Genomic DNA, 535000 nt, shown 5'->3' with positions numbered 1-535000 from the left:
CAATAAGTTTTCTGACATCTATGATCATAAATATGTTCTTTGATATCTACACAGTAAGTATGTGGTTAAGGCAAGTTTAAATATTCTCCAGAAATGGTTTTATATGGTCATTTTTTACTCCATAAATTACTTCTAGGATCAAAAGGTCTACATTGACCATATTTGAAACAATCATGAATATTAATGAGTTCAGCTCTGATGCAGTTTTATTGTGCTTTTTAAGCTATATTGTAAAGCCAATAATATTATCAACATCTGCATAAACAGATGACATTTAATAAAGTGTTACTATTCTTTCACTTGAGAAAAATTGCAGTAAAAACCGCGTTATAAAAGATGACGCTTAAGCGTGCATTAAACATAATACTCTGCATTCTACATATGTTTGTTGCAATTTTTTAAAATATTTTTTAGAATTTACAATAAACTAATTTTGGCAAATATTGCAATAAACATTTTAGAGTAACAAAAGTTACACTTAGACATACCTTATGCATCTTCGAAGTGGCACTGGATAAGTGTATAATCTATAAACTGTACAAAATGTATAATCTGTAAGCCAGGGCCACGTGCCCCGGTAAAAGCTTTTAGTTATGATTTACTGTATATGCAAATGTATTTATTAGGAGTGCTAATCCCACACTGTAAAACCAAAAAAGCTAAGGTAACTCAAACTGTTTGGGGAAATTGATTGCTACAAACCATTAGAGTTAAATATAAAAAATCTATATGAGAACTGTGAACTTACTCCATTTAAGCTGAAGTAATGAGACATTTAATTAACTTATTACCTTCAACACTGAGTTAAAAATTCTTTTTTAAAATGAGTAAAATTTACTTTCAGTAAATTTTAAGTGAACTACACTCATTTCATTTGGCAAAACTGACTGTTTAGTTTTACAGGGGAGATTAAAGACAATATTCTCTATATTCAATGTTTAGTCAAAAACAATCTGACGCATGTGCACAGAGTAAACAATTCTGGTAAACATCACATGGTGCTACAGCTTGACTGTGCCTCAGTAGAGCTTTTTGTCTAGCAATGCCCCTGTTGTAAACTAGATCCTGTATTTTGCGTTCTGACTAGCTGAAGTAACACATTAAAAAAGAAACTACAGCTGGCTTTCACTTTTGCTGCATCTCCTGTTTTCAATATACGAGTTCCAAATACATATTAGTTTTACTATTATTTTTGATACACTTAAAACACAGGGAGGACATTATCATTGTTGTAATCTCAAAACACAGCCTGGGGTTTGCATTTTAATCATCGTGAGTGCAACATATCAGTCTGTGTTTTGGCTGGTTATCTCCTGATGGTTCAGTTGCTCGTCAGGTCTGAATGACGTAGTTGACCTAAAATAGCTCCATGCCAATAGTCACGAAACAGTCCGTTTCATGTTCTGATTGGCTTTTTGTCCACCGGGGTTTATACTAGCATAATTTACATGAGAATGAGGAAACAATGATGTCTGAGGCTCACAGTATGGTCATTTCCAAATAGTGATCTCTTATTATTCGACTAGGACTAGAAACTAACACCAAAAGAAGGCTAAGTTTCTTTGAAAACGAGTATCTACAACACATTTCTATATTTTGAGCATTACGGACCCAACGGTTTTCTCTCTAAGAAAAAAAAGGGAGATTAGGGTCTCAAAACACATTATTATCAATGGTGAATGGTAATCTTCATCCATTTTGTGTATATTTTAGTGATGTTGTATTTTTTAATATGCACAGATCATATTTTAGTAGGGATGAACCGATACCACTTTTTTACGATCTCGCAGATACAGAGTACCGATTCTGATACTTCCTAGATTTGGTTTTAATGAAAGGGCAATTAATTTAAAGGAAGTTTTATTTTTTGAATGTAGCAAAGATGAACACAAAAGTCTTTACCAGAAGGCTATTCCAAGACAAAAATACACACATTGTTGATAACCCTGTAAAATGATAAACCTTATCGATCACAAATTAGACAAGGTCTTTTAAAGGATAAGTTATCCTTGCGCTGACATACGTCCACAACTTCACATTACATAATCAAGTGTGTGCATCGTATGTTAACTTATGGAGTCACCCTCCAATGATAATGCATATTGGGGGCACATAAAACCCTGTAATGCACAGATCTATTCGAGAGTCCTGCCATTATTCCATGGGTCAGGTAATTAAAAAGTTGAATTATATGGATGGGTCACGGGTGGATACAATCAATAGTTGGTTATGCAAACTTTGATTACTTTCTCTAAAATATTAAGATGTTTTAAGCAATTTTATCTTGACATACTGCTACAAATAGGCTTACTCTCACAGGATCATATTACATATTTGGTTTACTCTTCAGTATCAATTTGTTAATAATGTATTTTAAACGGATTGTTTATAAGGACTAAGCTGTTAATATACAGTATAATACATTAATTAATACATTAAAGCCAGGTAGGACAACAAATCACATCCAAGTAGTGAAATGCTGTTGAGTGGTCTCGCTGCGTGGTATCAGCATTTCATGTACGATACGAGTATGAGTATTTTAACCAAGTATTGACTCAATACCCGATACTGGTATCGGTATCCATGCATCCCTATATTTTAGCATTCTCTGGTGACACTTTGACAAAAAAAAAAAAACACCAATAACAAACATGCATATTAAACACGAAGTGTCATGTAGGTAGCCAATGTCAATCCGTACTCTTTACAAATGCTGTGCATAACTGCATAATTTAGTCTACATTATATGCTTGCACTGAAAGTTTATGATCGAAAAATAAAATAGTAAAGGATAAAAAAACCATTGAAAATCTTTTTTTTAATAAATCAAATCATGGGTAATAATTACAACTTTTGGCACAAGCTACAAAGAGAAGGTACTTCCATACATGGTGTATTTTGCTGTTGAGGTGAGTGTATAAGTGTGTGTGAGTAACTGGGTCATGTAGATAGCGGTGCAGATCAGGCATATTTGCCAGAGTATCTCATATGTCACCTGTATTGTTCCCTTTCACTGCAAGTATGCTCAATATGCCCCGGGCAAGAGCTCAACGCAGCATGTGAAAGCTAGACAACTGGCAGTTACACAGACAAACCTTTAAAAACACACACAAACCAAACCACACAGGAGAACGAACGAAGACAGACACAATTCAATATAAAAGCAGAACAGCTCGACAAACATATAAAGATATTTCAATAGTCTTTCATCAAATCATTTCATGAAATTAATTAGTGCTGCTGGATGGACTGATCCTGCTTACACATAATTCACCCTTCCCTTCCCCCCAAATCCCCAGATCTGAGAACTGATGAAAAACACTGTGAACAAACACCGCGATGTGAGAAGGTTTCTGTCTGTGCAAGTCAACATGTCGCCACCTTCGATTAGAAGTGCAGATACGAGATTCCCAAGAAACCCCTGATGGATGAAGGAACTCAATCAACACCCAGGTCTGATATGCTTTGTGCTTGGCAAAAGGGCGATGTGGGTTCCGTGGCAACCGTGTGCCAAGGAGGGGGAGGAGTCGGTTTTTAGCCTCATCCTGGCCTATTTGTGCAAGTGAGGGCAGATGATGTCAATGTCCAGTAAACAGGTTGCACTGTATAGCTAGGGCCAACGATTCAGAGGAGACGACCGAAAGAGAACTGCTGGGCATAAACCTGTAAAATACTGAGTGCAATCGATAACTGTAATGTAAGCTGTAATGCAGTGGAAAGACATTAAGGAAACTGTAGGCCTTTAAAGCTCATTATATGCAGCTAAAGCAACACTCCCGGTGAAATGTGTTTTAAGAATTTGGAGCTGGTTTGTAATGGACTGGATATAATGTCAGGGCCATAAAATATTTGTGAAATTAACAAGGATAGTCGGGACAACAAAACGGAGGGGAAGGAAACTTGTGAAAAGAAGGTGAAGGAAGCAGAGTGACAACAGCAGGGGGACAATGCAAGGAAGGAGAACGAATAAACCCAAAAAAGACAAGAGTAAACGAATGGCTACATCAGCAGAAGTTCTGCTTGCCATGGGCGACCTTCTATTTATAGATGACACCCCTGTAAAAACTTGGTAACTGAACATGTAATGTAATGTATAGTTTTAATATAGTGCATTTACTGTGTATGGCCATACACCCAAAGCGCTTCACAATCATGAGAGGGGTCTCTACAAACCACCACCAGTGTGCAGCATCCACTTGGATGATGTGACGGCAGCCACAGGACAATGGCGCCAGTGCGCTCACCACACATCAGCTATTGTTTGAGTGGAGAGACATTGATAGAGCCAATTTAGTGTATGGGGATGATTGGGAGGCCATGATCATAAGGGTTAATGGGGAGGAATTTGGCCTTTACGAGAAGTGCCATGGGATTTTTAATGACCAACAGAGAGTCAGGACCTTGGTTTAACGTCTAATCTGAAAGACGACAGTCACTGACAGTTCAGTTTCCCCTTCACTATACTGGGGCATTAGGACTCACAAAGACCGCAGGTTGAGTACCTCCTGCTGGTCTTACTAACATTACTTTCAACAGCAACCTAGTTTTCCTATGTGGCCTCCCATCCAGGTATTGACCTGGCTCAGCCCTGCTTAGCTTCAGTTAGTAACCGGTCTTGGGCTGCAAGTAGATATCCCTATAGAAAGGGTTAGGTACCAAACTAGGTGCCATATACCTTTATAACAGATATGTATTTGAACTATGTCAGAAAGCAGATTTCAGGGTCACTTAAATGCCTAAATTGTTGAATAAATTCAGAGATTAGAACAGAATAGAAGATTGGAAATATTTTACTATATTTCTTTTTACAAAGAAGTAAATAGGCTACATTTTTATTGAAACAATACACTTATTTGAAAATGAGCCCACTTTACAATTATCCTAGAGTTAAACAGTTGAGTTTTAACAATTGTACAGTTTTTTTTTAATCGAACAGTTTTTATTGTATTCAGCCAATCTCCACGTCTGGCAGGACTACATTTATGTTAGCTTATCATAATTCATTGAATCAGATTAGACCAGTAGCATCTTTCTAGCATCTGGTTGAGTTTTACCATTTTTTCAATCCATTCAGCGGATTGCCGATCTCAGCAACGCCTTTAGCTTAGCTTATCATAGATCTTAGAATCTGATTAGACCTTTAGACAAACAGTTTGAAAAAAGTTTGATTATTTTCCTTTGTAAAGCTTAACTCTACTGTAGTTACAGTGTGTACTAACTCTCTACGTCAACATTTCTAAGCACTAATCACCTTATTCTTCGCGTATGAGCGGGCACAGCCATTTGAATCTTTTTAGCTTGAGACTTTCAGTCTCATTCACCTCCATTCATTTTTAGAGGTTAAAAAGAGCTGACATTTCCTTATTGTATTACTCTGCTTTGTCAGTATAATTATGCAAACACTAGTTTGTAGAGCATGTAGTTTGAACATTTTCTGCGGTTTATTATTCCTAGTCATTTCTCCCATGGGCCACTAAATTACAAGTTCTAAAACAATCGCAAAAACGAGCGCACTACAGAAGAGGAGTAAATGAGCTGAAGGTGTTGCTGAGATCGGCGATCGGCTGATTGGATTGAAAATGGTAAAACTCAACTGTTTTACTCTAAGGGACTTGTAAAATGAGCAAACTTCCAAAAATAGTGGAGTGTTCCTTTAAATCAATGAACCCCAAGTATTACAACTGTAACTTATAATATAAACCTGCTTGCTATATGTGTGCAGGCCAACTTTTCTAACCGTCACACATGTTGAATCATTTGAATGTTGAATCATGTTTGCACTAATTTGTCCAGAAATAAAGATAGCGGGGCAATTGCTTGTTTCACAGTAAGAAAATAAATGAATAAATGTAATGACACTGTTAAAGACAGCAGTAATCATAGACGTGATGAGTTGTCAAGCACATGTGTGAAGACATAATGAATATGAGCTACTACATTACTTTAAACAAGTACAAAAACAAGAAGAGGTTTATTTTTAACATTTTGCCAGTGCAGGAAAATATGGTCATAGTTATACTAGTTCCGTTTAATTAATGCTTTGTATTTGTGTATACTTTTTAACTTAATATATTTCAAATTTAAATATATTTGTAAAAAGAGACATACAGTATTTACAGCAAAGAAAGATGGTCATGGATGAGCTAAGTATTCAAAACGTATTATCATGGTAGTATGAAGCAGAGTAAGGCTGACTGCCATCAAAGCTAACAAGAGCACTGAAGCAATTGTTGATGAGAGAAGAACATGCAAACAGAAGCAGAGCTTTTATTATGCCACAGTCGACAAGTTCTTCTGGTTGTGATCATGTGGAGAAGATCACGATGTGTTTTTTCACTTTATCATACTAAATACATTTTAAGGTTCTTTTATAATGTTGCTCTGTGCAGTCTGAAAAATGCACAACATATTACAACAGTGTTTGGTGTTGCTTTATTCTCTATAATATTGTTCTCATATTAGCATGGCAACACATGACAACATGAAAATTATTGTACATATTGTGTATTTAAATGAAAAAAAAATATTTTCTCTGGTGTTTTCCAACTTTTCTTGTGAATAGTATTGGTTAAGGCACCGTTTCTGCACTAATTCCATGTTAAAAGTATCAATTTAGCACCACTATCGCAAGGAAACAAAACGTTACTCAACCCAACCTTTAGATAAGGGCCACTTTCGCTGGTGATAATGGGATTGTTGCTAACTTGAGCTAAGGGTGTCGTGGATGATCTTTGCAGGGTCAGACATTCCATAAAGGGGCTGATGGAAGGCTTGTAAATTATTCAGTCCGTTCCTGCCTCACACAACAAAGACGGGAGGCTGTGTCTCAGTAGAGTCTGAGAAGCATCTACAAAGACCAAGATCCAATTACCTCTTCCGTTAAATGCTACACAGACAGCTAACAAGTCACTCAAACCGAACTCCCTATCGGCTAAGGGTTGAGAAAAAAAATGTGTGCACCCAAAAGTGGCGTAATTTCTAAAAATCCTTGCTGCGTCGTATACAAGAAGACCACAGCGTGTGGATGTGGAACAATTACAAGCCACAAACCCAACAGAGAAGTGGTAAAGCAACAAATATGACACAACAGCGTCTTCTTTAGAGTCTGAGGTCCTGGTTGGTTGCTTTTTTCCTCTGAACAGTTTTGTAACACTGTGGCTACTATTTCTCTACAAGTTTGTTTGTGTTTGTTGAGTCAGAGGAGTCATCTAAATTAGTAAGCATGCTTCCCTTGTTCCAAAGCTCCACCTGTATGGGTAACAGTGGGAGTGAATGTACAGATGAAGCTCATTGGATATGAACAGTGTGGGTTTCTCAGGAGACGTCTGGCTCCAGCCTCTGGTGCTCAAATGACGAGCCAAGAAACAAATGTCCTCCCAAAAATTAGCCTTGTTTGGTTTCCTTTTTAGTCTCAGGCACACTAAGTTTATTCATTCATTTGGGATGTCACTAGAAACTTTTAGGTTTACAACCTAAGGCTCCATCTATGATGTATTCTAACAGAAATAAATGCTTAAACAAATATCATATTATCAATGAGTTTGCGTAACATCTGAGGGGATCCAAACTGAAATCCCTATATCTATGCAAATTAACTATTGAGCATTAATATTTACAATACCAAAATAAATGTTTGTTAAGAACAAAAGCTAAAATGTTATCAAGATCTTATTTTATGTATCTTAGTTTCTCCTAGCGCTGGGTGATATATCAAGATCTGGGGATATATCGATATAATTCCCCAACACGATGCGGGATTATCCAATATTATTCATATCAATATGGTTTGAGGCCACACGTGCGCATTCAGCGCAAAACACACTTCTCCAAGGTAGCACGCAAGCTCTACTTGCACAAACGTGCACTTGCGCAAATAACCGATTCACTCCATGAACACTCCGTGTCCATCACTGACACGACATGGAGGAATATGCAGCGCCGGTGTTGTATCAAAATTTGACTCCCGGATAAATCTGCCTCCCTCACGTGCTCGCGCATCACACAGCGCCTGCAGCTGTCACAGAGGTTTATCATTTTTTCCGCAATTGACAGCAAGAACGAACATAGAAGCCTTGTCAAATTGATGAGCAGCACCTGAATGTTTTCAAAAGAATTAAAAATGCCAAAATGGGACGAATTTATACTCCATTTTCAAAGTGTAACCAGCTCATAATCACTGATCATAAGTTCAGTATTTATTACATGACGATCTTTTCTTTACATTTATGTTATAACACATTTAGCTGTGTTCTGGTCTGTAAACCGGCATTTCACTACACTACTCTGAACTAAACAGTAACTAAAAAAACATACAGCTGATTTGTTTGTTGTGTTTATAAATCACACAACTGTGGTATACAGGGTTACTTACAAAAACACTGTAATTGTGACATGAAATACTGTGTTTCATATTTACATTTATTGTGGTTCTTTTCTGTCCTTCAAAACTTTTTGTTGTGTTACTATTTTAAGTGTGTTCCTTTTTTGCCTTGACAATTGAGCTGTTTTCTATGGTTCTGTTAACTTTGTTATTTACACAACAGCACAGTAGTGCTGTGTATAGTGTTAAGCAGGGAAACAAAAAACATTTATTTATCAAAGACTTTTTTATAATTTGAAATGTTGTGCAACTTATAGTTTTAAGCAGGAGAAAAAAACTGTACTGTATTTTATTTATTAAAGATATTGTGTAGCTGTTTATTTGTAAACAGGGAGGGAAACCCGTGTTTGAATTAAACTTTGCTCAAAAAATGTTTACTTGAGAGTTAAAGCCTTTATTAAAACTTTATTAAACATTTACGTGAAAATACCTGATATATATATTGTATACCATCATTCCTCCTGAAAATACCAGGATATGATTTTTTGCCCATATTGCCCAGCCCTAGTTTCTCCCGGTTTTTTTTTTAAACTGTGCCCATTGGCATACAAAGCAGCATATTTGACAGTCAACAGATTTTACTATTAGACCAATGTGTTAAAAACAACATAATGCTGCTGCCATTTTTCCAGAGCCATTTTTATTGTCATTGACAAAATGCTGTTTTACTCTGTAAACATAAATTCATGGCATTCTTTATTTAGATTTTCCATCCATTTAACGGTAGCCTTTACTCCTAAATAAATTAATTAAATAAATAATATTATTAATAATAAAATCTTTCTAAAAATAAAAAGGTTTTATGAAATCAACAGTCCAATTAAAATTCTGATCTGTACTTTTAAATGATCAATTCAACTTATATAACTTGATAAAATCGATATCTGTAATTACACTGTTTGTCATCCTGAGAAAATGGTTGATGGTCACCTAGTTACGAGAGACGCCAGGGGAGCTTGAGCGCAATGAAAATGGTGAAGGAAACCACGTGGTTGTCACTTCAGATCAGAATAACAACACATGAAAATGAGAGCCGTGTAGCAGCAGTGAGGAGATTGTAAAAAAAATGGATGAAAGAATGTTGCTAGAGTGGCTTTTTGGTTTCTTTTCTTTTGCATCCCAGCCACTAGCACCCCATCTAAGATTTTTTAGCATAGGGGTAATGTAGTCAAATTATAAAGTTCCAATATGCAGTGGTGCCTTTACTTGAAAGCTCAGATTTGATTATCATAATTACTGTCGTTTACGGAGTTTGAGGTTTACCTTTACCATTGCGCAAACTTTGTAACACTTTATTTATCAAGATTAAGATTCTCTTTAACACTTATGTTTATTTCATTATAAAGACATAAGATTTTTTGTTTAAATATTGTTTTTGACTAGTTGTCTTAGCAAAGTGAATAAATAAAAATAAAGTGGTTACATATGGAAAAAAATCCTATTATTCCTAATTGTATTGTTAAAAATATTCAATAATTACCAATACCTAATTATATGAAGCTATATGAAATTTTTTTGCAATATCGCCCAGTCCTTATCCAACTTTGAATGGCATACAACCTAGATCACCAGCCACCTTCACCCTCTGTCCACAGCGATCATGTCTTTAAAGCAAACTCTGGAAAGCAAACTAAATGAGACATGGCAGTTGAAGATTGTAGTTCTGTGCCTCTCTAGAAAATTGGACATACCAGAGATTCTATGTCTGAATCAATGTTTTCAAGCATGTCTGTGGGTATGAAGCCTGACAAAACATTCAGCTCCAATTATGTCAGATGCGTTTGCCATGATTAACATATGGCCGAAACTGCCCTTTTGCTGCCATTTTTGTATGACTGGCATAGAGTAAGCAGTATTACCCTTTCACTGGCCAAAACCAGACTAACAAATAAAAGAGCATCATACACCATTTGTGATGTTAACAATAGCATTTTAAAGATCAGCAAACTGGTTTAGCATGCAACACATTTTTTCAATTTCCCTAAATGTTTCCCTTTAATGCACAGGTGGGATAAATGCCTGGTGAACTCAGGATGTTTTTTGATTAGGCAGATTGTCAGTCGTGATGGGGGAATGCAAAGATTAAATTGATTTCCTTCTCACTCTCTCGCTTGACACATTTGCAGCATGAGTTGCCAGTGACAGGAGGGGAAGATTGACCAATGCAGCGACATAATCGATATATGCTGACCTTTCCCTGGGTGTCTAACGACCAAATATACAAAACACTCCCCACTACACCCTCTCAGCTGGGTAAAGATTATATAACAAACGAACTTATAATTCCAGGCATGATTAGATTGCTAAGTGAATCTCAGACTGTTTTTCCATGACACTGAAACCTACAACACCGCAGCATCAAAACGTTCAACATTGAGACACTGTATTTGTAGTTCTTATGCACTATTACAAACCCTTTAAAACACAAATGAATGTGTAAATGTATGCATTGCCATGTAGCCCATTTTCACTTAGAAAATATCATAGGAATTATTCTCTAGAGACCCATTAGACTCTAATGAAAACCAGAGAACTGAGCCTCACAGAATGGGCCTATTACATACAACTGGACAAAATCTAAAACAAGGTGACTGGGAGAGTTAAACACATCTCCATGGTTTTGCTGCCCTGTGGCTATCAAAATTATTCCAGAGAGATGCCAAGATAAATGATGTGTTGAAACATTACACTTCAAGCAAACAATGTGTCACATTCGCTTTACAGCTTGCATAATTAAGAATTGATTATTTCCTTCTCTGACACGGTAGTGCTTACGACTCATAAAGGCAATTTGCTAACCAGCTTCACTTGATGGAAACTGCAAATGTGATCTGGATTTGACAGTGGCAGAACATGTTTTGGTCAAGAAATGGGAAAACCCCCAGAGCGTGAGAACTGAGCTGGGAAACAAGGGGCTTTGCTGGGGAGAAGCTGCAACAAACCAGCCCCAGTGAAAACGATGGCCTACACAATAGATCAGAGATTCTCAATTCTGTAAAATTATTTTGTAAGTCTCCACGTTAGCTTGGAGTAGCAATCAAATGGTTAAATAAATCAGGTTTGACAAATAAAAGTAGACACCCATGATGTCCAGTGTTGGGCTACTTTAGGATTGAGAAACACTGGTTAATATAGTCTAGTGGTTCTCAATCCCAGTTCAGAAGTGCTCCAGAACCTCAGCTGTGAGGGAATAGTAACACCCAGTGTTGTGTTGAGATTTGAACGATTTAATATGTCAATAAATTGTGAGATAAACATACCCAATCTTCAAAGTGCCTACTACCATTCTGCAGCAGGTCTTCAAACTGTATAGTGCAGTTGGCCACAAAGTCATCATAACCGATGGGTGCATCGTGAAAGACAGAAAGTTCGATTTTCTTCCCATCATAAACCTCTGTTACGAACTCATCATTCCAAGCCGGACTGTTAGTCTTCTGCTTGGTAGAAGTTTGTCCCACTCGGGAATCATCCACATTGAGGGCGATATACGTGTCCAGGAGGAAGGTCTGGGTCTTCGGACCCACAGCGTGCCGGAGAGACCATGCGGTGGGTTTCAGATCCAGAGCTTCACAAACCTTGATCTTCAACACTCCATTAAAAACCACCATGATGACGCTCAGTCGAGATGCAGCTGGCTTCTTTGAGAAAACAGACGGCTTCAAAAGCAGGTTTTGATTCAGGGGGTCGCTATACCCGTAGATGTCATCACGTCATCAGTATACATGCATGTATAGATGGATGCGGTGATGATTTAATCCCCCAAACCACTAGACGGATCAACGTGATTCTCTCATTTGAGCAGAACAATCAAATAGGATGCAAAAACGCGATATGCAAAGCCAGAGGCTCCTGTTTTTGTTTACGGTCCGTCTTTCCACGTAATGGGAAGCATACGTAAACAATCCAATTCCCTACGTCTGGAATAGCGCTGAGTGAGAGAAACGAGAGTCCGATAGACTGAATATCGGTAATAGCAATGAGGAAGATAGCCCAAATGTGATGGTTTTCAGCGGAGCTCGTCTTGTACTATTGGTTTTCCAATAGGCGTTGAGTGGGAGAGGCGTTTGGGATTCCTCCTCCCAGTGTGCTGCCGATCCGCGCGGAGACTATTGCCATCCACTTGCCGAGATATTTACCCGCTTCTTTTCTTTGTTGATTTGAGAAGGCGAAACCATTTGAGCTACACGCTCATGTAGTCTTTTGCGCTGCAGCCTTCCTCCCTGTTCACCCTCTCCGTCTCTCTCTCTCTCCCTCCCTGCGCTCGAGCGCCAGTTCAGGAAATGCGCAAAACACGTCAGATGATTTAAGCCGCGCCGCGTCCACTCTGCGCCGGATGGGGGAGCGTGTGTGTTCAGACAGAGGAGCAGCAGCGTGGGGAACAGAGGGAGGCAACCGAGGGCTGGATCAAAACAGTATGTTTGGCCCAAATCATGTCCAAGGGAGCTACCTGTGATGGCTAGATTGTAAAGACGAATAATAAAAAATATGTTGGACTGGTTTGTCGGGTTTTTAAGAACACGCTACAATCATTAAGATGCCTGTGGACTTTTAAAATATATAAATATGTAATCATCGTGTATTGTAAATGTCATCGATACAGGCGACTAGTATACAGATATAGTTGGTAAATGGGTCTTAAGTATTTTAGTTTTTCTTAAGTTAGTCCTCCTACTTTCTTTCTGACTTACTCTTTTCTCCACTGTACTTGTTTCAGCTGTTCTGCATTCTACACTGATTTTAGGTATAATGCTTATTTATTTAGTTGCATGTTTACTAACTTATTTTATTTAAATTATTGTTTTTAATTTAATCAAATGTGAATCTAATTGTACTATAGACATGATTTGTGTATATAATATTTTTTCCTATTTATAAGTTTTTATATAATGAATTAAGTAATCATAATGTTTGTTTGTTTTTATTTTATTTTATATAGCTCACACTTGATTTTAAGGTACAATTGCCACTAGTAACAAACCATTAACTATCACTTTTGCCCTAATAAACTTCTAATTTGCTGCTTATTAACCATTGTATAGTGGTTAGCTATTGGGTAGATTAAGGGATGTAGAATAAGACCATGCAGAATATGCATTTTATAAGGTCAAATAAACAACCAATGTGTAAATAATAGGCAGGTAATAGGCCAAAAACTTGTTCCTTAAGCTAAAGGGTTACAATTTGTTTGTATGTTTGTTTGTTTGTTTGCTTGCTTATTTTTTCCCAACCCAGCATTTCCTTGTGGCCTTAGAGGTTTCATAACTTTTTATTTTTATTCATTCATTTATTTTCTTTTCAACTTAGTCCTTTTATTAATCTGGGGTTGCCACAGAACCATTTAACTTAACCAGCATAAATTATTACGCATCAGATGCCCTTCCACCTGCAACCCATCACTGGAAAACAACCATATACTCCCATCCACACATATACACTACAGACAATTTCATTCATTTTCTTTTTGGCTTAGTCCCTTTACTAATCTAGGGTCGCCACAGCGGAATGAACCATCAACTTATCCAGCATAAGTTTTACGCAGCGGATGCCCTTCCAGCCACAACCCATCTCTGGGAAACATCCATACACACTCATTCACACACATACACTTTGGACAATTTTAGCTTACCCAATTCACCTATACCGCATGTCTTTGGGGGAAACCGGAGCACCCGGAGGAAACCCATGCAAACATGGGGAGAACATACAAACTCCACACAGAAATGCCTACTGACCCAGCCGAGGCTCGAACCAGCGACCTTCTTGCTTTGAGGCGATCATGCTACCCACTGATCCACTATAAAGCCTTTTTATTTTATTTTACTTTATTTTATATATATACATTTAAAGTAGTTACGATCGCCTGGCCTTTCATATATATTGTGTTGTTATAAAATGCAGTTTTGTAAAAAGAAGCTTGAATTTGCTTACTTTAAATCACCCAAGTTTATACAATTTTAAATGAATAAATATCAAATAAACAGTGGCTAAAATTTGTTTTAGAGCATGTAGCTTCTTATAATAGGTGGATTGAGAGCTATTAGTGAATGGTTGTTAAGTATAAATGCACAAATCTCTTACTTTATCTGTAAACCACTTGGCTTTCCAAAATGTCAGAGGCCATTCTGACAAATTTACTCTTCTTTTACTTAATCCAAATCAAGACATCCTGGTTATTTGCCCCCTATGGCATAATTATATTCAGAAACTGTATAACAACACTGATTTGCTAGAAACTGCAGTCTATCAGCATCATCTGGCCAACATGTCTTTGATTCAAGGATAATCACAACAGCGGTTGAAACAGAAAGTGCTCTACTTATGTAATTTACTGAACTCTAGTGGTGGAAATTTGCACTACACTGAAATCATTACATAAATTATTTATGCAAGCAAACATAAATCAGAACAGCCTGCTTAAGTTGACGAATGACATGCAAATAAACAAAACAAAACATTTTAATGGATGTCTTCATGCGCATATTGAATTATATTAAAGAGATCAGACAGTAGCGCAATTGAGACGCAGAAATGAATATAGGACATTTTTACAATAGGTGGCACTGTGAATTCAAATACACTTTACAAAGAACATCAGAAACTCCAAATGATTCTGTTTTCTGCGTTTGTGCAGCTCAAACGCAAAATTCACAATGATATGGTCATATAATGAGAATAAATACATTATATGATACTTTTACGTTTTAGTGTTACTCTTTATATGCATATTATAGGGCAAAGAATGTCAGAATACTGCTAAATGCACGTCAATAAAAAACAACAGCAAAACTGACTTCTGTGTGGAGAGAAAATCTATATATAACGTCGATGCTGCACACTTTCCACTGTTTATTAATATTCGATGATCCTCTAGAACTGTTTGCGGGGAGCTTTATTTGAATTGGTTTCCATGCCCGTCCATTGTTTTGGTATAGGTTATGGCATGTATAAACAAACTGGTGGTTTGCTTTACATGTTGGTCAGTTTCTTCCCGGCTCTGAACGTCAGACTTACCAAACCCAAACAAACACACTGCATTACCATGCCAGCCTTGCAGGGGGTGCTGTTGTATTTTTAAGCTTTAGACTCCAGAGGAGATTAGAAATGTGTGATGAGCTCTTACATTTACTTATCCTACTAGTAGCCTATTACTTAACTAATTAACTGATTTAATTATTACAAACTAATACTTATTATTTAAATTCAATGGGGACCTGTCTGGTGTGACTATGTATGCTAGTGGTGACTTTTGATACTAATATTTATTGCTAAAAAAATAGTACTTAGTTTTTAAACATGAGTAGGCTTACCTAATATCTAATATTATTGCTTATTTTAATTCATTTTAGTTCAATAAAAACGTATTACAGTTTTTTTATTATAAACTAGTAGCCTGTTTCTTCCATAGATAGTACACTCACCGGCCACTTTATTAGGTACACCTGATTAGTACTGGTTTGGACCCCCTTTTGCCTTCGGAATTTTCTTAATCCTTCATGGCATAGATTCAACAAGGTGTTGGAAATATTCCTCAGAGATTTTGCTCCATATTGACATGATAGCATCACGCAGTTGCTGCAGATTTTTTGTCTGCACATCCATGATGCGAATCTACCGTTCCACCACATCCCAAAGGTGCTAAACTGGATTGAGATCTGGTGACTGTGGAGGCCAGTTGAGTACAGTCAACTCATTGTCATGTTTAAGGAACTAGTCTGAGATGATTTGTGCTTTATGGCATGGCGCATTATCCTGCTGGAAGTAGCCATCAGAAGATGGGTACACTGTAGTCATGAAGGGGTGGACATGGTCAGCAAAAATACTCGGGTAGGCTGTGGCGTTGACACAATGCTCAATTGACATTAATGGGCCCAAAGTGTGCCAAGAAAATATCCCCCAGACCACCCCCACCATCAGCCTGAATCGTTGATACAAGGCAGGATAGATTCATGCTTTCATGGTGTTGATGCCAAATTCTGACCCTACCATCTGAATGTCGTAGCAGAAATCGAGTCTTATCATTTTTTTTCCAATCTTCTGTTGTCCACGTTTGGTGAGCCTGTGCAAATTGTAGCCTAAGTTTCCTGTCAGAAGTGGCACCCGGGTGTGGTTTTCTGCAACTGTAGCCCATCCGCCTCAAGTTTTGACATGTTGTGCATTCAGAAATGCTCTTCTGCATACCTCGGTTGTAACGACTGGGTATTTGAGTTACTGTTGCCTTTCTATCAGCTGGAACTAGTCTGACCATTCTCCTCTGATCTCTGGCATCAACAAGGCATTTGCGCCCACAGAACTGCCACTCAATGGATATTTTCTCTTTTTCTGACCATCCTTTCTAAACCCTAGAAATTGTTGTGCGTGAATATCCCATTAAATCAGCAGTTTCTGAAATACTCAGACCAGCCCGTCTGGCACCAACAACCATGCCACATTCAAAGTCACTTGAATCACATTTCTTCACCCATTCTGATGCTCAGTTTGAACTGCAGCCGATCGTCTTGGTCATGTCTACATGGGTAAATGCATTGAGTTTCTGCCATGTGATTGGCTGAGTAGAAGTTTACGTTAACGAGCAGTTGGACAGGTGTACCTAATAAAGTGGCCAGGGAGTGTATACTACAATATACAGTGCCTATTTATTAGACACTAGTAGTCTACTTATTAAACAACCATCCCTATTAAATAGATTCTATTAGTAAATGTTTAATTGATAAACTTATAACGATAGTAATTGTAAGGTTTTTAAAATTTTATTTATTTATTTTACTAGTAAGATTTTGGCCACCGTAACGAAATTTACTTTATTGTTACATAAATAAAAAAAATCTGTAGTATACAATTAGTATAAAAAAATAGACTACTAAATGAAAAATGCATTAAAACATGCAGTAAATTTTCAAACTATCTAAGAGTATGCATTATTTATCATTGTTTATTAAAAAGAATATGTGCCTGTTAATTTACGGTAATTCTAACAATAGAGATATAAACATTGAAACGTAAAAGAATAGTCCCCACCTCAATTAAAATGACAATGAAAAAGAGAAGCAATATCATTGGTATCAATTTCAAAATGTTTTTTTGCTCATGAATGACAAAAATGCTAACATGAAATACACTACAGGGGTTTGGGGTCAGTTGTTGTTTTTTTATTATACATTTTATTGAATAATTTTATAAAATAATTTATTGTTAAATACTAATTTATTAAATATTAATTTATTACTTATTGTATGTAGTTTCAAATGATATTTGAAAAGCATTATTGCTTTTATTACTATTGTCATAATGATAATACTATTTTTATAATCATAATAATAACAATAATAATTAATATCAGAGTGCTTTCTGAGGGATCATGTGACTTTGAAGACTGGAGAAATGAAGCTGAAAAATTAATCTTTAAAATCACTGGAAAAATTATTAAATTAAATCATAAAGTATTTTTAAACGGTTATTTTATAGTGCAATAACATTTCACAATTTTACTGTATTTTTGATTAAATAAATGCAGCCTCAGCCTTGGTAAGCAGGAGAAGCTTATTTTAAAACATTTAAAAATCCTACTGACCCCAAACTTTTGACTGGTAGTGTATGTATTGTCAATCAAAATCCATTAGCAAGCTTTAATAATGAAAAGCTGCATCCAAGATCCAATGACTTTCCCACATACAATACTATATAAAAACAGTCTGTGAGTCAAGTATATCCAAGAAGTACTGCTGCAATTCTGAAGTGTGCATTCAGTGAAACTTTACTATCCATGAGTAAAAGGCAATTATTAACTGAAGTAAGGTGACGCAGTGATGCAGTAGGTAGTGCTGTCGCCTCACAGCAAGAAGGTCGCTGGTTTGAGCCTCGGCTGGGTCAGTTGGCGTTTCTGTCGGGAGTTTACATGTTATCCCCGCATTCACGTCTGTATCCTCTGGGTGCTCCGGTTTCCCGGAGACATGCGGTACAGGTGAATTGGGTAAGCTAAATTATCCGTAGCGTATGAGTGTAAATGAGTGTGTATGGTTGTTTCCCAGTGATGGGTTGCAGCTGGAAGGGCATCCGTTGCACAAAACATATGCTGAATAAATTGGCGGTTCATTTCACTGTGGCGACCCCAGATTAATCAAGGGACTAAGCCGAAAATGAATGAATAAATGAATGAATGAATAATTGAAGAAAAGCAACACTACTCAGTCATGTGATAATGACAACATCAGTCTGCCATATTGGTGGCACAGAACATAAATAACGCAAAAGTAAACTCACATATTTTGCTGCTCGATAAAAATCAAATAATGTTATGTTTTGCTCTGTCAGACAGGGAGAGAGAGAGAGAGAGAGAGAGAGAGAGAGAGAGAGAGAGAGAGAGAGAGAGAGAGAGAGAGAGAGAGAGAGAGAGAGAACATTTAGAATACTATAGACAGACTAAAGCTTTAACAAATCATGCAGAGAGGGAAAAAAATGGTCCTATGGGAGCAAAAGTTCTTTAGCAAAATCAAACCAGAAGGTCATGGCAAGAATCTTGACAACATCTTGGTCAACTGAAAATTAACATTTAAGGTCAAGTGTTAATCCGATCATTATTGGACTAATCATTATTATTAGGTCCTTGATTCAGTGTGAACTGAATCAAATAGGTGGCACCATTTTTATTGCTCCTTTTCCTGCTTAAAGTACTTCTCTAAATGACTTAGATGTTTTTACATTAGGTTTTTTGTTCTTGCTTAAGACAGGATAAATAAACAGAACAATACAGTAGTCAACATTTGAGGTGGATCAAAACCTTTCATCAAAGTTGTCCTAAAACCATTAAACAACACCCAGTCTTGCTTTAGGACAATTCAGAAAAACATTTTAGATCCACTTTAAATGTTGTACATTAGTCATGTTGTCCATTCTGTTGTTTACATCCAAGTATCGCCAGTATGGCATAAGTTAGGGCTGCACGATATTGGACAAAAACTCAAACAAAAACGGTTTAATAAATGGATTCATATTTTGATTAGGATTATTTTGTAAAGGAGTATCTGCATAAAGTACAATACAACAAATACAATTAAACAAATACATTATAGTTTTATGATTTTTTGTAGATTCTAACAGTATTGAGGTACAGAAACTCAATAATAATAGATAAAATAACACTGTAGAATCTTCATTGGATAAATTATTAAATACTAATAATGTTCACATGGGTTTCCTCCGGATTCTCCGGTATTCCCCATAGTCCAAAGAGATGCGCTATAGGTGAATTGGGTAAGCTAAAAACTGTCTGTATTTCCCAGTGATGGGTTGCAGCTGAAAGAGCATCCGCTGCGTAAAACATATGCTGGATAAGTTAGTGGTTCATTCCCCTGTAGCGACCCCCGATTAATAAAGGGACTAAGCAAAAGCAAAAAGAAAATCAATGACTGAATAATTTTGGTTTATATAATGTATTGGTTAAAGTTTGCTTAAATCATACACAGTCACAGGTCTTAAAAACACATCCACATAAATATCTTTTACTTTATTTTCAAGAGTTCATACTTAGCTGATGAAAGCTTAGATAAAGCTTGTCTGGCATGTTGTTCTGGTAGAGAGCCCTGAGCTTATGATATCCTTGAACCCTTGGCTCCCTCCCGTTTGTAGGGCGAGAGGGGAGTTTGAGCTCAGGTAGATCTCGATGAACTCCCCTGGATTATTTCTGGCTAATGACAGAAATAGGATGGCTGAGGAGAGATGTACACTTGCTAAGAGCTTGGCTATGGTATCAGTTTGGTATGTTCAATTTACTTAGCTTGCGTGTTTTTGGACTGTGGGAGGAAACCAGAGAACCTGGGCAAAATCCACGTGAGCACAGGGAGAACGAGCAAACTCCACACTGAAATGTCAACTGGTTTAGTAGGGTCTTTAACCAAAGACATTCTTGCTGTGAGGCAACAGTGCTAATCACTGGACCGACGTGTCGCCCATCTGGAAAGAAAGGGGAGTAGAAGGAAAATCTTCAAGACAAAGATACTGGCTATTTCTCAATATGCGTTTTTCAGCGATCTTGAGTCCTCGTGTTCTTGTGTAATGTCATCATCAACTGCCAAAAAGTTAAGTTCCAACATTTAAGACCGTAAGAACGAAGGATGCGTGAAACTTTCCGGATGTGTTCTTGATATCGAGGATGCACTGATGCAGACTTGAGCACCGAACTCCCTTTAGAAGTCCCAGAAGTCATTGCGACTGGAGGTGGGAAGCGCAGCATTTTATATTCTATTATTAAAGTTCGGAGATAAAACTTATTCACCTCAGGAGTTTCCCTAAATAAAACAGTGAATATAAACAATACCACGGAAATCCTAATAAAGGAATAAACACATAGCGTTTACACAAGGGTGTTTGTTTGCTGAAATTGGTAATAAAATCAGTTTTATTTATATCGTGCAACGTATATTTGTAAGATCTTTATGCATAGTATATATATTTTTTAAAAGGGAAAAACAATAAATTGTTGTATGTATGCTGAAATTTTTAAATAGTTTTCTATTAAAAACGTGTGAAGGTCACGTGACCATCAGGAAGAACGCAGCATCTCATTTCTTAGAGGACGCGTTCTCTGTTCTTGCGGTCTCCCGGGTTTGTTCCTCCGAGACCAGTTTTCACAAAACTATATATTGTGCAGCCTTGTGCAGCCGTTGCATATGGGTAACAAATCTTGGCAAAAGTGCAAACCCTCAATTCACACATATACAGAACATACTTTATAAACTGTTGTAAATTAAGTTAACACTCAAATGCAGCATCTAATCAAACAAGCATGCATGCAATTAAATATAAGAATGTTATTATGCTTTTTTCTGGATGCTAAAATAATCTTCTATATAGTTAGCGTCTTTTTGTGTTTGTGTGAATGGATCTCCATTTCTAGTTTGTCAACAGAGAATCATTACACAGTTTGAGGTTTTCTGTCATGTTTGTTCCAGAAGAGACAAAATCTTTGCCTTAATCATATCCATACCAGTACACTGATTAGTACAAGTTAAATGTGCACAATATGAAAACTTCAAGTTTGCTTTTTTCCATTGTTCTGCTTCCAGTTTATAAAATTACTTAGCATTCAGGGACAAATTAAACTAATTGTATTCTTTCTTCTATAGTAATCAGTATTAGTCCAGAGTATTGAGTGTCAGATAGTAAAAGAAAACAGAAGAAATATGAAGCGTTCAGATGCAAAAACCTCTCAGAGCCATCTGAAATGTCCATAGAAAATGAGCATTTTTTCTTAGCCTGTTTATGTTATTTCACTTTGAAGACCAGGAAAAGTACTTATTCTTTGCTATACAAGTGAAATTACTGAACCTACATACAGCAGCCTGATAAAAATGCTAATTTTAGACGAACATTTCAGATGACATTTAGAGTTTTTTTGCATATGAACTCTTCATATTGATCAGAAGGAATAAAAGCTTGATTACCATTTTAACCTAACATTCTTTTATTTTATTCATTCATTCAATTTCCTTCAGCTTAAATCCTTTTTTCATCAGGGGTCGCCACAGCGGAATGAACAGCTAACTTATCTAGCATATGTTTTACACAGCTAATGCCCTTCCAGCTGCAACCCAGTACTAGGAAACATCCATACACTCTCACATTCACACTCATACACTACGGCTAATTTAGTTTATTCAATTCACCTTTACTGCATGTCTTTGGACTGTGGGGGAAACAGGAGCACCCGAAGGAAACCCACACAAACACGGGGAGAACATGCAACCTTCACACAGAATTGCTAACTGACCCAGCAGGAATCCGAACCAGCGACCTTCTTGCCCTTTTTTTTTTTATATATATATTTTATTTAAAGTTTTTCACATTTTAAAGAACAAACCCCAAATCCCTTCCATGCCAGCAAAAAATAATAAAGAAACATATTTGAAATGTAGATACATATGCACATGTACATCCACAACTGTACAGACACCTAATCATATTCCTCTATGAAAAATCTATACCTGCACATATCCACAAGTTCAGTCAAATATCTGCATATGTACATGACATATAGAGCATATATACATATGAGTACAAATCAATACAGATAACAAGAGAAGAGAGAAGAAAAAATGATAAAATAAGGAAAAGAGATAAATAAATAAAAATAATAATAAATAAATAAATAAATAATAAATAAAAAAAAATAAAATTGGATAATTGAAAACCTATACATACCAAATTATTGAGAATTAGTATTTTATTCACATTGCCCTTATTTTATTTCAATAGCAAAAATCTTTTTAGAATTCCAGCCTCGGATTTATTAAAAGACGCCAGATCTTGTACTTTAAAGCCCTCTAATGAAGTTTGGACCTCGACTGGTATTAGTTCCCCTCTGCTTGAGGTGCACAAAGGTGTATTGATTTGGTTGTGTATGAGGGAATATCAGCTGAACAGGAGTGTGTGGTCTTTTCTTGTGGTCTCAGGTCACCTGCGATGTGTCCACAGGTGTCCAGTGCTGATCGCTCAAGAGAAACCGAAGCTTGCAAAAAGGTCACAACATGTGTCCAGTCAATTAACTGCTAACAAAAATCAATTTTAGCATCTTGTGGGATGTAAAACAGGTGTTTAGCTGAATGTTTATCATCAGATAATGCATTATTTTCATCACAAAGGGCAGATAATACTTCTGAAGCTGCCTATATACTGTATATATACACTATAAATTTATTTTTGACTTAGCTTTTTAGCTGAATGAATCAAAATTTATTTTTATAATCTCAGCTTAAAATAGTCAAACTAATAATAGGACTAATAATATTAAGTTAAACTTTGTATAGCTAAAAACTTTTTGTTGAAACCTGATTAACTTATTAAATTAAGTTAAACTGACATTTGTTGTCATGACATTTTGTCATGTACTGTCTTACAGTGTGTATTTATGTGTATATTACTAATGTATATTGAAATTTAAGTCTAATTAAATCCTATAAAATATATTTTACACTTTTAGAAACATGTACAAAAGCTGTCACTGGAGTGGCACCTTTTTAAAAGTTAAATGTTTATACCTAAAAGGCCCATATTAGTACATTAAAGATATAAAGTGTATGTATTTGTGCCTGAAAAGTATAAAAGTGCAGAAAAGGTGCCACCCTTTTTATTTTGAAAAAGTTTTTAATATTATTTAAAGTAATCATGAATTATATATTATAAAAATATTATAAATAATAATAATAATAATAAACAACATCTAATTTAATGCATTGCTTGCTGATTCTTCAGGATTAATTTTTATTTTTTTGCATGCAATGTTACTTCACAGAAATAATTTCATAAAATGTATGTTTAAAATGAAATTGTGACTATATAAACATAAAATTAAAGTTTTGTACAAACTAGACTCTTTTTTACTTCATATATAATAATAGAGTATGGAAAAGTTTTTCATTTTCTTTTTCAATGAAAAGTGACTAGGCGGCATGGTGGCTCAGTAGTTAGCACTGTTGCCTCACAGCAAGAAGATTGTCTTGCTGCAAGACAATCGTGCTGCCCACTGCGCCACCACGCATCTTTTAGAAAAATATTGAATACTAAAATATATATATATAAAAATATAAAAAACACACAATGTTTAATGTAATGCATTACGTGTTGATACCTCTGGATTGTTTGTGAATTTAATTGCATGCAGCATTAAGTCATGAATACTTGATTTTATGAAAACTGAAATGCTTTACATAATTTCATGAAATATATGTTTAAAATGAAATAGTGACTATATAAACAAAACATATATAATAATAGATAATGTTAGAGTCTCTGAAAGTGGCTACTACAATGACTTTCAGTTGGGTTTTGATATCCTGTAGACTAGAAGTAACTTTGTAACTAAATGTTCATTTATTGTAAATTTTAATTACTTGTTGTTTTTATTTTCTTACATGTGTTTCTTTTATTCCTGTTTAGGTAAAGCTCTTTGAATTACCATTGTGTATAAAATGTGCTATACAAATAAACATGCCTCGCCTAAAAGTCACTACTACTAGTCATAACAAAATTTTAAAAAGATTTAGTAGACATTGGTCAGTGCTGGGGCTAGTAAAATGAGCTGACACACTTGCAAAGTTACTTATAGAGTGCCTGAACAGGAACATTGAAAATGAAGTGTTAGCATACATCAAGCAGACACTCAACCTAAAATCGAATGACAGTTATATTTGACATGGAGTTGCAAATGTACTGTGCAGTCAATAGAATGACCACTGAGTGTTACCCAATGTTTAACTCAAAAGAAACAAAACATATTAACTTTACGTTCAATTAATGCATTGTTTTATTTACGTTTTTGATATCTTCTTCTTACATGGTCATCAGAGATCTATTGTACCATGACACGTTTTTCCCATTGACGGATGACATCCTAGCCAAATCAGGCTGGTTTAAGAGGGGTGTGGGGCTGTGCGGGCTGTAAGTTGATGTGCATGGCCTTAAGGGAAGTGTCATTTTCTGGATCTGAACAATGGTGGTGTAACATTGCATTGTAACATTAGTGAGAGGATGTGCCTACGGCAAACACTGTAAACCTATACACCCGAATCTCTCGCAGTGAATTGCAGAGCATTCATTTCGGCCCAAAATACTTTCTTTATGTGCTCACGGATATTTATCATAACACAAACGTTTTGAATCATATAAAAAAGAAAAGAATGCTTATGGTCATGGATGTATAAGTCTGTATCACAATGTATGTGTATATCATAAGGTAATATTTATTTATTTATTCATTTATTCTTTTTTTTCTATATCATAGATAAACATATAAGGCAGAATGGTTTAAGAGAAAATCCTATTTCGGCCTTTTCCTTAGAAACATCACCTTTAATCCAGTATATTGTAAAATGTAATTGTGAAATATATTATTATTGTGATGTATATTAAATTGCATTGCTACATTTTGCAGAAACAATGCTATAAAAGTGCTGTTTAAAATTTCAAATTGTGACAAATTAATGAATTGAAGTACTTTTTAAAGTACAACAGAAGTTGTTAATGTATAATGGAGGACATTTTAGTATTTAAATTATTGTTAAAGTATTAAATTATTTACAATATTATTAAATTTACTATTTAAAAACACTATTGCGTTTTTTTAAACACAAAATTTCACCTTTAAATCAATGAGTCGCTTGTCAATTCTTTCAGTGATTTTTACAGAGCTCATTTCAAGCCAAAAATACTTTGTTTATGTGTTCATAAATGTATGAGTGAATATTGCAATGGCTGTGATTTATATGAGCACTTCAGCTGTGCCATTACGAGTAATGTTGATAACAAATGATTTGAGTGGTTTTGCATATACAAGTCTGCCCTCTTTTATGTTATTTTGAATGTATGTATATATCTATATATTTAATCAGTCTAGTAAAATATGAATCTGCTTTAACACACAGGTTGTGCACCATAAGGCCACGCTGTATCAGATATTTTGTCTATTTTTGTACAAGAGAAATGTGCGTGAGAATGAAAGGGGTGTTTTGAAAGCATCAAGCCCTTTGTTTGAGTTAAACACACAAACTAACACAACTATGAACCATGAGACAAGACATGCAAATGTATTTGCATTAAAAATCCCCTGTTAGTTAAAAAAATGAAAATGAGAGGTAAAATTATCTGTGCTTTTAAAAACAAATTATAGCTTTTAAATAGGTTTAGAATACTGCTTATGTTCATGTTACTTTATAGTTTAGATTATATTATTTATTATTATTATATTGTTTATTCAAAAGAGGGGTGATGTCAGGTAGATATATATAGGCTGTTTACAAAGTGTTTGGTAGTGTCAACAGTATTTAGTGACGTGTCTTAAAATATGACTGTATGACTGTAACTAATGTATGACCGTAACTAATATGACTGTAACTAATGTACAAATATCAGGAAAAGCTTTTAAAAAAAACCTAAATCCTTTAAAAAAAATAAACATGACCTATTTCTATTTTAAAGCAGGTAATAGCCTTTTTCATTCGTGGTCATTTACATTCATCAAAAGCTGCTGCATAAAAGTAGCCCGCAGGAAATTAACCTCCATTGACAATAGACCAATTATTTACTTCAGATGGTGTTCTCTTTACATATGAGTAATTCCTAACTAAATATAATTTTCCCATGCCACCAAAATAATTCACAACAGCTTTTAGTGCAATCTTTCCTAAAATATGTATGTTATATAAACAACAAAACAGATTAAATGATCAGCTTTTATCACAAATTTTCACTCAGTGACTCTTTAATAGGTAAAACATATGCTTTCCTTATAGTTTTAAGAATAATAACAGGTCAATAAAAGCCCTTTTCCACAAGGATGCTGCATCAAAACCAAATGCAATAGCATATTGGAATCAATTTATGAGTGATGTTGACTGGAAACAAGTTTGGCTTCTGCGTAATCGCTATCTCTTAACAAACAAGGTTAGAGAGATTTTGTTTAAACTCCTTCACAGTATAAAGTTAAAGTCAAAATTATTAGCCCCCTGAATTATTAGCCACCTGTTAATTTTTTTCCCCGATTTCTGTTTAATGGAGAGAAGATTTTTTTCAACAAATTTCCAAACATAATAGTTTTGATAACTCAATTCTAACAACTAATTTATTTTATCTTTGCCATGATGACAGTAGATAATATTTGCCTATATATTTTTCAAGACACTTCTATACAGCTTAAAGTGACATTTAAAGGCTTAACTAGGTTAATTAGGTTAACTAGGCAGGTTAGGGTAATTAGGCAAGTTATTGTATAGTGATGGTTTGTTCTGTAGACTATCGAAAAAAAAATTGCTTAAAGGGGCAAATAATTTTGACCTTAAAATGGTTTTTAAAAAATTTAAAATAATAATAAATAAAATTAAAACAAATAAGATTTCTTTAAAAGAAAAAATATTATCAGACATACTGTGATTTTTTGTTGTTGTTGTTCTATTAAACATCGTTTGGGAAGAAGAAGAAAAATTTTTAAAAGGGGGCTATTAATTCTGACTTCAACTGTATATCCTGCCAAACATTATTTAATTACATTTTTTTTTAAATATAGATGTTAGATGTACCTTTTGCAAGCAGAGGCCTGAGAGTGCTGTTCATTTATTTTAGTATTATGTGTCTTTTTTTGGTGAAATTTAATTGATTTTATTGCTGTCAATATTGATAAAAATATTAGTTTACATTGGAAAGATGTTCTTTTAGGAATTTTTAAAAATCAGACAAAAAGATCAATACATTTTTTTTAATTGCTAAATTTCATATTTATAAATGTAAATTTTTAGGTAAAATCCAAGTTTTATTGCATTTAAAAATTAAGCGAAGCATTACCCTCAAAAAATCAAAAAGCTACACTGTAAAACCCAATAAGGTAAGATAACTTAAACCATTTGAGGAAACCGATTGGAACAAACCCTTTAAGTTCAAAAACTACTCCTAATGAGTACTGTGAACTTAATCCATTTTAGTAAATGAAGCAATTTGAGCAAAGTAAAACCCAATAAATGAAGAGAAGTCAAACCAACTGAGTACTGTAAAACCCAATAAGTTAAGGCAACTCAAACCGTCTGAGGAAACCGATTGCTACAAACCAAGTTAAAAAAACTAATCTATACGAGTACTGTGAACTCACTCCATTTAAGTTGAAGTAATGAAGTATTTGATTAACTCCTTACCTTTAACACTAAGTTCAAAACTCTTTTTAAGTGAGTAGAATTAACTTTCAGTTCATTTGGAGTTAACAACACTCATTTCATTTGATAAAGTTGACTGTTGGGATTTTAAAGTTTAGGGGAAACGTACAAGCCTGTATATCATTTAATGTATTCCTGTGATATTGTTTATATCTACCCCTAGCCTTTACATGAAACTTTACATTTGTTGTACTTGACTTGCATTGTATTTAAAAAAAACATTGACAATAAGCGCACACACACTGCAAACTACAAACCAAAGCAACTGTACACACACGCACACACACACACACACACACACACACATTCACCCACACATGTACGCATGGCCTCAATCACAGTGTCAAATCCTGCCGTTGGTCCCCTGGGAATAGCATAGGTTTAGGGTGTCAATATCAACCCAACCCTCCATTAACACTTCATCATTAGCACACATTTAGACCTATCAGCACAAGCCTAACAACCTTGTTTAGACTTAGAAACATCAAACATACAAAGCCCACCGACATGCATCGCACGCAGGCCTGATCTAACACACTCGCTCTGAACTGACAGACCCCAAAAACAGTTGATTTATAAAGCCAGTTTGATGAAGCCGATCTGCCAATGCTGCTGGTATTTGAATTAGGAGTTAAAATGTCACGGCAGAAAGGTCAGATGGCACAAAAAGCGTCATGTACGGGCTTCCCCAAAGCCGCTCTTTGCTTATTCTTCAAATTGCTGCCATAACTTGGTGGTCAAATGTGTTGACCCCTGTTTAGCGTGGCGAAAGGGGCCATGCGGGCAGGACAGCTGCCTTCAAACAGGTCAGATGACCCAGTCAACTGGACTGATTCCTGCCGCTGCGTCTCAAGATCTGCTTTCAGACCCTGGCAAGCCGAAGATGAGTATGTAGTCAGAATGTTTTCCACATTGTAGCGAGTGTATGGTTTCACTGGCATGGTGGACGGTTACAAAATATTTACAGAACACTCTTCATGACACCCAGGACAAGAAGAAGCTCTTGAGATGCAGCCTGAAAAAAACATAATTGGTCAGCTAAGGTCACAGGTAACACCATTACCAACATAGGTCATCAATTTGGTGCTTCCTGAATCCATCATTTCAATGAAAATTCACAAACAGCATCACAAACTTGCATGGTTGGAACTTATAAACTTAGTTTGTTTAGTTTTTTTCTTAAAAGGATAATTCACCCAAAAAATAAAAATCCTGTCTTTATTTACTCACCCTATACTTGCATTTTTTTGTTCTATTGACCATATGAAGAGGTCCAGATGCAAAAACCTCTAAAAGTGCCATCTGAAATTTGTCTCTAAAATGAGCATTTTCCCGAGACTCCTATATTTTTTATTCACTAATTTTACATTAAAAGCCATGAAAATAACACATTAATTGACATAAAAGGGAAATTACTCTACTTATACATAGTAGTCTGAGAAAAATCTAAATTTGAGAAGAAAATTTTAGATGGCACTCTTCATATATTAAACATTTAGTAAACAGGTTGAACAGAACGTATAGTGAAGAATGTTATAAACTTGTAGCCATTGACTTACATAGAATAGACCCTTAGATTTTCACATATTCAGATTTTTCGGTAGCGAAAGTCGTCATAGCTGGGTAAACTTAACAAATAGTGGATGAGTGGGTACAACATTTTTTTTACAATCGTATTTGCTAAAAAAAAACTTTTAGAAAAAGGAAAAGGAATTGTGTGAGACTGATGACAGCAGGGGCAGCACCGTGGCGCTGTAGGTTGCACAATCGCCTCACAGCAAGAAGGTTGCTGGTTTGAGCCCTGGCTGGGTCAGTTGGCATTTCTGTGTGGAGTTTGCATGTTCTCCCAGTGTTTGCGTAGATTTCCTTTATGTGCTCCGGTTTCCATCACAGTCCAAAAACCTGTGGCACAGATGAATTGGCTGAGCTAAATTGTTCGTAGTGTGTGTGTGTGTGTGTGTGTGTGTGTGTGTGTGTGTGTGTGTGTGTGTGTGTGAATAAGAGTGTATGGGTGTTTCCCAGTGATGGGTTGTGCCTGGAAAGGCATCGGCTGCGTAAAACATATGTAGGATAAGTTAGCAGTTCATTCCGCTGTGGTGACCCCATATTAATAAAGGGACTAAGCTCAAAATGAATGAATGAATGAATGAATGAATGAATGAATGAATGAATGAATGAATGAATGAATGAATGAATGAATGATTGATGACTGCAGCTAGAGGAGAAAATAACGTCAAATTTACTTTCAGCCCCACAGACGCTGCATTGGAAACACCTTGCATAAGCGGTAATTCGTTTTTTGTAATTTGACGCAAAGAAGATATAATGCATTCATAAACTCATACAAATGTTAACAAAATTTTTAGAAAATGTAAATTTTAAAAACTTGGAAGGATTTAACATTTTGATGACCATTAAACGCGTCATAACATAACTTTTCTTGTGGAAAATTTGTTTATCCTACAATGGAAGTAAATTAATACAGGTTTCAAACAATCTTTAATTTACATTTTTGTGTAAAAAAGCGCAATGGGTGCGATTGGTTCCCTTTGAAGTATAGACTGGACAAAGAGCGATGATCGTGTACATACAATCCTGTTGCTTTGAAGAGCTCAAGATAAAAAAATAAAAAAATACACATATTCTTTTGATATTTTTTTGTAAACAGCAGCGGTCACTGCTTTCAATTATTCGATTATTAACAGGCCCAACATTAACCGTGTGCACGGTATGTTTCACCTGCTTTCTATTGCTTACAGTTATTTTTGTTAATCAGGTTTAATTATCATTTTTCACGATAACATTGCTTTATTGGGAGATTACTACATGATTACTTTGTGTGTAGGTAACTGGTGATCTGGGACTTTTAGCCAGGACAGATTACTGTGCAAATTTTAGATACATGACAATAATTAGTTTTTAAATGTAATGTTTTTTTTAAAGAAAAGTTTCGTTGAATTAAAAAGTGCATCTAAAGCTATATTTTCCTTGTTATTACAAATTATAAAAAATTGTGGCTAAAAAAAATACTAATTTGGTGTGGTCAGAGATAAATTTGGAAAATCCTTAATTTTGAGCCCTGAAAAGTCGTGAAATGAAAACTGATTGCATTGTGACACAACCCAATTGCTTATGCACACTGAGCAAGCTAATACACAATACACACAAGAAGTTAAATGAATGAGAAGGCATGTGGATATAACACAAAATCTAAATCAAGTAATTAAGCATGCAAAGTCAAATTTAAGCAAAATATATTTTTCCAACAAGAAAAGTGTGGCTAGTGAAAATGGCGAGTGGCTAGTAATGTTGGAAATCTACTAGCAACAGCTGGTGATCAAAAAAGTTAATGTCATATCCTGAACATGAATCATTCATAACATAGATGTAGCCATTTAGTTATTCTACAAAGTTAAAGTGTGTACATGTGTGTACAGTATGTGCTGATGGAAACCCAGAGTGATGTAATGGAACTTGCATACAAAAGCAAAATAAACTTTGGATGACATGCTCATGATTTAAAGCAATAATCTGAAACTATTTCATTTTAATTTTGTTCACTCCGACACCAGTGTGACATCATTAACAACCAACATGGTTCAAACAGCCTATAATTTCTAGCGAGCTTCTAGTTCAGAGCATATACAGAAATCAGAGAGTGAAATTCAATACCTTTTAGGACCTGTTGCAAGACTTTTTCCATACATTTTAAGACCTTATAACCACTTTAGGTTTCAACCTGAAACACTGGCCTAATTTTAACTTACAGTATATTCACTAAATATTAATGTAAGAAATAAAACTAAAACATGATTCATATACTAAATAAAGATCTGAATAAACTAGCTAATTCAGCAGGTTGGTGCCTATAGAGCAGCTGAAATAATGGTTTTGCCTTGGTTACTGCAGAAAACAAAGCAGCATGATGTCAAATCTAGCAGGATATTATTGAATTTATAAACTACACAGCATCCCGATAATAGCAGATTTAATCGAGGCAAACTATAGCATACAACCATACATTGCATAATCAAAAATGAGATAAAATTTAGTACCTCACAAAATTGCATTTAAGACTTTTAAAAAATATTTCAGGGCCTTAAATTTCTCTACATTGATTTATCAACTTTTATTACTTTTCAAGACCCCGGCATTGTTTGGAAAAAGCACCCCAGGATATCTGTTTTTTTTAATAGTCCAAAAAGTGGAAAGTGACTTCTCGTTCCTTTCTTTTTTTTACATTTTGTTGGGTTTGTGTGCATTTTCTTGACAATTTTATTGAAAGACAGAGCGTATGGTAACAATTTGTTGATTTTTGAGCTCTGAGTGCTCTTTTGAAATATTAAACCTTTCATAAAACAAACTTTGTATTTGTGGTTATGAAGTATGTTTCTTGTAATCACTGTATGCAAAAAGATCTACTGCTTAAATGATTTGATGGAATTATTGTGGAATGATGCAGCACCATGCAGCCCTGTTACACTAGATGTATCCTTGTGTAAACTGTACACATTTATAAAACATGAAAATCTGTGTTATTCAGGCAAACAACATAACATGTATAACTGTCTTAATGTTGTTTTGTAATTTTATTATATAAATTAGTATTATATATATATTATATAGTATTATATTCATATATATATTCATATATAATAAAAAATATATTATGTATTTTTTCTCTCCCTCAAGCCTTTTATTTAGATTCAAATAAAGATAAAATCTATACTATTGAAAGTCTATCCACTCAAAACTAACATTTTAATAAATCTATATGAATCAAGCAATTAAATATGGATTTTTTTTACTTTAATTTTGGCTTTTATTCACATGTAAACTGTGATTCACCTACACTGAAAATAAGTGATTTCTGCAAAAGTGTTGCAAACAATTTTTACACAGTAAAAAAATCCTGATTACCTTAAATTTTAAAGCTAAATCAAATTAACCTTATGAGACCATTGAACTTATGTTATGTTACACCAACCTAAAACAGCTTGTGTAACTTGTAAAATTAAGTTAGAACATAATTAACTTCAGCTTAAAGTTTAGCTTAGTCTGTCAGGACTACTTAATCAAATAATGTTTTACAGTGTATGTGTTAAATTTAAACAAACCAATTAAATTTAGTAATGTTCAACTTCATTTTGTTTAAATTCAGCCCAAATAAATAGTTTATAATCACTTAACGTAAAATAAATTAGAAAATCCAACAAATCATCTTTTTATCGTGTTTTTCGGTGTAATTCTTATCATTAGAAGCTCAATGAGGCCTGCTTTACTGATTCAACAAGCCTCAGTGGTTTGTGCAGAAGCTGAAATGTGCTAATTTGACATGCAAGAATCAAATTTGATGGTTCAAACTAGGGCTTCTGGGAAATTTTTGAGCTTTTAAAATAAGGGTTTATATGTAAATATAAGATTCACATAAATCTGTCGTAAAATTATGTCTCTTTGGGACACTTAGATTCTGAGGTTTAGAATTTTAAGTAGATCACTTCCTTTAAAAGATCCTTTCAATGAAAGCAATACAATCTAAGGTTTAAATATAATACTGTATCTTTATCAACATTTCTTAAACTTTGTGAACTTTCTAAACATCTTTCAAGTCACCATTTTTTTATTCATTTTTTGACAAATTCAAAATTGACTAATATGATTTTAAGGGAAGATTTTAGTACATTAATTCCATGCTCAAAAAAAAAAAAAATTCAGACAGACGTACAAGTCTAAATCACTCCACATGTCTTATGAAAAAAACAGTAGTTTTACTGAAAGGCAATCTGACCAATCATGTGGCAGATATCATGTGAGGTGAATTTTCTGAAATTATTCATTATTTCCCTAGGGGGTGCACAAATTAACACCATGGCTGGTAGCAAAAACTTGTCAGACATACTAAGATGATTGATCAATTAGCAAACAACAGTGATCCAATCAAGTAAAAACTAAAATTACCAAGTAAAAACTGCATTTTAATGTATAGGAATACATTTAGGGGCAGCACAGTGGCGCAGTGGATAGCACGATCGCCTCACAGCAAGAAGGTCACTGGTTTAAGTCTCGGCAGGGGCAGTTGACATTTCTGTGTGGAGTTTGTATGTTCTCCCCGTGATCATGTGAGTTTCTTCTGGGTGCTCCGGATTCCCTCACATGCTATAAGTGAATTGAATAAGCTAAATTGGCTGTAGTGTATGAGTGTTTTTAAATGTAAGAAAGTATGGGTGTTTCCCAGTGTTGGGTTGAGTTAGAAGGGCATCTGCTGTGTAAAACATGTGCTGGATAAGTTGGCGGTGGCAACCCCTGATTAATAAAGGGACTAAGCCGAAAAGTAAACGAATGAATACATTTGAGGATAAAACAGAGTGTCACATCTTCAACCCACTAATGTAAAATTTTACAGTGTTACATTTACACAACTGCTGTTCAGGAAACTGTACAATGCTCACTCTGTACAGTCCATATGGATGCATTCCTCAAATATATATATATCACTTCCTGACCGGGCCATTCATCTGCTATAAGCCAACATTCCCAATAAAACACTTGGGAATGCCGAGGAGATCAGCTGTTAATAAGATCTGTGTCAAAGTTAGATTTATATGACACAGGTGTTTCAACACATTTCACGCCATAACACCATTACTGTAATTGCACAGATTATCAAATAGGCTACTTATAATCAATTACAAAATAATATTAATTGAATAAATTTGCTAAACACATCCGAAGTGAGCAGAAATGGTACGTAAATGAGACAGCGAACGAGAAGTGAGTGAGAGAGAATGAAAGATAGTGCTTTGATTACAGTCTGAGAAGCATGTTCCTGCCCAGACACTGGCGGTGTCACTTCCCTATGCATGAACATTTAATCCCTCTGCCTGCCAGGAGGACAGAGGGCTGAAACTCGATCACCCAAGGGGCCAACACACAAGAGGACAAGAGAAGGAGAGTGAGAGGGAGAGAGAGAGAAAGAGAACAAGCACTGACATGATTTAGCATCTTAGATAATGGTGCAAAACTCTGATTATTCATGTTAAAGCTCGAAATGATGCATGTGATGGCAGTGTTGGTGAAGCTACTCTGAAACTGTAGCTTGATAACCTACATGCTATACTCGTGAGTTAAAATAGTAAAATAGAAACGGACAAACTACGCTTCTAAAAAAGAAGTTAGCTGCACTAATTTACTACCAAAATGTGGCTGGTATGTATTTAGCAATGATTTGTATTACGTGTAAGGGAATGAAGATTAATTAGGAATTAAGTGAAATATCTGGTAATTGAAACGATGCAAAGCCTAATGTTTGTTTTACACACAACATTCAAAAAGTTTTTTAGAAGTAAAAAAATTATAATATTATATATATATATATATATATATATATATATATATATATATATATATATATATATATATATATATATATATATATAAAATATATATATATATATATATTTTTTTTTCACTACCAAGTCTTCAAAAGTCAATCTAAGTTTTAGGTAAAGCAAATAATTACTTGACTTCTAGTTGATAATTTGCTATCAGAAGTGTCTTATAATATAGACAAAGGTTTATTATGCTCATTTTAGCTAAATAAAATATGATCATGCCTTGATTTTTAATCATTTAATTTGGACAGTAGTGTCCAACTTTGCTTAGACAAAAGTCAAGTCACTTAACAGAAATAATGTACAGTATGAAATATAAAGTCATGGGGTGGTGGAAAAATAATTAATATTGTGCATGACTCCCGTGAGCTTAGACGACTGCATCCATACATCTCTGCAATGATTCAAATAACTTATTAATAAAGTCATCTGGAATGGTAAAAAAGCGTTCTTGCAGGACTCCCAGAGTTCATCAAGATTCCTTGGATTCATCTTCAATGCCCCCTCTATCTTACCCCAGACATGCTCAATAATGTTTATGTCTGGTGACTGGGCTGGCCAATCCTGGAGAAATCCTGAAGTATGAGAAGGAGTACTATCCTGCTGAAGAGCTTGCCCTCTTCTGTGATTTGTAATGTAATGGGCAGCACAAATGCTGTTGATGTTGCCATCCACTCTGCAGATCTCTTGCACGCCTCCATACTAAATGTAAACCCAAACCATATATATAGCGAAGCAGTGGCGCAGTAAGTAGTGCTCTCCCCTCACAGCAAGAAGGTCGCTGGTTCGAGCCTCGGCTCAGTTGGCGTTTCTGTGTGGAGTTTGCATGTTCTCCCTGCTTTCGTGTGAGTTTCCTCTGGGTGTTTTGGTTTCCCCCACAGTCCAAAGACATGCGGTACAGTTAAATTGGGTAGGCTAAATTGTTCGTAGTGTATGAGTGTGTGTGTGAATGTTTCCCAGAGATGGGTTGCGGCTGGAAGGGCATCTGCTGCGTAAAAACTTGCTGGATAAGTTGGCAGTTCATTCTGCTGTGGCGACCCCGGATAATAAAGGGACTAAGTCGACAAGAAAATGAATGAATGAATGAATATATATATATATATATATATATATATATATATATATATATATATATATATATATATATATATATATATATATATATATATATATATATATATATATATATATGTATGTTTGTATAGCATGTAAATTAAAAACTTTGAATTTTCTCAACAATTGTATTTTGGTAAGAATTTATATTGAACTTTATGTTCTTACGTATTATTAAATTGCAGGAGAAGTAATTCATGGTTTGAATTTTAACTGCAATTAGGCTATAAAAATATTTAAAATTAATTGTAATTTATAAACCATTAAACTGTGGCATGTGATAGAGTAGACCAGATGGTTAGGCTGCTTCCTGTTACTATGTACATACGCATATGTGTAATCTTCTGAGAATCTTCTGCTTCAGACCATTACTGATTCACAAAATATAGCCTACTAATGTAGCAAGCTACACTTTTATTTGCTAGTACTAGTACTATACCAACACAGTAGCTACAATGCTTTAAAAGCAGCTATACTGTCGTGCTAGTTAAGCCAGCAGCGTCGCAACTCGCAAACACAGTGTGATGGTGGAACATCAACGTTTGTTACTCTTAACTAGTCAAAGCGATCAGCCCTACGCCGCTGTCAATTTTCTCTGCGTCAAAGACTGGACGACTATGAGAAAACTTATTGCCGACACATCTTATGCTTGCGCACTCGCTCATGCAAACACACACATAGGCTACACACACACACACCCGGCTGAGCACAGCCTCTCCCGGCGCTATCGGGTTTCGCGTCCCTCCTGAGAGGGAAGGTGAGCCAGCTTCATTAATCATTTAGAGTGTGCGCTGTGAGTGGAGGACAGTGTGATTGCCGGGTGTTGGGTGTCTCTGTCCGTGACGGTGGCCCCCAACACAACTGCCTTGATTTGAATAAAGAAAAAGGCTTAGGCCACTGCCTGGTCAGCAACGGGCCTCCGGGAAAGACGAACGCTGCCCGCCGCGTGGGCAGATTAAAAGACCTCTTTCTCACTCACGGCACATGAAACATTAGACAGGTGCAGGTGTGCGCAGAGAGATGCTTGGATTGCCCGTTCTTCCTCTTTCGGTGCAGGTGGTGATGTGCAGTCCCTACGATGCCAGATGGTCGTATATGGTGTAAAATGCGTATAGCTTTATTTATTTTATTTTTTCATTATACATTCGAACCATATTTTAGTGTATTGAATTCTTCTCTTAACAAAATGACTTTTGATTGACATTTAATTAGCTTGAAACAATAAAAATCTTTGCAAACATATGAAGTAGGCATCTCATCACTTTTCTTATAGTCTTTTTATAATGTAGCTTACCAGCCCAGACAATAAATTGTTTAAAATATTAAATTTCTCAATAAAAGTTAATTAAACTTTCAACATCTAAAGTTTTCATAGCAGAAATCAAAGGCCCCATAATTTGAAGACTTCACATTTGAAAAAATAGAAACACTACAAATAACAAATTATAAGAAACAGTTAATAAACAGATGCTTTTTTACAGTGAAGTGCATATGTCATCCCTTATCTAAAGTATTATCTTTCAGAATTTTTGTATTGATTAAATAGGCTGCTAATTTCAGATTTGATGAAAATGTTAAGTTACAGAGTTTGGTTATTAACATAAATATTCAGTCTGTAATTTACCAAAAGAATAGTCATACATGTTTGGAACAACACAGGGATGAGTAAATGATGGCAGAATATAACTTTTTAAATAAGGTTTCACTTTATGATCTCTTATTACATAGTCCAACAATAATTGAAAATAATGGCCATATTTAACACCCTAACATGTTAGATAGAACATAGATTTTCTTGCAATGGAGAGAGATGATGTTTACAAGCAATAGAAATGTTTGCACTTGACATTTTATAAAGTTCGATAATCTAAAAAGTATATATATAATCACATTTTAGTAAGATATGCCACATAATATTTGTTTCTTGTATCACTTACGTATCTGACTAACATAAAATATGTGTATATTTAAAAGTGTAATTTGGCATTTTTGGAAAAATAAAATCCCTTTTGTCATTGTCTGGGCACAATCAATTGGCTGCGTCCTGCATACTGCATTATTAAAAAGGATACATTTTGATGCCCCATAAGAGGGACCCTTCAATTTCAGACAATGTGGTCAATAACAGTGATGCAATGAGTTTTCAAATATGGTTTTTGTACCATTTGTAAGCTACAATGAAAACTGCAAAAAAAAAAAAAAAAAAAAAAGAAGTGAAATTCAATTGCCGCCAGTCTTTCTGACCCTATTTACTTTTAAGAATTTCAAGCTGGAACAACATGAATATGCAACACAAGTTTCATTATTTCTTCAAGAGAAACTGGCAGTAATTGACAGTAATTTGTTCATTAAAGAGTAACCTAGTCCTTTAAGAGCGTGCAAACATTCTCTCCATCCTCTTCTCACTTCTCCATCATCAAGGTCAGAGGCTGGAGCCCCAGACAGCAGCCGAGCTCAGCTCGCCGTTTCTAACACTGGGTTTAGAATGACACAGCAAAGCTAGCGTGAAGCTATATCTCGCCTGAATAAAGAATGGCTTTCAAAATGGACAAAAACTGACTCTCTCTGTCCTGCTGCGGGCCATATGCACTCGCCGATCACCCTGCATCGCCATCTCCGCTGCTGCGTCTGCCCTCAGAAGGCTTCAGACTGGCTAACGGCAGCTCAGACACCTCCTCCCCTTCACTGGAAAATGATCCCAGCCATGTATAATCAATCAGGTCCTTTTACTGAAAACTCAACCCTCTACGTCTGCGTGTACACGTGTGTGAAAATGAGCATGTGTTTTCTGCAGGCAATTGAGATGGGTGTGGGCTTTTTAACAAAAAGAGACACGTAAAATATACGTAACACAATATCCCACAATGCAAACGTGAAACATGCCATGCAAATGTGAAGGTTTTTAGGGGAAATACGTGACCACTGTTTCTGTATATTTCCATAGGCCAAGCTCAACTTATTTCTGCGTAGATATTTATGATGAATAAAGATATTACTGGTTAGCTCTTTCACTTCTGTTATTTTTTATTTTTGAGAACACTCTTAGAAACAATAAAAGTTCTAATCTAAATAAATAAATATATATATAAATATATATATATATATATATATATATATATATATATATATATATATATATATATATATATATATATATATATATATATATAGGCCCTATATTGTAAAATGGAAAGCTATTTGCTAAACCAAAATAACATCTTTCATTAGGTTTATCTATTATTATAATACTAAATAAGAGTAATTTATTATTATTATTATTATTAAGTAAAATAAACGTGCTGTATAGGCCTATGAAATCGAAAAAGGATTATTTACGTTTTGCTGTCATATGCAAACCAGCATCGAATTATTTTCCTGACTCGGTAAAGGTGGCATGCAGTATATTAGAACCTCATAAAACGAAGTTGCAAAAATATCTCTGTCCCGCTGGAACCAAATGCTAGAATTACAATGTCCAGATGAAAAAGTACGCTGGAGTCGCGTTACATTCCAAAATAACTCGTCAGATACACGACACCAGAGACTTCTCGTCACAACTATCAATCCAGCAAACCTCCGGTGCCCGCCATCCATCACAAATAAAGTGATTCTTTTGAAATGACATTTAAACATTTACTCTACGTGTGCCATATTTACTTTATGCCTTTCTTTGCTTGTTTTGATGCTTCTTTTTTTAGTTATTCGTGTGTCGCCGTGCATTGCCATTCAAACAAGGGATCGTAAAATTAAACTATGTATTTTCAAAAAGATAAAAAGCTCATTTAGGATCAAAAACTTTACTTAGTAGTAAGCTTTCACTAAATAGCTATTCATTTCCATTATTTTGGTATTGTAATACAACAGTGTCTGTTTATGGAGTGTGTTGCGCGCACTCCTTCCCCTGAGGTATGACATCCAGTGCCACTCTATCTCCAAGAGGCAGGGTCAGTTTCTGCTACACAACTTCTCTCCACACTTGCCCGTATGACTCCCCAGGAGGATGCGCTTGCCGTGCTTACACACTGGCGAATCTGTAAGAGATATGATATCTAGAGGGCGGGCTGATAGCTAAGGACAGTCGAGGAAAGAATCTATTGCGCACGACTAGAGCGCGTAAAAATGAAATGATTAGCGCGTCATGATATTGCAACTAATGTAACTGAGCACTTACGCAAACTTGTTTAAGTGTTTTGCTTATTTTGCTTGATTTTTCTCTTTTTTTTACTTTAAGATGATTTGAATCGCACTTTTTCATGGAAATGCATATCAAAAACTGAAATTCTTTAGTTGCGGAAGAATCATTGCATGAGTTTCCCAAGTGGATTTCGCCTTCAAACCAACGTTAAGAGTGGATAAGATACGCACAGGACATCGTTGCACTTAGCAATGTCTATGCCACCAACTTTTGGATTTACCCAAGAGCAGGTTGCCTGCGTGTGCGAGGTCCTTCAGCAAGGTGGAAGTATCGAACGTCTTGGACGATTTTTGTGGTCTTTACCAGCTTGTGAGCACCTTCACAAAAACGAGAGCGTATTGAAAGCGAAAGCAGTAGTAGCTTTCCACCGAGGCAACTTCAGGGAGCTCTACAAAGTATTAGAGAGCCACCAGTTTTCTCCGCACAACCACCCTAAACTTCAACAGCTGTGGCTGAAAGCTCACTATATTGAAGCGGAGAAATTGCGCGGTCGTCCTTTGGGCGCAGTGGGAAAATACCGCGTGCGCAGAAAATTCCCACTGCCTCGCAGCATTTGGGATGGAGAGGAGACCAGCTACTGTTTTAAGGAGAAGAGCCGGTGTGTGCTTAAAGAGTGGTACACCCACAACCCATACCCTTCCCCGAGAGAGAAGAGAGAACTGGCCGAGGCCACGGGTCTCACCACGACTCAGGTCAGCAACTGGTTCAAGAACAGAAGGCAGAGGGATCGTGCCGCTGAAGCCAAAGAAAGGTAGGAGAACTTATTGAGGCTTTTCGCTTTTTACTGTTCACCAAAATTATCATGTTTATACATAAAAAATGCATGCATTTATAAAAGCTATAAGTATTTTAGGTAAATAGCCTAATAATTACAAAACAATTTAATACATAACAAAATAATTACGCTTTAACCGCATTTGATGACATCAGTATGGTATTTAGGTTATTAAATGTATTGGTTTAAAAATGTACATTAGAAAAACTCTTTGAAAACAACTCAATTTAAAATAAAATATTTAGATATGACATGGCATTTTATAAATTAGTATAATTGGTGACATTATTAAGGCAACTGTTTCAGGTTATTATACAAAATTTAAAAACTATTGAAAAACAACATTTACATTAATATGACATCTGCATATCTTCGAAATCTTGTATAGGCGACGTGAAAAATGTAGCTATGAGCTTTCTTTGTAAAAACTACATACATTTAGCAAATCATCGGTATAAACGGAGCTAAAGAAAGGATTTCCGTCAGTCGGAGATCTTTAATAGGCATATGACTGTTCAGCCTGATCTTACAAGGAAACGTAAGTATTTTAAGTTTTGGCAGTTTAGTGGCTAATTCTTATTGGACTGTTAGAGTTTAAAAGCATTTGCTCAAACTTTTGATATCACCCTAAAGGTAAAAAACAAAAGTTACCATATATTTTATTAGGTATATTTAGTTGTCTTTTATTTGGTATATTTAGTTATGCATGACCCAGCTGTTTGCACTTGCAATTTTAAGCTGTGTTTGTTGTTTTTGCACGCATGCTTATGAATTTGAATGATGTACTCCAACAGGGAAAACGAGGGTGCAAATCCAAACGGTCACAACCCCCTGACCTCTCACGTGAACGAAAACAAATCTCTATGTGAAAGTTCAGATGATGACAAATCCCCCGCGGGAACCCCGGATCATACTAACATGAGTCCAGCGATCCTCATGCCCTCCAGTTCAGGTCTGCCACCCCTGCACAGCTTCGCTCCTCCGCCCGGGCCCAGCGCCTCCATCAGCGACACTCAGAGCCACCACCACTTCTCTATGCACGACGGCCTTCTCAACCCCATGACGGCCAGCCTGGTGGAACTTGGATCATAAGGAATGAAAGAAACATTTGACTTTCCAACCCGATTACTATCTTCGTCAGCATATACCAAATTTTTTATTATTCAAGCTTAGAGGACATTAGCCAAACAATTTTCCAAAACTACAGTCCCAGATGACGGTCCTACGTGATGTTACCATCAACTATTACTGTAACATTTTAGCCTAATCATGCGATAGTTTTTGATATGTCTAGCTATAGAATTAACTAATAAATATATATTTAATAAAGTCAAAATGAGTTGTCTCGTTGTATTTGAATATGTTCAAATGCTATAGGTGGATCTTTTTCATCATTGTATTTGTATAATCACAATCATAATATGCTAAAAACTTATTTTAAAAATTAAGTAATTAATGTCGTAGAGAAAAATGCTAGGGTTATTTGGATTTTTTAATTTTACGCGACGATTGCATGTTTGGGTAGCTAGGCTAAACCACTTTTCTTTCTTGTTTGCAAATATTCTTGATAAAGTAATGACTGTTTATGTTCTATTTAAAATACGTTTTTTATGTATTTAAAATATTTTCATAATTTTTCGTCCAACTTGTCACAATAGTTTGTCATACTACACAACCATATGAGATCCTTATACATTTTTCTTCAGTAATTAAATTCAGCATGGACGAATTAGCAATGCCGCAATTAACGTCTCACTGCAAATTGTAATCTTAGAACAGCTGTGATTGTAGATAAAAAGCCAGCACTTTAAAATAGAATTGAGCATAACATAAACAGAATTTAGATTTCCATTTTATTCTGTTTTTATTTATTTTTACTTTTAAATGTTTTGTTACATTGTTTTTGGCTTATGTTTTGGTCAAATTTATGAACCTATACTGCCACCTATTGGTGATATGTCTTTATTAAACATACCTTAAGTTTCCTCATTTTCAAGTAATTTGAAAAGCATTCAAATTCAAACGAATGAATGAAAATTTGTTAATGTTGCATTCCATTACACAGCAGCGCTCTGTTCTTTGAATGACAAAAATATTTCAAAGCAATATAAAAGTGCAAGAATCATTCATTCATTCTCTTTTCAACTTAGTCCCTTTATCAATTTTGGGTTGCCACAGCGGAATGAGCCACCAACTTATCCAGCATATGTTTTTACGCAGCGGATGCCCATCAAACACCCCAGATAGCATACTTATATGGGCCACTTTAGGCAGTTATGCGGCACTGGTGGTATTCCTTCGGCCCAGACAAAATGAATGTGAGCCTAAAGTAGCCCACCTGTGCAATGGCAAAGTGGGGCCAAAGATTCAAATTCATATATGGGCCATTTAGGCAAAGATTTGGCACTTATAGCAAAATATCATCTGAATGTGATCCTAATGTGGCCCATGTGGCAAATGATAAATTTGGCCCAAATAATGGAGGACAAATGTGGGCCACAGTTGTCAAAAATGTGACATAGTCATTTAAGGGTAATCTGGGTCTAAACCTCAAGTGGCTCACACGTGTAAGTGCAAATGTGGCCCACTTATCTTAAGACAAATGTGGGCCACTTTTGGCAAATATTTGGCACAGAAAGCTCTGGCTATTGCGGTTGTAAGCCTAATGTGGCCCAGAGAAGATATGGCAAATGTGGCCCAGTTATTTTAAAACATGTGTGGGACACTTTTGGCAAATATTTGGCACAGAAAGCTCTGTCTAATGTGGATTTGAGCCTAATGTGGCCCAGATATGATATGGCAAATGTGGCTCAGTTATCCTAAAACAAACGTAGGCCACTTTTGGCAAATACTTGGCACCGTTAGCTCTGGCTAATGTGGCTGTGAGCCTAAAGCGGCCCAGAGAAGATATAGCAAATGTGGCCCAGTTATCTTAAAACATACGTAAACCAAATAGACTAAAGTCACCATCATGGAGAAAAAGTGTTTGCTTTAGATGGGGTCATAGCCCCGAACCTCTTAAAATAATTTTTCTTTGGGCCTGCTGTAACTTTAAAGAGCATTGCTTGAAAAAAATATTTATTACAGCAAACAAGCCAAGTAAAAATAAATATATAAATAAATAAATAAAATTAAGTGAGACACAACCTGTGATGAAATAATATATTTTCTGAATTTAACCAATATTAATCCATTATTAAACGTCATAGTGACGTGATCACATACTTGCACATGCCACTGAATTTAATCAGCGTGTGAACCTCAACAACGGTGACAATTAACAAAATGAGCAAAACTCACAAACATCACAAATAGGAGACTAAAAATGACGAAATCAACAACGTCAACATAAACAGCAGATTCAACAGCAAATAACGAAAACTGGAGCATCAATAAGCTATAGAATGTATTCATTCTGCAATGCATGCTGGTATTTTTGTACTTTGCCACACCCAACAAGTGTAAGGTGTAGGCCAGATCTGGGCCAGAATAAAAGCATAATGTGGCCCAGAATAGGCTCAGTTCTGGTTCATTTGGTTGAATTCTGTGGCTATGGCTTAATTGTGATCCATATCTAGGGAGCAGAGGTGATTAATCTATTGTCATCATGCGGTATGTGGGCCGGATTTAAGTGTCTGGTGTGGGCCTTATTTGAGCCACATGAAATTTGCTACCCATACACACATACACTACGGACAATTTTAGCTGCATCACCTGTTTTTGGGGAAACCGGAGCACCCGGAGGAAACCCACGCGAACGCAGAAATACCAGCTGACACTCGAACCAGCGACCTTCTTGCTGTGAGGCGACAGCACTACCTGAAAAACTGAAAAAAATATTCAAATATGATTCCTTGGATTTACTCAATTACTTTATGTTAAGAGGTGGTAAACAATTTATTTGGGCTGAATTTAAACAAACAAATTAAGTTGAACATTACTAAACTTAATTTGTTTGTTTAAATTCAACACAAACAAATAGTTTGCAACAGTTCTGCATGCAACACTTTTTTCATTATAATGCGCCACCGCGTCGCCCCTGCTAGAACCAAAATGGCAAATAGGTCATTCGAAATAAAGAAGGCGGAAACTACAATCAAAGGGCGCCAATTCCAACATTGTGATAGGAAGGTAAGACTTAAGTAGCATAACATAAGTGTTAAACAAACCGTACTGAACTGCCTAATCGAACATCTCGTTCAAATATCTGTTTTAATTGAAATGTGTTATTGACCTGATGGCATGCTATGAGACAAACGATTTGCGTTTTTGACAGGCCTGCCGGTGTGCGCATTTAAAAAAATATTAGCATATTTACAAACAGATTGCAAATTCAGATTGACACCTTCTCCAATAAATATTAAACCTAGAATTCCAATTAGTCAATCTACTAAAAGACGTAAACTCTCCAACAGATTTCCCACCTATACCTTGAAATGCTGTGCCGCCGCCGCCGTGTTAACACATTTCATAATATTTTTAATAACTCATTTCTAATAACTGATTTATTTTATCTTTGCCATGATGACAGTAACTGCTTATTTAACAAAATAAATTATGATGACTTAAAAGTGGGCTTTACGGGAAGTTTAATATGAAAGTGTAGAGTAAGCACCCTCTGCTGGCCACACTTGCATTTTCGAAAGCACCAGGCCCAGAATATTACCTTTGTTAAATGATTAAATTAACAATTAGGATGGCAAAGTGGAAATCAGATAAAAAGAGATTTAAATGTTTATTAATTTTTAAAAATAAATTGAAACGCATTAAAATTCAATTTTTTTTCTTTATGGCTCTATTAATACAAATTATGCATTTTATTTTTTTCAAGGCTTTATTGATTTAAAAGTTTCACAAATTTCCTCTCATTATATTTATTTTGATTGATCTTTCTTATGGGATAATCACATCATTATCACATTATCATTAAATAAAAATTTTTTACACAATAATAATAATACAAAACTATATCTTACAATGAAGCACTATACCTAAGTTTGAAATAATTGTGATCAGGCTTTATTTTTTAAACAGGATATCATGGTAAATACTGTGAAAATTGTCTGGGGAAAAAAATCCATGCATTACATAAAGTTACATGAACAAACTTTACAAGTTTACACATGTTGCAACCGACTAAGATGGGGTTGTGTTCCAAAAAATAAGCAGAATGAATCAAAAATTAATTTACATTAATTTACATGTTCAATCTATGTGGATTTTCAAAGGTAAACAAAGTGGAACAGTAAAATATTTTAGCAAAATAAAATAAAGAAAAAAGATAATCAAGTAATTATAAGTATTTTACTATCAATGTAAATTGTAATGCAACCAATAAAACGTAAAGGTAATCTGATAACGAGTATTGTATGTAAAATTATTGTATGTAAAAGTATTACATCCTACAATCAGATTACGTAATCCAGATTACATTTAATCAACTACCAAGCACTGCTTGTTTTTTATTAAAGCTTGTCTTCTCTAATATTCACCACATGATGGCGACATGAGGACATGAATAGGAAGTAAAAGCGTCCTGTAAGAAAAATTCATGCCATATATTATCTGTCTCTATTGTTTTTGAAAGATATATTTTAAAAAGGCTAGAAATGTAAAAAAATAAAAATAAAATAAAACAATAAATAAAAACAATACTTTGTTTTATAGTAACAACTTCATAATCGAATACATGCTCTATGTAACAGTTTTAATTGTCTGAATATCAGCCCTAAGCGCCACAGCTGCAGCACGTGTTTGGCTTGAATTGAAAACTGGGCAAGCTTCTAAACCAGAGGGTATTAATACACAAAACAAAAGTGATTAAATGCAATTTTGTCAAAATAATAATAATAATAATAATAATAATAATAATAATAATAATAATAATAATAATAATAATAAATGAATAAATAATTAATCAGCCAAATATAGCCTATCTTTTTTATTATCAATTTGTTATTCGTTTACTTGCTTTGCTTTGAGTCCACGGTTCAGTTTTAAAGAAGCCTATAATTAGGTCAAACGGCTTACACACAATCACGGTTTGCGAATTATAAAACTTGGTTTTATATTTTGCTTTTCAGTCGTAATTTGTTGAGGTTCCTCGTGTTTTTTTTTTTTTTTTTTTTTTTTTTTTGGGTGTTTCATCACATTTAGCCAAGGGTCATCTAATTTTAAAGAAAACACCTAAAGCAGTTCCCAAGGGCATCCTGGGCATGCTGGAAGGGCATCCGCTGCGTAAAAGCTTGCTTGATAAGTTGGCAGTTCATTCCGCTGTGGCGACCCTTGACTAATAAAGGGACTAAGCCGACAAGAAAATGAATGAATGAATGAACATCTTAAGCAGGCCTATTTTAAGATAATGAATTGTATTAGCGTCTATGCAAATCTCTAATAAGTGATAATGACACAGACCACTTTTGTGTTTTGTCCGATACTTGTCTTATCGTTCGATATTGATCTAAACGGAAGTCGCTCGAACGGAGTATTGTTGTTGTTTCCTCCGGCGAACGCAGCTTTTTTGGGGGAGCTTAAGATTTGGGTGGTTATACTGAAAGGATGTTTGGAAACACGTTTACACGGATGCTGTGCGTAATCGAATTGCCAACATTTTGTTTTAAATTGATCGATTTATAAGCATAAAGCGAAATAAGGCAAACACTTAAATCGGGTAACCTGAAGATATAACTATTACGCATAGTTTCTTTCACTTTACATCACTATTATTAACATGTTACGTTTACTTAAAAAGTGCAACCTTGAAATTACACTAAACTGCACTTGTGGTGTTCTTAAGAGGTGCGTTGCGTTTAGATTATTTTATAGCGTCGCTGCATGCAGCACAATGAATTCAGGTCAAGGGGAACTGCCGCGTGAATAAACACGAATAAAAAGTTGTGCTCAGTTAAGCGCTTAAATCAAAGGGGAGAAGAGGGAACAGGAATCCTCTCACAGTAAACGACACACTCGTTCTCTTATATGGAATGCTATTAAACACATACAAACAAACCATCCGCTTGTTATTTAGCTATGTGGTAGAAAAAGAGAAGACTGGTTGAATGATGGGATTATTATGCAGATAAATGGCGTTTAAATCTTGAGATTATGGTGCAAGTGATGCCTTTCCAGTCTTTGGTTTAATTATTTTTTTAAGATTATTATTTAATATCAAATTAAACACGCTGTGAATAGGCTCAAATTTAAATAAAACATTACTGAATAGTTCCTTATTTATCTTTAGGTTGTTTAAAATACCAACACCCAAAGTTTTGTTACTTGTGTTTTGTTTTGCGTTTATTTCTGGACAGTAAAAAATAGTTGGTTTAAGGTGCAAATATTTGATCATTAGTATTTATTTATGTTTTTGACTCCGTATTGTTAACGGTGGATTCATGCATTTTGTTAACAAAAATATTATCTTTCTTCCCCGTTAGTTCGGTTATTGATTGATTTTAACAACAGCCTAAATAAACCAGCTGTAAGTTACAGACATTTGTAGTTGCATTATTGTTCTGCGCGTCTATATGCGTTCTGTTAGAAGTAGGCTATTTTAACAAATAATTAAAATAAAATTTTAAATAAAATTAAATAAAAACAAGCATGAATACTGCCAGAACAAAAGGCAAAAAAAAAAACAAAAAAAAAAACAGGAAATTAAAATAGCCAAGTATTATTGTAAAACACGTTTGCGTCAATGAGCAACATGTCGATGATAATAATAATAATAATAATAATAATAATAATAATAATAATAATAATATTAAGAATTATTTGGCGAATTGTTAAGATATAAAGAAACAAAAGAAAGCATAAAAACAAAACTTAAAAGGAAAATTCGGCTTTTTCTTTAACATAAATTCTGTTCTTGCTCAGTAGACGGACAAATGATTAAATCACTCAATGAAAATAAAAATGACCAATAAATTAATAACAAATTTTGTCGCTTGTATATTTTTCTGACAAAATCCGCAATGCCAAGTCATTAAAAAAACAAATAATACTCTGATAGTCGTTATATTAAATTATATTTATTTGCATAAAAGTGACCCATAACACTGTGTTTTCAGCGCCATTAACCCATTTACAGTATAAAAACGAGCAGAATGAATAGACACTTAAAATCTCCAAGCACTTAACAGACAGTTACTCACGCTTTATGGACACAACATAAAGAAATTTGCAGGAAAGAGAGTGGCGTAATTGCGATACCATATACAAGCATATCTAGACAAGCCTAGACCTAAGGAAAACTTTGAATCAGACATGGACAATTCAATATAAATCTTGAGATAAAATTAGTATGAACATCTCCAGTCGAGTAAAAGACGAGGGGGAATAAAGGTGCTTTTGGACTTCAACGATTGTCTGATAAACACAAAATAATAAAATTGCCTCTCCGGTTCACTCATTTCATCGAGCATCGAGTTCTACCTTTTCGGACTCCACTTCATAAATGCCTTTTAAAATTGCAAAATATTCACAAATGAACATGCAAAATGGTCGTGTATAGGCCTTGGAAATAAAAAGGTAAGGGCGTCAGTCCGTTGAAGCGCTGGAAAAACAGCATGCTTTTCTCCTTTTGTTGAACACAAGCTGGCAAAATGGCCGGCCCCCATGTTGCCCACATTTTCACAAGTTCATTTTTCTCTGGGCAAAAAAATGTTTTATATTTGTCCGACGGTGCATCATACATCGAAATCAGAGTCACTGTCTGTAACTGAGAGAATTGTCCCACCGTCGCCTCGTTCATTCATACTGGAGACGCTGGTCGTGGGACTGGCGGCCGCGCACGGGGATTCTGCCGAGCTGTGCGGTGTGCAGCCCGATTCTGACATGGAGCGCAGACTGCTTTGGCCCAGTCCGTGATGCTGAAGCCTAAAAGCAAGAATTAATAACAAGGGTTAATTATGCAATGTGGTAATCATTTATACAGACTTGATAAACTGAAGTAGTAGCATCTTCTTTGAGCTCGACGGGTTGAAGTGACTAATAATAAACCTGAAACATCTGTTAAATTAGAGGAGTAAAAATGCAGTTAGGGTACTAGCTTAAGCCAATGGTAAAATTATTCATATTTATATACAAGCCTAGGCCCATATATTTTATAAACTTATAATTTCTCTACATCAAAATATATAATTTTTTTTGTTATTTGAGAACAAAACATTTACACACTTTAAAACGTTTAATTTCATATATATATTAACATTACTTTTAATGTAGTATTGTCGTTATTATAAAAAATATACATACATATATACACACATATATATATATATATATATATATATATATATATATATATATATATATATATATACAGTAGTCTACCCGAATGCTTATATTGTAGTTATATTAAAAATGTTTAAAATTATATTAATATTTGACATCTCCATGTACATGTGAAGATTAAAAATATATTTTTAAAAAAACATAACAAAAACTATTGCTCCAAGTACCATTGCCGAATATTTTTTTTTGTTGCTGCATTAATATCTGTTTTTCATATTTGTTTTTAATTTTATATTAAAAACGCCTGTAAAAACGTGTTCAAGGCTTTACAGTTTCAGAAATGATTGCTCTTCCAAACAAACAAACAAACTGTTGCTTTTGTTAAATGAAATAAATAAATAACAGTACTCAATGATTTTTTAACAACAGTCATGCAGAATAATGCCGCTTTGCATCTAAACATTGCATTGATATCTATAAAAGTATTTATTCTATTCCCTACCTGATTTAAATTCAAGTCATGAATTAAACTAACCTGTTTTTGGCAGCTGCCGCCCTGTCCCTCTGTCTTCGATTTTTAAACCAATTGCCCACTTGAGTGGGAGTCAGTCCAGTGGCTTGTGCCAGTTCCCTTTTCTTGCTCGGATTGGGGTAAGGGTCCTGTAGGTACCACTCCCTCAACAAACCGCGAGTTCGTTCCTTGAAACAGTGCGTCTTCTGTTCGCCATCCCAGATGGTCCGTGGCAAAGGAAACTTCTTGCGGACCCGGTATTTATCAACGGGTCCAAGGGGACGGCCGCGCAGCTTCTCTGCTTCTTGGTAGTGCGCTTCCAGCCACATCGCTTGCAGCTTTCCATGAGAGTCTTTGGTGAACTTGTGGGTTTCCAGGATGTGGTATAATTCACGGAAGCTTCCCGTGTGATACGCGACCACCGCTCGGGCTCGCTGGATGGACTCGTGCTTGTTGATGGCATCGCAGGCTCCGGGTGCTACGGGCAACGACCAAAGGAAACGTCCGAGCCTCTCGATGTCCCCGGTTTCCTCCAGCGTCTCGCACACGCTGGCCACCTGTTCCGCCGAGAAGTTTAGGGTGGGCAGCTGAAACATCGGTAAGTCCTCCGGGGACCTCGCTCTGGGAATGCTGCCCGCCAGAAGCAGAGGGCGATCCGCGAAATTGGGCAGGAAAAGATGTGAGGGATAAAGCTCTAAAGGAGACCTGAAAACCATGGAGTCGCCGGACAGAGACAAAACGACGGGGAAAGACGGAAAACCCGACGTCGTGTTTGCGCTGCTATCGCCGCAGTGCCACCGAGCGCGAATATCTACCCTTAATCAACTTAGAGTGCAACGGTGAAACATTTTGTTTCGCTTTTCTATTGGTCTTCCTGGTGTCGTGCTGTGGTTGTCATGGCAGCCCTGCCAATCACTGTCAAGCTTGCCCGTCATTAGCCAGTGCGCGCTGCCCTTCCACACATTTGCTTTGCGCGCAGGGTTTTATCGTCGCTCCAATCAGAACTGGCCACTCACTGCGGGATGTTTTCAAGCAGGCGAATGGTGCGCCAGTTCGCTCGACGGTAGGAGGATTAATAGGTGGAATATTGCTGTATTTCTGCGAATTTGCTTCCTCGAGTGGGTGTGAAAGTTTGAGCGCTAGCCAACAAATAAATAACACATCGTTTAACTGTTAACCAAATATATAGCGTATGGAGTAAGGTAATGGTTTATTTAAATAGGTGAAAAAGGCAGTTGTTTGTGCACATGCAATTTAATTTGCACATGCACGCGATTTAAAAATATTATAATAAGAAAATTATAATTTACATAACATAATAATTCTTAATAAAAAACAATTTACCAATAAAACGCATAGTTTAAATGTATAGTGGGCCTAAACAAACTTATATTGACAAATATAACAAATTATATATATCAATATTGTTATATGAAACATCTAATATCTTTGTACAATCTGTTACATAAACGTTTAGATACGCGTTTTAGTCTGCAACATAATGCGTATTCGGCGAAATTATTATTAGTTTTTTTAACCTCTTTATCAGTTTAAAAGGCGAGTTAAAATGTCAGTAGGAAACAAGATCGGCTTGTTAGGCCTGAGTCAAATAACATTCTTTCACAAGGCTTTTTGTTTGCACAAAGCGTGTAATTAATGCCACAAACAAGTTAATTCACTTGGCCTAATTGTCTGTTTATCCTGGGGCTTAGCGCTTAATGGCCTTCTCTCCAGTGGGCACACCACTACTGTCTTACATTAAAGATTAATGTGTACAGTTGAAAGGCGTTGATGTCTAATGATTTATCATTAGTGATTAAATGGGTATTTGTTTCATACAAAAAAGAATAGAAAAAAAAGGTCGCTTTAATATATGCATTTTCAGCGATTTTAAAAACGGCATTGCTCCAAGGCAAGATTTAAACATTATCTTTTCTACAGGTGTTGGCATAATAATAACTGCAAACAAAAGCACTAATCTCGCGCCCCGTAGACAAGTAACGAGCCGTCTTTGTTCATCAGGATTAGTTAATTGGCTGAATATCGTGTTCACTGCAAATATGAACCTTTATTTACACACGAACTGAGCACAAAAATCAACCAAAGCACTTAAAGGAGTGCGTTTGGAAATAAACCGAAAAATCTAGGGATTTATTTTATAGTCATATTAGCAATACTGAGAATGCTTTAAATAAATTTATAATCTGAAAATACTGAAGCATCAACAGTTTATTTAGTACATTTATATCAGGATAATATAAATGTATATTTATCAGGATAATGTAAATATATATTTAAAGCATTATGACTATACACGAAATCTGAAATGACCTTGACATGATACGGTCAAGTTGACAGTCCCCCATCCAATGCACCTAGGGGTAGACGAACTCATTAGGTCTACAATCAAAACCATTTATTAAAGTTGCAGATAACAGGATACACATTAATCTGCGATTACTTTTGGATTCTCGTCGCCGGAGAAGTCTTAATAATCCACTGTAAAGCTTAGAGCAGCTTATAGGGGTGAGTTGGCTCAACAGCACTTACAAATCAAGCAAGAGAATTACTAAATAAACACGACATTTGCCATGTGAAGTTGTTCTTCATAAAAATTAGTTTCGTTTGGAGCTTAATTGTTTCATTCAGATCACTCTGGTAAGGTGTCCAGACAGTATACCATTCAACAAGTTGCCTTTCACATTTACCAAGTTTACAGCTCTGACTCTGGGAGAAATCATTCAATCGTTCGCGTTGACCAGCACCAGTAGTTAAACAAAAGATCCACGTTTAAACCAAAAATAAATCAATGACCTCCAGACATTTAATACGGCTATTTAATAAATTCATTTCAAACGCAAGATTTTTTTATTTTTAATAATAGACCGAGTCACCTCTTAGTTAAAGTGTAACCCTTTGCGTCGGATTTTATTGAACGTAATCGTCATTTATGAGATGCTATATGAAAATTAAAAACTGAAATCCGTGTTTGCACATGCAAGTGTGTGAAAGAGAATGAAAAGTGGTTTATACAGTATTGAAATCGACATTTCTTCATTCCATATTTTGGTTACCTCGTGCATTTTTAATTAAAGACTGCAGTGTGTTAATACTCTCCCCCACAGAGCAGATGTTGAGCCATCTGAATGTTTGAATGTGACTTGCTATGCTGAATATGAAGACATTACCTGGGCACTAAATTAATCATTTATATTGGACAGCTGTCTACAGTCTCCAACCATATTCATCAGTTCATATTTAAAATATTTATTGCATATAATTATATCTGCCCTGCTTGCTTTACCAGCAAACTCTCTATAGTCTGAAGCACACATTAAACCAGAAAATATAGTTAACAAGACAAGACAACAATGTGGTTTATTTCTCAAAAACTACAAATTAGACTTGAACTGAGCATGGAGATAAAACAGCAGTTTCATCCAAATTAATCCTCACACTGATCCGTGTAGCATATGGCTACACGCATGTAGTGTTTTAGCAAAAATGAGGTAAAATGATATTGAATAAATCCTCCTTTGTCAAGGCTATTCTATTAATCAAAGCTATTAATCCAAACCTCTCATCAGAAGTGGCTATGATAATCTTATTTTGTTTAATAATGCTTTTCTGGCCTGAACATGCCTGGCCGGGCTATTGCAAATGTAAATTGTGGCTGCCTACTTACAGAAACATAAGCTCATCCTGTCTGAAGTGAGATTTTCTGCAACAGTGGCCCATAAACCAGTGTTTAACAGTATTGTCATTGGGACAAGCTGCTTAATGGCACTGTGCAGTTTACCTTGATCCATGTGCCCAAGGTTCAGAGCATAATTTGTTAATAGCAGTAATGGCCATATGACAATGGATTTTGCCAAAGAGATGTATTGTGAGTGCATCAAGAGTTTTTTTCCATGCAAAAATCTCTCTTTGAATTGGGTAAAAGCAATCTCATGCAATGTGTGTGTGTGTGTTTTATCCACACCTGAAACTGAAGCTTTAGGCATCTTTATTGCTCAGTCATGAGTAAGAGCCAAAGGCTTGCCTCTCCTTGCACTGCAGCACAGCCTCTCTCTATTGCTCGTTCTCTTATTTCCAAATTCTTTCATTTCCTTTAAAGCTCTTCCTAAGAGCTGTTAGTCACACATACTGTCTGGAAGGTCACTTAAGTAAGTTTCAAGGTGTTAATCATTAATGGCCATTAAATATCATCCTTGGGTTAAATTGCATCAAAGAATTGAAAGAAAAAAAAAAAACACTAAAGCCTTATCTACTGTAGACCTCTTCCACCCCAAACCTCTGTTCCTAATAGCATGTTTAAATCTGCTCTAGAAACCCCAGCATAAGCATTATGAATATAGTATCTTGCAAATGTTTATTTATTCATCTTAATACCTTTTAAGCATGCAGACCTTTGATTTTTAAGTTTGGATAAACATTGATGTATATGGTTGTTTGAAAAGGGTGCTGTCAAGCCTCGAACAATAGCAAAACACCCTAAAACTAGCACAGGGATAGTGAACTAAATTTAGAGTAATTCTGATTCACACAGATGTTTCAATAAAGTCTTTACTGATCTGTAAATTGTAACAATAATTTGTAAATTGGAGTTGTAGAACCACTTGATCATTCTATTAAACTGAATCAGTTGATTTATCAAATAGATCTGACTCAAAAGAAAGAATCTATACAAGTACTGTGAATTCACTTAATTTAAGTTGAAGAAATTAGGTATTTAATTAACACATACCTTCAACACTGAGTTCATTTGAGTAGAATTACCTTTCTGTCAATTTTAAGTTAACTAAACTCATTTCATTTGATAAAGTTGACAGTTATGTTTTACAGTGTGCTAAAATATAGATCGAGTGATAAATTTCCTAAACAAAGCTTTAGAAGAGTTTATTGACATAGTATTGACAAAAATACCTTCATCATATGTATGGTGCTTATTTATTTGTTAAATTTGGAGCCCATCCAAGTGCTTCTTCTCTTTTATTATAATGAAATGAATGGCTGTAATATTTCTCTAAAGTTATAATTATTTTTAAATAAAACATTTATATTATTTTATTCAGTGATACTGGCTCTAACCTGCTCTGAAATAGTTAATCATTCCTATGATTTCTGAGAGAGTAATGAGCTCTTGATGAGTGTAAACCCTTTGCATTTCCATAATAGAGACAGAACCGAGCATTTCTCAGAAAGAAAAGGATAAAGAAAAGAGAGAGGCACAAGCCTCTGACGCAGGGACAAAATGAATAAGAACCAAACTGGCCAAGACAAAACTAGTGGATAATTGATGTACGCGATGGAATGCAAACATAGAGGTTAATTGAGTGTCAAGAATGACCTCAGAGCTCATGACTGATGTAACAAGAAATAAAATGCATGAAAAAAGAACAAACAAACAAATAAACAGCTGGGCGAGATTTAACTGGTGTTAATGCCAATTTATGCTGGTAGCAGATGTCATATTGCGCAAAGCTTTAAATCCATTCACATCATGATTAAAGATGAGATGTTTACATGATGACTTTAATAATGGACAATATTTCAAACAGCCTCCAGCTGTTTCACCCAGCAAATCCAATGACATTTACTGTCTCCCGATTAAATCGTCAAGTGAATATCTCCAAGCTTTTTTTTCTGGATCCATATCGAGGTGAACTCATAAACCACTCCACAGGTGGAAAAACAGCATGTATGCTAACACACTGAGATAGACAGTAAGCGTCAGTCTTCACTTTCATGACAAGCACTACTCCACAAGAGGTCAGCATCAAGACTTCAACAAGAAAGTTAAAAAGGATGTGTGCAGTGTGCGAGACCCCCATACAGGAAGCTAAGAGAGAGAGAGAGAGTGGACGAATGCAATTAATTCTCAATTCAGCTAACACCGAGAGATCAGAGCCAGGGCTGGGCTCATTAAGTGTCACATGCGAAATTAAATGCTAAACAGTCGCTAAACGGCAAAAACATTCAATTCCACCACGACAGGCAGTCCCTCTGCGTGATTTCTTTGAAAGCTCGGCCCCCTCCTTCCACTTACCGATTCCTCCCCCTTCAATCCGCGCATTTTGCTTCTTGTAATCAAATGACACACGCATGTTCTTTATAGTATTTAACACAAGTGGTGCTTTACTACTCGTTCAATCTATAATCGCCAGTAATTAATCTTATTGGAGCTGATTAACGTCCCCTTCAGTCTCATAAAACACGAAAGGTCAGAATTCAGCCGCAGTGCACTTTGTCAAGGAAGATGCTCTTTGATACCGACTCAGCATTCAGACTCTGTTAAAATATGTATTGAAATGCCTGACGCTAGCGTTCAGTCAACGTGTATTTCTGAAGAAGCCTGGAAACGACACAAGGGCGGTCAGCTTGGGTCTAGAAGGCCGGTGCATGGAGAGCTGAGGGAAACCGCAGGCAGGATCTACATGGAAATGCACTCTTCAGACAAGCTGATTTTGGAAAGCTGAGGACAAACGCACCCCAATACCACAAGACCTATCCCGGGCCTCATCAAATAATGATAGGTCGGGGCTTATTCCAATTCTAACACGTTCTAGACTTAAAATGATCAACACTAGGCATCACACTGCAAGACAGGAGCACACATGTAAAGACTCTACTGCTTATATTGAGCTAATATTGGATGTGACTTTTGGTTACGCTCTGGGAAGGTTTTGTGGAAGTTGAGTAAACATTACAGAATCATTGTGTTCTGCAGTCATTATGTCAAACCTAGAAAGGTAAGGGTATGTTTTTATGGAAACGTTGTACGGATAAATGGAAATCTTTTAAATATTTTCATACCGATGGCAACATTACATAAAACATCTGACAAAAACTACTAAAAGGCTAGAAGTTTGCAATGTTATTTGTTAAGAAACACTAGGCATGTGTGCATATCATCCATAGGTATATACACTAGAAATGGCATACGGAGGCTGAACATGCGTCAATACTGCTGCCATATTTGTGCAGTGCTCTCTGGACAAAAGTCATTCAACCACACTAGTCAATCACTAGTGTAGTAACTACACTAGTGTAGTAACGAGCAAACAAAGAAAACAAAGCTTAAAGGTATATTTCATAGGTAAGATTTAGTAGTTTAGGTTTTTGTATGTTACAAACTTTATGTCACGTTATTGATGATAGTATTGTCTCTTACTACACTGACCATAAGGTAAAGTAGCACTAACTCGCACTAAATTCTAGGCTTATTGCTAGTTTTGTTGAATAAAATCAGCAAACAATTTAAATGTAATATGACAACAAGATGCTGCAGTGCCAGAAAGCTAAGTGAAGTAACGGCTAGTCTTTGAAGTAACTCAGTTGCCTGAAAACATAACGGTGTCTGTGCCTCAATGTGTATACTTTCCACCCTAAAATATTGAATAATACAAATGAAAAATACCATTTAGATCAGAAAGGTGGATATGCACATTGAGACTCAGGGATATCGGTGGTTCACACAAATCGTTCATAACGAAGATTCATTCAAAGATGCAGCAGGGGTGTGTTTCCGGACATGGATTAGAAATGGATCAAATTTAACAAGGAGGGCAATAATACAATTTCATGCACACAAACACCATCGATGTAGAAAAGGGATGTAAAATTATAATTTACGTAATTATAATTTTTTTTTTTGGGGGGGGGGGGGGGGGGGGTACGGGACAATGTGGAGGAGGGTCACTTGGTGATTTAAAAAAAATCTAATAATACATACTAGTTATATATATATATAAAAAAACAACAGCATGGAAATTAAAGGCCATCAGCTGATTTCTGTTTTTACATTACATTTATTCATTCATTTTCCTTCGACTCAGGGGTCGCCACAGCAGAATGAACGGCCAACTTATCCAGCATATGTTTTACACAGCAGATGCCCTTCTAGCTGCAATCCAGTAATGGGAAACATCCATACACACTTATACACACACATACACTACAGCCAAATTAGTTAATTCAATTCACCTATAGCGCATGTCTTTGGATTGTGGGGCAAACTAGAGAAAACCCACGCCAACACGGAGAAATGCCAACTGACCCAGCTGGGACTCAAGCCAACAACTTTCTTGCTGTGAAGTGACATTGCTAACCACTGTGTGGTTAACCCTTAATGGAGAACATTTCCATTACAAAACATTAATGGTTTCAAATAAATATAATAAAATAATTAATGTATAAAAACAACAAGAACAACAGTCATTTTGAACTTCCAGAGAACAAAACGTTTTCAGAACTCTTAACTGGACATTTATTACTGGAATTTTTTTTGCAATATACTTTCATAGAACATATTTTAGCAAACTGCACTCAAAATAAAGAAAACGCTGAGTTGTTGCAACCCAAATGTGGATAAAATATGGACACTGAGTTCAATTTGTCCATTTAGCTTTGGTTTTTTCACATTTGACACAAATCTGGAATAAAACAAGCCAGCACTTTTAGAGTGAAGTCTGTTTGAGGAGCTCTTGATGGAGTCTTGTCCGATTAACAGCAGAGAGAGTAATCCTTCTGATTCCTCTTTGTGGGGTCTCTGAGGACAAGCAGAAGCGAGACTAGAGCCTGCCGAGTCAGGACAAAAGGAGCCTGCGATATACACAGCCTGGGGTGGAGATTGTGGGTTTAGCCCCTCATCTTCACATCCAGGCATGCTGTGTTGATCAATATGGAATATGGAATGCTAACATAATCATTAAGGCTTTTCACTTATGTATACGGTGGCCTCTCTGTTAAATATTTCTCTGATCTTCTTCTTAGCATGTTTGACAGGCTTATTCTTTCCTTTGTCAAAATGTAGCACTGAAGCCACCAAAGGTCACGCTTTTATGAGAGTCACACAATTCTGACTTTTTGTCACGAAGACTCATGCATTATTTAAATTATGCTGAGATAACAATAGCCAGGGATGTATGAAGATTTTTTCCCAGGTTTTATGTTTTTATTTTATTTATTTTTAAAAATTATTACTTAATGAGTACTTTTATTCAATTATGCAATTTATTTTATTAAAAGTTCACATCATATATTTATTTATAAGGTTCAAATAAAATGTGTAGAGTTGCTGAAGTTTGCCATTCACGCTGGTGTTTTTTTTAGGAACTTCTTTGGTTTGGTGCGTCAATCTTGTCAATGCTAATACTCAAAAAAGGTAATACTTCGCACTCAAGTAATTGTTTTGTACTGTTTTTATTTTTTCTTTCTCTTACATTCTACGGGTGATCAAAAGACACAGACGTTTCGGCACAATGCCTTCCTCAGTGTATAAACTGTGTCAAAGACACCAGTGATCTAGCCCAGGCAGATTGCTGAGAACTACAAATCTGCCAGTAAAAGAACTACATATTCAGTCATGCACCACTCACACCCCTGGCCTAGATCCCCAGCTGTCCCTGAAGTGATCTCTGAAGCTGTTCAGGACTAATTACACAGAGTATGTATGCATCTCTCAAACACACTCATATATGTTGCTGAGTCTTGTTATACTCTTTGTGAACATTATGACGTTGTTGCCTTGCCTTGCCAGACCTTGCCTTTGCAGGCCTTTGCTTTGTTGTTTTGTTTGTTTGCGTTGCCTGATGCCTGCCTGTACTGACTATTCGACTGTGTTTTGACCATGTCTCTGAATTCCCTGTATACATCTGTTTGCCTGTGTTGACCATTGCTTGCCTGACCATCCTGCACTGTGTTTTTGCCCTTTTATTAATAAAATAATTCATTCAGAAAAAAAAGAAAAGTATCACATTAAAAGAGTAAATTAGTATTATTTGTATCTGTAAGTATGACGTGTCACTGAAGACTTGGGTAATGGCTGCAAAAAAAATTAGTTTAGCCATGAAGACAATAAATTATAATTGAAAATAATATTAACAAATCATATTATTAAGTTTATTTTTAGAGTAGAGCAATATTTCTACAATTTTACAGTTTTTTTAATGTAACAATACTGTTTGTAAAAATAAACAGTCTTGGGAAGTATAAGCAAATTGTTTCAAGAAAAATTTAAATTTGTAATGATCTTAACCTTATGAACAGTATTATTGTTATACTAAATAACTACAAAAAAATTCACCCCACGAATATGCTAAATTACACTGTATATACAGATTGTCATTTCTTTTTCTTAGAAATACACTAAAAAAATTAGCTTTGCTGATTGTTCAAACTACTTATTTAAAATGACCTAAATCAACACAATTCTTGAGTTTTTTTTGTAATTTTTTTATCCATTTAAACTTGCTTATATGAATGAGTTAGTTTAATCGATTTGTGTTTGGATAACATAAAGCCATTGTGTGCAACCCAGCAGTCACTGACTATGTTTACATGGACACCAGTAATCAAATTATTTGCCCTAATCTGAATAAGACAATAATATGATTAAGGTGTTTACATGAGTTGCTTTTTGAATGCTCCTGTCATGATCCTGTTTTTCATGTTATAGCACATAATTCGATTAACATCACCTCATTATCCACATTTCCTCCGGAGTTTCAAGAAATTTCGGGTGTTTCATTTTTAATTTGTCGACTTTAACTGCAGATGGGTACTTTCACTTTCATTCAGGAACATTTCATCCATGCCCCCGTAACAAATGAGATATTGGATGCGAGTGTGAACTGCTGGAAGTATGAACAACTGTGTAGTTTTAATGAAATTTGATACCACACTCCGTATGGGGGAAAAAAACTGAGTTTCGTAAAGCAAGTGTCTGATCCTTCACTGTCTTGGTAGGTGCAGAGAATAGTGTCAAAAAGCCGTATGTATTGACTGTCCTGTCGCAAAAAAAGTCTTACATTTTTTGTAAGACTTTTTTGTCACAAAGAAAAGTGTTACATGACTGTAAAAGTTTGATTAAGGTGTTTACATGTCTGTACTGCACTTCAATAATGCAACTAAAATCAACATGTCTTAATTTGATTTCTGTGATTATGACCTTAATCGGATTAAATTAATCAAAACTTGCTGTAGACTTTTAATGAGAGTAATTCTAATAATATCGTATTATTGATGTCCATGTAAATGTACTCAATCTAATAAAGTATTAATGGTCTCAAGACTTTTAATAAGTCTTCTCAAAAATCTACACTTTCCAAATGTATTCTTTTTTCTTTTTCTTTAATCTTTTATTCATTTTATGCAGAAAATCTAGTCCCAACTTTAAGACCCTCAGTTTTTAAACCCTTTCTACTGAACATAAGAGGGGACATAACATACACATTTGCATGTAGATGTGACATAACAAACACCCAATCCTGTAGAAAATATCAATCCCTATAAAAACACGAAGCCAAATAAGCACAGCATTACTATTCTTTATAATGGACAATCTGTGAGCAACAAGTCTGTGAGAAAATGTTAAAAACCTGCACGATGCTTGGACAGACACTGCTGAAGGACATAAGTGCTTGTCTAGCTTCAGAGAACAGGGCTGCAATCTTAATCACCTCTGAAGGAGAAAATTGAGCATTTTCTAAGTCATCTAAAAAGAAGCCGAATCAAAATGTAATTGTAGGAGGATTATAAATGTGTTTTTTTTACGAAGCTTGTCTGGCTGTTTTAATATGTAGGATTGCTACCTTCTCTCCCCAAGACTGATTTGCAATGGTCAAGGACTTTAAAACAAACACTTTGTGTACTCTGTCATATCTGTTTCCTCTGCTTTACCTGTGAAAACTCTTTCCTGGCCTCTCTGGGAGGTCACGGGAAGCGCCAGTGCCATCGCTGCCGGCAGCCATAGCGATACAGGCCCAAAGAGAGAAGCACAGCCATGAAAAATTCATTAGGCCTCTGTGTGACAGGGGGGAGGGCAAAGACAAGACTGGTGAGGGGTTTAATTTGCACAGGGAAGAGTGCCGCCATGTCCTGCGCTCTGGCGCTCCTGTAATTAAAGGGACGAGGCCTGCGGAAATTGGCTTGGACCCCGCGGTAGAGCACCAGCAGCCCCGCCTGCCCGCTCTCTCGACGGCCTATTCCAAAATCAATTATCTCCACAAAACAGCTGTAAGGCCCTCACTGCAGCCTCTTGCTCCTGAAGTGAGGAAGACATTTGAAATTCATTACCATATAAAGCAAAAGGTCCTTTACGTATTAAACAGCACTCGCTTTTTTATAAATTGTCCCCCCCCCACCATCAAACCTGATGACAATTTGACCACTTTCAGCCTCCCGGTGTGAAAACCAAGCGGCGAGGGTTGATTGCATCATTTATAAGGAAACAAAGGGAGGGAGGGGGCATGTCAACATTCAGATGTGAAGTCCGGACTGAAGGGCTGTCATCCAGTTTATCAATTTCATACCATTTTACAGTACGCAAAAGTTTACTGACCTTGCTGTGCCAGAGTGCTCAACCTTCACACCGCGCTCCTCTGACGGATCCTTTGATAGCAGGAGACAGAGAGTGTTTTCTTTTACACCGAAGAACCTGAATACACTGCTGTCCTGCCACTTCTGAGTGTGAGTGTACAACTAGGAGAAACAAGGTGGAGGAATGACATTCAATAGGCTGCAGTAGACGGGGGAAGAGTAATGAAATATTAAAGAAACACTCCCCTTTACCTCTCCTAGGATTAAACTGTTGAGTTGATTTTTTTTTTTTAAATCCATTCAGCCAATCTTGGGCAGGAGCACTTTTAGCTTAGCTTAGCATAGATCACTGAACGGGATTAGACCAGGGGTGTCAAACTCATTTTAGCTCAGGGGCCTCATGGAGGAAAATCTATTCCCAAGTGTTCAGAACAGTAAAATCACGGTATATATAACTTGAAACAACAACTTCAGAATGTTTTCTTTGTTTTAATATGATCAACCTAGAACATAAAGGTGGATCGTGAGGACAGCAAGTTCTGACAAAAAAATTTGTAAATTTTTGATTTAGTGGCTAATTCATATGGATTCGTACAATCTCATTCGTACAATTTAGTACGATTTGCTTGTCCACCAATGATAGTTGGGTTTACGGGTGTGGGTGCCACGCCTCTTTTTTATATCGTACATTTTTGTACGACTGAACATAGCCAAAAAACTGACAAAATGTGAAAGTTATATTTTCTTGTTAGAACGCCTTGGGGTGATATGGCAGGGCATAGACGTGGTCTTTCTCTCTGGATTAGACCATTAGCATTTCTCTCAAAAAAAATCTAAATTGTTTCAATAATTTTTTTATTTTTTTTATTTTTGAAGGGTTTGCATGAAAAGAGGAGTTCATTATGTGCACTACAGCTGATTTTCACAACAGCAACACAAATATAGATGCCGGGGAGATAGACAGTGATTCGGTAAGCAACATTTACAGCTTATCTGAGAGCTGTGAGGAAATGGAAGATTTTCAGTCCATAATATTGTAGTAGAGCTGGGCTATAAAATCAATATCGGTATTTACTGACCGAACACCATTGTCAATAACAATAAAAAAGTTTGGTATGAAGGTTTGGTAAGAAGACTATAATTTTATTGAAATGTGGCTACTGAGAGCACGTCTTGCAAGGAATGCCAGTAAGCTTAGGGTTAAGTTTTGGAGGTACACCTAATTGAAAAACAGCGGAACTTTTCTGAATGCCGCAAGCACACCACAATTCATGTAAGTAGAACTAACAGATCTGCTTCACGCTTTGTATGGAATATACACATTTTAGGAATAACGGAAGACTAATTACCTCAGAAAAACACAGCGCAACAAAACACTGCAGCACACAAAAATAAGTCGTGGCTAGCAGCAGTGAGGAGATTGCAAATAAGAAAGATGATGTAAGGATGTTGTCAGAGTGTCTTTTTGGTTTCTTTTCATGTGCATCCCAGCCACTAGCACCCTATCTGAAACATTTTTTAGTATAGGGGGTAATATAGTCATTTAACTTCACAATTTGTAATGTAGCAGTATGTATTTGAATAATGATGGTTGGTGCCTTTACTTGAAAGCTCTGGTTTGATTATTATGATTTGTTTTGTTTACAGAGTTTGAGGTTTACTGTATCGTTATAATTGACTGCTTGCAGATGTTGATCTACCTTTACCATTGCACACACTTTGTAATATTTTGTTTATCAAGTTTAAGAATCTCTTTAACACAAATTTTTATTTTATTATTAAAAGATTTAGATATACTTAATATATTAAATATATATTTTTTCAACTATTAAAACTAATTTACCTTAATAATGTTGGTAAATCAAAATAGTTAAAAAGCGGTAAATAAAAAATCCTAATATTTATAAATATATATGTCCTAATAGTGTTTTTAACAATGTTGGACATATCCATCACTGTCAACATTTCAAAAAATGTGTTTGGGTGTTTCATGACCCTTTAAAGCTTCACATTTTTGTAGTTACATTGTGTACTAAGACCAACGGAAAATGAAAAGTTAAGCTGATATGGCTAGGAACTACACTTTCATTCCAGCGTAATAATATAATTGCACCTGCTGAAGCCATAATACATCAGTAAAGTTCCTTGATTATTACATCGGAATGAGAGTATAGTTATTTTCCTGTTGGTCTAAGTACACAATGTATCTGAAGAGTCAAGCTTTAAATAGGAAAATTATTGAAACACTTTTGATTGCTAACGGTCTAATGCTATTCAGTGATCTGTGCTAAGCTAAGCTAAACGTGTTCCTGCCAGATTTTTTAAACAGTTTTTTTTTTTTATCAAGATGTTACTAGTCTGATCCCATTCAATGATTTATGCTAAGCTAAGCTAAAAGTGCTTCCGCCAGTTTTTGAAAGTTTTTTTGAGTGAGATGTTACCAGTCTGATCCCATTCAACAATTTATGCTAAGCTAAGCTAAAAGTGTTTCCACCAGATTTTTGAGACAGTTTTTTTTGAGCGAGATGCTACCAGTCTGATCCCATTCAATGATTTATGCTAAGCTAAGCTAAATTGCTTTTGCCAAACCCAGAACACTCCAGTAGTAAAATGTGCCTATTTTCAAAAAAACAAAGAGTACTCAGATGAGGTTGTGTCCGAAGCTGAAATAAAATAGGAAAACATCACATTGGTGATCATCTCTCCCACGTTTATCTACCCACCCCCCACTCATCCCCCATTGCAAGTCACTTCGAACAAGACTTTTAATTACCGCTTCTTACACCAGCTTCTAGGTCACAGTGTTCTGCTTGGCTAACGTAAATAATTCACCAGCGACCAACTGGGTGCATTTCTGGATTGAAAAGAGCCGCCTGCCACACGTGTCTATTCTCCTGGATCATACCGGCATCAACTCAACGGGCCAAACACGGAGCCACCAAACAGCTAGCAGTCTCAGTGAGAACATTGGCCACAGAGTGCAGTGTGAGGGAATTCATTGAGGGGTGCGCAATGTCAGGGAGTGACTCATCGTGTCTGACTATTCCAGGACAAAGAGACGATAACAGACGACTCACCGGGGAGCTGTCTTCTCCCGCTATTCACAGTCCAGCGCACTCTGTGTACTCTAAAGTTGGTCAGAGGGGGAGAGAGTTCGAGTCAGTGAATCACAATACTGATGTAAACCTCTAGAAAGTGTCACGGGGATGGGCGGGGGAAGAGAGGTGCAGGGGCATGGAGTAGGTTTATTGACGCCAAAAGGGGTAAGCAGAGTAAATATGAGAGGCGAGAATTCCACCATACTCCGGTGGGATAAGGATAATGCTACAACACATCCCTGGTACTGGGACTCATGCACTTGTTCATGTGGAAGGCAGGAGTGAGGTGTACATGCGGTGCCCCTGAGACCGGAGCGAATGTGCTGTCAACTATATGATGTCACGAGTGTCACTGTGTCAACGATCACACACAACCTGCCTGAATTATTCAGATGCACTGAATGACATTAAATCTAAATACAAAAAATATAAACTTGCTGTCAAAAGCCACACACTGGATATGGACTGCTTTGTTCGTTTTTCATCAAATCATCAAAGCTGAGAAATGCTGTTAACATTGGCTTTTGGAATGTATAACACTTTAAAACAGTGTGTTTTTTAGGACGTCACTATAATTATTATTATGCTGAATTAGACACTGCTTCTAAGTAGGAGCTAATTTAGTTGGCCCTAATGGTGTTCTTACACTTTCAGAAAAATGTTGTACCAAAGACGGTACAAACCCTTGTCACTGGGGCAGTACCTTTTTATGGAAAAGAAATGTACCTTAAGACAAAGAAACAAAGTTGTAGCATTGCAGTTTGTACCTTTAAACACACGATTGTACCATGGGAAACTGCAACGTACCAAAATTGTACCTTTATATCTGATCCATGAAGGTACCACTACAGTGACAAGACACTTTGTACCTTAACAGTGTCAAATGTGTTCCTTCAAGAACTATTTAAAGGCATTTAAAGGCTACTGTAGATCCAAAATGTTTCCATTTATTTTGAGTAAATATGAAACATCAAATACATAATAATTTTTTTTAAGTTTCTTTTTGTGTAATATGCACATTTTCTGTTTACAATAAAGAATAAAAATACTTATACATAAATCAAAAGATCAATATTTAGCAAAACATCTCACAAGACTTTTTACAAAAATGTTGCAGAAATAAATTCTCTCATGTACAATATAAATTATTTTTTCCGCCAATTTTCACACAATATCTTTGTAATCACTTAAAAGTTCATTTAATTTACTTATTTTAAAAATAAAATTATTCAAACATATTGTAACGAAATATGCACAATGTTTGTTTGGTGTCACAATACTGAAATGTCTGCATGAACACTTTGCATTTGCAGGACTTTTGCCATTTCACATGCGTAGTGGAAAACACCAAAAGGTGCGAATATCAATAATGAAACTGTATTTATCAGAAAATGCTTACCAAATGTTAATTAAAATGCCTTAAATGTTTAGTTTACAATACCTATAGTTTTGTCTTAACAGTTGTATGTTTTATAGAACTTAATAATTAATGTTTATGAGTTTCTTAAACATATGCTATTTAATAATGATGATTCTTGTTTTAATTATGGAAATTATTCATAAAAAAACCTTTGCCTTTCCAGCCATATATATATATATATATATATATATATATATATATATATATATATATATATATATATATATATATATATATATATATATTCATATATATATATATATATATATATATTGTAATAAAGGAGGAGTTGTCCAACACTTATGTACCTTTTTATGAGAACAATTAAGTAGCTTCATTTCAAACGTACCATAAAAGGTACAGAACAGCATCATAAGAGGTCTTTTCTGTACCATATAAGGTACAACTTTTACAAAAGTAAAAAACTATTCCTTAACAAACATTTTTTTTTACTACCGTTTACATTTTTCCTGAGAGTGTAGAACAAAAATTATTCCTAGTTCCTAGTGTGCAAACATATCAAAAGTACTTCCCACAATAGTTCTAGGAACTAAAATGTTCCTTCATTACAAAAGACCTGTTTGTAGCATGGAGATACTCCTTTTATTGTAGCACACATACAGTGTGTTGGTTGCACACATACAGAAATGTTACTCTGCAAAAGAAAAAACAAATACTTTGCATTTTACTTTCAAAGAATGGTGATTTTCATTCATTCATTAGTTTGTCTTTGACTTAGTCTCTTATTTATCAGGGGTTGCCACAGCAGAATGAACCACCAACTATTCCAACATAAAACCCATTACTAAGAAACTCACAAAAACTCTTACATTCACATATTACAGCCAATTTAAGGCTCATTTATACTTCTGCATCAAGTGCGCGCGTATGCTCCAGCACAGAGAGCGCGTGGACGCATAGTCCTCAGACGATCATGCCGATCACTCAATGCAGAAGTATAAACCAGACTTTAGTTCATACAGTTCACTTACACTTCATGTCTTTAGACTGTGGGGGAAACCTGGAGGAAACCCATGCAAACATGAGGAGTACATGCAAACTCCAAACAGAAATGCCAACTGGCCCAGCTGGGACTCAAACCAGTGACCTTCTTGCTATGAGATGACAGTGCCAACCATTTAGTTACTGTGCCACCCACAGAATGATGTCTTGATATAAAAAATACTAAAATACGCAATTGTCACTTTTTGTATTGTTGAGTATGCGTCGGGAGCTGAAAACATGTCATGTTACTAACAACACTGTTGACATTTAGAGAAAGGTGTTTAGGGAGGGTAAATAATTGAAAAAAAGGTTTCAGACATTGTTAGAAAAGATAATAATAATAATGAGGAAAAAAAAATCTGTAATAATTTAGTACCAACTCTCACTATTAACTAGCTGATTACCTGCCCCTTTTATCATAAGGTTAGTTGTTTATTTGCATATATAAATCACATAATCTCTGCTCTTAAAAATCCTCTTTTTTTACATTTATTTTTGTAGGTTTGTGAATAATTTGTATAACAGACAAAGATTTGTATTCTGGAATGTGTCACTTTTTTGTGATCTGTTTACAAAATAATCACCCTTGCATGTGATAATTGCTTCTCAGGTAAATAAATGGTGGTCAGCTAAAGGGCGCGCTGACTGCAGTGTTGTTGTATAGCCGTTGTGTGCCGACAAGATGTGTGTCTCAAGTATCTGTGACAAACCTATTTTGCTTTTCGGCCACAAAGCACGATGGGACCAAAGTCTGGGAAGTTATTCTTGCTCCATCTGTGGAGGATTTTCTCAAGAGCTCTCAGGGTCCTCAGCCAAGACAAAAGGGCCCAACAAACATATGCGCAGACTCACAAAACAATGGCTACAAATTGCCTCATTCATTTTCTTCCCATGCTGAGAGAATGAGCGCTTAAGGAAATGATATAACTCTAGAAAAGTTTGTCACACTGGGTTGCCAATAATGCACTTAGTTTGTTTTACTTGAATCTCTGCCCTTCTATCTCCTTCAGCAAGCGGGCACCTGCAGGCAAGAGCTTCAGGCCACCCCTCGAACAGGACAGATAACACTGTGGTCAATGAGTGCATCATTAACATTACTAAAGCAGCCTCATTCAGGACTAATTGATTCAGGAGGCTTATTTGCCTCGGCTGCAGGGCGTTGACTGCTGATATGTTTACGCTAACTGGTTAAAAACAAGTCTCATGCAGAAAGAGCCAGAACCTAAATACTTTGTGTTGTGTAAAGCTTGAATTCTACAAGTTTCAGACAATTTAAATTCAGATAACTGTTTTTTGCAATTGTTCTTTTGCTAAAGGGGGAAAAAAACATCAGATTTTCCTGTAATATTTAACATTGACGCAATACAGCTTTGGAAATCACAACATAAAATATACAACCCATGCAGTCTGATTCCCAGGCAACTATTAATAATTACAATTGTGCTGTTAAACTACAACAGAGTAGTAATTGTAAATTTACAGTGTGCTTGTAAATTGTGTCAGTAATACTACAAAAGACGCCAGTAATACTGTAAAATGTACAAGCCCAGTTAAACTAATAATTACAATTTTGCTGTAAAACTACAAGAAAATTGTAATTGTTAACATACAATGTACCTGTAAATTTTACTGGGATGCTTTTTGCTCCTGTTTTTGGTCGACATTTAATGCCCTGTGACTAAATAAAGGGTGCCAACGTGATCATGCACACCAACGTGCAAAAGGCAGGCGTACAAGTGTCATGTTTAAAGAAACGCCTTATGCAGATTGGCACTTTTGTTCATGTGCATGGAGCTGCTAAAGTTACAAACGCCAAACTGTCAATGCGAACGCACATTAAAGAAGATGCCCAGAGGCGATATGAACGTGGAGCATGGCATTCATGCTCGTTCGAGTCGTTAGTTACTTTAACAACAAATGTGTAAACTTTCTTTTTTGTGTTACAAGCGGGTGTCAGAAGCTTAAAGTTATGTAGCACAACCCTGTGCACCTGGGTCTTGCAGTTTTTCATTAAGTGCCATATAACGTCAAAGAGTGATTTTGCATACTCTTCTGCCCGACGCCAGTGAAAATTGCTTGGCCTTTAATGCAAAAAAATGAGCGCTGACGATGAGCGTAAACAAAGCGTCCCGATGTGTATGGGCCTTAATACTGTAAATTTTACAGCGTATTTTACAGCATATACATTTTTTTACAGCATATATATTTTACATACATTTTTTTACAGTGTATACATTGTAGTAAAACACTATTTTAATACCTTTATTTTTAAGAGTGTGGTATTTTTAACACCAAGCCTATAGATAAAAGTTTTTATAATAGAGTTTAATGAATATCCATTAATGGCTATATGTGTTTGTTTTATATCTGTACTTAGAGTATAACAATATATTTTTATCAGCTTATAAAATGTGAAAAGGAGCAAAAAAGCATTAGAAATTCCCAACAGAAACTTATGTAATGTACTGATGGTCAATGTATCTCCTGTAAAAAAAAAAAAAAAGTATGCTTAACCACTGGGAAAGCTAGATTGCTGCTAGAAGTGGTGTTAGTGAGACCAGCAGGTGGGCTCAGCCTGCAGTCTGTGTTGGTCCTAACGCCCCAGTATATTGTTGGGGACTCTATACTGCTCAGTGTGCACCGTCTTCCGAATGAGATGTTAAACTTAGGTTCTGACTCCCTGTGGTCATTAAAATTCCCAGGATGTCCTCCGAAAAAAAAATAGGTGTTTAACCCTGGCATCCTGGCCAAATTTACCCAATGATCTCTGTCCATCATGGCCTCCTAACCATCCCCATATAATAATTGGCTTCATCATTCTGTCTCTCCACCAATCAGCTGGTGTGTGGTGTACGGTCTGGTGCAATATGGCTGCCCTTGCGTCATCCAGGTGGATGCTGCACGCTATGTAAAAGTGCTTTGAGTGTCCAGAAAGACGCTATATAAATGTAAGAAATTATTACTATAATTATTAATCATTGTGTCATTTTTGTGGTTGCATTGTGTGCAAATTGTCCTGTATTTGGTTCATTTAGATGTCTTTGGTGCAATTTGCAATCATATTTCAGCCAAACTGCACTAGAGTTAATTTAGAAGTGACTTGAGATCTATCTTTAAAGTGGTCTTGGCCCTATTGTTTGGTGGGCACCAAGCTTTGCATGTAAATCTGTACACTCAGATATTGCGTGATCATATCAGACAGCTCAACTATGGGCACACCTTTACTTAATTCAAAATTTAGAGAACTAATATGTAAACGTTCTATTTCCACTATGATGAAGCAATAAAAAAAAAACAGCTTTATTTTTGTTCTACAGTTGTAGATTTTGTTGAATGCAGATCTTGAAGTGACTGTCAGCTTGCTTACATCACTCTATGGTTCGAGTGATGATGTGAATCTAAACAGTAAAACGGTCTAAGGGAGAAACTAATTCACTGATGCAAGCCTGCATGGTGACTAGTGCCTGTAATCACGTTCCCTTTGAACAACCCGGTGCAAAAGCCCTTAAAATCATGTCTTGTGTATCAAAGGAAGGATCCAGAAATCTCTCCCTCAGTATCATGGTGTAGCAGCTGATAACACTGCATTACAGCAGACAGCTGCCCTGAAAAACACATAGATAATGTGCAATATTAATCAGATTGCATTAGCAAGTGATCTTTTGAGCTCTTATAACCTCTAATGGAGTTTCTATGTTCTTCAGCGACATTGACAAGGGCAAATAGCCTGAATGGGGGAAGGAAAGGTGATGAAGATGAATTTTTGAAACTGTAACTATGAGCCATTCCATTATGTTTTTCCTCACGTCAGTGGTGTATTTTTCCATCAACGACTCAATCTAGACATCCACAAAAGATTTCTACAGCTACAAACTCTCTCAAGGCTGATCTCACCTGGTTCTGCTGTGCGAGTGGAGCTGTTTATAAATAGTCAGGTATCCTGAGCTTTGACATATTCACATGAAAGTTTCATTCGCAGAGAGGAGCCTAGCTGGAGGATGTTGTAGAAAGGAGAATTTTACAGCAAGCCAAGACCAGGGTCCGTGTGAACGAATGCACTCCAACAGCCACAAAAGACCACCTACTACTGGCCCACTGATCTGATGGGACGTGTTGTGAGAAAGTGCACCACAGCAAGCTTTTCACACGTTGCTGTGTTGCACAAAACTGTAGATCCATTACACATCCAATTTATACACTTGCTTTCCTGCTCACTTATAAGCCATGGATCTGTTCATACAATAGTACTCTTGCAGAGTGTTAATAATAAAAAAAAAAACAAGTGTAAAATTTAAACAGTTTGCATCTCACACTCTCTCCTCTCCATATGCACCAGACACTTGACGCCTAGCCCCTTTATGCATCAGGGATCACCAAAGCGGAATGAACCGCCAACTTATCCAGCATAAGTTTTACACAGCGGATGCTCTTCCTGCTGCAACCCAGTACTAGGTAACATCCATACACACTCATTCACACACATACACTACGGCCAATTTACAGTAGTTTATTTAATCACGTGTACCGCATGTCTTTGGACAATGGGGGAAGCCAGAGTATCCATAGGAAACCTATGCGAACATGGGAACAACATGCAAACTCCACACAGAAATGCCAACTGACCCAGCCGGGAACCAGTGACCTTCTTGCTGTGAGGTGACAGTGCTAACCACAGAGTCTTCATGTTGCCCTTTATCAACACCATGTTTCTGGAAAAACATCTTACAGTTCTTAGTGTGTTTTAATCATGCGAGTGGGCTTGACAAACCACCTCGGGAGAGACGAGAGGGGGGACAAGCGTGCTTCAGCCTGGTTCAACTGTACATAGTGTGAGTAAGCCATTAGTGGGCTTCAATGAGGTGAGGGGGCTTGACAAACCACCTGTAGGTCAAACCAACAAACCATCTGTTGAAGATGCACTCTCTTCGCATGCACCAGACACTTTTTTCATCAACACCATGTTTCTGGAAAAACATCTTACAATCCTTAGTATGCTTCTATCGAGTGAGTAGGCTTGACAAACCACCTGTAGGTCAAATCAACAAACCATCTGTTGAAGATGCACTCTCTCTAAATGCACCAGACACTTTCTTATCACCCAGGCACATACTGATTATGTACCCCTATATACATTTCTGGAAAAAGCAAAATAATATATATATATATTTTTTTGCAGTTTTTGTTTTCAGGAATCCACCGCTGAGGTTGCTGTGTATGCTTTTTGAGATCTTAAATTTCTCTCGCAAGCGTCATTTGTGCCTGCTTTACTCATATAAATCCACCAGAAGCCGCTGTCGACTGACTAAACTACTGACTGACCAACCAACTGATTACCCCACTCTCCCCCTTCCCTATACCCAACCAATAGAGTTTTAAAAAAAGCACCAATTGACCCGCCCACCCCCTTCCCTAAACCCGACCGCAGTATTTTAAAAGGTAATCCAGAAAAAGAAAAGCCCCTGATTTTTACCACGGTTTCAGATTTTACCATACTCTCACCCTGTTATTTACTTACTTTTTTTATTTGTTTTATGTCTTACCTGCTTTCTGGAAACGTTCTTCACCGGACTCGAACCCCAATGTTACAGTCACATGCACCAGACACTTTCTTATCAACACCATAGCCTTATTTCCACTGTCGAGCCAATGCGAGCATAGGCTTTTATAGGGCCAGACTGGGCCAATCACCTGGGAGGTTAAGCAGTGTGGCCGAAATCATGTCGCATTTCCACTGACGGGCTAGTATCTCGCAGCGCGTCAAGCAAACCCCACCATCAGAACATTCCCTGAATCAAACGTCACACAACCCACCCTCTTCAGTGGAAATCAAGCAGATAAAGCACAACATCGCATCATCATGAAACGATTACAATGAAGACAACCGAAACAAACAAATGACACGTTACTGTACAGCATCACATTATATGTCTATACGCAAAGAGGCGCTGCACAGGACTGGATGACAGAAAAAAAAGTAGAATAGTTTCTGCTTTCGCTCACCTAAAAAATGCTCTGTTTGCACGATTTGATTAATATCATCGTATCCAAACACTTTATAAATAATATTTCAAACCTCCTCTGGTGTTTATTGTTTTTAGAAAATATCTAAAATCTTTTTTTTTTCAGATAGGCTTTTGTAAAATGAAAGTTTAATATGGCTTAAAAACGGTTTGATTTATGTATTGTATATACCTAAATTGTTATAGCTAGCTTTTGTTTGTTTTATACTGGTTTATTTATTTAATGTGATTTTATTAAATCGGATATTAGTAATTATTTAAATGATTTTAATATAGTTTAGGTTATTTATCGAGATATGACACTATTGTTATCAGCCTACAAAAGTGGAAACTAATTTGTAAAGTTTTGTCTTTCTGTTGTATTCATATTGTGTATTATCTCCATAATAAATTTAAAAAAAAAAAGAAAGAAAGAAGCTGCTCGCAGCATCAACAGAGCTGTGAAGGGTGCGCTCTTTTGCTTAGTCTCACATTCACATACAGGCATCTAAATGTGCACAAACACACCTTTTAAACTTGACAAAAACTCTCTAAAAAACCTTTACTGTCTGCTGTGTCTTAAATATGGTGTAAAGATTATTATGCCTTATTGAAACATCAAGGAGGACGCAGCATAAAATGTCACTTATAAATTAAACTTTATTATTTTATGCAACAGCCTTACATTTAAAAGGTAAACATAAGGGCAATCATACGAAGGAAAAAAAACCCAGCCTATAAGGCTAGATTTTTTCTTTCCCTTATATATTTATTTGTTTATTTGTTTGGTGCATGTACTCGTGTGCGATCGGAAAACTGTGTTTGCTGTCCACTCTGCCCCAAGCCCCAGCATGCCCTCTTTGGCCCAAAGTATTCTGCGGGCTGAAAAAGGCCAGCTGCTGGCCCCGAGAAAGCCCCGGAAGTGACAGTGGAAATGCGACTGGCCTTGGCTCGCTCGCTTAAGGTGCAATAGTGGAAACACGCTTTATGTTTCTGAAAAAAACATTTTACAATCCTTACTGTGCTACAATTGGGTGAGCGGGCTTAACAAACCACCTGTAGGTCAAACCAACGAACCATTTGTTGAAGATGTGCTTATATGCACCAGACACTTTCTTATAAGCACCCCATAGTTCTTGGAAAACATTGTGCAATTCTGAGTGTGCTCCACACAGGTGAGTGGGCTTGACAAACCACCTGTATGACAAACTCTATCCTCTCTGTATGCTCGGAGAGAAATAATTCAATAAAAATAACTTAGACTTGAAATAGCATTTATATACTGCATTTCTGATGATTTGAAGTGCTTCATCTATCCTCACTTGTAAGTCACTTTGGATAAAAGTGTCTGCTAAATGAATAAATGTAAATGCATTTCGATGATCAGATCACTGAAAAGGAATGTTAACACCAGGTGGATAGGGACTGAATGTCCTTGCTTACACAGCACTATATCAATCAAGAATAGTGAAGTGAGATGTCACTTCCAGCCACACAAAGGTAATTCCTGTACCTCCCAACGAGAGCTGAACAACAAGACAATAATGATATTACCAATTAGCTGCATGCGTAGAATGTCAGCGTCATGTTTCGTAGCTTTGTTTGTACGCCACTAATAATGGGAGCATCTGCTCATGGTGCATTTCAACCTTGGTCTTTATCTCCTGCCAACAGCAGACGGAGTGAACCCGCTCGGTCTACTCACTGCCTACATTCTATTGATTCTCCTAAAACCCTCAACAATGGTATTTGTATGCCGGTTTATTCTGTAGTAATGCAGATATGCCAGGCGGAATTAAAGTGGGCCAAACAAACGCGGCGGGCACTGGCTAATTGTGCTCTGAGATTGTGTGTGTGTGTGTGTGTGTGTGAGAGAGAAACAAATGAGAGGTTCAATTTGATATAACCCGCAGCTTTTCCGTCAGGCATCTTGCTAAGTACTTTCAAGTCTTTGTGAGGAAATAATTGATTTGTGGATGTGGCTCGGGGGTGTGTGTATGCGTGTGTGTGTGTGTGAAAAACGTATTATGATATTTGTTGAATAATAGCAAATAATCACTTGCAGTGAGGGAGGGCTGGTTAATGGATTACGGACTAATGGAGAAACGGTGATTGACAGTTGGGTCAAATTGACAAATTGTGTCTGTTTCATTATTCATTCTGCAGAGGTGAAATACAGATGCAGTGAAGCTGAATACTTATAGTCTCAGCTTCAAATTGTGTGTGTTTACTTGAGCAAAGAGTCAGTGGTGGAGAGTAACCGAGTATCTATACTTCACTACTGTATTTCAGAGCATATTTTATTTATCCATACTTCATCTGGGTATGGAAACATTTATTTTTACTTATTATTATACTTTGTAGTTAATTTCATAAATGCAGTCAAAAATATTTGAGGAGGAGATGTCATCACCCGCCTAGAGATGTGAGAGCAGTACTTGAATCATGAACAAGATGAATCCTGTCAGTTAACTTCCTAAATTGGTTCTCAAATCAGTCTGAGCCATTCATTAGTAATGATTCACTTAGAGTGAGTCTATAGTTAACTCACTGAACAAACTGATTTGTTCAGAGAGAGTCAATAGTCAACGACTCACTGAATCAAATGATCCATTCAGTGGGGGTCTACAGCTCACTGATTCAAAGGATCCGTTCAGAGTGAGTCTTTAGCAAATAGTTCACAGAATATAAAGATTGATTCATTCATTTTCTTTTTGTCTTAGTGTCTTTATTAATCTGGAGTCGCCACATTGGAATTAACCGCCAACTTAACCAGCATTTGTTTTACACAGCGGATGCCCTTATAGCTGCAACCCATCACTGGGAAACACCCATACACTCTCATTCTCACACATACACTATAGCCAATTTAGCTTACCTATTACACCTATAGCACATGTCTTTGGACTGTTGAGGAAATCGGAAGAAACCTACGCCAACACAGGGAAAACATGCAAACAGCACACAGAAATGCCAACTGACCCAGCCGAGGCTCGAACCAGCGAGCTTCTTGCTGTGAGGCAACAGTGCTAACCACTGCACCACTGCAATAAGCCAAAAATGGAAGAACATTTTAGCCTGCAGTCAGTGTCATAAACTGATGGCGTGAAATATAAATTACTAATGGCGGATTTTGCAAGTCATGATATTGTCAAGTGTGATGCGATCCTGGATTAACGTCTATGTTGATCCTGGAACATCATTTTTGCTAAAAAATGTAATCCATACCAATTCCATACCCCTAAACCCAACTATAACTGTAAATTATTTACAAAATAATTTTCTGAAAAAAAAAATTGTAAGCCTAAACTTAACAAAAACATTAAACATATCCCTAAATTCTGATAGACTGATTGGAAAGTTGTTCCAGAATCAACATAAATGTTAATTCAGGAACATATCCTACTTGGTAAAATCAGGTTGGAGGTGAATTTGAGGACTTCCTAGTGTCAACGAACATCACATCCAAGTCACAACTATCGTTTTTTGTGGAGTAATTCTCCTGTAAAAGGTCAAACTCTACAGTCCACAGTATTAACTATCAAATGCTTCAATGTGGACATGTTTATATTCGTTATCTTTTATTGTCTGAACTGGGTAGGTTTTCTTTAAAAGGTGAACACAATGTTAAATAGCAAAAATTAATTCTCATGGATCTTCTCCACCGCTGCAGCACTTAAAAAATACAAAACTACTACATACTGTAAGGCTCTTCTTTAAATGTTCTCACATTTTCTTTTCTGAGGTGATTTTTTTAAAAATATTTGTTGTTTACACAGATTTTATTTCCAAACCTAATTTTTTTTACTGTCAGTAATCAGTATGATTATAAGTGTTTGGCATTTTTTTGAACATAAAATGATCAATTTTAAGTAACACTTTATTGTAAGTGCCAATTCTATAGACCAGTGGTCTTAAACTCAATTCCTGCAGGGGCACAGCTCTGCAGATTTTAACTCCAACCACCTCCAACTCACACCTGCCTAATAGTCTCTAGTACTTTGAACACCTTGATTAGTTGCATCAGTTGTGTTTCATTAGGGTTGGAGCAAAACTGTGTAGAGCTTGGGCCTTCCAGGAATCGAGTTTGAGAGATAATTTTGAGGGATGTAAACAATAATATTGGTCCCAACGTATTTCCTGTTTTACATTTTTAATTTCTATAGCCTTCAAGAATCCAAAAAGAGCCATATATTGATAAATAATGTTATGATAGCAGTGATAGCTGAATTGCCTCTTGTTACAGTTATGGAAGAGTTTGATAACAAGCAGGAAATGTTGAAACAAGCAGGAAATGACATGACCACATTGAAAAGGTCTAATGATTATTAGTTTATTATCGGGCTATTATTATTATTGTTTATTTTTAATTATAACTTAAACGATCTTATTCAATATCTCTGATCCTACCTAATACCCAACCAAAAAAAAAAAAAAAAAAAGCCAGCAGCAAATTAAAAGTTTATTGTGCTAAAAGTTAATTGTCTGTTAATAGTGAGAATTGTACCCTAAAATAAAGTGTGATCCAATGTTGTAGCAAAATAAATACACATTCATCAATAAATACTTTTTTACATTTATTACTTAATAAAAATAATCAAGTGCTTTTGTTCTCTGATTTAAATAAAAGTAAAAAAACTAGAGTAATATTGTGTCAGAGTATCTGTTCATTCAGTGTTTCATTTGTGTTCTTCATCCACCAAAGCAGAGCGCCTTTGGGAAATAAAAATGTTTAGCTATAGCTTCCTCCACACCTAGCACACACACATACAAAAAAATCGTCTCCCAAGCCTTTTTTCCTTTCTTTCTTTCTTTTTCTCCCCCTCCAAACTAGCAGCAGCTCATTTCTGGAGTCATACCTACAGTAATGATGTCGGGTCTAATCTGAACAGGGAGACGGCAGAGAGGATATTGAACAGTGGAAAGGTTAATCACCACTGCCTGGTTAGCCAGGGAAAGACAAGCTAATTCCTCCGAAAGGCAAATGGCACACAGCTCTATCGGAGTGCAGATAAGCAGTGTTAATACACAGACAGAATGGGGGACTCAAGGGCTGAGGCTCTGTTATCGGGCGGCCCTGAGACGGGGCGACCTGGAAACAGCCCAGCCCCTGCCCTCAGCACACACACACACACACACACACACACACACAAAAACCTAAGACAACCTCTCAAGCAGAACTATCAGGACACCCTGACCCCCCAAAAAAACCATCCCCCAGATCCGTCCAGACTCACTGAAAACAAACCAACCCCCAGTTTTTTCCCACCCAAGCGCAGACCCCCAAAACTAGCCTATTAGGTGGCATGGCTAATTGGAAGATCAGGCAAAGGCATTAAAAGATAAGATACTCTGGCAGCTGGCCTGAAGTGTGGATCAGCACACCAATGGGAAACTGTCAGCTTTTGTGACGCAATCGCTATGTAGTGTTCAAATTGTCTGGTTTATTTTGGCAAATACATTAAGATGTGATTCAGCAATGAAGATGAGATGTCCTATTTTGAATGACATTTACTAAAGTGATTTCATATAATAAATGCAAGGAAGGTGGCTACTATTTTAAATAACGTTTGTGGAAATAAAATGGCAAATTATAAGCAAAATAATGTCCTATTGTCATGTTGTTTAACATACGGTTAAAGCCACAATTAATAGCCCCCTTGTTTATTTTTTTCCCCAAATTCTGTTTAACGGAGAGAAGGTTTATTTCAACACATTTCTGAACATAATAGTTTTAATAACTCATTTCTAATAACTGATTTATTTTATCTTTTATTGATGCAATTGTTAATTGTGAAAATCACTAAACCTGAACTATAATTTTTTTTTTTTAAAGCAAATTACACCTAAGAGAGATGACTTGTGTTTTTTTTGTTTTTTTTTAGCATTCAGAGTTTAAATGTTGAAATGTTTGAGATGAATAGGGCATAGGGAGGATAACTGGGATTACAACACAGCCAGGAACTATGCATCTAACTACAGCTCTAGACGTAGTACAGGCATTTTGCGAATGTTCGTTGGAACGACACATTTAAGAAACGCCAAATCAACAAATGTTTGTAACAGGGGAGCTAGCTAACTTAGTTGTGATATGATGTGCAAATGATTGCACATCATATATTGTTTATGCACATCATATACTGTTTGTTGCACAATATGTGGGTTATAGTGTGGTTCATTTTTATTTAAAAAATGTTTGTAATGTTATATATTTAATTTTGTTCTATGTGTACTGTTTTTTTTTATTTTGTTTGTTGACTCTCACAAAAATCTGAAAAAATAATTGTATTTTACATAACAGCAATTACAACAATAGCATTGATATGAATTTCCAGATTAGCAAAAAAAAGAGATCAATTATAGTGGTCAGAAAAGAAAAATTCAAAAGTCAAACTTGCCATCACACATTCATTGCATTATAAGCACTTATGTCACATGGAGATAAAACAAAGTGTAGTAACTGTACATAATTTTTTTTTTATTAAAATATAAAAATAAAGATGCAATCACAGAGTGTGGAAAGGGCCCAGCTCTAATTTCCCCTTCCACTCTCTTGAGGGAACACAAATACACACATCGGAAACTCATCAGCCATTGTTTCTTAATGTGGTATGAAATCCCATTTTCTGGTGTATGCAAATTCCTACCCTGCTGCAGGATAAGCCTGGCTTTACATGTAGCTCTTTCATTCAGCATGTTACGGTGTCACAGCGGAGGTAAACCCTGCAGCCCACCACAGTGAAACGCATGTGCTTGCTTTTTTTTTAGAAATGAAAGTAGCCTTGTAAACGTCGCTTGTATACTGAACAGACTGAAAGATATGCTCATTATTAGGCTGCTTTCCAGTGTAAACTGTAGGATGGAGAAGGTCAAACGTTCGGTAGTAGAGTTAGACAATAAGGAGAACAAGGAGTTTATGAATAATGGATAATATACAATGAGCAAGTAATTAGCATGATCTTGAGAATTACAGTGAATGCGACGAAGGCCAGAAAATGTATCTATAGGAAGATATCAAAACCATCACTAATCTGATTAAAAGTGCTATTTTTTTCTCACTCTAATCCAATTTCAAACACAATTTTTGTTATTTTATGTAGATCATAAATAATTGTTTTGAAGGATCTTTGCTATATTAGCACCATTTGTTGGAGGGAAAAAAAAATCATTTTCTATTAAATTATTTTCCTCATTTAAAAGTTTTTATTTTATTTATTTTTTTAACTTTTTTTGTTTACTTTATTTATAGAAGTTTATATGAATGCATAACGCCCAATAGTGTACACCAGGGGTGCTCAACCCTGTTCCTGGAGATCGACCTTCCTTAAGAGTTCAGCTCAAACCCTGATCAAACACACCTGAATCAATTAATCAGGACCTGAAAAGCACTTGATAATTACAGGCAGGTGTGTTTAATATGGGTTGCAACTGAAATCTGCAGGAAGGTCGATCTCCAGAAACAGGGTTGGTCACCCCTGGTGTACACCATGTATATATGTTAACAAAATTATCTCAGTGTTATCACCCGATACCAACTAGAACATGCACCAAAAGACTAACAAAACAAACATTATAGCAATTTTACAGCACCATCAAAAAAAAAAAATCTCAGCAAACAGAATGACATGTAAAAAGAAAAAAATAATAACAGAAATAAATAAATAAATAACTACAAAGACATGACGTAACATATACAGTTGAAGTCAGAAAAACTTCAAGTTCAGACACTTAAAGTGACATTTAAAAGCTTAACTAGGCAGGTTATGGTAATTAGGCAAGTTATTGTATAATGACGGTTTGTTCTGTAGTTGTTAAAAAAATTTCAACTTAAAGGGGCTAATAATTTTGACCTTAAAATGGTTTAAAAAAAATTAACAACAGCTTCTATTCCAGCAGAAATAAAACAAAAAAAGACTTTCTGCAGAAGAAAAAAATATTATCAGACATACTCTGAAAAACTTTTTGCTCTGTTAAACATCATTTGGGAAATATTTTAAAAAGAAAAAATTATTCAAAGGGGGGCTAATAATTCTGACTTCAACTGTACATCTTAGGAAGGGGCCCCATATTTTATCATACACTTTCTGTTTGCCAAATCTAGAGAAAGTAACTTTTCCAGATTGACGGCAGAAACCATTTCAGCTAATCATTTAAAAAAACTAGGAGGTGTCTTGGATTTTTTAAGGGAGAGTTGTTGATGTTTAGGCCAAGTTGACGCTACAAAACAATGCTAAGTCTCTGTTGTTGTTTACATTTTTGTTTCTATGTTTTTAAAAGGCAAATAGGAACACAAATAAATGTGCAAAGTGATTACTTTAAATTGAAAAAAATGTTTCATATTATTACTGTGGGACTTTAAATTGTAAAATTTTCTGAATATTGCAGCAGAACTCTAAAGACTGGTGTAAAGGTAAACTATAAACTATATTAAAGTCGATAAAATACACATTCTTGCCACTTGGTACAAATGAATAATTTAATTTAAGATAGGAAATCATACACATTTAAAAATTAAATGAATGCATGAAATCCCTTCAAAAAGTATAAACTGTCAATTAAAAATAAAGCTCTGCCAAAATGTAGATTTCCATAGTATATATGTTTTCCCACTATGGAAGTCGATAATTGCCAACAACCTACATTCTTCAAAATATCTTCTTTTGTGTTAAACAGAAGAAAGAAACTCCTAAAGGTTTAAATGACATGAGAGAGGATTAAATGTTGAAGTAGTTTTCATTTTTGGGTGAACTACACCTTTAAGCATCAGCATTCGAGTATTTTAGATTTTTACCAGAAGCACTGGCATATACCCATCATGTCCATCTCAATGCTGACTTGACAGTGCCCTCCTAAACAGCCTCAGTCAGTTCTCTCCTTAATTAGGGGAAGTAACTCTGGTCTGTCACCGGCAGAGCCGTGTCAGTGTGAGGGAGGGAGGCGTGGGACATTATGCACAATCGCAGGGTCAATGAAGTTGTACTTCTCCCCTCTGAGCACCGCTAATTTGCTGGAGGAAGTGCTGACAGGACCTTTCTGTGCAGTGTTTTCCTTTCACAGCTCCACCTCTCTTTTTCTAGCAGACCTCCCGTTACAGATCTGGAGTGCTGGGAATCCAAAGGGGCCAGAGCCCAGGGAGGGAAGGCCATTGGTAATGATCCACTTCACATGGGCGTTTATGAGCCGGGGAAAAGGGGAGAGAGAGAGAGATGGAGGGAAAGGCGGGGGGAGCTGATTTTGGGACCCTGAGAAAGACTGGTTTGACAAAGCCTGCCGGTGGAGAGCCGCATTTAAGGGCATTCTCCTGCAGCGGGCCACTTAACACAAGAGCGCCTCTCTCACCTGCCAGCCAAACACTGCTGCCTCACTGTTTACCACCACCAACCCTCAAGCCCACTCGGGACTCATCTGCCCCAATTTAACCATACTGAGGTGCTGCTAAATATTTGTCCCGCTACAACAAAAGGGTGACAAATACAAGGGGCACAAAGAAGGCATGAAGTAGGCATGAGTAATCTGCAAATGGCACAGCGGTGTGCGGAAATATCTTAACAATGCATCATGGTTTCAGCCTAGTAAAGAAAGACAAAAAGTTGGTATTTAGCTGCATTTTTGACAGCTGGATCAAGAAGTAGACTAGATAGACAAATTCCTGTTTATACACAGTCGGACACAAATCAATCTTTTTAAAAGGCGTGCTTTTTTAATATACAGTATTTACTTTAGGTACTAATTTGTACCTTTAAGTTATTAATACACTAGGCCTTCCCTAAAGACATCTTTAAAGTGTACCCACACCAGCCATGGCACAGAAAGAGAAGCACTCTCACTCAGTACAATGCAGATTGCTTTAGTTATTTTGTTGTGTACTATTTTAAGTAGTTTGGGACGTAGCGAAACATCAAATATTTTCCATCAGATCTATCACATTTCCCAGCAGGCACACAATGTTATAAGACGTTAATATTAGGTTAGATTGAGGTTGTGACGTCAGGTGACCAAAATTCAATGTCTCACCAGCATCTAAAGACAATGTTATTTTGACGTCCAATAACAACATCAAATGACGTTGATATTAGCTTGATTTAAGGTTGTGTTGGAAAGTGACCAAAATCCAATGTCGAACCAACATCCTAAACCATATTTTCATCAAATACTGACATTTATTCACCAGGTATGGCAACCAAAATCCAACGTCACAGTGGTAATGTCCACACAACGTCAAGCAGTAACAACATTAGACATCGAATTTGGTTGATTTTAGGTTGGCTGTTGGACATTGACGTCGGCCTGATGTTTTGTTCTGACGTCAACAGATTTTATTATTTAAATAAAATACAACGTCCCCACAACATAAGGGTACAATGTCAATCTGACATTGTGTTGATGCCTGCTGGGTTGATGCTCATCAATTTTCCTAAAAGTTGTCATGTTGCATTGTGCTTTATTAGGAGATTCATTGTAGGTGGAAGCTAAAGTGTTGAAAATGGTTTGCATTTTTGATGACTATGACATTTCCTATTCATTGACAAGAAAGAACGAGTAATTAATCCATAGAGAGCAGTACCCTAAAAGTTACGTTGCATTTTTTCCCAACCGAACCATGCCCTGGCACACTTATTGCACACCCGGCAAAGTATAAAGTACTCACACGTGTTCAGTGAACTTGGATTTTGGGGGTTAAATGTGCTCGAGCACTGTGCAGATAGCCTAGTAACAGTAGAACCATAGTACCTTAATTTCTTAGAGGGCACCTTGTGTTTCAATCACTCAATTTCCTGGGAGGCTGAAGCTGGTTTGCATCTTTGATAACCAAGACAGTTCCTATTCGTTCACAAGTAAAAATGAGTAATTTATCCAGAGAGAGCAGTCCCTTAAAAGTGACATTGCGTCTTCAGTTTTTTTCCCAACAGAATAGTGCCCTGGCACAGCTTTTTCAAACAGGGCCAGGACCGGGCAACAAAACCCCACCAGAAGGGCTAGTGAACTTGGATTTTTGAGTGTCAAATGCACTTGGGAACTGTTTAACTAGCCCAGTGTGATTACAACTTTAGTACCTTTATTTCTTAGACTGCACCTTGGGTTTCAATCACCCAATTTCCTGGGAAGCTGAAGTGCGGTGAGTGGTTTGCATCTTTGATGACTATGACAGTTTCTATTCGTTGACAAGAAAGAGTAATTTATCCAGAGAGCAGTTCTTTAAAAGTTATGTCGTTTTTTCCCCCCAACCGAATCGTGCCCTGGCCCACCTCTTCCACACCCAGTCTGGTGTGAAGTGATCACACTTGGATGAATTTGGAATTTTGGGGGTCAAATGTGCTTGGGCACTGTGCAGATAGCCTAGTGTGAGTACAACCTCAGTACCTTTACTTCTTAGAATGCACCTTGTGTTTCAATCACCCAATTTTGGTAAGGTCAAAAGCGGGTTCTTTTATTCTTCTGTCAAATATTGTGAAATAGGCTAGCACAGTTTAAACATGATGTCTTCAAACATACATTTATTTAAATACATTCAAACCAAACTTAAAATTACAAACAGCAAAGTTGAAACCTTGTGTGGTTAGAGCTGCAGCTATACATCCTGTAATGTTCGAGAATGAGCTCAGTAGGAAGAGAGGAGGCAGTGTTTACAATGCATTCAACCACATGAGTTACTATGAAGGCGACACTTCCCAGTCAGGCAAGCTGAAAGTAGACAAGCTCAAAACATTGAGACCACATTTACACCTGTCTACTTGTGATCAACAAAAACACAGGTGTAAACTGAGTCTAAATGAGCAATGGGAAATAAAACATGTGAATGTGCGCGAAGGGAAAAGGTAGACCAGGTGACAACAGGTCCATGTGTGGTCAGAGGAAGCAACTAACACAAAGCTCGCAAGAAAGAAAACAGCGCTCTGATACACCCCGAATACAAACAAAGACAAAACGAAGCCATCTCTTTAAGATATTAAGAAATGCCTACTCCACCCTTTAGCCTCGTCTCCAAGCCAGCTCTTTTTACCATTTGGACAATGACTTCCTGCTTCCAAATTAACCACCATTCTGACCCAAGAGGCCCCTGTCTCTATTGAGTGGCACTCTAAGCCCCCGAAAAGTTACCCCAATTTCCGCTTTGCTTTTGTGCTGTGTTTGGTCAGACTGAAAAGCTCAGTTAGGGCATTGTTGCAGAGCGGGACAGAGGGAGAGAGGGACATTGTATAACATGATCTCCTTTAAGGTGGTTCTGATTGTTGCAAGCAGCATGGGACTGAACCCCGAGGACAGAGCCCAGGATATGACCCATAACTTCGCAAAGGAGTGCAGTAATGAGTACTTTGGCATAGGAAGCGGTTAAAACACTCGGATACTCACGTCACTGTGTAAGGAATCGGAAATCAAGTGCCTTTGTGTAAATCATAACACAATCAGTGACAATTCAATTGTGGAAGGTGTCACGCATACAATAATAAAGTTGGACTGATTGACTGATGGGGAATTTTACAGTTCATTATCCAATCAGGCGCCAGCGTGGTGATGGGTGCTTGTCACTCGGGGAACTCTCCTGGCGGGGGCAGATGTCACTCTGATGCTGTTAAGATGACAAGCGCCGGAGGACAGTGCGGAGAGACTGACATTTTCCCTTCCCTCCCTCCGATGAATGGAGCAGCCCAAAGAAAAGCGGAACAAGAGGATGCTGCCGTGTGACAAGCTCCATTCTGGCATTTGAATTAAACCTCAGATGGAGGAAAATAAGACAAAGAAAATAACACGCTCTGACAGCGTTATCGTCGTGTTTATACTCCTCTAGTTAGATATATACGCTGAGCGCTGGCAGAATGAAAGCATTACAGGTCTGCATTATCCCTCTATTGAAACGCTCTTATCTCGGTTAGGCTGTGGCAGAGGATGCGGTGACAGAAGTAGGCGATGGGAACAAGTCCAATCTTCCACCTGAAAGTGTGCAAAACAGGTAAAGCCTGAAAAGAGGGAAAGCAGAGTGATCTCTATCTACTCAGAGTGAGGGCCCCATTAACTTGACCACATGCCCTTTGCGCACAAAGGCTGCAGTCCTCAACTCCTCCCATCCAATTATGTGTGATTAGGCTGAGTGTGCTGTGTCAAGATGGAGGGCTAACAATAAAGACGTGTCACTCTCTCCTTTTCGGAGTCCCTATACGCCACCACGGTCACAACGTAGTCCGACCTCCGGAACGCAACGGTCATCTCCGTCACGCTTTCTGCCGTTACCATGGGCGCGCTGTTTAACGGAGAGGGCCCTTGTGTTGATTCATTGCTGACTCAAAGTGCGGAGCTGAATGATGTTTTCAGAGATGGCGAGGAGGGGAGTGCGCTCAATTAGCAGCCTCGTTAGAGGTAGTGATTAGCGAGGTCTCGGCTCTGAGTGAGGCCCCCCGGGGCAAGAGCAGGGCCACTGCCACTTCAGCGCCGCACCGCAGGAACCCCCAGCGTGCCCCACAAACCCTAGATTATAACAGACAAGTTTTGTTGTGCAACTGTTTCTGGTAATTATCAAGGCAAGGGCTGAAACGATACGCTAGCATTAGCGTCGGTGAAAACACTGCTAACATAGATTACAAGCGGGAAGAACGATTAACCACCCGGGAAATTAGAGACTGGCAAATATCTATTTATCAAGAAAAAAATAACACCCAACGAGAGTTTAAAAGAGTTTTTGATTGAGAGAGAATCTGAACTGCCGTATAACTATGCTGAGAAGAAAAAAATACATGAGGGGGGAGCTGGCGGCTGGGGGGGAGGCGATATTAAAATTCATGACTCTCTCTGGCAGCATTTGTATAAGAAAAAGATTAGAGGGGCCCGGGTGGAGAAAGAAGCAGCATTATCAGCTTCTCTCCTGCACCAAGCAGCCCGTCTCTCTGCGCTGAAACTCAGGGTTAAGAGGATAACTGGCCTTCAGCTGGACACCACAGCTGCCTCCGCACTCGTATCCCACTCCACGCTCCACACACACCACCTCATTCCCTGAGTATATATAATATTCACTCAGAAATACGCATCCACACAAAGAGCAAAAACAATAAACATACACTTCTAGCACAATAGTAGGTGGAGTATCATTAGCCTGACGTTTTAAAAACAAAACGATGCCAAAAAATTTGTGATCACTATTTGCATGTGCTTTACAAAAAAGCTGACCAGACTAATCTAATGATTTTTATTTCTTTATCTTTATTTTGCTTGGTGTTGTTTGATACACCAAAAAACAAAACAAAACACTCAGAAATAAAACAATCAGTGCCGGCCCGTAGGGTTGAGGGGCCCTAGGCGAGATAAAAAAATTGGATCCATTGGTGAAAAACAGTGAGAAGAAAGCTCAAAAAATGCAATTGTAATATTTAGGTGTATACATTTTTATTAACTGTAACATCTTTAACCTATAATACATATGTACAAACCTTTATTCAGAATTAAGCAAATAAGTTTGCAAGTATTGCAAAGTATTGTAAGGTATTGCAACTGAAAGTGCAAGTGTGCTGTAAAAACAAATTGTTCATAAAACAAAAATAATATAAAATGCAAATAAATGAGAGGGCACAGATTGGACACTTGTGATGTTATATTACTTAAGACTTTAAATCAAAAGTGAGCAATTTGATATGTGGAATCTGTGTAGGATTACGTTACATCAGTCTAGTTCACTCAATAGCAGATTGCGGGTGCTGTTATGCAAAATAGAGTGATGCTGCTGGTTATATTTCTAATATTTCCTGCATTTATTCATAACGTTGTTGTGTATTTATTATTGTTTTCAGCTATTTGTCATGTATGAATTATAGCTATTCTTTTAATGAAATGTGGAGGTTATTTCTTCTCACCGTCGTTATGAAATGTATCGCGCTTAATGGGGTTTGTGCATTGCACAATGAGCATTGTTTAGGATTTATACATATGTGCTCGTCCACGCATTTATGTTAACAGTAAATATACATGAGAAGCATTCGTGGGCCACTCCAAAAAACACAGGGCCCTAGGCAACCGCCTATATTGCCTGTTGGACGGGCCGGCACTGAAAACAACAGTAACCAAAACAAACAAAAAAGCTACCCTTCAAACAAAACGCTAACCAAGCAAACAAACAAACAAAAATGGTCACACTTTACATGAAGGTTTCATTAGTTATTGTTTGCTAATGTATTTTAATAACATAAACAAACAATGAACAATACATTTATTGCTAAATCAAGTTGCTCATTGTTAGTTCAAGTTAACTCGCAACTAATCAAAACAAACCAAAACAAAAAACTACTACTAAACAAAATACTTACCAAAACAAAAAACACAATAAACAATACAAAACAAAAGAAAAGAAACAAATACCATCAAACAAAAAATACTAACCAAAACAAAAAAACACTATAAACAACACAAAACAAAAGTAAAAAATACCATCAAACAAAATACTAACCAAAACAAAAAACACTATAAACAATACAAAACAAAAGAAACAAATACCATCAAACAAAAAATACTAACCAAAACAAAAAAACACTATAAACAAAACAAAACAAAAGTAAAAAATACCATCAAACAAAATACTAACCAAAACAAAAAACACTATAAACAATACAAAACAAAAGAAACAAATACCATCAAACAAAAAATACTAACCAAAAAAAAACACTATAAACAACACAAAACAAAAGTAAAAAATACCATCAAACAAAATACTAACTAAAACAAAAAAAGGAAAATTAAACAATACAAAAAAACTACCACCAAACAAAACACTTAGCAAAATGACAACCACAAAAAACAATACAAAACAAAAAATTATCCCCAAAGAAAACTTACCCCCTGCCTCAAACAAAACAATTAATTTCATATCAGTTTTTTAACTATTTAAAGTAAAAAATACAACAGATGAATTTAAAAAGGCACCTTTTTTGTATTATTTATTAATATTTATATAAGAATTAGGTGTTTTAAAATGTCAACTATTGTAGTTTCATAGTTCATAGCAATATAGAGTCATAGGTCAGTCAATGCTAATGCATGACTACTGACAATTTATGTTGAATTACTATTATTATTATTGTTATTTTTAATTGGGTGTTGGAAGTTGCATTAATATAGGAGGGTAAAAACAGTTAAGCGTCTTCAGTTCTGGAAAAAGCGACCTCTGCAAAATGGAGCTGTTAGTCAATTCTCCAGAGACGCTGAGAGGTGTGCTCCATTATGTGTGCATGTATTCCCCAGGCAAACAGAATCAGCTCCAATCTTAACAGGCTCAGTATTGCCGTCTGCTCTGTCTGACAGCAGATAAGAGGAACGATTCAATCAGAGGCTAATCCTCACCTGTCCCACTCCACACCACATCTACATACTGCATACTTCACCTCAGCATCTGAACACCGGAGGCAGGTTTACACTGACCGCATGGCTGGAAAGAGTCCATGAATGAATGTAAGTGTGAGTGGAGTGAGAGAGAAAAGACAACTCATTCACTTAACAGCAGAATGAACCACCAATTAGTAAGAAATCCAATCAATAAAAACAAATAAATACATAAAAACAGCAAAAGAATACAATGTAAAAAGAAAAAAAAACTTAACTTTTATAAAAAACAAGAACAATGAAACAGAAACAAAAATAAAATGATTAACCAGCAAACAAATAAATAATGGAAAGAAGCAAACAAAAGCAAAAAGAAATACAACAACAAGGAAAAACAATAACTAAATTAATAACAAACATGAAACAAATATAAAAGCAAACAAAAATTAAAAAAACAAAAATAACATTATTTTAATCAAACTAAAAAAAGAAAGAAAAAATACTAATTAACAATCAATCAAAAAGGAAGACAGCAAAACAAGATAAGAATGAAATAAGCAAAAAAAAAAAGCAAGGAAATAACAATAAAATAAAATAGGAAAATGATATAAATAAAATAAATAAGAAAATGTAAGACATAGTAAAAAATCAAGTAAAAAATAAACAAACATAAAAACTGTAAGGAAACAAATAACAGTGAAAAAAGAAAGATTTGAACAAAACAAAATGAAAGAACAACAAAAAACAAGAACTAAGCAATAAAAAACAATCAGAAATGACTGAAACAAAAAATGAACATAAAACTAAACAATCAAAAAAAAAGAATGAGAATCAAACAAAAAACAGAAACAAACAAAAAAACAAACAAATAAATAATGGAAAGATGCAAACAAAAGTAAACAGAAATAAACAAGGAAAAACAATAACTAGATTAATAGCAAACATAAAACAAAAAAACAAAAAGCAAACAAATAACAATGTTTTAATAAAACAAACCAATAAAAAAATAAGAAAAAACTTCTAATTAACAAACAATCAAAAAAGACAACAAATCAGAAGATAAGAATGAAATGAGCACAAAAGCAAGAAAAAACAATAAAATAAAATAAACAACAAAATAAAAGAAAAAGAAAAAAATTTAATCAAGAAAAAAATGTAAAATAACGGTAAGGAAGCAAATAAGAGTTAAAAACAAATGAAAGATTTAAACAAAACAACAACAACAACAACAACAAAAAACTACAAAAACAACTGACCCAAAACAAGCAGAAAGGAAAAAACTGGAACAAATAAACTAAACAAACAAAAAAAGATAAATAAAATTAGACAAAAAACAGAAACAAACAAAAAACAAACAAATAAATTAAAAACAACAATAGAATATGTTAAATAAACAGGGACATATTTACTTTAAGGAACAAAAACAAGTTAAAATTAAACTACAAAAATAACCAAAAAACTGAAAGAAGTAATCAAAAAAAAAAATGTAAAAAAAGACGGGGACAAAATAACACTCAAAAACAAAACAAAGGTGTGACTAGCTGACCGTGGTGTAACCTCAAATCTGGAAAGACGCGCAGTTCACCTTACTAGTGTTCCTAATCCCAGTCTGTAATTGGAGTGAAACTCTACCTGTCGTCCTGATCCTGGGCTCAAATTGGAGGGTAACTCCACCTGACTTATTAATCCTGCATTCTAATTGGCTGGTAACCCAAGCTGGTGAACTGATGTGTATTTCTAAGTGCCACACATTGTGCAATGAGTCCCAAAAATATCCAACTGACGGTATTCAATATCAACCCTATTCAAAGCTGCTGATTTTCCCCACAGACTTTCACACCTTTTCAAGTTCATACCTGCAGTGCAAACTCTTTCCATCCTGTTGTGATACTGATTTTAATCTAAGCGCAAACTAAATGTAAACATGTTTTAATTTATGTTTAACATTCAATAAAGCTAAAAAATATATAAATAAAAATTATTCTTGACAGTTATTCAGTTTACAAAAGGAACAATTCCGCTTCAATGCAGGAGTATGCATTTAGCATTTCATTGTACTTAAAAAACAATGTAGACGGTTCTGCTTTTATCTGCAGTGTGTGCTAGATTTGAGGAAAGAGCTCATATAGATGAAAGTGTGATATTGGAGCGCTGTTGTTTCACAGCAGAGATACAGACAGATAGAAAGCGACAGTTTTAAATTACAAAAATAGATTGTGATGACAGAGCAAAGAACCAATTCAGAAAAGCAGTCAATTCATCTAAAATTTATTTTTTCTTGTTTTTTTAATAATAATAATTTTATTATGATTATTATTTTGTATAATTAATAACTGCGTTATTATATATCAATTACTACTATTCATTATATTTATTAGTAAAGTATTAGTTATAGTAGTATTTTTTATTCTTGTCGTATTTGTTGTATTTCAACTGCTAATAACTATTATATTAATTGTTGTTAAAATCTTTACTAACTAATTATTATTATTTTATATAAAATTATTACTACTCCTAATAATAATGTATTGTTGTTATTATTATATTTGTCATTATTTTATTACTATTATTGATATAATATTGATTATGATTATCATTTTGTATAATTAATAATTGCGTTACCATATATCATTTACTACTACTAATTATATATATTTTTTAGTATTAGTAAAGTAGTAGTGATAGTAGTATTTTATATTCTTGTTGTAATTTATTTTATTTTGTATTTTTATAATAATTGTTGTTCTTATCATGTATTATTGTTGTTATTATTTATTCATTCATTTATTTTCTCTTGAGCTTAGTCCTTTTATTAATCTGGTGTCACCACAGCTGAATAAACCGCCAACTTATCCAGCATATGTTTTACACAGCGGATGCCCTTCCAGCTGCATCACTGGGAATCATCCATGCACACTCATTAACACACATACACTATGGACAATTTAGCTTACCCAATTCACCCAATGGAGGAAACAGAAGCACCCGGAGGAAACCCACGTGAACAAGAGGAGAACATTCAAACTCCACAAAGAAATGCTAACTGAGCCAGGCGAGGATCAAACTAGAGACCTTTTTGCTGTGAGGCAATCGTGCTATCCACTGTGTCGCCCCTGTTATTATTATAATTATTATTATTTTAATACTATTATTGATACTATTATATTCTTTTTGTAATTGTTGTATTTCAACTGCTAATAACTATTATAATAATTGTTGTTGTTGTTAAACCTCTACAACAAATTATTATTTTACATAATAATAATAAAAAATAATAATGTATTTTTTAGTTGTTTTTGTTGTTGTTATTATTATTATTATTATTATTATTAATGTTAATATTTTATTACTATTATTGATATAATAACTATTAATATTGGAAATATATGCATTTCTGTTGTATACTTATACATTATTTATTATAATAGTGATAGAAACAGTAGTATCTACATTACAACCCATTTCAAGCCATTGTCTATATGTCGAATGTAGACAAAAAAAGCCCAAAGGCACAACCTTTTATAATATAATATAATATAATATAATATAATATAATATAATATAATATAATATAACATAACATAACATAATATAATATAATATAATATAATATAATATAATATAATATAATATAATATAATATAATATTATAATTTTATTATATTAATAATTATTTATATTATAAATGAAACATATTTATCAGAGTTAAAGGAGAGACCATATAATAGGATATTGTATAATGTATAATAACATTTGGAACATATAATAAAAACTGACCAGCATTTTATCCAATGAGATTAAACAGATTTGTGTTTGTCTCCTTACTGATTCAATTAGATTAAAAAAAAAACATTCAAAACATCTGAGCCAATCTTGCACAGATACATGCTGATTTCCTGCCATTAAGAGGATTGGACACATGTTTAACGTTTCAAGTTATTAAATTACTTTGTTATAAAAAAAAATAACTGTAAATTTGCCACACAATTCTGCTGATGTTTTTTTTGCAGTGGTTTTTAATCAGAAAGGGGCTTAAGATTGATAAACAAACATACTGTATAAAAACAAAAACAGCTGTCTGGTGGTGTGTGCGACACACACAGCTGTTTCCTAAAGCAAAGAGATTAACATCTTCGACACATCATAAACTGTACCCAAAACCTCAGCAATCGAAAAACAATTCATTCATGCCAGCCAAATTCATCCGACATGATAACAGACTGTTCGTCCAGTGCACATTTCCATCTGAATGTACAGTCAAAAACAAAACGGATGTAATCATTGGCCGGGATGAAAAGCACGCACATAAAGATTCAATTTGCGATCTTGATTTTCAAGTGCAAAACTGAGAAACGAGTGAAGTAAATATGAACTCGTCTACTCTCTCTTCCTCCACCCGTGTGCTTCTAAAAAGGGTTACAAATGAGTGTCGGCCCCCAGAGAGTATTCAATTTGCTCCTTATTTTCTCAGACAAATGTGTCTCTTTATCAAAGTGAATAGTCCAAGCTAGGAAAGATAAACAATAATCTCATTCAGCGCTTAATGTTTTCCCCATGCACTGCACCAAAGTCGGCCCTCTCTTATCTCTCCGCCAGGGCGCCAAGGGTCTCGCGTAGATTAGCCAAAGGCATCAAGCAGATAAGGACTATAAATCCAAATTGCATATGAAAAATATTAAAGCATTATGATGTATTAATCTAGTCATTGCATTATTTATCTTAATCGTTGAGTGGCAGTGCTCGAGCTCCTCGTTTCCAGAGGAATTACACCAGCCATATCAAAGAGAGCCACCCATATTAATGCCCACTTTCATTCTCTGCCGCTACAGTCTCTGGGTATTATAGGTATTATATTTAAAGGCAGCGGGAAGTCAAAATGGACAATCCTACCAGGAAGGAAAGAGAAGCTTTCTTTTAAATAATTTTTCATGAGTTACACATACCTTTGGAAGCACAGTAAGAATTTGAAAAAAAAAAGAAGATACCTTTCTGTCATTGGTGTTAACCTAGCCAGTTTTGTTAGTATCAATATGTTAGTCTTAAAGGGCACCTATTTTACCTCTTATTCAAGATATAAGATAAATATTTGGTGTCTCCAGAATGTGTAAAGTTTCAGCTCAAAACACCCATCAGATTATTTATTATACCTTTCAGAATATTAGATTTTCTGCTCTGAACACAATATAGCAGTTTTTGTTGCCTGTGCTTTTAATGCTAGTTCTCAGAGTGTGCCTCAATCTCCTGCTGTGTGAGACAAACAGCACAGTAATAGACATAAATGAAGCAGATCTCACGTGACGTTTGTGAAAAAATACTATTGTAAGAACTTTCCCAATGATTATTTTATGTTTTAGTTGTGGAGTTAATTTAAAGGTGCAGTAGGTGATTGTCTTCAGAAACATTTTTTGTTGTGCTGGTTGAAAGTCTCTTCACAGTCCAATAGTAATGATTACAGTAAATGATCTAAATATGTTTATATGTATTTTTATTTTCTCGATAAGACATAAAACTATAAATGTTCATGAGTCGGACCGACATCTCCCATAATTCCGATAAGCAGCTCAGACTGTCAGTCGGCAAATGTAGATTCGAACTTCTGCACATCAGTTCACACAGATCCGCCATTCGTGCATGCCCATCTGCATAAGCGGCCGCGCAGTCACGAGACAGACCGGGAGAAATCAAATGCTGAATTTAAACTTTTAAAAACCTGAATCAATATTGGAGTTACTTTAGCACGAAGTCCAACACCATGGCTGAAGTATTACTGTTAGACAGGTAATGTTCTGTTTTAAAAATTATTTTAGTCAGGCTAAGCTTATGTTAGGCCCCGTTTATACTGCCAGTTAAATGTGACCCAATTCCGATTTTTTTGCTTATATGTGACACAGATCGGATCTGTTCTATGACCGTGTAAACACGAAAAAAACGCATGTATTCAGATATTCAGAGATCGGTTTCAGGCCTCCTTCAAATGTGGAAATAAATCAGATATAGTTCGGATACGTGACAATGCGACTGTCAAACAGGCAGATCGGATTTATTGAGGCATTTTGTTCTGTACATTATTAAACTTGCGACAATGTGGTGCTTCTCCGCGGTTTAATGACATAGAAGGAAGAGCGTGTGTGGAGATGCCAATGTGGTAAACAACATCAGAGGAAACACAGAGGAGGAAAGTGGTCAGTCCCCACAATTTGCTCCCACCAGACCTGAGATCTCTCTCGTACCCACACATTCCTCTGAATGGTGGGGGAAATCATAAAGCATATAAACCATAAGCGCAAGCTGCGATAATGGCCCTTTCCCACCTCCTCCTCAAAATCATTTTAAAGTTGGGCGAACTTCGTGTTGTAACTTTTGCTTTTTGCGGCTATTAATACACGCTGACTTCACATAGAATAACTTAATTCTCTCCAACACCAGTATGCATACAGGCAAAAGCTACATCTTCAACTACACACACACGCACGCACGGACGCACGCACACGCACATGCACACGCACACGCACACGCACACGCACACACACACACACACACCATACCATTACATAAACTGCTTGGGGGAACCATTCACTGCTCATACTACACTTCGCATATTTCGCAGAGCTAAAAACAAGACAATTTCTTCTATCGTGGCTAGTCCCAGATAGCAGGTAGTAAGTGGCCCGAGCTCGGCTGCCCTTCGGTACCTGTGGCTCTGACTCGGCATCGGCAAGTGTTATCCGGGCCGAGTATGGCCCGCAGCTCGCTCGCGCACATGCGTTTGTGATAAGGCTGTAAAGCACTGGCCCAATTCCTGTTAACCATATTTGGCCCGAGTCTGTGTGTAGAGTCCGGGCCGCTTCTGGCAAGGACTCGGCATGTTTAACTAATGACAACCGATTAAATTCTTATTTTATCTAGTAATCTGTTAGCTCCACGTTTAATGATAATTTGAGAAAATATCCATAGTACGACAGCAACAAAATAATAAGAGTATTTTGTGTGGATGGTCACAATGTTTAGACGCAAACAAAACAATATTATTTCTAAATGGATTATACATATCATCATGGCACAGATGTTAGAACCCGCCTTCATGCATGCGCGACATCGTAAAATGTATGACAAGTGTAAACGCATGAATTGGATATGGGTCACAATTAAAACAATGTGTAAACAGACAAGCAAACAAATCAGATGTAGGCAACAAATCGGAATTGTGCATCAAGACCAGACAGTGAAAACAGGGCCTTAGATTGTGTTCTGTTATGAATGACTTACAGTATAAGCACAGACGTGTTGTTCAGCCATTGAAATCTCCCGGTGAAAGATTGATGTGATTATTTTCAGTTTCATAAGGTCCTTTTACAGCATCGATAATGTAGATTTATATTTAGTTTAACAACAAAACATCAGTAAATAGTGCTATTCCGCCTAACCTGCTTTATTGAGCTGAAGTTACTTTTATATTCACATTGGTCGTTTTTGAACAATGACAGTGACACTGTTTACCATGCTGCTCTGAATATTCGCTCTGAAATAGCGTGTAAGGGTGGCTAAGTAATAAATGTAATTCCTGCACAGCGCTGGCTAAACACTAACTGGCAAATGACATAAACTTGTGGGTTGTCTGTCTGCTGTAGTGATGCGGTGCGCGCACTCGCGATTTCAAGGGGTGTGGCTTTGAATCACAGTCCCTCCCCGCTGTCCAAAGATAATATGCTAAGCGGTTAGCATTTTGGCAGATCACCTACTGCACCTTTAAGTGTTTCTGCAACAATGAGTCACAATGTCATTACAAAGTTCACACACACACACAACACATGCGTTTAACTTCGCACTGTTTTTGCACGGCAATAGGTCAGAATACATGTTATTATCTAAATTGTAAAATTGCTTATTAATTTAATTTATTACAAGCATGCACTGTTTTAAAAAACATTTTAAACTTGTAAAACTCATTCTTAATCACATTTGATGATGATTGATGATCACAGAAAGCTAAACAGACCTTTTAATCCAGTTGCTTTGCGGACGTCCTGTCTTGTTGATATGATTATACACATTACTACGGAGAGATGTTAATATGCGGATGTCAATTAATTTGGTGGGCGGCGAAACCACATTCCTACATCATGTTGTGGTGGGCCTCAAAATGAAAGGGATTTGGATCCTATTTTAGTGGCAGGAAACTTAAAAAAAGAGACTTATTGTCTTTATATCACCACAATATCACAGTTTATGAAAGATGATTTTCATCATAGGAGCTCTTTAAGATAATCTATAAAATGGTGTGTTACAAAACTGACAAAATTCACATTTGGAAGATATAAACATTCAAAGCTTTAGGTTTTTCATTTATGGCAAAATGAATAAGGGAATTATTTGACGTCACCTCATACTTCAGTTTGTCATCAAATCTTGTGACCAATCAAATGCTTTCTAATATCCTGCCTTTTTCAAGATGCTATTGCTGCTGCTGAAATTGGTTATTTATTCAGGTCAAAGTGCATCCAAACTAAGGGTTCACCTAAAAACACTTGCAAATATAAAACGGTAGCAAAACTGCGTTGATCTGAACTCCTTATTAGCGATTTCGAAACGTGAGTCACCTCTCTACGCTAACCCACAGAGGAGGAAAAAAAACACAAAATATACTGGATTCATTGGAATTATGCAGAAAGCTGTATTTTAAAGCAAAGAAATGGTCAGTTACACCCAGTATTACTATTATTTTGTCTTTCCAAACCTGTGATTTTCAAGAATATTGCCTCTTTACAATGTCTCTTTTAAGTCCCCCAGAAAGCTAAATACTTTACAAACTTTAAGTCCCCCAGAAAGACTGGCCATCAACGAGGTACATGAAAATGTAGAGAATCTCAAGGGTCAGTTGGTTCAAGTTCAACACTGCAGCTGTTATTGTTGTCCATTTTAACACTGAACTGTTTACTGTAAGTTCCTTTGTCTCAGCTTACAGTGTCTTAATGTTTAAGAGAACAAAAGTTCTGGACTGAACAGTTCTCTCATAAACAGAAAGAAGCAATAGGAGACCTTTTGGAGGAGAAATGGTGCAAAGTTCACTTTAGTGATAAAAGGCAATAATTTAGTCCTGTCACACAAAACATTAAAATAATGAAATGGCAGCCCAGATTCCTGATCTAAACCTGATTAAATATCTCAGTATAATTCTTGGTTACAAAGACTAGTGCTGTCCTGATAGAGACTAATGCTGTTATGTGAAAGACTATGTCGTGTGGTAAACCAGTGACTAGAAACTAGTTTTCTAATTTTGATCAACTTTTTCACAAAAAATAAGGGTTCCTGACAAGCCTCATTTATTTTTCAAACAAAGGCTCATTGTGAGAATGTAGCCCTATATACATTTCTGGAGATAACAAAATATGTAGCCAGAAATTCGTATGGTATGTATGACACCATTTCTTTTTCGCGCTTACCAGCTGACAGCTTATCTCCATATGGACGGCTTTCCCGCTGTTTCCAGATTGTCCAGTTAGCTCGCCATGTACACTGGCAGACTTGAGACACAGAGAGGATCTGACCATGATGACGAGGTTTAAGTCCAGTTTATGTCCGGTTTCAGAAAGCAGGTAAGACTAAAACAGAAGCCAAAAAACAAAATAAACATGTAAATAAAAGGATGAGAATGTGGTAAAATCTAAAAACATGGTAAAAATCAGGCAAGGGATTTTTTCTATTCTGTATTGCTTTTTAAAACTGTCATTAAATTTAGAGAAATTGGTGGGCCCTGGTTAACTGAGGCTTTTTATAGCACTATTGGTTGGGTTTAGGGAAGGAGGAGGGTGGGTCAGTTGATCGGTCAGTCAGTCAGTCAGTCAGTCAGTCAGTCGACAGCAGCCTCCAGTGAATTTATAAGAGAACAGCAGGCACAAATGGCACTTGTGAGATAAATTTGAAATCTGAAAAAGCAAACACAGTGGCCTCTGGTGGATTCGCAAAAACAAAAACTGCAAAAAAAAATAAATAAAAAAGCGTACCTCCTTGGACGTATTTAACACTCATTAAAAGATTTATATAGCAGTAAGTTTTCAGGATAAGCCTTGGTTTTCTTTTGTATATAGAAAATATATTTGTATTTAGTTTAGTCCCTAAACTAAAATTGCTTCAAATTGCGGTATACATTATCTGAAAGCTGAATAAATAAGCTTTCCATTGAAGTATATCACTGTAAAGATAGGACAGCATTTGACAGAAAATCTGGAAAATTGGGGTAAAAAAAATCTAAATATTGAGAAAATTGCCTTTAAGGTTGTACAAATTAAGTTATTAACAAAGTATATTATTGATTAAAAATTCAATTTGAGATTTTTTTAATGGTAGGAAATTTACAAAATATGTTTTATAATAATAATAATATAGAGCATGATCTATCCCCAATATTCTAATAATTGGCATAAAGGAAAAATCGTTCCCCTTCGGGGGGAACTTCAGCACTATAAGTGGATTTGATTGTAAAATCCACGCATTGGGGAGGTTCGGTTCAGAAGCTACTCGTCTGAAAGAGTATTGAACGGGCCAATTAAGAATGAATTGGCAGCGCAAGCCTGCGCAGGTGAGCGGCATAAGCAATCAACTGAGTATATAAGCTCACCTGGCGCCAGCAGACGCTATCCTTTTCGCTTCAGAGACTTTCTGATCGAGTCGATGAGGGTTCCTCCTGCTGTGACCAGCGATTCTGAGCGAACGAGAGCATTCTCCCGGTCCAGAGTGTGTACACGCAGTGGCAGACGGTCGAGCTGGGTTTCTCCCTTGCCTGGCGTTCTTTGGGTCCGGTCCTCCAGAGCGGTGCGTATAAAGTTGCAAACTTCACAGAAAGAGCAACACAGTCGTGCAGCACGTCCTTATCAGGACGGCGCTCCGACTGTGCGTTTCTGGATGCGGTGGTTTCCTGTCCTCGGATGATGGGCGCGGGCACTGCGTTGCATGTCTGGGGGTCCAGCATGTTAATGCGCTGCTCGCGGGCAGTTCATGTCGTCATTGCGATGCCATGACTGTTGCGCAAGATCGCGGTTAGCCTTTGCAAAAGGGTGAACCACCCCAGTTGTCCCCTGCTCTGCAGCGGGCACTCGGGCAGATCTGAGGGTTTCAGCGAGAGATAATCCGTCGCCCACGGGCCCGCGGACCTCCCGCTCCTCTAAGCACTCTATCCAAGCTTCGGGCGGGGGAAGCGATCCGTCTAACAGATGGTAGCCCTTACACCCAATGACACCGGAGACCAGATGTCCACCGCGGCATCGGAGGGTGGGCTTTCATTGTCCGATGATGATCCAGACCCGCTCGCCCCCTTCGGGCTGGTGAGCGCTGTCACTACGGATCCTGAAACGGACATGTTAGCCGTGCTTTCCCGGGCTGCTTCGGCCGTGGGTTGGAGATGGTTTATCCCCCAGCTCCGCGGCCGGACCGACTAGAGGGGCGTTCCCTTCTTCCCGGAGGTGCACAGTAGGCTCACGCGGTCTTGTAAAGCACTTTTTTCTGCTCGTGCTGCGTGTTCCTCCACCCTAACCACTCTTGACGGTGAAACAGCCAGGGGGTATGTGGCGATTCCTCAGGTTGAGTGCGCGATGGCGGTAAATCCGCGCGGCGCCTCTTCTTGGCGGGGTCCGCCTCGTCTCCCATCCAAAGCCTGTAAGTTATCTACCTCCCTCGGAGCTAGAGCTTACATAGCTGCGGGCCAGGCTGCTTCCGCCTTGCATGCGATAGCCACCTACCAGCGCTACCAAGCGCAGGCGCTGGCCGAGCAGCACGAGGGTGGGTCCAACCCAGGCTTACGAGCTTCGCACCGCCGCCGACTTAGCTCTTCGGACTACTGAGTCCGCTGCGTGTGCGTTGGGGAGGACGATGTCCACATTAGTGGTCCAGGAGCGCCACCCCTGGCTGATATGCGCAAAGTCGACAAAGTCCGCTTTCTTGACTTCCCCATATCCCCAGCCAGGTTCGGCGACACTGTCTGTGAATTCACCCAGGAATTCAAGGCGGTGAGAGAGCAGTTGGTGGGTGATGTCTTATCGGCGGTCCGTAGCCCGCTCCGCCCGCCGTGCCATTCATACCTGCTCCTCGCCGAAGGCGCCCGCCTACGAGAGCTGCTCCGCCCCCGCACACGCCTCCGGCGAAGCGAGCACGTCGGGCACCTCGGAAGCAGGCAGCCCCCCTGCCCAGAACGCCGCTAAGTCCGGCAACGGACCGCGAAGCGCCCCTGGGACAGGCCATCTGGAGAAGAGGGAACTTGCTCTTTCCCCGCTGGAGGGCGGGGCCCCATTTCCAACGGCACTTTTTACTGCCATGAAAACATTATGAAAGGGCACTTTTCACTTCCCCAGATGTGACAGCCCGAAATCTGCCAGTCTGGGACGCTATGCTTTCTAGCTTGCAGATTCGGTGCGTTTCGCCAGTGGCTCACGAGCGCTGGGAGGACGGTCTCCTTTCTCCCACCCCTCGAGCCTCCCCTCCGGAGCTCGGGTTTGGAGTGAGAGCAAATATCTCACCTCCAGCTTTTCCGTGGGACCCGCGAGCTTCCCGGATCAGCACACCCACTCCGCGCTGCCCCACTGCTGGTACGTCAGCGATTGTAGCGATGAGTCCATTAGCGAGAGCTCTGCCTGCCTGGTTAGCGCGGGCCAGCTCTTCGCGGTGGCTCATACGCACAATCAGACTCGGCTATGCGATTTAGTTCGCGAAACGGCCCCCCAAGTCACGGGTGTGTATTCACCAGGGTCAGCCCCCTGTCCGCCCCTGTCTTGCGAGAGGAGATTGCTGTCCTCCTGGCGAAGGATGCAATCGAGCCGCTCCCTCCAGCCGAGATGGAGAGCGGGTTTTACAGCCCACACTTCATCGTGCCCAAAAAGAGCGGTGGGTCACGGCCAATCCTAGATCTGCGCGTTTTGAACCGCTGCCTGCACAAGCTGCCGTTCAGAATGCTCACGCAGAAGCGCATCCTCCGGTGCGTTCGTCCTCTGGGTTGGTCTGCAGCATTAGACCTGATGGACGCGTATTTCCATGTCTCCACTCTTCCTCGCCACCGACAGTTTCTGCGGTTTGCGTTTGAAGGTCGAGCTTGGCAATACAAAGCCCTCCCCTTCGGGCTCTCTCTGTCTCCGCGGGTCCTCACCAAGCCCGCGGAGGGTGCCTCAGCGCACCTTCGGCTCGCGGGCATCTGCATACTCAATTTCTTTACGACTGGCTGATTTTTGCCCTCTCTCGGAGCAGTTGATTATGCACAGAGACAAAGTGCTCTGGCACTTCCACCTGTGGGGGTTTCAGGTCAACCGAGAAAAGAGCAAACTCGCCCCCGTGCAGAGGATCTCTTCTCTCAGGCTGGAGCTGGACTCGGTCACCATGGCAGCGCGCCTCTCCGGAGAGCGCGCTCAGCTGATGCTGTACTGTCTGAGAGAGCTCGACAGTAAAATAGTGGTCCCACTGAAACTATTTCAGAGGCTCCTGGGGCATATGGCATCCGCAGCCGCTTCATGCCGCTCGGATTATTCTATATGAGACCACTTCAGCACTGGCTTCACGATCGAGTCCCCAGACGCGCATGGCACGCGCGCGCACACCGAGTCTCTGTTACTGCGCTGTGTCGCTGCGCCCTCAGCCCTTGGAGCGACCCCTCGTTCCTACAGGCCTGGGTGTCTCTAGAACAGGCGTCCAGTCTTGTTGTCGTTTCAGCAGACACTTCCAACACGGGCTGGGGGGCTGTGCGTTGCGGGCATGCGGCTGCGGACCTGTGGAAAGGTACCCAGTTGCATTGGCATATCGCCTGGAGCTGTTGGCAGTGTTCCTCGCTCTCCACCGTTTTTTTCCGGTGCTGGAGCGGCAACACGTGCTGGTCAGGACGGACAGTACGGCGGCGGTGGCGTATATCAGCCGTATAGGGGGTATGCGCTCTCGCCGCATGTCTCAGCTCGCCCGCCGTCTGCTCCTCTGGAGTCATCCGCGGCTGAAATCGCTGCACGCCATTCATATTCAGGCAAGCTCAACCGTGCAGCCGATGCGCTCTCACGGCAGCCTTGCGTCCTGGAGAATGGAGACTCCACCCCGAGTCTGTTCAGCTGATATGGGCGCAATTCGGGGAAACCCAGATCGATCTGTTGCTTCCCCCGAGATCGCTCATTGCCAGTTGTTCTTTCCCTGACCGAGTGCTCTCGGCACGGATGCACTGGCTTACAGCTGGCCTCGGGGCACGCGCAAATACGCGTTTCCCCCAGTGAGCCTGCTCGCGCAGTTACTGTGCAAGGTCAGGGAGGACGAGAAACAGGTTGCTGGTTGCGCCCCTCTGGCTCAACCGGACCTGGATGTCAGAGCTCTCCCTCGCGATAGCCCTCCCCTGGCAGTCCCTTCGAGAGAGCACCTACTCTCTCAGGGACAGGGCACCACCTGGCACCCTCGCCGATCTTTGAAGAGATTTTTAGACGCGAGGAAGACTTAGGTAACCTCCGATTGCGGTGGCTAATACCGTCACTCGGGCTAGAGCCCCCTCCCCGAGCGCGCCTATGCCCTGACGTGGAGTCTATTCACTGAATGGTGTGTCTCTCGCTGAGAAGACCCCCGTAATTTGCCAGATCAGCGTTGTGCTTTCTTTACGCCGAGAGAAGTTGGAGAGCAGGCTGTCGCCCTCCACACTCAAGGTTACGTGGCTGCCATCTCCGCTCTCATAACGCGGTGGCTGGCAGCACCGTGGGAACGCATAACCTCATCATCCGGTTCCTCAGGGGCGTTAAGCGAATTAATCCACCCCGCCCCCTCTCATGGCCTCTTAGGATCTCGCCCTCGCTACACAAGCCGCGTCAGATCCCTTCGATCCTCGACTCAGTATCTTTCTGTCCCTGAAGACAGCTCTGCTGGTCGCGTTGATATCGATTAGAGGGTTGGGGACCCGGAGGCATTTTTCGGTCAGTGACTCGTGCCTGTAATTGGGCTGGCTTCTCTCACGTCCTGAGACCCCGCCCGCGATATGTGCCCAAGGTTCCTACCACTCTGTTTAATACGAGGTAGTGAGCCTGCAAGCGCTGCCCTCGGAGGAGGCAGACCCAGCCCTTCTTATTGTCCAGTTCGCGTTTTGCGTATTATCCGGACCGCACTCAGAGTTTAGATCATCTGAGCAGCTCTTTGTCTGTTATAGCGGTCGGCAGCAGGGAAGTGCCGTACCGAAATAAGTTCCCACTAGATTGTGGATGCCTTTCTTTCACTATCAGAGCCGTGAGCCGCGTCCCCCGAGAGCGCGTGCGCACTCCACTCGGAGCTTCGCATCCTCTCGAGCGCGTGCACGCGGCGCCCCTCTAACAGACATCTGTAGAGCTGCGGGCTGGGTGACACCCAACACATTTGCAAGGTTTTACAATCTGCGAGTGGAGCCGGTTTCCTCAAGGGTATTAGGTAACCCTTGGTGATTGAGGAAACAATTCGGTAGGGTGTTGAAACACGCTTGCTGCGCCATTTTCCCTAACACGGAGATACGTGCGCCTTTTTATCTGTCAGTAAAGTTCCCCGTCAGGTGAGCCCTGCAGATTCCTCCGTGGCCCCCAGCACTGACTCAGCGGAGGAGTCACTTGCTGGCCCACTACGCTGTAGGTCTGCCCGCTGGTCAGCCCGCGTTTTGGGTAAAGGTGCCTGCTATGCGTGATCCCCACTAGGCGATCCCATATGCTTATTCCGCCACGGTTAAGTCCCCCCCCCTGGGCGGACCCGTGTCTTCCCTCCCCGCTAACCACTCTTTTGCTATGCGTACTCCCCCTTTTTAGGGCTAGTCCATATGTAAATTCTGCCATCTATCCCCCTTGGGTAACGGATGGCCTCCGCAGCGTCCTCCCTATCGGGATTGCACGCTTCCCAACGTACTGTCGTATTTTCCTAGAATTATCTAGATGCTCACGACTTCCCAAAAAATATATCTAAATCCGTAAAACTTCTGTTGAAGTAGGATAAATTAGGGCCAGGGACACGTTGGAGGACCGCGCCCCCCATGATGTGGGTGCGTCACGCTTGCTTGACTATCTCCTCATCGGGGGTGTTGGTAAGGTGCAGTCATTATGGCGCTTTCAATGGGCTCCCAATGCGTGGATTTTACAATCAAATCCACTTATAGTGCTGAAGTTCCCCCCGAAGGGGAACGTTCGAGGTTACTAAAGTAACCCTTCGTTCCCCGAGGAGGGGAACGGAAGCACTATACTCCGTCGTCATAATGACTGTCCCTTAGCTGTTGAAAGTCTCTTCAGCTTAAAAAGGATAGCGTCTGCTGGCGCCAGGTGAGCTTATATACTCAGTTGATTGCTTATGCCGCTCACCTGCGCAGGCTTGCGCTGCCAATTCATTCTTAATTGGCCCGTTCAATACTCTTTCAGACGAGTAGCTTCTGAACCGAACCTCCCCAATGCGTGGATTTTACAATCAAATCCACTTATAGTGCTTCCGTTCCCCTCCTCGGGGAACGAAGGGTTACTTTAGTAACCTCGAACGTTTTCACCCATTCAATGTATTTTTTCAAAAATATACTTATTCAACCTATATACACCTATTACATATATATACTTTACCATTATTTTGTTTATTTGTAGCAGACTTGAAGCCAAAAGTATATATTATATGCTTTCATAATTATATATTTTTTTAGAGATATTAATAATATACAAAAATGTATTAATAAATAAATGTAAAAACACAAAAGAAAACTTATTCAACAACCAGTGGAAATTTTTTTTTAACCCAACCCCCAAGTGTACTGTATGTTTCATGTAAGCAATAACAAGTTGAAGAGCACATCATTAAGTGCATCTGTCCGTCTGACCTCCAGGGCCCCATCCTGCGTGATCGGCCCCAGTCCAGAGGGCGTCTCAGCAGGGTAGAGGAGAAACTGTCAGGCCTCGATGGCCGCACATCTCCCCATAATCTGCCCTAATCTCTCGCCTGCTCACCTAATCAGAGCAATGAAACCTGAGTGATCGGCCAGAACAATAGGCCACAGGAGCATTTGCTAAATTACTCAGCTAAAATCATATGCTGCTGCTTAGAGACACTTATTCCACTCAGTTATGTTACCATTTGATGTTATGAGCGATTAGGTGTTTATGGGTATGTGTGCTCTTGTGAAAGTAATGGGGTTGACGGGGGGGGTTCTCATTCACTTTCACTGAATAGATTATAATCATGTGATCTGCATTTCTGGTGCACCAGGAGCTCGGCTTTGTTTACATCACGGCCATGACTTGCGCATTGTGTTCAAGCCCTTTTTCTAGCATATCGATTGACAAGAATGAATCTGATGTTTAATTTCCATTACAACTTCGGGTTCAGCTCAGATCATCTGTGGTAATCTTTAAATCTACAGAGATTTTTACAATTTTTATTGTGTCAAAGCTGCTTTAGATGAATAGAAAAAAGGATCAAAAAAGCCATAACTATATGGAGCCTGTCAGGGCCGTAGGTGGGGGGGATTGGAGGCTATGAACTCATTTGTCACATTTTTGACATTATTCCATCATAAATTTAGAAAATAACTGATAGAAAAAGGCTTTAGGACTAACTTAATTTACTAATTTTAACTAACTAATTTTTAATTATTAAAATTTACTAATTCTGGCAGAGGAAATGAGCTGGCCAGGTTGTTATTTACCTACATGCAACAGTTTTTAAAATGTTCTTTAGTTGTTGTTTTTTTAATAAGTTTTAACATTTTCCTAATATGTTTTTGTTAACGATGCATGATGATAAATTTGTATTTCAAAAATATTTTTTTCATACTTCTTTATTCAAAAAGTTTAATTTAAAATTCTAATTTCATAACATCATCTATAAAACTGTAATAAATTATTTTAGTTTAAATGCACATTTCTAAATAAACACTCTGTGGTAAAATAATATGGTAAGCACTTTTTGACAAAATTGTAGGAAATTGTTTTGCATCAAAAAGTGTGATTATGATCACAATCCGACAAGCTAATGCAGCTAATATTAGAGTTAAAAATGTTGCTAAAATGTAGTATTTGAACCTCACAATTTAATAATAAGGGAAAATAACTGCAAAAAGACACACTTTTTGAAAAAAAAAAAAAAAAAAGAACCACCATTTTCAATAGGCTGACTACAAGTCTGCATGTTCAGTATATTACCAGGTAGAAGGCTGGTAGAATGCTGGTGTAGTTCTAGTTCATTTAAAACTGATTCAGTTGAGGTTAATATGAATGTCAACTGTTGAACGACGATCCACTAAAGAGCAGCTCCACCAACCCCAAAAAAGCAAATCAGAGGCAACAAAGACATGGAACCAGCTGATAACCAACTGTTAAAAATATGTTAGTTAAAAAGATTATAATAAATAAATGAATAACATTACAATGGAAGCAAATGGATCAATTTAAAGTCTACATTTTTAAAATGCACTGATTTAATTTCGGTACTACAGTTTTACACTCTAAAAGGGATGTTAATTAACAGTTTCTCGTATTATGTTGTTCATGGGTATTTTCATGATTTATTTATTTACGCTTTTAACTTGTATTATCAGATCTTGATCTCTTCTCTGACAATTTTTGATGGGAAAAAAGACTTATTGACATTTACAGTACACTGTAAAAATATTTATTAATTAACAGTTTCAGTATTTTGTGATTTTTAAGTGATTTTTTGTTTATTTACGGTAGTGAATTCCATTATGGGACCTTGATCTCTGCTCTGTCGACTTTTGATGTGGAAAAATCATCTCTACAGTTAAATAACATGATTTTTTATTTTATTGAAATTATATAGAAATAAAAAAAAGTCTGTAAAATAACAGAAAGTAAGGGCAGTTTATTAAAAGGTATTTGTAGCGTAATTTACAACACCAACCAAGACAATATATTACTTTAAATGATTAAAAATGTTAATTAAAGTCACTTTTTCGAATTTGTTAATGTTAAAATGTGTTTAAAGAAAGATCAAGGTCCCATAATGCAATTCAAAAGCATAAATAAATGGGGGAAAATTAAAATAAAAACATGAATCACTAAATATGCAAAACGTGTTTTATGTATACATATTTTCATGTGTATATAGAGAAAACCATTTATTTCCTCCGACACACTTCTTTTTCCTTTTAGCTCTGCGTAATCGTCACATTTTGCCACATTCACTGGTTCTGCCCTGGCTACTGATGCATGAAGATGTTTAAAACAATGAACTAATGCTGTCACATCAGACCAGGGGGAAGATGACGTGATGCAATATGCTTTGTTACATGGACCATCTGATAAGTGTCGTTCTCGGGCACTATGGGGGGCAGAGTTGCCCCGCGGGTACTGACGGGGTGGCAGAAACGAGCCTTTACTAGTGGCCTTTAGCCAACGTCACTGCATGTGTCACATAATCAGAGCGTCACAGCATCAAAACTGACAGAAAGGCCTTTTTCACACACAAACATTCACAGGCCGCCTGTCAATCAGCCTTTTCTATAGCAAGTCATTTTAATATTTAATCCTAAACAGATTCCAGCATGTTTTATATTTAAGCTAACCATATATTGCATTATGTAAGAGAACATTCATTAGTTAGTGTTTAGTAACTAGCATATTTCTTCTTCAATTAACTAACTTTGACAGCTTATGACAGACTAAATTCACTCCAATAGACAGAATATACTTGTCTGAATCAATCATTTCCTACACTCTCAAAAGTAAAGGCACACAGGCTTTCACTAGGGTGGTACCTTTTCAAAAGATATGCATTTGTCCTCATTATTGCCTCAAGGGTCCATATTGGTACCTCAAAAGGATATATTAGTACCTAAAAATTTTAAGAGAAACATGTGTACTTTTTAGGTACTATTATTTACCCTTGATGTATTAATGTTTTTAAAATGGGTATTAATGTAGGTACAAATTTGTACCTTTTGAAAAGGTACCACCCCAGTAACAGCTTGCATACCTTTATTCCTGCGAGTGTATAGTGCATTATGTCCATTCACCATATAGAAAATGGAAATGCTGTAAACAACTATTTTCAGCCACAGTTTTAGTGTCTATTTGAATGAAATTCTGATGAGAAGCTGAAGCTCATCCACATTGGCAAAAGTGAGAGACTGGAATTAATTAATCCATGTATCTTCTAAATAGGAAATTTGCCATTGTTTTGGAACATCCTAGCTTACACATAACCTTAAAGACTCATATATAATAAATAAAAGCAAAAGGGAGCATTAATATATGCTACTATTAAGTGAAGGATGCTACTATTGAATGAGGATTTGAATGCGTCTGTATGGGGAACGTGACTGAACAAAGACGTATTTTCAATGGTTTTTTTTCACTTTTGAATTTTACCCATGTGACTGTGTTCAGGCTATGTCAAGTATGCAATAATATCATGGTCAAAATGGTGGTACATGGTTGTAATTTTTGTTAGTAGAGATAAAACTAAAATATCCTTCAATGTTCAAAGTTTTTTCTAATATTTTTGTATAATCAGAGTAATAGCAAAGTATATGAAATAATGAAAACCGAGCTTCCCTCCCGGTCTCATTAAATATACAGCCTGTCAAAGAAATAACAACCTACAGTTTTTGTCAACATGGGTATTTAATTTGATTCTGTTAATATGTTAGTTGTATAGGGTTTTTCATTGTGTTGATTTCATAAAATAAATGTATTGTTCATCTCACATGTGGGCTGCAGGTAACATTATGATGTGTTTAGGTTGCTGCTCTTTGCACAAATGAACTTAAATCTCTAACAACATACACTACTGGTCAAAAGTTTGGGGTCAGTAGGATTTTTAAATGTTTTAAAATAAGCTTTTTCTGCTCACCAAGGCTGCATTTATTTCATCACAAATGCAGTAAAAATTGTAAAATTGTGAAATGTTATTGAACTATAAAATAACTGCTCAAAAGTAGTTTATGATTTAATTTAATAATTTATTCTAGTAATTTAAATGATGAATCGCTTCATTACACCAGTCTTCAGTCACATGATCCTTCAGAAATCACTCTAGTATTAATTATTATCATCATTATCATCAATATTATTATTATTATTATTATTATTACTATTATTATTATTAATAATGGCAACAGCAATAAAAGCAATAATGACTGCAGTAATAATTCAATTTGAAACGACATACAATAAGAAATAAATGAATAATTAACAATTTACTATTTTTTTTACATCCAAAAAATACAACCTTGATAAGCAGAATAATAATAATAATGAAAAAAAACATGTAAAACAATAATGACCCAAAACTTTTGAGCGGTAGTGTATGTTATTTTAAACAGGTCAAAAACAGTCCTCGATTATGATTTTGATTTATCCTGTGTGCTAATAAATAGGGTCTCTGTTCAACTGTTCTCTACAGAAAGAAAATGTTTTATACAGCCTTGCCCTGTGTGCTCTATTAATAAAGACTGTAAATATGTAGGGGCAAAACTATTTATTTTGAACTTATTTTAGAATAATAAACAAATAAATACATAAATACAGACATACAACCCTGTCCATCATTTTGACTGTGTCTATACTTTCTAAAGCTTTTTAAGAAAACGAAGCCCTATATACATTTCTGGAGATCGCAAAATATGTAGCCAGAAGTACATATGGCTGCATTTCATCTTTAGAACAAACAATACAGTGTGGTACGAAGCTGTTCCTTTAAACACTTACCAGCTGATTGCTTATCTCCATGTGGATGGCTTGAATGACTGGCTCCTACCAGTTTATCCAGTAGCTCGCCATGTACGTTGGTGAACTTGAGATGCAGAGAGGAGTTGACCATGATGACGGGGTTCGAGTATGGTGAAGAACGGTTCCAAAAAGCAGGTAAGACAAAAAAAAAGCCAACAAATAAAATAATCAAGTAAATAACACGGTGAGAATATGGTAAAATCTGATAACATGGTAAAAATCAGGCAAGGCTTTTCTGTTTCTGGATTGTTTTTTTAAAAATGTTGGTTGGCTTTAGGGAAGTGGGTGATTGGGTCAATTGGTGCATTTTAAAGCAACTATTGGTTGGGTGCAGGGAAGAAGGAGGGTGGGCCAGTCGATCGGTCAGTTGTTCATTCAGTCAGTCGATGGCGCCCTCTAGTGAATCCACGTGAGAACAGCAGGCGAGAATGGCTCTCGAGAAATTTGAGATCTCAAAAAAGTACACAGCGGCCTTTGTTGGATTCGCAAAAATCCATATTTGGCGCTCTCTAGAAATGTTTATTTATTCATACATTTTCTTTTCGGCTTATTCCCTTTATTAATCAGGAGTTGCCACAGCAGAACGAACCGCCAACTGATCCAGCATATGTTTTACGCAGCAAATGCCCTTCCAGCTACAACCCATCAATGGGAAACATCCATACACACTCATTCACACAAATACACTGCGGACAATTTAGCCCACTCAATTGAAACCTACAGGAACATGGGGACAACATGCAAACTCCACACAGAAACGCCAACTGACCTTCACGACCAGCGACCTTCTTGCTGTGAGGCGAACGTGCTACCCACTGCGCCACCATGTATAGTATATACCAGAATTGTATATAGCGGTACATTTTCAGAATAAGCCTGCGTTGTCTAAAGCTTTTGCAGTGACTGACATTACATGGTCAGAGCTAAAGTATCAGGCACTGTTATTATTCTGTGTAGGCGGTGTTTAACCTACATGTGACATCAGTTACATCCATTGCAGAACCTGACGTTTTCTAGGCCTAGCATCAATAAAAGCTGTTAACTCAGTAGCAAAGGCATTTTCAGCTCTGAAACATACAGCATATTCTTGTAGTATGATGACCTGTTATATATCAAAATATTAAGTAAAAGTTGAGATTTCAATTCATGACCCCTTTAATCCACTGCTTGCCATATCCTGCTCTCAGTCGAAACCCTGTTTCCTCTAAACCGTTCCTCGCTGAGTAAAGGGAATTTGAACATCACCCCTGAGCTCTCGGAGAGGAAGCTGTGATCACACTGCCGGGCTCTGATTAATAATCACTCGTTATTCACACTCACTACACTAAAATTACGCCTGGGGGAAACACTATTTCTGCCCACGGCGGGGAGCCCCGACCGGCCCCCCTTCAGCCAATCACGCTACAAACTTACGGCCCCCTCAAACGACATGCTCCGACGGTGCTCCTAATCTGCAAAGACAACAATGGAGACTAATTACACGTTTACGTCTTCAATCTCTCCTCTGAGTGTAAATACATGACAAGGAGGGAGTGGAGGAAGAGGAGGAGCGCCGTTCAACAGTTCAAAGTCAAAAGCTCTCTGAAGGACACAATGAAACACTTCAGCACGGATCCTCAAGACCAACAGCTCGCTCCAATTCAGCTCAGTGCAGCAGGACATATTCAGATGCTCCGATAGGATTGTTCATCTGGCTTGAACTGTATCTGTGTCGAGGAGGAAAAACGCTCGCAAATCCGGACAATCTGCCAGCGCTTTTCTGTCCTTATGTTCGTTTTTTTTTTTTGACGTCCTAATCATTAAGTCACATCAGTCAATAGCTTTATTATCTGCTTGTCTGCGAGCCTCTATCTTGCTATCGCCCTGTAGAGTAATTGCATTGTGACAGGGGATGATGGGGACTGAAGAGCCTTTCATTTGCAGGTTAGCGTTTATCAGTCAAAGCCATCGCACGGGGCTGTCACTCTGCCATCGGCTCACTCGGCCTGTCTGATGTCCTTCATCTAACTTTGCACGACAGCCATTTTTTTATTTTTTTTGTTATTTTGGCCTTATTATACTGGTGTTCAGAGAGGTGTGTGTTGGTGGATTGATTTCAACATGTCAGATTTTTACAGGCAAATACCCATGTCCATGTCACTAAAAACAGGCTATAATTAGCTATGCAGCAACTTGAAATTGAGCAAACTGCAAGTCAAATATGAAACATAGCACATTGCAAATATACAGTGCGTCCGGAAAGTGCTCATAGCACTTCACTTTTTTCCACATTTTTTATGTTACAGCCTTATTCCAAAATGGATTAAGTTAATTTAGTTTATCAAAATTCTACACAAAACACCCCATATGGACAATGTAAAAAAAAAAATTTAGATTGATGCAAATTTATTTTAGAAACCCTTGAAAAATCACATGTCCATACGTATTCAAAGCCTTTGCCGTGAAGCTCTAAATGGAGCTTAGGTATTCTGTTTCTAATGATCACTCTTGAGATGTTTCAGCAGCTTAATTGGAGTTCATCTGTGGTAAATTCAGTTGACTGGACATGATTTGAAAAGGCATACAGCTGTCTATATAAGGTCCCAGGGTTGACAGTGCATGTCAAAGCACAAAGAGCTGGCTGGCCATCTAAGCTGAGTGATCGGGAAGAAGGGCCTTAGTCAGGGAGGTGATCAATATTCCGATGGAAATTCCAGCGTTCTTCTGTGGAGAGAGGAGAACCTTACAGAAGGACAACCATCTGTGCAGCAATCCACCAATCAGGCCTGAATGATAGAGTGGCCAGACGGAAGCCACTTTCCACCTGGAATTTGCCAAAAGGCATCTACAGGACTCTCTTTGAAGTGAATGCCAGGCGTTAAGTTTGGAGAAAACCAGGCACTGTTCATCACCAGGCTAATACCATCCCTACAGTGAACATTGGTGGTGGCAGTATCATGCTATGGGGATGTTTTTCAGCAGCAGGAACTGGAAGACTAGTCAGGATAGAGGGAAAGATGAATGCAGCAATGTACAGAGACATCCTGAATGAAAACCTGCTTAAGAGTACTCTGAAATTGCTGCCAAATGTACGTCAACAAAATATTGTTTGTGAATTTTTCAGGTTGTTTTATTTTTAATAAATTATCAACAATTTCAAAAACTATTTTTTCACATTGTCATTATGGGCATCCACTGCGTAAAACATATGTGCAATAGTTGGTGGTTCAATCTGCTTTGGTTTTACCCCTGATAAATAAAAGACTAAGCAGAAGGACAATAAACACATGAATGAATGTTCAAATTGACCACCCTTTTGTTATGTTTAAAGCTGTTTTTCCCCTGTGACTTCCATTATAAGCACCTTTTTTGATTGTAAAGCCTTGACACTAATAATCATGCATTCTTGCATTAACCCTTTAGATAGGCTTGGGCAAAAAAAGTTTCTGGCTTTTATATGCAGTCTTATGGAATAAAAGAGCAAATTATAGTGTGTGCATAAATATACTAAGCATTTTAAAGCATTTTCCCAAAATATGTTTCAAAATAAAATTTGTCACCAAACATTATTCTATTTGCTGGAACAAAAAGAAAATTGTGGCCAAATTAGGACTCAAAATCACCCCAGAGTGAATGAAAACATCCCCAACAGTACAAAAAGTTATATTATATATATATATATATATATATATATATATATATATATATATATATATATATATATATATATATATATATATATATATATATATATATTTATATATAATAAATAATATTATAAATAATTATTATAATAAATTATAATTCTAATTATATAATATAATTATTTATATATATAATATAAATAATTGTTTGTCTATTACATGTAAATGTCAATTTTATTGTCGTTCTACCAAGAGCAAAATGTTTCTTCCTAACCAACCAATGCTCTTAAAAATAAATGTTCTTTACTGCTGTTAGTAGTTTGTCCAGTAGCTCACCATGTACGTCGGTGGACCTGAGATGCAGTGAGGAGTGTAACACGATGATGGGGTTCGAGTCCACTGTAGAACGGTTCCAGAAAGCAGGTAGCATAAAAACAGAAGCCAAAAAATATAATAAACAAGTAAATAACATGGTGAGAATGTGGTAAAATGTGCCCAAAGTTGGTCCTTGAGGGTCACTATCCTGCAGAGTTTAGCTCCAACTTCCCTAAACACACCTGTAGAGATGTTTATAGAAAGCCTAGTAAGAGCTTGATTAGCAAGCCCTAGTGGGTCTGATTAGGGTTGGACCTAAACTTTACAGGACACCGGCCCCCAAGACCAGGTGTGTGCACCCCGGTTCTATGCTATGGCACCACTGTCAAATCCCCTTTTGTTTTGTTTATTTCTATCACCCTCACTTTTAAGTGTAAAAGTGCATAGAAATTGACAAAACAAATTTGTTTATCTACACCAAAGAGTAAACATTAAACATAAGAGGTAAGAAGCACTGAATATGAGAGGTAGGACTAAGAGTGATAATGTATGAATAACGTACTAATGCGCAGACTGAGGTGACTGAGTGCAGATGTCTGTTAACTGTCCATCGAGCATCTGCATAGAATGTCCTTAGTTCACAGTTAAAGTTAAAGTGCTGAGTTTGGATGTGTGTAAATGTCCATTGTGCAGTTGGGTATAGAAAAGAAGCACAACAAAATCAGCACATTGCTTTAAAAAAAAGTATATGAGTCAGCAGAGTGCATTAAAAAGGCAAATGTATTTCTTAGGATTTAATATGGGTTTGAACTCCATAGGCTTGTCAAATGGAATGCTGTTTTACTTTAGTGTCATTGAGTGACTATTTTTATTAATAGTTTAAAGATGCAGTAGGTGATTGTCTTCAGAAACATTTGCTGTTGTACTGGTTAAAAGTCTCTTCACATTGTAATAGTAATGATTAAAGTAAATAATGTAAATGTATTTATATGTGTTTTTGTGTTCTGGGTAAAGCTAAAAAAAATGTTCATCCAATTAAAAATAGTTGAGCCAATAATTCCCATAATTCCCAAAAGTAGCCCAAACTGTCTGTCAGCAAATGTAGATTTGAACAACTGCGCACATGTTCACGCAGATTCGCTGATGCACGTTCAAGTGGACACGTGTGACAGCACTAAAAACAAATGCTGAATTAAAACTTTTTAAAATCCAGAATCAATATTGGAGTTACTTTTGCATGCTCAAGGAAGGATGACAGCATGGCTGAAGTATTCCTCTAAGACACGTAGTGTTATGTTTTAAAAGTGTTATGTTTTAGTCACGCAAAGCTGATGTAGATTGTGTTGTTTTAAATTGGTTATATGCACAGAAGTTTTTTTCAGTTAATAAAATTATTATTGTTATTGTTTACTTCCTTTAAAATGGTCTATACTGTTTACCATGCTTTTTTGAATATTTGGTCTAAAATAGCATGTAAGTATGACTTATAATAAGACTTATAACAATTCCAGCATCCGCCGGCCAACCACTAAGCATACAGTAGTCACTTTAGGACAAAGCGTGTGAGTAAGACTGATGAGAGAGAGAGAGAGAGAGATGACAAGTTTAATTACGTAATTGAAAACGTGCTAGATATAAATACAGTTTTTCATTCAGAATTGTAGCATTATAAAGTACTATAAAGGTTTCTAACTGGCATCTTTAATGTGTGAGTTATGCTGACAGGTGAGCATTTAGGCAGATCACCTACTGCACCTTTAATCTCTGACTGATTGTTTGACTGAGAAAAAAAACAATGACTATCATAAATTATATTTTTCAAAACATACCCACTAAAATGTAATTTAATGTAAGAATATTTTCCAAAATATTTTGTCACCATATTTCAACAGTATTAAAATACTTTAAGGATCAAAGTTCTGCACATAAAACACTAATTAACTGACGTTTTAAATATTTTTACTTTGCCAATATCCTTGAAACCATCAGGTTTTTACAAATTTGTCATCTATTAATTGAAAAAACACATTAAGTTATCCGCCGCGTAAAACATATGCCAGAATAGTTGGCAATTCATTATGCTGTGGCGACCCCTGATAAATCAGGCACTAAGCCTTGACTTTTACATAAATATATCTGTTGCGCTTAATGAAAACAGAATATTATGTCAAGATTCTTTGCATTTAATATGCTTTCCATATATGCGAATTTTGTCAATTTATTTTGATGCATCCACCACAATAGGATGTAGGCCTGAGCGATTAATTAAAAAGTAATCGAAATTGAAATACCAAACCTTTAATCGATCAAATTTTTCAATTACTTTCCCTAATGTGGTTGGAGTCACGTGACCCCGCTCTCTTTACACTTCTGCGTTAATCGCAGCGTATGGTCTGGCGCAGCCTTCAGGCATTTGCATACCCCTCGCTGTGACTGATGCCAACGCTGACCTCTTAACAATGTAACTACATGTTGCGAAGACGCATAGCGCAAGCTCTGGGAGTGGTCAGCTTGGTATCGCTGACGAGTGTAGGCGGTGCAGAGAGGGTAAAAAAAATAAATAAATAAATAACAGAATCGTTCATTAATCATAATCGAGATTAAATGTTCAATTGATTTGTTTTTAAGCCAAATTGCCCAGCCCTAACAGGATGTCATTGGGATTATTTTACCCTATATAGTTTTATATATAGTTTATTTTAATGTTAAATGTTACATTTAATTGAAAAGAAAATGAGAAATATTTCCACAAAATAAAATAGCTTTAAATTGCAAAAATAAAAGTACGTTGACCTGATACTCTCATGGTAAAAATGAAAATCAATGAATCATGTTGTTAATATTGTTCCTTTTGGTGCACAGACTGATCGATTCACTTATTTTAAGGTCTTAATGGACTGTAATGAAACTTTCTTTTGGCTCTTTGTGCTTTTTTGACTCTTAAGGCACTAGTAGCCATTTATATTTATATTAAGACTTTATATTAAGAATCATCATTGATCACCGTATCACCACTGAAAACTTACTGTAAAGTGTTACCAACTCCCCGAATCGCCCCCCCCCCCCCCCCCCCCCTCCAAACATTCCTTATGTGAAGGTTTAATTGCGTTCAAGTTTTTTTCATAAAGTAAAAGTGAGTTTGTACTCAATTGTTCCTCAACTGGAACAGACTAAATGATTATTACATTAAAAGTGTCAATCAATAGCTCAGTGGCAATCGGTGTCACGATTCTAGACGTCCCTCCTGAGCCAAACGCTGATCTGAGAGCCTCTGAATAGAAATCATCGATTTATAGTCTTCCATCACCATGTCTCTCTTCCCCTAGTAAATCCTCTCTACATTCCACTCTCTTCTTTGTATTTGTGCCCTTTAATGGCGCCCAGGTTCAAAAGAATTAACCTTGATTGGGATAATTGAGCCAAGGCCAAAGTGGATTGATTGTGTGTTTTATGAAGACGTTCTCTTCCTCTCGGTCTCCAGTCACCCCTCCTTTCCTTCTCATCTCTCCATCGCTGACAATTTACCTCAGCCTTTCTAGCTGTCATCATCAGAGCCGAGATTTCATCTTTGTCCTTTTCTGTTCTTTTACTATGATTTGAACAATTCAATGGCAAAAGCAGCCACTGTAAGACATTGTTAGATTGCCTATAGCGCAGGCCTTTGAGTTGTGCTAGACATTCAGGACAAAGAATGACTGACAACTATCTATTTGTCCTCAGTCGCTCTGAAGGAACAGCCACGTTACAAAAGCACAACACCACTCCAGGAGAGCTTTTCACTACAGTTCTTGTGAACAAACTGAATTATCTGAGCCACAATACTGCGCTGACCTTCAGCTGGTGGTACAGAGATGAGGAAAGCAAGAATTTAAGGATTCAGGTTCTCCAACCGCTCCACCAATGCTTCCTTTAATAATTTTAAGAGACAAATATTTGGAATAAAGTAAAATAATGGAGTAATTTTCAAAATTAAATAACATAATTACAAAAAAAATTCAGTCTATTCTGTTTTAGAGACTAGAAAAATGCAATCTCACAACTGGCCTTGACTATATTAAACAGCAATGCCAAAAAAATTCAAGTAAAAGGTTTTACATTAATTAAATTCATTAGCTGATATTTATACAATACTGTTACAAACATGCGTGATGTGAATATTTAGCTAAATGCTGTCATATAAACATCCATTTATCTACCGATTTCAGCATTTGTTGTAAGCTGATTCACTAAAACGATTGATTGATATGACTCATACAATACTGAATATGAACCCATTCTTCCAGGAATGGACTACATTGTGTATTATAGATTCACAAAAAATGGTATTCAAGAGATCAAACTTAGATATTGCTTGACGCTATTAGCAGGTTTGAATCAGTCTGATTGGAATATTGCTGATTATGGATCAGAGGCCAGCCGTGATCAATCATATCAGGTGCTCCTCTTGAAATTGGTTTGTTAAATTTAATTTGTTTAATTTAGTTTGTTAAATTTAGTTTGTTAACTTAAATAAAAAGTATTTATGTTTTGAAACAGGTCTAAACTTGTTGCACTGTATAGGTTTGATTTCTTTAAAAGAACCAATTCATTCGAGTCATGTGGAAAACAAACACTACTAGTTGTTTTGGTTTGATTCACTAGTTTATGAGATTCATTATTTTAAGAATGTGTTTTATTTTATTTTATTTTATTTTATTTTTTATTCATTAAAAGGTGTTAACATATAAAATGTATTTATTTTGAAATTGGCATATATTTCTTTGCACTGTATAAATTTGATTCATTGAAAGAACCAATTTGTTTGAGTAATTTCCTTGACTACTAGTGCTGTACTGGTTTGATTTACTAAAAATAACTGGTTTACACACATTAAGTCAGGAATCAAATTTCATTTGTTGTGCGTAATGGGTTTGATTCTCTAAAAAGAATGAACTAGCAATCAGACATTGACAGTTTTGTATACTTTCGATTCATAAAAAAAATCTACACAAAATGTAGAAGTCATTTGTTTGTGAACTGAACTGCACTACTTGGTTGTTCTTTATGGGTTTGATTCATCAAAAATACAGATGGTATATTAGAACCTTTTCATTCAGGAATCAAGCAATACACTAGTTGCACATTATGATCTGATTCAGTAAAAAGCGCCAATTCATATCAATCATTTATCCATGAACCAGAGCGAACTTCCCTGCAAACAAATTTGTGTTTAATAGCTTATTAAAAAACATCTAAACATAGACAGCTTGGCTAAAACAAGGCTAAACTTGGGCTGTCAGTAAAAATCAAACATCGAAGAATAGCCCAAACGTGGTCAAATAAACAGATTAGACAGACTTTATATGTGTAGTCATTCATTTCTGTTTATTTGATCACTAGTTTTCGCATATTCTCAGAAGTCTATTAGATTTTCACTGACAGCCCAAATATAGCCTTGCTTTAGCCAACATGACTATGTTTAGATGTCTATTAGACATCTATTAGACATCTTTTAAACACAAAAATGCTTGCTGGGTTCTTGCAATGTTTGTTTTGTTTTCACTAAAAATAACTAATTGATAAAAACTCATCCATACATATTGACAACAAATAAGACAACCCCAGTTGTGCATCATGGGTTTGATTCTTTAAGAAGAGCAGTTCAAAAGAATCATTCTTTCAGCAAACAGACCCCACAAGTTGCACCTTGTGGGTTTAGTCAATAAAAAGAATCGATTTAAAATAGTCACTCATTCTAGAATCAGATTATAGTTGTTGTGTTTTACTGTATTTGACTTACTGAAATCAACTGATTCATAAGAAATTATTTTAAGAATCAGACTACACTAGTTTTGCAGTACACGTTTGAATCACTAGAAAAACGGATTCATATCAGACATTTAATCAGCAATCAGACTAAACATATAGTACTTTATGGGTTTGTTTTAGCAAAAATAATTAAGTCATAGAACAAATCCATTGTGCAATCAGACGACAGCGGTTGTATACACTAATACATAAGTCTTCAGAAATCAGATTACTCTAGTTTCATATTATGTTTTGAATTTGTATTAAACAAACAGATTGATACACATTCAACTCAGAATCAGACAAAACAAGCTGCACTTTATGTCTCACTATAGATAAAGTCTGATTCATAAGATACGTTCATGAGTCAGACAGGTTCACAGGCTCAACTACTTGCAGTATTGCAGCACTTTTTTAACACAGAATGTATCATTTTAATTTCTTTGTTTTTAAAAAAATTATTTGTATTATTATTTGGTACTTTTGTTTAAAAAATAATCAAATTCCAATAAAAAGGTGGTTGTCAATACCTTATCTTAATCAACACCCAATACAGTCCACTCAACAGAGAAAGCAACATTCTCATAGCTTTCTCAACTTTCATACAGTTCGAGTCATGACGGATAAAATGAGAATTTCCTCATGACGACACACGGCAGACTGTGTGAGTGTGTGTATCCCCATAAGTGGCTGGGCCACACTGAAAAGGAAAGGAAGCAGGCAGTCAATATCATAAGCGGCTTACAAGCAGGCGTCCACTGCCTCTCACAACAGATAGAGAGAGTCTTCTATAGCAGCCCTCTCTGTCAGCTCAAGATTAGTGGCAGCGAGAGGGATTTCATCACCTTTATTCAGAGCGGAAAAAGGAAGGGAAGATTGCTACTCTGGAAAATGTGCATGCACAAACTACTGTACCCACCCCTCCTTTCTGAAAAAAAATTGCTCTATCCGTTCTCCACAGAGGCCCATGATTGCTCCACACTTCACTGGACTTGAGGGGCAAAGCCGGAAGGACAATAAGCCACAGCAGATACATTAAAGGCCCTCTAACACTGTCCAGGTTACTGACGGATGAGTTTCTGATAGTGGAGAGAGGGAACAGGTGAGGAGCTCTGCGCTGAATGTGTGCGATTACAGCACCTCATGAACCCACACAAAGCTCCCAGAGGTCTGTAGCCTCCCTGATTATGGACGAGCTTTGGGAAGAGCAATATACAGTATCTCCGGCACGCCATATTCAAATGAGGGGGGTTTAATGGAGCAAAAAAAGTGGGTGGGAAGCGGTTGAGAAATAAATAAGTGATGCAGGTGTTGGGAATGTAAATGCACGAAGGAAAAAAGTCAGACGGGCTTCAGCCAGTCTGCTTGGCAAAGCACATCCTTACACATAGAGGTAGGCTGAAATCATTTCAGCTTCAATAAACTTACACCCAGCCCCCCCCCCTTTCCCGACGCACACGCAGCCGAGGGGAGATCGTTCACATCAGCTTAGGTTAAGGTTTTTAAAGCTGTGCGGAGTGTCAGAGACCTCAGGGGCTCAATCGGAGAAACAGACGGATGGACAGGCCTGGCTCTGCTTCCTCTAGAGTCAAAGTGGACTTCACTTAACTTAATTTTACTAGTTGACCTGCTGGACCTGCGAGGTTTGAATTGAAGCGTCTTCCGAGCACTCATTTAACAGGGCTAATCTTCTTAAAAGGTCAGACAAAGAATCATTTCTCCGAGTGTTTTGCACAGTACGCATTCACTGACTGCCGGAAGAAATGCGCTAAAGCAAGTCAGCCGGCAGTGCAGCTGTACTCACCTCTTCACACATCACAGTAAACACATATTTTCAGGTTCCTGTCTGACTTGACCTTGTCCACATTTTTTTCTGAGTGCTGATGACTGCCTTTATGATCTAAAGCTCTCTTTTTCTATGACAAAGCCGGCCCTTGGCTGACAGGGGAGGCAAAGATCAGAATTTTGAAAGGAAATGTGTTACTCCAGTTGGACTCATCATGAATTGTCTCTTCTGTGAGCTTGATCTTTTACATTCTCTACGGTTTCTTTCAGGTTAATTGCCTGTTAACCCTCCACTTACAGTAATTACCGGCCCCAATTACCATCTGACAGAAGCGCAGGGTGACTGGAAGAGAATATTGGCCTTTTTCCCCCTATTTTTGACTACTTTTGTCTCATTTTTCTAGTTTTTACAGTCATATTTCTATTAGGCAAGATTTAAAATCAGATATAAATAATAAAATCGCAAAACAAGTGCCACAAAAGTGAAATTTCTAAGTGACATTTATTTGTAAAGTGTCAAAAGGAACTATTGTGTGGTTGAAAAGTTCTATGCATGGCTCTTCATGGAAACATAAGTTATATAGTGCATATAGAACCATTTACAATAAGGTTGAATAAGTTAGTTAAAGCATTTACTAACATGAACAAACTATGAAAAATACATTTATTAAAGTATTAGTTTATGCTAGTTAATGAAAATACAGTCGTTAGTTGTTAGTTCACATTAACTCACAGTGCATTAACTAATGTCAACAAGCAGGAATTTGGATGTTAATAATGCATTAGTAAATGTTGAACTATGATTAAAAAGTGCTGTGCATGTATTGTTCATAATTAGTTAATGTTAGTAAATTTAGTAACCAACATTAACTAATGCAACCTTTTTATAAAGTGAACTGTAAAAACACCAAAAATCTGTAAAAATGTACAACTGCATTTAACAGGTTTACTTAACCTAAATCAAAGTTTTCTTCATTAAGTTAAAAAGACGAGTTTTGAAAAAAGCCAAAAAAGCTTCTGCAAACTTGTTATATTGAGTTAATCTCAGATCTCTTCACTTGAAAAAATAAAACACTTCATATATATATATATATATATATATATATATATATATATATATATATATATATATATATATATATATATATATATATATATATACATATATAAGAAGTGTTTTTCCTTACAAAATTAAAATAAATAAAAGATCAAATAATAAATCAAACTTTTAAAAATATCTACCCAAATGATGAATCAAACACTTAAAGATCAAATAACAAATCAAAATTCATTCTCAAGCGAGAAATCAAATGCATTTGATATTTAATTTTCATAAACAATTCAGTAAAATCCTATAATGGTTCCTCCTGATCACACACACAGCTGGAAGCTCATGATGGACTGATTACTAGGACTATAAAGACACCTCATTCACACAGACTCTTTGCTGAGTCTTGTTTTTCTCAGTGAAGAATTAAAAAGCATTGTTCTAGGTTTGTCCTGTCATGTTTTGATCCTTGTCTTTTTACCATTGTTGTTGTTTTGCCTCCTGTTTCTAACTCTGTGTCTAATAAATGTTTTGTTAACATTTGTTACATTTGTCTCTGTTTTATTTTATTTTTTTATTGAACTATGTTTGTTCTAATAATGTTTTATTTCTTAGTACAATTTCTAAAAGAGTTTTTTTGTTTACTTAACTTCAGACATTTTAGGCCAGTGCAACCGATCATTTCAAAAGTTGAGTACACAAGAAAAAACTAAAGGAAATAAGGATTGTGTAATTTGTTGACTCAACATCAGGTGTTACAATTCTGCAGACAATGTTCAGTTGGCACAGCTTAAAAAGTTTTCTTACAGAGTAGTTCACCTCTCCAGAAAATAAATAATCTTATGTTAACCCAACAAAATGTTTTTTGTATTTTTGACAAGCAATTTTAGGTCAGTGCATCTGATGTTTTTTTTTTTTTTTTTTTTTTGTTTAAGTTGAGAGAGCCAGAAAAAGCAAAAGGAAATAAGGATTGTGTTTTGTTGTTGTTGCACTGGCTTAACATTTTTTTACAGTGTGACCCAGCATTTTAATAAATGAGTAGAATAAAAATTTCCATGGATGTGTAGGGTTCTTCAACTACCAATCAAAATACCAATTCCAATAAAAAAATTTAAAAAAAATCTAGTTTTTAACAGGCCATCGCCATTACCAGAACCCTTGCAAATTTGTGAAATATTTTGATAGTCTAAATAACCAAACATTTTGTACAATGGAAACCTTGTATTGGTGCATTTTTTCATAGTTAAAACATAGATTTGCAAATCTTTTTAATTGTGAGGTTTTGAAACACTATTTTATGTAACACTCATTCCAAAAGGTCTTGCTTTTCACTGTGATTTTAAGCGTAGATGAACAAATGTCAACAGTATTGAAAACAAGATATTATAACTCTTCAAACGAGAGCACTGTGGTACAAACCGAGCACACTTATTTAGCCTTTCTCCATGCAGTGTTGTTATACAGTATAAGTAAGGGGAAGCAAACAGGAGCTGAAGAGCCAACAAAAGCGTTTTTTCAATGGATAAAATGGATAGCGAACAAGCAGCTATAAAAACACGATGAAAGACTGAGATAAACCCGAGTGCTTGGTTTGACATTAAATAGAACTTACAGAGGACATGATGTTTTAAATGAAAACATAACTGCTTTTTTGAATATTTTATCTGCAGAAATGATTTTGTTAGAGTGCTGAAAAGGCTCCCAGGGACCCTCGAGCACTTTGCATTTTCCTGCCTTTTCTTTCCAGCGATTCCCCACAGACACCTCTTCGTCACCGCCTGGCAGATCCAACATTCACAATTTTCCACCTCTCTACACTCCTAATTACAGGAGACACAATTGGCACAGAAACTTGCTTGACTGTTAGTGTAGCATAACAGTTGTCACTGATATAAGAAAGATGTCTTTAAACAGTCACGTCATTTGGTGGCATAAAGTTACAGGGAGGTATTTAACAATTTTAAGGCAAATAATAATGCTGACTCGTATAAAAATAATAATAGCTAATTCATGTATATTAAATAGTTTGTATGATATGAAGTGTTTAAAATATACATTTAAACAGATTAGTGAACATAAATGTGTACTATTAGTTTAGAACAGGAGCGCTCAAACATTTTCGTATGAAGGGCCAAAAAGCAAATATCCTTTAGTGCCATGGGTCAAAGGTAAATATACCAAACTATTTTAGATAAGATGCCATGGGTAATGTCCTACTTTATTTAATAATATTTCAAAATAAATAAAAAACATTACTGTAAATTGTATAAACTAATTTAGTATAACTTTTTAAAATGATGACTTGTTGCAATAAAAAGATTAACAATCACATTTATAACACAGTGGAGTTCAATGCTGAATACACTAGTCAAGCAGAATCTGCCTTTGCTCACCAAAGTCTCTGCATTGTCTGGTGACATTTTAAACTAAATCTGATTCATTTACACAAATTTAATTGAAACATTTAATTTAACTTTTAGCAAACAAACAAACAAATGATTACACTAAATTTGAATTGACAATCTTCAAACCATCCCTACCAATTTCCATTTTAAATCACGAACTTCCCTCTCATACCAGCTAAATACACTCCAATTTTATAGCTAACAAGAAGCAACACAGTTTCCATACATGGATAGAAAAGGGCATCATACAACTTCAGCATATCTTTAATAATAAGAACCTGGCACCATTTTCCACATTCGGCATTCGGAGTAATTCTTGGAATACTTGCAAATTAAATCATCAATTCAGTCAAAAATACTCAATCAATTAATCTAGACCTTAGTTGGTTATTATGTCTTTCCCCAAAAATGACTCTCCCAAAAATGCAGAATGATATCAAAATCAGACAACACATTGATCCTACCAAACACTCAAAGAGAATCAAACTTGACAGTTACATCCAAAGCTGCTTTCTGCACACAAAATTGCAATAATATATACTCCACACTGTAAATATAGCAGTAAAAGTTACAGTTTTACTAGTAATTTAGGTTGCCAGTATTACTGTAAAATTTACAAGTGCACTGTAGTTAATAAGTACAAATGTAGTTTTACAGAACACTTTTACAATTTTACAGTATTACTGACATCCACAACTGCCAGTACTAGTGTAAATGAAACAGCAATTTTTTACCGTGCATGATGAAAAATGCTAACTTACAATATACAGTGTAAAGTACTTCAAAGATCTCATCTAACTGGGGAGAATATATTTAAATTGGATTTCACCACAGAGACATGTTCACATTGTACACAAAACACCCAAGACATCTATTTTCAATCCCTCAATTAAACACTTTTGGGAAAAGATTACTGACTCACTCTCCAACTTTACAGGATGTCACATCCCACTGTCTCCCTATAACTCAGCATATCAGATGACATATCCACAATCGATTTAAATAATATAAATGGTCATTTACTTCTAGTGGCTCTAACTATCGCAAGATTTCCATACACATTTTGGAAATACATCTTGGAAAACTACTAACAAAATAAAGAATACTCCATTGAAAATATATCCACTTCCACTCAGGATAATACATTAAAATTATATTCATGTTGGTCATCTCTTTTAAACTTCCATTGATCATGAATTTATTGATCCTCGTCCGAAGCCATTCCCAACAAAATACCTTCATCACTACACTAACGAGGGGGCTGGGGGTGTAGGGGTCAGGAGGAGGCATCCGCTTTGTAAAAAATATCCTGGATAAGTTGGCAGTTCATCCCGCTGTGGCAACCCCAGATTAATAAAGGGACTAAGAATAAATGAATGAATGAATGAATGTATTCTGACACTGAGTTTGTACAAAACTCACAACTTAGAATTGCAAGAGAATTTTAGAACTGTGAGATGTAAACTCAACTATGTCAAATAGTAATAAATTGAATTTCAAAAAAGTCATACTTTTGAAAAACTGAGCAATCAGAGCCAGAACTGCAAGAAATATTGCAATATTTTCTTGAACAAAATCCGATTAGCAAGATGTAAACTTGGAATTGCAAAAAAAAAAGACACAGTTCTGGAAATTTCCGAATTGTGAGATGTAAACAACAGCGAGATGTAAATTCAGAATTTTGAGATAAAAAGCAACAATGCTGGAAAAAGACCAATATTACTAAAAGTAAACTCAAAATAGTGCAAAATGAAGTCACAAAGAAAGATACAAGATATAAATTTACAATCGCAAAAATAAATGACAATGCTGAAAAAAATTTGAAATGTGAGCCACAAACTCAATTGTGAAATTTTATGGAGGCCAGCTAGAAACAACACCACAATTCAGGAAGAAAGTATGATGTAAAGCAAGACTCTTAAAGATGAAAAATTTCAGAAAAAACTCTAATGCCTCATTTCCTCTGAGCGATTTGGTTAAATTCTGTTTAGTACAGCACAATTGCATTTCCACTGTCGCAGATTGGCATGGAGTATGGCAGAAAGTTTTGTTCAAAATAATTCTGCGTTATGTTCACATATCGCATCTTTTACATACTCAGCTTCATTATATAAAATGTTGAAGCATGAAAAGTGCAAATAGTGAGAGGAAGCGGTATGTCTTACACTTTCCACATTTCCAACAGCTACATAAACAACAATGGAGGACATACAGCAGATTCTTGTTGTTTACTTTAGCTTTAGCCGGCTCATTACTGCACACAATTACTGTGTTACTGTGTTACAGTGTTATGTCTTGGCTGCCTATTTACAAATGGTGCTTTCTGTGATTTCGAAAGCACTGGTGACGAATCTCTGTAAACCAATAGCATTCAGCAGTGAGTCCTGTACTGTACCTTTGTGTTAGGTACCCTTGTGAAAGTATGCCGAAAAAAAGTGGTATGGAACGATTGTCTATTTTGGTACCTTTGACAGTGGATACAGACTTGACTGCACACAAAACAGTAGTGTACTGAACTGTACCACACCGCTCAGTGGAAAAGGGTCATTAATCCTGTGGTTAGGGACAGGCTTACAAACAAAACTAAATTATTTCTTTTGGAAGATGACTATTTTTGTTTTATCTTGATGAACTAATCACGGAATGACAGGACGTGACCTAAAACATAATCTTTTGCACATAAAGTTTGCACAAATCAACCAGTCTTATATATCTTTTAGAAACCAATGGTTACAAAAGATCCAAACATACATGAAAACATCAGAAATTTTTACTTGGCATCCTTTTTTCCACCCACAATTTTACAGTTTGCTATTCGCTCCAATTCTCTCTTTTACAACATTGCTTTGGCTCCCCAAACAGAAAAACTCCAAGAACGAATGGTCATGCGTTTCCGCTCAAGGTTAATGGATCTACGGCCGCACAGGTAATCCACAGACTGAAAGATGACCTCTAGTTTTATGAAAGGTTTATTGCTTTGCTGGATCTGACGTTGCCTATTTGGTTGAGTCTATAGCGGCCGGCATTCACCTTTTGGCCTATTGTGACACCCAGCTGCATGAAAGGACAGTGTGTTTCTATGTGCACTGTACTGCAGTCTAATGCAATGAAAAGCCTGATATCAAATGCTTTACATGGCTATTCTTTTACCTCTTTCATGAGGATTTCTGATTTCAACATCTTTTACGCATAAAAACATCATATGTTTGCTACTTTATTCATATTTTATGCAGTGCAAAAGTCCACAAGCTTTGAGGCTTTCGGAAAGGTTGTGAACCGATGAAGTGAGTGAATAAATATGCACATAGAAAACACACACGCACACACACACAGCACATGCAGAATCTCCGCAATCAGCATCCAACTGTTCTGCATTCCCTCTCGCTCCTGTTAAAAATGCAATTCCTCATGGAGTGGTGAATATGAAAAACAAACAGACGCGTAAATCACTTCTAGCAGTAAATTACCTGAGTCCCGATTGCATCTGACCCTTCACCCTGCTGTCAGTAGCCAATTACAAGCCCTCTCGGAGAACGCTGTGCAACCTTGGGATTGGGATGTCAAACGCAACTGCTTGAATTCAGATGGAGCTACTCAAAACCTCTGAGCCCTGTTTCTGCTGTTTATTTGTCATTTCTCTCATCCCACTATCTGGATTGTTCACTATTTTGGTTTGTGCTGACAATGGGTGAACTTTATGACAATGAGGCTTTTTCACAATTATCTTTTGACTTAATGTGGCTGCAATGTAGAGCAAAAGTAAATAAGTAAATAACAATATTAAAAATTCTAACAAATTATTTTATTGCATGTTGTTCAGTAAAATTGAAAAAACAGTAAACTTGTTTTTAGACAAAATACAGTGCTCAGCATAAAATTAGTACACACCATTTAAAAAAAAATAATCCATTTCTCAGCAGGCAATGTATTTTGGTGCATTAAAACAAAACCAATTTATTAAACATATTATAATATATTTAGAAATTCAAAGATAATATAATTAAATTCAAGTAAAATATTGCAAAAAATATACATCCTCCAAAAATTGTTACTTTTTTTTTGCTTCTCTTGATTTTTCCTCTTTTTAAAAATTTTATTTAGTATTTTTCTATAACAGAAAATTTGGCTTTACTAGCTTTTGGACCGTTATGGTAAGTTAATTTGTCAGATAAGCTCCAGATTTGGCTTCAGCACTGACTAATACAAAGTATATGCACAAATATAATATTGTAAACCTCCCTTTGAAAAATTTAATAGGAATAGATTTGTGGGGGCGTACTTATATATGCTGAGCACTGTATGTAATGTATAATTAACTTTTATATAAATCAAACTTATAAACATGTTTAAAAATGCAAAAATAAAATGAAATTAAAAAATTAACACATATTCACAAGATTGTATTTAAATTTGTGCAATTTAAAACATATTTTAATATAGACTTTCACATTTATTTGACTGGTTTTCTTGATTTAATATAGCTATATTGTTACACTAAAATTAAATATAACACTAGAATTTAAAGGGGTAATATTACTATACCAGTATATTTGTAAAAATCAACATGAATACATTTAAAAAATAAAATATTTAAAAAAATAATAGGAATAAAAAAAAGAAAAAGATTTCTAAATTATTTGCACAGCATAAGTCCTTGTCATGAGACTGCGTGAAACAATAAGACTTGCTTTGAGAGACAAGTTATAATATCTTCTAATACTTATATTATAATTAATAATAATAATAAGGGTGACGTGGTGGTGCAGTGGGTAGCACTGTCACCTCACAGTAAGAAGGTCGCTGCGGTCTAAGTCCTGGCTGAGTCAGTTGGCATGTGTGTGTGGAGTTTGCATGTTCTCCCCGTGTTTGGGTAGGTTTCCTCCAGATGCTCCCATTTCCCCCACTGTCCGTGTATGAGTGTCAATGAGTGTGTATGGATGTTTCCCAGTGATGGGTTATGGCTGGAAGTGCATCTGCTGCGTAAAACATGTGCTGAATAAGTTGGCGGTTCATTTAACTGTGGCAACCCCAGATTAAAAAAGGGACTAAGCCGAAAAAAAAATAATGAATTAATGAATGACTATAATGGTAGTAATAATAATAATAATAGGAGGTGACGTGGTGGTGCAGTGGGTAGCAAGATAACCTGACAGCAAGAAGGTTGCCATAGTGCATGTGTGTGAATGAGTGAATTGGGTGTTAAAATTAACCATAGTGCATGTGTGTGAATGAGTGTATATGGATGTTTCCCAGTGATGGGTTGCAGCTGGAGGGGCCTCCGCTGCGTAAAACATATGCTGGATAAGTTGGCAGTTCATTCCGCTGTGGCGACCCCAGATTAATAAAGGGACTAAGCCAAAAAAAAAGAAAATGAATGATAAAATAATAACAATAATAATAATAATAATGTAAAACATGAAATTGAGAGAATAAATGCAGAGAAAAGTTATGAAAGGCTTATTGCTTTGCTGGATCTGACTTTGCTTATTTGGTTGAGTCTATAGCGGCTGGCATTCACCTTTTGGCCTATTGTGACACCCAACTGCAAGAAATAGTAAACATTTATCCTTGTAAACATTTTGTCTTTTTTTTTTTTTTTTTTGAGTAGACTTGATCGTTGGAGAGAACATATATTAATAAAAATGTACATTAAATAGCAATGTAAGCTTTATTCGTAACAATTTAGCTTCTTTGTTGTGTTAACATGTTAAATCATTTTTACATTTATTTTTCCAATGATACATTTTCTCCCTAAATAATTCTTTCTATTTTACACCTTGTAATTTGCTTCAAGCAAACTAATCTCATCTGAAAGATGTTCAAATATGTTTAGTAAAACAAATCAAAAATGTCAATCCAGGAAATAATTTCTGCAAGTCAGCTCCATCATCTAAGACGTTATACACTCATTATCTTTCAAACAAAACAATTAACATCCTCAACATCTCTATTCTTTCTCACCGTCTTTTTCACACACAAACACTCACACACACTCTCTCCTCTGCAGCGCTAAAGTGCTGCATTAATCATCTTAAGTCTCTGGTCAATATGCAGGCGAAGAGCAAAGCGGCTCAGCTCTCTGCTTATTTAACGGCTCAGTGCTTTTCCACCTCTGTGGATTAGAGAAGAACGACCTGCATTTACACATTTATTCACTCCACAGAGACCTGCTCATCTTCCGCTCTTCCCTATCAGAGAGAGAGAGTCTGACCTCGCCGGCCATCAACATGCTGTGGAAAAAACACTGTGTTCTCCTGCTTCGCTGCCTGCGTGCACATGTGTGTCTACTTCAGTGATACCACTGGAGAACTCGATGGATTGAAACCACATGGTGGATTAAATTGCTCCGTTATGAAATTGCCCTAAAACTGATAAGATGAACAGACACAAGAGGGAAGAGCCTTTAAACATAATGGCAGCTTGACAGACAGCGCAGCACTTAAATTTTAAGAGCCACTTAAGAGCTGATAATTGAGTAACGTCTTCAGACGCTGTCATTTTGAAGAGATGCAACAGGCACTTTGTGGCTTTGGCAAAACGTAAAACTTATTTAAGAAGTGACAGTTATTGTTTTAATCATTCTTATGCTACATCTACATCTTTTTATCATTAGTTTGATTAATTTAATAGTTATTTGCTAAAATGAGTTTGTATTCAAGATTCGCAATAACTTTTTTACTGAACAATGCACTGATTTATCAATTCACATTGTTTGTTTTAATTGAAGTGTGCTTATGGAAAAACATTTCTGTTTTGTTCCTAAAGGGGGCGCCATACTGAGGGGTCAACCCCAAAAACTGCCCTCAAAATTAATTATGTGTTGGCCGAGTTCAGACTGCATGATTTTCAAAGTAGTCGTGTCACAGATGTTTTCACACTGCATGACTATCTGGGCTAGCATTTTGTCGCTGCTTTGTTTACACTGCAAGATGGATCGGCGACAGGGGCTTTCACATTGCATGGCATTACAATAGGAAAAAATCGCCAACAACTTCGTCCAAACTACGTCTCACAGCCAAAAACACGTATAGTATATCTTTCGTTAATAACTGCATTACGAGAAAGAAGCCTCTAATGGGGTAGAAAATACTTGCTCACTTGGGTTTGAAGGGAATTAGCAATTTCTCATTTAACTTCCTGTATGACACGTCAAACAGACAATGGTGCTCCTGTCAAACCTCCACTAGTTTTTCCTCCATTTCTTGCGTGCGCGTAAAAGACATGATATGTGAATGGTCAAATAAGCAGCTAAGCTTTTCTTCACATTCAGAAGACACATTGACTACCAATCCAGCACAAAAATCCAATTTGGGTCACTGTATTTTTGGACGCCGGTGTCCTCCTTGTCATAGAATGCTTTCAGTTCAAGTGCTTGAACAAGTTGCTGGTCGAGTTAAAGCAGTTGAAAGTTCTTAAGAGACTGGATATAGACTGCATTTCACATTAATATTTTTGTTTTTACACTCAATGAAATCAAATTAATGTCTGTATTTCCACTTGAAGAAGCAACCACTCTGCACAGCAGCCATTTCAGCTGGTGTTCTCAAGCAATTCAAAAGTGTATGCTTATTAAATTACATTGCAGAGAAAAACTTTTATTAAAAGAAGCATTTTTTTCTTCTAAAACTATATTTGTAACATACGTAACACAATTACATTGACTTTAGTAACTGTAATCAAATTACACAAATTTAAAATGTAATACGTTACATTAATGCGTTCCTCAAAATGTAATTAGAATACAGTAACATGTTACTGATGAATGTGTTACACCCAACTCTGATTATGACAAAGGATAAAAGTTTTCATGATTCTTTGAGAATGTTTAATTTGTGAAGTAGATGACACAGTAGTGTATTCCAAGTAAAATATTTTTGGTCCCTTACAAAAGCAGCTCCAAACCTGCTCCTGGATGCAGTAAATCCTAATTAAACACATCTGAATCAGCTAAACAATTCAGACTCACTGGCTCTGTCCCAAATAGCACACTAAACCTTTGTTTCTTCCTCTAAGTCCAAACTTTTATTTACTGTTGGCTAGAAGTGTGAGTTCAGTGCATAGGGGCCACAAAGAGGATCTCGTGAGTATCCATCTGAAAAAGGACAAAATGGACACACTATAGTCAACTGACATTCAAATGCAGTGGCCATTGTAAATTGCCAAGACTCCAAGTGCACATGCAGTGTGCCACTTGGGATGGGGCCAATAGAAATTTCCACACAAGTGTATTGGAGTTAAACTATTAAAGACAGTGGCCCTGCAGCAGCAGGACTGGACATCTATCCTCATAAGCCAGGTATGTCCAATCTTATTCCTGGGGGTCCAACATCCTAAAAGGTTTAGCTCCAATCAACTTCAATGGACTTTTATGAAAGGCCTAGTTCCTAAAGACACACTTTATGTGCACTTGTGGGCTTGTGTATTGAAACTCAGTCTGACTCCTAACCCTTACCCCTACCCCTCTGTTTCTTGTGATTACATCAATAAAGTTAGCAAGCACCGTGTAACTGGAGAGTACCTACAATTTTAAGCTTTTACAAAGTAAGATTTGTATAAAATTAGCAGTGGTTTCCCATCTCTTAGGGGATTAAGTTTTTACCCCTATCCCTTGACACTCTATCTCAAGGGCACTGGGTCTTACAGTGGCCACTGGGTGTGACCACAGGGTGTCTTTTCAAAAAGGGTGTTCTAGAGCAGGGGTGTACAAGCTGTCCTGCAGGAGAAGATGTCCAAAGACCTGAGTTAAGCTTCAACTCCAATTAAACTAACCAAAATGGCTAATTAAGATTTTACTAGTCATACTCGAAGCCTCCAGGTTGAAAGAAATTTGTTTGAACAAGTTGGAGCTATTCTTCAGAACAGTGGCCCACCAAGACCAAGTGTGAACACCCAAGCTCTAAAGCACACTCTTCACAACCACATAAAACAGACTTTTCCCAGCAAGAAAGTAGACTTAGAAGAAGATGAGGATATAGGGCAGGGGTGTCCAAACTTTGCTCTCAACTGTGCTGCAAATTTTAGCTACAAATTGTCTCACACCAACCAGAAAGCTACTAGTTTTAGTAAAGTAAGACCTTGATTAGCTGGATCAGGTATGTTTAATTAGAGTTTGAGCTAAACATTTTAATAATAATCATAATAATTCCTTACATTTATATAGCGCTTTTCTGGGCACTTAAAGCGCTTTACACAATGGGGGGGAAATCTCCTCATCCACCACCAGTGTGCAGCATCCATCTGGATGACGCGACGGCAGCCATTTTGTGCCAGACCGCACACCACACACCAGCTGATTGGTGGAGAGGAAACAGAGATGAAGCCAATTGGAATATGGAGTTGCTTAGGAGGCCATGATGGACAGAGGCCAGTGGGCAGATTTGGCCAGGATGCCGGGGTTAAACCCCTACTCTTTTCGAAGGACATCCTGGGAATTTTAACGACCACAGAGAGTTGGGACCTCGTTTTAACGCTCATCCGAAAGACAGCGCTCACTGAGCAGTATAGCGTCCCCGTCACTATACTGGGGCATTAAGACCCACACAGACCACAGGTTGGGCGCCCCCTGCTGGCCTCACTAACACCACTTCCGGCAGCAACCTAGGTTTCCCATGTGGTCTCCCATCTAGGTACTGACCGGGCGCAGCCCTGCTTAGCTTCAGTGGGCGACCATGTGAGAGTTGCAGAGAGCTAGCTGCCGGCTTTTCGGATAGTGACTCTCCATAACATAGTTTGGACACCTTGGTTTAATGTGCCATTTGGGATTAGGACAAGTGTGTCTGAACTTGAAGACCCTAAATAACTGTTGCAGGTTTGTTTAATTAGGATTGGAGATGAACCACAGGATAGTGAAGTGGTTTCGACATCCCTGCCTAACAGCCTTCATCCTTTTGAAATGCTCATTCTGGAGGGTAAACCTTCAGATGAAATTGGGACACAGGAATGAGTTCTTTAGAAAAGAAAGCAGTCCTCAGCTCTTTCCTAATTATAAGTTTACCAGCACAAATGTGCATGGGGCAACCTGCCACTCAAATAATACCACAGCAACACAAACAACAACAATCCAATAATGCAATCAACTACTTTTCCTATGAAAGTCTTTTTTTTTCTTGTAAGAAATGCTGTTTCACTTTGGAAGCAATAGAGAAAACACTGGTTCATGCTTACTTAAAAAATCTGGCAAGTGACTTGCATTTTAAAACTGATCTTCATAAGTTCTGCAAAAGTTCAGGTGTGTCTACTTCACATTGGTGTAAATTGGGGGCATATGCCAGGCCCGCATTTGACCCAGAGAGTCCCATGCAATTCTAACCAACAGAAACGGGGGCACCGAGGATGCTTGTTAGATAGCATGCTGGGCACAGCAGAGAGCCCCGGTCTGAATGGTGGGGTCAACGGCTAGGCCTGTTTCTTTATGAAGGCCTGCTGAGGAGGGAGGAATGAAAGGGGAGCAGTGGAGGAAAGCGTGATGCACAGGGCAAATGAGGCCCAATAAGTGGTGCGTGGTGACAAGGGGGTCTTGTCAAAGGCCATTTCAGTTAACGGCCCCCCAAACTCACAATGCCCTGTGCTTTCACAATCTACACGGCAAAGAGAATGGGATTGACCAGCTGATAGGAGGTCACAATGTAATTACCATCCAATTTTTACCTGCAGGGCATTTTTATCCTCAGGTGGAACTCACCCGCGATCACTAGTGTAAACCGCCCTGTTGAATACTGAACAATATTGTCGATCTCCAAAATTAAATCCCCATTACACACATGTAATATTCAGTGGCTCTAATTCAAGCTTTTAGAGGCCGCCCTGGATGCTTGCAGGATGCCCTGCAGCAAGTGCAATCTGTGCAGTAAGAACACCTGCTCAAAACAGTCCCAGAGTCTCTGAATGCATCAACCGGGGACTTGCCGTGCATGTAGAAGTGGCAAGAGGAACCAACTCTGGTTTTCAATCTTCCCATGAGCCACTGAAAAGTCAAGAATGATAACTATAACAACTATATTAGTGTCCAAACCAACTAACGATAGCATTCTGCTCATTCCAAGCAAAGCAGGAGTTACATCATCTGTTGATTCTGGCCATTCTTGTAAACTTCAAGCTCATCAATTAGCTGGATTGTAATAGACAGTTTTTCAAGTATTCGTCATCATGGAAAAAGCTCTAACAATGATTGTATTCTTCCTCTGTGTTGTTAAGTGTGGATTTTTCTATTCTCTCGGAACTTTACCCAGAAGTCACAGTTACTGGTCTTAGTGTAAACGGCCTTTAACCTAATTTGGACCGTTTTGGCACATCTCTTAAAAGACCAATGAAATACAATAACCTAATGGGCGCTCGTTTACTATGTTGACCTATATTAACATAGCAAAGAGATGCTATGCCTCTTCCTGTAATGAGAGGCTTCAGAGTTTTTGGAAGAGCTTTGCTAAATCCTGTCCCATTACAATATGAAATTAATCACAAAAAGAGAGCAATTATATCAATATGGTCTTTTGTCATTAGAGAGTCCACACCTGTCACAAGCCGTCAGGGTGACCTGGGTAATGGTGCACGGAAAAACGTACCAGTCCTCCATCACCGAAATTGCGCGGGCTTGACCCCACACAATGGGCAGCGACAATGCGAGCGTAATCTCTTAATCCACAATCCTGATTGGGAACACCTTTCAGTTATGATTGCATTATGATGGACAGCTGGCCATTAAGCTCATGGATACGGAGAGAGTGCCTAAGACATCGAAATACAAGGGAGCGGGGGAGTCAATTCTTCTTATCCACCGATCCCGACCGAGCTCCCTCGACCAATCAGAAATGATTAGAGAATTATATTGACATCCTTCCACCAACCAGGTCCCGTATCAGTGCTCTGAGCCCTACTCGACTGACATATCCCTGAGCCAAAATCGCTGGCTAGAGCCAAGCACACCTTCCACTCCAATTAAGACCTGCATCCGATCATCAGAGCTCCATCCTTAATCTCATAATACCACACTCACACAGCACAGGCGCAGATAAGAGCGCCACAGGTGTATCTGAGGGAAGAGGAGAGTGGAAAAGAAGGCGAGATGGAGATTTTGCAAGGTGACAAAGTTCAGGGATTAAAGCGAGAAAGAGAAGCACGTCTGTCAGTGGAAGAGAGAGAACGGTAGCAGGTGGAATGGTGATGAGGGACTGCGAGGAGTTACAAATCCTCTCTTGAGTGCTGTGTGAACAGGTTTGAGAGTAGAGGGCTTTAGTATTATTGCATATACATTAACTGCCCCACAGTCATCTGGTTATTCACTAGTACCTGTCACTGTTCATCCTAATGCACAAACATAATAGGAAAATTTTGAGCAAAATTAAAACTGACTTACCCTCATGACTTTACAAACCTTGACGACTGATTTTTTGTCTTTTGTTTTTGTTTTTTGTTCCTACACACTAATAGATGTTAAATGAAGAGGATGGTTTGTATCAGAATCTCTTGATGCAGTTGTAATCCAAGTATAATTTAAGCTGTATTTAACGTAAGAAAGTTCTCAGTTTCTCTGGATGAACTGAATTTACAATTAATGCGATTGAGAAAGATGTTAATATTGGTTTCACTCAGTCTGACAACACTTCTTCCAAAAAAAAAAAAAAATCATTATTATTTAGGTCCCACTATATTATGATGGTCCATTTGAAAAATTTAAGTTACATGGCATGTACATGACAACTAACTCTTTTTCATTAGATTATAAGTAGACTGTCAGGTTGGGGTTAGGGTTGGGGCTAGTGTAAGATGACATGTACTTGCAAAGTTTCTTATAGTCAGTTAAATGTCTGTTGAAGGAGCAGTATCAACATATATTAAGCAGACAGTCTACTAATACTCAAATAGACCATAAAATAAAGTGTTACCGTTATTTATTGCCACGTCCTGTATGTCTCTCTCTTATTTGAAAAAGACTAGCTTAAAATAACGTTTCCATTTTACATTTGCTATACTTAGAAAAAAGTCAGTGTTTTTTCACCAAATGTTGATGTCTTACCTGTCTATAAATACAGATAAACAAATTGATTTGTGTTAAACTAACAAATTATTATTTATATTTTAATATTACACAATATTAACATTTAACATTTTTTAAATCTTAGCTTGACAGATTGTCATTTTTTGCTATAAATGACAACATTTCTATTAAAAACTTGGAGGAATTTGTAAGTTTGGATAAATTTGGAAGAATTATTATTATCAGTTTTTTCTTCTGATATTGACTATGAACTATAAGTTAAAGTGGTGTCTTGTTTTTTTCCCCCTCATAGCTCTATAATACAAGTTCAGATTTTAAATAGTTAGGCTGGCTTGTGTAGCAAGCCAGACTACTGTTATCCTATTAAACTTAATATTATTATTATTCTTCTTCTGAGACTAAAAATTAAACTCTATCTCGTCCTAGGCCTTTCAAGCTATGACCATCAAACTCGGGTCAGACCTCGGAACTATTCTGACTCGAGTTGCTATATCTTTTCCGACTGATCCGACTTTCGGTTTTCCGAAAAACGTCCCGGGACCGTCGAAAAAATCCCATAGACGTAACATTGGATCAAACTTTGTGACCTCATAACTCCGCATCAGAATGTCACACAGACTTCTAACTGGGCTCATTTAACTCAGACTATCAAACTGCCAATGACTGATCACCTTTAAACTTTCTGGCCACGCCCTAGCAACCACTTTTGGACCCTAGAAACCGTCCCATAGACTTCCATTGCAAAAGACTCTCATTGACTTTACATTGGATCAAACTTTGTGAGCTCATAACTCTGCATCAAACTGTCCTACAGACTAATGGCTGAGCTCATTTAACTCAGTCTAGCCAGCAGCCAATCACTAATGGCCTTTAAACTTTCTAGCCACACCCTAACAACCAGATACTGCGCCCTAGCAACTGTCCCATAGACTGCCATTAAAGAGGTTCAGACTGATATTGTCATGCTGCAGTGTGATAGAGACATGGGGGTTGTTTTTAACTGTTCATACTGGTAAGAAGCTTTGATACATCATCAGTCTAAGCTGTCAATCAACTCCATAGCAACAAAACAGACTAACCTAGCAACGATATAACACCAGCTATATCTCAGCATCAGAACATCGTAGAGAGGCGGGGGTTGGCTTGTTTGACTCATGCTCGCACACCATCTATCTATCTATCTATCTATCTATCTATCTATCTATCTATCTATCTATCTATCTATCTATCTATCTATCTACCTATATCTATCTATCTATCTATCTATCTATCTATCTATCTATCTATCTATCTATCTATCTATCTATCTATCTATCTATCTACCTATATCTATCTATCTATCTATCTATCTATCTATCTATCTATCTATCTATCTATCTATCTATCTATCTATCTACCTCTATTTATCTATCTATCTATCTATGAACTGTTTTTATCTATCTATCTATCTATCTATCTATCTATCTATCTATCTATCTATCTATCTATCTATCTATCATGCTAACAACATGCTAATTCATGCTAGAATCATGCTAGTCACATGCTAATTCATGCTAGAATCATGCTAGTCACATGCTAATTGATGCTAGAATCATGCTAGTCACATGCTAATTCATGCTAGAATCATGCTAACAACATGCTAATTCATGCTAGAATCATGCTAGTAACATGCTAATTCATGCTAGAATCATGCTAGTAACATGCTAATTCATGCTAGAATCATGCTAGGCACATGCTAATTCATGCTAGAATCATGCTAGGCACATGCTAATACATGTTAGATTCATGCTAGAATCATGCTAACAACATGCTAATTCATGCTATTAACATGCTAACTCATGCTAGAATCATGCTAGTCACATGCTTATTCATGCTAGAATCATGCTAACATCATGCTAATTCATGCTAGAATCATGCTAGTCACATGCTAATTCAAGCTAGAATCTTGCTAGTCACATGCTAATTCATGCTAGAATCATGCTAGTCACATGCTAATTCATGCTAGAATCATGCTAACAACATGCTATATTATGTTAGAATTGTGCTAGTAACATGCTAATTCATGCTAAAATCATGCTAGTAACATGCTAATTCATGGTAGAATCACGCTAACAACATGCTAATTCATGCTAGAATCGTGCTAGTAACATGCAAATGCATGCTAGAATCATGCTAGTAACATATTTCATGCTAGAATCATGCTAGTTACATGCTAATTCATGCTAAAATAATGCTAACAACATGCTAATTCATGCTAGAATCATGCTAGTAACATGCTAATTCATGCTAGAATCGTGCTAACAACATGCTAATTCATGTTAAAATCATGCTAACAACATGCTAATTCATGCTAAAATCATGCTAGTAACATGCTAATTCATGCTAAAATCATGCTAACAACATGCTAATTCATGCTAAAATCATGCTAGTAACATGCTAATTCATGCTAGAATCATGCTAACAACATGCTATTTAACGTTAAAATCATGGTAATAACATGCTAATCTATCTATCTATCTATCTATCTATCTATCTATCTATCTATCTATCTATCTATCTATCTATCTTTTCATACTTTTTAAAACTGTTTAAACTAAATAAACTATTACCGTCAGGCTTTCACAAGCCAGCCTCAAAGTTTGTTCTCAAACTTTAAGAATCTAGTTTTAAAATAATGTTCTTCCACAGACTGAATTTTCGTTTAAGGAAGGGGGGTTGCCAGTTTTGCATGTTGATCCAACGTTTGGTGTCATCAGCAGTCTTTATATTAAAATAATAAAATCATCTTTATATCACACAAGGAAAGTGTATAGACAAAATACTAACATTCTGAAGTCGAAAAGCTTTGCAACGGCTTAAGAATAAATAAATGAGCACATTTTATGTTTACATAAAATCTCCCTTGACTCGGAGAACGCTTGGTAATTCAGTAAGTGTGTTTTGCGCCTTAGTCTGAAGTAAACTTTCCTCAGTTCTGGTGGCTTCTGCTTTGAGGCACATTGCGAATGAGCTCGAAGCTAAAAGCCCAAATTAGCAGCTCTGAATGTTGCATGTTTTACAGGACACTTACTGACAGGAGCCGTCAGGATCTCGAAGACCTCCAGAAGAAGACCTCGATACGAGCTCGGAAAGGAAACAGTGGAGGCTGCTGCCACCCGCTGGCGACTCACGGAGAGTCAATATCACCTCTGACACTGGATTAAAACATTCCACTGCAAACAGTAAAGCAGGATAAAGCACTCAAAGCCACAGATCAGTAAATGTCCTGATCATTGGGAAGCTTCGCTAATATGATTCGGGTCGATAATCCCCGTGACACCCACAGGCTATTGGTAAGTGCAATTAACACTGCTTACTGTGGACAATCCAATTGAGGAAATAGAGATATTTGTCCAGACGGAGGCCTAAGTGATGTTGCAATAGCGTCGTTTACGTAGGCTATAAATAGTTATTAATCTGCTTGTGTTACTTATTTCACTTTTAAAAATAACTGAGTTGTGATTGTAGCTGTTGTCTGCTATATTGCGTTAAACAATAAACGGCAGAGCATGTACGCTTAACACATTCCCCTATTAAATTCGATAGGCTACTCACATTCTAAATTGCCTTTATTATTATTATTATTAATTTTATTATCATTATTATTATTATTATTGTTATTATTATTATTTAGTGTTTATTATTTAAATGGACAACTTCTGCCTGAGGAAATTAGCTGGCCAGTTTGTTATTTGCTAGTTTGTTTGAACAGATTCTCAATATTTTTTGTTTGTTTGTTTTTTTTTATGATGGATGATAATAAACTAGCATTTAAAAAATAAAATTCTAATATCATTACATTATATTAAACTGCATAACATACAGTTTAAATGCACATTTGTAAATAAACACTCACACGGCCCTGGAAAAAGATTAATCGCAAATAGTCGATTCAAAAATTTGGTTTTGACATAATATATGTGTATATTTATTATGTCAATATAAATACATACAAGGCATACATATAAGAAAAGATTTATTTATATTCAGATATAATATATGTGAGATATGTTTATATATATATATATATATATATATATATATATATATATATATATATATATATATATATATATATGTTCTTTTCTGTGTAACAAAATTGCTGTGTATAGATTGTATTACATGTACATAATAAATATAAGCTATACAATGCACACACGTATTATGTCAAAACAACTTTTATTTTGGATATAAATAATCCAGCACTATTATCATTATTCAGTCATTGAAGGCTAAATATGAAACAAAAAACAAACAAATATAATACGATGAGCAGATGAGAAAGGTGGAACATAAATTCAATAAAATTTAATACATATATTTACATAGGGATACATAAAACTATTTTATAATTCCTTTTGTTCAAATTAATGTATCATTGTTATGGTGATGATGATAATAAAAATAATAATATTATTAACAAAGCTGTTATGTAGTTTGAATTAGAACAGCTTTTCCCCATAATCATTACTACAATATTATTTCTACAATATCCTGATTCAAGGTTGTAACAACATTTGCACTTTTTTTAAAACCTAATTTCACTCAATTTACTTTTATTAGGCTACTGAATAAAATTATTTACTCACTAAAAAAAAAAAAAAAAAAAAATATATATATATATATATATATATATATATATATATATATATATATATATATATATATATATATATATATATAGTTTTATTAGTTTTCTTCTAAAATGACGATTACAGTTAGGGGAGGTTTTTAAAACAAAGTTTAACAAATTAGTTGTAATAAGTGAAAACTATATATATGTAAAATAATTAACTAATTAAAATTTTCTGTAATGTATAACTCATGAACAACAAGCTTTTTGTGGTTTATAAAAGGTTTGTAAATTTAATTAAACTTTAATTTGAAAGATGGCAACAATCAAATCATTGAATTGCAAACAGAAAAAGTTACATCCTGCTGGCAGAGTCTTTTGACAGTCCTCATCATCATCACAGTCTCTCAATATGACACCCATGTCCTGCTGCCACCCTTCCCTCCACCACATAAATAAGATATATGGCCTTGTCTCCATGCTCAGCTGTCATCATCTAAATTCATACGGCTCACGGGAGACACTCTGCATTGTGTTTCACAATGACCGCCCAAAGGAGAGCACATTGCATCCAGATAATGCACATACACAATTGGGCAATGTGCATTATAGAAGTGGATTAAGAGCATTCACGGTAGTGGCTCGAGGGCACCTTCAAAATTAAACGCTTCAGTTGATCTGAATCAAAACTATTTTTATCTCTCTGACCTTTTGCTTCTTCTCCTTCAGCTGGCTGCAGGACACGAGGTCAAATGACTAACAGGTTGGTTGACAAATCAAAGACTTTTAAACAGTTTAATGGTAATTTCACCCCCCACAAAATCAGTTTATTCTGTCATCATCATCCAAACATCGTTCCAAACCAATGAGACTTAAGTAAATCTTTAGAGCACAAATGAGAGATTTCTGTCACTCCATTATATATTTACCTAAGACTACGAAAATATCATATAAATATATTCCTATAAATTCAGTGATTTAATCCAAGTCTTCTGAAGAGATATAAACATGCCTATGAGACACACACCGTAGAATTGAATATCATTGGTAGTTGCCACTGTTGGGCAAGCTACTTGGAAAAATATGTAGTGAGCTAAGCTATTAGCTACTCTACTTAAAATGTAGCTTAACTACACAAAAACCTACCCCCTAGAAATGTAGCAAGCTAAGCTAAAAACTACTTCGCAAAAGTAGCTTAGCTACATCTAAGCTAATTTTACAAATTTTATTTTTAAATCGAAGCTACTTAAATCCAAGTCAGTCATATCTTAGTGATTATTAAACCGTCAAAGAAACATGTGTAACGCCTGGGTTCACTTCAGGAAGGCACGAGATCGCAGGAGTATCAAATAGAACAGATGAACATTAACAAATGGCGGGAACAAGAACAAAACAGCGCATGGGGAGGGTCACATGATGAAAACAAACACAGGGTCTAGCACAATGACTGTAAAAAATATGGACGACGCGACAGCCCTTTTTCCCATTGAACGCCTTGAGGGCAAAACGCCTGCTTGACGGGCACAAACTGTCGCAAAAGACTGCTGAAATTGGAGCCAGACATGCGCAGAAGGACTGTTTGATGGAGCCAGAGGAGGAGCCGCGAAAATGAGCAGAGTCGAGCTTCCAATCAAACGCTTTATGTAAAATCAACTACGCCCCCCGAACTTCTCAGCATGCGTTTGCTGTCATATCAACACAGATGGATGTAATAACGTTAACAAATATGAGGGTTTTATATATTCAATCGCGCCAGCTCCAGGCCGCAGCGCATAACTTACTCGCGGCGTCGCGGGGTGATTCCGGCTCGCATGCGGCAGCGCCTGCTCGCTCGGCCGCCGCATCAGGCTCGATTGACTCGGACTGGAATCGGGCAGTGAGTCCAGGCATCCGGAGTAGGTCCAGCAGAGGTAACATTAGTCAGTCTGAGCTCTAAGAGATAAGTCTCCGGCAGGCGAGAATCTAGCCGGAACTGTGTTTTGCTATCTGGGTGGCTAGGCGTGTATCAGCAAACTAATAAAGCCCGAAAAAAGCCCTGAACTTAGCTTCAACTTAGTTCCACCAGGATCATGTATGTCAGAAACTATAGTTTACTGCTGAACTCATTTTGTCATGGTAAAATAACACAGAAATCGAATAATAACATTTCAGTCTACTTCAGTCTCCTGCCGAAGCTCAGACGCCGCGCTTTGAGAAACTGTCAATCACAGCTGTGTATCACGATGACACGCCCAGCATTAAATTACTGCTAAAAACAAACTGTTTACAAAAATGAAGATCTGCACCTATTTCAGCACAATAACCAGTGCCTTAATCGACCAGAACTATCTTTCGGGACATTTTATTGCAAGTGTAATATTTTTTTTTATTTGGGCTCAAGTCTCCTTCATTAACACGGAGGAGGCGGGCTTTATGACTTGTACTGCAGCCAGCCCCCAGGGGGCGATCTAACGGCCGAAACCTTCACTCAAACGTAGGCTTGCGGCACACTTGGTCTAGCATTACCCACCCCTTTAAAAAGTTGTCCTCGCGCCTTAATCTAAAAACAAAAGGGTGAGAGGAGGTGGTTAGGGAAGAGTCTAGGAAGGAGAAGCCAGAAGATGAATTGGAGGACGTGGAAAGGAGGAGGTGGCCATGGAGGAGTCACAGGAGGGAGGAGGTAGGAAGGGAGGTGAAGCAGGAGGTGCAGGACCCAGGACATAGTCAGGAGAACAGTCAAGGGTGGAGTCGATGGAGGGAGGAGCCATGGAGGAGGAGTGGTCTGCAACTCCAGGTGGCTGATCATGGGAGATGCTGCAGCTGGTAGTGGAGCCCAAGGAGGAGAGGGAGAGCCGTAAGTGACATTGAGGTCCCGGAGGGCCGAGGTGGAGTGGAAGGCTCACACGACCTTAGCGACATCACAGGTCTGGAAGCCCGCGGTGAAGACAGAGCAACAGAGGACCGAGGCATAGCTTGAGGGAAGGAGGAGCTCAACGGTGCAGGATAGAGGAATGAGGCGCAACCGGAGGAGCAAAGTCCAGAGGTGGAGGCAGAGTGACAACTGACCAAGACGGAGCAGAGGGAAGAAGTAAGCCAGGTGGAGCTGGTGGGCTGACGGTCCATGGAGGAGATGAGAAGAGAGCTAACGTTGAGCCGTTGGGTCGGAGAGCTGAGGCCGGCTGGTTGAGCTCCTCCTGCTCGGTAATGTTCCTCTCTGACGCTCTTGATGGCGATGGCTCACATATCGCGAGTGGCTCTCCGTCTGCGATGGGCTCTGGCACACACTCCCAGCAGATGATTGTTGGGCTGGTCACTGGGTAAGGAGTGGCACTGACGAGATCTTCCTCCGCACAGGTGACGAATGATGATCGATTCCTCGCCAGTGTCCACTTCACATAGGCGGCGAGATTGCCCCGGGGACTATCTTCAGACGACAGTGCTCTGCTAGCATCAACGTAGAAAATACCGGACAATGACTAAACCAAAGTAAGGGATATAAATACACAGAGGATGATGATGATGATGAACTGATCACACACTGGGGCAAAAAAACAGGTGGAACAGATGAACATTAACTAATCGCGGGAACTAGAACAAAAGAGCACATGGGGAGGGTCACATGATGAAAACAAACACAGGATCTAGCATTATCCACCCCTTTAAAAAGTGTGTCCTCGCGCCTTAATCGAAAAACAAAAGGGTGAGAGGAGGTGGTTTGGGAAGAGTCTAGGAAGGAGAAGCCAGGAGATGAATTGGAGGACGTGGAAAGGAGGAGTTGGCCAGGGGGGAGTCACAGGAGGGAAGAGGTAGGAAGGGAGGTGAAGCAGGAGGTGCAGGACTTAGGACACAGTCAGGAGGACGGTCAAGGGTGGAGTCGATGGAGGGAGGAGCCATGGAAGAGGAGTGGTCGTCAACTCCAGGTGGCTGATCATGGGAGATGCCGCAGCTGGGGGTGGAGCCCAAGGAGGAGACAGAGAGCCTTAAGTGACGTTGAGGTCCCGGAGGGCCGAGGTGGAGTGGAAGCTCACACGACCAAAGCGACGACACAGGTCTGGAAACCCGCGGCGAAGCCAGAGCAACAGAGGACCGAGGCGTAGCTTGAGGGAAGGAGGAGCTTAACGGTGCAGGATGGAGGAATGAGGCGCAACCGGAGGAGCAAAGTCCAGAGGTGGAGGCAGAGTGACAACTGACCAAGACGGAGAAGAGGGAAGAAGTAAGCCAGGTGGAGCTGGTGGGCTGACGGTCCATGGAGGAGATGAGAAGAGAGCTAACGTTGAGCCGTTGGGTCGGAGAGCTGAGGCCGGCTGGTTGAGCTCCTCCTGCTCGGTAATGTTCCTCTCTGACGCTCTTGATGGCGATGGGTCACATATCGCGGGTGGCTTTCCGTCTGCGATGGGCTCTGGCACACACTCCCAGCAGATGTTTGTTGGGTTGGTCACTGGGTAAGGAGTGGCACTGATGAGTTCTTCCTCCGCACAGTTGACGAACGATGATCGATTCCTCGCCAGTGTCCACTTCACACAGGCGGCGAGATTGCCCCGGGGACTATCTTCAGACGACAGTGCTCTGCTAGCATCAACGTAGAAAATACCGGACAATGACTAAACCAAAGTAAGGGATATAAATACAGAGGATGATGATGATGATGAACTGATCACACACAGGGGCAAAAAAACAGGTGGAACAGATGAACATTAACTAATGGCGGGAACTAGAACAAAAGAGCACATGGGGAGGGTCACATGATGAAAACAAACACACAGGATCTAACAATGAGGCAGAATTGTTCAGTTCAATTATTTACTGCAAATAATATGCTGTACCAAACAGAAACAATTTATAGAATATAACAACAAAAACAAACAAACAAAAAAATCCAATAAAACCAATTGTTACATATTTAAAAAATAAAACTATAGTCATTTATAGTAAAGGGAAATATTTAGGAATAAGCATTTTACCAAAATAAAACATTATTGTGGCTTGATTTTTAATTATTTAGTTAGGACAGTAAGGTTTGACTTTGGTTAGCCAAAAGTCTTGTATTGTGTATGACTCGCATGAGCTTGGACGACTGCATCCATACATCTCTGCAGTGACTCAAATAACTTATTAATAAAGTCATCTGGAATGGCAAAAAAAACTTTCTTGCAGGACTCCCAGAGTTCATCAAAATTCTTTGGATTCATCTCCAATGCCTCTTCCTTTATATCTTACCCCAGACCTGCTCAATAATGTTCATGTCTGGTGACTGGGCTGGCCAATCTTGGAACACCTTGTCCTTCTTTTGGATTCATTTGAGGGCTGAAAAATACGGAGCGCTACCCTGCTGAAGAATTTATCCTCTCCTGTGGTTTGTAATGTAACAGGCAGCACAAATGTTTTGATACCTCAGGCAGTTGATGTTTTCATCCTCTCTGCAGATCTCTTGCATGCCCCCTATACTGAATGTACCCCCAAACCATGATTTTTTCCTTCATCAAACTTGACTGATTTCTCTAAGATCTTGGGTCTATGCGGGTTCCAATAGGTCTTCTGTAGTATTCGTGATGATTGGGATGTTGTTCAGATGATTCATCGGAAAAAGCTACTTTCTGCCAAATCAACTAGAAGTTAAGTTATTATTTGTTGCTCTTGCAAATGGGATTGACGACAAGACTTTTATCATGTAGCTTATGTATGTATCGTATTTCAAGATATGTATGTAAGATATTTCAAATAATGCACCAACATGACAATTCTATATACTTCCTGCTGCATACAATAGCACTACTGTGCTATCAAGGCAATGCTAATAAAATGCTGACTTTTCAGTTTGGATTTTGGTTTTTGACCAAGTGGATCTAAAGTGTTCAGCTTTGGTTTTGGCCGAGAGCAAACCTTTCTAAACCTCAGAACAGTACAAAATAATTAAACCTCTTAAAGGGATAGTTCACCCATAAATGAAAATTTATTCAACCTTTACCCATCCTTCACTTGTTGAAATCCTATTTGAGTTTGTTCTTTCTGTTAAACACAAAAGAAAATATTTTGAAGAATGTTGGTAGCTGGCAACCATCGACTTCCATAGTGAAAAACATATACACTCACCGGCCACTTTATTAGGTAAACCTGTCTAACTGCTCGTTAATGCAAATTTCTAATCAACCAATCACTTGGCAGGAACGCAATGGATTTAGGCATGTAGACATGATCAAGACGATCTGCTGCAGTTCAAACCAAGCATCAGAACATGGAAGAAAGGTAATTTAAGTGACTATGAACATGTAATGTTTGTTGGTGCCAGACAGGCTTGTCTGAGTATTTCAGAAACTGCTGATCTACTGGGATTTTCATCCATCTCTAGGGTTTACCGAGAATGGTCAAAAAAGAGAAATTATCCAGTGAGCGGCAGTTCTGTGGGCGCAAATGCCTTGTTGATGCCAGAGGTCAGAGGAGAATGGCCAGACTGGTTCAAGCTGATAGAAAGGCAACAGTAACTCAAATAACCACTTGTTACAACCAAGGTCTGCAGAAGAGCATCTCTGAACACACAACACGTCCAACCTTGGGGCGAATGGGCTACAGGAGCAGAAGACACCGGGGGCCACTCCTGTCAGCTAAAAACAGGAAATGGAGGCTACAATTCTCACAGACTCATCAAAATTGGACAATAGAAGATTGGAAAAACGTTGCCTCATCTGATAAGTCTCGATTTCTGCTGCGGAATTCGGATAGTAGGGTCAGAATTGGGCATCAACAACATGAAAGCATGGATCCATTCTGTCTTGTATCGGCAGTTCAAGCTGGTGGTGGTGGTGTAATGGTGTGGGGGATATTTTCCTGGCATAATTTGGGCCCATTAGTAACAACTGAGCATCGTTTCAACGCCACAGCCTACCTGAGTATTGTTCTGACCATGTCCATCCCTTTATGACCACAGTGTATCCATCTTCTGGTGGCTACTTCCAGCAGAATATATCATAAAGCGTAAATCATCTTAGACTGGTTTCTTGAACATGACAATGAGTTCACTGTACTGAAATAGCCTTTGGGATGTGGTGGAGTACACATTATGGAGTACACAAGATTTGCATCATGGATGTGCAGTTGACAAATCTGCTGCAATTGCGTGATGCTATTATATCAATATGGACCAAAATAGGAATATTTCCAGTACCTCGCTAAATCTATGCCACAAAGGATTAAGGCAGTTCTGAAGACAATAGGGTGTCCAACCCGGTACTAGTAAGGTGTACCTAATTAAGTGACCTGTGAGTATATATACTGTGAAAGTCAATGAGTGCCAGCTACCAACATTCTTCAGAATATCTTTTGAATAATATGCGTTCTTGTGTATCTTGTGTTTAACAACTAGCAGTCTTCAAAACTGAAGGAAGAAACTAAAGCTTTAAAACCCCACGAGGGAGAATAAATTATTTATTATTATTATTATTTATCATTTTAAATATCCTTTTAAACATTTTATTCCCAGCTTCTGGATGGATAAAAAACATACACACACGTGAAATACAGCAAACCTCAGCATTTCCATCCACAGTCAAGTCAAAGTAAAGTGTGTGTGTGTGCGCGCATTTATCAGGCCTCCGCTGTGATCTAGTGATAATCCACTCCTCTCAGCGGTAAATGAGGTACAAAGAGTGAAAGAGAGAGTGAAGCGGAGAGAGGGAGGCCTCAAGCAGTGATTACTCTATTTAATTCAACATGGCTTCTGAGGCATGAAACACGCTCAGGCCAGAAATGACTTGGTCCTGTTCTCTGCGTCTCCTCCAGAGGCTCCTGCACCTGATCGTATCTGCCTCTCTCTCCTCACTTACAAAAGACGCGCCATAATATGGAGACAGATATTAGGAGCACAGTGGTCCGCTTCCCCAGGCTAGAGCACATCTGTGAAGGAGAATATGAATGCGATTTAGACAACATCGTGTTCACTGATACTATACGACGACTGCAGCTCGTCTTGTCAAACTTTTGGAGAGTGAGGATCCTCAAATAACCTCTTTCTAAAATAAAGACATATACATGTATTTTTTACTAGTGGGACTGTAAATATTAATTTAGTGGGATTAAAAAACTGTTTAGTATTACAAAGTCAATAATTCAGTGTTCTAAATAAAATTTCAAATTGTAATATTTTATAATTTCATAATTAGCTGTACTAAAAAAAGTCACAGAAATTCATATTTATTTTGCTCTAAGTTGTCACTTTTATATATTTTGAAAAACTTTGTATTCATATTTTATTAAATCCAATTCCAAATCAGGATTGTTACAGGTAACTACACTTATTGGCCACTTTATTAGGTACACCTGTCCAATTGTTCGTTAACGCAAATTTCTAATCAGCCAATCACATGGCAGCAACTCAATGCATTTAGACCTGGTCAAGAGGATCTGCTGCAGTTCAAACTAAGCATCAGCATGGAAAGAAAGGTCAGAGGAGAATGGCCAGACTGGTTCCAGCTAATAGAAAGGCAACAGTAACTTAAATAACCACTTGTTACAACCAAGGTATGCAGAAGAGCATCTCTAAATACACAACACGTCCAACCTTGAGGCAAATGGGCTACAGCAGCAGAAGACCACACCAAGTGTCACTCCTGTCAGCTAAGAACAGGAAATGGAGGCTACAATTCTCACAGACTCATCAAAATTGGACAATAGAAGATTGGAAAAACATTGCTTAGTGTGAAAAGTCTCTATTTCTGCTGCGACATTTGGATGGTCGGGTCAGAATTTGGCATCAACAACCATTGGTGGTGGTGTAATAGTGTGGGGGATATTTTCTTGGTACATTTTGGGCTCATTAGCACCAATCGAGCATCGGGTCAACGCCACAGCCTACCTGAGTATTGTTGCTGACCATGTCCATCCCTTTATGACCACAGTGTACTCTTCTTCTGATGTTAATTTTGTTGACGAAAAAGTTTTGTCATAATTTTGTCACCGCTGAAAATGAGACGAAAACTAAATAAAAATTAGGCGATGATGACGACGACAACTATAATAAAAATATAATGACATTTTTCATTGACTAATAAAAATGAGACAAGAATGTGATTGACGGATGAATTAATGTTGGTGTGTGATTTATGATACACACACATTTGAAAAGAAGTGTGGTAGACGCGGGCGATTATAATGTGGATTGATTGCTGACACATAACTTTACTGATGATATAAATGAACAATGCATATCTTATTTTTGGTCTTCGGTGGAAAAGCTATGTTCTATATTTTATGAGACTGTTTTATTTAATTTGAAGTTATAAGAAATATTTTATATAAATAAATGTATACAATATTTAATCGAATTACACCTAAATTAAACCAAATATATTTTAGTCAAACAAATCTAAAGTAGATTTAATCGACTAAAACCCTATAAAATTCTGTTGACTAAAATGATTCAGAAAGCTAAAATATGACTAAAACTAAAATGGAAATTTAGTCAAAAGACTAAAACTAAATCAAAATTTGCTGTCAAAACTAAAACTGAGCTGTAGGTGTCTTGGGTAAGCTAAATTGTCCGTAGTGTATGGGTGTTTCCCAGTGATGGGTTGCAGCTGGAAGGGCACCTGCTGTGTACAGCATATGCTGGATAAGTTGATAGTTCATTCCACTGTGATGACCCCAGATTAATAAAGGAACTAAGCCGAAAAAAAGGAAATGAATGAGCGAATGAAAAATCTGTATAAAACTCTACAGCTAAAACTTTCAAATAATTATCCAAAATGTGATTAAAATTAATAAAAATGATGCAAACACTTAGAAAAGAAAGTAAATATTTTGCAAATAATATTTATAAAATTAATTTAGCAATATATAAAGCCTTTTACTTTTTTAGAATGGGTGTCCGTCAGGCCATGACAACGATCAGACTTGGAAGACTCTTGCTACTCTGAAAACCCTACAGTAGATCCCACTTCAGAGCGCTTACACAACCTACATCTTTAACTCACCATCCACACGTTACAGCAAACACAACCTCTTAAGGCCTATTAATTACAAAAAAAAAATCTCCCGACGAACTCATTTTGAATGAGCAGGCCTGTAATTGGAGCCTGGTGTATACGTGAGCGTTTTCTCCAACCCTTACAAACACACAGTCCTGTCCTGACCTCGCGGGGGCTCGAGGTGTCATGTTCTGATCTGCTCGCACCCGCATTCCTGCTCTTTTCACTCGACTTGACAGTGTTTTGTGGTGAATCGCATAATTAACGCAGGGATCTACAGAATTCAGTGACTAAACATAATTACTTCTCCCCTCCTATCCTCTCTTAATTCCTTCCTGCGGCCAGGGGTTTCGGCCTGGCTGGACAAACACAATGGGCTGTCATGTCGGGACAGCGGCGGCTGGTGGGCCGGTGGCTGAGAGGGAGGCGCATTCGGCTTCAGTGGACGCTGCATGCTGAGATTTAGGGATATCCAGTGACACTGAGGTGACGGCTCTGAGAGAGAGAAACAGAGAAAGACGGCGCGGGGGAGAGGAACAATTAACGCCACTTGACAAATGCTAAGTCAGAGGGGATTGGGAGAAAGTTTATCATACAGACAGACATGTACATCATCAGCCGGTCACAAAACAAGAGCTGTTGTTCTTGATGGTGACCAACAGGGAAAATGAGGTGAAATGCATGCAGCTCGATATAAAAGTGGAAGGTTTTGCATCCCAAACAACAGAAATCAAGTACAGTTGTGGACAAAATTGTTAGAACACCTGACAGGACTAAAAATATTCACTTTCCTGCCTTCAGAACATGATTTCATTGCACAATGTTCCTAAAACCGGCAAAAGGCTGTACTGCAGGGGTGTCAAACTCAGTTCCTGGAGGGCCGCAGCTCTGCGCTGTTTAGTTCCAACCCAACTCCAACACACTTACCTGTAGGTTTCAAAAAAGCCTGAAGCACTAAAAAATTAGTTTGGCCAGGTGTGTTTATTAGGGTTGGAACTAAACTGCAGGGCTGCGGCCCTCCAGGAACTCAGTTTGTCACCTGTGCTGTACTGTTTTAATCCACTTTTAACTGCATGTTCACCGTAACAGCAGCACATGCCTCTGGAAGAGTGTCAATATATTTCCTCACATTCCTTCTCACTAACTCTTTCCTTTGAATTCTGTGCAGGATTCTGAGGATGCTTTAACATTGACCTGACATTGACAATGACCTAAATCTCCTTATGGTGGCTCTATTTTATGGTTTATTGAGCATAATGATGACTTTAGGTTATATTTTATTTCAGTTTTATAAGTGCTGTAATGGCCAACTCAACACAAACACCTGAAACCTCTGAAATATGCCAAGAATTTTGAGTGAAAGCACAGGTGCCCTGTTAAACATTACTACTGGGGTAAGAATATCAACAGTGCCTTCCAATCGCGATACACCATGCTCTGAAGGGTACTTCAGAGTGAAAACAAACATGACCGTCATATTGAAGTGCCTTTCCATACTTAAGCACTCAAAACTACTCACTTAGAAGAGGGTATAACTGATAGACACTTCAGGAATCCATGATCTTTTGTGCAGTGAAGTTGTTTGGTGTCACGAGACTTGGAGTTTGTCTTAAAAGTAAAAACAGCACCAATAGCCTAGTGGTTAAGTGTGTCGCCAAGGTGCTCATGGTGACCCAAGCTTGATTCCCGGGGTGAGGTCCTTTGCTGATGCTTCCCCTCTCTCTGCTCCCCATGTTTTCCTGTCAATTCTCTACACTGTTCGATCTATTAAAGGTTAAATAATTATAAATAAAAACAGAGTTTTAAAACATAAAAAAATTAAAGGTATAAATGCATACAAACTAGGGGTGTCAAAATTAATTGTTTCTTCGGTGCACCACGATGCAGACGCGGACAATAAGGTATCGGTTCAGTAATAATCATAACCGGTTATTATGTACTGACGTCATTTATCTCCTATGCGCTCTGTCGCGAGGGAGATAAGTGCGAGTATTTACAACACCAACTCAGGGCCGGTCAGTGGCATAGGCACCATAGGCAAATGCTAAGGGTGCTGTATATCCAGGGGTGCACCAGGAAGGAGCGCGGTTCAGTTGGTTTTGTTTTCGATATTCCTGACACACATTCAGTTATAGACGGCATTAACTCAAAAACCTCTTACCCTAAAAAGATCTAAAGTGTGTTTCCTACAAAAAGACAAAGCTGGTTATGTTTCACAGCTGTCTTTCTTTTTTCGCGAAACTGCGAACACTGCTCAAATTATGAACACTGCTCCGTTTAAAGGCTGATTTATACTTCTGCGTCAAACGCCGGCGTATGCTACGGAGCTGACGCATAGCCCTTCACCGTGGCCGTTGGCGTCGCAGACGTGCACCTCTCAAAAAATGTAACTAAACGTCGCAACGAGGCGTAGCGCAAGCTCTGTGATTGGTCCGCTTGGTAGCGCTGACGAGTCTGGGCGGGACCGAGAGTGAATTCACCGCAAAGTGAATGGTGCAAGCCTGATGGAGCGATTGTTTACAAGTGTGGAGTCCTGTGAAGGAGCTCCGGATGGAAAGTTTTGTTTTGTGTTTACCTCATAGTTAAAGTTGTTGCATGTCTGCCAGTTCCTGCTTCAAAATGAGCGAGTTTGAGCCACTTGTAAATACTAGAAGTGTTCAGGAAAAGCAAAACAGCAGTGAAGAAACTCGACACAGAGGAACATTTACACCTCACTGCCAACTAGCATTTCGGAAGTGTTAATGCAGACCATCAGAGACAGCGCGCTGAAGTATAAATGCACAGCTACGTGCGTTGCATGGGCCGTGGGTTACGCCGGTCACTTGGCGCAGAAGTATAAACCAGGCTTTAGCCCTCGCAATATGTGTTTAGGAGGGAGAGCTCGGGCTGAGAGGAGCTCTCAGTAAGGGACCGTCGGAAAAGTGCTTCTTTTTTACGTTTTTTTTTTACGTTTTTTTGCTCCGCTCAGCGCGAGCTCTCCCTATTTGCGAGGGCTTAAGTGTGTGTGTGTGTGTGTGTGTGTGTGCGTGCATGCGTATGTGTGTGTTTGTTTCTTTGGTGCTGTCTATGTTTGTGTATGTGTTTGAATGAGAGACAGTGTGGTACTGTGTGTCTGTGTGTTTATACAGACAGCTTGTTACAGCCTCCCCACTAAAATATAACTGTATATGGAAAGCATCCTCAATGCACCGAGATATCGAATTTAACCGAATCAAAGGCATGATAATCATAACCGAACCGTGAGACCAGTATAGGTTCACACCTCTAATACAAACATGCATAAACAATTATATGAATAAATAAGGTGCATGTTTTTTGGGTGTCAACCAGCCAACCAAAAAATGTGACAAAACACACCTTGATCGTTTCGTTAAGATGACTGCGATGTGTATTCCAAGAAAAGGCTTTTTTTGACCTCTACATCCAAAAACAGAAGTTGTCGCTTTGGAGGGTAAAGCCTTCTTCTAAGAGGATGGGGCATATAGGCATGAGCCCTTACAAGTGAAACATGGTGCAAGTTCTAGTTTATAATACTACAAAATATTTTATTTTTATATTTATTTCTTAGCATGTTTGGCATTATTATGACAGTCCAGTAGACAGGAAGTAAAATTGGAGAGAGAGGGGGGATGAGATCTGGGACTTCAACTTGGGACACCCAAAGCATAATGGTACTATACTGTATGTCCAGCCTGATTTCACAAGAAAACGTAAGTATTTTACGTTTTGTAAGTTTAGTGGCTAATTCATACGAGCTGAGTCTTACTAAAATGTACGATTTTAAAAAGGAGGCGTGGCACCCAACCCTACCTCTAAACCCAACTGTCATTGGATGATGAGCATATCATACTAAATTGTACAAATTTAATTGTACGAATTCATACAAATTAGCCACTAAGTTACGAATTGCAGTGAGATTGCGTTGGTACAGTATGTCAGCGTATTGCACATTAGATTGACCAGATCATCGGCATCAGTTGTTAATTGTAGACTCTCTATGAACTTGTTTCAATGAGTGAGTCATTAACTGGAGACTCTCTCTGAACAGATCATTCAAATCAGCAAAAAGGTGTAACAGAAAATCTTGGCGGTTTTAAAACCTTGAATTTTTCAAACCACCGTATTCCTTAAAAACGATTATGTTCCCATTGGGCTGCACGATTAACCGAAAAAAGATCACTATCTCGATTCGACCCTACACACGATCTTAATTCAGCGCTTCTTCGATTCAGCCAATTATATTTTTAAGTTCAGGAAGGAAGCTACAGGCGGTCACACAAGTCTTCACTTTGTTTTATATACAGTTAAACTCAGAATTAGAAGCCCCCCTGTTTATTTTATTTAGATTTTCTAAACATAAGAGTTTTGAAAACTCATTTCTAATAACTGATTTATTTTATCTTTGCCATGATGACAGTAAATAATATTTTACTAGATATTTTACAAGACAGTACATTTAAAGGCTTAACTGGGTTAACTAGGCAGGTTAGGGTAATTAGGCAAGTTATTGTATAACGATGGTTTGTTCTGTAAAGTCGAAAAAAATGAAACAAAAGGGCTAATTTTGACCCTAAAATAGTTTTTAAAAAATTCAAAACTGCTTTTACTCTAGCTGCAATAAAAATAAATAAGAAATATTATTAGAAAAAATATTATTAGACATTGTGAAAAATTCCTCGCTCTGTTAAATATCATTTGGGAAATATTTAAACAATAAAAATTCAAAGGGTGGCTAATAATTCTGACCTCATTAGGAGGTGTCCATGTTGCTGAATTGGTGTTAAAAGTGTCACATACTTTATTTACAAGGTAGATTTCACCCCAAAATGTAATTTCTGTCTTAATGTAATTTAAAGTAATGTAATGTTAAAATAATGTAATGTAAAGTATTTGCATAGGCTGTGAAATCACACATGTGATGGCAATGATGTACTTTAGTGAACAGAACCTGCATAGACTGTGAATAACAGGTAATTAAAGTTGTAAATAACGTTCAGTTTGTTGCACAGAGCGTTTGGGAGCCACGCGGGAAGTATGATTTGCATGTGTGGGGTTTTTTCCTCAGAGTGACGGCAACCATGACATGAAAGTGCGTGCATCATTTAAATGATCATATCACATTTTAGAGTTATGATTATGGCAAGCCTTTGATGTTTTTTCTTTCATGTTGTGCGTGAAAATAAATGTTTGTTGAGTCACTATAACTACTCTATATACTACTCTACCTATATAATGTTAAATATAATGCAGGAGGGAATCTGATAAAGACAAATGTCTCATTTTACCTGTGAAGAGTAATGTCTAATAATGTTGTCATTGATTAAAACAAATCTTCAGAATTATGAACAGTTATATTCTGATGTCATCACTTTACTGTAAATTAACAACCAGAATATTTTCTTCATTTAAAGTCCACTATAAAAGCCTTTACAAGATTTTGCATTTCATCCAACAGAAGACACATAGGCCTAATATTATTGTTGTTTTAATCACTAATAATAGCTTATGTTAACCTTTATTTTACACCTAACAATTACAAAATTGTGAGATATCGTGATCTTTATTTTAAGCAACAAAAAAAAGTCAAAAAATTGTGCAGCCCTACCATCCCATGCCTAGATGCTAGTGTCGATTAAAGTGTCAGCAGCATAAAAGAGTGTGTTTTCTATGGGTGGTTTGTCAAACCCACTCACCTGTGTGAGGCACACGCCAATAAAGTGGAGTAACAAGTTGGTTTTGATAGTATCTGTGCTCTATTAGAGAAGTTGTACATTATAAAACTTTAACTGCACTAAATTTTGATACAAAAAACGTACTTAAGTACAGTAGTGAAGTAATCAATCTTAGTTACCGTTGGCAAACAATGGTGTCTGAGAATGCACAGCGCAACTGTGTCTCAACAGGTACAAATCCAGCAGGAATGAAGGAAAGGTGGGGAAGAATACAGGCCAGTTGGTGAATGTGGTTAATTAGAGCTGAATTACCTGGCTCACGGTCCCCTGCTCTGTCCTCTCATTTCCTCTGTAATCCCACCAATCGGGTGGCAGTTAAGCTCGGGCCCCCGGGACGTACGGCTGTGCATTCTTTCAACAGCTCATTTACTTCTGCAGTGTAACTAGGCTTTGGAAAAGGGGGTAATCCTTAACACCCCCCACGCCCACCCTCTCCATCAGCCGCTCAGACCCCTGCTGCTCTATACACACACTAGAACTCTATACCCACACGAGTCAAGGTATGTTAGCAGGGTGTAGCATGTGATGATGCTAAACTTATATAGATGATATCTGAAAGAGCACAGGAAATAATAAGATTTGCACTTTTTTGGCAATACCTCAAGGTAATTTTTTAGCTAAAAGGTGAAAAGTGTTTGTTATCTGTTTTCCAGCCTGATCGCACGAGGAAACTATTTAATGTTTTGTCAATTTAGTGACTTATTCATACAAGTTCAGTCATACGAAAATGTAAACCAACCACAACCCCGCCCCTAAACCCAACCATCATTGGGGGATAAACAAATTGTACTAAACTGTATGAATGAGATCGTACAAATACTTACTAATTAGCCACTAAATTAAAAAATTACGAACTGCCATGATATTGTGTTGGTTTTTCTCTTCTCAAAATTCAGAGATTGGCATCTGGAATTGAGCAGCTTGTTGTTTGAGAAGGATTTTTGACCATTCAAACATTGGAAAATGTATTACAATGAATGTGTTTGACCTTTGCACATTTAAACTTTCTGAAATGTCTTCCTAAAAGCAGTGTTCAAGGAAAAAGTAATTAAACTTAAAAATATCCACCCTGCATCTTTTATTTTATGCAAAGCTTTACAGTTAAGACTTTATAACGTTACACATTCAAATTTTGCTGCTTGTTCAAACTAATTGTTCAAAATGAGATGAAACAGCACAGTTCTTAAGATTTTTTTAGGACAACTTAATTGTTTTAAGTTCAATCCACTTAAATTTGTTCGCTTAACTTAATCGATTAGAGGACAACATGAATAATGTAGTACCCTGCATTTTTCACAGTGCAGCCCACTCATTCACATACAAAAAAAAGACAAAATTAAATTTCATATATATATATATATATATATATATATATATATATATATATATATATATACACACACACACACAAAATTATTACTCCAGTCACTATAGCTTTTATTACTATCGCCATAAGTAATAATAATAATTGGAGTGATTTCTGAAGGATCATGTGGGGCTGAAGACTGGAGTAATGAAGCTGAAAATTCATTATTAAAATCACTGGAATAAATTATTAAATTATGAAGTACTTTTGAACAGTTATTGTATAGTGCAATAACATTTCACAATTTTATAATGTGTCCTGTATTTTTGAATAAATTAATGCAGCTTTGGTGAGCAGGAGAAGCTTTAAATCACTTAAAAATCTGACCCCAAACTTTTGGGTGGTAGTGTTGGTCATCAAACGTAAATTATATGTTTAGGGCTTATTTATTGCTACACTGTACCCATCAACATTCTACAAAATATTTTCTTTTGAGTGCAACAGATAAACAAACTCATGCAGGTTTGGAACAACTTGAGGGTTAATAAATATGAAATAAACAGATATTCTTGCATGAACTATCCCTTTTCAAAGCTGATGTATTCTGATTGTTTATCAAATGCTTTTTTTTTGTTTCTTAGGTGGTAAAAAAAAAAAAAAAAAAAAAAAAAATATATATATATATATATATATATATATATATATATATATATATATATATATATATATATATATTATGTATGTATACACAAATTATATTATTATATATATATTATATTATATATTATATATGTATATTATATATGTATACACAAATTGATTGTGTGGAACCCAGCATTTTTTACAGTGCAGTTTACAAATGAAAATGCAAAAAATGCAATAGCTTCTCAATAATTAAATTCAATAGGGTCCAAAATGGAGGTTTTGGGCCCTATTTACTTAAATTGTATTGAATTCTTTCATCAATTGTTGGGTTAAATCTCCAGCTCCAGTAGATCCTGCTGTACTGCACACAAAACATTTAACAAGGTTATTTTGACACACAGTTAAAAGAGTCAAATCTTCTCCACCTCAGTCGACAGGTGTTTCGACTAAACTAGCTTCCCCGTGACCCTTTTCAGACCATTTAACCGTCATCACCGCCCTTAATCTCCCAATCCACAAACCTGAGAGTTTTGTCCACCACCCAGTCAAGTTCCCCACAGCTTCAGCCTGATGAGTGTGGATTACCTTAATCCACGCGTTTGGCATCCTGATCCAGGAAAACAATACCATGTACCCACACTGGGACACTTTTCAGATGGGGGTGGGTCTGTCCAGGATCATTAAGGAGATTTAGACATTGTATTGAAGCACAGATGTAATAAAGCTATTGAGGCGACTGGTCTTCAGTCACTGTTCCTCATCTGTTCTCACTTCATTCACACACTGGCATACATCCTCTTAATAAAACAGGATCTTCACGGCTTCAGTATATCATATTCCACAAGAGGAAATGCACTGCTGCCTCTTTAACCGAACCACTGTTTGGTGATCTATAGTGAAATCAACTTAGGTTTATTGGTAAATACTGGAGAGTGAAAGCTCAACACTGCTTAAGACTAATGAAGGATACGCTTCTTCAGCTCAGTTATTACGCCCTCTTGTGTTGATCAACTGCCATAGCCATTCACACCTTAAATAGACTGGATTTAAAGTGTTAGTTCACTCCTACATATAAGTGATCTCATTATTTATTCCTCTTGTGTAGTTTTAAGCCTTCTGTTAAGTCTTCCGTTGAATAAAAAAAAGAAGATATTTCCAAGAACGTTGTTTGTTCTTCTACTTCCAAAGCAGTTAAAAAATGACTATGGAAGTCAATAGGTCCCAACCAGCAGCATTTTTCAACAGTGGAAACTCAAAATAGGTTTTGAACTGTCACTTTTGTGCGTACTATTCCTTTAAGAGAGAACCTTCCTTTTGACTTAAATGATCCAAATAACCACTTAATAACCTTATATGGGACATTCTAGCAGAAACATACATTATCTCCCTGATATAAAAACATAAATACAGTGAATAAAAAGTATTTCATCCCAAACATTTCTAAAATATACTGATGGTTGATGTCTGTGAGGAATATGTCATTCATTTGTTTCTCAGACTTTTGTTCTTTATTAAAAACTACAAATGTCCTTGTCCTCCGCCCTATTAAACCTACATCTTTAATAGCTTTGTTATGCTAAGAACAGTTATTTAGAAAGAAAAAAACACCCTTTAGAAATAGCAAGTTTAAGTTGTTATTCCCATTAATTCATTAAAACATGAAACTATACATAAATTCTACAAATAAATACTATTTTACAATTATCCCCATGTTTCTGTCAGTCCTGTCACATTTGCATTAAATTTAACATAAAATTTGTGCAATGTAACTCTAAGGTTATGACTTGAGGGAAGTGACATTTAATGGAGAAGCTGACTGACCAAGGATGTGTTCCATCCCTGAATTGTAAGATTTACGTTTTTGTGAAAATGTACATTTCTGGTAGAATGACCCATTTATTTTTGTCTAAGCTTGAACTTACTGGTCACTTTGTGTAGCATTGGACTGTTAGTTAGCTCATGCTTCCTCCATGTATATTATTAAGACACTGTCACTTTATCATTTTCAAGCTTTTTGCACTACAGTATATACTGTTTTTCAGCTGCACAACTCTGGTTTGCACTCCTTGCCACATAACCATAAGTTTATTCGTATTGTCTACAATTTTTTTTTAACTTATATTTTATGTGTAATTGTATTTATGGTAATTTCTTTTTAAAATTCTACTTTCTACTTTTTCTATTTATTTATGTTAGGCACCTAGGGTCCGAGTAACGATTCTCTGTTATGTCCTGTACATGTAGTTGAATTAACAACAAAGCTGACTTGTCTTGACAAACATATATATATATATATATATATATATATATATATATATATATATATATATATATATATATATATATATATATATATATATATATGCATATATATATGCCCACCGTTCCTACATGCCTGTCAGGATGTGCCTCATTCTCCGCCTTGACTGCATCAGATAAAGAGCACAGTGACAAACATGAAGGTAGTAGATCTGGCGGAATGTTTGTGAGAAATACTACAGTGGGAACTTTTCCAATGATTATTTGATGTATTTGTTGTGGAGTTGCAATGATGAGTCACACACAATGTCATTACAAAGTTTAACTGCACTGTTTTTGCAAGGCAAATGTGACAAGGTACAAGTTAATATCCATTGCTGTATTGATATCCGTTATGTAAATGTACAAAATAAACCTGATTTAAAGTCCACAAACTGGGATTGAAGCGTCTTCTTCTAAAATTGTACTGACATGCATCTGTGGCTATAAAGACGGTAAAATCACTGCAATTCATTACAAACATGCACTGTTTTAAAAACATTTTAAACTAGTAAAACTCATTCTTGATCACATTTGATGATGATTACAGACTGCTGAACAGATCTTTTAATCCCAGTTGCTTTACACACGTCCTGTCTTGTTTATGATTATACACGTTACAATAGAGTGATGTTAATATCCGGCTGTCAATCAAATTGGTGGGTGGGAAAACCGCACCACTATGTCACATTGCGGTGGGTCATAATATGGGAGGGATTCAGATCCTATTTTATCGTCAGGACAATATAATAAAAAAATAAAAAAAGAGAGACTTAGGTTAATTTCACTCCAATATGACAGTGGACACACTACTTACACAAGGTTCTATCCAAACAGCTTACAAAAGATAATTTTCATCATGCCTTTTAATTACCCCTTTAATTAATTTGCCCTTTAATTAACCTATTTTTTACTTCAAATGGTCAATCTGATACTGAATCTCAGTAAATATTTTTTTTTACATTCAATTTTTTATCATATTTTGTATTTTGTCTATTTTTTACCTTATGGGGTCAGTTGGAAAATGCGCAAAGTAAATACAAAATTGATTAAAAAAAAAATCATAAAAATTGAAGAAATTTCTGGTCGTTTACTCATCCTACATTTGTTCCAAACCAGTTTTTCTACCTAAATGTCTTTCTCCTGATGAACACACACACAACACACACAAAAAAAAAACATACCAAAGAAAAAAATCTACTGAGTTTCATACTTTTTTTCAATGGTTGCATTTTCCCAATATTCTCAAGGATAACTTGCTTTGTGTCCAGCAGAAAAAAAAGAAATTCATTAATGCACTTGAATGAGAGTAGATAAAAATTGTTTAATTTTTATTTGGGGGTCTCTGTGTTAATCTCGATTACTCAGTCCTGTTTCTTTTCATTTTGTATGATTGGTGATTGTTATACTGTTCTCATGTGTTGATGGATGAGATGTGAAGGGTGTCTGTATGTTTATGTTCTGCAGAGCAGGGACCTGCTGAAAAATAGCGTTCATGCTAAAACAGCCCCGATTATCTTTTCCTGTTTAAAAATGACAAATGAAAAAATAAAAATAAAAACTTTAATCTAAAAAGCCATTTAGAATAAGCGACAGAAAACCAGCATACGACAACAAAAGAAAGAAGTTTCTGGAGAGAACTTGTGAAAGGTTTTTCTGTGTCCGTTTTCAATGTTATGATTCACCAAAGTGCTGTTTGGTTTGGTTTAAGGGTTACAACTCCCACAAAAAATTCTATTTAAAAAAATTATATACACTTTTACCCCCTTAATTTTACTGAAAAAGGCAGAGGACACTGTTGCGTTCAAGCAAATAAATAGAAAGTCTTGTACTTTCACCGAAACAGCTCCTGCATCGATAAAACACAGCAGATAGGAATATGTGCAGAACAGGAAAAGCAATATTTTCACTGACACCGAATTTCACCCCTCCCATAAAATATTATGGGTGACAACATTTTACTCAAGCAAGCCATTGTGTTAACATCAAACTTTAGCAATCCTTTATTGAGGAGAAGAGATCATATTCACTGTTTGCTACTGAAACATCACAACATCATACTGGGGACGTTCATTACATGGGCTCGTCGGGTGGTTAGAGAGAATCCGAGGAGAAATAGAGGAAGGACGTGAGAGCAAGAAGAAGAAGAAAAAAAATTATTAAATCACACTCTCCAAAACACACAGGACAGTAGTTTCCCCCTCTGGTGAAACCCTCTCTTCTCAAGCCAGCAGACGTGGAATAAATAAAATACTTTGTCTCAGTTATTCAATAAGTGTTGATATAGACAACGCATTTGAGCACTCAGCGCATAAAATATATCTCTTACCATCTCGACTGGAAACGGACTCAATCTATTCAGCATATGGCTATGATTTATGTGTACCAGGAGAGGGGGGAAAAAAACTGCAAAAATATATATACATACATAAACAATCATCTTATAAAATTCAATTAAACACTCATTTAAAGCTACACACCAGAGCAGTGAAGTCGATGAATAAACAAACAAAAAGTGGGGAGGAAAAGAACAAAACGAAGGCCTCCAAAGCATGTCACAGGGCAGAACCAAAACTCATGTGTGAAGTAAATGGAGTTAAGAGCGTGAATGTATATGACGAAGCTAATCAAACGATAAATGAAAGGGTTACGCATGAGCATGTACAAATGGGTGAAGGTATACGTACGAATATCAGTGTGAACAAGGGGTACATTCATCCATATAGCCAACTGTCCTGTAAGTACACCCTTACAGCATGGTTCACCTTTTACAGGCACGATTCAAAAACAATCCTACATTAAGGATCACCAAAAAAAAATAAAGAATTAATCCACTCATAATGAATATTCAAGTACCTATCAGCCAGTCCGAGGAGAGAGCGTCCCCTTCCACTCTTTCGCTCCGCTGTTAAAGGAGAAAAATATATATATAGCTATATACACATACATATTTCTGCAGTTTGACTTTAGAAATACTCTAACTACCTTCTCATAGTTTCTCTTTCATATAGTCGTTTTGTTTTTTTGTAGTATTTCATTTTGTTTTTCGTCATCGAATGTGAGTGCAATCAAACGATACCAATTACACCATATAATCTGTAATCAAAAAAAATATAGAAATGCGTCAAAATGATGGAGGGGGAAACTAGTTGAGCGTTTTTGTTAGAGGAAAAACCACAAACCAGAAGGCAAGCTGATGGGAGAAACCCAACGTGTATGAATCGGAAAACAAAATGGAGGAGTTCAGTTTTTTTCTTGAACAAGGAAGTCAGTGTGACAAGTTCCTCCAAATAAAGTTCCCTCCATTTTGGGCCGCTCCTGCTGTCAAGATGAGTGTCCTAGAATATTGTTTAAACATTTAAGTCTTCGCATTTAACAGCAAGCACCAAAACGAATGACACCAGAAGAAATTCGCCCCAAAACAAAACAAATGAAAAATAAAAATCCAAGAAAAGAAATCCACAAGAGATACGTTACATTTCTGTGTCCAGCTGGTTGGGTAGAGACTGAAAGAGATGCGCGGGGTGGCAGAAACGGTGAACAAGAATTGAGATCATGCCTCCAAAAAGCTGCACATGCGTGGTGTGAAGGGGTTGAAATAGAGCAGAGTCTGAATGAGGGTCCCTGTCCCTCTCAGGGCTCACCTGCCCCGCCCTCCTCCAGCCAAGAACACGCCCACAAATTAGCATGTCCTTCAACTTCTGCTCAAGCAGTCGCGTCATTCACAATCGACGCCAACTTCAAGAGGGAGGGAGGGAGGGAGGGGGGTGAGGGAAGTAATAATAAATCTACCAAACAATTTCCGTTTAAAAAAAACAAAACAAAAAAAACATTTCTGTAGTTTTTTCATCTTAAAAACAAGCGTGTGTTTTCCCAGACCTGTCGTTTAACATTTCCTATGACGCTCTCTGAATCGAAACCAAACAAAGTGTGTGAGCAAGGGTTTTCTTGTGTGAATTGAGGACATTCTCATGTGGATTCAGAAGCTGCCGGCTGCTCGGGGGCTACCAGGGGTCGTCAAGGTCTCCTCCGCTCTGCCATAGGAAGAAAACAAGACAGGGAAAGAAATGAGCAAACAGATTTTTTTTTTTTTTTTTTAAAGGTAGGGAGGTGAAAATAAACGAAACAATCGAGGGTGTGAGAGACAAGACAAGGAGAGAAAGAAAGATTTAATATTTTTTGATGGAATTGAAGCATGGAAGAACAAGATTATTACACTTGAACTACTTCTGATGGGAAAGAGAATACACTACCATTCAATCGTTTGAGGACAGTACGATAACACTTTAGACTAATGGTTCATTAGTTAATGCTAATTAATGTATTTACTAACATCAAGTATCAATACTCTTGTAAAGCGTTTATTAATCATTGTTGGTGATTAACTAATGTGTTATTTAAAATCCAAATGTGTGCTTGTTAACATTGGTTAATGCACTGTGAGTTAACATGAACTAACTTAAATAACTTTAACAAAGAAAAAAAGTAATAAATGTATTGCTAATTGTTTGTTCACGTTAGTAAATACACAAACTAATGGACCGTTATTTTAAAGTGTTATCAACTTTTTGTTTTATTAATGAATAAATTTTGATCTTGAATTTGAGCAAATCAGCATGTTATCATAATTATATTTGACCATGTTTCACTGACGAGTGGAGGAATAATGCTGAAAATTGAGCTTGGAATGCTAAAATAAATGCATTTGATTAAGCCTTGATGGGCATAAGATTCTTAACTTCCTTAAAAACATCTAACAGACATCAAACTTTTGAACAGTACTGTTGAAGCCTCCTATTATTCTACAGGGAATACAAAAACTAACCAATAACTTTAAAACTGCATAGAACCAGAATTGATGTGAAATTCAGACAACATCCTGCACCCTCTAAAAAAAACCCTAAATTAATGTGGTGTGGTCAGCGTGAGCAGACACAAAGATTGCCATCAATACAGAGAAACAGACATGGATTACATAAAACTTTGCGTAACACCATCTAATTTGTCAGCGTGTTAAATATGAATGGGTTAGACTAAAACAAAATCTGAACCTGATAATAAAATCTAAACTAAATTGAACTATATTTTTAACAAAATTCAACTCAACTAAAACTAAATTTAGTAGAAATCAGACCAGTTCAGAGTTATTCAAAAAAAGGTTTAATTAAACTTAAAATAGTGAACAAGGTCAGTTGACTACACTGCTGCCATTTTAGTCAATTACACAGTATTTCAGTTATTACAGTTATTACTTTTTAAACACGACAAAATGAATGAAAAGCTTTTAGCATTTCTTCAATTTTAATTATATATTTTTACCACAATGTGGCACTGCCTGGGAACTTTTTTGTACTTTCAATGTTCAAGAAATCTAGCATTTTACTAGAAAAATCCAGAACACTGTATACTGCACTATATTTAAAAAGAAACAAGTTATAATTAGGGCCAGACAGAATCAGCAGACATTTTTTGGACAGACTTTTCTGCACTGACTTTTGTAAAAACTAATAATAATAATAAAATGAATCCTAAAATCATTTTAGGAGTACCATAACTAAAAAGTTTATATATGAAATAAAAAATAATGAGTTTTTAACTTTTATTTAATGTTTACAAGGCAAATGTAATTAGATCCACTTATTTGGTAAACAAAGCAAGTCTCTCATATAACATCTAAAAGACAGAAAATATTACTTTACAAATTATTGTAAATAAATCAGAAGAACATTTTGATATTATTAGTATTAGATCACAATAATATTAGTGGAATTAATTAAAAAATTGAATAAATATAAATTTACACAAGTAAATACATAAGACTCAATGATGGGCTAACAATCTGCGGAAATCTGCTGATTTCTGCGCGTGCAGATTCCGTGTGGGCCTAGTAATAAGCAAATGTAGCTATTTTTTCCATATCTTCTGACTAGTAGATACTAGATCAGTGCAGGTAACCATAGAGCTTGGTTGTCATAACACACAATCAAGTTGGACCAGAATTAAAGCATTCAGGAGACATAGCCTCTCGTCCAATTCAATGATCAACTTATTTAATGCTCTGCCCCAATAAAACATAATAAAATGAAAAAGATTTTTTAAAGTAAAATTTTCCTGCTTTTATATTGTATAATGCACATTTGAAGCTCACCTACCTCAAGCCTCAAAAATTTCACTAACAAGTTCACATGTAGGGACAAGTAACAAAGGACTGTTTCAAAATATCTGATCACGATTAGGGTGCAGGTTTCACCTTGATGCTAAAGATTTTTTAAATGGCCCAGCAGAGTTGTTTTTACTTGGCCCATCAAATAATAATAATAATAAAATAAAAAGTAATTGGTAACACTTTACAATAAGGTTCATTAGTTAATGCATTTACTAACATGAACTAATCATAAACAACACATGTACAGCCTTTATTAATCATAATTGAACATTTACTAATGCATTATTAACATCCAAGTCCATGCTTGTTAACATTAGTTAATGCACCTTGAGTTAACATGAACTAACAATGAACTACTGTATTTTCATTAACTAATGTTAACTAACATGAACAAATACCATAGTAAATGTATTGTTCATTGTTTGTTCATGTTAGTAAATGCATTAATTAACATTAACTAATGAACCTTATTGTAAAGTGTGACCAAATAATCTTAATCAGTGAATTATTAGGCCCCCTGTTTATTTCCCCCCCTGATTTTTGTTTAACGGAGATAATTTTTTTCAACACATTTATAATAATAGTTTTAATAACTCATTTCTAATAACTTATTTATTTTATCTTTGCCATGATGACAGTGAATAATTTTTGAGACATTTAAGGGCTTAACTAGGTTAATTAGGTTAACAAGGCAGAACAGGGTAATTAGGCAAGTTATTGTATAACGATGGTTTGTTCTGTAAACTATCGAAACAAATATAGCTTAAAGGCGATAATAATTTTGACCTTAAAATGGTTTTTAAAAAATTTAAAACTGCTTTTAGTCCAGCCAAAATAAAACAAATAAGACTTTCTCCAGAAGAAAAAATATTATTAGACATACTGTGAAAATATCCTTGCTCTATTAAGCATCATTTGGGAATTATTTAAAAAATAATAAATAAAGGAGGGCTAATAATTCTGACTTCAACTGTATGTTGAATCGATTGGGCAGCTTTACATAAACAAAGGAAAATTAAGACCAGTTTAAAATGATTTAAGACAAGACAATATTTCTGTAAATTTAAGTGTTTTGTAGTTTTTTGTAATTTAAGACATTAAGACCCCACAAAAACCCTGATGAAAGTCAAGATGCATAAAAGGCCTGTATTCAAGCATTTTGTGTGGTGCTGTGCACTGAGAAATGGCTCAAACGTAGTGATAGAAATGAATGAATGGCAGCAAAGACATATTGATAGTTGAATTTGATTTATTTTGCAGAACTTCAGCATGAAACAAAATGAATATAAACCTTTGCCCAGACGGAAGAAAAATCAAAAACCAAAGCTGAAAATACTGCTCTATTGACAATTAAGTAAAGCTCTCCGATTCTGCTGAGCGTGTAAATATTAGTATGATTAGTTTAATATAACACTGGCAGCGTTATGCATGCACTTACTCTAACTGTTAAGAGGATTACAAAGTTTGTATTATGAATTAACTTCAAAAATCAACAAAGCAATCAGCTTCAAATGGCTTAAAAAAATCAGCCAAAGAAAAAAAGACAAAGCAGATTGAGACATTGGAGATTTTAAAATATGACAAAATCAATGTGGTCAGAATTGAACTCGCTTTTCAAGAACTTGGTAGTAAGAATAAGTGTGATAAGAAGCCCTTGTGCAAATACTGCAGAGTACAAACATTCATGAATGATCACGTAGCAGCGTTGGCTAATGTGCAGATTGCAAAAAGTTCTCCTGAAAGGTAATGCAGTCTGTATTGTCCCCTTTAATGAACAACTTACAGTGCAAATGTAAAGTCATTGGATGATTGGAACAGCACAGAACAGGAGAAATGAGAATTTTGCTCGAACAAATGATTGTGTAGGCTTCTGTAATCTCATATGCATATAAAGCCAGTGCATTTCCATTTTGTGTTTCTCTCCCCCCTCAATAACAACACACCTGGATAGTAGAGTTATAACTGTGAACACTCAAAGAGCAGACACAGGACAATCATATTTCAGAGATCAGCTCAAATTGAAAGCTGATATGAAAGAGAGAGAGAGAGAGAGAGAGAGAGAGAGAGAGAGAGAGAGAGAGAGAGAGAGAGAGAGAGAGATATATAGACACATATACACACACACTCAACATTAGAGTTCCCTTTTAAATGGTGGAAGGAATTGTTTTTGATCAGTTAGTCATACACACACACACACACACACACACACACACACACACACACACACACACACACACACACACACACACACACACACACACACACACACACACACACACACATAGACGAGCTCACTACAAAGAGCACGATACAAGCTGTACCTGATGTTTACTACAGTACGTTAATATTCTATTTCTAATATTGGGGAAGTCCCAGTATATGAAGTACACATGCACCGCATGGCACAAGAGCAAACAGCTGTGTGTATTGTTGGCACGGCCCAGATTGTCCACACATTTAAACAGTTTAACTACTTCCATGGGTAAACTCTTTTGGTGTAAATCAATGATGGTCAAATCATTTGGGTGTGTGGGAGAAACAGCATACAAATCTCCTTAAAGGGACAGTTCACCCAGAAATGGAACACCTTCATTTTCTCGCCATCATGTCATTGCAAACCTGTATTGACCTCTTTTTGTTCTTTTGTAAAACACATATGCACGCACACAAAACAACAACCACACAAAAAAACAAGAAAAACAAAAACAAAATTGTAATGACTTTCATCTGCACAATGTAAAAAAAAAATTTTTGGAAAAAAAAATAAATAAAATAGAAAAAAAATGTATAAATAATAATAATAATAATAATAATAATAATAATAATAATAATAATAATTTTAACAAACAATAATAATTCTAACAATAATAATATATAAAAAAAACAATAATCATAATATAATATTTAAAAAACAAAAACAATAATAATTATAATAATAAAATACATTTTCAAAAATAGAGTGTTTCGCAGTATTCTTAAAGGTTTGGAGTAGCAAGCAAGCATGTACAGGACAGAATTTCCAGATCCGGGTGAACTATCCCATAAACAGTTTATACCTCCATGTGTCATTTTTAAAAACACCAGGCTAAGTGCAAAGATATGTGAAAGTGCTTACTGCGGACAGAGCTGGGATATGCCAAGGTTAACCTCACTTGCAGTTGCAGAGCAGGTTTTTAGTGATAAGAATTCTGCGTAAAACTTCCTTTGTACGCAGCTTTTACAGTGTGCAGAGATCACCGAAAGCAGACAGACACCCAAAGTGCTATTACCAATCCATAAAGAGAACCAAAAACCTGCTCTGCAGAAAAACGCTGCCAAAAGCAACCTAGCAATCTGGGTCAGAGAGCAGGTTTGGGGAAAGAGGTTTGACAGTGGGGCTAGGTTTAGTGGGGACTAAATGGGGTCATGCAGTGGGGGCGCCAGAGAGCTTGTCTGGAGACTGTGATGGGGCAGTTTCATCCTGTCCCTCTTCGGTGCTGAGGGGTTCAGTGGCCGGGGATGGTGGGGGCGAGGAAGGTTCCTCCTGGGGGGCGGTCCGTGTCGTGGCACCTGTCCCGCAGGACATTCGGTAAGCGGAGAGAGCCTGCTCCAGCACTTGGCGGTATTCGCCTCGGTGACTGACCCGGAACTGTCGTAGCGCCTCCAGCAGGTGAGCGGCGGCAGAGCTGCCCTCTTCTTCCTCCTCACCGCCGACTGCTCCTCCCTGGCTGTCCTGGTGCAAGACGCCAGTGTCAGTGGACAGAGCAGGTTAAGAGACCCTGCTTAGAGCAGGCCACCTGCCCATGACCTTACACTGCCCTTTCATTATGAAAGCAGCACGCTTGAGGAGCGGCAATATAAGCTGCGTGTCGTGGCGAATGCGTGTTCGTCTGTGTGTGTGCACACGTGCGAGTGTTCAAATGATGCGGGAGCCTGGGTCTCTTCTCACAAGACTTTGAGAAATCAACTCATTATCAAGATGCGGACATACAAATACAAACCATTACAGAGTAGCACAAGCACAGACGGACAAACAAAGCCAAGGCCTGCACAAAGACAGCCTTGCATTTACAAGTGAAATGCAGAGGCACTGCTCTTAAAGAGAGTGGGTTTTGGATCTTTAATTTGGCCTATATATAAAAAGCTGTCTCTGAGTACCAGTTACACTTCCGTAAGTAGGACATTTGCTAATCACTTGCTAAATGTATCACCATCAAATGATCAGGGGAGTTAATGTATGCATCAAAGAGATCACGGCAAATAGAGCTACGCTGCATCTAAATATTTGCAGGCATTAAACATTAGAAGCATTTTAAGATGAGTAAGTGGAAGACTCAAGTGACATTTGCTTTTATCGCTCATATGATCAAACCAATAGAAAACACTCACCCCATCTTCTTCTCTGTGTGGGTTTAGCCTGTTGTAAACGGCCTCAATTACACTACGTCTGAAAAAAAAGAGAAGACAGAAAATTGTAAAAAGTAGACACTGGTGAAAATATGAAATAATAAGCTAGAAGATGCCATGGTGTACAGTGAGTTTAAAGCAGCTTATAGCTGTTATAATGTCATTGTAAATATGGCTTTATGGGGCTTATTGCCTTCACAAAACGATTAATCTATATACGTAGCAAATAAAAACAAAGCAAACAAAACATTTTCATTACAGCAGTTTAGAACTCAGTTCAACCAATCAGAATAAAGGAGCAGAACTACTTATTTAATATAAGATCATTTGATTTGTTGAAATTTAGCGTAAACCACACATTATTTACACAAAGGAGGAACATTTAAAACATTTAGTGCAACATTTTTAGCTCTGTTATAACATCTTAACATTCTTTTTAATCAACATTTATATTCTGATGTTTCACATATACAGCGCTTCCCACACACAGACTTAGGCGGGCCGCCCAGGTATATTTGGCGATGACACATGAATAGCACTTTTATTATCATCCATTTAACACTTTTTGTATCCGCCCAAGAAAGTCAAACAATCACGATTAATTAACCAGAGGAAAATCTTCTCTCGCTGTCCATGTTACCTACTGCTTGTTCTGCGTGCATGAGAACGGTCAACAGAGATGTGCCTTTTGCGCCAAAATGCATCAGGTCATAGTTTCTTCTAAAATGTCTGGAATTCAGGTTTTACTTTTGCTTTATAAAGTTGCCGTAATTTGTATGTTTTTGCTTTACCTTTTCTCAGCTGACTGCGGGCCCACAACCACGAGAGAAACATTAAATGATTATGTAATAAACAACTCCAATAAATTTTACTATATATTCGAAGAAAACAAAATCACACCTATACTGGCAAAATATTTGTACACCATTAGAAACAGTTAAACTAATCTGCCTCATTTAAATAATCTATACTTTTTATTTAATATTAATATAAATTTAAGCAATATTGTCTATTTTTATTTCTTTTTTTTCTGTTATTTACTTTTAATTTGCTGTATAATTTATTAAATTAATGTTGTTAATATATTCCATAATTTATACATACCGAAAATGCTTCGGCACTACTGTGCAAAATGTCATGCCAATAAAGCAACTTAAAGGGTCAAGAAACACCAAAACACATTTTTTGTATTTTTTATTTTTTTTAAGTTGCCAGGCATATGTGTGTCCCTCACTGCTATAAACACTATTAGGTCACATATATTTTACAAAAGTGAAAACATTAAATTTACATTCTGTCATTTAGCAGCTTTTATCCAAAGCGACTTACAAATGAGGACAAGGAAGCAATTTACACAACTAAGAGCAACAATGAATTAGTGCTATAGGCAAGTTTCAGGTCTGTAAAGTCTAAGAAGGAAAGAATTAGTAGTATTAGTTTTTTTTTTGTTTTTTTGTTTTTTTGGGTACAGTTAGTGTGATATTCAGAGAGGCAATTGCAGATTAGGAAGTGAAGTGGAGACTAAATAGTTGAGTTTTTAGTCGTTTCTTGAAAATAGCGAGTGACTCTGCTGTTCTGATGCAGTTAGGGAGTTCATTCCACCAACTGGGCAGATTGAGCGCGAGCGTTCGCGAAAGTGATTTCTTCCCTCTTTGGGATGGAACCACGAGGCGACGTTCATTCACAAAACGCAACGTTCATTCACAGAACGCACTGGTTATAAAAACTGGTTATTATAAAACTGGTTATTTTTGTGTTATTTTGAGCAAATTCGTTCTTCCGGTTTGAAACTAATTTTTGAAGCAGCGCCACGGGAATTGGATACTTGTGTGTATTCCAGCGTGGAGACTGGATGTCTGTACCGGCAAGTACATCGTGACGTCTTTGAGTGTGCAGCAGCATTAATTCATGAGTAAGACTTGGCTCAAACCAATCAGCGCACTCTATTGTGTATGCGGTGCAACTTCATTAATATGCATGATAGCTTTTACCCGTTACAGTGTTCAGACGGCAGAGAGACACCACGTTGTGTTGCCAAAACAAGTGGAAGAATATGAATTTGGAGACACGGGTTGTCAGCATTGCGTTTATCAAAGTGCTGCATTGAAAGTTTTGTTTTCATTTCTCCACTATGAGAGTGCAGTTAGACTCACGTGTGGATTACAGTGTATGCGACAGAAATATGTTTGTGAAGAACATTTTTTACACGAGAGCTTTTCAAATATGGAAATGATGAAATTGGGATTTGCTGCTCGTCTCCTTTTTAAAAAAGACACGGCTCCAGTTAGTGTTGATTGTCCTGTCGCTACAGATTTGGGGTGTGTGATCAGTGCCCTTTGTTTGTTCATTCAGATGGCAAAGTTAGTTCATATCGTCAGCAGTACTCTTTCAGTTTTTAAAGACATACCTTAGTCAAAATGATTTAGTTACTAAGTTTACAGAGCGTTAATATCACTGCAATATAACAGTACAATATAGAAAGATCCGCTGTAAATGCTGCTCTACGAATGTAAACATGTAAACACCTTAATCAAACTATTGCCATTGTATAGGATTTTCGCCAAATTTTGTGACAGAATAGTCTATACACACATGGCTTTGAACAATATGTTACCTACTGAGTGCATCTTAGTTACTAAGAAATGCGGAGGGTTTTTTTTTTTCCTTCTCCCATTTGCCATGCGATATCAGACATTCCATTAAAACTACACTCTCCAGCAGTTCATCCTCGCATCCACTATCTCATTTGTCACAGAGAACATGCAGGAAATGTTCCTGAATGAAAGTGAAAGTGCACAACTGCAGTTAAAGTCGACAAATTAAGAATTTGGCAAATAATTTGATTACTAGTGTCCATGTAAACACAGTCACTGTCTTTCTCTCCTGCGTCTGTGTGTTGTTTTGCCTCTGTGAAAATCAGCATGTGCTCAAAAGGAAACTCCCATTTTTATGCAAAATCTTCCCTCTTTCACTCTCCTGACACTCCCACCTAAACAGAGCTGGACACGCCCACTTTCCAGGCTTTTTCCAAACTTGAGGTGTGAAAACACCCTGCTGAGACAGGGGGGTTTCGTGACCCTTTAAGAGAGAGAGAGCAGCCTTTACCTGTTAGTGGGTGCTCATGGCATAAAGGTAAGAGAAATAGTGGATTTCTTTTATTTCAACAACCTTTTAAAATTACTTTAACCCATTGAAAAGAAAATGTGTATAACAGTGTTATAATAAATAAAAAGTAAAAAATCACATTATTCTTTTGTTTGTCGCATGTAGTTGACCATATATATGCTTTGGGTTAAAGATGTGTTTCAATCTGGCTACCATTGCAAGTATATTTCAAACTGTGTTAACCACTGTATATAAATAATATTACCTACCATTTTTTGCATATTATATGTAATATAATGAAGTAATGAACAAAGCACTGTACAATAAATATATTTATTGTTTTTAAAGTTTACATCTTCTTGACTAAATTAAAACAGCTAATCTAAGCATAAAAATAAAGGAAATGAGCGGACAGAACAACATTCAATCTGAAATCACTATATTTTGAATATGAATATACAGGATAAATCTATATAAAATCAATAGCAATATCATTTGCCATTATAATAAGGTAAATAATAGTTTGGAATAATTCTACAATAAAACAATATATCTTTTATTGAAAACATAAACTAGACCAAATTATATAATAGAATTGTCAGGTGCGTTGCAACTCCAAAGTCAAGATTAAGGTAACTGCATGTGAAATGGAGGACAACAAGCCCAAATGTTACTTAATTTTGCATCCCTACTTGCTAGGTAGACCACCTCCTGGTGGCAGGTTGGGGATGGTTTCAGGATGAAGGTTGTGCATGATGTGGCTTAGATCTGGGATGCCTTCCTCCCCTGACTTCTCCATTAGTTCTGCAAAGAAAGAAAATTACATTACACATGTGAAGCAACAAACTGCTAATGGAGGCCTGGAGTGTTTCCTCCACCATAACTGCAGCAGTGAAACCTTAGAACAGTGTAGACACAACCACTTATAGACACACTGTGAGAAAAATAACATCCATCTGGAGAAAGAACGCCAAACAGGGTTTTATCACAGCTGTCCCGACTACACATCTAATAGAATACACTGGATGCGTCTTTTTCAGCAATAATATATTCCCCATCCAGGAAATATCCAACAAGCCTCCAGATAGTGCCGAGCATGCCAGAATGTTGAAAGAGAAGAACCAGAGGGAGACGAAGAGGACTGTAATCTAAACAGTACTTGGAGAAAGAGCATTTTCAAACCGCATGGCTGACACTAAAGTCTGATTTAAAGATTTTTAAGAAAACACTGAATGCAGAAAATGGTCTTATAATTGAACAAGTGCTGCTTCTCACCTTCAACACGGGCCTCCAGGAACTTATCCAACTCTGCCTCTTTCTTAACAGCCTCCTCTGATACCTTTGGTGCATTGGGGAAACATACTAGAACAACACTCATGTTGTCACGGCTTCCCTGGTTGGAAAAAAAAAAGATGATTCATGACACACACAAAAAAGGCAGTTCACTTGACCAAAATCCTACTTGTCAAGTGAGTGTTTATAACACCTAAAGCTTCTATTATAAACCACTATAAATCTACACTGCCTCCAATTTTGCCAATATTTACGCCGGATGGAAATCTGTGACATCTATTCATAGTTAGACACTAAACAGACCTTCGCAGAGAATCCTCTTCCAAGTGGAAGAAGTGGAAAAGGCTTAGTTTCCAATGTATATATGAGCCATACATCATGAAAAGGCAAGAAGCAGGTTACAGACTAATAATGGAAAGCCCTGACATCAGCTTGAGCAAATCCATGCCAGATTCAAAAGCTGTGACCTCATTCACTCACACACTGGCTCTTGTCTGATCATCTGGAGGGCTGGTGACAACACAGACAAGCGATTTTTATTTATTTTTTTATTTTGGAGAATATTAATAGTGTTTTTTTGTGTGGAAAACAGGGAGAGGGGGAGTGATTTAAAAATGTGAATCATAATTTACACACAACAGGACTGTCTAAAGAGACTGGGACTTTAACAATTGCATAAACTCCATGATTCAGCTTCATATGGCTGTGCAACTAATGTAAAACAGAAAAAGAGAGACTTAGTAGGTATGTAGGGCAAAACTAAAATTTAAAGAAAAGTCATCATTTATTAAGTGTTTTAATGCACAAAGCAAACACAGTGATGCCTCAAAGCTCTAGCTTTCTCCTGGTATTAATATTAATTTTTAGTGCTCAATAGACACGCATTACAGCATCTGGTCATGACTAGGGCCAGACAGAATCTGCGGACATTTTTTGCTACTTCTGAGGAGAACTTTGTAAAAAAATCTGCGGATTTATGCAGAATGATTTAAGGAGTATCAAAAATTTAAAAACTTAATATATGAAATAATAATACATTTTTAAATTTCATATAATGTTTTCAATCCAAATTCAATTAGATCCACTTATTTGATAAACAATGCAAGTCTCTCATTTAAAATATTTACTAATAGACAGAAAATATTACTTTACAAATTGTATTGTAAATAAATCATATGGACATTTTAATATTAATATTATTATATCACAAAAAATTAGTAAAATGAAAATTAAAAACTCAATGAATATAAATTTACACACATTTACACAGGTAAATAAATAGACTCGATGGGCTAAAAATCTGCGAAAATCTGTGGATTTCTGCATGCACAAACTGCTTGTGGGCCTAGTCATGACCATTTGGTTACTCTTTGCTTTTATTTTGGATATGCTACATCCCGTTATAAACTCATCTGTGTTTTGTAACTTTATGAAAACTGTCATTTTAAATTAGTAGTTTCATAAATTTTTTTTAAAAACCCAAGTATTATTATGGCACAAATAGGGCTGGGCGGTATATCAGGTTCTAGGGATATATCGATATGATTCCCCAAAAGGATGCTGTATTAGCCAATATCGTTCATATCGATATGGTTTGAGGCCACACGTGTGCATTTTGCGTGAAACAGACCACTCCAAGACAGCACGCAAGCTCTACTTACACAAATGTGCACATGTGCAAATAAATGATTCACTCCTTGAGTCATACAAAAGATTTGTTCAAAATGTACGAATCGTTCAAGAACGACCCATCACTGACGGAGAAACATGCAGTGCCAGTGTTGTATCGAAATCTGCCTCCCCGGACAAATCTGACTCCCCCTCACGTGCATGCACATCACACAGCGCCTTAAGCGGTCACAGAGGTTTATTAGAAACCTTTTATCAATCGTTTTTTCCACAATTGACAGCAAGAACGAACGTAGAAACAAATTGACAAGCAGCACCTAAAGGTTCAAAAGAATTAAAAACGCCAAAATAGAACGAATTTATACCGCATTTCGAAAGTGAAAGTTTTTTTTTTTTTTTTTTTTTACATTAACATTATAACACATTTATCTCTGCGTTCTGGTCTGTTATTATGACTCTTTAAATTCATATGCTTAACCAGCATTTCATCACAGTACTCTGAAACTATTTCGTTAATTCTTATATTTATAGTCTATTTGTTTTCATCTCCTTATTTGATATTTAGTAAAACAAGTTTAGTCAAAACAAAAGAAAGCGTAGTAGGGATGCCACGGTTCTCAATATAATATTGAACCGTACGGTACGACTTCCACGGTTCAAAGCACGCTTGTGAACTGCGGTTTTCTCAGTTTTGCTTTTAAATAATTTGTGCGTATTATGTCTCCCCAAATTGACTGTGATTGCCTGTAAGTCCATGAGCTGAGATGAGGAAACTCCTCCGCGTGAGTAAATATCCAATCAATATGCTCTAAAGTTAGGGGGAGCTTGACCATCATTCCACACTTTAACATGGCGAGCGGCAGTGAAGTGAGGTTGAGGCAACAGTACAAAGAAGCGCCTGTAAAGTGAAGCAACAGTACGAGAAAGCGCCGGCATCTTTCAAATTGTGAGGACATTCCGATTTTGCCGGTAAGTATAATGCCATTAAAAGAAAAAAACGGTAAACAAAAAAAATAACTGTGCAAGCACTGTTTTACACGTATAACCATGACTGCACATCTGTAGCGCCATCACCCAGCAATATCACTGTCTGAAGGCAGAATAGCAGAGAAGGTAATAAAGTCCTCCAAATAGTAACAATCCCTTGCTGAATATTTCAAGCAAACATACCCAACTGGTTCCGAGACACATAAAAATAACAAAGGCAGTGCGGGTGTTTATTGCTAAAGATTTGCAGCTGTTTTCGGTAATTGGAGACATGGGCTTTTATAAAAGCACTCGATCTGCGTTACAATCTCGATCCGCAAGTACAAATATGTTTATTTGAGATGGCCAATTCATCTTTATTAACTTCACATGTATGTTTATTTTCAAAGTGCAGGATGTTATGTGTTCCCCAGTTCAAATCGAACACAGTGTTAAAAAACTGAGGTATGTATTGAATCGTGGGCTAACTGTATTGTTGCATCCCTAAACTGTAGGATTTTTACATGGAGTGAAAGACTTATCTTTAGTTAGTTATGTGCATTGCTTAATAATTGTGCACAATACATAAATGTAAATGTGTAACTAAAAAAAAAACATATACAGCTGATTTAATTGTCGTTTATAAATCACACAACTTTGGTATACAGGATTACTTATAACAACACTGTAATTGTGACAAAATGTGTGTTTCATATTTACATTCAATGTGGTCCTTTTCTATCCTACAATACTTTTTGTTGTGTTACTATCTAGCTCATACTATTTTTACTTTTTGTGCTCAGATAATGTAGCTATGTTTTCTATGGTTCTGTTTACTTTGTTATTTACACAACAGCACAGTAGTGCTGTGTATAGTGATAAGCTTTTCACTTATTTTTAAGACCAAAATGGATGGATTGTTTTTTTTTTTCTTATTTTGTGCAAAAAATAACACTTTAAAATATAAGGTGTTTTCATAGGATTTGTCTAAACTAGGGGTGTTTTGAAATTAATGAATCCATAGTTGTAAAACTGTGATTATTCATCAGACTACAATTGTACAATCAAAATCTATAGTCGTTGCATCCCTATTGGTCACAAAAGTAGATATGTTTAAGAATGTTGGTAATAGGTATTTATTGATTTGCATAATAAGGAATTAACACTATGAAAGTCAATGCCTTGATCAAAATATCAATGTTTTTTTTTTTTTTTTGCTTTCAAAAGAAGAAAAACTCGAGTAAATCTAAAAAAAAAAGAGAAAAGGGTGAGTAATTAATCAAAGCCTTAACTTTTTTTACTGAAATATTCTTTAAGACATGTGATGCGCTTTCCTCACCTTATGTAAACAGGTGTCAACCACAGAGTTGCAGACTTTCTCCAAGTCATCCCACACCTCCAGGCGAGAGCGCACAAAATCACACAGCTCCTCGTTGCTCATCACGTCCCAGATGCCATCGCAGGCGAGCACCACAAACTCATCCTCGTCTGAAACGCGTGGGACTTCGAACACCTCCGGTTCCGGAGATACCAGCTGCTCAGTTGGGCCCTTTCCGTCCACACACTTGTAGTCATAATCCCCTAAAGCGCGCGACACAGCCAGAGAACCATTCACCCTTTGGATCATCACAGAACCGCCTGCGTTCTGAATGCGCTCTTTTTCACGTGGGTTGCACGGTTTGTGGTCTTGTGTGGAGAACCGCACTTGTCCTGCGCGGCTCAGCACAGCACGGGAGTCACCGCAGTTGATGAAATAGAGGTGCTCGGGAGACACCAGCACACCGACTGCTGTGGAACCACTACGGTCCATACCGTTACGTAGGTCTGAGAAGTTGCGCATGTACTCATCGATCTTCAAAAAGCCTGAGCGAATGCCGATTTTAACGCCTTCCACCGAGTCAGGGCCTGAGCGGAAGTCCTCACTGCTGGTAATAATGTGCTCCAGTAAGTGTTTGGAACAATAGTTGGCCACACGAGAACCTGCGTGACCGTCGTACACCGCGAAGAAAGACCAGTCATCCAGGCCATGCGGCAGACCAACCACAGCTGTATGTGCGTCCTCCATTTCGACCCGCCATCCCTGCATGCTACTTAGGCCGAAGTTGAGACCATTGCCTGCCCCGTGTGCATTATGTTTCTCCGTTTTCGGTTTGTCCAAGAAGGCCCCCATGGCTCAGGACACCGTCTGCAAGAAAAAGAGCAATTGCTTTATCTGACAAAACGTAGCGTGTGTGTCCAACAGAATAAATAAAGAGCATTTGGCATTACTGTTTAATTGCATTCTCAGACCATTTATTCCACAAAATGCAGGGCCCGAAATTGCGACCGTTTTGGTCGCATATGTGTCCGAAATTTAAGCTGTGTATAGCATAATATATTTGGGAGCATTTGTACAACTGCATATAATGGTTGTAGTGTGACCTGTTTTGATTTTAAACATACTGAATCGCTCTTCCATGCCACCATGTTGGTTCATATTAGCTGTCAACCACTCAAGACTTTCAGCTGTGAGATGACAGGGAGCTTTTGTGACCGCAGGAAATGCAAACGGCTGAAAAGTAGTATAAAGTATAAAGGTTTGCAAACCCCACCTAAAGTTACAAAATATGGCAGCAATGAGAGTGATCATGACATGTGGTAAACATTGATCTGCAAAGCCGGAATCAATCAAGTGTTTTCAGAGAAGGTGCCCGAATCTTGATGCGTAGCATTTATTGCATGTTCAACGCAAATGTCCGCTAAATGTAAACTCTAACAATGTATCCATCATCACCAAAGAAGCTCGCCTTTACTAAATTTACACTGATTCGGCTTATAACAAAGAACAGTACTGCGCCGGGGGTCTTTGCGAGAATCCCGCTATGCCTTCCTCATATGCTGGGTCAGCTGACTTGCCTGCTTTTTTCTACAAACACAGAAAAATGTAAATCAGCGCATAAAGAGACTGAGCATTTAAAAATGACATAAACTGAAACCAAAACTTTTAAAGAGTGGTAGAAGTGAGACTTTTCTTACTTTCTTTTGTCCAATTTTTCTTGAGATGTATATTATTTTCCTATTTAATTACTGATGACTGCTTTGTAGCTTTGAGTATTGCATTGAATGATTAATTTAATATTTTGTTTGTTTAGTAGCAGAAATATTATTTAATAAATTGACATGCATTTAAAAACTATAGTACAAAATAAATATTTCTTACTGCAATGTTTCATTTTTGTTTGATGCAAACCATAAATTAGTTTTTTTTTATAAACAGTAGGAGTTTTTAATAGCACATAACTCGCATAGGCTTGCCACGATAGACGGTGTTGACGGTGATACCGCTTTTAAGACGCAACACCGGTGACATCACTTTTTCACCGTGACACCGTCTAAACATTTTTTTTTAAGTATTCGTTTTTTTTTTTATTTAAATTTTTATTTTATTTAAATGGGAAACATAATTCTAAATAATTTACTTAAGACGAGAGCATGCACTATAATTATCATCTGAACATAGCTACAATGCGTCATATTTCATTTATCACATCAAGATAACGAGAGGAGTCAAATTTACAGAAAGAGAATGGCGGACGGATAAGTGTCAAAACGCAATGCAAAAGCGCCTGTTTGGCTATATTTTGGGTTTAAACCAAATGCAAAAAGAGAACCTGAAGACGTTAATGAGGCAATCTGCAAACTTTGCCTGACAAAGGTGGCAGCAGTTGGAGGAAACAACTAATTTATACCCTCATTTTTAACACTTGATGTTCAACTATGTGTTGGTCGCGGGTAGATAAGATCAATAGCCATAAATACGCAACGCATAATCTCATTTTAAAAATTACGCGCCCACCATCTCACAATGTTTAATAATGAATTATCTTTTTTTTATTTATTAAAACAAGAGTGATTTAGCAATGCCGCGCCATTAATAAGCCAACTGCAGAGAAACAAATCAACTCGCGCCAACAGCCGTGAGCACTTTTTCCGAAGTTCAGCTGTTCTTTTTTGCAATTGATTATTATGCGTTTAATGTAAAAAAAAAAAAATCATTAAAGAATAGGCCGACAAGAGTGTAGGCTAACCTGTGTGTGCGCGCGGTTTTTAATCACTGAGGACGCTCTCTTCAAAAACCGAAAGTTGCTTCGTTTCTCTACCAATATTTCTGCTTTTAATAAATGAAAAGTTCATTTAGATGAGCCAATATTAAAAATTGCAATAAAGTAACTGAGACTTGCGGCCACACATCGAATCTGAGGTCTGATCTCATCTCTCTCTCGCCGTCATCCAGACACAGACGCCTAACGCAAAACTGAGGCTGGTACCAGCTGACAGGTAGAATAGCTGAAGCCTTTGCGAAATCTGTCAGAATACAGCACTGAAATAAACAGGCATAAATGTCTTTGAGCCAGAAAGTCTATCTAGGATATCTGTCAAAACACAATTGGAGCCGTTGAGGAGTTGTGTAGCCTTTAAATGATATTATTTCTAATAAAATGAAAACCAAAATAAACTATTCATTGCATTTTTCGTTTTATAAAAATATTTGTAAACGAAAAAAATAAATCAAAGGGTGGCTAGTTTGTTGTAATGTGTTTTTTCATATTAATAAAAATATGCTGCCTTAAGTTTAACGGTTAGCCTATACGCCGTCAATAGGCAAACCATTTAAAAAATAGTATTTTACTGTGTACTTGGTTATAATCTATATTTTACAATAAAAACTAAACGTAGCCTGTCTCACTGTCATTTAAAACATGTAATTCATAACACACCAGAGCTGTGGACCTACAGTATGCAGTGTGTTAACTTACAGGGCGGTGTTGGTCCATCTTAGTGCGCACCGAACTCCAATCCAAGGGAGATTGTTACTCGATAGACAACATTAACTCGAGAAATTTTAAAAATAAAAGGTATAAAAGGCAGTAATTCAAGGTTTGCCAGGCAACATTACAACTTTTCTATTTTACACAAAACAAGAAACCAGTAAGCGTAGAAACATTTTCTTTCCAGCTATGTCAAAAGCCTCTTTCACACGTACAGACCTTTGCCAGTAATTTTCCAGAAAGGGATCATATGTGAACAGGCACTTTTTACTACTGGGAAAGTCGTTCTGGCAATTTTCCGGAAAGAGAAGCTGTAACATTACTGGTAATTTGCCGTAATGCTGTTCTGCTCTGTGTGAACGCAGAAGAAAAATTGCCGGAAAGACTGTGTTCATGTTTAGAACGTGCTGATGTGAGAGGACTCCAGCCAATCAGAACATTCAGACGCATTCAAATCCACCGTTTATGAAAATAAAAGCCTTTGAATATTTTTCCAGACACATTTGCCTTTAAGTAGCTTGATGTGTGTGCATGTAAAGCAATCCTCCAGTGAGCGTCAGCACGAACACATATTAAATAATGTCTACTTGTTTCCAACATCCTACAAAAGCCTCTCACACAATGATACCGGCAAATATCCGGAAAATTTCCAAAACGACTTTACCGGTATGATAAAAAAAGCACTGTTCACAAAGGTAAGGACATTCCAGAATTTTTTCGGAAAAGACCATTTCACACATCCATTTCAAAATTCCGGTAAATTCTGTAATCATTAACCAGAAATGAGCTGTAAACGGTTGCGCCTGTATTTACGTATTTTGTTGTACGTGGTTGATGGTTTCACTTTCATTTAAAGCTTTAGCACCTGCTTTGTCCCAGACACATCCAAAGGCAGAAGCATGATCCGCAGATAAATGTTTACACACTTGATTACATTACAAATTTTGTGGACGGATAAGTATTGTGTTCAACTTCGATTAAAACATAAGGAGGAACACTTTTGCATGTTGAGATGTTTGTGTGTGTGTGTTGGCGCTCACAGGAGCACGCGTCAAGCAACTGAAGCAGAGCTTGAAGGTAAACAAACAGCTGTTTATCATAAGAATTTTATCAATAATAATTTTTTACACCGTTGGCATTAAGAATGAACATAGAAAGTTATCTGACTAACATCTAGCAGCTGAACGTGTCAGGAAAACATTCAAAGGTTTTTTTTATTTTCATAATCAGCGGATGTGAATGGCGAAGCAGTGGCGCAGTAGGTAGTGCTGTCACCTCACAGCAAGAAGGTTGCTCGGTCGCTGGTTCGAACCTCGGCTCAGTTGGCATTTCTGTGAGGAGTTTGCATGTTCTCCCTGCATTTGCATGGGTTTCCTCCAGGTGCTCCGGTTTCCCCCACAGTCCAAAGACATGCTGAAGGTGCATTGGGTAGGCTAAATTGTCCGTAGTGTATGAGGTGTGACAGGCATACGTAGTGAGAGTGTATGAGGGTGACAGGCCCAAACGACAGACCGGCCAGAATGTGTAAAAAAGTCGTTATCATATGGACAAGTCTAAATAGAAGACTTGTTCTAAAGAGCTGACCTTGCAACCATTCGGGACTAAGGCCAAAGAAGAAGAAGAAGAAGAATCAGCGGATGTGAATGCGTCTGAATGTTCTGATTGGCTGGAGTAGAAGTCTCATGTCAGTGCGTTCTAAACATGAACGCATTCTTTTCAGCAATTTTCCTTCTTCATTCACAAACATAAAAGCTCGGAACCACTTCATTTACAAAGAGTAAATGTAAATTTAAAAATAATAATGCAATAAACATAATTTTTGGGTGAACTAAACATTTCAGAAAGATTTTACATCATCCTTAAAACATTTGTGCAACCAAATATTTTTATAAACCCAGGATTCTCTAACCGAAAAAAAATGTTTAAAGCAAGCATTTCTATGTTAAAATTGGCTTCTGGACAAACAGATAACACAAATGGGGTGTGTCTGGTTGGTAACTTAAGCTCCTGCATCACCTTTCATCTCCAGTGTCATTTCCACAATGAGCCGGGTTTGACAACATTTTTAAAAAATAAAAATACACCATAAACAGGCTTTAGCTAGCTTTACCTCATTCTCAATAAAAGCATGCACTTAAAAATTAAGTACAAATGTGTAACAAACTATTGACCTACGCATGCAAAACACCCTTTAAAAGAAGCTTTAGAAGACCTTACAAAGCCAGAGGAAAAAATGTTTTATTGATCACTACTAAGACAGAAGGCAAAATGTATTTTTCATGAGGCTGATTCCCCATCTGAATGTAGGATTAGAAAGTGTAGAGCAGCTTTAAGCCGCTTTGGGCAAACCTCAACCTTAAGACCATTACATGACTCCAGGAATAGCCACTGAAATGTATTACAAGCCCAAATAAGCCATTAGACAAATGGAGTGGGAGCCGCCTCGTAAGCTATGCGATCACACGCCAGAGACCTTGACCTAGCAAACCTCCAAAAAAGCCAGTAGGCTACGAACCAGCAGTAAGTTAAGGTTTAGCCAGGTGACATTGCAAGTGGGGTCATGGGATTGGTCAAATTACAGTTTCTCTAATACTCCTCCCTCTTGACAGGTCTGTTTATCAATGGGGAAAACCAATTCTTGCAGTGACCAGTAGGGACAGGGTCCAGTGAAAGTTCCAGCATTGAGGATCACAGTACAGTCCAAACTTGAGCATGTGGCCCATCAGGGACTGAACATGACTCACACAGAAGGGTGGTGCCCACTGCCAACGTTTTTGCTCACTACTCCACACACGACAGGCATGGAAGGCATGTGACCAAAAAAGGCGGTTAGGAGCTGGAGTGTGTGCGCATGTGGTTGGACGAATGCACAGGTTGTTGTGCAGTGTCATGTCTCGGCTGGCCGGGCCATCAGTTTGGCCAGTCCTCCCCCTCTGAGCACAGCTCTATTTATATCCTTTCAGACCCAGATTGGGTTACTTGCTTCAGAAAGCAGGCAGGGACAAAGTGCTGCATCCTTATGGCTGTCATTCATGTGGGGGAGTTGGGCTTCTTCCCAACATTCAGATGTCCTTGTCGGATCCTCATCTTTCCAAGGCCTTGAGGCTGGCAAGATCTCTGTCTGGAGTAAATGGGCTGATCCATCATGCAGAGCTTGCTTTGATCAAACCCAGCCATTAGCATGGCAGATACGCTCGAGAGGAAGCTTTGTTAATGCTCAGGCTTCAAAACAAGCACACAAGACCAGGTGCGGTAGACGCAAAAATTTATCAGATCAAACGTTCATAAACAGGCACAACGGCAGGAAATGAGGAGCGGTTGGGAGGTTGCTTGATGTGGACCTGGAGAAGAGAGGGCTAAACCCTGTCTACAGACTTTACCTTTAAATCCTCACTAACTAAATGACAAGATTAAATAAAGTATGTTTGGTATAACAAAATATATATTTCAGTTGAAATTAAGTTCGCTGCAAACCTCATTTATAGACACTGATGTGTCAATCTTGGATGGAAGGGTGATGAATTAATCTCAAAATCACAGGCTATATTTATCATTTATTTATATGAATAAATACAGGGAGCATTAAAAGATGGCCTGCACATTCACTGAGGGTGACCCTTCAGAAAAACACACCGGATAAATCTTAACACACACTTTAATGCACACAATCGAAGCAAGTTGTGACATTAACTTAACTAAAAAGATTTATGGGTCACACTATTTTGATGGTCCATTTGTTGAATTAAGTTGCATTGCATCTATATGGCAACTAAATCTCATTAGTTAAGTAGACTGTGAGGTTGGGGTTAGTGTAGGTTGACAAACTTGTCGTTTCTTCTAGTCAGTTAAATGTCTGTGGAAGGAGCAGTATCAACAGATATAAGGCAAACAGTCAACTAATACTCAAATTGAACATTAAAATCAAGTGATACCAATTTAAATAGTTTTAATAGCTTTTCCTTTCAGTTTCAGAATTACTAAGTTCTGAGCTCCGGAAAGCTTAAGATGTGGCACAACTTGGGCTGTGTGGGCATTGAGAAGAACTGATAATCAGTTCAACTTTTTTGTAATGAGTTAAATACGCGGTTTGACAAATGTGGAAGTCATTGCTTCAGAGAATTGCAAAGCACGCAGTACTTTAAACTTTGGTTTTGACCACATTAGCTACCAAGCAAAAAGAAAAGGTGGTGGATTATTACCAGGGCTCAAAATTAACTTTTTTACTTAGAAGCACCGCTGCACCCAAATTCAAATATTTAGGAGCACCAGATAAAAAATTTGGAGCAGCCACCAAAAATAAATGAGCACCATTGCAAATTTTCCATAGTATTTTAAGGGAATTATTGTATTTTAAAAACAACAATTAGGACTAACAAAAAACATAAACAACTGACTAAGGCCCCGTTTACACTGTCAGGTCTTGATGCCCAATTCCGATTTGATGCCTATATCTGATTTGTTTGCCTGTCTGTTTACACGTTGTTTTAATTGTGACCCATATCCAATTTGTGTGTTTACACTTGCCATATCATTTATAATGTTTCACATGCATACAGGCGGGTTCTAGCATCTGTGCCTGACTAGCCACAATGAAAGAAATTGTCTTGCTTTTATCTCTGCGAAATATGCGAAGTGTAGTATAAGCAGTGAATGGTTCAGTCCAGATCTACCCCCACGCAGTTTATGTAATGGTATAGCCATGATGTGTGTGTATAATTGAAGATGTAGCCTTTGCCTGTGTGCGCACTGGTGTTAGATAGAATAAAGTTATTCTATGTGAAGCCACAGTGCGTGTAGCGTGTATTAATAGTGACAAAAAGCAAAAATTTCAAGACGAAGTTCGCTTGATTTTAAAATGATTGAGGCGGAGGTGGGAAAGGGCCGTCATCGCAGCTTGCACCCATGGTTTATTTATGATGTCCTCCACCATTTATGGAATTTGTGGGTACGAGAGAGAACTCAGGTCTGGTGGGAGCAAATTATGGCGACTGACTTCTTTTCTCCACCGTGTCTCCACACACGCTCTTTCTTTTGTGTCATTAAGCCGCGAAGAAGTACCATATTGTCGCAAGTTTAATAACATATAAAACAGAATGCCTCTATAAATCCGATCTGCCTGTTTACATGACAGTGACATATCTGATTTATATCAGATTTATTTCCACATATGAAGGAGGCCTGAAACCAATCTCTGAGTATCCGAATGCATGCATTTTTTTTTTCCGTGTATACACGCCCATAGAACAGATCTGATCTGTGTCACATATGAGGAGTAAAATCGGAATTGGGTCACATCTAACTGGCAGTGTAAATGGGGCCTAACTAATGCTGTGATGACATATTATTCATTCATTTTCTTGTCGGCTTAGTCCCTTTATTAATCCAGGGTCACCACAGCGGAATGAACCGCCAACTTATCCAGCAAGTTTTTACGCAGCGGATGCCATTCCAGCTGCAACCCATCTCTGGGAAACATCCACACACACACACACTCATACACTACGGACAATTTAGCCTACCCAATTCACCTGTACCGCATGTCTTTTGACTGTGGGGGAAACCGGAGCACCTGGAGGAAACCGACGCGAAGGCTGGGAGAACATGCAAACTCCACACAGAAACGCCAACTGAGCCGAGGTTCGAACCAGCGACCTTCTTGCTGTGAGTCGCCACTGCCTCGCCCATGACATAATATTTGTGCAATAATTCCAAAATGTATGTCTAATAGTTATAGAATATTAATGACGATGAAAATGACAATAAAACTAACAATGAATAACATTTCTCATTACCATGCTGCCTTGAAAAGAGTTATCTGCTGTAAAAGTCTGTTACTTTATGAAAAATTAAATTATGGTTTGCCTTAAACAAAAATGAAGCATTGCAGTGAGAAATATATTTATTTATTTTGCACTATTGTTTTTATATGAGTGTCATATTAATAAATAATATTTCAGCTACAGAACAAATTAAAGATTTTAATAAATCATTCAATTCAATGCTGAGAGCTGCATAACTTCTATCCTTCTTTAAAGGTTTTGGTTTCAGTTTGTGTCAATTTAAATGTTTGGTCTCGTTATGAGCTGATCTTATTTTTATGTGTTAGTGTAAAAGCAGGCGAGTCAGCAGACCCAATATATTGCAGGCAGAGCAAGATTCTATGGCAATGTTGTGTACAGTATTAGATCTTACATTTAGCGGATATTTGCGCAGAACACGCAGTGAATGCAACACATCGAGATTTGGACACCTTCTCCGAAAACACTCGATTGATCTCAGCTAGATGAATCAACATTCACCACATTATATAGGCGGTGGACAATTAAATTTTGAGGTCAAGACCAAGACCAGTAAATGACAATTCTATGCAAATGTCAACCCTGTCATGAAAAAAAAATAATCAAGTTTAAAACAAAATAGTGAAACTGTTTCTACATTTTTGGTGTAAGAAAGTATTGTAAAGTACTTAAAAATACTCAATGTCTCTGTCAATGTTTTCAAACTATTATATTTGATTTAGCAAAGTCACACAAGTGCTAATTTCATATCCATAATGGAGATGTGTCACACCCATAATAAAACTTTTTCTTCATGAATGCAGAAATACCAAATAAAATAAAGTCAATTATGCTTGTACTGTTCTGAGCCAACTCTTCTTCTTTTGATTAGCATTGTTTCTTTTGGGTTGTGCAGTTGAATTCACAGAATTTCTACAAAAGTATGCTGTATACAGTAAATAGCTGACTTTTTTGCTCACATCCATAAACCATGTTTGTTTTCCTCATTTAAAATATAAAACATTTTTACAGATTTATATTTTTCTGATCTCATAACTCTGTATTTAGTTGTTTTGGAAAATATAAACAAATATTTCAATATTATGTAAACATATACTGTTACTCTGTGAAGTTGTCATAATTTTTACTGCAAATGTCACATCCGTAACATTTTTAATTAATAATTAATAATAATTAATAATTGCTCAAGTATCTCTTATAAACTGCATGTTGAAATTAGACTAGCACTAAACACTTAAACACAAAAGCCATGCCACACAATTGGTTTTTAATTAGTTTAGTCTTTAGAGAAAATGTAAACATGTTTGATCATCAGAGCGACAAAAGCAGGGCAGGCAGTTGTGTAATTGAATGGTGTTGTTGGCAGGGTGGCCAAATTCTGATGTTCTCACTAAAAACAGTGTGAACCACAATAAATTATACCAAACTACGCAGCAAAGGGTGTATTTCACATCAGGTAAAATTCATTACATGCTGCAGATTAAATTTTAGTGCACCTTGCTTTTTACCCTACCTTTTAGCAAATGAACCAAAAATTGTGCAACAAAACCACACGTGCCAAAGTCCGCCATAAAGTGAATAGACATGCATCTGTCTGATTCAGGAGATGCCACCACTCCACTTCGCTCTGTTTGTTTTTAAAGGTGGTGGTACACGAGGTTGGTTTGAGCAATGCTGATTTGGTAAAACAAAGCTGTGCTCAATCTATTGGCTAGTAAGCCCGTCAAACAAAGAGGAGTCAGGCACTCTCTCCTGGATACATACTTGTGTTATATTTATATATTACAAGACTTACTGCAAGTACTCAAAATGATAGTCAAACAGTTTTATTGATAGTCAAACAGTTTTAAACAAAAAGCTTTTAAATAAATAAATAAAATAAATTGTTTAAAAAAATAGCTGCATGCATTTATGTAGAAAATATTGTAGGATGCATTGCTATTGAAATTATACTATAACAACTGTGTGTGAATCTGAATCTGTGCTGCAACAGAACAATGTTCAAACAGAACCCACTGATTAACTGTCACGGCATAACGGATTGAGATGATGGAAAGTGTGAAGGGTGTATTTCTTTCTTAATTTAACTATGATCTATGAAGATTTTTAAAAGATCTAAAATGAAGTCATAACCTCCAACACCCCAATCTTGATGAGGCACAACTATAATGTTTACCCCCATTTTCCTAACAAGACTGTTTTTCTAAAAATAAACGCTGGCGTCACCAAGCAACTCCACTGCTGTGCTCTGAACAGGGTTTAAGCTCTATTCAGTGACCTAGCTGCAAGCTCGGCGTCTTCTCAGGACAAGACATGACCTCCACACATTTCCGCTTCAGCTCTGTGTGAAGACAAGCTTTAAGCTAAACCTCTAGTGTAGAGTCAGCTATTGATAGGATTGTGACTCCACCACTCAGCTTTCCGCTTACATGTGGTAAACAAAGGTTTGCCGAGCTGTAGATTTCTGATTTATGATGTATTGACATTAAACAAGTGAGCATATATATATATGGTGCCTTGGTAGGGCTGTGTGATTAATTAAAATTAGGGCTTGGCATTATGGCAAAAAGATGCAATATGGATCATTATTTTTCATAACGAACGATAACGATTTACATTTCGCAATAACTTGTTAATGCTTCCAGATTAAGAAGTGTCAAAATTAATTGTTTCTTCGGTGCACTGCGATGCAGACACAGACAATTCGGTATCGGTTCAGTAATAAATCATAACCGGTTATTACGTACTGACGTCATTCATCTTATTTGCGCTATGCCGCGGTTGCTTACTGGTGAGGGAGGTGAGTGCGAGTATTTACAATGCTCCAACTCCTTAAAAACGCAGAAACTGTCCACAATTTCACTGTATGTGTGTGTGTCAATGACTGTAAAAAATATGGACGACGCGACAGCCCTTTTTCCCATTGAACGCCTTGAGGGCAAAACGCCTGCTTGACGGGCACAAACTGTCGCAAAAGACTGCTGAAATTGGAGCCAGACATGCGCAGAAGGACTGTCTGATGGAGCCAGAGGAGGAGCCGCGAAAATGAGCAGAGTCGAGCTTCCAATCAAACGCTTTATGTAAAATCAACTACGCCCCCCGAACTTCTCAGCATGCGTTTGCTGTCATATCAACACAAATGGATGTAATAACGTTAACAAATATGAGGGTTTTATATATTCAATCGCGCCAGCTCCAGGCCGCAGCGCACAACTTACTCGCGGCATCGCGGGCTGATTCCGGCTCGCATGCGGCAGCGCCTGCTCGCTCGCCGCCGCATCTGGCTCGATTGACTCGGACTGGAATCGGGCAGTGAGTCCAGGCATCCGGAGTAGGTCCAGCAGAGGTAACATTAGTCAGTCTGAGCTCTAAGAGATAAGTCTCCGGCAGGCGAGAATCTAGCCGGAACTGTGTTTTGCTATCTGGGTGGCTAGGCGTGTATCAGCAAACTAATAAAGCCCGAAAAAAGCCCTGAACTTAGCGAATAAACAGTGTTCCACCAGGATCATGTATGTCAGAAACTATAGTTTACTGCTGAACTCATTTTGTCATGGTAAAATAACACAGAAATCGAATAATAACATTTCAGTCTACTTCAGTCTCCTGCCGAAGCTCAGACGCCGCGCTTTGAGAAACTGTCAATCACAGCTGTCAATCACGATGACACGCCCAGCATTAAATTACTGCTAAAAACAAACTGTTTACAAAAATGAAGATCTGCACCTATTTCAGCACAATAACCAGTGCCTTAATCGACCAGAACTATCTTTCGGGACATTTTATTGCAAGTGTAATATTTTTTTTTATTTGGGCTCAAGTCTCCTTCATTAACACGGAGGAGGCGGGCTTTATGACTTGTACTGCAGCCAGCCCCCAGGGGGCGATCTAACGGCCGAAACCTTCACTCAAACGTAGGCTTGCGGCACACTTGGTGTGTGTGTGTGTGTGTGTGTGTGTGTGTGTTCGCAGGACAGTCTTTCACTGACACTTACAGCAGAAGCCCCTAATTCACTACGATTGAGAGAATGAAAGTAAACTATTTCTCTCTCTCTCTCTCATTGTGGCCCCTTTGACCTGCTGGCGTGACTTTTCCTCTCCTCTCAGCTATTATAGTGATACATCTGGATACAGACACAAACACGTGTCTGCAGTTTTCTCCACCGTGTCTATCATGAATTAGCTGTGATCGCTGAAGCCATTTATCAGTGTCACTCACTCACCTGTGAAGAGCGCCAGCGCGCAAGAGCCAATCGCAGCCCTTTCTGTTGAGCGCGTGACCAATCAAAGGGGTGTAAGAACTTGGTAGACAAGGCTCAGAAAGCGAGCGGGATATTTATATTTATTTATTTGCTATAAATGCCTGTGTTGTTTAAAAGGTACAGTTTATGTCTGACTCTTAGTATCAAAGGACAAAATTGTAATATAAATAGTAAATATATTCATACATTTTAATACAAGAATTGCTGCTGTGAAGAAAATATAAAACCATGTATGTAAGGCATTGTCAAAGCACCGTGATGCACAATCATTCATTCATTTTCTTGTCAGCTTAGTCCCTTTATTAATCTGGGGTCGCCACAGCGGAATGAACCGGCAACTTATCCAGCACGTTTTTACGCAGCGGATGCCCTTCCAGCTGTAACCCATCTTTGGAAAACATGATGCACATATTGAATTGAATTGATAGCTAGTAATCGTAACTGAACCGTGAGACCAATGTAGGTTCACAGCTTTATATTCTATACATAGTATGAAGCTAATCGCTCAGTTCTTGTTAAATGACTTGCGATGCGTTTGCAGCATTCTGAAAAGTAGAGAGGTTGTCAACTAGGTGCGCATGGAATATGCACATCACTCCCAATATGCATGCAAGCCGGTCGGGAAATGACTAAATGAACACACAAAAGACTCAATATGTGAACAAACTATTTCACGGCACATGAAAATTATATGTATTTGTTTTGCCATAGGTCTGTTCTGGAGATATTTTTTTTGCCTTATGTCTGATAAGAGACATGTTACAGGTCTTTGATAAAGATCTAATTATTTTCCTTTGGAATTACGTTTCAGATGTCTGTGTCAAAATCATGATTTAATAATAAAAAAATAACAATAAAAAAATTAAACATCTAAAAAAAAAAAAAAAAAAAAAAAAAAAAAAAAAAAACGCAATATTGTTCAAGAAAATCATGATGGGTTTCTTTTGCCCATTTCGCACAGCCCTATGCCTTGGACAAAGAAATTGATGAGCTAATTCATTAAACATGCAACTGGGAAACATTGCAAATGATGAAAGCAGAATTCGACATATTAATTTGCCTCTCATGCTCATTTTCTCTCTTGCCTCCAGAATTTCAGGGATATTGCATCTAATTTGTGGGAGTCAGAGAGCCACTGTGGATATGCTCATGCCACATCTGTAGACAGTTGGGTGTCTCAAATCATTTATGTCCCCACAAATCATGTAGATCCTCACATGTTGTCCCATTGCTGACGTGTAACCCAGATGTGCCAACCCCATGCTAGAAGGGCATCTTCCAAACAGAGATGGGCGATCTAGCAAAATTGTATGTATCATGGTTTTTCAGGTAAAACCGGATTCATTATTTTATAACTATTCTTTGTTGGTTTTACTATTTTGCAAGCTGGAGGAGCAGTACAACCAAACTAATTTCCTTGCTTAAAGTGAAAAAAACAAAGCCTTACAAGGTAGCAACATATAGAGCAGGCTATTAGGCAACAGTGGGGGAGATAAAAATCTGTGTCATATTCTGTGTAACTCTACCACTGAATTAATATTTGAAGTGAATGCATATCTATTTAAAGTAGACCTATAATGAGATTGTGAAGATATTTAATCATCCATGATCCAAAAAAAAAAAAAAAAAAACAATTTGACATAACACAGCCATACTTTCGCTACTTATAGACTTGTAAACAATCAAATCGGGATTGTTTACATGAGAAAAGTTTAGCTAATGTGATTATCGGGCAATACTGAACTTCAGCATCCCTACTTCAGAATGCAGATGAAGTCAATTTCATAATGTGAAAAACACGCACAAACACACAAAGGAAACATCTAAGACATTTAAACTCAAGAATGATTCTCACTAGGTGTGTGCACTTAATTGAAATCGCATCTAAATCCCGATTTGAACATGTGCGACTTTTAAATCGCCTTACAGCACTATTTTCCCACAGTATGGTATTTGAACCAATCAAATTCAGCGTGACTAAACAGAGTGTGAGAACAGGAGACTGAATAGCCTGCATATACAGAGATGACAAGTTCAGCACAGGAGGACTTGGTGCCAAAAATAGTAAATACTTAAGTACCAAAACACTAGGGGTGTCAAAATTAATCGTTTCTTCGGTGCAGTGCGATGCAGACGCGGACAATTCGGTATTGGTTCAGTAATAATCATAACCGGTTATTACTGACGTCATTTACCTCATATGCACTCTGTCGCGAGGGAGGTGATCGCGAGTATTTACAGCGCTTTAACTACTTAAAACTCAAAAACTGTGCACAATTTCACTGTGTGTGTTTGCTGGATCAGTCTTTCACTGACATATACAACAATAGACCCTATTTTACTGAGATCGAGAGAATGCTCTCGCTCTCTCTCACACACACACAGTGGCCCATTTGACCTGCTGGAGTGGCTTCTCTTCTCGGCTGTTTTACAGCATTACTTTTGCATCCAGAAACCAGCACGTGTCTGCAGAGTTTTCTCCACCGTGTCTATCATACATCAGCTGTGAGATCGCCGCCTGCCGCTTATCAGTATCACTTATCTGTGAACAAAGCAGCGCACAAGAGCCAATCGCAACCATTTTTTTTTGAGGGTGTGACCAATCAAAGGGGTGTAAGAGAACTAGACAAGGATCAGAAATTGAGCTGGATATTAATATTTGTTTATATTATTTGCTAAATGCTCGTTTTGTTTAAAGTTACAGTTTATATATCTGACTGTTTGTATTAAATGACAAAATTGTAATTTCCTCCATTGGAAATAACAGAACATCGGAGCCTTACTTAAGTTTGATGGCATGCTCGCACACATGCAGGCACGCACACACACACTTGTTCTGCCATAGGTCTTTTCTAGAGTCTGTTACTGGTCTTTGATAAAGATCTAATTGTTTTCCTTTTGTTTCAGATTCACACTGTAAACCCGGATTCAGTCTGTGACAAAAGCGTGATTAAAATCAAAAATCGCAATACTGTTCAAGAAAATTGTGATCGGTTTCTTTTGCCCATATGGCACAGCCCTACTCTACATTGCAAAGTAAAGATGAAACTGACAACATGCCAACAGACATAGCACATTACTTTTGATAGAAAACAAAGTATCAGCTCTTAATTTTACTATGAAATTAAGTTTTTTATTTTTTCACAATAGCACTTTTGGTCTGCATCCGGGTTTGTTTGACGTCAGAGTATGGTAGGTTAAGCTATTGTAAACAATGTCACCTGAACTCTGGTGTGCACCAACAAACTGTACCCAAGTCCACCTGACAGAGGTGGTCTGGGGTACGGTTCGCACGAACTCTGGTCCAGTTCACTTCTGATAGGAATGCAATCGTACCAACCGCCAACTGTACAACAAACTTCAGTTTTCATAACGTAATGTGTCACAATGAGTGTGTCTGTGTATCACCTAACATTACTTTGATGACAAGTGGGACTGAGACAAGGCAAACACAAAGATAATGTCTGCTAGTCTCCTGCAAAAACGACTTCTGCAGACATTGTGTTATGTTCTGAAGGTTTTTAACATTTTTGCGGTGATGGACAAGCCACTCTCTGTATGTTACCGAAATCCAAAATTCAGCAAAAGCACAATGAATGTGACGTGCGTACGTCTTTAAATTTTGGTGCCTTTGAGAGGTGTAAACAAAAACAATAGTCCTAGCCTATTATCTGTTTTGCATTTTTAATTTCCATAGCTTCTGAAAATCCACAAAGGTCCACATATTAATAAAAAAGTCCTATGACAGGTGTTTTAACGTCAAAGTTATCATTGAATTACATCTTGCTACAGTTAGGAAATAGTTTAAAAAACAAGCAGGGATTTTTCACATCACATCATAGACTTTACACTGAAATGGTCTATTTCGAAATTAATTAGTGTTGAATTAAACTGACTCTATATTGTGATCTTGACCCATCGTGATATTTTTGGCCATGTCCTGCCCTAATCAAATCGAATCCAGCACTGTGACTGTAGCAGGTAGCCTACTCATGATTGAGGACAGAAAATCTGAAGGAGGTTATCTATTCTGTCAATGTAAAGCTTATTAAAACTTACTTACAAGCAGAAATGATTTCCTAGTTTTATCAAATTATTTAGAGTTGATAAAGCTCAAAAGTTTCAATGAACTGCAAAGATGAAAAATCAAGCAAAGCTTATTTATTTGTAAAATCAAGGATTAACCGCTAAATCATTCTAATAAAACTAATTTAGGTTTGTAGCCCTACTGCAGTGCAAGCCATTTCAAGCATTGCTACACTACTAAAATAATAAACAGAGGATCTTCATAGTTAGTTATCAAGTGGGTAGAGACATGAGCTGGTTCACAGATAATACCAGAGAACCGTTACAAAGAGGCGTTTCTGTGGTTAAGTGTGTTACAGAGCACTCTGCTCATATGTTTAAAGGCACTCCCTTAGCTAAAGGAAGATGTGCTGCATCACCAAGGCACCAAAACAAAAGAAGAGGAGCAAGGCCCTGTATGGAGAGAGCTATATCTGTCCAACTAGCCTCAGCTGAGTAAACACAGAGTTTGGAGAACGACAACCTACCCCTCTTCTATCACTCACGCCATATGTGGCCTCTGCTCTTCTGAAGGCAGGATGAAAGATGCGAAGTCGGGTTCCTCTCCCCATGCACACATGTAAAGCACAGAAGAGCTCTCACATCTACTGTATGAATTATCCACCCCCTCACAGGCGCACTGGAACTCCCACACCGCCCTATCACAGTTGAAACCGCAAACTCTCGCCATCTTTTCCCCTCGAAACTGTAGTCGCTGGCCAGTCATTTGTATCAAACCGCACAACGAAACCTGAAGCACAGGCCTGCACTGCAAAAACACAGCCAAAATGCACTGTATCAGTGTAAGAGGGAAGTGGATTTTGGCAGGCTTACACAACCACCGAGGCGAGAGCTGACACGATTGTTCACTAAAATGTCTGTAAGAGGGGAATAAGAGACAAGTGAGGGTTGAAAAAAAGAGATAATTTCAAATGAATGACATTTAGCTACTTGAAATTCTTTTGTACAATGCACTGCATACTGGAGACTCCACAAAAACTGAATTTCATGGAAAGACTAAAGAGACGAGCATCATTTTGCAGGAAACAATGGTCTCCGCAGGAACAGCAGTTATGAACGCAGGTGAACAAAAAGGCATATAGGAGGTAGAAATATCATGCAATGATGTGTCCTGCTGATGTTACAGTAAAGCAACACAAGTTCGAGTAGGAGTTGGAGACATTTGAGCTGAAGTTCATCGCAAACTGAGCATATGATTGAAAAAAAAAAAGATTTATTTTTGTCCCAAAATAACAACTCTTACAGTAAACGAATGCTCACTGTTCACTACTGCATATTCAGCAAGTCATTTTCATTTTTAGAGTTAGTCTCACATACAAAGACTTGACTCACAATCACTCCTAAAATTGCTCAAAAGCCAATCAGATTGGTAGAGACAGGCTCTTGTTATTTTTGTGTGCAATACACATTAGCTGATCTGTGGGCGTAATGCATAAGGGTTAGATGAGCGAGATCAGAAACAGAAACCAAGCTGCAGTGCAACTGGATTAAACAATGCAGTACTTTAACACTGAAACTACCGGAATTCTTTAACTGCTAGAATTACCATAGCAGTCAGTCTGACTGTTCTCTTAAAAGACATCATATCGTCACATCATATTTACATTTTTAAGCTTCTATTGAGATATTAGAATTAAGCTTTGAATGTCTGTCATCATATTTGAGTCACCACCATAAAACTCCCATCTTTTTGGCAATCCATCCTATAAATGTATAGTTAGGCTACGTTAAAACACCTGTGCCTCACTTTTACTTTCAAGTAAGTGAAGGCTTTTTACCCTGCACTGAATATGCCGTTTTAAAAAGCAAAACTGAAGTTATGTTCTTGCCAAGAGAAATTTATGTTTTTGATTGCAGGAAGTTGCAAGGCAACAGAGGTACACAGATTTAAAACAAAGACTGTGTCCGAAACTGCATACTTCCACACAGTATAGTACGCTAAAATCATTATGCAAGCCAAATAGTATGTCCGGATGACTTACTACTTCTGTCAAGATTTTAAAGTGTGCATCCCATGCACGCTGTGCTAACCCATGATGCCTCACAAGAGAATTAGTGAATTGGAGTGAAGCAACGTCACATGACCATGACAAAATGGCAGATGTAGTAAGTCCAAATTCTATTCCTAATTCCTACATTCATACTGTATAGAACATACTTTTCTAACAGCTGAGTAATACATTTAAATTCAAAGACATTTCACTAGTACAGTTTAAATAGAGAAAAGTGTAACAGTCAATATGGCGAATTAAGCCTCGACTACTAGTACAGGAGCCAATAATCAATTGCTATAGAATGACATTTCTCCGGTGGAAAAGCTCAGACCAGACGTATGCTGGTCAACAAATGCACTGGAATCTCAGTGAATACTTGTTTCACAGACGTAGAAAATATATTTCACATAAAGCCTGAAATCTGCACTTTTAAATGAACCCACTACACTTGAAAACAAAAGTTTTTTTCTGTATAACATGTACATTCCTGTACATTCCGTCCTGTCGAATGCACATCACATGACAGCAACTACTCAATAGCCCACAAACTTTCAAACAAAGAGTCGCTGTTATTTCCGTAGGAGATTCGCCATCAAGACCAAGTTGTGAATTACTTCAGAAGACCAGTGCGATCAGACAATCATTATTTAGAGGATAATAATAATAATAATAATAATATGTAAAAGTCTATAAATGAGGTTGGTTTCATGATCTAATTTTTTTCGAATGCAGAAACAGATTTATTTTGATTTGAACATTTAGAAATTAAACTTGAGACAAACTACATTTTATTGGTGATTCCAAATATGTAATGTAATCGCAAGTTTGACAAACAGTTTTGGAGAAATTGACGTTTCCTCATTCAGACAGAATACCCGAGCATACTGCCCAAGAGGCATTTCAAAGATGGCTGTCGAATGAAATGACTTGTCTTAAAGGAACTTTGTTTAAAGTCATAAGGAAAAGTAGCAGAAACTGAAATGCATGAGGTAATTTTGACTCCTATGGTAGTTCTAGGTAGAAAGAATCAGAACTCTTTTGCGTTTAGTCATTTTTAATAAAATAATTTTAAAAAGAAATATGCACAGTATAAGCCACAGGATTATAGGTTTTGGTTTTGTTTCAACACTTATAAAAATTGCAAAAATCAAAAATGGTCAAAATGACTGCCTCAGTAGCTAGCTCTAGTTGTCAAATGCAACTTAGTCTTTTATTATATTAAAATTCCTGTTATTAACCACACAAAAATTAAGCAAAGTAAGCTGAGGCAGTGTAAGTGCCAACTGAAGTGCCTTTTTAATGTGTTGAAACATTTCTAATGCTCAAGTGTAGGTTCAAAACAACATCTTAAATTCCCTCAAACCTCGATAATCTTTCAAACAGTCGTGCAGCAGATGCTTGTTTCCTTCTTGTCACAATGATGCTGCTCAGACACGCAAAGGAGAAGTTTCAACAAAACACATGCGAACAAAACAGTTTGCTGGGGGGAAAAAAAAAGACTTTAACAGAAACACTGTGTTATCAGAAAGAGAAAAACTTTGCTTGATAGACCAGTTCATTTAGGATCCTTGAAATGAATTTATAAAGACGCTACCACAAAAGCATCCAAACCAGTGAACAGCAACGACCTGTTATTTTGCTTCTATTCTAAAATATTGAAGAGGTGCCAATAGAACTCATAAGCAAATACATATAGCTGTTAGATGAGCTGGACTTAATCTTACTCAAGAGGTAGTTACTTTTATCGTAAGAAAATTGAAAATAGATACACTTAATGAATTCTAATACAACTTGTGTGTTTAATAGGGGTGTAACGATACACAAAAGGCACGGTTCGGTTCGGTTCACAGGTTTTGGAGCCACGGTTCGGTTCGGTAAGGTTCGGTTTCTGTTTGCTGTGGGGTTAGGGTTGATGTCATGTTAACAGCAATGCTAAGGGACAATTCACTTAATAACAAGAACATCTTACCTTTTTCTTTATTAACTGTCATCGCATTTTTAGTACAGTCAGGATACCAGAGTAAACAACTAGAATTAAATAAATACCTCCAATGTAGACTAGTCAGAAAAAAAACTATTCTCTTTTGTGCAGCCATCTTAACTAAGTAAACTAAAATTAAATAAATAACTGCAGTGTAGACTAGTGAAAGATCTTCTTCAAAAACACCATAATATCCACATTCTCCGATGAGAGGCTTGATCTCTGTGCTGACACAGACGCTCATTTTTGATTATATGGTTTCATTTAGATAGATAGGTTTCCGTTTAAATTAATGAAAAATATACATATAATGTGTTTGTAAAGTGTTTTTTCATGACATATTCACCAGTAAAATACATTGCGGTTGTGTCTGAAACTAATGTTAGGGTTGTAGCCGGCTGTATGTTTGCCTCCCGATCTCTCACTCTCTCTCTCTCGTTCCCTCTATGCCGGTCATTTATGTAGGTCCGCCTTCATGACAGCTGATGCCTGTCATTTCTGTAGGTCCGCCTTTTTGACAGCTGATTGGTCAGGAGACCGATCGATCATCATTTGGCGACGCAGCGCGGGAATGTAAAAAGCATGTCAGGAAGAGCGGGAGAGAGAGCGCTTTTTCCTTTGATCTCGTTTTTCGTGTATTTTTCTGACATGATTATGATTTTCGTTGTTTTTGTTTAACTTTCGTTTGGGTAAAATTATTTTGCATTACTTTTGCCCACTTTAAGAAATTTTGTGAGGTTTGTACATTTTTATTTCAATTGATTTGTATATTATTTTTTAGCTCCGACAATATAGCTGTATCTCCTCAAGTTCAGTCTTAGTGTAAGGTGGATAGGGAAAATGTCATACGATTTCCATTTTGCAAACACGTAGAAAATGTATTGTTAAAGACATCAGGTAAGAGGTGAAGGTTATCTTTGTTTATTTTATTCAGTATATGGAAGAATGCGGCGCACGGCGCTGAAGATATTTTTTTTCTTTTCATCAGTTTTAACGAGGTAAGAGGGGTTATTCATGAGAATTGTTTTATTAAATTTATTTCTTTTGTTTGTCTTCACTATCATCCCCTTGCTCGAGTTTAACTAATTTTTGTTTGATACTTTTGTTTGAGTTTGTTACTTTATTATATTATTTTTATTAGTGTAAATATTTGTCTTTTTCTGTATATTTGGGCATTATTCTGGTTTTACTTTTGTACATTAAATCACTTTTGTTGGCAGTTCTGTTGCTTACACCCTCACATTGTGAAATTACCACACTTTTTAAATGTTTTTCCTTACAAGTAAGTTTCGTGAAACAGTTAAAACAGACAGGCAGGCGCTTTGTCTAAGACACAAATTCTATTCCTGTACTCAACTGAAAAACCAAAATGTTTCCACACAGATGACTTAAATGTGTCTGGGGGATCTGCAATCTCAGTACTATGTAAAGCAGCCATCCTGCGTCCAGTAGTAACGAGTGTGATGCAAGTCACATGACATAACATGCACTAAAATACTAACTTTAGAATATAATATTTAGAACAAATCCTCATCATTACTAAAACAATTTAATCAAATATGATATTAAAGATGTGTTTAAATTGGTTCAATTAGTTAGAGACAAGTGACGTCAACCTCAACAATGGGCAGCAGGGGGCGTGAGAGTACCGCGGTATGCCACGAGAGTTTCGCGATACATATCGTGGTTGATGTATCGCGATATTTCGGTTCGGTTTTAATATCGTTACACCCCTAGTGTTTAAGAAATTACCTAACTTATTTTAAAAAGAGTAACAAACACTTACAGTGCATATCTATTATATTGCCCAACCCTATTTTTTTGCAGTGACATGATTGTAAATTACAAGCAAATCCATCATGAAGGTGATAACACATCTGCTGAAATTATTAATAATTAGAGCATATGAAAGTTGACTGGTTAAGAACTATTATATTCTCAACAGGCATGCCAAACACAAACAGGGCTCAAAATAAACCTTTTTACTTGGTACTTTTCCTTCCAACTTCAAAAATTTAGGAGCATCCACAGAAATGAATGGGCACCACTATTACAAATTATATGTTTATCGATTTACTGCATTTAAAACATCACCAATGAGCACTAACAAAAACCAGGAACAACATTCCAACACTACAATGACTTACTAGTGCAACTATTCCAAAATTAATCTCCAATTATAGATAATAACAACAACAAACAATGTAATTAACAAATTTTCTCCAACAAAAAGTCTAACCGCTGGATTATGAACAATGTTTCTCAATAATCTGGTTCTCTTGATTACCACCATTGACCTGCACAATGGGGTATATGCCGAAGCATGCTAATAGGACTTTTAATTTGCCAGTAACCTGAGTTAAGCGCTTCCGGCTAATTGAATGCCAATGCAAAATCCGGTGCGTTTTAAGGTCTGTTTTCTTTAAAAATCAGCGATCTCCACTAGCTGAGTGATATCCGATTTAATGTGGGTCTCAGATTGTACAAGAAGCACTGCATTCAATTACATTTCCCCCGCCATATCTTTATAATCTGACCATTTATTTTACCCCAGTATATTCAATGGAGCTTCTGCGTACGCCTGCCGATTCTGACGGGCGCGTGCGAGTAAACAGCTTTTTGTCTCGTTTTACGCTTAAGCAACTAAATGAATGCCAAAGTTTATTTAACTGAATGTATTTTAATGACATTACAGCATCGATGCTGTATAAGGAACCGTATAAAATGGTAAAAAGTTCACAATAACAGGTCACCGGAAGTGTATCAGCATGGGAACTGCACTTGCTCGGCATATACCCTATACTGTTTGGTTTCTGGAGAATCTTTGGAAATTCTTAAGAAAACCAATCTAAAAAGAAACGTTACTCCCTTTCTTTTGCACAAGGTCGTCCTGATGCAAAGAGCCATGCGTTTCCATGATGTAAGGTGCTATTTCTATTACGTTCCTTTACTCGCACATGAGAGGTTAATGAGGCATGCCATCATGTGGTCAGACAATAGCTCAATTATTCAGCTATTGGTGCCATGACACTGTCAAATTTAAATTGTAAATTCAAATTAATTAAAATAATAATAATTAAGAAAAGAAATATATAATCAACCAGTCCTACATCAGGGAATTAGTTTTCTGTAGCAAAGACTAAAGGGAAAATTCCCCTCAAAATAAAAAAATGATTTACTCACCCACATGTTGTTCCCATAGATATGCTTTTTTAAGAAAGTGGGTAACCAAACAAAAAATAATAAGCAAATGATAAACGATAAGTTTTCATTTTTGGGCAAAACTATTGCTTTAAGGTTCATATATTGACCAAGAAAATTCAAGCGGATATGATGACATTGGATTTTAGTATTTTAACCAGTCCATCCAGCTGGTATCAGGAAATCATCCATGTAAACCTACTGTTCAAGAAAGATACCAAAATATACACCTTATTGGGGGTCTATACAAATTATTAAGACATATTAGAAATGTTACTTGCAATAAAAGTATTACTATTCACTGGGATGAACAATAAGCACTGCTATGGATCAAACAAACTGCAGTGATTATTGATTTCAAACAGGGTTAAGCTACTTAACATCCATTAGTGAATTTACCATCATTGCATATCAAAGACAGAGTGCATGAACGTGCTTTTTATAGCTACTTGAGAGATCAGTTTTACTGAACCACCCATAATGCCAACTCAGAAATAATCCACAACCTCCGGCTATCAAAACACAGTTGGAGGATTCCATTAAGATGTAAAGCAATGGAGCAAACGATCAGAAATCCAGCCAGCAATCCAGGCTGAACACTCAAATATATTTGGCTGCTTGATCAAAGTAATGCGATAAAACAACACAATTTGTGATATTTTAGGGGGAAACTTAATTGTTTTATGTTCAATCCACTTAACTTTAAGTTAACTAAATTTGTGTTGGGACAACAAATTATTTTTGTGAAACTTTGTGTTTAGTTTTAACTTTGAAACGGAGACATTAGGGTGCAATAATACAATGCAAAATTACTTTAAATTACTTTATATTTAAACGAAAATGTTCACATTTAAGGCAAAGATCACAAATCTACCCAATTTTTTATTTTATTCTTTTAAATATCCGAGGCCGGAAAGATTTTTATAATGTTAAAAAAATTCTCATGCTTTTCGTTTTTAATTACTTTAATTAAAGAAAAAAATATAAAAATAACTTACAATTCCATATTTTTATAAAAATAATTTATTACTGTGATGGATTAAGCATCACATGAAGCTTTATGTTAAAAATACACAAAAGTTTATTTCTAGACTAATTATTTATCATCTAGTTCCACAGGATACATTGTCAGTCTTTTAATTTACAAGAAGTATTTATTGCCTAATATTGTAGTCAAATTAAAAGACATTGTAATATTTGTAAGATGTGTTTATTAATCCAGGCTACATTCATCATTCTGAATGTAAATTGGATTTGACAAACAAAATGGTAAACTGTTAATTTATCCATCCATGACTTTCTTGTAGACTTCAACTAATTAAGTAAGAACATTAGTTCGACCTTTTATTAAGTGTTTTTTTACACAGTAGTCATGACCCATGCTGTATTTTTGTGAATTCTTTGATGAATAGAAAGTGCAAAAGTAGAAGAGAATTTGGTATATTTAGGCAATTTAAAACTATATATATATTTTTTGCTTTAAAATAAATCTTCTATAATGTCATAAATACCTTTAATGTCCACTATTGATTCATTGCATTTTGTACTAAAACTTACTGCTTTCAAATTTGTGAAAGACTACTTTTGTATACATTATAAAGGTTAGGCCAAACTAAAGCTTTTTTCGTCAGACGTCCAGCTCTAACAGAAGTGCGCACACCCACATAGAAGAGTCGAGGAAAGAGTTAATCCTGAGTCATTCTGAACACCACCCTGCCAAACCCATAAAACATACAATACTCTTAAAGCATAGGAAACATCTTCCATGCCTTCACACTGTTGTGGTCCTTACACATCATCCATTCTGGCCTTCTGACATTAATCCCCGTGCATTAGTATGTGAGCTGGAGAGCTGTTCAGCAATGAAAATACGAATCCAAAGGACTATCCAAACAACAAGATTTTGACAAGCATGCATATTAAGAGCCTGCCAAGAAAATGAATAGCACTACCTGAAACTGTCATTAGGATGATGCATATTTAACTGTCATTTTAAATGATATTCCACATAATAGATCCACTTAAACAGTAAACATCATGACACCTGAAATGGGGCTAGAAAATAAACATTATATATATATATATATATATATAAATATAACAAGTACATCACACAGCAACAAGTGCATATCGAATTGTCAATTTTAGGGCTGCAAAATATATTGAAAAAATTATTAATGGAGTATAAAAAATATCCATATAACAGTGACACGAGATAAACATTTATTTAATGTGCCAAGCATATGTTTGTTGCATGAATAAGTTGTTCACCCATATTTGACCAATCAGATGGGGCCTTACGATTTTTATACCCACATTCACTGTAGATGCTATTATGCTACTGGCTAGACCAGGCTCAGAAGGTTCAACTATTGGAACCTAGTTTCCAATAGTTGAAAATAAATACAAATAAATACAAGACAAGCCAATAATAATTTGAATATCTGCAGAGATTTTCAATCAATAATTGCATTTTAAAGTCTAAGGGCTCTATTTTGACGATCCATGCGCAAAGTGCAAAGCGCTGGGTGCAAACCCATTAGGGTGTGTCAGAATCCACTTTTTCTAAAATAAGGACAGAAAAATCTGCTTTGCGTCATGGCGCATGGTCTAAAAGGGTTGAGCTTATTTTCTAAATGAGTTATAGGTGTGTTTTGAGAATAAACCAATCAGAGTCTCATCTCCCTTTTCCCTTTAAGAGTCAGTTGCGTCGCGCCATAGCACATTTGAAAAACTTAGCGTTTCATTAGAAAGAAAAAAGTTAAACAGAGCACCTACAGCATGAGAATGAGAGATAAGGCCTTCTCATTATCTACTTTCGCTCTCGTGGATAGGGAAACCTTGTGAGCACAGACATCAATTAATTAATTTAGTTTGTTAAGCGCAAAGATTTGTTTTAGAACTATTTCTAAATTTAGTTCTAATTTCCAGCAAACAAATAAATGAACAATAAAAATGAAGTGTGGTAAAAAAAAACTTAGTTATATCCAAATACACATGCTATGCCCCATTTGGTCTAAAACTTGACAGGTGGGCAAATCTAAGCTTGTTTTAAATAAAACAAATCTAAATAAGGATATAATAAATAATACTGCTAATAATAATAACAACATTATACTAAAGTAAATTGTCACAAATAAACTGAAAAAAAGCCTACGAAATGAAAAAAGGCATGAAAATATAGTTTAGTACCCTATATACATCTCCTTATTATATTCTTATTATTTCCTATATATCCTTAATATTTTAATTATTTTTCATATGTACAGATATTTGCGCATTGCTGTACATCTTGTGTGTATTAAGCATTGTAAGCGAGGCGCACAACTAATGCGATCCGCGCTGGACTTTAGACCGGCTTTGTTCTGGTCTAAAGAAAAGACTATTACAGTTTCTCAAAATAGCAACGTGCCAGCAATGTGCTTCAACACGCCTCCCTTTTTAGACCAGAATGCCTATGGGCCCAAATACGAGTGCAAATGCATTTGCTATTTAAACAGCGTGGTTCAAAACGACTCTTGCGCCAAGCTGAAACTAGCAAACAACAATTGCGTCGAGCCTTGCCCCACATTGCGCCAGGTGTATGATAGGGCCCTAAATGTGTGCACCTTGATATAGATTTTTGACTCTAGGGAAAAGTTATATTGGTAGAAATATATTTAGTGCAATTTTCAACAATAACATCACATATTTTCTCATTCATAATAACTTAATATTGTGTTATCATTGATACTGTGTGATATGGACGATATTATTGGCCATTCACTGTGATAAAAAAAACAATTCAATGGTAAACAGCATTTACAAAGATAAAATAAATAAATAAATAATATAAGCAAAAAAAAAAAAAAAACCTGGCTCCAGATGATACACTGAGGCATCAAGTAGAGCTGCACGATTCTGTAGATGTAAAATAAAAGTTAATATGAGTCAGCAACTATTATTGTTTTTTTCCCTAAACATATGGTAAAACAACAATAATATTATGGCTTTTTCTCAATATGCGTTCTTGTCTGAACTTGCGTTCTTTTGTCCTCGTGAAACGTCATCAACCGTCGCTAAAGTACTGTTCCAATTCTAAAGTTCACATCTCTCCAAGTACAGATGAAATTCCCGGATGTGTACTTGCTCGGCCCCTTTGGCCAAGGATGCATCGTGAGGTGACTTGTACAAACTTGCGAAGCTCAGGTATCCCAGAATGCACTGCAGTGTAACAAGCAAGCGCTAATGGCGGAGGAGGAAACCCGCACGGTTTTAAAAATACTCCTGTACTGTGTCACAAAATAAAGTTGACAGTTTTTCAGGCGAGAATGTAGTGGTTTTAAACTCGAATCGGCAGTTTATTCACAAAGATAGCGCTTCTTTGACGACGTGCCTCGGCTTATGCGGACTCTGACTCCCAGCCTGCCAGCGGGAGCTCCGTCATCAGCTCTCCTGCCAGAGCAGCTTTACTTCGGCCAGGCCATCTCTGATGTACCGCTGGACCTCATAAGTCCATTGTATTTAAAACATGATAATTAATACATCTTGTGAATATCTAACGGACAGTTTTTGGTCTTATAAATCTATTATTTGTTCTCGGGTGTTTTATTTTGGCAGTGTTATTTTGCTACCTTTTATAATTGTCTTTATTCATGTTACCGTGTTGTACACTGTTTGTCTTTGTTTACCAAATTGTTTGACCTAATCTTTTTTTCTTATCGTGTATGTCTTTATTTCTTATTGTGTGTATAATTACCATTGTAGTTTAATAAATCTGATAATCAAAGACACGTGTCTGTGTATAATAACACAATTTAATTAACATTTATACGAATATATGTGTGCATTTTCTTAAATCAAAAATGTAGATTTATAATATTAATATAGTATGAATTAAATCATTTCATTGTTAATGTACAGTGAAACTGAGGTAAATGACGTTATAAAGTACACTTTTGTTCCATTTGAAGAAGTACCCGACTTGTGTCTTCGCCGATTGTGTCTGTCTATGGAGTTCGATCTTCCAAGTATGAACTTGGCAAGTCTGAACTTCCAAGGACGCAAGTCCGAACTTTGCCTACTCGGTATTGAGAAACAGTCTATGTGTAGGTTTACTTGCTTTTTTTTTTTATAAATAATTCTATTCTACTTATAATAATACTGATATTGAATTATGTTTGAGATATATGCTTGCAATCTGTCATTGCAACATAATTAGACCATTTTATTCACTGGTAAAAATCAATATTATACAGGTTAGAGTAGTTTTACTGACAATAAATATTTGTTTTCATGCACAACTGTGTGTACGTTATGAAAGAAAAAAAACATCAAATGCTTGTCGCTATAATAACTCTAAAATGCGATTAGATTATTTAAATGATGTGAATGCTTTTGGTTTCATTTTCACTAAATGCGGTTCATACTTCGCACGCGGCTCTCAAACGATCACTCTGTGCCACAAATTGAATGTCATTTACAACTTTAATACCTGTTATTCACAACCTGTGCAGGTTCTGTTCACTAAAGTAGACACACATGTGTCTATCATTAAGAAATGATCATCGTAGATAATCACAGTCCTATTTGTTGAGTGCGTAAACATAATGACCAGTAAGCATAAACCACACAGCAGTGATCAAAATTGCAGCAGAAAATGTTGGCACCATCAAAATAAAAAAACGTTTCAGAATCAACTGGTAGCGAAGCCAGTATTTTAGACATCCCTACCAAGACCCTTTGCAAAAGCTGTGGTACAAGTTAATAATCTTTTAAACAACAGGCTGTGGGTGTGTATAAGTGAATAATCTATCTACAAGTGATCAGCATGACCCACGATGTCTGTCTTGCACGTAGTCGTGCATTAATACTTCTGCATGCTGTTTGCGTTGCTCTGCAATAACACTTCCGAAACACTAGCTGGCAGTAGGTTTTAATGTTTCTCTTTGTCGTGTTTCTTCACAGGTGTTTTGGTTTTTCTGAACGCTACCTTAATGTACAAATAGCTAAAACTCACTCATTCAGAGTTTCCATCTAGAGCTACTTTCAATTCTTGTTTAAACTTCACGAGACTTAACACTTGTAAACAATCGCTCAAACGAGTCCCGCCCACACTGGTCACAGCTACTTGGGTTACGCATCGTTGCGACATGTAGTTACTATCTTTTGAGAAGTGCATGTCAACATTAGTATCACCCATGGCGAGGGCTATGCGACTGAGCAAAGACTGCACTGGAGCATACACTTGCACTTGACACAGAAGTATAAATCAGCCTTTACATCGACACTGCACATCTCAAAAAAATTTTACTATTTCCAACAATGCATAAATCACAAGCTCTGTTATTAGTTTGGCTATGCAGCATTGATAAGTGTGGATGGAGCCTAGTCCTTAACGGGGGGGGGGGGGGGGGGGGGGGGGGCTATTGCAGACGAAAGTGAAGAGGGTTGGGGAGTTGTGGAAGAAAGTGGACAGCGAATAGGGGAGGAGGGCGAATCGGTAAAAACAGGTACCGGATCCAGCATGTTCTGGCACAAATTAAGCCCTGGATACTTTTATTTTACATTTACTTAATGATTTAAGTTGATGCACATCCAGTTCCACCATCTAAAGAGGGAGTTTAAGCCACTTGTACAGTAAGTTAGCTTAAGAGGTATTTCCGGTGTAAACAAATCACCAACCCAATAAACTCAATAGACAGAAACATTGCAACCCCACTGCCAGCTAGCGTTTTAAAAGAGCATGCAGAAGTATAAATGCAAAGCACGCACCAAGGATTCATCACTAGACACAAAAGTATATTCCAGCCTTAAGAATAATGTATTAATCATTTTTAAATTGCCAATGTGAACAGCTTGAAAAAAATCACATAATAAAAACAGTAATGCGTGCACATAGCTGCAGCCTATGGTAATATTATAGCAAAAAAATGATGGTAAGGATTTTTGTTTGTAGAATAAAAAAGATTATATGTTGAATAACATTTTACTCTGTACTAATAGAGTATGGACTCCAAACCAACCCAGGACACTTTAGACCAGGGGTGCCCAAACTTTTTCTTTTAGACCATTTCAGTGTGGTCATGTCTTTGGTCCATGAACATTTCCTGTTTGTTATTAAACTATTTCATAACCGTAACAAGAGGCAAGTCAATCATAACTTAATGTTAAAACAGCTGTCATAACGTTATTTATCAATATGTGGCTGTTTTTGGATTCTCAGAAGCTATGGAAATTGAAAATGTAAAACAGGAAATTGGGACCATTATTTAAAAATAACTAGAAAAAGTTGCTCTAAAACATATTAAATGATGATGCTTGGTTATTTTTAATGTTTTATCAAAACCTTATCATGGTAAAAACATTAACAATTCCATTTATAAGACAACAGAGCTCAATACTGAACACACTAGTCAAACTGCTCCTGTCTTTGCCTTGATTATCTCACCGATGTCTTGTGCATTGTCCTCTATCTGTCAAGTAACAGTATTTACATTTTAAAGGGTACATAGTTTACCCCTTTTTTATGCTTTAATATTAATATTATGGTTCTTCTGAGTGTGCCAGTTTAGGTTTAGTTCAACACAGTTCAGATTTTTTTTATTATAATGTGTTAAAAACTGTTATTTTGGGGGCATGTAAACAGCTCGCTGTTTTAGAGGCGTGTTGCTTCACATGAAAATTAGTTTTGGCTTCCCGCACAACGTCACAAGGGGGCGGAGCCAAGAGCTCCCCCGCTCTGTGTTTGCAAGCGACATGAGTGAGAGAACCAGCATTCAGCCGTACATGTACGACTCGGACACAGACCAAGCAGAGAGTACAAAATCATGTGTCTTTGTATAGTTTTACAGTCAACTGTGTGCTAATTTAAAATGCCGAGGTTGTAAACCAAGACTAATAACTACATACACTGAATTAACTTTGACTTAGGCACCAGATGCGCCGCTCGAAGCCACGGCACGGCACACCAGACACTCTCTGTGGCGCAGCAGAAACATGAAGTGCCCCAAATCGTCACACCACACAGCGCCATGCATTTTAGAATTCTAAACATAGGTTTCTATTAGGGTACACAAAGGTGCTTCAAGTCGGTGGCTGTCTGCGCCCAGCCGCCAACTTGAAGACCCGTTGTGTACCCTGATAGAAACCTATGTTTAGAATTCTAAAATGCACGCAGAGCTGCACTTGTGGTATGCAATCTGCAGGCAAGTTCGTTATTTTATTTCCAATGGAAAGACGCGCACGAGGCAAGGTGCTTGCACTTTTTCAGCTGCACCTAGTTAAGATCACAGGAAGCTTTTGTGATCGCGAGAAATGCAAACGGCTGAAGTTTAAGGTAGACGCAATGAAAAGTACACGTTTGCAAACCTACCTAAAGGTACAAACAATAATTCCGATAAGAGCAATAATGTGGAGAATATTGATCTTGTGTTGAGCCCAATGGCCCTTGCATATAAAAATAGAGCAAGGGTGTTCCTTTAGTGATATCGTTTTGACTCGCATGCTGAAAATGGCGGCCGTGAAACAACAAACTGAGGATGGTGACGTTCCTGTCAATTAATATTGGTGGGCGGGGGGACCACACTCCTACATCAAGATGCAGTCGGTCTGAAAACCGCTCCAATTGGTGCACCGTTTTTATGTTGTTAAATTGAAAAAAAAAGGACTGGGTGTTTTATATCACCCCAATATGATGGTCTATACACTATATTTACACACACATGTCTGTCCAAACAGCTTGAAAAGTAGATTTTTTACCATAGGTGCCCTTTAAAAGTTTGTTTCATTCAAAACATTTCATCTTAGTTTACTTTTTTGTAGCTCCTCAAAAAAACAAAAAAAAAACAAAACAAATGATTACACATTAAATTCGAAATGACGATCTCGCTCCAACCAACTGCCATCATTCTCCCTCTTTTCAAATAGGATGGCAGGCCAAACCAAAGGTTACCATGGACCAACTTTGGCCCGCGAGTGCTACATTGGGCACCTCTGCTTTTTACACCTCATTTTTAGACATAAAAAGATGTTTAGTTTCACAGAAGAAAGTTAGTCCATTAAGTTTGTATTAATAAAGAGTGAGTAAATTAAGTCAGCATTTTAGTTTAACTTTAAATGGCTATTAAAAAAACATAAGGGTGTTAACAACTTCCACAAGCACACCCTCAGTTTCCAATGTTACATCGGCATCACAAGAAATCTACATGGTAGACGTGTGCATCAGTTCCTGCCAGTGCTTCAGTGCCTGTCACAGAACTGGACGGACTTTAAGGAAGCCACTGAGCAAACAAAGAGGTCCCCTCATCTGCTTTTCTTACAGTCATCTTACACACTTGTCCAAACCCATCCTTTAGCAATCAGCATCAGATAAAGAACTGCAAGCTCAGCACTTTCCCAGAAAAGCAGACTGGGTCAAAGTTTCACTCAGTGTACAATCACGATAAAGAAAGTGCGTTAACTGCTGTCGTCACGTCTACTGTTGTACGATCGGTTTAACAAGTGATGACCAAAGCATTTTATCTACAGTTATAATCAGACCTTTAATCTCTCAGCAGATGAACTTAGTGTCAAAGTTTGAGTTGCTCTATAGCATCACAATTGTCTTTACTGCCAATTTTGATCAACTTGATGTATCTTTTCTAAATACAAATTAAAAAAGAAGCAAATCTAAAACTTTTAAATTAATTGAGACCATGTCTGTCTAAAAAAATTAAAATACAGCAATAAGCCACCCATAAACAGTAGCTCCAAGTGGGGTTTAATTCTACTGTTAAAAAAAGTGAATAAAAAAAATAAATAAAAAAATCAACACAAATTATATGCTTTTCCAACAATCTGGATCAGGAAATAAAATTAATGTGTAAATGCCACAAAACAAGAGTGACTCTTGAAGGCAGACAATGTTAGAGATCTATAAACGTCTCCAACTATATAGCCACTATCATTCAATCTTTGGCTACTCGTGAAGTGAATTGATGTGAATTTAACAAAGTATGAATCACATTTTCTTGTATTGCAGCAAATACTAGCTATTTAGCAAACCTTTCAATGTATCAACAGCCTCAACGACAATAGCTCAGCGTGAATCTCTGCTGAAATACAATAAGGCAAAAGTAAGCAGCTACCACAATGCATGGAAAGGCTAACATGAGCCAACACAGTTGTAGGTTAAAAGGACAAACGAAGCGTCAAATGTGAGAGGGAAAAGCTTTAAACATGTCAGAGAAACAGAAGGAGAGGTGATTACATAATGTACTGAATTCTTCCTAACAGTGAGCACGAGCCGACGGGATTATTTGTGACGCGCACTTGTTTGTCTGTCGCCGCTACGGGACAAACAAAAGCAATAAAACTCCGAAGCCACACACAATAACAACAACAACAACAGCGTTTCTTTGTTATATCAAAACGGAGAAGTGGGCGTTAATGTCAGTCTAATGTCGTTAGAGCCTCGCTAATGTGTCAGTCCGCTCGTTACACAACAAGCCTCGTACTTAGCAATGAAATCACGCGCAGGCTCGCGCTGGTTAGCTTAGCACGAGCACTCGTCGAGCAAACCCGAGGCCCACACGACCCCATACTTACATTTCCAGATATTCTGCGGATGTCAGCGGTCGTTCCCACTTCGGACTCTCGGCTGCGGGTGTTTTCGGGGTCGATATACCTGTCGCTTCCTTTAAAAACAAACAATCAGAGTGACTTCACGTGAGAAGCGATCATTCCGTTCACGGCGATTCTCTGCTTTGATAGCGTGAATTTTTGCGCATGTTTGACGCCAACGCTGATGTTCCCTGAACAAATCTGTCCACTTATTGGCTGAATCTGTCTAAATCTCGTATCAATATGTGATCATGGTGTGGGATAAATCATTACATAGATCCGAATAATCAGCTTCTGTAGGGAGGCCAAGATATCCTTCGGTTCAGAGTCTTGTGCGTCTTGATGGAGGGGAGGGATAATTTCTTCAAGTGGCTCGATGATTGGCCGAAGCTCTACAAGGCGTGTTTGCTAATTGGATTATTTCGCTGACAGCTAAGGCTACATATGGCCAATCCCGCGATTTGATTGGCTCTCGGTTTGTCATTTACCGTCACGAAGCTTGAACTGTAGTTTGTTTTACGCACAAAACGCATCGCAGCGTCCGTCTCGAGGGGGACACAAGGGTCATGTTTGGGGCGACGTGTTTTTAATGACAGCAATAAAACACCATTAGGTTAGTAGTTTAACCGTTGGTTGGAAATATTGATGTTATATTGTAATTATTGCTAATTCTATAATCATTATTTAGTTCTTATACTATAGTTTTATGTGTGTGCATGTGTATGAGGAATGATTTTAAACTATTTTTTACCTATCAAGAACACAATGATTTAAAGTACAGCATAAAACAATGTAATTGAAGTAAAATACAGTGATTGTGAAGTATACATTAACTATGATCCGAAATATAAAGCCTTAACGTCACACAGAACAGCTGAACTGATAGGAGTCAGAACAAATTATTTATGTATTTTATTTATTTAATTTTAGCTACATTGTTTTATACTGATATTAAAGTGCAGCTCTAAAATATTAACTATCATTTTAATTCTTCATACATAGTAGTTATCCTTCAAACCTTAACGTTTCTCAGGTAGAAGTTGTTAATAAAAATACATTATAATAATAAAATGCAGTATGATTAATTATTAGGCTACAGATTACAAGTACGTTTACATAAATAAATCTGGTACATTAAATGACGATGGAACATTAATTCACCCTATTTTTTACAAAAGCTATTTGAAACGTTAAAATATACATTGCTCACATTTTATATGCTTTCTCTGTATTTAGCTACTTCTATAAATTTACTTTCATGTGGACACCAAATGGGATGTCTCATATCCTGTATAAATATTTGTTTCTTTTTTTTACTTTAACTCTAACACTGTACCTTTTAGTTTAATCATGGGATTTTTATAATTGCTCTTTCAGATGCAATTAGACCAGTTCTACTGGTTGCATCTTGGTTTAGGGCAAGACAAAAGCTTAGCTATATGCAATTATATGGGCAAATTAAATTTAGCTAGGAGTAAATCTTCATCAGGAAGTAGAACACAATAGATTCATTGTCTTTTTTAGGTGGAACTTTGGGATTTCAGTAGTAAACAGTAACATTTTCATTTCCACATTCCTTCATCACTTATAGCAGGGGTCACCAATCTCGGTCCTGGAGGGCCGGTGTCGCTGCAGGGTTTAGCTCCAACTTGCCTCAACACACCTGCCTGGATGTTTCAAGTATACCTAGCAAGACCTTGATTAGCTTTTTCAGATGTGTTTGATTAGGGTTGGAGCTAAAATCTGCAAGTTTGGTGACCACTGACTTATAGCAAGTTTGTGTTTTATAGCACAGGTTTGTTAGACCTTTCGCAGTCCAAATATTACCACACAAAAACATGTCCACATTTCTTTTAAATGTACAGGCATTGCCTTCAACAAATCCAATCCAATCTATAATTAATAATAATTAATACAAATATAGAAAAAAAGCACAGGTTAAATAAAAATTACAGATTTTTTATGCCCAGGCAACATAAAAATGCAAGTTTGTCACATATTTTTAAATCAGTTTTGTATTTTTACCGTATTGTATGTCTAGTTGACCTGCAACAAATGTATTTTACCAATTATTAATGACAATTTATTCATCAAGTTTCACTTTTAAATGGATATTTACTGGAAATTTCCTCCCAAGACATTATCCATTGTTTCTTCATATATAATAACTTGACTTCTAGTTGTTCATTTGGAAAAGTGGCAGAAGGTAGATTTTCAGATGAATTTCTGTTGATCCGCACTCTAATCATCACAAATACTGCAGAAGGCCTATTGGAACCCGCATAGACCCAAGATTCTCACAGAAATCAGTCAAGTTTTGTAAAGGTAAAATCATGATTTGGGGTTACATTCAGTATGGGGGCATGAGAGAGATCTGCAGAGCGGATGGCAACATTAACAGACTGAGGTATCAAGACATTTGTGCTGCCCATTACATTACAAACCACAGGAGAGGGCAAATTCTTCAGCAGGATAGCGCTTCTTCTCATATTTCAGCCTCCACATAAAAGTTCCTAAAAGCAAAGAATGTCAAGGTTCTCTAGGATTGGCCAGCCCAGTCATCAGATATGAACATTATTGGGCAAGTCTGGGGTAAAATGAAGGAAGAGACATTGAAGATGAATCCAAAGACTCTTGATTAACTCTGGGAGTCCTGCAATAATGCTTTCTTTGCCATTCCAGATGACTTTATTAATAAGATGCATGGTTGCAGTCCTCCAAGCTTAAAGGAGTCATACACAATATTAATCATTTTTCCACAGAACCATGACTTTATATTCTACTGTACATTATTTTTGTTAAATGACAGGACTTTTTTCTAAGCAAAGTCAGGCCTTACTGTTCTAACTATATAATTTAAAATCAAGGCATGTTCATATTTTATTTTGGTAAAAATAAGCCACTTCTGAAGTTATTATTCCTAAAACTTGGATAGGTGATAGGACATTTGTCAGGTAGTGCACACTGCCATATTTTTTATGAACTCAACTTTTCACCTAAGTTCACCTAAAAAAAGACTGTAAATTTATTCGAAAAGATCTTAATTCAATTTTATGTGAATTCTGGGCATCAAAGAGGCTTTATTCTTTATCCAACTAAGTAAAATGCATTTATGACCAATTAGAACAGCTTTTGAGCATGATGAATGTCATATGATGAAAGTGTCAGACTGATGTCAGTCCTTAAAGAGTTACGAGTCCAAGCTATAACCAAATACAGTATGTGATTTTCTTTTGATCTTTCTCCAGAACTTCAGGTCTGGTCCTCTTTTTTCAGCTTTTCTAAAAGTGTTGTGCGTCAGTTCTTCTTACTGATCCACCAGTTGAACTCTCCACGTCATGCTCTGTTAACCAACCACAGACACAAACCCACAGAAGTCAAGTCATGAGAGAGGAATGGTTTACAGTAGGTGAACCCTGCACTGTTTTATGAATATTTTATGACGTTCTCAAAGTATAAATCATAATTGGCTGTTTGACAGCACCATCAAGTGGTCACCAGCAGCTGTACTTCTTTTTCATTGCAAAACAGGCCAGGATGATGCTTAGTTTGTCAAGCTGTTTGGAACAATGTGTAATAGATTGTGAGTAATACATACTTTATTAATGCCTATATCATTATATTTATATTAGCTAAACAATTGTTTTTTAACTGACACTGACAAGCTACTGTTATTATTAAATATATTCTTGACTTTTTCGTAATGGAAATTAAAACATTAAGAAATGATGAAAAGTGCAAAACAAATCTTTCAAGAATAAAATTAGTTTTTCTATATTTATTACCCCATTAGCAGACATTTCTGTGTGGTTTTAAGCGGATAGTTCACCCAAAAAAAAAGCTATGCCATCATTTACTTATTCTTTACATGTTCCAAACCTTTTTGAGTTTCTTCTGTTGAACACAATGTTAGATATTTTGAAGAATGTTGGAAAAATAGCTGCTGGTTTTCAAATTTATTCAGAATATATATATTTTTTGTCAGAAGAAAAAATAATAATAAACGTCTAGAACAGGGGTGCCCAACGTTTTTTTTTATATATATATGAAGGGCCAAAAACAAACTATATTACAATAAAGTTGCCATGGGTCATTTCCTAATTTATTTATTTGAAAAATTAGAAAACATAACTTTGAATCGTTTTACCAAATGCCATATAAAGTTTTTCATTTTAACAATTGCACTAAAAACATAAACAATTATATTTATAGCACAGTGGAGTTCAACGCTGAATACACTAGTCAAGCAGAATCTGCTTTTGCCTTGATTTGCTCACCAAAGTTCTCTATCCATTGGTTGACAGTATTTACATTTTAAACTAAATCTGATTATTTGACAATCTGATTTCAATTTAAATTGAAACGTTTGTTTTTAGTTAGCTTTTAACATAACAATAAAACAAACTAATAAAGGGTTATATTAAATTTGAAATGACAATCTCTAAACCTTCCCAATAATTCTCCCCCTCTTCTCAGATGGGATGGTGGGCCAAATCAAAGGTTATCAATTCCAGCCTGTGGGCACTAGTTTGAGCATCTCTGGTCTAAAATTACTTGAGTGTGTGTGTATATATATATATATATATATATATATATATATATATATATATATATATATATATATATATATTTCGTTTTAAAATATAAGTAATTCTTTAAAAAAATTCTTAATAATAATACATTTTATTTATAATGCACTTTTTCATGACCAATCAAGTGATAAAAACAAGAAAATTTCAGAAATTACATAAATACATAAGTATACGGTAAACGATATAATTTATTGTGTTCATCAGAAGAAAAGAAATCTTAAAAGTACTTGAGTGTGAGAAAATGATTATTATATTTTATATGTTTAATTTTGGGGTGAACTATAACTTCTAAAGGGAAAAAACTTACTACTAAAAACAGCGTATTGTCTAATGCTTACTTGCTGATTACTTGTCTATCTTCTATATAAATCAAATCATCGGATAAAGAGTGCAACTTTATTACTGAAGGAATATTATAATGTTTCCATATTATTACCTGCACTTTGCTATTGGAAATTATAAAAATACTTGACAATGTCCTGTCAGAAAACTACAAGTCTTATTTATTTATTTATTTATTTATTTATTCATTTATTTATTCATTTACTTATTTGATTACTTGCAGTACTATGCTTACTTTACCTACATTGCAGTATAGTTGATTTAAAATGTTTGGGTATTTGTCTTTGTTATGTGAGGACGCTGGACAACGGGGTTGAGGATCTATGTACAGTTTATATATAAGATTAGTCAGGCAGGCAACGGTCAAAACAGGGGTAAACAGATATATCCTGAATCGTGGTCAATAAACAGGCGAGCAGTCGGTATAGGCAGCAGGCAGGATAAACAATAAAACAACGTGAGGGCTACAACATGGCTTGACAAGGCAAGGGAAACCGTGTGTAACGTCACAGTTTTAACAGATAACAAGACTCAGTCACAAGTCTTTGTGTGCTGTATATATGGCTCATGAAATCAGTCTTTGAGCAGCTCCCAGCTGTGTGTGTGTGTGTAATCAAAGAAGAACCAGAACAAGTGTGAGTGCGTGGTGCATTACAGGATTTGTAGTTCTTTTGGTGGCATATTTGTAGTTCTCTAGCGATCTGTATGGACTAGATCGCTGATGATTATGACAGTTTAGAAATCAGAAACACTGTGGAAGAAAATCTGATTTAGCAGTGTTACTGTACTTTGCAAAGACAAAGAAATACCTAGAACATCGTCACATCAATGAGTCAAAACCAAAAAAAAAAGATAAATTATGCAACAATTAAACATACTGTTATGAGCTGCACAGTCCAATTACTAAACTTCTAAAGGCTGAGTCCACATTCCAGCACTCACACTTTTCTGTGGGCATATTTAGATCATGATTACCGATGACATCATGCAGCTGCTGCTGACTGGACCCTTTTGCCTGGAAGCAACATCATGTTTAAATATTTCTGAATGTCTGCATTAATGCATCTCATATGCATGATTAATTATGCAAGGCCGTGTGTGTGTGTGTGTGTGTGTGTGTGTGTGTGTGGGTGGGTGTGTACTCGTTTACGAGGACACAAAATTGTATAATGACATGTCTATGGCATAGGTGTGGTTACAAGGACATGCATGCCTTTTTTCCCTCATAATCAAAATGCTTTAAATTCATACTTAATGAGGTCTTTTTACATTCATATTTTGCCACAGGTTTCCTGTGAGGGTGGGTTTTAGTGGGTAAAGCCATAATAAGCGGGTTTTACAATATAAAATTAAATACATTTGGCTTATGGAAAGTTCTCAAACCAGACAAAATGTGACAGTCAAACCTCTCCAGAAGTCCTAATATACTTCCTGTCACTAATACTTCACAGATAAAGTGTTAAAACACTGCAGATGAATAGTAAAAACATATTATCTTCATATTTTTAGTGTTTTTGTTTTCTAATGTTTTGCAGCATTTTATATTTAATGTGCTATAGTGTATACATTTCTAGCACATGTTTTTCGCAGAGGGGATTTTTAGAATCTATTTTTATTGCTCCAAAATGTAGAAAATAGTCTGTTAATGATTTGTGTAAATTACACAGAATAAATCTGTAATATGAATGGTATTTTACTGTAGGAGAGTTATGCAGTATGATACTGTGAAAATTACTGTATATTTTACAGTAAAGATATAGAATACTGTAGATACTTATTCAGCAAGATGAATGTTGCTGTAATTGATTTATAGTAACGCCCCATTCACACGGTGTCAGTGTCAATGCTTCCCATTTACTTTGGGTGAGGTCAAGCGTTGTCAAACTAAATTGTGGATCCATTAGTGCCGCTGCTCACTGCAGAAGTTGAGAATTTCTCAACTTTACAAGCGTCAATAGAAGCACAGATTTATGCAAAGACAACAGCTTAGACCATTGCGGATTAATATCATTGGTTGATGCTGCTATGTCAATCGTGTCAGCCCCAACTTCAGATACACCCTCCATCAAGCATTGACGCTGAAGCCCAGTGTAAATCAGGCGTAATGAACTTCTGCCTGTAAATTACTGTAGATTTTACAGGAGATTAACAATGGACTGTGAATAAACAGCTAGAAAAAAATATTCACAAAATAATAAAAAAAAGAATAAAGTGTTAAAATGTGTAAAGTGTTAAACGTGTAAAGAATAAAACCAATGGCGTAGTGTTTAAATGTGTCTAGATCCTCACAGCGAACTGAGTTCGATTCCCAGCTCGAGGTCCTTTGTGATCCTTCCCCTCTCCTTTTTGATTCCTACCTTGATCCCCAATGTCCTATCAAAAAATGTTAAAAAAAAGAATACCAGAATAAAAATGTGAAGGTTTAGTGCTGCTAAAGTTGAGATTTATGGCTCAATGCAGGAGAAAAAAAATGGCTTTAATTTAAAAAAGAAACGCTTAATAATGTATTTTGGGTGTTCTCTTTACGTTACACACACAAAAAAAAAAAAAAAAAAACACAACCCAGGCTCATTCTGATTACGTACCATAAACATTTCTGGACAGAGCAAAATACATCCTAGGAGCTACATTTTTTTTGCAGTTTTTGTTTTCACGAATCCACCAGAGGCCGCTGCGTAAACTTTTTAAGATCTCAAATTTCTCTCACGAGTGCCATTCACGCCTGCTTTTCTCATGTAAGTCTACCAGAAGCCGCTGTTGACTGACTAACTTACTGACTGACTAACCAACCAATACCACCCACCCTCTCCCTTCCTTAAACCCAACCAATAGTGTTTGAAAAGCAGATTGACCCACCCACGCCTTCTCTAAACCCAACTACACCAAAAGCAATGCAGAAAAAGAAAAGCCCCCTGATTTTGATCACGTTTTCAGATTTGACCACATTCTCACCCTGTTATTTACTTTTTTATTTTATTTTTTAGGCTTTGGTTTTGTCTTACCAGCTCGCTAGATCCATTATTCATCGGACTCGAACCTCATTGTCACAGTCAACTGCATCAACAACACTGCGTCTCAAATCTGACGACACATACGCGTCAAACTACAGGACAAACTGGTAACAGTTGAAAATACGTCCATATAGAGGTAAGCAGCAGTTGGTAAGCAAGAAAAGGAACGGCGTCATACCGCCTCGTATTGCTCTTTTTAAAGATGAAATCCAGCCATACTCTAGCTACTTAATTCGCAATCTTCAGAAATATAAATAGGGCTATGTTTTTTTCAGAATGAGCCTATGTTGCAAAAAAAGCACTTCTCAAAACTGACATGTTTTTGCCTGCAGTGTCTTATTGTAAAAGGAGTCTTATTGTTAATCACTTCAATGGAAATTAATTTATTTTTTAGAACTTTATTATGTTATTTTTGATGAATTAAGTGCATTCATTTATTTTTTTTGTCAGAAATAAAGAAAGAAAGTTAGTTCACCCACCCTAACAGCAATTTTACTATTTACCTATTTACTTTTCATTTTTTAAAAAGAAAAAAAATTGGAAAATGGTAGCCATTAACTATAGTTTTTTTCCTACAATGGATGTCGGGTGTCTGGTTTACAACATTCTTCAATCTAAATTTTTTTGTGTGTGTGTTCAACAGAAAAAAAGAAACTCAGGCAGGCTTGTGACAAGTGGAGGACAAGTAAATGATGACAGAAAGTTCATTTTTGGGTGAGCTATCTTTTTAATCCTTTGTGAATTTTGAACGCTTTGAGGGGTTTCACTTCACATTAAGTAAGCTGTCCAGACAGCGTTAAATATTAAGCGAGAGCGTCGTTTTGTTTTTATAATTTCTTTTGCCACAGGTGCTGTTGGCAGCCCTGCTTTGGAGACCTTGAGAGGGAACTGCATTTTGATGAGCCGTCAAATGAGTGAACAAAGCCGGCTGGAGGCTTCAGTGAGGCAGGCTGCTTTAATTCATCGCTTGTGACACAGAACAGGCTCACGGATATAGTCAACACTTCCCAGCCTGCCTTCGCTTCTAAATGTTTTCTGCTATGACAGAAAGGTTTTTTTAAGCTCTTGCACGTCTCATCCTTATGAAAGCCTTTTCCTCATCACCTTTGTGCCATATCTCCTTTTTGCAGAGCAAAAAAATATTTTGTATTCAAGTATTTTTGTCTTTCTCTTTTCCCATTTGGCAGTTTTTTTTAAATTACTTAAATATAAACTCACTTAAATAGCCCTTTTTTTGCTTCAAATCTATCTATAATTATTTTTAAGGGGTTTTCACCTTCAATTGAGGTAGGATAGTAGAGGTTATAAACAAGAAACTATTGAGCGCAGAGAGAGGGGAAGGGTCGGCAAAGGAGCTCGAGTCGGAAATGAACTCTGATATATATATATATATATATATATATATATATATATATATATATATATATATATATATATATATATATATATATATATATATGTATGTATATATATATATATATATATACATACAGTTGAAGACAGAATTATTAGCCCCCCTGTTTATTTTATTCCCCAATTTCCGTTTAACAAAGAGCAAATTTTTATTAACACATTTCTAAACAAAATAGTTTTAATAACTCATTTATAATAACTGATTTATTTAATCTATGTCATCATGACAGGACAGAATAATTTACTAGATATTTTTCAAGACACTTCTATACAGCTTAAAGTGACATTTAAAGGCTTAACTAAGTTATTTTGGTTACCCAGGCAGGTTAGAGTAATTAGGTAAGTCATTGTATAACCATGGTTTGTTCTGTAGATTATCAACAAAAATATAGCTTAAAGAGGTGAATAATTTTGACCTTAATATGGTTTTTGAAAAATTTAAAACTGCTTTTATTCTAGCTGAAATACAACAGATCAGACTTTCTCCAGAAGGAAAAATATTATCAGACATACTGCAAACATTTCCTTGCTCTGTCAAACATAATTTGGGAAATATTTATAAAAGAAAAAAAAATTAAAGGGGGGCTAATAATTCTGACTTCAACTGTGTGTGTGTGTGTGTGTGTATATATATATACACACACACACACACACACACACACACACACACACACACACACACATATATATATATATATATGTATATAATATTATATTTAATGCAGTGCTTCTTGTTCTGTCTGAGATCCATTTTATATATCTACCAGGCAATGAAGATCACACATTTTTTAAGAAATCAGACCTTAAACGTGGAAATTTTATAATGGAAAGACAGTTCATCGAAAGGCTTCGCAGTGGCGCAGTAGGTAGTGCTGTCGCCTCACAGCACGAAGTTTGCTGGTTTAAGCCTCGGCTGGGTCAGCTGGCGTTTCTGTGTGGAGTTTGCATGTTCTTCCTGTGTTCGCGTGGGTTTCCTCCGGGTGCTCCGGTTTCCCCCACAGTCCAAAGACATGCTGCAGGTGAATTGGGTAGGCTAAATTGTCCGTAGTGTATGTGTGTGAAAGAGTGTGTGTGGATGTTTCCCAGAGATGGGTTGCGCCCGGAAGGGCATCCGCTGCGTAAAAACGTGGCAGATAAGTTGGCGGTTCATTCCGCTGTGGTGACCCTGGATTAATAAAGGGACTAAGCCGAAAAGAAAATGAATGAATAAATGAGTTCAGCGGAAGCACTGAGGCTGGCTGACTGAAATTAAAAGTCTTTGTTCATATATACATTACAACATCGGTGCTGTAAAAGGAACCTTCTGAAATTTAAAATAGTCACATTAAGCTTTCACCAGTAGTTTTTCATTGGCTGAAAAACACTAGCTGTGCATATACCCAATTGCCATGAAATTGCGTTGAATAATTAGTACTCTTTAATACTGTAAACAATTTGGAGTAAGGTTTACTTAAAAAAAAAAGCATGGACATGTTTTTCACTCAGAAAAAGCTAGTAAATCTTCAAAGCTTAGCCAAGTAAAAGATTAGACAAAATTCTTAGTACATTTAATTAGAAATATTAAGTTTACTTGGAAATTTTATTGACTTTTTGTTTGTAAAATCTGCTAAAGTCATACATTTAAATATATTACTATTTTTATATTTATTTTTATCCAAGATTCCTTTTTATCTGTTTTAGTTATCCGGTTCCTTAGATTACAACAAATGAGTAAATATTACTTGGGTATATCCATTTGAATTTACTATTGTATTTTGAGCACAATAAATTAAAAAGAAATATTAAGTAGCTTATTGAATTAAATGTGATATTTAGAAGTAAAAAGACAAAATATGATTTATTTGTAAAATGTACTTGGATTATGCTATCTTTATTTACAAGACCCACAAATCATTTTTTACAGTGAAGATCATCTCCATAGAATCACTGCATTTGTTTATTTTTCACCCTAATTTGTTAAATGCATTATTAAAAACAATTTTGTTTTCTAAATAAAGTCCTAAAAATCACTTAATGTAAAATAAGCCATCACAGAATAATATCTCAGATTTGACAAAAATATTAGACTAAAACCTTGTACCACAAATCAAGTCAAAAAGGAGGAAAATCAACTCTCTGTTTTTTTTCTTAGCGCACTCACTGTACCAAACCTAAGAAAACAAGAACTTGATTCAGAGGTTTAAAGGTCCAGGTCAGTCTGCTTTTCCCTTTCACAGATAAACATGAATGGGCTTCAATTTGTTAGCATACAGAAGAAGAGTTTCAATTCACATGCTTTCCAGATCCTCTTTCCCCCAAAAAACATTTTAGCGGCACCACAGAGTATAAAAGCGAATTCATCTTTTATTAAGCGCGGCTTGAATATTCAGCCTGCGAGATGTTAAAGCGCCGAAGGTCAGCGTTTAGCAGAAGTGGTTCATGGAAGTGCATTGAAATATTTCACATAGCCATGGCCTGTAGACCCTACTGCATATGCATTAAGTTGCTGCGCTACGGAGGCTCCGGGCTCTTTTTCCAGGCCCCTGTGGACTGTCTTAGGGCGAGGCCCTTGGTGTGAAGGGTCCACTGGTGGGCCTGGATGTGTTTAATGGTGTGAATCAGTGGGTCAGTGATGTGATGAGTGTATGCTTGGTCTCACGCCTCAGCCTTTGGCATCTGCAGTCTCATTGATGGACGTATTTTATACTTGAATACTGACGGAAACAATTAACTGCGCTGTAGGTTTGACTTATATGCTTAAATGAGGCGGTGATGTAAGAGAGTCTAATAGTTCTGTGAAAATAATACACAAAAAATATCAACACAGGCTCAATCTTAAAATGTAGACTTTTCTGGAGATCACAAATTATGTAGCCAGAGCTATGTATGGCTGCATTTAGTCTTTAAAAGAAGAACGCTACGAGCTGTATGATGCCATTCTTTTTCGCGCTTACCTCTGTGTAGATGGCTTTTCCGCTGTTACCAGTTTGTCCAGTGGCTCGCTGCATACGTCGAAGGATTTGAGACACAGAGCAGAGTTGACCATAATGACGGGGTTTGAGTTCTGTAGGGATCTAGAAAGCAGGTAAGACAAAAACAAAAGCCAAAAAATTAAATAAACAACTAAATAACAGGATAAGAATGTAGTAAAATCGAAAAAAATATACGTGTAGTAAAAATCGTGCTGTCACGAGGGCTTTTCTTTTTCTGAATCATTTCTGAAAACACTGTCAGTTGGAATGAGGAAAGGGGGTGGGCGGGTCAATCTGTGATTTTGAAAACAATATTGGTTGGGTGTAGGGAAGAGGGTGGGTGGGTGATCGGTTGGTTGGTCAGTCAACAGCGGCCTCTGGTGGATTTATGTGGGAAGAGCAGGGGGCTGTTTAATAAAAGGGGTTTTAAAAAGCGGGGATTAAAGTCAAAAACCTGAATTCAATGAACCGAACTAAACGCTTAAATTGGTTCCATAACAGCAAGTTGAAGATTGTTTGATTGAGCTAATCTGAGTTCAGTTTAAATAATCTAGATGACAGCTCGCGCACATTACTGTCGTAAATCCCTGAAGGTCGAGCATAGATGCATCAATTATGTTGTGTGCTACCATGGCAACGAGAACTGAAAGAGCTCTGAAATAAGACACATATGTTCACAGCGAGTGAGCCGTTTGTTTTTGGAGTTCAAACATTTAATAATTTAAACATAATAATCAAAAACTACAGTACGGCTTGCGACAAAGCAAGAGAGAAGGCTGACAGGAAATTGCAGATATTAAAATATAGGCCATTGTTTAGGTTAAATTAATATTCATCACATTACATTGGAATTGTTCTTAAACGCACACGCGAGAGAGGAGAGAATGCACGCTTACTGCCAATTGTTGCTTGCAAGAAAGATGTTTTGCTAAAGCAAAATTTTGAACTAACAAAAAATAAACTGAAGATCACAGTCCAAAAATAAGTACACTCAAGTTAATATGTTGAGGGAAAATTTGAAATAAAATTTTATTAAACAAGAAAAAAAAATTAAATATAACATTGAAATGTAGTTTGTTGCTTAATTTATTGTTTAATATGTATTAAAGATGTTTGGTATGTGTATAATCGCCCACACACACACACACACACACATATATTTATATATATATGTATATGTATATATATATATATATATATATATATACAATTGAAGTCAGAATTATTAGCGCCCCTGTTTATTTTTTTCACCAATTTCTGTTTAATGGAGGGAATATTGTTTGAGCACATTTCTAAGCATACTAGTTTTAAAAACTTATTTCTAATAACGGATTTATTTTATCTTTGACATGATGACAGTAAATAATATTTTACTTGATATTTTTCAAGACCCTTCTATACAGCTTAAAGTGTAAAGTGACATTAAAAGGCTTAGCTAGGTTAATAAGGTGAACTAGGCAGGTTAGGGTAATTAGGCAAGTTATTGTATAACGATGGTTTGTTCTGTAGATTATTTTAAAAAAATAGCTTAAAGGGGCTAATAATTTTGTCCCAAAAATGGTTTTTAAAAAAATTAATAACTGCTTTTAATCTTGCCGAAATAAAACAAATAAAACTTTTTCCAGAAGAAAAAATATTATCAGACATACTGTGAAAATTTCCTTGCCCTGTTAAACATCTTTTGGGAATCAAAAGGGGCCTAATAATTCTGACTTCAACTGTGTGTATATATATATATATATATATATATATATATATATATATATATATATATATATATATATATATAAAGGGTGTAACGATCGGCGTGTTCGTATTGAACCATTTGGAGACATTCGGTTCGGTATGCATTGCAAACCGAACGATTCATCTATATCTAAAAAGATAAATGAGAAGAAAAAGCCTGCAATGCTTGCCCCGCCTTCAAGCTTTTCTTATAGGCCGACTGCGCTAGTACAGAACGCAAATCCATTGGTTCATATTAGCTGTCAATCACTCAGTTCCGATGACAGGGAGCTACAGCCACAAAAATATAAAGGTCTGGATACAAGAGAATCAAAACAACACTGACAGATTTAGTTTTAGAGACCAGCTAGTGTTACAACTAATGACACATCTAATTAGTGATCATGTGTTGAATGTCAATCCAGCATTTACACTTTTCGAAGAGTGAATAATAGACTTCCAGTGGTTAAAGTCCGCTATAACTAAAGCATTCACCGTAAAGCCAGTGGGACGGAGTTTTGTTTGTCTCATCTACACATGTTAAGCACGAGATGTTCTAATGTTATTTAATCCTTCATTTAATCATCATGATGCTGTCAGTCGTGCAAATGATACCGCGTTCACCATCACATGCATTTACTGAGATGATGAAACTGATATAGCAGTTCACGAAAAGACCATTACTGCTACGAAGATGACGTATGCAAATAACAAGTTATAATATCATCTGTGCAATATCAGACCGCACCCGTGAGAACAACACAGTGATTATTGTTAATTCAGTTCATCTCATTCACAAATGTGCGTGAAGGCCCGGTGAGCGTTAATTTCGAGCCCTGTTAGACCTTAATCAGTAGTGGAAATTTCGGGTTTCAAAAAAATGTTAAATGTAATAGAGCCCCAATACATTATTCCTTCATAAACCCATTTCAGTCAGATAAATCCTGCTTTCAGATCCACTAACATGGCAGGTGACAGTCAAATCAGGCAAATCTGTGCTGTCTGAAGAAAAGGTGGACACTCATCTTTCTGAAAATAAAAAAAAATACTTAAAAATAGATTAAAATTCCATTTAAAACTAAATTGTTCTTTTATTTTTATTTGTTTAACTACTACATTATTGTATTTATTTTTTATAGGAAGCTTTATGGTTTTGAGTATAAAGAAGGATTTGTTTAATTTGCTGTTAGCAGAAACCCCAGAAGTATAGCTCGATCACGGTTTAAAGTAAAAGAAAAAAAAACACAGGATCATACTTTTATAATGTTAGTTTTAATACATTAAAAAAATTAAAATCAGAGAAATCCTCTGGCTTTTTTCTTTTTTTGCTGTATCGAAAACGTACCGAACCGTGACTGTGTCTTATCGAACCGAACTGTGATTTTTTTGAACAGTTAGACCCCTAATATATATATATATATATATATATATATATATATATATATATATATATATATATATATATACATACATACATACATATATACTAAGTGACTATAAAGCTTTAAGCATTATTAAGAGGTTAAGTGAATTCAAATGGCATCAAATTACAGCAGGCGAATGGTAATATTACCTTGATTAAGCTTGAACTTAAGACTTAGCCTGAGAGTTAACCTGCCCAGGACCAGGCTAGTTTACCATCATAAGTTGCCAGAGTAACTGAGTTTAAACTATCGTAAATTTGATCAGTGATCGAAATTTTAAATCGAATCCGCCATTAATAAACCTGACTTAGCAAAATAAGCCTAGCTTTTTCTCTAAGCTTGATTTATGGAATAGGCCCCAGTTTGACCGCTTTACTTTCATGTGTGTTTTTGTCATGTGTGTTTAGTAGTTGTAATAATGACAATGAACGCCTTCTGTACATTTGTACATTATGTTTCTCTGCTTGTGCATAAGTTGTTTGTAATGAGCACTGAATGGCTCCTTTTTTAATTTATTTTAATTTACAAATATTCAATAAAGCATTAACAAAGTTTGCATATGTCGAATATCAAAACACTGAAGTAAATTTGATTCTAAACTGAGCAAAAATATGCAACAAGATGAAATATTGATCAAATGATTGGTGGGATCTTCGTAACACTACAGCAGACTATTTATATGCAATGTGCAAGTGGCAGCAATTTATCAGTCAATAATAAATACTTTTAAAGCATTTTAAATGCACATTTTAAAAGATTATAGTTTCACTTTATACTGTATATAAGCTTGATTGTTTTTATTGTATAAAATTCAGACAGCATGTATTGTAAATCCACTTTATAACACTACAGAAACAATATTAGTTACACAACCTAAAGGTAGAGAATTTTACAATTTTACTAAACATTTTTACTTATTTATAAAGTAGAAACTGACAATTAGACACTAGAAGGCATTATTGTCTATATTAGATGTTTAAGCAAAGTTTAAATGATATTTTAATGAAGTTTGAATAACAAATATATCCCAGCAGTCTCTTTAAAGACTTTAAAAAATGAAATGAATGCTTTTCAGTTTATTATTAGTGCTTTTTAGTGGAATAAGGTCAATAAGTGTCAGTACTGCCAAATTAAAATATCCTCAATGCACAAGCATATGTGTGACCAGAAAAGCAATCCTGTCTCTACAGGAGGTCTGGGTGGGTCTTGACTGCCTAATTACAATCTCGGCCCACCCTGTCAATCACCACCCACCCACATCACCAATTGTTCAGCCCACAATGACAGTTCTTTAGTCCACCTTTACTAATGGAGACTGACCTCCAGCACAAGACTGTTTACTCTTTAGCTCAATCAACCTTCAAAATCACACACCAGCATTATTATTATTTACATAACTGTTGAATTTAAATGCTGTATATTAGAGCAAAACTGTCTGTCTGTGTAATATATATTTTTTAGTACATTTTATTTTTTTTATGTTGTCTTAGTTACATTTTGTCACATTTTTTTGTCACACACAAGTTACAATATGCTAAAAAATATACTTAAAACGAACAATATTACATATTGTGACATATGTTAATAAATTTTCTCAGAAATGGTTGGAAATGTACAAGAAAAAGTTTTAAGAATATGTTGTTTTTAGTTTTGGTAATATCATTTTATTTAAAATGTTTAATTCATCTGTACCCATCCATATTAATATTTAAAAACTGGCTAATTCTCATCACAACAATTACATTTAAACTTTTTAGCCCTCCAGGCTTAGTGTATTTTAATTTTACTACATGTATTAAATTAATGAAACTTCATTCTTTTTCCTTCAGCTTAAAATAATAATAATAATTCCTTACATTTATATAGCGCTTTTCTGGGCACTCAAAGCGCTTTACACAATGGGGGGGAAATCTCCTCATCCACCACCAGTGTGCAGCATCCACCTGGATGACGCGACGGCAGCCATTTTGCGCCAGACCGCACACCACACACCAGCTGATTAGTGGAGAGGAGACAGTGATGAAGCCAATTAAATATGGGGATGGTTAGGAGGCCATGATGGACAGAGGCCAGTGGGCAAATTTGGCTAGGATGCCGGGGTTAAACCCCTACTCTTTTCGAAGGACATCCTGGGATTTTTAATGACCACAGAGAGTCGGGACCTCGGTTTAACGTCTTATCCGAAAGACAAAGCTTATAGTGTCTTTAATCATCAGAGGTCACCACAGCGGATTGAACGGCCAACTTATCCAGCATATGTTTTACACAGCGAATGCCCTTCCGGCTGCAACCCAGTTCTGGGAAACATCCATACACACTCATTTGCATAATTTACTCATGCTATTGTTCTGAACCACTTTCTTTATCAGTTTTTTTGTTCTGTTGAGCACAAAAAGAAGACTGTTGGAAATCAACATCCAGAGTAGAAAAAAAACAATTACTACAAAAAGTCAGCTGTTATAGATTTCCAACATTCTTCAAAATGTCTCCTTTTGTGTTCAACAGAAAAAAAAAAAAAGAAAAAAAACTCAAACTCGTTTGGAAAAAGTGAAGGGTCAGTAAATGATGACAGAATTTTATTTTTGGGTAAACTATCCCTTTAAAGGTTAGAACCTACTTTCACTGCTCATTAGCTGAAAAGTCAGTACCTATACTTGCTTTCTCTCGTAAACCATTTGTTTACTGTAATGGGATGTAAAGGCTGGTTTATTTTCAATGTTTCCACTGTGTGTTTTTGGTTTTCTTCTGCCCCCTGCAGGAGTTTGTCTGAATAGCAACAATTTTTTTGAGGCAGCACTCATCTGAGGACTTTACCTTGTGTGAGGATGAGCACATACATATATAGCCCAAAATATTTTAGTAATAAAATTATTTATTCATACTCAATTACTTACATGTAATTCAAGGCCTGAAAATAAACATTTTCAACATAACTTACTTCGTCATGTCAATTAAAAATTTGTATGGCACACGAGGAAAAAGAGAAAAGAAGATTTTTTGAAGAAAGTGTTGCAAGTTTGCCTGGACGATGTATTACTTGTCAGAAACTAAATTTTAAAATCAACAGAACCAACCCTGTCGCTGATGCAAAGACATAGGTCTAATATTATGACATGATCTGGTCCCATTTTGTCCATGTTGTAGTCTGTCAAGAGGGGATTTGGAAACATTAGAGAAATGACTAACTAATTTATCAATTTTTCAGCAACCAAGAAAGGTAGCATAGGACATAGTCTAGAATTATCATCAGCACTTTAAACAAACTGATCAAATGATGCATTGCTTGGTCTTTAAGAGCCTTCAACAAGCAGAATAAGAAGGCCAGCTTTAAAGGGCACCTATGATGAAAATCCGCTTTTGTAAGCTGTTTGGACAGAACTGTGTGTAGGTATAGTGTGTCCACAGTCATATTGGAGTGATATGAACACAAAAAAAGTGTCTTTTTTTTTTACTGATGTTAAAATAGGATCCAAATCCCAGTGATTTTGAGGCCCACTGCAACATGAGAGTGTGGTTTTCCCCGCCTACCGAATTGATTGACAGGTGCCATGTTTATTTTTCTAATAACCTGTATACACATGTCCACAGAACTTTTTTTCAAATTAAATTAGCATTAAAATATTTGTTTCCATCTCTGCGATTTTTATAATTTTTTCTGAGTTAAAAACATTTTTAAAACAGCATGTTTGTAATAAAGACGGTAAAATCACTGTGATTCTTCTGATATAATCACCGCAGCCGCATGGTGTCCATAAACGCACACATATGTGTGTGTACTGCAAACGGCATTTGTGTGTGACTCATCATTTAAGAAAGGCTTCAACAAACTTCACCACAAATACATCAAATAAACTTACTTGATATTTTTGACTAACAAGCTGTATTTCAGCTTCATACAAGTCTGTCACCAAGTCTGTCACAGTGCTGTTTATCTAACATAACGCATGATGAGAAGCAAACACACACGAGCACTAGGCAGCGAGAAGCAGCTTATTTTCATTTAAAGCCACAGCCTACAAAAACAGTATACTCAGACACCAAAATTATTATTTTGAGCTGAAACTTTACAGACACATTCTAAACACACCAAAGGCTTTTCTTACATCTCGTTAAAAAAGGGGTAAAATATGTGCCCTTTAAGCATTTTATCATGCCAACTTATGAGTATGTCTTTAGTTTTGCCACTATTTAGGCAGAGGAAATGTTCAATGTATATAAATTTGCATACCGTAACGTTTGGGTAAAAATAATAAAGGTCAAGCAATCACAAAAAAATACTCAAATATTGAAAAAGAAACATGAAAAACTAAAAGGCCCAAAAACTGAGACCTGAGGGACAACAAAAGACTTGTCTTCCATTTTGCCACTATAGGAAGAGGAAATGATCGTTCATCCATGTCTTAATCTCAGGAATCCTAATAGATATCGAAGATTTTTTAATGTATAAAATGTGGGTGGGGTGGTGTGGCGGTGCAGGGGGTAGCGATGTCGCCTCACAGAAAAAAGGTTGCTGGTTCGAGCCTTGGCTGGCTCAGTTGGCATTTCTGTGTGAAGTTTGCATGTGCTCCCCGTGTTCGCATGGGTTTCCTCCGGGTGCTCCAGTTTCTCCCACAGTCCAAAGACATACGGTACAGGTGAGTTGGATTACAGTAGCTAAATTGTCCGTAGTGTATGTCTGTGAATGAGAGTGTATGGGTGTTTCTCAGAGATGGGTTGCAGCTGGAAGGGAATCCGTAGCGTATAACATGTGCTGGATAAGTTGGTGGTTCATTCCGTGTGGCGGCCCCTGATTAATAAAGGGACTAAGCCGAAAATAAAATGAATGAATGATAAATGTGGTTGTTAAAATAATAAGCAATCACAAAACCAAGTAGTGAAAAAATTAAATTTAAAAAGCAGAGGGCCCAAAACTGAGCCCTGGGGCACAAAATAAAATTGATTGTGGCAAATGATAAGAATGTCTTTAGTTTTAACTTATCGAAGAAATGCTCATTCATTCATGTCTTAATCTGAGAAATACAGTCTGAATGACAACCCATACTAAACATTTTGATTTTGGTGGCTTAAAAATAGTAATGAAGGCCGAGCAATCACAGAAATAAACATTAAAAAAGCAGAGGGCCAAAAACCAAGCCCTGAGGGACCCCTGTACAGCTCCTGTCACAGACCTACAAACACCCATGGAGACAATGTGGAGATTTAATAAGATTTAACCCATGCAGGAAAAAAAGGGTTTGGGGTATTAATTTCCTTTTCCCTATACCCAGTATACTTATTTTGTGATTTTATGAATCACAACGAACCAAAAGCAAGAAGGTTAATGGTTCGAAGCCCGGCTGGGCCAGTTGGCATTACTGTGTGAGGTTTGCATGTTCGCTTGGGTTTCCTCCTGGTGCTCCAGTTTCCTCCACAGTCTAAAGATATGCGCTATAGGTGAAAAGGGTAAATAAAATTTGTCATAATGTATAAGTGTGTGTAAATGTGAGAGTGTATGGGTGTTTCCCTGTACTGGGTTGTGGTTCAGGAATAGTTGACAACGGTGGCGACCCCTGATAAATAAGGGACTAAGCCGAAGGAAAATGAATAATGAACCAAAAATAAAATTCTTGGATATCCCGAGGGTGAGTGAATTAACAGCCAATGTATATTTTTATGTGAACTACCCCTTTAACACTTCAGCGTGACGGCGACTCAGATGCTCACAGGAGGATGTTTTGAGCGTTTCACACACTCTGCGTAAAGCATTGCGCTCACAGGCGGTGTAGCCATTAGCCTGGCTGTGGACCAGCAGACCTGTCACCCTGGTTTAATGTGCCTCACTGGACCAGTTTGTGGGGGGGAGATGCAGCGATGGGCACTTCTTAGCAGTAGCACAGCTGAAGCAGCACAGGCTGAGGGTTAATAGCATCTGCGCCTGAATGTCAGGAACACACACCGTCACCCTCTCAGCTCAGAGGCTCCCGATGACAATGTCAGCACTGATTTACATGAAATTCTCCATGTGCTAATTGAATGATCTCTAACCATCCACTCAAGCACCTGGGCAGAGCTCCAGCGGGCCGCTCATCTTCCTCTGCGGTGGAGCTCCGGTATGTCCTACTTTACTGTTTAATGACCCTCTGATGGAGAAAGGCTATGCCAAACAGCAAACAAAAGCAAGAGCTTTAAAACCCAGCATGACCCAGATGATGCCCCCCTCTGTGGCCGTTCTCATTGTTCTGAAAGAAGCCTTCATTTGCATAATAAATGAAACAGCAAGAGAGTGTGCCGCTCCTCACCGGAAAACACTGCCTGTAACCGCACACTGCAAATGATCTCAATCATAATCCCATCTTCATCCAAGGCTTCGCTTGAGTTGGTGGGAACACACAAATACACTTCCATATATGATATGAGAAAGTATCCATATGTTCACACGCATACACACACACACACACACACACACACACACACCTTTGTCTGTCCGTCCGTCCGTCCGTCCGTCCGTCTGTCTGTCTGTCTGTCTATCTATCTATCTATCTATCTATCTATCCAGTATTGATGCAAGTATTGATGTCAATCAAAGTGTCAGTATCATCAAAATGAAAAGTGCTGACACCACTGTTTATGAACAAGATAGTCAAATGACTTTGTCATGTTTTCATTATGATAGTTTACGCTGTACAATCTTTCAATGTCTCCAAAATCTGACAAAAAAGTCAGATTTTGGAGACACTTCCTGAAAACGTTCAAGACAGCACTATATACTATTTGCACAGCCATTTGAAAACAACAGTGAAGTTAGACATCACTGCATTTAGTGAGGTATTTAAATGTTTCACATTTTTACTGCATTTGCTCTTTACAATCCTAATTTATTCACAGCATTGTGTAAAAGAATAAATACACTCTTATTTACAACAAACATAAACCACCTTTGGGTAGAGCTGAGCACAACTGTAAACAATATTGCATTACATATTGGAACTGAACCTACAACATACACGTCTGTAAATCATTTATGAAACTGTTCAAATTTGAAGACATTTTCAGGAAAATAAAGATTACATTTTTTTTTATAAAATTAGCTTGACAGATTTTGACAATTAATTCAACGTTTTTGTCTGTAATGACTCAATTAATGAAATGAAGACTAGTTTTATATGGAGTGACTATTCAGCATTCACAAGTTTAGTTAATTTTGACTGACATGACATAAGCAAATGATAATGTTATAAACAGCAGAGAGTTGTATGAAAGCAATTGATGCATGTCCAAAAGCATTCACAATTTGTTGGAAGGAATGAGAAACTGCTACTAGGATGTGAACAAATGACTAATTGTTTTGAGAAATGCATTACCTGTTGTGCAAATGCAAATAGTGTTTTGAGAAATGCACCAAAGTGACTGAGAAAAACTGTAAAACTATAAAATAATACATTAAAAGTTCCATTAAGAGATAAAAAAAAAAAAATTGGCTTCATTTCTAATTCAACCCAAAATGGGACTTATGCACTGATGCTGCAGTCACGTCTTTGTCAGTAGCACAATTTCAGATGAAAGAAGACAAGGTTAAACGACTCATCAGTTTTATCTGGTTGCCAAGCAGTGGTCAAAATCACTCCCGACAGCAGGCATTCAGAGGATATCAGCACCCGAGGCGAGATGCTTTGTCCGATTGAGGCCTTTTATTTAATATCTGAATTATATTCACCTGGGTCAGTTAAAGATTTCCTTTCAGCAAAATAAAGCAAGACATTTTTTCATGCACCAATAAATTAAATGATTTGGTGATTTGCTGTGTTTTTAAGTGTTATTTATGTCACACTGTTTTTTTTTGTGATTGTAGATTTGAAATAAAATACATATTATTTAAAGGCTGTTTTTTCAAAATGTGTTTATTTTCCTCCTGCACTGAGCCATAAATACATTTCAACTGCTCTGACATACACTAGATAAAATCAAAGTTATTATAACTTATCATAATTTGAACTTTTATTATCTGTGTTCTCGGCGACATGTTGGTGCAGTAGTTCTGTCGCCTTACAGCAAGATTGCTGGTTCGAGTCTCGGCTGGGTCAGTTGGCGTTTCTGTGTGGAGTTTGCATGTTCTTTCCGCGTTCGAGTAGGTTTCTTCCAGGTGCTCTGGTTTCCCCCACAGCCCAAAGACATGCAGTACAGGTGAATTGGGCAGGTTAAATTGTCAGTAGTGTATGAGTGTGAATGAGTGTATGGGTATTTCCCAGAGATGGGTTGCAGCAAGAAGGGCATCCGCTGCGTAAAACATGTGCTGGATAAATTGGTGGGTTATTCCGCTGTGGTGACCCCAAATTAATAAAGGGACTTAGCCGAAAAGAAAATGAATGAAATAATATATGTGTTCTGAAGGTTTTTTAGAAGGATGTTTCAATAAATAATGAGCCTGATTAAAAACATTTTATGCTTTCACGTTACTTCCTGTATTATGCAGTGAAAATAAATGACATAGGCTCTTCTAGGGATGGTGCACAACATGAAAGACAAGACAAAGAAAATCTAAAATCAAAATTTTATTGGGGTTTGAATTCAGGAGCTGACAAGGCTAAAATAACAAACCTTTTTTTATTTTAAATCTTAACCTCATCTGATCAAAAATGAAAGAAAAAAATACAATAACTACCCTATCTAACAAAAAAACAGAGGTCAACAGGTTTTACAAATAAAATGGCATCAAACTCCTTACTATCCCAATATTATATACACTATTTACAAACTATTTACAGAACAAACAACCACATTTAAGGGACAATCCAAAAAATCTATGTCAACAGGCAAACAAGGTTAAACAAGCCAGTAGTACAAAGTACTACAAACAAATCAAACACAAAACAAACAGTACTCACAAATCTCAGAAGTTGGGAAGGTGCTATAATAACATATAGTTGGGTTATATATATACATTTCTGGTGGTCACGAATTATGTAGCCAGAGAAACGTATGGCTTGCATTTTATCTTCAAAACTAATATTACGCCGTTCCTCTTCACGCTTACCAGCTGACCCCTCACCTCCGTAAGGATGGCTTTTCTGCTTTTACCATTATGTACAGTGTCTCGCCACGTACGTCAGAAGATTTGAGACACAAAGCAGAGCTGACAATGATGATGGGGTTTGAGTCCGGCAAAGAACCTCCAGAAAGCAGGTAAGACAAAAACAAAAGCAAGTAAATAACAGTGCAAGAATGTGGTAAAATCTAAAAACGTGGTAAAAATATCAGGCTGCCAAAAAAACAGGGCATTTGTTTTTCTGGATTGCTTTTAAAAACACTATCGGTTGGGTTTAGGGAAGGAGGAGGTTGCTGGGATCAGTAGGTCCGTCATTTAGCTGGCAGTGGCCTCTGGTGGATTAATGTGAGAACCGCAGGCACGAATGGCACTTGCGAGAGAAATTTGAGATCTGAAAAAGCAAACACATTGGATTCACGAAAACAAAAACGTAGCTCCTAGGAGTACGTAATCAGAATGAGCCTGGGTTGGAAAAAAATTATTTTCCGAAAACTGTAATGTTTTAAAAACGAAGCAAGAATTAAACCAGATTTCATCTAAAATTCAGATTTTTTTGTGCTAGAAAGATATTTATTTCCATATATATAATTAAACATATGCCTGATTTGTATATTTAAACATTACATTTTACAAAATAATTTGTAATAATGTAATCAATCAACTGCGAAAGTATGCCAATAACAAGTTATTTTTCCCTTTTCACCTGCAGTTTCTTCCTTAAGGTCACTATGTATCTTGAAACCAGTATATTGGAGCCCACATTCGAATGGCACTGACATGTATGTCTTCTTATTAGCAGTGTTTAATTGTTGCACAGCATTTATGAGGGCTTTGTGTTGTCATTTGTCAGTTTCAGATCCTCACCAACAATGTGCTGGAGCTGGGATTACGTTCGTGTCACGCTGAGATTATTACTCCCTGTCTTATCTTCACAGAAATATGATTATTATTGTCACTGTCGTTCCGGGTTATTCCTGTTTATAGTGCGATTAAGTGCTGTCTTATTAATGAAAAACTCATCGGATGTCAGCTCCTGCTCATGGGGGATAAGAAAATGTTTATGAGACCGAGGGCAAAGCTGGGGGAAAAAAGGTCCCAGAGAGATTTGTGGTGTTTAAATACATGCCAGGCCTGAATAATTTTGTCTGTGTGGATCAGAGATTCAAGTTTACAAGATAAGCTATCATGGGCGTCTCAGGACAGATTGCACTTCTGCAGCTCAAACGCTCTGTTTAAGCACTCAAATATATGAGCAGAGCTGTCAGAACATAGTTATGTGTAGGTTATTTATCAAAATTTGAAGGAAAAAAACAACAGTTATTTTAATAAATATATAGTCAAAATAATATTACATTGTTTTTTTTTTAGTTTTACATATTTTTTTATTTTTATTTTAACTACTAAAAATATTTCTTCCAGATTCAATCATTCATTTTTAATTCGGCTTAGTCTTTATGAATCAGGGGTCACTACAGCAGAATGAATCGCCAACTTATCCAGCATATGTTTTACACAGCAGATGCCCTTCCAGCTGCAACCCAGTACTGGGAAACATCCAATCACACTCATTCACACACACTACAGCTAATTTAGTTTATTCAATTCACCTATATCCAACTGACCCAGCCGAGACTCGAACCAGCTACCTTCTTGCTGTAAGACGACAGTGCTAACTACTGAGCGAAATTCCAAATACATTTTTTTCTTTCTTTTTTCCCGAAATTGGTCAGAATGACAAATATTTATTTAGTTTTTATTGAATATCAGGATAAAATCACTAAATAGTTTTTCTAAACTTGTTGTTAAGAAAATGAAAATAAAAATGTTACAAAACTTGACGCTTTTTTGTAATTTTAGGCCTTGAAATACTCTTAACAACAACATATTTATCTTGTCGCCAAAATTTAAAATCAAAATGTCAGAAAACACTTTTCGTATAATTTTAGACTATAAAATACATTAAACAACAAAATGTTTATCAAGTTGTCAAAAGATAAAATAAAAATGTCAGAAAACATGACACTTTTTGTAATATTAGCCCATAAAATACTCATTTTTATGTGCTTGTCAAAAAAAAGTCAAAATACCCGACACTGTAGTTTTTAGTCCATTAATACTCTAAACAACATTGTATCTTGTTGTCAAAAAGTGAAAATAAAAATGTCAGAAAGCATGACACTTTTTGTAATTTAGAACATAAATTTACTCTAAATAACAACATTTTTATGTTATTGTTTAAAAATAAAAATGTAAAAAATCGTCACAGTTTTTGTAAATTAGGCCATAAAATACTCTAAACAACATTTTGTTGTCAAAAAATCTAAATCAAAATGTCAGAAAACTTTTTGTAATTTTAGAAATTTCAACAATTTATAAAAGGCAAATGCAATTTTAATCCAACCCAAATTTTGAATCGCAAATCTATAACATCAAATTATTTTTCCGTATACACTGTAAAAACTAAATCCATAAAAATACAAAAACTGCAGTAAAGTACAACTACTGTGGAATTGTGAAGGAAGTTTTCATAATTTAATTTTAAAGCTATTTTACCCGTATTATCATATATATTTTATAAATTTTTATATATTTATTTTTTCCACAGTATAAATAACATTATTTTTCTCTAAAATAATCAATGAAATGATCTTTAATTATGTGTTACAAAAATGATAAATCATAAATTCATAAAATCAGGTCATATTATTTTCCATATGCATTATTTCATATATGCACGTGATATTATTTTATCAAATACACTCAATTAAATTGCCTTTATTTTTGTGTTACACATTGTACAGAACAAACACCCAAACAAATTAGAAATTGAAATCCATAAAATCAGATCACATTATTTTTCCATATATATAATGTCCATATACAGCTGAAGTCAGAATTATTAGTCCCCCTTTGATTTTTTTTTCTTTTTCAAATATTTCCCAAATGATGTTTAACAGAGCAAGGAAATTTTCACAGTATGTCTGACAATATTTTTTCTTCTGGAGAAAGTCTTCTTTGTTTTATTCTTGCTAGTTTTTGAATTTTTTAAAAAACATTTTAAAATTAAAATTATTAGCCCCTTCAAGCTAACTTTTTTGCGATAGTCTACAGAACAAACTATTATGTTTACAAATGTGTTGAAAAAATCTTCTCTTCGTTAAACAAAACTTGGGGAAAATAAACAGGGCGCTAATAATACAGGGGGGCTAATAATTCTGACTTTAACTGTATATTAGTAATATTATTTTTTACTTAAATAATCAATGAAAGCATCATTATTTTACATTACATTCAGTACAAACACCCAACACAAGGGGTGTCATTACACTTCAAAAATGTTGCGTGTGATGGTGTTTCTTATTTTTATCTATATGTATAGTACAGATTTAAAGTTTGATTTGGGCAGCAGCAGCAGCAGCGGTGCAGGATTTTTCATTTGCAGCAGTTTAATTTGTAAAGTGCCAGTGATTCCCAATGATCTCCTCATCTCTGATTGCTCAAACTGCTCGACGGCTTCTTATATCAGACCTTCTGCTATAAAAAGACAGCCAAGGCATTATCGTCTTATAAAACGGATTCAGAAACAAATTAAAAATTGTCATGTCTAATCTTCTTTGACCAAAAGTACCAAGTGCAAGTGGTACTTAAATCTGTGGCCTGATCCAAGTTGTTTACAGCGTTAAGCCTGGCGAGGGATCTGGTTGCTCATAAATCTGGGGCTGTGATTATGTGCCAGCAGAGACCAGACACAAAGCTTTTCACTTACGCTGACCACGAGATGTGCATTTAGGTCACATATAGAGCCTGTTTGACCCTGCATACATTCAACACTGTATACCTGCTGTTTATGGACACACACACACACACACACACAAAACACTGTATTTACGCAACTGTCAATTTTGAGATTTAGATTTTTGGGGGGTTGTTTTTGTAGTGTCATGTAAAGAGAATTTGTAATCTCAAATTCAATGTGAAGTGTTTCTTTTAAAGCACTTTATCAATTTTTGTAGGTAGATTTCAATCATAACATTTTTTTAAAAGGCAGATTTTTTTTAAAAAGTTTTGTCCTTCTGCACTTAGCCATAAATTTACATTTCAGAAGCTCTTACATACATCAAATAATACAGTTTTATTCATATTTAAATCGTGAAGGTTTTTACAGATAGTTAGAGTGTTTCTACTGTACATAATTTAGCTTATTATGTGAGTTACTTCATAATAAAATGCAATAGTTTTTTTTCTGTTATAGATTTTTGTGCTAAACATTTGCTAATTAGTATAATATTTCAAATATTTCATTTTAGAATGCTTATAGAAAGAATAACTGCAGTTACTGTAATCATGTCTAATCATTCTAATAATTGATTTCTTTTATCTTTGCCATGATGACAGTACATAATATTTCACTAGATATTTTTTCAAAATACTAGTGTTCAGCTGCAGTTTAAAGGCTTACCTAGGTTAATTAGGCAAGTCATTGTATAACAGTGGTTTGTTCTGTAGACAAATGAAAAATAAAATGTTAATATTATTTTAATAATATTAACCTTAAAATGTTTTAAAATGTTTGTTTAATTGTAGCCAAAATAAAACAAATAAGACTTTCTCCAGAAGGAAAAAATATAGGAAATACTGTAAGAAATACCTTTGTTCTGTTAGACATCATTTGGGAAATACTGAAAAAATAAAATAAAATTCACAGGAGGATTTTTACTCCAACTGTGTGTGTGTGTGTGTGTGTGTGTGTGTGTGTTTATTTTCTTACACATTATTTAACAATTATTGCTTCATATCATCTTAATGGTTTTGAAATCATCTGCATTGTCTATTAATGTTTTTATGAATAAAGTAAACAACCATGTATTCAGGCAGTTAACAAAAACTTAAAAGTGCATTAAGGTCTGGTGCATTATTTCTAATTGTATATTTTAAGAAATAATGCACAAGCTGAACATTTCATTTGATAGCCAAACAAATAACCAAATTTTACACTTTGTAGTTTAATATAACAAAATCATAAAGATAATTGACTGAAGTATTTTTTTAATACCATTTTAAAATACTATTACACTTTCTCATGAACATAAAATGTAGCATTTAATAAGAAGTCCTATTTTAACATATAATACACTGTAATATAGTATATATATATATATATATATATATATATATATATATATATATATATATATATATATATATATATATATATATATATATATATATATATATATATATTATAAATTACAAATTTAAATGTAAAGCCTTTCGCAATAAAATGTTAAATATAAAATTTGTTTGTAGGGTGATACAGCACACTGATAAACCATATGGTTACTTATACACAACATTTTATTCAACAAAATTGAATTTGTTTATTGTCTTTGTGTATTTTTATGAATTTTGGACTGATAAACCCAGTCTATAAATATTTTTGACTAATATTATAATGTCAAAAAGTAATGATACACATATAATAAAATAACCCGTGTAGATATTACAAATTGTAACATATTAAAAACGCTATTATATTACAAACTATTATAATACAGTAAAATATAACATTTTGTAGTATATTGTATTATATTATAACATATAGTGATAAATATAGTGAAAATATAAAACAGTAAAATGTAATATATAATAACACTTTATTAAGTAAAATGTGCTATGTTAAGTAAAACAAATGTAAAAGAAATACTATATTAGAACTTTGCACGAACAGAGTACATCAAGCATTATTATTCAATTTAAAAATATATAAATTTATTTCAATATATATAAGAAACTATATACTATAATTAAAACACACCATCAACCATTAAAAACACACTTCTTGATAACATTATATAACATTATTCAATAAAATAATACTTGTATATATATAATGCAATATGTAAAATTGTCATAATATTATATAGTGGGGAAAATAAGTATTGAACAGGTCATGTTTTTTGCCAAAAATAATGTTTCTAAAGGAGCTGTTAACATGACATTAAACCAAATTTTGATTAGAAAACTCAAACAACACAAGCATAAAAATAAAACAAAACAAAATCTGAAAAATGAGTTATGTGTAATAACACTGAAATGACAGAAGGAGAAATACTAAACTACTGAAACGTATTTGATAGCCTACTTTATATTAAAGGCTTTTTTTGGTGATTTTTACTGGATTCAAGTCAGGTGATTGGCTGAGCCATTCTACAGTTCGATTTTCTTTCCCTGAAAGCATCTAAGAGTTTCCTTGGCTGTGTTTTGGATCATTGTCTTGCTAAAATGTCCACTCTGATTTCATCTTTATCATAATGTTAATATAGGTGTTGGACTAAAGCAACTGGTATTAATTTACAATGATGAAGGGCAGAGAGTTGCTGAATAACTTCTGAGAGATTTCAGCTGCAGTCTGGGCTTTCACTGCCTTTCTACAGCTACCTTTCTTCATGTGTTCAATACTTTTTCCCTGTGTCATTTTATTACACATAACTGAATTTGTAAACGAATTTGATTTATTTTATTTGCATATTTTGATTTCTTTGGTTGTTACCAACATCTGGTGAAAAATTCAAGTCAACACCACCTTTAGAAAATTGTTTTCTGAAAGAAATGGTGACAAATTCAATACTTATTTTCCCTGCTGTATACATGTAAATTAAACAATTTAACACTTTCTCTGATTCAAATCATAATCATAACGAATGTGTTTAATTCTAAAATGCATAACCCAAATTCATTGGGGATCATGGTGAACCAGCGTGTTTGTTTGCATGGATATTCATGCGATAACATACGGCAGTCGTGTTCAGCGACCCCCTTTTAATTAGTGGACAAGATAAACACTTGTCTATTCTTCTTTATATTTAAATGCTCTGAAGGAGAAGCAGCATCTAAACTGAGCAGCGCTGCGGCTTATAGACACACTCATTACTGGTGCCCATCAGCACCCGCTGGCACACACCAGTCAAGTGGCCTGGCAGCAGGACCACGCTTTTTTTTTTCCTCGGGATTGTGTGGAATAATCCCGAGTATTAATTCAGGTCTCCTCTGGATTGTAGGAGAAGCGGCGGCCATGATCAGGATAAGGAGCAGCTGCTGATGCTCAGTTCGGCACACAAATTAATCCGGCGAGAGACTCTGTATTAAAAAAATAAGGCGCAGAGCAAGTTTGATTGAGACTTACGGCAAGGGAGAAATGAAGGGATCTGGGGAGAAGAGTTAAGATTAGATGAATCCAGATCCATCTCTAGTTTCATCATAAAAAAAACCACTCCCTAATCTATATTTGAGATGTACTGGATCTTTATCTGGGAAAGATTATTCTTTCCATGATATTTAAGTTAAAGAACACATTGTATATGGTATTTGTAGTGTTTTCTAAGCAGCTTGGCCGAGGCTTAGCAGAAGAATGTGTTAGCAAGCTCTGCAGCAAAATGGCATAATGAGAATGAAAATTGCAGAGTGTGTGTGTGTGTGTGTGTGTGTATCGGATCAAATCTTGTTGTTTTATGTAGTTTCAGAGTATTGTGTGTATTAAAAAGAATATAGTTGGTGCAGTGTAAATTAAGCTCTTTACTGTTTTTTTTTGTGACATGATGGTGGTTGGTTACTACAAAAAAAATGATTTTCTATTTTCCTGTTATTCATAGAAAACAGGGAGCTTACAATGGAAGCAAACTAGGGAATTTGGAGATGTTAAAAACCTGATTGTAGTTAATGTGAAATAAAAATAAGTTAACAAGTATAAAAAATCATGTTACTTATAAAAAGTCATTTATTATAGCTGTATACACTATACTAGAGATGAACTGGGACTTAAAGTGATTGGTCAAAATCAACTGTTAGAGTTTGCATTTAGTCTATACAAGTCTGCAAATTGGTGACATTTAAAGGTTTTCTGCTGTTGCCCTTGCATTGTGGTGGTTTTGAATTCCAAAAGGAATTGAATATGTGTACAGGGTTTAGATTTAGATGCTCTGATACTGGGAATTTGTGCCTCTGAATTTTTGACATGGATGAGAAATAAAGTGATTTTGTGTCGATATTTTTTCTTTAGTTTTTTTTTCTTTTCTTTTTTTTTCAATCTATGTCAAATATTACAAGAAATTGTGCTGGTGTAAATGCAGCCATAGTTATGTCTGTCAATTCTAATAGGGTGGTGGTTCTGGAAAAAAAAAAAGATAAAAATAAAATAATAATAATAATTAAATACAAACAATACAATTAAAAAATAAAGTTAAATAATAAAACAAAATAAAAGTACAAATATATAAATAATAATAATAATGATAATAAAAAAATAAAAAAACTCTCAAGTTCAGAGTACGGCTTGTCTTAACATTCTTAATCATCAACTAAATAAAAAAATGCATTTAAATTTACATGTAATTCAAAAGTAATAAAATAAAATGTGTTACATTTTAAACCTACAGTATGTAACCAAAATTTTGTTCTGTAATCTATTTGCAGTGTAGGTTAAAAACAGCACTGCCAGGAGAATATGGAGGCATTAAATTACCTTCAATTATATATTGCATGTGCAAAAGCATGAGCATAAACAATAAGTTGCTGGCTGTGGGTCACTAACCAGCCACTGGTGTCGCAAATTCTCTCTTAACCCTCCTGTCGTGTTCGGGTCAAATCTGACCGATTTACAACTTAAATCAATCATAAATATTGTGTTTTACATCTGATTGCTTCAAGGCCCTATGATATCCTCCACACTATGCATTAGAACATATAAAATTGATGATCACCTCTTTCACTGAATTTTGAGTGTTTTAATCAACCTTGTTATACCTGGTACCAGGCTATATTCATTCATCAGACAGAAAACATCCCCACACACACTACCCCAACCCTCTCACTCACTCACTCACTCACTCACTTCAGCCTGAACAATGACTCTTGCAGGTAGACATCTTATTTACGTGCTTATGTGTTGATGCTCATGCCTGATCTCACAAGGAAACAATTATTTTACGTTTTATCAGTTCAGTGGCTAATTCATACGAGTTCAGTTGTACAAAAATGTATGATTTTAAAAAGGAGGCATGGCACCCAACCCCACCCCTAAACCCAATCGTCATTGGGATAAACAAATTGTACAAAACTGTATGTATGAGATTGTACAAATTCATATAGATTAGCTACTAAACCAATAAGTTATGAATTGCCAAAGAAGTGTTGGATCCTCCAACGTGAATCAACTTCCTGATAAAACAGTGTATCATATCTTCACAGACTAGACAGGTGTCTGTTATGTGAATCCAGCTGTGTGTGTCTTTCTTCCTTTCTTTTCTTATTTTTGTTTATTTATTTTTTCTATCGCTCTCTCTGGAAAGAAGCACAGAGAAGTAACCTTGTTCCCTTTCTGTCTTTCTTTCTTTCTTTCTTTCTTTCTTCTAATCTCCATTCAGCCAAAGTCAGGAGCGCTTTTAGCTTAGCTTAGCAACAATTATTTTATTATATTGGACTGTTATTACTGCGCTTAAAAATGACCAAAGTGTAACTAGCGCTAGTTCTGTGTCTTTGCTCACCGTATATACCCTCAGTCACTATTCCCTATATTAGTACACCAGAAGGACTGAAAATTCGATCACTCAGAACACTGGAAAGGATAGCATTTTGGTGGTTGATAAATCCTTCAGATGGATCAAATTTTTATTTTCATAGCAGTTATTTTATGTCTAATTCTGTAAATTCATGTAAAGCACTACTTTGAGAGATTGTTCACAGCTAAAGAATGTTGAATGAAAATTTGGTGGAGAAAAATGATTTTTGTGCTAATATAAGAGCAGTTAAAACAGAGCGGTCAATTTTGACCAGGAACACTAAAGTAAGGGGCAGGATGTGAACACGACAGGAGGGTTAAACATGCTTATGTTTTTACAAAGACGAGTCATAACCTATTTTATCGTTTACTAAAATGGCAGTCGGTTAAGTTTCATTTACTCTAAACCTAGACTACAGTGCATGGCATGTCTATGACTGTTTATGGTATTGCACCAGATGCTCATATTTCATGCATGAATATAATATCATTTAATATAAAACTCATTCATTCATTCATTCATTTTCTTGTCGGCTTAGTCCCTTTATTAATCCGGGGGTCGCCACAGCGGAATGAACCGCCAACTTATCCAGCAAGTTTTTACGCAGCGGATGCCCTTCCAGCCGCAACCCATCTCTGGGAAACATCCACACACATTCACACACACACTCATACACTACGGACAATTTAGCCTACCCATTTCACCTGCACTGCATGTCTTTGGACTGTGGGGGAAACTGGAGCACCTGGTGAAACCCACGCGAAGGTATAAAATAAACATGCAAACTCCACACAGAGACGCCAACTGAGCCGAGGTTCAAACCAGCGACCTAGCGACCTTCTTGCTGTGAGGCGACAGCACTTCTGCGCCACTGCCTCGTCTAATATAAAACTATGAAGAAAAAAGTTAATATTTCCAATAGCATACTTTTCGACTTGATTATTTCCATTAAGAATTGCACTTTTTTTTTCGTACTACAAGAGTTTTAGTATATTATTTTAAATATGCAAATAAGACCGCACTAATTTGCATATATTTTAGATCAGGAATATGAACATTGATTGAATTCAAGTTTCAAATTATTGTTTCTTTTTCTTTTTTTACATTATTGAGTCAAATGTTTTTAACAAGGATATTTGTTTTTACAAAATGTTTAAATGTTGTTGTTCTTTTATTTTAATTTATTTAATTTTATTTATTTAAATGTGTGAATGTGCTTTGCCCTGTTTATTGTTCTGTTTGTGGTGTATAACTTGCGATTAATAAAATATTAATTATAAAATATTAAAAAACGGAGATTTTGGTAATATCTTTTTATCACTATAATTCAGAAAATATTGTGTGCAGCATATAAATAAAAACATTTTTTTTAAATAAAACAAATAAAAACAAATGTAATAAAAACTTTAGAATGCAGATATAAATAAAATGTTAAAGTTTAGTGTTTTAATGCTGATGAAATAAAGATGTATGGCTCAATGCAAGAAAAAAACTTTAGAATATTCCAAAATATGTATCGTAGTCTTTAAAATATGTACTGTAATCAAAATCTAAAGTGAAAATGAATAAAAAAAATGAATAAACTGCGACAAAAGTAATGATTTAAAGTGCTTTGTGGATGTCTCCTTTATACTAGACCAAAAAAAATCTCAAAATTCTCAAGTACTTTACAAAAATAGAACATGTTTTCCCTGCAGTGTCTCATCTTAACAGTGTGAGGTGCCAACAGCTGTGAAGAAAACATCCACAGCACCCATCCCACCACACAAATGACCATATACACCACACACACACACACACAGACATTGCTACTCCCCAACCACCCGTCCTCTCTCTCTCTTAAGCTATGAATATTGAAGCGAAACACTAATAACAACATGTTTGCATTGTTGCGACTGCTAGGTCTGAATTATTTACCGCCGGCCTCTTAAAGTGAGCACAAAGCAGCACTCGGTCGGCTCGGCTCTGCCATGTCACCTCCAGCGTGTCACTACAACTTAGGCGTAGACGCGGGTCAGAGTTCACTGTGAGTTTGTGCCGATGTGAAGGCCAATCAGGCATGAGACAGCTTTTCACTTCCAGTGTCCGTTAGAGCAGCTCCTGCGCCCTGCACATTAATCCACTCAGCAGCATTAATGTGCCAGATCAAAGTTTCATGGGCTCAACAGTCAGCAAATAGTCACTGCTTTTAAAGCCTAAATAAAGACAGGGTAAGCAGTTGTGTGAATGTGGTGTGCTTGGACTTTATTCCTTTAGTTGTTTCTATTGTAAGAATTTGAACTGCCGGACACACATTTTTTTTTATCAATATCAAGTTATTGTATGTTGTGTGGAAGTGTAGAGCTCCTGAATTCTTGATTTCTGAAATCATTTTGAATTGGGTGTAGAAATTGAACATTTGGGAAAATGTAAAACAAAGAATGCTATCATCTACTTCATTTTGTTTATAAATATTGCTGTAATGTTACTACACTTTAATCTAACATGTGCTGTAGGTTGTAATAAAGTGAAAACGGTGAGAGTTTAAAAAAATGTAAAAAAAAAAGCATATATATGAAAAAAATAAAAAATTGTCATAAATAAACTGAAAAAGCCCCCCGAGATAAAGAAGACATGGAGGTATAGTTTTTTATATTTATGTAGAAAATAATAATTTTTGTAACATTTTAATCCTTTAATTCTTTTGTATTTGTAAAGATATTTGTGTATTGCTGTACATCCTGTGTGTGTTAAGCAATGTGTACGCTTTTAAGGTGCATAACTAGTGCGATCTGCACTGTAAAAAATAAATCCATAAAATTTACGGTAAAAAATCTGCAGCTGTGGTTGCCAGTACTTATATGTCTATATTTTGAATGAGGAAGTTACATAATGAGCCAATGCTCATCACAATTAACTTTTCCCACAAGCAGAAAAGAGCATCAGCATATAGAAGGTGCTCAGTGTGATTCACACAACTACTAAAACACCAGTATGGTAACACGATGTAATAAAGTTTGTTTTGTGGGAAGAAGAAGACAGGGTCGGCAATATCAGGTAAGCACAAACTTTTTATTGTGAATGCTTTGTGCTGGGCACTCGTGTGCGTGTCTATGCGTGTCGAGTCTGTAAGTGGTCAGGCTCTCCTCTCTTTCTGGGTGTTCGATCATGCCTTCCCCACCACACACACGCATTAAATTAAAGTCATGAAATAAACATTGTTTATCAACATTAGATGTAACATAAATCTCTAATGTACATAACTGATGGGGAAACAACTAAAAAGATAAATATTAATGTCAACAAAATGAATAAAAGGTGATGTGCCATGCAGGGAATTTTGGGAAAGTCCATTTAAGATTATTCGCCATATATTAAGGAAACATACCGTTAACCAGGTTACGGACTTGTACTATAGCATTTTTACAGTTTTTTTATCGTTGAAATCACAGCCATTTTTTACAGTGTACTATGGACCTCAGACCTGCTTTTAGCTGGCCAATTTCCGCAGTCTATTTAAGTTCCTCAAAAAAGCAACATGCCAACAATGTGCCATAACACACCTTTATATTATACCGGCACGCCCATGAATCCAGAAGGTGGCGCAAATGAATTCACTATTTACAGAGCCCATTTTATGGGTTTTTGAAAATGCCCTTCCATGTAGTGTGTAACACAGCTCTAAGTGAAGTGAAGTATCTAGCTAAGGCTTAAATCTGTTAGTGTACAGTGTTTAAAACGGTTGATTCATCTATAAAAGAGTCGACTCATAGTGCTTCAAACGAGTCGCCTTGATGCCGAGTCATTAGGTGTTTCGCCATGACGTACAAACGAAACCAAGTTATTCACGTGCACACGCAAACACGGGAGATTTTAAACCTGCGGCCCCGCCCTCTGACATAGAAACCCAGACACACACACACAAACATGCCGGTCGATTGAAGTCACACTGCAGATGGATATAATTGAGTCTCTACCCAAAGATGAAACCTCAGCATTATAGACAAGCAGTTGGAAACTACTGGAAACTTCTGCAAACTACATGCTACAAAGAATACTTCATCGGCGTTTGTAAAAGGAAGGATCAGTAAAGAGTAACTTACTGCTGGACATGTCAGGATGGGTTTCTTCCTCCATTTCTCAAGTGTAAGTACGTGCAATTAAAGTTGCCTCGTTGACTCGAGCTTGCAAATGTATTTAGTTGTGATTTGTTACTTGTAACCGTGTGTACTGTATCAGGTTAACTCGCTTTATTCTCATATCGGGTGCAAAGCCACTTTTAAAACGCGACGCGTGCTGCTTTGTTTACGGAGCTCAGTGGAGGAGGAGGAGGAGTAGTGTGTGTGTGTGTGTGTGTGTGCGTGTGCGCGCGCTGTCATCCGGAGGTGTGTGTGTTTTTGTGTGTGTGTGCGCGCGCGTTGTCGTCCGGAGCAGGGTTAAGTGTGTGTGTGTGTGTGTGTGTGCGTGTGTGTGCAATATGTGTGTGTGTGTCTGTGAAAAGAGCAGAGACAAGCTAGAAGATCTCCTCAACAGTTTTTGGAGTTTTTGCTCAATAAAATAGATAGACGTCTGAATTTTCAAGTCTATCGACTGTATTTACATTAACCCACTGGCAGCTAAAATCCACGCCTACACTATCGAGCGCGTATGAACTGTGATTACTTTTATATTGCTGATTAGCTGTTGGGCATTTCACTCTCTCACTGAAGGCAGTCGACCAATCGCAACAGACTGTCATTGGTCCAATCAGCGCAGATTAGCTTCGCGCTAAGGAGGGGTTTTGGGAACAAATGAATCACTGGACGATTCATACGGGAGTCGCTGGGATAATTAGGTAAAAATAAAGGCAGATTATAAGATCATGAAAGTGTTTTTTGACCTTGCATGCATATTAAACTGTTGTTGGAGAACCTTACAACCAAGATATGACCCTATTTCATGTATAATATGGGCTCTTTAAACAACGTGGTGCAAAATGGGAAAACTAGGGTTGCGCTGGTCTAAAAACAGCAACACATTGCGCCAAACACATCTTGCGCCTTATTGCACTGGGTGTATGATAGGTCCCCTACTCTTTATGAGAAGTGCTAAGGGATTTTTAATGACCACAGAGAGTGATGACCTCAGAATAATGTTTCATCTGAAAGAACTTTAAAATGCCATGCTTTTAAAAAATTACTTTTTAAAAATTAACATGAAGGGCTCTATTTTAACGATCTAGGCGCAAAGTGCAGGGCACAAAAGCATTAAGGGCATGTCAGAATCTGCTTTTGCTATTTGCAACAAGGTGCATGGTCTAACAGGGTTGAGCTTATTTTTTTAATGAGTTAGAGGTGTGTTTTGAGAATAAACCAATCAGAGTCTCATCTCCCATTCCCTTTAAGAGTCAGTTGCGTCGCTCCATGGCACATTTGCTATTTACATGGCAGACTTTGTAAGTGCAAACTGAATGCTTCACTAGCGAGAAAACAGACCATCTGCAGCGTGAGAATATGAGCCTCCTCATTCTTTATTTTGAATTTCACTCTCTTTCGTGGATAAAGAAACGTGTTGTAGGCCTATGCACAGACATCCATTAGCCTACATAATTAATTTCGTTTATTAAGCGTAAATATTTGTTTCAAAACTTTTTCTAAATTCAGTTCTAATTTCCAGCAAACTAACAAATGAACAATAATAAGTTATCTCCAAACACACATGCTGTGTCCCATATGGTCTAAAACCTGACAGGTGGGCAAATCTAAACTTGTATTTTTAATAAAACAAATATAAACATGCTTATAATAAATAATACTGCTAATAATAACATTACACAAAAGCAAATTGTTATGAATAACCTGAAAAAGCCCCCGGGATGAAGAAGGAATGAAAGTAGTGGTTTTTATAAAAAAAAAAAAAAAATTATGTAAATATAAATAATAATTTTTGTAATATTTTATTCCTTTAATTTTTTTGTTGTAAAGATATTTGTGTATTGCTGTACATCCTGCATGTGTATTAAGCAATGTTTCAGCGAGGCGCACAACAAACGTGCTCTGTGCTGGAGTTTAGACCTGCTTTCAGCTGGCCTATTGTGCGATTTATTTTAGTTACTCAAAATAGCAACGCGCCAGCAATGCGCCTTACACACCTTTAATCTAGACTGAATCACCCATGAGTCCATAAAGTGGCGCAAATGGATTTGCTATTTAAACAACGTGGCGGAAAACGGGAAAATTATGGTCTAAAAAAAAGCAACACGTCATAGAAACACATCTTGCACCTTATTGCGCTGGGTGTAAGGCCCCTCATCATTAGTAGAAGTAGCAGTAGCATTGTTGTTGTTGTTGTTGTTGTTTTTATAAATAATACTATTAATATAATTATATATTTATTTATTTTATATGTATTCATAAGATATTATAAATTAATTAAAAATGTATTATTATTATTATTATGGTAACACTTTACTTGAACATTTATAATCATGGCATGACACAACATAAATGTAAATGAATTTTTATGCATGCTTATGACAACTGTTAAGTGTCATTTGCTCATTTTAAATGTATAAACTTGTCATAGGGCTGTTATAATTGTGTTATGAATATTTTTATTACTTTTTCAGTGGAACAAACTGTATTTGTCATTAACAGGCCCATTAAAATTGTCATTAATCTGTCAAATTCTTTTTAACAGCGTCATTTATATTTAATGACTTATCATGACATATTGATAGCTTCATGACAATCCTGTTTATGACAAGTTCTGTTGTCTTGGTAATGTCAAGTTGTCATGACAAAGACAAAATAGGTTGTGATTTTGTATTTTGTAAAATGCAATGTCAACTTTGCAATTAAATTGACCTTACTTAACTGAGCAAATGACACTTAATAGCAGTTGTCATAAGCACGCATAAAATCTAATTCACATTCATGACATGTCATATCATGATTGTAAGTTTCAAGAGTGTTATGAACACCCCTTTCAAGCAAAGTGTTTTTTAAGATTATTATTATTATTATTGGTGGTGATGGCGTTTATTATTTTTGTTATTGAAAATATTAGTACTAGAATTTAGAAATCTTTTTTTTTTTTTTATTTAAATTGCATTACTATTTTTCAGTGTGTCTGCTACGATGTGGATGTCGAAATTGCAAGATTTTCTTATTATTTCTTATTATTTTGATTTAATAAATATTCAGCTTGTACAAAAAAAATATTAAAAAGAAGCTTTGTAAACGCTGACCTGAAATTTCATGTGACGTGAATGCAGTTCAACAGAAGATAAAAACGTGACTTCTCTCACATTTCAAATAGATCGCTCGCTTTATCAGTGGTTATCAGTTATCATTTTATCATCTTGTTTTACACCCCCTCTTTTTGCAAACTGTAGCGTGACACCGGCTTTATTCTTCTCCCATTAAATAAAAACTTAAGCTGATTCTGAGTGAGAGAGATATAAAGAGCGCCACCCTCTGGCACCAGCAAATACACAAGTCCGACTTTCAGTTTACCCCAAAGAAACAGTATTAAAGTTTAAATCTGTAATTTAGGATGCAATGCAAATACACAAAATATATAACATTGTTCTAAAAAAAGAAGAGTATATTGTATTACAAATTTTATTATCATTGTACTTATTTAATAAACATTTCATATTCGTCACTATTTCAAGATAATAGAGGTAATAATATAAAAACCTGCATTTATTGTTCAAATATTTGATTATTTGTATTATTATTAGTTCACATTATATTGTATTCTATATTGCATGACTAGTCTAATAATCATGTGACCTTGATCATATTAAGTCAGTAACAGATGTTCATTTAGCAAAGCAAGAGAATGGATCAACCTGAAATCATGCAGAACTTCACAATCAAGTCTGAGGAGTTTAGCTTTCATTAGCTTTCAAGCAAATAAAAAAATAAAAAAATAATTACTGCATTTTGCTTTAGAAATCTGGACATCAGGAGTACAGTTTCAAACAAAACCTTAGTTAAATTGTCATCTATTAACTGCAGTCATACTTTACAGCTAAAATATTTATAATTCACTGTAAAACATCAGCTAATTAAACCTCTTTTTTTCTCTTTCGCCCTCTCTCTCTCTCTACAATGCACAACCTTTATAATGAAGTGCATACTTCACTAAATTAGAAGTCAGATGTGGGCTGCACTCAAAAGCAAAGTCAGCTGACTTGTTGCCGGATCCGGCAGTGACATTGGAAACCATTTGCACAAGCTTGAATCATTTATAACAAAACATATCTTTGGTGATAACTAAGTGGATACTGAATTAATAGAATACTAACATCTCACTAGAAATGACTTTAAAAAAGAATAAAGAGTAAAAGTTGCCTATATGTTTAATACTCAGTACAAGTACAAAGTAACCAAAAAATACTTAAGTAATGTAACAAAGTCCATTTACTTAAGTACTTTACACCACTGGTTAAAAAAAAAAAAAGTTATATACATTATTATAGGTATAATTGATACTTTTAGATATTTATTGGGGGCCCCCAGATTTTCTAGGGCCCTAAGCGACTGCTTACCTCGCTTATTGGTTAAATCTGCCCCATGCCACTGACTTCCATAGGAAAAAATCTAATGGCATGTTATTAAGTTACATGTTATTTGTTTTCTTCAAAATATCTTCTTTTGAGTTCAGCAATTAAACAAATAAAACAAGTAAAAGGAGAGCAAATGATGGTTGAGTTAACATTTTTATGTTAACAATCCCTTTAACCAACACACAATCTAAGAAGACATGGAGTTTTTGTGTTAGGGATGTCCAAGGAGTAAAATGCACATAGTCTTATTGTCCTCTGATGACATTCCTACCTTGAAATGTATCCTTTGAAGGCAGCTTTTTCCAGCTTTTGGACAGTCACAGCTTTTTATGTGTTCAGCAGGGGGCGCTGTGTTTCTACACATGACATCCATCCGTCCTGTTCCCAAACCCCTTGCTCCTGTCACAGGGATGCCGGAGCTCATCTCAGGAAAACACCCTGAAGAAACAATTACTCAGTCTGCTTGTTGTGATGTATGTGATGTATGTTCCTTGTTATTTTATTGCATTGTCTTGAAAATAAACATTTCATCGCAATTTCTACATTCTGTTGTTTTGTAGCCTTGTTGCAAAATGATTAAATTAATTATTTTTTCTCAAAATAATGCAACCAGTACCACACAGCTTGAAAGAAGATTGTTCGAAATCTTTGCAAATGTATTACAAATAAATAAAGGGGTGTGAAAAGGGGTTTGTTCCCTAACTGATTTTCTTTTTCTTTTCATTTTTTTTGCATGTTTGTTAATTTATTGCATGTTTGTTAATTATTTAAATAATAGTCAAAGATAACGCAAGTAAACATCATGCGGTTTTGAATTGAAGGTATTTATTAAGGGAATACAGAACATACATAACCCTGTGTGAAAAATTGTGTTAATTAAAACATAACTCTGGTTTATCACACTGTGTTCAATTTCCCTAGCCACACCCAGGCCAGATTACTGCCACACCTGTTCACAATTACTTAAATAAGACCTGTCCGACAAAGTGAAGTAGAGCAAGGTCCTCAAAAGCTAGACATCATGCCAATATCCAAAGAAATTCAAACACAAATGAGAAAGAAAACAATTCAACAGTGGTGAGATTCAACAGTCTGGAAGAGGTTATAAAGCAATTTCTAAAGCTTTGGGACTGCAGCGAACCACAGTGAGAGCCATTATCTACAAATGGCAAAAACATGGAACAGTGGAGAACCTTCCCAGGAGTGGCCATCCGACCAAAATTACCCCAAGAGTGCAGCTACAACTCATTCAAGGGACCACAAACAACATCCAAAGAACTGCAGGCCTCACTTGCCTCAGTTAAGGTGAGTGTTCATGACTCCAGCATAAGAACAACTGGGCAAAAATGGTTTGCATGGGCAGAGTTCCAAGACAAAAATCAGTGCTGACCAAAAAGAACATAAAAGCTTGTGTCAGTTTTGCCAAAAAAAGCATATTGATAACCCCCAAGACTCTTAGGAAAATACTCCATGGACTGACAACAGAAAAGTTGAACTTTTGGAAGATGTGTGTCCCATTTTGTTTGGAGCAAAAGTAACACCCCATTTCAGAAAAAGAGAATCATACCAACAGTAAAATGTGGTGGTGATGGTAATGTGATGGTCTGGTGTTGAATTGCTGCTTCAGGACCTGGAGAACATACTGTGATAAATTAAACCATTATGCTCTTTACCAAATCATCCTGAAAGAGAATGTCATCTGTTAGTGCCCTCAAACTGAAACGAACTTGGGTTCTGCAGCAGGACAATGATCCTCATTAGCAAGTCCACTTCTGAATGGCTGAAAAAAACAAAATGAAGATTTTGGAGTGGCCTAGTCAAAGCCCTAACCTGAATCCAATTGAGCTGTGGCATGATCTTAAAAAGGTGGATAATGTTCAAAAACCCTCCAATGTGGCTGAATTACAACAATTCTGCAAAGATAAGTGGGTTAAAATTCCTTCACAGTGCTGTAACAGACTCATTGCAAGTTATTGAAAATGCTTGATTGCATTTGTTCCTGCTATGGGTGGCCAAACCAGTTATTAGGTTTAGATATATAAAAAAATAACACACGCATAAGTATTTACAACTTTTACTCAGTTCCTTGCTGAAGCCTTTCAGCACCAATTACAGCCTCGTCTTTTTAAGTGCTACAAGTTACAATCTAGGCACAACTATTTTTGGAAGGGAAGCATCGATGCACATCCAATTTCAGATCTTACCAGAGATGTTCAATATGGTTAAAGTCTGGGTTCTGGCTGGGACACTCAAGGACATTCGCAGAGTTGTCCCATTGCCATCTTGGCTGTGTGCTTAGGGTTGTTGTGCAGTTGTAAGATGAACCATTATTCCAGTTTTAAAGTCCAGAGTACCTTGCAGCAGCTTTTCATTAAATTTGTCTCTGCACATTGCTGCATTCATATTTCCTTCGATTATTACTGGTTTCCCAGTTCCTAATGCTGAAAACACCCCCAGCCTGATACGGCCACCGCCATGCTCAGTGTGGAGATGTATTGGCTAGGTGATGATCGGTGTCTGATTTCCTCCAGACAGAGGGTTCAATCTTTGTTTCGTCAGACCACAGAATATTGTTTCTCATGGTCTGTGAATTCTGCAAGTGTCTCTTTGGCAAACTCCAGATGAGCTGTCAACTGTCTTTTACTGAGAAGAGACATCCGTCTGGCCACTCATGTAGGCCTGGGTCACTTTCAAACTCAGACTGGCTCACAACATTTTGCTAAGTTTTCCAAGTTGAATGACATGTTTCGTGGAAATAGTGTGCAACTTTGTGAAATGGGGTTTAAAAGAAAAGAAGCCACTGGGGGCTTTAAAAGCACACTTAAATGGGCCCACTGTGGGCCTTTTTTCATACATAATCGTTTATTTGGAGCTCAGAAAATGTAGAAAAAACGCAATTAGCATGCAGTGGTTTTTGGATGCATGAGCTCACTCTTTGGGAGTGCAATTGCTCATTAAAAGTAAGTGAGATAACAGTTTTGTACAGTGCATTACGATGCAGACAAGAAAGATTAATCGTTATCAGTTTAACCAATTTTGTACTGTTGGTTATCTGACAGACTATGGCAAGATTGATATGTGCATCTTGCCTTAGTTCCATAATATGCTATTTGCGCATCTCCCTCTTCCGTTACCTCTCTACCCTACACGCGGACTATGCATAGGTGTGTAGGGTCCTGCAAGTTACAGGAGGCCCCCTCACTCACCTAACAATTTGATTTGCAGAAAATATAGTAATATAATATTCAGACGTTAAAATAACAAACATGAGAATCATAATTGCATATTATTTCTCACAAAACCTTCAGACTAATTAACACTCAGGTTTGTTTAGATTGATATGTAATTTCACTACCTTGAGTGATGATGCATGTGTTTTGCTGTTGTTGGTGTTCAGAGCAGCGAGAGGCACTGGTGTTTGGGGTGTGGTGATGGTGTCTTCGATGGGGATCTCCAGGGCACCTCCTCCGGCAGCTGTAATGAAAGGCTGCCTGCTGTGGCGAGGCCAGGAGGGCACACTAGAGCCCAGAATACCAGCTCTGTGGCAGGATGACCAGGAGGGAGGAACAGTCTAGAAGAGACTCCCAAAATGTAATCTAAAAACAAGGGTGGATACAAGATGTATAATAGTATAATAAGACAAATTTTTATTAAATTGCTATTAAAAAAATGTCACATATGTGAAAATGAGAATGTAATACTGACAGCTAATGTGTTTTCTTCCTTTTTAACAATTTTGTAAACTGTTTATTTAAAAAGTTTTTTTTAGTTCTTTTAAAATTTTCCTTATTTATTATTAACATATTTTCATGTCTTATTATTTACTTTAAACTATTTTTTGTTTTCTAACTTATTCAATTTTATTTGGTTATTATTTTTCCCCATTAAATTGACATGAAAATCAATTGAAATTGACAACAAATTTTGATCAAATATAGAATTTTTAAACAAGCCACTAAATGTGGGTAAAAACAAATAAAATGCTAGGGGAATAATAATAAAAATAAATAAAATGTCTATCACAGCTGAATTGACAATTACTTATTTTTTTATAAAGTGTTTTCTTTGAATAATTGTTTATTAACAAATTAATGGATTCATTATAGTGAAAATCTAAATAAAAAAATTTGAAGATTACTTAAAAATTTTCTTTTTAATATTCTTAGTTCAATATTTCCTTATTGTTAAAATGTTTACCCATTTAAGGTGAACATTTTGAAAATGAGTGATTAAATTGTCTTACAAATGAAAACAATAATACAAAATCTCTTTATCATATTTTCCTCATTTTCAAAGATTTTTGTAAAATATTTCCTCATTTATTAATTAAACAATTTCACATCTGCGCTAAAATTATGCCTAAAAAGTACCTCGCATGAACCTTAAGGTCAACGTGAGCATATAAAAGAAATAAAAAATAAATCCTGGCTAAAAAAGAATTTTGCCACAGAGGAGACGCCTCTGACGATAATAACACATAGGAGCAAAAGTTGTGCTTAGTAGTAAGCGAGCGGCACAGACCGACCCAAACCGGTCTCATCTCCGTCGCAGAGCTCTGGGTGCTGCAAGCAGAGGGAAGCTGGGGTTAAATTCAGCTCTGGGTGTAACCGTACATAAACAAGCAGAGCAGACCTCAAACATGGCTTCTGGATGCACTACGGCCTGCAGGCCCGAAAAACAAGGGCCTGGATCATCAGTGGTCCATATTCGCTCAACAGGGGCCGACATGCAAATAAAATGCAACCTGAAGCAGCGGCTTCTTCAAACAGTCACAGCAGCAGGGAAAGAATGTTCAACATTACCATGTGTTGTGGTGGAAGACTGAAGGCATTCATTCCCTCATTGTCCCGTCCTCTCCTATGAAATACACCACCATTTTTACCTGAAAATATGTACCTTTTCTTCACAGCAATTTTGCCAGAGTTAAAAATCCTGGTGTTACTGTGTTTTAGAGTGAAGTGTTGTTTCATGGCGTTTAATTTACAATGATGGTGTAAAGCAGGGGTGGGGAACGTCCAGCCTCCAGGCCGTATGCGGCCTGCGAGACCATTTGATCCGGCCCCATCCATCAATTCAAAATCACCCCTCAGGAAAAAATTAATTAATAAATTTCTGTTATAGAAAGTGACAGTTGTACACATTTGTTGCTCTGCAAAACTCAGTTTCACGTGAAAATGACTAAATGCATGTGCTATAATGTAAAGTTTGCAGCTCGGGATGCGCATCATTCATTAATGTAAGCTCAAATCATTCATACTTTTAATAGCATGCTTCTGTGTGTGTGTGTGCGCGCGCGCTTAGCCTCGTAGACGAGCAGAGCACACACATCTAACGCCATCTCAGTGAGAGCGCATTAATGCTCAAATACACGCACATTTGTGTCAGAGCGCGGTGTTTAGTGATTATTCATATTAACCCTCATTTGTGTAATAAACAAACAAGTTGAGAATCAAAAGACATGCGAAAAGAGAAACCATATCAGAGCCACACTATTCTTAAAGTGACAGTGCGCAATATTCCTGCTGCTGACTGTTTTGTTCATTAATCAAACAATAAAAAGGAAAAATCCCTCACTGCTCTTGACTGAAGGGCTTTTGCAGCTGAAGTTTTTTTCTTACAGCAAAGATGCTTAAAGCACAGTTTGTTTCAAATTTTTATTCTACTGTATTTTTTCCCTTTCCTTATTTACAAATGAAAATAACTGTGCATATAAAAAATCTGATTTATTTGCCCTCCTGAATTAGCGACCCTTTCCCCAATTTCTTTTTCAACTCATTTTTAAACATAACAAATTTAATAACTCATTTCTAATAACTGATTTCTTTTATTTTTGCTATGATGACAGTACATTCTATTTTACCAGATATTTTTAAGATACTCAGCTTAAAGTGACATTCAAAGGCTTAATTAGTGTAATTAGGGAAGTCATTGTTTAGTTGTTTTTTTTTTCTGCAGACAATCAAAAATATATATATAGCTTAAGGTGACTAATAATATTGACCTTAAAATAGGTTTCAAAATATTAAAAACTGCTTTTATTCTAGCTGAAATAAAAACTTTCTCCTGAAGAAAAAATATTATAGGAAATACTGTGAAAAATTGCTTTGTTAAACATCCTTTGGGAAATATTTATATATATGTGTATATATGTATATATATATATATATATATATATATATATATATATATATATATATATATATATATATATATATATACATAAATAAAAAATTCATAGGAGGGCGAATAATTTTAACTTCAACTGATAATCGTTATTACAATTATGACCAAAATAATCATGATTATGATTTTTCCCATAATCGAGCAGCCCTATAATTTACTATGGCCCCTAAACGATGTTACAAAAATGTAAATGGACCTTGATAGAAAAAAGGTTCCCCACCCCTGGTGTAAAGAGTACGATCTGACTGGTGTAATTATTAAAAGCCTTACTGTATGGACCCTTTCTACTGAGTGTTACATTATAGGTCGGTGTGGGTCACCTTTATGAGGCTTGCGTGAGTTTCCACTACCAAAAGGGTACCAATGGTACCAACTTTATAATTGTCCAAAAGGTGATGATAATAGTTATTTAATGTAGTTTGTTCATGTTTTAGGTTGCTGAAAATATAATTTGCACCTTTGTTTTTTACGGCTTCTTGTTAGTTTTTTCACACTTCACTTGCGCGTTTGTCAGTTTCTGAAATGATCAGATGTCAGAAGCACTTTAATAATCACGCGCAGGTTATTTTCATCAGCTCAAAAATTTCATTATTCTCATACTTTTAGACGGCCTCGTAAAACAACAACCGGACAAGGCAGATTTTGGCTTTGGCTTTGTGGCTGTTCATCAAGACGACGACAAGGTTTGTTTGAGCTCAGGTCGACCATGGCTCGTTTTAAATGTATATATTATTACAGTGTAATGTCTCAGCTGTGTTTTTAAAAATTGAAGACTCTTTGTTTTCATTCTCCTGACTTGTTGCAGGAGCGAGTGGCGTATCCCTGTAAACCAATAGTGTCCAGTTGATTGTCTAGCTCTGTCTTTTGGTACCCTTTTGTTGAGCTATGGTACCCTTTGCATAGGGTACCCAAAAAGTAGTTCCACTCAGTGGAGACAGGCCATTATTAATACTGGTAGTGCGACATGTAAAAATCCGGGACATTTTACATGCCGTGCGCTACAGTCAGCTCCTAAATAATAAGAAATTATTAAAGAAAATGAATAAATGAAATAATAAAATTAAAATGTGCTGTCTTATTCATTCGTTCATTCATTTTCTTTTCGGCTTAGTCCCTTTATTAATCCAGGGTCGCCACAGTGGAATGAATCGCCCACTTATCCAGCACATGTTTTACGCAGCGGATGCCCTTTCAGCCACAACCCATCTCTGGGAAACATCCATACACACTCATTCACGCTCGTACTGTACACTACGGACAATTTAGCCTACCCAATTCACCTGTACAGCATGTCTTTGGACTGTGGGGGAAACCAGAGCGCCCGGAGGAAACCCACATGAATGCGGGTGTGCATTCAACTGAAATGTGGCTAGAGGATGTGTAACACGATGAAGTTTTATTTTCTCATTGAATTTCTTTTTTACTTCAGTTATTTCTTACTCAAAACTGAACACACACATAATTAAATTGACAGTTTTTATTAAGAAATTAAGTTGAAAAAGCTTTTTAGGTGTAACCAGTTAAAGTTAAGTTGATCCAATAATTCACTTTTACAGCGTTAATTCCATCTTGAGGCCATCCTGATATTTTCAACTTTTTTATTTAAAAATTTTTACTTCCTTTAGTAAATGTTTGCTTATTTATTACATTATGTTTTCATATTAGCAATAACATTGACATAAAACATGGCTTAAAAACGAAATTCAACATTACCACATGCTGTGGTGGAAGACACGAAGCGTTGGTTCCCTTATTGGACGTCCTCTCTACCTAGTGGTCACCATGGATCCGCATTGTGGACATCACAAAGGAGGCAGTGTACAGTCCTTTGCAGACGCCTTGGCAGCCGCTTTGGCCGTAGTAGCGATGTTCCCTCTCTGTGATGATGTAATGTTTTGCAATGATCCGAACAGCTCAGCCAGAACCGGAGTCAGAGTAATGGATGAGTGGTTTCTGTGGACAGAGTTTTGTTTGAGAGTTTTATTTTTCGGTGGGTTGATTCAGTTGTCCATGAACCCTTCCAGCTCTACGGTTTGCACTTTGCGTGCCGTTTAAAGCTCTAAATTAAGGGTTTGTAGCCAAGAAGTGCATCTGCTATGATTAGTGTTCTGCCACTTTCCTATCCAGTATGAGGGGGTTTATCCTTAGTTTATATACACACTGTCCAAATGGGAAGCTTGTATAGCATGTTACGCTATATAATGCATGCTAATTATACTGGTGTAAATTTGACTTGCAAGTAACAAAGGGCAACTAATGTTTTTTCTTTGTTTTTTATTATCATTTGTTCATCATTTACTTATTGAACATATAAATATTTTGCATAAAAGTGAATTAAATCAAGCCAAAAAAAATATAAATAGATAATGATTAGTTGTCTTCTGAAAGCTAGTCAAAATGGCAAAAACAATTGCAATGGATTTACTTATTTTTTGTATATTATTTGTTAAATGTTTGTTTATTATGTAATTTTTAAAAATATTTTGTCTTACAAGAAAGTCAAAATGCATTTAAACATTTTTTTTAATCTAAATAGAAAAAAATATACAATATTTAAAAAAAATTATCAAATACCAATAAAAAAATTGTCTTAAAAGCTGTGTAAAAGCTAACTTTTCTAATATTATGATTGATTTTCAGACATTTCAAGTATGAGCAGTGTTAATAAATACTAAATAATAAGTTATATAGCCACCTGACAAATCACACAAAACTCCTGTAACGTATTACATAATGCATCTGATCGTCCTACATAAGGGATGCCACTGTGGTGAGGACTGCAAAGAGAAACTGCCAATTTAAAGGCAGAAAGGGAAAGGAAATTTGGAAATTTCACATGAACTGAACTTAAATAGGCCCTGAAGAAGGATCCCACAAACTGAGCCTCAATGAGTCAGTGAGTTCATGTTATGTTTCCACTCAGTGAAATAAAGAAACCGTCCATCTATCTATCCATCCACATATCTATCCATCCATCCATCCATCTATCTCAATATATACATCCATCTACATATCCATCAATTGATCCACCCATCCATCCATCCATCCATCCATCCATCCATCCATCCATCCATCCATCCATCCATCCATCCATCCATCCATCTATCTATCTATCTATCTATCTATCTATCTATCTATCTATCTATATCCATCAACATATTCATCCATCAATATATCCATCCGTCAATATGTATACAAACTGCAAAACCTTGTTGATAACCTGCAAAAGCATGTCATTTGCTCAAAATGGATAGCTCATCCCTCAAAAGCAAGTATTCATGTCAATAAAAGTGTCAGTGTCATCAAGAGAAAGAGAAAGTCCTGACACCATTGTTTATGAACTAGATAGTCAAATGGCTGTCATGTTTTTATTATGACAGTTTACTCTGTTGAGGTTTTTCAATGCAATAAGGTCAGATTTTAGTGACACGTCCTGAAAATTCTCAAGACAGCACTATATACTATTTTGCACAGCCATTTGAAAACTACAGTAAAGTTAGACATCAATGCATTTAGTGAAGTATCTGAGTACAAGACAAGCCTTTTGCAGGTTATCAACAAGGTTTTGCAGTTTGTATACATATTGACGGATGGATATATTGATGGATGAATATGTTGATGGATATAGATAGATAGATAGATAGATAGATAGATAGATAGATAGATAGATAGATAGATAGATAGATAGATAGATAGATAGATAGATAGATAGATAGATAGATAGATAGATAGATAATTTATCAATTATATTCTATCTATAATTATTTAAAAAAACATCCAGTTATCATCATGCATTGCAAAACCTACAGTAATGTAACGTTACATTTAAACACAGGGGGCAGTGTAGAGTCCTGAAGACCTGAAGTATGTGTAAAAATATGTATGTGTTTAGGAGGACCAGGGTTGTATATAAAACTCCATAAACAACAATATAGCGCCAATATTACTCAGAGATGTGGAATTTAGAAGTACCTTAGATGGAGATACTATTTAAAATTCGGCCTTAAAAAGGAATCCTGCTGAAGGAGAATCCGGTTTCAAGCACCTGAGTTTAATTTATGCACTGTTGATTTCCTTGAAGCACGCAGGCAGCGAGTGCGCACTAGAGCTCTTCAAGTCTGGAAGGGGCAGTGACGATCTGACGGACACCACGTGACGGGAAAGGCGGGGCTTCAGCGCACTGTAGAAACTTTCGTCGAGCTCCGCCCTTCAACAGCTGCAACGCATTTATACACATGTGCAAACTTTGCCCATGTACGACACTCCCTAAAACCTGTGCGGCTCCTCTCCAAAGAACTCCAGCGACCTTCCCCTGCTCCGATTCAAGAGGCAAACCCCATTCAGCCGTGGATTTCTCCGAGTACACAAGGATCCTTCTCGGTCCGAAAACTTTTTTTTTCTCTGAGCTGGAACTCACTTTAGAAAATGTCTGCTTCGGTGCTGTCTTCCATATATGACTTCGACAGGGTAAGAGTTTGTGCTTTAAAATCAGCTGTATAAACTGGCTTTAAGTTCACCGTTGTTTGTTTTCTTAGTTTATCTTTGTTTGTTTGTTCAATTTATCCGGGTTGGCAAACTTGTAACTTGAGAGCTGCATGTTTACTATATGTGACCACTCGCCAGTCAACTCACTGTTAGTGTTGTGTGGCACTCCAAGGAAGGAGTTTTGTCGAGTCTTTTGCTTTTTTTCACTTGTGTTAACTTTTTTTATTTAACTTCGACACCTTTGCGCATTACTTATCTGTACATTTTTATTTATTTATTTTTATTTTTTGTAGAGCCCAATTGTACACTTTCAAGCAGGGCTGTTGTTACAAACTACACCAGTAGTGTTATTAGTAGTTAGTGTTATTAGGAAAACCTATATATATAAAAGTTTTGTTAATGAATTACATGTTCGAAATAATGATGTCAACATTATTACATTTTAAACCTCACAATTTTAACTCCAGAGAACAAATAAAACTGTGACAAACACAGAAATGTGTTAAACTCAGCGTTTGCCATATGTGTAAATGTAAATGTGTGTTTTATAGACCTGTACATTCAAAGTTTTGTCATTTGACGTGCACAATTTACTTTCTGTTGCCATGTATATATTCAATTCTGCTAATATGGCATACAAAAAAAAATATGTATATGTTTTTTACTTTTTAGTTGGGTAAACCGATACTAATACCCACAATTTGTGTTTGCTTCAGGAAAAAGTCCCGAATTCGAATGCAATCTATCTCCACAATATGCTGGAAAAGAGGAATGTTGGGGTCCCGCTTGCTGCTTCCAACACCAACAGCAACAGGTCGTTTGGTTATTTCAGGAGTAACTCGACAAACCACATGGACTTCAACATGAGCAACAGGCTCCAGATCGGGTTTGAGAGCTCCACACCTGCCTTCATGAATAAAGAAAACAAGTACCGAGACCGCGCGTTCAGTGACGCGGGAGAACGCAGTCAACAGCTTCAGGAAATGCTTCAGCAAAAGCCCGGCTCTCAGATCAACTCCACCCGCTACAAAACCGAACTCTGCAGGCCTTTTGAGGAAAACGGCTCCTGCAAGTATGGAGAAAAGTGTCAGTTTGCTCATGGCTATCACGAACTGAGAAATCTGTCCCGTCACCCTAAGTACAAGACCGAGCCATGTCGCACATTCCACACTATTGGTTTTTGCCCGTACGGCCCACGCTGCCACTTCATTCACAACGCTGATGAACGCAGAGCTGCTACAAATAACACTCAAGCGAGGCTCAGCCAGGAGCTCGGCATCCTTGGAGAGAAGGAGTCTTCGAACCCATTCCTGAGACCAAGGGAAAGACCAAAGCTGCACCACAGCCTTAGCTTTTCCGGTTTCTCCAGCTCCCGCAGCAGTGACACGGCTCTGATTGACAACCCAACATCACGAACGCCCCCACCGCCCAACTGCTCGCTCACTCCCACCTCACCCTGCCTGAACGCCTTCACGTTCCCCGATCAGGATCTTAAGGCTTTTCTTGCCCCAATCATCCCTCATACCCAAAGCAGCAGCTTGTACAGTAACATCCAGACCAACGGCTGCCCGCCTTCACCACCTTTCAAAATGAGCCACTTGCCCTCCATGTATCCACTCTCAGAGTCTCCAGTGTTCGATTCTCCACCAAGCCCGCCAGATTCCCTCTCAGATCCTGAAGGGTATCTAAGCGGCTCCTGCTGTTCCTCTGGCACAATCAGCGGCTCGGAGTCGCCCAGCATGGACGCAAATAGACGTCTGCCAATCTTCAGCAGGCTGTCGATTTCAGACGATTGACTTGCTATTCTTATTATAGCCTTTTATCCAAGTAGTGCCAACATGAGTTTCAGGTCAAATATCAGTCTCAGCCGTTGGTGTTCATCTCATGATTGAGATTTGATTATATTGTATTTCTTCTTTTCTCTTTTTTTTCCTTTAACCAAGATGATTGCTTCAACAGTCTAGGAGCAAAAAAAAAAAGGCATACGTAGAAGTAAATCTTGGGAAAACATTCCACAAGTTTGGAAGTAGTGTGAGAGCACAAGAACTGGGACTCATAAGTTGGTCATGGAATGTCATTGCAGATTTTCGATTTCTTTTTAAAACTGTGTGGTATCATTGCATTTTGCATCATGCTTTGAAATCTATTTAACTTATTTATTGTCATGTGAAAAAGTATAGCCTTCAAGGATAAATTGAGTCCATATGGTATTTATCGAATCTAAAAAAAAGCAATACACTTATATTCCTGTTAAAAATTGTGATCGCCAATATTAACCTGGAAAACCGTTGGGTTTGTCTCACAATAATATATTTTTGTTAACTCGTTTGTTTTACTGTAAATAGGTAAATAATTTAAGATTGTATGCTATTTATTTCAATTTTGTTTACTGTGTGTATATTATATATAAATATATTAAAAAGTGGTAGCGTCTGTTGAGGTCACGCTGTGATTTCTTGTGCTGGAGGGAGGATCTATGGGCATTTCTAGAATGTAGCCTGTCTAATGAGGTCTTTTTGGCCATGAATAACTAACTCACTTCACACCTTAAAGTATGACTTTTCGTTCGGTTTTTGTTTTTTAGCAACGATAACAACCAAAAAAGCGAGAGAAAGTATCCATTTGCACACAGTTGCGTGACGATTGCAGTCTAGTGCCAGAGAATGTAGCACTCTCTCCTATCTAGAGGTTAATAACTAGCTAATATGTGCCTGCCGGGGTCGAGGATCCCGCATAGTTTAACCTAACACAGCAGTTGCTTTGGTGTATATCTAAAGCCAGTTGAATTGAATGTAGCTCATAGATCAAGATGCCTTTTTTATGGTGACTGAGATGCTATTTCCTTGTTTATTTTTCTACTTTTTAGATCGTTCAATCGCACCATTCCTAATGAAAGATGCTCTGACTTTGTGCTTCTCTAGACTTGCTGAGCTGACCAGGGATATTAAGTTTGTAGCTGGTTAATAACTATTACTTTTTAGATGAAGTAAAGCAACACTGAATGTAACGAGTCAACGTCAGCTGGAGTTGGAGTGTGTATGCAAAGTGTGCAGAGTAAATTTGTACTGTATGTTGTTTTTTTTAATTATTATTATTTTAATATTTTCCATAGAACTTCTAATAAAGGCATTTTTGAACAAGATCTGGATGTTCTCAGGGGGTTTTATTTAGCAAGTTGTTGTAGCAAATATGAATTGTTGTTCCAAGATCAATATATTCATCTTCTGTAATGAAATGATGACATGTCAAATGTGATACTGGAAGATTTATTTTACTCCATTAAATGTCTGTACATCCTAAACTTTAATACTTTAAAACATCCAAAAATGAAATCAAACAGACAACATTATTGGTCAAATTATTCAAAAACAAAATTGTGTGTGCAGCATACAAAAAATATTCTTTAAAAGTGTTGAAAATCTGTAGTTATTATATTGATGGCTTTCAGATTCCAGTTTTGTGTTTAACGGGAAATAATGTAAACGTTTAATACCCCCTGTAAGTGAATGAACTTTTAAAGTTTCTGAATGAACTAGCCCTTTAAGACATAAAACAAATGATACATTCAATATAAATGAGTGTATTGCACATAAATACTGACACTAAACCAGCATTGTAGCGGTGTAAATTAAATGAGAACTAAATTCTGATTTAAAATAATTTGGTTTTCTGCATTATATAAACGGTGGCTTGATCACAAAAAGCTTCTTCAGGGAACCATAAACAAATCTTCTATAATACTCTTATGTACCTAGTGTAGCTATATTTTCAACAAAAAGCAAATAATAAGAAATTGCATAAAAAACAAATGTTAGAGCTTCTGTTAGTGTTCACTGATCTGTTTAAATATGATAAAAAAATAAACCGGATTGTCATATAAAGTAGCAGTGTTTACTTAGGCTTATATTGAACAACTAACTTAATTCATATGAATTTGTCATTCAATATTTTTATGACTAGTTTGTTGCATAAAATTTTGGCTGAACACACTCAATGAACAGACTAAATTAAAATTAAAACATTAAGTTAAAATACTTTTACATTTGAAATAAAAAAATAAGTTAAAATACCTTTGTATTATGAAGATAATTTCAAAGATTTAATTTTAAACCTTAGGACAGGGCTTATTCATGCAACATCCTGTAAATTATTTTCTACTCTCTATTCTGGTCTGCTTTCCTGCCCTCCTGCTTTTCTTCTACTACAATGTGCTGGAGTTTGGTCTCCTCTGCTGGTAGAATATTCAATAGAGGCCTGCTTTGTGTGAATGGCAGAAAGTGAAGTATGAGGGGGGAGCGGTGGCCCCGTACAGCGATCTGTGTGAGTTTATAGACCCTCCCAGTCAGGAGTGCAACAATGCACAGTTTCTCAAAAGAGGCCTTACTGGAATTTACAATGTTACATAAAAAAAAGAAGAAGAAGAAGAAGAAAGATTACCACTGCTTGCTCAAATTACTTTATTAGAATGAGCTGACATTGCAATTCTTAATTTTTTTTTAAAAATCATATTAGTATTATGTTCAACCATTTTCAAGGAGTAAAAAATTAATCTGATTATTTTGTGTTCGGATGTCATGAATCGGGTTTGTTGGTGTAACTAAAGACACTTTCCCACAGCATTCTATAGCATGTTTGGAGGATTTTCCACTGCTTTTTATATCTAGTACCTGGTACTTTTTTAATTACACCTGGTTCCACGTGAGCCGCACCATTACTAAAACATAATGTATACACACTGCTGATCCCAGATTGCTCTAAGATTCATCAATATTAGCCTCTTCAGATTTGAATGTATTGTTGGTTCATATGACTAACTGTTTTAATACAACCAAAAGAAAAACACACCTCAGAATGCAGCATTGTGGTCAGCAAAAGATGTCTAGGAGTTCCTCACGTTCATAGCCAGTGAAAAGGATAATGTTATGGCAATATGGTTGAGTACAAATATAGTGATAATCCCACTAAATTGATACTAAATTGCAGTGGAAATGTGAACTGAGTTGAGCCAAACCGAACTGAAGCAAGCTGAGCTGTGCTGTGCCATACCGTAGGTTAGGTAATGGATGTGTAGTTTCCAGCAGGCATTAAGAGGATAAAATGTTGATAGTATTGTAAGAGTTTAATCCTCACTTATTTTTGAGATTTAGAAGAGTGTTACAGTTAAAATTTTGATATTTTTGTATGTTAAAAACAATAAATAATGTTGTTAAAAGATAGTTCACCCAAAACTGAATTTTCTGTCATCATTGCAACATAGGTTCATTCCTATGTACATTTCTGGAGATCGTGAATTATGTAGCCAGAAGTACGTAAAGGAACATTATGTTGTGAAATGATGTCGCTCCTTTTTTGCGCTTACCAGCTAACTGCCTACCTCTGTAGGTATGGCTTTTCCACATTAACCAGTTTGTCCAGTGGCTTGCCGCATATACTGGAGGATTTGAGACACAGAGAAAAGTTGAATGTGACGACAGGGTTCGAGTCCTGCAAAGAACTATTCCAGAAAGCAGCTAAGACAAAAACAAAAGGCAAAAAATAAAATAAACAAGTAAATAACAGGGTGAGATTTGGTAAAATCTGAAAATATGGCAATAATGAGGCTGTCGTCAGAGCTTTTCTTTTTCTGCATTTCTTTTGAAAACATTGTTGGTTGGGTGTAGGTAAGTGGGTGGGTGATAGTCAACCAGTGCTTTTGAAAACACTATCGGTTGGGTTTAGGGAAGGTTGGGTTAAGTTAGTCAGTCAGTCAGTCAACAGCGGCCTCTGGTGGGCAGGGGTGAATGGCATTCGTGAGAGAAATTTAACGTCTCAAAAAGCATGCACATACACATCTGGTTATTTCGCCAAAACAAAAACTGCAAAAAAAAAAGTACCTCCTTGGATGTATTTGGTGCTCTCCAGAAATAAATATAGGGGTACGTTTTCAGACCGAGCCTGGGTTGCATCATTTACTCTCCCTTCACTTGTTTAAAACAGGTTTGACCTTTTTTTTTCTGTTGAACCCAAAGCAAGATACTTCGAACAAAGCTGGAAACCGGAGAATTCTTTTTTTTGCTGCTTGTTCAAACTACTTACTTAAAATGAGCTGAACCAACACAATTCCTAGGGTTTTTTGGGACATGTTTTATGTTCAATCTACTTAGTTTAGTTAGAACAAATAAGTTACCCTAATCTATTTATGTTGGGGCAATATGACAGAATCATATGGAACCCAGCATTTTTATAGTGCACTGTAAAAAGTGATAAGTTACTTAAAGCGAGTAAACCAGAATGCCTTAAAAGAAACAAGATGACTTCACAAAATAATGTAAGTCAACCCATTGTAACTTGAAACTGTTAAGCTCACTTAATTTTTATTATTATGCAAATTGCACTCACATTTTTAATAAAAGTAATCACTTTTTCCAATAAACATTTATTATATTTTATATTATATTTTATTATAGTTGTTTTTTTATAGCTTTTCTGCATCTAGCAAAACGACATACAGTAATATAAATCTGCTCTTCCAGACTCCAGTGTGTCTTTTAAATTCAATAGAATTTTTAGACTTAATCAAGCACCAAATATGTGATATTGTAATAATTGCAGTAATTATTTGAAAAAAGATGTGCTGAAATAGTCTGACACTGTAAAAAGGGATTAGTTGACTTAATAAAATTAGCATAGCTATAAAAATTAAACTTCACAGTTCCAAGTTACAATGGGTTGACTTACATTATTTTTGTAAAGTCAACTTGTTGCTTTTAAGGTAATTGGTTTACTCGCTTTAAGTAACTAATCACGTTTTACAGTGTGCACTGTACTTAAATAAGTAGTTTGAAGAAGCAGCAACATAATTTTTGAGTATGTACTTTAGATGTCAATGGTTAATATTTTTAGCCTTCTTCAAAATATCCTCTTCTACATGTTTTCGGCAGAATAAAGAAGCTCATAAAGGTTTAGAACCACTTAAGGTTGTCAATAATAAGTACATTTTCATTTTTTATTTCTCACAGTACTATAATAGCTAACACAACATTTTAGTTGCCCAAACTGATTAATTAAGATTGATTGGCTCAGCAAGAGTAAACTGAGATAAGTTGCCAAGATAATTCAAATAAAAGGGATTAGATCTCATTGGTTGAAAACTAATTTCAAACTTTCGAAAGTTGAAATAACATGTGGAAGTGTGTGTCATGATGATATTAAGTTACACCAAATGTTTTATGTTTTTGAGTGTGCTCTCCTGCTGGCCAAGATATGAAATCTTCTGACACAGTATTTAACGCAAGAAATGTAATTAGGAAAGCACAGACGTGTATCAGTGTGAAGGGTCTGCTGGGGAAGATAAGGAGTTCTGCAAATATTTATATCCCAAGAAGTTCTCAGACAAAGCTGTTTAACTTTGAGGGTTTGTAATGTATGGCCTCTCACAAGCGTATGTATGATAAGGTTGATAAACGCCTCAATGATTGCTCTGGCTAATATGTGAATGTAAATCTGAACATATGTGGATCCAGTGTGTGCGTGCATGAATGCTCTGTGCGCGAGTGTGTAAAAGAAAGGTTGTCAGGCATTAATGAAGCACATCTCACAAAAGCAGGAAAACACTCTGGTCGCTGATTAGGGACTCTTGGGAGCAGAGCTTATTCCTCTTGGATTCTTTCCACTACAGTGCGGCTCTTTTGTGATTTATGTGAAGCAAGCTTGAGGCCATTTTCAGTCATGCAGACATACATTTTATCAAAATTTGAGTAAGAGTTCTGTTCTTTGACAGTCGTTCCAAAAAAGCCAAAATGATCAGCCTTGGATTTATAAAACTTTTCATATTCTTTATATATAATATAATATAATATAATATAACATAATATAATATAATATAATATAATATAATATAATATAATATAATATAATATAATATAATATAATATAATATAATATAATATAATATAATATAATATTCATTTATTCTTTTTCTTTTCGGCTCAGTCCCTATATTAATCTGGGGTCGCCACAACAGAATGAACCTCCAACTTATCCAGCATATGTTTAACGCAGCGGATGCTCTTTCAGCTACAACCCATCTCTGGGAAACATCCATACACACTCATTCACTACGGACAATTTAGCTAACCCAACTCACCTGTACCACATGTCTTTGGACTATGGGGGAAACCGGAGCACCCGGAGGAAACCCACGAGAAAGCGGGAAGAATACACAAACTCCACACAGAAACGTCAACTGGCCCAGCTGAGGCTCAAACCAGCAACTTTCTTGCAGTGAGGCGACAGCACTACCTGCTGCGTCACCGCATCATAAAAATGTAATTAATATAACATAAGTAATATAATATAATATAATATAATATAATATAATATAATATAATATAATATAATATAATATAATATAATATAATATAGTGGTGACGCAGTGCCACAGTAGGTAGTGCCGTTGCCTCAAGCAAGAAGGTCGCTGGTTCGAGGCTCGGCTGGGTCAGTTTCTGTGTGGAGTTTGCATGTTTTCCACGTGTTTGCATGGGTTTCCTCCGAATGCTCCGCTTTCCCACACAAGTCCAAAGACATGTGGTACAGGTGAATTGGGTGGGCTAAGTTGTCCGTGGTGAATGGGAGTGTATGGATGTTTCCCAGTGATGGATTGCAGCTGGAAGGGCATCCGCTGCGTAAAAACACATGCTGGATAAGTTGGCGGTTCATTCCCCTGTGGCGACCCCAAATTAAAAAATGAATAAAAATGAAAGAATGAATTATATTATATTATATTATATTATATTATATTATATTATATTATATTATATTATATTATATTATATTATATTATATTATATTATATTATATATTTATTATATTATATATGTTGCTGATTTAATAACACACACAAATAGTAGTCAACATTTAAAGTGCATCAAAAAAGATTATGAAAATTGTCTAAAAGATTGAACAACACCCATTCCCAATTTTGAAAAACTTTGATCCATTTCAAATGAGTTTGTTTTAACTCCAAAAGTGTCTTTTTTGATTATATAATAGACTGCTAGGGCTGGGCGATATGGCAAAAAATGCAATCTTGATAATTATTTTCCATATTGAACAATAACTATATTTCAATATCACTTGTGAACGCTTCCAGATTTAAAAGATTACACCAACAATGACCGAAGCCACAAAAATTAGAGAGTTCATTTAATGGCATAACATATTTTCGGACGATAGATTTTTGATGGCCAAAAATTCAGTACATCTCTAATATCAACACACTTTAGATCCCCATTGTTGCACATTTCTGCTGTCTGATTGGCTCCTAAATAAATATAGAGTAAAGTCCAAAGCCTATCATTGTTATTGACATAAATTGTATCGCAATTCAATATAATATTGTTTATCGGCCCAACCCTATTGACTGCTGTATATACATACACACTACTCTTGTATAAACTCTATTTTTCCACTAATATGCCTGTTGCACTGAAGGACAGGCTCCACTTTGGCTCATTCTTATCTTCAGTAACGGAGCACCTGTGACAAACAAACCAACTGCTCTGTGCCTTTCCTGTTTTGTTGTCAGAAATGTGTGCTTGGTGCAAGTTTCAGTGGCTCTTTGCACAAGGCAAGGAAGTCCCACCCTCCTCCTCCTCTTCCTCAAGAGCTGAAGTCTAAAAAGCACTAAGTGAACACTTCCTTCCTTCAGCAAACAGTCCTATACTCATAACCCCATGAGTTCGGCCGCTGTAGTAGCCGTATTGTCTTAAGCGTTATCTGAGCACGACCGGGGGAAAGCAACACAATATAGTTCAGTGAGTCATAAGAAACACTCCAGCACATCACATTCATAAACACAAATTGTGACGGGTGTGGTGGACGGAGACTTTACTGGCCTGATAAGAATTTTGTCCTCCTTGATTTGGTTTCCTCCTTTAGGGGTAAATTCTAGGATTTTACAGTTTTGAGAGTTCATCAATCATGTTCATCAAGAGTTCAATCATATATTTTTAGTGTGTGCTAAATAATTTGCCACAAAAGACATTATTAAATTATAGTTATCATGGTTTTGCAAATAAAATAAAAATAAATTCATTTAAAAATGAAAGAATGCATGCTTAACTAATAGGGGAGGATTGTATACTAAACTGATTGCATGTTTTCAGTGTATTTTATCAATGTGTATAACATTTGAGTACTGAATAAGCCAAATACAAGTTTTCATGATTATATACACTATAGGGCTGTACCATAATGAAAAATCTAACATTTTGATATTTTTTATCTTACGATATACATATGGTGATACAAATACAATTTTACCAGATGACTTAATATCTCTATTTGGAAAGAATTTATAATGTTAGATTGATTGGGATGATTCTGCAGTGGGAGTGCATCCGCATAAAATCTAATAAAAAAATTAAACTTCTTGGGGTATATTATAAAAGTGAAGACCGGGGCTGGCGGGCATGCTGCAAAACAGCCTAAATATTCACTACCCACATATGTCATTTTTTACCTGCATCTGTTAATTTGTTAATGATTTAAAAAAAAAACAACATAGTAATCTTACTAATATATTTTACTAGGCAAATAACAAACTGGCCAACACAGCTAACCTTCCTCAGTCAGAATTTGTCCATTTGAATAAAAGATTATTAAAACATAATAATAATAATAATAATAATAATAATAATAATAATAATAATAATAATAATAATAATAATAATAATAATAATAATTTAGAGGTTCACAATTTTTTCTTGCCTCTCTTGTAAAAAAAAGTACATTTGAAAATTCATGGATAACAACAGTAGCCTAAATAGTATTCAAATCAATTTCAATATGGTCTGATTTTAGTGTTCACACCTTGCTCATTTTTTTTGTTTTTAGCCAAGACGACTGTTTAGACGTCTGTTAGACATCTTTTAGACATACTTTAAAAACAAAAACAAAAAAAATGATTGCTGGGTTGTCGTTGAGGGGTGGGTCTTCTGAACCATCCAACCCCCCTAGCTATGGGCATATGCATATCACATAGAAATAAAAATAAAAAAACAGCACAAACTATATCAAATTTTGTTAAGGTTTTGATTGTTTTAGTAGTGGGAATTGTTTTGATTTTAATGGAAACTGTTATTTTCCTCTGGGTCCCTACTGGTTATTTTTCACCTTATTCTTGGCATTCTTAAACCAATACATCCTAAAACACATTAGAAACCATCAGTTTTTTTGGTTTTGATGGTTATGATTTGATGGTCTGCAATATTTTTTATAGGTACAGTATTTGTAGCAGAAACCATTAGAGCTTTTGTGATGGTTTATAATTTCTTTTTTGCTAGAAGAAATTGTACAGTAAATTGAAAATTTTTATATATTTTTTTAAGACAAATAACTGCACATATGCAGAGATTATAATCTATAAATAAACACACACCTGTCCTCTGTTCCCTCTAAAATAATAATAATGATAATAATAAAGTTAAAAAATAATAATAATAATAAAAAAAGTTACCAAAAATGGCAGAGTAACGCCCATGTCCTCCAGAATGGCCGGATTCCAATGGAGCAAAAGTGATACTTGGATCGAGACAAACTCCACCATATGGACTCAAGAGGAAGGGATGGAAGTCTCTACAGTGGATGGATTTACTGGGATAATAGAATCAGGGACACAGAAATAAACCGTCAGGCACTATGAATCTGCCGTGTCACACAGTGCCCATAGTGCAAAACAATGAATTCAAAGAGCACTTAAAGAGCAGCATACTCAGTAGGGGTCTAAACTAAAGGAAATGAGAGGCCCATCTGGGATTTGAGTCAGAATACTACAGCACAAAAACAATGGCACAACCTGTTCACACTACACAATTCATGTTTGCTGGCTGTGGAAGTCTGTTTTCAGCTCAGGAAGAATATAAAAGTTAACTGTGAATTTGGAGTTGTTGCTTTGTTTCCCTAAACTTGCTTAGTTTTTGTACAGACTGTATCCCAAAGTTGCAGTTCTAGGTATATTAGAGAATTATATCTTAAATTTTCACAAATTGTTCACCTTTTTTGAAAGTGATTATTTATTTAGTACTTTCAATCTCAAAACTAAGATTTTCATCAGTTTTCTTCCATAAATAAAGTTTTTTTTTTAAGTTTACATTATTTGTGAACATCTATAAGGCAAAATATAGATCTCAACATATATTAAAACCCCTGAATTGTCTTAATTAAAATGCTACTTGCTGTAACAAATCTTCAAATTTTTCAGTGCCATTGTTTTGTATTAACATGCATACTAGTAATGTGTTTTTCGAAAATAAAATGAAATAAAATTCAAAAATGTAAAATTATGTAAAAAGTATTTTTTGTGAAGCTGGGCCTATATCTTACACGAGGGACTATTAGATTATCTTTTTTAAATTACATTAATAGTTTTTATCGTAAATTATGTCCACACAATTAAAAAATGTCTATTTTATTTAAGTGCAAATTTAATTTTCACCATCATTTTATGTCCAAACTGAGTCTATTTCTCATAATTGCGACTTACATGTAAATGTGAATTCTCACAGCTTGTGTTTTTTTTTAAACTTAAGACTTTATTTATTTAATTTTTGCTTTTTGTTAGTTTGTTAGGCAGCACGGTGGCGTAGTGGGTATTATAATCGCCTCACAACTAGAAGGTTGCTGCTTCAAGTCTTGGCTGGGTCAGATGGCATTTCTGTGTAGAGTTTGCATGTTCTACTTGTATTAGTGTGAATTTCCTCCGGGTGCTCCGGTCCCCCCCATGAGACTGTGTTGGTTATTCAGCTGGTTAGTTAATTAGTTTGTGACCGCAGTTCTTTTTTACCTGATGTGCAAATTTCTAAGCAGGGAGGCTGCATTTTTCTGTAGATGCAAAACTATTTAGAACAATTAAAGCTATATACAGTATCTCAAAAGTGAGACTATTTCTTGCAGTTGTGACATAATGGGTGGGTTCCTACTTATCAGGTTTGGTTTGATTAGAATCAACCCAAGTCTGTAATTACAGTTCATTTGAGCAAGTGTGAACTCTATCCATATAATTTCTCTATCTATATAATTTCTTTGGAATAGGCTACTCATTTTAATGTTCTCGTTAGATTTAAATAAATTGTGCCTCGTCACAGTATGGATAACCCACAGTACCTGTCTTTTGGGTGTCTGGTGGTGAAATGAAACTGTTATAGCTGACTGTGAGAGGGCGTCTGAACTAGAGCTGTAATGAGGATATAAAAGCTAGGCCCGATAGAGCCCGAACCCGACAAGTACATTTTGATTGACAGCTTTTTAAAAGCCCGAACCCGTTTACAGCCCGACATTATCCAAATGTGCACATGCACATAGCTCTTTTGTCTTTTTTTCATGAATGAGTCGTTTATATGTGTTAACATTACTTATCCATAACATAGGCTACAGGCCAAGTTGGAACAAAAAAATAAAATAAGCCCTCTGTAACATCTTAACATCTCAACACTCTAAATAGGCCTGGGTACATACACTTAACCTTTAAATTGGCCAACGCACCAATAAAAATAAGGCGCAGTAGGTAGTGCTGTCACCTCACAGCAAGAAGGTCGCTTTGTGGCTGGTGCGAGCCTCGGCTCAGTTGGCGTTTCTGTATGGAGTTTGCATGTTCTCCCTGCGTTCGTGTGGGTTTCCTCCGGGTGCTCCGGTTTCCCCCACAGTCCAAACACATGCGGTACAGGTGAATTGGGTTGGCTAAATTGTCCGTAGTGTATGAGTGTGTGTGTGAATGTGTGTGTGGATGTTTCCCAGAGATGGATTGTGGTTGGAAGGGCATCCGCTACGTAAAAACTTGCTGGATAAGTTGGCGGTTTATTCCGCTGTGGCGACCCTGGATAAATAAAGGGACTAAGCCGACAAGAAAATGAATGAATGAATGATAAATGATGACGGGTATTTGGCAACAACGAAATTAAGATAAAGGCTCTGTGGGATTTGTTTTGCCACTTCTCCTGACAATAAGGCAATGGTGAAGCTAAATAATAAAAGAATAATGCCAGCATTAGCCTGTATACTCTGACTACACTATGATTTTATGGTTTTATTAATATTTAGTTATAATTTGAAATTCTTCACTCATCAAGATTATGCTATGTGTTTTTGTGGGGGAACATTATTTAATCCACTGTAAATGGCTTTAGTGCAGTCCTTCGCTCACTGAGCAGCACTGAACACCCTTTCTCTGCTGCTGCTACTGGCCGGGATACACTACTGATCTGGCTAATTTAGCATGTTTTGGGTAGGATTGTTTGTTCATCTTCTACCAGTCAGGAACATTCATTTTATTTTCCATGACTGCGGTTTCAATGCAGCGAGTGACCTCGTCATCTTCCCTGTCAGCTCGCTGGACACTGCTCCTTTAGTGCTCTACCGTAATACGCAGTATATATGCGACTGCCAGAATACTTTAGCGACTAGAATGACTGTTCGAATTAAACTGGTGGCTGGCCTGACCGCTGACAAAATTCGCTCTTTTTGACATCTCTGTCATCATTTGGTTCACCTTTGCAGGGATGGATTTCAATGTTGTAACAAACAATTTCATTACTTCCTTGCGCTAATCGAAATGCACCACATGACTGTTCATTTATTGCGCAAGCCCAAGCCCGGCACGACCCCGTTTAAAATTATAGAAATAAAGTCCGAACCCAGCAAAGATCTTCAGCTCTAGTCTGAACTAGTAACAATAGCCCCTTTCACACAGTGATACCGGTAAATATCCGGAAAATTTACGGAACGACTTTACCGGTATATTCAAAAAAGCGCTGTTCACACAGGCGAGGACGTTACGGAATTTTTCCGGAAAAGAGCATTCACACATCCATTCCAAAATACCGGTAAATTCTGACATCATTCACCACAAATGAGCTTTAAACGGCTGCGCTTGTATTTGTAAACATTTGACTAAATTACAAACTCTGTGGATGATCAATATTGTGAACAGCTTTCGCAGGATCACTTTCGCATTTCGAGATGTTCATAATATGTGTGTGTGCAGGCGCTCACAGGCTGTTTCATGGGCACACGCAAAGCTTGAAGGTAAACAAACAACGGCTTATCATAAGCATCTCATCGATGATCATTTACACAGTTGGCATTAAGAAGAACATATAAACGTGATCTGACTAACTTCTAGCAGCTAAATGTGTCTGGGAAAATATTCAAAGGCTTTTATTCTCATAAACCGCGCGGACGTAAATGCGTCTGACTGTTCTGATTGGCTAAAGCAGACGTCTTACGTCAGCACGTTCTAGACGTGCACACGCTTATTCCGGAAATCTTCCTTCTGCGTTCACACAGCGCAGCATTCCGGCAAATTGCCGGTAATGTTACAACTTCTCTTTCCGGAAAATAGCCAGAACGAATTTACCGGTATTTTCAAAAAGGACCTGTTCACACATACAACCTTTCCGGAAAATTGCCGGCAATTTTCCGGAAAGGTCTGTATGTGTGAAAGGGGCTATTGTTAGGTTGAGCTGCAAACAATGCAAGGATTAACCTGGACCCGCTATGACTAGCTGCTGCAACGTCCCGCGGCTGCTTTGCTCCTTTCATGTGCGACTCGACGGCTTTGAGCTCCATGGTCCCTAACGAAAAGGTATTTTTGCTGAATTTACACATTGGTTCATTGCCACATCGTTAAATTTACACTTTCCCATCTTTGCATTTTGAACCTCACATCAACAACCGTGTAATGACAGAATGCAGGTGCAGACCAACGTAAGCGTCTGTACTCTGTAGCCAACCTACCATGATAAGCTAATAAATCACGCAGACTGTCATTTCTCTTCTGTTTCACACATACTAAATAAATCAACTATTAGATGTTTTACTGTGGACCACTGTGCTTCCCTATTGTCATTAAGCACACTGGCTGAAAATTTAATACCTACAGCCACTTTACGGTAAAATTTAAGACAATTTAAGACCTTAACTTCCCGGATTTTAATTTAAGACATTTAAATACTTTTTAAGGACCCATGGGAACCCTGTCCCACTCTCACTCCTGCTCGTAAGCAGATTTCTATTGACCCCACTGTTAAAATGGCCAACTTTATAGCATAAAAAAGGGTGTTTATAACTTGGTACAAAGGACCATTTTGGTTCATATAGCTATTACCTTTCATGACAACTGTAAGAGGGGTAATTTTTTATATCTTATCCATTTTGTTTATATTAGGTTATATTAAGTCTGCATAAATAAGGGCATAACCATTTGAGTGCCAGCTAGGCCTCTCACTTCACCTCAGCTGAATCCAGCTAATTAGCCACTGAACTCAGCATATACATTGTATTTTTGTTTTGTTTTATGTGGCTTTAAACAGTCAATTGCTTTTTGAAATTATTTATTTATTGTGCTTACAAACTATTCACGTGGCCTCCATTTCCCAGGTGAGTGAAATTATATACTTATATCCTCTCTATAGATGTGTTTTATTTAAGATAATGTATTTCTCATTTATATTTTTCTTTAGAGCTGTAATGCACTCCAGAATCTGACAGATTGATTAGCTGAAGGCTATAGAACAGTCAAATGAAGCATTGCCATACAGTGTAAGCCTGGATTTCATAAATATCCTTGCATTTACTAACACAGTCTATATTTGAAGTGTTTGAAAGTAATTTGCGTTTTCCTCCTGTAGAAAAATGCCATAAGAACAATGCTTAGTGGCTCAATGTATAATAACAGTGATTTTAAAAGTCTAAACACTTTATTGATAGAGTGTACAACCAAGCACATGTGGTCAGAACACAAATGAGTCACAGGTAATGAAGTATTAAGCGTTCAAAGAAAACCCTGTCTAAGCAAAATGCTAGCAGGTGTCAGTAGCTCCGCCTCTTTGCCCTTGTTTGGTATCCTCAAACAGGTTGGTGTAATGACACGCGAACAAAATGGCGACGATTGACCATGCCTACTTGTAGCTTCGTTTGTGTTCTTCAGAAACCTATGGGTGATGTATACGTCTTTTACAGTTTATGTTATAAAAGCCATTTGTTTTGTTTTGCATCTTTAAATCTTTGTATCTTCACTTAAAAATGAAAGTGTAAATGCTGCGTGAAAATCATTTTGGGGTGGGAGAATTTGGGGAAAATCAAGTTTGAATACACCCATACACACTTAGTTTTGCCTTGAGCCCATCTGCCAAAAGGGTAAGCTAAATAATCAAGTTTTCGCTTTGAAATAAGATTATTTTGCTTAGCCCACTGGCATATTTTCATTGTTTTAAGGAAAAACTCACTTAATTTTTTACATATTATTTCTGAAAACAGGAAATTGCTTGCTTTCTTGTCTTGAAAATGCTTCATGATTTCAGAATCTCTAAAAATTTGGACTAGAAACAAGACAGAAAATAAGAAAATAAGCAAATTAAAATAAATAAAATTAAGAAAATAGTTTGTTTGCGGTGTGTTATGTGACAATGTGACTTTGTACACGTACAGCCTTCTTTCTTCAAATTCTTAGTTGTGAAATGTTATCTCCCAATAGTGTCTTCCACTTTGTTTTGAATTTGAATAAATAAATAGAAATAAGCAAAACCTTACCCCAAGATGCACACTGATTCCATTAGCTTTAGATGTGAAGTGACTTGATACCTAATGACGTTATATTGTTCTACTGATAGCTAAAGCATGATTTAAAGCCATGCTCTTATTTGCCTAGCATTAGCCAGATACGTCAGTTTAAATGGACTTATCTTGAATGGCGTACACCAGCACCAAGCTCAAGTTTTATGATGTTGACTCAAGCAGGACTAAGCAACCTTTCTGATCCCCCTGAAACCCTGGCTGCTAAATAGGTCAAGCACACACACATTAACATACAGTTTGCTATGTTAGAGTCTACACTGACGTCAGTATGAAGCGTACACGAAACTGACCTTGAGCGCTAGGCTGATGAGAGAGAATAGTGTTTCTGTTCCTCCTGACTGGAAATAGGATGTTCACATGCAATCATTAAACCAGGCCTCCTGCTGTAGGATGAAGAAAGATGCCTGGATGTCTCTAGTTTGAAGACAAATAAAAACACAGAGAGATAAGCAATTTGTTCATCGTTATTAGGTGCATCACATAGCATATTCTTCAACTTGCATGTCTTAAAGCTTAATGTAGCTACGTGAGCTCTCAGTTTTCCTGTCCTTGAATAAATTTGGCCTAAATCTTACGTTATTAAGTGCTATGCAAAGTCTATTAAAGACAGAATTGGCTATGGCTAGATAACAAATGCTACATTAAGTCAGTTTTCTCCAATTCTTAAAACTCATAAAACATCAACATTTACATTTTTTACTTTGAAAAAAATCTAGATTAATTCAAACATTGTTTTTATTGCAAACAAGAAGATTGCTTGCAGCACTTGATGCAAAATGGAGGCAGGGCAAAGCTATGAAACTCTACTGAATCCAATAATAAGGTCTAGAGGCAAGCACTTTTTAACACTTTGCATTGGTAAATATTTACAATTTACTCATTACTATTCAATTCGGTGGTTATAAATGCCTCTCCTTGCAGTTAATCTTAATTTGTGTGTATTTTGACTCTGTATTTTGCATATTTGATAAGTTCTGTTACAAAATATGTCATTAAAACAGTTTGTTTTATAAGGCTTAGTCACTAGCACTTTTTATTACTGTTCATTAGTTTCAGTATTCACAATATTGCCCATTACATTTCAATTCAGGGGTCATAAATGTATGCATCTCCTTGAAGTTGATCTTCATTTGTGTGTATTTTAAATTATATTTATAATATAATATATATTTTGGATATTTGATAAGCTCTGTTGCTAACATATCAGTTACTGATCAGTTAAAAAATCCAATTAAGGTTTAGTCACAAGATTTTTTTAACGCTTTACATTAATTAAATATTCACAATTTACTCATATCCTTTTAATTCAGTGGTTATAAATGCATCTCCTTGCTGTCGATCTTCATTTATTTGTGTATTTTAACTCTGTATGTTGAATATTTGATAAGCTCTGTTGCCAACATATCAGTTACTGACAGTTTCAGAATCCAAATAAGGTTTAGTCGCAAGCACTTTTAATACTTTTCATTAAGTTTCTTTTCTTTAAGTTTGTCCATTACATTTAAATTCAAGGATCGTGAATGCATCTCCTTGCAGCTGATCTTCATTTGTGTGTATTTTGACTCTGTATTTTTGATATTTGATAAGCTCTGTTGCAAAATATACATCTTTGTTTCATAAGGTTTAGTTTCAAGAACTTTTTGATACTTTTCATTGGTTAAATATCTGCAATGTTGTCATTTGCATTTCAAATCAGGGGTCCAAAACAATTGTAAAACTCAAAGACAGACATAAATAGCGACCAACAGAATTGATAAATCAAGATAAAACTAACTACACCAGTAGAGACAATGCCACGTGAATGAGTTGGTTAATTGTATGTTTATAGCATGTAAGCATGTTTCCATCACAAATTAGGATGTTTAAACATAATTTCAAATGTTGCTAGTATGTTTTAAAAAGAATGTATGTCTACTATCATTTTTTCAAACTAGAATTGAAAGATTAGTGTTTTATAAAAAAGTTGCAAGCATAAATTATACTCCTATCATGAACTAACATGTTGATAGCAATAATTAGCATGATGCTAACGTTTTTAGCATGAATTAGTATGTTGTTAGGATCTCTTTTGCATTTTTTTAGATAGATAAAACCTAAAAGAATATAAATAAAACACTATTTTATGTTTTATTTTATTAACTTGTTTGCTTTTGGAAAAAAATGTCAGTCACAAAAAGTTTAAAGTGTGTTTCTCTTGTGTCAGAATCAATAATTAGCCTCAAGTGAAGAGTGATGTTTGTGTTTTTTTTTTTGTATTCGGTATGCAGTGAGTGGACCCCACTGGATTTTGGAGCAGACGTGACTAATTATTATTTTGGCAGGTATACTGACAAGGTGAATATACATGCTTGACAGTCACATACCAACTGCAGGCATCTGCAGGCATGAGCGATGCACACGATGTGAATTTCAGAAGACATTTGTCTGCAAATACCACACTGCATCGAATGATCGTCACGTATACACCCGGGCATCTGTCAACAGATAATTCACACACGCAAAAGCCCGGACTGTGACTGAAAGAGCAGACATACTCTCAACTCCTGAACAATGAGATACAGTCACCATCTGAAGCCCACAGCACTGGCCACAGCCTTTTGCAACACTTCAGTGGTAAAAACCATCAGAGAGTGCCGAAGACACTGAGTCTGGACCGCTCCACAGATGTTTATTTGAGTCCACATTCAGGCTTCATTCAGATACTTCTTCCATCCTTTCTGTGTTTCGTGTTTACACAACTCAGGCTGTTTGGATGTTCTTCTGGACTTGTGCTGCATGTGTGCTTCATTTTTCGCATACTCCAGGGACTGGAAAGAAACCTAACACCACACAGTCATCGCACTGTGACTTGGCTCTCACAAATCAACAGACAGGCATGAGACGGCTGGAGGACGATTGAGCTCAGAGCGAATATCAGTGCGCATAAACAATTTCCTGTCTGACTCACAATCTGGGACTTTGCTCCTCGAGGAGGGAGCAGGATAAACCACTTTTACTGCACTCCGAGTTGATTGCATATAAAAGGATAAAGTCACATAGATAAGACTCGCCTATAAAAATCACTTCTAGGCAAAAACACTCTGTGATTAATTTATAGATGTTTTCATTTCTGAAAATGGTTAAATGCACTTACATTCGAAAGGATCCCATGGCAGTTTCTGCAATTACAATAAAAGAAAATGATAATTACTTTGTTAAAGTTCAGATCCACATAATATATACATTAATATTATATGCTCTCACAAACCACTTTTATGCTGCTCAATTTAGATTAATCAAACCATTCAAGTTCAAGATCAAGAGTGGGTTCTTGAATTTGACTGGCTGAGAGGTCCTTCCAGCAGATGTTCTACCAGTATTGCTACTTGAATTGGTTCACATTTTAAATATGTGACACACAGAGTGTCACAGGACACAACTCACTTGAAATGTTAAAAAAACTACAAAAAAACTACTTTAAAGCAAGAATGCAGTTGTTTAGACTTCAAAAATGCAATTTATTTATAAAGATGGTTATTTTTAATTTAGTTTCAGCAATTTCAGAGATGACATTAACTGGACACTTCTTCTGAAATGTACCGCTGGCTCTGGTGTATGTCTGGCTAAACATGGGATTTAATTAATTTTGGGTATACCTAATGGGTCAGTCTCTAATAGTTCTCTAAAATTCTAATAGTTTAATTCAATTTTAATGCTGCATATATTGCTTTCTTTGAACTCTGAGATTTTTATTCGTTATAATAACTTTTATCATTTAAGTTGTTCAAATTTTGATAGCTGTTGTTTACTAAAAATGTACCTTAATACAAATAATTTTCTGTAAAATAGTAAAAAAAAAGTATTTTATCATAAAACAGACTATTTTCAAAGCACAAAGATATCTCCTAAAACTTAAATCATTTTTATAACGACATTGTAAAAATAATCAATCAAGAGGTTTAATCCAAATTCAAGTCTTCTGAAGGGCAGCTTTGCATGATGACAGATTTACAACACATATACTGATGCAAACCCAGACATTCAAGACATTCTGTGCATTGAATAACAGGAGTCTACTCAAGTCCGCCAGCCCAAATGCAACAAAATTAGCATTGTTATTTTAACATCTTATAGGGAGATCAGTATCATTATATCAAACCAAAACTCAATCAAGCTAAAAAATTTTTTGTGTTTTTAAAAGATACCTAATAGATGTCTAATAGACATCTAAACATAGTCGTCTTGGCTAAAAAAAAAAAGCTAAATTTGGGCTGTCAGTGAAAACCTAATAGATGTTTAAGAATAGGCCAAAACTAATAGTCATTAAATAAACAGAATTAAATGACTACACATATAAATTCTGTCTAATTTTTCTATTTGACGACTAGTCTAGTTTTGGGTTATTCTTAAACGTCTATTAGATTTTCACTGACAGCTCAAGCCTTGTTTTAGCCAAGCTGTCTATGTTTAGATGTCTATTAAACACAAAATTGTTTGCAGATGAGTGTAACATCCTATTATTTTATAACAAATAGTTGAATTGTTCGACCTATAGTACCACCTATACACTTAATAATATGCTTAGATTAAACATCAGCAAAACCCTCAAGGCTTCCAGTGTGTATTACTTAATCAGACAGCTCATAACTCATTTGAACAGAAAGTAGGACACGCTCACACAGCGCCTCACCCTGAAGGAGAAGATATGGAAAGATACCAATATCTAACCGCAGAGTTACCTACAGCAAAAGCCTAACACCTCTCATGTCTTGACTTAGTAATTCTGGATTCAGCTTCATAGTCACTGATGAGTCTTTTTCTGAACTGGATGTGTCTCAAATCACACATCTGATGTAATGATAAAGAAATGAAAACACACTGAAGTGTTTATAGGGTAAACCACAAAGTCTTTATAACTCAGAGGAAGGAACTGACACTACATAAGCTGGCTGTGTGGAAGTGTTTATATCCAAGAGAAATCAGAGTTTGTATAGGCACTTCAGTATCGCAAGGATTGATTTTTATTCTAACATCTGATTCCAATTGTTCTTTTTGTTATAAAAGTCACATTAAAACTGTCTTGGAAGATTTTTTACAAGCCCTTTATTAATGATTTAAACATGATCTCACAGGAAAACCTAATTGCTTTGGCAAATTAGTGGTAAATTTATATAAATGAATACAATATCATTTGTACACTAAAAATATGGGGTTGTTTTAAAAAATATTTTACTTATAAATGTAACCTAACAGTTTAAGTTGGCCATACTTTCCAAAAATTGGGTAAACGAATTAAATAACAGAACCCACAATGGCTTGCAACCAAACCAATGAGCAGCATGAGTTATAATGTCTAACTCCACATACAGTACATTACAGTATATTTCAAATGTACCTCATTTTCTCCAGACATTTTGTTTCCAAAGTAAACGTGCTTCTTTTTATTGTGAAGCCATTGCATTTACAATCTCGTCTGAATTCTAGGCTGTTTCTTACTGCTGTACTGCTTCGCTTGTTTTTACAGGCCCATCTCGTAATATCTCCCTCACCTGATAAGCACTAAGGCTAGACTGACAAGCGTTTGCTTTGCCGTCATTGCAGGACCATAAAATGGTGAAACAGCTGTGCGTAAGTGTAGTTTTTACACACACAGGGATTTAGTGCCCTAGAAATGAACGAAGATTAGTATGAATTACCATCAAACTCTGTCTTAGCTGTGACATTGAAACATTTTAAAAAGACAAACATTGCAACAGAGAGTGATGTTTTTTTCAGGTATGCCTGGTAGTTTAACCCTTGTAACCTTATACCGCTCTGTAAACCCATGATTAATGGTTGACCATGAGATAATGGAATCGTAAACCTTTGCAGGTCAACAGCTCAATTGTGGCTATAATTCTGTGAACATTGGGCACGTCTTCAGACTGTACAGACATCTGAGTTCATGTTCTGCCTTTCGTATATTTAAAAGATCATGACGGATCATTATCAGACAAATCACAGATGATGTAAGGATGTCTTAGTAATTCAAACAATTCTTGGCTTGCAGCTTTTTATGAAGTAATGGAAAAAATACCAGAGCATTTGTTTGGAGAGCTCTGCCTTTTCTGATCATCCAATTAATGCCTCTGCAACTTTTACACTTACAGTTTTTAGTTCACATATGACAGAGTTCAATTCAGCCCAGGCTTATTCTGAAAATGTACCGCTATATACATTTCTGGAGAGCAGCAAATACATCAAAGAAGGTTTTGCAGTTTTGGTTCTCGCGAATCCAGCAGAGGCCGGTTGTGTACACTTTTTGAGATCTCAAACTTCTCTCATGAGTGCCATTCGCGCCTGCTTTTCTCATGTAAATCCACCAGAGGCTGCTGTTGACTGACTGAATGACTGACTGACTGCCCGATCGACTGACCCACCCTCCTCCTTCCCTAAACCCAACCAATGGTGTTTTCACAAGCACCAATTGACCCTTGGCTACTGGACAAATTGGTAACAGGAAATGTCAGATTTTCGTGCTTTGCATTTCGGTATTTATTTTAACTGATCCAGCATTTACTTTTGATGGGTAACTTTACTTTTGACCTGCATGTGTATGTGTGAGAGAGAGAGAATGAGTCCGAGTGAAAAACAGCTGTGTGGATTGTGTAAGCGCACACACACATTAAGGTTGTCACTTTCGAACAATCAGCTTTCTTACATTTACAATCACTCACATTGGTTAGCAGCGAAAATAAAAAAGGCATAGCTACCTAAATAAAATTTGTATTTTTAAAATACCAGAGGCAGTCAAGTATATATAATTTTTTTAAAAAACCATAAATACATCTGATTATGAGCTAGATCTAAAGAGATCTTGAGAAGATGAAACTGCGCTAATGGATCAGGGTAGTGGGAAGACAGAAGCAAAGCGATCTCAAGTCAGCCAGAATATATGACGGAAAAGGTAACTGTGGGCTCTTCTTTAAGATTGGACTGAGTGAGTCATTTTCACTTAGCACATAAGGTTTATAGTGAACTGAATGTCAGTGGTGTTAGTAAACTGAATAGTGATGTTTCATACGATTTATGTTTGTAGCTACATGTTTGTTTGTTTTATACCCATTGTTGACCCATAATGTTATTTTGCACAAAATAATTAAAGATCGATCAGAAATTTGATAATTATTTCTGTATTAACCGCTTAGTAACGTCATGTTCCGGGAAAAATGAAATTGTGTGGTGGATGTCAATCACGGTAACTTTTATTTCCTGGTTTTGTTCCAGAAGTTCCATTTACAAATTAAGCACTGAAGCCGTCCATATAGAGTCAAGCGATCATCTGGTAAGCTCGAAATGAAACAGCATCATACCGCCACATAGCATTCGTTTTAAAGACGAAATGCCGCTATACATACTTCTGGCTACATAATTCACGATCTCCTGAAACGTATATAGGGCTACGTTTTCAGAATGAGCCTATGTTGGTTCAATTTGCTTAATTTGTAAGAAAATAGTTTTTCAAATTTTTGTACATGTCAGCGAACCATACTTAAGTCAATTTGAAAAGCAGTCTGGTGTATGGTTCATATAAACCTGGTTAACACTTGGTATGAATCTTTGGTATGGACTTACAGAAGTGAAAAGCTATTGATGACAAAATTTGCATCACTGTGTTTCTCCCTGTCAGGTTTATTAAACTCTAACTCATTTCTTATTGCTGTTTGCTTCCAAAGTTGCATTTGGAGAGGCTCAAATTCTTCACATCTCTTGTAATGCATCCACTGGGGGAGGAAGAGGGTGGAATCACACTTGGGTTCAGACCAAGACACTGGACAGAGAGGGGGGGAAAGGAGATACAAAAAAGGAAACACTGTATTTTGAGTGAAAAACAAAAAGGGTTTGACTTTAAATATCAAATCTCATGCAGGTAAGGTAATACCTACAAAGGCAGATTTAGTTCTGATATTATGTCAACAAAGTTTTTCATCAAAGGCATGTGATTATCTTTAGTTTAGGCTGTGATATGGTTGCAAAACTTTCCATAACTACTAGTAAATGACAAAGAAATGCTAGGGAAGGAGAGTTTTGGCTATACAAATACACAAACAGACACTTCGTTAGATATATTACCTGTTCTACTGTTGTAATGTAATGTACTGGTTGATGTTGCAACCTGAAGCATTTATGCATGTAGACATTGTCAAGACAATCTTTGAAGATCAAAGTGAGCATTAAAACAGCAAAAATAAGGGCTGTTTGAGTGGCTTTGTTGATGCCAGATGACTGGTATGAGTATTTCAGCGTCTACTAGTATTTTCACACAACCATCTACAGAAATTACATAGAAATAGTCTAAAAAGAAAACATCCAATGAGTATCAGATCTTTGGCCAGAAGTGCCTAGTTTATACCAGATGTCAGAAGAGAATGACCAGACTGAATAGAGCTGATAGAATGGCAGCAGAGGAAGAGAACACCGGTGACAGAAAACCGGGGCTTAAATTCAAATTGATTGGTTTATTTTGATTTGATTTGTGATGTATGTTTGAAATGGCAAGTCATAATTTAATGCGATAAAAACATGAAATCAAGGTAATGTAAAGTAATGTAAAGTAACTGATTACAAATACTCTAATTACTGTAACTGAGTAGTTTTTGTCAGGAACAGTAATTTACTAAGTAGTTTTAAAATTGTGTACTTCTACTTTCGCTTGAGTACATTTTAAAGCTGTACTTTCCTTCAACCGCAAGTCACTATTTTATTTTTTCATGTTTATGGAGAATAAAAATTATCAGTCCTGTGATTCCTGTCCAATCAAATCGCACATAGAAGGGTAATCGCATCATAATGATCTTAAGACATTGGCACTTTGTAATTGCAGCAAACTGTTTGGAGGCATTAAAAGTGTCCAAGAAGATGTCCAAAATCTTTATACGCATTGACCCAGAGACTGTTTAGATGCGTGTCAATGATGAGAAGATAACAGATGTTTACTGTATGATAACCAAAATGGGCTTAAACACCCAGGAGACACAAGACGTCACCATGATTTCAGATTGACTTTGTACTCTACCGTCAAGGGGACGTTGCATTTTTTTTGGAAAAGAAAACCAGGTTGATGTCAGAACTCAATGTCAGGCCAATATCCAACGTACAACCTAAAACCAACCAAATATCAACATCTAATAATATTACAGCTTGATGTTGAGTGGATGTTACTACTATGACGTCTATCAGATGGATTTTGGTTGCCATACCTCATGAATAAATGTCAGTATCTGACATCAATATGATGTTGGTTGAAGATGTTGGCTCGACATTGGGTTGGGGTCACTTTCTAAGAACCTAAAATTGACCAAATATCACTGTCATTTAATGTCATTATTAGACGTGAAATTAACGTTGTCCTTAGACGCTGGCTAGACATTGAATTTTGGTCACCTGACATTACAACCTAAATCTAACTTTATATGATTGTCTTCTGATGTTGTGTGCCTGCTGGGCAATAAATAACTAGATGCACTACAGAAAGTTACGTTTACACACATCCACAAATTATATGTAAACGCATCAGCTTTTCACAGCGTAATACTCACTACTCTTGAGTACTTTTAAAAATGCTACTTTTTACTCATACTTTGCGTAATATTTACTTTACTTGCAGATTCTTGTTTACAGATTCATTCATGTTAAGCAGTGCGTGCAGGGCCGGTAAGCGGTCCATGTACTTTTTGCACACTCAGTTATGTTTTAAAAATGTATTTTCTTGTGATAACGGGATTTCGTTGAGACATATTTTCATATATATATAAATAACAATAAATATGTTTACAAAAAACGTGTAGTAACGGTTCTCTTAATTGGTGGGTGCGACTAAATTTTGGCTGATGCGCCTAAATTTTTTAAGTTAGGAGCACCGGTGCTACCAAGCAAAAAGGTTAATTTCGAGCCCTGCAACACATCAAACCTTGAGGCGGATGAGCTACAGCAGCAGAAGACCACACCAAGTGCCACTTCTGTCAGCTAAAAACAGGAAACTAAGGCTACAATTTGCACAGGCTACCAAATTGGACAAAAGAAGATTGGAAAAATGTTGCCTGGTCTGATGAGTCTCGATTTCTGCTGTGACATTCAGATGGTAGGGTCGCAATATGGTGTCAACTATACTCAAATGACCTCCACAATCACCAGATCGTAATTCAATAGAGCACCTTTGGGACGTGGTGGAATGGGAGATTCCCATCATGGATGTGCAGCCAACAAATCTGCAGTAACAGGATGATGCTGTCATGTCAATATTGGCCAACATTTCTGAGAAATATTTCCAGAAACTTGTTGAATCTTTGCCACAAAAGATTATGAAGTTCTGAAGGCAAAAGGGGGTCCAACCCCATTTTAGTAGGATGTACCTAATAAAATGGCCGGTGAGCGTATATCATCAGCATGCAGTGAGTTAAGGCAGGATCCAGCCAAATAGCATCATTCTGTCTGTGAGAGAAAGTAAGGATACAAAATGTCAATTTCTTTCATATTACAACATATTTAATATTGGGGATATCCAAGTTTTTCGACATAAATGGATGGATGGAACCCAAAAAGAACATTCTGTCATCATTTACGCACCCTTCACTTGCTCCAAAGCTGTTTGAGTTTCTTTCATCTGTTGAACACAAATGTTTTTGAAGTTTTGAATGAATATATAGAACTATAACTAATTACTTTCTTAAAGTAATGTATCCACCAATGTTAGTGACAGACAGTCTGACAGACAGACATATAGAAGCAAGCACTTTTAGACAAAAGGAAATGAGACATTCTCTATGGGTGACTTGTTGTGTTTGGGGAGTTGTTTCATAACCTTGTGAGCCTACAGCTTGTGCACATTTCTTGTTCTATTTTTACTTCTAAGGCCCTGAGTGTCTGTTCGCACTTGTTCTGATATTCTAGCTCTCTGTGCCATTGCCTCCCGCGGCTCATCAGAGACATAACAAGAGAGGTTAACCACAGACAACCTCTAAATGACCATACTCATGATCACATGGACACATGATGGCACACAGGCAAAGATCTTTGTGGTCAAAATGCTGATGAAGCATGAAAGAGCCGTCCACCAGATAACCACTAATTAGGAAAAGCTGACATAAAGAACCTGGCCTGCAGACCAAACCCTAACCCTAACATACCCAACTGTTGAATTCGAAGGACGTGTAAAACCCCTTGGGAATCTGTGTGGGGGTTGATGAAAATATTTGTGTTTCATGACCCCTGGGGCAGTTTGGCATCTCTAAATTGATGTAGTGGAACCTCACCGTTCCCCTACTAGAGGTGCCTTACCATCTGGACTCCTGCAAGCAAGAAGCTGCCATTACTCAGCTAGCCTGCGTAATTTCAGAGGCTATGGGATTACTGTGGTGAACCACTTCAGGCCACCTGCCCGATGGGTTTATTAGCAGAATTCCACCACATCATCCCATTATACAACCAATTTGACACACATCCATGAAGAGGTTTAAGCAAAAGTGGACTGATAAAATATGTTTTCTAAACTGTGGTTATGTGGACTCTAAAAAATTAGAAAATGTGATTCATTTTAAGTCAGGTTGACCCACGCAAAACTAAAGTTAAGGATACAACAATTAATGCAGGGTGTTTAAAGAGCAACAAATAAATGAGTAAGAAAGAGTAAAAATGTCTTTAATTTTGAACTTCTTATTGAACTTGTAACAAAAGAAAAAAAACAAACCCTAAAACATAACTGAAGTGTCTGTCATTGAAGAAACACTCTCATTTTATGTTTATTCCTTAACAATCAAAAATTAGCAACACTACTGCTGTCATTTGTCAACTTTGGATCATCCTTATCACTCGCAAAACGTTACACTGCACTTTATGAGTAGGCAATACACCAACTGGCCACTTTATTAGGTACACTTGTCCACCTGCTTGTTAATGCAAATTTCTAATCGGCCTGGCAGCAACTCAATAGAGTAAGGCCTGTAGACATGGTCAAGAGGATCTGCTGCAGTTTAAACAGAGCATCAGAATGGGGAAGAAAGGCGATTTAAGTGACTTCGAACGTGGCATGGTTGTTGCTGCCAGAGAGGCTGGTCTGAGTATTTCAGAAACAGCTGATCTACTGTGATTTTCACGCTCAACAATCTCTAGGGTTTACAAAGAATGGTCCAAAAAAGAGAAAATATCCAATGAGTGGCGGTTCTGTGGGCGCAAATGCCTCAGACAGACTGGTTCCAGCTGATCAATAGGTAACAGTAACTCAAATAACACCTTGTTACAATCAAGGTATGCAAAAAAGCATCTCTGAACACACAACATGTCCAACCTTGAGGCAGATGGGCTACAGCAGAAGAAGACCCAAATGGGAAACTAAGGCTACAATTCACAAAGGCTCACCAAAATTGGACAATAGAAGATTTTAAATATGTTGCGTGGTCTGATGAGTCTGAATTTCAGCTGCAACATTTGATGGTAGGGTCAGAATTTAGCATCAACATCATGAAAGCATGGATCCATCCTGCCTTGCATCAACGGTTCAGGCTGCTGGTGGTGATGTAATGAAGTGGGGGAGATTTTTTGGCACACTTTGGGCTCATTAGTACCAATTGAGCATCGTGTCAACAACACAGCATACCCGAGTAATGTTGCCGACCATTTCTATTTATGACCACAGTGTACTCGTCTTCTGATGGCTACTTCCAGCATGATAATACACCGTGTCTTAAAGTGCAAATCATCTTAGACTGGATACTTGAACATGACAATGAGTTCACTGTACTCAAATGGCCTCCACAGTCACCAGAGCTCAATCCAATAGAGCACCTTTGGGATGTAGTGAAACAGGAGATTCGCATCATGAATGTGCAGCTAACAAATCTGTAGCAAGTACAAGATGCTATCATGTCTATTTGGACCAAAATTACTAAGGTGTACCTAATAAAGTGGCCGGTGAGTATATAATGCTATTCTATGGTACCAAAATCCACCATTTAGGGAATGGGTTACAAAGTTATCCTTTAAAAGCCACTACCCCACAAGATGTGTGTAATTATCAAGAATATACATTATCATCAACAAACATAACTGCAAAAAATTAAGTGCTGTTTATTTCTATAGATTACAAACAAACATGCTTGCAATTCCCCCTTGTGCCACTAGTGGTGCAAAATAAATCTGTTAATTTTAAGATTACACTACTTGATTTAGTCCTTTTCACCTTTCTAGTGTTTTATCTGCCATGCCAACATAGTGTGTGGAAAGTAGGGGAAAGGTCAGCTGGGATCTGCATTCTCATCCCTCTATCTGGGTTACACTGTCAACACTTGACATGTGCCATAAACATGGACTTGAGACCACTCGAGAACTGGAAGAAAAAGAAAAGTGTATAGGGGAAAGTCTTGCCAATTTCAATGTGATGTTAAATTATAGCAAAGTACAAATAAATGAAATGCATCTCAGCAGACGAGAACGTAACCACATATTTAGGATCAGGGGGACCAAATGTAATAATTCAAAAAGAAACCACAAAAAAAGCCACATCGCTATTCTGAGGGGAACGTGTCGCTCTCGATGTCTATGGTGCTCACGGCGCTGTCAGCATACTAAGCTAGAGCTAAAATCGCATGTTGTGTTCAGCTCTGGGGATTTTCAAGGGTAACTCTTTTAGAAAAGTGTCTGGTCCTCCTGCGCTCTTGTGATAGAATGAGTAAAGAACAGTGTACTGTATGGGGCTTTTCTCCTGGGGGTGGAGGAGAGGAGGGGGCCACACTTTCAAAGACTCCAATACAGACATCTGCAATCTGTCGCTTCAAGCAAACTTACCCCCTCGACCTTCTTTTCAAGCAGGAACCACTGCCAATGAGGAGGGAGAAAACCCAATCATGAATTCCCAGCGCTTGGCAGCCACCACATTCAGCATCTCCCTGTGTCTTTTGTGCTTGCTCTCAAAAAGGTTTCTTTTTTTCTTGCCTCTTTCAAGCTTAAAGGCCTTCCCTCTCTTTTCTGTCTCTCTGAGCGAGGGCCTAGAGGAGTCATGGGTGCGGTAATGAACTGCATGACAAAACTGTCATTAACATTTCCAGTGAATGCGCTCCCTGACGGAATTAAGATCTCGGGTCGCGAATCTCCATGTCCATTCTTCCTGGCTGGGATATAGTGGCACGTAAAGCTTTAATGTGCAGCATTTCAGGAAAAAAAGGTGCCATACTAGCTTGTTTGTTGTCATAAAGCAAATGCAAAAAAAACAAAACAGCACAATGTCTGAATTTATTGTATAAAATAGTGAGTGAAATGTTAAATTACTTCCATAAAGATTGGATTTTTTTTTTTTCAAGTTCAGGAATGCAAGAGGATAGGAGAAGTTATGTAACTGACACTGTTAGTGAAAAGCACATAATCTCTGAGTAGTTTTATAGGTGATTTCCCTTTTTATAGCTCCTAGAACTTTTGGTGTGGAAATGGGAACAAATAATTTTTCTAGGAAACTAAAATAGCTTCTACTTCAGAGTTGGTCTAATCCAACACAATAGGAATTACAGTGGTGTAAACTGAATGAATACAGTACTTTTACACCCTTTAGCTGCTTCAGGTGTATAAATTATACATCTACTTTCCATCTCTATTATCACAAACGTATTTTCAATCACATCATCTTCTATTCTTCAGTTGCTGGACCTGAGCCTTTGGGGTTTGGGGAAATGAGCCTGCTGAGTAGTTACTATAACTGAAATCCAATAACTGCCAGGTGCAAAAGAAAAATCATATAGTCTGAATATGGGATACTACACTAGCCATGTTGTCATTATTACCAGTATCACTTCATCTCTATTCATTAATTGCCCCCGTGGCCTCATGAGAAAGTAAAGTGTCCATTAATTGCACACTTCAAGATCTTGGTGAAAGTAGTAGGTCAAATGAGTACTTCTCACCTACTATTTATCAAGTATTCTGAAATCAATCATACTACTTATACTAAGCAATACTGCTCAATACAACATACACTCTAAGAAATAAAGGTACAGGAGCTTTTACTGGGGCAGTACCTGTTTAAAAGGCACACTTGTATCTGAAGGGCCTATAACAGTACTTCAAAGGTACTTTTTAGGTACATGGGTTCTAATTTGTACCTTTTAGGTACCACTGTGGACTATTTGGGTACAGATATGTACCTTTTGATAAGGTACTGCCACAGTGACAGCTCTTGTACCTTTACTTCTGAGAGTGTATGTTGTATTGTGTAACACGCATAAGTCTCATGACAATGAAGAGCATTTTTATAGCACATTTTTAAATTAATCAAGTTAAAGAAGCAATATTATCCCATCAGGCACAAGGCATTACCATAAAGTGAAATTGCCATTGTATCCCAACATCATGGGATTTTGCATTTTATTTGGAAATGAAAATCGGTTTGACATCAGAAACCAATGTCAGGCCAACATCAATGTCTAACGTCTAACCTAAATTCAACCAAATATCAACATCTATTGATGTTACAGCTTAATGTTGTGTGGACGTTACCACTATGATGTCTATCAGATGTTGGATTTTGGTTGCCATACCTGACAAATAAATGTCAGTATGTGACATCAATATGGTGTTGGTTTAAAATTTTGGCTCAACGTAGGATTTTGGTCACTTTCTAACACAACCTAAAATCAATCAAGTATTAACATTATTTGATGTCGTTTTTGGACATCAAAATAACGTTGTCAGACTGGCTAGACAATAAATTTTGGTCACTTGACGTCACACCTAAATCTAACCTTAGATGTTGTGTGCCTGGTAGGATACTATTTTATTAGGTTATTATTTTATTCGACATACTAGAGCAAGTTAAAACACATTATGTTTCTTAAACTCTTTACTACTTTAGGAACTCTGTCCAAATCTCTCTGAAATACTCTGACTCTGGGAAGGTTTCTAGAAAGTTCTACAAAGAACAGTTAGTTGTAATTGGCTAAACATAAGTATGTGCTCAAAATGTAACACCCCTCAACAACCACAAGTTTCAGCCTCCAAACTACTTTAAAACAAACAACTAATAATTTCATCCATCCATCCACATATTTCAACCATATAAGTTTCAGCCCTGGTTCTCATCACACTAAAACACACAGCGTCTCTATGGAAGAACAACAACAATATGGGCAACATTAACAATATGCTAATATTCAAATTGTGAGGTAGACATATGGGGAAGTAACATCTGCAGTTGGATACATGCTTATGAAAATGAATATTGTTGTAGCATTAATTCTGAAGACTTAAAAATATAACAAATTAAATGATCAACTTTGATTTATAATAATAACTAATTGGAGAAACATGGAATGACATGGCAAATTTATGTTTGACCAGGATCAAATCAAATTTCAAAAAGTAATCAAAAGGTTAACCCATAACTAACTGTAAGATACTGTCCTTCTAAAACACAAACTTCACATCAACAACTCATTTGATTAAAATCCCTGCTCGTTCTAATGCACAAACAGGAGTGGGCACACTAGCGGTCCACAATGCCAATGTTCACCAGGCCTTGGCAATGAAGCCTCATGGGATTGTCCTTGAATGTCCCACAGGCTGTCATGGAGACAGACATGCGGGTATTTACAGCTCGCTTTCTCTTGCCTCCTGTCCCATCTCCTGCTGTCCAGTCTGAGGGTGGGGGTGGATGGTCAAGGCTTTTGTGGTCTGTATGTCGGGTTTATTTTCCTCTCGTTGCTGCTGTCTGTGTTGTGAATCTCATTTGGTGGTTTATGGAGATCGACCAGGCAGGAGGTGTGCGGGTTTGTTGGGCTCTTTACAAGGCCCATCTGGACAGGTCTGCAGCCCAATAAAGCATCAAAAGCAGCCTGATATAAATCCACCATGAGGTCCTCTGGTCTGGAGCAGGTGTGTGGCTGACATGCCATTGCTATGTACAAGCGAACATGAAAGTCCGTCAATGGACCAGCTCAAAAACACACACACAGTGTAACTGGCGAGACGGAATTTTCCTAAAACATGATGCGTGCTCACAACTAGAGCCAAATGCAAGTTTTTTGCGCACCGGAGTGCCAAAATAAACTAACAGGCATGAACAGGCATAATCTGAAGTATCCTAACTCTCTAAAAAGGCGTTATTTTTGTTCTTCCCAGGCAGTGTCAAGAAGTCACAATAATAAAGATGTAAAACCTCAAAGTAGAACAGGTTCACCCAAGATCTCAGCGTGTCTGAACGTGCACATTACGTGACCTCAGACACTCCATCAACGTCATATATGGGTGCTATAAGGATCATTGGTTTAGATGTGAGGCACAAACGTCAATTAACTGACACATTCATTTGAGGTGTGAAGAACATGTGTCATGTTGAGCAACATCAAGTACATAAAACTGAACATGAATGCAGCATATACTAGATGGAATTATATTTCACTGGATTCAATAGTTAGTTTGGAATCCTGCAGTGTTGTAGACTTGCTTTTCTTGCAAGGCATATGGCCTTGTTTATACTTGATATTAAGTTTGGTTGATCAAATCAAAAGAAGACGAGGGAGACGCATTTCTGTTTAAACCTGATAGTTTGATCTTTGTCTCAACCACTTTTTCTGATACTATTATTGTAACAAAAAAAGCTTGTGAGGTTTAACACAGAAGACGACAATAGAAAACAATCTAGAAAACAAATTTGGTTGGATCACTTGAGTATATACTACAAAAACAATGGTCAAAGACTTTTCTACAACCCCTGAAAGAGCTTGCAGGACTCTATAATGCAACCTACCTAATTAGAGCTTGTAATTTGTTATATAAATACAATCAGATTTTTAAACCTGCAATGCCAAAATGTCCCTTTATGTTTTTTTGTGTTTAACATTTGATCCATAGCACTGTTGTTATGCAGCACTTGATTTGAGTTAGCCAAATGAGCTACGTAACGGGTCTGCCAATAACATCCACAGAGCAAAAAATGTAAACTAAGTCAAATATTTTTTTAGAAGGTTGTAATAAATGTCTAGAAGTCAGACTGATATGTACAGATAATGAGCTTGAGTTATGCACACATATTGTACATTTATGTTTGAAAGCAAAACACTGTGACCTTTGTTCACATTACTTCTGGATGATAGTTGCAACAAAAGCTCATTCTGAAAACGTATCCCTATACATTTCTGTACATCGCGAATTATGTAGCCAAGTACATATGGTATGTATCGTCTTTAAAATAAACTAAACAGGGGCAGTATGATGCTGTTCCTTTCCGTTCTAGCAGCTGACAGCTTACCCCTTTGTGGACGGCTTTCCTGCTTTTAGCAGTTTACAGAGTTGGGTGTAACACGTTCAACAATAACACGATACTGTATTTTAATTACATTTTTGAGGAGCGCATTAATGTAACGAATTTCATTTTAAATTTGTGTAATTTGATTGCAGTTACTAAAGTCAATGTAATTGCATTACGTTACAATTATAGTTTTAGAAGAAAAATGCTTCTTTTAAATCACGTTTTCTACTGCAACTTCAATTAATAAGCATACACTTTTTATATTGTGGGAGAACACAAGCTGAAATGGTTGCTGTCGAGAGTGGTTGCTTCTTCAAGTGGAAATACAGACATTACTTTGATTTCATTGAGTGTAAAACCTGTAATATTGCTGTGAAATTCAGTCTATGTCCAGTCTCTAAAGAACTTTCGACTGCTTTTCAAGAGTTCACACTTAGCTCATGATTTATACATAGCTTGTTTGGCATGCTGTCCCGGGAGAGAGCCCTGAGCTCAAGGGATCCTCGAGCCCAGGGCTCCCCCCCCCTTTTGCAGGGCGAGTGGAGATTGAGCTCAGGTCTATCTCAAACTCCCCCGCTGCTGAGGCCAAGGCGAACTTCCTGAGAGTAAGACATTATAAAAAAGGTTTAGGCTTGTTTTATCTATAATATAGAGCACATTTGGATGGTGGGAGGAAACCGGGGAACCCGGGGGAAACCCACGCGGACACGGGGAGAACATGCAAACTCCACACAGAAATACCGGATGGCTCAGCGAGGACCCAACACCATTGGTATTCTTGCTGTGAGGCAACAGTGCTAGTCACTGGGCCACCGTGCCGCCCATTCTGGATAAAGGAGGAAGAAGGGGAGGAGGGGGGTTTCTTCCAGACGAAGATAGTTGTAGAAAGGAAATGAGGATATATATAGTGATTTGGGATCCTTCGATTGGAGGATCATAATTAGTTAATGTGGACCAGCTGGGTAAATCATGAGCACATGCTCCTCTCGAAATTAGTTTAAAACTAAACTTCACTTAACTCAACCAGAAACTTGTTCAAGCACTTGAACAGAAAGTATTCTACAACAATACTCGTCACCAAGGAGATCACCGGCACTCAAAAACACAGTGGCCTAACTCAGCCTAAACAGGCTAAATTGGATTTTTGAGCAGGTTCGGAAGTGAAGGTATCTTCTGAATGTGAAGAGATGTGTAGCTGCTTGGGACAGTTCACATCTCATCTTATACATATTGCACGCGGTGCGCTCGCATTTTCCAGGCACACCAGTAGAAAAACGCAAAAATTGACAAAAACTGACCGATCAGCTTCATACTTTGTATGGAATATACACATTTCGGTAGACTAATTATCTCAGCAAAACACAGAACACCACTTTTTTTTCATACTTTACTCTCAGAAATAAAGGTATGCAAGCTGTCACTAGGGGGATATCTTTTCAAAAGGTACAAATTTGTACCTAAAAAGTCCATAATAATACCTCAAGGGTACATATTAGTACCTAAAAAGTACAAAAGTGTCCCTCCTAAAATTTGTAGGAACTAATATATTCCTTTGAGGTACCAATATGGACCCTTCAAGTACAAATATGTACCTTTTAAAAAGGTACCACCCCAGTGACAGCTCTCTTACCTTTACTTCTGAGAGTGTATGGAGGTATCCAATTTTCCTGTTTCCTGTTTATGTCTTCTTTTGTGGTCAAAAAACAAACACACAAACAGGTTTGGAACAAGTGATAGCAAAACTCTTTATGTCTTTTGAAAATGGCAAGCTGCCGTGATCAACTAATTGAAATGTTTTTTAGTGAATATTAAGTTACTGAAAGTTTATTTGGCGAGGCAGTGGCATAGTAGGTAGTGCTGTCGCCTCACAGCAAAAGGTCGCTGGGTAGCTGGTTCGAACCTCGGCTCAGTTGGCATTTCTGTGTGGAGTTTGCATGTTCTCCCTGCCTTCGCGTGGGTTTCCTCCGGGTGCTCTGGTTTCCCCCACAGTCCAAAGACATGCGGTACAGGTGAATTGGGTAGGCTAAATTGTCCGTAGTGTATAAGTGTGTGAATGAATGTGTATGTGGATGTTTCCCAGAGATAGGTTGCAGCTGGAAGGGCATCCGCGGCGACAAGAAAATAAATGAAAGTTTATTTAGTATTTTTATGGGTATATTTTATATGTTTTAAAAGTAACTTCAAAGTAAAGTAATTAGTAATGTAATCAGAATACAATTTTCGAGTAGTAATCAGTAATTGGTAATTATTACTTTTTAAAAGTAACTTACCCAACACTGCCAGTTTGTGGGTTCAAGTCCAGAGAAGAACGTAAGCATGTAAGCCAAAAACAAAAGCCAAAAAATAAAATAAAATAAACCAGTAAATAACAGGGTGAGAAAGTGGTCAAATCTGAAAACGTGGTAAAAATCAGGGGGGTTTCTTTTTCTGGATTGCTTTTCAAAACACTGTCGGCTTGGTTTAGGAAAGTGGGTGAGCACTGGTCAATCGGTACTTTTGAAAACAATATCGGTTGGGTTTAGAGAGGGGTGTTGGAGGGGTTATCGGTCACTCAGTCAGTCAGTCAGTCTACATAGGCCTCTGGTGGATTTATTTGAGAAAATCAGGCATGAATGGCACTTGGGAGAGAAATTTGAGATCTCAGAAAGCATACACAGTGGCCTCTGGTGAATTCCCAAAAACAAAAACTGCAAGGAAAAGTAGTTCCTGGGATATGTTTGACACTCTCCAGAATTGTATATAGTGGCACGCTTTTTTATACTGAGCCTGGGTTTGATATCTGACTAATGTACGGTATAGAATATACAGTACCCAATTGTATTAGAAAAAAAACTAACATATTATTGTAGAACTGAGAGTTGAAAGTGAACAAGCTCGAAACACTTAGACCATATTTGCATCTATAATATTTTTAATCTAGCATTGTGATCAGATCAGCAAAACACATCTTAACACCAGGTGTAAACAAGGGCTAAAAGACCTTATTTTAAAGCAGCATATGGATCACTGGAATAAAATTTGTGTCTCTGGAGTGCAGTCTAGAGTGTAGAATGTTTTCTGTCTTAACATGACTTAGAAAGACTCCCAGAGGGGAACACTAATCCCAGTAAAACTCAACCAGGGAGAACACTGGAGTTTACAAGCAAACTGGAAGAAAAAACTTCACTGTGGAAAGTAGAACAAAGTGGGCCATCAATTGTACCCCTGACAACTTTGTCTTCCCTACCCTTATCTCCAACACAGCTTTGCAAAACCTCTACGTGACGTTCCTGCGACAAACAATCACAGGACTCTGAAGATCGAGGGGCTTGATCTTCTGAGCAGCCCTGCAACAGCTGAGATTGGCTGGAATTGGAATGATATGTAGTATGTAGAAAGAGATCCAGCACTGATCCTAAAGGAACAGACATGCCCACACCTGTTTTTAACAGTCACACAGCTCCAGCCAGCTAAGACTTGCCCCCCACAAACAGACACAAATAAAAATCTCTCAGTGTTGACATGAGATATTGTAAGCTCTGTGATGGGGAAAAAGAAAAAAAAAGAAAAACAGTTGTGTAATTGCTTCATGACTGTGAACAGTAACACACAAACCAGTCAAACAGGACTGGCTCAGTGTGACACTTGTATACTCAATTACCATGAAAATATTATGCATGTGTGTGTTTATCTGTGACAGTTGTTTTCAATGTCAAGTCCATGTTTATTTTGTGAAGTCGAATAAAGTGTTATGCTATCTGAATAACAGTCATATATGTTCACATAGTTCCATACAATTTTAACATTTCATCGATGCCAACATTGATTAAAAAAGATTATAATTATAATTCATTGTTTTTCATTGTACTTTATATTATGTCATTTACATTGGTGCAAATATTTAGGAGTAAATATAAGGTTATATAAATATTAGGATGGTGACACGCGTCTATGTACTTAGCAGCATGTATTCAAATGTGCAAACATATTTGAGTACATGAATGCAAATGAGATAAAGCTAAAAGTCTAGACTTGAATTATATATTAATTTGATGAATTGATGTGTTTTAAAATTACTGCCACAGGCCACATATACCCTGCAGCTAAATTCAGTTGTCAGTTTAACTTTTAGATCTTAATCCTGTTCTGTACACACAGTTCAGTAAACACAGTTCAATTCTTAAACAGAATTACCCCTGAAAAACCGGGTAGTGACAACTGCAAAAGTTCTATGGCTACGCAGTGAGTACAGAACCCAGTTAAACAACTAGTACTTAGGCCCAATTGCAATTCTATTTTTTTACCCCTACCCCTTTCCCTTGAAACAGAGTGTAAAAGGGAAGGGGTTCAAATTTTACCCCTAAGAACGGGACAGCACTACAACACCCACACCCACGTCATCATATGGCATAATTTTATATGAGATAGATGACAGCAACTACTGTAGTTATTCCAGTTGCGTCATTTTTTTAGCATTTATCTTCAAGAAATCACAGAAATCACAAAATAATGTGACAATAAGCTCATAACTGTACTTTGTGTTTACACTGTGGCCACATTCAACGATATAAACACACGAAAACAACATTAACATTATGTCAGACACTGTATAAAGATCATTCCCAGCCACTAGAATTTTCTGACAGGGTATTCGTGTGTCAGATGTGAAAATATGCTGTGGGACTGCTATACAGGAGTTATTATAGATAGCAAAATTTATAATAGTTTTTTTTAAATAGTATATATGAAAGGCATAACAGTAAAACACGAACGCCGTTATGAATGTAATAAAACATATACTTTGTTGTAAAAATTTGTAAAAATTACAAAAAATACTAATTTGTGCATCTCCTGGCTTCTGTGTGCAGCCATTTTGCCTTTGTAGATGGTGTATTTTGGGAAATTTTCGTACCTCTTGGTTTCAGATGTGGTCCTGAAAAATCTCAGTTTCAAGCCCTTCACCTTTAAGCTAAAGAGAATTAGGACACCCATACCCCTTCATATGTATATGCAAAATGAGGAGTAGGGGTAAGGGAAAGGGCTAAGGGGTAGAATTGGGATTGGGCTTTAATAAGGTTTGGTTTTTAAACATGTATCAGAGTTCTGCATGTGCAGAACAAGAAACTCACAGTGCTGCCAGATCCTGCCTACAGTGGTAGGGCTTGGCAAACTGCAATCGCAAACATGATTGAATAAAGCTGCAATTGAACAAAGCTGCAAACGTCGTTTACATCTTCTTAAGGATGCACGTGTGATTTGTAGTAAATCTCTTCTGAGGGCCAGGGGGCGCTTTTGCAGAAATCCCTGGGGAAAATAGTGGCTGCTAAATAAACAGCATGCTGGCATGCTGTCCTGGGAGAGAGCCCTGAGCTCATAAGATCCTCAAGCCCAGTGCTCCCTTCCGTTTAAGGTGAGAGGGATGTTTGAGCTCAGGAAAGTCTCGCGAACTCCCCTGCGTATTTGTGGCTAATGGCTAGGAATTGCTGATTAAGAGCTTATCAATGGTGGCAATTTGGTTCAGTTGACCTATGCCGCATGTCTTCGGACTATGGAAACCAGAGAACCTGGGAGAAACCCACGGGAGCACACAGAGAACATGTAAACTCCACACAGAAATGTAAGGATTTCAAATCCAAGTAAGGATTTAAACCAATGACATTCTAGCTATTAGGCAACAGTGCTAAACACTGGGCCGCCGTGCCACACTGTCAAGGAAAAGGAGGGAGGAGAAGGGGTAGAAGATAACTAAGGTAAGAAACTCTGATTTAGGCATGGGCCGATATAAGTTTCTGACGATATGATAACCTTGAATATAAATTTCACAGTTTCATGCTATTGTGATAACTGCTCTACAATAAGTTCTATTTAATTGTCTGGGTAAAAAAAAACAACTACTTTACCCCCCATTAAACACAATATTTTACGTTTTAGGCAACATTTATAATATTTTGGAACAGCAAAGATGTCAGACTAAATAATTAAAATAAATCAATGACTTCTGCTATTTTCGTGAGTTTTAAAAGCACAGATTTTTTACAGCACATGAAAAACACATTTAAAAAAAACTTACAAATACCTTTTATATTATAACAAATAACAAAACATTTTAGTGGTTTTAAAACCTTGAATTTTCCAAACCATGGTAAGCCTTGAAAGAGGTTTTTGTCCCATACCTACTCTGATTATTTATAGTGAGTTAGGAACCATCCGATTGGTGAATGATGCATTATCTAATGCAGGACCAGCTGTGGTCAATCATAAGCACGTGAACCTCTCGAAATTAGTTTATAAATAAACTTCACAAAAAAAATAATCTTTGTTAAGCAGAGTAAAGCTGCGATCACACTGCACTTTTCTCCCCATAGACTTCCATTCATACGCACACGAATGCGTCAGACCGGAAAACAAGTTCGAGTGACAAGTTTCACAGTTCCCTGCCGTTTAAAGTTCAAGCTTGGTGAACTCTGACCTGCGGAATCACATCACTTGACTGCGTGAGACCAAGCAAGGGTCAAAATGTGGACCAATTGCTTGCTTTTTTTAAATGTCTTATTATCTTGGTTAATCCCACCCCTTTTCGCAGTGCCGTACTACAGAATTTCGCAAGCTCAAACTCTAGTGTGACCGCAGCTATAGGCTATAATTCTTCAAAGTGATATAAGTCTACTGAGTTTATCTAAAAAGTGTTTTGTGCCTTAAAAACAAGTAGATGCTAAAGTGAAATTTACTGTTCATATATTTTTCTTGAAATGCTGTTAGATGTCCAAGTACTTTTTCAGCATATATTCAAGTGTAAAAAATGATCAGGCTTAATGAAGACAGCTACAATACATTTGCAATCAAACCACTTTAATCCTACTGATGTGGAGTCCAAGATGATCATTTTAGGGTTAACTTTGAAAATGACCAGCAGATCTAGCTGTTCATGATCACACATGCACAAAACTGAAGGATGTATTTTCCCCTTATCCTGGCTAAAAACAAAGTTTAACAGAGTACATTATGTCACTTTTGAGGTTTGTTAATGCACCCAACAAATGCAAGATCTAATCCAGTTCACCAAGTCTTACCAGCTATTACTACTATTACCGCTGTAAGAATGATGACTATGGTACCTGAATGGAAGAAGAAAGAAGAAAACCAATTCTCCCTCTTCTTCTCTTTCTCTCACACACACTCAGTCTCTCTCATGTGCTCACAAGCTCTTACAATATTTCTCTGAAAAGGCTTCACGGTGATTAAAACCCCCTTTCCGCTGGGTCCCCCAAGTTGAAGATAAAGGTGCATTCTGGGAACAATGATCTAGTGGAATGTAGCCCCAAACCCCTGTATACTCTCTAATAGAGAAAAGAGCTCCCAAAGACGCTTTTGATGTCCAGTCTTATGCAGACAAACAGCTGCACGGCTCTTATGAAAGCCTTTTGCTTTCGCTAAAAGACAGAGGAACACTGGCGAAAGCAGATGAATACGGCCCTGAAATAAAGAGGAAAAACAGATCGGAGCTAGCATGCAAACCTGGCTGCCCAGAACATGGATAAAGCATACGGCCATAAAGAGTGTGAGAAATCAATTTGCTTTCTAAGAGGCTCTTTGTAAACAGGAACATTGTGCTCATTTTGCTACGCTGGTGGCGGCATAGACCTTTCTTTAGTAAATCGAACAGCTTTAGTATACAATAGCCGGAGGGGGGAAAAAAGCAGCGTGAATTCGGTCCATTGATTGAGGTTTAGGTCTAATGTGTTGATGCAGCAGAATAAAACCATGTTTAGGTGTCACAGGAGCTCTGTGTTTAGTTTTCCTTCCCCCTTCCCTACCGCTTCACTGTCGGCCCCTCCTATGACCTCCTATTCCTCTGTGTCCCTTGAGTCAGTTACATAACTTATTTCCACTGACCTGCCCTCTTCTTTTCCTGTGCGCACACACACACACATGCAGAGCTCTAACATATTTCTTCTGGATAATTCAGCTGGAGATTAGAGAGGCTGTGGGTCAAACCCTCCCCTGCCTGGACTGCACATGTGGGGCTTTTCAGAGGTCTGGACTTCATCTTTTTTTTCCCCCTTGGTGTCCTGCGCACAGTATCAAGCCTGAAAACCTCCCTGCGCCTGCCTCTATTTTAAAGCCTGTCAGTTTAATGCATTACAGTGTGAAAAATGAACTCTTGGAAGGAAAGACAAAGGTCGGTGAAAAAAAAAGAGCAAGCTGAGAAAGATAGAAAGCTTTAGATATTTGGTGGTTCGACGTTAACGGTGGCTGAAACTTTTCTGGATGATGAAATGGGAAATCCAGATGGCTAACCTCGGGGTACCTTTAGATTATTTATTGTGCCTGATTTAGCATTGTGTTTGTACATTCTTGCTCTTGAAGTCATTTGCAGCGTTTAGCTACTTTATAAGTAAGCTTAGATTAAAAGTAAGTTAGTCTTAAAATTGTTCCAAATGGAGGTTGAATGCAGTCAGTCATGACAAAAGAACCAATTTTGGATGTTCTATGAAAGTTTTAGGCAACAGTTTTTGAAAGAACCCTTTTAGAACATTTGAGCCATCTAAAGAATCTTTATTTTTAGAGTAGTTTAGTATTGTAAGATATTTCAGAGTTCAGTCTCGGATTTTCGATTCTTCATCCCCGAATGGTGTTCTCTGATGTCCACTGAAGGATCTCAAGAGGGAAGAATGCGTCATAGGCAGGTTATTAAATCCCATTTTGAAATAATATTTATGAGAGGAGGCGTTTGTATGGCCTACGACATCAGAGACAGAGGAGGGAGTTGGGTCAGGGGAGAGGAGATCTTCCTGAGATGGAATACATCTGGAGAGAAGATTCTCCAGCTCTTGGATTTCTGCACATCCTTCTATGTAAAAATACATCTGTGAGCACATATAAATTTTGTCTGCCTTTGCTTCTGTATTTCGCTTCTGTTCTCATTCTAATACAAAGCTGTTTTTGTTTTTGTTTTTGGAGCATTGCATATGGATACTAATTTCCTGAGTCTGTGTAGATTTGCAAGCTCAGATTTATTATTATTTCTGTATAGTTTGGTTTGATTTTTAATTTAAAGTTATACTATATCTTGTTACATTTACACTTTATTTGTCCTCTATAAATATTTTGACCATAACTTTAGAGCTACCAATTGATAGAGAGTAGTAAAGTACTAATTAGAGTAGCTTGAAATGTTAGTAAGGTAGCACAAAAGCTCCTTTAATGAAAAATTCCAGTGTTAAAAACATATTTTTAAAAATGTTCTCACATATTTTTTTTTATAATTGTACATGATGTCCTAGTGAAAAAAAAGGATCTCAGAATCTGGATCTCAGAATCATACAGTCACTGTTGGAAAGAGGTAAAAAAAATGCAGATGAAATTAGAAAACCAGATAATGTTCTGGACACTAAGGACTTTCTCAAGAACAGCGGACAGCTTTATTGCTCAGGACAAACAAGGGACTCGCAAACAACTTTCACAAAACATAAAAACAGTCATGGATCATCCAGGTATACGACAGACAGTTAAGATTCAAGGCTACGTACATATTTGAACAGTGCAATTGTTATAAATTGAGCTATTATTTTGTCATGTGGAGAATATGTAAGCATTTGTTATGTGAAATACCTATTTTTATTCACTGAATAAAAATAACTGGTATCCCCCTTACTTTGTAACTATTATTGAAATTTTGCAGAATCTATAAGAAGTCTATACGAGTATATACTTCATTTGCAGACACCAGATTTACCAAAAGAACAAATTAGTGACATAATAATATTATCAAAACACAGTGACAGTCTGCTAACAAAGTATAAATTTAAGACCAATAGCAATGCAAATCAGCAAACCTTCATAAATTAAGTCATGATTGAGTCTCACAATTTTAAATTCATGTTCAGATTAATTGGCAATTAAATTGAATGTATAACTATATGTAATTGAATTAACACCCATTTAAAATGTAATTGCATTCAGTTACTTTTATGTTGTATTTTAAACACAGTAACTAAGGATGTACTCACACTAGTTTGCACGTTTGCCTTGAACCGAGCCCCTGCTCAATTGTCCCCACTCCCCTGCCTGCCTGTTGTATAGTTATTGATATTGTTTTGTATTATTATAAGTCGTTTGTGATGCAGAGACGAAGAGATCCACTGCATTTGCCCCTCATAAATTTTCATAAAAGTCATTGTGATGCATGTATTAGGAAGTTTGCTATAGTCAGCAGGTAAAATGCAGCGTTGGGGGTGGTTGCATCTTTGATAAACAAGACCCTATGCAAATAAGAATGAGTGATAAATCCAATTGAAACAGTCCCTTAAATGTTTAAGTCCCTTCAGTTTCGCTCTCGAGTGCACTTTGCACTCACACTATATGCCAGGGCACAACCAAACCATGTTCTGGCCCACCTCTTCTAACCAGGCCAGGACCTGACAACTGAACCATGCATGGAGCACTCACGCTAAACCAGAGGTGTCAAACTCAGTTCCTGGAGGGCCGCAGACCTGCAAAGTTTAGTTCCAACCCTACTTCAGAATGCTTACCTGTAGGTTTCAAACAAGCTTGGAGGACTCAATTAGATTGATCAGGTGTGTTTAATTGGGATAAAAGCTAAACTGTGTGGAGTTTGACATCTGTGCATTAGACAAACGATTTGAGGAAGGATATGAGGCTTAAATACATACGGGCAAAGTTTGAATAGCCTAGTGTGAGTACACTTTAAAGTTACATATATTCCATTAAAATTGGCATAAAATGTATCAATACAACATGTTTACAGGCATAGGGAAGTGCACAAAATCTCCAGAAAGTTGTACCCGTCCATTTTCAACCATAGGAACTGGCCCTCATAGTTAATTTTGACTACATTAGGAGGGTCATATACTGTATAACAAATAAAAATCATTTCAGCTGAAGTGGTAGAGGTTTATTTTAGCTAGAAAAAGTAAGTGAGCTGTCTATGCCAATAGAGTATCCTAGTTTGCTCACAGTATTTGACATGATGCATAAACATGCATAAAGCTCTTATTCAGTGTACATGTGCCTGTCGACGTATTCAAAAAACTAGTTTCACAATATACACTTTAAACTAACAAAACATACATTTAAACAGACATTATGCCTCTTCTGTGTGGTTTTATAGTTATTTTAATCCGTATATGCTACATTTTGCATTCTGACACACTGTGAGCAGATGAGATGTTGCGTGGTCATGCATGGCTGCCTGCTTCACAGGAGTGCTTACTCTTTTTAACAATAAAAGTCCCGTATGCACAGTAACTCTAATACAAGCTTAGATAAATGTAACAATAAGAGGAAAAAAATGATGTTTGGTGCAATCACGAAACATTGTGGAAATTCAATCATAGTGAGCTTCCTGTGTGTCTGTTTTGTTCCGTTTTTCACCAGAACTTTAGACAATTATGTTTGAGACTCATGCTATGTCATTTCCACTTGCTGAGCTCTCAGCTATGCCTAGGTATATGCAGATTTTCATTCTGGCTTCCTTAATCTCTAACTTGTTAACTAATATTAAGCAGATGGTCTTCTAATATTTTAAAGACTTGAAGTTGGCATGTATTTGCATAGGCTACCATCAAAGTGTTAACTATTTACCATGAAACAAATCCTCTCTTTGCTTTTGCTATAAATTATTAAGAGTATTTTATTACAAATCAAGCGCAAAATGCAAATAAAGAGCGTTCATTTTTAAATGAACCGTCTAAATGGGACAGATTTGTCAGATTGCGCAAACTATTGCACAGTGATATAAAATTTGAACAGCAGACATGGGGATATGGAAATATTATTATTTTTGTTGCTAATATAAGATAATAATTAAATAGAAAAGTCAGTGTTTTAACTCAATACAGTGTGGTATATTTTGTGTTTACATGCATTCAGCATTAATGCATGTCTAACCAATTAAAACATTAAGTCAGATATGCTTTCGTTAATGATGCCAAACCATAACATCTCAAACTGAACAGGAAAACCATCATCATCTGAATCATTCTCCCCTGCAGCTGTCCATATGTCCTTCATCACTATGGCTAGCACCAAAATAGCTCTAGATTTACAAAAGCCGAAACTCAGAGAGAGATTTTCACAGATGGTACAAGTTAGCACGGTTTACAATATTCTATTACCCCCACACAACTTCTCTCCAAACAAGTCAGATTGATTTTTCATGGAGGAGATTATGAGTAACTCACTCAGTATGTGCTTTATTTATAAACCCATGGGAGTCATCTTATGGAAACTATTTTCCTATGCAGGCTTTGCCAGTTCTGTGGCACAGGGCCTGGGCATAAAAGAGAAATTGTCTTTTTTATGCTGATCTGCCATCAGGTTTGTTGTTTCTGTAGTAATAATTAAGTTCTGCATTTGGGATTTAAAAAATCATACATTTCAAAACAGGATATAACAGAGAACAAATCAAAACTATTGTTGACTTTTCCAATTCTTTTGTGTGTGTGTGTGTGTGTGTGTGTGTGTGTGTGTGTGTGTGTGTGTGTGTGTGTGTGTGTGTGTGTGTGTGTGTGTGTGTGTGTGTGATCAATATGAATTCGTGTCAAATTGTGACCAAAGTAAAAATACAACCCAAGTTCAATATGAAAACATACCGCTATATACATTTCTGGAGAGTGCCAAGTACATCCCAGGAGGTAAAATTTTTTGCAGTTTTCATTTTTCTTGAATGCACCAGTGGTCGCTGTTTATGCTTTTTGAGGTCTCAAATTTCTCTTGCAAGTGCCATTCGCATTTGCTGTTCTTGCTTAAATCCACCAGAAGCTGCTGTCGAATGACTGACTGAATGACCGACTGACTGACCCTCCTCCTTCCCTAAACCCAACCAATAATGTTTTCAAAAGCACTGATTGACCCACCCACTTCCCTAAACTCAACCGACAGCTTAAAAAGCAATCCAGGAAAAAAAGCTCTCGCCTGGTTTTTTACCACATTTTCAGACTTTACCACATTCTCATCCTGTTATTTACATGTTTATTTGATGTTTTGTTTTTTGTTTTATTCTAACCCACTATCTGGAACTGCTATTCACAGTTGACTCGAACCCTACGTCGTTGTAAACTCCTCTCTACATCTCAAGTCTGTCGGCATACATGGCAAGCTACCGGACAAACTAGTAACATCGGGTAGCCTTTCATACCAAAGTAAGCAGTCAGCGTAGCATTCATTTATAAAGGGCTATGTTTTCAGAATAAGTCTATGTTAAAAAAAAAATTATATATATATATATATATATATATATATATATATATATATATATATATATATATATATATATATATATATATATATATATTAGATGAAAAATCAATCGAACACATTTAAAAGATCAATATGAATTCTTATCAAATTTTGACCAAAATAAAAATTACTTGATGTATATAAATTGAGCTTTTTTATTCACAGTGTTAATGCATCTAAGATCATTTCAAAGCATTTTAGGAAAATTTTAGCAGAAAATCTAGGACAAAGTTGGTACTGAGTTCACACACCACACCCTCTGGATGGCTACAATAGCTGTTCTTATGGATATTCTTGGGATTTTGAAAACAGATGCTTTTTTCATACCCATCTGGCCCATCTGTGTTGTGTTGAATGATTAGCTCAACTCTACATATTGCTTAAATAGAAGATGGGTGAGTGGGGTTACTTGAGGCTGGCGTACCCATGAGAATCAAAATCAGGTGTGACAGGGTGTGGAAACTCGGCTAAGACGGAGATTTACTGAAAGATACAATTGAGCTTTCTGCTCATCCTGCCACTTCATGACAAATGACTCATAATTACCTGCTGAATCCTGCTGATTATGGTACAAATAATCACCACCCTTTCAGTACAAAAGAGCAGTCTTCAAATGTAAATTTCCTTTAAAGAGGCTGAACATTATTAAGTCAAGGTTCATAGCATTGAATCATGATTAAACTGTTTTGAAGCAATAACTATATATAAAAAAAGAGTAACAAACTCCACATTATGACTTGAATGAATATGTTATAACTAAATGCCAATGACTCCGGCCATGTCGATGAGTAACTTGATTACAAACATAGCAATCCAGTGCAAGAGGGGAAATCCAACATTTTGAATTTGGTCTGGGCTGACAGAGCATCTGTAAATAGAGTTTCCATCCGGCCACATTCACATCTTGGCCACAGACTCTGCCAAGTGCACATTCGAGAGTGACACGCAGGTTGCTGTACTTTATGGCTGCGCAAGTCTGTGGTCCCAACAGAGGCTCATAAAACATGTTAATGATGGATTGACAGGGCAAAACCTGATGTCTGTCTAGATCCTGCACCTAGCCTGACCTTTATTTAACTCACCACAGTCAGTGGTATACAAATGGTTGTGTGTCCTGCCGCGTCAAGTCAACTGACCCTATGCAAATACCTAAACCAAAATGGTAATTTTAGTCAATACTCTCTCTCTCTCTCTCCCTCTCTCTCTCTCTCTCTCTAAATATGATAGATCAACAGTTTATGAACCTTTTGTTTTTAGCAATAACGTAATGCTAATTTTTCAAACCTTAATAGAAACTTAGCTGTATCATCCAGGTACTCTACTATGCAGGCAACCAGGCATCCATGTAGCATCCAGGTGCTCTACGATGTAGGTACAACATAACCAAGGCAAACAACCCATAAAAACCTTGTAAAAGCAACCGAAAAGCAATGACTGTAACACAAACAAATATTACATCTAAAAAGTTAATATCATTCAAAATTAGTAGGAACTGTACAAGCTCTTACTTTGACTTCAGCACATGTTCACCACAGGGCACCAATATTCTCTCAAAGGAGATCACTAGTCTTCCATAGGACATTACTAATCTCTCACAGGACATTAATAGTATCTCACAGGACATCACTAGTCTCTTACAGGACATCACTAGTCTGTCACAGGACATTACTAATTTCTCACAGGATATTAGTTGCTCATAGGACAACATTAGACTTTCAAAGGACAGTCTCTCACAGGACATCACAAGTCTCTCAGGTGAGATTACTAGTCTCTCACATCTCTTCTTCAGTCTCTTTTAGAGTTGACAGAGTAAGTTACCTAACTGTTTTTTTTCTATAAGATTTTCCAGAGATTTTAAATCAGATTTAGGTCAGGACTCTGGGCTGCCATTTCATTGTTTCAATGTTTTCATCTTCAATAAACTAGTTTACGATACTCATTGTCCTGCATGAAAATTACTGGCTGATTAAATGATGAATGCAAGAAAAGAAATACTGCATGATGCTGAGAGTTTGTCATAAACATTTGCCTTCTCTCTACCATCTAGCCACCAAACCATGACACTTTACCCCCACCTTTCACTGACTTTGCAGTTTGTTGCTGTTTGTTTCACTGACTTTTCAGTTTTCCAAATTTTTATGATGAACAATCTTTTTTACTAGACCCCAATAAGCTAAACACCATCACTGATAATAAACTTTGGGTTAGATCTCTGTCCATGCAACATGTTCCTCAGCAAAGTTTAGTTTAACCTTTTGATTCATTCTGCTGATGAGCGATTTACAAATCGAAATACAGATCCTTACCCTGTTCAACTTATGCCTGATGCAAAAACGTATCTAATTCTAATTGTCACATTCACTTACATAATATATGAACTCGTAACACAGATATACAACACAGCGCTCACTCGAAGAAAAACATAAATATGCAAATAATCAAACAACACTTCATTGTATACGTACTGAGTAAAATTACCATTTTGGTTAGGATATTTGCATTGGAACACAGAAGAAATGTGTGTCACTAACTGTGGTGAGTTAAATGAAGGTCAGCTAGGTGCAAGATCTGTATACAAAACATGAAAAGTAGTCAAAGGCAAAACTAATATTTCACGTCACATGTGACCCCTTTCTAGAATTGGACATTGTAGCAGTGAAAACACTTGGCACCTTGTCAAATAAAGATACATAATCTTTTACTTCTTGTATGGATAGTTGTATGTGTGCATCACTGCATACCTACCCAGGGAAATGATGCACCAAGTATGCTTGGATACCTTGAGTCTTGGCATGTAAATTTGACATGCTTACTACTGTATCTAAACAGACCTGGTATACCCCTTCAAAACAAAAGGTGTTCCCTGGGGAACGTTTATGCACCCTGCCACATATTTTGATGATGTGTTACCATGACCTCCAAAGTTTTGTTTGCCTTTAGTAAATCCAACAGCATATTAAGCAATTGGTCGTAATGTTTTGTCTTATCTGCGTGTATATGTGTGTATATAAATCCACTAAACACACCTTATCTGTAAAACAATGGCATATGATCCTAAATGCTACTGACTCTCTTGTTCACGTCTTTTCTTTTATTGTTTCTATCATTTAATATATTGCACAGACTTTGGTTTGTTTTGCCAAGCATTTAATTGTCTTACCCAAAGAAAAATTATGGATAATAGTCATAATTTATTAATCAAGAATTGTTTTATTATATCTGCCTTTTTCACGCTAAAGCTGATATGCTGAACGTTGATCAAATATTAGTGCCTGAAACATTGTGCGTCTTTATTTTCAACACATTCTTATTGCTTGGAGAACTATTAGAAGTCAATTAGCAATTTCACAGAACTTTTCCTTTAGAGCAATGGTCTCAAACTCAGCTCTGCATAGTTTAGCTCCAACCAGCTCTAACTCACACCCGCTTAATAGTCTCTAGCAGGGCTTGACATTAACTTTTTTGATCACCATTCAGTGTGGCTAATAGTTTTTTTAACATCACTAGCCACTTTTGTGTTGTTAGGAAAATATATTTATATGCATACATGTGGTTTCACAGTGTCGTATTGCAATTAGTTCTTGTTTCATATGAATTTTCAGGTCTTAACACTAACGATTTACCAAATTTCCTCTGGCCACACCAAAAATTAACAAATTCATAAAAAATTTCTCAGCTCAGCAGTTTTCAAAACAAGCTAAATAAAGATACATACACTTTTTATTCAACAAAACCTTTTTACTGCTTTTTGTCTAGTCTATTTCAAAGAGAACCGATCATATCAGTTATGCTTCCAGACACAGTTGTTTCGCACAAGGAATCGAGAAAACACAATCATTTAAACACTAGTACTCATCACATCACCTGTGCCTGCAACACTAAAGCCCTGGTTAGTGAGTGAGAGTCTCACCATGCTCGGGATCATCCTCTAATTCGGTATGCACCTGCTCACGAACACAGTCAGTTGTTTTAGTCAGTCGTGCTATTCATCAATGGGCATTCTTATTGACGAACTTTGCTTTTAAGAAAACTACAATATAAAAATTATTTTCAACCAGCCAAAGTGGCTAGTGGGAGTGTCTGTCTAACCTGCCACAGCTGAAATCTACCTGCATTTGGCGGGTTGGCAGGTGTTATTGTCAAGCCCTGGTCACAAGTACCGTTGAACACCATGGCTTCGTCCGAAACCACCTACTAATCAGTAGGTACTGCATTTGAATTTAAACGTACTACTCGGCCGTTAGAAAAGTACATTATATACAGTATGATTGTGAAAGTATGAATGGAATTCGGACGTACTACATCCGCCATTTTGTCATGGTCACGCAACCTACCTGCGTAATTTGCGTCGCTTCACTCCCATTCATGAATTATCTCGCAGGGCATCATGGGATAGCGCAGCATGCATGGGATGCGTACTCTAGAATTTCGCCGGAAGTAGTAAGTAATCCGGGTATTTCTCGCATACTGATTTTCGAATTCTAGGAATTCGGACATACTACTCAGCTCGCATACTGATTTTGGCGTACTATATAGTATGGAAGTATGAGGTTTCAGACGCAGCCCCTGATTAGTTTCATCAGCTGTGTTTGATTAGGGTTGGAGCAAAACTGTGCAGAGCTGCAGTCCTCCAGGAATCGAGTTTGAAAGCTCTATGCTTTAGAGCAAGTTCCATCATCTGGCTCCTGTCCAGCAGACCATCCCTATTGAACCCTGCTCACAATGTTCTTGTTCAGACCAGTCAGATCATTCTTTACAGTTTCAAGAGTCTTTAACCTGCTCCTCTAATTCACAAGAGATAGTCCTGCTGCCACTGCATACACATACTTACTCCAGAAACACATGGACACAGATAGACACATAGCTGAAGCATCAACACACAAAGAGAGCCTCTTAGATGGAGCGGTGCGGCATCCACAAAGCGCTCAGAACAGTGCTGTGATTCATCTTCTTATCGCTATCCAGAGGCCTGTGAATGGGCTGCTTCAGAAGAGCGAGGACTCTGGGTAATCTGACTCGCCGCTGTTTATCTCTGGTTTGGTGGGAGGGGGGATGGTGGCACAGGCCCACTGAGTGGTGTGGGCAGGCAGGAAGGGGGTCAGGAGCCAGATCCGGGCACATTGGGGAAGCTGGTGTGCTGGGGCTGACAGCTGCAGATGACGCTGAGTGATGTAACCCCAGTGGGCTGCAGATGTGGAAGAACACAGGAAACGGCTCAGAGAGCAGTGTCATTGACCCTTTCCCCACTGCCCCTTGCCCTCTCCAGGTGGACAGACCAAAAACGCCTGCTGAGCGACCAGCACTAGCAGAGCTGCCGGCAAACAGGGTCACTTCCCCACACAGGACTCATCCCTCAACGCTGGAAAGGACATAGGAAACTAGCTGTAGCAAAGCACTGGTGTAAGACCATAAACACAGATGAACAGCAACCCCCACTCCCGAACTCTTTTACGCTTCCAAAAGGGATGACGTTCATCTTTTGACAAAATTGTGGAAAGATGGCAGAGATATAGCGTTAAGAAGAGCTGTCCAGAAAAGTCCTTCATGTTTCTATGGGGTCCTGGAGTGGTCAGTGAGAGGAGATGTCAAAAAAAAGCAAAGAGTAAAACAATTCAAGCATTTATTCACCCCAAAGTAAATATTCTGTCAAAATTTACTCATCCCAAGAGGTTCTGTCCAAACCTATATGAAATTTGTTTCTCTTTGGAGGGCAAATGGAAACGGGAAATATTGCCTTTTAAAGTCTATTCACCAAAATCTCTAATGCTTCAAATACATTAAAAACTCAGAATGAGTGGCTTAATCCAAGTCATCTGATAAGAAATAAGAGATAAGTGATTTATATTAGACTTTTATTTAAATGTGAACATTGATCTGCAAACAATGTTTGTAGCATTTACATTTGGGCACAGAAGCTTTCCTGATTGCTTGATGCTTAGGAACAACACAGGCTCATTGTAGATAAGCACCCCTGCCTACAGTTCTGGAGAGTGCAAATTATGTACCCAGAGGTACAAATGGCTGCATTCCATCTTTAAAATAAACACTACAGGGCGGTATGTCTTTGTATGGATTTCTTTTTTTCAGTTTGTCCAGTTTGTCCAGCAGCTCGCAGCATACGCTGATGAACTTTGGATGTGGAGCTGAGTTGACTGTGATTACAGGGTTTGAGTCAGTCAAAGAACGGTTCCAGTGAGCAGGTAAAACAAAAGCAAAAAATAAAGAGAAAGAGACAGACTAAAACAAGTAAAATCGTGCATCCGCAACTGCTTTTCTTTTTCTAGATTGTTTTTAAAAACACTATCGGTTGGGTTTAGGGAAGGGAGTGGGTGGGTCAGTTTGTCAGTCAGTTAGTTGACAGCAAGCTGGCCTGGAGTGTATATTGGGTCCTCTGGTGGATGTAAGCGTGAAGTGGACATGCAAGAGAAATTTGAGATGATCAAAAAGCATGCATAGTGACCTCTGGTGGATTTGCAAAACAAAAACTACGAGAAAACATACTTCTGGCTTCATATTTCACAGAAATACAGAAATGTAGGCCTGGGTTGCTTAAGAGCCACTAAGAGTAATTTGTGGGTATCACTTGAGAACAAGTTTGAATTCCACAAGAATCAATGAGGTTTAGTGTCATGAATCAAATAGTTATAATTGAGCTTATGTTTATGTTATCTGATCAATGTCTATATGTGATCGTGTCCCAATTGAAGACTTTAAACAAGCTGATTTGTCAGTTTGTTTGTTTGTTCTACTTTTTTTTCATTCATTCATAAAATAATCATAAGTTCTTTTGTATTTTCCAAAGATGTAATTTGGGTTTGGAATACGAGGCTAAATGAAAAGTTTCAGTTTTAATTCGGGAGTATCTTATGTTAGTTAATTTGGGAGGAACTAACACAATTATTTTATTATTTTTATCTCAGCATAGAATAACACTATTTGTTAAAATTGTTAAAATATAAAACAACAAAACCAGTTGCAAATTACTACGATTTTATCACTGATAACTATGAAATGTGCAAAAATAGTGTTTTTTAAAAATAGTGTATTTTATTTTGTCTAAATAAATGCTTCAAAATGAACACAAAAAGAATATTTAGTATTAATACAATAGGCCTTATCATACACCCGGTGCAAAAGGCCCAAGACTTGTTTCCACAATTCAGATCAACGCAACCCTAATTTTCTTGTTTTTCGCCACGTTGTTTAAATAGCAAATCCATTTGCGCCACTTTGCAGACTCATGGGTGTTTGGTCCAAAAAAGAGAACTAAAACTATTCAATAGACTGGCTAAAAGCAGGTCTAAAGTTCAGCGCAAAGCATGTTATTTGTGCACCTTAAAAGCTTACACATTGCTTAATACACACAGGATGTACAGCAATACACAAATATCTTTACAGATGAAAAAAACTAAATTATTAAAATACTTTAAAAATATTACTTTCTACATAACTATAAAAACCACTGCCTCCATCGGGGGGGGCTTTTTTAGATTATTCATGACAATTTGCTTTGATATAATGTTATTATTATTAGTAGTAGTATTTATTAAATGCATATTTATATTTGTTTTATTACAAAACAAGCTTAGACTTGTCCACCTGTCAGGTTTTGGACCATATGGGGCATAGCATTGGATATAACAGTTGTTTGACCACACTTCGTTATTATTGTTTATTTATTAGTTTGCTGGAAATTAGAACTGAATTTAGAAATAGTTTTTAAACAAATCTTTGTTCTTAATAAACAAAATTTATTTTGTAGGCAAATGGATGATGTGCGTAGGCCTACAGAACATTTCTTTATCCACAAAAGAGAGAAAGTGAAAGTAAAGGCCAAACGGAGGAGGCTCATTCTCTCATTTTTGTACTGCAGGTGATCTGTTTAACTGTTTCTCGCTAGTGAATCGTTCAGATTTTCCACTTACAAAATCTGCCATGTAAATAGCAAATGTAAAAAAATTGCAAAAATGACTCTTAAATGGAAATGCCTTTGTGCTCTGCACTTCAGATTTTGCCCCTAGATTGTTAAAATAGAGCCCAATAACTCATTAAACCAAAATTACAATATGATCAAACCTTACAATAAGATACTTCAAATGAAATGTTGCCAAACACACTTTTGGCTTATCTCAATTTTAAAGTTTTCATGAATCATTACTTGCCTTTTTAATACATTATTTTTAATAAAGCTGCTTTACAAAAATCTCTGTAAAGTGCTTTTAAAATAAAACTGATTTTGAAATGATTACAATAAATACAAACATAATGCAAATAGTCTAATATCGGCCAATAAATTAATATGGTACTGAAATATCATGTTTGCAACAGGCAGCGCTATCACCTGGAAAGCCCTTTACCTCTTCAACATATTTCTGCTCAGGTTATCTGTGTGCCCTCTTTCTATTCACAGTGAGTCAAGATATGGAAAACAGGTCAGCTTTGATCGGAGAAATACTGCCAAACTACCATTTCACTGACAGGCTGCATTACGCTACATTAGGTGGAAGGTATTTGAGGGTGCTGTTTTATCCCACGTCAACTTCTCAACTGAGCTTCTATCACCAGCATTTTACAGCCAATAAACAGTTTCCTCTTTAGCTCTAGTGGCATCTATAACATTTAACAGATGGGTTCAACATATGCAGCTTTGGCGAAGAGCTCAAACCACAGCTATAAGCCTTAAAGGGATAGTTCGCAAAAATATATTCTGTTAACACTTATTCAAATTTGACTCCTTTCAAACCTGTATGGCTGGAGCTTCTTCTGTGGAAAACCTACATATTTTGAAGAATAGAGGTAACCAAACAGTTTTCATGACCATTTACTTCCATTTCCGGATCAAAAATGACTTAGTCATCCGTCAAAATGACTTGTTTTTGTTCCCAAGAAAGTGGTGACTGATTTTTTGTGGCACGAACTATGTCTCAGAAATGGTAAAATTCTACAATGCAACACTTGCAGTGATAAAATAAAAAAGATCTCTTCTAGGTACACAATTGTATGAATAATCATTGTTTGAATAGAAAGAATGTTCTACCTTACTGTTTTATAAAAAAGTAACCATTTAATGCTTTTAATGGATATAATAATGAAAGTGGTTTTGTCAGAGGCTTTTATTGTACAGCCAGAAATGTGTGAAGCTTTAATTGTTTCCAGATGTAGTGGACTTTTTAAAAGTACTGCTGGTCTGGCTTCAAACAAGTGTGTTTTTGGAGGTAGAAAACTCTATCAAATGAATCAAACTACAACCAGATTCAATCAATATCAAACTCAAGGAACTCCTATACAAATAGACAATCTCAATCTGACCTCATTTGCTGTCTGAAGCAGCCTTTCAGGTAAAATGCTAATGCATGATTAAGCACGAAAGGCATTCAATGAACAATAACATGTGAAGCAAACAAGTATTAATCTCTGCTAAAATGTTGGATTCAAAATCAAAGTTTATTGCTAAATTCATAATTTCCTGCTTTGATGTGAAATTGTTAACAACATCACTGGCCTCAAAATGAAAATGATGCCAATATGCTTTGCTGATAAAATGACATGTTTATTACACGCCTGCAATCATTCCTGTTTGTAAGGAGTGCCAGTGATAAGATCATATCAGCAGTGTATCACTCATCAAGCTAACTTTTAGATTTAGACGCACTGTTTTGGATTGCTGCCTTGGACTTGATAGTGTGAGTACATGTTAGAGTAATAAAATGAATGCAAACACAAATAACACTTCTACTTGTGTCATAAAATCAGTTTATTTTGTTATCAAAAACTCTGCTATCAATTACTCATACTTACCTTGCTCTTCTGTTGAACACAATGTAAGATTTATTAAATAATGCATTGACTTTCATTATATATATATTTTTTAATTATTTATTTTTCCAATAATCTGTAAACCGTGGAAACGATTCAGCGACAGCTCTTAAAAATGACTTGTTTTTGTTTGATGTCTATGACTTTGAAAATTAAAATATTCCCATATTACTGACATGCTGTTTTTCGTTGATATGAATTTGCCTGTTATTGCTTCCAAAATAGCAGACACCATCATACCAATTGTTCGTGCCTTCTTTAAGTTTTTAAAAAAAAATTATTGTAGGCATCCTGCATAGTTCGATTGCACAGTTCTGATTGGGCAGAACAAAAGTGTGCTCACTCAATTGGCTAGTAAGACTATCACACACAGACAGCAGTCACACATTTGCTCTGGGCGGGGAAAATTAAATTACATATCGCAGCCTCTTGCAATTTAACCACAACGTTTCAAATTGCAATTCGATTAATCGCACAGCCCTATTCAATAGAATAAATAATAAACTTTTTTGGGTGAACTATCCCTTTAAGATGGTTATTATAGCTTCAATTTTGCTCAAACAATTTACATAGCCCTTATTTATTACTGTTCTGAGTACGATATTTCAGATCTCTACGCACAGTTTAGTTCTCAATACAAAATAAATTCTTTTTTTTTCGCTTCGGCTTATTCCTTTATTCATCAGGGGTCACCACAGCCACCGCCAACTTATACAGCATATGTTTTACACAGCGGATGCCCTTCCAGCTGCAAACCAGTACTGGGAAACACCCATACACTCTCACATTCACACACACACTCACATACATACACTTAGGCCAATGAGTTTATTCAATTAATACTGACCTACTGATTGAACTGTACAGACTGAAATTGTTGAAATATTTGTCAATTGAATGTATTTGCACTACCTTGACAAAAGACCTGTTCACACCGAGAATGCTGTATGAAGATGACAATAACAACTATTTATTTGCCATCCACATTATCACAATCAGGCGATGTGATGAAGCAGTGGGTAGCGCTGTCACCTCACAGCAAGAATGTCGCTGGTTTTAGCCTAGTCTGGTCAGCCGGCATTTCTGTGTGGTGTTTGCATGTTCTCCCCGTGATCATGTGGGTTTCCTACAGGTGCTCCGGTTTCCCCCACAAGTCCAAAACTGTACACCATCTAAATATTAGCAGTCTTTCTTATCACCACCTTTTTTTGGTAGTTAGTCAGTGTATAACAACGGTACAAATCAGATACTAGAGCTTCAACTGTTTTTCTTCCAGTGCTACATAGTATAGTCCAAGTAGCTCAACAGGTGGTAGCAATATGGATTCAATTATCAAAGAAAACACATAGTGATACTGATAAAATATGTATATCGAATACACTTCAGGTTGCCTTAGATAAAAATGTCTTTCAAGACTGAACACAGTATCGTAAAAGCTGAGTTACCTCATTTGTTTCATTTTTTCCAGTTTGAGCTTAAAAAAAAGAAAAAAGAAGAAACATTATACCACATTGATGATATCTAAGATAAATAGAGGAATGTAGCCACTGATGCTTAAGATAATCATATGAAGCAGGGAGTATTATTCTGCAGAGCTCTTCCTGTCTTGGGTGAGTCTCTGACCGTGCTTTGGCTGCAATGTTTGTCCGAGTCAGCTGGCCATCCAGCACCATGCTCTCAGATAACACTTGACTCCGGAACGTTCCACCACAGGACGCCTGCTTTGTTGAGTTTATAGTGATTACTGAGGCGATAAGAAGACCCCTGTGGGCAGTGAGGCTCAGTTGTACCTCACTCCTCCAGCAGGCAGCACCGGGCTGACTTCACAGCCAAACCCTTACACTGATGCACAGAATGAGCTGATCTCTCTGAAGGCACAAAGCAAAACAATGCTTGTCCATACAGGGTTTGGAAACCAACTAATGTAGACCATGAAGCTAAAAAGAAGTTTCTTTAAATGCCCTATGGCACAACTAGTTATAAAAACAACTTGTGTTTTCCTTGCCTGAATGTCCTGTGACATGAGACCACCCCCTAGTGGATGAGGGTGCCATGTCAACTATAATGAAGGCTGCTGTCTAACCTTGGGCACATGCCCAAAAGCCAGATTTTATGAGTTAATGAGTAACACAATCACATTCATTGCCCTATTTCTCATTAAACCAACCTATCTGTTCAAAAAATAAATAATCCTCCTGAGCTTTTATTAGCGCGAGCTCTACTGGCATTTTATTTGAAGTGAGAGGAGTGTTTTCACTGTAGAACTCCTTAAATATTTGGAAAGCTTACTTTACCCTGAACTTGGCTCAGGCCTCCTTCTTTCATTTCTCTTCAAATATTTATCTGCTGTCCAGCAGCTCGCCAGCAAGATCGGCTTTGCCTCAACTTTAGCTCAGAGGAACCAAGTATCTCTCTTGAGCTGTCATGAATCAAAATTTCTCATTCTGAGATGCACTTGTATATGTAGGCTACCATGAAATTTTGGGTTGCTAAGATTTTAATGTTTTTGACAGAGGCCTCTTTTCTTAAGCTTTTCAAAGATGCACTTATTGGATCAGCAATAATGCTAAATTGTTTATTAGTATTTTAGATCATTGTGATATGGTATTTTGCTAAAGTAACTTTAATTTAAGTTTGAAATGTTTTGATTCTAGTAAACAGAACATTCTGAGCAGCATTTAGTCGAAATAGGATTTTTTTATGTGTTACTTTCCTTAAAAAAAAAATCTTACCAACAAAAAGCTTTTGAACAATCGTGTAAAGTGTTTTTTCAACAGGAACAGTGTTTCCAGTAAAAACAAGAGCATAAAAGAGAAATGTCATAAAATGTCACACTAAAACTTTAAAAAGCATGATCCGGCTCCCACAGTCTCTGCCCACGCAACAGATTCTGAACACCTGTCATCCCCATTTCTCATACTTGCGCAATATTCCATTATATAACACAAAAAGTTTTGTTTACATTGCAGTAAATGCAGTGATATCCAATGCACTATGAAGGCCTACTGTAGACAATATTTTATTCAACAAAACGTGTGAAATTCTGGGCAGCTTACTGTTTGGTAGCCAGGGGAAAGAGCAAAAGAAAAACTCCAAATGCTTTTGAGTACCACAAATGAATTGCACGTTCCATATAGTATACGCAATCCATGGCAAAACACAGTGTGTAAAATAAGAACATAATTTGATATGCAACTGAAATTCTACTGCATATGTGGCATCTGGCACCCCTTGTTGGCCAACTCATACAGCTATCTATAGGAGTGTAGTACTCTACACTTCAACCATAAGTTGCTAAACAAGTCAGTATATTCCATCAACTGATGCTTAAACCATCTGTGTGCATCGAGAGTAAACAGCCTGCAAACGAAACCTTGGACCTGAAGAACCAGCCTGGGATCAGCAGGAAATTCAATCGCATCTCTTCTCTCTAGTAATTCAATGAAAACATACTTAAAGCGGGCCTATGTTTACTTGAGGTAGTCACCCCCCGTTTTGCTCCTCTCTTCACCTTACCTCACCTCCCTGACCCACCAGTTCATCTGCCTTTATTAGACTGCAGCTATTTTTAAAACTGGGTCCGTGTTTGCATGAATACTGTTACGAGAGGCGACTGAGACAGCTGTATACTGTAGACAGACCCTTAAGCATGTGTGTGAGCACTCTCAGGTGGCATTACATACAAACTCAAACTAACACCACGTTCAGACTGAACATGTTTTGTCTGTCACGTAAGTCAGTGTATTTGTAAATCCAAAATTTGTGTCATGTTGTGGAAAAGAAACATGCCAGACTACACAACGCTTTCTGAGAAATCATCTCTTGCTGTTGCCTAACGACGTGCATGAATAAAGGCAAGAAGCAAATTTCGAAAATACGATTGTAGACAAACCATGAGGGCGGCACGGTAGCGCAGTGGGTAGCGATGTCGCCTCACAGTAAGAAGGTCGCTGGTTCAAGCCTCGGCGCGGCGCGGCTTTGATTGGTTGCAGCTGGAAGGGCATCCACTGCGTAAAACATTTGCTGGATGAGTTGGTTTTTCATTACGCTGTGCCAGCCCCTGATTAAAAAAAATGAATGAATGAATGAATGAATGACTAAATGAAGGAATGAATGAATGAATGAACCATGAATAAACCTAATAGGGCAGGAAGCTTGTTGACAAAGATTCACAAACGAATTCAATGTTACAACACCAATACAAAATACCAATAATCTTAATATCAACATGTTTGAAAGCTGTGTATTATAAAGTTTCTGTGTGCTCTTGCTGGTACAGTATGTGTCACAGATATGACAAACCTGGGGTCTGTAGCATGAAGATGGATTAGCTGGCCCATTGTTATGTAAAAAACTAAGTACTGGGAAGTATCTAGCAACAAGTAGCGATGCAATGTAACTACATTTTCAGTAAAATGCTAATAAAATGCTAAAATTAGTACATATATTATTCCAACAACTGTTAGTTAACAGTAAGAACTCCACTCTGTGAGGGTTTTTTTTTCAGATGCTTGTCTTACGTGACATAATGACATTCAGGACTCAGGAGTGAGTTAATATTTGTTTCAGTCTGGCACACCTATAAATATTACTTTTAGACCCTTTTTGCAATTGTTTGTTATTGCAATGTTAAATGTGTTGAAATTTTTACTTGTTAATCACTATGTGTAATAAAACAAAATCAGGCTGATATCATGTAGTCTGAACACATTAGACTTGCTATATTTGTGACATCTGTCCACATTATTTTACAGCATGGAAGGATATTTATCTGTGACTGTCAAGAAATAAATTCTTCAGATTCTTCACCTGGTATAATTAAATCACTAGATGACTACTTGTACTACAAAACTGGAGTGATTATTATTATAGTGAAACTAAAAAATAAAACAATAGCCTAGTGGTTAAGTGCGTGGACATATGGCACCAAGGTGCTCACGGCGACCTAAGTTCAATTACTGGCTCGAGGTCCTCTTTCTGCTCCCAATGTTTTCCTGTCCTATCACATTAAAGGTGAAAACCCCTAAAAAATAATTATGATATTCGTTTAATTAAGATATTCGTTCATTGCTCTTCACTCACTGACTGTTTCAACTCGTTGTTATTGACAGTGAATCTGCTCTGAATAAACAAATTAAACGGTTTGGAGTCATTTTGAGGTTTTTATTTTTGCACTGACAGGGCCTCCTCTTAGAGTTACTTAGGGCCCTCAGAAGTCTAGGATCAGCTCTGCAACACATTGAAGTTACAATTAGCTGCAGTCACTTTTACATTAAAAATAAGATGGAATTAACAGCGCACTCAAAACATTTCATCCTTGAGATGCAGCAACAGACAGCAGTAAAGTTCATTTAAAATGTGTTGACTGATATGGAGCGTTTTATTTTTGGCTCAGATTACAGATGGGATCCAATCAGAAACAGGAATATGCATTGGCACATTATACAACTACCGCTAATTAAAAATAGGATTGATGGAGGCACATATTTTAGTGCAGGGTCAACCCAGCTACACACATGCCACAGCAGCCTCAACAGATCTCATATTTGTCCCAGAGGAAACAAATGTTCTGCTGAAGCATGGGGAGTTCCCAGTGCAGTGATTACAATGTACCAGATCGCCAAGAGCAGTATACAATTAACTCATTTGGCTTCTGCTGCAGTGCTTTCCAGCTGTACACTTTACAAACCTCAGTTACTTCCCTCCCTTCCTACCTCCATTTTTCCCTTCTCTTTCTACACTCAGCCCTCTGAAGTTTTAGTTACTATATTTAAGAACCTGGAGAGACAAAAGAGTTTTCATGTTTTGGAGAGGAAACCAGTCTCATGCCATAATCTGAAAATGAGAGAGTTGATGTGTCACACTCATTTTTGTTGTGAGGATGCAGACGGATGCTATAAAGGTCTGCTGAGGTGTCAGCGTACGAGTTCTAATAAAAGTTATCATGATTCGCACAATAATTAACACAGGTGTTTTCATACTGCACATAACAGCTACACATATAACACTGTATATAGTAATATATCTGTACATACACATGTTGATTTGTATATTTGCATTCACTACTTTACTACTAATTTTAAAAAATATTTATTATGTGTTTTTTGTCCTCTCTCTGTACTTCTGTTGCACTGTAGAAGCTCTGTTATGAAAATGTAATCCTTATACGTGTGAACATGTCAATCAAGCTTTCCAAGGCAATAAATAATTTCTGATTCTGATTCTGTACTGGGATCTTCAGATTTAAATGAGTCCTCAGAATCTCAATCCATACAAAATGTCAACAATGCTAATTAGTGTTCATTTGTTTAGCTGCAGATATTGACTAACTCTCTAACAGCTAAATCTATAGTCCATTTCCTTTTAATTATAAAAACATCAATCATCCATATTACTAGAAAGGGAAAATACACTGTAAAAGCATCCGTAAACTAGCATTTTTCAATATTTTGTGATTAATGTTATTATTTATTTATTTATTTTATGCTTTTGAATTCATTATGGCACCTTAATCTTACAAACAACAACTTTTATTAATATTTTTAATGGTTTAAAGTGGTGTGTTGACAGAGATCAAGGTGCCATGCAATTCACAACTGTAAAAAAATAGAAAACATTTGTGAATCACAAGATAGAAACCATTAATTAGCAGATATTTTTTACAGTTTAGAAATACAGAGAAATACTAAATAATTGCCATCTGGCTTAAAGCAAAAAAGAAAGTACACTGCTGCACACAGATAAATAATATGAAAAAAATGCAGTGCTTAGGTTTATAAAAAAACAAAAATTTTTGAAGCATATCTAGACTGCACATCATTTTAAAACTACTAGATGTAACAATTTTAGGGCAAACTTTATGGTGGCTTGAGAAGTAGTTTATTTAGTTTGAAAAAGTATCAAGTTGGCTAAAATAAGGTTTAAGATTCCTGCAGACAACAATGTAACCACTTTAAAGACTAAAGCAAATCAAAGTAAAAAGATTTAGAGTTGATCCCTGTGTCTGTGATCAGTAATAGCATGACACTAGCATGATTCTAGCATGAATCTGCATGTTTATAGCATGTTTATAGCATAAATTAGCATGTTTCTAGCATGTTTCTAGCATGAATTTGCATATTGTTAGCATGATTTCAACATGATTTAGCCTGTTTCTAACAAAAATTTAGTTGTGGTTAGCATGACCCTAGGATGAATTAGAATGCAATTAGCATTATTCTAACATGGATTTGCATGTTATTAGCATGTTTCCAACATGAATTGGCATGTTTATAGCATGATTCCAACATGAATTAGCATGTTTCTAGCATGAACTAGCATGTTGTTAGCATGATTCCAACATGAATTAGCATGTTGTTAGCCTGTTTCTAGCATAAATTAGCATGTTGTTAACATGATTCCAACATTAATTAGCATGTGGTTAACATGATTCTAGTATAAATTATCATGTAATTAGCATTATTCTAAACTGAATTAGCATGTTGTTAGCATGATCCCAACCTGAATTAGCATTTTTCTGTTTTTTATGCTTTTGAATTCATTATGGGACTTAAATCTTACTTCCAACAACTTTTAACCTTCTAAAGTTTGAAAAAGTAACTTTTATTAATATTTTAATAGTTTTAAGTGCTATATTGACATAAATCAAAGTGCATAATGCAATCCACAACTGCAAATATATGGAAAAAAGTTGTGAATCACAAAATAGAGAAACCTTAAGATATTGAGATGTTTTTTACAGTATAAATATACTGAGAAATACTAAATAATTGGCATCTGGAGTCAAGCAAAAATAAAGCACATTGCTGCACACACATAAATAATATAAAGAAATGCACTGCTTAGGTTTATAAAAAATATGAAGCATATCCAGAATGCACAACATTTTCAAAATATACACTGACAATCTTATGGGAATTGTTGTGTTGTAAGTATAACATGTTTGCTAAACCTGAGAGAAGAAAATGGCATCAATATTTTACTCACATTTTTACCACCATCTGCTGTCTTGCTTGATAAATGTTGCTAATGATGAATGGGGTACATGGCATCCAAGCCTCGGGCCTGTGTTATTAAACATAAATGATACGGTGTATATAAAAAAAAACAAATAGAAACACCCACGCATATTTAGCTAATGGGAACATGTCATTCAAACAACTCAATTATTGAAAACACAGTAAGAGCAGTAATCATACCTCTGAAACTGTGGACTCTGAAACTTGTGGATGCAATTGTGGTACGCCTTTAAAAAAGAGCGATTAAAACATATTAGTTCTACTCCTATGTGGGACATCTAGTTTACTCCTTTAATCTGACTGAATTCCTTTTGATTTTGCTAAATTGCCTTGATGAATATGTCAAAATTGTTTTCCTACTACAAAGACTTTATTGGTTTCTTGAGCAATGATTATGTCATTTGTTTAACCAAATACTTGAATCAAACCAATGAACTCAAGGGAACTGTGGCCTTTGGATGACTAAACAGCATAATTGTAAAAGGATTGCAGGAAGAAACACAAGAGACTTTTATATTCTCCTCAGAGCTCTGGAAAGATCCAGGCGGAAGTAGACACTAGGGGAGAATGGAACTGGTAGCCAGAAGATTAGTCTAGTGAGCAAATTAATATTTTAACTAGAAAATACTTGGTGTGATGTTGTTAACTGAACAAAAACAAAATGTGATAACTTACTAGTTTGAATATAAAGAAAGGATAAAACCACTTACTTTCATTTGACGTTTTCATCTCTGAACCACAATAATATGCGGGATGAGAGGGAGTTCAGCTTTTCCACAAAGTTTCAGAGGGGAAAAATACGAAAATCTATTGCATTACTCAGGTAAAATCTACAACCATTTTCAATTTGGCGCGCCCGCGTAAACAACGTCTGATGATGCAGTATAAGCGCGAAACTGAGCGCACGTGTTCAACGCCATATAAGGTGAAGAAGGCGGAGGAAGAAATGACCAACAAACTCCGTAATTTACCTTTCTCAACGCGAATGAAATAGCTGATTAAACTACATTTTAGGTCTTTCTCAGCTATTTACATGTACAAAGCATTCAAACTTTCATTTTCAAGACCATTACGTTTTAAGTTGTATAATTCAAAGCAGTAAGAAGTTTTAATATAAACATTAAATTGACGATATGGTCAAGCAATCTATTAAAAATATGAATATAATGGTATAAATATTTGTCCCAAACCCTCAATGTACAGAGGTTGCTGTTTGGTTCATGCACTGCTATGACGAATCAGTCCAGATGTGCCAAGGCAAAATAAGACAACAGTAGTGCAACATGTGAGAAGCCATTCACACACACACAAAAATGCATCTTTGTGTCTGTAAAACATGAGGTGCATTGTTTAGGAAGGGTTCTGCCATGTTGCTATTGTCATACCAACTTGCTACTGTAATCCCTCGCAACTCTTGTCCCACATCTGAGTTCTTTGATAGATATGTTTCGAGATAATTAAACCAATTGCTTTGCATAATGATTCACAGTTATGAACCATTCAAAACACCACGTGAAACATTAGAATTCCCTTTTCAAACATATTGAAAACTATATACGTTACAAGCATTCAATTGAATACATAACCTATAAATGCACTTAGCTGCAATATCATTAAATAATGTCTTTATGATATGCGAGGTATGCATCATACCATGACTTTTGGGAACTGTGACACCTCTAATATAAACATGTTTTGTTTTGTTTTGTTATATGATTTTCTGACAGATTGTGAAATGAAGTTTCCTTAATCCATCTGTTGTGCTACTTTAAGTGGTTGCAAAATTATCACCTGTAGTATTACCAACATGTTTTATTTTATTGCAAGCATTTTTGTGGCATGTTTGTAGCACATTGTTAGCCTGTTTTAAAACATTAACATTTCTTAGAATGTTGACGGCATGTGTTAGAGATCGCTAGCTTGTTTTAATATGATTTTGATATGTTTTACCTTATTAATTAAATTTTAGATCTTTGCTCGTTTTTTTCAACACATTGGCATTTTTGAACATGTCAATATCAAGTTTTGGGATTTTGGTAATAATAATAATAATTCATTTTATTTGTAAATGGCGCCTTTCTAGACACCCAAGGTCGCCTTACAATAAGCATTAGCAGACGTGCTAAACAAATTAAACATTACTAAAAACAATCATTGACTAAACAAGTTAAAACACAAAAGTGAATATAAAAGAACATAATAAAAACATGATAAAAAAACACTGGTAGAGTGTTTTAAACCTCTGCTACCATGATTTTATCAACACAATCTCACGGTAGTGGCGTCATGGTGGTGCAGTGGGTAGCACGATCGCCTAACAGCAAGAAGGTCGCTGGTTCTAGCTCAGCCCCGGTTGAGTCAGTTAGCAATTCTGTGTGGAGTTTGCATGTTCTCCTTTTGTTGGTGTGGGTTTCTTCTGGGTGCTCCGGTTTCCCCCACAGTCCAAAGACATACAGTACAGGTGAATTGAATAAGCTAAATTGGCTGTAGTGTATGTGTGTGAATGCAAGAGTGCATGGGTGTTTCGCAGTGTTGGGTTGTGGCTGAAAGGGCATCCTCTGTATAAAACATGTGCTGGATAAGTTGGCAGTTCATTTTGCTGTGGTGATCTCTGATTAATAAAGGGACTAAGCCGAAAAGAAAATGAATGTGAATCTCACAGAAATTCATAACGTTTTGATTTGGTGCTAGTTCGTATGAATTTGTATTATCTAATTTGTACAATTTAGTATGATTTGCTCATCCCACAATGACGGTTGGGTTTAGGGGTGGACTTGGGTGCCATGCCTTCTTTTTAAAGTCGTTCATTTTGTACGACTGAATTTGCATGTATTCGAACAAATTAGCCACTAAACTGACAAAACATAAAACAGTTAAGTTTCCTTGTGAGATCAGGTTGGATTTAACACATTGCTACCATGTTTAAAACTTTTGTTTCTATGATTTGACATTGGTGGCCTCTTTTAGCATTTCATTAACATCCTACTCTTAGGCAAATTTATAGGCTTTGCTATTGATAGATGTGGCTAATTTGAACATTCCATCAAAGTATATCAATTGGATTTTTTTTTAAATTCATTGTTAGTTTTGTAATTCTAAGCACACTCTATATAACGCTATAAAACCAAGAAAATCTCAAGGTCTGACTCCATTTACATCTGTAAAGACTAATTGTTTAGTTTAATATTTTTATAATAAATTTCACAAACTAAAATGCAAATCCAAGTCATGAAAACCCTGTATGTGTAAAAGTGCCAGTGATTCATAGCTAGATACAGTTGGATACTGTGGCTGAGTAGGAATGCCTAAAAAACCAATAGCACAGTGACTCAGTGATCTTCAGTTATTTAATCACTGTCAGTTTGAACCACAGGTTTATTGAAACACAGTGTGAAAGACTGAAATCAGAGTTACATTATCATCAAACTGTTGCTTGTGGTAACACTGTTGATTTCTTCAGATTTCTATGATTTCTTCTAACTGTACCATAAACAAACACACAATATTGGCTGAAATACTACATATTAATCTTATTATACACTGGAAAAGATACTGTATGTTGCATGTTGCACCAGTTTTATTGTGAATCTCATGGTTGGTTCTGCTTAGCAAAGCTCTTTCTGTTTCCCTTCCCCCTCAACAAGTTTTTTTTCTATACATGCTTCATATGGAGTCCATTAGCTGTGCCATCTGAGCCTGCTTGTGGTGAAAAATGTTTGACGTCCATCAAGATGTGTGCTGTGATGTCATTAGTAGACCTAAGAGCACAGGGACTATCATATGGAATTGGGGGAGGTGGGAAGGAGGGAAGCTGTGCTTCAAGCTAAACCAGATGATGGAACAAAAAAACCTTGAAACCTCAAATGTGTTCATCTTAAAAGTCTGTTGATCTCAAGACATGTTCATGGTTTTTAGGATTGACACGCAATGTAATGTACAAAGCTTTGCACCAACGCATTACCATAAGTCAGTCCGTGTTTCAAAACACTTTCAGTGTATTTGTTTGATGTTCTTTAAATAAAGCTTATGGCACGAATCACAAAAGGGGTTTTGATGGTACAGATCATGTCTTTGAGGATATGAATCACATACAAGAGACACATGGGCTCTGTCTGAAATCTGATGCCTTTTTCAAAAGAACTATGCTATATATGTACTATTACTTATACAGTTGACATCAAAATTATTAGCCCTTCTGTGAATTTTATTTTCTTTTTTAATTATTTTCCAAATGATGTTTAAGAGGTGGTGACACAGTGACTCATCACCTCACAGCAAGAAGGTCCCTGGTTTGAGTCCCGGCTGGGTCAGTTGGCATTTCTTTGTGGAGTTTGCATGTTCTCCCAATGTTGGCGTGGGTTTCCTCTGGTGCTCCACAGTCCAAAGACATGTGGTACAGGTGAATTGAGTGAATGCGGTGCAGGCGAATTGGGTAAGCTAAGCTGTAGTTTAGTATATATGTGAATGAGTGTATATTAATGTTTCGCAGTACTGGGTTGCAGCTAGAAGGGCATCTGCTGTGTAAAACATATGCTGGATAAGTAAGTAGTTGATTACACTGTGGCGATTGCTGATGAATAAATGGACTAAGCCGAAAGAATAAAGAGCATGAATTATTGAAGAGAGCAAGTTTTTATTTTCAATATTATTTTTTTCTTCTGGAGTCTTATTTCTATTATTTTGGCTAGAATAAAAGTGTTTATTATTTATTTTTTTAATACTATTAGCCCCCGTAAGCAATATTTTTTTCCATTGTCATTGTACAGAAAACAAACATATACAAGTCATATGACTTGCCAAATATAATTAACCTAGTTAAGCCTTTAAATTGTAGCTGATTATCAGTATCTTAAAAACTAGTAAAATATTATGTACTGTCATTATGGCAAAGATAAATTTAGTTAGTTATTAGATATTAGTTATTAAAACTATTACGTTTATAAATGTGTTGAAAAAATCTTTCTGATAAAAAAACAGATATTGGAGAAAAAATGTGCAAGACAGCTAATAATTCAGGAGGGCTAATAATCTGACGTCAACTGTATTGAATTATATATTTATTATTTATGATTTTATTGGAAAGGTCCTAACACACTCACAGTAAAGTTCTTTTTCATTCGTTGTTTAGTTTTAAAAATAAGTTAAAATGACTACTTCTAATCATCCAATCCTCTGCGCTGTTGAGAACAGTGTCTGATGATTATATTAATATGCATTGCACAATTTCCACTCAGTCAATAAAATATCTGTTGTTTACGATAAATTGCTGAAAAAAAAGTAGTTAAGAAAGCATCTAATAATAGTGTTGAAAATTGGCATGAGCTTAAAAATTCAACACAAGTAAACGTGAACTGCTACAGTCTCTAGAGTCTAGACAGTCTGCTCCAGTCCAATGACTTGATGCCAATAAGATTCCAGAAAGTATCCCAAAGCCTATTTAAAATTTGATGTAGCCAGAAGCCTGTAGCCAGCCTGGTGAAAGGGGTGGCTCTTTTTTCTCAAAAAGTGGACTTTTTGGAGTCATTCACTTCATTGTCTATTTAATTATGAGATTTAAATACTGCTTTTTAATGACATTTAAGCACTATTTTTAGCTGCATTAGCTGTAAAAGATTAGATGTAAAAACTATTTCCTCAACATTTAAAATAAAAAATATGAAAAAACATGCATTTTTAAAATACGAATGACATCATATATCATTAGAAAAAAAAAGGAATCTATTAAAGTTTTAAATTGAAAACTGTAGTCAATTGTCACTTAATTCACTTATGTCAGATTGTATGTTTTCTTGCACAGCTGGATGTCGGACTCTTGAAAAATAATTGTTGGCATTGAGCAAAACTGATTAGCTGAAGTCACACCAAAGCGACAGCCAACAGAGAATTTTGCTTGATCTTAAAACCTTTTTCGGGTTATTTTCATTATTTTTAATAGCATACAGTCAAAATAGGACAAATGAGCTTATGTATGGGACAAATTTTGGACCTTTTTCAGTGAGGGGTGGGTCTTTCGAACCACCTTAACCCCCCTGGCTACAGGCCTGAATACAGTCCATTCATAAATGTCATCTAAGGTTTATAGCCTTTATCCTTACCAAGGCCTTTTTTGAGATTAATTTTTTTTTTAAATCTTTAAAAAAATTAACATACTCAATATCCAGTGTATGGTATCTGACGCAATGTATGCAAATGAAAAACATCCCAGTGACAGGAAGTGACAAACAAAGAACATCATGCCACAGCATTGTCCTTTTTTTCCAGTGGAAATAATTTCACTTCCTATAAACATAAACCACAATCATGGGATTCTTTGTTCATTCAAGTTAGGCAGCATCACCCTTTCAACTGAGCGGCTTGACATAACATATTTCATTTAAAAAGTAAGAATTGGAAGCCGGATCACTGAATAAACGCATTGAATACAATTTGTACTTAACGCGTGACCTACAAAATGGTCCATTCATATTCCTTGCAGAAGGAGGAGAGATGGCAGCACAGCGAGAGACAGAGATCTGCAGTTTCTCATATGACCAACATTTATTCAAAGCTCAAAATATGAACCGTGGACATTTGACCTCTGTGTCTGTTACTCAGCGGATCTAAAATTAGTCATAATTGCAGGCTGAGGAGTGAAAAAAAGACAGAATATATGGTCCGTTGGAGCCACAGCTTGGTGGATACTTATTCCTAAGCATTTGGATGGACCAGAACAGCATGTCCTCCGCTGGAAACATCACGGCTCGGGGACTGTTAGTTCAGACCCTCTTTCATTGGCCATAGAAAGCACATAATTCTCATTCCCAAAGGAATTGACACAAAACGTGAAAGAAAATGTCTAGAAACCACATCAATTATTTATCCAAACTATTTCTCAATACATCTCATGTGGAAACCTGTCAGACACTCAAGGAGATCAATATGACAACATTTGTGTCTGAGAAATAATGTGGTGTTCAAGATATTTTCAGCTCCATGAAGATGCTGTCTTAAGTCTAGAAAGCAAATGTCTTGGTTTTTGATGAAGACGTCTAAAACTTTCATTCGATTATAGCATCCATGTGAGTCCTATTACTTTCAATCATGCATTCCAATAAAAAAATGTGATTAAAAGGCCTCTGTGAAGCATTCCTCAGTGATATCTTTGACGTAGGTTATCTTGGCTCAAATAAGGGTGAGAGGGAATGAGGTTCAGTCACTGGAAAAAAAGAGAAAGAGATAAGAAGAGAGTGATTATGATAACATGTCAGTTCTATCATGCGGAAAGCAGAGTTAGGTTCATCTCCAAGTTTAATCCGGCCAGCTTGGCGTGTCGGTTTTCACTACTTTGTCTAAATATTAAATTACTTCTCTAGCATTGTTTTTCACAAGGCAGTTTTAACGAATGTTGAAACATCACTAGCTTTCCAAGAATCTGGATATAAAACAAATACACTTCGAGTTTTGTCATGTTCTGTTTTTTGGGGTGTTTTTTGGTCAAGAATTTATCCTTTTTGAGTTCTTGAAAATATTAGTTAAACTACAAATTACACATTTTGTTCCCAGATTCACCACTTTCAGAGAATTAAAAAAGCAAAGCCAAGGCTTTAATCAGGAATTTCATCACATAGTTCTTCAATCTATCTGTGAGTCAGACCTAAAATGAAAACCAGACGCACCCCCTATGAGGCTGGATTGAGATTTCATCTGTGAAGGTGAAGAGATTTAACAACATTTTTGCAAATTATGACGTTTTAGGAAAGCGTGAAGAGGATTATGAAGACCCACAGAATGATGATGTCTCGGTGGAGGAAGGGAAGAACAGAATGTTGTATGTGCAAATCACCCGAACAGCTGTTAGAGACTCCGCCAAAGTGAGAGAAAACAGAACCGAAATGTTCCAAGGGTCTTATTACTGTTGCTGAGAGAGTACACAACACAAGCAATGTAAACAAGTAAGTCGAGAATGTCTCTATGATGCCCTTCAGTCATTTGAAAGCACTGTATCTCACAAAAACATCTTGACACAAGTCATATCGAAAGATCAGTTAATTTGCAAAAGGCCGCAGCGTGGCCTAAGATGAGTAAGACTGAGCTGTAACTGCATTATACATTAGTGTTCAAATGAGTAGTTCAAAGTCAAGGTTTAACTAAAGTATAAGCACTGACAAGCATCGGTTTCCTGATGTAAACCCTTATTTTTCCAGACAAGAATTCCTGTTCAAGGCTTTATGGGTAATGGGCATGTGTGTTTGTGTAAAGAAGCTAAAGCTGATCGTATGCATCGTGTAAGTGGGTCATATATTATAGACATACCATTGAAGGCCACATATGAGTAACAGATGCGCTAAACTGGTTAACTAGCACTAAAGTGAAGATTTATGATCACCAAGTTTTCATGAATCACAGATGGGCAACAAACACACAGCTACAGAGAGCTTTTTAGTTAACCTTCATTGTTTTTTTAACTATATTTCATTTTAACAACTGACTAAGAGTGCAGTTATTTTTTCATTTAGAATTTTTATTATATGCATGTTTACAAAGTCAGCGCAACAATTTTTAATTAAGTATCCAGACTTCATCATAATCAAAATACTATTATTCGCAGTTGTAAACATAGGTTTTTGCAGTTCATTTACTAGACAATACAATGGCAGTATTTCGAATTTAGTGTGGTAGTTTTGTTTGTTTAGGAAACTAGCATATGCAGAAGTAATGTCACTTTTTAGCATGATATCCGTTTGTAATTTGGTTTATAACCACTTGTTTAGATAGATTATTTGTTTCTTTGCCATTATCTTGCTTGAGTTGAGCCTAGGGGTATGCTTATGACAAGGATGTACTAAAAAAAAAACATTTTTCCAATGCATTTTTTAAAATATATTCAAAACAATACTCTCACTATAAAAATGCTGGATTGTTATTTCACCTAACAGTTTGATTGGTTCTTAACCCTTTAACTCCCCACCAAGTAAACAAAAAAATATTTGGATTGCATTTCTTAACTACTAATGTTGCAAGTTAACACACTCAATGCATTTTTTTTCAACACATCCCATAATTTCTAAAATATCAACCTCTACCAAAGGATTGATATGTCGGTTTATGCTGAAAGTACCGAAATTAATACATAAACTATGAAGTATAAAGTAAGACCAATTTATTAAAAGTATGCCATAAAATAGTTCAGATTCTTGTTTAACATTTTTCTTTCTTTTTTTTTTTTTTACTATAAAACCAAAATCAAGTGTTGTAGTGCAATAAGATTATATTTGTTTGGTTTTCTTGTAAACCAACAATGCTGTGTGTAAGCCATTATTTAAAACAGTTATTCTTTAAATCACTTTAGCAGTCATTATTAAAAACAATCAATATATAGTCAACTATTGGGTAGAGCTGGCGGTTAAAGGAATATTTTACCCAAATTTCAAAACAACCCAGCATTTTTAGAATGCATACACAGGCCTAAAATGCAATATTATACATACCATGTGCATTATTGGTGATGCATATTTGTAAATAAACAATGTTCTTTCATGGATTGCTGAATACAAGAAAGCTGGCATGATATAGCAAGAATTAAAGAATAAACAATTTAGTTTATTCAATTCACTTATAGCGCAGGTCTTTGGACTGTGGGGGAAACCGGAGCATCCAGAAGAAATCCACGCGAACAGGGAGAACATGCAAATTTCACACAGAAATGCCAACTTGCCCAGCCGGAACTCAAACCAGCAACCTTCTTGCTGTAAGGCAACAGTGCTAACCACTGAGCCACTGTGCAACTCCATAACAAATCTTTTTTTTTTTTTAATTAATTTAATTTTTAATTTAATTAATTTTTAATTTGTTTTGGATAACTCTCCCTTAAAAAACTTTTTTAACGCATAAGAATACTTGACCCCTAAACCTATATGAACATATGTACACAGGCACAGTTTGTATTTCTTTACAAAGTGACATTGCCACCTACTGGCCTGGCATGGATAATAAAGATCTGAGAGAAAGGGAATCCTTATTAACATTTCTGAGTCCGTGCAATTTTTTTTTTTTTTTAACTTGAAAGAAAAATGTTCATTTTCATTATATTGTTGTCGCTTAACTTAAATTTTCAATTCAACGATTGAATTTCTGCCATAATGAGCTGATCCGTATCAACTGAATTTCAAGAGTTCACACTTAGATAATGCTGATGGTGTTGTTTCAAATGCTGTCCCAGGAGAGAACCCAGAGCTCAGGGACAGATGAGCCCAAGGCTCCCGTCTGGTCAATGAGCATGTAAGGGGCAACAAGATCAGGTAGTTCTTTAGAGCTCTGCCAATTCGTTCAATCTACTGTATACCTTGATAAACAATGACAACTATATAGGAATAGGCCACCAACCACACCAGTGCATACTCAAGTAGAGAAGTGCACAATTAAATTGCTTGTGACAGTTAATACTGAACACAGGGAGAACTGAACATGTAAACTCCGCACAGAAATGTTGCCTGTCACAGCTAGGACTAGCAACCTTTTTGCTGTGAGGCAGCAGTGTTACCCATGTAGCAAAGAATTCTGGCCCGGATTTGGCCGTAGTGTTTGTGTAAATGAGTGTGTATGGATGTTTCCCAGTACTGGGCTGCAGCTGGAAGGGCATTCGCTATGTAAAACATATGCTAGATAAGTGGGTGGTTCAGTCCAGTGTGGCGACCCCTGATAAATAAAGGGACTAAGCTGAAGGAAAACACTTGAAATTCAAAGGAGTTGTCACATGGGACCATTCTTTTTATTTTATTTTTTATACATTTGTCTGGTTTTTTTTTGGCCATTTGAATGACCCTGGGGTCTCCAAGACCTCAAACAGAACATGAGGGTTAACCATGGTGTTAAAGAATTCAGGAAAAAAAAGCAAAATGTGGTAGGGGAGCCCGATAGAGAAAGAGAAAGGGAGAGCGAGATTTGCTGTGAGGAAGCTCTTGGCTCTGCTTGTCTGCACTTGCACACCAGATGCGCTCTGCCTCAGCTCTGGAATGTGTTTGTGAGAGCAGTTTAACCACTGACCCACCCAACCATTACCACAGAAATCTGATCCAGACAATCCACTCAGCCTCCTTCATTGTGTGTGCGTGTGTTCTTCTCTCTATTATCTTGCTTCCTCTATCAACTTTCTTTCACTGCTTTTCTCCATAAAATGTGTCTTAACCTATTTTTTAGGATGCTGTTCCCACAAAGTTCTCCTTTCTTTGACCACTGATTACTCAATGTGTTCATGCAAACAAACGCTTTGCAGGCACGGCACGGGTTCGCACTCATACATGAGCACTCATGCTGATTGCGTTTTAATGGTAATCCATGAGCCGTGGCAAGGCAATAAAATAAAACTTGAGAAGTTAAAGATGGCTATTCATTCCGCACATAAAGGCAAAAAGGCATTGGGGGGGATCACTTATATTGAATTTAGGACTTTCACAAGTGCGAGTTTTATACTGACACGCAATGTTAGTCAGTTAATAGACATAAGGGCACCTATGATGAAAATCAACTTTTGTAAGCTGTTTGGACAGAACTGTGTATAGTGTATGAACAGTGTGTCCACTGTCATATTGGAGTGATATGAATCAAAGAAGTCTCTTTTTTCAAATTTACTGAGGTTTAAAAAAGGATCCAGCTTTATAAGTTTAAAATGTTTTTTTAAACAGAGCATGTTTGTAATAAAGACAGTAAAATCGCCATCTTATTCTTAACTGATATAACAACCACAGCCCATGGTGTCAGTAGACGTTAAAATATGTGTGTGTGTGTGTGTGTGTGTGTGTGTGTGTGTGTACTGCAAATGGCGTTTGTGTGAGACTCATCATATCAGAAAGGCTTGAATAAACTCCACCACAAATACATCAAATAAACTATTTTTTTTTTTACTAATGAGCTGTATTTCATTCCAAGTCTCTCTCTGTCACTGTGCTGTTTATCTGACGTAACACATGTTGAGAAGTAGACACATGTGGGAATGGTGGGTAATCAATTATTTAAAGAAAATGGCCATTTATTAAATTATAAAGAATTTCTTAATCAATTCAATATTCCCATTCCCCCTAAAGAATTTGCTATTGTGTTTGATGCCATAACATCTGGAGTTATTAGATTATTCCAAGGGATTCCCGTATCCTTCTGTTCTTCCCCCTTTAAAACCTTCCACTACAATGGTAGGAAAATGTTGTTTCTCTGTAACTTCTTCAAACAAATCAATATGCTCTTTATTTCTTAATGGAATTGTATCAGTTCCAAATGCTACTTTTTATTGGAATTATTTTTATTAAAAATTAAAAATACGGCTCATCCCAAATATCTACTCAAATACAAATAAGATAAAACACGTTTCATTTAGAGTTTTTCATTTTACATATACGGTGAATACTCTCTTAGTTATTCTAATTTGCTTTGGAAAGATTTTTCCCTTTCTGTAACTGAGAATGTTGATAAAGACTTATCTGTACTATGGGAAAATGTTTTGTTGAAAAATTTTTGTTTGTGAATTAAGAAAATATATTTCCTTAATCTTCTTATTAACTAAATTTTATATACATAAATGTAAATTTACTAACCAAAAATATCTATTTTGCTTACTGAAATTGTGACATTCACCAGCGATCTAATCTTAAACACACAGATCGCAAAGAACAATAAATCTGCGATTGTATGGACTACAAGATCCAGTCGTGCACTGCACATACACACCAGATCCTAATCCCGGCTGATTGCTAACACACACAGCGGAAGCATTTGTATACACACTTCCGTTGTGAGTATCCACTTTCGAGAAATGCAATATTACTTTAAAACTATTTCTAACTTTTCTTTAACTTGTAATGTGTATACCCATTTTGTTTGTTTGTTGTGGTTTTTCTTTTTTAAAAACCATACTATGATTGTGTATTCTCTATTTTCACATAATAATAATGATATTTTTTTTTAGATGTCAAATTGGTGGGCGGGGAGAGGCAGCTATTTTTCATTTAAAGCCACAGAAAAAACAGCTACAGTATACTCAGACACCAAAATAGGCACATTGTGGAAGCTTTAATAAATATTCTGATAAATATTTTGTGCTGAAACTTTATAGACACATTCTGGAGTGAAATAGGTGACCTTTAAATAAAATATTTGATGAAAATAAATGATAGCATCTCTAGATAGATGACAGACAGACAGACAGACAGACAGACAGATAAGATAGATAGATAGATAGATAGATAGATAGATAGATAGATAGATAGATAGATAGATAGATAGATAGATAGATAGATAGATACATACATACATACATACATACATACATACATACATACATACATACATAGATAGATAGATAGATAGATAGATAGATAGATAGATAGATAGATAGATAGATAGATAGATAGATAGATAGATAGATAGATAGATAGATAGATAGATAGATAGATAGATAGATAGATAGATAGATAAATAGATCTAAAAGAATAAAATGATTGCTTCGCTCTTTTACAGTTTCTCTCTGCTGCTTGTTAGTTGTCAGTTGTCTAATAAATCTGGGTTCAAAAGGACTGGTTTAAAAAAATAGTAATAAATTGTTCCAGAAAACTCTAGGACTGTTTCTCCATCAAGAACCAAAAGCTGTTATTTTGTGGGATTCTGACATGACACTTTTGGCAATGATGGGGCCGAGATGAAATCTGATCAGACCAAAATATCTGACAAGGCTGTGCTGTTTATATGTAAATGTGATGTTTACATGTAAATGTGCGCCAAGAACATAAATTTAAGTAGAAACATATGAAATCGTTGCTGAGATGAGATGTTTCTGGATAAGTTATGTGAATAACTCATTCAACACAGTCCTCTAGCTTTTCTGTTTTTTACCAATCACATATTTTTGTAATCATCCATAAATTCTGTAAATTAGATACCATTTGAAAGCTAAAAAACTCAACTCATCCTGTGAAAGCTATTTTGAAATCAGACATCATGTTACCATGGAAATAGTATTTAAAAACATTTAGCGAGCTCCTCCTCCAGCTTAGGGTGACCAGATGTCCTGTTTTTCCTTAGACAGTGATGTATTTAAGCTCTATATTTAGTAGTGTTATGTTCCATATTTTACTCTTCCTAAGAATTCTTCATTGCTGAGCACAAGTAGTAGTTTTTGTCATTGTTTATATAATGGTATTTGAGAACAAAATTACCATTGCCCTCCAGTTTCCACATTGATCGAGTTCAAGGTTGGTCAGGCAGGACCTGGACCACCTGGTCTTAGAAATCTTGTCATCAAACTCATACTTGGCAGTGTCAAGTTTTATAATTCTGATTTTAGTGTGCTTCTTTATAATCAAATATTGAATATAAATATTTTTAGATGGAGCTGACTGTCAAGATTCCATATCTGGTGTCTATTTTATGACAAGTGTTATTGGAGCAAAAAAATCAGTTTTCTCCATGGGTTCTGGTTCTCCCCAACGTCTAAAGACATGCACTATAAGGTGAATTGAATACACTAAATTGGCTGTAGTGTATGAGTGTGAATATGAGAGTGTAAGAGTGTTTCCAGTGCTGGGTTTGAGCTGGAAGGGAATCCACTGTGTAAACCATATGCAGGATAAATTTATTCTACTCTGGTGACCCCTGATAAATAAAGGGACAAAGCCGAAGGAGAATAAATGAATGAATGAATAAATGAATGAATGAATATTTGGACCTGTTGGAGATTCAAAGTCTCACTGTGTGAAACTGGGCTGAACCCAGTCACCAGTTTATTGTATAATGTGAACAGTAGTGAATGAATGCTACCCTAGATAGTCACGAAGTGTTAAACTAACTGACAGATGACTTTGAACATTGTGCAGTTTAAACTTAACAACAGTGTAAAACAGAATACTTACTTTTGCCAGCAAAATGCTGTCTTATGGTCTGTTCACATATTGCATCTAAAAACACATGGAAAGCACAAGGCGCGTCACTTTGTTCCCTGATTTTCAACCAGCTTTGTGCTCACAGTCCCATTGCATCTGCCGTATCTAAGAAACCATCAACCGTTTTCTCAGTGGATGACAAATCACTGACAAACCATTGCTGCAGCTCTGATACAACTTTTATTTATAAAAAATGTGAAAGCCGATTGGTCAGTTCTTGTCATGTGACTTGTGGTACACTTTGCGGCATTCTGAAAAATTGAGATGTTATTAAACGCGAGCATGTCACGCCGCTTGTGTGTCACTCCCAATATATGCATAGAAACTGCACATCTCCACTGGAAACAACGAAATTGTGTGAACAAAAGACGACAAATGTGAACAGCCCCTTAAGCTGCTTTTTCACTTTGTGTTATAGTTCAGAATGGTCCAAAACGGCACGGCACATTACAGAAAATCCCTTTCTAGAACGCATTTTATCCCTTACAGACTAGGCATCCATTATATCTGAAGTTTAGTATAACTCGAAGCGGGATAATTACTTTAGTTGTGCTAAGAAACAAAAACAAGTAGTTTATTTAGTGTAATAAGTTTTTAAGTTCATTCATTCATTTTCTTTATTAATCTGGGGTCGCCACAACAGAATGAACTGCCAACTTATCCAGCACATGTTTTGCGCAGTAAATGCCCTTCCAGCTGCAACCCAGCACTGGGAAAAAGTTTTAAAGTTGATAAAATAAATTTTATTGTGAAACAATACAGCTAACCTTACCAACCAACCATAAATAAGTAAATAAATAAACTTCACTTTTGAGCTGTATGTTTAGAATGATGCTATCCAGAATGCATTTTATCTCTCAAAGACTCCGCATTAATTTTACCAGCAGTTTAGTATATTTAAGTGAGATAATCACTTTAGTTGTGCCATGATTTTCTGAAAAACATTTTTATTCTGGGTTTCCCCATCCAGCTTCACTGAATCCATTCCTTGGCTGCCAAAGAGAACAACTTCTGGACATCTTCTGACCATGATGCTACCATATCAGGTGTCTTTTTTTTTTTTTTGCAGTGGTTTAAAAGCTGTTTAGTCATGTGGACCAACAATACTGCGGTGGCTTCTGCTGAATATTTAAATAAAGCAGGTCTTGTCGCAAATCTAGTGATGCAAGTAGTGTTGATTGGATGAATAAATGAATAGTATGGTTTGCTTGGAACCTCACAAGAGGGGGTAGGCTACTAAAAAGTACCAAGTACTGGATATGAAACTCAGTGGAAAAGCCCCTAAATATTTGCTGTTCCAAACCATGCTGTACCATTCTGTACAAGAGCTTTTACAGAAGTCTTCAGAACACTACAACAAACAAAACACTACATTTGCTAGACCACCACTATGGAAACCCTTCAACTCAGGTCTTTAAATTACACTGACTGAATATGTTGTTTATTCAAATCTCTAGAGGTATATTGAAATACAACTTCTGAAAACAGCTAATAAAAAAACAGAAAAACAAAAATGGGCCAAAAATATAGACATTAGGGCATTCAATCTGTCCACTGGATTTTCTTCACATATGTCTAGCCTAAAAGGCTAGTTGATGCTACTGAGCCATGTTTTTTTTCACTCAGTGTTTTAAAAGGCAGTTGACGGATTAATCTAGAAAAAATGAGACATTAACTTATTAAAAGACAACACTGTAAAGTTAAACAATTAAGTGGACAAAAGAAAACAAGTAGACGTATTCGGTGTAATAAGTTTTTAAGTAAATAAAGGCCCTTTCATTGTGAAACAATACAGCTAACCTGGCTAACCATAAATAAATAAACTGTTCATATTTGAGCAGTATATTTAGAATGACCCTTTCCAGAACGCATTTTATGCCTCACAGTCTCACACACCTCGGGGTAAAAACAGCTATGCAGAGCTTTGCGGTTTTAACACGTGGCGAATGTCTGCAAGCTGTTTTGCTTTGCTGAAAAGAGGCAACACTGCTCTCTAGAGGATACATATCGTCATTGAAGGAGACAGTTGAAAAACACACGAAACGAACCTCACTTTAGCTTAATAGCACCATGCTAGCAATATAAATATCCTTTACTTCAGTGGTGTCCAAACCTTGTCCAATACGGCCACTGTATTCCGTCGTAATTGAAGACGCCTGAACAGGAAATGTCTTCAAATTAACAACAACACTGTCACACCGAGAAAAGTGTGCCAGGGGTTTTAATCGAGATCGATAATCGAGATTTTTAAGCTTACCAAATCTACTTTCAGCACATGTCAAGTTAAATGCCCTTTCAGAACTGTCCACCATTTGTACATTGCACGGTTTTGGGTAACCGTTGTGATGTCTTGCAAAACACTGCTCCAGGTGAGGCTCGAACTCACAACCTCGGCATTGCTCTGCATTGTACTGCTGTATAAGTACCGCGCGCTAACCGATTGCGCCACTGGAGCTTCGGCGGTTCATTGCAATAACACAGTTTATGACCAATACATCATTAGGAGAACTTCATGTTGTATGTATTTTCTGCTTCCTGTACGTTAGTCTATTTTGACTTTACCATGACTAAATAAACGTTACTTGACGTACCAATAATACCCACAAAACAGACAATTTCCAATGGAGACAGATTAGACTCAATAATAATTCATGCAAAAGACACGATTCGTAATGTTACGAAACTGCGCTAACGCTTTATTCATAATTCTTTCTGAAGCATTAATAATACTGTTTTCAATGCGATTACGTAATTTTGAAATCTAGCTTACAAATTTACCTGCTTTAGATTTAGAAACACATAAGTGAAAATGAGACATTTAAGCATCTGTGTGAAAACAAACCTGGAATGCGAGGTAGACAAAGCAATACATATAGATACATATAAGTTACAAAAGTTGCTTTGTAACATTAAAACAGCACGCATAGCTTACGTTATCCTCCAGAATACGAGTGCTTGTCTAATAAGCAAGTTTTCAACCTTGTTTTAAATGATACGTTTCTGTTTCTTGAGAAGACTTTATATATAGTGAAAACTGATTTACAAATGTATATTTTCGTTGTGTTAAAATGAAATATCACATGCGACATACAGTAGTTTCGACATATCTCAAACGCTTGCACATTTCCCATCAGTACAGTTCAAGCGCTGCCCTGAAATGACATCACAGAAACATGACAGAAAAAAAGACCTCGCCCTTTTTATTTCGTCCTCTTTCGTATAATCAGCATTTCGTATAGTCAAAATCCACATAGAAGATGTGAACAACACTACTTTCCGTTGTTTAAACCAAACAACAACTAATAACTTAATTAGAAGAAACGTAAAGATCACATGATGTTCCTGAACTGTTAGCCCACAGTGCTATCGTTGCCAAACGACAACTCCAGTTCCAGCCGCCTGGTGAGTCTAAATATTTAATTAACTTTTAAATGTTATTGCCTATTTATTTAATTATTTTAAACTATCAAGGACTAGATGGAAATAATTTGATTTTATTATACCTGAACTTATTTCACTGCCTAAATCGATATGTAAAGTTAAATAATTACATTATGTGGTGCCTAAACATTTGTGTTCGTGTCATATTCACTTGAACACAATAATAATAATAAAAACAAAACATCTGTAAATCTATTGTCTATTATGAATATTTGGATTTAAAGTAATTCCTTGTTTTATTTTGATCATGTTTTGAAGCTTGATACGATAATGGAACAGAAATCTCTTTGATTTCATAAACTATATATCCTTGTACATTCTGAAGATCAATTAACCACCTTAAAGGTGAATAAAAGATGGCTAACCTTTTAATGTCTGCATTTAGGTTACAAGATCACACCGCTTCTCATAATGAGTAACATCACCTCCTGCATGGAACCTCACTCCTTTATTTCTTCCATTTTAAAGCCCATTTTCATATTGGAGTTAATTTTGGGGTTGCCTGGAAATGTGTTTGCTCTGTGGATTTTATTTTTCAAGTCTCCATGGAAAGCCTGCAATGTGTATTTCTTCAGCCTGGTAATAGCTGACCTCCTACTCCTCACTGGGATGCCTTTCCGCATCGATTATTTTTTTCGTGGTGAAGACTGGATATTTGGCGAATCCATTTGCCGCCTTGTTTTATATGTCATATCAGTAAACTCCTCAGCAAGCGTGGCTTTCATGACAATTTTAGCTGTGGACCGCTTCTTCAGGATCCTTTACCCACACCACCGTATTTGTCGAATGAATGTGAAACAAGGATTAATGTTGTCTAGCATGACTTGGGTGATTGTTCTTCTCCTTCGTCTTCCATCTGCCCTCAGCCCGGTCCTTACATCACACAAAAACTCTTCAAAGCTCACATGCCACAGTTTCCTCTCATGGACCTCACCATCAGTTCAGATGAGAATATATAATTCAGTACAGCTAATAGAAGTCCTGGTGGCTTTCACCTTGGTGGTTTTTTGCTTGGTGCGTGTTTTCTCTAACACCAACATTCGGCAGTCTAAGGGACCGCACCGCAGGGTGAAGAGGGCTGTGAGATTGCTTTTCATTTTTGTGATCATCTTTGTTCTCTGTTTTCTACCTACGGTCATCTTTGGCAACTTCCTTCAAGTGTTTCCTTGCTCTGAATCCCTCATTGTGTGTCTCCATGCCTCTTTAGCTTTATCCTACATGAACAGTGCACTGGATCCAGTCATCTACTGCCACATTAACGCTTGGTTTCGTGACACCCTGAAAGGCAAATCCAACTCATTGGGAATGACGAAGTTTAAGATGAGTGCGAAGACAAACAAAAAACCTTGATCTCTTTGAGGAACTGAGGAAATTTAAGCATGTTTAACTTAAGCACACATGATACTTTTCTTTTTATGTGTAATATACATGCGTACAGCATGTCACAGGATTATTCATGAAATGTTGTTTATATAACTCCACGTGTGGATTAAATTAATTAATTTATTTGAGACATTTCTTTATCTAAAGTAGAACTGAAAACTCATCCATCTTTCTAAAGCTTCCCATAATTTTGACATTTTGTTTGTCTATATAATAAAAGTCAGCTTATTTTGTCAGCAAATAGGTGTTGACACCAGAGATTTTAAAGTGAGCGGATCTAAAGACTATAGAACACACAAGACATGTCACTTGTTTAGCCAATCATCGATTGCTATAGACTGACGACTCTCCGGGGAGACGCTTGGATCAGACATGTGCTTTCACTGGAATCTCAACGAATACTTGCTTCATTCATTCATTTTCTTTTTGGCTTAGTTGCTTTCGAATACTTGCTTCACAGATAAAATAAAGATCCAAATAAAGCTTAAAATTTGTACTTTAAATGAACCAAGTGCACCTAAAAACAAAAAAAGTTTTTTTGGTTTTGTAATCTGCATTAAACGAACATGAGGTACAGTCAGTTCTGTCAAATGCACATCACATGACTGCAACTACTCAAACGCCCACAAACTTGTTAACAGAGTCGCTGTAATTTCTAGAGGAGATTCGCCATCAAGACCAAGTTGTGGATTACTTCAGAAGAGCAGCGCGATCAGATGATCATTACCCAGAGGATGATAATGTGTAGAATAGATATAAAAGAGGTTGGTGTTGTGATCTCGTTCCTTTTGAGTGTGATTGCGCATTAGCTCTGGCAACCTGAAAATGTGCTTATTCCATAAGCTAGGCAAACAGTTTTGTTGAATTTGATGTTTCCCCATTCACACAGAATGTTCGAGAACACTGTCTGAGAGGCGTTTCAAAGATGGCCGCTGAGTGAAATGACTTTGCTTTAAAGGGACTTTGGTGGACTTTACTGGACTAAGTTGACTTCTGAAATCTGATAAACTCTGATAGCCTTGTGTTGCAAAATACAGTGAGCATATTTGAAGCAGAAACCAAATAACATCAAGTACATGTAAACCAGGGTCAACCAACCTGCATCATCCTGCAGATTTCAGTAGAAAGAAAACCGTATTTATCATTTAAAGTGCATTTAGAAACAGTACAGTTCCCCATCCCATTTCCTCACAGTGGTTTGGCCCTCTACGTGCTTTCCCAGCTCATCACACATACTCTACACACACACACACACACACACACACACACACACACACACACACACACACACACACACACACACACACACACACACACACACACACACACACACACAGAAGTCAGATGTGCGGATGCGGCTGAGTTAATGTAGACAATCAGTAAGTAGGGGATTTTATTTACCTTAAACAAAGCGATTCTCTTCAATGTAGTTAATACAGACTCATTCATAAATTATTTGCGGCAAAAATGCTGATTATTGCTGTAATTGTCCAGGAATCTGCTGTATTAGCGATTAAAATTACTTATCTAGTTAAAGTTAGCTTGTTGCAAAGTGCACTGCAACTTAACATGCCAAAGCCGTTTCCCATGCATTGTTTCATTTGTGACGACTTGGCATAATGTTAACTTAACATTAACGACCACAAATAGCATATCATTTACCTGTGTATTTGCTAAATGAGCACTGTGCTACGTCCAAACTAACCCCACTGTATTTTTTGTATAATAAATTTCTATTCTGTTCTTAAGTGAAATAATTAATTTGAAATCAAAATGTTACCCTTTTTAATTCCTTGTTTTTATTGTTGTGATTATTTTTATGATAGTTTTGTGTTCTTTATGTAAAGCCCTTTAAATTGCCATTGTGTTTAAAATGTGCTACAGCATGAATAAACTTGTCCTGCAGTGTCATGCATTGGATAAAATGACAGAGAAAATGGACATAAGATCATTTTTCAGTGCAGCTAAATGCCAATTACAAAAAGTTTACATATTAAGGCAACTTGGCTTTCAGAATGAGTGCTTATGAAAATACTAATGTCACAATATTAATAACAGGCAGAGGAGAAAGAAATTATAAAGGATCATGCAGAGCAGGGTCAGTCAGATGTACAGTGTCAGGTAAGGGTGTTGTGCTTTATTAAAGGGATAATGACAATTCTTTTGGGGTGAACAGTTTTTTTAATGTTTTTTGAGTTGTGGCCATTTAGCAGATTTTACAGGCTCACTGATTTACAATATGATCGATCATTTTAATAAGTAAACAGGTTACTTATTATGAGTATGGAAAATGTCTTTTCCTGCATTCTGCTTCAGGAGTCAGTCTGTTGACTGTAAACAACACAACAAACAATGTAATAAATAGTTTTGAAGAAAGATTCGCTTTGTCATTGAACCTGAGAAAAACTGATAATAACCATAATGTAGTCTCCATGCTGTAATAATGATAGAACCATTTTTAATTGCGGGGACATATCTTTATAAGTACTATTTGATGGTAGTATTTGTGTCCCCTTCAAAAAATTGCTTATAAGAATAAATCAGATTTACGCCCATGGTTAAAGCTGAACTCTGCAGGAAGGTAGATCTCCAGGAACAGGGTTGAAAACCTGATGTAAACAGTACACACATGGACTTTGTGCCATGTTTTGTTTTGTAGCCAAACATTTGTAAACCGTTCACCACATATTTATGTAAAGCAGGTGTTCTTTATTCAAAAAGTCCAATGTAATTTCAAAACATTTGTGGCCTGTTGCATGAAGCTAGCAGAGCTAACTCTAAGTTGCGAGACAGGATAAAACCAAACAAGTACAACCCTCTTAAGGGGCACCTATGATGAAAATCAATTTTTATAAGCTGTTTAAACAGAACTGTGTGTGGATAAAGTGTGTCCACTGTCATATTGGAGTGATATAACCCAACCAGTCTTTTTTTTAATTTCCTGACATTAAAATAGGACTCAAATCCCAGTGATTTTGAGGCCCACTGCAACTCGACGTAGGAGTGTGGTTTTCCTCACCCACTGAATTGATTTACAGGTGCCATGTTTCTATAATAACATGTATACACATGTCCAGAAAACTTAGTTCTTGCAAATAAACTGGGATTAAAATATTTGTTACAACTCTCTGTGATTTTATAAGTTTAAAACATTTTTAAAACAGCATGTTTGTAACAGTAAAATCTTAATCTTATCAATATAATAACCACCGCTGCATGGTGTCAGTAAATATGTGTGTGTGTTTACTGCAAACAGCATTTGTGTGCGACTCATCATTTCAGAAAGGCTTGAATAAACTCCACCACAAATATATTAAATAAACTTACTTGGTATTTTTGACTAATAATGAGCTGTATTTCAGCTTCATCCAAGTCTGTAGCTGTTTCTCAATATGCATTCTTCAGTGTTGTTGCGTCCTCGTGTTCTCGTGTAACGTAATCATCAACTGCCAACATTCAGTTCCAAAACTCAAGGAAGACTGAGGACACATGAAAGTTCCTGCATGTGTTCTTGGTATCGAGTAAGCACCGACGGTGCCGATGCAGACTTGAGCACTAAACCCGCTCTAGAAGTCCCAGAAGTCATTGTGACTGAATAAAGGAGGTAGGAAGCACAGCATTATATACCTGTTTATTATTAGATCATTATAAGATTATAATCTTATGTTTTTTAATGCAAGTGTGATTGGTCATGCTTTTTTACAATCTATACACAGATTAAAACTTTCTCTGAAGCAGGGTCTTCATGTAGTGCAAGTCATCATGGCGACAAAACCCAAGCAAGACCAACCTGCACTGTTGAGCCTAAAATTTATTTTAAGCCTCAAAATAAATGCAAACTTACCCCGGTAAAACCTTAACTGGCTTTGTTCAACATGAAGCTTAACCAGTAGAAAATGGATGTCAGGTATGGTGATGTCTATAGTGTACATGAAGGATGATTGAATACCAATCAAGGGCTGTTTTACAAAGGGGACACATTTGAAAATCTGCACTCATCCACAGTATCTTATTACTGTTGTGAACATTCACCATGCATAATTTTTCTTCTTTTTTTATAAAGAAACAATTGTGTGTCACATTTCATTTGGAGGACCATCTTAATATGTAACCTTATGTAGCCTCACGACTGCTTTGGATCCTATTGTCATTCATTGTTTTGTTTGTGTGTGTGTGTGTGTGTGTGTGTGTGTGTTTTGTATTCTACATCAGAAGAAAGTCAAAGTGGTTTAAAACGATGATTTGAACTTCATGTGAACTGTCCCTTTAAGACTCCTGAATGCATGAATGATGCTTTTGTCATCGAAATGGCACACTATACCACTCTCAGTCATTTTTCTGATTGTATTTGTCACCAACATGCTATCTTCATTGTAATCTTCATACTATTACACAAACAATCTGTTCTGCGCTTTTTTATTTAGCATATTCCAATAATTATGTGACATACAATGAAATACAACATAAATGTATGAGGCATAGAAAACAAAATAGCTTGTTTTACTGTCACATGCTATATACACGGCCTGAACACTGAATATTTCCATAGCTGAATTTCAATCATGACTTCTGTAAAAGGGTCAATTTCAGATTTAAATTGCTTAAAGGATTAGTTCAACAAAAAAAAATATATTCTATCATTAAAAATTACACAACCTCATGCCATTCCAAACCCCTGAGGCCTTCAGAGGATCTTCAGAACACAAACGAAGATATTTTAGATGAAATCCTAGAGCTCTTTCAATCTTCATAGGCAGCAAGTGTACCAAAACACTGTCGAAACATTCACTGTAAAAAATGCAGGGTTCCACATAATTATTTTATGTTGTCTCAACACAAAGTTAACTTAATTGTTTTTACAAATTTAGGTCGATTGAACATAAAACAATTCAGTTATTCCTAAAAAAACTTAAGAATTGTGTAATTCAGCTCATTTTAAATAAGTAGTTTGAACACGCAGCACTTTTTTTTTTAAGTGTTTAATGTGACTTCAGTGGTTCAACCATAATTTTAGGAAGCTACGAGAATACTTTTGTGCATGCAATAAATAAATAATCAACAGCATAGTTCAGAATAAAGCTATAACGATAAATATTTAGAGAAATAATACATTTGGGATCACATTTAGATTTTTTTTTTCCAGCTAATAAGTGATAAAACACTGACAGACAGTCAAAATCCATTGACATAGAAAGGTCTCGCGCAATTTAAAGCTACATATGATGTTATGGAGTAGCTCACTGCTTGATGTTAAACGATTCTTGAAAACAATCAGTTATACCATGGTTTAAAATGTTAAAGTAGTAGTGAGAAAACGCGAGATAACGACCCTTCCATAGTTTTGAATATAAATCTTTGATATATTCTTGCTTACTGAACACATAAAGGTTTAACAACTGAAAAGGCACAGAAAAAAAGACTAGAACACATGAAAAGGAGTATAATGAGGCTCAAGAAATGAAGAGGATTCTGATAACACAAAGTAAAAAAGACAGAGGAAGATGACCACAGTGAACCCACAAAAACAACTGAGATGAACCCCAGCAAGATGTGCTATAAGCCATTAAAGAAATGGACAATAGATTTGCAAATAAAATGACGTTATGTCAGCAGTCAGAGAGAAGAATGCGTAAGGGAGGCAGAGGAATGCATTTAATCACAAGTTAAGAAATTGATGGACAAGGTTGACAAAATGAAAAACAGGAATAAAAAGCACCTCAGATTTACAGTAAAGTTTCGAAATAGTTTTTCTTTGAAAAATGTTGGGGAAAATCAACATTTATAGATTTTATTCCTCTACACTGAGTGCTATAGCTAAGTTTTCTGATTGGTTCGATAAATTAAATGAGCTGGATTCACTGGTCAGATGCACTACAAACTTAGCACACTGATGACATCTGCTTGTTACAAGGCAGTAATGCAAAAAGAAGAGCAAAAAAAGAAAAGAAACTAAAACTAAATCATTTGCTGGTGTGGACACAACTATAGTTATCATTATTGGCCCTATCATACACCCGGCGCAATAAGGCACAAAAAGTGTTCGGCGTGATTTGTTGCTGTTGTCAGACCAGCGCAACCCTAATTTTCACATTTTGTGCCACGTTGTTTAAATAGTAAATCCATTTACACCATTTTATGGACTCATGGGTGTTCTAGTCTAAAAAGGAGACGTGTTAAGGCGCATTGCAATTGTGGGCTTTTTTCAGTTTACTCATGACAATTTGCATTTCTATAATGTTATTAATATTATATGCATATTAATATTTGCTTTAATAAAAACAAGTTTAGATTTGTCCAGCTTTTCAGAGACGTACAGTATGTATCACCATATGGGGCTTAGGAATAGGACATGTGTTTGGATATAACTTGAACACACTTCATTAATATTGTTTGTTTATTTGTTTGCTGGAAATTAGAACTGAATTCAAAAATGGCTTTGAAACATCTTTGCGCTTAACAAACAAAATGAATTATGTAGGCTAATGGATGTCTTCATCGGAGTGCGGAACACCATTTCCTGACTCTATGAAAATGAAGGAGTAGAGTAAAAGTAAAATAAAGAGAAAGTAAAGAGGCTGAATGAAGAAGCCTTGTTCTTTATCCTTGCGCTGCAGATGGTGTCTTTAACTGTTTTCTTGCTAGTGAAGCTTTCAGTTTTTCCTTTTACAAAGTCTACCATGTAAATAGCAAATGCAACATGGTGCGACACAACGGACTCTTATAGGGAATGGGGGCTGAGAATCTAATTGGTTGAATGCAGGTTATGTTCAGAACACACCCATAACCAGGGCCGGAGTGGGACTCATTTTCAGCCCTGGAGTTTCAAGCCAGACCGGCCCACCTCAGTTCACGACTGATTCCAATTCAGTTTCTAATTTCACTATCACGTCTTTTTCAAGAAAACAGCTGCTTTTGAAATTCAAATGTTCAACAACCCTAACAGTATTATATGTCTTTACAATAAAAATGAAAAAAAATTTATAACAATTTTTCAGGTGAGTTTCGAACACAGGTCCGCGGCGTTGTAAAGCAATGTGCTTACCACTGAACCACAATGGCACAATTATAATACCAATAAAAAATAAGTAATGACTTGTGCACCGTGAGACATGCATTACAGCATTACTTTCTTTTGATGGCTCAATCTTTTTCTCCCCTTTTTAGATTTCTGATAAAGTTATGTCAGATTAGTTAATGTAGTGAATCATTTGATTTTCATTGAGCAGGTTTAATATTCATTAATATTAATTATTCGAATTCATATATTCCGCTGTTAGGGGTCGATAATTACATTACGTCATCATCATTAACATTAGTTAACCTTCAGGCTGCATTTTGCTCACGAGGCTGCAAGAAAATAAATAAAAAGAGCGGCACTGCGGCAAAATAATGAATAAAAAGAGTAAAGCTATGGTCAAATAAATAAATAGATGAACAAAGTGTGACTGCTGCAAGTGCAAGCAGCTAGGGACACCGGCCCTCGCGGCCAAAAAACAGACCGGCCCACCGGGAATTATCCCGGTCCTCCCGATTAGCCAATCCGGGCCTGCCCATAACTCATTAAGAGAATAAGCTCAACCTTGTTAGACCGAGCATATTTTTCCATCCTTAAAACAGCAACTTTGAGCCTAGATCGTTAAAATAGAGCCCTATATGTATTGTCCTTGGTGTGAATGGCAATTTAACCTGTGTTCTGGAAATGAACAAAGATCTGAGAGGTTTGGAATGACATGAGGCTGTGTAATTAATGGCAGATATTTTTGCTGTTGTTGTATGAACTAACCCTTTAAGGGCTAAAATTGGCTTTATTTGTTTATTCTTTTGTCGTTTCCCCCCATGTTATGCTTATTTTCTGCCTTACAAAACATTCAAAAGATATTACTGGCATCTGAAAGAATGAGAACAGAACCATAATGTCCTGAAGTAATATTTAAGAGTTGCAAAGACTGCTTTGACTTGCACAAATCATTACAACATCTCCAGTTAAAAGAATCTATAGAACATGCTCTCAAGTTAAGACCACCGAATAGCCAGCAACTCGACATACAACCTGTCCTCGCTTGAATACGATATAAAAACAGCTCACAAACGTGTACTCGTCATGATACGCACAGAAGATACAGAGGGGGGAAAAGAATGAAAACCATTCAATGCAGAGCTAAAAGAATTTACAAAGAATACACCAACACGTCTCAAAAGAGTCTGTTGAGCTGTCAGCATCAAACAGCGTTAATCTGTACATGATACACAAATGTGGCACGGCCACTGGTGGAACCCTGTAAGTTTAGTTCCCAAAGCCACAGATTTAAACCAAACCAGAGATGACGTTATAAGTCATTACAAGATAAAAAGTTTGTAAGCTGAGCTTGTATTGAAATTGAATGAGCACTTAAGAGATACTGAACACTTTAGGCTGCCATCCTGCCATCATTTTAGTGTGGTTTAATAGCTTAATGCTTTAATATTAGGTGCCTATTGTCTCCAAGAGGAAGCGAAAGGTTTTAAGAGGAAGTAGAGTAAGAAGTGTTTAGTGGCTTGTGGCCTGTTCAGTAGCAGCAGCAGCAGCAAATGAGAAATGACAGAATAGGCTGAGGGAACAATGCAGATGAGGGTCAGTCATGGATGACGATTGGGCCGCGCATCCGTAAACTGGGGTGAGGAGGTGCCAGGATGGGTACCTGTGAGGGCCCCTGGGGGACCCTGCGCAGACTGATCTGCTCACATGGTTGTCTACATGCTCTTCTCAACTGTGAACGGGACAGCATCCTCCTGGCTTTTCTGAGAAGAGAAGAAAGATAAAACCCTTGTTAATTGTTGGCATCTTGCCAAACTTGGATTTAATAAGACATTAGGTAGCTTTTTATACTGTAAACAAGCAAAAGAAGGTTTCAAATTTTAAGTTTAATTTAATTAAATTTACATTTCAACTTGCGTCAATTTACCAAATCAAGTTTAAACATGATAAATTATTAATATAAGTTAAAGAAACAAAAATCTAGATTGTTATGATATTTTAAAATCATATTTTAATCAGTGACGAGCAGGGTAAATATACACTGTATGTATATTAGGAATGACATGCTGTCAATCCTATGGCGATTTGTAACTCTTTGACGTTTTACATCACACCCCAGAGATGATTATGTTTGGAAATGGGTTTAGGGATGGGTCTTCTTTTTAATACTACAATTTCATACAAATGAAATTGCATGACTTTAGATACAAATTTGTTTAAACATAAAATAGTTATGTTTTTAGTTCATTGTAACTTATTAAACTTAGTTAATCATGTTCTTACTTAATTTTATACGTTTTGCAAGCTGTTTTAAGTCAGTTTAGCATAATATAAGTTTAATGAACTCATAAGGTTATTTTGATTCAGCTGAAAAATTTAAAGGCAACCGGTATTTTTTTAGCAGTGTATTATTCCAAGACCAACTGATAATTGAAATTTGTTATTTTCAGGGCTATGTAGTTACATAATGTACTAAGACTGATGTAAAATGACAATATGTCTAGGAACTATAATTTTATTCTACCACAATAATAAAAAATAACCTTTGATGCTGTAGTACCATGGCTGCAGCAGGGCCAATGATATTACGCAGCACCTGAAAATAGTCCCCAGCGACAAGCTCTACATTTGCACCACCAGTTAGAATGTCCGTTATATCACTGCACCTGCTGCAGCCATAATACAGCAGCAAAGTTTCTAGATTATTACGCCAGAATGCGTAGTTTCCAGCAATATCAACCTAGAAAATAGCAACTTTTTATTTTATGTCAGTCTTAGTACATTATGTAACTACACAAGAGTCGAACTTTAAAAAGGAAAATTATATAAACAATAATTTAATGAGATGCTAATGGTCTAATCTGATTCAGTGATCTATGCTAAGCTAAGTTAAAATGTTCCTGCCAAAATAGATATGTTTTCCTGTGAAATGAGGTTGTGTCAATCCCTAAAAGCTAATCTAAGCTTTCAAGATATCTGGTAGTTTGTTCACTTGTTCTTTTTCTTTCTTTCTTTTTAGTAAATGAATAAATATAGACTACCAGCCAAATGTCTAGAGGTCATTAACTAACAAACTCACATTTGCAGTTGTGTAATGCCAAAGACTATAAAATACACAAGACACGTCACTCGTATACTTTTGAATGGAGAAAAGTGTAACAGTCAATAAAGCCTGTCTTCTAGTACAAGAGAAATCATGGATCGCTATAAACTGACAATACTCCTGGGGAGGAGCTTGGACCAGATTTGAGTTTCTGCAGATTGTGTGTGATTCAAACATTTATAAATGAAACTTATGGGACAGTTGTTTAGTTTTATTGGTGATTCCCAAAATGAAATAAATCATACGCTTAGCAAGTAGTTCTAGAGAATTTGATGCTTCCATATTCAGACAGAATGCCCAAGCATACTGTCCGAGAGGGGTTTCAAAGATGGCCGCCGAGTGAAATGACTTATCTTAAAGGGACTTTGGTAATATCAAAGACTATAGAATACACAAGACATGCCACACGTATAGTTTTGAATGGGAAAAAGTGTAACAGTCAATATAGTGAATAAAGCCCCGCCTACAAGTATAGGAGCCAATCATTGATTGCTATATGGCGAATAAAGCCTGTCTTTTAGTACAGTAGCCAATCATGGACCGCTATAGACTGACAATACTCCAGGGGAGGAGCTTGGACCAGATGCAAGTTTCTGCAGATTTTGTGTGATTTGGACGTTTAGAAATAAAACTAAAGAGACAGTTGCTGTTTAATTTTATTGGATATACTTAATATGAAATTCAATCGTGAGCTTGACAAGCAATTTTGGAGAATTTAATGTTTTCTTATTAAAACAGAATGCTCGAGCATCCTGCCCGAGAGGCGTTTCAAAGATGGCTGCTGAGTAAAATGACTTGCCTTAAAGAGACTTTGGTAATACTTGAGTGAGATTCAGAATTTCAAGAAAAATCAGAACTCGAATTCTGACTTTTTTTCTCAGGATTTTGAGATGTAAACTCTTAATTGCAAGTTCATTCATTCATTTTCTTTCTGGTTTAGTCCCTTTACTAATCAGGGGTAGCCACAGCGGAATGAATCGCCAACTTATCCAGCGTAAGTTTTAAGCAGTGGATGCACTTCCAGCTGCAACCCATCACTTGGAAATTAAGTTATAAGTCTAATTCTTAAAGAAATGTAGTTACATTACATAATATGCAAGATTGTCAAAACTTTCAATTCTGAGGAGAAAATGTCTAAAGGTATAAAAAATAAAGCTAAATTTTTTTTTTTAATTATAACATGTAATTGAGGCTTTATAAATCCCAACTGCTAGAAATGTTATCAAAATTTAAAAAATTTTGAATTGTGTGATAAATAGATATTCAGTCAGCTTTTTTATCTTTGTTCTAGTGGTGGAAACAAAATTATAACCAATCAAAACCAGTGATGACTTGCATCCCTATTTCAAATGAATACTTTTGATTTTCTATCTATATTTCACGATATAACCATTTAACTGTATATTAAAATGCATAAGAAATTGCTTTTTGAAACATTTAAAAACAGTAATGACCCCAAACATGTGAGCAGCAGGGTTTATTTTACAAGGTTTCAGCATTTATTATTTATTAAACATCCATCCATTTATTTAAAGACATCTTTGACTTTGAGGATTCACTGCAATCATTTTAAAAGGTTATTATTGTATCACTTATACTGTGTTGAGCAATCATCTGACTGCAAACAGGATATTTCATATTGTAGCTATAACAGGAAGCAACAAGCCTTATTATAATTTCCTGAGTGGTGAATGAGCACAATTACTTGTATTTAAAATATCTACATATTTTGTTTGTCACGCAACACTTGTTTTCAGCACAGCATGTTACAGATGTAATTATTAATTAGAACTCAACATGGTTTATTGACATAATTAATGCTCAAGTCTGTATAACAGAGAGAAATGAAATAATCGCCTGGGTCTAATGTTCATGTAAAATGAATGAGGCCGACAGGCATCCACAGGGGACAGCCCTTAGATTAGATTGGCCCTAATGAAAAAAAACTTTAACTGGGTCTCAAACAACAAACACATAATGTGAATCTAAAATGTGCTGTGTGCATGCAGTGCTTGCACTTATAGCATTGCTGTTTACTTCATTAATCACGCAAACACACATAATCAGCCATTTTATCCCAACACAGAGCTTCAGTATATCTGCGGTTAGGCTGTATGCTTTTGAAAAACACTTTAGAGTATCCAAAAATGTAATTAAAAGATAGTTTCAGTTGAGGAAACCTTCCTATTATTCGCTATCAGACATCTGAAAGCAGAACTGAGTGATATTTAAACTCCTGACAGAAAGTGAATGTGGTGTAAAACCCGCTTGAGAACCAGACTGTTCCGCAGACCAGATCCCATTTGTCTCTGGGTCTCCTGCCTAGTTAAAGGCTAATCTTTCAGAGCAAGGGCGCTAAATTTAGCCTAGCATCCGCTCCAGTGCTGGAGGCCATAGGGAGCTGCGCAAGTCATGGCTCATATGGATGTGGCTGTAATGGAGAGGCATTTTTCTTTAAGCTCTAGCTCACATCTACTTCTCAATGCCAGAGATATTAAAAACCAAACCCCTTGCTGCTGTGGGTGAACGTTTATGACTTCTATCTATGCAGACTTCTATCTGCATTAAAGAAACACTCCACTTTTTGTAGAAAATAGGTTTATTTGAGAATTTTCTCAAAGTTAAAGAGTTGAGTTTTACCAGATTGGAAGCCATTCAACCGATCTCTGGAAGCACTTAACTTAGCATAGTGCATTGAATTAGATTAGACCATTAGCATCTCTATTTAAAACTCTTCTTTAGTTACATTGTGTATTAAAACCAACAGATAAATAAAATGTGCTATTTCCTGAGCTGTGTAGTTACATAATGTACTAAGACTGATGTAAAAAAAAAAGTTGGTATTTTCTACGTCGATATGGCTAGGAACTACACTCTTATTCTGGCGTAATAATAAAGGAACTTTGCTGCCATAGTACAATGGCGCAATGATATTACGCAGCATCTGAAAATAGTCCCCGGCACCAAGCTGTACACTTACACCACCAGTTAGAATCTCCGAAATATCATTGCACCTGCTGCCGCCATAATACAGCAGCAAAGTTTCTTGATTATTACGCCGGAATGACAGTATAGTTTCTAGTCATGTTGACTAGGAGTTTGAAGTTTTCATTTGACAGCAATCTTAATACATCATGTAACTACAGTAGAGTCAAGCTATAAATAGGAAATATATATAAACATGAATTTAGTGAGATGCTAATGGTCTAATCTGATTCAATGATCTATGCTAAGCTAAGCTAAAAATGCTCCTGCTAGACCTGGAGATCGGCTGAAAGGTTAAAAATGGTAGAAGAACTGTTTAACTCTGAAGAAGTTGTAAAATAATATTTTTTTTTTTAAAGAAAAGTGGAATGTTCCTTCAAGAACGAACATATTTTGCAGGCTGAGGTGTCAAAAGCCACCGGGATTAGTGTTAAGGTTAACTGTGTATGTCTTTTGGCTATACATTTTGTAAGACTCCACAGGTAATGTGTGTATGGTGTGTGCAATCTTACCATGATCAGGTGTCTAACAGCTGCAGCAACAAAACGAGACAAGCAAACAGTCACTAAAAAGTAGGCAAAAACACTTTGATCCATGTCAAAACAGGGCAAATCATAGGTTTAATTTCCCCCGCTCAAAACCAGTTATGTTTGTTTGTGTTCAATTAACTTTAGCTGAATTTCAGACACACTTCACACATACAGTCGTTAAACTGCAAACAGGGATGTCAGTCATTAGCATGTGGATGTGTGAAATTCATGCAGTTTTACGTATTTTGTAAAAAGTGAGCCACAGCGATTAATCCTTCTATATTTCATTTCAGATGACTGAGAATCATGAGCAAATAACAGTTAATCTTTTATGTATTACTGAAAAATGATGGAGGATGGCTGTGGTGTCCATCTCCTGTATAAATAACACTGCTGAATATTTTGTTATGCCTGTACTTTGTTATGAGGAAGTGAAGAAAGAACATTCACAAAGAACTTTGTGATGAATTTTAGCGATGAAAAGTTTGGATGCAGCTGTTATTTTTATGATTTTTTTGTATTGAAAAACAAACGTCACATGAATTGAAAACTAAAACTAAAAAGTGAGACTAAATAGGCAAACCAAAATAAACTTCTTAACCAAACAAACAATCAAACTGCAAAACAAAAGAGGAGAAATTTTTACAACTTAAAACTTGTTACTAGAAGGGATACAGCTTCAGACGAACATTAACAAGAATAATTCAATTATTTATTAAATTAGCAATTAATAATAATAATAATAATAATAATAATAATAATAATTTCTTACATTTATATAGAGATTTTTTGGACACTCAAAGCCCTTTTACAAATCTTTTACAAATTTTTTGGGGGAATCTCATCAACCACCACTGTGCAGCATCAACCTGGATGACGCGATGGCAGCCATATTGCGCTAGACCGCAAACCACACACCAGCTGATTGGTGAAGAGGAGACAGAGTGATGAAGCCAATTATAGTTAGGAAGCCAATTATGATATTAATAAAATTTCGCCAGAATGCCAGGGTTACTCTTTTTAGAAGGACATCCTGGGATTTTTAAAGACCATAGAGAGTTGGGACCTTTATTTAACATCTCATCCGAAAGATGGCGCTCACTGAGCAGTATAGAGTCCCCTACACTATACTGGGGCATTGGGACCCACACAGACAGCCGGTAGAGTGCCCCCTGCTAGTCTCACTAAAGACCTGATTTATACTTTGCCTGGTGCCAAGTCGCTGACCTCCTCTGACTGCGCGCGCATCTCACGAAACGGACAAGCCTTTTATACTTGATGTGTTTGCCATTGTGGTATTTTATAAAACGACAGGGGGTGTTCAAAAGAAACCCACCATAAAACCAAACAGATAAACAGAGAAGTAGAAAGTTTCTGGAACTACGTCATATCTTTATTATCGCGATTTCAATAATATCGTAATATCAAGAGTTTTCAACTATTTTTATAAATTATTTTAATGATAAGGATTTTTATAAATATTAATGATTTTTTCAATTTAAAGTTTGATGCATCATATGCTTTTGTTCATATCTCGGACAGTTCCACCTTTTAAATTTATTAAAATGTTAATAACAACAGAGCATGCGTTACTCTACAAGTATATTTTTTATTGTGGCAAGATAAAAAGCAAAAAAAATAAAACTTCAAAAATTCTATAAACTAAAGACTTTTTAAAATAAAACCTCAACGATCCACACATTTACTGTCTGGCTAGTTTTTGCCCTCTACTGATATGCTAAAAAAGCAATAATGCTCCGACACTCCTGACTATCATCACCAATAAAGCCTAAAAAAACAGGGCTTTAGTATATTGTAGACTGATAGGTTCAAATATTATTTTCCAGTTATTAAAGAAATAATTTGTGACTTTATTTTAGTTTTGTAACTATTAAATTGTTTTAAATTCAAAACTGTAATATATACATCAGTGTAAAACCTATGAATGTTGGAAAAACATATTTCTGTAATTGTGTACCTGTAACTTATCACTCAAGTTTTTTTAAACTTTTACAAAAACTTTTCTCTTTTCCCGCTGCTGTTGTAATTTCTAGCCAAGAATGATTGGTCATCTGATAATCCATATGATTACGCATGGACGGATCATAAAGATGTCTGTACAGGTGTACCTTTTTCGTACAAAATATCTTCACTGTGTTTCATATTCAACTTAAATCAAATGTAGGGCCATGCGAACTGTTCGCTCGAGTCAAAAAGAAAAAAAAAGGGTGCTACGGCAGTCAAAATCATGTCGCGCGCACCCAAAGCGAGTCTCCACAAACACAGCAATGATGTCACATTTGCAGCATGCACAACTACTCTTGCTAGATCGGATATGGTTGCGGCTGGAAGTTAATGAGAATTATTTATATTAATTATTTAATTTCCCATTTATTGTACTTTATTGACGTCTACACCCACCCCAACCTTAAACCCAACCATAACAGTAACGTAAAAACAGTAGCAGTACCGAGGACTATTTACAATATCTATTAAATTACCCAATAAATTGTATTTTTAACGCCTACCCCCACCCCAACCCTAAACCCGACCGTCACAGTACTGTAAATATATTAATTATTGTTAACAGTGTAATAAAAAATTGCTTCTATTTTAATGTGAATACCGCACTTCCGGCGGGCCGCGTATCCAATCTAGACTTTCCCATGTGGTCTCCCATGCAGGTATGGGCGCAGCCCTGCTTAGCTTAGATAGCTAGCTGCCGTCTAAGATTGTATTAGATTAAATTGTTAAATTGTGCTTGATTAAAGTCTATGTTTACCCCAACCCTTAACTTACTCCCCTCAGTAATGTAAAAAATAGTATCCACAGCTGTATCCCTTTTAGATTTTACTTTTGTCCACCAAACAAAACTCTAAAAAAAAACAAGCAAACCAAAACAAAACTCAAATCAAATCAAACAAGCTAAACAAAACAAAGGCAGACAAAATTGAATGTTTTAAACTTAAAAATACTGTATTTTAGCTGAAAAAAAAAAACAAATGAACAAAATAAGTTAAGAAATACAAAACACAACACAAAACAAATCATTACAAATGAATCACAAATGGAAGTATGGGTAAGTGCTTTTCTGCAATAAAAGTGAAATAAAGGAAACCAGACAAAACGTAAAAACACAAGAAAGACCAGATGTCCAGAAGGTTAATTTCAAGCATTTAAGTGTGTTCAGACTTTGACAGTTAGTGTTGATGTGTTTGTGAAGTGTTGCGTTACCTGTGGAGTCTCTGTGGATAAAAAAACTAACCTCAATCTGCATCAATAATCATTTGTTTTCAGTTGTCTCTCCATGCCACCACAGATTAATGGGATCATGGGTATCGTTAATTATAGGATCTTTGTTACTGACGTCTGGGATTGACTGGCCCATTTCCTAGATTGACAACTCCGGCTTAGACCCTCTTACCCATCAGTGTCACCGAGTATGACCAATGCAGTAATTACACATGTGCCAATCCTGTCACCAAGATCAGTCACTCCTAGGTGAAGGTTGAATCAAAATGATGGAAACTTAATCAGATGTGTCATGCCATCTCAGAGGATAATCTCTGCAGGTGCCAATCATGGAGGAACAAGGTAAGGGCTGCTTTGTGACGTGGAGTGTGTCTATCCTGCTGTTTTCTATTACGTTTGTCTCTAGGCTACGGGTGGGAGTACAGCTAACTATATGAGTGCGCACAAAAGGCACGACAAGTTTGGCTTTGAGGAGTGCGATGCCATGGGAAATAATGCCAAAATGGTCAACGAGGTTGGTTTGCACACCTCGTCTCTCGGGAAACCAGGAAGAAGCTGTCATCAGGAGCATCGATCCAGTTGGGTCGTCTCTTACGGAGCATCAAGCCACTGCCACGAAGGCTGGAGCCACCGGTGCTGCTCCCATTATGCTGCTGAAAAAAGAGAAGAGATGGGACTCTTAAAGGCGAAGTGGGTTTTTATCTTAAAATAACCTCTTAACCCAGTTTGTTGTTAATTCACTACAGTTAACATGGGGTTTATCTGCCTTAAACACATAAACGCTGAGAATTTCTGAGCACCATACAAATATTGTGAGCAGTCTACTTAAATGTGTCAATCATTTTGACCAATAGAGTGTGGCTATTGTAGCAGGCTGATCCAGAGAGAGTGGTTGCTTCTCAATTTGCGTTCTTCAGCGATCTTGCGTCCTCGTGCATGTGTAACAGCATCATGAACCGCCAAAGTTCAGTACCAAAACTCAAGACTGCAAGACAGAGGGTTCGTGAAAAGTTCCCAGATGCGTTCTTGGTATTGAGGATGCACAGATGCAGACTTGAGCTCAGAACTCACTCTAGAAGTTCCAGAAGTTATTGCGACAGAATAAAGGAGGTGGAAAGTGCAGCATTTTATATAGATTTATTATTAAAGTTCAAAGATATAACTTATTGATCTCAGGAGTTTCCCTAAATAAAAGAGTGAAAGTAAAAATTACTCTTAAAATCTTATTAAAATATGTTTGGGAAAAAAATCGTTGTATGAATGCTGTAATGTTTAAATAGTTTTTCGTTAAAAATATGTGAAGGTCATGTGACCATCAGGAAGAACGCAGCGGCTCATTTCTTACAGGACGTGGTGTGTTCTTGCGGTCTCATGAGTTTGTTCTTCCGAGGTGACCAGGCAAAGTTGGTATTCAGAAGAACGCAAGTCCTTTATCTGCCTTTTTGGAATTGAGAAACAGCCAGTGTTTATCAAGTGAGAGATCAGGGGGATAGGAATTCACTTGAAGAAGTGCAGGCCAAAATTAGAAAGCTTGCCATAAAACGCAGAGAAAGATCGAGGGGCTTTTACAAAGTGGGGAAATGTAACTGTCCAGACGGCAAACTGCAAGTTTCTTCAAACGAAGTTGAAGAACAAACTGAAATGATGTAATTTTTAACAAAATTGCTGAAACAAATCTCATTACGAGTTAATTTAAGCAGTTTGGAACCACTCACCAATGCAAACTTTTTGGCTCCCAAACATTATTGATCTTTCATTGTTCTGTGGCAATTAGGGAACTGGAGGATGTGTTCTAAAACTATGCCTTCTTTGACATCATGCCAAATCTTCTTGCTCTTTTTAGAAAATCATATTCCAATACATTTCCAGTAGCTTTTTTCAGGTCATTTAAGACTGGAGTTGGTCACGAACGGGGAACCTCAGAGGTTTACAAAAAATAAATAAATAACAAGAATGATTTCCAGAACATTTGGTCATTTCTTTAATGATGTTTTTTTGAGATTTTTAAACCTTGGATGAATAGAATACTGCAGAGAATTGACAGGAAATTGTCGGGAGCAGAAAGAGGGGAAAGATTAGCAAAGGACCTAGAGCTGGGAGTTGAACTCAGGTCACCGTGAGCACCACGGTGATATGTTGCCGCACTTAACTACTAGGCTACTGGCAACGACAACATTTGGCCTCTTCTATCAATTTCTATGAATACAACACTCACATTTACAGGCTTTCCTGGATGTGTGGGAACCCTCTTTAATTAAACATTGTTTTTTATCAGTGTACACAGCGGAGCCATTTAGACTCATGGGTAATAAAAAACAATGCAAAGAAAGCTGCACTTCTGGGAATCTCATCCCATGTGCAAGAGGCTAGAGAACGCTGTTTGCCAGATGTTTGTAATTTACAGTCATTGTTGTTGTGTATATAGGTACATACGAGCAGAGTGACACGTTTACATCCTTGCTGAAAAAAGTATACCAACACTCAGCCTTTTCAAACTTATTTCAGCTCTCAAAAGAACTTTAAGTATATCGAGGCCTTCATTTTTGCCACAATAAAAAGTGAACTCTAGTTACCTTGATATTGCAAAAGGCACAAAGTCTTAATAACAACCCAGTTGTCCAATATTGGGTGTTTTTCCTCTGAAACCCAACCTAGAACTTAAATAAATATGCCTGGTCCTGCATGTCAAATAAAAATAATATCTTCAGTGATAAACAGCATATAATAAAGCAACTTCTAATATTCTTCCCTTTTAGAAGTGACAGGCCAAAAATGAGGTGAAGATCCATCCACTAAATTTACATTATTCATCTCGTGTCACAAACAGCGGCTGCCTTTGAGTTTGTTTTGGTGTCCCTCACTCCTCATTTCCATTTTATCCATCTGCAATAATCTGTGGGAAACCGCCGAAGCTGGAGATTGAAGCTGTCACCTGAAGCAATTCACATCATCAACAGTATCTGAATCTGAATATGTTATAAGATGGACTCTCTCTTTTTCTCAGCAATGCAAATGCCAGTGAGTTATTATCTCCCAGCTCGATGAAAACAGAGGTAATATCTAGAGACTTTCCTGCTTCCGTCCATGTAGTGGGACAAGTACAGCACCCATAAAACTGAGCAACACAAAAAGATGGTGTGTAGGAGGAGACATGTTTTTTTTTTATTTAGTTTTGCTGTAGAAACAACATTATAACTTGTGGGAATAGTCTATGTCCAGGACATATTGATTTGTGGGAATGCCATAGCATGTTGAGGCCATGACATATTAACTTGTGGCAATGACATCATTTTGTGACGGCTAAGGAATGTGAGGGTGTGGGGGTTGGTCCTTTAATTTTGGGGGTTGCAAAGGACCTGTGTTCAGGCAGGGTTGCTCTGTGGTAGAAATTTACAGCGGAACCCTGTGGCAGTCATGGAGGAGTGAAGAGCATGAGACTGAAAGACCACAGTGACAGACGAGTCTTCGCACTGATCCCATGGGCCAGCCTGATCACCCGCCGGTGACCCACTCACACCTGCAGCTTCTCCATGATGAACGTCCAGCATTGTCCAGCCTCCGGTGCCTAGACTCTCCATTGGTCGTTTGACCAGAGAAGAAATGGTCGTGCCCAATTGAGCCTGATTTCTCTCAAGGTTTTTTACTTCACTTTCGTCAATTGGTGAAGTTTGTTCCTCGCCAATGGCTTGCTTGGTTTGAGATTTGTGGAGGTGCACATTGTTGGATTTGCTCTTCATTGTTTGGACTTTAAGCAGAGAAATTTTAACCTCACTGAACTAAACTAAACTTCAATTCTGAAAACTGGACTGATAATTTACTAGAACTTCTATGTTAAGCTGCTTTGACACAATCTACATTGGAAAAGCGCTATAGAAATAAGCATGAATTGAATTAAATTGAGCCAAAAAACATTTTGCCCCTTAGCACTCTATCCCTGTTTCCTCCACAGTTGCAAAACCCATGTTTCTTTAACAACTTAAGGCCATGACTTCTGGACAAGGGTGGTTCCCCTACGATACAAATATTCCTTCCCTCTTGGTACAGTATGATCACATTCCAGGGTGGGTCCCCCTGAGTAGAATTACCATTTATTACCCCTCTAGGCACAATGCTAATCCCAAGGGGGCACCCTCAAAATAAGGGGCCCTGGCAATTTCCTGCCTGTTCTGATTGCTCTGGATGTGAATATGTTCCTACTCTAAGATCTTGTGGTCACGAGCTACCATGTCATGTCCTCAACATGCTATGATGTTCCCACAAACGATCATTCTGTGGCCTTGTTGCCTGGTTACAACACAAAAGCCAGTAAGATGTTATCTAATATGTAACCTTTCAATTTTAAGAGAAATAAAAAGCACCAGCAAATTCCAGAAACTGGCTTCAGTCAATCCCAATGTTACCAATAAATAAAGTCTGATACTTACCAGAATGGGCCCCACAATATGAGCTGGATTTTCTATGACAAAAAAGAGGTATGTAGTAAGAAATCTACACATTTTCTTTCCATTTTAGTTTCCATTTTAACAGTAAACCCACCTTGTCCTGTAGCACCAGCCCTCCTTTCTGCAGATTCAACCCTGCTGTGGTGATGGTAGCTTCGTTTTCCCAACATTCCAAGCGGGCCATGACTTGGAAGAGAGGAAAGCAGGCGTCGTGGAGGCTGCACCTGTAGGCCAGGGGTGCGATGAGGCCGTTGAACATGAGTTGCTGGACGGGACTCTGAAATGACAGAAGATTCACTGTGATCTGAGAGGTACAACTCAGTGGAGACAAATCAGATCTCTTGTCGCTCACCAAGATACTGCAAGACGCTGGTCAGGGTGCTCCTGGGAGAAGATTTGGGCTTCAAAGGTCTCCCTGTCATGCCCTCGGACACCCGGATCATATCTATTTATCAACCAGCAGTACAGAACAGACAAACGGAGATAGAAGCAAGTCAAAGAGCATGAAAGAGACATTCACACTTAGACACCAACATGAGGCATTCTGAACAGGCTGGCTTGATGGATGTTGCAGCGTAACACCAACCCTGCGGTGACAAATCTTTCTGACCGGACAACGATTTTCATGGAAGCAGCAGGCAGAGTCAAATCTCATTTGTTACACTGTTCATTCTTTCAGCCCTAGTGAACATATTTCTTGCAGCTGAACTCCAGAACATTGATCGGACCACAATGAACCCATTAAAATCTCTCCAACTTTGCCTTAAAATTCATTAAAAGTCCAGAGGTGTCGGAAGTTGTTTAAACCTGTTCTCTTCAAGCAGTTCTTCTTGTTGTCTTGGCAAACCTGGAGAGAAACAGTCTTGAAGATGTACCGATATAACTTCAATTCATTACCTCTTCAACAATTTATATCGAATGTGGAAAAAAAGGAGTTGAATTGGGTGATGCATTATCTACTGACACAAAATCCATTCTTTAAATTGAATGAAACCTGTGCCTTTGGGGAAGTGCTGAGACGATGTTTTCTCCAACTTCAACGTGTAAAACAAACTGTATTCTTCACCTCCGAGTTGTATTAAACCCCCATAATTCATTGTCTCATTTGCACGTTACATTTCAACGTTGTAAACCTTATTATTGTCATGCATAGTCTCTGATGGGCAGGCAAGATGTTGAACATAACCTGGTCAGCCAGCATGTTAAATGAGGTTGGAAAGAGGAAAACAAATGCAATGTTGCATTCACGGCAGCTTTCTCATGAGTGTGTGCATGTCAACAAGTTATGAAGGCACGGCAGGAGCCGATGGAGCTCATGCTGTCAGAGATTTCACATGATTGCCGCTCGGCTCGGCCTGTCGGAGTGCGTGCAACAGAGTGATGGACAGGTACACAAGACACATGAAACTACAAGGACTCAGATAGGATGGTTTCAGCCATGGTTTTATTTGTGTTTTGGTTGCCCACAAGACATTCACACAAAGAAAAATAAAAGAGAGACAAACCAAACAGCATGCCCCCAACCCAGGTCCCTCGTGCGTCAGGACACAGATGTCAGAACAACTTCTTATGGCTGGGGATACATACAGACGTGTCTGGGGTGGAGACAGAGGTGGAATGGAAGCATAGAATGGAGTTTTCGCATGATGGGAGGGGACGATGCAGAAAAAAAAAAAAAGAAGCTGAAAACTTCTGATTGGACAAACGCAGAGCAAGTGACTCGCTCCCTTTCCCTGTTGATATGAGCTCTCCCTGTAAAACTGACCTATTTACAAGTGCCTGTCAAGAGGGAACTGCTCTCCTCTGAGCAAAGCCTGGCTACCATGGTCTGTAACTTCCTCTTTGGGTTTGATTGAAAGTGTGTTGCATATTTTGGGTTTGTAGTCTGATGTATTAGAAAAAAACCTTAAAAAGTATATGAGATCTAACTCAGCATTTAATTGATTAGCATTGGTGGTGTCCAAACTGGTTTCTGGAGGACCATTGCACTGCAGAGTTTAGCTTTAACACCGATTAGTTAAGGTCTTCTTTTAATCAAGATCGCCCCTGATGATTTACCTTAAAGACCAGGTAAACACAGTGGGGATGTGTAACCAGGTGAGTGATAAAACAATCCAATCCTCTATAGCACACTCTCTATAGTGTTTTCCTGGTACTGAAGTTTTAAAAACATCCATTTCCCACTAACATTTAAGCGCAGTTGAGTGCGTTCCTAAACACTGCTAATTTGCCATTGTATTCACCAGTACTCAACAGAAATGACTGTGATTGGCCGTGAGGGTCATCAGTTCAACCCTCAGATACACCGACACTGGAGCATTTTAAAGCCATGAAGATCAGTCGAGTCATCAGCAGATTGCTCGTTTGTGTTTGCATTTGGCAAAACATCGATGAAGTGAACTGATGACCTTCAAGGCCAATCACAGCAATTTCTGTTGAGCACTGGTCAACACAATGGCAAATCAGCTGTGTTTAAGAACGAGCGCTTAAATGTTAGCAGGAAATTTACTTTTTTTTATTTCAGTAGCGATTGGTCCTGAAATTCAGTATCGTGACAAGTCTAATATAGTGAAAGAATCGTTTATTAACTTGAGTTTGATAAATGGCATCTAAAACGTTTGTTTGGGAAAGATAACATTAGCAAACTGTAGCCATTTCTCTTAGCTTAGCTGAAAATGAGGTCTGAAGTCCCTTTTTTATTTTCACTATCAATTCAGAATGGACCGTTGGGTCACTCGAAAGGTGGAGAAATAATACATTTTTCACTTTCTTTTCGCAGATAAGATATACAGCCAGGCGAAACTTCCAGGTTTCTTCCCACCGCAGGATTTGATTTTGATTTTTGATTTTGAACTTGATTTTGCTTTAAAAATAGCGGCCAAGTGAAATCAGACTATTGAGTCCATAAGACTCCAAGTTGTCCTATTCATTGCTTTATATTTTAAAAGAGACAAAGTGTGGACTGTGGTTTATGGTAGCACAGTTAGCACATATTGGACCTTAGAATGTTTCTGTGCAACTATATTGGTAGGTAAGGGATTTAAGCCTTTCAGGAGCAAGGTTGGACATCCCTAATTAACACCAACCACATGCCAAATAATTAAATGGTAACCATTTGAGAACCTTTAAATTATTGGCATCATTGCAGATGATTTCTTTTGAACCTGCCTTGAGGGCCATTTCTTCTATTTGTGCCAACATAACACTTCCTAAGGCACAAAGTCCCAATCAATTACTTGACCATTGACCAACTCCATCAGCATTTTAAATTGGCAATTTGACAAATGACATACTAGTGTGCAAACTCTTGAACTTCAGGTTTTAAACATCAGCACTCATAAATAAGAGAACGACTTGTCTATCCCTGTTCCAACGGCATGACTTCATATTTCATAAATGATGCCTTCCAACATAATTAATTAGGCCATAAACTGTACCAATAATGAGACTGTCCATCATCCTTGCTTTACAGAAAAACACTCTTGAAGAGTTAGTTGTTAACCAACACTTCATCATTTAATTATTTACATGCATGCACTCTGAGCAGCTTGTCAATGTTAGCTACCGAATGATTGATTGGTTGCACACATAATAGCAATTCAATTAGCTATTCTACATAGTAGTTCATGAAATATTGTGTTGTACAGCAGTCTCCCTTAATGAAATAAAGACATATTCCTCTCTTAGAGACATTAATGCTCTCGTGGGTATAATCAGTGGTAAAACTCTTTAAGGCAGTTCAGTGTTAAAAAAAAGCAAAGCGCAACCAAATAAAAAGCTAAAATTATAGTTGAAGCATTAATACACAAACATTAACCAATTTTTTTTTAATTCTGGAGGCAAATTTTTATTGATTATTCTCCCTTGGACAGTTCTTTTACCACAAATGATGCCATGTACCATTACAAAAAAAAAGAATTTGAAAAAAATCCCACATCAACATTAGAGGGTGTTTATTCTGTGCAAAAGCAAGGAGATCCGTCTGCCTGTATCTATCCTGAGAACATCCCAACAACGAAACCTTCAACCTCTTGCCATTAAAAGGCCATTAGGCTTTTTGAGGAGTGCAAAACCTATTCACAAACTATTCAGATATAAAACATGTATGTTTTGACTTTAACACTTTAAAATCTTGTGCCAATCCAACTCTAAAACCAAATTCATGAATCAAGTTCTTTAAACATTCCCTAAATATGCCTATAAAACCCACTAAAACATATTCCTTCGTCTTACATAGTCGTGATAAAATAATATGAGTGCAGGAAACAATATTAAGGGAGGAAAATGTAAAACAGATTATTTTTTAAGAAGAAAAAAGTAAACCTACTGTCAATCTTGAATATCAGTATCACAGTGTGCAAAATATAGCTTTCATTATATGTACAGTCAAGTCTTTCTGAAGCTTTAATAAATATAAGGCTCAGACTATGATATGCAATTCAAGTATAATTACAATTTAAGGTGAAGCAAGCATAATAGGGCATTTGTGTGTATGTGTGTGTGTGTAGTGCGCACATAAAAAAGCTCTCTTCAACAAACTGAGAGAAGTGCTAAAAATGTTCTTGTCAAATTTAAACAGCCCTCATGACACCCTTAAACCAAGTCAATTAAATGTGGGGGGAAAGAAAGTGAATCTGAACTGAAAAGATGATTGAAACGCAAAATATGGAGGACAGGCAGTCTTTATTGGAAATGGGGTGGGGAGAATACAAAAAACAAAATAAAATATAATAGCAATAATTATAATAATAAAAACAGTACAAGACAGGAAGATGGAGGGAGGGGGGGGATGACAGCGAGATGTGGACAGGTGTGGTCGGGGAACAGAGCGGGTGGGACAATGTGGGATGTGTGTGTGTTTGTACGCGACGCTGAAGTTAGGAATTTAAAGAGCTCTTACACTCCGCCTTTATGGCACCACAGTTAATGGGCACAAAGGGGCGGCGCGCGGCCCGGCGCAGCCTGATGAGATCGCGGCACATGTGACGCGCCAGCTTGGTGAGGCGCGTTGCCTGCAGGAGGAACGCCTGCTTGGTCTTCATGGAGGATTTTGGGCTACCACTGTTCCGGATGGGGACCATGTGGGAAGACTGACGGGCACAGTGGCCACGAGAACGTGATTCCTGTGAGGAGACAGGTGAGGAAATGTTGGATTGATATTGGAAAAACAACAGCAAGAGTATCAGAACAGGGAAATACAAGGAGGACAATTTTCAGAAAGTACTTGTAAGGTAGCTTATATTCTTCTTAAAATATCTGAGAATGCATTACAGTTTTTCCCAATTGTTAAAGCACAAGACATTGCACTGTAATTATACTCTATAAATTTTTAATGCTATGTGCAGCACTGATCTTTTTAACTGAGCAGCTCACAATAAGTGTGTTTTTAGTGTCTTGGAGTGGCTTAATTCACAGATAACATAACTTGACAGTTTTAAATAAAAATAAATGCTGTAACAAAGACCAAAAAGTAAGTAATTTCAATATTATTTATTATTATTATTATTATTAATGGTAACAAATAACTTCAAAGTTAATAGTACTGATTTTCATAATTTCAATAACAATGAAAATTAATCAGCTTTACAGCAGAAAAAATCCTGAAATAGCTGATTCTGACTGGCTAATTACAGATGACGCTTTTCTTACATATTGTGTAAAAGCTCTGGGGCCTCATGCACGAAGACTTGCGTTGAATTTATACTAAAAACATTGCAAACAAAGCTGTAAATGTGCGTACGCAGTAAAAAATTCAGATGTATGGAACACTGCGTACGCGAATCCCACGCATATTCTCTTTGTATATCCGAATTAACATTAATTTGAGCGCACGTGCATGAGCACAAAACCCCTCCCTGCCTCCTCCCCCTAATAAATATGGTAATGACTGTACTTTGGCAAAACCAAAGGAAAAAGCAATGGCAAAATCAAGCAAAAAGAGAAACTTTGGACAGAATGTGAATTGGAGATGCTCATATCAGAGGTAGATTGGAGAAAAATGACGTTATTTGCAAGTTTGTCCTCCAGAATTAATAACGAAAGAAAAAAAATTGAATAGGGAGAGTTTAGCTGACGTGGTTAACGCAATGGGGTCTGAACACTGAAAGTGAATTAAAAAAAGAAATGGTCCCATGTAAAGGTGTAAAATTTTGTAGTGACTTTTTAGGCAAGTGCAAATAGAGTAATTCCCAATTCCCGCCTGTTTGACAGAGACAACAAAACTAAAGAGAGCGGACATCAGCAGCTTAAGTGGCGTAGCTCGTAAAGCACACGGCAACATGTTTTGACAATATCAATCATGAACCCGGTTTGAATCCAGCACCTGATGAACTCATTCTTCTTCTTTCCCCTACTAGATATCAGATTTTGCCTACTCTTCATCACGAGGAAGACAAGGAGGAATCATTAATAAGTGTGTGTGCAAATAATATGTGATGCTCAAATGCGCTTAACATAATACATTTATTGAATGGAAATGTTTCCGATTCACGTATGCAAATTCGTCTTCAGATTTCGCCTTTATAGCAATGTGCGTGCAGTCGATCGCTCCGATTACATTGGGAAAAGCGGCGATCGCTGTAAATTGCGCTTTAATGTTTGGATGGTCAACTGCATGGTATAGAAATCTTATATACCTGCTGAACATGCAGATGATCCCGTCCCATACAGCTGCCTCTGCATGGCTCAAGCATACTTTGTAGTGTGCAATTTAACATAATTGCCTCAAGGAGTCGCCAATGGAAAAAAACAAACCCACACACGAAATGCACGTCCGCCAGACATGAAGTTGGCATGGACCAATGCATACTCACGCTTATTTCATCGTTAGTAAATCCAAACGGGAGCGTGAAATTTGCCGTACGCAAAGCTTTTGTGCATAGGCAGCGTTGATACACGAGGTCCCTGGTGTTTTAGCAGTTGCCATGATCATCCATATTTATGTTTTGTTCTCTTCCTTGCGTTAGTTTTGTACACAATTTTTTTTAATAGAATGAAAAATTCTGAACAAAATGGCTGGTGAAATGATGTGATCCCTGTGCTAAAAGCACTTTAAAACTTTTTTGATAGACCACCTGCTTCTTTCAGCATTTTGTATATATGTTTGTAAATGTAGGCATCATTATTGTTTTACTGTTTACTCTCTTTCCAGGTTATCCTATAATGCCTTAAAATTAAGGTCTGGACACTGTGGAGAGCATTTCATGACTGATGCTGCATTCACACCAGACGCGGATGAGGGGTCAAGCTTGAGTGATTTAAAAGTTAAGTCGTGAAAAGACATCCAGTGGCGCGATTCACGTGATTGACGTGCCATAAATCGATCGTTTTATAAACAAATCACTTGAGTTGGAAGATCTGAACTTCAGCAGACATTCGCACCACGCGAATAACCAATCATGAGCTTGCCTTTGTAGGGGCATTATTATGACATAGTGCCTGTTGTTGGTGTCTCGAGGGGATATCCTCTTGCCAACACCGGACAACTGCTCAGCAAACTGGTTTCAGCTCAGTCTGAAGCACTGCTGAAAGCCTCCAGGATCCAGGCATAGTTTCTGAAGGAGTATAGGATCTCACAGAGCTGGGTACACCTCTGAAATATCTAGTGGACTTAGACACGGCGCCAAACAAATATATGCTGTTTTTCAGCCTTCCTAAAGCACATAAACAGGATTCAAACACATTTTTACTACAAAAATTCCATGACTTAATGTTTCATGTAAAGTCTACATACACATGGTAAATCATAAGAAACGTTTGAATTTATTACAGTATATCATAAAACACGCAATAGTTTAAATTTATTTTTATGTCTATTTAAAATAGATGATGCTTACACAGCACTAATAATGAGAGTGTTTTTGGCCAAGAAAAAAAATAAGAAAAAAGTAAAAACAACTAACCTCCATTCTAATACACAGACATTTAACAAACTAATTTAAGATTATCTTAATAGTTTGTTAAAGAAGTAATAGTAGGTAAAACTACTTCTAATAAAAAGCCACGATCACACTGCACTTTTCGCTCCATAAACTTCCATTCATAGGCATGTAAATGCGGCAGACAAAAAACTCAAGCATGTGCGATAAGTTTTGCATTTCATTGTATTCGAAAGTTCAAGCTTGGTGAGTTCTTACCACTGAAATCACATCAGGTGATTGTGTGAGACCAATAGAAAATATGAAATTTAACATATGGACCATTCGCTCACTTTTATTAATGTCTAATCATAATAGTAAACCCCGCCCCTTTTTGCAGCGCCGTATGCCAGAATTTTGCAAGCACAAGCTCTAGTGTTATTGCTTTATACAAAAATGTGTGCTAAAAGACTAAATGTAAATGTAATTTCCATGACTTTTCCAAAAACTTGTGGGTTTTTTTGTCTTTCCCAAAACTTTTCCAGGCCTGGAAAAATGGCATGACTTTTCCAGGTTTTCCATGACCGTATGAACCCTGCAAAAACGCACAGCTACCATCTCAATAAAATCCATGTTAGCCATTTACCAATGAAGCTAGAGTCACCAGGCAGAGAGAAGCCCTGGCCATGAGGCGAATCCGCATCTACTGTGAAGTGAATTTGATGCACAAAACTCAAAATGATCAAGCATCTATTTATGGGCAAATGGCGAAATTTATTTGCTCCTGCTGCATTCGGCATGAACACAGCATCAGTCTTATATATGATTTTGATATTTAGATGCAGAACAAAATTTAATCATTTTTCTTCATTATACCCTGGTTTAAACAATAAATCTGATAGTTGCCAAAAACTATTGCATATACACAGTAGCTTGCACAAATTTGGGGTAAAAAGATACTGTATAAACAGTTACTTACGTTAGGTGCAGGGCTTGGAGGTGTTTTTTCCTCTGCCCCCTCAGCTCTGCTTGGCATCTTCAAGCCACCGTACTTCTTCCAGTACATCCAACAGGAAACACACAGGCGACACTGCATATTAGGAGGACCCCAGGAGTACCACTGAGCAGACTGTACAGCTGTCAACAAACAACAACAAATAAATCCTTCAGAAACAAACTACAAATCTAATTACACCTAATGGGTCTCTTTTTTTTCCAACAAAATCTCCTACCAATTCAATTAATTCTGTATTACCAAGTATGTCTGACGAAACACTCAGCCTTTGTGAAAATATAATTTCAGACTGATAAGAAACATGGCATACAACACAATGAAAGGATTATGTGTAGAGAGGAATAATCATTTTCATGCGCCCAACTGAGAGTTCATTACTAAAAAGTAATATTGACCCAGACTAATCATTGCTGTTCACATAGATTGTGATGCGGCAGCTCTGATTGATCCGATTGAAAGATAAAAGGGTGAAAATGCAGTGTGCAGCCCCATTGATTACAAGAGGCGTGACACGTCCTCCGGGAGAAGCAGAGAATTGATTGGATGGCTGTGTTGACTGTAATTAGGTGAAGAGGGTCCTTTACTCACCAAAACAGCTCTCGCATGCGCGGCCCCCTCCAGCTGTGTGGAAACTGCCTGTGCCTGCTGCTGCACCGTTCACTGTTGCCATCTTGCCATTGCTGACAGAGATCTGGTTTGGGTTGGGTTTATTGCTGTGAGGCAAAAAGCAAATTACATTTACGTACACTATAAAAAAACAAATAACACACTCTTTTCCAACCATGGAAAAAAATAAATATCACCACATTTTCATTTGTTTTATGTATCAATTAAACGTAACATTTCCCATAATTTCCTTTACTTCTAAATAAAAAAAATATTAGCAAACATCTTGAAGATTTTAGTTGTAATTGCTGTGTAAATGCACTCATGCCACCTCCGGGATACAATAAACAGTAATGGCTCCTCTGACTTTTGTGCCACTATTGCAGTGTAAGATTGGCCTTATGCTCATTGACAAGCTAAAAAAAAAAAAAAATTCACTTTTTTTGGGTTCTGAACAGCAGTAAAAACTGGGAAATGAGTTTCTCTTAAAACCTGTTGTCAATTTTTTTTCCACAAATGTTTACTAAGGATTAAATTGAAGCTTTAAGCTAAAAGTAAGGGCCCGGTTGACCTTGTTGCTATGATTGATAATGTTAGCATAATTACTAACTGTGCACACAGTGACTGGCTGATAGAGGAGGGGAGGAGTTTCAGTCAGAGATTTATTCATGGAAACTTCGTAGGGTGCAATATTATGTTGCCATATTCAAACAAAGATTTTAAAATACAGACTAAGGTTGTACTTACACTCGTTACAGTTGCCTTAAACCATGCCAAAGAGCGATTGCACCCCTACCCTAGATGGCCTGCACTCACACTGCATTTTGCCTTTCGATCCTGAGCACGCGTACTTCATTGATGATGTGACTCTTCAGTTTAACAGGAAGAGAAGTGCTCTCGCTCAGCACAGTAGAGATTGCTTCAGTTATGTTGTTGTAGTCAATTGAGATGCAGTAACATGCAGTCTAATATTTTGCCAAACAGATCCACAACTTTTGATGCTTATAAGGGCGTACTCATACTATGTACAGTTGCCTTGAACCGGGCCAAAGCACGCTTGTTCCCCCTCCCGTCTCCTCCGGTGGCCCACACTCACATTACATTCGGGCCTGGGCACACTTACGTCATTGATGATGCACTGTTCAGTAGAGAAGCGCTCTCGCTCAGCACAGTGGAGATTTCTGTAGTTATATAGTTTTAGTCAATTAAGATGCAGTGACACACAGTCAAATATTTCGCCGAACAGATCCACCACTTTAGACACTTAAAGCAATTGTGCTGCAGGAATTAGGAGGTTTGCTAAAAAGTTACATTAACAGAACATAAATTTGCTTGAATGCTTTGGTCCTTTTTGTGCAATTTGAAATGTAAAACAATTTAGAAAACCCATTTCTTACCATATAAGAATCGCTCTATGATTAAGGTGAGAACTTCTTACAAGCCCATTGTGATCAAATGTGTTCTGTTCTATGCAGATTGCAGGCAACAACCATTTTATGACAGTTGGTGATTAAAGAGTCCTCTTCATTGTTCCTAATGTTTCACTGATTGAGGAGCTATTTTAGTGCTACAACACTTATGAAACACTCTTAGATTAACAGAGTCATTAAACTAGGACTGACACATCCATTATTTTAACAATGTTCTCTGAAATTTGCAAGTTAGAAGCTACTTTTAGCCTTAAAGGGCACCTATGGTGAAAAATCTACTTTTCAAGCTGTTTGGACAGGCGTGTGTAAGTATAGTGTACAGATCGTCATATTGAGGTGATTTAAACACACCCAGTCCTTTCCCCACCCCCCAATTTAACAACATAAAAACGGTGGACCAATTGGAGCGGTTTTCAAATCGACCGCAACTTGACGTAGGAGTGCAGTCCCCTCGCCCACCAATATTGATTAACAGGCGCGCATCACCATATCCTCAGTTTGTTGTTTCACGTCCGCCATTTTCAGCCTGAGTCATAGCGATGTCACTAAAGGAACACCCTTGCTCTTTTTTTCAGATGTAAGGCTCAACACAAGATCAGCATTCACCACATGATCACTGTTATCGGAATTATTGTTTGCAAGTTATTTTGTTTGTAGGTACGTTTGCAAACGTGTACTTTCATTACGTCTAGCTTACACTTCAGCTGTTTGCATTTCTCGCAGTCACAGAAGCTCCCTGTGATCTTAACTAGGTGCAGCTGGAAAGTGCGAGCAGGTTGCCTCATGTGCGTGTCCATCCATTGGAAATAAAACAACGAACTTGCCTGCAGATCGCACACTACAAGTGCCACGCAGCGCCATGCATTTTAGAATCCTAAACACAGGTTTCTATCAGGACACACACAACAGCGCTTTAAGTCAACGGCTGTTGGCGGCAGCGAGCCACAATTCGGGACACTTCATATTTCTGCCGCGCCACAGAGCATCATCTGAACATGTTTCATTTTAATAACATGTGAATGTGCGTGTCTGGTGTGCTGTGTCGTGGCTCTGAGCAGCGCATCTGGTGCCTCAGTCAAAGTTAATTCATTGTGCGTGGTTATTAGTTTTGGTGTACAAGCTCAGAACTTTAAACTAGCACACAGTTGGCTTTAAAACTATACAAAGACACAAATGATTTTGTACTCTCTGCTTGATCTGTGTCCGAGTCGTACATGTATAGCTGAATGCTTGTCCTCTCACTCATGTTGGTTCTCTCTGTCTGCCTGTCTGTTGCCAAACACAGAGCGGGGGAGCTCTTGGCTCCGCCCCCTTGTTACGTTGGGCGGGAAGTCGAAACTAATTTTCATGTGAAGATGTTTTTTGTCCATACTCACTATGTAGGGATGTAGACTTGCTTCAGTTTGCTCTCTGCTTCAGCTGCCTTCAGTCGTTTCTGTACATAATGATAAACATTCAGCACTAAGCAAGATGAAGGACGGTCAGAACAAAGAAATACAATTCCAGATAATTAAGGTTGCTTCAAAAAAAAAAACAATAACTTCTTCATTCATTTGAAAATGCTGCTCACCTGCTGAACGTATCTGTCTGTGGTTTTCCACATGTAATAATACTCAATGATGCTGGTCAGCGACTTCCAGGGAAGCTGAAATAAAGCAGGTCATTTAAAACGTCAGAAAGGCCGTGAGGCAATGTGGCACTTATCATACAGCTTTTTTGAGAGGATGGAATTTATGGGATATTTATTCTGAGCGTGGTATGTCTGGAATCACATGCAGACGTGCATGATTATTCATGAGCACCTGCTGAGCGCAACCAAACGTGCATGAAACCAGTCGCAAAGAATTTAAGAAATCTTAATATAAAACTGGCTGAGCCCCCACTTTTGGCCAGCATCTATGCGAGGATGAGCGGTGTATAAAAATGAACACAGAGGTGTTCAGTGCCGACAGCTGGTGTTAAGAAGAACATTTAGATTAACATCCTGAGGTGCTGCTATGTATTTTAGTGTCTGTTTCTCTGCTGCTTTTAAGGTTTCTGAACCCAGTATTGAATAAGGATGGGAATGGAAGTATGGATCTTCTCTATGAATCCGTTTGTACAGTATTTTAAACAGTTACGTTTAAGTTGTTAAATTCATTATTCAATATATACATACATGCATAGCATTTCTCTTTATTAAAACGGTCATCTTCCCCCAGGTGGTATGTTTTCAGCATATTTTTTGAAAAGAAAACTTATCCTGTAAACTTTATATAATATGTATATGGAAAGAGGAAAATAATAATTCAACATGTTACCCTTTTCCTCAGAAAACATATTTTCTAAAGGTGCTGTCATCTAGAAATTTTCCTCAGATGTTCGTAAAAACCAAGTAACTCCATATATGCAAAGAAAACAATGTTAATTCGTTTGCAAATTAAGTTATGTATAATAAAATGAAATGGAAAATTTAACATATGAAGAAAGGTAACTGTAGAAAGGCAGTGAAAGCCCAGACAGCAGATGAAATCTCTCAGTAGTTCTTAAGCAAGGAAAAATATCAGCTGCTTCAGTCCAAAATCTGCTCTACCAGGATGAAGAAGATGAAACCTGAGTGGACATTTAAGCAAGACAATAATCCAAAACACAGCCAAGGAAAATCTTAAATGGTTTCAGAAAGAGAGAAAAAAAAATCAAGTTGTAAAAAAGGCCAGCCAATCAGTCGACTTGAATTCAACAAAAAACACAAATTAAAAATCAGATTTGATAGACGACACCCACAGAACCATCAAGATTTTTGTTTAAGGCTTTGAAAAAAAAAAATCAATTTAAAAATTAAAAATAACACCTAAGCAATGTGTAACTTCTCCACATGTGAGAAGTCTTTAAACTGCCATCAATAAAAAATACTTTTTATGAAGTCTTAAATACATTTCAGTAGTTCAGTACTTTTTCTTGTGTAATTCCATTGTTATTACACAACTCGTTTTTCAGGTTTATGTTTGTTTTGTTATATTTTTATTGTTTGGGTTTTAACCAAAATTTGGTTCAATTCAATGTCTACAGCTCCTTCAGAATATATTTCGTGAAAAAAAAAATTATGACATATTGAATACTCCGTATAAAATAACGTCAGCTCACTGAGAAACAAATTATTATCGACAATAATATGGTTCTCAGGTGATAATTTAAGCTCAGATCAGATTAATCAGTTCCAAAATCAAGCTTATTGGACAAAAAATGATGAAAAGATTGAATACAACATTTCTCATCTAATTTTTTTCACATATCCAGGGCCAGGTTTAGTCCAATAAAAAATAAAAATAAAACTGGGAAAGTTGTTCCACTATGTAACAGCAAAGTCTAAGAGTTTTAGTCTGGTGTGATAACTAGCATTTTCTGAGAAAAAAAAATCCTCTCCCATGCCAATTTAATCCCAGTATAAATCGATCGCTACTGATGACTGCTTTAAGACAGAGTTGAGAAAGAAGAGCAGAAAAAAACAGTGCATCATTCACTGTGACCCATCCAGCCAAATCAATCTGATATTTGTGAACAAGTGGTTCTTATTGTGCTCAACAAAATAGCTCAGTAGAAGAGCTGTACTTTTTCATTTCATTTTGAGAAGTAAAGCCCCAGAGTATAGAAACCCCATTTCTCAGAGCAATAGAAAACAGCTTTTCCTCGTGTTCACAACCTAACACCAAAGCTCTCACTCCAGCCCCCATACAAATAAGTACCCTTGTCTCTGAATGAGCAGATCAAATGTGCTCAAGCTAGGTCAAGAAGAAACACGCTCCAAAACCAAATCCTTTCAGCTGCTCCAATCTTCCCATCGCTCAGCCTCAAATAATGTCTTCACTTCATCTAAGCTGCAGCTCCTCCATCCTGTCATTTGAAGGACTTTTGCTTTGCTGCTCTGAACGGTTTCATTTTGCTTGTTTTTTTTTTAAACAGCAGCACTTATCCTGTTTAAACTCTCCTTATTTTGCCCTTCAGCGCCTCACAAGACATCTTTTTCTTCTAGGGGTGAGCATATTTAGACATCTCATGATTTGATTTCATAATGATTCTCGGTTCACCTTTCAGCAACTCTTTTGTGGCTGTTAAGTAACAAAATAGCTCATGGCAAAGTCGTGAGCAAAGATTATAAATAAAAGCAATGAAATGTATCTTTCTTGACACAGTATGAACCCTAAAAAAATTCAGTTATTTCTTCCCATCATTCCATTTTTAATTTTTTAGAATTTATTTTAATAGTTACATGACTTTTAGTAATGCAGTCAAATAATTAATTTGAATAGTCGCATACAAAATAAAGGTTTGTATTTACATAACGTATACATTTGTACTGTGTATACTTAAATATATTGAAATACAATTATACATCAAACACAAAACACTGTGAATACACACACATACAGTCACGTTCGATTATTATTACCCCTGGCAAATTCTTAATGTTTTGTTCAAATGTAAACATAAGCTGAGAAATACTGTCTTCCACAATGATGCCTCTTGTACAGTCTTCTTATTTTTTCAGAGGACACCAGGTGTCATATCCTTTTCAAAACAAACTTGCTGGTTGAACAAAAGTAACTTTAAAGTAAAAATTTGCCATAAAAAGGCTTACACAACAGTTCAATCTGGTTTACGAATCTACAATTTTCTGCAATATCAAAACTCATACAGCCTCTTCAATGGTGTATAATACTCCGCCCATATGAGTGGCAAGCAAAGGATTTGACAAATATTGCAGCTGTTGGACAACATTTTGAGGCTTTTTTTAGGTGAGAATGTTGTTGTTTAGATAGCAATGACACAATTTATAAAAATAGTGTCTATTTTTCATATTTATAATTTTGGAGGGACAGCAAATCGGCATCCATTATGTCATACTGAGCAAAGACAGATGATGTTGTCCATCCACAGGTTGGTGACAGAGACCACATAATAATAGCAAAATAAGCCCTTAGAGGAGAAAAACGCAGTGTAAAACTACAAACTACAGCTGATAAGAAACTGGTAAATGACATTCTAAGTCGATCTCTCTCTCTTTTGTATGTTGTAGTGCTGTATTTATACTATAGTAATTGTAGTGTATTGAGTGTGAGATGGAACTTGCATAACAGGAATGTGTATTTTGTGTGTGTGTGTGTGTGTGTATATATATATATATATATATATATATAACTATTTCGTCAAACTGTTTTATAAAAGCAATATCTCAGTCTTGCAATGTGGCTATCTAAATGAAACTTATAAGAAACTTTAATTATAATTATCTTTTTATGATTTCTTAGCTTATTTTAAGTTCTTTTTTGACAAATTTCCTTGTATGACTATTTAAATTAAAACAGAAGAAAAAACAGATAATTTCTTAATAATTATATAATTTGAATAATAATTATAGCTATTTGTATGTTATGATTATTATTAATACAACTACATTGAGAAACACATTCTAATGGGCAATATAAATGGGCCTTATTTCAAGTTCAACTAATCTCTTGGAGAACTTTACAGATTTCTTTAAAAAATAATAAGGTTTGTTTTTTTAAATAATGCACTTTATAATGTAATGTGAAATTAATAAGTACTTAACTGTGTAAGAAAGTAATGTAATATGCAAGTTAAGATTAGGTACAGGGGTAGGTTTAGATAGAGTACGTAGTTATTACCCACTAGGTAATATCTATGAAAAGTGCACAGACGTGTACTAGTGACAATGATTGTAAGGTCAACTTAGGCTTACAATGCTTTTGAAAAACACCGCCCTCTACTGTAAAATAAAGTGCTAGCAAAATTACATCAGTGAATCAATGCAGTAAACTGTCACTTTCTGATTTTACTCACAAAATCTTGCCGTATATCGTTGAAGTCTTTGCCGTATTTCTCCAGGGCCTCTTCAAACAGATTGGCCTCTGACGAGCTCCACTCCTCCATCTCATCCCGGCACAGGACTGGCCCACCTTGAGGAACAAGAACGCTGAGAGCACTGGACAGGTCATAGCCATGCCGATGCAGTGTGTCCATAGCGTGAAACTTCAGAAAGCCAGACAGGAAAAGAATTAATCAGGGTTTTCACATCTCTGGTGGATATAGAGAGAGTGAGAGACAGATGGTGCTGATGGGACGGGTACCAGTGTGATGTCTCGTGAGGCTGCCGCGGCGCTCATGTGTAAGCTGGGCTGTCTGACGGAGCTGCTGCAGTCCAACGCCCGGGCAAACGTACCAACCGCTCTGCACACAGTTTCATCATGCAAATTTAATTATGCCATCGGTTTCCTCGCTGACACACTTTCCAGTGGCTTCTACACCAGAGATTCCCAACTCATGGGTCAAAGCCCGAAAAGGGGTCACCGGTCTGATCTGATGGGCTCACAAAAAGCATGGAAAACATGATGCATCCGTTTATTGCAAATGTATTTTTTGGACTGGGATGAGATGCATATTTCGTGGCTGGATGCAAATTCACAAACTCTCGAATTAATTGATTTGGAGTATATTTGAGTTTCTTTGGTAATAAGAATAGACATTGAGATCATTCAAACACTACTAACAGTATGTTTGCACAACACCCTTTACACCTTAAAGGCCGGGACACACCAAGCCGACAGTCAGCCGTTGGGCTTCATCGGGCTAATGGTCCAGCTAGTTGTAAACAATACAGCAGATCCTGTTCTTGCTACTTGGTATGTGGCTGTTTGTTATAAAAAAAAAAAAAACAAGGTTTGTTTGAGCTTAGGACAACCATGGTTTACTGCTGCGCACCATCACTGTATTAATAAAACAGGACTCAACAATAAGGACTGCCCAATGGCCGAGGCCGGAATGAGATGCTCTGGACAGGATCATTACTGGCCTGATCCGGTCATCAGTTTAGCAAGTCAGCCACCTTTTGTTTTGCAATAAAATACTTTTAAAGATTCGTTAACATTTTAAAATATTTAAATTCTAGATTCACATGTTATTTTTGACTCATTATTTAAATTATGTGGCCAAAAAATAGCTACTATCTTTTTTTATTTTTTTTTATTTTTATTTTGTGGAGTCCAATTTTGTGCAAAGAATGTAAAAATCTGAACCACTGGATCAATTGGACCAGTAGAAAAAATCTTTAGCATTGAACCCTGATTATAGTGTCATGTCTTGGCTCTGTATTTAACAACTGTACCTCCAGTTTTGTTATTCCCCTGGTCTGTTGCACACACTGGTGATGAGTGTATACCAATAGCGTTAAGCAATGAGTAGTAATGGGAAGTTTGGGTCATTTTACAAACTCTGACCTTTGATTCCAGTTTATCGAGATAAACAAATCTTTTTCGAGTGATATCTATCAATTTGCCAAAATGGTGCAGTGGGTAGAGCTATTGCCTCACAGCAAAAAGGTCGCTGGTTTGAACCTTGGCTGGGTCAGTTGGCATTTCTGTATGGAGTTTGCATGTTCTCCCTGTATTCCCGTGGGTTTCCAAGTACAAAGACATGCGCTATAGGTGAATTTGGAAAGCTAAATTGTCTGTAGTGGGTGTGAATGAGTGTTAATGGGAGTTTCCCAGTACTGGGTTGCAGCTGAAAGGGCATCCACTGCATAATCCGTGCTGGAGAAGTTGACGATTTATCCCGCTGTGGCAACCCCTGATTAATAAAGGAACTAAGCCAAAAATAAAATGAATGAATGAATGTTACGTGTTGCTTCATAACACGTTGACCACACCACAAAGTCATAATAGAATGCTATGAGAAAGGAAAATAACTATTAATTGTTTATCTTGGTCTTTTGTCTTTTAGCTCGGCTTACCTCTTCTGACATGTCTTTAAATTTGAGTCGTTCGTTCACGTGACATAGACAGTCCCATATAAGCTTTACCAAAGCACAGTTTGTGCTAAAAGGACCCATGATTACTTCATCTTTTGAGTCTTTGGTGTTTTTGAGGCGTTCATTCATCAATTGAAAGCAAGTGAAGATGTGACTCAAAACTGAGGACTCAATCTCAGATTAAATCTTTTTCCAGCTCTGACTGCATATGATTGGCTTCTGTCTATCACATGATGAAGAAAGGACTCAAACCCTATAGAAGATTCGAAAAAGGAACTTATCTACTACCCCACCTGCACAAATGTGCACATCCGCAAATGAATGAATAACTACATAAAGGGACTCATCATTCTCGAGTCGATCAATTGTTTAAAAACAACCCATCACCACTCCACCATTTTGAACCGTACCACTTCAATATTACTATAATTCAAATAAAGGTAGGGATCAGAATGTAGGGGAACGCAACTGTTTTTGATGTCAATAAATATAGGTGATTCTAACCTTGGGTTCAAATTTGGGTTAAATCCCAATATGACATCCAAGCCATCTAGCCAAAGAAGTCCAAATATTTCAATGCATCTAAAGCTCAAATTCAATCTCAAATTTACATATGATTAGAGCTTCATGCATCTCCTCTACTCCTTTCCATATGAAATGAATGCCTTCCAGTCTGTCGCTTGTCATTTGTCAGAGATATTGGAAAGGCGGATACAAGCTTTCAAATCAATTCAATTTGAGTACACTTCAGTTATCTCGCCCATTTTGCTCCACAGAGTGGGAAAATATATTTTTCCTAAAGCCATATCAATTACCTTTGTATAGTAGACCTATAGAAACCAAACAAGTATGAGGCAAGTAAATGGGTTTAGAGATAAGCAGCAACAAATCATCAACATATAGTTTATGCTGACAAAATACAAAAATACACTTCAATGTCTGATTAAAGAAATGGATCAACCCAACGTGAAAATTCTGTCATCATTTACTCATCTTCCACTTCTTCTGTTGAACACAAAGATGATATACTGAGGAACATTGGGAGAAAAACACATTGATTTCCATAGCATTTTTTGTTCCAACTATGGATCTCAATGGCTGCTTTTTTCCAAAATCATTCAGAATATCTTGCCTTTCTCAACAGTTTAGAGTTAATTGAGAGGAAATTTCAAATTTTTGTGGAATATCCCTTTAAAGAGACATTCTCAAGGCATAAAAACAGTTATAATGCAGAGCAATGTATATTTGGTGTATTAAATCTACAGAAAAATAAAATATATAGAAAGCTCCAAAGACATACCGGGCAACCACAAGAAACTGGTCGATCTGTTTGTTGGTCAGCGGACACTCTGGATCCCACATCTTCATCTCCAGTTTGGACTGGTCTCTGTCATCAGCTTCTCCTAAAGAAACATTTAAGTTTATCAGAGCTGGCTTTGTAAAAACCAGTGAGTAAAATCTGCCATTCTCCACATTTCGGTCAAGACAACCTAGGCAACTTGTTCCCGTGGCAACGATGGGAATTAACACGTAAATCAAACCTGGCGTAAGGTAATGATGGAAGACAGCCTGCTTAGCAAGATCATGAAGAACGATGATGATGACAGGTATTATCATCATCAGCCCACCCGGCTGTCATTTGAATGAAGAGCAAAGCACTTAATCCAGCCTAGCATAAATGCTGAACAGATAACATGCTAAATAAGAAGGTCAAAATCCATCGGTTCAAATCAAACCTCTTTCTTAACCATATAAAGAGATAAGTCACACAAACCTGTTTGAATATCTTCTGTTGAACAAATAAAGGACATATTCTGCTTAAATAGTAGTTTGGTTCCTACTACGGATGTTGATGGCTGCTGGTTTCCAACAATGTTTTGTGTTCAACAGAAGCAGGAACTCTTTAAAGGGTCAGGAAACACCAAAACACATTTTTGAGATGTTGACAGTCATACAGTATATGTATCCCACGCTGCTAAAAACACTATTATTTCACAAAAATAATAAAATAAAAAAAAATGTAAAAATAAAAAGTTAAAATTGTTTGTTTTTGCATTGTTTCGAAAAAATTTGTTCTTCCAGTTGGAAAATAAATTTAGGCTACGTCACGATGATGACATCATTGTGTAAATTCCAGCGAGAAGACTGCATGTCTGTACCGGCCGGTACAACATGACGTCTTTGGAGTTACCAGCATTAATTCATGAGAAAGACTTGGTTCGAACTAATCAGTGCGCTCTATTGTGATTAAGGTACAACTTTATTAATACTCATAATATAGCTTTGAAGACTGTTTTTACCAGTTACAGTGTTTAGAAAGCTGAGAGACAACGCGTTGTGTTGCCAACCGTAATTAAAACAAGTGGAAGAAGAAGACTTGTCGAAGTGTCATAATGAAGTTTTTGTTTCCATTTTCCAGAAATGTAAGCACTGCTGCGTGTGGGCCTACATTTGACTGCAGATTACAGCAATAGTATCTGGATGCAGCCTTTATGATGCAAGCTGAGACTGCATCACTCAGCGATGCAATAACAGACACAATGCACTCAAATGGAGCTAGTGACGTCACTGTGACGGGTTGGGTTAGGGGTGGTGTTAGGTGAGCCCATTAAAAAGCATTGGATGCAGCCCAGATTGCATTGCACCAGGTCTGCAGCCAGACCCCTCTCGATTACAGTAGTCTGCAAACACGCGACAAAAATGTGTTTGTAAGGAACATTTTTTAGCCGAGAGCTTTTGCATCTGGAAATGGTGAAATCGGATTTGCCACTCTTCTTTTAAAAAAAAGACACGGTTCCAGTTTGTGTAGATTAGGGATGCAACGATTAATCGATTTCACTATTAACCAAGCTGTAATTAGTCACAGTTAACGAGAATGAGCATTTAAAATGACACAAACCGAAACCAAAACTTTTAAAGAGCCGCACAAGTAAGACTTTTCTTCCTTTCTTTTGTCCATTCTTTTTGTTTATTAAACTGACATGCATATAAAAACAATAGTGCAAAATAAACATTTCTTACTGCAATGCTTCATTTTTTATGCAAACCATAGATTTATTTTTCATAAAGTAGCAGTAGGACTTTTTATAGCAATTAACCCTCATTCAAGGTAAAATGATGATGAGAAATGTTATTCATTGTTAATATTATTGTCATCTTCGTCATCATTAATATTTTATAATTATTAGACATTCACTTTCAAGTCATCACAGCATTAGTTAGATAGTGGTTTCAGTTTTTTGTTAGTCCTGATCAAGTCTCAATTGACAAGTTGCAGAGGTGAATTTTTTTCTGGTGCTTCAACATTTTTATAGTTGGGAGCACCAGCAATTTCAAGCCCTGCATTAGGCAAATACTGTTTTTTTATTTATTCTTATTTTTATTTATTTATTGTTCTGTCATTTATTTACAGTGTAAAATTATTTCTGTTTAAATGTCAAAAACATTCCCTTATTTTTTAGCACAAAGAGAGAAATTTACTTTTGTTAGTTTTTTATATTATTTTGTGCTTTATTGATCAGTTACTGAGCGGCAATAAATAACACTGTAAAATATAAGAAGTTTTCATCTTATTCTAAACTAGTGGAATTGAAAATAATGATTGCATGATATTTGTGATAACCGTGAAACTGTGATTATTTCTCAGACTATAATCGTACAACCAAAATCTATAATCGTTGCATCCTAGTGTTGATTGTCCTGTCTCTACAGATTTGGTAATAGTGTTATCGATGTTCTTTATGTTTTAGGTGGCAAAATTAGTATCATCAGCAGGACTCTTTCAGTTTTTAAAGACATACCTTAGTCAAAATGATTTAGTTACTAAGTTTACAGTAATATCACTACAATGTTTAGGACAAAGATTTGCTGTAAATGCTGCTTTCTGAATGTAAACATGTAAACACCTTAATCAAACTATTTTCGCTGTGTATGATTTTTTGCCGCACTCTGTGACAGGATAGTCTATACACACATGGCTGTTTGACGGTAGGCTTGGGGGGTACTACGGCATTATGGTATACCGCGGGATCTAAAAATAGCAACGGTGTCAGTTTCAATACCATTATACCGTCATAAAATATTCTTTATTAATGCCTACAAAAACGTATGTGTGGTTGTCATCACGGGACAGTGTGGAGGAGAGAGGGAGGGGGAGAGAGGGAGAGGGAGAGTGGTGACGTGACGAGTCGTGCTCCAAAGTTTCCTGCAGTTTGGCAGTATTTCCGGTTTCGACTGAACAGAAGGAAGACGTGGTTAATATGAACGAGAGGTCTGCATTAGAGCTGAAGATCTTTGCCCGAACCCGGCGAGACCAGAAAAAAAATCAAAATCCCTGCATTAAAATCCATCCCTGCAAAGGTGAAACAAATGATGACGATGTAGTAAAAAAAACCTAATTTTGTTGGCGGTCAAGCCAGTCACTAGTTCAGAAGGAGCGGTCATTCCAGTCAGGTATTTCGGCGGTCGCTAATACACTGCGTATTACGGTAGAGCCCTAAACCGCAAGCTGACAGGTAAAAAGACGAGGCCACTCGCTACACTGAAACTGCTGTCATGGAAAATTAATTGGATGTTCCTGACTGGTAGAAGATGAACAAACAATCCAACCCAAAACCTGCAAAATCAGCCAGATCAGAACTCTGCATCTCGGCCTGTAGCTGCAGGAAAGGGTGTTCAGTTCTGCTGGACGCACCATGAGTGCAAGACTGCGCTAAAGCCAGTGGATTTAATAATGTTCCTCCACAAACAAACACACGTAGCCTAATCTTGGTGAGTAAAGGGTTTTTAAATTATAAATAAATATTAATTAAACCATATAATCATAATGTAGACAGAGTATACAGGCTAATGGTGGCATTATTCTTTTAATACTCAGCTTCACCGCCGCCTTAATGCCAGATTGTGAAGAGAAGTGGAGACACAAATCTTGCAGAGCCTTTATCATAATTTCGTTATTGCCAAAATACCCGTCATCATTTAGAGTTTATTTTAATTTGACTTGTTAATCAAGATTTCTTTTCATTGGTGTGTTGGCCAATTTAAAGGCTAAGTGTATGTACCTAGACCTATTTACAGTGTTGAGATGTTACGATGTTACAGAGGACTTATTTTATTTCTTTGTTCCAACTTTCAAGTGGCCTATAGTCTACGTTTGTTGCAAATAGATTATGTTAAAACATATAAATGACTCATTATTGAAAAAATGCATTACAGCTGTGTGCATGAGCACATTTGAATAATGTCGGGCTGTAAACGGGTTCAGGCTTTATAAAGCTGTCAATCCAAATGTACCTGTCGGACGCGGGACTTATCGGGTATAATCTTTATGGCCCGATTACAGCTCTCTGCATTCCCGCTGCAGTACCGCGGGAGCCGGCCAGATTTCCAACGGTTTGGGAGCAAATTTCTGAATAAATTGCGGGAGAGATGTGTGTGTGTTTGTGTAAGAGAGAGAGAGAGAGAGAGAGAGAGATGTTGTGCGTCGCTTGGTGCTCTCTCTCTCTCTCTCTTTCTGACCGCGAGCCTAATGGCCCATTTCCACTGATTGGTATGGTACGGTACGCTTTTATGGCCGTTTCCACTGTCAAAAGACGTACCAAACCAAACCGTACCGTACCACTTTTTCGGGACCCTTTCGAAAGGGTCCCAAACTGCAGCTGGAGCTACACGCGCAGCTGAACACTATTGGTTTACAGAGATACGTCATTCGTAGACTCAACAAGCCAGAATGTAAACAAAGGACCCGCCATGTTTGAAATACACAGCGAGAGATTACAGCGGAATTATAAATACATATGCAGCCATGGTCGATCCTGCAAACAAACCCTGTCGTCGTCATGATAAACAGCCACAAAGCCATGGAGAAGAGCAGATTCTCCCTGTGCCGCGTAGTTTTTAACGAGCCAGTCTGAAGCCCGAGTGGTTTCGCTTTCTTTCTTGCGCTCGCAAACTTCTTGATCTGATAATAATAACATGCACTTGATTATTGACAAGCTTTGGAAACACGATCCTGTGAGAAGCTGACAAACGTGAGAATGACACATTCAGAAAGAAAAGGACAAGCGCGAGAGTGAAGCGCGGGAAAAAAGGCGAAGCGAAGGAGCACGTTATTTCTTCAGCAAACGTGAACAAACTGCCTTGTTTTAATCTTTATTATCACCTTTTGGACTAATATGAACTGGGAATGATGGAATGACTCTCTAACAGAGGCTTCATGTGCTGCAGACACAGATGAGAGGTTTACTCAGACTGTAGGCTATACTTTGTGTTGTTTTGAACCTAATTAACAATGAAATGTCTGCTTTGTGTAGTTCTTCCGTAGTTGGTAACATATCGGAGACTGTAAGGGTCTGTATGTGTTCATATATGTTCATTTATTTATGCATTTAATATAATTATAGACGTTACAGTAGGCTATTTCGCACCGTCATTGATCTGCAGTTATAATCAACTCCTGTTTATAGAAAAGTTATAGAAAAGTTAGTAATAAACATTTATACACAAGTATTTATGTGTGTAAAGCATCTGTTTTGTGAGAAGTGCTTTTCATATGATGTGAACGACCTGTGCAGCTTTAATGTAGACATTTTCTCGAGCGAAAATGACGTCGACTGAAACTACACCACGCCCACCAAAAGGGTACCCTTGGTAGTGGAAATGCAAGCCTGATAAAGGTGACCCGTACCGACCCGAACCGTACCGTACTATACCAGTCAGTGGAAACGAGCCATAAGGTCGCATAGAAGCTATTAGGTTTCTGAATGGTTTAGGCTCAAGCCAACAGTTTGGTGACGCTGTCTGAGCCTTACGTCATAATTTTTTTTATTATGCCGGTAATACCAGATACCGAGGTAAAATATGGAGGCGGTTTGACGATATCAAAATTTGGATACCGCACAAGCCTATTTGACGGTATTCTCTGCACCTACCAAGTCTTTTCATCTACTGAGAAATGTGGAGGATTTTGTTCTCCTATGCGGCGTGCGGTATCAAAAGTTGCATTAAAACTACACTCTTCGTTCAGTTCATACTCTCAACCAATATCGTGTTTGACACAGGGGGCATTTGTATGACATGTTCCTAAATGAAAGTGAAAGTGCCAAACTGCAGTTAAAGTCAACGAATTAAGAAAGAAACACCTATAATGACATGAAACTCCGGAGGAAATGTGGATAGCGTGATGAAGCAACGACGTAAATAGAATTATGTGGTATAATATGTAAAACAGGATCATGAAGGGAACATTCAAAATGCAACTCATGTAAACAGCTTAATCATATTATTGTCTTATTCAAATTAAGGCAAATAATTTGATTACTGATGTCCATGTAAACGTAGTCACTGTTTATCTCCCCTGTGTTTGTGTTGCCTCTGTGAAAATCAGCTGTAGTGCATGTATTGAAACTCCTTTTCATGCAAACCCTTCCCTCTTTTGCCACTCAACACTTCGACCTAAACTATGCTTCTTGACTTTTTTTCAAACTAGAATTGCGAAAACACCCTGCTAAGACAGGGTGGTGTTTCATGGCCCTTTAAGATAAGTAAATGATAACGGTTTTCATTTTTGGGTGCTCTATCCCTTTAATTATAATTTAAAAGTTGATGCTGTTGCCAATATAGATGGAAAAGTTTACCTAAAAGGCAGGTCGAAATCTAGATCTGAAAAGTTCTTCCTTCACATCGTTCATCAGTATGAAAGATACAGAGAGCTGTTGACTGAACAATTTTTAGGTTTGCGAGAGATGACCAGGGTCAAAGATTTATAGTATGGGTAATAGTAAGGTCACAGACTGTCAGAAGAGCAATTTCACACTTGGCTGGTAGAACACTGCAATATTGTAAATGTGCCAGTTTCCTTGTGATGCTTCGATGCGCACTATCCAAACTCGTAAAATTTGAACACCGCAACACAAGTCTAAGACTACTACTTCCTAAGCCAAAAAAACTTTACTGCTAAGAAACAAAGTAAATCACCTACCAGCTCCAAACCATAGACACTTCGCAAAAAGCAATGAGTGTAACTTAATCTTAAATCTGGTCAGGTCTACAGTCCAAGAGACATAACGAGCTGACATCTAAGAAATACCACTCAGGTTTTGTCTTATGTCTCCTAATTTTTGGCCAAAATGTTGAGCAGTACTACACTCTGCACCTGTAAGACAGATAAAAACTCTTTATGGTGGTAAATAGAAAAAGACCGGGACTTTGGATTTTTAAATTGCAAACAAAGAACTACTGTATACATATCATTTTTACAACATCTCTTTTTTATGGGTAATCGATAAAATACTCTTCCTTTGAAAGCTTGCCTGATAAATAGCATATGGCTTTAATTAAGAAAGAAATGTAAAATTTATTGTTAATTTTTCATTGTTGATTGTTTGAAGTCGATTCTCAAATGAAAGTCATGCAAGTTGCCTTTAGGTCACGAGATTAATGAAAACAGCTCACTAAAACACTTGAACATTTCTGAACGTCATAATATTATTAATTTTATATTCAAGCGGTATTTTAAGTAACAGGATGCAAGCAGATTGCAACTGTTTGCAAAGCATACAGCGCCATCGGCTGGTTAAAACAAAACTGATTCGAGAGGGAATGAAGATGAATTTTCAACATCTTGAACAAAAAACTGTTATTTACAATGCATCTTTGCAAAAGTTAATATTAGTTGGCCTTTGATAAAATACTTCAAATAGCTTAAAAAATAGCTCATAAAAAAATATTTAAAATGTAGTGCGCAACTGTTTGTAAAGTATACAGCGCCATCTGCTGGTAAAAACTAAAGTCAGAGTAGATTCAAGTGGGAATAGAGATGCATTTTCAAAATTTTGCGAACAAAGAACTGTTAGTTACGTAGCTTTTTTACAACAATTAATTTTTGTTGGCCATTGATAACATTATCATCACATATCTTTAAAATTTTGTCTGAAAAATAGCATATGACATTGATTGGCAATGCTGTTATTACCTTTTTTTTCCGTTTCGTTCGAAGTGGATTCTTAAATGAAAGTCATGCCAGTTGCCTTTAAAGTCACAAGATTAATGAAAACAGCTCACTGAAAGACTTGAAATTAATACTAATTAGAAAGTTAGGAAATGTTTATGTTAAAGTGGTATTTTAAGTAACTGGATGCAAACAGAGTATGACTGTTTGCAAACCATACAGCGCCTTGCAAAAAACTTGCAAACAAACTGTTATGTACATAGCATTTTTACAACAATTGTGGGCCACTGATTCATAAAATAGCTTTAAAAACTTGCGTGAAATAGCATATGACATTAATTGAAACACTGAAAACATTTAAAAGTAATTGTTTTTTGTTTTCATCGTTTAGTTCGAAGTTGATTGTCAAATTAAAGTCATGAAAGCTGCCTTTAAGATCATAAGGTTATGAAAACAGCTCACTAAAACATTTCCTAACTTTATAATTAATATTTTAGGTTTAAGTGGTATTTGCAAGTAATTGGATGCAAGTAGAGTGCAACAGTTTCCAAAGCATACAGCGCCATCCGCTGGTAAAAACTAAACTTAAAAGTAAATTCAAGAGGGAATAGAGATGCGTTTTAAAAATCTCGGCATCAACACAGAATCGATTTCTCAAATGATTTTTTGCCACAGCTCTACATTTCATCAAGCTTTTTTTCTTATTGCTCTTTGCAAAGAAGAACATCAAATATAAGCTTTATATATCATATAGGCTTCACCACAACTCAATGCTGACTTCCAGCTGAGATCCAAATACTGCCTACAGTGCAAATCACACTCCAAGAAAAAAATACACTGCAAAATGAATCTTTTGTACTTTGCATCTGAACTTTGTTGTTGACGAAAAGAGAGATTTCAATACTGCGCAGTTCAGTGAGTGGATTTCTTCATCACTGATGACTAATCTAAAATCCCCTGATTGTCTGTTACATGCAAGAAACATGCTTGCTTGTAATGTTAATGCTGCAAAAAAGTAAAAGAAATATCTGATGCAATGAGAGATGATTTAAATGTAATTCTGCAATCAACACTTTGATTCAACTTCACTTTAATAGCAACCATCATAATCTGCTATTGAGCCTTACTTGCAGCACATATCAAAAGGCTCTCAGCAATCAGATTCTAAAAGCAAGCAATGAACGGTGCAAATGCACAGCTGCAATGTGCTTATGACAGAAAAAAAAATACTTACATTTAAAAACAAAAAAACTAAATCAATGGTCATCCTAAACTTAAATCTCCAAAAAGATTAAAGTAAAGATTTTATTGTACACTGTGATATACACTTACCGGCCACTTTATTAGGTACACCTTACAAGTACCAGGTTGGATCCACTTTTGCCTTCGGAACTGCCTTAATGCTACAAGGCATAGATTCAACAAAGTACTGGAAATATTTCTCAGAGATTTTGGTCCATATCAATATGATTGCATCATGCAGTTGCTGCAAAATTGTGGGCTGCACATCCATGATGCAAATCCCCAGACTGAAATGATTTGCGCTTTATGACATGGTGCGCTATCCTGCAGGAAGTAGCCATTAGAAGATAGGTACACTGTCGTCATGAAAGGATGGACATGCTCAGCAACAATACACAGGAAGACTGTGGCGTTGACACGATGCTCATTTGGTACTAATGGATGCAAAGTGTGCCAAGAAAATATTCATTGCACAATTACACTGAAGGTGAAGGCAGGATGGATCCATGCTTTCATGTTTACATTCTGAATGTCGCAGCAGAAATTGAGACTCATCAGACCAGGCAACGCTTTTCCAATCATCTATTGTCCAATTTTGGTGAACCTGTGTGAATTGAAGCCTAAATTTCCTGTTGACAGCTGACAGGAGTGGCACCTGGTGTGGTCTTTTGCTGCTGTAGCTCATCCGCCTCAAGGTTGGACGTGTTGTGCATACAGAGATGCTCCTTTGCACACCTCGGTTGTAACGAGTGGTTATTTGAGTTACTTTTGCCTTTCTAAAAGCTCATACCAGTCTGGCCATTCTCCTCTGACCTCTGGCATCAACAAGGCATTTGCGCCCACAGAACTGCCGCTCACTGAATATTTTCTCTTTTTCAGACCATTCTCTGTAAACCCTAGAGATAGTTGTGCATGAAAATCCCAGTAGATCAGCAGTTTCTGAAATACTCAGACCAGCCTAACTGGCTACAACAACCATGCCACGTTCAAAGTCACTTAAATCACCTTTCTTCTTCATTCTGATGCTCGGTTTAAACTGCAGCAGATTGTCTTGACCATGTCTACATGCCTAAATGCATTGAGTTGCTGCCATGTCATTGGCTTATTAGAAATTTACATTAACGAGCAGTTGGACAGGTGTACCTAAATAAAGTGACTAGTGAGTGTAAATAAAGTGATGATAAACACAGTTTATTGTATTCTCAATTTAAACCAGGACTAGACCCATTTTGTTTAATAATGCAGGCCATTTATGCAACCCTGTGTTAAATTCTTAATAGCATTTATGCCCTAGTAAGTTTTCAGAATACATTTTAACACACTTGCTCCACCAGCCACAAAAAAAAAAAAAAAAACAACTCTGACTTGTTCACTTTGTTTGAGCTAGTCACAAAAAGAGTTAAATATCAACAGAATTGAAAACATACCAATACCTATCATAAACACAGCACACAAAATAGGGCTGCACAATATTGGAGATGTTTTCCTGCAATATATATTGCAAAACGGCAACTTCACCATAAGGCTTTAATAGCTCTGTTTGGAAAGATCATGGGATGGTTCTGTATGGGAATGCATTTGCATAAAACACAATAAACAATAATAAGAATAAACAACCCTAACAAACATTAGGGTTGAACAATAAATCGATTTTATCGATTAACTCCAGTGTGAAGTTCACAACAATTTGTTTGAATGAAAATTGGTTTTCATGACACTCCTCTCTGGGCTCCCATAATTCCCCCCACATTGCAATAGAAACGCACAAACAACATGCAGTGAGTAGAGGAGAACTCAAGAGAAATGTTGTGCTTTTATCAAGTAAAATTTCATTAAATTTAAAAACACGGACGCACCAACACGCCTGCTGCAGTCACCGCAAGACACGCGTATTTGAAACTGTGCGCCACACCTTGTATTTCTCAGAGTGAGAAGTAATGGATAACACAATTAATGGAGAAGACACGCATATGAAAGCAATTGTTACACATGGATATTTACAATGTAAATATCTATGACTGTTACTTATCTAATATTGAAATCCAATGTTGTCTGTTTCCGCATAAACATTCATGACTGTAAATAAACACTTACAAAACTCGCTTAGTGCATTAGACTATTTATGATGAACTGATATGACAAAAAAAATGAATAAACCTCTGAATGCATGTTCATTAAAAAATATATAATTTTAGAAAAGGTCTCCCTTTTAACGATCATTAAATAAGAGTTAATTTCACTGTAGTTTCCTTTCACTGTAATTCTAAAAAAAAAAATGTGTAATTTATATTACTATTATAAAAGTCTTGTATGCAATTATAAATAGAGCTTGTGAATTTGATCTTTAAATGGCAACTTTTTTTCTTTAGCATTTTATGTTGAATATTTACAATTATGATAAAGTTAAAAATGTTAACCTTCAACTGCAAGCATTTTTTGTGGAGGGAAATCGATTTACAAGCATAGATGAATGCAATAAACAAAATGACACAAATGAAGTTGTTTTCTGAGAAGTCTAAGAGTATTCTGGAGCAATAATTGAAACGTAAAACAGTACTGCATAGTCTTCCAAATGGTAGTTTCTTATGCCTGAATGCTTTTGAAACCCTCATATAGTCACAGGCCTCAAAAACACATGCAAACAATAAATTATAATCCACACTCGACATTGCATATCCTGCGAACGAAGTGACTATTGTATATGATCACATTGCAATATCAATGCTGAAACAATAAATTGTGCAGTCCTAACACTAACCTTCCTGTAGCATTTCAGGGACATCAGCCTGAAAACGTGGACCAACGCGAATCTCCCCCTTGTCCGCCAATAGCGTCTTCTGTGTTGGGTCGTACACCAATGAGTAAAAAAATGTGTCCTGAGAAGGAATGAAAACTCGAATTAGACATCCAATCAACAAGATATAAAATAGCATTGAAAACAAAAACACACCTCTTTCTCTAGGTAGGAGAGCACAACTTCTGTCTCGTTAAGGAGGGCCACGCTGCACTTCCCCCTATTTCCAACAGAAAAAAAAGATAATAAGTGATTAAAACCCTCAGCCTCATGTGCTGTGTTCCGCATCCAGCTGTCTCCACGGGTCCTCTAATACGTCGCGCAGTAAAACGGGAGAGATACTAGGTGCAAGATTGCACAAGAATGTGTGAGTGTGTGATGGTGACATGAGCAAAGATGGAAAGGTGAGAAAAGAGCAGATGGGCGAGAGGACTATAATAAAATTCAGGAAATTAAAGGAGAAAGGGCAGCGAGAGGAAACAGATAAGGCCAGGCACAAGACAATGAGGGAGCGCTGAACAAAAACATTATGGGACTACTAGACAGTGGAAAAGCGGATGCTAATCACTCGCTGCTCCTCTGAAAGAGCTTTTAATCAGGAACATTGCCACGTCTACAGACAAGCCTCACTGCCGCAGAAGCTTCTCTCAAAGTGTGGTGTTCAAAGCTACAAACTGCTCATCTAAAGAAACAGTTTGCCAAAATAAAACAAAATGATGCTTTTTGTTTATAGAGTTAGAATATACAAATAATAAATACATAAAAATAGGAAAAGAATCCTTTAAAATAATAGTTTTTGTGTTCTTTAAAAGCCATTCTGGAGTGCGTTTCCCAAACATCGACATAACTCACAGCTAAACTATCACAGTACGATGCATCATTTGGGAAAAGAATGATAAACTAGCAACGAGTGTTTCCCAAAACCCGTAGTTTCTCTGTCGCAGATCCATGGTTTGAACTATGTTAGTTATAATGTAAAACCTCCATAATGACACTGTAAATGGGGTGGAGTAACATCTTCTTTAGAGAAGAACCCCATAAATTCTTTGTGCAAATTATATTGTTTTACAAGCACACACATTTAAAAATATCCAATATTAATTTAGGTAAAAACATGCACTCGCTTTCCATATTTATTGAAATATATGCAAATGGCACTTATAGGGCCTGTGTTTCCTTTACAAATATTTCTGAGAACTAAAACATAAAAGCACTAACAAAAGCTAACACGTATACTAATATCATATATAAATCATATGACATCAGCACCAATAAGAACAATGCAATATGAGACTAATGAAATTTTATGGCAGTGGTTCTCATCCAGGGATCAACGATGCCTTGCTCAAATGTATTACAATAATTTAATCTTTAGTAAAAATGTCACGTAAAACACCCCAAAATGAAATCTCTGCCATTATTTTACTCATTATGTTATTTTGCTGTTTCTTTTTTTGTAAAACACAAAGGAATTTATTTAGAAGAATCCTGGTTGACCCATTGTCTTCCATAGTAATTTTTCCCCTACAATGAAAATAAACATCCAGTGTTTTCCAAAATATCTTTAACCAGCATTTTTCCAACCAGCACCTTTTCAAAATATGTTCTTTTGTGAAGAAATAAACAGAAGAAATAAACTCATATGTTAAAAACCACATGAAAGAGAGTTAATGATGAGGTTATTTTCATTTTGAGGTTAACTGTCCCTTTAAGAAGGGATTGATACACCATAATTTACAAACAAAGTAACTTAATGCAAAAATATCTCATGTATTTTGAAAAAAAAAAAAATTAAAATGTTAAATTAATTGTGACTGGTTGGAAAAGGAAAACTCAAACTTCAGCCATTTTTTGTGTCAATGTCAAAATTAAAAAACAAAAAAACAACTTTAAAACTAAAGTTAAAATCGTGACTGGGAATAGATCATTGTGTGCATGTGTTTTTTTTTACCTTTAAACCAAACTTATGATTTCAGATTGACAGGCCTGATTAATGCTTCAAAAACATGTCTAGTAATGTTTAAGATGGTGCCAGGTGGACATTTCTTTTGTAGATATGTGGCCATGTGGTCGACCACATTACCAACATCACAGCAATATGTTTTTTACAGCAGCTTCTGGAAGTGGTGTACAATCTGACAATCCTATTCTTTCCATCTCTGTTTACCCACCACCATCATCCACATTAACGTAAACATCTAACCGGGGCCAAACAAACCAACCTACATTGATTCAATTACAAATAGCAATTAAAATGAAGTAAAGCTTAAATTGGGGATTTAATAAAAATTTATTTTGAGTTTATGTCCCAACCAACACCTGACATTTACATTTTGTTTCTTGCAGCTGAACGACACCATAAATTGTGCTCAGTGACAGTCTTAATATTTAAATTATTTGCTAAATAATTACTACCTCATGTGGAACTCTGAATCTGCATCTTATTTCGGAGGCTGTTACTATCCACTGGAGGTCACCTTTCAGTCACGGACGCATACTTAAAGAGACTTCACCAAGGAAACAAAGGGTGCTAAAATATAATTAGCTAAACTGGCATTGGGCCAAAACAGAGACAGACATTCTGGCAAGGAAAGTATTTTTAAAGCAGAATATCTGTCTTTAGTATAGTTTTTCAGATAAACAAATATGTTCACAAGCATGTTTCTTAAAAATCTGCAAACATATTGTGGTATTTTTATGCTTTAGAAGAGTCACAAAGTTATATACAGCATCTTTAATGCTTTTCATCAGCATAGTACATACTCCAGTACCACAATGTCCACAATAATACATTTGTTTAAAAATGCAATTCTCTCTCAGTTTTTGGACTTCGATCCACTAAAACACATCTTTTAAACCCTCTCCAAAGTGGCTTAATTTGTGTGTGTGTGTGTGTGTGTGTGTGTGTGTGTGTGTGTGTGTGTGTTTGGGGGGGGGGGGGGGGGTGCTTCGTTTTGACAGCATTATTAAAGATTAATGTCAGTTTGTACATGCTTCAGATTGCTTTTCTTCAAAGGACACAGAATGTTTATTCAGAGCTGTTGTTTTGGCACATCTCCCAGCCTATATTCTCGCTCGTATATGCAAGTTCATACTCCTGTGTTTCTCACAGCAACAGTTCCATCACACTGTCCACCCTTTTACGAAACTCTGCTTTTCCTCAACATTATGCAGTGACGTTTTAATGTAGTTCAATTTTTGATGTAGTTTAAGGCATCTTATGTGAAATTCCTTTATTGCAAACGATAGAGAGGATGTTTTTAGACAAAAACAGCGTTTTCAAATGTATTCGGATTAGTGTAAATGTAGATTTTTTTAGAAACGTATCCATGCCTTATATTTATTTGCTTAACTAAATTATAAGCTATAGACCTTTTTCTGCAATGCAGAAGTGCACTCAGTTTTGAGATTGTTTAAGAACTTCCAATTCAATCACCTATAGGAGAAATGACTAAGAATAATAAATGACAGAAAACTTGCTTTCCAAACAAGTGTGTTCATGACTATACATAAAAAGTTGAATAATATAATGAGAAAATATCCATTTGCAACATGAAGCAGTATAACAAGCTGTTTTCTACATCTAAATATCAATGAAAGTGAATGAGACAGGAAGTCTCGAGCCAAAAAGATTTGAATGGCTGCCCAGCTCAATAATGGTCAATAATGCTTCAGTCAGAAAAGAAACAAAGGAGAAGAATTAACAACCTACTATAGAGAAACAACATATGACAAAAAGAGAATAAGACTAAACTAATTTAAAATACAAGTTAAAATACATTTATTTTGACCATAACATTTGGCGAGAATAGCTGAGATAGTGGACAAGGATAAACCTTTTATAGTGAGCATGTAGTATCCCTAAAGGTTGTGAGCTCAACATGTGCATGGAGAATTAGGGATGGAACGGCTCATGAAAAACAAACGAACCGTTCAGTTCTCGTCACGGTTCGGTAAGCTTATGTATTGATCAGTTTGTTTATTTATTCATTTATTTTTTTATTTTATGATTTGAAAGGAAAGCGAGAGTTTGAAGTGGTATCTGACTGGATTGTGGTATACCTGCCATGTCTCTCTCATGTCTGCGCCTCTTCGCCTACTTGACGCCTCGTACCTGTCACTCCCTATTTGCATCTCGATCTGAAGCAACAAACTTGTGCGTGCAAAAGACGAAATATGAGAACAGCCCACTGATCTTTAATATTCTACAGTCTATACAGATCAGTGGAACGACCCCTGAAGCATATTGTTGGTGCTACTATGGTTGCAGTCTACCACAGTTTATTCTGTCCCATCAGGGTTTTACTTTGTAAATTTCTCCAGAGTTTACAGTGTCTCTTTCAGTTAATGCTGCAAACCAGGTTTCAACACAAGATGTGACAGAAACTCAATCATCACTTCTGCTCGTTTCTCTCTCAGATCACAATGCTGAGGTATTTTTGTTCTTGAACCTGCAACTATAAGCTGAGTGCATGTAACATAAGGTCAGAATACCTTTGCCATCAGAATACCATCTTTAACTGGCAGCTATTCTGAGTCTAAAGTGAAAGTTAAGACTCATAAAAGAATTTTCTAAATGACACCTTCCTAAATTACATTTCCCCTCTTGCTGTATTAGAGTTACATATCATTAATTAAAGTATTGTGTCTATTACTGGTGTTATTACTGTGTTAAGATTAAACTGCTTAGTACTTTCAGCCTTTTGATTACATGGCCTTTTTACAGGTCCCATGAAGTTTTTTTAAAATGTGCATTTTTATTTGGTGTTTGATGTAATCTCAACTGAAACACAAAGAGAGGGTGGGACAGTGTAGATCCACCCCTTAAAAAAAAAAAAAAAAGACAATTGTTTTATCACCGCTCTGTCGGTAAGATTGGTTGAGCTCAAGCACATCAAATAAGAAGCATCTTGAAGGGGGCGGGGCACGTCAGATACCTGAGAGCATTTGATTAGTCATGATTTGATAAGAAAGTGAAGTATGATGTGAATAAAACCATTGATCCATTTAGGCGGAAGTGACAAACTAAAAGCTTCACATGTTTATATCGGTTTTATATCCTCTAAACGCAAATTTTGTAACTGTTTTGGTGCAAACTAGCTTATAAATATTCTAAAACTAACAATACTGAAACTTGCATCTAAAAAAACTTTATTTTAATTCCATAGGACCTTTTAAAATAGTGTAAACGGTAGATTACACTGAATCAAACCAAAAACCATGACTTCAGAACTGTATGTGTAACGACAAAAGTTAATTTATTATTTTTGTTGCCCATTGCATGTGTCTTTTTCTTTGTCCTGCATTCTTGTGTTGTTTTTTTGTTATCCCATGGGCTCCCATGTTAACTTGATCCAGGCTCTGATAGGCGACCGGTTGCAGAGAGCTTAAAATGGAACTTCCGGCAGAGTTCAAGGAGCTCATGTTTAATGTGACGGTTGATGGGAATGTAAATCTCCAGGATTTCCCTACCCCTCCGGCCGATGACCAAACTTTATTCTTGTCGAAATGTCCAGGTATGCTAGTAACTTTTTGAGAGTTTGAGCGTGTAGGGGTGGCCTGCCTATTTATTTTGATTACTTTAGACTTTATGTTCCTGTATTTTCTTTAAACACATTCAATCATTTTCTTTTCGGCTTAGTCCCTTTATTAATCTGGGGTCACCACAGCGGAATGAACCACCAACTTATTCAGCATATGTTTTACACAGCGGAAGCCCTTCCAGCAGCAACCCATGTCTGGGAAACATCCATACGCACTCATTCATCCACGTCTTTGGACCGGAGCATCCGGAGAAAACCCACAGGAACGCGAGGAGAACATGCAAACTCCACACATAAACGCCAACTGACCCAGCTGAGGCTCCAACCAGCGAGCTTCTTGCTGTGAGGCGACAGCACTACCTAGTGCCACCGTGTCACCTCTCTAAATACATTTATAGGTAATTTAGTTTATTTACTTTGCAGATTCTTTTGTTTGTTATTTTAAACAGCGTCCACCCTGAATAGACTCTCATTTAAATTGCTACTTTTCTTTTTTACAATACATCTGTTCAATTACTCTCAATTGAGTGTCCGAGTTTGGTTGTCAACAAAAGGGGATTAGTTACAAACGTTTTTTAGTTTGTTTGTTTGTTTCTCTTGGGAAATCCACAACCCTATTTTGTGTTTTATGCCCAAAGTTGTATTCCGTTAGATTTGGGGAGTAATAATTCGTCAGGAAACAACAGTTTTGGGAATCATGCCACCCTAATGCTTGGTGCATAACACCCATCATATATGTATAATAAAAACAAAATCAGCCAGTGTGTAAATTATGCATACATTTACAAAGATTCTATTTCAAAGATATTAATACTCACTCTTATTTATGCATAAATTAAGTTTAATCCATACATACATTAAATCTCTTGATTGGGATGCAGAGCAATGCAAAAAAAATAAATAAATAAACCGAACTCAGCCCTGACATGTGTCCAGTTCCACACAAAATACATTATGCCCTGTAAAGGCCATCTAGTCTCCCACAATGACTGCTCAATATTTATGGATCACAGAAGCCAAAAGAAAAAAGAAACAAAGCAAGAAGAAAGGGAGTGACATTTCCTTTATTTGGAGGCTGATATCAATTTCAGTGAGCACAGCAGGCCTCTCCGAACCCCGGCACCAGCACTAATGTTTCTCATAGGAGGCTTCTCCTTTGATTAGAAGCACTGCCACCCGGCACCAGTCTGCTAATGCATTTATCACCTGAATCACAGCGGGTGCTACAAAAGCCCTAGGGTGCCATTGGTCAGCTAAAGAATGGATGCAGAACAGTGACTCAGAGCCTGGTGCAGGCCGAGGGTTTTGCTGTGCTGACTTGGGGGCTGTTACCTTCCCTTAAATGCCGCCGGAAAACTTAAAGCGAGGATTAAGCGGAACATTTAGGCCTAAGAGAGATTTACAAGCGTTTGGATGTGGGTGGGTTTACCTGATGTGCGTGGCAGGGAGGGATTCGTACTGGCGGGAGAGGAAAAGCTCTCTGTGGCGGAGCTGATGTTTCTGTTTTTCAGTGAGGTCGGACTCTGGGGGGCTTTCCTTCTCTTCTTCCAGGTCCTCTGTACATAGGGAAATAAATATAGGTCAAAAGGCATGACCACGCGTGCAGAATACAAATGAGTCAAAGAAAAACACATATTTACTTTACGGATAGTTTGCATTAGTGGGCGCATTAAAAGAGGAGAGCAACCGAATCAGCCGAATGCAAATAGGTTTTGAATATACAAAGCAGTTGTTAAAGATGACAGATTTCCTATTGTCAGTTTGGTGTTTACTGTGACGTGAACAACATTAAGCAATAAAGTGAAAACTGTTGTAAATGGGCTATATACACGGCAAGTGTTTTTTAGCCACTGATTAAAAGGTAAATGTGACTATTTTCAATTTCATACAATTCCTGTTACAACTTCATAAGTGTAATTTAAAATATAGTCTGTTAAATAGACTTAGGCATTCATTTAGTTGTTCAAGCATAAAACAAGATGAAAGGCTGTTTAAAATGTAAGTGACGTTAGGAGCAGCATTGAAAATGTTTTGGTAAAATAACTTTCCCTAATTTAAAGGCATGGTGTTAAGCAATGGATTTTAATGCAGTGCGAACTCACTTTATATCGTATCTTAATCAGGCAGTGAAGATGAGTGACTTTAAACAAACAAAATCTTAAACAAGTTGAGTTTATAATGGCATGATATTTCACTGGAAGCATTTGAGCAGGCTTATTGAAAAGTAAAGGTCGCGTGCATACACCCCATTGTAGACTCTGAAGTACACTGAAAAAAATGTATTTGTATGGATGATTGAATGCATATTTATGGTAAACCACAGTTCTTTTAAAAACATGTTTTTATAATTTATAAAATAATAATTATCGTTAGCATTATAAAATAGGATGGGTAAAGTGACTTAACAAGACATCACAAATGCACCTAATAAGAAAAATAAAGTTTGTCTTTTATTAAGCAAGAACCCATTACATTTATTAAAAGTCACTATAAAGACAGATTTCCATTTAAAATGAATACAGTTAACTTCCTATATTAATAAAAAACATGAAAAGTTTTTGCATGATTTTTTTTTTTTTTGGAGGTGGTGGTGGGGGTCATTTTACACTGTTAAAGAATATTTCATAAAACTACAACCTTGATATTTTTAATATTGCTAGAGTTAGGCAGTCAAAGATTTGCTTAATTTTTGTCTTCAAAAATGTATGAAAAAATCCAATGTACATAAAAGCATATACTTAAAAGTGCAACACATTTGTAATACAATTGTCTTAAATATGTGTCATATACCAAATTAAATCTGAGATTCTTGTAGTTAAACTATTGTGCTGAAAAATACTTACAAATAAAATGACCTTAAAACTAGTGGGTTACTTTGGCATACGTTGAACTTTGAGCAAAAACAAAAATCCACAGAAAGCAGAACACACCTGAAGTTATCGTTTTGTTGCTGAGGTCTGTTATTTAAGCTCTGTTTCTAACAGAATAAATCAGGGGTGCTCAAACTTTTTCTTATGAGACCAAAATCTGAACTTGAATGATGGCTATATGAAAAACATTCACTACGACTTTGTTTACTTTACAGGAAATGATACAATATGGTTATACACAAGCATGAGATGACTTCTATATTTAGGACTTACAGTTGGTCTTAAACAAAACACCCCCCAGATTTATCTCACTTAAATTTCTCCTATTCTTTCATTTAACCAGCATCGAAACACTGAGCCAAGCCAAACTGGTCATACGGTGGCCAGTTGATTAGGACAAATATGTTTGAGGGCCCCTGAAAGAGTAAGAAAATGAGGAAGCACTGCTGCCCAATTACCAGCATCTGGTCCTGCTACTTCAGTGATTACAACTCCCATGCTGACTTACCCAAGCACCAGAAACACAGACGCACACATATACATCAGCAATTTCAAATGGCTTATCATTATCATGCTAATAAGCACTCACGCATGCCACGTCACAGACCACCCTTTGGTTTCCTTGACAATGCATTGACATTGGCATAGAAAAGCCTCGTGTTCACTCACTTGCGTGTTTGTCTGCCAGCTGGATGAGGCTCTGAGAGATGTCCCGTCTCCTGTAGAAACAAACCACCTTTGCCTCCACATTTCCGCTTGCAGTCTGAAAGAAGACACAAAGTCACCTTGAGAAACTTCATGCTGTATCTTGGGATGTTGAATTTAACACCTCCGTTAATCAATACCGAAAAAGCTTGAACCTGAGGTTGCAGTCTATTATGTTTAATCAGCAGCGCGGTGATGAATTTATCAACACCCGCTGCGTCTGCACTCTTGAGGGTTAATTGAAAAACACTAGAATAAAAAAACAACACTGTGACTGTGTACGACAGTTAAAAACAAAATTAAATTTGGACTCAAGTAGTTTAATAAAACAAAGCAGAAAAGATGGAATATCTAACACGCAAAATACAAAAGATTTATGTTTGTTTAAGAGTTAAAACTACATGAAACTAATCATATCAATTATATAATTTAATATTAAATAAGACATTTTTTCACTGTAAAAAAAATGCTGAGTTCCACACAATTCCTTCATGTTTTTCCAACATGAATCAATTAAGGGCTGGATGATATGGCAAAAATGCAAACTCGATTATCCATGTTGAATGATAACAATATATGTTTTATATATATATATATATATATGTTATGCAATATATGCGCTTTCAACCAATTTGGCATCCTACAATGGCATTGTCATCGTAGGCAGCGGTGAGTTAATTACTTAAGAAAAATTAATTAATTCATAAATTAACTTTGTAGCCTATCGTTTCAACTACCTGACCCGCATGGTCTTTGTTTTACCCATAAAATAATCAAAAATAATTAATATAAGTTACACACAAATTACCAACCGTCAATCACTTTTTATGCGGGCAATATTAGGCAGAGTGATCGGTGTCGTTATAATGGCATCGACACACTTCGTTGGTAAAAAAAGATGCACAACCAACAGGAACCAACCAACAGTCTCTGAGGTTTCCGCTAAAATGACTAAGTACAAGCGTGAAAGCGAAAGATTGAAGCAGTGTACAGACGCTGTGACATGTTACCTGATAGATTCGAGAGACCAACGAGTCATTAGATGGAGACAAGATTAATTAAATATCATGTTTAACAACTATAGAGAGACGCAATTTAGTGGTACATCTTTTCAGAAAGGCTAGATGAAACGACAGTGAGGATGTTGATCGTTTTCGTTCTAAAATGCCATCTTAAAACTAAGATGTATGAGTGTAAACAGGGCCTAAGTGTTTATTTTTGTGAACGGGTTGCTGCGATGGGGGGCGGGGCAGAGGATCGCAATGCTGGCTCAGCATCATGATGTCTATTGGCCATCTGCGATGGACAATGGCATCTTCTATTGACCAAAGCCTAATATATATTTTAATGTAAGTTGTTAATGCTGACACATTTTAAAGAGTACCACAACAATAACTGTAGCCAAAAAAATAGAGGGTACATTTAATGGCATAACAAATTTTCAGCTGATAAATTTTTGGTGGCTGAAAATACAATACATCTTCAATAAACACACTATTAGATTCTCATTGTTGCACATTTTTGCTGTGTGATTGGCTCTTAGATTAATATAGAGTAGAAAAGTCCAGAGCTTATCATTGTTTTTGACATAAATCGCGATTTGATATAATATTATTTATCAGCTCAGCCCTAATTTAAAATAATTGTTTTTACAAATTTAAATGAATTGAACATAAAACAATTAAGTTGTCTCAAAAAAGACTCCAAAAATGTGTTGATTCAGCTCATTTTTAATATGTAGATTGAACAAGCATCAAAACATTTTTTGAGTCATGTTTGAAAATAAAATAGCTTCACTGAATTAGGTTAAACTGACAGCTCTAAAATAAATACCAAAATTCAATATTTACATGCATTAATTTAGCAGATGCTTATATGAAAAGCAACAAACGATACAACAATAAGAGAAAAAAACTATTACTAGTAATACAAAGTTTATAAATAAGTAAATAAAACGTCAGAAAGACATAGTCAAGTGCTAAAGAGATTTCAGATGTCTCTTGAAAACTGTCAGTGTATTTGCATTTCGGATGGGTTTGACAAGATCATTCAAGTGAATGAGAATTATACATTAATTATATATTGGTCATGAATTATACATTTATTATACATGCAACACATTGGAAATGTACATTTGGCCTGTATGTACACACAATACTCTACAAGAACCTATAGCTACTTCATCTCATGCACCTGCACTATTTAAGCATTATCAGAACACAGATATTTTAATTATGAGCACTGGCAGATGCATTTATTCAAACATATTTGGTGACTTATATATATGCTTTTTTAATTGCAAACAATGGCAGCCAACTGATATCTGGCAGATGGTTTTTAAATGATCACCATTGGCAAATGTTCTGATTATCAAAAAAAGATTGCTTAAAATTCAAAACACATAAGTTTTTGAACATTGACAAACCTTTGTTAGTGTTTATACATATTATAAAAGATTTATTTAATGTGTAACATTTTTTTTAAATGTATCAAGGTAAAAATTTTTCATTTTTTCAATTTTTTTATTATTATTTTTTATTATTACATAAACATTTATTTTTGAGCTTCTGTCACATTTTATAAATATTTTCATGTCTAAATTAATAAATTCATTCTCTAAGACAAGTGCATTAGCAGTCAAAACATAATTCAATATCATTCAACTATATAGTATCTAATCAATACATATAGTGTTTGCTTCTACTATCTGACAGGACTATTAATACATAAAGTCTGGCCGAAAAAAATAATGCAGACAAGGTGCATCTCAATGGCCGCAGGGAAAACATTTGTTTGGATGCTCGACAGAGCTTATGTGCAAGGCCAAAGCAGAAAAAAACCTGAAGAGAACTGAATATGCCAAACAGCGAGGTCTATCTTTTGAAAAAAATATATCAATATAGTAGATCTAATAACTAATCGATGAGAATAGTGCGCAAGGAGTATGCTGACAATGAAAGCAGAATGGCAAAAGACTAATTTGAATTATGCATTGTGTTTAAAAAGGGCTGTTTAAAAAATCCTTCAGCATTTAATATTTAAAGAGCTGAATCTTCTTTGATCATAATACAGACGTCCTACAGGGGGAGAAAAAAAAGATGTCGGTTTCACACCACAGCCTACTTCTCTAAGGGACTCCTGGATGCAGTCTGGTGTTTTGCGTATCTCACACAGATATGGTTTCTCGGCAAACAAGGTTTGGAGTGAAAACACAACAGACTGACATAAGAAGCATACAGGAAATGCAAGTAATTTAGCTCTGTGTGAAGTGGCTAAGCTTTTTTACGTCAATGTCATGACAATGTTGTGTCGACACCCTACTATAGTACACCCACTGTCCGACTAGCTACATCTCCCTCCCAGCCCTGAGGGTAATAATGTACCTTATTCAGTTCCTCTATTCGCCTGATCAGATAGGGGTTGCTTGAAGAATTCTCAAAGAAGACATAATCTGCAGAAGAAGAAAAAAAATTTTTGTTGGAAGTCAAAACTTGGGTTTGGATGATAGTTAAATGTCTCAGAGACTCGGAAAACAAAAAAACAACAACATCACACACAAAAAAACAGGAAAATGGTGAACATCATTATACTATTATATACATCACTATACTATTGTACAAATTCATCTAACTCTATATACTAAACATGGATGTAATTGGGACACTATATCTTCTTTGATAAGAAATTTTACCAAACAAATGCAAACTAGAAATCCCGAACCTGTCATTGTATAAAATTACATTAAATACAACTCGAAACAATGAACTGGGGCACGACTGGTTCCCGCTGATATTTATTCATTAGAAGGTTTACAAATTGTATTATGAAGGATTTGTGTTTACCAGTCCACAAGTAAAAAGGAGGGAACATTGACTACGTTTACATGGACATCAGTAATCAAATTATTAGCTTTAATCTGAATAAGACAATAACATGGTTAAGTTGTTAACATGAGTTGCTTTTTGAATGTCCCTGTTATGTTTTACATGTTAAAAGCACATAATTCGATTAATTTCGTTGGGCCACCACACTATCCACATTTCCTCTGGAGTTTTATTTTTAATTTGTTGACTTTAACTGCAATTTGGCACTTCACTTTCATTCAACAATATCTCATGTATGCCCCCTTAGACAAACGAAATATTGAATGCGAGTATGAACTGCTGCAAGAGTGTTGTTTTAATGAAATTTGATACCAGACACCTTATTGAGAAAAACACCTCTGCATTTCACGATGCAGGTGTCTGTAGTCCTTCACTGACTTGGTAGGTGCAAAGAATAATGTCAAACAGCCGTGTGTTTGTGTATAGACCAGGTGTGGGCAAACTTGATCCTGGAGGGCCAGTGTCCTGCATAGTTTAGCTCCAACCTTATTCAAATAGACCTCATCATAGAGTTCTAGTGATCTTGAAGACACTGATTGGTTTGTTCAGGTGTGTTTGACTAGTGTTGGAACAAAGCTCTGCAGGGACACCGGCCCTCGAGGATCAAGTTTGCCCATCCCTGGTATAGACTACTGTATCTTGACGCAAAATGCGGCGAAAATCCTACACAACAGTACCAGTTTGATTAAAATGTTTACATGTCTGTACTGCACTTCAATACTGCAACTAGATCGGCATGTGCCACATGTTGTAATTTGATTTCTGTTTAGTTCGATTATGACGTTAATTAGATTTTTTTATTGTGGTTTACATGGTAGACTCTTAATCAGAGTATTGTCTCAAATCAGATAATTGTTGTCCATGTAAACAATAACTGATGTTTAAATCCATCTCATTTGGCCACTTCAGTAAATTAGTAAAGTAGCCAAATGAGATGGATTTAAACATCCATTATTGTTTACATGGATAATAATAATCCATTTCGAGACAATACTCTGATTAAGAGTCTACCATGTAAACCACAATAAAAAAATAACAATCCAATTAATGTCATAATCGAACTAAACAGAAATCGAATTACAACATGTGCCACATGCCGATCTAGTTGCAGTATTGAAGTGCAGTACAGACATGTAAACATTTTAGAGAGTCTATGTTTGGATGTATGAATGAGCCATTTGTCATTTTTATATATAATATTGTGATATAAGCTTGTGGACCATATATTTAAGCATGAAAATAAGGAGTGAAGCAGGTTTTGTTTCTGCTTTTATAGCCAGAAAACTACATTAAACACCAGACATGCTTTCATGCACCAATTTCTGTTCATCTGAATGAATTAAATCGAATTGCACATCAGTTTACACAATCTAAAAACTATCATCAGATTCAAACATCAGTTTATTTGCTTTATACATTCTGATTGAAACATTTGCGACTGAAACTTGTGACATCATATCACACTTTAGAAAACAGCATGGAAGTAACACCAACAGATCTCATTATTGCTATTTTTGCCCTGTTGGCAACGACATACACATTCGTAAACCAGCAACATACATTTTTTGTGAAATTTTACTTTTTCCATCGATAAGTTCTCTACCTGATGCCATCATGGCAACTAAAGGCATGTATGTAAACTTAAACACCATGTATTTCAAGTCACAGCACTGTGCATATTCCTCGGACAATTTTGCACACTAAAGAATTTTTGGGTAAAGGATACATTCCTTACAGTTAGGCATAACTGATAACTAATATCCAAGGTATTCGATGTACATTATCATTTCGATTGCAGGAATTCTTCTTGCACTTACATTACGGTAATGATGAAAATTCCTAGAAATGGCACATTTTATAATGCAATGTTTTTTTTTTACTATTCTAAAACATTACCAATTGGGTTGTGTGACCTGACAAGACACTAAGACCTTCAGCTTGGCCTTTGACTGAGGCTAAGAAATGGTTTGTTTCTGGGATACATTTGTATATATAGCATTTGTCAAAAACAAGACGACGAGGTGAAGAATGTGCATTCATTAACAAACACTTCATTCATGCAAACAAGCATTTTCTCTTCATTGCCATTTAAATGACATTCTTACACATGTGTCAACACATAACATCACACAAGGAGCATGTCATAAGATAACCGCGCAAAGTATTCAATTATTACAAATGCTATTAGATTTGCAGTGAATTCATAGGAAGTTTGCTCGTCCAGCTGCAAAAGCATTTTCAATGGCACTGCATTATCGCCGCCATGAAACAATGTCAAATTCCGCGGCATGTAGCCGGCTAATTGCACAAACAAACGACGCGACGGTATTGTTAAATACACGCTGTTAATTACACGCGTGACAACAAATGCACATCAAAACAGTGCAAATTCTTAACGCTTCGGCAAATAAGTGGGCAGAAGTTGAATGTGGTTTCTCTAAGGAAATCGAGTGAGGGGTGTTAAATGCTAGCTCGCTTTGCTACCTTGCATGCCGAATGAGAACCCGTAACTAATGGATACGTGCCAAAAAATGAGACAAATGATCACAAAGAAAAACATCGGCGTCTAAAATTGCAATGGTTAAATAGCAAGCATATCTCGCTTTTAACCTATGTGGGTAAATCTAAGAGAAACGTGCTCTAAGTGCGCGTTTCCGATTGTTTTACATATAGTAGTGATTATTTGTTTATGATGTGGCTAGCTAGCAACATAGCCTGCTTGCTAAAATGCTAGTGCGGCTATGATAGTTTAAGAGGCCTGACCCAAATCAGAACCCAAAATATTCTGCATCCACGTTATCGTTTTCTTTTGCAAGGACACTGCACGTGTTAAAAGAGTTTAAAAGTGAGCGGCCGGTTTCGGGAATTCGCTTGAAATGAGTCCCTGCCTTCCAGTCAGGTCTTACGGTGGTGCCTGTGTTTTGACTTGCGTTAATTCAGAATATAGACGGACATACCTCCGACCCGGTACATGTTGGCCGCCATTTCTGCCCTCCCGGAGTGTTAAAAAACCAAACCATAAACTAAAATAAAAACAAAATAAATATGTGAATCAAGAAGGCATCTACGTCCTGTGACCTGTTGGAAAGCAATCTGGCTTAAGAAGTTTTAAATAAGGGGGGTGGACCTCAGTAAGAATAGGAGATTTTTTTGCAGCCCCCCTCCCGAGATTCACAGTACAATACAGTAACTCACTCACGCGCTAGAAAAGGCTCGAGCGCAGCAGCTTCCTGATGATGAGATGAGAGGAGGAGAGAAAAGAGGAGGGAAGGAAGAAGGAGGGTGAATGAAGTCTACAGACTGCAACCTCAACACGACACTCATGACTGTTTTACCCACAGAATTCAATTAATCATGGTTCTGATGTGCATTTAAATCATTTAAAATAACGTTTTCATATTTTGCCAGTTTTTTTGTTATGACAATAAGTGTCTTTTAAAAGCTGTCAATTGTGGAAAACAAGATTGATATACTTGATTCACTGTTTAATTTAGTTTTGAACATATCACAACCCGATGCACAATGTTTTAGCAACCTATTTATATGAGTGGCAAAACCCAGTTAACACCAATAATTAATGCTGACAGACACTTTGTTTGGTTTTATTAGCATGCTACTTTATCTGTCTGTCTGTTGTTCTTAAAAAATACTTTTATTGAAATTTTAAAAGTTTAAACAATATATTGTATATGAAATAATAATATATTTAACAACCGAAAAAGTACTTGCCTTTCAATCTGCTGTGAATTTATTATTATTATTTACTTTTTCTTTTATTTACCTCATTAAGGTGGCACAGTGGCTCAGTGGTTAACACTATCGCCTCACAACTAGAGGGTTGCTGATTCAAGTCCTGGCTGTGTCAGTTGGCATTTCTGAGTGGAGTCTGCATGCTCTCCCTGTGTTTGTGTGGGTTTCCTCCAGGTGCTCCGGTTTCCCCCACAGTCCAGAGCAAAGGTGTAGATTTGGCCTGGATGGAGGGCATATGTCCCCACCAATATCTATCAATTACTGAACTATCCCCACCAATAATTGGATCACCTTCAAAATAAAATAATGCTCCATCAACCCTTGTTAACCTAGATATGCAGAAATGGTTAGTGACATTCTCTTCCTGGGTCCTCCCTCCCACAAACACATAAGGACAGTGTGATTGGCTGGGCCTATTTATGCTGTTATTGACAGCTTTAATTAAAAATCAAATAGTCCTCATTAATTAGTCGCTTTTGGTAAAATCATGAATGAATAAACATAATGAAACTGCCTTTCCAGTACAGGGGTTCATGAATTAGTGTACTCTCGGGGTTGGGTTGCGGGTATGAAGGGCATCCAAATCATATGCCAGACTAATTGGTGGTTTCTTCCGCGGTGGCAACCCCTGATAAAACAGGAACTAAGCTTAAAGAAGATGAGCGAGGGAGCAAGTAACAGCCACCAAAGACCAACCATTAAGGAAAGTCAACACATAGCCTTGCATCGACTCACTCACTATCCTTCATTTATTAGTGGTCGCCACAGCAGATTGAACCAGCAATTACTCTGGCATATGTTTTATGCAGCTCTTCCAGCTGCAACCCAGTGAGGAGAAAGACCCATACACTCTCTCATTCACACACACATTCTTTCACTATGTGTGATTTATTTATAAACTAATTTCGAGAGGATCACGTGCTCATGATCAACACGGCTGGCACCTCATTAGCTCTGTAATCTGCTCTATTAGATGATTACGGAAGCATTATAAATAACCAAAGTTTTTCACTCCAGTTATATTCCATAGGGCAACACGGTGGCCCAGTGGCTAGCACTGTTGCCTCACAGCAAGAACACAGCTGGTCCAACCTCCTATCGGGCTTGTAGGCGTTTCTGTGCGGAGTTTCTATGTTCTCCCCGTTTTCTTATGGGTTTTCCCTGGGTTCCTCAGTTTCCTCCCACCATCCAAAAGCATACACCATAGCCAATCGACTAAACCAAATTAACCCAAGACAACCTTAGTTTACACTTCTCACACGGCTACAAGCAGGGGAGTTCTCGAGACCTTCCTGAGCTTTAACTCCCCTCTCGCCCTTCTAACGGGAGGGAGCCCTGGTCTCGAGGATATTACGAGCTCAGGGTTCTCTCCTGGGACAGCATGTCAATTACGTTCTATTGATTATAAGTTAAGTGTGAACTCTTGAAGGCCAATTAAGTTTACCCAATTCATGCATGTCTTAGGACTGTGGGGGAAACCAAAGCACCCGGAGGGAACATGCAAACTCCAAAAAAAAATATCTCCTGGCCCAGCTGGGACTTGAACCAGTGACCTTCTTGCTGTAAGGCGACAGCTAACTACTGAGCCACCTGCATCATCTGTGTTGAGACGAAAAAAAAAAAAAAATTGCACTAGAGCAGGGATGCTCAACCATGCTCCTGGAGATCTATCTTCCTGCAGAGCTCCAACCGTGACAAACACACCTGAGCCAATTAATTTAGACCTGAACAGCACTTGTTAATTACAGGGAGGTGCGTTTGATATGGGTTACAACTGAAATCTGCAGGAAGGCATCTCCAGGAATAGGGTTGGTCACCCCTGCAGTAGAGGTCTTCTGCCTTGCTCCTGGAGGCATCACTATCCAGTAGAGCCAGTGTCCTGCAAAGATTAGTTCCAACCCCAATCAGTGGGTGGTGTCCTGCAAAATTTAGTCCTAACCCCAATAAGACACAGCTGGACTAGCTAATCAGGCTCTTAAAGGCTTTCTAGAAACATCCTTGCAGGTGTGTTGAGGTAAGTTGGAGCTGAAATCTGCAGGACACTGGCCCTCCTGGACCGAGTTTGGACACCCCTGCAGTAGAGCTTATAGCTTCTACATCTGGCGCCACTGAGGTTGGAAATAAACATTGCAGGTCAGTGGGTCACAGAGTGGAGCTGAAACACAGCACATAAAGGCCACTCGCCAAATCTCATGTGAAGTGTGTGTTTTTTTTGTTTACATCAGGGGTGTCCAAACTTGGTCCAGGAGGGCTGGTGTCCTGGAGAGTATATCTCACACTTGCTTTAACACACCTTCCAGGAAGTTTCTAGTATCTAGTAAGAGCTTGATTAGCTGGTTCAGGTGTATTTGATTAGAGTTGGAGCTAAACTCTCCAGGATACCGGCCATTCAGGACTGGGTTTGCACACCCCTGGTTTACATGCTTTGCCACAAATTCATTGCAGATTTAATCTAAAACAGCTGATAGATTCTGCCCAATCATGCCAGCACCACTAACCTGATTTCAGCAATAGCACATGTTCCTGTACATGTTTATCTATGTTGATCCTGGAATAGCATTTCAATCGGCCAATCAGAATGAAGGGATACGCTTACCATTTATGTTAGGGTTAGACTTATGGTTTACACCAGAGGTCACCAATCTCAGTCCTGGTGGGTCGGTGTCCCTGCAGGGTTTAGTTCCAACTTGCCTCAACACATCTGCCTAGGTGTTTCAACTATACCTAGTAGGTCCTTGATTAGCTTGTTCAGGTGTGTTTGATTAGGGTTGGAGCTAAAATCTGCAGAACACTGGCCCTCCAGGAACAAATTTGGTGACCACTGGTTTACACACTTCAACATGATTGTTATCCAACTATTATTCGTCTTGAATTTTTGGCAATAGGTATGGATTACTTTTTTTGAACAAAAAATGATGTTCCAGGATCAACAAGTGTCAAATCCTGTTCCTGGAGAGCCGCAGCTCTGCACAGTTTTGCTGTAACCCTAATTTAACACTCTTGTTTAAACTAATTGAGTCCTTCAGGCTTGTTTGAAACAGGTAGGTCTATTGAAGTAGGATAGGAACTAAACTGTGCAGAGCTGCCGCCCTCCACGAACTGGATCTGACACCTGTGAGATGTTAATTCAGGATCGCATTGTACTTGGCAATATCATGGCTGACCATTAGTTTGGTGTGTCCAGGGGTTTAAATGTGACTTATATTTGGCCATGCTTTATAGACCGGTTCTGATTCTAAACAGCCAACCAAAAGCATACATTGCATTTAAAAAAAAAGTATTAAATACAAAGGAAGCAATTAGTTGTTTGATAAAGTTATACAATTTTACAAAAATTATAGCATTTAAAACTTTTTAAGAAAAAGTTAAAAATGTGCCAAAGAAATCGTTTGATCTCAATAAAAAAATGCTTCCTTATGTCATAACTCTTTAAAAATTTCTATAGTTCTTCACTTGAAGACATTTGAATCATGCAGGTTTGCCGAGATTTCCCTGGTGCCAAACCATTGACGAAATACATGTTTGGCATAGTTTGTTGTTGCGTTTACACAACATTGACCAGCAGGCATCACCAGCGTGTGGTGTTTGGAACGCTTCAAATCAGCGAAGCAGTTGGTTCAACTGAATGGGAGTTTTGAAAAGCTTTATTGCTCCCCTCACTACAGATTCATGTTCACCCAGCAAAAACTAATTTGACAGACATTAAAACCAACAGGGGTAACATACTATAGACGCCGCACTCAAGTGCTTATGAAGAGTAGAAAGAGCATCACACAGTATGGCACACAAGTACCGCCTTTTAAACATCACTGAAGCTGCCATAAGGAGCACCAGTTGCATTTTGAGATGTGTGATTGGGACTACATGCATAATTTGACATTATGTTTGTAACATTATTTGAGCACAAGAATACAATTTAATAAGCATACTAAATTTCTTTAAAGAATGTTTCCTAATTTAAAGAGGTAGAAGCTGTTCTTGGATGACTGAAATACCTGACAAAGCAAAGTTTCAGAGATGAATGCTGAGTGAAATAGTTTGTCAGTGACCTTGTAACACAATAAAACTGTATTTTTCTGTCACAGTTTGTTATTGCGGTGGGTATTAGGCTATTCAGCAATGATGTGTACTTGTAACAGAAATGTTTTTACTTTGCATTTAAAAAAAAAAATGTTTTGCATACAGAAAAAAAACATGTAAAAAATCATACTGCTCTATGAAAATACCTAAAAATACTGTATTATGCATGCCAGGCCAGTAAGTTGAAGATGTCACTCAGTACCTTTAGCTCATTTCTGTAGTTTGGCATTGTTGTTTTGGTAGTCAAGTTAACAAATCCTTTGCATGTGCATGACATCATTTTCATTTGTGTGGTTTGCATGGAGACAATGACGCTATCATATTCAAAGGACCCCAAAACACTGTAGTTGAGTAAATTAATGGCCAAAACACATTAAATATTTTCTAGTTTATGCTGAAAACAATGCCTTTTAAATATTCTTTAAAATATTTAGCATAAAATATTTTAGAATAACCCAATAAATGTATGTCGATTAAACATTGAGTCTTAAAGGGCACCTATTTTACCCCTTTTTAAAAAAAAGTTGAGAAGTCTTTTGTGTTTCCAGAATGTGTCTGTAAAGTTTCAACTCAAAACACCCATCAGATTATTTATTAAAAATGTGGCCTGTGTCTTTAATGCTACTCCTTCCTGCCCAATCTCAAAAGACTCAATCTCCGCCTCAGCTGTGTCAGAAAAACAGCACAGTGACAGACATGAAGAAAGCAGATCTCTCGTAAGGTTTGTGAGAAATACTATTGTAAGAACTTTCCCAATGATTATTTGATGTATTTGTTGTGGAGTTTATTCAAGCCTTTCGATGATTCACACACAATGTCGTTACAAAGTTCACGCACACACACAGACACATACACACATAGCGCACACATTTACTTTGCACTGCTTTTGCACGGCAAATGTGACAGGATAAACGTTAATATACACTGCTACATGGATATCCGTATTGTTAATGTACAAAATTAACCTGATTTAACGTCCACAAATCGGGATTGAAGTGTCTTCTTTTATAATTGTACTGATATGCGGCTTTGGTTATAAAGATGGTAAAATAGCTGTAATTCATTACAAACATGCACTGTTTCAGAAACGTTTTAAACTTGCAAAACTCATACTTGATCACATTTGATGATGATTGATTATCACAGAGAGCTGAACAGATTTTTTAATCCCAGTTGCTTTGCGCACGTCCTGTCTTGATGATATGATTATATGCATTATTACGGAGACATGTTATTACGTTGCTGTCAAAAGAGGCTTAGTGTCTTTATATAACCCCCATATGACAGTGGACACACTATACTTACACACAGTTCTGTCCAAAAGATGATTTTCATCAGGTGCCCTTTAAATGAAATAAAAATTTAATTAGATTTTAATTCCAGTTTATTTTATTAATATACATGGCATTTCTGGGTCTACAAATCACTCTTTTGAGGTTGATTTTTAAAGTTTAAGCGATTATAAAAATTAATATCTTTTTGAAGTCCTATTTAAAGTTTTTTGTGGTCCCTTGATTTGTTCAGGGTGTGTGAATGGACAACCAGAGGGAAACAGACGTCCAATATTGATTTTATTATTGAACATTTAATTCAGTTCTCTAGTGTGATGTGCGCCCTTTGGCTCTATTCTCTTCCTATCAGCAGAGAAGTAAAGTAAATATCAAGTTCACCTCGTAAATCCCAGACACATGCGCGCGTCGTGGAAAACTCGTCGCTTGTGGCTTGGGAACGCCCGTTCACCGGGAGCGCATAACCGAGCGCAATAGGCTTGTCGATCTGTGACATCACTGTATGAAGCAGCCCACTGAAGGCTGGAGTTTAGATGATGCACAAAGAAAGAAGTCACTTTTCCACGGTTCTCCTGACTGACACGCGCTCAATCTGGAAAATTCCTCTTCTAATCTGACTTGACGAGTTGGATTCGCGAGTTTGGAGCCGTTTGTTTTACTCACGCTTACAGAATTATACTGGATTTCAACTATGACTACCATTAAGCCATATTGCACGTCGTTCCAGTCTTTTTCTTTCGAATCGGCGATGTCAGTCTGATCCAAAATGAAGTTTGGGAAGAACATATGTATCCTAAACGTCGGTGGCACCAAGTACGCGTTCACAAGAGAAGTTATCAAGGATTTTCCTCTGCGAAGAGTGAGCAGACTCCACAGCTGTTCTTCAGAAAAGGAGGTTTTGGAGGTTTGTGATGATTATGACCGAGAAAGGAACGAGTTTTTCTTCGACAGGCACTCGGAGGCGTTTGTTTTCATCATGCTTTACGTTCGTTCGGGAAAGCTCAGGTTTGTCCCGCAAATGTGCGAGCTGTCTTTTTACAACGAGATGATTTACTGGGGTCTGGAGAGCTCACATTTGGAGTTTTGCTGCCAGCGACGACTGGAGGATAGGATGTCTGACACATACACTTACTTTTCTGAGGACGACATGAAGGCAGAAGTGGAGTCTAGAGGTGAGGAGGAGCAGGTCAGCAGGTTCGCACCCGACAGAGGAAGCGCGCGGTGGCTGGAGAGGATGCGGAGGACTTTTGAGGAGCCAGCCTCTTCCATCGCTGCGCAGATCCTGGCATCAGTGTCAGTGGTTTTTGTCATTATGTCTATGGTCATTCTCTGTGCGAGCACTCTGCCGGACTGGGATACAGCAAAAAACAATACAGTGGAAGAACACAGGTACACGCATGAATTCAACTTCTGTGGTCTGTGGTATGGGTTGTGTAAAATTATAGATGCATCCTTCACTGGACAGATCAGATTTATGAGCATGATAGACTTCCATAGCTCCATATTATAGGCTAGAAGAAACTGCTAATTTCTACACATAATGGCTGAAAATATTTACTAACGGTTCAATTCTGTCCTCCTGAACTTAGCTTGAGTTTCTTTCCATGGCTTATGCTCAGTAGATTTGCAATCTGCGTTCAAAACACATTTCCCCCATGAAATACAGTTGCGTTGAAATAACTTAAACTGATCTAAATGTCAATAAAGAAAATAAACAAGTGATATGATTATAGTTGAAATTATCTGTCAAAAACCTAATGACGTGACTAAAGACATTGTGAATATAAATATAACCCAGCCTGATGTAATAGATTATAATTATAAGAATTCAGTTTTTCAAGTATTTTTTGTTGTTGTTAATTATTTATATTTAAAAACATTACAGTAAAATAATGTTAGCAATAAAAAAACAAAGACGTAATATTTTAATTTCATCTATTGGGGCTGCTGCAAAGTATATGGATGTAGATTTAGTTTTCTACTTTGATTGGCCAGTAGACGTCGCTAAAAATATTTAATGTCAACATACAGTATGGGGAGACCAGTAGACTATTTTAAGCTATATGCGTCACAATATTTGATACCATATTCTTATATTTGGTGTAAATGAGTTTAGAGCTGTAATATTTATTTCCCCAACCGTGTAATTTTATGACAAAAGCAAAAAAAATGCTATGTATCTCGTTGCATGAGTGATTTGTTACACCAGTTGAAAGCATTGTATCATTTAACCGTGCATGAAAATAATGTGACAATCATGTACTAAAATAGTTGCAAAGCAACTCTCCCCCACTGTATTTCCTATTAATTATGTTGTTTGTTATTAGGATGACAAAAATCTTTAAAAGTTAAATGATTATTATTCTGGTTTGCCTCAATGATCCAAAAGTGTCATTTATGTCTAAATGACTGAAATTGCACTACCAAGAGATTTACTGCTCATAGACAGGCCAAACACAAATTCCTAGTGTTATGATGAAACAGTGACAGGAAGTATATAAGTAGCTCTGTTTAATATATTCAACTGTTTTAGATTGTTAAATATATAATTTTTTTAATTAAATGAATTACATTTTAATCAATTGTTAATAATAAACAAAAGATCATCTGACGCGAACTTGCCGACTGAGCTTTGTTTTGTCAATTTTGTCTAAAAATACTGAATTAATCATTTGAATGATTCATGTAATTCAGAACTGAATGTGACAATTCAGGAAACACCTTTGCATTTTTAATATATTATGCACACTTTCACTCCTATTCATATCATACAATTTAAAATGATTTAAATTGATGTCAAAAAAATTTAATTAATTTTTTTTCTAATAAATAAATTATAACATTAATATATGATTAATATGAATTAATGTAAGAGTTGTTTTGCTACTATTTTAGTACATGTTTGTCACATTTCTTTCATGAATTCTTGAAGAGCATTTTTTAGCATCCTACTGTACGTTAATGTTCAGTTATTTCACTTTAAAGACCATGGAAATAAGCTATTCTGTCACACATACTGTAAGCCTGAGAAAAATACTTATTTTTAGAAGAACATTTCAGATGGCATTTAGAAGTTTTTGACCTTATTTGAGCTCTTTATATTTGTTTCATTTAAATCAAATGAATCAAGGTTAAATTTATGAAATGACACACTGCAAAAATGCTTTTCTTACTTGGCTTTTTTGTCTTGTTTCTAGTCAAAATATCAAAAAATACTTAAATCAAGAATCATTTGCTTCACAAGCAAAAAATATTGCCTTGTTTTAATAAATAATATATCAAAACTAAGTAAGTTTTCCTTAAATCCAGCAAAATAAGCAAAATATTCTTGTTCCTTGTTTTGACATAAGATTATTTTATCTTAACCCAGTGGCAGATTACTTAGCTTGTGGAAAAGCTTACTTAATTTGGCACATTAAACCTTAAAACAAGAGCTTTTGTTTTGCTTTTCTAGAAAATGCTTCTTAATTGAAGAATTTTTAGATATGTAGACAAGAAACAAGACAAAAAAGATAAGTTAGAAAAGCATTTTTTTCAGTGCATCATTATAGTTTTTTGGATACATAGTTTTTTTTTTTAATTTTATCCATGTAGTTCAATAGTTCAAAAACAATGTTGCGATGACAAATTCTGTTCCAGTGCTCCCATGCAATGTCTCCTCTGCATTTTGACCAGTTTTAGAAATGATTAAAATAAGCTTTTCCATATTCCATGTACAGACATTTTGTCATGTGGACATGACATCTACATAATACTCTCCATCAAAGAAGAAAAAGTCCAGTCTTGTTTTCATATTCCCTGTCAAATTGTCATTTTGGGTATTCCCTTGTCCCCGTCTCTCTCTGTCTGGAAGTATGTGTGAGTACAGCCTAAGGTTTTTTCTTTATGTATCCAGTAGAGTCTTGATTCCATATTCCACAGTGGCCTCTGTTTGTCTCAGGGTTCAGGTATGTGTTTTCATTCGTGTTGACGAGCTGGTAAGAAACGGAAATAAAACCCAGTTCATGCATGTTGTCTTATAGTCTTTCCAAAAATGACACAAATATGTTTTTTTTTATTTGGATATCGTTCTCTTGTTTTGTGTTAGTCTTTAAATCTCCATTCATCTGTTGCTTGTAAAGGTCCAAATGTATCATTTTTGTGTTCATAATGCCAACTGTTGATATACGCACTCACTGTTAACCCAGCACTCTGGCATTTGCGGGCACATTTACATATTTTATCACATCTCTGCTTATTTCACAGTAATTCCTGCCCCTGTTTTCTTGCCAAAGCAACTGTACTGACTGTAATTCCAAGTCAGTCACCGCTTTTGAGAAATGTGCTTTCAAAGACACAGTAAAAACCGTTCAGTGTGAAAGAGCAAATCCAAGGGCAAAGTCTTTTCTAAATGCAGCCTTTTGAAATAGTCCTGTCTTTGTTCAAATAGTAAATGGACATTGAGTCAAATATGCACTCAAATATTTAAAAAATCTATTAAATTGGATGTTTTTTTGGATCAGAAGTTCAAGGACTAGTTAGCAAGCGTGCCTTCTTGCATTTCAGCTTCCAAACGCGCTGACACCCCACTGTCAACAACACACTGGAGCTGTTTACACAATCTCAATGAGAGGACTTTTTCCACATAAAACACATTTGCTGCATGGTTGCATGGAATCTGATCTAACTACATTGCATGACATATTTACATGGACAAGATCAAATTTAATCAACGGCTGCTAAGCAACATTTGTAGAGGTTATTGTTGATAAAGTCACACTCACTGGTAATATTTAAAGGAGTGTTTGGCAGAGGATAATTCAAGGTTCAATACAAGTTAAGCTGAATCCACAGCATTTGTGGCATATTGTTTGGTCTTGCCATTTTTGTTTTTGTCTCAGAAATGTGAATCTTATTGTTTTACTTAAAAAGCATTCTTATGTTAAAACCTGTCTATAATTTAAGCTGCAATTTGTAGAGTTGTTTTATGCTGAGTAATTGTACTTTTAGTTGCATGATTTACCGGTATGGTAGTATCGCAATACTATGGCTCCATGGTGCCACTGTAGTTTGTAAACAGTAGTATCGTCATTAACGGTTTATCTACAATATATAATGTTGTATGTGGAAAAGTCACTAAAATGCTCACATGGTTGTGCAACAATAGACCATTTTATTTTAATAGTCTGTGGAGCCTTTTAAGGTTGCAAAAAGTGTAGAATGTGTGCCTTTAATTGAAGCCATAATGCATGTTTTCTATTGTTTCAGTTCGAACGCACATCTGAATCGGCTCATATCTGTTCCTGTCCATATGATTTACTAGCTACAACAACTGCAACAATCTCTTAAAAAGAACGACTCACAATGTCAAATTTTAAATTACTTTGCATTGTTACCTGATAAGACTGAAAGAAAGAAACAATAGATGAAAAACCCAAAATATCAACAGGAAACATTAAAACATTATTTGACCACTTCATATAGCCTAATTGTTTTTGGAAAATGCTCCATTTGTAACAAATTTAATTTGGTATAATTTGTATCTTTATTTTAATGTATTTTTTATTGGTCAGTTATCTAGAAAATAAAATGAATGAATAAATTTTACATGAAAAGACGTGCAAATAAAAAAAATTTCTAATTAAGGGAATTATGAATTAAATGTAAGTAGACCTATTATAACATGAAGTAAAGTATTTGACTACTTGGTATCAAGATACTTCAGCTGGTATAGTATCGTAAGATAAATTAATGATATTGCGACAACCCTACTTTAAATATAACTTTACACAGGAAAAATCTAGTTTTAGTAAAAATAAACTGTTTGTTTTGTAGTGACTGGAACCGTGATTGTTTTATTGTTAAATGACGAGCTCTAATAAATCGCATTATTGCTTAAATTAAATTGTAATAACATATTAAAGCCTAAATCTATTTATGAAATTCTGTGTCTAATCATTCATTTTTTAAATAATTTACACAGTGGCTTTCATAATTTGATTTATTATACATTAGGGCTACACAATATATCGTTTCAGCATCGATATTGGAATGTGCACATTCGCAATACTCACATCGCAGGATCTGCAATGTTGACTCTGGATTATACTTGAACATTTTGTGTTTTTTGAGGCCTGTGACTGTGTGAGGAATTTTAAAGCATTCAGGTCTTAGAAACTTTTCTGTTCGTATCTTTAATAATGAATAATTGTATCGAATCATTTACACGAAGAAGACAAAGCAGTATTATTTTACATCTGATTATTCAATTACTGTATACCTGAATAGTGTTAAGACTCCATGGAAAACTATAAAACACTGTTTATTAAATTTGTATCCTTTTCTTTATTGAATTTATCTATGATTGCAGATTGTCGATACCATTGTTTGACAGAATCATCCCAATCTAAAATGATAAATTCTTTCTAAATAGAGATATTCAAGTCATCTGATGAAATAATATTCATATCGCAATATATAGCGCAGAATAAAACAATATGCACTGTTAGATTTGTCTAATATCGTGCAGCCCTATAATACATACACATTAAAACCGTCTTGAAATCAACATTGACACTACTTGTTAGCTCACATTGCCATAATTGGCATAATTCTGATAATGTCAGTTTGACAGACTGGCTTTCAACCACAATACAACCATTAGTTTGCTATGAGTGAGAAAAAGCGAGGAGGAGTGCTACAATAAAATTCCACACACTCACTGCTCAGTATTCTGTTTCTGTGAACTGTACATCCGAGCACATGTGCTGTTTGGTCCAAGTGATTAAGGTGTTTATATGCTTGTTAGTTGCGATTAAAATCAGCCAATGGCAAATAGTTTAATGCAATTATAATTATGAGCTTAATCAAAATAGTTTCAGAAACTGGAATGGGGCCAAAATCTCATATAATAGCATTATGAGGGTGCTTGGAAATGTAGTCAATAGCCTTTTGTGCAAACTCTTTGTGATATTTTCTAAATGCCAATAACAAAAATGATCCCTAAATTACAGAGTTTCTATTTACTGATGTTATTTGAATAAAAATGTAAACTAGTAATAAAATCTTGACAATTTTTTTTTATTTTTACATCTTAAATAATCAATAACAATAAATGATAAAGGAAAAATATATATATATAATTAGAAATGTCACACTAAACTCTGCCCATGCAGTAGTTAATATAACAAATGCTTGCAAAAACGTGTGCCTTGGTTATCAGCAATGTGCCACAAATGCTGTCAGTTGATCTTAATTAGTACTGAACTCTAAGATTACCTTGTTCTAATTCACTCTTTTATTTTTCTTCCCATATCCCCCTCTCTCTCTCTTCTCCTCATTTCCCGCAGGATCATCGAGGCAGTTTGCATTGGCTGGTTCACCGCCGAATGCATAGTGCGTTTCATCGTCTCGCGGGACAAATGTGAGTTTGTGCGCCGCCCCCTTAACATTATTGACCTGCTGGCAATCACCCCTTACTACGTGTCTGTGGCAATGACAGCGCTGACTGGAGAAAACCCTCAGCTACAGCGAGCAGGAGTCACCCTGCGCGTGCTGCGAATGATGCGCATCTTTTGGCTGATCAAGCTAGCGCGTCACTTTCTGGGATTGCAGACGCTAGGACTGACGCTGCGCAGGTGCTACCGTGAGATGGTCATGCTGTTGGTGTTCGTCTGCGTGGCCATGGCCATATTCAGCGCTCTTGCACAGCTGCTGGAGCACGGCCTTGACCTGGAGACTAGCAACGAGGACTACGCCAGCATCCCGGCATCCTGCTGGTGGGTTATTATCTCCATGACGACCGTCGGCTATGGAGACATGTATCCCATCACCATTCCGGGACGCGTGCTGGGTGGTGTGTGCGTTGTGAGTGGCATTGTGCTGCTGGCTCTGCCCATTACCTTCATCTACCACAGCTTCGTGCAGTGCTACCACGAACTCAAATTCCGCTCAGCACGCTGTGTGCGAAGTCTCTCCTCTGAGTTTCTCAACTGACCGTAGCAGAGTCCGTCCTGAGATCCTCCGAACCCGCTGGTCTTCAGCTGGGCAACGTCACCTGCTCTTCTGTGCCTTTATTTTTTTACTAAGATCTAAAGTGAAAATGGGGGAAAATCAGCATTTAGAATTTCCGTGCGAACCTTTTCAATCCAAATAATAACATAAGTACCTCTATACTCAAGGACACATTGTTGAATCTGGAACAATTTGAGACAAAAGGCCCCGATATACAAAGGGAGTGACTATCTTTTTCATCTTCTGCATGAAATCTAAATTTACTATGTCTATTTTGCTGGTGCACATATTTAGTCTTAAGGTGAACAGTTAATTCACACAAACTAATCCACTTAAAAGTTTGTTTTGGTAATCTTAAAACACAATTTTACACTTTTTATTATTATTATTATTATTATCACATATGCTAAACATTTTCAATAAAAAGCATGACAAATCTTACAATATGATATTTACATTTTAGCATAAATCATAAAAGTAAAATAACAGAGAGAAAAAACTAAGAACAAGAGTGGGTATACATAGCAATTACCATAGAGGAGTTTTTGGAGTATATTTACAGTTCTGGTTGCTTTACGACTTGAAAGTCCTTTAAGATTTTTAAAATCATTTTTTAAATCAGCCTTAAAGAGGGGGATATTAGGCATCCCTTCCGACCATTTACACTTGTGTATTTAAACTTGCCTAATAATCTCAAAAGATTTAACATAAGCAACAGATTCTTATCTATATCTTTTTTTTGTCTACTTAAAAAATAGCACCTCTTTTCTTTGTATTAATTCTTTGATCACTCAGTATATTAAATAGACATTCAACATCAAACCAGAAATATTATTTGCTTCCACTCTGGAATGGCAATCATTCTCTGATGACATCAGTTTGACGGGTGGGGCAAAATTGTCTTTGCCACGCCCCTCCAATCCTTAGTTTCTTGCCGAGGAGTTCCTTCAAAGGAGGAGCACAAAAATACATGTTCAGTATTCCATTTTTGTTGGAAATTTGTTATCATACTGAGGTAAACTATTTTAAGAGGAAAATTTGAAGTTCAATGTTTATTTGCAGTGTTATATTGTTCTGCATAATAATATACACTATCGGTCAAAAGTTTGAGCTCAGTTTTTTTTAAAGAAATGTATTCTGTTCATCAAGACAGCATTTATTAAATGTAAAAAAATGTTAAATTGTTAAATATTTATTACACTTTTAAATAACTGCTTTCTTATTGTATATAATTTTAAATAAAATTATTACTCCTGTCATTATTACTTATAATGCTATTAATAATAATAATAATAATAATAATAATAATAATAATAATAATATTAGAGTGATTTCTGAAGGATCATGTGTCTGAAGACTGGAGTAATGAATCTGAAAATTAATCTTTAAAATCACTGGAATAAATGATTCAATTAAATTATAAACTACTTTTGAACAGTTATTTTATAGTGCAATAACGTTTTACAATTTGCACTGTATTTTTGATTAAATACATGCAGCCTTGGAGAAAAAGAGAAGATTATTTACTGACATTAAAAAATTCTACTGACCCCAAACTTTTGACCCGTAGTGTATGTTGGAACAAGAATAGCGCGTATATGAACATGTAAATATGTACTAAATGCTTTGCTCTTGATAGCTAAATTAAAAAAAGAAAATACATTCTAAAATGTTTGTACAATCTAAGCAATTTGGCACCCACTTCAGGTCATGTTTCTTTCATTTACATAACATGTCATTTTAACATCAAGCAGCTTTACAGTATTAAATGTAAAAAGAGTGTCAAGTCTCTTTCAGTTTAAATTACTTACCTACTTTCTCTCAGGGCTGTTTATATCCAAGTTGATATTTAGACCTAACCATGTTGGTGTTTCATAACATCTAAATTTTACACAACCCCAACCTGGAGGACTAGGACATACACACATACACTACGGAAAATTTTGCTTACCCAATTCACCTATACCTAAATTGGGGGGGAAACCGGAGCTCTCAGAGGAAACCCACGCAAATACAGCGAGAACATACAAACTTCACATAGAATAGCCAACTGACCCACCCGGGACTCAAACTAGCAACCTTCTTGCTGTGAGGCAACAGTGCTACCTACTGCGCCACCGTGCCACCCTTTTAGTTTAAAAGATCAATCTCAGACTTCGACTTACTAAAAAGATTGTCAATCCTTGACATTTTAATGGCGTTGGGCAAAAAATGTTTGTTTGATTTTTTTTGCAATAGGCTGAGTAGCGAATAAAGTTAAGCTAATAAATTATGGATTATTTCTGATGCATTTCTTGATACCCTTTAGATGCATTGGCCTTGTGGGTTGTGATTGGTGCCTTTTGCATGATGGGATATGGCAGACGTGGTTTAGAATAGTTTATGATGGAGAAAGCACAAGATGTCAACAGTGTGGGAGTTTTCACCATCAAAATAAGTGTTTTAAGCAGTAATAAGCAGTTAGAATAAGCAGAAAGATGCTTGTTTGTTGGCACATATATAGTTGAAGTCAGGATTATTAAACCCCCTTTGAATTCCTTTTTTTTTTTTAAATATTTCCTAAATGATGTTTAACAGAGCAACATTTTTTTCTTGTGGAGAAAGTCTTATTTGTTTTATTTTGGCTAGAATAAAAGCAGTTCTTAATTAAAAATATTTTAAGGTGAAAATTATTAGCTTTAATTAAACTAGATTTTTTGTCGATTGTGTACAGAATAAAACATCATTATACAATAACTTGCCTAATTATCCAAACATGCCTAGTTAACCTAATTAACTTAGTTAAGCCTATAAATGTCACTTAAAGCTGAATAGAAGTGTCTTGAAAAATATCTTGTAAAATATTATTTACTGTCATCATGGCAAAAGATAAAATAAATTACTTATTAGAAATGAGTTATTAAAACTATTATGTTTAGAAATGTGTTAAACAAATCTTCTCTCCATTAAACAGAAACTGAGAGGAAAAATAAACAGGGGGCCTTATGATTCTGACTTCAACTGTGTGTATATATATATATATATATATATATATATATATATATATATATATATATATATATATATATATATATATATATATATATATATATATCAATTATCAGCTTAAATTTAAAGAGTTATATAGGGCCAGACAAGATCTTTGGAATTTTTTTTAGCTATTTCTACTGAGAATTTTGTTAAAGAAAATATGCAGATTTATGCAGAATGACATTGGGAGCATCATATCTGAAACTAAAACTTATTAAATGAAATAAAAATAATACCTGTTTTAACTTTTATTTAATGTTTACAATGCAAATCCAATTAGATCCCCTTAAATTGTAAACAAAACAAATCTCAAGTATCTACTAATTTAATACATCTATATATAATATATCTACTAAAGAATGTATTATGATATGAACATTTTCATATTAGTCAATAATATTACTGAAATTAAATGAATGAAACTAAACTGAATAAATAAAAATGTACTTACATTTACACAAGTAAATAAATAAACTCAACGATGGGCTTCAAATCTATGGATTTCTGCATGTGCAGATTTCACTTGGGCATAGCTATTGCTTATTGTTGAACTGGTTGAAATTTCAATATTGTTGCATCCCTGAAATAGATGCATTAGACTGGTGAAGTTTTCCGCCCTTACCTATCATGAAATTACCATAGAGTAGTGTGAAGTTGTTTATCAGATAGGGCTTTTTTTCAAACTCCCTAAACTCTTTTGTCCTAAGTGATGTCACACCTATTAATTTTTCAGTTCTGCTTGAAGTATATCGGGGCCTTAACAGAACAGGAGAAAAGAGACAAATCCCCAGCTCAAAGCTGGACAGTGCACAATAAAGCGTTACGATCCAAAGGAAATACATAAGCCAATGTTTGTGTTGTAACCCTCTTTGCCGTGTGAACGAACAAAACCGATCCAACAGCATTTCCTGCGTATGAAATGGACAACTGTGGCATTTGACGACTACAGATGGCCAAGCTGCCTGGAACGGGCATCTGGCGGGACCTTGTGTCCTGACAGTGCTCCAGCCTAGAAAGAGCTTACACGAATTCTCATGTTTCCATGGTGAGGTCCCTCCGACTCGCTAAATCATTAATTCAGCTCCCAATAAAGCAAGGGGAACTAAAGTGGCAGAACAGACATGGAAGCAAATACTGTGAAGCACATATTTTTAAGTCACCCTCCGAACGTGCAATTTCAAATAAAGTTAAAGGTCTTACTCAGAGAATGCTCGTTTATATTACCAAGTCACAAAAAGACAAACATCAGCTGTTCATCCAGACAGCGACATTACTGCAACCTGTCCATACACGACTGTGTGAATCAAGAGGCGTTAACTAAATTGATTAGCAAACACCTCACCCACACGCTCAGCAGTAGGAGGGCTGTCACTCGCTTCCTTCTTCCTCTTTGAATACAAGCACAAAATCAAACCTCTTTTCCACGCTCGAGGCCCTTGTATGTGTCTCCTGTAATAAAAACATGAAATTTTGCTGGTTTGACGCTGCATATGTGATGATTTATTGGGGAATATACAGTAGATTTTATAATAACATTTCATTATATTAAAGTACCGTCAAGAAGAACATGAATTAAGCTTATATAACTTACAATTTGTTTAGCTAAATTGATGATAATGTCACCATTAAGATAGAGTGCATTGTTTAATTCAGGTTATCCTCTAATGACATCGTTTGTCTTTAGCCTAAATTGTCATGTCAACATAGGGATCTTGTTTGAATAATCGCTGAAACATTGCTTAGTTGATGTCACACCACACGATGGTTGTTATTTGCATCTGTAAGATGTATGCCTTCACATCTTTAGCAGTTTGTATATTTGTGGCTATTTGGAAAGGTCATAATGATGCAAATGAAATCTTATGTAGCTACTGTAACCTAAAATGTATTGTAATTGCTAAAGACAAGGTTATATTTATGTGTATGAAGAAAATAAAGAAATGTTTATGATTCAAGCCGGATTTTTTCATTAATGCGGAAAGAAGAACACAAAGGAAGTACTTAATAAAGATGAAATGATCTAGGTGTTAGTTTTTACATGATTTTTTTTCACATTCAGTGTCTGCAAACCTCGAAATCTTGGCAACAAAAGGTTCCACATCTCCATCATTATTGCCCAGGAGAAAAGATTGAGTTTGGCGAACACACGTTGACCTTTTCTGACAATAGCAGACCATGATGTCACATGGATTTACACAATGGGAACCTGCCATTTAACTGTCTTTTCTTAGGATAAGCATTTTATTTATTTATTTATTTATTTTTATTAGGTTAAAGAACATAGCTATATAGGCCTTTCACAATAATCAATATATTGACTTATCGCACAACACATGGACATGATCTTATTCATTTTTGGTGATGCAAAATACAGTTGAAGTCAGAATTATTAGCACACCTTTGAATTTTTTAATTTTTTTGACATTTCTTTTTTTTATATTTCCCAAATAATGTTTAACATAGCAAGAAAATTTTCATAGTAAGTCTGATAATATTTTTCTTCTGGGGAAAGTCTTATTTATTTTATTTGCACTAGTATAAAAGCAGTTTTTAAACACCATTTTAAGGACAAAATTATTAGCTCCTTTAGGCAAATTTTTTTTTCGATAGTCTACAGAACAAACGATCATTATACAATAACTTGCCTAATTAGCCTAGTTTAGCTTTTAAATGTCACTTTAAGCTGTAAAGAAGTGTCTTAAAAATATCTAGTCAAATATTATTTACTGTCGTCATGGCAAAGATGGGGAAAATGGAGATGTCAGTATGGTTAAAAACACTATAGTATTCACTATAAATTACTTTAGTTTATTTTCCTGTGGATGTCGGACAACTGAAAATAGATCTGGTAGGCTACCAGATATCGCAGTCTCTGTTACCTTTTTACCTTGCACCTTTTTGTTAACATATACAATGCATAAATGAATACACCACATTTTGAAAATGAATATTTTTATCCATTTCTCAGTGAATATAGGTAATATATATATGTGTGTGTGTGTGTGTGTGTGTGTGTGTGTGTGTGTGTGTGTGTGTGTGTGTGTATGTATATATATATATATATATATATATATATATATATATATATATATATATATATATATATATATATATATATATATATATATATATATATATATATATATATATAAAAAATTGGGGCATTTGAACAAAATAGATTTATTAAACAGATATATTTATTAAATAATATTTAGGACAGAACATGTTTGGAAAGATAATACATTTAAATTCATGCAAAATATTGCAAAACATTTTTACATATATATATATAATACATATTAATACATATTTTATATTTTTTGTTTCTCTTGATTTTTGCTATTTTTGAACATTTTTTAAACATTTTCCCTAACATATTAATTTAGGTTACAAATTTTTTAACCATTATTGTAAGTTATTTTGTAAAATAAGCTCCAGATTTGGCTTCAATACTGACTAAACTAATGTAAATGCACAAATATAATAATGTAAAGCTTCCTATAGAAAACATTAACTTAAATGAGAGATTTGCAAGAGGTGTACTTATATGCTGAGCCCTGTTTTAATTTTTTATGATATGCGTTTTCACATTCTAATTCCAATACCTAGTTATTCAATTTTTAAAAGCACTATGATTAATTAAAATATTCTTGAGAATCATATATATATATATATATATATATATATATATATATATATATATATATATATATAGTCATTCAGGCATTATATAATGAGTGCCATAAAATGGACTTAGAATGACAATAATAGCATTTATCACAATATATTTTGATGCAATATATATTGTACAACAAAAAAGATTTTGTGACCGGTCTAATATTTAAGAATAATTTTGAATTTCTTATATGTTTTATTTACAAGTTACAACTATATTTTATTAAAGTATGCAAAAAGAATTAGTCCAAAGCATAAAAAAGATGACCTTTGATTTTCCCTAAGTTATAAATAACTTTCCCAAACCATAAGATATATTAACTGTAGCAATATATTTTTTTTATTATTAACATTATAGTAACAGGGGATACATAAAACATTAATTTGTTCTAATGTTGTGTGACCTGAATACAAATTATACATATTCATTGTACAGCTAGTTACACAAATGTTACAAAGTATAAAAAAACAACCAATACATGAAAGAAAAACAAATATTTAAGTAAAACAAAATAAAAAGAATGAAACATAAATATCTCAAAGCATAAATAAAGTATCACGAGTGTTACATAGGCGTACGAAAAGGGATCTGATCATTTAAAAGTCATTTTAATTTAACAGTTGAATTATTTTTTTCAGCAGTTCAGTTGTTTTGGCAGCTTTCTTATTTAACGAAAGATTTATAAAGTGATAAGTCAGTACAAAATGTTCTAAAATTAGGCAAAGACTCAATAACTCTACATTTGTGAAGATGGAAACGCATTGTCTACTTCCTTACATTCTGACTCCCAAATCAAAAACTATAGATTAATTGTAATAAAATCAAAAAGGTTTTCGAGAAAACAAGCCAAGATATTTCTCTCAAAAAATTTTCTCCAAAATTTCATTCTAAAAATAAATGTGCTATTGTTTTCAGATTGGAATTACAGAATGTGCATTGTAAAGAATTGTTTATATTAAATTTAGATAGTAAAAAATTACAGGAGTAATAAATATGAAGAATTTAAAAATAAAGTTCTTACATCTTATTAGGTACTAAAAACATATTGATACCAGGCCAAATTTAAATGGTGGACAAAAACGGGTAATTTAATTTCCACTTATAAAATGCTTTAGGGTAGAAGCTTAACTTATTGACAAAAAATGTATGATTAAAATTATGATGAAAAATGTATCTATTAATCTTCTAATGTATCAATGATTACATTTAATTTCAGTAATTTCCACACCTCCAATGGCTAATTTAGGCATTTCACATTTTAAGTCTGTAAAGCATAGGTTCTAGTCAAATATAATAGTTTTAGAGAAATAGATTTTATAACCCAATCATACTCTGGGTGAAATATCCCTTTTGTAAATTGCAGAAAACTCAAAGTAAAAGTAACTTCTTTTTTATCTAAATTGAAAACTATTCCTCTGTCCACCCATTCTTTGATAAAAATAGATTATTTTACTCCACAGCACATTCCAATTATTCCACATTATAGATTTGTGAGGGGGGAAATTGTGGCTTACCAGCTTCCAAAGCTTGTTTGTGAAAATTAGCAAGTTTGATAAGGAGTTTTTTACCAACTGTAGCAATATGTGTAGCAATAAATCCATTCATTAAAAAGTTGTGTTGTTTATATAATGGTAATTAACATACGCACCTTAACAGTGAAAAGGCTTCTTAGACAAAAACGTATTAACGAAATCCAACAAAATGCCAGCTTTTACATTTGGAAATGAGACTTGGCTTTTAGATGTTGGAGCAAATACTTCTTAGGCTAAAAAGCCACATAGCCTTAGTGACGTCATATTCATGCGACACGTTCTTGCACAAGGAAAAGCCGGTGGAGCTGCGTCTGCCCGACGGTCACTGTCACCTCGTTTTCGTCGGTTACCACCTAAAAATCGAAATGTATTACAAATTTAGTGGTTTTACACAAAGACTGACGGGAGCCGCGTCATCCACCGCCTACAGCCCTCAGGTACGTGCGCGTGATTCCGTTTCTGAAAGGTTTATTCAGTGACCTTGATTCTCCGCTGTCTGCTCCATGTGACCGTTGATGTGTTTTAAACGTTTCACTAGACACGTTCAATGCTCTTATCTAGTAATATTATAGCCTACGTTATTGTAAAAACTAGAGATGATGATTGCTACTATATAAAAGCGACTTGAGAGGTGACTTTGCTAGCCAAGATTCATTCCATATCTTGCTAACGTTAGCTAGCCACAAGCTAAATAGCTATAACGTTAACTTACATCGAATAATATTTTTGCTTGATCGTTCGTAAAACGTTTTAAACAGTTAATAACGACATATTAATAGTTATGTAGACCATTTCAGTTCCGATTTAATAAAAAACAGGTGAAGAGTCAACGTGGTTCACATCATATGAGCGGTGGGAATTAGACTCCTCGACCACAAATTAATATTATTAAAGATTCAAATGTTAAAACTTAGTAACGTTATATAATAAATAAAACAAATGAAGTTTCAATATATATTATCAAGTAGAAGTCTTAAGATAGCATATCTGCCTTCCAATATATTTAAGGACAAAGGGATCCAGGTAAGGTGACCCTCTGGTTAACTTATTTGCTACTCTATGGATTAGTTCGTTGAACGACCTGTTTTCCAGTATTTAGGCAAATGTATTTTATATTTTCACATTCAGACTTATTACTTAATATCATTTCAAAAAAACTTTCTTTGCTAATTCTAAATAGGGATATCATATAAGCAGCCAATGACAATCACGGTACAACATTGTTTACTGTCAAATAAATTGTGCTAATGTTGTCTTTCTTACATGCGATTTAAGACTGAATATTTAAAGTATTGTGGTAAACAATATAGGCACCGTGTTACAAGTTCTCGCTGAACGAATGTGTAAATTTAAACCCAACTTAAACTCTTACTTTCCAGTAGCATCATGGGCTCATGCTTTAAATCAACATTAATCTTATTTCTGATTGCCTCTACATTTGATGATACAATTATTTGATGTTAATATAGTGACAGACAAGTAAGTAAAATTATTTTGCACCAGACTTAAATCAGTGACTGGTATGCACTCTAATAGATAAGCGTGGTGTTTGTGTGTTTGTTTTTAACCAGATTCAAGGCCTTTTGTTGTTATTGTGTACATTCTTGTCTAGTGTATCTCTAGAAATATTGACATCTTTTGCTTTAATCCACTCTGCTTACTTCACACTTTTGTTTACGCATTTTGGACTCAGTGTTGCTTTGAGTAAATATATGAGGTAGAGCTACTGAAAAAAATATGCATATAAACTTAAACTGTCTGTAAACTTTCTTTAGGGCTTAAGGGCAAATGTACCCTCCGAATCCCCTGCTATGATCTTCGGCACCCCAACTAAGCTGGTATCTGAGTCGAGTGCCACAGTGGAGTACATGGGTAAAAACAGGGTTCCGGACCTCCAGAGAATATTTCAGGTGTGTGTATTTGATTTATGTGAGTGATTTAGTCAACGTCAGCTTTATTGTTCATTTAACCACATGTACAGGACATACAGACAAAGCAAATTGTGTTACTCCCAGACCCTAGGTGCCTGACATATAATGTTAATACAAAAAGTAGAATTTTAAAAAGAAATTACAATACATATGTAATGAAGTTCACGGCCCTTTGGCCGCCGGGAAGAAGTAGGCGGAGAACCGACGCAGGTTTAAATTATTTATTAATAACAGGGACGGCAGCTCCTCACAGAGACTGCCATCTAAACCAAAACAAACGGACGGCAGCTCCTCACGGAGACTGTCGTCAAACTGAAAGCAAAAGTAAAACAAAATGCCCGGCCCGGTCCTCTCTCGGCTTCCTCTGCTATCGTTCCTCCTTTTATAGTCCAGAGCTCCTTCTGTGGGATTCGAGGCAGGTGCGCACCGCACGTGTATCTACTTACGCGGTGGCCACTTACTCCGTTCCCATGGCTCTCGGCCACGCCCCCTCGCCACATAATACAATTATACATAAAATATAATCTAAAAATAGAAGTAAAAAAGTAAACATTTGTAAATAATACGATTACACTTAAGGGCAAATGGCAAGGAGTGCAAACTGAGTTTTGCAGATACAAACAGTATATTGTGCAAAAAATACAGTATAATGTAAAACAGTAAATGGTGCAAATAAATGGATATTCCACCCCTAAATATCAACATTATGTAGGGCTTCACAATTAGTTGAAGATGTGCATGTCAGTAAAGCAGGTTCTGTAATTAGTAGTAAGTAGGCCTGCATGATATTGGAAAAATCTGACATTGCAAGATTTAGTTTTTCTGCGATATATATTGCAATATGAAAATAATTTAACATATTGGCTTGAATTGCTCTATTTGGGGGGAAAATAATTAAATTATATTGAATGAGGCAATTTTATAAGGGTGTGAAAAAAATAGTTAACAAATTACAAGCAAGAATAATTACCCTAGAGCAAAGAGTAAAAAAATAAACAGTGTTTTATGGATTTCCGAAGAGTAAATCAGTATTCAGGAACAGAAATGGAATAATAAAATGTCAAATAAAAGGGTATAGTCTTCATTATATTAATAATTCAGTAAAACTATTTTTAATTAAAGTTACAAATGTTGTATGTATTGTGTCGAATGCTTCACACTCTTGTAATGCCTATAAAGCACAAAGTTTTACTCTGTTATGGTTCTACTTTGCAATAACTCCACAAATCTCATGTATTCTCAATTGTTAATCAACTATTATTCCAACTCAATATTGCATATCCTGTGATGGGACTATTGCAGACACACACGTTGCAATATCAATGCTGAAACACTGTGCTGCCCCAGTAGTAAGTCTCCAGCACCTGCTTTTAAAGCAGCGCTTACTACACAGAGCTATAGTTGATAACAAGCTGAGCAAAATCAAGGACATAATCTCAGATTATTTTATCACATAGTAATGAAATTATTCGAAAGTTCTGTGCTAACGACAGCTGTTTGCGTTGGTAAACTATGGCTCTGTGTACCAGCTACATCTGAAAGTGTGTCAAAATACCATATTTAATGACCAAACTCGCATATCTTTTTCTGTTGAACATAAAAGAAGATATTTTGAAAAATGTGTAACCATTGACTTCCATATTAGGAGAAACAAATTCTGTCAAGTGATTTTATTAGTCAATTGAATCAGTAAGGCAAAGGCAAATGCTCTGTTTATTCAGCAAAATGTTGCTTTTCTGTGCATTTGCATTTCATGTAAGAATACCAACTGAGCTACAGAGGAGAGTTACTACAACCACAAAACAATGCCTCCCTTACTATATGTGCAAAACAAGAGCAACTATAGCTTTCAAAGTCATTTTAAATCTAATATTTTTTTGTTGAACATAAAAGGAGATACTTTGAAAAATGTTGGAAATAAAATCATTTTGCTATCTATTGATGAACACCGTGGGACTGCGTTTTGAACTACTGCTGGATGTGACTGAAAGAGACTAGCTCAAAACCTTTCAGATGTTTACACTGTTATTTAGCTTTCTCCAGTTGCATCTACGAAAATGCGTATACCAGCCCATATGTTAAATTATGACCGATATATCATATTTAGATATTAGTTTAGTAAATAGCAGAAAGCAGCACACATTGTAATCTTTTTCCTTCTGTTTTCTTCCAGGCCTCAGATAATATTCCTGTCCATCTAAAGCGAGGTGTTCCAGACAGACTTTTGTACAGGTCCACCATGGCACTGACAGTCGGAGGAGTACTTTACTGTCTCGTGGCTCTTTATTTAGCAGCACAGCCCAAAAAGAAGTGAACTGTATCCATCCTCTTTTCATCAGCTTGATGAAATGTCATTTTTGATCAGCTGTGTTCATCATGAAATATATCAGTATGCCTCCCACCATTAATCACCATCAACAGACACTTAACAAAGCTTCTGTCACTTGATGCTGTTTTGCTTGTGTTCTTACAAGTGAAATGCTGTTAGTTGTATATATTAAAGCCATGCTTCTAAATCTTTATAATTCCAGCCCTATGCAGAGTTATTCTTGATGCATTCTATACACGTGCTATTTTTGTTGACCATTTCTTTTGCTTGAAAGAGAACAAAAATACATGTGAAACCTTGATTTTACCTTTAGTTAGGAGCTTGTTTTATTCTGTTGATTCTTTTAGAAAAAACATGACCTTGGGTTTTTGCTGAAAACAGTTTTTGTAGTATTCATTTCTGAATAGTGAAACCTGATTTTCATCACCAATATTTACATAGAGGAGGGTAAGGCATTAAAAAAGAAAGGAGATAAAGTAAAACATGTTTTATTTAAAGGCGCTAAAGATGTTATTATTATTAATCTCAGCTTTTTAATTTAATACGGTGCAGTTTAAACTTCCCACAGGGGCTCAAGATGACTTAAATTGATTAAAATTGTAATTTATTTAAAATGTGTGGATTGTAGACCTGGTAAAATAATGTTCATTCATCTGTATAAAGAAACTGGTGCTATAATAATTCTCAAATTAAAATTTTAAAAGGTTTTCTCCAGGATGGTAAAAATGATTGAATGCATTTTTTATAATCGCATCAGTAATTTTGCTGAATAAGTTTTAACAGGCAAATAATAACTTGTGCATGTGCACATTGAGACTTTCTGATTGAGGACAACTGCATAGTCCAAGAGGCTGATCTACTTTAAGTGAAATCAAAGATATCAAACAGAAAAAAAATATGAGGCTAAAATCCTGTTCACTAGGAGTTTTAATCCAGGGGGGTATTTCAGAAATCAAGGTTAACTTGCCATATGATCAACCCTGAGCTCTGGGTTGATTAACCATAAACCTGCTTACTTGAGGGATGTTTTTAATGCAAGTTTTCATAACCGCTCTTCGGAGCAACTCCATATAACTTAAAGTATGTAAACCGTGAACTCAAAAGACCGAAATCATGAGTCACAATGGAAAACAGTCTGTGCTTGCAGGATATACTGTTTAGGTTTGTATATTTTTAATAGTTAGTTGGTTGTGCATTTACATTTGTTATGAAAAATAGGTGAAATATAATTCCATAATAAAATTGCATAAACTATACATTTTATCGAAAGCATCCTCTCAATAACAATAATGCAAATCAGCCATGTAAATAAGAATAAATTAAGTAAAGAAGAGTACAAATAAACATTTCAATAGTGTATTATTGAGAACATAGAACATATGCTTTAAAGTATATTGAGATACACAACTAACAGGTTAACTACCCTGAAATATATCCTACCCCAGTGCAGGTAATGTTCTGGGCAAATGGCAACTTATACACTGAATGTTTCCTCTGTTTTTACCACCCAAAGCTAAGGTTATCTACATTGCTTATTCAGTTATGTCCCATAACCTGCTTTTGGGAATACCCCCATGAGTATGAAATGTCATTGTGAACTTTCCAGAACAGTTCTCTTGCCTGCATGCTAAACAAAAAATCAATGGTCAGTGAAGACTATATGTAATAGGTGTGTGCCTCAAAGGCTTTCCCCTATTTTACATGGATATTTTTTTGTGTAAAATCTGTCAAACCAAAATGAGTAAAAGCAAATGCTGAAAGATACAAATGAAGAGTTTAGATGTAAAAGTCTCTAAATGCTGTCTGAAATGTTCTCCTGAAATGAGAATTTTTCTTCAGCCTTCTACATTTGTCTTAATTTTTTTTCGCTATATAAATGACAGCCAATGAAAAAAAAACCATTAATCAATATAAAATTAAGATTACTGAGCCTACACTCAGGAAACTGAGAAAAATGCTTATTTTAGAGAAAAAATATCAAATGGCATTTAGAGGTTTTGCATCTAAACTCTTCAAATAAAATTGTTATAGAAAAAATAATGACACTTTTGTACAGGTACAATCTAGTTTGCAAAGTTCTGTAAAATAAATGTGCCATAACTTGAGCAGTGCCAAATTGCAAAGCCTTTGAACATACCTATATTTTTTACATCCTTCTATCATCTTACTGCTGTCTCTTTAGTTGTAACTATATTTTGTTAATGAGAGGAAAAAGCACTTCTATTTCCCTCTAAATGAAAAAGAATACTTTTTGAACAGGCTTGTGGAGTGTTTATTATTTTGGCAGAGAAAAAACCCTTCACTCTCAGCCCCATTTAAACCTCATCAGCACAGGAAGGTCTAAAGCAGATGTGTGATGCTCGGCAGATTGTGCGAATCATGTTTTGGTAATGGAAAATTGTTGGGAAGAGGATAAAATAAGGTGAGACTCACACTTTACAGCAGTGTTGATTGGTGTAATGTGTTTATTGCACATTCGGGCATGCTAAGTGTGCTGTGGTGAAGCCCCAATTAATAATGAGAAATCTATAGGAAGGGCTTTTAACGTGCAGAATATTCCAGAAAAGAATCACTAACAAGGTCAATGGAATTGTTGCAATGAACATTTCATTCATGAATGCTATCTATGGTCATTTGAAATTCTCAAGGTCTTGTGCCGCTGATGTGCACCATTTTATAATGTAAAGCAAAGCAAAAGTGCTCCTTATTGGAATTGACATTAATTTGCTTTAAGTTCTGGGCCTCTGAGATTTGCATTTAATTGAAAGTAACACGGAACCAAATTAAAAAGAATGACCTTTTGATATGCTTGTTTGTTTGCTCTTTTTATTTATTTATTTTTTAAATCTGATGGACGTCTGACATTCAGGATAATATAAGATGTTTGGAAAAAAATAATTAAATGGATAGGACACTCAGAAATGAAAATTTGCAGGTAATTTGATCACAGCAACCATGACCCTTGGTGATTCACTTTTACGGGCACTTGGAGAGTAAAAATTATACAGGCAAATCAAAATGAAAGCTATTGATTTCTGACTGTACAATGAGATCTTAATAATATTAAGCTTTATGTTATATAGTGACTTTAAAAGTAGCATCTCAAAGTGCTTTACCAACATAAAAAGTGAAGAAGTAAAAGATGCATGCAAGACTACACAAAACAAAACAATTATAAATAAAACAGATTCATTCATTCATTCATTTTCTTTTCGGCTTAGTCCTTTTATTAATTTGGGGTCACCACCATGAAATGAACTGCCAACTTATCTAGCATATGTTTTACGCAGTGGATGCCCTTCCAGCTGCAACCCTTCACTGGGAAACATCCGAACACTCATTCACACACATATACTGTGGTCAATTAACCTTATCCAAATCACCTGTACCGCATGTCTTTGGACTTGTGGGGGAACCCGAAGCAACCCACGCGGACATGGGGAGAACATGCAAACTCCACACTGCCAACTGACCCAGCCAAGGCTCGAACCAGTGACCTTCTTGCTGTGAGGCGATTGTGCTACCCACTGTGCCACTGTGACACCGTAAAACAAAGATATTTAAAATCACATTTAAAAATATCACATACAAGCTAGCCTAAAAAAGCAAGTTTTGAGTGATGACTCAAAAATGCTCAGAGATTCTGCATTCTGAATACCAGAGTGCTTCACAGTTTTTAGGTGCCAATGAAGAGAATTCCCCAGATTTTAGGCTCTGCAGTTAAAAGACTGGCATCAGACAAGCATAAAGCCTTTGTTATGGATTTAATGCTCAGACAAAAATTTGCTGTGCAAAATTATTTGAGGCCTCGTAAGTTAGCATATGAAGTTTAGCAACATGTTTAATCTGTGTGAGTAAGCAAGCAATATTTACATTACCTGCTCTTTCTGTCATGAACACCTCAGGAGCGTTTGCTAAGGCTGTGAATTAAAGTTATAATGTTTGGTTTCTTGCACTGACCATTTTGATTCATTAGACATCAATGCACTATCGGGTCAGGAGCCATGACAGATTTCCTAGTGGGCCATAGCATTGGGGACTGTTTAAAATACACTTAGCTTTAAGTAGGCGATGCGGTGGCGCAGTAGGTAGTGCTGTCCCCTTACAGCAAGAAGGTTGCTCATTCAAGCCTCGGCTGGGTTAGTTGGCGTTTCTGTGTGGAGTTTGCTTGTTCTCCTAACGTTTGCGTGGGTTTTCTCTGTGTGCTCCGGTTTCCCCCACAGTCCAAAAACATGCGGTATAGGTGAATTGGGTAGGCTAAATTGTCCATATTGTATGATTGTGTATGCTTCCCAGAGATGGGTTGCAGCTGGAAGGGCATCCGCTGCGTAAAACATTTGCTGGATAAGTTGGCTGTTCATTCCGCTGTGGCGACCTAAGATTAATAAAGGGACTAAGCTGAAAATAAAATGAATGAATAAATAAATAGCTTTAGGTATTATTGTCATACAAAATGGCTTCCCCAGCTTATTGTTTGAGATGGCCAGTCAAAAAAAAGTTAAGCAATTAGCATGACATGACTAAAAATAGCAATATTTATCAATTGTTATGATTTTTTTTTCCAGGGAGTGCAAACAACTGCATACCTTTGACTATCTTCTGTCATTTGACTATCGCATCATTTGTCACACAATGAAATTCCTAATTGTGTAATAAGGAAATAAATAAATAAGCTATAAACATTAGCCTACTGTATAGCAGTGATTTAGGCATAATAAAGAGTGAACATTTGCAGTTTTGTAAATAGCTTGTTTTCCAGATATAGACTTTCAGTCATTTTCTTTGTTTAAAAAGATTTAACCCTTTATTGTGGAAAAATTGGGTGTTTTTGGTTTTCATAATGACTTGTGTACAAAAAGGTTAAAATGGCAGTTACAGAATGTTTAAAATACTCTTTTGAGGATAATTTATTCAAATTAAATGTATAGTTAAACAAAACAAAGAAATTTCTCATTTACTAACCCTTCACTTATTCCATATAAAATTGTAACTCATACAAATAAACCAAAAATGACATTTTATTTGTCCTCAAAGGATGTCGTTACGTTATAATTGGGAGGTAAAATAGCTCTGCACAAAGTTTCTTAAATTACTTTTCATGTACAGTGACATGGTGGTGCAATAGGTAGTGCTGTTGCCTCTCAGCAAGAAGGTCGCTGGTTCGAGCCTCGGCTGGGTCAGTTTGCGTTTCTGTGTGGAGTTTGCATATTCTCCCTGCGTTCACGTGGGTTTCCTCTGGGTGCTCTAGTTTCCCCCACAGTCCGAAGACATGCGGTACAGGTGAATTGGGTAGGCTAAATTTTCCATAGTGTAAGAGTGTGTATGGATGTTTCCCAGAGATGGGTTGCAGCTGGAAGGGCATCTGCTGTGTAAAACATGTGCTAAATAAGTTAGCGGTTCATTCCGCTGTGGCGACCCTGGATTAAAAAAGGGACTAAGCGGTAAAGAAAATGAATGAATGAATGAACTTTTCATGCACAATCCTTAGTGCAACATCAGATATGTAAGTTTTTGATCAAATTTTGCCTCTATTTCTTATACTCTCAAAGTGCTTATAGCCATTGACTTACAGTAGATCAAGGACCACTGTTTCAGCTAAAAACATTTTTAGAAGGCTCAGTCCACTAAAAAACAGAACATTTTCTAATTCTTGACTCAAATTCCTAAGCTTTGTAATAATCATTCTTTGTTTAACAAAATACAAGATACTCTGAAAAATGTTGCAAACAATAAAGGCAGCCATTAACATCCTTAGCAGGAAGAAAAATTCTATGACAGTTAATTGCTGTTATTTTCAGCATTTTTCTTAATATCTCGTTTTGTGTTCAACAGAAGAAAAAAATTCAAACAGGTTTGTAAAAAGGAAAGGATGAGTAAACGATGGCAGAATTTTTAGTTTTGGCAGAACTATTCTTTTAATATTCTACAAAAGAAAAAAATTCAATCAAATCTTGATTAGCCTGAGGACATTTTACATTAAGTGCTGTATTTACGTTTTTGACTCTTCTTAGACATAAAAATACCATAATATGTTTGCAGATATTTAAGAAATACGCTAAGTGAACATTCACGTTTATCTGAAAAGCAACGCTAAAGTCAGATATTGTGCTTTGAAAATGTGAGTTACAGAACATCTGTCTTTGTTTTGGTTCTTTTAACCCGCCCAGCGCCCACTGGCACTTTAGCCAATTATATTACAGCACCCTGGCTTGCATTGTTGGAAAACTTCATATTTCATTCATTCATTCATTTATTCATTCAAAGGCTCTTAAAGTAAGCTTCCGTGACCGAAATGCAACCTCCGTTGGACAGTAGCAGACTCCGAAATAAGACGCAGATTCAGTTCCACTTTATTATATTATATATAAAATAATTAGCAAATAAAATATATATTATACACTAAAACATTAGGTGAGCAAGTTACATTGTAATTTAGGCTTAATTGTCAGGGATGCTCCCGTTGGTCCTCAATCTGGTAACCTGCGCTTGCGTTTGTTTTGATTCAGAACTGCAATACCTAGTTCAACCACTGGGTGTCAAACTTGCATACTGCACCTTTAAATTGGGACTACTGATCCTTTTGTAATGTCATAATCCACTCATAATAATGTTTATAGTGAAGAAATCTGGCTGATTAATAATTATTTTTTACATAATAATAATAATAATAATAATAATAATAATAATAACAATTTTTTTTTTACCTATAGGAACCTTTTTCTTGAAAAACATACTCTAATAATCTTTATTTACAACCAAAAAAAAAAAAAAAAGAATGTACAGTGTACAGTTTACAAAGCCCCTTTTGAACAACTCTTTGAATATCCATCTCAGGCTGTTCGCATGGCAACAGGAGACACTGTACACAAAAGAACTTCCAAAAATCCCTTTGAATCCATCTCTTTAATGGCCAGAGCTCTGCAGAACTGCAAAGAAAGGATTTCCATTGTTCCTAGATCCCATTTCTCCACGTTTCTTTATAGTCTAGAGGTAATAACACAACAAGAGGCTGACAGACTGTCTAACTGCACACTGGCTCTTGATATGCTGTCAGAAACACAAAGCAAAGTGAAACAAATCTTTGACAATGAGTGGCTGTGATTCACCCGGCAAAATCTTTGAGCCGCCCTGCTTACTATTAAAGACTGCAATGATCAGCCACACTGAGCATTTTAAAGAGGTCAGTAATCTCTCTGCCAAGAACTGCTGTTCTAGTAATAGACTTTCTTTTTTCCAAGACAATCAATATTAATCTTTTCTACTTCAAACCTGTGACGTCGAAACACTCATCGCCATGGCAGCTGCAGGACTCTTTCCAGGTGTGCACAAATTTCCTGGGATGAGCTTAATTCTGTTTACATTATTCATCTCTCCATGATGTACAATTCATATCTGAAAGAATACACCAACCGGCTTTAGTCTGATTGTAAACGTGATTGCTAGCGCATGTTGAGAGTTGTGATTGATTTGTGCCCATTACCTGTAATGGAGCCACAGGAAACACAGAGCTCGTCTTTAATTCACTTGCTTCCTTTTCTCTTGATCTCTCTTGTTCGCCTAATTGAGCCTGAATGGATGAATGAAGAATGGGCTCGATCATCCGCTGTGTTTGTTTTGTAGGTCTGTTTTGCATTTCAAGATTTTTTGTTCAGTTATGTAACAGTAAATTGCCTTTTGCTGCTTGTTCAAACTACTTATTTAAAATGAGTAGAAACAACACAATTGTTCAGTCTTTAGGACAACTCTATAGTTTGGTTCAATCCACCTAACATTGTAAAAACGATTAAGTTAACTTAATTGATTTGTGTTTTGACAACATGAACTGGAACCCAGCATTTTTTTTAAGTAACTACGCTTATACATGGACATCAGTCATATAATTATTTGCTTTAATCTTAATAAGACAATAATATAATTAAGGTGTTTCCATGAGTTGCTTTTGTTATGTTATAACATGTTATAGCACATAATTTGGTTAACGTCATTGTGTCACTGCGCTATCCACATTTCCTCTGGAGATTCATGTAATTTTGAGTGTTTCATTTTCATTTTCAGACTTTAACTGCAGGTTCATTTTCATTCAGGAACAGTTCATGCATTCGCCATGTGACAAACGAGATATTGGATGCAAGTATGAAGCATGGTGGTAGTAGTGACATGGCGTGGGCATGTATAGCTGTCAATGGAACTTGTTCTCATGTATTTATTGATGATGTGACTGCTAAAAAAGCAGCAAGATGAATTCTGAAGTGTTTAAGGCAATATAATCTGTTCATATTCAGCTAAACTCTTCAGAACCCCTTGAACGGTGCTTCACGAAGCAGATGGACAATGACCCAAACCATACTGCAAAAGCAATTAAAGAGGTTTTGAAGGGAAACAAATGGAATGTTATGCAATGGCCAAGTCAATCCCCTAACCTGAATCCAATTGAGAATGCATTTCACTTGCTGAAGACAAAACTGAAGGAAAAATGTCCCAAGAACAAGCAGGAACTGAAGACTGTTGCAGGAGAGGCTTGGAAGAGCATCACCAGGGATGAAACCCAGCATCTGGTGATGTCTATGCATTCTAGACTTCAGGCTGTAATTGACTGCAAAGGATTTGGAACCAAGTATTTATGAGTATTATTCAGTCTCATTACTTTTGGTCCCTTAACAAGTGGGAGGCACATATGCAAACTGTTATAATTCCTATACTGTTCACCTGATTTGGATGTGAATACCCTCAAAGTAAAGCTGACAGTCTGCAGTTAAAGTATGGCTTATTTGTTTCCTTTTAAAACCATTGTGTTGGTGTATAGAGGCAAAAATATTAGAATTGTGTCAATGACCAAATATTTATGGACCTGACTGTATAAGTGGTAGTTTTTTTGTAATCTTATGGAAACATGATATAATGCACATGAATGCAAATAACTGTTCATACATTTTTAAAAAATCAAAATAAACATTATATAATGCATACATGAATGCAAATAACTGTTCATACATTTAAAAAAAAATCTAAATATAAACAATTTCCAAGTATTTAGGATGCCGTTGACCTTAAAACGTGTCAATACTGTCTTGTGAAAAGGGTCCATTGATTACAAAATGAAGTCCTCCATAAAGACCCGTTGGGAAACATTTGTAAGGGCAAAGCAGACATTATGGGGGTGTGTGTTGTGGAGTGTGTTTATTTGTGTGTGTGAGGACCCCAGTCTGTGAATCTGAAAGTGAGAGAGAGAGTGTGTGTGTCTGTGTGTGTGTGTGTGTGTGTGTGTGTGTGTGTGTGTGTGTGTGTGTGTGTGTGTGTGTGTGTGAGAGAGAGAGAGAGAGAGAGAGAGAGAGAGAGAGAGAGAGCAGTTGTTAATCTCCATCTGTAGCCCTGCTGCTCACTTGGCTTTAAACAAAGCTTCCTCTCTTCTTTGGGAATAGTGTGTAGGTTAGCAATCTTTCACATGTGTCACTGCAGTTCTTGAGGTTCAGTAGAAGGCAGTTTGCTTTATAGTTCCTATGTACTGCTGACTTCTTGGTTGCACCAACTTTCTTTAAAAAAAGAAAAGAAAAAAAATAGAGAGCTGTTCAGTCAAGATAATGCATTGCACTGCTGTAATGAAAAAAAAAAAAGACCAAACGGGATTAACAGACAAAGTGATTCCTGCTAATTACAGACCTGTGTAATGAAACAGATGAAAAGAGTTTGATGTTTAATTAGTCTTGGCTTCCTCTATTCTTTTGTCTCATCAGTGAATGTCTCCTGATCATTTTTCATCCTCACACACAGCGTTCTCCAGCTTTCTGCGCTGACCCTCTTTCTGATTGCAAGCAGCACTGAGAGGTATGCACTTAAAGCAATATATAGATATATTTACTGTTCAAATGACATGATGGCATGGATATCTCCAGCCTTGTATAAACGGCTTAGAGTGGTGGTGGTGGTGGTTTAACGGTATGTGAGAGGTTTTCTTAGCACACTTTGAGCCCATTAGTACCAATTGAGCATCGTTTAAATCAGAGGTCCTCACTCTTGTTCCTGTGGAGATCTACCTTCCTGCAGAGTTCAGTTCCAACCCTGATTGAGCACAACTAAACAACTTATAAGGATCTGAAGGAGTGCTTGATAATTACAGGCAGGGTTAGAACGAAACTCTGCAGGAAGGTAGATCTCCAGGAAAAGGCTTGAAGACCTTTGGTTTATCACTTCATCATCATCATTACGACTATGTCCATCCCTTTATGACCACAGTGTGCTTATCTTGTGATGCCGATCTGTTTTCTTGAGCTTGTCAATGAATTCCACCGAAATGGTTCTACAATTACCAGTGTCGACTTGCACTAGCTGTTTGTACATTATTGCTTAAACTTGAATGTAAGTCCATACTATGGCTTAGTAACAGAAAATTTGTACTTATCTTGGTTACAGCACTTGTTCTTTAGGCAGATTGTAGTAAATTGGTCATAATCTCTGTAAAAAGAAATGTGTAGTCACACTGAATGAGGTAATACCTAATTAGAAGCCTTTAAATTTCTTAAATAGCCTGAAGTGCACATAAACTGAACATGACATTATCAAAATTAAAACATTAATCTTGAAATTATTTTAAGAGGAACAGGAGAAACATTCTACCATGAAAAAATTTTAATTTATTGATTAACTGATTGATCATGCGCTAATAGCTCTCTGCAAGTCTCACATGGTCGCCCACTGAAGATAAGCAAGGGTGCACTTGGTCAGTACCTGGATGGGAGACCACATGGGAAAGCTAGGTTGCTGCTGAAGGTGGAGTTAGTGAGGCCAGCAGAGTATACACAACCTAACGCTGCAGTATAATGATGGGGTCTCTATATACTTCTAAGTGAGTGCCATCTTTTGGATCAGACGTTAAACCAAGGTCCTGACTCCCTGTGGTCGTTAAAAATCACAGTATGTCTTTTGAAGAGTAGGGGATTAACCCCAGCATCCTTGCCAAATTTGCCCACTGGTCTCTGTCCATCATGGCCTTCTAATCATCGCATAATATCAATCATCACTCTGTCTCTGCTCCACCAATCAGCTGGTGTGTGGTGTGTGGTCTGGCACAATATGGCTGCTGTCGCGTTATCCAGGTGGGTGCTGCACACTAGTGGTGGATGAGGAGATTCCCCCCAAAAATGTGTGAAGCACTTTGAGTGTCCAGAAAAGCACTATATAAATGTAAGGAATTATTATAAAAATAAAACTGTCCTCAAAAGAAAATTAAACTCTTCTGTCACAAACTGGAGTTGGAGGACATTTAATAACCAAATAAAAGCAAAAGGCTGGGAGGCAGAGAGAGATGGATGAAGTGATAACTTGTTCATTATCATTATCATCACAAGCTCATCAATGCAATCTAATCTTACTCTCATCGTTTTTTGGCGCTATTCATGGCCAGAGGCTGCTTTAAATATGAGTGTAGAGCTACGTTTAATCTTAATTTAAAGGTGCAACACAAAAAATGTAATAGTCTGTAAGTAGTGTTCCTTTACATTGCAACAAAGCTACATTTTAAATTACACACTGCTGGTGCAACCGGCCCCAAAACTCAATCCAGTGGCAATTGGTGAAACTGGGGATTGTCATTATATTCAATTCAATTCAATTCATCTTTATTTCTATAGTGCTTTTAAAATGTAGTTTGTCAAAGCAGCTAAACATTCAAGTTCAAGTAAATTGTGTGTCAGTCCAGTTTTCAAAGTTGAAGTTCAATTTAGTTTAGTTCAGTGTGGTTTAATTTTCACTGCAGAAAGTCCAAACACTGCACAGCTCCACAAGTCCCAAAAACCAAGCAAGCCAGTAGCGACAGTGGCGAGGAAAAAACTTCAAGTGACAAAAGTGAAGGAAAAAACCTTGAGAGAAACCAGGATCAGTTGGGCATGACCATTTCTCCTTTGGCCGCTGCAGTCTAAGCGTCGGAGGCTGGAGAACGCTGGACGTTCATAGTGGAGAAGCTGCAGGTGAGAGTAGGTATAAGACACATGTGAGGAAATTTACAGTGTACCAAATAAGAGCTTGAGCTTATAGTTCAGGTGTGTTGAATTGGAGTTAGAGGTAAACTCTGCCAGACACTGGCCCTTCAGGACTGAGTTTGACCAAAATACTTCTTTAAAAAAACCTACCAGTGTTTTCAAAAGGAAACATAAAAGAAAAGTCCACCATAACCACATTGTTTTACCTTGATTGTACATTGGTTTTATATTGGTTTTCTTTTGTAAATCATGCTACACCAAACTGGAACCTATATGCCTTGCATCACAAGTACAACACAGTACAAAGTGAGCTACTGACCATGTCAGAAAAATTGTCCATATAGAGATAGAACAACATAGGCTCATTCTGAAAACATAGCTTTATATACATTTCTGAAGAGCATGAATTATGTAGCCAGAAATCTGTATGGCTGCATTTCATCTTTAAAATGAACGTTATTTCCTTTTCTCACTTACCAGATGACAGTTTACCTTCATATGGACGGCTTTTTCGCTGTTATCAGTTTTTCTGGTAGCTCGACGCATACAACGGCGCACATGAGACACAGAGAGGAGTTGACCGTAACAATGGGCTTCTAGTCCGATGAAGAATGGTTTCAGAAAGCAGGTAAGATAAAAACAAAAGCTAAAAAATCAAATAAACAAGTAAATAACAGGGTGAGAATGTGGTAAAATCTGAAATTGTTGTAAAAATCAAGGGGCTTTTCTTTTTCTGAATTGCTTTTGAAAAAAACTGTTGGTTGGGTTAAGGGAAGTGGGTGGGCGGGTCAATTGGTGCTTTTTAAAACAATATTGGTTGGGTTTAGGGAAAGGGGAGGGTGTGGGGGATCGGTCAGTTGGTCAGTCAGTCGACAACGCTAGAACAGCAGGCGTGAATGGCACAAAAATTTGAGATCTGAAAAAGCATTCACAGCGACCTCTGGTGGATTCACAAAAACTGCAATAAAAGTAGCTCCTGGAACAAATTTAGCTCTCCTCAGAAATGTATGTGGGGAACATAATCAGAATGAGCCTGGGTTGAGATAGAAAAGTGAGACTGTGGCGAGGGGGCGTCGTCGAGAGCCGTGGGAACGGAATGAGGCCGCGCGTAAATGGATGCACCTGTGGTGCGCACCTGCCTCGAATCCCACGGAAGGAGCTTTGGATTATAAGAGGAGGAACGATGGCAGAGGAAGCCGAGGGAGGACCGGGCCCGGGCATATTGCTTTACTTTTGCTTTCAGTTTGACGGCAGTCTCCGTGAGGAGCTGCCGTCTGTTTGTTTTGGTTTAGACAGCAGTCTCCGTGAGGAACTGGCGTCCCTGTTATTAATAAATCATTTAAAACTGTGTCGGTTCTCCGCCTCCTTCTTCCCGACGGCCAAAGGGCCGTGAACTTCATTACAGACACAAACATATTTGATTTCAAATCAGAAAACTGCATGGAAAAGCCCTTTATTCATAGATAATATGTCCTTGTAAATATCATTTATGTGAAAAGGCACAAAAGTTGTTGTTGTCATGCAACCCTGTATCATTCATTTTATCTAAATACTGCAGTCAAATGTGCGTTAATGTACATTTTTGTGGTTTCAAAAATGTAGTCTGAAAAACGTTTTGTTAATATCTACTATGTACCAAATAGTAACTATTTTATTAACAAAGTCTTTCAACGATCAGGCTTACATGACCTTTTTCTGGTCTCTTGATGGATATGGTTCTTATCATTTGAGTTTCATCTTTCATTCATGCCATCACAGTTTTTGAAAATGTGGAGAACAACTGAGAAACTCTTGAGAATCCTAGAATCCATTAACTCGTGCTGACAGTTTTCTCGGGGGAATGGGAGGATGGGGTGTCAGTCTACAGCATTTGTGCTGGCTTGGAGCCACACCAACTGTTCATAGGACAAACACCCACAACCACATAACAAGCCAAAGCCCGAAGAGTCTGCTCAAGAGACAACTGTACAATAAAAATCATGCAATCCACAATAGGCATAAGGCAACAATGGTTAAACAAAGTTTATTACATGGTCAGTAATCTCACATCATGATCCTCAGAAATATCACATTTATGAGATGCTTGCTCTCATACAGAGAGAAATCAATGGGACTTTGATCCGAGTGTAAACTTTACCTGCTTTGACATCATGGATAAAGCTAATCAAACATCAAGGGTTACTGGTAACTATTTGCCAAATGAAGAACTGTTAAAACTATTTGTGGCTATATATTAAAAACATTAATCAACAGAAAATTAATAAGTTGTTAATGATTAATCTTGGATTTATATGATTATTTTGACCTTTGGTAAACTTAGTTAAAAAAATAATATATTCATTAATATATTAATTTTTCTTCAGCTTAGTCCCTTTATTCATCAGGGTCGCCACAACGGAATGAACTGCCAACTTATCCAGCATATGTTTTACACAGCGGATGCCCTTCCATGCTGTAACCCAGTACTGGGGAAACACCCATACACACTCATTCACACACACATACACTACGGCCAATTTAGTTTATTTAATTCCCCTATACCACATGTCTTTGGACTGAGGGGGAAATCAGAGCACCCAGAGGAATCCCACGCCAACACAAGGAAAACATGCAAACTCCACACAGAAATGCCAACTGACCCAGCCGGGGCTTGAACCAGCGACCTTCATGAGGCAATCGTGCTAGCTACTGCGCCACCGTGTTGCCAGCAGAATATATTTTATTATTATAAAGCAGCAGGCAACTTAAACAAATAAACAAGGTGAGGGTCACAAACAAGGCAAGGCAAGTTAAGGAAACGCAATGTAATGTTCACAAAAGCAGTATAACAAGACTCAGCACAGAAGTGTGTGTGAGTGCTCTCTTTATGGTCCATGTAATCAGTTATGAACAGCTTCAGCTTTGTGGGTTAGCAATCAGCCAGGATTAGGAACCAGTGTGTGTGTGCAGTGCATGACTGGATCTTGTAGTCCATATAATGATGAATTTGTAGATCTTTCATCTCCACACATACTGCCCTATTCATGCCCCAAGCCTGCAACCCGTGCCACAAATAAAACATGAATAACTTAAGCAAAAAACATAACAATGTCAGGTTCTAAGCACTCTGTCATGTTATACCCAAGTAAGAAATGAAGCTGCCCCAGTATTTGACAAACAAATCTTACTTTTTCAAACGAAACATATTTTTTTTCCAAAGGCATATGTCACTTGAAAGTAGAAGGCGGTTCAGAATCCTTCCATCTCAAGATATACATTTTATGGCTGCTAGTAGGGCTAATCTGACAAATCTCAAAATAATGCTTTTTTGATCAAGTACTGTGGAATCTCCTAAAAGGGTAGGTCTAGGCTCTCTAGGCACATTATTATACCTACAACTAACAAGTCAGGGCAAGACCACAGCATATGTAGGAGAGTCCCTCGTTTAGTTTAGTTTAGTTTAGTTTAGTTAGTTTAGTTTAATTTAGTTTAGTTTAGTTATAAAGCGTAATAAAACAACAGTTGTTGACAATTGTGCTGTAATAACCTAAAAGCAAATTATCAAAAACAGACAGCAACAGATAAAACAACATAGAATACATCCAACATACCATACAGCATCAATGATAAATAACAAGACAGGATAGGTACAATACGGTCAATGTTCTCCCTATTAAAAAGCTCTTTCTAGAAGGTCTAGTTTAAGTTTTTCTCTGAACAAAGATTCTTTGGAAATTGTTCTAATGGACATAGGTAGCCCAATCCACATTTTAGGATCTACTACAGAGAAAGCTCAATCTCCTTTTTTCTTCAATTTGGATCTGGGAACTACTAGCATTTTCTGGTTCGATGACCTTAAAAATCTGCAGATATTTTACAGTAATTAGATTAGAGAGATACAGTTAGGTCCATAAATATTTAGACATTGACACAATTCTAACATTTTTAGCTCTATACATCAACAAAATCGATTTTAAATGAAACGAACAAATTCAAATCAGGTGAAAGCTGTAGGAATTAAAACAGGTTGCATATGTGTCTCCCACTTGTTAAGGGTCCAAAAGCAGTGGGACAGAACAATAATCATAAATCAAACTTTCACTTTTTAATACTTTTGCAAACTTTTGCAAATTCTTTGCAGTCAATTATAGCCTGAAGGCTGGAATGCATAGACATCACCAAATGTTGGGTTTCATCGCTGAAGGTCTCTACAGTAACTGTCTTGAGTTCCTGCTTGTTTGCAGGGCATTTTTCCTTCAGTTTTGTTTTCAGTAAGTGAAATGCATGCTCAATCTGATTTAGGTTAGGGGATTGACTCATTGTATAACATTCCACTTTCTTTCTCTTCAAAAACTCTTTGGTTGCTTTTGCAGTATGCTTTGTGCCATTCTCCATCTATATTGTGAAGCAATGTGAACATGAGTTCTGATGTTTTTGGCTTAATATGAGCAGAAAATAATGCCTGAAATACTTCAGAATTCATCTTGCTGCTTTTGTCAGCAGTCACATCATCAATAAATGCAAGAGAACTAGTTCCATTGACAGCCATACATGCCCACGCCATGTCACTGCTACCACCATGCTTCACTGCTTAGGATCATGAGCAGTTCCTTTCCTTCTCCATACTCTTCTCTTCCCATCACTATGTTACAAGTTGGTCTTGTTTCAGCACTGTGAAGGCTTCTTTAGAACTCTTACCTGGCTTTCCTGTTTTTGAGGCTCACCAATGGTGTACATCTTGTGGTGAACCCCCTGTATTCAATCTGGTGAAGTCTTCTTTTGATTGTTGACTCTGACACACATACACCTACTTCCTGGAGAGTGTTTTTGATCTGGCCAACTGTTATGAAGAGTGTTTTCTTCACCAGGGAAAGAATTCTTTGGTCATCCACCACAGTTGTTTTCCGTGGTCTTCCGGGTCATTAGGTATTGTTGAGCTCATTGGTGCGCACTTTCTTTTTAAAAATGTTCCAAACTGTTGTTTTGGCCATGCCTAATGTTTTTGCTTTCTCTCTGATGTTTTTTTTTCCAGCCTAATGATGGCTTGCTTGACTGATAGTGACAGCTCTTTGGATTTTGGCAAATAGCACACTTGAAATGAACTCTGGATCTTTTTATCTGCTCATTGTATTGGGATAATGAGGGAATAACACACATTTGGCCATGTAACAGCTTAGAAGCCAATTGTCCAAATAATTTTGGACCCTTAACAAGTGGGAGGCACATGTGCAAATTGTTGTAATTCTTAGACCGTTCACCAGTCTGTAGTTAAAGGACATCTTGTTTGTTTTATTTCAAATCGATTGTGTTGGTGTACAGAGCCAAAAATGTTAGAATTGTGTCGATTTCCAAATATTTATGGACCTAACTGTAAGTTGGTGCCTGGCCATTTAATACCTTAAAAACATACATAAAAAATTAAACTCTATTTTAAAACATATTGGCAACCAATTTAGGAAGCACAGGATAGGAGAAATGTGTTCAAACCTGCGGGTGCCAGAAGCCTAGCACCGTTTATATTAAAATGGCCGATACCCACATTAGATAAGTTACAGTAGTCCAAGCGTGATGAAATAAAGGCATGAATTAATCTCTCGAATTCCGCACGATACAAAAGCCTTTCACTTTGGCTAATAATCTCAGCTGGAAAAAACAAGATTTAACTACTGCATTTACTGCAAACCTAGAATTCTTACAGATAGTTTAATGTAGTTGGATAAATAGTCTAACATTTGATTCAGCTTTCCCAAGGCAGCTAGCAATCCAAAACAATTGCCTCAGTCTTCTTCTTATTTAGATTTTTAAAATTAGCCTTAACCTCTGACAAAAAGGCAGACATTACACATTACCCGGCACTCTCTAGGACAAACATCTGGGCAGGAACTTTTAAATAATCAATCTAACTTAACTAAAATTAAATTGGATGAGTTTATGACGACTATTGATAGAAAAAAGTCTGAGCTTTCTTGCATTTTGTTTCCCATTTGTCATCTGTGAATGAGCACTCCAAGTTTTTTTCCCACTTAGATTTTACGTCTCGAATATTACCAGCCATCAGCTGTAACAACTTTGAATAGTTAAAAGTAATGTAAAATTAAATAGTAAATAAAATTATTCAAACATGTTTTACAAGAAAATGTTTGTTTTCAGTAACTCGACATTTTACTTGCTGATTCCATGTCTTTTTTTGTGACATCTACTAATTTCTTGTTTACTTTCAGTGTTGCTGGGCCTAGAGACTAAGAGTTTTTTTTAAATCTTTATAAATCCCACCGTCCTTAATGTTTCAATGTATAAAACCAGCATCTGTTCCATCTTACTGGCTTTAGATATTCCTGATATTGTATTCAAATCCCTCTTAAGCTGGGCTTGAATTGTTGTCGGTGGTGAATTTTGAATGCAATTAAGAGCACAATGTTATCTCCAACACCTAGAATATTCCCTATGGTCTCTGCACAAAGATAGCGACTGAAATAGGGTTTGAAGAGATAACCTGCCTTACAGTTCTGGAAAACAGAGTCAGGTATTGCTGAACGATTACACCAAGATTTTTTTGTGATGTTCTGTTCAGCGGTCTGACCTTTCCTTGTCTGCTTACATTTTTCAGATTGTGTTTTTTGTGCTATCTTTCTCTCTCTCATTCTCTGAAAGTCAATAGAGCTTTATTGGAACGACTGTAAAGGGCTGAAATACTGCCAAAGCGTTGGAGTGTTTACAGGTGCAATGAATAAAGCAAATCTCTTTCAAAAGAATTTGAATTGTTTTATCGATATGATAACGTTGTTGGGCAGCATTTTTAAAAGTATGTGTTGACTTTATTTATTTATTTTATAGATTTAACAAAAAAAAAAAGCTGCACATTTATTCTATAGCACATGAGAGATTTTTTACTGCATTGTTATTCGTGACAAAAAAAGCTCTTCACCTACACTTACATTGATAACAGAACTCAAAGGTGAGATATAGAATGTGAAATGTTTTTCATCCATCAGAAAAAAGAGTTTAAATCTAAACAAAGGCTTCTTCTTTTAATATTGTGAGGTGAGATTTGATCTTCAGTCATATAGTTTTCTATACACTCTATTGTTGCTTTAAACTTTAAAGTATGATTTTGTCAAATAAAAAAGCTTTAAAGTTGAAATAGGGTAATACTATTGATTTTCTGAAATGATTATGTTTCTAGGAATGTGAATTTGTAAGAACAGTAGAGAATAGCTATTGAAATCTCCTCCATTCATTGCTAGAGAGAAAAAAAAATGTTTCACAATAGATACTAAACAAATCACTTTCCATCTCACATTGAATTAAAGCAACAAATACTTGAATGACGCACCGGAATGATTTGTTTCTGGCTTTGGCAGATAGTGAGTAATCATAAACAGCGATGAAAAGAAGAAAACTATCTGTTCTCATTCTTTTTAAAGTAATCAGAGTTCTGTCATTTGCTCGGAATAAGTTAGAGGATCTGTGCCGCTTCACGGTTTTCACTGATGGCAAAGAAAGAAAGAATCATTAAAGAAAGAAAGTTTCCTTAATCTTTTCAAAACCTTCATCTTTCAAACTTTGGTGTCCAAATGTGTCCTTTTAGTGTCTGTATGCTCACCGGTCACTTTATTAGATACACTTGTCCAACTGCATGTTAATGGAAATTTTTAATCAGCCAATCACATGGCAGCAACTCAATGCATTTAGGCATGTAGACATGGTCAGGTCAATCTGCTGTAAAGCGAGCATCATAATGAGGAAGGTGATTTAAGTGACTTTGAATGTAACATGGTTGTTGGTGCCAGATGGGCTGGTCTGAGTATTTTCTACTGCAACATTCAGAAGTTAGGGTAAGGATTTGGCATCAACAACATGGCATCAACAACATGAACGCCAGGTAACCACTATATAGTGAGCACGGTAGCATTAGTCGGCAGGAGAAGCACTTTAGCAGCATCTAGAACAGCAGCCTGTAAGTACATTTAAGATTTGTTTCAGTTGTTGTGTATGGTTTGAGGACTTGTTTCCAGCTGTTTGTGTAAAGTTGTAGGACATTTAAACTTGCTTTCAGTTGTGTATAATACTAGAAGTTGTTTAGCCACTGTTTCCTTGGTTACTATAAGAGCTTGTGTAGCGAACGCAGACGCGGTTCGCGTCGTCCGCCTCAGTTTCGGCCCTTGTTTTGACTCTCGAGGCGTGTCCAGCTGAATTCAATCAGCTAGTGCTTTGGGGTTATATAAACAACTAGTTCACCGCGGCAGCGGTCGCGGCAGCCTCGTGTGAAGACCGCCTCGTGTGAAGACCGACGAGGGTAAAGACCATCGACTCTACCTGCGCGACTCCACCGAGCAAAGACACCGACAAAGCACTTGAGTACTTTACTGTATTGTTTTACTTCACACTTATTTTTTGTTGTCAGTGCACTTTTATTATGTGTTTTCTAATTCCTGTTGTTACTAACACTCGCAAAACACGGGAGGTGCGCTGCAGGCGTAATCCTCACAACCTTCGTTCAATACATGTATCTACTATTTCACAACTCTCTCTCTCCGTGGGCCTCTGGAATTGTCAATCAGCTGTTAACAAGGCTGATTTTATTACCTCCATAGCTACATATTCTGACTATAATCTCATGGCTCTAACTGAGACCTGGTTGAGGCCGGAGGACACTGCTACACATGCTACTCTTTCTGCTAATTTCTCTTTTTCCCACACTCCTCGTCAGACAGGGAGAGGGGGTGGGACTGGACTACTAATTTCCAAAGAATGGAAATTTACTCTGATACCGTCCCTGCCAACAATCAGCTCCTTTGAATTCCATGCAGTCACCATTATCCACCCCTTCTACATAAATGTGGTTGTCATCTACCGCCCACCAGGTAAATTAGGTCACTTCCTAGATGAACTGGATGTTCTTCTCTCATCTTTTTCTAATTTTGCCACTCCCTTATTGGTGCTAGGTGACTTCAACATTTACGTTGACAAACCGCAAGCTGCAGACTTTCAGACTCTGCTTGCCTCTTTTGACCTAAAAAGAGCACCTACTTCTGCTACCCACAAATCAGGTAATCAGCTAGACCTTATTTACACACGACACTGCTTCACTGATCAAACAATAGTAACTCCACTACAAATATCTGATCATTTCCTTCTGTCTCTCAACATCCACATTACTCCTGAGCCGCCACACACTCCAACACTGGTTACCTTTCGCAGAAACCTACGATCTCTCTCACCCAATAGACTATCCACCATTGTTTCAGACTCTCTTCCTCCATCTCGCAAACTCACTGCACTTGATTCGAACAGTGCCACTAATACACTCTGCTCCACACTAGCATCATGTCTAGACCGATTATGTCCTCTTGCATCCAGGCCAGCCCGTGCCAGTCCTCCTGCACCCTGGCTCTCGGATGCTCTCCGTGAGCATCGCTCAAAACTTCGGGCTGCAGAGAGAATTTGGCGGAAAACTAAAAATCCTGCACATCTCTTAACATACCAAACTCTTCTGTCCTCTTTCTCAGCTGAGGTTACTTCTGCAAAGCAGACGTATTACCGTCTGAAAATCAACAATGCCACTAATCCTCGCCTACTTTTTAAAACATTTTCCTCCCTCCTCTATCCTCCTCCTCCACCCGCATCCTCCACACTTACTACTGATGACTTTGCTACATTCTTCTGCACCAAAACTGCAAAAATCAGTGCTCAATTTGCTGCACCTACAACAAACACGCAAGATACAACACCAACACCACACACACTCACCTCTTTTTCTCAGCTCTCTGAGTCTGAGGTGTCCAAACTTGTGCTATCTAGCCATGCAACCACCTGTCCACTCGATCCCATTCCCTCTCATCTCTTGCAAGCCATCTCTCCTGCAGTCATACCAACACTGACTCACATAATTAACACATCTCTTGACTCTGGTTTATTCCCCACTACATTTAAGCAGGCTAGGGTAACCCCACTGCTAAAGAAACCCAACCTGGACCATACGCTACTTGAAAACTACAGACCAGTATCCCTGCTTCCATTCATGGCCAAGATTCTGGAGAAAGTAGTGTTCAATCAAGTCCTGGACTTTCTTACTCAAAACAATCTCATGGACAACAAGCAATCCGGCTTTAAGAAAGGCCACTCAACTGAGACTGCCCTGCTCTCGGTCGTGGAGGATCTCAGACTGGCTAAAGCAGACTCTAAATCATCAGTCCTCATTTTGCTGGACTTGTCAGCTGCTTTTGACACTGTCAACCACCAGATCCTGCTATCTACGCTTGAGTCACTGGGCGTTGCGGGCACTGTTATACAATGGTTTAGATCTTACCTCTCTGACAGGTCATTCAGGGTGTCTTGGAGGGGAGAGGTGTCCAACCTACAGCATCTAAACACTGGGGTACCTCAAGGCTCTGTTCTTGGGCCACTTCTCTTCTCCATCTACACATCATCTCTAGGACCAGTCATCCAGAGACATGGATTCTCCTACCACTGCTATGCTGATGACACCCAGCTATACCTCTCTTTTCATCCTGATGATCCCTCGGTTCCAGCTCGTATCTCAGCCTGCCTGTTGGATATTTCACACTGGATGAAAGATCATCATCTTCAGCTGAACCTCGCAAAAACGGAAATGCTTGTAGTTTCTGCCAACCCGACTCTACACCATAACTTTTCAATCCAGATGGATGGGGCAACCATTACTGCATCCAAAATGGTGAAAAGCCTTGGAGTAACGATTGATGACCAACTAAACTTCTCTGACCACATTTCTAGAACTGCTCGATCGTGCAGATTTGCACTCTATAACATCAGAAAGATCCGACCCTTCTTATCTGAACATGCAGCTCAACTCCTTGTTCAAGCTCTTGTTCTCTCCAAACTGGATTACTGCAACTCTCTACTAGCTGGGCTTCCAGCTAACTCTATCAAGCCTCTTCAACTGCTCCAGAATGCAGCAGCACGAGTTGTCTTCAATGAACCTAAACGAGCACATGTCACTCCGCTGCTAGTCCGTTTGCACTGGCTGCCAGTTGCTGCTCGCATCAAATTCAAAACTCTGATGTTTGCCTACAAAGTGACTTCTGGCCTAGCACCTTCTTATCTGCACTCACTTCTGCAGATCTATGTGCCCTCCAGAAACTTGCGTTCTGTGAATGAACGTCGCCTCGTGGTTCCATCCCAAAGAGGGAAAAAATCACTTTCGCGAACGCTCACGCTCAATCTGCCCAGTTGGTGGAATGAACTCCCTAACTGCATCAGAACAGCAGAGTCACTCGCTATTTTCAAGAAACGACTAAAAACTCAACTATTTAGTCTCCACTTCACTTCCTAAGCTGCAATTGCCTCTTTGAATATCACACTAATTGTACAAAAAAAAAAAAAAAAAAAAAAAAAAAAAAAAAAAACTACTAACACTTCCCTTCTTAGACTTTACAGACCTGAAACTTGCCTTTAGTACTTATTCATTGTTGCTCTTAGTTGTGTAAATTGCTTCCTTGTCCTCATTTGTAAGTCGCTTTGGATAAAAGCGTCTGCTAAATGACTAAATGTAAATGTAAATGAAAGCATGGATCATTCCTGCCTTGTATCAACAGTTTAGGCAGGTGTTGATGGTGTAATGGTGTGGGGGATATTTTCTTGGGACACTTTAGGCCCATTTGCACAAACTGAGCATCGTGTCAACACCACAGCCTACCTGAGTATTGTTGCTGACCATATTTATCCCTTTATGACCACAGTGTGCCCATCTTCTGATGGCTACTCTCAGCAGGATATCGCACCATGTCGTAAAGCAGAAATCATCTCAAACTGGTTTTTTGAACATGACAATGAGTTCACTGTACTAAAATGGCCTCCACAGTCACCAGTGCTCAATCCAATAGAGCACCTATGGGATGTGGTGGAACGGGATATTCACATTATGGATGTGAAGCCGACAAATCTGCAGAAACTTTGTAATGCTATCATGTCAACATAGACCAAAATCTCTGAAGAATATTTTTATTACCTTGTTATATCTACGCCACGAAGGATTAAGGCAGTTCTGAAGGCAAAAGTGGGTCCAACCCGGTACTGATAAGGTGTACCTAATATATATTTATTTACATATATATCACAATTTATAAATATAAAGTATATATGATACAATTATACATACATTCCCTAATAAAATATTTATTTACTCTCCTTTATTTATGCACTTTACTTTTATAGATAACTGTGACTATATATCGAAAAAAACTATACATGGGCAAGTATACAAATACATGCACAAATAACTAACTAAAGAAATATAATAACAATAATAACAACTCTTATAATAATCAACAATAAATAATACAAATGTTATTATTTATTGTACTAATCTTGCATCAATTAATGTAGTACAACTTTTTTCAATATTTATTACATTCATATAACAGACAAACAAATGAACTACAACTTAGACAGACAGATATATAGATGATAGATAGATAGATAGATAGATAGATAGATAGATAGATAGATAGATAGATAGATAGATGGATGGATGGATGGATGGATGGATGGATGGATGGATGGATGGATGGATGGATGGATGGATGGATGGATGGATGGATGGATGGATGGATGGATGGATGGATGGATGGATGGATGGATGGATGGATGGATATTTTTCCACATTGGATTTTTATAGAAATATTGTATTAATTTGTTCATCCTTTTATTTAGATGTTTGGCTGGTCTCTAAGACCTCACACATCAGATATATAATTTTTCATGCAGGACATTTGAAGCATCTTATCAAGTTGACATTTTGTTTATAATCAGTTTTCATGGGATTAGAAAGAATCGGCCTGATGCTTAAATGTTAAGTATGCTTTTGAGCTATTATAATGGCTTTGGGTTTGTAATTTTAGTGACATTACCTCACAAAACAACCAGCAGCCAATCCAATATATTGATTTTGAATAACACACAAGCATTTTACTCCCTCTGATAATGTCGTCTCTAATAACATTGCATTATTTATTTTAGAAGACTGGACTGTAAAAAATGTTAGATTCCACACAATTCCTACATGCTGTCCCAACACAAATTGATTGAGTTAACTTAATCGTTTTTACAAATTTAAGTGGGTTTAACATAAAACAATTAAGTCTTCCCCCAAAACAACTTGGGAATTATGTAATTTCAACTCATTTTAATAAATACACTGGGAAAAAAAATATTAATTGAATTTCCGAGCAACCATGTCGCATATTTGCAACTAGTTACCTTAAAAAAATATAGTAAACTCAGTTTTCAGAGTAGTTTGAATAAGCAGCAAATGTAATTTTTTGTATATGACAGATTTGAATGAATCAGATGAACTCATTATATTTTTTAATGCATAAAGCAATGCTTAAAAATTCCCAGCTCTTAACTCAAAAATAGCATCGTGCATGTTGTCCCAACACAAATCGACTAAGTTAACTTAACAAATGGTGGTCGATTGAACATAACAAAACTAAGATGTTCCCAAAAAAACCTTAAGAATTGTGTTGTTTCAGCTCATTTTAAATAAGTAGCTTGAACAAGCAGCAAAAACCCATTTTTTTGAGTATGTCTGTGATCCCCCCTGTAATAGATCCTATCATCCAAACATCTCTCTCTTTCTTCATCATGCAGGCCACAATCATCTTCCTTCACAGTGATCTTGGCTGAGTGTTTTCTCTGAAGAGCCATATAGACCTCACTGCTCTCTGATTGACTGTAATTGTAGCTCTCCAGCTTTCAGCAGTGGCTTGTGTTATGGGAATCCGCCATCATATGTCAAGCAGCCTGGAACAGAGTCATTACATCACACTGAAAAAAAAAAAAAACGGCCTTATTGTTAATCAACTTGGCCGAGGGGGGAAGGTCAGTTTGTGTAATTCCCTGCTCTGCGTTTTCTTTACAGCTTGATGAAGTATTATAGTTCCTCTCTCCAGCCAAGGATGTGTAATCGATTTGAGCTCCAGAGCCAGTGGAAGTGAGATGAAGAATGAAGAGAGGACATTTTTAGATTATGCTGAGATGATTTTTTTCGATATGCTTGTGCTGTGCTTATTTCATTAGTATTCCTCTTGTGTTTGGAGAGCTGCTGTTTGTGTTTATCACAGTGCCAAAAAGATGTTGGTCGGTTTGAAACAAAAATGAGGCACAAGAAGTAGTTTTCAAAAATCCTCAAAATGGCTTATTCAGAATTAAGTAGAGATGATGGATGGTCTATGGCAAGATGTTTGAAAATAAAACATCTTAACTTAACTATTTAACTATTTAGATATGAGTTTATTTTTCATTGCTTGCATTTATTTATTACATTGTAAAGATATGTGTTAATTAAAAGTTTCTCTTGATTTTGCTGTCATATATTTTTTGTGAATTGCATTTTTTATGTTGAAAATTCAACTCTACAGTTTAACAAAGTGACTTTTATTGACATTTTAGTAGTTTGAAATAATATAATGTATAAGAGATAATATAAAAGAAATAAATCTGCAAAATAACTGAAAATACTAGCAGTTTATTACAAGGTTTTTGTAGTGCAATTTACAACAACAATCTAGACAATATATCACTTTATTCTATTAAAATGTAAATAAAAGTCACCTTTTCCAACTTTTTTAGGTTAAAAGTTGTTGGAAGAAAGATAAAGGTCCCAAAATGCAATTCAAAAGCATAAATGTCCCGTTTGGGTCTTGGCATGGCGAAGAGAAGAGAGGTAGGATCCAAATGCACTTTAATATTAATTTTTTAAATAAAGTATTCGTGCAGGTAATTGTGAAGAAAAATATAGGGGGAAAAAATCAAGACTCAATTAGAGCAATCGAAAATCATAGTGAAAACAGTCACAAGGTCGTAAACACTGCATCGATCCAAAAGTACAAACAAAACAAACAACAAACTAGGCAAAAACACAGTGACAGGAAATATACACGTTTGTAGTTCATCAGCGATCTTCCAAGAAGTGATCACTGGTGATTAAAATAATAAATAAATGGGTACAAATCATGACTCACACAATAAAGAAAACAGTTAATTTACAGACTTTTTTACAGACTTGTCCTACCAGATCTTTAAAAAAAACTAGTACCTAAAAAAGTCACTAGTACATTCATTTTGCTAATACCTTTTAATTATACATTAGTACATTTGTGACCTTGGACCACAAAGCCAAGTTGCAAGGGTTTATTTTTGGTAATAGTCAAAAATGCATTGTATAATTCAAAATTAATCTATGCCAAAACATTTAAATGTCAAGCAAAGATCATATTCCATGAAATATTTTTTTTAATGATCCTAATACATATATATCAAAGCTACATTTTTTGATTAGTAAAGTAGATTGCAAAGTACCTCATAGACAATTTTCAAGGCTCAGGTTCCAGATTTTCAAATAGATGTAAAGGCTGATTTATACTTCTGCGTCAAACGCCGGCGTATGCTACGGCGCTAACGCATAGCTCTTCGCCGTTGCCGTCGCCGTCACTGACGTGCACCTCTCAAAAATTGTAAATACACGTCGCAACGACGCGTAGCGTAAGCTCTGTGATTGGTCGGCTTGGTAGCGCTGACGAGTCTGGGCGGGACCAAGAGCCGCGCGAATGGCGCGAGCGATTGTTTACAAGTGTGGAGTCCCGTGAAGGAGCTCCGGATGGAAAGTTTTGTTTTGTGTTTACCTCATAGTTAAAGTTGTTGCACGTCCGCCGGTTCCTGCCTCAAAATGAGCGAGTTTGAGCCACTTGTACATCCCGGAAGTGTTCAGGAAAAGCAAAGAAGCAGCAAAGAAACTTGACACAGGGGAACATTTACACCTCACTGCCAACTAGCGTTTCGGAAGTGTTAATGCAGACCAACAGAGACAGCGCGCAGAAGTATAAATGCACTGCCACGCGCGTTGCATGCGCCGTAGGTTACGCCGGTCACCTGACGCAGAAGTATAAATCAGGCTTAACTCAGCCAAGTATTGTTCTGTCCTAACAAAAACAACCCAGGCTCATTCTGAAAAGGCCCTCTATATACATTTCTGGAGAGCACCAAATACATCCCAGGAGCTACTTTTTAATCCACTAGAGACCGCTGTCTACACTTTTTTTAACATCTCAAATTTCTCTCGCGAGTGCCATTTGTGCCTGCTGTTCTCATGTAAATCCATCAAAGGCTGCTGTCGACTGACTGATTGACTGACCGTTCAACTAACCTGCCCACCCCCCTCACTAAATTCAACCGACAGTTTTCAAAAGCAAACCAGAAAATGAAAAGCGCTTGTCTGATTTTTACCACATTTTTAAATTTGATGACATTTTCACCCTGTTATTTGCTTGTTTATTTTATTTTTTGGCTTCTGTTTTACCTGCTTTCTGGAACCGTTCTTCACCGGACAAGAAGTCCGTCATGGCCAGCTCCTCTAGACAAACTAGTAAGAGCGAGAAAGCCGTCCAAACGGAGGTAAGTGGTCAGCTGGTAAGCGTGAAAAGGAATGGCGTCATACCGCCCAGCAGCGTTCGTTTTAAAAACATACTTCTGGCAACATAATTCTCGATAGTTAGAAATGTATACATGGCTACGTTTTCAGAATGAGCCTATGTTGAACAAACATCTTATTTTCCAAAAAATGACAGTTATGGTTTTGTGGTGACTGATTATGTATTTCATAGATACTAGTACTTCATACTGGTATTTATTGTTAGATACTAGGACGTATTAATTAGATAGTAGTTATTTATGCTACTAATATTAGATATTATTACCCACACACCATGCGATGTTTTATGTATATATCATCTTTTGTTTCTTTGTTCATTCTTCGGTGGACATCTGTAAGAATATGTATTTCAGTTTAAAGAGCTTAATATCAATCATATTATTTTATCTATGATTTGTGATGGGCAACAGCATGTTAGTCTGTGCTTCAGTGGAGAAATTAGAGCTGCTGGATTTACAACATGTTTTTTCATAAACTTCTCACAAAATACATAAAAGTAAGTGGCTTTTTAACTGTGAGAAAAACAAAGTAAACATTCTATTAAACTTAACCATGGTGTCTGATGTGAATTAAGCACATTGTCCTCCATAGACATCAGCATTTAATTTACCAGCCATATATTGATAAATTTGTAATACTGATTATGTAATTAAGTGTATGAAACCTATTTGTTTAAAAACACTTGTAGTTTATTCAAGCGTCTTTTTCCAATATATTTTTTCTCTGGCTGGGCAAATTTGGAAAGCAAATTTGAATTTACCAGCTGATCACATGACACACTAGTCAGTGTTGTCAGACACTCCAGGGACCAGCCTTGACTGATCACACCTTAAATATTAGGGATGTATTTGGTGCTCACCAGAAATGTATATAGGGATACATAATCAGAATGAGCCTGTTGAAATAAGTACATGTGTCAAAGCTCAAAGGATTCAAAATGCAATAGTTTGCCATATTTGCTCTGCCTCTCTAAAAAGACCTCGCGTATGAATGATGCTTTCAGTTTGTTTGTATCTTTCGCTGCTGCTCGATGAGGGAATTAATTCAATTACCCAGATTCTCCTTCCAAGAATTCTAGTGTACCTGTGATCCACTCATTACCTGATTTCCATAGGATGCATTCGGAAAACTACTAATGAGGGGTTTTACTATAGCACTCGGATATTCTGAAGAAGAAAAGCAGACTTGAAGAAGGAGTGAGGGTTTTTTGGTCTTACTGAAGGGAGTGAATATGGTCATTAGAGCTGAGAGGAAGGCTGGAGAGCCGTGATCACAGCTCTGATTAGCTCTGCTGTTTCATGTTTCCTACGTGACCTGGTCTTAGTCGAGCCCCACAGTGTGAAACGCTATGCAGGCCCTGCTCGAAATAGCTCCAGCTGGACTCAATCAAGCCCTGTAGAACTCAAGTGCAGGGCCGGTCCCCTGCCTATAACAACAGATTCATTATGTTGGCTGAACAAAACTAACATATACTGAAATCCTGTTTAAAGTTTCTGTGAATTTTAAACAAAGGTTTTTTTTAGATGTTAGTATCACTATGATCTTGATTAAAACTAACCATATTGATTTTGTTTGCTCACATTGCTAGTTTTGTGGTGAACAATTTATCTGTGCATGTTATTAAGAAAAAATAAATGGTTTGCCCTTCTAGTCTTTAATTGAAATCTGAAAATGCACTTCCTGTTTGCTTTCAGTATAATTCTCAATTTACTTTTGTCAGAGATATTGGGTGTGGTTAACATACTTAACAAAGCCTCTTTAACAGTTTTGACAGCACTATGATAACAAATTGAAACGGTAAAGGTTGTGTCTGTTGTAATCCCTCTACCGAAACCCTTTTTCACTTTTCCGAATGAAATGCCTGCTTTACTACATCCAATTAGCTTACAGTAGACAAAAAAAAGCCACGCCCACTGTTTTCTCATTTGATATTCAGTTTCTTTTGCAGACTTTAAGGATAACTATAGGATAGTGTGCTACAAACAGTGACATAAGCATCCAACGCTTGCTATTTGTCACTTCCACCCAAATAGATTAATGAAATTATTTGATGTCACCTCATATTTCAGTTTGTCATCAAGGCTTCGGACCAATCAAATGCTCTCTAGTATCTGACATGTCCCACCCCGTTTAAGGGGCTTCTCATTTTATTTTTATTTGATGTGCTTAAGCTCAACTTTCATTGGCAGTGCTGTAATAAAAACAAACACTACTGGAAGGTTTTAAGCGGAGGATCTACTCTATGTCCCGCCTCTATGTTACTGTTGACTTCACACATCAAACCAAATTGGGCATTTTAAAGCACTGTAAATGCATCTCCTAGAATTTATAGCGCTTAACTTTTTCCTCATTTTTTATGTCACAGCCGTTTCACAAAATGGATTAAATTCATTTATTTTCTCAAAATACTACACACAATACCCCATAATGACAATGTGAAAAAAGTTTTTTGAAATTGTAGCAAATTTATTAAAAACCTGAGAAATTCCATGTAAATAAGTATTGACAGCTTTTGCCGTGAAGCTCTAAATTGAACTCAGGTATATTGTTTCCACTGATCATTCTTGAGATGTTTCAGCAGCTTAATTGGAGTTCACCTGTGGTAAATTCAGTTGATTGGATTTGACATGATTTAAAAAGACATCCACCTGTTTATATGAGGCCCCAGGGTTGACAGTGCATGTCAAAGCACAAACCAAGCATGAAGACAATGGAATTATCTGTAGACCTCAGAGACAGGGTTGTCTTGAGGTACAAGGCTGGGGAAGGATATAGAAAAATTTCTTCTGCTATGAAAGTTCCAACGAGCACAGTGGCCTCCATCAACGGTAAGTGGAAAACGTTTGGAACCCTCAGGACTCTTCCTAGAACTGGCCAGCCATCTAAGCTGATTGATGGGGGTAGAAGGCCCTTAATCAGGGAGGTGATCAATAACTAAATGGCCGCTCTGTCTGAGCTCTGCAGAAATCCACCAATCAGGCCTGTATGGTAGAGTGGCCAGACCGAAGCTACTCCCCGCCTGGAATTTGCCAAAAGGCCTCTAAAGGACTCTTAGACCACAAGAAACAAAAATTTCTGATCTGATGAGACTAAAATTTAACTCTTCTGAGTGAATGACAGGCGTTACGTTTGGAGAAAATCAGGCACTCCTCATCACCAGGCTAATACCATCCCTTTAGTAAAGCATGGTGGTGGCAGCATCCTGCTGTGGGGATGTTTTTCAGCAGCAGGAACTAAAAGACAAGTCAGGATAGAGGGAAAGATGAATGCAGCAATGTACAGAGACATCCTGAATGAAAACCTGCTTCAGAGTGCTCTTGACCACCAGACTGGGGTGACAGTTCATCTTCCAGCAAGACACTGACCCAAAGCACACCACTAAAATATCAATGGATTGGCTTCACAACAACTCAGTGATGATTCTTGATTGGCTCTGCCAGAGCCCAGACCTAAATCCTATTGAACATCTCTGGAGAGATCTGAAAATGGCTGTACACCATCGCTTCCCATCCAACCTGATAGAGCATGAGAGGTACTGCAAAGAGGAACGGGCAAAATTTCCCAAAGACAAGGGTGCCAAACTTGTGGCATCATATTCAAAAAACACTTGCGGCTGTAATTGCTGCTAAAGGTGCATCAACAACGTATTGAGCAAAGGCTGTGGATACTTCTGTACATGTGATTTTTCAGGTTTTTTATTTTTAATAAATTTGCAACAATTAAAAAAAAAAATCACATTGTCATTATGGGTTATTGTGTGTAGAATTTTGAGGAAATAAATGAATTTAATCCCTTTTAGAAAAAGGCTGTAACAAAAAAAAAAAAAAAATGGAAAAATTGAAGCGCTATGAATACTTTCATAGTCAGAATTTCAAGATTTGAATTATGACATATGGTTTTTTCAAACAGACTATTAAAACTACAGCAACAACAACAACAAAATAAATAAATGTTAAAAATGGGTGATGTGGTGGCACAGTAGGTAGTGCTGTCGCCTCACAGCAAGAAGGTCGCTGGTTCGAGCCTCGGCTGGGTCAGTTGGCGTTTCTGTGTGGAGTTTGCATGTTCTCCCCGCGTTCACGTGGGTTTCCTCTGGGTTTCCCCTCAGTCCAAAGACATGTGGTAAAGGTGAACTGGATAGGCTAAATTGTCCATAGAGTATGAGTGTGAATGAGTGTGTATGGTGTCAGTTATTCTGCTTTAAAAAGTGCGCTCCATGTCGGAATGTCTTTGTTTTGGTCCATTAAACCCTCCCACTGCCAGTTTACCCAATCACATTTCAGCACTCAGGGTTGCCTTGGCAACAAACATAGTGTAAACATTGTGAATTTAATTTTAGTCATGAAGAAGCCTCAATGTATGTGTGCGGGCCAAAAATATGACCTTCGGAGGACAGATTGCAAAATGAGATACAGATTAATCCACATGAGGTTGTCTTTAATTGGCAATCAATACAAGTATTGCAAATGAAAACAATAGCTGAGCACTTTACAGTGTAAGGCTCGATTGCATGCTTGCCCCTGTGGATGTTGTCAATCTAAAATCCTGCATGTGCAATTTTTCATTAGGATAGAGCCATGGTAAAAAACACCTATATGCAATATTTTAAATTTGGACTGCAGTACAAGGGTGTAAATACTACATACCTTTAACTTTTAAAATGACATTAGCAATTGACTTGCATTTTATGAATAAGAAAGAGAAAGAACTATCCCTTTAAATGAGGCTTAGTGACTCAGTGTGGCTAGAATGCAAATTCCGAAGCAACCAGTAAAGAGGAACCAGTAAAATTAATGATTCAATGACTCACTCATTAATAGAATAATTTGCTGCCATGTACTGGTGTAAAATTTAACCGCAGAAATAATTCTTTTTACCACTAAAGAATTGGATCTGACTTTTTTATTTCCAAATCTGGCTTCACATCCCTGTGCTGCTGAATGCCTTAATGTGAAGAACCATGATTTACCACTGCAGTGCCGGAGCTTTGACAGATGCTCAGTGCGGTGTGCACATTTCTAGGCAAAAACAATGAATTCAGCTCAATGCAATATGGTTTAACATCTTGGCATTTATTTAACTGTTGAGCAGAAAACGCACACACTGTACTGGTGAAATCTGCTTTGAGCTGATATATCTGTCACACAAACCTGACTTAACACCCTTGCTCAATGAAGCAATCCAAGGCTACTAATCACTAATAAAACGCTCACTTAGATTTTGGAAAAAATCAATAACCCATTGCATGCTCCAGTTCAGCGTGAATTGCTAACATTAAAATGATTTTCTCAGTTTCAGCCGACCCTGAAAAGTCATGTTCTTCAAGCATAAGACATCCTGATGAAATGAAGTGCTATTTACACTGACAGAAGGCAACACAAGAGCCATTTCCCGTCCTTTGAAACCTTGGCCCTGTAGAAAATGATTACAATGTAATAGAAAGTGAGTTCAATCAAGCAGGATTACTGTAGAAACCAGAGCATTGGAAATACTAAATGGCCCAGTAATGGCTCGTGAACCCGCAAATCCATCTCAAAGGACCAGCCGCCATCACAGAATTAACTCTGCCAGCAGGGTTATTTTTTTTTTGTCAAAACAGAAACACTCATCTAAAAACACTTAAACAAACTGTGGCCCAGGGGAAAATGAAGGCACAAATTTTGTGATCAATTTTGCTCAGACCAAAGTCCTAAATTGTATCAGAATCACTCTGAAAGCACCCTGAACTTTAGCAAGGACTTTTTAGGTATAAGTTATAAAAAATGTACAACTGTTCTAGTTAGAAGAAAAGCCTGGCAAATACTTACAATCTCATAATAGCTTCGTCCAATCTGTCATATCCAATTTTTGGACAATGATTTTGGATTCCAAAACCACAAACTGGAGATCAAAATTATTGAACAGCCTACAATTTTCATAACTGCCTCTGCTTAGCCATATTAGAAGTTATCATAACAACAGTTAAAAAATAATCTTTCAAATGTATTTCAAACAATATTATGTTAAGAACTGTATTAAAAGCCTAAATGAGTTATTTGAAATTAATCACTGATCAAAATTGTGGTAATTTTACTATGCCAGTTCAGACGATGGAAAATACAAGCAAAAAAGTTGTGATTTCTAAAATTACTTTGACATGTATTTCATTGCTGACAATACAACAAACACTATTTAATGTGTTCCTCATGATTTTTATTTATTTATTTATTTTTTAAATAAACTTGCTTTCCAATTTTGGTTCTTGCAACACATAAAAAAAAAGTTGGTGCAAGTGTAATTTAGGGCTAGTAATCGGGTTAATTGGAACAGATGATGTCAACAGGTTATTGTAATTATGAATTGGTACAAAAGCAGCATCCAAGAATGGTCTAGTCCATAAGGAGCAAAGATAGGTTGAGGATCGGCAGTTTGCCAACAAATACATGAGACAAATTATTGAAATGTTTCAAAACATTATTCTTCAAAGAAAGACAGAAAGACATTTGAATATTACCTTCAACAGGGCATAAAACCATTAAAAGATTCAAGGAATTTGGAGGAATTTCAGTGTGTAAAGGACAAGGTGGAAAAACCATGACCTCTGATTCTTCATGCGGCTCTGCATCAAGAAACCTCATTCATCTACAAGTGATGTCACGACATAGGCTCAGGACTAATTTGGCAAACCTTTGTCAAGTAATGCCGAGTTCAGACTGCATGATTTTCAAAGTAGTCGTGTCACAGATGTTTTCACACTGCATGACTATCTGGGCTAGCGTTTCGTCGCTGCTTTGTTTACACTTCAAGATGGATCGGTGACAAGGACTTTCACATTGCATGACTTTACTATAAGAAGAATAGCCGACAAGTTCGTCCAAAATACATCGCACAGCCAAAAACACGTAGTATGTCTTTTGTTATTAACTACATAATGAGAAAGAAGCCTTTAATGGGGTAGAACATGTACATGTTTGCTCACCTGGGTTTAAAGGGAATTAGCCATTTCTCCTCAACGTTGATAATAAACTAATTTCTTTCTGAATGAAACGTCAAACAGACATGGTTGCTCCTGAGTCCTGTCAAACCTCCACTAGTTTTTCTTCCATTTCGTGGGTCCAAATAAACTGAAAAAGAGCACTTTTAACTTCTCCCCCAGCCTTCCGCTGGCCTGCAGCAGGTATACACACACGCACAGTGAATGCTGCTCTCTCATTGGCTGTAGGCGATCGCTGATGTTATTTTCAGTCAAAACTCAATTCACACAGCATGATTTGAATCGCCGACAGCTCCAGATATTTAGCATGCCAAATATCTCGCAGGCATCAGCGACTCATCGGCGATTCTCTCAGATCGCGTCTTTGAAAGTTCATACTTTGTGATTGTCACTCACGTGCACGAGCAGCGATTTGCCTGTGATTTCAGGCATTTGTCTGCGATTTCTCAAAACCTGTCGGCGAGCCAAAATCGGGGCTAAAATCACGCAGTCTGAACTAGGCATAACACAATATGTAGTTACATCCACAAATGGCAGTTAAAAATGTACTGTACCAAAAGAAAGCCCTATGTTAAAAGTGTTCAGAAGCGCTGTTGACTTGTCTGGGCTCAGAAGTATCTGGAATGAACCACTACACAGTGAAAAGGTGAACTATGGCCAGATTAATCAGTATTTCAGGTATTTTTTGGGGAGAAATGGATGTTGTGTGCTCCAGACCAAAGAAGAAAAATATAATCCAAACTGTTACCAGCAACAAGTCCAAAAGCCAGGATCTGTCATGATATTGTGCTAGATAACTTTACATAGTGAAGTACATAGAGATTTTGGAGCACAATGTGCTCCCTTCTTTTCCGGGGACACCATGCATACTTCCAAAAATATTAACAAAACCACATTTTGCACACATTACAAAGTCCTGCTGCTGAGGAAGAGGATACAGGTGCCTGCCTGCAGTCCCAACCTGTCTCCAATATAGAATGTGTGACGCATTTTGAAGCGCACAATGCAACAACGAAGACACCATACTGTTGCCCATCTTAAGACTTGTTTATAGGAAGAATGAGACAAAATTACACCTGAAACACTTCATCACTTGGTGTCTTCAGTCCCTAAACATCTTTTACGTGTTGTGAAAGGAATGGCAACAATACAACTTAGTAAATGCTTGACTGTTCCAACTTTTTTTTTTAAATATGTTGCAAGAACTCAAATTGGAACATGTTTATTTCGAAAGAAAATCATAAAAATCATGAAGAACTCATTAAATAATATGCTGTTGTATTATCTTTAAGTCAATGTAGAAATTACTACTTTCTTTTTCATTTTCGTTTTCCACTGTCCCAACTCTTTCTGATTTAGGGTTGTATTAATTACCTGACAATCCTTATTTAAAGACACATGGTGTAACTTTGACCACTAGAGGGTGATTATTTACAACAAACAAAGGTGTAGTTTGATGACGCCATGACTTAGTGTGGTATCATTGGAGTTTACATCCTAAAGGATCCCTGCAAAAATCATGTTCAAGGATGAGCTAAAATTTTCAAAGTTTATTATCATGGTAGTATAAAGCAAAGAAAAGGACAACTTATACTTATGCCCTGAGTGCACATGGATAGTCGGGTGGTGCCTTTGCACAGTCACATACCCTTCACTGTAGCCTGGCGTGGACCCTGACGTGCACCTTTTAAAAAATCTAACTACACGTCGCAATGATGCAGAGTGCAAGATCTGTGATTGGTCAGCTCAGTAGTGGTGACAAATGTGGGTTGGGTTGAGTGCCATGGGAGTGGAGTCAGGGGGACAGTGGTCAGACGGCTTAACAAGTGAGGACCCGTGGAGGATACTTTTGTTTCTGTGTTTACCTTATGATTAAAGTTGTTGAACATTCCTGCCTCTTTCTTCCTTGAATGAGTGTGAGTTTGAGCTATTTCTACAGTAGCATCGAACTCCAGCATAAACCCAAAGCACCTACAAAGAAACTTGACACAGTGAATAACTGAAACCCCACTGGCTACTAGTGTTTCTGAAGTGTTTTGCCAGAGCAGCACAGACAGATCACAGACGTATAAATGCTCACAATGGTGTCTGCTACATGCAAGACATGTGCTGTGGGGTGATAACTCGATAACTTGACACATAAGTATAAATCATGCTTAAGGCTGAAAACTGTTAAAGTGAAATGAGACCGCTAAACCAATTGCTGATAAGAAAGGAGCATTTAACTGGTTGACAAACTCTCTGGTGTTCAATGACTTTGCAAGATGGTGAGCCATTCCAAGTGACTGAATCTCTACAATAGTAGGTTGTCAAGATGAAGGTCAAAGGATGAACCTTTCAGCCATAGCAAGAGATTCTTTCCCAAATCGGTGATTTCTAGATTATCTTCATAATGTCCTATAAAAGGCTGGTCATCCTGAAAAGACAAATGCACAAGAGAACAGAATAATGCTGAGTATCTCACTGGGTTATCAGTTCAGCAGTGTAGTTGGAATTGCCAGTTCAGTGCTCATCATAGTATAAGGACCCTTATCTGTGCATAGTGTCTTGACATTTAGATGAATTTGGACTGAAAACTTCTGCAGTGACCAACCCTTCATCAGCAGAAAAATAAAAATACTTCACTAACCTTTGCTGAAGAGCATGCTGAGTGGACCAAAAACTGGTCCAAAGTTCACTTTAATGATGAAAGCAAGCTTAATTCATTTGTATTTGATCTGAGCAAAAACTGAAGGAGGAAGTGTCAGTGTTTGTTGGTGTTTTTTTGCATAACAGCAGTTGGGCCTCTTATAGACCTACATGGCAGAGTGAATGCAAATGTTTATGAGTAGCTCCGTCTGCATTCATGGCCCAATCAGCCAGTAATTTACATGCAGGATAATAAGCAGGACACACAACTATCCGAAAACAGTTCCTTGAAGTTTAAAACAAAAATATTGGCCTGAGATTTAACCCAAGTACATGGTAATCAGCCTCATGTTCTGCTGTTTACATTGCCTTGTATTTAAGCTGAAATTGTTTGTGCATGATTTCTGGATCTGTTCTGTTAACCCTGTGGGGGTTTGACTTCCTGCTGCTTTCCCCGCTCTGTCATGGCTGCATGGACAGACGCATGGAGTTTTGCCCAGAACAGAACCATAAAGCTAACACCAACTGCACGCTTAACTTTCTCCACCAATGATGAGATATCTCGAGAGTTGGGACACAGTGCTTCACTGTCATTGACAAGTTTTTATGGCAATTCCTGTAGGTGTATTGCGGTGAGGAAAGCTTTAGTTGTGTGCATGTCTAGAAGGAGTTGTGGGACTTCTGGGTCTCCCAATAATGAAATGCAAAAAGGATCAGTGTAGAGCAGACTGCATGTAAAAATGAAGAAATATACAGCGAAACAGACAGACCTTGATTTTGGAGGTGATAAACTCAAATAATATATCTTCTTTAGTAAAAATAACAGACCTAGGACTACTGTACACAAACAATACAATCTAACATGATGCTTGCTGTAAACTATAGGGTAGATTATTTGAGCATTTTGATGGGATCTGTTATGACCAGCTTGTTTCCTTTTATAATATTAAGATTTTACTTTGAAATCTGTAATCTGATCTCACCACGAGTGAGCTGTAGAAAATTAAAGCACAGAGAAAAAATCTGATGCTGAAGACAAAATCTTTAAAGTAATGACTTATATTAAGCATGTAGCAAATATATGACAAGTTTGGGATACACCAATTTCAGTGGAGCATTAATAAAATCTTTATTTTCCAAGGAGCGAAGCAAATCATCCACCCGCACAGCTGTGTTCATCTATTTTTGTCAGAAATGTTTTTTTGTTTTTTTTTTGTCTGAAAGTTTTTTTTTTTTTTATGAAATTAATCTCGTTTGGTATCATTTGTCTTCATCTTTTTGCTTAGTCATTAATCTTATTTTTTTTGTATTTTGTAAGTTATCTACAAAATAAACAAGATTTGAGGTGAAGTTCAAAACAATGTCTGCTTATATGCTTCAGCTCCAAAACAAACTAATATAATATTCTACTATTAATATAAATAAAATTACAATAAAATATTCTATCTTTTAGAGCAGCCTTTATTAGGCTAAAAAATGTTCTGTTAATGACCATACATATTGCGCCCGTCAGTTTCACTTTTTTTATTTAGTTAACTACTTTGACCACAATTAGCCAGGCTTTACAAACTATTTGCAGCACTGAAAGTATAAGCCGTGGAAGTATAACCATTTGGAAGGATGAGAGATCAGAAACTCATTGAGAGAATAATCTTACGGATAATTTCTAAGAGACAGCACTTGGACAGCCAATAGCCTGTCATTGAGCAGAGCAAAGATAGTTGATGTTGTCCAACAACGAGATGGCGACAGAGACCGCATGATAAGACCTTAGAAGAGAAAAACAGAAAATGCATAATTAAACAGGCAAGTAACATTCTAAGTCGATTTCTCTCTTTTGTATGTTGTGGTACTGTATTTATACCATAGTAATTGTAGTGTTTTGAGTGTGAGATGGGGCTCAAATATGAGAAATGTGTTTATTTTATGTTGGCCACTCTTTGAATAACCTGAGTTACTTGGTTTGGTGGGCCATCTGTTTGCTTCTAATGCGTCTCCTGTTTTTGCTACTGTAGACAAGTTCAGTAAACAGAAAAAAGAAGAAATGCCTGCATGTGTTTGCCATGTAATCTGGTAGTGTTTGCGCTGCTTTGGCTTTTTCTGGGTAAGTTATTGTGACATTCCGATTGCAACAGTGAAATACTGGGAAATCTCTGTAGACTGATGGCATTTCATGTCGTTCAGCCTTATAATAAAAAAATGTCAGCTAAATCACCTGTTTTGTCATCAGTTTAGTCATTACACTATTCAAATACTAGCTGTAAAGTGACATTGGGGAAGAAGCAACAGTTTCTGCTGTTCTGATGTCAGCTGCAGATTTGAATGAATGGTGGAAGAAAGTAGTTCCTCTTACAAAAGGGTTTTTAGACTCTTTGTTTGATTTTCTTTTTTATATACATGATTATGCCGTCAGACTGTTGTATAATTGCAATTTCACACTCATAGCAGTGCAATATGGCTGTATATCATCACTGATGAGACACTAAGGAGCACGCCTCCCGCCAGTGCTGATATACAGCCATATCGCACTGCTACTTGTGTGATATTGCTCATACAACAGGTGTTCTTGTATTTATTGCAGGAAAATATTATGAGCCCTAAATTTAGGTGAAAATCACAAAAACTGCTGGTGGTTGCTGGTGGAGAAAGAGTTAAATATACATCCTGACTGAAAAAATAAAATGGCCAGCCTGACCTAAACTTGAATTTTTCGGAAACCCTTGGTGACAAAAGGTATGGCTAAGAAACCCACTACAGCCACCAAACTGTGAAAAGAGACAAGAAGAGTGGACTGAAATCAGCAGAGCAGTGTGACTTTTTGCTACAATCATTGCTGTTCTCTAATTGTGATCACTGTGCTTTGCAGTTTTCCATTCCCTTCTCTTACTTGATTGAAACATCAAGTATTTCTTTCGTCTCCCTGGATGTGAACAATGTTCCCAGGCTAAACTTAATGCCCTCAATAAAATATAACTTCATATTTCAGATTGAAATTAAAAATTCATGTCCATTCCTTCATAAGATCTGTCATGTGCGTGAAGCTGCTTTAATATTAAAATAGCTCTTGTTTCTTTCTCGTTCTCGCAGCTGTAGGGGAACTTCTCAAACGTAGCTCCCCAAAATGCTCATCACTCAAGCTGATATATTAATCCAGACTCCAGTGGATTTGATTCAGCATAACAAGTAGTAGTATATTACAGCACTCAGACAACTCAGAGCTTTATTTAACACAAAAAGAGACATATTATAGGTCTAGAGTGAGATAACACCTCCTTCTCTAATCTCATTCCTGCTGTTTGTCTTTCTTTTACCATACATCTCATTCTCATCAATATCCATGAGAGTGAAAATTACAGCTCTGCGCTCGATGACTGTCCTGGGAGAAATGAATTGATAAACAGACAAAGCCACTTCGTCTCTTGTTTAAAGGGTAAGTGGCACTTAGACATGCAATGCAAAAGCATTAATGCAAAAATCTCCCTCCCACCTTCCCATTTCCCCTCAGTCATCGCCCTCGAGATCTCAAGTGTCAGAAAAAAGATGCCACGTACATAAAACTGAAGAGGAATAAGATAAAAAAACAAAAACAAACTCGTGACACATGCTGAGGGAAAAACGACGACAGATGTATTCAGAAAACTAAGATGAATAGATGTGAGGATTTGTGATTTCGAAATTAGTTTGGCCTGACATCGGACTACTAGGCCGCAGGCGACCAATTACACTCCCCATTGCTGGAAAGGCAATGTTTCACAGAGCCATACATTATTTATTAGCCCTAATACTCGCTGCACCTTTTTCTGTGAGTCACAGCACTGTATTTCGTTTCTTCTCTACATCCCTTTAGTGCTTCTGAGCCACCTGGAATCCTCTTTTACCACAGAATATTTTCTTATAAAGTTCACAAAATTTGTGCCATCGATTAGTTTTCTTGTAGGCTGCTTTGATTAATAATTTATGTATCTTCAGATATTAGGCTGTTAACCCACAGTGAATTCTTTATCAAAGTGAAAAATACATTTGATTCTGTTTTAACGAAGCATTGCTCTTATTCACTGACAGAAACAATTAGATTTGCTCGGTGTTGGTATGATAGAAGTGTTTCAATAAACCATTTGCGCCATCTATTGGTTTCCGTTAGGATTGGTTTGAAATTGTCACAAAGTCTCAAAAGACATTTCCATAACAAAAACTTGTAATGGGTCAACACCTCTGTGGTCGATACGGTGGTTTAGTGTTTAGCAGCTCTGTCGCCTAAGCAAGAAGGTCGCTGGTTTGAGTCCAGGCTAGGTCAGTTGGCATTTCTGTGTGGAGTTTGCATGTTCTCCCTGTGTTCACGTGAGTTTCCTTCTGGTGCTCCGGTTTCCCCCACAGTCCAAAGACATGTGGCATAGGTGAATTGAAGAAAATTGGCCGTAGTGTATGTGTGTGAATGCAGGTGCGTAGTTTCTTCGTGCTGGGTTGCAGCTGGAAGGCATCCACTGTGTAAAACATAAGCTAGGTAAGTTCATTCCACTTTAGTGACTAATAAATAAAGGGACTAAGGTGAAGGAAAATAAACTAATTAATAAAATTGTAATTATTTTTTGATGTGTTAACTGCCGTTGCCCCTCTTTTATTCATTGTATGTTTTTCTGTCACTTAATTTAGTAATCATTAAAAAAATAGATGATTAAAAACTCTAAATGCATCCTGTTAAAACTATTCTGAAATCAGTCTTTGCATTACCATGCAAGCGGTATTTTAATCCTTAAATTGTCTTTTACCTTAATTTTTTTCTTTAATTTTAAATTTTTGGAAAGCTCCAGGTAACATATTTGGTTATTTATTTGTGATAGAAGTGGTTGGATGTTATTGATTTCTTTCATTTCTTTTCTGGCCATAGAATGTGTGAATCGATGAATCAATCAATAAATCAACCAATCAATCAATCAATTAATCAATCAATTAATCAAATTCAATCAATTAACCAATCAAGAACATTTTGAGGGATGTAAACAAAAACAATGGTCCCAACGTACTTCCTGTTTTACATTTTTAATTTCAATAGCTTCCAAAAATCCAAAAAGAGCCACATATTGATAAATAATGTTATGACAGCTATTTTAACATTAAGTTATGATTGAATTGCCTCTTGTTACAGTTATGAAATAGTTTGATAACTAGCAGGAAATGTTTTTGGGCCAATGACATCACCACATTGATGATCTTAAACTCAATTCCCGGAGGGCCGCAGCTCTGCACAGTTTTGCTCCAATCCTAATCAAACACAGCTGATTCAACTGATCAATGTGTTCAAGACTACTAGAGACTACTAAGCAGGTGTGAGTTGGAGATGCTAGAGCTAAATTGCACAGAGCTGTGGCCCTCTAGGAATTGAGTTTGAGACCATACTGACCGTGACTTGGATTAACATATGGCTTTCATTTAAGAGATTTTATATACAAAAACATTTATTTCATTTAACGGTGCAGTTTTTACAGTACGTTCCAACCCCTCTAACAATGTTTTTCTCCAAATGATTTTACTTCAGCAATAATCAGCAGAGCATTTTATTTTCATAAAAGAGGCTAAGATTGTTAAGAGACTTTTTCTTTTAATGGATTTGCAAAGTTATTTACAGTGGAGAATGATTTTGCAAGTCCCAATATATCGCACATAATTCTGTACCAATTTTTTGGCTAATAAACTGTACATTTACAGCTTCGCGTTGACAGCTCTGTTATATGTTAATGCTCTGTGCCAATTGTGCAGAAATGTGAATTATAATATGCACAAAAAACATGGCTAACAAAGCTAAAAGTAAGGAACGGAAATTGATTATGTGTTTTTATCAAAAAGCTTCTATCTACAACAAATCACGCATAATTAAGAAAACCTAAGTCTGCATTGAAGTACTTAACTTTTCCGCAAGAGGGAGACATGATACAATTTTTACACCGTCACCATGCTGAAACATTAAAAGATCATTCAGCATGAGATGCTGTGAATTCGCAATTATCTATTAAAAGTTGCATCATTCTGAATTACTTTTTCTTCCCAAATAAATTTATTACAATTTTTGCGATTAAAGTGAAACGTGAAAATTTTTGATAACCCCACAGTATATCATTTGGTATACTTACCTGCAAAGACTGCAAACTGTACTAAAATTGTTATTTACTTTAGGCCTTATTGTAAATTTACATATAGTGTTATATAATGTACATTAAAGCTCATTCTTTATTTCTTTTTTTAAACTAAAAAACAGAGATTGTTCATGTAAGAGGATCACAGCCAGGGCTGGATTTAGTGATTTGGGGGCCCTAAGCAATTCCAGCCATGGGACCCAAAAGTCCCAAAAGGTACCCTTTCAACTTTTATTTCATTTTTATTTATTTAGATGTTTTTTATATATCACTCAAACTTCTTTTCTACATTGTATCTTAGTGCAATCTTTATATTTTAAATGATGAGTTTACAAAGGATTTATTTTATAATTTTTATTTAAATTTGGCCATTATTGGGCTGGTGGACAAATTTGTGCAGATGCAATAATAATATTTTATTTTATAATATTAATATTACATAGCATTACACTATTGGGCATCACAGTGGCATAGTGGGGAGAACAATCGCCTCACAGCAAAAAGGTTGCTGGTTCGAGCCTTGGCTGGGTCAGTTGACATTTCTGTGTGGAGTTTGCATGTTCTCCCTGTGTTTGCGTGAGTTTCATCCGGCTGCTCCGGTTTCCCCCCACAAGTCCAAAGACTTGTAAAGGTGAATTAGGTAGGGTAAATTGTCCATAGTGTATGAGTGTGAATGAGAGTATGGGTGTTCCCCAGTGATGTGTTGCGACTAGAAGGGCATCCGCTGCGCAAAACATATGTTGGATAAGTTGGTGGTTCATTCCACTGTGGCAAACCCAGATTAATAAAGGGACTAAGCTGAAAAGAAAATAAATGATTAAATGAACATTTTATTTTATATTAAACAATCTTTAATTATGTTAAAACTTTTGTTTGACTCTCACCAAACAAAATATGATTGTTAAACAATGTTAAGTGTAATTTATACTAGATAATTATTAGGGATCCTAAGATTTTCTGGGACCCTAAGCGACGGCTTACCTTGCTTATTGGTTAAATCCGTCCCTGATCAAAGCATTTATATATAAATACATTTTTTTAAATAATTACATAAAAATTATCCTAATAGTCTTAATAGAGTTTTAGTTTTTTTTTAAATGATGGAAAAACAAATAGAACAGAAAGTCTAGTGGATTAGGACATTTTCTTTTCTTTTCTTTTCTTTCTTTCTGTCTTTCTTTCTTTCTTTCTTTCTTTCTTTACTTGTTACTTTCTTTCTTTATTTCTGTCTTTCTTTCTTTCTTTTTTTAGAAAATAGGGAATATAGTAACATGACTTCAGTATTATGGAAAAAGGTCCCAGGAAGAAACAAAAAAAAGTGTTTTCATGGTGATGCTAAAAATAACATTAAATCAAAAATTCTTCAAACAACCATTTTTTTTTAATAGCTTGAAGAATTTTTTTTTTTATCAAGGCATTTATGAGTTACTCTTAAATGCCTGTTCATACACTGTAAAACCCAAAAGTCAACTTTATCAAATGAAATGAGTGTAGTGAACTCAAAATTAACTGAAAGTTATTCTACTAATTTCAAAAGAGTTTTGAAGGTAATGAGTTAATTAAATACCTCATTACTTCAACTTACATGGAGTAAGTTCACAGTACTCATATAGATTAGTTTTTGAACTTAAATGGCTTGTTGCAATCGTTTTCCTCAAATAGTTTGAGTTACCCTTAGGGTTTTACAGTGTAGTTTCTATTTTCTTCATAGAATAAAAAATAAATGTAGTTAACTTAACATTTTTACTTAGCAAGGATTTATACAATTTATAAAAGGACATTAAGAAAGTTACAGATTATGTTATTTAGATTTTTCCACTATGAAGAACCTTTTGTTGAATTATAAAAAGGTTCTGGATGTTAAAGGTTCTATATAAAACAATCAATGCCAATAAAGAGCCTTTAAAGAAAGTGTTGTTGTGATATGAATCAGTAAGCTTACAGTTGTGGATAATTTGCAACAAATAGCATAACACCAACGAGTCTCATGGGGCAATCGTTAAAATATGGATTTCTCGATTTTATTTAAAAGCTCGATATTGTTGTATGCCTATGTTTTTTTTCCTTCAAGACATTTATTTTTATATTTTGAAATGTTAGATGGACAATGATAATACAGCTGCTCTGACAGGAGAATCTGCTCAGACACTGCATGTCAAAGCGAATGGGCGCGTCTGCACCACACCGTTTTATTGGTGCGCGCCCACACAAATCCATATCCACGGAGCACAGACGCACACACGCGCTCGCAAGGTATGAGGTAATTGTTTGGTCACGTGACTCCTGCAGTAGCTGTCAAAAGTGATACAGCAGCGCATCCCTGACCAGCCTGCCCGCTTCCAGCTGATTGGACTGCGATCAGGTGTTAGGGATCATCTATAAAGTGCAGAAACGAAAAATATGACTCGTACTTCTTGTATCTTCATAGCAACAGATTACAAACTGATTTTGAAAGAGTGTTATAGTGAATTTCTGGTAAATAAACCAATTCATTTATTGTTTAGACTAAGTCACGATGACTTAATCCTTAAATAGATAAATGAGAGAATACGTAAATGATATATAGAGAGACAAGGCCCGTTTTCTGACAAACAACAGCATATTAAGTAATGGATTTGCAAATAATTTATTCCAACCATCAAATGTTGTTGGAAAATGGACATAAATGATAATTTTCCACAGTCATTTTAAAGCACTTATATGCCACTGTCTTTTGAATCCCTATCCATATACATTTTTCATCCATATGTTAAAATGTATGTATTTTACATATCTAATAAAATATATATTTACATTTTTTATATTTACATTTTTCTATGAATACATATATTAGGCCTATATACAGGTGAAGGACATCCTGTAATTTAGGCCTTGGCATGCATCATTATAAAGTTGGATCAGTAAGAAATAAAATAGCCTATTTATTTATTTATTTGTTTATTTATTTATTATTTCTTCACTGCACGCCTTACAGTTACAGAAGAGCCCATAAACCTATTTTTAAAATATGATGTGTAACCGAATGAGTCGGTCCACAAGATGCAGACTGGTATTGGTCGAGTCAGACACAACCCAACGATAACCAATCTTTACACTTGATCCCTTGAATCAGAGTTATTACCCCGCCTATGTCGCAAGTCAATCCGCGTTGGGCTCAAGAGTCAGAGGAGGTGAGACTGGGGTTGGAAAGTAGGGAAAGTGGGACAGAGGAGAGGGCGGATGGTGTCGAGCACGCGCCTTTCAGGTTCATGTCTTGACAACGCCAAGTTTATCGCTTGCTTCCTTCTCGCGGAAGCGGCACGTTGTCGGCGTGTGCCAGTATTGAAGGGGAAAACCTCAGTCAATGCCAAATTTGGGAAGCGGGGTGGAGGAAATGGCATTTCAGCTGTTTTCGCACACCGAGCGCTGCACTGCTGCTGCTGCCGCTGGTGACGCCTGGAGGGAGCTTTAATAAAGCGGGATATACCTGTGTCTAGCAGCTGAAGATGCTGAATTCAAGTGTTTTATTCTCGTCATGGCAAACGGAACCGGCAGCATCATGTTGAAATGCGTGGTCGTCGGTGACGGCGCCGTTGGAAAAACTTGTCTGTTGATGAGCTATGCCAACGACGCCTTTCCAGAGGAATATGTGCCCACCGTCTTTGATCACTATGCAGGTAAATATACCAGATATTATTACGACATAAGGGACGTCAATCGGCATTCCAATGTGTAGGCTATATTAGCAGTGTAAAACATTCAGTTAAGGGTATTTACAAGACCTTGAAGTGACTTGCTTTGTGTTGCGCCTGTATTTCTGTAATGGAAACCACCTGTGGGCTGGGGATGCAACTGGTGCACAGCAGCATCCCTGTGGCACGATTCACCACCCGTCTTCTGATAAGATCCAAACAAAAGCAATTTGCATTCATCTTTCACTAGATCAGAATTTCATAAATCTATATTAAGCAACTCGTGGATTGATTAGAAATAAGACTAATTTTAATCCCTCTTTCAGCTGATCATAAATTATCCAATTTTGAGAACCCATTTGATTGATTTCAAACAACTAAAACAGTTTTGCATCTTTCTTTTACCCAAGTGATTAAAATTCTTCCTTCACCTCTTCGGAGCACATGACAAACAATAGTAGTTTTAATTAAGTTGGATCATTTAAGTTTTAAATCAAAATTTTATAAAAATACTAACTTATGGTTTTGTTTTCAGTGAGTGTGACGGTCGGGGGGAAACAGTACCTGCTGGGGCTCTATGACACTGCGGGTCAGGTAGGGTTAAATCATTCTTCTCTTACTGGCCTAAGGCTTTTTCATTAGCAATAGTACCTGGATCGATGCAGGCAAAGTACACGGTGACCTGTTCAGGTGCATTCAATCTTTTTCCCATTGTATGCATTTCATTTAAAGGGGTAGTTCATTTAGAAGAAAATTGTGTCATTTACTCACCCTCAGGTTGTCCCTGTGTGACTTACTTAGTGCAGAACAGCAAAAGAAGCTAAAAGGGGAGCGGACAGTCTTAAGGGTACAAAAACAACTTTCCTTTTGTGTTTCTGTGAAAAATCATTTGTGCTGTGAAAATTATCCCTGTTTTGGATCTTAAAAATGACTAAAAATGTGTATTTTGCATGCCAGGCTAGTAATTGGTGATGTCATTTAGTCCACCACAGTTGTTGGTTTGGTTGTCAAGTACTTGCACATGCCTATAGACTTCATTATATGGAAATAGATGCTTGTGTTGCAGGTTCTCTCATAGACAATAAAACAGATTAAATTTTAAATCATTTACATTTTGGGTTAAACATTCTCTTTAATCACCTGCCAAACTTAACAGGTGTGTTATATCAAATAATACTGTGAAATATGATGATATATATATTGTATGGACAAAATAAAAAAAATCGATCATATAAAGTTAACTAATTACCAAAGGTTTGGTAGCGGAACAACGCCTCACTTTGTCTCCTTAACCAATCAGCTACTCCCTAAAAACTTATTTAAGGAAGACCAGCTCTGTTGCGCTGTTCTTCTTATTCTCTCGAACCCACCCTCCCTCCTTCTATTTCCTCACTTCCCACTAACAATCTTATAACCCTCTCTTCCATCCTAGGTTGAATTGGGGGCTCCAATCACTTTACCCCTGGGGTGTCCAAACTCAGCCCTGGAGGGCCGGTGTCCTGGAGAGTTTGGCTGTTTCTCAATATGCGTTCTTTAGCGGTCTTGCGTCCTCGTGTTCTCGTGTAACGTCATCATCAGCTGCCTAAGTTCAGTTCCAATACCCAAGACCGCAAGTACGGAGGACGCGTGAAACTTCCCGGATGTGATCTTGATATCGAGGACGCACCCATGCAGACTTGAGCACCGAACTCGCTCTGGAAGTCCCAGAAGTCATTGCGACTGGAGGTGGGAAGCGCAGCATTTTATTTAGATTTATTATTAAAGTTCAGAGATAACACTTATTTACCTAAGAAGTTTCCCTAAATGAAATGGTGAAAGTAAACATTAACATGAATATCTTAATAAAGTAATAAACACATAAAGGGTGTTTGTTTGCTGAAATTCGGATTAAAATTAGTTTTATTTATATTGTGCAGAGTATATTTATAATGTTTTTATGCAAAATATATATTTTGAAGAGGCGCGAAACTATAAATCGTTTTATGAGTGCTGTAATGTTTTTAAATAATTTCCATTTAAAACGCGTGAAGGTCACATGACCATAAGGTAGAACGCAGCATCCCATTTCTCAAAGGACTCGTTCTCTGCCCTCGCGGTCTCCTGAGTTCGTTCTTCCGAAGACATCTGGCAAGACCGGTCTCCACAAGAACGCAAGTCCGTTCTCTGCATTCTTGGAATTGAGAAACAGCCATAATCTCCATCTTCCACCACACCTGCCAGGAAGTTTCTAGTATATCTAGTAAGGGCTTAATTAGCTGGTTCAGGTGTGTTTGATTATGGTTGGAGCTAAACTCTCCAGGACACTGTCCCTCCGGAATCTTGTTTGGACACCCCTGCTCTACCCAAATATTACAGAGACGGTACCCCCACTCTGAGTCTCTGGGCATCATCGTAGGATGCCTGAACAACCTACCTACATGTTCACTGTTTATCCTCTTTCTTCCCTTCCCGTTTATCTCACTATTCCCTTACCATCCCTTTCATCCCTACAATAAAGTGTGGTGTGGTGTGGTCCATGCTGGTGAAATTACGTTTCATATAATGGTGTCACAAAATACATTGTTTGCGGTAATACTGTTTCTTAACACCCGTAGGGCTGCACAATATATCGTTTCAGCATTGATTATGCAATGTACATGTCTGCAATAGTCACATCGCAGGATATGCAATGTTGAGAAGAGTGTATAGTTTATCAGCACAACAGTTGAGAATACAGTGGAGTCTTTGCAAAGTCTAACATAACAGAGTAAATATTATCATTTGCATATGCTTTAAAGGCATTTCAAGATAGTTTAAAGCATAGATCTCAAACTCGATTCCTGGAGGGCCACAGCTCTGCACAGTTTTGCTTCAACCCGAACCAAACACAGCTGATGCAACTAATCAAGGTGTTCAAGAGTACTATGGACTATTAAGCAGGTGTTGGTTGGAGTTAAACTGTGCAGAACTGCAGCCCTCCAGGAATTGAGTTTGAGACCATTGGTTTAAAGCATTCAGTCACAAAGTACATTTGTAACTTTAATGAAGAATAATTTTACTGATTCACTACAGTGAAGACTATATAATGTTACTTTTTATTCCAGAATTCAATGTCTGTATCTGAATACTGTTTTACTCCATAAAGGACTGTTTATTTAACTTTTTCGTTGCTCTAGTGCAATTATTTTTACTTGCGATTTATTTATTTTTTTCTGTACATGATTCACACCCTTGCAAATTTACCCTGATTAATGAAAATTCAAACCCATCAATCAAAAAAAAAAAAGAAAAGAATAATTCCACATTAATCAGAATATGATGAGTAAATGTGAATGAGTACATTTCTAAAAAAATACTTTAAAAACTTAATTCCTGGAGGGCCTCAGCTCTGCAAAGTTTAGCTCCAACCACCTCCAACTCATGCCTGCTTAAAAGTCTCTAGTAGTCTTGAACACGAATCAGCTGTGTTTGATTTAGGGTTGAAGCAAAACTGTGCAGTGCTGTGGCCCTGCAGGAATCAAGTGTGAGACCTATGCTTTAAAATGTAAAAATGAAACTGTCCTTTACATGTGGTCAGACAATTAATTGGTTGAATTTTCAGAAATGATACTATATCTCTATGCTGAATATCATTATTAGCATATGTGATATACACAGTGCATAAATTCTGACCATGATGTTTTTTTCATTCAGGGCCAATATTTTACAATCATTATGGTCTGAAATTGTTAAAAAAAGCATAAAATCTGAATATCTGCCAGCATGCATAGTGTTGGATTGCTAATGAATGATTTATTTATACATTAGACTCCATGTACTGAAACATTGTAGCCCTTCTGCCACCGCAAAAGCAGCTATTTCGGTTGAATAGTTGAAGATGGCTGATTTTAATTAGCTTTCCACATGGCTCCGATAAAGACATCACAGCTTTTATGCCATGTATGATTATTAACTATATTGTTATAGTTTCATTCAAATAATATAGAAACCTTTCTCCTCATATTTTTTAAGTGGGACATGAAGCAGACAAAATTATTGCCAGGACTTCAGCACATACCAAATCCATGAGATAAAATCCACTTTGAAGCTCTTAGTTCTTCAACATAGTGATGTAGTGGATCTGACACGGTTGGATGTTTTCCATTGAACGTCGTCCTTTAAAAAGACAGTATGTGAGTAGTGGGCCAGATGTGTAGAAGTGTCACTGTGGGCCAAGCGGTAGGGTTTAGTTTTGAAGCAGTTCAAACACAGAAAACCCTCCCCACGTGTGCCCTCTCTCTTCACAGCTGGCACCAGTTAGTACCATACAGAAACCATGACCATTGCTTGATCAAGAGGAGTCATTTAACTGGAAAGAGGATTAAATTCAAAGCTGATGCTCAGAGTGGTATGACAAACTTAAAGTTAATAGTCATCCACTTTCATAAACTTTTGCGATTTACTTTTTTCCTTGGAACACAAAATAGGTGTTAATAGGTCCACAGGCTAGCTAATCAAAAAAAAAAAAAAAAAAAAAAAAAAAAAAAAAAAAAAAATATATATATATATATATATATATATATATATATATATATATATATATATATATATATATATATATATTATTCTTTCATAAATTTTTTTTGTAGAATTAAAATTAATTGTGACAATCCATGTTAAGTAGGATTTTGAGAGATTATTTTTAGTCAATCTCTGTGGCAAAAGTTTTTTTTAAAAATTGCTTTAGATGTAGTTGTATGTCCGTACAACTTGTATGGACAACTTCTATACAACTTAAAGTGACATTTAAAGGCCTAACTAGGTTAATTAGGTTAACTAGGCAGGTTAGGGTAATGAGGCTAGTTGTTGTATAATAATGGTTTGTTCTGTGGACAATCGAAAAATATATCGCTTAAAGGGGCTAATAATTTTGACCTTACATTTTTTTTTTAAATAAAATCTTCTAGCTGAAATAAAACAAATAAGACTTTCTCCAGAAGAAAAAAAATAGTATCAGACATACTGTGAAAATGTCCTTACTCTGTTAAATATTGTTTGGGAAATATCAAAAAATTCAAGGGGGGGGGGGGGGGGGCAAATTATTCTGTTCAAATTATTATTTCAACTGTGAATGTATATGTATATATATATATATATATATATATATATATATATATATATATATATATATATATATATATATATATATATATATATATATATATATAATATAGAGATGAACCATATATCAGAGTTCTTTTGAAAGTATTCCAATACAGTGAATTTAGCTTACTACAAAACAGAACTCAAAACCCTACATCCCAACCCACCCATCTAACATTAATCAAAGTATTTGTGGAAGGTTTATAAAAAATAAAATAAGGCACACATGATTAGCATTTACAATCATAATATGGAATTGGCTGGGACAAAAAGAAAAAATTTAAGCAAGGTGTACATGGACAATAAAACCAAAAGAGATATTATAAAATAAATAATGAAACAAAATTAATTAATTAATTAAATTAATTAATTAATATACAATACTTTTATAAAACTCTATCAGTTCAGATCTGCTAAAACAATATGAATGGTTTTCAAATCTTGTTAAAAATGGACAGTTTGTCACTCAGTGTGAATCTCTACTCTAGGGACACTTTTAACAAACTAATGAGGTTTAATATTTATTAATAGATTATAAAGCTGTCCATTTCAATGGGAGTGCAGAGCACTATTGTTCGCATCTGAATGTCTTTTTTTATGTCTTTAAAACTATTTAAATGTCTGTCATGTCACCTGTTGTAAATGCGAAATCATTGGAATCTTGCCATGTGTTGTAAGTACACAGTTACAGTTTCTAAAATAACATTTTAAAATGTAAAGAAACCTTCAAAAAGAGTTTATAACCTTCATTCATCAACTTTACATTACATTGCATTTGCAAGGGGCACTGAAATTATCATGTACTTTGGTGCTTATCTGCCAGTTAGTTGCCAGACATTGTACTTTTTTTTTTTAAACCCAAAGTGTTTAATAGGAATAATACACCTTTGTCAAAGCAGTGTTTGAAAGATTGCTTGGAACAGTTTGGAAGCACAAATAAATTGTTAGAGACTTTTTGTACCCTTCAAGACATCTCGCATCTATAATTGTTTTCCCTGCAGTAATACTATGTGTGCTTTTGCCGTATTCCAATTTAAATATTCCATATACACCGTGTTCTGCAATGACTAGATAAAGAAACTCATCAAAAGTCTCTTTGTATGACAGAGGATGACTTGCCCTTCTCAGTGTGTGCTCTCCATGGCCATATGATTTCAAACCTCATTGGGAGCAGGGAAAGAAGAGACCATTTTCTGGCACAGCTGAATAATTTCTATCAATATTGGAAGAATAGGCAGGTGTTCGTTCTATTTCTACATTTTAAAAATAGTTTCAAGCCTGTGGTTTCTTAGAAGGAGGGCGTCACTTGGCTTATAAGCAGATGCATGTCAGTTGGATGGCTTCACAGGCTCTGCGTCTGATTGGTTTTGACATGCTAATTGCCTCAGGAGGAGGAGTATCTGGATGGTGTCAGTTAAGGGGCAAACTCTCATATGTTGGCATCTTTCTCACATCTCAACCTTTGATTCCTAAAGACCGTTCATTCTCTACTCTTCACCTTACTCTTTCTTAAGCGAGGTGATGACCAGGGCTTTGATTTGACAGATTCTTAATGAGCTTCAGAGAAGGAACTGGACTCCAGATGTGAAGCACAGCATTTCTTATTCAATACAGGAGTCCCCCTTTTTATCTTTTCTTTATGCCCCTTTTGAGACGCACACTACCTTGTGACTTGCTGGATAACTAAAAGGATTTTAAAACCATAAGATTTCAAGTGCTCACATAATGTGGTCCTTTTGTTCACAATTGCTTTGAATTCTTTCTGGAGTCTATTTCTGGAATGAAAGAAGGACATTGAGTGTGAGCCGCACACAAACTCATACAGCTATTTTTTTGTTTTCTTTTTAGAGGAGACATGATTGAAAAGGCACGCAATACAGACTGACTGATATGCGGGCTTATGATAGTAACTTATGTTGTATAAAATTTGTTATAATTTATGAGACACTTATCTTGATGTACAAATGAAATCAAAACTAACGATAGACAGACAGACAGACAGATAGATGGATAGATAGATAGATAGATAGATAGATAGATAGATAGATAGATAGATAGATAGATAGATAGATAGATAGACAGACAGATAGACAGATAGATAGACAGATAGATAGATAGATAGATAGATAGATAGATAGATAGATAGATAGATAGATAGATAGATAGATAGATAGATAGATAGATAGATAGATAGATAGATAGATAGATAGATAGATAGATATGTGTGTGTTTATACATTTATACATATACATTAACAAAGCAAGAACATTTTCACAGTATGTCTGATAATATCTTTTCTTCTGGAAAAAGTCTTATTTGTTTTATTTTGACTAGAATAAAAGCAGTTATACACACACGCACACGCAAACACACACACACACGCACACACACACCACACAAACATGCATACATGCAGTTGAAATCAGAACTATCAGCCCCCTTCAAATTTTTTTCTTCTTTTTTAAATATATTTCCCAAATTATGTTTAACAGAGCAAGAAAATTTTCACAGTATGTCAGATAATATTTTTTCTTCTTGTGAATGTCTTATTTGTTTTATTTTGGCTAGAATAAAAACTTAGAACAGACCATCATTATACAATAAATTGCCTTATTACCCTAACCTGCCTTGTTAACCTAATTAACCTAGTTAAGCGTTTAAATGTCACTTTAAGCTGTATAGAAGTGTCTTGAAAAATATTTAATAAAATATTATTTACTGTCATCATGGCAAAGATAAAATAAATCAGTTATTAGAAATTAGTTTTTAAAACTATTATGTTTAGAAATGTGTTAAAAAAATCTTCCTTCTGTTAAACAAAAATAAATAAATAAATAAATAAATAAATAAATAAATAAATAAACGGGGCTAATAATTCTGACTTCAACTGTGAAATAAATAAATAAATATAGCAAACTGGTTTTGCAGCAGTTAACCTCAGGGCCCGGTTTTTCAAAAAGTTTAATCTGGATAAAATTGATCCGGATTTAGTAATCCTGTTTTTGCGATCCGTGATCACGTAATCCAGCTTACTTTTTGAGCCAGTTTTTCAAAGCAACATTGGATTGGATCAATCTGATCCGGATAGGAACTTTTCAGGATCACTAAATCTGGATTACCAGTGCTCAATCACAATGTAGATGGATAGATAGGCCTATGTAAAGAGCAACAAGTAGAATAGCCAGTGTGGGGTCAATATAACTTTATTTTTATTTGAGATGAAAACACACGCACATTAAAAAAAAAAAAAAAAAACTAAAAACAATAAAAAAAAACCCATCCTCTTCCAGCAGTCCGCTCATCTGAGACCTACAACCTATAAATACATTGAGGATATTTATAATAAGTTTCAAATATAGATGTAAATAAAAAAAGACTTAATGTCAAAAAATCCACAATAAGTTCAGACTTCCTCATCTGATGTGGAGAGACCAGCTTGCTGAGCAAAGCATTTAGGAGGTGAATCTCAAGTCTGACCTTGGTTTGCTGCAGTTTGGTCAGAGTCCGTTGTTCATCTACCAGATGAAGCTGTGCTTCTGCTCTTTCAGTATCTTTTTGCAATTGTTGAAGGTGATTTCAAAAATCAGTGATTGCCATTCTTTGCATTTTCTTTTTGGTTATTCTATAATCATTGCATGCATCACTAATAAATATTCTAAAAACAAAATAATTTTCCATTGTGATGTGTGTATATATATATATATATATATATATATATATATATATATATATATATATATATATATATATATATATATATATATATATATATATATATATATATATATATATATATATATATATATATATATATATATATATATATATATATATCAATTATTGACAGAATAAAATGTATTGTTTTTGGTCAATTTTGACAGCTGTTTGGGGGATTGTTTTATGAGGCCAAGCTATTTCTACTTTGCTGTAGGCCTATACTGAAAGGCTGAATACGTTAAAGCCAATAATCACTATAGCCTGACAGATGAACAAATAAAATTAAAACTTTATGAATAAATAGTATATATTGTAAGATCCAAAAATAAAATTGTTTAATACATTTTTTAAGTTTTCATTAAATTTTGGGCATAAAATCCACACTAAATCCACACTTCTGATGAGATCAGTTTAATCCATGTTTTTTGGATCAAAGTGATCCAAATCCTGCAAAAAAGGTCTGAAAAACCCAAAGTAAAGGTTTGATCCAGATCAAAACCAAGATTAGATTACGTGATCTAATCCGATTAGGTAATCCGTTTTTTCTTTTGAACAACCCATTTTCAAGATTTGATCCAATCCCTTATCCAAAATCCTAGTAGATTACTTTTGAAAAACCAGGCCCAGATGTTATTCTTGTTAATTTTGTAACTGACCAACAAAAAAATATTAAAATTAGCCTAATTATAAATTTTATATTGTATTATTTTACTAATTATAAATTATTGTAATTAATAATTTTAATTATTAAAATACAATGATGTGCTTTCATTTTCTCGGTCTCACTCGTGACAATGAATACATGTAGCCTTTGACAGCAAGCATCAGTGTTTTTTGGGACTGAAATAAGAATAAGGGATGATGATGGGGCAGGGTGGTGATGGATATTTCATTTAGTAGTTTTAGTTGATATCATCACTCTATGCTAAACTTTAAGAGGACACCAGAGCAGTATAAAATATACAGCAGTGGAAAAATCTCAAAATGCCTCTGCTCACATGACTGTGGATAGGCAAAACATTACTTTTGCAAATGATGACAACACCATCATGTGGTATACATGACCGGAACAAGGAAGAACCCCAAATGTCATCGGTGGACTACAGAGATGTGTTTGTGCTGCAGGTGCTGATAAGCCTATTAAAACAAAATCTGGTAATGCACTATAATAACTCTGCTTTTGAATAGGCATTTGTCATCATCGCTTTGTTTATGCATGCTCTCTGCATTTTAATGTGTCCTGCAGTGCTGTATGTTTGTTTACAGCACCACAAATAGTCATTGCATACTTATTACTCCATTTAACCACTTTTCCCATTTCCACGAAGACATTTCTTGAAACTATACATGTATGGATGCAAAACTTTTCTAATACGCAAAAGAGAAAAACACATTGCCACATAGACAGGCCTTATAAATGAAAGAAAGACAAGGTTGAATTTGGCATTTTGTATTTTGTATTGCTTGCAGAACTAGCAATTTCTTGAAGCTTCTTCTTATCAAAGTAAATCGGATTAGGCACAAACGACATTCCATCCAGCAGGTTGTAAGCAAATGTGTGTATCAATGTAATGATACCTACAGCCACGGCTCACTCACTGGAAATACAGACCTGTAGGAGTGTGTTCAAGTAGGAGGATGCTGTTTCAAAGTCAGACATCAGTGCCAGGTCAGAGCCTTCAATTTAGAAAAAACATGCCATCACATTCCAGATCATAGCAGAAGACGGATGCCTACAAGGTCTCTGATATATATTGCATCCCTTCAGACCGCATTTACTCCCACCTCAGATGTCAGCATCAGGTGGCTTGTTTAACTTGGTCTAGTTAAGCAGCATGTAGTCCCAGGTGCAGCGTGTCTCCTCTAAAGCATCTAACCAGAATCTGCTTCAACTCCTGAAGGAAGTTTAGAGAGAAAAGACAGCATTGAGCTTCATCTGGGCTTAGTAATCCGCCTGTGTGTGTGTTTATTCACTGTACCGCACAGCAAGCTTCAATTAATCTGCATCGTCTGAGTAAACACAGACATGAATTATTCTCTTTGGATAAATAGCACAGGAGCTTCTCCTTTTCGCTCTTAATCTTATTCCTCTCTCCAGTCCCTTTCCTGCCGAATACATTCTGAATATAAAAGTTTCTGTGGAAAATCATCCAGCCATTACATTCCCACTTTTCTTCTTTGTCTTCTACTTGCATAAGTGGGCCTTGTGGGTAAATTTAGCTTGCTGATTTTTCGTTCTCTCTCTCTGATTCCTGTTGTCTTATGTAAGGAGTTAGGTGCGAACGGCAGAGACTATCAACTGCAGATTGACCCACTTCTTGCACTACAGCAAATCCATACATCTAATAGTGCTGGGCAATAAGGGAAAATAAATCTTGATTTTCTTGAATCATGTTTGATGGATTCAGTGGTATGATTGTATTTTTAAGATTTCTGTTTTTACATTTTATTATTCAACTTAAAAGGCTCAATATATAACTTGTTTTTCACGAAAGAACAAGTAAAAAACTTATATACTTCAAATATCCAAAATGTTTTGAAGAATGTTCAAATCCAGAGAAATTTCACATCAGTAGCTCTCAGCCTTATTCTATACATGATTTCAGCAGTCGTATACAATATATAAGTCGTATACAATGTAATAAAGATGACAACTCCCATGATTCCACACTCAGTCACAACTACGTCCCAAATCGCATACTATCCATCTTAAATAGTGTTTAAAAATAGAATTAGTATGTCCCAAATCGTTGTATGTTGAAAAGAGTATGCCAAAGGTTCCCAAATGGTTTACTATTTTCGGTGTAGAAGTGTAGAACCATCCATACTCTAACTGCTGATATTGCCCACAATACATTGCTTGTTGGATGTATATTCGATTAAAACTACCAACTTGAGTGAAAAGTGTAAATAAACTACAAACATGATGGACAGGCGAGACCAACCATCAAGTAAAGAGACTTCTCTAAAGATCTTTGTAGAGCTGTTTCTGTGTTGTATTTTATCTGCAACAACAATTCTTATACAAAAAAAGACAAGTTTGGACATTAACGTCTAAATGCATAATTATCCAAAGACTTAAGGAGATTTCTCTGCATGAAAGACTTGCGAATGGCGAATTCTCCAATAATGTAGAAAATTAAATATGAAGTAAATGTGGGTAATGTGAAGTGATTGACAGGACTCATCATCACCAAGCAACAAAATAATATGTTAATGAGGTTGTAGTATGTCTGTTACACACTTAAAAGTATATATTTTCTTTCACAAAAAAAGTGCATCCTTTTAGGGCGTAGTGTATTCATGCGAATTGGGATGCAGCATATGCCTTTGTTCGTTGTGAATATGTACTCTTTAGTGGCAAAAGTGGCTAACATACTACGCCTTTGTTTGTTGTGAATATGCGCCCCCTAGTGGCCTCAGACTTGTGGTCTGGGAACTTTAATTGCTTTGAATGGTCAAGGACTCCCCACTAATCTTACTGACAAGTTAACCAACCGATCACATTTTGTTTTGTGTCGTGAAATATTTAGGGGTGTGAAAAATCCCCACATTAATAGCTCTACATGCAATCTAGTGCATCATTCATTCACAAAGTAAAAGTAGAAGTTTACAGCATAAAAATATCCTAAATGATCCATCAGCAAAACACATTGGAATTTAGCATGATGTGACTTTGTTCAGAGATTTTTTTTTTGAACAAATTGGCAGAATATTATTTAAATGTTTTCCACTGCTATTAGAAAATATTAAAAGATAAAGATACCTGTTGCTGTTTGTCGATATCATGAGTTGATATGCATTTATGCAGTAAATATATCAATACTTAATATCACATATCAAATAATCCAGCATTTTGTCAGATTATTAAAGGTTCATCATCACAAAGTTATCCTCACAACAGCAGGTGGGTGAGCAGGCAGTAAATCACAGATTTATGAATGTCTCAGGCATTTTTACTAAAGCACATAAATTTAACCAAGAATGCTGCTACCCACCTTTTACAATGTGTGCACTTCAATATAACGCTTTTGTTTTGAGAATATATTGTCACTTTAATTCCAGCAAGCAGTTTTGGAAAACTCAACACGACATGCCAATTTGCTGTGTTCTTTCTTTTTTGCCCATACTGTATATGCAGTGACATGAGGGGGTGAACAATCAAAATTGATCCCGTTAAGTAAAAATGATCACAAATGGTTCATTTCCAGTAGGCATATACTTGTTAAAAAATCTCTTTTAGATTCCAATTAAATGGCCAAAACAGACTCTTGGACATTTAAAAAAAATGTTAACATGCAGTATTCTTAACTATGTGAGACTTTAATAATACTCTCTTAATAATCATTGTCATCAATGTAAACCAAAGATGTTTTTCATCTAATCAGATATGTTTATAGACGAATTGATTAAGATTATTGCACATCCGACTCCCAGAAATCCTGTATATTTGAACCAAGCAGAGGACAAGCACGAGTAAAAACAAAAAGTGTGGCATATGTATCATCATCTGAGGCAGAAACTACTAAAAGTATAACCACACAACCACAGTGATCAAGGGTTTAAATATAAAATAAATTCACTTGTTTCATATCTTCGATGTATAAAATATGAAAAATGTCTCCAAGAAGTCCTAGTTGTTCAGACATATTATAAAATGAGAAAGTGCTGAATGTTTCTCATCTAAAATGTAGACATTCAGGTTTAGAGGTCGACTCAAACTGACTAAAAATAGGAACCTGTGTGAACCGAGTGATATGGAAATCTCTCTTTAACTCTTAAAGGGACATTTCACCGAAAATAAAATGCTGCTGTCATTTACTCACCCTTTACTTGTTTAAAACCTAATTGAGTTTCTTTTTTTCTGTTGAACAAGTTAAAGATATTTTTAAAAATGCTGGTTGCTGGTACCCATTAACTTCCATAGTAGAAGAAAAAAAGATTTATAACCCTATTAGGGAAAATAAAGAATGAGATAATTTTAATTTTTGCGTGAACTTTCCCTTAAACAGTATTTTCTTCAAATAATGTAATACCACAGATGTCACTTACACTGCATTATTTTAGATATCATTGTTTTAACTCTAAACGCATAACTCAGTTCTTTAGTGACCCTTGATGTCATTCAGTAATAGTGAAACTGAAAGTATATATATATCTGATCAATCAATAACTGCAATTTACCATTAATTGGCAATGTGGCAATGAAAATGTGTTTTAAGTGCAATCTTATTTGCTATTAGTTTATGATATTGGCCAAATTTAGTGACTACTGATTGAGTGATTCAACATGGTCATCTCCATTGAGCATATTAGTAGGCTAATAGTAACCATAAATGTTTTATAGAAGGAGCACCAAAATAACAGCACCTTTTAGCAATGCACTAAATATCAAACATACAATACATTGCACTGGTTTTCTGTTAAGTTTATTAAGAAGTTTGACTGTTCAAGTCTCTGGTTCACAGCATTTTATACATAAAACATAATTCTAAAAACATACAATTTCTTTATCTAATCAGTAAAATCAGAACTGAAACTGGTCTAACATTTTAACATAACCTTTATCTCTGCATATTATACAGAGGACTTGCAGACTGAGATGGACTTCAGAATAGATATAGTCCATCACACACACACAAACAGAGATAAATCTGATCGACTGAGGAGTATGAAGACATGCATACATGCAGTAAATGGAGAGCAGAGGGGCTCTGGAGATAAATGTTTCATAGGAACATCAGCGTAAAAACCCTCTTTCTCTCTCCATCCGTCTGTGTGACTGGGGGAATCTTACAGGAGCTCAGTACAGACAGACCCATTACAATCTGATCTGAACGACAAGGGGAAGAGAAAAGGGCAAGGCAGTTACCCTCTGAGTAATGGTTGGGTGGATGGATGTTTGCTTTATTAGCTCAGTGTTGTAAATTGTGCTGTGATAAAAGCAAAGACGAACACTGAATGCACAACATGGCACTATATGACTCCAGAATTGTAGGTACATTCAAGCATTGACAATTCATTTGCTTTAAACTGGAATACTATTCAACAATTGTATCATTAACAGGACACTGGATCCATTAATTTAAAGGCTTAAATGTGATGGGGAACATTTGATTCTATTTCTAAGACCTAAACCCAAATAATTTTTTTTACCCCTACCCCTTGCTCTTGGCCCTAGAATGTGGGTGGAATGTGTGTGAAGTGGAAGGGCTTCAAAATGTACCCCTAAGAAACGGGACACCACTACAACACCCGCACGTCATCATGAGCTCTTACTTCAAATGAGATCAACGATGGCAACTGCTGTTGTTACTCCAGTGGCATTAATGCTTGCAGTTATCTTAAGGAAATGACCAAGGGCAATGATACTGTATCTTGTCATCAAAACGATATAATCTGGCAATAATTGGACCCAATTGTTTTAAACCACTAAAAAGAGTTGATAATAAAAGAGTTGACATTTCCCTCCATTTTTTTTGTGCTTTAGCTCAAGATGCTTAATCTAGTACCACATGCCATCTCTAAAACAAATATTTATGTGTATTCATCATATTATTGTTTTTAAAAGGGAATGATAAATTTACTATTACAATAAGAGAGTTGACAAATAATGAGTCGACTATTGGAGTTAACACTTGGATATTGCTTGACGCCTTTAACAGGTTTGGCATGCTGTCCTGGTAGAGAACTCTGAGCTCGGAGATAATTGAACCTGGTCAATTATCTTGTAAGCGGTCCGAGATCAGGGATCGAGAGCTCCCCCTGGTAAAGAAGGAGATAGGGTGGAAGGGGGGATTCTTCCAAAACAAAGATAAGGCAGTAGGGTAAAATCGGTCGGTTTATTGTAGGCTTGGATCAATCTGGATGGATTACTGATGATTACGGATATAGACCAGCTGCTATCAATCATATCACATGCTCTCGAAATTAGTTTGTAAAACATCACATAAACATGCAAATTAATGAGAGAAGAAAATGTCCCAATGCCTTCCAGAGTTTCACACTAGAGGAAGTTAAATCACTTACTTTAACTAGAACAAGTTAAACGTTAACAAGTCACATGCTTTTTCTGTCAGTGTTTTAATTTAAAGATAATTATCCCATTTATAATAGATGTAACAGAGTTGATCAGAAAATAGGAGCAGACAGAAAATGATTTACTAAAATACTGAAATTGCAAATAATAGATGTGTCATGATAATGGTTATTTAACTTTATAGACTGAAAACACAAAAAAGGTGTAAATTAGACTTATGTCATGATGATTCTTGACAAATGTATGATTCAGGAGGCAGTTACAAATTACAAGACAAAAATGTCCCTAAAAAAAATAACAAATTGTAGTAATAACATTTTTTTTTTCTGTCATATTATTCAAAATGGTTATATTAAAGTTTTTGGTTTTAAAAATAATAATATAAAGGTTTTTTTTTTTGGAGAAATAAAATGTAAACACAAAAAATATATTTTATTATATTATATACCATTACAGTTGTATTAATATTGTTCTCTCAAAGTATTATTGTTATTATTATTAATAGTAATATATTGATATTATAATGGTTACAAACTTTAAGAAAACTCTAAAACTATACAGTTAAAACAGTTTTTTGTTTAACTCCTGTTAACATTTTATCATTGCAATTTTAAGTTTTATGACTTCAGTTAGATGCATATTCTTTTTTTTTCTGTATATTTTTAGTGGCCAGTCACACCGAACATGCTTTTCCATTCCAAAAACGCAAGGCACACTGCAATTAAAAGTGCGTTGCACCCTTTATGTCACTAGACAACGACTGAATCAGCTTGTTATTGTGCACGAGTGTTGCTGTTGATATTAGTATAATTTTAGTATTTAATCTTATTGTAAAGCTCAGGATTTGTGAGTCATACAGCACCGGATAACTCCAGATAGCAACCACAAGTCTGTCCTTCATCTTCAAAAATCTCTATAGTTGTGACAACTCAAACACTGCATTCACCTCAACGGAAACCCCGCCTCTGCTTTTATTTGATTGGAGAATTAAAAAACATGACTGATGTAACAAGCCTTTTCCACTCAGAGTTGCCTTTTTTTCAACTGCAAGCACACTGCGCATAAGCAATGCACAAAATGGTCACAGCAGTTAGTAAATCATTCAAAAAAGGTGCCTCAACAGCTAAGTTTCCATCCAAAAATGCGAATGAACTCTATGCGCAAAACTGAATTATTGCATTAAAGACGTGCAAATAAAGCAGCGTTTCCATCTAACAAGTCAAAGCGTACAAAATCGTCACTTCCTGATTAACTGGCGGCTATTATAAACAGTAAAAATGGAATTTGCTGCGATAGGAGAAGCTGCGTCAATCTGTTCTTCATCTAATAAATGACTCGCGCCTCACAAAGCAATTCTAACAGGCAGTAAACGCGTGGTGGACTTTGATGGTGTCAAACGTGAAGCATGGACGCTCTTGATTCTGGAGATCATTTGTAATATGATAATACTAACATTGAAACGGTAAGGCGTTTAATAATGACCAAAACAACATTTCAGATATTTTGCAATGTGCTTGGCCTGCTTGTTTGTCCATTCACACACATTTTCATCATCACATGATCTCTTTTAACAAAATCACATGACCTTTTTTTTAATGCACATGCTGGAGTTCTTGTGGTAAAAGTGTTTCCATCATAATTTATGTGCATCTTTTCTTATTAAATTAAAAGTTTATCCTACTCAGTTATGCGCATAAGTTTTTCAGGAACTCGAGCCAGGAATTGAACTGGGGTCACTGTGAGCACTTCAGTACTGTATTAGTCAGTACACTTTACCACTAGGCTGTTGCATGTTCTTTTCATTGCAAAAGAAAGAGAAAGAAATATATATTTTAAAAATTTTGACAGAAAAAAACAAAACAACCACCAAACAAAACATGTGGCGCCAATGACTTTAGCTCTACCATCACAGAAATCATTTAAATAATAATAAAAACAAAATAGAAACCTGTTATGTTAAATAGTATTTGTGTATTTAAAAAAATAATAAAACAAATGTTCTTTCCCATTCTAAATACCAATTCATATCAGTGAGAACTGCTGTAACAATAGCTCTAAGATACAGATTTAAACAAATAAAATATTTAATAGAACAGCAGAGTCACATCACAATAATAATGACAACTGCACAGAGGAACCATATCATTGACGTCTCTTTAGAAATGATTATTCCATCTGAGGAATAATAAAAACTAGAGCACAAGCATTTAAAGAGCCAGAGAGCAAAACTGCAGCACACATGCATACTGTATATAACCCAATCAATATTAAGAGCGGAGCACAAAATACATCTTTCAAAAGAACACTTAAAATTCTTACCAACCTCAAACCTCTAAACAATATAGCATTTGCATGTATTTACAATATTTACACACATAAGTATGTATTAAACAATGTTTAATCATGCTAATTATAAACCACTTTAAGCCGAAGACGTCAGAATGACATATATAGCAAATAAAGGACAGTGACTAGGCATCTCGAAACGCATAACAAATGCCTGATAGTCCTCCTCCATCCTATATCAGATATTTGCTTTTCTAAGAAACAAAGAGGAGAGACACACAGACAAGAAGTGTCTTACACAGTACTATGTATGAAGCAGAAACTGTACAATTGACTGTATTGTCACAGTGTTCATGCCCAGGAGAAATGCGTGATTTCAGAAGCTGTCAGTGGTATCAGCTGGAGGGAGAATCTGGATGGTAATGACGGCAGCAGAGAAGGGTGTTTCCAGGTTCACTGCATTAGACTCGCTTTTTCTTTTTTTTAAATCCATTTCCCTCAGCTCTCAAAAGAGCAGGGCGCTCACATACACACCAGGTACACACACACACAGTTTTCATAGAAATGTCACATGTTTCATTATTAACAAGCTCTGGATCACGATAAGCCATCACTGGGCGTTTTAAAGGGAATGAAGCACTGATATAAAAACCTATTTAATCGACTGGTTTTCAAAGGCCGTAATCAAAATGTGCTTTAGTTTCATTAAGAGACAGTAAAGCAGGCGGTTTGAGCTCAACTGGGTCTTTATGCTACAATAGAAAGCAATGTAGCAGAAACTGCTTAAAATTATGAGTAGCTTGTGGGTTGATTTGGCAGTTTCGGTGTAGTTTTTATTGCATTGAGATTACATTTTGAATGGCAAAAACACATCAGCATGTTTCTCTGAGATTAGTTAAAAGATGTAATGTGTAGGTTTATTCTCAAATTTATTTATTTATTTATTTATTTTTTGGGTTTGCATACAAATATGATATTGTTATGCAAAAGGATATTTCACCCTCCACAAATAAATAATTACTTATTATTTATTCACCCTCAAGTGTTTAGGCCTAAACTTTCAAAAAGTCAGAAGTTGGAAACATTGGAAACATTAATCATCATAAACGATAACTATCACTGACCTCCATCGAAGGAAATATGTGGCCATGGATATTATTTGCTAGAAGTTTTTGCTAGGAAATATTTTCATTTGTGTTAATCATAAAAAAGATGTAAACAATGACAAGAATTAGATTTTAAAGATAATTATTATTACCATTTTAATATATACTGTGTCAAATCATTTTTAGAAATCATTCTAATATGCTAATACTAACTTTGTTTTGCTCAAAAAAAAAAATGGATTGAATAAGAAATGGGTGAATAACTGAATATATATATATATATATATATTAGAATATATATTAAACCCCCTGTTAAATTTTTCCCAAATTTCTGTTTATTGTAGAGCAGATTTTTTTTTAAACACATTTCTAAACATAATAGTTTTAGTTACTCATTTCTAGTGACATTTAAAGGCTTAACTAGGTTAACTATGCAGGTTAGGGTAATTAGGCAATTTATTGTATAACGATGGTTTGTTTTGTAGACTATTGAAAAAAAAATTTGTTTAATGGGGCTTTTAATTTTGTCTTTAAAATAGTTTTTAAAAATTAATAACTGCTTTTATTCTAGCCTGAATAAAATAAGAAAAAAACTATATATATATATATATATATATATATATATATATATATATATATATATATATATATATATATATATATATATATATATATATATAGATATAAGATATAGATGCAGTGTGTGTGTGTGTGTGTGTGTGTGTGTATGTGTGTGTATGTATATATATATATATATATATATATATGTATCATCGTACATCAACGTTTTATTAACTGTGGCTAGTGGTAGGTTGGAGCAAAACTGTGCAGAGCTGCAGCCCTCCAGGAATTAAGTTTGAGACCTATGCAATAGAAGCTTTGAATGTCAATATAAAGTGACAAATTAAATCCAGTACAGTCTAATATAAATGGTCAGAATGACCGTTATGATCATTATGGCCATTATGAAGTATGTTTTTAAGGTAAATGTTTTTTTTTTCTACTTCTAAGCTTCATTAAACAAAGGTATTAAGATGCAACAGTTTAGATGATTTTGTTGATGGGATACTAATTTTATTTGACTGGTAACAGCTCTAGAGTGTCTTAATATTATACCTGAATTTGCAAATATTTTGATGACACTTTTAAGTAATTAGTGCAGATGGAAAAGCAAAAATGGCCCTATAAAGACATAAAAATACCCTGTAAAGCAATTTTGAGTGCAAATATCACATATTGAAAAGCTTATTTAAGAGCTGACTTCAGAAAAAATGAATTGTACAACACTATATCAATTAATGTTCAGTCAACGTCTTTTTATGTGCTTTTTTTACTTAAATGATTGATATATTTGTCATGTTAAGTCTAATGTGGAGCCCTAAAAAATCCACTACTAAAAATCAATTTCCCTAATCTTTCATTGTTTGAACAGATACACTATCTTTATTGCCCCAAACTCACATGATTGTTTGATCCAGTGTTATCTCATTCTCAACCTAAAAAGAACATAAGTGCCTGGTAAATTTCACATTTGACCCTCTAAGTTCAGTTCGTAACATTACTACATTTCGTTAATGAGCCCCCAACGTGGACATAAACCCATTTTAAATGTGTGTTCTCTGGAGGTAGCATGAGATATGCAGGAGACGTGGTTGGATGATGTGTTGGCTTATTCTGCATTCAGTTTTGGCAAAGGGCAGCTGTAAATAATACCCTTCCTCCTACCCTGCCCCCTGCAGAATGTTTGAACAGGCCAGTGGATGGCCAGCAAGTGTATTTATAACACAGCCGGTTCACAGGCCGACACACACTCACACAACAGTCTCACTTACACCACAGATGCACCTGCTCAGCTTTGGTTAGTCAGGTTATGCTGCAACAAATCCTGTTCTGTCAAGTGGCAGGGACAGGACAATCTCCCGACAGCAGAAGCAAACAGTTTCAGCTGTAATTCATAAGGTTGTATATCGCAGGTTCATATCTCAGCCACAGAACGGCACATTTGGCCTTGAAACATTGACAGTTGCAAGTAAAAACAGAGGCTTTATATCTCTCGCCAGTCTTCTTGATGGATGAGTGACTGTCTAGCCATGTTGTGCAAACTTGTTTTCAATGAGCTTTCCCAAAATTTCTTATGACCCATCCTATAGTCACAGATATATTTTGAATGAAAATTAATAAACTGGTGTGGCATTATTTTAAAAAAAGGAAGTTAGTGTTTAAAATAAATTAAATTAAATCAAATTGCTGGAAAGTTTTATAGACTAACCCTTTAATGCTTTCATTGGTCTGTGACGATATCTTAATAAGTAGGTGTGGCTTCAAGGCCCTGCCTTCTTTGAGCAAATCTATTCAAATGTATTTGTTTTGTTCTGTTTGGGTCAAATGTGAGTAAACAGAAACCCCCCAGCAGGCATAGGACATCAACATGACGTCAGCTCGACGTTGTACCCCAACATCATGGGATGTTGCATTTAGTTTGGAAATTTAAAATTGGGTTGATGTCAGAGCCCAACACCACGCCCACGTCAATGTCCAAAGTCAGACAGACATTGCATTTTGGTTGCTTTCCAACGCAGCTTAAAAAACAAAACAAAATAACAAACGTCTAATTATGTTACAGCTTGTACAGCATAGTCACATATCATGCAATTTAGGGTGCATACTGTGGACTGAGATAATTTTTTCTGAAAGCAGTAAAAATGTCAGTCATTTACTAACGTTAATTTTCAATTTAAAATCAAAGTGTAGTTTAAGCTAATAAATTAGAGAGCTATAAATCAAAATGATGTGACTTCATAAGAGTTAAAGAAGTTAGAATTAAAGAACTGTGATTTTAAAAAACTTCCTTAACTGATGTTTTCTCACCTCAATCGTTTCATTTGATCTTCATGTAGAGCGCTGGGCTGCAAATAGGTTTATGCCAAAACAAATGTTTTATAATAGTGAGAGATAAGCAGATGTACACTACCTGACAAAAGTATTGTCGTGGATTCCAGTTGTAAGAGCAACAAATAATAACTTGACTTCTAGCTGATCATTAGGAAAAATGTTAGAAGATAGATTTTTTTGATGAATCCTCTGTTAAACTGCATCCCAATCATCACAAATACTGCAGAAGACCTACTGAAACCTGCATGGACTCGAGATTCTCACAGAAATCAGTCTAGTTTGGTGAAAGAAAAATCATGGTTTGTGGTTATAATCAGTATGGGGGTGACAAGACTTTTGTCCAAGCAAAGCCAGACCTTACTGTCCTAATTAAATAATTAAAAATCAAGGCATGATCATATTATATTTTGGTTAAAAAAGCGTAATCTAGAGGAATTTGCCTTTCATATAAGGCACTTCTGATACCAAATGATCAACTAGAAGTCAAGTTATCTGCTGTTCCTAAAACTTAAAACTTTTTTTCAGGTATAGTGTACAGTATGTGTGTGTGTGAAGAAATCTCATCTAGTGTGTTGGAAAATGTATAGCATCATTTTTTGTTCATCAGATGAAGCATTACACGTAGCAATTTTTGTGTTACATTATTGTCAAGAACAATAATGTATCAACTAGTTTTCTATAGTGAAAGGATGGCTTTTTTTGTTTTTGTATTGTGAATGGGTTTTATGTAACATTTTGCAAGTGATTTGTTTTTTACTTGAAATTTAAATTCCTTAATGTAAATTTAGATCCAAAACTGCGATTGGTGCATAAATGTCTTTGTTCAAATAAAATGCAGTGATTATTTAGCATGCTTGACTTTTAGATATATTTTCAAGTTTTTTTTTTTTTTAATCCATGTACTAATTATTTTATTTTATTGTTTCTTGCTTAAAATAAATACAAACTGTTTAAAAAATCATCAGTTAATCAGTGGTTACTTATGATTGTCATGTAAGTATAAAGATTGATCCATTTGCTTGTGAAAATGTACTGCTTTGACCTAGAGAAAGCTGCTTAATTTTAAAGTTTCTATACTATTTAGCCACAAAAGGCAGGTTTAGATAAAGAGAAACACTCTGAAATACTTTTTCACTCATAGTAGTCTTGTGTCTGCTGTTGTTTGTAACATCCCTCTTGGTTCAGACACAGAGGTGCTACCAGATGAGAGACGTCACGGTAAATTAAACTCTGAAGCTGAGAGACTCCGGCTCTACTTTTCTGAGGTTTCATTTCTGGAAGCCCAGAACTCTGCCTGTCACAAATGTAATGTTTATACATCAACACATGGCCTGAGGCACATGCTGTAATAGTTTTAGACACCCTCATTATAAAGAACAGCCATGGGTGATTGCATACAAACAAACATAGTGAATGTGGAGACACAAACATACACATCAGGAAAAAAAAAAAACTAGCTCCCAAAATATCAGTCACATGTTCTTTGTAAATCCAGGCTTATCTGTTGTAGCGTCTGGGGTTTCTGGTTTCCAGAGGACATGTCGATGCCTATGCCGTTTTAGAGGACGAATGGGGAGGCACAGGAAACGCTATTGAATGAAATATGGATTTATTGGCCACGAGTCATAATCTAAATCATATTAATCTCTGCTCGATCATTAGGGTCAGTGTAATTTGTGGTTGCTGCTTAAGTGATTGTTGATAATGTTCCATTGCAGAGTATTTGTAGACAGAGATTTAATACAGTGCTGGATGCTATTAGTTAAGATTTGAAGAGAAGAAAATGACAGTTTGTATTCAAAGCAAAATTGTTTTCGAATAAGTTATTAACATAAATGTTTCTGATAGGGTTTTCACGAAGGCAGCCAGTTCTGATTCTGTTGCAGTTTTGTGATTCAAAGAACTATATGTGGTAACCAGCTATTTGAAAAATAAATAAATAAATTATAAAATTATCTACAAATATATTTAGGGCTGGGTGATTTGGTCTAAAATCAAAATCTCAATTGATTAAACATTTTAACTCTATTTCGATTCAATTTTATTTATTTATTTTATGTTTTTGCCCTCATAGTTCACTGACAGGTTTTGTACAATAAATATGCTCACATATTTCAAGTGAGAGATTTCTGAATGAAGGGTGCAGTACTTGATTTTTTAATTATTGAAGGAAACACTGTCTACTATTTATGATTATTTATTGAACATCAATGCTGAACAACTGAAATTAAAACACACATTGCCTAAAATGTGGCTCTCCGTGCCACCCACCTCATCACTGCTACCAAACCGTCTAATCACAAAGCTTGTGCTACGTGTCGTTGTGACATGTAGTTAAATTCTTTTTGAGAGATGCACGGGTATGAGAAGGCTGCGCCTGACCGAACGCTTGCGCTCGGCAAAAGTATAATATCAGAATAATATAATAAGTATAAATCATTATATAATGGGTATAAATTAGCTTTAATAGAGCGGGGTCATGTGACTCTATGGTAGGGAAAGTAATTGGAAAAAATTGACCTGGAAAAATTAGATCGATTATAGGTTCTCAATGTCAATTTCGATTAATCGCCCAGCCCTAAATACGATGTATTTCAAACAAAGGTTGCATTTAAAACATCAAAACAAGTTAGTGATAAAATGAAAAATATACTAGGCCTATGTAAAAAAAAAAAGACCAAAAAATAAAATGTTGGAAGAGCAAAAACAAGCTTAGATGAAAAAGACATCTTCATCAGACCCTTTTTACAACACGCATTTAACGAACATCATAATCTTAAATCCTTGAATTTTTTAAATATTTTTTATTTTATTTTATTATTATTTTTTTTAAATTGGTATGCATTTATGAATGTATTATATCATCAAATAAAAAAAAAAAGAATTACCACTTATGTGAGGTGTTTCTACTGCAGCTTCTATGGAGCTGAGTTAATTTGACGTTATTCTCTCCTCTGAAAATGGAAACCGGAAATGTGAAAAGGGTCTTTTAGCTTAGCAAACTTATACTTTACAAATATTTATATTTTCAGTTCAGTCAACATTTAGAATATCTAAATCTAACAAATTTTATAGTCATGTTTGGGCCAGCAAAAGAAACTATTTATGGAATATTTTGTAGAGAGATGATTGAAAACAAAAAAGCAAAAACAAAAAAAACTTAGAACTAGTAACTAAATAATAATTGAAGTAGGGATGCACAATATATTGTTTCAGCATCGATATTGCAATGTTTGAATCTGCAATTGTCACATCGCAGGATCTGCAATGTCATGTTGGGATTATAATTAAAAAGGGAAAAAAGATTATGCTGCTTGTTCAAACTACTTAATTAAAATGAGCTGAATCCACACAATTCTTGAGACTTTTCTTGGACAACGTAACTGTTTTATGTTTAATCCACCTAAATATGTTACATTAACTTATCTGATTTGTGTTGGGACAACATGAGCGGTTGTGTAGCACAATTGTGTGCATTTTGCACAGTGCAGTGCACATGATTTGTGGAGTCATTGTGAATTTTAACTGTAAACTAATAGTGTTTATTATAAAATTAAATTATAAAATATACCACTTTTACAAAGATTATTTGTTTAGAAAATGAAGACTATATCGTGAAATTTTAGATTTGATCATTTTATTTCTGTACCTCAAAATTGTTAGATTCCCCCGGAAAGCATAAAGTGCTGTTTATTTCATTTTTTATTATCTTTGTTCTGTTGTGTTCATTTTCATGTTGAGCGGCTAATCTAACTAACTCAAATGTCTCCAAATGCCCAAGGGCTCACCTAATCAAACATGTTTTTGACTAGCTCAGCGCTTCAAAAGACACACTGCAAAACAGAAACCTTCAACGTATTTCTGACAGCACTTGGCTGCATTCCTGATTCGGTTTTGACCTTATGAACAGTAAAAAGGGCTCTGTACTTGTTTTAACCCAGTGTCCTCTGCTCTGACAGGAGGACTATGATCGCCTGCGACCCCTGTCCTATCCTATGACGGATGTCTTCCTCATTTGCTTCTCCGTGGTCAATCCGGCCAGCTTCCAGAATGTAAGAGAGGAATGGGTCCCTGAGCTGCAGGAATATGCACCAAACATCCCTTACCTGCTCATTGGCACTCAGGTACACAAACATGCCTCACATACACCACTGTAATACTTCAAATTTACAACAAATAATGCTTTTCAGAACAATTTCATATCTTGGTCATGAGTGTCTCTTAAAATCGCTCTAACTTTGGCCGTCTGATAAAAGAGGATATATTTGTTATACTTTCGACTACCTTTAGAACATAATATCACTGTTTGAGAAGTAAAAAATGCTGGAAGTTTCAAAGCATCTTCTCTAAAGAGCGTCAATAAGAGTTAACTACCACACCATTGTTACAGGAACTAGTTACAGGAACTCAGACATAAGAACTATCCACCAGGCCTGGCTCCTTGTGAACTAATTTCCCCTTGTCCAGTTTTGCTGGTTGCACTGTCAGTGGGAACTCTGAGGTGATGTCAACTGTGTGATCTCAAAGTGATGTTGACAGCGACATCAATCACTGCATTCAACTAAATCAAAAGCTAAAGAATGGACGACTTTGTGTTTGAAGCTGTTTACTGTGTTACAGTGTGATAATGAAGATGGAACTTGCGTTACTGTATTTCCTATCGTACTAGATTAGACCTTGCTCTGTACTAGAAGCTAATGTAGTTCACAAAAATGTCATTCCCAGAACTAAAATCCCAGTTCCTGCAGTTTGAGCATGCCAAAAACTGGTATATCTGTCAGTAGTTCTAGGAACTAAAAAGTTCCTCTGTTATGAAAGCCCCAAAACTTGATTTCCTATCTAACTGTTGAAATGACAAGGCTTTAAGACACATGGAGATTTTGCGAGAGAGTGTCAGTTAAAAGCACACATGATTTCTCTCTCTCTTGCGTGCACAAAGGCATATCTAATAACTCCATAGTAACATGCATTAGCTACCTACATGGAACTGCATGTGCATTAAACCATTTGTATTTTAATGTTTCATTGCCAGATACTAAATAAAACAAATCAAATCACAGATTCTCAACAAACAATTAACATAGTTTGAACACCTAGCTACTAAGGGTGTCACGATCTTCCAAATCCTCGATTCGATTACATTTTCGATTCTAAACGCACGATTCGATTCGATTTTCGATTATGAATAATTATTAATTAAAGACCAATTAATTATTTGTAGCCTACCGTTTAAACTACCTGACCTGCGAGGTCTTTGTTTTACCCATAAACAAATCATACAGTAAATGAATAAAGGCAAGATACACATAATTACCACCTGTCAATCACTTTTTCTGCGGGACTCGTAAATAGGCAGTGATCTGTGTCGTTATAATGGCGTCTGTAAAAAAGACGCACAACCAACAGGAACCAACCAACAGTATCTGAGGTGTTCGCTAAAATGACTAAGTACAAGTGAGTGAAAGATTGAAGCAGTCTACTGATCCTCTGACTGCCTGGACCCGCTGTCTCGAGCCCATGGCTGTGTGTGTGCGTCTGTGTCTGTGTGTGTGTGTGTCAGAGGTAGAGAGGAAGGAGGGCTGCTCAGAAATGCTACACGCCACTGTGGATGTCAAATCGTTGTCGTTCTAAAATGCCATTTAAAAACAAAGACAGTGTAAACAGGGCCTGAGTGTGTACTTTTCGCGAGCAGATTTGCAACGGGGGCGGGCGGAGGATCGCGATGCCGGTGTTGTTTATCGGACGAACCCTAATACGTACATAACAGAGCTTGCAAAACTGTTTTTTCGTCGACAACACGAACGTTGTCAACAGACCTCACTGGAAATCCAAAATGCTTCCACACTTCATTGAAAGAGGAGAGGGTTTAAGCTCTTTCGACGGGTCTCCTGTATCTGCAGTTTAACAAGCACTTCAACAAGCCTGTTTTTTCCCGCTTGGCAAGACAAGCTGACGTGACATGGGGGCAGCATGTGGCAGCATCGACGATTTTTTTTTTTTGATTCGATAATCGCAATTGAGCATAAATTTCGATCGATTTCGTTTTTCGATCGATTTTTGTTTTTAAAAATCGAAATCGTGACACCCCTACTAGCTACGGTAAGCAATGGATTAATCATTTGAGTTTCGTATCATTTGGCCTTGGCTGCTGTAGTTTTGTCTTATTTAAAGTATAATCAATGTTTGCATAAGGAGTTATGGCGATCAACATGTATCATTTCATCATATTCTACTCGAATGAAATGACTCTTTAAAAAGATTTATTCATTTTGTTGTTTAAAAAAAAAAAAAGTCTGTATATTCATCCAAACTTCAAATCGCTGTTGTCGAGGAAGAGTGGGCTGAGAAGCAGAATGTTTTAGTATCTGCCCAAAACGGATCATTTGCTGCTGAGTATAATAAATGATATATGAATAAAACTTCACAGACACATTCAGGTCACCTGAGACTTGTGTTACTTTCTGTTTAAAGGCTATAATCGAAATAACATTAACATTGCTTCAAGTTTATTATTCTCACTGGAAGATATATTCATGTTTGTTGCAGTATGTGAGCAGTATAAACATTCAGAGCACACTATACAAAAGACTGTATTCAGTGTACACTGCACTTGTGAATCATGCATAAAAAATCATACTGGGGACGTCTTGTAATTGGTATTGTATTAAGAATGCATACATTTTTATAAATGTGATACTATTAAGCTTTCTCAACTGTACTGAATACTGGAATACTTCATTCTATGTTATTTTGTCTAAATCTGTCAGTATTTAAGTGAAAAAGCATAGATTAATTTTGAGGTTTGCTAGAGCTGTGATTTTATAAATGTGATTTATCGCTGTTTTTCCCCCCAAATTATTATTCCATGGTCTGTTGAAAATCTTGACTCTGATTGGCTGGGTGGGTGTGCAATAAAATAATTGTACAGGTAGTTCCTGTCAGTTTTGACCACAGTTTAAAATCCATGTTTTTAGATGGAAGCGTCTTTGCATTAGAGCAGTTCCATGCAAATCATCACCTTGGAATAACAAGGTTTTATCTGCGTTCTGAATGATTTTGAGATATTGAGCTTCAAAGTTTTTGCATTCCATATAGCAAACATGTGTTTAATATTTGTTTTTCAAATAAAAAGTCTTAATGTAAACAACTTATAAAAAAAAAACATCCCACAATGTAAATAAGTTGTCATTTAATAAGAATATGTCAAAAACAAAATTTTGACAAAAATGTCAGATAGAACCTTATAATTCTAAGGTGATGAAATGTCAACCTTCCCATGGAAAAAAAAAAATTAGTTTTCGGCAAAATAGCGAAACCGTTTCTTTTTTTTCTTTTTTTTGCGCAGGCTTGTATTTCACAGTGCTTTAAAAATACTCAATGTCTCAGTCAATGTTTTCAATATTATATTTAATTTACAAAAGTCACACAAGTTGGAATTTTACATCCGTCACATCCATAACACAGAGAGGTGTCACATCCAACAAAAAATTTTCCTTGTAAATGCAAAAATGTAAAGTAAAGTAAAATAAAATAAAATAGTTTATTATTATTATTATTAATATTATTATTAATTTATAAAACAATCATATTTGTTCTATAGCGAGCCAACTCTTATCCTTTAGATTAGCATTATTTCTTTTGGGTTGTGTAGTTTAATTCACAGAATTTCTACAAAGTATGTTGTATACTGTGAACTTGCTAACTTTTTTCGTCACATCCATAACGCATGGTTATTTTCCTCATTTAAAATCTAAAAAATGGTAACAGATTGATATTTTTCTGCTCCCAAAACTCTGTGGTTATTTATTTTGGAAAGTATAAATGGATGTTTCAATATAATGATAACATATACTTCCTCTGTCAGTTTAGGTTTTGAGATTTCACAGCAAATGTCACACCCATAACGCTGCAATTGATCATTAACGGACGGCAATCTGTTTATAATATCTTACTCATAAACTTAAAGGTGCAATGCGCTTGTCAAGTCATGACTCATGACATATGAAATACTGTTTCCAGGTTCAAACCGCTACTCATTTGAATTGAGAAAATATTTGTTTATGAAGTCAATTTTATATAAATCATGGTGTACAAAACGGTCTCTGGACTTGCTGCTTCACAGACACCAATATTTTAACATTTTAACATTTTAATATTTTAAAATCTGATATATTGTGATATCTTATTTTTCTGCAATAAATATTGTGATATGAATACAGCTACAGAAGATGGTTTGAATGGCATTATTTGGCAGTTTTTAGAGCAGTCGAAAACTTACATACAGCACCTTTAAGAAAAATAGAAAAATGTGTGAATATCAGTCTTTAATTTGTATGTCTATGAATTGTCTGGTTTTGTGTTGACTGTGTGTATTACTGATTTGTTAATATTTGTTATGATTATAACTGATTTGTGGTTTTAATTATGGATTTAACATTGACTTTTGTGCTAATGTTAAACGTTCTGTAATTAAGTGTGCATGACATGATTTGGTCCAAGAAATTGTCCAGATGGCTTCTGATTGCGGTTTGGCAGTTACTATAATGTGCGTAGAGTTTGTGTGTTAACCGTGAGGTAGTGCTGTCAGGTCATGTTTATTGCTGTGTAAACGGTCCAGGTCTTAATCAGACCACAGAGTGAGATGAATACAGATGCAGCGCAATCGATACCACTGAAGACCAGAGAGAGTCATGGGAACAAGCATCTTGAACCAATGCACGATTAATAGAAATAAAGCCAAAATCCTGATGTGGCTTGGAGCGATTATCAAATTACAAAGGGTGCGGTTTAGTTAAATGAATTTATGCACCGAGTGAAGCACAGCACCGTGTTCTTACATGTGAACAGCTGATTATCTACTGGTGTTTGCAGCATTTTGGTTCACAGTGTTCAGATGCTGTTTTGTCCTCAAACTCTTTTTTGCATCTCATTTCTTACGTCGTTTTCGACAACAACCTGAACTTTTAATGCACTTGTGCCACTCATTTACACAACAGCAGAATTTTGGCCTTAAAAAGCCAAAGTTTCTGTTTCACATTGCAACTTTAAATTGATTAGTGCTTGTTGACTAAAATATCTTTTATTTTATTTATATACTTCCCACACCCAAAATGACAGTGGCGGAATATGGGAATCATAAATGTATTTACGTTTTTTATGTGTTGCTTTACAAAGTTGTATCGCTAACTACTGGTCTGGCATGAATAATACAGCATGTTATTCATTACTGTTTATCCTGAATCTGTTCATACTTTTTAAAAATCTCAAATTAATCCTTTTTTGGCACATTGTTTTTGCGTCTTTATTTGGATCATTTGAGCATGCATTTGGAAATGCAATATGCTCCACTATATTTCATAATGTAATAAGAAGCATATATCAAGAAATAAAAACGATTTAAAAATTAGCGAACAAAATTGCAATTCGAGAACAGTGGAAAAAACCCCAAATAAAAACAAAGTTTATATGTTTTCCACCTTTCATAATTATTTTAATAGTTGATCATGTCATTTTAGCATCCACACATCTGTTTTTTACCTAGCTTAAATCTAAATAAATCAGAGCAATCCTAATTTGTCAAAAACACCAATGCAGTAAACAGCAGCAAGACTGTGCAACAATGATCCTGTGGGCAAATAACTAACTGTATTAACACTCATGCGATCTT

General features: G+C 36.6%; 14 protein-coding genes, 4 long non-coding RNA genes and 1 other non-coding gene across 62 annotated transcripts in view; 10 read left to right on the top strand and 9 right to left on the bottom strand.

Annotated features, from left to right (window-relative positions):
- prkcea (protein kinase C, epsilon a) overlaps positions 1–12637 on the bottom strand; it is a 130421-nt gene extending 117784 nt beyond the window's left edge. For both annotated transcript variants that reach the window (XM_087276389.1, XM_087276390.1), the window contains exon 1: positions 11641–12637. In XM_087276389.1, the coding sequence (XP_087132515.1) occupies positions 11641–11988 (348 nt within the window). In that variant the 5' untranslated portion in view covers positions 11989–12637. The remainder of the gene's footprint in view (positions 1–11640) is intronic.
- Positions 12638–40880: 28243 nt separating this feature from the next.
- Positions 40881–42664, top strand: six2b (SIX homeobox 2b). Its single transcript, NM_001128734.1, has 2 exons — positions 40881–41515; positions 42334–42664. Exons 1-2 carry the CDS (start codon positions 40956–40958, stop codon positions 42629–42631), a joined length of 858 nt encoding a protein of 285 aa, NP_001122206.1. The 5' UTR covers positions 40881–40955; the 3' UTR covers positions 42632–42664.
- Positions 41531–144454, bottom strand: LOC147834479 (uncharacterized). 4 transcript variants are annotated; one of them, XR_015504172.1, is made up of 6 exons: positions 144119–144362; positions 117051–117113; positions 113071–113155; positions 100861–101019; positions 45254–45366; positions 41531–42619 (listed from the first exon to the last, which is right to left on the bottom strand). XR_015504172.1 is itself a non-coding variant. In XM_087276380.1 (6 exons), the coding sequence occupies exons 3-6, from the start codon at positions 113089–113091 to the stop codon at positions 63309–63311; spliced, it is 339 nt and encodes a 112-aa protein (XP_087132506.1). In that variant the 5' UTR covers positions 113092–113155; positions 117051–117113; positions 144119–144362; the 3' UTR covers positions 62592–63308. The 4 variants fall into 4 exon arrangements, 2 of the variants coding, with proteins under 2 accessions (XP_087132506.1, XP_087132507.1); XM_087276380.1 differs by lacking the exons at positions 41531–42619; positions 45254–45366 and adding exons at positions 62592–63327; positions 63625–63764; XM_087276381.1 differs by lacking the exons at positions 41531–42619; positions 45254–45366; positions 117051–117113 and adding exons at positions 62592–63327; positions 63625–63764 and having other exon boundaries at positions 144119–144398.
- Positions 49547–52132, bottom strand: six3b (SIX homeobox 3b). The gene is made up of 2 exons (NM_131363.1): positions 51306–52132; positions 49547–50413 (listed from the first exon to the last, which is right to left on the bottom strand). Exons 1-2 carry the CDS (start codon positions 51995–51997, stop codon positions 50224–50226), a joined length of 882 nt encoding a protein of 293 aa, NP_571438.1. The 5' UTR covers positions 51998–52132; the 3' UTR covers positions 49547–50223.
- Positions 144455–167555: 23101 nt separating the features above from the next.
- ppm1bb (protein phosphatase, Mg2+/Mn2+ dependent, 1Bb) lies at positions 167556–220180 on the bottom strand. Of its 6 annotated transcripts, XM_087274405.1 has the most exons (7): positions 219815–220180; positions 185958–186026; positions 184461–185306; positions 180509–180626; positions 179926–180037; positions 176111–176168; positions 172974–175454 (listed from the first exon to the last, which is right to left on the bottom strand). In XM_087274405.1, the coding sequence occupies exons 3-7, from the start codon at positions 185289–185291 to the stop codon at positions 175146–175148; spliced, it is 1428 nt and encodes a 475-aa protein (XP_087130531.1). In that variant the 5' UTR covers positions 185292–185306; positions 185958–186026; positions 219815–220180; the 3' UTR covers positions 172974–175145.
- On the top strand, positions 216182–218084 carry LOC147841409 (uncharacterized). The gene is made up of 2 exons (XR_015504171.1): positions 216182–217297; positions 217466–218084. It is a non-coding gene; the product is annotated as an uncharacterized LOC147841409 (long non-coding RNA).
- Positions 220181–220358: 178 nt separating the features above from the next.
- LOC103911924 (uncharacterized) lies at positions 220359–229364 on the top strand. The gene is made up of 4 exons (XR_015504170.1): positions 220359–220442; positions 227748–227910; positions 228418–228488; positions 228623–229364. It is a non-coding gene; the product is annotated as an uncharacterized LOC103911924 (long non-coding RNA).
- Positions 221666–340892, bottom strand: LOC147834477 (uncharacterized). Of its 23 annotated transcripts, XM_087276373.1 has the most exons (14): positions 340705–340892; positions 340175–340221; positions 339963–340040; positions 335869–336036; positions 298271–298466; positions 293811–293835; positions 290968–291091; positions 284565–284701; positions 270296–270535; positions 265755–265995; positions 262671–262837; positions 232121–232240; positions 227053–227136; positions 221935–223172 (listed from the first exon to the last, which is right to left on the bottom strand). In XM_087276373.1, the coding sequence occupies exons 11-14, from the start codon at positions 262821–262823 to the stop codon at positions 223137–223139; spliced, it is 393 nt and encodes a 130-aa protein (XP_087132499.1). In that variant the 5' UTR covers positions 262824–262837; positions 265755–265995; positions 270296–270535; positions 284565–284701; positions 290968–291091; positions 293811–293835; positions 298271–298466; positions 335869–336036; positions 339963–340040; positions 340175–340221; positions 340705–340892; the 3' UTR covers positions 221935–223136. The 23 variants fall into 23 exon arrangements, 7 of the variants coding, with proteins under 7 accessions (XP_087132503.1, XP_087132502.1, XP_087132499.1 ...); XM_087276376.1 differs by lacking the exon at positions 227053–227136 and having other exon boundaries at positions 221774–223172; XM_087276372.1 differs by lacking the exon at positions 298271–298466.
- LOC147834478 (uncharacterized) lies at positions 263393–266604 on the top strand. Its single transcript, XM_087276379.1, has 2 exons — positions 263393–263704; positions 265797–266604. The coding sequence occupies exons 1-2, from the start codon at positions 263565–263567 to the stop codon at positions 265972–265974; spliced, it is 318 nt and encodes a 105-aa protein (XP_087132505.1). The 5' UTR covers positions 263393–263564; the 3' UTR covers positions 265975–266604.
- zfp36l2 (ZFP36 like 2 zinc finger CCCH-type) lies at positions 272820–276209 on the top strand. Its single transcript, NM_207055.3, is given in 2 exon segments — positions 272820–273049; positions 273784–276209. Coding segments are annotated over 2 exon segments (1122 nt in total). The 5' UTR covers positions 272820–273007; the 3' UTR covers positions 274864–276209.
- A 5295-nt stretch (positions 340893–346187) lies between the features above and the next one.
- LOC147834476 (uncharacterized) lies at positions 346188–357299 on the bottom strand. Its single transcript, XR_015504153.1, has 2 exons — positions 357155–357299; positions 346188–347189 (listed from the first exon to the last, which is right to left on the bottom strand). It is a non-coding gene; the product is annotated as an uncharacterized LOC147834476 (long non-coding RNA).
- Positions 357259–357352, bottom strand: trnai-uau (transfer RNA isoleucine (anticodon UAU)). The gene is made up of 2 exons: positions 357315–357352; positions 357259–357294 (listed from the first exon to the last, which is right to left on the bottom strand). It is a non-coding gene; the product is annotated as a tRNA-Ile (tRNA).
- An 809-nt stretch (positions 357353–358161) lies between these two features.
- hcar1-4 (hydroxycarboxylic acid receptor 1-4) lies at positions 358162–362835 on the top strand. Of its 2 annotated transcripts, XR_015504152.1 has the most exons (3): positions 358162–358299; positions 358724–360485; positions 360611–362097. XR_015504152.1 is itself a non-coding variant. In XM_087276371.1 (2 exons), the coding sequence occupies exon 2, from the start codon at positions 358750–358752 to the stop codon at positions 359686–359688; it is 939 nt and encodes a 312-aa protein (XP_087132497.1). In that variant the 5' UTR covers positions 358162–358299; positions 358724–358749; the 3' UTR covers positions 359689–362835. The 2 variants fall into 2 exon arrangements, 1 of the variants encoding a protein (XP_087132497.1); XM_087276371.1 differs by having other exon boundaries at positions 358724–362835.
- A 1286-nt stretch (positions 362836–364121) lies between these two features.
- On the bottom strand, positions 364122–429065 carry mta3 (metastasis associated 1 family, member 3). 9 transcript variants are annotated; one of them, XM_087274399.1, is made up of 21 exons: positions 428941–429065; positions 428699–428764; positions 425241–425308; positions 421822–421915; positions 419712–419838; positions 412896–412959; positions 412704–412821; positions 401057–401159; positions 398081–398180; positions 397794–397982; positions 393526–393600; positions 393332–393390; positions 390508–390632; positions 389884–390041; positions 385949–386171; positions 381401–381493; positions 381143–381325; positions 381031–381062; positions 377135–377259; positions 373337–373356; positions 364122–368499 (listed from the first exon to the last, which is right to left on the bottom strand). In XM_087274399.1, exons 2-20 carry the CDS (start codon positions 428724–428726, stop codon positions 373350–373352), a joined length of 1971 nt encoding a protein of 656 aa, XP_087130525.1. In that variant the 5' UTR covers positions 428727–428764; positions 428941–429065; the 3' UTR covers positions 364122–368499; positions 373337–373349.
- A 6319-nt stretch (positions 429066–435384) lies between these two features.
- Positions 435385–443660, top strand: kcng3 (potassium voltage-gated channel, subfamily G, member 3). 3 transcript variants are annotated; one of them, XM_087276368.1, is made up of 3 exons: positions 435385–436249; positions 442189–442262; positions 442341–443660. In XM_087276368.1, exons 1-3 carry the CDS (start codon positions 435627–435629, stop codon positions 442832–442834), a joined length of 1191 nt encoding a protein of 396 aa, XP_087132494.1. In that variant the 5' UTR covers positions 435385–435626; the 3' UTR covers positions 442835–443660. The 3 variants fall into 3 exon arrangements, with proteins under 3 accessions (XP_087132494.1, XP_087132493.1, XP_087132495.1); XM_087276367.1 differs by having other exon boundaries at positions 442189–443660; XM_087276369.1 differs by having other exon boundaries at positions 435385–436279; positions 442189–443660.
- LOC141376807 (uncharacterized) lies at positions 437828–451354 on the bottom strand. The gene is made up of 4 exons (XR_015504151.1): positions 451207–451354; positions 447225–447331; positions 442741–442929; positions 437828–438834 (listed from the first exon to the last, which is right to left on the bottom strand). It is a non-coding gene; the product is annotated as an uncharacterized LOC141376807 (long non-coding RNA).
- cox7a2l (cytochrome c oxidase subunit 7A2 like) lies at positions 451353–455546 on the top strand. Its single transcript, NM_199974.2, has 3 exons — positions 451353–451527; positions 452866–453000; positions 455195–455546. The coding sequence occupies exons 1-3, from the start codon at positions 451456–451458 to the stop codon at positions 455333–455335; spliced, it is 348 nt and encodes a 115-aa protein (NP_956268.1). The 5' UTR covers positions 451353–451455; the 3' UTR covers positions 455336–455546.
- Positions 455547–474498: 18952 nt separating this feature from the next.
- Positions 474499–478838, top strand: LOC147841408 (uncharacterized). Its single transcript, XM_087276366.1, has 2 exons — positions 474499–476165; positions 476247–478838. The coding sequence occupies exons 1-2, from the start codon at positions 475718–475720 to the stop codon at positions 478613–478615; spliced, it is 2817 nt and encodes a 938-aa protein (XP_087132492.1). The 5' UTR covers positions 474499–475717; the 3' UTR covers positions 478616–478838.
- Positions 478839–502685: 23847 nt separating this feature from the next.
- The window catches only part of rhoq (ras homolog family member Q), a 41262-nt gene continuing 8947 nt past the window's right edge, over positions 502686–535000 (top strand). Inside the window, exons 1-3 of one of the 2 annotated variants that reach the window (XR_015503290.1) lie at positions 502686–503157; positions 503708–503766; positions 529293–529486. Coding sequence is in view for 1 of the 2 variants with exons in the window: in NM_199818.1 (NP_956112.1) it covers positions 503016–503157; positions 503708–503766; positions 529293–529457 (366 nt within the window). In the remaining variant the exon portion in view is untranslated. 2 annotated transcript variants of the gene reach the window in all.

This window comes from Danio rerio, chromosome 12 (assembly GCF_052040795.2).
Source record: "Danio rerio strain M-AB ecotype USA chromosome 12, GRCz13ab, whole genome shotgun sequence".
NCBI lineage: Eukaryota > Metazoa > Chordata > Actinopteri > Cypriniformes > Danionidae > Danio > Danio rerio.
The sequence above is the reverse complement of the archived record's forward strand: the minus strand, read 5'-3'. Positions and strand labels throughout refer to the sequence as shown.

What these genes read in the sequence shown, in the direction of transcription:
- six2b (NM_001128734.1), top strand. Translation starts at nt 40,956, where the DNA reads ATGTCTATGCCACCAACTTTTGGATTTACCCAAGAGCAGGTTGCCTGC. An exon ending in GCCGCTGAAGCCAAAGAAAG is followed by an intron (nt 41,516 to 42,333) that starts GTAGGAGAACTT and finishes GTACTCCAACAG; the next exon opens with GGAAAACGAGGGTGCAAATC.
- six3b (NM_131363.1), bottom strand. Translation starts at nt 51,997, where the DNA reads ATGGTTTTCAGGTCTCCTTTAGAGCTTTATCCCTCACATCTTTTCCTG. An exon ending in GCGGCAGCTGCCAAAAACAG is followed by an intron (nt 50,414 to 51,305) that starts GTTAGTTTAATT and finishes TCTTGCTTTTAG; the next exon opens with GCTTCAGCATCACGGACTGG.
- LOC147834479 (XM_087276381.1), bottom strand. Translation starts at nt 113,091, where the DNA reads ATGGAGATAAGCAATCAGCTG. An exon ending in TGGAGATAAGCAATCAGCTG is followed by an intron (nt 101,020 to 113,070) that starts GTAAGTGTTTAA and finishes CTTCTGTTTTAG; the next exon opens with TCTTACCTGCTTTCTGAAAC. An exon ending in TGGAGATAAGCTGTCAGCTG is followed by an intron (nt 63,765 to 100,860) that starts GTAAGCGCGAAA and finishes TGTTTCTCCTAG; the next exon opens with TTGTACACTCACACTCAGAA.
- ppm1bb (XM_087274405.1), bottom strand. Translation starts at nt 185,291, where the DNA reads ATGGGGGCCTTCTTGGACAAACCGAAAACGGAGAAACATAATGCACAC. An exon ending in TTGACACCTGTTTACATAAG is followed by an intron (nt 180,627 to 184,460) that starts GTGAGGAAAGCG and finishes TTTTCCAACCAG; the next exon opens with GGAAGCCGTGACAACATGAG. An exon ending in CCTGGAGGCCCGTGTTGAAG is followed by an intron (nt 180,038 to 180,508) that starts GTGAGAAGCAGC and finishes CTTTCTTTGCAG; the next exon opens with AACTAATGGAGAAGTCAGGG.
- LOC147834477 (XM_087276373.1), bottom strand. Translation starts at nt 262,823, where the DNA reads ATGAGCTCCGGCATCCCTGTGACAGGAGCAAGGGGTTTGGGAACAGGA. An exon ending in TTCAAAGGATACATTTCAAG is followed by an intron (nt 232,241 to 262,670) that starts GTAGGAATGTCA and finishes CCTGCTTTCTAG; the next exon opens with ATCCCTACAGAACTCAAACC. An exon ending in GGAATCGAACTCAGTTCGCT is followed by an intron (nt 223,173 to 227,052) that starts GTGAGGATCTAG and finishes GTTGGTTAACAG; the next exon opens with AGCATGACGTGGAGAGTTCA.
- LOC147834478 (XM_087276379.1), top strand. Translation starts at nt 263,565, where the DNA reads ATGGCAAAAACATGGAACAGTGGAGAACCTTCCCAGGAGTGGCCATCC. An exon ending in CCTCACTTGCCTCAGTTAAG is followed by an intron (nt 263,705 to 265,796) that starts GTGAGTGTTCAT and finishes GTTGGTGTTCAG; the next exon opens with AGCAGCGAGAGGCACTGGTG.
- hcar1-4 (XM_087276371.1), top strand. Translation starts at nt 358,750, where the DNA reads ATGAGTAACATCACCTCCTGCATGGAACCTCACTCCTTTATTTCTTCC.
- mta3 (XM_087274396.1), bottom strand. Translation starts at nt 428,726, where the DNA reads ATGGCGGCCAACATGTACCGGGTCGGAG. An exon ending in GAATAGAGGAACTGAATAAG is followed by an intron (nt 421,916 to 425,240) that starts GTACATTATTAC and finishes GTCTTCTTTCAG; the next exon opens with ACTGCAAGCGGAAATGTGGA. An exon ending in CTCCAAGCCCTGCACCTAAC is followed by an intron (nt 386,172 to 389,883) that starts GTAAGTAACTGT and finishes GTCTCCTCACAG; the next exon opens with GAATCACGTTCTCGTGGCCA.
- kcng3 (XM_087276369.1), top strand. Translation starts at nt 435,627, where the DNA reads ATGAAGTTTGGGAAGAACATATGTATCCTAAACGTCGGTGGCACCAAG. An exon ending in GAATTCAACTTCTGTGGTCT is followed by an intron (nt 436,280 to 442,188) that starts GTGGTATGGGTT and finishes CATTTCCCGCAG; the next exon opens with GATCATCGAGGCAGTTTGCA.
- cox7a2l (NM_199974.2), top strand. Translation starts at nt 451,456, where the DNA reads ATGTATTACAAATTTAGTGGTTTTACACAAAGACTGACGGGAGCCGCG. An exon ending in CCACCGCCTACAGCCCTCAG is followed by an intron (nt 451,528 to 452,865) that starts GTACGTGCGCGT and finishes AACTTTCTTTAG; the next exon opens with GGCTTAAGGGCAAATGTACC. An exon ending in ACCTCCAGAGAATATTTCAG is followed by an intron (nt 453,001 to 455,194) that starts GTGTGTGTATTT and finishes GTTTTCTTCCAG; the next exon opens with GCCTCAGATAATATTCCTGT.
- LOC147841408 (XM_087276366.1), top strand. Translation starts at nt 475,718, where the DNA reads ATGTGTTTTCTAATTCCTGTTGTTACTAACACTCGCAAAACACGGGAG. An exon ending in TGTCATCTACCGCCCACCAG is followed by an intron (nt 476,166 to 476,246) that starts GTAAATTAGGTC and finishes TATTGGTGCTAG; the next exon opens with GTGACTTCAACATTTACGTT.